The 576,716-nt window shown below is 40.5% G+C and overlaps 2 protein-coding genes and 1 long non-coding RNA gene across 6 annotated transcripts; all 3 read left to right on the top strand.

Moving 5' to 3' along the window:
• Nucleotides 1–1,653: 1,653 nt before the first annotated feature.
• On the top strand, nt 1,654–243,503 carry DACH2 (dachshund family transcription factor 2). Of its 2 annotated transcripts, none has more exons than XM_059859504.1 (12): nt 1,654–2,180; nt 120,112–120,227; nt 159,172–159,303; nt 183,639–183,794; nt 186,575–186,747; nt 197,636–197,771; nt 200,054–200,134; nt 229,733–229,878; nt 230,398–230,545; nt 231,901–232,020; nt 235,057–235,122; nt 242,633–243,503. In XM_059859504.1, exons 1-12 carry the CDS (start codon nt 1,699–1,701, stop codon nt 242,668–242,670), a joined length of 1,794 nt encoding a protein of 597 aa, XP_059715487.1. In that variant the 5' UTR covers nt 1,654–1,698; the 3' UTR covers nt 242,671–243,503. The 2 variants fall into 2 exon arrangements, with proteins under 2 accessions (XP_059715487.1, XP_059715486.1); XM_059859503.1 differs by having other exon boundaries at nt 1,656–2,180; nt 231,901–232,044.
• A 75,360-nt stretch (nt 243,504–318,863) lies between these two features.
• Nucleotides 318,864–339,270, top strand: LOC132333738 (uncharacterized). The gene is made up of 4 exons (XR_009488246.1): nt 318,864–318,932; nt 323,081–323,201; nt 333,631–333,757; nt 334,430–339,270. It is a non-coding gene; the product is annotated as an uncharacterized LOC132333738 (long non-coding RNA).
• A 13,469-nt stretch (nt 339,271–352,739) lies between these two features.
• On the top strand, nt 352,740–427,069 carry KLHL4 (kelch like family member 4). 3 transcript variants are annotated; one of them, XM_059859461.1, is made up of 12 exons: nt 352,740–352,851; nt 389,060–389,145; nt 408,257–408,427; nt 409,294–409,430; nt 410,205–410,401; nt 413,248–413,460; nt 414,498–414,684; nt 418,092–418,316; nt 420,147–420,309; nt 422,988–423,200; nt 424,654–424,825; nt 425,564–427,069. In XM_059859461.1, exons 3-12 carry the CDS (start codon nt 408,285–408,287, stop codon nt 425,621–425,623), a joined length of 1,710 nt encoding a protein of 569 aa, XP_059715444.1. In that variant the 5' UTR covers nt 352,740–352,851; nt 389,060–389,145; nt 408,257–408,284; the 3' UTR covers nt 425,624–427,069. The 3 variants fall into 3 exon arrangements, with proteins under 3 accessions (XP_059715444.1, XP_059715445.1, XP_059715443.1); XM_059859462.1 differs by lacking the exon at nt 389,060–389,145; XM_059859460.1 differs by lacking the exons at nt 352,740–352,851; nt 389,060–389,145 and adding an exon at nt 389,759–390,204.
• The last annotated feature ends 149,647 nt before the right edge of the window (nt 427,070–576,716 follow it).

Here is a 576,716-nt window from a genome sequence, read left to right on the forward strand (position 1 = left end):
AAAAAGATGCATGAACTAGTTCAGAAAATATGAGAATTCTTATTGAAAGGTATTAATTTAAACTAAGTGATGTGAAAAGTCGGCCTTGGTTTCAGGCAGTGAGGTTAGAGACCTGAAACCAGTGGCCAGGCTTCTTAGAACACATAAAATCAGTGGGGAGAAGGGGAGGTTCCTCCAGAGTGTAATTTAAGATCAGTTATGTTCACAAATATAGCAATTTAGTTAGCATACAGTCATCTTCTCTCATCTAAAATGGGATTACTCATAATGCAAAAAACATTAAACTTTGCAGAGAAGGTGCCTAAATAAGCAAGCCTAACAAAAGGAAAGAGAAGATGGCCCACACAGGCAATGGAATCATGGAAATAGCTGAAATGCTCTGTTGGTATTGTTTGCTTGGCATCAACTTGGAAAGTTTTCTTTATTCCTTTCAGCTTGCTTTATTTATTGAATGGCTTAGGAGAAAGCTAAAAAAAAACCCAAACCAAACCAAAAACAACAACAAAAAAGGAAGGGACTGAAAAAGTTAAAGGACTAGGAAAGAAAGGAAGATAAAGAATGAAAACCAGTGGCAACAAACAGGAAAGAAGCATGTTGAAACACAGGAAAAACGGGAAGAGGGTGGGAAAAGAGGTGTGATGTAACACTGGGAGAGGGTGAAAAGCAAATAACCAATGTAGCCAGCGTGCCCTGGGGGTGCTGGATGCCTGATCATCCTTCGGCTCCTCTTGTTCAGGGAGAAGGGATGCAGGAGCCTTGGCAGTTCTTGTGTCACCCGCCCTGGATGGGTGCAGGAGGTGCAGGATGTTCGCAGGCCGAGGGACCTCATGGTGCGGTTGGGGGCTGCGTCAGGAGAGGGCCGCAACAGATGCGCAAACCACAACCGAAGCCGCATCGAGGCTGGCAATTTCAAACAACTGCGTGCCAGACCTCCCGAGAACGGGCTTTGCTTGGTGCGAGCGACAGCAAACTTGCACACCTCTCCCATCTCCCTCCGTCCTGCTTGTGCCCCTCTCCGGAGGGTCTCGGCTTGCTTTAGGCCTGACTCAGTGGCCGTGGGATCGCGCCCTGTGCTGGGCCGGTGTCCCCGCGCTCGGGGCTCCCGCTCCACGTTTGTCTCGGGTACCAAAGGGAGCCTCGCACCGCCACCCCTCCTCTCCCCACTGCCTCCAGCTCCGGCGGGCACAGGTGTTTTAACACTTACAAACGTGCCAGGGAGCAGCGACCGCTCCAACTCCCTGCGGCAGGGATGGCAACGGGCCCAGCGCTGCCTCCCCTCCGAGCGCGGGGCAGCGCCCGCAGGACCGAGACCCCATCACAGCCTGGGCAGCCCCGCGGCATCCCGTCACAGCTCGGGGCGCTCTCCCAGCCCGTGGAAAGAGAGTCCCTCGCGGCCCCAGCGTTCCCCCAAAACTTTGCCCCGAGTTGCGGCGCCGGGGCGCGCTGCCCTCGCTCCCTCACGCCCCCCGCCCCAGGTGCGCGGCCGGCGCTGCCCCGCCCCGCCCGCGCCCGCAGCCACTCGCGGCGGCGGCGCTGGCGGCGGGCGGGGCGCATTGGCTGGAGGGCGCCGTCACTCTCCCCCGGCGGCGCTGGGGAGGGGTCTGGGCGCTGCGTGCGGGCGGCGGGAGCGCGGCGGTCCGGCGGCACCGCACGGAGCGCAGCGCGGGGCTCAGGCAGCCGCGGGGAGCCGCGCCGGCCATGGCGGTGTCCGCGCCGCCCGTCATCGCCGCAACTTCCAGCGGCGGCGGCGCGGGGGGCTCGGCGGGTTTGTTCCGGGCGGACCCGCTGTACTCCAGCCCCGCGGAGTCCCCGCGCCTCACTAACAGCCTCGTCAACACTTTCCTCTCGGCCGGCAGCGGCGGGGCCGGCGCGGGCGGCGGCGGCGGCAACGAGTGTAAGATGGTCGACCTGCACGGGGTGAAGGTGGCCTCGTTCCTCGTGGAGGGGCAGGAGCTGATCTGCCTGCCGCAGGTCTTTGATCTCTTCCTGAAGCACCTGGTGGGAGGGCTGCACACGGTCTACACCAAGCTGAAGCGGCTGGATATATCGCCCGTGGTGTGCACGGTGGAGCAGGTCCGCATCCTGCGCGGGCTGGGGGCCATCCAGCCCGGCGTGAACCGCTGCAAGCTCATCACCAGGAAGGACTTCGAAACTTTGTACAACGACTGCACCAACGCGAGGTGAGCGCAGGCTCCGCTCTCGCCCCCGGCCGGCCCGCGGGGAGCGCAGCCGGGGGCGGGGGCGCGGGTCCCAGGGGAGGGGGGCGTGGGGGGCACCGAGAGGCTGAGCGGAGCCGGGGTGCGCCGGTGCCGACACGGAAAACTTTCCCTGCTTCCATCAGCCCCCGCCATGGCCGGGGCAGCCGAGCGGCTCCGCGCGCCGGTCTCCAAACTTTTCTCCAAGCAGGGAAAGCCGATAGTTCCCGAAAACACTCCTTAAAAAAACCCCAACCAGGATCTCCAAAAGTTTTCTCCGTTACATTTGTCCCGCTTGAACCCGCGGCTGTGCTCCGGCGCTCCCGCGGGCGGTGCCGGCCGGGTGCCCGGGCAGGGGCTGCGGGTCCCGGTGCCCCCGCAGCGGCTCCGCTCCGGAGCGGCCGCAGCCCCTGCCGTGCCCGGCTTCGGTCACCGAGCCCCCGGATCCCTGCTGGGTCCTGCATACTCGGGGTTATAATCCTGGTTTGTGACCTCATGGCTGCTGCCTTTAGAAATGATAATGATCTAAATAAACACAAAACCCTCTCGGGGCTCAGCAGGAGCGCTGGTGCCGTGGGGCAGGGTGTAAGGCAGGCACTCCGGAGTTCCCATTCCCCGCTTCAGCAGTTGGTGAGGGACGTCTCCAAGAACATTTCCATGTCAGCGTGCTGCTGCTTTCTGTGGCAGCAAACTTTCTTTACAGACGCTTCAGCGAGCTTTGGATGCGATATCCGACCTGCGGCGTGCCCGTGTTCAGTAACTGAGGGCTTTGTGTCACTGGTTCGACCTGCTTAGCACTGAACGGGGGTTTTATCTTTAATAACTTAATTTCCTGCCGTGCGGGGCCTGATCCTGCACTCGCCGCTGGAGCGGGAGCAGACCGGGCGTTATTTTTGAAAGCAATGTTTGCTTTGTTTCAAATCACTTTATATTACAGGTGGCACTTTAGAGATGCACTTTATTCCTAGATCTGTTACGATGACCAATGTGCTTTTTTTCTTGCTCTCGTTCTGTTTCTCTAACCCCTTCTCCCGCTGCCTATTTCAATGTCAGGCACCTCGATGACATCACACCCACTTCTTTATTGAAGTGATGGGTTTGGAAGTAAGATCTGAGGCTTACATTAATTTTATTCCAATACATTAGATTACTAAAGGGCGCATTTAACGTGTAAATAAATGCTTCTGTGAAATGTTTCTGAGACTCGACTAGCATGAAAGTTGATGGTTAAAGAAAAACATCTCGTTAATTTCTGTGACCGTGCCAAAGTTTTTTATTAGGGAAATAGAGGATCTGATATGATGAAGTCTGTAGATGCAGTCTAATGATTTCTGCTCTTATAAAACCAGCGTTTACAAAACTCAAAATGCTGCAGTGTTTGAAACTTGTATTTCCCAACTTTTTTTTCCCCCTTCTCTTTGACAAAGACTTATGGGAGGGATAGGACGAGGGAATGGGAAATGCAGGGACCAGTGGGTGAGGAACCTAGGGATGCTCCAGGAGGGGCTGAAAAGAGCAGAGAGTGGAACGGAGCCCTGGGAAAGGCTGCGGATGAGGCAGAGCTCTCAGCTCAGACTCACACGTGTTGAATGTGCTTAAACTCTCCCCACCCTGCCATGAAAATGTATTTTTACCTGCTCAAGAATAGAAAATCCATTTACATTTCGCTTCTTTGTGCCTCATGAAGATGCCACTGGTTGGAAGAACCTGCTCACATCAGGTGTTTTGCATTCACGGTTTCAGGTGTAACGCATGAGGAGTGTTACCAGCACACCTGAAACTTTGTTCAAGGATTGTAACCTAACGTTAATTGTATTCTGTCCTGCTAATTAAATGCTTAATGCCTCATTTTATTTACAGATTATTATTTCCCTTGAGCAGTCCATACTTACTGGAGAGAATGTTGGGTAAAAATAGGTGAATACATGAGTAATCTTAATTATTTTTGTTTGCTGTGAAGTGACCTGGGAAGCACTGCAGTGCATGTTATCAAACAAATCAAATGCAGAAGAATTGTTAAAAGACATGCTCACAGTGTTTAGTTCTGTACCTGGAAAGTGAAGGCTTGAAAATATGTGATTTTTTTGAAATAATTCAACTCGGAATACTGTGCATTGCTTTTCTAGTTAATATTTTTAAAAGTTTTATAGCTATGTATTTATTTGAATACTGTAGAAATGCTGCAGTAAACTCAAGAGCTGCCAGTGAAGGCAGTAAGAAATGTTGGGTATCATCATTTTCACTGGTAATTGACTTGTAAAAGTCAGCATCTCTTATGCTAGTGTGCACTTTCAGGTATTTTTTGAATTGGGATGCAAACCATCGATTATATATAACCGAAAAAAAGATAAATTCTATTTCCATTGCTCACTCTATTGCATTTTTCTAGTTGAGTTTGTGTACAGGGCTCGTAAAAGCTTCAGAGAAACACACCCCTGGGTTAAAGTTTGTGGTGTGTGTGTTCTGTAGCAGGAGTTACTCTGTCCAGCAGCTCTGACTTGTATATTTCTGTAGTCCCTTCACACGCACTGTTGAAATTGTCATTCACATATTTACACAATCTTCCTAATGTTTGTTTTTAGCCCGCACCGTGCACTCTTAATTTGCAAGCAAGGTTTGTGAAATGAAACTAACTGCTCATTTCATTGCAGTTCCCACCCTCAAGTGAGTACAACATACTGACAAAATTTAGCTCCTGATGGGCAATACTTTAGAATATTACTTATATTATGGAGGATTGCTTAAATTTAGTAGTAAAGCATAACATTTAGTTAACTAAAAAAAAGGCAAACTATGATGAGGATGTATTTTTAAAAGGAAATTTAAAACTGTAGTAAGAATATGTTAATGGTAGTACATATGTCAGTCCTGAAAAACAGAATTACTTGAGTGTGATCACAACCTCTTCCACGCAGTTCTGTATTTGATGGATGCTGCTGGCCACTGAAACAGCATAGTGTTGGTCTGGATTATTCAGTGAATGGTCAGAATACTTTCCAGTAAAGAGCATTTCAGTGCATGGTATATATTTTTATGATTTAAAGTAACCATTTAAGCTAATATTTTGCATTACTTTGGCTATTCACAAACAATAAAAGGCTTTAGAAATGAATTTAAGCAGTAAATGCAGACATTTAATTTTATGAGATAATGAGGGTCTAGTCATGTTGACTATTAAAAGCTACCCTATAGTCAGCAGTACTCTGTCTTTTATTAGGAGACTGATGTCAAGATTATAATTAAAGCAATCCAGCCATGTAGCACTGCACACAGCTTCCTGTATATTGATAGGAAATGTGAGCATCTGATTGTCCATAAACTTCTTTCCCTAAGTGGATATTTAGCCTGCATTCAGACTTGGCCAAATCTATGAATTTTCGAGGTGTTAGCATTTTTAAATAAAGATCAGTTTTTCAGTTTCCCTCTCTTCCTTGGAGAGGAGGCTCACTTCAGACACTCTGGAGAGAGATCACTGGCAAAGTGGATTCTGCTTGAGCTGGAGAAAGGAATTCTCCCACTTTCTGAGCGGTGCAGTTAGGCTTTTGGAAAAATCCCTCTTTCTTTTTGGGTATCTTGAAAGTCTGTGCCTGTTCAAAACTCCTAAAATACTTGAATATTTTCATCAGATGCGTATCTAATCTGGAGAACCCTTGATTAAAATTCCCTTCTTTCTTCATAGCACTAGAGCTCCCCATTTGAAGGATAACATGCTTTTCCTCCAAAATGGAGTATTTGTATGATTCCTGCATGTGTATATGCATAATACATATGTAATTTTCTACTGAGACTTCTACAACTGAAAAATACTGTGTTTTTGTAGCAAAGACAAAAAAGCTAAACAATTAGGTATTAATGATATTCTTGTTGCATATTCAAAAGGTCTTTGCAAGCATTTCTTCTCCTTTTTTTCTTTTCACCATTTCAACCTGCAGAACTCTTCACTGTCACTTCAAATCACACAATTCTACGAAGATAAAACAACATTTAAACTCATTTGCTTTGGGAGGAAAATTGAGCATTTGCACCCAATAAGCCTGATTGTGGAACTGCATGCAAATTGTGTTTTGATTTATCTCTTTTGCACTTTTTTCCATTTGAATTGATCTTGCATTAATTTCGCCAAGCGGCTCTGTGAGGCTGCAGATGTTGCCCTGTGTTTAATAAATCAATGAGACAGATCTGAATGAATCACTTCAGATGGATTCTCTGCTCGGTTTGATGTCTAGATGTTATTCTTAGCTTGTTATCATGACAGATGCATTAATGTTCCCATACACTGCCAGCAATGTCAAAGAGATTGAAGCTTTTAAAGTGGCGGTATCCCCTTTTCCCCCTTCTGTTGGAATAACTAAATTGCCTTTAGGAATAGGTCAAAATATAAATTTAATCTTGGCATTATGGTGGGGGAAGATGCTAAACTTCTGATCGTATTATAACGCAGGCAAATGCAGATTCTTACAGAATGATTAATTATTCCCAAATAGTGGAGATCAATATTAAAATCTAAACATAGAATAGCTCCTTAATAGAGTAACCACTTTCTCAACATTAATATTTCATTGTAATAGGAATGATACGAATAAATAATATAAGACTAGAACATGTTAAAAGTATTGCTATAAATAGAATATCATCGTGTCCAAATTCATTACAGGCTGAAGTAAGGCTTTTCTTTTTTCCTTTTTTTACCTCATTAAGAATTTTCTTTTAAAGTTAAGTATGTCTGGATTCAACATTTGTTAGATTTAAAGTACTTGTTTATTATGTTTCTGCTATTACTCGCTGTGTAGGGCCAGTTATGTTGGAGAAGTTGTTGATCACTGTTAATTTCGGGTCAATTTAGTCTGGTATCCATGATCTTGGGCAGAACCTGTGGAACACAAACCATAAAAGGCTAGGACGTGTCTTTGTGGAAAGGTTTTAAATTCTGAGGAAAAGATAGCACAAAGTGTAAAGTCCTCTGCCATGAATAATGAAGATCTGTTTCCCACGTAGGCTATGCACAGCTTTTATTCCTTAGTGTTTACTAAACCACTCGTGGTCATCTTTGTTTTTCTTTAGAGGATAAAGTAGTATTTTGTGCAGTCATTTTGTTAAACCTCATTTCTCTCTGTGACGCTTTTATTTTCATTTTTAAAATTATCAGGAATGTTCCTTTTCCTAATTTTTCCTTGACACGGAAGAACTTTGACTTTTTGTCTTTAAGGCTTCTGAGAATAAATTGGAGAAACTGGCTGTAACGGATCTAGATTTATGTTGGCATTCTTGGTATTCTTGCTCCAGTAGTTCCAATTTGATAAAGGAAACAATATATGTAATAGAAATTCACAGTTTATTCAAATGAGTTTAAGCTTTAGCATTGTTATATTTGCCTTTCTCTCACCAATATATCAATGTGTGGCAATAGCATTATACTCAGAAAGCCTCCAGAAGGGACCAGCTCTGGAGATGGGGAATTATTCTCACGCTGGGGCTGTGGCTGCACACGCAGCCTCTGTTTGTGCCCTGCTTTGAAAGGCAGGGAAAACCAACTTTGGTAGGGCTGAGGAGCACAGCAAAACCCACTGAATTAAAGAATTATGTTTTAATTGTATGGCAGTGGCCTCAGAGTGAGAAAGTAGTCTCTATCTACCTTAGTAATTCTGCAGTAAATATTTCAAAAGAGCCTCATGAGATGTTTTAAAGAATTGTCTTGTTTATTTCGCTGCTTTCAGGCTGGAACTGGTGTTTTTTAAGGGCTGTTTGTCAGCATTAGTATTAAAAAGGTGTTGAAATCTGGGCTGTAAAGTCTCTGTTTTGACTTTGCTGAGGTGAACCTCCCTTTTATGCCAGGGGCCGTTTTCCAGTGCAAGGGCAAAGAACTTAAAAATGTTTCTAAGATCTGAGCCCTTCTCATCAAAGGTGGGACATGTTTACTGAACCCTTTTGGAAGAATAACGTGTTCCTATGTTTTTGGGTCTGATCTTGTACTTGCTGAATGTAGGATCTTGAATCTCTTTTGTGCTTTTCCAGAGGTGATAATTGCGAATTTTCTGAAGTTACAAACAAAGTTATCCGAATCCTTACTTTAAAATACATGGAAAGTTCCCAGCTGGTTGCTTTTGTAAGTTCTTTGTGTGATTATCAGTGTAATAAAACCTGTAGGTGTATGGAAATGTGTAATTTTAATGATTATTTACATGCACAGTACTAATATCAAACACAAACGTAATGAGGCTGCTTCAGAGTTCCTGCTGTCTGGGATGTGTTCCTTTGGTGTAAGCCAAGGCAAGGTTTTTATATGTTCTGATTAAACCTGCATTGCCAAGCACAAGTATGTTAGTTAGTAATGATTCTTAGTGATTTAGATTTATCCTGGTTGATATTAGAACTGTCCCTCGAGGCTACAGGCTTTTGATCTTTGTTCCCTCTTGGTAAAACAGGGTTATCCAAAGTGTCTCAGTAATGGGGTTTCCCCTCTCCCTCCATTCTACAACCTGTAAGAAACACTGATACCTATTAACCAGTGTACTTTGATACCTGCCCCAGAAGGTTCCAATATCCGATCCTGTAAAGCAGAAATTTCTTTGCTTGCCTTTAATTTTTGGTTGTGCAGCCATGCTGTTGTTTTGTGTGTGTGTGTGTAAAGTTTATTGTCACCAGCAGTCGTGGGGAGATTATATTCCCTTGTCAGTACATCCTGACCCGCTGAGCCCATTTTGCTCATTAAAATAGATTATGTCAGAGCCTTTGGTGACTCACTCACAAATAGCACTTCTCCAGAAAGTAAGAACCAAAACCAATTAATGTGCTGCCTTTATTACTGTGCAGTGCTTTAAAGTGTGATGTTTAGCAGTGTATATTGTTCCTATGATAAAATGTTCGATTGCAATTGTGCCTGATGTTATCAAGTTTCTGGAAATTGATATCTGGTACTGGCATTTAACCTACATCCACTCTGTCTGCTATCTATGGGATGGGTTAAAAAGAAAAAGTACTATTGATCTGTAGCTGGATTAAAGTTTGAAATCGGCAACAGCATGAGCACAAAAGGCTTTTTTATGATTTCTCAGCTTGCCATTGATCTACCAGTTTTATTGCATTCATTATTTATTAAAAGAATTTGCAAGCTAAACATAACGTTAAGCTAGTTTGCACACAGGGACTGCACTTAGGAAATTGAATGGAAATTGCATTAGAGATGAACATCTGTGCTATTTTTCCACTCGTGTGTTTATGGGTTTGTATAAAAGGTGTATTGGATTAACAGTTTTAACCATTATAGCTTGCAGCAATATGTTAGAACCCCAAGCATTTAGTAGTTATTTAAGAAGGAGACTCTTTTTTTCTTACACTAAAAAGTATGGTAATGCCATGACAAACAGAGCTTTTATTGGATTATTCCTTATTAATGGGCTTTTTACAACTAATGTGTAAAACTTTAGGTATCTTGCTATATTGTGCATGTGCACTATTATCTATGCTACATAAAGCTCCACTAATATTGTCATTAATTGAAGGTTCCCAGTGACAGTATTAGTTAAGGATTTGGCATGTAGTCACTGAAGTATTGAAATGTATTTTATAGGAATGTAAGTATTGAAAAGATCCTTTAATATATGTTCCTTCAGATTTTTCCCAGCAAGTCAGCTAGTTTACTCTCCTCCTTGAGCTGGGTATCTTCTGTGATGTATTGTGTCAGTGAATCAGGTGAAGTCTTAAGTGTTTTGAAATATTTTTCCATTTCAGTTAAATGGTTCAGTTGCCCTTAACACTGGCTGTAGTTGTGTGGGACCTACGAAGTGTTGGGTAGATTTTGAATTTTGAGGTCATCTCCTGTAATGATTTTAGAGTTTCTTGATTGTGCTCCTTCTGTAAAATAGAGGAGGAAAAATTACTTCAGGGGCTGTGAAAAGTATGTTTGTATAATCAAGATGTTACTATTTATTTGGTCTAAAAGTAAGTCCAGTCTGTTCATGACTAAAATGTACTGAAATATGTCACGTTGTGCATCACCAGTGCAGTTATTCTGTTCAAGGCTCAACCTGACACATCTCACAGCTTGTAAGACTTGAGGGTTTCCTGTGCTCAGACACAGAAATGAGCTCCATGCCAGGAGGTTGTGCTGCCTCCTTGCAATGCCACCCCCTCATCCTTTCTGTCTCTGGTAGGATGACAGTATTTTGAGCAGTCGTAGCTCTGATTTTTCTTTGAAAGAATCTCAGGGCTGTTTTTCAGTAGCATTTTGCATTTACTGGTCTTAGTCTTCCTCACTCTTGTTCCCAGCCATAGGCTCCTGAGATCAGAGTTTTCATATTCCATCAGATAACACATTTCAGCTCCCCTGTGAGTTAAAACAGGAGTTATATTTAATACAGCATTTATGCAATTAAGATACACCCATACTCATTGATAAAATGTTTCCATACACATAAATTCATGTATGATGTGAGTTAAACTAAACTTCTAGATTTTTCTGAAGCTCTCCCAACCATGGAAATCAACCTTGATTTTTGGAGAGGGAGACTTTAAAATAATCCAGAAATTTAGTGTAAATTGCATTTGCTATGGGCATGAGCTAAAATTGCTAAATAAACTTAGAGGGCTGTGTGGGCTATCTTGGTGTCCTTAGTTAAAGTCTTCAGTTTTTTATATGCTTGTCATAGCCATGTAAATGAGTAACATTCTCAGCATGTAATTCAATTCTGTCTAGTCTGTGACAAGAGAACTTTTAGGCTGGGATGCTCTATTTTAAATCAACAAAACACCAAGAATTTTTTCTTTGCTGTTTTCAAGCCTGAATGGACAGTGGAATTAGAAGACTTTTTATTTTAAAAAGTTCATCAGAGTTACTTCACACTGTGTATACAGTTCCAAATCAAACATTTTGCAGAATCACAAAATTTTTGAGACTAGCAGGGTCTTCTTGAGGTCATCTTTGTGCATTTTGAGATGAGGGCTCTCCCTGTCCCTAAACTGGAGCCATGTGGACTGGATGGATGGAGCATGGACGAGGAATTGGCTGGATGGTGATGCTCAGAGCTGCAGTCAGCTGCTGGATCCCCAGGTGAAGCCCAGGGAGCAGTGGTGTGCCAGGGTGGGGACTGGCACTGAGTTGTTTAACCCTGGTGTCAGGGACAGTGGGGTGGTGCCACTGGGGACAGGGACAGTGGGGTGGTGCCACTGGGGACAGGGACAGTGGGGTGGTGCCACTGGGGACAGGGACAGGGGGATGGAGCCACTGGGGACAGGGACAGTGGGATAGAGCTGTTGGGGACAGTGACAGTGACGGTGGGGTGGAGGCCTCAGCAGCAGCCCCAGGCTGGGTGGGGTGGGCACACACTTGGAGGGAAGGGATGGATCCAGAGGGACCTGGACAGGCTGCAGAGGTGGGACTGGGCAAACCTGGTGGGGTGGAGAAGCCAAGCTCAGGGTGCTGGCTGCCCAGAGCAGCTGTGGCTGTGCTGTCCCTGGAAGTGTCCAAGGCCAGGCTGGACAGGGCTTGGAGCAGCCTGGGACAGTGGAAGGTGTCCCTGCCTGTGGCAAGGGTGGGAGGAGCTTTAAGGTCCCTTCCAACCCAAACCATTCTGGGATTTCGTGGTCCAGCCCAGTTCCTCTGTCTCAGTGGGGTCAGCTGGAGTTGGTTGTCCTGAGCTGTCTCCAGTTAGATTTTGAATATTGGCAAGGATTGAGACTCAGCCCCTCTGGGCAACTTATTTGCAGAGTAGAAATAGCTGTGGTGTGGAAAAAAGATTTTTCTGGGATGGCTGGATTCCGTGGGATCTGGGAGTAGATGCCACAGGCAGCCACTGCTGGGGTCACTGCCCTGCAGAGGAGTCACTCAGGCAGGTCAGTACAGACACTCTTTGTGGGAGTCAGCCAAGTCATCTTGTGCCATCTCTGTCTCAAACAATTTCCTGAAATCCTCTGAGTGTGTGCTGAGGAGTTGACTTTCCCTATTCCACACTGCCCCTGAAGAAGAATATTTGTATATTTGCAATTACAAAATAAAGGTGGCTGTAGAGAAAGCTCCTGGCACAGAGGTTGTGCCAGGAGGAGGATTTTGTTACTTGTATGTTACAGTAACTTAAGAGTTGCTAATTAAGAAGATAAAGCTAGTTGAAAGAAAAAAAAATACTTTGAGCTTCATTTAGAACCTCTAATCAGCATGTTTAAAATATTATGCATTATGGTTTTTCTTACATGTGCAGGGGTTGTTTTTGCCTAGTGCAAGTTTTACATGCTAGTTAATAGACTGTTTTGATAACAGTTAATCAGAGAATGTCCTGTGTCTGTGAAATGTTATCCCTGTTGTTTTCTGGGAGGCTGATGAAGGCATCTCTCTTTCAGGGCTGCAGGTGTCTGCAGCTGCCTCCTCTCCTCCCCGTACTTTTAAATATTGTTGTGTGCTGAAGGAGGGCAATTTTCTAAAGAGCTGCTGAGATAATACTGAAAAATAGAAGCAGGAAAAATGTCAAGTCTTTCCAGTGAGACTTAAAATACATGTCTAAACAAGAAAAACTGAAACCCCTCCCCCAAACGCAGAAACTCCCAAAACCAACAATAAAAAAAAACGAGAGCAGAGCAAGGTGGCAAAATGCTGGCAGTTAGACAAGAGCAGAATATGGATACTGAAACAGGACCCAGGGTAATGAACTCGGTGTTCTGTTCCCTCTGTCGTATGAGCTTGCTGCTGAAAGATGAATTTGTAGCTTTGGGGAGCCTTTTGGCTTCCAAGTCTTTATTTGTTGGGTTTTTTTATATGGCAGTTCATGTATCTGATAGGTGACTTATCAGAATACCTTGAGTTGAGCACCCTGCCATTCCAAAATCATTTTTACATTCTGCCAGGCTGTCTGACTTTGCAGAGAGCTCAGTACAGGCTGGCTGCACCCTTTACTGCATTCCAGGTGTGTGCCATGCCCAGGCTGATGTGCTGCTCTCAGCAGCCACGGTGCCTCTTGCAGGAGCCCTCAGCGAGGGTTTGGCCAGGATTGCTGCTGTAACACACTGCAAACCTCACTTGTGCTCGTGGTCAGCAGTGCTGAAGAGCATTAATTGATCCTGCTGTTCTATGAACTAAGATTTCTTGTCTTAGAACCAGAATTGCTGTCACTCCTTTCTGCTCTGTTTTTTATGAATTGCCTTGCTTGCCACACAACTGACTTTGGTTCAAACAAATCTCTTCTTGCTGGACCTTAGGAACATTTCTGTCTTGCAGTTTCATGAATGACTTTTCTCTTGCATGTTAAGGTAGAGGGTTTCTGGTCATTCACTTACCTTGCCCTATTTAAATATGCTTTCTTCAGAATTTTAGTTTGCATGTCATTCTCCCACCCCACAACCACAGCTCTCTAATAACTGCTTCATCTAAGTTATTCCTCTTTAAAGGAGGGAATCTCTATTCCTCTTGGTGTGAAAGCAAAACAAAAAATATTGGTGAGACATTTGTTGTAGTCACCTTTCCCCAGGAATGCAGAGAGTGCAATGGAGTAGTTCAGATTATGGTATTAGACTTTTAAAGAACTTGTGTTCACTGACTGAAGGTCAGTTGAGTGACTGAGTTCTTAACACTGGTGAATTCTCATTTGGATAGAAAGTCTTCATGAGAACTTTTTTTTATTCATTCATGTGAAATTTCTGATAGTATAAATGACATATTTTTGGTGTTTTTTTTTTTAACTTAGCTATTAGTAAGAAGTTAAATGCCTGGCAGGGATGAGCATCTCTGCTGCTCAGTCTCACATGTAAGGCAGCTACATAAGTGGCTTATTCTAGCAGGGCTGCATTTCATTGAAGTGGTGTGCTGTGTTAGGGTCTGAGTGTGCTGTTCTGTGATGATTCCCCCCCATCCTTGGCTGTCACAGAATTTCTCTTTGACATCTTCAGGTTCTTGTGGCCACACAGCTTCATCTTTCCTCCACATCTAGATTGACCTGTCATTCACAAAAACAGCACAGTAACTCAATACACAAACAGCAGACACCACTCACTGGTTTCATTTGCTGTGCTGGTCACGGAATTGTCTTTGAAACTTTAAAAGTGTCTATTAAGCTCAAAGTTTAAGATTTTCTTGACCATATTTTGATATTGGTGATTGTTTCCAGGGGTTTTTGATGCCACTGTTTACTCTTCTGTTTTTTAGTTAGAAGCTCTTTTTAGCATCTTAGGCTCATGAAGTTTATCTGATGATGTCAGGTTATTTCCAGAATAATCCCCTGTAGTGTCTAGCACTGTGAGAATCTGAGTGAAAGTAAACAAGTTTACAGACAGTAGGTGGGCAAAGAGTGTTTTTGTTGACGTGTTTAGGTTGATTGCTTAGTTTGCTTGTATGACTGTGGGCAAAATTTGAAAGTTCCTTTTTTTGCTCTTGGTTTTTCATAATGTCCTGACTTACTCCTCTGTGTAAGATTGCAGAGGAGACTGAGAGAGGCTTTGGATCTCTCATGGAGGAGGAGATTGCTTTGCTTTGTCTTTTTGACTGATAGCAGGTGAAATTCCACAGTGCAACCATTGTAGAACCCCAGTCTTCCAAGTGTTTCTAGTGATTTTTGGATTGCCAGCATAGAAAGCCTCCAAACCTCAGTGCATGGCAGTGAATTAATCTCTGAGTTACTTAGGGCCACATCAGGAAACATTTCATGCAAATTTGGAAGTGGAATAATGAAACAATCCTTGGGACATTATTTGTATCCCCAAGTATTTAGTGAGTCGCATATTTGAATAGATTTTATTAACATATATTTGTACAGGAGAAAAAATGTAGAGAGAGTGCGTAGTGGAAGCCCAAACCTTTCCAGTAAAGATCTACATTTTTGTGAGGAAATGCACTACATGGGCCAGGAATAGTGAGAGACAATAGATGTTCATTTGCATTGCCTGGTAAACACTTGTCAAGAATCAGGGGTTGCAGGGTGAATAGGAATATTCACTTTTTCCATTGGGGGAAGTGTTTACCAGTGGTAATAAATACAAATCATTTTAGTATAGGGAATACTGTAGACTTGTTGCTGTGCATATATTGTACATTGCTCATATTCAGAAATCCTTACTTGGAGTTTAATCATATTTCATGTATTTGAGACATTCTTGATTATTTTTAATCAGGGAGTGAGTTTTAATATTCTAAGTGGAGGTGACTGCATGTAAAAATAGTGAAAAATCATTTTATGTACCTTAACAGTTTAAAAAGTAGTAAATGATAATTTTTATGTATTTAATTAGCACATACCTTTCATAAAGGTTATGGCATCATTGGTAGCATCCTGGCTATTTAGTCAAATCTTGATTTACTCTTGCAGAAATTCAGAAAAGACTGAAACATGATGAAGGGCAAAGCACCAAGCCCCTGTATTTGTGTGAACACTGTACAAGCCCAAATGGTGGTTGGTGATTAGTACTTCACACACGCACCTGGCTTTTCTGGGGAATCCTTGGCACTCTCTGAAGGGGAATGGCCATTGCTGGGCTATTTCTGACTCTGGTTTTGGTGGAAAATTCGGCCTTGTGTGTCATTTAGACTTTGTGACACGTGTAGCCTCCCAGGGCCTAATGACTTGTCTGCAGATGGGCTGTTATTTATTACAGTCATGTAGAATAAAATTGATTGTCTTCTAAAATTAATTTTTCATTTGCCTCCAGCTCTGCTTTAATAGAGGACACACAGTTGCCTGTTTGCAGAAATACTGTTTAATCACATTAATATCTCAGCCCCCCAGGCTGGTGAAGATAATTGTACAAACGAACAGCAAAATCTGTATCTTTAACTTCTTTTTATGATTAAATTATGCAAATGACTTATCTCCTGCCCTTCCAAGCACTAATCATCTAATTAGGAATGATGTGTTAAAGGGATGGTTTTGAATCAGGAGAAGGGGAGAACGGAGGAAGCAGAAAATGGGACCTGACAATGAAACTGCTGAAAGTACTATAGCAGTACAAGATAAATTTGTGTATGTGTTCAAAGAGCAATAATAAAGGCTTGCTGTGCTATTGCTAGTCCTGTTTTAGTGCTATTTTTCATAAGAGGATAATTCTTCTGTCTGATCTTCACCCATAATTTTCCATATTAACTTTAAATTCTGTATTATTGTTGTTATTATTAACTTAGTACTTTCTCTTCCAGGTCTCAGAAGCAACAAGGGTGAGTGTCTCTGCGTTTGGCTTTAGTAATAGAATGCTTGGAAAGACAGAATATGTTCATTTGTAGTTTGTGTTTTATCAAAGTGCTTGTCATTGTACTGGAAGATGTCCTGAGCCTGTTAAATACTTCACATATCTCAGCCTCTCTTTTTTCAATACTTAACTGGTGGTTAAAGAAACTCACAGCTTTGCATTCTAATGTGAAAATGCAAGTGTCTGAGTAAAGAGGGTGCTCACCTCTTCAGTGTTCTGTGCCTAGTTTGTGGAGTTTCCCTTTGGGTGAAAACCTTTAAATTTAGATATTTAGGCAATCATAAATTTATATTTTAAGCATATTTATATTAAATAATCATGCCTGGACCTCTCCAAGAGCTTACAGCCCAGTTTGCAGTGTTTTTTTTTTCCTGTTCCATAAGCAAATTCTGTATTTTGTAAGTCAGGCCTTTATACACAGATCCTCCTGCTTAAGGCACATTCCCACATTGGGCCCAAACTGTCAGTGTGTTAAAGGTACAGCAAACCAACTCATGCCAGGTAATAGCCCTGACAGCTTGGTGATGTATTTGTTCTTGTTTTTCCTTGACTCAATTATTGCTGTACTTTCTATACATTATTTAAGTGCAGTTAACCAATAAAATAAGAATATTCTAGAGACTAACTGATATTTCAGGTATTCCTCTATGAGAATGTGTTAATTCCTTTATAAATGTGTGAAATTATTAATGCATGAGAGTATATGGATCCATAGGATGCTGTGTGTAGATAACCAGTACCTTCCACACTCCCTGAGACATATTCCAACATCTGCCTCATTCTTTAAGGAGCCTTAGCTTCCCTGCTTTGTGTTTTGTGTGTCAGGCTTGTGCCCCTGTGTCTGCCAGACACAGGTTTGCTGATAAAATCTGAGGAGCTTTACTTGCCCAGGAAAGTGTGAAATCCTTTTGCAAAGGTAGGTATGCCCCAAGAGAAGCCAAAAGCAACGATGTCAAAATAATCTTTTTGTTAGTGCTTAGGTGTATGTCACAGGGATTTAAAAAGGATGAAAAACCTCACACAAATGAGTTTTAAAAAATTAAAATGCTGACTGGGGTGGGTAATCTGGCTTTTCTGTGTTGTTTTTGGATGGTTTAGCATAAAGGATGCAAGTTCTGACACTGCTTCCATTTGTCTGACACAGATGTAAATTGCTGGTGGAATGTTTTCATAACCACTTCATGGATGGGGAGGCTGCATTGCTTTCTGTACCTTCCAGCAATGGGATTGAATTAAATCAGTTCATATCTATCTTTGTGTGTATTTTCATCATTATCCCCTCAAAGTCTTCTCAGAAGGGAAGTTGAGACCACCTTGTTGAAGAGGGCTTGCACCAAGTCTTAGTGCCAGAATATTTGTGGAAGTAATTTTTTATATTTAGACACAAGGTCTAAACATATTTTAGTAGAATTGTAGGAGACTCAAAGAGGAACATGGGGTTTCTTATTGTATTAAAGGGTTCTTGGATCCATCAGGGATTTAAATTGCTGTGAGGACTTTGAGCAGAACTGTTCTTCTTTGGGTAGGAGTTCTATGATAATTAAGGAGCAAACAATCCTAGACTAATTTCTTCTCTTTCTTTTAGATTGGCTGGATCCAGATACCACAAGAAGAGCTAAAAATAGAGGCTTTGTGCTGGGGCTGATAGTGTGTGATAAGTCAATGGAGAGCATGCTGGACAGCCTCCAGCTGCCATTCTTTGTGTGGCTGAATTTCTTAAGCCTGATGGCTTTTGGCTGAGGTGTTTTAAGTCTGTGGGACAGTGGCACTGAGGTCAGGGTTTCTGAGATGGGCACCTGCTGAGAGACCATTTGTAGATGGTTTTAGCATCAACCAGGAATCTAAAAACTCTTGTAATCTGTAGCCTGCATTTCCCAGCTCTCAGGCAGAGGCAGATTGGAAGAAGGTAATCTGCAGTAAGGACTTGGGTGTCTTTTTCTTTTCTATGTCTGCACAGGCTCAGGGCTTTATCTTACCCAGCTGCTCATTCAGATGTTTTTCTTATCTCTCCACTGGGCAGTTTGCACTGAGTAATGATATGTGACAACAGATGGTAGATAGTGAGTTGTTTTATGAATTAAATTGGTCTTGCAAGAAGTTGAACAGGAAAGAATTCTTCTAAGACTTCCCAATTAATAGGTACAGTGATGGAGCCATCTCATTATTTTTCTTGAAAGTTTAGAAAGTGTTAAGTCATTTAACTTTACTCCCATGAATTCTTCCTCTTGGTGGCTGGAGTGCTGGGCTTCCCTAGAGTGACCAATTCTCTGTGCTGACATAATTGATCGTTGCTAAAATATCCAGCAGCCTTTCATTACACAGTCAAATTGTGAAGTCTTTTAAATGTGAGAGAATTCAAGCCAGTCTTGACCTCTCTGATTACTGCCCATGCAGGGCATGGTGAGAGAAGTGGAGATGAGTGTTTCAATTAGTCTCATACCTTACTGGTCTTGTACTTTGTGAAGGGAAGGATTATACCCAAGTAAACAGTAGAAGAGTTAATACCTACTGCTTTTTTCCTTCTTTCTGTTTTGATTTGTCTTTCTCTTATAATCATTAGAGGCAAAGGCTATTTCAATATTAATCAAGTTACATATTAAAATAATTATTGCACAGAACATTGAACTGTTATGCCCTTCCTCTAGCATGATCTTACAGCAAATCCTGTATCAGTGGTAAGGTCTAGGCCAGCTGTGACATTTAAGAGCAATGAGAGTTCTTACAGAGGAGTGGTCATAGTTATTGATTTGTCTGCTAATTTCAACTTAATTTAGTCTAGAAATCCAAATGAATTCCTTTCTGTGGTCTTATTGTGGGTTGGGGTAATTGAATATTTTTGAAGAAACACATAATCCTGTCATATTGGTCTGAAGTTTTGGCAAATACTGAGAAATGGTAGAAGATTTAAATATTCAAGGACCCAGACAGATGTCAGTGTGCATTACATGATGCACAGTTTCTGGAATTGTGGGTAATATGGAATGAAGCTGTGTTGGTCAAATTTCCTTGACTATCCCAAGAATAATGTGAAGATCTTTCTTCACCCATATGGTTGAAACTACAGTTTGATAAACAGAAAGCAGTAGTCTCTGCTTTCCATGGCAGGAGGGTGCCCACTACTACATCTCCTTGAATTTCAGAGTCTCATAGTTCATGAGTATGAAATGACAGCTTGAGCATATTTGTGTGGTCAGTTTAATATATTCCCATAGCTCTGCTCTTCCTTAAAAGTTGTAATCTTTGATCTTGGTTTTTCAGAAATTGCTGGACTTGTACATTTGATGACTCACAAACGTTAGAGAGGTCAGCTTTCTTCATGGAGCTGAGATTAGCTGTCCATGACTCAGTGTTGTTCAAGCTGGAATATGCAATGGTTTTCAAATTGCAGCTGTGTGAAAGTGTTGTGGGAAAGTGTGGAAAAAATACTGGAAATACTGGGAGGATGCAAAACCCCCTTGAAACTGTGGGGGCTATACATAGGTTACCCTTGAAGTGTACATTCTCCAAAGAAACCTCTCGTGATCATATTCTGTGTATTTTAAGAGTCAGGAGAAATAAGCAGTCATTAAAATAATTAGTTATGCATAAGAAGGTGAAGTTGGGATTTCAAGACTGTACAGACACATGGGTTAATACTTCTGTAGGAGTTGTTCTGGTTTCTGCAGCCTCAGCTGTTGACAAATCCTCGTTGCCAGCCACCTATCATGGAAAGCAGGACTGGGGAAGAGTTAATCTTGTATTTTTCGAGTGCATTCTTTGGCCAGTTTTGCAGTTGATGCACTTCTGTATGTGCAGGAGATACTTGGTATTGTTATTAATACCCAGGAGGTTAATGTCTGATTTTGGCAGTGGACAGAGCAGTAGTTTGAGGGTAGTGAGGGTGCCTGAATTGTACCCCCTTTATGTGCACGTGTCTTCCCTTTCCCTGGCTGCTAAGCTTTAACCCTCTGCCAGCAAATAGGGTGAAATAGTAACAGGGCCCATCAGTTCTGGATTCAGTCAAATATAAACAGATTGCCTGAGGGCTCTTTCTGTTGTTACTTCTGCTCAGGAAATACTAGGATGTATCACAACTGGATCTTGTCTCTTCACATCCGAGATCAGACTCGTGTCTGTGTCTCGCTAAAGCTGTACAGGCAGCCTGCTTGTGAAATTGTCTCTGAGCAGTTAGCAAGGAGCAGCATGATTCCTGACGAGGCATTGCTGGGAATTGCTTGGCAAAGTCTGTGGGACAGGCAGAAAGCAGTGATAGGGGACTCTGTAGATTCAAGGGGCACTTTTATCTTGGAGACTGTCAGGGGAAAAGTGAAGGAATGAGAGCAAAGGTATCCAGGAGCACTGACCATGTGAATTTTAATTTTTTTTTTTTTTTAACCTCCCAACGCTGAAAAAATCTATTTAATGGCATTATGTATTCACCTTGGGCAAGCAATTAAAGTTAATTAAAAAAACCAAACCAAACAGTCACTCAGTGTGTGAATGCATAATATGAAATACACATGCAATAATCACGAAAGAAGATATGTATTCCATAGTGCAGTTATTTTGGGTTGGAAGGTTGCTCAGAGCCCACTTTAGATGTCAAAAATGAATTTTAGGAATGGAATAAATTTTTTATATGGCAAAATAAAAACTTTAAAGGGGAGAACCTTTCCCTATAACATAGGGGAAGGTTTTTTAATAGATTTCTTGTAACTTATTTTCCTGAAGACAGTTGGAGAGAATAAGTCATGATAGTAGGTAATATGAAAAAAAATACATTGTAAAACTGCTTTGTGTTCAGCAGCTGCCCCAGAAGATTCTGGGACTCATTTCTGTGGACTGAACAGCCTCAGGTTGTTCCACAGCTGGTGAGTTAGGAGCTGGTTCCATTCTGGCTGGAGCCCTTGGACACAGGTCTGTGCCTGGCAGGAGGAATTGGTTTGTTTTTCTCTGAATTCATCTTGCTTGATGCTGTGGATTTGCAGAACTGAGGTTGCATTTGATTCTGGAAATCAAAGCATTTTTTAACAGGTAAAAATTCCCAGAGGCATATTATGCCTGGACAAAATGATGTATGGATTGTTGCATGAGAAATTACTATTTTCTTATTTTCTTTTTTATGCATGTACTCTATTTATGCTGTATATGTATAACTCAAACTAAATTTTAAAAAGAGAATGTTCATTAATCATAATAACTAAGTTGGATTTGCATTTCCATGGCACTTAGTGGTGTGGTAATCTCAGGAATTCCCCAAGGTGTTAATTCTCCCTGGGCACTGGATGTTAAACTGCTCCAGTAGTTTATGAATCTCAGATCTTGATTTTCAGGTAATTGACAAAAAGCATGAAGAGCAGCTGTATCCCCAGGGCCCCCTGAAATTCCCTTGGTTTCTGGGGCAAGATGAGTATTTCAGTGGCTGGTTTGGAAAACTTCAGCCAGAGTCACTCAAGGTCAGAGAATCAAAATTTAGAGAGGCAGCTCCTCCCCATACCCTGAAAATACAGCGGTGTAGAAGGTGCAGCTTTACAGAACTCTCTAATAGTAACTCTTCTGTTATGGGATGAAGGTGAAAAATACTTTACAGATTTTCCCCTTTATGCTTTCATCATAACAGCAGCCTTAAATTTTGCTATAGGAAAAAAAAAAGGAGGGTTTTTTATCTCTTTATTCTCCGAGTACCAACAGTCTGGAGCTGGGGGTTGCTTCTTTTTCAGCCCTTGCTACACTTAAGAATTAAAGTGTGAAGTATAACAGATTGATAAATTCAGACTCTGGATCTTTGTCCTAAATTGATTTATCTTTTCAAACATTTCTATGCAAACTCAGTTGGAATTAAGATTAAAAAAATCCAAACGAGTTGAGTTTGTCACATCTGTGGTTACATAAAAATAGGGTTTTACTTTGTGATATTAAAGCAACAAATTCCTGGTTTATTCCTAGAACAGGCAGATCATCTTTCTCAGTATAGCCTGATTTTATCATTTATAGTTCTTTGAATATCCCATATAATTTGCACTTTGCAGATAATGTAGACCTCTGAAGATCTTCACTGTGGAATCTGTACTTTGTTTTTGTGGTAAGCAGCCGAGAAATAGGGAACAACCCTCTCATCATTTATGTATCATGACCCAGCATCTCGGAGCCTTGGGCTATTATTTCAAAATCCAATATATTCAAACTTTGGCCTCAGAGAGCAGTAGGATCAGTACACAAGAACAATAGAGTGATAAATATAGATTTTTCATTAAGGAAAAGACTATATCCTGTCATTTTTGAATCAGTGTTGGAAGGAGGATCTGAGGATTCATAGCCTCCTATAGGCTCGGATGTTGTTTTTGTTCAAAAAAAGGGCTTTTCCCTTTTCCCTGCCTTTTTCACATTGCTGTGAGCAAGGCACTGCTGCCATGAAGAAATAAAATTATAATATATGCTAAAGGAGAGATGCACTAACAGTGTGACAGTAATTTAATGCAAGTCACTTTGGAGCCGTGCATAATGAGCCCCGCTGGTTCCCAGGGCTGGATCCAGGTGCAGGGCCTTGGCTTGGGCTAAGCTGGGCTGCCTCTCCTCCCTGCACCACAGATTTGCTATTTCAGTCAGATTATACACAGGATCATTCTTTGGAGCACAGAAACCCCGGATTTCTAGGAGGAAATGGGGCTCCTGGATGGATGGCATATGCTTCTAGGCATCTCCTGGCTGAATGTCCATATGTAAGTGGAAGCACACCACCCCCACGGAGGAGGGGGATCTGCTGAAGTTCTGGAAACTGCTGAACTCCTCAGAGCTCTTAACACATGTTATATTCTGGGAGACTTTCTGATTCTAGGAATGCTTTTTCTTTTCCTTTAAATGGATTTTCACTCTATTTCCTTAAATAGAGCAGCTGTGATATTGTACAAACAATCAGAATTTATGCTGAAAAGTAATTCTTGTGCTGTTTGTTTCATTCCCAAGGAAACAATTTATCTTCTTGTTTTGAACCCAACAGTCTGATGCTTGTTACTGGAGAATGCACCAGACTGAAAAGTTTCAGTTTGTGCAGTAAATTTAAGAAACCTGTGATTTTTTGCTGGGCTCAGATGCCACAAAAGCACGTTTGACCTCATCTGTCAGTATGTGTGTACCTATTTAACCACATGTACTTCAGATTTGAATGTACACAACAAAGCTGGGGAGGGCCTGGGATGGACTTTGTACGTGTGTGGTGATTATATATTGCTGTTGTAGCTTTTGGAAGTTTACAGAGGAGACCTGTGTTTGATTTGGTGGGAGGGAGGGTGGAGGTGGAATGATAAATTACGGCCTTGCTTTCCAAGTCCTGACAGGGAGATGCTTTATTCTGTATTGTTATCAATGAGAAAATAAAATTAGAAAAATAATATTATTTCACAAGTTTTCTGCTTGCTTTTAGCTGACAGGTCTCAAAGTGGATATAGCTTTTTCCACCTGCAATCAAATGTAATAAACCATCTTCACTGCAGAAGTCAAATTCCTGGAAAAAAAGAAGTTGGAAGCTCACACTTACACCATAAAACCTTGTTTATTGCACCCATCAGTCTTGGAAGATATGCCCCACAATGGGGTTTGGTAAAGCCATTACAAGGTGCCGTATGAGTTCCATTTGCCTACAGTAAATAGAATGTCAGAAGTGTCAGGGGGAAATAAATATCGGGCTGGTTAAAAGGGAGCAGAGATGGCTCAAAGCATCATTGAGAGGATTGATTTATCTGGCATGCTGTAATGACTGCAGATGTGGATCTGTTATTCTAGATGAGCAATGAATTTGATGAGCTGATAACACAGGGCCAGAGAGGCCTGGTTTTAATTACTGATGAGGAATTTATTTGTGAAGCACTGTGATTTACTGAGGGTTTGTTCTGTTATTGACAGGTGACCTTGGGGCTTTTCTCTTTTGATGAATAAAAAAAGCAGCATTTTTTAAAGGAAAACTGTTTTATCAGTGCTGTGAATACAGTGAGGTCATTTTAGATAGAGTATTGTCTTTCAAACCATCTTTATATATAATTATTTTTTGCAGCAGTTGTTAATTGCCTCTCTCATTGAGACTGTTGTGTATGCTACACTTGCTACTTGAGAGACACTAATTCTGGTGCAGATTGTTGCTAGCAAGAATATGTTGAGCAGAACTTTGTGGGAAAGATCTTAAAGCAAATAACAAAAAGTTAAATTAACCAAGAGGGTATTACTGGGTTGTTCAGCTTTTCAGCTGCATATCTTATCCTGCACGTATTAATTTTACTGTTCTGATTTTCCTTACAGACCACCAAGGAGAAAAAATACAGTGAATTAGAAGGCTCTTTGTTTGTTTATCTGTTTGCTTGGGTTTTTTTAGTAAACATATTGTTTTAATTATTTTAAGCAGCAATTTTTTGATGTTGTGTCCATCAAGATACACTCTTTTGTTATGTAGGAAGTTAGTGACATGCTTGTTATTTTTATGCACTTATTTTACTTCATTTTTTCCTGCAGAATATGTTTTTCTTTTTGATTTCTGCATACATTGAGGATTTTAGTTTTGACTTCTGTGCTTATGCTCCTGGTTCTGTGCTGCACTTGCAAACTAACATCAGAATAAATCAAAGGGATTTCTGTCTGAGCTGTGTGCAGGTACTATAGATGTTTTCCAGTTTGTAGATACTGTTTGCTCTTAATCAAGTGGTATTTTAACAAAGTAGGGATTCATTTGGCCTCGGCTTTTTGTAGATGATGTCTTGATGAAGTTACCTATGATTTTGGACATGGAGGAAGGGTGAGAAGAATTAGTTAGTTCATTTATTTTTTACATGAAGACATAACTTCTGGAGAAACCAGAGAAGAGAAAGGAACAAAGGTCACTCGATTAAATGCAGAATGACAAAACCCAAACCAAACCCACCAAAACCCCCTTTGAAGCAAACACCTCCCCTTTCCCCCCCTCCCTGCAGTGCAGTTGGGTTCCCTTGTTTTCCCTTGCTTTTTCTGTGGGATTTTCCATGCAAAGGGAGCAGTTAGCTAATCATGAATAACATGTATCTTATTATAAACACTCGGTGTTTAGCTCTAGGGATGGTATTTCAATTAAATACATCTGACAATTTTAGATCTGCTCATGACTTAAATATTGCAATTAACAAACTGCACTTAATAAGAGTATTAAAAAATGTTCTGTTTTACAGATTTACTGGTTTTAGAGGGCTTTTTTTCATAAAACCAATGTGGTTTTTTAAACCAAATAAGTATATTTTACCCATAAAGATGAATATTTTAAGTAGCAACAACAAAAATCTGTCTCTACCTTTTTCATGGGACTCAGTTCAGAATATTATGTGGCACTTCCCTGATATTAATAAAGTGAGGAGAGATCTATTGCATGAGTTTTCAGCAAGGGTTTGGGTATTTCTCTGCAATAATTGCCAGCCCAGATTTTGGTCTGGTGGGTGACCTGCAGCTGCTGAGGTCACTTGATTTTTGTCATTGATTACAGCAGGACATGGCTGCAGGCCACAATTCAAAGCCATTGCATTGCTATTTATAAAGTTTGGAGTTTTTAAAATCACTTCTTACGTAGCATCTTAGCATGTACAATAAATATAAAAGAATTAACAGACCTGGAAGTTTTTGTAGCTTCTGTGGGACTGGGCTGAACTTGGAAACAATGCTCCAGAAGACACATTCCTTATTGCTGCTTTCCCCAGTGCCAATCTGTGTTTTGTGGCACTGTAAGTAGCAAGGATGGAAGGGACAAATAAGCTGTTGTACAGGAATTCTGCTTGTTTAGAACAGGGTTTACTTTTTTCCTCCCTCATGGATAATTAATGTAGTTCTTATTTTAAGGTTACAGTCTGCTGCTGAATTGCTTCTTGCTCTTGTGGGAAGGTTCTGTGATAGTTGTATACGTGAAAATAATTTCTTGTGCAAAGTTTGCATTATAAATTAGCTGTGATTTTTCCCAATTTCATGCCCTTCTGTGAAAGCCATTTTACTCTGTGTATCCTGTGAGTCCAAGCTTTTGGGACGAGGGAGTTGGTGCCTTCACTCCCCTTTCATCCCTGCGTGGCCACTTTGTGATTAGTGTTTAATGCCTCCAGCTTCATTGTCTGGATTTACAGATGCTGTCAGGAAGGAGTGAAACTTGTGAATTCCAGCCCACTACAGGGAGCTGTGTTTGCAAGAGGAAAATGCAGCCTTGGGTGTGACCTGGAGTGGCTGTTTGAGAGGAATGCTGTGTTTTAATTCCAGTGTGTGCTGCTGTGGTGCCGAGGTGACCCCACACTGCTGCTTGTCACTAAAATCCTGTGGCTGCTCTGGGCTGCAGAGAGGGACTCTGTACCTGTGAATGTGGAGTGCAGGGATAGAGAGCTACCTGCCTAGTGAGTGCTCTGGTTTTGGGATGTGCAGCAGTACCCAAATTTTCCTGCCTGAATTGCGTCTGCCGTCACTGCATGGCAACGTGCAGCATGCAGCAGATGCAGCAGAGGGCCTGGGAGGCAGCTGATCAAAGTTCTTTGGAATATGAATGTCTCTGTAGCAGTACCTTACTTCAGGACAGTCTGTAAATAGACATCAAGGCTCTATTATGAATTACAATTTTTTTCCCCCAGATGTTTTGTTTGCTGTTTGATTTGAGCATGTATAACATTGTATTTTGTTAGATGACTTTTCTAGTGTTTTTATGCAATCACATATATTTATATATATATGTCTGTATATGTATATATTTGTATATATATCTCTAAATACTTCCTAAAAGCAGTCTAGAGATGTGGAAGGTTTTGCACTTTTGGAATGTGTAGCTCACCAACGCAGAGGTTTTGCCCGGAGCAAGGTGGATGGTGGAGCTGTCTGTGCCTCAGCACTTGCATGCAGCCAGAGCAGTGAGTTACTGCATCTGTCCTCATGACTGCAGAAGCCTCAGAACAGGAATTAGGACATGTCAGGTGTGTTGAAGCTGGAGATGTTAAAAGGTGTGTAGCTGTTACCACCTGGCAGGTTGCACAGTGCTGCTGAAATGTAGACAGGGCGAGTTATTCCTGGCCTTGCCTTCATCCTGTGGGACAGAACACTATTTCAATTGAACAGTTCTCAGTAGTTGTATGAAAACTGTGAAGCTGGAAGCTTCAGTTTTCTCCTGTTGAGAGTGGTGAGAGTTAAGTTGGAATGAAAAGTACTGATGCAGCTTAATTGAGATAGCAAATGATGTCCTACAGAGCAGGGTGGCACGAAGGTGAAAAGTCCACATCTAAATAAATGTCAGGGAGAGGATTAAGTGTTCATTTGAAGATGTGTGCAGCAGTACCTCCTTTAAAGACTTGTAATTAATCTTGCAGTGTGAACTTTTTGACCATATGACAGTGTAATAAGGCACAAACATTCTAATTCAGCGTGGTGCCACGTGCTTCAGAACGAGGAGCTGGACTGTTCTGTCATGTAAAGCTGGTTCTGGACTGGCTCTGAGGTTACTGGTGTCTTATCAAATCCACAGTTGTGTAGAGCAGAGCAAGTGTGGCTCATGTCTGTGGAGTTTTACTCATTCAGGAAAACTCATCTCTTCTGTTTCTGTCAAGCTTTTTGGTGATTTCTGTGAGTGGTGTAATTGGAAAAGGGTGCAGGAATGCTGCTTGCTCTCCAGCAGCACCTGATGTCCTGCTGTGTTTTATTGCTCTGTAGGTGGTTGTTTTGTAGAAATTCCCAGATATTTTTGTTTGCACAATTAATAAAATTAGATACATTCTGCACTCAGGCTGGAGCTCCTTTCTTCTTCCTGTTGAAGGTGTTTCCTTGACTTGAAGTCCTGCTCAGGTTTTCCTTTCATGACACTTCTGTTTTTAAATGGAGCCCTGTACCTTCCACAGAGGTGCAGACATGCAGCTGGTGATTTTTCTTGGTGTTTGTGTTGATAATTGATGTTTTACGAGGCTGTGTGAGATCACTTACTGCTTCCAGTGTCTCTGTGTTTAAAACAAAAATAAAAGCTATGCCTTGGTGGCAGTAACTTAGTGCTCAAGGGACATAAATGAACATTCTAGAAGGTGCTGGGTGCCTGTGTGTTTGCCATTCTGCTCTGGCATTTCTCTCTGTGAAGTTTGTACTCATAGATTTCTATAAATTTGTCAGGTGAAAATGAATTATAATTGTATTAGGATTTATTTATCAGGCTATTTTACCAAGCATACCTCCAACAAGGTATAGTATAATGTGATGTTCATTTACATAATTTGGAAGTGAGTAGTAAAACATGCAGCTTTGCAGAGTTCATCTTCAAACTCAGATTATTGGCATCACCAATAACAGCTCAGATGGGATAAAGCAGCTCTGTTTATAGACACTCTCACACTCAACATAATCTCATGTTCCAAGTTTTTTGTCACTACATAAAAAGTAATATTTGGCTTCTCTCATTACTTTGAATTACTTTTAAGTAATTTTTTCCTGTGGTGTAATAAAAGAAATACCAGTTGATTAGTTAGTCTTTGTATTTTCTTGGGAGAGGAAAAAAAATCCCCAAATTTCAGGAGCAGTTTTGATACCTTGGTGGAAAAGAAAACACAGAAATCCATTCCTTTGCTTTCCGAGCTCTCAGTGTTAATGTTTGAGCAGATCTTGGATATTTGTGGAAATATCTGTAAGTCTTGAAGGTTTCACAACTTCCATCACAAAACCGTGTTACTATGGAAAAGTGGCGTTCGCTCTTTTGACAAGTGTGACACTTAACGAGGAATAAAAATAATACAAACCACAGAATATACAAACTGAGGAGGGAGTTGTCTGCTCAGACAGTTTGTTGACACTTTGTTGGAAAAGATCTCTCTGCTCTGTTTGTTGGGAAGGATCAAAAATACATGGGAATTGGACAGGGTTGTGAACGTTTTGTGGGGATGTTGCTACATATACACACGTTCTAAATTGGGGCAGAGCTGTTACAGGCTGGGGGCCTTCATGTTGAGCAGAGAGACTGTCCAGGGCTGGGGAAATGCCACCAGCTTGTTAGGAAAAAAACCAGAATACAACACTTGAGCACTATTTCAGAATGAGGATCTTTCTTCACAGCTTTCCATGAAGATGCACAACGTAAGGTGTGCAGCTCTTTACAAATTGGAAAAAATAGAATGTGTCTTTATTTTTTTTCCTGTGAAGATTGTTTTCCAAACATGGATGCAGTGAGACAAAAATGTGCGGCTTTTTCTTGGCGTAGGCTGTCAGAAATGACACTCATGAAGGTTTATTTCTGCAAAATATAAAACTGTGCTCATATAATTGGTGCTTTTTTTTTTTTTTAAACCACATTTAGAGTTGGCTGTAGTGTAGCTGAGCATTTGGTGCTTCCCCCCACCCTTTGCTAAAGGTTTGGGGGCAGAGCATCAGTGTTGGTGTGTGGTGTGGGGTGCACAGGGAGATCCATCCTTTGTTGTCCCTGCCCTGCTCAGGGTCCAGGCTGAGGGCTCCGAGCCAGCCCAGCTCACTGTGAATGTTGTTCTGGACTCTTTTGAATGTGGATGTGAAGCAGTTTGTCTGTCCTTTGCTTCGCAAGAATTCTCTTTTTAAAAAACAAAGCTGTGGCTATGAAGTAGCCTATTTGTCCTAAAACTTATGAAAAGGAGGGGGAGGGAGTGCTGGGACCCATCTTTATAACAACAATCAGCCTTTGTAAGGTTTCATTCCAGGCTAATGGCTGGTGAAATTGTTCTGGGTAGTTAAAATGAAATGAAATGAATTAAAGAACATGAAGGAGAGCAAGCAGAATGGTTTATTGCTTTTCTTTGAAGGCACAATAGCTATACTCTGTCTCTTTTTGTTACTCATATCTGTGTGGCGGATATTTAAAGTCAGGGGTTTGAATAGCATGATGGCTAAATGAGGGCTATAAATCGAGGGCTATGGTGCAAAATTCTAGTGCCAGCAAGTACTAAAACACAAGACCAAAGAGGCTGGGGTCTAAAATTGTTTTAGACTGATGAATATGCAGACATAAAAACAACAGAATACAGATATTCCCTACCAAAAACCTCCCGAAAAAAACTAATGATCAGTTATTTTAAAAAGGAAAACAAATGTTTTAAACACATTAATGCTTTCAATTTATCCTGGAATGTTACTGGTATTTCCTTAAAAGCCTGCCAATCTATGCTTAATTTTAATTAAGAATGTGAAAAACATGAAGTAGTCAAATATTTTTGTTATTGGCAAGATGTGAAAATGTCAAGAACCTGGTGTACAGTACTTAATTCATAAGCCTACAAATATAGGCCAGAAGAAATTTTTTTTCAATATGTTACCTTGCTGATAGCAACACAAAAGTTTACCAAAATGGGATAATGCAGCTTAGAAAGCACCTGGTTTAAGACTGTTGTTACACAGCTGAAAAAATAAAGTGTCATATCAGGTTGGGGTCACGTTTGTCTAAGAAAAACTAACAGGAGGATTTCTATTGTCAACACAGGAGATGAGCAGTGCGATAACAGCAAATTATACTCTCTGATCCACCCCCTGGTATAGAAGTGACTTGAGATTAAAGCCTCAGCCAGGAATTTCATTACTCTTATACATTTTTCACAAAGGCAGTATTTGCAAAAACAGTGGTAAAGAGGGGTCAGAAATTTTCATGAAAACATGAGATGATTTTTGACCGTGTGTACGTGGGCATACATATATATGTGTGTGCACTCCTATGAGCGTGTTTAGAACCTCAAAAGATACTTAATACAAACTAATGTAAATGTAATGTAAAGTTAACATGCTTAGGCCTTGGGCTCAGAATGAGAGAGTGGATGTTGGCTTGTATTTCGTTCATGTCTGTTAAAGGTCTGGGGATTTTTTGTTTGGTTTTAATTTTTTTGGTTTTAAAACTTCAGCATAAGAATATAAACTAAACTTAAAGATAATTTAGAATATTATGAGTTAATAAAAAGTGAAATGGTTTTCAGGAGGTGAAGAGTACAGAACTTTGTTATTTTCCAAAAAAAACCAAAACGAGTAACAATTCTGATTTAATTGTCTTTCAGTTGAGCAGAGCCCAGAGTCTGGGAATGTCAGTTTTCAGGCTTTTAGTGGGGTTTTGTAGTTGAGTCCTCTTGAGCATTGTGGGGCCCAGCCTGGTGCTGTCCCTCGGTGTCCCTGTCATTTTCCCCACTTTTCTTCTTGCACTAAAACCCAAGGCTTCTTTTGTCCCTCGAGTGAGGGCACAGGTGAGCAGGGGACAGATCTCCAGCTGATGGGTGTTGGCACTGGGTAGCAGGCTCCTCTGTGGGGTTGTGCTCCTGGGTTTTGCTGTCCAGATCTGCCATCAGTGCTGGCTGAGTTGTCCCCTGGGACTCTGCTGTGATGGGTGGCACCAGAGAGGGATTTTTCAGCTCCACACTGTGCCAGTACATCTGTGCTGGGGGGAGAGCCAGCCAGCCCCAAACCCATGGCCTGTCTTCTGCTGAAGGAAGAGCAAACTCCTGAGTCAAACTGGGACCCACAGGAGTAGAGCAGATGTGGAACAAGGGGCCAGGTGAGAGCTGAGGTGTGTTCCTGGGTGCCCCTCAGCTGCTGTTTAACTGGCTTTAGCTGCTCACTTAGAGCCAAGGACTGCTCCAGGATGACCCATCCAGGTCTATCAGTAGCAGGTACAACAAGGCTTGGAGCTTCATCAGAAGAGGAATTTGGGGTGTATGAGCAGGAACCTGACTGGTAACCTGAGCATTTCACAACTTCTGCCAGAAAGCAGCACTTAGGTTTTTATCCCACGTTAGGGAAGTTTGTCCATCAGACTGAGGAGATGGATCAGCTCCAGCCCTGTGGCTTGCTGTGAAATTGCTGTTTGGCATTGCCCATCTATTGTTGCAGAGCACTTAGTGCTGCATGTGGCTTTGTTTGTAGTTGCTCCCTTTCTAAATAAGTCACTGTGAAAGCTATTTCTTTGCAGATCCACAGGTATTTGCCATCCACAGGGAGGATCAGAATGTGACTCCATGACAAGGGCTGGGCTTTGTGCTCAGCTGGGAGGAAGCCTGCACATGAGCTCCCTACCTTATCACCTTGTTCTTCTTTCCTATTGGAATGCTTTTAAAATGTCTGACATGTGGTAGGTGACTGACATCTGCTTGGGAAGACACCAGGAAAAGCTTCTTACCAGTTATGCATTTAAAACTTTGAAAGAACAGTAGATAGGTGTCCATGAAAATATTTATTACACCCATATGAAATGGGCCATTTTTTAGCAGCTGCTGGTGTATTTCCATAACGAGCATGTTCCACTGGGATTGTGTTTACTTTAATAAAATTTTTCACTGCTTTGCTCTGATCGTATCTGTTCTTGGATAAGAATAGTTTGCTGGGCAAAATGAATGAGTGGCTTTATGCATAATACAGGAGTATCAAATTAATCAAAATGTAAGGTGCTTTCTGCTTTTTAATACTGACTAAATGTTTTTCTTGCAGAAGTTAGCTGAGTTGGTTGCAAAATATTGTTATATTAAAATGTCTTTTTTTCACGACCTTTAAAAAAAATTTGACTTTTTCTTTATGAAAAGGTCCTTTTCCCACAACACATGTGAGAAGTACTCTAAGAGGCAGCTATGGGAGGAAGGAAGTAGTAGAGTTTATGTTTAAGAGGCTTAACTATGGCTTTGGGAAGCTGTGGCAAATACTGAGGGGCCCTGAAAGTCAGAGCAGTAGCTCATGAGTTGGGTTTCTTGGGTTTCCAGCCTGATTTTTCCTGAGTGAATTTGACCCATTGAGCCAGATTGTTGTCTTCCAGTTTTCATTGCTGTGGCTGATGTTCTGAGCAGCTCGTGGTGGAAGATTGGATCCATTTTATACTTGGGTGCTTTTAGAAAGAGAAATTAAAGTGGATAAAAGCTTCCTGGAGATGTACCAGGCCCCTGGCACTGCTGCTCGCCCCAGTCAGTGGTACCAGCCTGTGGTGTGGCACCCTACAACTTGGATTTTCTGTAAGTAAAATGCTTGGGAGGAAAAGGCAAATAGAGCAGGGATTAGGGCCTCCACCTCTTTCTCCTTTTCCCCCCATATGTATCCTTGTACAATTGTTCTTTGTTCAGAGCAGCCTGGGATGCTGCTGTCCCTGCTCCCCTGGAGCTGCTCAGTGTCTCTGGTGCAGCTGTTGTCTGCTCATAACCAGCAGCTTTGAGGTGAGAGATTGAGCTCTGTTCTCACTGCCCTTTTCAGCTGTTTTGGTGTGGAATTTTGCAGATCTGTTTGCCAAAATAATGTTCTGATGTGTTTTTACAGTCGATCTGCACATTTTGCAGGAGTCTGGTAGTTCCCAAGTCAGGGAGGGATGTGCTGTTTAGCATTAACATTTTTGGGCTATGGTTAATGCCACTGATGAATTCTGTAAAAACATATGAAATTCACAGTAATTTAACGTGGAATAAGAAACTAATAATATTGATCTTTCTGGTTTATTAGATTTGCTTTTAAAGGTAGCTGAAGCATTGACACCTGTGACTGCAGCATTGATCATGGCAGTGTCACTGTGAAAGCCTGATGACTGTCACTTCATTTCAGAGATAATATAAAGAGCAGCCCACCTTTAAATCAGGTGATTAACTTCCTGCTCCATGCTGAGGCTGGAAGAAGGAGTTTGTCCACTGAATTTCAACAAAGGGCAGATTCACAAGTTCTGTTCTGCCCAGACTGTGGGAGTTAGCAGTGATGGTGCTGGGAATTTTCCATGAGCATTTCCCATGAAGGGCTCCAGCCTTTTCTTAGCTGTTGTGTTGGAAACCAACTTGAAGAATGTAAGTTTGAGGTATGTAGGACTAGAGATCTTTCCAGATCTTGTTTTTGGAAATATTTGTGGTGTTTTATCTGTGGAAAATAACTTTGGAAGGATGACATGTGTTGCCATGAATCCCTCTGGTTAAGAAAAAGAACAGTTGATGTTGATTTTTGGGGTATCCACTTGGGCACCCCTAGGATGAAAAGTGCTGAGATCTTTGAGAAGTTACAAAGCCTGTTTTCAGTGTTGCAAGATTATTTTAATTTTAAAAAAAAGGAAAAAAAATTTTTTTTGCAGGTGGGAACCTTTTAGATTATGATATGTTTCTAATTCTGCAATGACTCTTTCAGTTGTGATAGCCTCAATACTCTATTCAGTACTACTTTGGGAAGTTTTATTAATTAATTTAACAAGAGCCGCTTGCATGTGACCTTTTTCAATTCCTGTATTTTTAATAAAATACAAAAATTTCTGAAAGCCTTTCACAGCAGTTGAAGATGTAAATTAAAAAAAATAAAAGTAATAGAAAACCATTTTAAAACAGTTTTGTCAGAAGAATTAAATATGAAATGTGTTTAGTGTCTGTTCAGGAATGCAGAGGTTGTATATTAATGTGTGACTCTCTAAGGTATCTCCCACTCTCTTCTGCAATTTTTTTTTTCCTCTGTGCATTATATTTGACTTTTTTGATAAGTAAATACATAATTTAGGGAGTGCTGGGAGACAGGAAATGAAAGGAGTAGCCATGTAATACTGGTAATAATATGTATTTTGGGCATCAAACCTTGAATTAAGATGCAAAAACTAAAGTAGATCACTGGAAGAAGTTTGTGTGATACAGGATTTGAAATTGCTAACGAGTAAATGCTGCTGAGGATTCATGATTTCTTCTCTTTTTCCTGTTCCTTTTAGAGCCCAGAGGATATCTGACAGCCTTTAATACTGGGTTTTGATTTTTGAATGTAAAAGTTTAGTAAAAAAGCATAGTTAAAGTCTGATAAAGTAAACAGGTTGCATGGTTTCAATTTCTAGGGGTGGGGTAGGTTTTGTTTTTTGGTTTTTGGGGTTTTTTTTTGCTTTTAAGCAGTTTAGCAGAAAGCAATTAAGAGAGCTCATTCTAGTGGCTAATCAAAATCATAAACCAAAACACAAAATAAAGGCAAAGTATAAATTAGTGCTACTGAAAAGATGTTCCCAAACCAGCTGTGCTTACATACATCAAGTTTACATTATTAACTGCACCATTTCTCCACCAGTATGTTGTCAGCACAGTGGAATGAAGCCTTCATCTTTACCCATTATTTCCTTTCATAAAAGCTAAAATAACTTCATCATAAAATAAGGCGGAAAATAAAGTCACATAAGACGCCGAGTTGGAAATGTGCCTCTTCATTCAAAGGTTTTGTTTTAAAAAAATAAAGAAAACTAGAGGCGGTGAAGCTGCACGTGAGGAGTTGAAGAGGAGCTGCAGAGATAAAGATGACAGATGGGTGAGGGGGCTGGCAGGGCCCAGAGCCCCCCTGTTGGGGCTGACAGATCCGTCCAGCAGTGGCACCAGGGCAGGGAGGCATCAGCTCCAGTAATGGAGAGATGTCTGCTGGAAAGATTGCTCTATCACCCTGATGGGCTCCCTGCACCTCATAAATCTGAGATTGTTCTGGGCTCTGTGGAAATGAGCAGCTCCCTCTCCCTCCCTGAATGAAATGTCGGGCAGGGAAAGGGACAGAAATGAAAAGCAAAAGTGAGCAAAGTTATCTTTTTAACGTAAATCTCTTGTGGAAACAATATCAGAGCCATTAGTGGTTTGAAAAACAGTGCTCTGGCAATCTGGGCCCTATGCAGGGCAGCAAGAAGCTGCTTTATAGCCTCTCCTCCCTCCCCTCCCTGCTGCCTTTAACCTGGGTGCTGGGGTGATTGGCTGCTCTGAATTTCTGTGTGGAAGTGAGGTCTGAGGTGGTGACAGCTCCTGGAGTCCCCAACCCTGGAGGTGGCACTCAGTGCTCTGGGCTGGGTGGCAAGGTGGGCATCGCTCACACGTTGGACCTGATGATCTCAGAGGTCTCCTCCAGCCTAATGGTTCTGTGACTCCTTTGCTGCCTTTGCACTGTGGTACAGAGCCAGGGGGGTGTGGTGATCCAGCCCTCCTGCCCAGAGGGGAAGCTGAGGCTCAGCCATTTCCCAAGAGCTCTGGAGTGCAGTAGGAAATGATTGTGGGCACGTGCCTGCCTGTGCCTTGTGTGTCTGAGAGCTCTGGGGATCAGCCCCTGGCACACAGGCACTGCTCGTGCAAGCTGGCCAGGGGTGCACCCCCTCCCCTCCCCTTGCTGCCACTCGTTTCTGCATCCTGTGTGTAGCTTAGACTCATCTTGTGTCTGGTGTGAAGAAGCTCTGCTTCAGGGTTTGCTTCAAATCCTTCTGCCCTTCTTCTAAATGCTTTGGGAGTCCTGAGCTGCTTGGTTTGGTTGCCCTGGTCAGTAAATACTGTGGATCCTTCTTATGCCCCACTAAGGACAGATAGGTGAACATAACATAATTTATCTTGCCAAGTTTATATGAGCTTTTATTAAGTTTAGGTAGCTTATCAATATAGATTTCATAGTTGGAAACGTGGAAAATTTAGAGGTAATAATTAATCTAATTTGCAAAGGGGAACTTGAAACACACTTTTTTATTGAATATAATTCAAGCCAGGCAGAGAAGTGGGTAGTTAGACACAATGTCCTGTGATTTTCCATGGGTAGATTGTGCAAAGCTGACTCACTAGCTGTGTTTGCTAAGATTACTGATTTTTCTAGAAATAGCAAAGGATGCCATTGCTGTCTGGACTTCTGTAGAGCATGTAGTTAAGGAAATTCATGGACAGGTTGGCAGAAAGTGGGGAAAGCAGCTTAAGCGTGTTCAGTGTAATTTGAAATTATCTGACTTAAGTTACTTGATTGAGTTATCAAGGATTTTTTTGTGTCTGATCTTATTTAATATTTTCAATGATCACCCAGACACAGAGTGGATGTGTGGTAATACAGTTTGCTGATGACAAATGTAAGAAGGTATTGTCAATATACAGAAGAATAAAGATGACAATTTGGTAATGTGAGGGACTTGAGAAATGGAATGGAAATTCTTAAATTATATGGCCAATAATTCACTTAAGACAACTTCTAAATCTGAAACACTAGGCCAGACAAAATAATGGAGTTGATTAAAAGAGACTCTAGAAGATGCTGAGGAGGAATGATGTAGACAAGTGAGGGAAAGCTCTGGTTGGTTCCTTTTAGAACTCACATCATTAAAGCAGCTCCAGGAAGGGCTTTGCCTGTCCTGAAGGCATCAGTGCTTGAGTCTTTGCAAGAAGCTCCACTCCTGTCTGGATAATTCCTGTTCTCTGGAATTAGATGTGGCTCTGTGTGCTCTGCAGTTGGTGACTTGCTGCAGCTGGGAACAGAGAAGCTGCTCCTCCAGGAAGGCTCTGCTAAAATGGCCATACCTTCACCTTAACTACATCTGCTAAGTGTTGGCAGACGTGTTCTTTTTATTTTTTCTCCACTACTTAAGAAGTTTTCTGCCCTCCATGCACTGTCTGTACCATCTCTTCTGCCTCAGTCTCTTCAGCAACTCCTGTTTGTCTCACCATAGATCTCACATTTTCATAACCATCCCATTTGTTCCTCCCTAGATGTTTCCTTATTTCTGTTTGTTGTTATACCTGCTTTATGTTGTGCCTTGCCTTTTTGTCTAATCTGTTCTGACTCTGTTATGAGTAATCATTTGAATCCCTCCTGTGCCCAGTGGGATGCTGAGTTCTTTGCTGCACATACACAGTCTGCTGCTTCCACACTGAACCTCACAGTCTGCAGTGACCTCTGGTTTATGAGGTTGTTTTTAATTTATTTTAAAACTTTGGAAATTTGTATGTGATTGCAGCAATTTATTTATCATTCAGGAAAAATCCCATAGCATGTTCAAACTCTGCTTTTAAGCTGTCTGTGTAATGGGAACTGTTCCTTTTAGCCATAGGACATGGGGCACAGGCTGGTATTTCTCTTCTCTGTGTCCCTGAAACTGCTAAAAACTGTAGAAAATAGATGGGTAAATGGATAAGAAATAGGGAGTAGTAAACAGCAGTTTCCATGTTTTGTCTTTATAGACAGCTGCTTTCCAGTGTAGCTTCTGAGATTTTCTCAGCAGCTTTGGGAGTTTTTCTGCTCTTCCTCCCAAGTTCTCAGGTCTGTAATGAAGTGTTGTCCTCCCATAAAAATGTCATAATCCTGGAGTGATTTAGAGTACTTCTGGAGCTGAGATTGATGACATAAGGAATAGTTTGCTGTAATACACTTAAAGGCATCATGGTCCAGTTGCCAGAACCAGGAGCTGAGGAACTTGGGTCTCATTGCTGGCCCTGGAAATGGTTTGTGTGGTGACCTTGGACAAAGCACCTAATCTCTTTGTGGCTGTGCTGTGCAGGTTGTGGGATGGGGATCCTCATGCTTGTGTAGCCCATCAGGGACAGTGTGAGGAGCACTGTGGGCAGGATGGATTTGCCATGAGGGGACAGCTCAAGTTTGTCAATTCCCTATGAAGTAAAATTTATCTGCTTTATCTGAGTTTATCTTTACTAAAAGCCCTGGAAACAAGTGCATAAATTTCTGCCTGAGTTTTCTGGTCAGTTTTGGTTATTTCAGGATCTTCCCTCTTTGCTGGAATCACTTGTTTTCCTAGCAGGGTGCATTTTCCATTTGGACCCACTGGAATTTACTTGGGATATTTTTCAAATTTATAGTTCCTGTTAAGAAAGGAGGTTTGCCCAGTGGGCCAGTTGCTGTGTTTTAAAGTACATATTTATTATATAATCGATTTCAGTCTGCTGTTCTAATATTCAGGAAGGATTCATTTTTGCACGGTTAGGAACCTGCCTTGTGCTCACATCCTGCTTGGGAATTGCACTTGTAGGGTGCCTGTATTGACCTGTTGAAGGTAAAAAAAACAAGGGAGGTGACATAGGCCAGTCTGATTTTGTAGATATAATTTCTTCTATTTTCTTGTGATTTTCACTATATTTGCTCAGTTTCAGGAGCTGAAGATTTTAAGAAAAAAAGGTTAAAATAAGGAATTCCACAACAAAGTTTGTGTTTGGCAGCAGGGTACTCCTGATGAGCATCATCTTGTGCCATGGGATCAGTTTTGGCTGCCTGAAGGGAGAACATCTCCCCTTCCTTTTGTCCTGAGTACCTGAGTTACTCTTGGGAAGCTGCAAACACATTTGTGCTGGTGCTTTAATGTAACATCTATTTTGATGTTACATGTCTTAAATATATTGCAATTGTAGAACAAAATCAGGCTTAGGAAGGATCTTTGTGTTGGTGCATGCAGCTGGGGACCTTCCATGATCATCCAAGGGCAGGTGCCTTTTGTTCATCAGAAAGCACTGGAAATATGTAGAGATGAAATTAGAGATGGTATTTTAAGGCTTGTGTTCAGTTCTTTGTATATCAAAGAAATAACAGGATTTCACCTAATATAAAATAATTTTTCTCATCCTTTGAAGGCGTTTTGTCTACACTGTAGGAAGACTTTATTACCATTTAACCTTACAGTTTTCTTCTTCACATTTTCTTTTAAAAGACATTAAAAGGAACATACCAGACTGAGAATGGACATGACATTCAGGTTTAAAAACGGAGTGTTTAATGGAATCATGAATAAATGGAAACAGATTTGTCTGTCAAAAATTAAATAGGAGTATTCTTTGATTAATATCAAAATCTAATCTAAAATAGTTTTAGCCATTTCATACAGGTGACATCTGTGCTTAAATATAATTTCCTCTCCCTGTTCTGGCATGACTGTTAATTACTTACTCAATGTAGTTCAACATTTAGTTAATAAATATGTCAAGCTTTTACCATGGTGTTCTTTTTGCAGAGTTGTGAATTTGCAATTAGTTTTAGATTTACTACATGGTGACAGACAGTGCTGTATAAATAGAGGTTAAACACACAATTTACATATTAATTTCATGATTCATTTATTCAATGATTTATGTGGATATAGATTGTATTTAATCTCCGTGCTGTAGTTGTTTCAGGCATGACGAACAGAATCACTACACTGGTGGAGAAGTAATGATGTCTGTATTGAGCCACAGCAGCACAGAGGAACAATGAGAGATTTGGAAACCCAATTATTCATTAATCTCAATACTTTTTGAGAGGCTGGTGAAAAGCAGTAATAGGTTTGTAAAGCATGTATTTACAGATGTACATGTGTACACATGCCCATACACGCTGGGGAATTGGATACTCCATCTTGTCTCTGCAATAACTCACATTATCATTAGATTGTGCTCTGTGCCCAGTTCTGTTAACCCTGCAGGCCAGATTAGTCACCACCTTCCCATTCTGGTCCTGCATGTGTCATGGCATTGTTTTCTGGACTTAATGTGCATGTGTGCTTCATTTCAGTGCATGCTTGCTATTGTAATCCAGAAGTCTCCATCTCTGCTTCTTCTGCTGAGATCATTTTCAGTCACTCTCTCTTCATTTATTGCAATTTTAAAAAGGAGTTTAACAAGTATTATTTTATCTGTAAAACACTTTCTCTGTTCTTTTATCCATAAGTTTTAATTTTGTTTTATTGAAGAGAAGAGCAAAGTATTCATAGGTGAGGTGAGAACTTGAGAAATATATTCTCTGATTTATATATGCCTATTATGCACATGTGGGTATAAATGTAGTTAGAGGAAGTATTTTATAAATACAGTTAGGGTTGTAACTAAAGCTCATGCACATGTATTTGGTATGATGAATGTACTTACTCAAAGCATATTTTTGGTTTAGAGCGATTTTCCTTCCTGCCAGTTGTGAGTATAAAGGTCTCTGAAGTGCAGATAGATCTCTGACCTAATTTAGCAGATTATGGCCTTTCAAAGGACTTGATGCACTTCAGACAGCGTTGAATTAAAGCAGATCTCTGATTTTGCTGGGTTCCTGTTCCCTTGCAGTACTGTGTGTGTGAATCCTGCATGTTTCTTTTTCCAAGTCTTTCCTGAGGAAAGGGGAAGGCTCCACCTTCAGTGTGTTCTCTGAATCCCTGCAGACAAGCACTGAGTTAGCACAAAAAAACCCAACCCATAACTGAAGCAAATAAACCAGGCTAGTTGAAAACAGATTAAGAAACTGAAACAAAAGACATAATTACAATAATTACATTTTTAATTCATTAAGATAAATGGCTCATGGCTACTTGCTTTTGGAAAGACAGGGAGGGACCTTCTCTCAGGGAATGTTCTGGGAACATCCCTGGCTGTGCTGTGCCATCCTCCTGGCATCTTCACACGTGTTTCACATGTACAGTTTGTGTACATTTCAGGAGAGCGTTTTTGGAAGAATGCTCTGATTTTTAAAGGACTGGAAGAGCCACTGAAAAGGTGAAAGTGCTGTATGAATGATCCTTTTGAGATGAAGTGCTTTGGACTGACAGTGGTCATTACTCTGTCACCAGGTTAGCTCCACAGCTGGGAGAGGGGGACATCCCATTTTGCTGTAAGGAGTTGCAGCAGAGTGTGAGTTGAATTCAGTTGTTGAACGTGGTAAGGTTTTGGTAGTGGGAGGTGGTGAGGCAGCCCTGCCCCTGGAGGAGCTGGAGGAGGCTGTGAGCCCATGGGAACCCACCCTGGGGCAGGGTCCTGCAGGACTTGTGATCCTGCTGCCTGGAGCAGCCTGGTTCTGAAGGACTGCACCCCATGGAAAGGGATCCATGCTGGAGCAGTGGTGAAGAACTGCAGCCTGCAGGAAGGAGAAGTGGTGGAGAAATTCATGGAAGAGTGTCTCCCATGGAGGATCTCACCCTGGAGCAGGGGAAGGAGCAGCAGACACAGTTTGTGGTGAGCTGAGCACAGCCAGCAGCCCACTGCAGCCACGTGGAGAGTATCCCCAGGGGAACATCCCACAGAGCTCTTGGGATACCTTCTCTCCTAGACATGAAAAGAGGAAAAGTAATCCCAAATTTGTTTGTTTGTTTTAATTTGATGTCATGGAAGCTGCACAGGGATGAGTTGAAAACTTCAGCCTCTTCCTTAGGTCCCCCCTTTGATCACACATTTGCTCTGTGGTTTTCCCACCTCCCTGAGCACACAGGTGTGTGCAGCACATGTGCTCTGGTGGTGTTTCCCTTTATTTGCCTGGGAAGAATGGCCAAGTGTGTCTTGAAGCTGCCATTTCTACTTCTGAAATCAAGTCCCTGAAATATGTTAGTCGATCTGGAACCTCACTCCAAACCCCTTGAAAGTGCTCTGTGCTGAGTAGCTGACTGCAGGGAGCAGGTGTCAAACAATATTTAAATGACATTCTCAACAAAATAAATATTGAGCTGCCCTGTCACTTTGGTGGGAGAATAATCTGCTCAAAAAAAAAATCCCATTCATTGTAAACTGCCTCTGACATTTGTTCTTCAGGAATTATTTGCAGTTTATCTTCTGAGCTGGAGCCTTTATCAGCACAGCAGTTGAACTGCAGTGCAAAAAAAAATGGTAATTGAGTATTTTATCAAACGCTTCCAACAAAACGGACTTTGCAAGTCGTAAATGAAGATTAAAACCATTGTTGGCAGGGATGAACAAATTGGAATGATTTATTATCTGAAACATCAATATGTCACTGCTCAGAAATAAAATAAAAAGAAACAAACAACTGCCCCCCTCCCTGCAAAATGTGCACTTAGTCTCAGGCGAGAGATGGAAGGTAAATACATGTTTTAATTATTTGTGCTAGAGAGGCTGTTTAAAAAAAGAAAAAGAGAGAAGAGAAAGCATCATCATAATGGCACAGCTGCTGTGGGACATTATGTGAGGAAAAGAGACAGTAATAAGAGAACTGTGTCAAAGGAAAGCAACTCTGAATGTGTACTTCAGCTCTCCTGATTACAGAAGGAAGATTAAATATTATAAATGGGGCAATTTGACAGAGTGGATTTACTACTTGTGTTTAACACCTAAAGAGCCAGGGTGTTTAAAAGGAACCTTATCTCACTCGTGAAATATCTTCAAATTTGAGAGGAAAACATTGCAATATTACAGTACATAAAAAATGGAGTGGTCAGGAATGAAAGAAGTTAATCTGTTATGAGCTCTGTATCAGTTTCAGATTAGAAAACAGAAGGCATGAGAAGACTTACAAGAACTGTGGGATTTAGAAATTGTATTTTCTGTATTTGTTCATAAACCAGGAAGCTTTATAGGCTTGATCTGGGGACTTGTTGACCCTGGTTCAGCAGAAGTCACTCCTGTGACAGTGCAGTTGCTCTCCCTGCCATGAGAGCCCAGAAGGCAGCAGGAGTTTTCAGGGACAACAGCAAAGCCACTTTGCAGCTATTGCCCTTGAGAACTTTGTGTAGACATGGAATCCTTAACGTTGGAAGAGACTTCCAAGATCACCAAGTTCAACCTTGCATAACAAATGTGACTTGTGATATCTTTGGTGTTGTTGCTTCTGAGTAAACCTCCAGCATCCCCCAGAGTTCCAGGCACCTTTCAGTGCAGGTGATGCCTGGGATCTCTGTGCTGAACAGCTCCTCAGTATGCTGCACATCATTTTTATTTGTTGGAATAAAGGGGGAGAGGCTTTGTGCCATCTCTGTGGTGTTGGTTGGAAGTTTGTTTAAAATGTTATGTTCCAAAGTGATTTGGAGTTCAACAGAGATAATATTCCATCTTCCCCAGTTAAAAAAAATGAGCTTCAGTAACATAATATTGAGGTTGGAAAGTAAAGCTCTTAGTAATTGGGCAAATGCCAAATGTAGGAAATAGGACCCTTTCCATACACTGCTTACAAAACTGCTTGATCCTTTTTTTTTAATGAAGCTGCTCTTCCATGGGTTTCTGACTTTTCCATGGATTTCTGAGTTACAAGTAGTGTGTTTAGGGAAGCCATGTGTGTTGAACTTGTGCTGCATCAGAACTGACTTGAGGGTATGTCCTGTACAGCCTGGAAGAGAGGGAGGGAGGGCTGTCCTTGGGAGCCAGCCCAGGGATGGGGACAGACTGACAGTCACCAGCTCCATCCACAGTCAGTCCTGGGCCCCATCAGAACTCACAAACCCCTCAGCAACCATCCTGAAATTAATTCTTGTGCTGTAAATCTTAACGAGGTCTGTGCTGGCTCAGGTTCTGTCCTGCTTCGTTGTTTGGTTAAAGGAACATCTCTGAATGCTGGTGAAGGCTTGCTGAGTAAGGAACATTCTGTGTCTAAGCCAGTAAATTTCACGTGTTGTAGCCCTTTTTGCATAATAAATTCATGTGGTGGAGTTAGAGGAGTTTGACAGGCCTGTATGTGCTGATTAATCTTCAGCTTCACCTTTGTTCATAAATTCAGTGTAACATACTACATAGGTTGGCAGAGCTTTAATTGTTATCCTTGAGAAATTAAAGTGGTGTAATTCCTACCCCACCTATCTCAGTTTGTTGTACCACTGCCTTAAAATACATAGGGAGAATAACAGGACCAAATTAACAAGGCTAGGGATATTTGTGAAAACTATTCAGATATGTAATGTGGAATATAAGGAATCTTTTGGTTATATTTTGCTCTTCCGAGTCAATATTTTGCATCAGGTTTTAATATATTATGTAAAGAGGAAATGCAGTTACAGTGAATTGTTTATGTACTTGTTTTTTTCAGTCAGCAGGTTTTTGTCTTGGCCCCTGACGTGCCAGAGACCTTGAATTTTGAACAATTAAGTAATAGTACCCATTAAACTTTATTATCTTCTGCTGCTCCCCAAGCTGAAACAGTCCTGGGCAAAACTGAGATTCTCTGCAGGCTAAATGAAGTAAGGGGATTGTTCACAGTTTTTAAGACACCTTCCTTATGTGTAAAATTGACAATAATTGGACCACACTTGGAAAAAAAAATAGTATTTATGTCCTGGCTTAATCAACACTGCTCTTTTGAGATTGTGCTGGGTGATTTGGAGGAGGTTAATTTGATATTTTTGAGAAAGAAATGATAAGAATTGTCAAGAAATTATATCTGTCTCTTCAGAGAAGACAGATACTCAGGAATTCTCTGCACGTTCTGGGCAGCAGTGATTCCTCACCTGGAAGACAAAGCTTCATTAGTCCTTCATGGTGTGATGCCTGTAGTGCTGTGTGGGCTGTGCCTCGGTTTGTGCTCAGAGCCTGCAGCAGCCCTGGCTCAGCCCTGCTGCTCTGGGCTGGCTTTGGCAGCAGCTGGACAGTCCCTGTGTGCTTTGGTGTCCTGTGCTCCCAGCCCTGGTGTCCCTGCAGGGTCTGTGCCAGGGAGCAGGGGCTCTGAGGCAGCTCTCCCCAGGCTGTCCAGGAGCATCATCCTTCTCTGCAGCACTGCTTGCATGGGCCCTGCTCTGCATTTCAGGGCTGAGTGCTCTCCTGGAGGCAGAGTTTATGATGATGCTCTTGGGCAGAAGGTGTCCAAAGCTCTTGGACGTCGTTTTACCAAGCAGGGCTCAGACAGAAGTGCCTCATGCACTGACAGGTTTGATACTCAGCTGCTTACCAAGAGATGAAGTTCTTGTATCCCCAGCTGAGCCTCATTTTTCCAAACCCAGCAGATTTCTTTATAAAAAAAAAAAAACTCCACTTCTGCTGCAGCCTTAATCCAGTGGACATCGTGGAAGAGAGGTAATATAACAGTAAAGTTTATTATGCAGTATATGGATGAGATAAAACTCCATGTACCACGTTGAACTGCATTGTGTAGGTGCAGTTTTTAGCTTTTCCTCCTCTTTTAAGGTAGCCCTTTATTGGCTGCAGTAGGAAAAGCAGTACCTGCTTGAAGGATCAGGTTTTCATGCAGACTCCTGTGTCCCAATGGGAAATGCATAAATAAATCCTAGACACAACAGCACCTGGGATAATACCATGTAAAATAAAATGCTACTGGCTCTCCTGAGCCCAGATAAAATGCACTGAACAGAAAAGCTCTTGTGGAATTGCCATTAGATGCTCTCTGTAATGGTGGTGTCTGTGTCCATGCTGCCTCAGTGTTCAGATGGGGTTTTGGGGGGTGATCTTCAGTTACAGAACAGCTCGCTGCTTGTGCTGCATGTTTTATTTAAGTCAACCAAAAATATTTTTCACAAGTTGAATGTAGCTACGAAAAGACTCTACTGCTATTTTACAGCCCTTCTTTAACCCACTTTGCATCCTGGCAGCTGCAAGTGGTGGGAGCATATTTAAAAAACACCCCAGGTTCTGAATGGGAGGAGTTGGAGCATGAGTTTCCTTCTCCCTCTCCAACAAGAGCTTATCAGGTCAGTTAGAAAGCAGAATGCTGATTCTGTTGATTCAGGCTTTTAGAAAATAGAAAGTTCCAGACAGCCAGAAAGCTGACAGTTATGAAATCTGTGGTGAGGTTGGAAAATAATTTGTACGATGTGGACATGTTTATTTGATGCATTTGGTAGCTGACTCAGGTCACATTTGCACTTGGAAATAAGTTACTCCTTGTTAACAAAGTGTGCAAGCAAGCTGGTTTTCTTCAAGTAGATATTGGCTCTTCTGAAGTGAGAGGAACAACCCAAAGGGAGGAAGAAAACAAACAGTTCTTGGTGCCAGTGTTTTTGGGTGTTCTTGTGCACTGATGCCTCTGATGCCACTGATCAGTGTTGTGGTAATGCCCTAGGCTCTACAGAAAAGAGAGTGGAGAGGTCTGGGTGATGAGTAGTTGATATAAAACCCAACATTCTGCCCTTACTGTGAGTTTTGAAATGGTAATTCATCCAGTTAAAGCCTGTAGATGGGATTGGGGATGGACAGGGTGTAGCTGCAGCTTGAATTTGAAGGATTTTTGTGTTGGTTTTGGAAGGTCCTGAAGAGAAGTCAAACAGCCAACTTAAAGACTTTGGGTGTGGTTTTCTTTTGGGGATTTTAAAATATAATTTTACATACGGAGTATGATGGTTTTAAGGCTGGATGTGAAACAATCTCAGTATATTCTGTGCTCAAAGCCTCCTTCTGGTGATTGTCATCTTCACTCCAGCCATCTCCAGAGAGAGTTTTAGTTTTTTGACTGAAATCTCCAAAAATTTGCTTGAAAAGGCTTTCCAACAGCCCCTGTCAAATATTAGATATTAGAGAAAGAGAGGCCCCAGGAGGGTTCATTTTATAGTACCTGTAGTACCATAATATTTTTGATTAATATAATTGGTCCTGGCTGCTGTTTGAATCTTAAATTGGAGAGAAAATTCTGCATGAAATGTGAAGGGACAAGTAACTGGGATATCACATGAAACCAACCATTTTATTTCTTGTAATTTTCTGTCTGCAGCAAAGTTGTAAAAGCCCAAGGCCCAGGGTTAAGACTTTGTACTCTTGCTGTTCTGCAGAGCAGGTTGAAGATGGAGATGATTTCGATTTACGAGGCTGTCAGTCAGACATTAAATTAATTACAAATAGGCAAAGATTTCACAATGAAACAAACAAGGTCTTTGACATAAATTATATCCTATCATTAAAATATTTAGAAATGTGTAATTATGGTATTTAGCAATGTTATTCAAATTATAATTAATAGGAGCCTTAATAATATTACCACATCTTAAGCGACTTCACATTTTGAAATGCTTCCTTTTATCTTTATGTGCATTTTGGATTTAGATATCCTATTTAGGTATTTTTATACTCTTCCTTCAGGGATCATTATTCTGGTGCATCGTGTGCAGAAGTTTCAAGGTCAGCATTACTTGAACAGTTGTAATAGTCCCAACAGAAAGATAAATATATATTGACTGAGGCTGGAGCTTCAATTCTTTCAGTTGCTGAAGGTCAACAGCCCCTCTGAGGTGCTCTCCAACCTTCAAATGTCTATAGGTTAAATCACTGATGAATTACTGCACTTTCCTAAATGCAGGAAACATATTCTAGACAGAGGCAGCTCATGGTGTTGTGCCTGTTGACTGATCCCAGACTTGTGGAAATGTGTAAAAACCCAAATGTCTGAATTTGGTGTGTCAGAGCTGGACTGGGGAGCAGAACTCCCCCTCTTTTCTCCATGGAAATCCTGCCCCTGGCACGCCCCTCTGTTGAAACAGTTATGATAAAATAATTTTCACTAACTTTGAAGCAGTTGGTAGCAGTGGCTGGAAGCAGCAGTGAGGGTTTCTGTGAGGCTGCAGTGGCAGAATTCCAAAGAGAATTTCCCTGGCACACTGTTCCTCTGAGGGCAGTACCCAACCATGCCTCACTCTAAGCAGTGCAGAATCTTCTCCTTCCCAAAAAATGTTTCAAGCTGGAAGTAAATCCTCTTACAGAGCACTTCCAACCTGCTCAGGAGGGCAGGGGGAGACCAGCTGAGATACTTGGCTGTGCAGATGTTCCTGCAGAGAATATGGTCTGCAGAGGTCAGCTTGAGATCTCCAGGGGAGCAGAATAAAGCACCTTGTGTTCTGGCTCTGTATTTTACATCTTGACCTTCTAAATGAGCAAGCACTGCAACATCCTCTGCAAGTTTAACGGGCTTCAAAATATGTCTTCATTTCATGTTGCCTTAAAATGTCTGTTGCAAAATCAAATACTCTCAAAAACATCATTATAGTGTGTCCTAGTAGCATTATCCTAGATATTGTCAATCTTTTTAGTTTCAGTTTGATCTGTAGAATATGGGTACAGTGAAGCATTCTTACATAAAATGTAAATTAAAGCATTACCTTTCAGAAGATCTGTTTTACAGTGACTTCTGAGGTTTGCATTTTCCACACAGGTTGTCTGCTCATTTGATATATCAGGAGGTTCAGATAAAGGTTTTTAACCTGTAGCTGGTCTAGCATAAATAGTTTTATTTTTTATATATAGCTGCCTTTAAGTGTGTGAGTGTATATATATATATGTTATAATTTTTAATATACAAATAAACCCTTTATATTGGATAGTTTTAGTATCATTTTCATAGCAACCTTCTTTGTTTCTTTCTACAAATGAAAAAGCTGATCTGTTTATCAGCAGTGTAAATGTATGACCAAGGATATAGACTGACTCAAGTAAGCCTCATGGCCAAAATTAGGGAAAATATTAAGCAATATAATTTCTGTGGTACTGTTCAGTCCCTAAATTTGTTTGTGTCTGATTTTTATAGGAAATGGTAATTAATAGCAAGAGATTTGCAGGTGCCATGCTCGATAAGTAGCAGTTTCCCTTGTGCAAACGTAGCTATTTAATGTCATTTCTGCAAGAGCAGGTATTTGTAAAGTAAATCACTTGACATAAAAATTTAAAAGTATGAAATACATTTCAGAAGATCCAGTTGTCCTGATAACAGCTGAAATTCAACCCAAAATACAGTCAAGTGTAGCTGTTGTCATTATCTTGAACAGTTCAAAGAAATGACATGCACAGTATTAAACCTCAGCAGTTTATTCCACATAAATGACTGTAACATGCTGGGCAACATTTTTGTCATTTCAGATTTTCATCCCAACTTTTCTTTGTGCTGTTTATTAAATGCCCTCAATATCTGAATAAAGCTCTTGGGGTCCAACAGTCTGCAGGAAGATGTGTTGCTAAAATGAGGAAATGTGAGAGAAAGGAAGGTGAAAAAAAATTTGATATCAGCAAATAAATTAACACAGTTTTTAAAAACGCATAAATTTCATAAAAATTAAGATTTTATTTGCTTTCAGCCTTCTGCTTTTTTCTTTTTCTTCAAATGAAAGCTGGTTCCCCATACATGTACGTGACTCTTAGAGCTGAGAACTCTTAGAGACCATTGCAGAGTGTGAAATCTATGAAAAAACTGAACATTGGTAACGTAAGTCCTCGATAAGATTTGGATTTCAACAGTGCAGCCGTGGGGGAAATGGGGAAATACCGAAACCAGAGAGTGCCTCAGCAGATAAGGGCAACCTTCTCCTTGTGCTTGTGCCTGTGTGTTGTTGTGTCAACTTCTGACTCACTGGATTCTTCCTGGAAGGTTAAACCACAGGCCTGGCAGTTTAAGTGACAGTGACATGCGAGTAATTGCTGCTGTGTCCCCAGAAATTAATTTGATATTAATTGCAGCACAAATGGGAAAGGAATTTTGTCACTCCTGGCTGTGCTGAAGACGTGCCTCAGGTGTACCAAACCTGTGTGACCTTTGTGTTGCTGTGGAAAGCCCTTGCTTTATTTCATTATCATCAGAATTCACTATTGGTACAGTTTTCTGCATTTCAAAGGACTTCAGGTTTTATTGAGATTGTATTTGATGTAGGATGTGTTTGATGTCAAGATTTGTTTGGGAAGGACGGCCTTCATCCTTTGTTCATGTTGAACTTGGACTGGTTGGGGATGGGATCCCATTCAAAGGGAGGAGAAATTGATCTGGGCACCTGCAATCCTCACTTTGCTTCCTTTGTCCTCCTGAGCTCCAAAGGCTGCCAGGGCAGAGAAGGACCAGTTGGGATGCACAGTTCCATGGAGGGCAAGGCTGTAGGTGACAGTGGTGGCCAGGGAGGTTCCTCACGAGGTCCAAGGGCATCCTTCCGTGGGGATTGTCAGGAGGAGGTTCCTTTTCCTTCAGAAAAGGAAATCCTTCTCTTTGGAGAGGGCACAGGGCTTGCTGCTCTGTGTCGTGTCTCACTTCTCATCTTGGCATCTTTTTGGCACTGATGGTCCTCCAGCCTCAGTTCCACTGGTTCTGCTGTGGCAGAAGGTCCTTTTTGAGAGGATGGATGATCTGATAGAGGGTAATTTATGTTGCTTGTTCTTTTAAACCCAATATGAACTGAGTTTCTGAGTTTTTGAGTTCTTCTAAATGGTCCAAATCATCAGAAATTACCCTTTATGAGCATCCCCTGAAACATTCTTACTTATGGAATCTCTTCAGTATTGACTCTGAGCATTGGTACTGTCTTAAAAATGTGCAAGAAAGGGGAGAAAATGTAAAATCTAAACAATTTATTTCTTTAAAGACCTAAATACTAATAAAGAAAAGCATAAACTCCTTTAATCAATCAAAGTTGTCACTGAAATGCCATAGCTTGGGCAGAGGAGAATGCAATTTGGTGGAATTTTCAGTCTTATAAGTACCAAATATAGATTAATATATAGTTCAAAACACTTTAATTTTTAAACTCTTGTCTTTCTTCTTCACTGCTGAAAAATTATTCTTGAAAAATAAAGAAACTGCCCTGTGGTCAAAGATAGTCTTAACTACCTGTCAATCAAAAGGAGAAGTTTGTTGAGACATTTAATTACAAGATAATGTAGTCATCAAAATCTCGTTGTGGTAACTGACAGCTCATTTTGGACTGAAAGCGTACAGCTACCTCCCCTGAGGTCAGAGATGTTCCGAGGTTAACGTAGTAATGACAAGTCCTTTATTATCACATTATGACATTGAAAAAAATTGCAATTATACTAATAAATTAATAACAGTAATAAAATGACAGTCATAATTGCATAATATACATGTTGTCAACAGCATTTTTGTTACATGGCTGGAATTCATATTTTATCTGCATATCTTACACGGTATTAAATGTTCCCAGTTCAGTCCAGGCATGCAGTGGCTCCTGAAATTTCTGAAAGCCTGGGCAGTTACTGCTGCAAATGAGACTTGGAGGCATCAGTTATTTTTTTATATTTAATAATTAAAATTATAAAGAGTGAAATTGAAGAATTTCGCACTCAACTGTAATTAAATATTAGAGTTTGGTTTTTAGCCATATCCCTTAAGAAAATAAAATGTCTGCTATTGGATATAATAATGGATGAAAACCTGAATTACTCAGGAACTCTTAAACTGTCCAACAGACAAAGAACATTCATTTTCCTCTCTAAGCAGGGAATTTAATGGTGTTTTTTTCAGATTTTCAGATTTTCTTTACAGCTTTGCCTTAGAGTGAGGTAAATTTTTGTGTGGATGAGACCAAGCGAAGAGGATGGGCTCAAGACATCTCTGCTCTTCTTTTGTTGCTGAATTGCCATGACACTGATGGAAATCAGAATTCTTCCATTCTGATACTCACCCATACATTTAATTTTCATAAACCTGCACTAGGTACAAAATTAGGGGTCAGCACAGAGTTTCACCCATTTATCCATCAACAGTAGATGTCCTGCTGGTGCTAATGCAGCTTTTTCTGCCTTGGTTCTGACAATTCTGTCAGCTAAAATGAATAAATGTCCTGTACCTGTGCCATGGGGACAGGTGCACTTGTTCCTCTGCTTCACCTGTTCCCCTGGCCTTGGGAAGGGTTCAGGCTCACCCCGAGCTCTGGGCTCACTCGGGGCTTTCCCATTTTCCAGCCTGACTTCAGGAGCAGCTGGCAGGGGTGTGCAGGTTCAGGCCTCTCATCCCTCCCAAATACCACCCTGAGCGTTGCCCTGATGTGCAGTATTCCATTTAAAGTGTTCTGAGTTCAGCCTCTGCCTTTTTGTGTGGACTGAACTCGTGGAACTTTTATCTCCAGACTCTTTCCTTGTTTTATTTTCATTTTCCAGCAGAGTGTGAAAACACCACCAGTTTTTATGACCTATTTTTTAATTCTAGCTTCAGTTCCACCCTCCCTTCTTGCTACTGCTTCTTGTCCAGGTTTGATTTCTTCCCCAACACAGCACCATCAGTTCTATTTGGGAACCCTGAGTAAAAGCTTAGGGTGCAGTCACAGTGAGGCAGAGTTATCCTAAGAGAAATCTTAATACTTTTTTCTCCTATGATTTGAGTTTCTTTGGACCTCCATGGAAGGAAGTGATGCTACTGCTGGTACTATCTGCTCCTGCACTCCAGGCTGGTTTTTCTACAGGATGCTCCCAAAAAACCCTGTAATTTGGGTTGGGTTTTAAAAGTTTATTTAAAGTTCTGTAACCTAGCAAGGAAAATGCAAAATAGAAAATTTTGATCATTTAGATACTGTGTAATTAACATTTACTACATCAGATATTCTCAAAGCTTTCAAGAATTTGTTTATGATGAGGAGGAGTGTCCAAATGTTCATGAGTGCAGAATCAGTTTCCTGGAGGAGTCCAACCTGTACTTCAGGGTGTGGAGGTGCTGAAGTTTGGCAAGAAAAGACTGAAATTTTATTAATGAAGGAGCAGCAACCTGTTTTTCTGTGTTTCCATCACACACTTAGGATGGAAGCAGATACCAGATGTGGAAAACTTCAGTTTAAATCATCAATAATTTGCAGGAATGCACAATACTGACTTTAACATTACTGTCTGTGTAAAAGCAGTTAAGAACAGGGTTGTAATAACATCATTATCAAATCTATGTTACACCAACACTGCTCTTGGGCAAGAAGGGCTAACAGAGCTGTGCCATGCATGTGTAGCCTGTGTGGAAACAAATTCTGCTCTTGACACAAAATTTTAGTTTACCCCCTTTTTTTTATTATCATTGAAAGAAATTTTTGAATTAGATAACATCAAGAAACAAAAGAATTTAATGTTGAAGTTACATGAGTTGTAGGCACTGTTCCAGCAGAAAAATTCCATATTTAGCTCAACAAATTACAGAATGCAAAGGGAAAAAAAAAGTCACAACTAGTATTTCATTAATTTAACAGTCTGCCTGAGTCATATATTTCAACAACTCAGGTAGAGTTTGCTCAATGCAATTATTTTACTGTTCATGTGCATGTCAGTTATCCTCTGGAGATAGTGATGAATATCAAATAATTAATACAGCTGAGAATGTTTCTCTGAGCAATGGGTCATTTATGAGATTAAGGGGAAAGGTTTTTTTTTTATTTTTAATTATCCCATATTCCTTAATTTACTCTCTATCAGTGACAATTTCCTGTTCCCACAAAAGTTAAATGTGAAAGGTCCTTTTCTTGAAAGGCGATGTGGGTTCAAAAGAAATGCAACAATGCAGACATGTTTACAAATGTGTACACAGAAGTTTCAGTAGAGTTTTGCAAGTAAAGAACTGTGTTGGATCTGCTGAGATTTATTTCTGTCTGAAGGGACAGTTTTGTCAAAACCTGGCTGTTTCTATCACATGCTGTGTGCAGCAGTCAGCTTTAGATTAGGCAGAATTTCAGGTTTTGTTACATATCCAGTGGTTTACTTGTGCCTGATTTTATCCTTCTTACTTCCATTCCTTTCCAGCTAATCCTGACCTTCCAGGATCCCCTTTTGTTTTGCTTTCTTCCTTTCTCCCTGCCCTGTTTGATCCAGGTAGCCCTTTATTTAGTGGGCAAGTTTTGATGAGAGTGTGAAAATCTGGTCCTTGGAGCACACTGAGGGTGTAGAACTCCTCAGCAGGATGCTCTGCACATCATGTCACCATCTTTCTCATAACTCTGGTACCAAATGTGAATATTTTCATTCTGAAAGGAGGAAGACACTCAGAAAACAATAAACCAGAATGTAAAATAAATCCTTTTGTTCTCCCAAATCCACACTGCTCCCCCCTTTCCCTTTTCCCCCCAGACATCTGCTTTAGTGGTTGTAATTCTGTCTCCAGTTTCCCTTTGAGTTTGGAGAGGAGGGTATTAGATGCTTTCAAGTCATTCACCTCTAATTTCTGAACTGCAATTAGAAATAAACTTTTTTCTTGCCCCTACTTTTTGCATCCTAGGGTAGCAATTAAGAGGAGCTGGGTGAATAGGTTACCATTTTATCCAACTCTATTACTCTGACTGATGGAGCTATTAGATAAAGGCAAACTGTAATTCTTTATTACCTGCCTGGCTCATTTCTGCACTTTGCCCTGGAGAAGAGCTGCATAAAAGATCAGAGTGTTATTGAAAACTCCTGAGCAAATATTGAGCAACTTGCTCGGTCACTCAGGTAATGACAGAATTCAGGGAAATGCACATGTGAGTGTTTGGGTAAAGATGTGGTGAGAAAGTGCTGGATGGCAGAGCTGGAGTAGGATGGCTTTGGGAAAGAAGAGCTGGGAACACTTTGTATATGATAAATACGCTTATAATTAGTGAGATCATTAGCATGGACACCATGTACTTAAGTATTCACAAAGAAGTCTTTAAGCTAAGCAGTTAGCTTCACAATGAAGGAAAGAGACAAAATGAATTATATACAGCTGAATAAGCTTTTCAGAATCTCCAAGGAGGTGACTTGTCTGTTGATGGCCAGTGGGGGTCGAAGAGTGAAATAATTACTTAACAGCATGTAAACAATGTGAGATGTGAAGTGTGCATTTTTTTTCCTTTTCTTTTTCTTTTCCTTTTTTTTTTTTTCATTGAGAGAGTTTCTTGTTGCGATGGCTCCACTGGGACAAGCAGTAGAGAAATTTGATTAAATGGATGCCTGGGGTCACGACCCTGTCTAAACATGCTGCAGCTCTCAGCATTAATCAAAGAATGTTAAAAAAAAAAATTTCTGACCTTGCTGCATATGAGTATTGGTGAGCTGTGAATGCAGGCGTGGATGGATGGAGGCTGTGTGAGCGCCCTGCTCACAAAGGGGACGGAGGAGGAGGAGGCAGCTTTCAAGGACAATGGGAGCCCATCGTGGTGTTTCAGTTCTTGTTCCGGGACTTTCATGTGCTGATAGCCCAGCAGCAGCACTGCAGTTGGGAAGATCCCATTAGGATGCAGTTGGGAATGGAGCTTTTTGTGTTGGGCTGCTGCTGCTTGAACCCTGAGCGTGGAAAATATTTATAGCTCGGTGCTACATGGGAGATCCGTGGGTTCAGAGGGATTCTTGGCTGCCTCCCCTCAGTTTAATGGATCTGGAAGTGCAGAGGAAGCAGCTCTCCTCTGCAGGAGTAGCCAGGATTAGTATCACACTTATTGTTTGAGTTTGTATTCTTAGAGTTCTGGTAGTAGCAGGGTGAAAGGTCTTGAGTTTTACTGAGCGAATTACCTTGTAATAGAGCTTACAATAAATCAGAAAGTGAGATGTAGCCAGAAGTTCACAAGTGGTTTTTTAATATTTGCAGTAGTCTGGATTGCTCCCCTGAAATTCCCACTCCATTTGATTTAGCCCTCAGTACCAAGAATTCTCATTGCAGGCAAGAACATTTTGCGTAGACAGAATTTTTTATCAGGGGAATCAAGTGTCATTGGTGTCCAATTTTGAAAACAGTCCAGGACAAAGATAGATCTTTCATCTGTTTTTTATATTATTTAACTGGGAATTGAAGCAGGACTGAGGTCTTACCTGTATTTTTGAAGAAAGTGAGAGAAAAGGGAGATTTAATGCTGTATTAGAGGAATTACTTTGGTCTTTCTGTCTGTTGTTCTCCCTAAAGAGTCACTATTACAAAAGATTCCTGATCTCATTAATGGAAGCAGCTCCATACATTAGCATGTTGGATTCTAGTCAACAAATAAACAAATCAGAAATTATTAAACTGTAAACAAATATAAGTAAGGGAAATACACATGTAGAGAATCTTTCTGAAGGAGATATCCCAAAGTTTGGAAACACCTGAAGTCGCTGGACAGGGAGAAGAGGTAGTGGAGATCTCTGTGCTTCAGCAAGGACAACCTACCCACACTGTCAGCTGTACAGCTGTAGGAACCTTCAGGTGGAATTTTCAGTTTATTTCCAAGAGTACTGATTCGTGGTGGAGCTCATCATGGACCTGCATTCAGTGCTTTGAGAGTCAGGACTTTGCACGAACAGCCCAACCAGCCAGTTCTCAGTAGAGCTGTGCTCTGCATGTCCTTGGGATAGAAAAACCTTGAAAAGCAAGCCAAAGATTCCAGTATTCTAACTAATAATACATGAAAACCAGCTTAAAGGTCTTGGATGAAACCTCAGGCAAATTTCCTCGGTTGTGAGAGCTGCAGGAATCCTCAGTTTTAGAAAGGTTTGGAGTTCCAGAGTAAATCAATGGTGGTAAAACCCAAACCTGGGGTAGCTGTTCCTGGCTCCTGCATGGCTGTGTCCAAGGGGGAATCAGTAACACAGGACTGATTGTTAACAGTATTTCTTTTACTCTTCTTGGTTTTCTTCCTGGTTTTCCCTCCTGCCTTCTATGAAATTCCTTCCCAAAGAAGAAAATAACATTGTCTTAGGTCTGCACCTTCTCTCATCTTTTGGAAATTCACTGATTGAAAGAAATGTAATCTTTAAAAACAACAATCAGTGCTAGTGAATTGGTTTTTTTTGAAGAGGAACTTGGAGAAGCAGAGGTGCAGATTTTGACTGTGATCTTTGCTTGTTGATGCAGAATTGAGTCAGAGATCACCCCAGAGAACCTTGGATTTTCCATAGAAAAACCCATTGAAACCAGAGACAGTATTTATGTCATTGTTCAGTCTTGTCTTTGTAAAGAAAGGAGTTAATCCAACAGCAGGTGTTTGTCAAAAACCCTCCTCAGTTTCCCACCTCCTGAGCTTTTTTTAAACTCCTTGAAGAGATTTGGCCAAGTTAGGAAGATAAAGGCAAGCTTCTGGGTGTGCCACGATGGGCTCCAGTACTTACTCTGACAGAGAATAATTAAGTTTTAAAGTTTCTTTCATACTTTAATAACCTAAAACTCATTGCATTTGCTAAATGCACAATTGCCTGCAATGTCCTGAGGGTCCTTAGGTGTGAGTCCTTCAGGTGGGGACGGGGTTAAGGTTGTTCAGGTACTTTAACTGCACTGTAATGTGTTGATTTAGGTGCAGATAATCCCTGAATTTTGTAAATGGCAGAGCTTCTAGGATAAATATTGTAGCCTTTAAAAAGTTTTAGGTTTTTTGGTAAAACATTCCTGATTTTTTAGCTGTATTTAGTTCTGGACTTTGGCTGGGACTCACCATGTATTTCTGTAATTGCCTGCATTTATCTTTGAGAAGTGACGCAGAGGGTGGCTGCTGTTTGGACTGAAGGTGATCCAGGTCATTGTGCTCATGCCAGGCTGTTTGTATTTTTATAATTGCAGTGCAGAAGAGTTGTTTTGTTCATAGCAGAGCAAGTTATTCATACACAGATTGTTTTCTGTGAATGTTTCTGAAACAGAATTTAAAAATATCAACATCAGTGTCCTTTTACCCATGACTCTGTGACAGTTGTGACACATCACGCCATAACTAACCCTTACTGGCTTTTCCACTAAGGATGTCTGTATTCTAGTGAGACTTACATAATTATAAAAAAATCATTTGAAACCCCATTTTCATTCACTTTGGAAGCAGCATTTCATACTGTAAAATCAAAGTGGTCAGTGACTTTTAAACACCTTTATTCAGCTGGGCTAAACATAACTTGTGGCATTGAAGTTGAAAGTTCCTTTATCTTAACACAGAATTTTTTTTCACAAACACAAAAGTGATTATTTTTGTGCAGTAAAAACAGGAGAGTAGAAGATGACCAGGTCTCAATTTATGCATATGCTTTAGGACTAATTTAATGTGGGTTTTTTTAACAAAATGAGCAGCTTGAGTAGGAGTTACCTGGTAAAAAAGAATATATTTATAGAAGTGTTTATTGTAGGTTAAGAAGAAATACAATAGTGATTGGTAAAATGCTGTAGATAATAGAATGTTTCAGAGCTGATCTTGTGTATTCAGTGTTCCACCGGGCTTTGAAGCTTCATTGTAGACTTGTATTTTCTGTAAAAGTGGTTGTGGAAGTGGAATTGGCACATCTGTAGTCTGGAATTCCCAGGTTCTGCAAGACACCCCTAAATATTTGTGTTCATCCATGCTCCAGACAAACCACGAGCCATTCCAGGAATGATTTTTGTCTCTTCTGCCTCTGCACTGCCTGATCTCTGGTGGGTTTGCCAAGCTGTGCTGGCCATGGCTGCAGGACCACTGGGGGGTTGGTCTGTCCACTCTGGGCTGGACTGACAGCCTCTGGTGGCTTCTCACTGCGCACCAAACCTCTTTCCCATGGTACATTTCTGTGTTAAACTTACACAGCTGACACTGACTGCAGTGCTCCCATGTTCTTTGCTGTTGCTCTCATCATAATTTCCCCCCCCTTTTAACATATCCTCTGCTATTTCCCTTGATCTTCCAGTAAATAATCTGAGCGTCAGATGGGAATTTTTTTTTTTTGATATACAAATAAAGAAGATTGAGCTGCTCTATCAATTTTTTTTCATGGAAGTTTTGTACCAGGACTGGTGCACATAGTTGGGCTCATCAAAGGCAAGACATTGTGTAAGTGTCATTAGAAGAGGATGGGGACTTAGAGATTGCAGATTTTGATTAAAATAAAGCAATTCCTGTAAAATTCAGAGTTTCAGGTTACAAACCAGACTCGCATCTGTGTGTCTTTGTAACCTCTGTGCACATGTACAAATACAGAGCCTGGAAGCCATGATTCTTACAAATGATGTGTTTATTCAGATATGAAAAGGAACTCCATGAAAAGCATACTTTTAACAAAATATTTTGTTAAAAAGAGTTAAATTTATTCATCAGTCTTGCTAAAAACAATTCTACAGTAAATATTTTAAGTAAGTTTCTTAGGGAACACAATGGGCCATCTAGACTCAAGTCACACTGACAGCACTAAAAGGCATTGCTCGATTTATGAGAGCTCTCTGTTTACCCAAGAATGTAGAAATTTCCCTTTCTAAATGGGACAGCCTTATCTTTATTATTCCAGTGCCTTTTAGTTTACAGTTCTGCTGTAAGCAATGTTTCAGGAGTCTACTTCAGGATTCCTAAATAAATGAATAGACAAAATTAATGCTCACTGCTGGCAATCTACATTTCATATATTGTGTGATTGAAAGTAAGCCTTGCTGAACAGCAGAAAAGAAAAATGATGGTGGCACTTTATTGATACAGAATTTATGTGATAAAGAAGGTAAACTGAGCTTCTGAAAATAAACCTTGTTTACAAATCCTGGGGTTTTTTTGAAAAACAGAAGCAGACCGTGCTGGCAATGAAAATCCACTTCCAGGCATGTCCAAGAAGGCACCTCTGTGCTTTTCATCAAATGTGTGTCAGAATGGATATAATTGTGCATCATATTTGCTCCCTGCATGCAGACCAGCACCCTGCACAGAGTGTGGCTGGCTTGTGGCTGTCACGGGAGTGGAAATAAAGGCAGATTTTAATTTGCAAAAAGCAGATTCTAGTGCACAGACCAGGGCTAATTGCGTGGTCCCTATCCGGATGTCCCCAGGAAGTGTCACTTCCATGCATTAATACAGACCAGGGCTTTGTGTGCACAAGTTTTCAATATGTCCTGCCCAGAGTAACTACAAAACCAGCTGATGGACTTCCAGCTCAGAGCTCTGTTTTCTCCCCAAGATAAAATCCTACCAAGTGTAGCAGCTGATGGGAGCTGAAGGGACGTGTGCTGTTCCCATCTTCAGATAAAGATCTGATAAAGAAAACAGCTGATGTAAGTTAAAACACAGTGTACTATTTATATGCTAAAAATAACATTTGGGATGCTTTTGTGTTGAGTTATCTTGGCTGTCTTGAGCAGCAATTAATAATTTATTCTGCCTATCTTAATCTGCTTTTCTGTCTGTTTATCAATGGACCTTCACTGGAGAATCCACAGTGACAAGTCAGTGAGATCTGGGATTTGACAGGCTTCTGTCTTTAACTGTGAGGTGACTCTGTTTTTTAAGCACATGGCTATTGCAGCTGAAATTTGACTTAATGTGCTTTTCTCAGTTCTGTTTTGTTTATTCTTGCATGTGACTGCTTCCCTTGCCCACCCCCTTGTTCATCAAACAATCCATCATTCTTCAGGATGAACCTTAAAAAAAATACTACAACCCCTCCTACCCCCTCCAAACAAAACCCCCAATGCTTTCTGAACCAAGCTGGTGCTTTCTGCTAATTTAAGGGAAGATTTTGGCTATGGAATAAATTATTAAACCAACAGATAATTTGCCAGTTAAACTGTCTGTTGTTTTTTATGTTCAAGGCAGTCAGGTCCCTATGGTAAGTTTTTGTTTGTTAAAAATATTTAAATGAAATGAAATTTCTTAGTAAAATTGATTTTATTTTTACCTCCTTAGTAGTGTTTATTTTTCCTCTGCATTTTTGTTTGAAGTCTTGTTGTGTTATTGTAGAAATTTAATATTGCTTTAAGGTTGGTGAAAGGCCCATAGTTTAAAAAACACTCATCTGAGCATAGTTTGGAGAACAAAAAGCAGTGATAACCTGGTTGCTGCTCTTGGGAGGCTGAGGCTTAACATTAATTTATATTAGCCACTCTTGATAGTGATTAAATACAGAAAAGCATTCACGTAACATTTGAATTCAATAATTTTGCGCATTTTCATTAATTTTTAGGCTGTGCACCAACTGCAGAAAAATCAGTGGAGCATTCTTTCTGTTTAAGTTGGGAGCATTCTATGTGTCTAAGTCGCCTTTGGTGCTGGTGCTGCATTTTGGCTTTTCCAAGGAGGAACCTGGGGGCCCTGGAGCTGCCGGGGTCCGTGCGTTCGGGGCCGGCCCTGCCTCCGTCCATCCCGCACGGGCTCCCTCCTTCCAGCCCGCTTCAGATGTTTGTCTTTCCCTAATTAGATCCACGTAATCCATTCAGCCGGGCTGTGACGTCCCCGCTCCCTTGTCCTGGCTGGCTTGGGCCAGACAATGAGCACAAAGATACAGTCGGACTCGTTTTCTCATTATTGATTTCACGCACCAGCTGGCAGCTGTTGGAGCTTGCTCGTTTTTATAACCCTCTGGGCAACTTTTTAAAAGTACTTTTCTTTGACCATCTGCTAAATGCAATTGGTTTAATAATTAAAGACTTGCCATCCCTTTTTGGAGGAGCACAAATGCTGTTTCTGCAGCTGAGAGTTGGCTGGTTTTGTTTTAAGCATAGGTGGGATGATTCCTGTCGGCGATGCGGCCGCGGCTCCTGCGAGTGTCCCATGGCTCATGTTAATAAGGGATGAAAAAAGGGAACTTTGCTGTGGGTTTGTTCCACACCAGCTGAGTGCAGCGTGTGGGGAGGGGAGTTGTGTCCAATTCCCAGTTCTTGTGTTTGCAGGAGATCAGGGAAAAGCTTTTTGCTGGGTTGTACGCAGCGTATTCCAGCCTGAATTGTGCCTTGCAGAGGAAGGATGAGAAGATTTGGGGGTGTTCTCAGTGCTGCCTTTGGGAGCACCATCTGCCTGCGCCCTGCCTGGGGTCAGGGTGGCACAGAACCCTCGACACAAACTGGAAACCAAACTCCTGGAAACCATAAAAACTCTTCCTGTGTTCTGTTATTTTCAGCTTTTTTCTTTCTGTCTTTCCCTTTGCTGCAGTGATGGCAAGCGAGACACCAGGGTCTGTCTTACTGGGACTAATTTGAGATACAAAATTATAAGTAGCATATACAAGTCCTTCCTAAGAACACCAAAGTGCTTGCTAAAAATAAAAGCAGAGACAGTAGGTCACTGGTATGAATGGGTCCCTTGGAGCCCCTGGATTTTCCATGCACTGTGTTTCATAGGCAGGATGTGTAAAAAAGATCCAACCTTAGTTTGAACCCATCTTTATGCTGTGATTAGATCTAAACTTTCCCATGATTCCTTCAAAAAGGGCTGCTGAAAAATCCTTCTGTTTACCAAACAGTTTACCATTTGTTTCAGATGTACCTCAAAGCTGACCTGGAGGATTACTCTCATGAGAGGTGAAAAAGGGTAATTCATTTTTTATGTTCCTTTAATCTTGGAATTCTTTCAGGAACTTGCTGTGCAGGAATCGGTGCATTTTATTTTGCTGTGGCATCATTTATTCCCCAAAAATTCTTTGCTGCACCGTGTGTGCTTACAGAATTGGTTAGAAATTCGTGAGGAAGAGGAAAGCCTGTCAGAATTTAACTGGGTTTTTTAATACAATTGAATAAGACTCTTTTGTAGAGAATGAAAAAGGAAATAGTCATGTGTTTTCTTAATAAGATGAAAGATATCTGTGTTTGCTTTGAGATTTTTATGTTTGTTTGTTTTAAAAGTATTCCCATCTTTAATATTTTTGTACTTTACAAACATAATCTTGTTCCAGACAGCTGTGATCTCTGGTCCCCTCTAATTCCTAAAGTAGACAAGAGCAAGTCAAATTTTCCAGAGTATTTGGCTAAATATCCCCTGAAATATAATTGAACTGAAAGTGAATGCTTACAGTAAAAGTTCAGATTAGAGTGCAAAGTTTGCATGAGAAATTCCTTTCTTGAACTTAATCCTGTGGTGGTTTTCATATGGGGCATTCTCATCATAGATTTCATGGTTGTAGTATTTTTTTAGATTGCAACAAGTCTGCCCTAAGCTGTGTAAGCCTGTGCTTTGCATAGGTATTTCTCTTTCAAACAAACCTCCTCACTTCTCTTCAATTTCTGCTGCCTAATTTCAGAAGCTGCCTCTCTCTGAGGCTGTTAATTACGAGCCTGTCGAGCTCTGGGTAAATGGGAAATGGGCAGAGGAGATAAATACAATTTCTTGTATTTGTTGAGCTCGCAGAGTTGACAGAACCGGTGACAGCTGCACAAAGCGCGTTTGGGTCAGTGATGTTTCTCTCTAGGAGGCTGGAATGATTCTTCCCTGGATGCCCTAAACCTCTCAGAGTGTTTCACAATACTCTGTAGAGCTGCTTTGAAGTGTCTTTTTCCTGTGCTAAGTTTAGTTCTAAATGAACTGCAGACAGATGAATGGCCCATAGGCCACTGGCAGGGAGTTCAGCTCAGGATCAGGCACAGGGAATTCAGCTCAAGATTGGGATCAGGGAATTCAGGATCAGGGAATTCAGCTCAGGATGAGGCACAGGGAATTCATCTTGGGGTCAGAGAATTCAGCTCAGGATCAGGCACAGCAAGGAATTTATCTTGGGATTGGGATCAGGGAATTCAGCTTGGGATCATTATCAGGGAATTCAGCTCAGGATCAGGCCCAGGGAATTCAGCTTGGATCAGGGCAGGAGTTGCAGTGCAGCTCTCGTGGGCACAGCTCTGCTGTGGGTAAAAATCCAGTCAAATCCTCGATTGCAGGAACCACCATGTTTGATTTATTGAAATACAGCAAATGCTCCTTGATTTGCTCCTGGATAGAGCTGGTGTTCACTTGCACATGTGGGAGAAAAACTCCTCATCCTCTTCCTCTCAGCCCTGCTCTGTGCAGACAGCCCAGTGCTTCCTTGTTCCTGGAATCCTTGGGGAGAGGTTAGGAATGAGAGCTCCTAAAACCATCTCTCTGCTTACCCTGCTGACCTTTCCTTTGTTTGAGCTGCATCCCTTTCCCAGAGAGAGGAGGGCAGAAACCCTGGAGAGGTTTGGAGTGCAGCACTGAACCTCATGAAAAGTGGCTTAATTGGGTTATCTCTTAGCATTTTACACCCAACTTGTTTCCCTGTACAGAAGACAAATTCTTCACCATGAATAATAGAGGCCAGAAATAAGCTCAGGGTCTATAAAAGGAAGTCGCCATAAAATGCATTCATGTGTTTGCAATCCCCAGGATAAATATTTTTGTTCATGCTAAATAATGATCTGCCATTGGTACAAATTCTGAAAGCAATAAATGGTTTTTCAGAAGTTATTTTTTCTTGGTTTTTTTTTTTCCCCCTCCTTTTTCCTTCAGACAAAACTTTACCCAGATTTTTTCCTCTGCAGTGGCTTTTGCAGTCGCTGGGCTGGGGGTGTGTGACAGGCAGATTTCTCTGGGATGTGGCTACAGACAGCTGTCTCCTTTTGGAAATGGACTTCTGCCTTTGAGGGGGGGTTTGAAATGGATGCTGACATGTGGGAATTAATCCAGTTTGTCACATACATTGGAGTGTGGCAGAGACTGGGTTTTTCCCCCCTCTTCAGGCTGTCCCCTTGTAATAAAAATAGAGGCAGAGTTTTTCTTGTGCTACAGCCACAGTCATCATGTCATTCCTTAAGTGACCCCCTCTGGAGATGCCTCACATTCTGCTGCAAGGCTTTCCACTGTGGTTCCAAAGAAAAAGGTGAAAGGATTCCATTCTCCCCTGAAATGTGAGGGTTTTGTCCCACACCATTGATGGTTTTCAGATGGTGACCAGAGAGGATTTGTGTCTCACCACACATCTCTGTAAAGGCTGCAGTAAAAATGGGCTCTGCCTGCAAAATTTTGAGTCCTCAGTAATTCCTGGGCTGTGAGAACTGGATGACAGACTTTTCAGTAGAGAAAACCAGACAGTGCTGAAGGCAAATACACTGAAATTTTGGTGTATGCAGTTTTGTCTGTAATCTAATAATAACAGTAGTGCTCGGAATTTAATTTATTTATTAATTTATTTGGGGCTTAATTTATGGTATCAAAGGAATTTCACTCATTAAGTGATGGTCTGAAACAGGTTTGATTCTGCCAGCTTTGTTCCTTTCTCCATGAGAGAGCAGGACAGTGTCTCTCCTGTTTGGAATGGCTGATTCCCTCACCTATATATAAAACCAGTCCAATATTTTTTGCAGATCTAATGAGCTGGATTTTCCAAATCTATCTCTGGCTTGTGGCATTTGTGCAAACAATTTGTGCTGATCTCACTGAGGTTTAATTGTGCAAATAATCCCCGTAGGACAGAAAGGGAAAAGAAACACTTTGAATAGGACAGGAGAAAACAGAGGTGGTGGTCAGGGCTTCTGTTCTGTTATCTTTAATTACAGATAATATAAAATAAATATTGGGGGTTTTCTAGGGAATTTTAACACTCTATTTTCATGTTATTTTTTATTGCTTGTTGTGTAAAATGTTCCCTGCCGTTAAAGGTGTTTGCAGAGGGGGATTCAACTCAAGCTAAGAACCTGTTGCTCAAAGTAATTCCATGGAAAGATTTTATGGTACTTGCATCAAAGGTACTTTTTTCTAAAAATTGTAAATTTTGGTGTATTATTTCAAACAGTTTTATGCAAGATCAGTTCACCTAATATATACTAAGTTCTGAAGACCCTTTGAAAAAATCTAATGAGCACAAACACTGCTGAGCAGAAATACAGATAAATATTCCATAATCTTTTGGACTAGAATGAATAGCTTATTTGTAGATCCATCATCCAAGTTCTCTAAAACTAAGAGACAAAACAAAAACTGTAAAACAATTCTAAGTAATTTATTGGTATTGTTGATGCTTCCAAGTGAGTGAAGTGCATAATAATGATGTCTAGAAAGTCATTATTTGTCTTTTTTTACATACTTTTTAATTGAGCAAAATAGTTTCCTGAAGATTGCTTGTATTTTTTTGCAAGTTCTGTCAAATCCAGCAAGATGTATAGGTGCCATTAAAAATCCATATTGATTTCCCACAGTCAGCTGGGAGTTTGCTTGAAAAGTCAATCATTAGTTGAAAGAGTGTCTAAAGCATGTTCCAATATCTACTGGTAGCTTAAGATTTTAAGCAAAAAGGACAGTTTTAAAAAGAAATGGAGGTTCTGGGGTGTGGTAGGTGAAGATTTTATTTTTCACCGTGCTGGGCTGTTCTGCCCTGAGTTTGCACCTCTGATCCTTCACATTTTAATTGATTTGGATTCAGCTGCTCCTTGGGCAGCCACCATGTCCTGGAGCTGAGCAGGATTTTGGCTTTTCCCCCTCTGTCCTTCCTGTTTCTTGTCTCCTCTCTTATGCTCCAGAGGAGAGAGTTTTGAGAGAGGAGGTAGCAGCACCTCCACAGGGTGAGTGGAATGGTTATAATTAATGGATGATAATTCTCTTTACACTTACTTTTCATGGACAGCTTATGGGATCTCTGTGCTAATGGATTGATCCTATTTAATGTATATTAGTAATTAAAGAAAATACATTTTTAAGAGGCAAGGATATATTTAATTTTAATAACTATCTTAGCCTGAATCAAGGAGTCTTTGCACAGAACTCTAATGGGTAACATTAGTCAAATGTGTGATAGATCAAATTGTTAAGTATGAAGGGTGTTGTTAATGTAACACAGAAGAGAAATCTTGTGAGGTAACTCTGAATAACACCCAGGAAGAGTGCATTCATCATGGTATGCTGACAAAACATCTGAGTAATGATGGCCATTAAATCTTTTGTCATGGCTAAGATATGAAAAAAGAAAACAAGTTAAAGCGTGAGCCATTTAGGAAAATTGCCATTTGACATGTAAACCTTTCTGCCTCTGTGTGTTCATTTTTATATTGTGGAATGAATTTGCATTTTAGGAGGAAATTTGATTTGCCTAGCAATTAGGGGGGAAATGGTGAATTTCAGTCTCTAGTTAGTCAAACATTTAAATGGAAAGAGCAGAGTTGATTTCCTTTCCTTTCTTTTCCCCCTTGGAAGGGAAAAATACCAAAATCACAGCAAAACAACCAGCTCACAAGATTCAAAAAGGTTTGATTTATTGATACATTTCTTTTTGGAGAAGGTGTCTGACCATCTGTATTGTCTTTGCATCACCCTGGTGTGAGTAGATGTTAACTGGGCTGTGCCAACCCCAGGAGAAGGGAGCAATTCCCAAACACCCAGCACTGCTCATTTCCCTGTGCAGGGAATTTGCTGAATTCTCTGTGGTCAAACACAGCAATAAAGCCAAGGATTTACATGCTGAGGTCACTGGATTGCAGTTTATAGGAGAGTTTTGGAATTGATCTCACAGAGAGAAGAGACACTGGAGAGGTACAGTAAATGAAGCAGAACTTGGAGAGTCCCTGGTTTTCTGTTGTGGCTGAAAAACCAACTGCCAGTATCTTAAAAGGAATAAGCTCAGAAAAAAATTGGTTATGAGTTTCAGGGCTTTGATGGAATGGGCATTTTTTAGCAGCTGGTTCCAGTATCACATTTTTGTAAGAAGATAAATAAGAAGAAAATGGTGATGTTGAGATCAACAAAAAGTTTGTGGTGAGACATTTTGGAGTTGCTGGGAAGGTCTGTCAGGTCACTGGAGTGTATCCACACAGTAACATTCTGTTGTTATATTAGGAGGAAATAAGGCAAATTACAATAAAAACTACATTTAGCCAAGAAAGAATTTGTAGCAAAATTGTCCAGATGGTTTATCTTAACCCTGACAGCAAAATATGTTAACCAGATTAGTAATTTAGACACCAGTGATATAAGAGAGACTGTTTGGAGCAGTGGTGGTTTGGGTTTTTTTGAGTTGGTTTCTTGATTGAATTTCTTTAAATGAACGGTCAAATTTTAGTGGTTCAGGTTGTATTTTAATAATTGTGGCTCTTTGAAAAACCTGAATTTGATATATACAACTTGGAAATAATGGCAAATGTAACTCACAGGAGTTTATTGAGTTTGTTTTAGTGTAATTCTTTCTAAAAGTAAACTTCAGATAGCTTTGAACCATCAAACAGTGCTATTTCATCAGCAGCATTTCTGGGGTAAGGAGAGGGCCTGGAAATTCTTCTGCACGTTGTTACAGCAAAGCAGCAGCTGCAAAAGAACTGAAAGGGATTGGAGCTACTTGTAATTTTAAACTATGGAGGCATCAATAAAATATCTAAAAACACACATGAGACATGGAGAGAGGAAAAAAGGGGAAGGAGAAGGGGTACAACAGCCAGTAATGGAATAAGAATGCAAGGAATATATGTAAAGGTTAGGAAATCTTCTGACCTCACTTGGGATATTGTTTTTGTTCTGGTTACCATATTCTTTAAAGATGGAACATTTGAAAAGGGGAATTTGATTGACCTTATGACTAAAGATAGGAAGTCTGAGGAGAGGCTAAAATCATGAATTTCTATAACCTTTAAAGAGCAAAGGTTGAAAGGCATTTAATTGAAAAATATAAAATCTCCTGAATTATATATCGATATATATAACTCTATTTCTTTTATATCAGAAATTATTATGAAAGGAAGGGTATCTGTCAGTTGAGGGGCAAGTAACTGAGCAACCCCTGTGCACTTTTTCTGCTCTCTTCTGAGCACAAAGAAACCAGCTTCCCTTCCACTTCTAGCAGTGCCTGAGCTGGGAAAATACAAGAACATGTGAAATGCATCTGCAAAAGTCTGGAAATGCTCTCAGGTACTCAGGCAGTCTTACTGCTCATTGCTGCAGGGGCTCGGGTTCACAGATACAAGTTCTCTTTTGGCCTTGGGCAGAGGCTGTGGTGTGACTTCTCAGGAGACCTTGCAGGATTTGGTTCCTCTGAGTTCCTGAGGCAGGGAGAGGTCCCACAGCCCTGGAGATGCAGATCCCTCCATTCCCTGCTCCGGAGGAATCCTGCACTCCACACACCCTGCCTGCATCTGGATGCTGCAGAACTTCCCCTCTGAAACAGGAGTGGGAAGGGAACCCAACGTGGGGGAAGCTGTGCAGCACAGTTGTCCCCTAAAACTGCTCTGGAATTACCAAAATACAGCATTTAAATTAAAACTCCTTACAGGCACAAACAGGCTTTGAGATTGTTTTTAAGATTAGTTTTAGAAATTACCCTAGTCAATAAATATTTTGTCTAATCATGTAATGTTTTTGCTTTATTTAGTCACTAAAGAGATCAGAAAACAGTTTTTATTATAGTAAAATGCTCAGAAAACAGTTTTTATAGTAAAATGCTCAGGTCAGAATGCATCTGTCTGTGACAGCTCATCCCAGAACCATGTTTGAAGTCGTTGGTAGAAAGAAGAAACTGAGAAGAAAGGAGATGAGCAGCAGCAGTGTTGCTTCTCATGTGGGTTGGTTGGCTTTGCTCAGACAGTGACAGGAAAAAAGGAAGTGAATCTGCTTTTAACCCTGCTGTTAACTTGTAGAAATGGAGTCACTTTTCTAGTAGGTGAAATGGATAGATTTGGTATTTCCCTTTATCTCTGATAAATGTTGTTTTGTTCAGGTCTAATGCCCACTGACATCACTGTTCAGCTCTAATAATTTAAATAATCTTAACCGAGTTTAAATCAAGCAGCTCCAAATGCAGTTCTGCTCTGATCCAGTGCTGCAGTCACTTTGTTTGCCTCTTTCAATATTCAGTCACATCATTTCTATGCCAAAAGCATGAGGATGTTTTTATAGTTTTGAATTTGTAAATAATTGCCATTTTGAGGAAGATGCCTGCTCACTGGAGCTCATGCATTGATTAAATCCTACTGTGGAGCAGGATCCATGAGAATGCTGAAGGTCCATTAGAAAATACCCAGCTTGATCTATTCTTGATGAGAGTGACATTGATCACGTTCACATACTGAAACAATTATTGATGGAATCTATGATGAACAAGTCATTGCAATTGTGATGAACATTGGCTTCTAGCAGACATTTGACACTGAACCATGAGATTCTTTGTTGTTACAGCACATCTGAGAAAATCATTAAGCTTTTTGAAGCCTTTACAGGCTGGGCCTGAGAGTATTATTTACATTAAGTTCCTTTCACATCAGTTTTGTTTTTCTTGCAACAATACATTAGAAAATCTGGGATTGTCAGTAGCCATAGCAGATATTACAGGCAGAAGTATAAATGTAACTCACCTGATTATCAGCATGTACACGTGCCAAAGGACCTTTGAGAAAAAGCAGAATTATATTTAAGCTGTTAATAACATGGTAGGGAAAACTGCAGCAATTCTGAAGAGCTGGAAATGTTTACAGTTCAAAATTTCCAAATTCTTACATTCTTCTTGAGAGAAAGGCTGAAAATCAGAAAAGAAATGTCCTTCATGGTTGGTTTCAGGCAAGTGTATGTGAGTGGGAGGAGAGTGTGGCACCAGTTGAAGAAACCACGTTTCTGAGTAATTTTCACACTGGAAGTTGCAGGATTTAGTTGGGAATTTTGAGAGTGCAGCTGGATTCCCAAGAATTGTAACAGTTTTGACCTCAGAATTGAGGCAAGCTGCCTGTTGGATGTGCAGGACAGCCAGGGAATGCCCTCCCTTGCTGGGCAGACCTTTGGAGTGGTTCTGCAGAGTTCTGTACATGAGTTCAGGCTGCTCATGAGCAGTTCCTGACAGCCCTTCTCATGTCATGGAACATCCAGGGGGAAAGTTGTGCTCATTATCACATCCACGCAGGGCCATGAAATCTGCTCCTGGGAGAACAGGAAGGAATCTGTGATCCCCCCCAGACTGCTTGGAAACAAAGCCAGGGAATAGAACACCACCTTGTCCAGCAGGATCACACCCTGTCTGCCTAAAGATCCCAACTGATTTCTGTAACAGCCTGAATAATGAATGTGGATTTTCAGTTCAGTCCCTTGAGCTGTTCCACTCCCTGTGAACTCTTCCTTTCAGTTGTGATCTTCTAAGTTAAATTTACTCAGTATAATTTTACACTCAGAAAGAAGGTAAAAATTAAATTGTCTTAAGAGTACAAGATTTTTTATTGTCTTTTTTGAAAGGTATGGGTAATTACTCTAGTGTTACATGCTAGAGAACAGCTTGCAAGATTTACTGTCATTTTAGTATTTAAATTTTGGAGATCTCTGACCTAGTGTTCCCTGACCCACAGGTTTACTGTCAATCCTCTTGACCTTCTTGCACTCATGATTTTTTAAAATTTTTTTCAGTAAACTGGTGTTACTCTTAATGAGACAGATATATTAAAGTTAATACTCCCTTCTTTCCAAGCAGAGTCACTTCATATTTTGCTCCTAAAGAGCATTTGAAAGTCTCCATACAGGCAGAGCAGGATCATGCTTTCTATTTTATGTGCTTCTCAAAGGATGGTGGACAAGCACAAACCCACTGTCTTGTGTCTTTCAACTCACACTTATTGAGCTCCTGTTTTTTCCAATATTTTTAAAGACCAGAAATTGGGAAGTCTTGAAAAAGAGAATTTAACAGTCTTACCACTGGAAGGTTTTGCATTGGCCTACATCAGTAATGCACAGGGGTGAAAAACATGCAAAAGCATTATTCTACCCCACCAAACTTTTCCATTAAAGGCAGGGTGTCCAGCAGTGATTTGTGCTCAGCATCACTTTCGCTGGGTGACCTCTGGGGATGTTCTACACGCAGAGGAATCAGGCAGACGGAGCTGGCTCGCACTTGCACTGCCACAGATGCATTTGCACAATGTGCTCCCTGAATAATTTAGATAGCACCAGTCCAGAGGAGCTGCAGCTCAGTGCTAGAGCAGGCTGAGAAAGTTGGCTTCTAAATTACTGTTTTTATTTTAAAACTTTCAACGTTGAAGTTTTTGACCGCTTCAAACTTTGAGCGTTTTTCTGTTTTTTTTCCATTTTCTGTTCTCTTAGAACAGATGCTCTCCAGAGGAGAAAAAAAAAAAAGGTGGAAAATGAATATTTAAAGGCAGAAAAAAGTAGTCAAGGAATGAAATATCCATTTTCCTTCAAATACCTCTGAAACCTGCTCTCAAATAATGTTTAAATGAGAATGTTTTGCAAAACTGGTTGAGAAAAATGTGTTACTTAAACTAAAAAAAAAAAAAAAAAAAAGGGAAAAAATTCAGTCTTGTGTTTTCAATATTCTTGGGATTTTGCAGTACCTGCAATACTCAGTTACTTCACAGGGAACTTGGACACGTGTAGAGATGTTGTGTGCCTGCCATGGGGGATAACAAATCCATCTCTGGGTAGGGAGCAGCTTCTTGTGCTCATCTTGGATTATATGAGGTTTTCCTGCTAAGTGCTCAAATTTACCCCTTCCCCCCCAGACGTTTGGGAATAGCTGATGTGAAATTCTCAAGGGAAGCTGCTGTGGGGAGGTGTGGGATCATTGCTGAATGCATCTCAGCCCATACAGAATGCCTGCTAAAAGGCAGGATAAAAGCCAAGTGGGATTGCCAGGCTGTTTGGAAGAGGCAGCTTTTCACACGTGGTCACTCAGCATTAAAGAGAGCTGGAATTCTGATATATTTTCACAAGATTAAAGTTGGGGGTGATAATCACATTGCAGGAGAATGGGTCTCTGTTAGAACTTCCTGCACCCAGAGACAGGACTTAGCACTGGGTGACACTTGGCAATTAAAAAGTGAGCTTGGATTTATTGCAGTACATTTTTTGTAGTGAGAATTGTCTCAGGTGAGTGTTGCATAAAAATATTATCAAGCATATGTGCAAAAAAAGTAAATGGAGTGCTGTTGCTGACATTATATGTAGTAAAATTGGTAAAAAAATTATTTAAAAAATGAGGAGTGGCACTGGTGAGTCTCCACATAAATTAAGCATTGTTTACTTGCTGCCACATGAGCTCTCTCTTAGTGCAGTTTGTTTATTTATTCCCTCTTCAGATGGTGAGAGAACACTTCATTCCTTCTAGATGCAGGACATCTCCTTCCTAATTACTTAAACTCTCCTTTTTCCCTCCTTGAATTCCAGATGCTCACAGATGAGAGCTCTGTTATGCTATCAGGAATATTTGTTAATAAGAAAGTAACTTAAGCAGTTAACATAACAGGAGTTGATTTGACCTGCTGATATGCATTTTTACAGAATAAACAGAGCCTGTTATCTGAGATTTTATTTATAAGGATCTGCTCAAGTGATCTGAGATCCCCCTTGTTTGCCTGTCCTGCCCTAGACCTCGGCACATAATCTCACTGTACTGCTGCCCTTCTGACATCTGATTGCCCTTTCCATCAGCATCCATCCAAAAGCATATTTTAGTCTAAAAAGGAAACAATTAAATTCCAATCTCATACAGAAAACCTTTACTTTTCAAAGAAAACATACTGAAGAAGTCACAAAGTCGTAGATGACAGGGAACCCTCACTAAATCAGAACCAGAAGTCATTAGGCCAAATTCAGCTCCTGCCAAAATAGACACCAAGCCACTGATCTTGATGATATTTTGCCTGTTTATATTAGTAATATTATATGCACTTACTTTTTATTTGTTTTTCCATTAAATCCTGTAGTAAGACTTACGTTATAATGTATGTGACAAGTATCATTGACATGCAAGATAAATAACAAGTGTGATTGGGGAATACTGAAATATTTCAAATATGAAATGATCTACTTGTTTTAAGCACTTATGACAGTGGACTAAAATGGCTGAATGCTGTGAAATTCAGTTTAAATGATGTTATTCTCCTGTCATACATGGATGTCCTGTTGCAGAGGGATCTAAGAGTTGAATTATTGTGGTTTTTTTTTTCAAGGATAGCAAGGAATTACAGTAGTGTACAGAGCAGATCTGCTGCTCTCAGTGTTTGCACATCCTTTTCTGTTTGTATGTCTGCAGTGATCCCACTTGGGAAATGCCTTTTTGCTTTCACTCTGAGCATCATTCCCTGACTTTGTCCATGGCCACAGGTGCAGAGTTTTGGATCACAGGTTTGAGCTGTGTTTGACATCTGTGCCTGCAAACAACTGCGAAAAAGCTACAAATAATTCATGCTGTATAATCAGTGCTAAGACTGAGTTAGACTCTGAGTTTAGGTTTGATAGGGAAGCAGACTCTGTGTTGTACCTTCAAAGCCTTTCAGGCTGAAGAATTTACTGAAGGGAGTTTTGACACCGATGTCTCATTGTAAGTTTCTCAGGAGCAGCCAGGTAAATAAATACTCACATTGGTGTTTTCAGAGTGGAATGCTGTGGGGGCATCCTGGTTAACAGCTGCAGAGAAGAAAGATAAGAGAGATATTTCTGTGTCTTACACATGGAGGAGAAAGTGGTCTGAAGGGAAAAGGATTTCTTTGCGTATTGTTTTAACTGTTAGTATTTATGTCACATGTATGTCATGCTTGATCATAGACTGGAGGGGAAAGGTTGATTACATCAGATTATATTGTAATTTGAGCTTTGGAAGAAGGATGCAGCCATTAAACACATTATGAACTTTGGTGTTCCTGCCCAGCCTGCTGGTTCTGGACATCAGGACATGATGAGTGAGCTGGGAGCAGGCTCATGGCTCTTCCAGCCCCATCCCTGGCTGTGGCAAGGGAAGAGCTGTACTGGGCAGATGTCACTCCTGTGAAATCACTCCTTTTTGGCAAAGGCCTGTTTTTAGCTCTGAACTTCCAAATGTAATTCCTGCCTGAGAGAACTTGAAACCCTGTAGTTTTGTCATTAATTAAACTTCCCACAGCTTCTGTTCTAGGGAGAAATGGCTGAAATGACAGTTCCAAGGATCTGGAATGTCAGTGACGTATCCCTGGGTACCACTTCTCTGCAGGTGGAATTCCCAGGAATTATTAAAGCCTCACTACTGATAAACCCCATCCCATCCTGATTTTGTTACGTCTCCAGCTATGTAGGCTTGAGTACTCATGGATTTACAATGTTTGAACAGCTTTGGAAATGCTAACAAGGTTTTTTTTTCTCTGTTTAGAGAGTTTTATGGTACAGGAAAGGGGTGGGCTGCTGTTTCCAAACTTGTAGAGCTTATGGATAAGATGTTACCTGCTAATTTGAGGAGTGCAGCTTGCTCACCTGTGCAGTCCTTTTGTTCATTCTGAGCTCAAGCTAAACCTTGGGTAGTTGAGAACTAGGCAAGTGTGTGTGTATGTGTTTGTGTCTATATATATATATATATATATATATATATATATATATATACACACACACACATACATATATATATATATGTATTTACACTGAAACACGTCTGTGTGCTTGGAGTTTACTGGGTACTTGCTAGGGTAAGAGAAACTCACCTGCAAGTTTGTCTGTTCAACAGTCAAAATCACAAAAAAGACATTAAATGGTTTCCTATTTGATATTCAAAGGTAAAGCAAGTCCAGCTAAGTGAATTAAAGGAATTGTTCTTAACAATGAGGTTAATATATTTCCCAGCTCTCTGACTGACACTTTAATGGAGGTTTTATTGTGTTATGTTAATGATGTCGGTGGAATATATATTTCTTTGTTTGCATCTGTCACTTATAGAGTTATTTAATATTCTGCTGGTTCCATATAGCTTTTTGTTCAAAATCAGTCCTCTTTTGCTCTGTGCATTTCTTTGGCAGCCCAGTCCTTACAAAAGGAGAAGTTTGCAGAGTCCTGAGCAGCTGAATGTCCCTACCCAGAGAACTGCAGTTTGGCATTGATACCTTCTGCAAAGCAGGACTAAAATACCAGTGTAGTACATAAGCCTTTTACCACCCTTGAAAACCCAGCTTGAACCTTGAGCGAGTCATTTACATGATGTTTCCTTGGGATTACCTACATTCTTGTCCACTTTGACCTTGTAATTTTGCTCACAGTTGGAAATGTAATGCAGAGTGACTAAGATAATGTTGTTTACACAGACTTTAAGTGGAGTGACATTATAGTCAAGCAAGTGTCACATCACCCAAAGTGAAGGAAGACTTAATTACCATAATCCTGTGAATACTAAAATTCCTTAGCCATGTGCAGCATAATAATGCAATGTTCTGCATGTTCCATCTAATAACCCGAAGGTGCTGCATTAACTCTTGGGGAACTTTTAGTTATCCTAAAGTGAAAGCAGACAGATTTAGAGAGGGCTGGGAGAGCTTCTGTGCTCAGTGGAGATCCTTGGTGTGTTACATTGCTGCCAGCACATCCCATCTTCCTTTGAATTTATACTTTGGCAGCTGAAACAAAACTGAAGCGACTGCACCAGCATCTGTGTCCAGCCAGTGGCTGTAGTCTGGGCCAGGAATTTCTGCAGGTGATGAAGGCTTTAAGTTCACTAAACAACAAGATTGAGACAGTAATAAAACGCAGTGTGTCATGGCAAACACACCAGTAAGCAGAGAGGAGTTAAATCCTTCAAGGCTGGAACAATCTGTTCCTTAAGTGTTCGAGCCATCCTACCTTTTGCTGATAGTCAATGCTGCACCAGCTTTAAGGACTCAGTCAGTAAGTAGATCTTGAATGAGGAAATAATCATGAAAAGGCAAATCATGAGCAATTATGGTGCTTCACAAAGGGCTAAAGTATTTGTCATGTTCTCTTCTGAGCAGCCTGTAACTGTTTTATAGAGATGGAGTGATTATTCTTAATATGTTGTCTTTATTTGAGTAACACTGAGTAGTAGTGCACAGCCTCCTGCATGCCTTAAACACAGTTACAGACTGACTTAAACAATAAACACACTATTTAGCAGCTGCAAGAATGCAGTGTAGATAAAACAGAGTGCAGGGAATAGCTCTCTTAGAGCCCAGAGAGTTCTCCAGATCCTGCCTGGCCCAGGTGCTGCTGTCTGGGCTCTCTGCTGCTGTGCTCAGTGGCCAGCAGGGACAGATGGATTTGAAACACAAGTGGAGAACCCAGTGTGATTTGGTGTTGTTTGAAAGGCAGATTTTGGGTTAGCATCTTTCTGAGAACAGCAGATACAGTGGGTAATCTTGGGAGGGGTTGTGCTTTTATTTGGAACTGGTTTTTGATAACTCTATGTGTTGTGTAGCTGTGTGCTGATACTGTGTGTTAATGTGTAGTTCAAGTTGAGGGTGTAAGGCTCTGAGGACTGGAAAATGTAAGTTTACAAGGAAATGATGGAAAGGGGGACATCAAAAAGCACATGCTGCTGGTGGAGGATGTGGGTGTACAAACAGGCAGAAGCACTCGAGCTGTGAGTCAAGAGCTGGTGTTGGTTTGTGCTGGCACAAAAAAGCTTTTCTCTCTACTTACACCAGTGTGGTGCAATTGATGCAATTGCCTTTAATGGAATTGGGCTTATTTGTGGGGAGGAAATGGGAAAGAAGAGTTTCTGTGTGTTAGTGAGGATTTTAAAGAATGGATATTGGCCCTAAGGATACTCCCCAGAAGGAGGGCACCAACTACCAATGCATGGCCTAAGCTTCACTGTGTTACAGCAGTTTTTGAAAGGTGTTCCTCAAAAGGAGTGCTTTTCCCTGGGAATTGGGCCTGGGGGCAAGACTGCAGGATGATACCCTGCTGTCATCTCCAAGTCATCTCAAAATTTTGAAGAATGAAATTATTATAAAAACCAAACAATTTGTGCTCATCTTGTAACTGGGGTGTTTGTATTCATACACATACACAGTGCTAATACAGAGTAATTTTCAGGCTTGTTTCTTTTTTCTGTGGAGTTTCCAGCCATTTTGGGTGTTTAAAATAAATGCTAAATCTCTTATCAGGGCAAAGAGCATAGACTTGCTGTTTCTTGGGTTGTTTTTGTAGAATTAAGCTGAGCTTAATGCTACTGATTGCCAGAGCTCTGGCCTTGCCCTGTAGTATTCACTGAGAGTATCATGGGTTAAATAATGGAAGACAAAATGAATGCAAATGACAGAGAATGTAGATCATACATGAGAAAAGTTTTGTTATGGATTTATTTATTTATTTTTTTTTACAAACACACTTCCACTCCTAGCAGCAGTGCTGTGTTCTGATTCACACATCCCTGCTCTCTCTGTGGTAGAACAGGAGGATTTGGGCTGCCCTTGGATCTGTGGGATGGGACTAAAGCTCTGTGCAAAGCTGAACCAGCGTTTGCTCAAAGCCCAGCTTTGTGCTCTGGCTCAGCCCAGGCAAGGCCAGGCTGGCCCTGCTTGTGGCTCTGGTGCCCAGATCCCTTCTCAGTGCTCTGAGCTGCTCCTGTTCCTTGGAAATGGGGCAGGGGCTGTGCCCTGGGCACGGGGAAGCCCAGCAGTGCAGTTTGGGCAGGCTGGAGCCCCTGGGAGCCCAGGCTGGGCTGGCCCAGCTGCCCCCAGGAGCAGCAGTTGGAGCCCCCCCAGACCCTCAGAGGGTTTGCCCTCTCTGTGATGGGTGATTTTTGTTGTTTAACAGGAGTTCTGGGAAGGAGCCCTTTTGGAGAACTGATGACAGGGAGGAGCTGCCTGGGGCAGGGGCTGTCAGATGTTCTCCTTTGTGACTGGAGCAGTGCAAATATTACCAAGGAACCAAAATCCCTTCCCTCATCCAGGGCTCCCTGGTGGCAGCAGTGCTCAAACACAGAACTCTTCCTGTTGCCAGAGATGAATCTTGCAGGTTCCAGCATTTTTATTTTTTAACTTCATATTAGGGAGTATTTTTGGAACATGGAGATTTTATAATATCATTCTTGAGAGCAGAAAAGTCAGAGACTTTTCCAGATATTAGGACACCAGAGTTTGGCTCTCATCATTGCTGGCTTCCTTAGGTCGATTTATTTTCCTGGATGTCCTTCTGTCATGACTGAGAGCATTTTGGGTCCAGCACATTTTAGTTTTCCTTGTAGAGATTTCACACTCTGTTCTATGTTGTTCTGGAGTTCAGAGGGTGGGAAAGGGTTTTCCAAGACACAAGTGCTGGTGTGGAAGATGTGAAAGAACATACTGAGTGGCCTGAGTTTGGGAGGTGATAAATGCTGTCTTGAAGCACACAAACTGAACTGAAAGTTCAGTTTGCATAAAATCTGGTCAAAATCCTTTAAGGATGCAGTAGAAGTTTGGCTGGAAGGACAGCCAGTGGCCAAGTTGTGTCCAATTTCAGGATAAATCCAGCAGCATTTTCATCTCAAACTTTGCATAGGACAATATGAACTATTCTACTACAAAACTAAACCAGATTTTTCATAATTTCTTTCTCATTCCCATGAAAAGTCTCTCAGTCACTGGAAACATGATTGAAAATAAGAGGGATATAGATATATAATGTGTGGATGGTGGGGGACAGAGCCTGGAGCTGCCATGGGGAGGGTGGCCCTGCCTGTCCATGTGCCCATTCCCTGCCTGTGCCCAGCATTCCAGAGGGGACACTGCCCCCTCGGATTCCTGCAACTGCAAAACTAATTAGTGAAATTAAGTTGAAAACCCTGTAAACAGTGAAGTTGTTATTCATTCCGTGCGGCACCACAAATGTGGGAGGACATGTTAAATGATAAATTAGGCATGAACTGCTTTAATCTGGAAGCTGAACATGCCAGCGAAGGGCCTGCATTTGTAATTAGCATCGGGGGCCACAGGAGAGTGGTGCCTCTTTTAAAACAGTGACAGGGAATTGATCAGTTTAGGTTGCCGTGGCAACCAGGAGCCCTCCATCACTTTCCCTCGTCCTCCTATTATGCCGTCCCCACGTTCAGAAATATATTTATGAACTGTAAAGATAAACTACTCAATAATGCAAAAGAGGCTCCAATGCTCAAATGCCAAAGTGATGGGGGCCAAGCGGTGCCTGACTACCCGATAACAAGCTTAAGTGTTCTCTGGTTGTCATGACATTTCTTTTACAAAGCAAATGATGTCTGCAGGAAAAAAAAAAAAATCTTAAAATTAGCCGAGAATGCAAATCTCTTTATGAGGCTGTCACCTTCATAATAACAGACAATAATTGATGATTTATGAGATGCCACCATAGCAACCAACTCCTTTGGCACCCCCTGGTTCCTCTCACACAATAGCTTGGGCTCCTGAGGAAAAGTTTCCAGCTCGACGCTCGGGTCTTGGAGCTTCTTACTCCACGAGATGGGCAAATGTTGCAGGGGTTTTTGCAGTTGTCCTACATGTGAAGGGACTGAAGTCCCTTCTGTAAAAGCAGTGCAAAGCACTATTGAAATAGAGTGACTTCAGTCTGAGGAAACAGATCATTTTTATTTGCTATTCAAGTTGCAGCAGGAGCTGGGACACGCAGAGCTCTGCTGTGCACTTGGCTCTTCTGAGTCTGCCATCTAATAACTTGTATTTAAAAGTGCTGGTTGTGTAAATCAGCTCTTTTTATGCTCTCTGGTGTGTAAGTTAACCTGACTGTCCTAAAAGAAGTGATTGATTTGGATTAGAACTTAAATGACTGCACAAGCAAGGCTTTTTTTTGCAAATGGTTCATAAGGAATGATTTCTTAAAGAATAGTTTTTTTAGATGACTGCTTTTTCTAACTGATAAAATTGGCTGCAGGGGAATTAGGATCTCTGATCTTGGTTAAAGGTCATACAGCACTACGAGGTATCAGGTAAAGTGTTTGTGTCTTCATGCCCAAAGACAATATTATTTACTCATCTGAACAGGAGTAGGGGGCATGGAAACCCTCATACCCCAGTCCTGCATCACTTTGTAAATCTCAGGTCCCCAAATTTGGTACCTGGAAAGGCAAATTTAATGTTGAGGGAGACAAACTGTCAGGAGCAGTTTCTGCTTAAGGTGGTGTCATTCACCTTCCCAGCCTCCAATTCCTTCCCCTCTTCCTGCCATTAACAAAGGAGATTCTAAATGTGCCCTTTTATTGCAGTTCCCTTTTTAGAAAAGTACTGTAGTAGTAAGAAAAATCCACTGATTAGAAAAAGCATTCTGAGAGTAATATGTTAATTTTTAGCCCTTATCTTGAGATCCATACTCAGACAATGATTCCCAAAAAAGTAATAGACACTTGTTTGAATTAAGAATTCATGATCTTTCCCATTCTTTTTTGCTTTGTCAAATATGACAGGTAGAGCTGTCAGTTCCAGTAAGTGATTTCTGGTAGAATAGTATCTTTCAGTCACCCTGCTTGGCATGGAGAGAAAAAAAAGAATAAATAGATGGAAACCCTTCATGCTGTTCGTGGTTATAGCCAGGCGTTTATATTTTCTACTGGCTTTTTTTTTTTTTTTTTTTTTTCACTCAGTAAATCTAACTCATTTCATAACTTCTTCAGGAATAGTTTTTATAAGATTAAATAATTACGTGTTTATGAAAACAATGGAGATTTCTTCATGTGTTTGTGATGAAAACAAGCTTGCTGGTGTCCTCCTCCATGGCTGTGTTTTCTTTCCATCCTCTCCTCTGACTTCAGCAGAACTTGTTGCTTTCTCTGCCATTGACTGTTTCAAAACCACAGACAAAAAAAAAACCCAACCAAAACCCCATGGCATCTCCTGCCTTTTTCACGATCACCAGGTTTGAATACTGTAAAAAACACATGCAGGAAGGAGAGGAAGGAGCAGAGGCTGTTGGTGGTGGTGGGCTGTACAAAGTGGTGTGATTTCTGTGGCTGGAGCTTTGGGAACCCCCTCCTGATCTGTGTTCTCCTCCTCTCCCAGTGCTGCCCTGGTTTCAGGGGCATGGAGGACATTCCCTGGCTCCCTCTGGAGCTGGGCTGGGTGTGGAGCTGTTCTCATCAGCATTTTACAGGCTCTGTGTGAGCAGCAAGTGCAGAAAAGGCAGTAAAATTTTTTTGCAGTATATTGACCTGAAGTCCATTTGAAGTTGATAAATACCAGCTGTTCAAACAGAAAATTAAATAAAAGCAAGTCAAAACTTACTCTGAAGTAAACAGGTGAACAGTATGTAAGACAAAGCAGTTCCCCAAAGGCATTTTTAGTACATGGTCATTATTTAAGTCCTGACTGAAAATAAACAATGCTGACAGAGTGTGTGTTGGGGGGCTGTGATATATGAACAGTGTCAGTTCTGTAGGCTGATAACCTATAGCTTGACATCCTTATCTATAAACTTTGACAGATACATCAGTTTGTTATTGTCACTTTATTAACTTGCTTCTGTGATAGCAGAAGATAATCTTTCTCAAAGCCTAACTCAGCTAATACTTTATTAGGTAAAACAGTTGGAAAAATGTCAACAAATTTTGTTCTCCCTGCTAAGGAAAATCCTTTACAGTTCTCTACATGTTGAGCCAGTATTTCACCATATGGAACAGCATTGTTTCTCTATCAGCAGCAAACAATAAACTGTTTTTTCACATTAAGTTATTTATGCCAGAGACATCCCAACAGCCTCTCTTAAAAAAGACAATGCATTGCTCAGAATTGTTGTGGCTGCGTGAACTAAACACTTGCTTAATAAATTAATATTTTGGTCTTGTGATTTTTAATTGGAAAATAACAGCTGTTCCTAGTTGGAACTGTGTCTGCTTTGTCTTGTGGTGGTTGCAGCAGAGCTGCTGAAGCAGAGCTGCAGCACAGCTCTCACCAGCCCTTGCTCCAGCCCAGCCCAACCCTGCCAGTGCCATGGGGCATCACAGAATCTCCAAAACCAGGGCTCTCTTCTAAAACTTCTCTCAGTCTTACTGTGGAATGCTGATGTGAATGATGCTTCTAAATGAGCACTTTTCTGCATCCTCTCTAACAGTTCTTGAAGGTTTGTTTGGATCTGAAACTTTATCCAGCATCTCTTGCAGCACTCTGTGCCAGTCTCTGTCCCTGTAACTCTGTGCCCTGTCTAAGGTTTAATGACAAGTCCTGTATTCCTGTGTGTGCATGTGTGTGGCTGATGGAGGAGCTGGGAAATGATCCTTTAAATGCTCATAAATGCCTTTTTTTGTGCAGAGCAGTGAGGTGAGGCCAGGCTGTTCTCCAGCTGCCTGAGCCCACAGTGTGCCCTGGGTGTCCATGCCAGAGGTGTCCTTTGGGATGGCTGAGAAGGACAGCAGAAATCAAGCTGCACAAGCAGCCTCAGTTCTGAAATTGCATCGTTTTGGGTGCTTGGTTGTCTCCATGATGGTCTGCACACACAACTCTGTATGTGTGCTATTACTTGTGGCCCTGAGAATGGCAGTCAGACCCCCCAGTGATCTGCTCCAGTGCCGCCCAAGGGATGCTGCAGTGACTGGGCTGTCCAGCCCTGCTTGGGGACTGTGCCTGTGGCCATCCAGCCTGGCAAGAGCTGGGTGCCTTTGGCAGCATTTTCCTTGGATATGTGTGTGGTGGAAATGCTGAGCTGCACTCGTGCTTGGACAGTACTTGAGCAGCAACAAACTTGTGCTCGTCTTTTCAGCTCACACCAGCTTTTCCCTCCCTTTCCTGCTCTACCCCACTCCTTCACTCCATTCACAGGCCCTCATCTCTCATCTCTCTTCTTCAGACTTGGCCTCCAAGTCCCTGTTTTACCCCCCTCATCTTCCTTCAGCTGCTTGCCTTGAGCACAATCCTGGGTTTTTTGCCTCAGAACGGTTGGCAGGAGTAGGAGATGGTTCCCCAGCGTCCTGAAGTGTTCCAGTTCTTCTGCAAACTGTGTTCAGGCAGGGAGGATCTCCTGAGGTTGGTGCTGGGAAGCCAGAATAGATTTGGAGAAAGGGGGGAGGCAGAATTCAAGTGGCAGTGGTTGCTGTTGATCTTAGCAGGAATTTAGGAGAGCAGGAGATCCAGGCAGGAATTGAAGCCAGTTTGAGCAAAGGCCTCACTTGGCTTCACTGTACAAATGTAAAGGGAGTTGACAGTGCTCATTATCACATGTGTAATCCTGGGAGTGGGAAAGGATGTTAACCAAAGGACAGGTTTATGGGATCCAAATTCAATTTGAGAAAATGTGAATTTTCAAAATGTTGACAGCTTTTCAAGAAAGGGGTATTGTGAGGGTGCCCCAGATCCAAATCTGTTTCTGCTGCATAAAAGTCAGTGTTATGAAACATGGGACTGTTAAAGAATTGTATGTAAAGAAAATTGTCATTGTAATAGCAAATGACACTCCTCTTCTCTTGCTGTTTTTCCAGAATGATCCAATGAGGTCTTATCAACAATTTGTGTTTGTTGGTTTCCAGAAGAGACTCTGCAACTGAGCTTGGAGCTCAGTGTGTCATTGGAGCTTACAGATATTTATGGTTTGGTTTACTTAGAGTAACAGTGTTATGTGTTACAGCATTATTACTTCACAAATGAAATAATTTTTGTCTCAAGTCAAAGCTCTATGGATAAAAAAATACTGACTTTGTAGACAGTCCTGCCTTTTAATGGAATTTATTGATGCATGCTGACATGTTTTTGAAAAGATCATGCAGAATAAACTCAATTTTAAGGACATGTATGTGGCATCAGAGAAAAATCTTGCAGCATAACATTTGGTCTCTTTCTTCTGTTCTTTACTTAAGTAAAAGTAATGTTCCTAATTTAACTGCACACAAGTTTAGCATGGCCTAAAAAAGTAAATCATTAGAGAAGAGAGCTCAGCTCCCTGACTGAATGGCTAATGAAGCACAGCTCGGGGAAGACAAACTCCTAATTCCTGTTAAATAGAATTCAGCAGAAAGGTGGGAGCTAAACAAAATGGTCACAAACAGGATAAGAAATAATAAGTAGGAAAAGTAAAGTGTTGCAGAATTGCTGTTGCTGTCCTGCTGGGTTGAGATCAGGGTGACTCACAGCCAGTGCTGCACCAGCTGCACTCATTTTTGGGCACCCTTGCTGGCTTTGACCACTCCATCACAGGGGCACTGCGTGGCAGCAGCAGGGCTCCTGGATCAGTCTTGTATCAGGGCATTTTGTGCTGTGACACAGCTGTAGGAAACCTCAGGATGTGCTGCTTTGGAAATGTGTGGCTGGAACTGAGAATGGGCTGGGAACAGCCTGCGGTGGGGTGTGGAAATGGAGAGAGGTGGCTGAGGGGAGTGAGTGAAATAAAGAAAGAGGCTTTGAGGGCAAGATGAGAAAGGTAACTCTGTGTTTACATCACTGCATTCAGAGACATTACCCAACTCTGGATAAGGCTGATGTACCTGCGAGCCCACTGGATTTTGTTGCATTTCCCAGGTGGATCAGGACTGTGCACAGGCTGTAATTAATTATTTCTGCAAGAAACAGGGTGGTTATACCTGCATCAGTGGATCAGGAACTCTGCTGATGGTGTGATTTAAGAGCTACTTGTTTGTTCTGATAGTTTCTTTCTCAACTAACCTGTTCTGAGCCAGTGGAAGTGTTAATACCAGAGGGAAATAAACATGTTCAGTGGAATGCTCCATCTGAGAAAGGTTTTTTCTTTGTGTTTACATATGAACTTGCTAATTAAACACAAAGATTCTAGATTGGAATTAGGGTGGGATGGCAGAAAACAGATACATGAGGTTATTGTTAATGTTTTTAGGGTTGGGTACAAGAAACAGGGTGGTGAGTTGGCTCCAGATCACCTTACAGTTGTGTTGTAATCTCAGAAAATAAACAGGAAAAGCAGCTAAGAAATCAGTATATGATCATAATTTGTGCTTGTTATGTAAGAGAGTTGATCAGATAATTCACAAAGTTGGAGTGTTGCTGTAAAGGATGTGGCTTGTTTGGGAAGCAAAGACAACTAAAGAAGAAAGAGATGTGGTCTTTAAAGCAGGGTTTGGGCACTTGCCTGAAGGTCGAGCTCTGGAGGAAGATGATGTGGGAGAAGGGCACTGGATGTGATCATCCTCTGGAAGGCCACCAAAGCAGGAGGGATCCCTGTGGATTTGGGCAGAATCATCTAAAACACCAGATTTTGTGGTACTGACAGTTTTTTTCCAGGCCAGACATAACCAGCGTGTACTGGAATGCTTTATATATTTTTTATATATATATATATATATGTGTATATATATATATATATCTATCTCAGAAAGAGAAGCTTTAAAGTAAAGTGTATGGAAAAAAGCTAGTTGAGAATGTCAAAATGTAATAGAAGTAGGGTGAGAGGGTTAACAAGAGTTAACAAGCCATATGACAAGTAGAAGAAGAAATAAATCAAGTGCCTTAAAATAATGCAGACTGGTGTATTAGGATGAAGTAGTAACAACTCCATGGCAGTAGAAGGGTGAAATTTTCAAAAAACTTTACAGTTCTGTTAAAAAAAAATTAATGTGGGCATAAATACAAATGATTCCTTCACAGAGTAAAAATAGCAGCTGTGGAAAGAGGTTGGATGGGGTGAGTTAGGATCTCTCTCTGACAGTCTGGGTGCAGGGTGGCAGCGAGGGAGCTCAGGGACAGAGCAGAACAGCTCGAGCACGGGGGACAGGATGGGAGAGGGCAGAGTGATGCCTTGTGCAGGCTGACCTAGAACAGAGACTGGACAGAGCTAGAGAGTAAAGTAGTAATTTATGAAGAGGCCTCAATAGCTCCACCTTGGGCAGCAGAACCCAAAATGGTCACAAAATGCATGACTGGTCATGAGGTCTCTCACTTTTAGAAGTTCTTGCTCCATTTGCATATTGGAATTAATTGTGCAATTCCAGCTTTAGCCCAGGCACTCCCACCCTGCTTGTTTTTCTCTCTCCAGCCCATGGGGTTTGTGCTCCTTGGCTGAGATTTGGATCATTTGTCCTTGGTGCCCAGCTGGAGCAGGAATTGTTTTGTCTCCCTGCTCTGTGCACAGAGCTCACCATCCCCTGATGTGAAGCCCAGACCCACACACTAAAGCAGCAGAGAATCTGAAAAATAGAAAAGCTCAAACCTGAGGCATCAGAGAGCAGTGGGAGATGCCATCAGAGAGGGAATCATTCCAGGTGTCCATCTCAGAAAAGCCAGGCTGATGTGCTGCAGTGAGAAGGGAAGGGCAGCAGCAGATGGTGCTGGGAAGATGGAAGAGTTTGATGGCTCCAGGTCACCTGTGATGAGATGTCTGACACAATTAACAGCAGTGACAGAAGTGCAGGAGCCAAACTCGAGTGAGAAAACAAGTGTGACAGAAAGCTTGTTTGGGGTAGATGTTTTCAAATCAGCTGGGTCTGGTGCTGGAGCTAAGGAATGGTGGATGAGGTGTCGGAGTGATTAATGGCTAACGTGGGAAAGCCATGGAGGGATGAGTGAGGCACCAGCAGAGGGGAGGGGAGGAAGGAGGAGGAAAAACTTGGAAATTATAGAGCACTCAACTAGAAATGTGCTGGTATTAGTAAACAGTTTGTGAGCATCCAGGAAATAACAGACAACATGGAATAGTCAGGGGCAAATTCTGTCAAACGAAGGGAGTTTTGTCTTCCAGAAGAGGGGCAGTGCAGGAGGACAGAGGTGAAGCTGTCAGTGTCATGTGCCCTCACTGTGGGAAGGTTTATGGGTGTCTCACAGAGAGTGGAAAATGCAGTCGAGACACAGAACAGGTTTGGGTTTGTACTCAAATATTGCAGTTTGCATAGAGAGGCCAAAAATGAGCTCTTGATGAACTTGATTTGAGAGAAGCAGGGTACTCTATCAGAACTACTGGAAATTTGTCTGGGCTTTTGCTGCCTCCTGTGCAAATTGTGTCAGTTATGTAGGGTTGAGGCACAAGGGTTATGATTCAGCACCTTGACTAAGTTTGCAAATTTGTTTCCTGTTCTCTTTTCTTCCAAATTACAGCACATTTTTTCTCTTGGAATGTTACACTGCCCTGGTCAATACCTTAGACCATTTCAGGTATTATTTTTAAAGTAGTTACATTCTGTGTTTAAAGTGTGGTCTGTGGAAGATGTAAAAAAAGCTGCTCATTTTCCTTTTTTATTCTGAGGACTGTCATAGAGGATGGTGCTTGTTAACAAAAAAAAAGTGAATTTAAGGGCTGAAAATCAATCTGTAGGACGGGATTTGTATCACTGTCAGTGGAAGGAAAGTGTGTTTATAATAATTGAAATCCCACATGCTCGTAATTGACAAAATTAGAGGCTATATGCACGATTTCCCTGTAGAGAAGGAAGATAATGATTTCAAAACCTTGTTTGTTCAGGCTTTTTAATAAACTTTATTAAAAAGGAAAAGGAAATCTGGTATTTGCAGCGGTCTAAACTCTCACTCACGTGGGAACCTCAGATAAAATCATGGCTTCCTTTACATGATTTGTACATCATTACAAATCATCAGGCTGCATTCTGTGGCACGAGGGCTGGTTGGAAATCATGGCTTTTTGTCAGGATGTATTTGGATGGCCTCCTGATTTATCTCCCAAAAATAAAGTTGGCATTGCTGGAAGCACTTTATTTTTGCCAGGAATACATATTCCATATGTAATTTTATTGACTTATATGCTTTTGCTGTAAGTTTACAAATCTAATCTGAGAGAGCATGATTTCCTCAATATTTAGCATAGGAAACCCAATGTTTTCTGAAAAGTAGCCTGTCAATAACTATTACATTTTTATGTTCACTGAAGAGATGTGCCTTGGCTCTTGCTGCCCAGTCCTAGGAAAATTTTAATTTTCTAAACTTTTATATCCTGCTGTTGAAAGCACTAAAGGAAATCATGTCATCCTGGTGCCAAAGTGTTGGTTCCAGGGTTTGTATGAAATGGCCATTCTGCACTTACCAAACTACAGAGAGGCCAAGAATGGGTAGCAGAGAGGTGCTGAAATAATGCCTTTTTTATATTTTCAAGTTTCTTCTGCAACAGTCGACTCCAGTAGGAGCTGATTCAGTAGGAACCACAAACATTTCAATTTGCTCTCTCCAAATGGTAGGTTTTGTAATAAAAAGTGAATTTTAATGACCAGGGAAAGCTCATTTGAAACAAAGAAAGCCGTCTGTTAGTTTTATTTTGATTGACAAGCGTGCCAGGGATAAACTGTTGGCTGACACTGGAACATGCCTCATCAGAGCAGTCTACAATGTCCCCAAAGTCAGCTGAAAATGTTAAATAACATAGAGCATCAGGATCTTGGAACGGCTTGAGCGACAGGAAACAAACTGTTTTTTGTTTTTCATTTGGTTTGTTTGTAGGTACAAAAAGGAATCTGGTGAGTGTTTACATCTTCCCATGACATTTTGCACTAATACTGTTGCAAACAGATTACAGAGTAGAATATTAAATAAATACCACAAAAGGAACTCCTGGTTTTCAGTTTCCCCCGGTGCTGAATGACAGTAATCCTCTCTGACAAAAGAGGGTTCTTGCCATTAGTTAATCCTGTTATGTAGTTCCCTCAGCAGCCTGTAACACACGGTGATAAAGACTGGGAAAATCTAAAATGTCAGCCTAAGAGGCCACTGATGATCTTGACCATGAGGCTGTAGGAGCAGCCCAGAGCTGGATCCCTGCTCCAGCAGAGGGTTTGGCTGGGATGATGCTCTTGGGCTGAGAGGTGCCCATGGTCAGTGGCATTCCCTCTTTGCCCAGCAAAGGGATGGGTCAGTGAGGATCAGCCGGGACTCAGGCAGGATTTCACCCTGTTTGTATCATTTTTGATGTGCCAAGCCCTGCCAGAGCCCATGGAGTGAAATCTGCAATGTGCAGACAGTGCAGCCAGATCCTTGCTGTTACAGGAGTGGTTTTGAAGACTCTGCAGTTCTGAAGTTTTTATTAAGTCCTCCCAGAACCACCAAGGTTGTGTAAACCAAGGTTTGTCTTAAAAGAACACTCTCCAGTGTGTCCCTGGAGAGTCAGCCTGTCAAAGTTGGGGCTTGGGGTGAAAACAGTGAATTAATCTTTGGTTAATTTGGAATTATGAAAGGAGGGTTTCTCTGTGTTGGGGTGGAAGGCCTGCCTGGGAAGTAGAGCCTTGTGTTCCCCCAGCAGCAGAGCCTGTGGGGTCAAAGCAGTCAATGACTATTAATTGTCTTTGTTGCCCTAATGAAGAGGAGCCAGTTGCTTTCTGGGTCTGATGCTGCTTCACACCAATATTGTGTATTCAGTCCCTTGGCAGGGAGCACATCCTGTGTGTCTGCTCCAGAGACAGACGTGTTAATTCCGTGCTGGGAGGCTGAGGATGCTCCTCCGCTTCTCCTGCAGCTCTGAACCTCATTAGAGTGTGGGTGCTGTGTGTGATTTCCTGTTGCAGAGCATGTGACAGTTTAAAAGTTGTTGCAGATCCGAAGGAAACTTCAGCAGAACAGCTCACAAGTCTGTTGTCATGGCGAGAGACTTAGTTCTCTTCTTCTGTTAGAGCTTTTCACTGCCTGCAGGACAACTGGAAATGTTGGGCCCTCGTGTCATCTTTGCACATGCACATCCACCAGTAAAATATTAGCTAAAATGTTAGCTAATAATTTTATATAATGGTGATCATTTCATAGTGTAATTTTCATTAGTCATAAGTGTCCCTTAATAATGTAATAATAATAATAATAATAATAATAATTATTATTATTATTATTATTATTATTATTATTATTTTAATAGTTAATAATATAGTATATAATATAGTTAATAATAATAGTTTTATATATATATATGTATGTATGTATGTATGTACAAAATGACATAATTTAGTATCTCACCCACTAAGCAATCATTAGTATATCATCCAAACAATATAAAATGCATCTAGTTCTTGCATGTTTGAATGCATGTAAGTTATTTCCAAGATATTTGAAAATATTCGGAATACTCATTTCAGCATGAAATGCATCTCTGGACCTCACGTGTTGAACCCTCAGGGTCTCTCTGGGATATCCCATTGGAATATATCCCTGGGTTAGGGTGTTGTTTTTCCTGAAGATTGCATGGTGTGGTAAAATAGAGACAATTTTGTTTTAGTTATCCAATCCATCACATCACAAACTGGTGTTTTTTCAGAATACATAGGAATTACTCTAATTACTCTGCTTTTCCTTTAACTAAGCCTTCACTGAAAGCCTGTAGCTCACAGTGCTGCTGCTTGGAGAATGGCTCCCATTTATTTCTAGTCATAGCAATTGAAATCCAATATTTATTCATTTACCACTCAGTAATATATTTGACAGATGTGTTGAATAACCGAGTAAATTGCTGCCTTTAAACTCCTAGCCTTTTTTATTTGAATTCACAGTATCTGGGAACACTGCTGGCAATGTAGTAGTTACAATATCTACAAATTAATGTAGTTGAGTTCCCACTTACTGTTGTGATTTGGCTGCAGATCAGATTTGTGGGGTTTTTTAAAAACACCAAGTCAGGTTCCCTCTGAATAAGTGACTGCTGAGAGCAAAGTCAGTTCAGCAAATCCTGCAGGAGGCAGATCCTGCATGGAGAGCAGCTCTGGGTGTTTGGAACCTGCCAGGGGTTTTAGCTCTGGGTGTTTGGAACCTGCCAGGGGTTTTAGCTCTGGGTGTTTGGAACCTGCCTGGGGTTTTAGCTCTGGCTGGTGGGACTCTGTGACACAGAACAGGTACAGTGTGTGTGTGTGTGTGTCTTCGTTGTTTCTCTACGAAAAATGAATGGATGCACCCCAAACAGCAAGGTGCTCTTCCCCTAAAGGCTGCAGAGAGGAACTCAGGGTTTTGAGACACCAGAAGGAGCTGTGCAACCTGAAATCCAGTTGCTGGCCCTGGGGAATGCAGAGTTACTGGGCTGGAGGGATGGATGGTGAGGGTGTTGGTTTGTGTGAGGTCAGCCCTGAGATGCCAGGGGGACAAAGCAGTTTCACTTTTTTATTGTGAGATAGATACTGAAGTTACCTTTGTACAGGTGTCAGGTCCTCAGATTATAAGATAATCATGATGTAAGGAGAGTGCACTCTGCAGTGCCTAGCTAGATCTGAACTTAGGGTTGAATTTTGTATTTATGGTGATGATACAGAAATTGAAGGGTGGAGGAAAACAGTGAGGAAGAAACCCTTCAAAGTGACTGTGTGATGTGGATGGAAAGGACTCTAACAGATTTGTGAGAGACTGAGGTGCCAGGGCTGTTTGTTGAGTGCTTTATACCTGCAGCCTTTTGATCACAGGTACTTTGTAGGGAATCCAGTCTCATTTTGGAGCGGGTTTATCCACTGTTGACCTCTGGTGTGACACTTTTGGGATGGGACAACTACATGAAGGGAACAGGTTGTGACAGGGCTGGGTCGTGAGGCATCACACACAAAGTGGAGCAGTTCTTGGGCAATGTTTCGTGTTGTCCCATTGGTTGCAGAGATAATGGTCTTTAAGAGAAGGGAAAGATTCCTTGTCTTGCTTTTTTTTTTACTTCTGCAAGTGTTAATTCATCACTTGTGGTTTTTCAAGCCTAAATGGTGAAGTGGAGAAGTCTTTCCACATTGTATTCCTGACTGGTGTTCCATAACAAGTGGAGCTGCTGTGGAGGAGCAGAGCTGACTCTGCAGGTAACTGGAAGGTGGAACAAATAATTGCTTTTGTATCTGGATCAGTCAGGGGTGGAAAACTGCTGAAAAGTTTTGTCCAATTTTGGTTCTTTTTGATGAACAGAATATGATTAAAGCCCTTCCCAACAGTGAGACTGTTGTTCCCTGCTCTCAAATATTAAATTGGTGTCAGACAGTAAAGTCTGAAAATTTTAAATAAATCCTAATGAGCTGCTTTGGTCACATCTATCAGATGAAGAGTTTTGAATGAAAGTGTGCTGCTTGTCTGCAGTCCCTATTTTGAGAGGGAGTTTGGGAATATCAATTTACCATCAGCAGAGAGTTTAATCTGAAGTAGTTTTGGGTCTTTTTTTAATCTGGAGGCAATTTTTGCTCAAAAAATGTGATAAGACCCTGAATGGCTTGTGCCAAGCATTAGGAGAGAGAAGCAGAGCACACAGAGTGGGGTGAGGTTCCCTTTCCCTCCAGGTGCTCTGTTCTCCCCCTGTTTTGTGGATGCAAATAAGCAGCGCTGATGAAAGCATGCATTTTGTTTTCTCACTTCATCTCCTGCCAGAAAAGCTTAATGGTATTTTAGAGCTGATATTACACCTCAGAAAAGGGGTAATGCATCTTTAAAAGCTAAACTACATCTTCTTTACTTTTATCAAATTCTCTATAAATCTTTCATGACAGTTTATTTAACAAAGTGTCATTGAAACTGTATAGATGATTGATGTGACCCATGTAAGATCAACATGAAATGTTTGTAAATGTCAGCAAAATGTGACCATCTAGAAGCAAGTAAGGATGGTGTTGCTGTGAAAGTGAAAAACAAACAGAAAATGTTTATCTTATTCTTTACTTTCTGGGATGAAATTACAAATTCATAGAAGTAATATTAAATTATTTTTCTTGGACATTGTAGCAGGGAGGAAGATCAAAATTTATTTTGACATACTGGGCTTTTATTTTTTGCTTCTTTTACAGTGGAAAATAGTTTCTCACCTATTAAAAAATTCTAATTTTACTTCTCAGAAGAATAGTTCTAATTTGGGTTTAAAAAGTAGTAGAAAATTGATCAGATTCTGAATAAAGTGGCTTTATTCAAGCAGCTCCTTTCATCAGATGAGCTGGAAACAGGTTGAGATTCCCCTAATTTACCATTTCTCTGAAGAATGCTGGTCTTAGGAACACACATCTGCCTTTTACCTGTTCCTTTTCCCCATCCTGTTGAAGATCTTGGCCTTGTAACTCCATATCAGTTCCATGCTTCTGGCCTCAGTACAGCAGAACAGAAAAATAGAAAAATTCTACTGGAATCCTTCAGATAAACCAATTTTAGTGATCATCATCTTGATCTCCTTTGTTTCTACAGTTTGCCAAGATCAAGGAAAACAGTGACTTTTGGGGCTCTTGTGGGCCCTTGGAAGGCCCTGGGGTGTTGCATGGTGGCAAACGGGGCTCAGCAGCCTTTAGTGGCTCATCTTTCATCCTGCAAAAAACTGCAGCACAGAGCACCACATGCCTTGCATTTATAGTCCTTTGTGCTGCTGGCTGTTCAGACACAGATAATATTCTGGGTCCAGAAGAAGTTTCTGGCTTGTTATTTGCAGCAGCTGCCCTGTTCTGTGTGTTCTTTATGCAGGTGTGATCTGCCACCATATTTTAAGGGGGGAAAATAAATCATGGATTAGTGATAGATGTGTGTGTGTGTGGTTCCTGGTTTGCTTCTCATCCCAGCTCAGTGCAAAACAGCTCTGTTAGAGCTCAGGGCCCACGCAGGGTCCCCTCTTCATTCATAACCACCCAAAGCAGCTGCAATCCTTGTGACCAAAACTCCAAAGGAAGTTGGTGAGAGTTGGAGATAAAAACATTTTTGGTCAGCAGCCAAAAAGAGTCTGAGCCCGATGATTTTTGTAGTATTGCAAAACTTCCCTGTTTGCCAGGACCTTCCCTCGGTGCCCAGAGATGAGGTACAGCAGCTCATAAACAACTGAGAAAGGGAAAAGAACCTGAAGGTGAGAAGAAATCTCTTCGAGTGCCAACTGGGACAAAAGCCTTTGCAAATTACTCTAATGAGGTGATAAGATACTGTGGTGATAAAAATCTTGTAAATCAGACATGTTTGTATTGCTTTTAAATTAAACCAAGACAACATCAAAGGAAGATGATTGAAAAATTTATTATCTGAAGTGGGAGGCTCAAAACAAAACTAAAGGAGAGAACAACAATCAAATCCTGTGTGCCAGTGCATTTCCAGATGTGGGATAAGCTGAGCCTAGCACAGAGGTTGTAGTTGGGTTAGCCACTTCCCTGGAGTTGATTTTGCCATTCCTGGCTTTTTTTTTTTTTTTTTTTTTTGGTTGGTGTTTTTTTTTTGGTTTGGTTTGCTTTGGTTTGCTTTGGTGGGCTTTTTTGGGTTTTTGTTTTGTTTTTTTAATTCCCCATGAGGCACTTTTAAGTTTCCAGATACATAGATACAAATGTCACGTAGGTTGTAGATATTTAAAATGGGTTTACTGCAGATGCACTATTAGCTGTGTACAATGATGTGACATTGTCTGGGAATTGGAGACTCTGGCATTTCTGTGGGAACACAGGACTTTGTGCTTTAATGGCAATAACATTGGCATCAGAACTTCAGGAACAGCCTTACTCAGGAACCAGGTAGCACTGGGGTTATTCTGGTATCTTTAATAACCATAGTGCCCTGATTTAAAAAGTATTTCTTCAGATACACTTAGAAGATTTTAAAAGCTACTTGATTGCTTTTGGAAGAAGCAGTGAGTAATTCTGGACCAGAATTTAGTTCTTTGTGAAGGGGGGGTGTGTCTGCATAAACTTTAATATCAAATCCTGCGTGCAGGTGAGCAGGTGTGTGACAGGAAAGGCTGAGTGAACTGTGGGAAAAGCTGCAGATCTGAGTTATTTGTAAACTGCCTTCATTTCAAAGTAACCTACATTCAGGAGTTTATTTTTTAATCATAATTAAATAATAATCCAGCATATGGTTATCATAAAAAATACAGGAAGTAGCTGGAAGTTAAAAAGCAGAGAGTTTGTGAGTTCACACTGGTGGTATTAACTGGTCACAGGTGACAAGGCATAAAGAAAGCAATAATCAAAGGAGACAGGGTTATATAACAAATAATTTATAGGTAAATACGGGTTGCATGTTTTTGGGAGTGTGCACAGGCAGGCAGAGGAGCTGTGGTGTTGCACAGTTGGTTACAATCCCTTGGCTCCCCTCAGTTCTCCCCCAGCCCCTGCCTGCCAGAGGACGCCGCTCTGCACCACGAGAGCACCACTATTCCTTACAGCCACGGCAATGGAGATGCAAATATCATCCCATTAATTGGCAGTTACAGATCTCTGTGCTCTCACAGCACTGAGCATTCTGAGCTGTTAATAGAAAGCAAAGAATCTGTGGCCCGTAGGCGACCAATATAAAATGATACTTTATTTTCCCTTCCTTCCTTGGCACTGCGTTCCTGGGTATGTGTTGCACGTGTCATTATGTTCTTCTGTGAAACTCTAAGCATCTCTCTTAGCTCAAATTCACTTTTGACACAAGTTCAAATTAAAATCCTTCAGCACACCAACCCCTCTGTGTGTTGCTGGTCTGCAGGAAAGGAATGATGGAAGCAGAAAGGAAAAATGGAAAACATTTTCTGTTTTCAGATGCCCTCAGCATATGGAGGATTCTGCTTCTTCCGTGGCTCCTCGTATTTTAATGTGAAGTATTGGTTCAGAGATTTAAGGAAGATTTTTTGTTCTTTCTTGGCTAATTTGGGAAGAAGATAAAGTGTGCTGTGTAGTGCTGGAGCAGTGTAACTTTCTGCTGTTTGACCATACATATTTCTGATACAGCACAGATAAATCGTGGGAATTCTGTTTTATTGTGGATGTGCCGGATCCTGAAAGCCTAACGTTTTTTAAGGGAAAAAGGGACTTTGATCTCTAAAATCCCACCTGAGCAGTGGCTTCCTACTGCACTTAATTTCTGTAATTATATAAAGCAAGTCATTTTCAATCATTTTCAAAGATAATAAAGATTACTTTCTTCAGTTTTCTCAGCTAAAGGAATACAGTTCTGAGTTCTGCTGTGTCTTCTGATCACTTTCTGCATTACGACCTTTATGTACATTAAACATTTGAAATGTAGAAATTGTTCTAAAAATGACTGTATAGGGTTTTTTCCTCAGCAGTAAGGAGCACTGATGGCTTGAACTAGCAGCTGACCAGACCAAAATCTGTGGTAATCTATAGCTGGTTTAGGTTTTAGTCTTTAACTGAAAAATGAAATTTAAAATGTAGGGATTTCTTTGAATGTAGACAAAATTGAAACACCTACAAATGTACTTCCTTGTCACAGTGAGGCAAAATGACACATTTCTGCAAATTGCTGTTGTAAGAGACACACATAATTTAGTGACAAGCATCTTGGACATCTGAGGGTGAAGATTTACTTTGAAGGATTCCCTTGGGAATTGACCCAACAAAAAACATTAGTTCATTTTTTTTTCCTGAGAGAGAAATATTGAAGGTGAAACCCAGGCAGGCTTTTCAAGACAGAACTCCAGGGTCAGGTACTTCAGGAACCAGAGGAGCTGTCTTCTGTCATGAAGTTATGGCTGGAACCATCTGTCTGTTCCAGCTATCACAGGGAAACTGTAGATGTGGTTTAACATTATTTAAAATTTTAAAACTCCAGTTTAATGTGTATACAGTAAAATCCGAGGTGCATTAACGTATGGAAGGCTATTAATTCAGAACAGTTTTCATTTTCTGTTTTGAAGCCAGATGTTTGTAGGTGTCACCTTCCAGTCTAATGAAGGTTTAAATGACTTTCTCCCCCCTCTTTTACCAGTGCACAACTTCATGTGCAGAAGGATCAATTCCCAGGGGCCTGCGACACGCGGCCGTGCTGCTTGAAGGAGGAGCTGTCAGGGCCATTTGCTCATCGTGCAGCTTCTTGCAAGGATTTAGGACAAGCAGGTGTTGTTACCAAACAGGGATAGAGGTGGCAGTGAAACACCAAACTGAACCTTCTTCAGTGGCTGGGCAGGGCAGGCAGAGCAGAGTTAGTGAATGAGGAGTGGGGTTCCCACAAATCTGTTATGCTTGGTTAGGAGAAGGGAAGATGTGTTTTGGGGAAATGGCAAAAAACCTGTTTTGTGGTGCCATAAGTCAGATCTGCAGGCAGAGTGTGGTCCAGCACTTGGGAGAGCTGACCACCAGGGCTGGTGGTCACAGCTGCCCATGGCCAGTGGCAATGAGGATGAGCCTCCAAGGCTCAGTGTCTTGCCAAAGGCTGCTGCTGTCTGCCCAGGAAGCTGAGGGGTGCTGGGCAGTGACCTTTCTTCACAATTTTCATCTTGAATATCACTGGAGAGCCCCAGATTTTCAGTTTTTTCCTGCTGAGCTGTAGGCACAGTGCAAGTCCAGTCGCTCTGTGTGAGGTGAATGGAGTTCTCTACCAACTTCCTACACATGCCAGAGGGTGCCAGCTCCAGAAACTATGTCAAACTTTAATTAAACTAATTATTTAGCAGCTACTGTGGGACAGATGTTCTCAAGTTTATTTTGCAACCAACTGTACAGCAGCACGACAGGTAAACTTTCAGGGTGGTCAATATTAATAATTCAATTAATGCATGAAGTCATGTACCTTTTACTGCTGGTTTTGCCTCTGGTCACCTCTGTGCCCTGATCATCTCACAGATTCATTTTAGGACATGTTTTGTCTCCTTCCATGCAGTATGTATAATTACATTTGAATAGGAACACACAGAAATAATACCAGTAGGTTAGAAAGTTCCAGGTTCTGGAGTTTTCCTGCGCAGTGCAGCTGTTCCATGCACCATTCCTAACAGTGCAGCTATTCTGTGAGCTGCTGGGGAGCCTCTGATGTGAGGTGGAGCCCAGGGAGGGTTGGGAGTGTGCCTGTGCCTCTCCTGTGTTGTGACAAGGCGTCAGCGGGAAGTGCCCGGCCCCCAGCGCAACGCCGTCATTACACGGCGTGTTTATAAAACAGCAGCGAGGAAAACGTGTCAGTCACTGCAGGCAGTGGTGACAGAACTCCAGGGAGAACGTTCTCCCTTCAGAACTCCGGGGAGGAACAGCTGGGAGCATCCTCAGCGCATCCCAGAGCCGCCGAGGCACGCGGTGCTGGTGGGGCTCCAAACCTCTGCTGGGTCACCAGTGGGAGAGTTCATGGCTTGGTGGTTGGTGTGTTTTGGCATCTTGTGTTTTGTGGGCTGTTAATGCTATAGAAGTCTGTATTTTTAATTTTTTTTTTTTTTAAATATATAATCATGAAGCGATGGGTGATGTTGAAACACCCTTCCCACCCAAGAGTTTCTCTTAAATTCAAGTTAAAAGAGAATTGAGAGAAGACAGAAAGTTAAATCGAGGCTGAAAAGTGGGAACTCAAAAATCTCTTACCCAACCAATCGTCTCAGCGTTGCTTTCTTGGGATTTTTAAGAATCCCAGTGATTCTTCAGTTGTCAAAAATTTTCCTGGAGAGGCGTGTGTGAAAAAGTGCATAACCTGTGTCTGGTTGTCCTTTAAAACACACAAATCTCTCATCCCACAGGGTGTATAGAATTTTGAAGAGGGATAGCTTTGCTTTGTAAAAGTGGATTTAATGCTTGTGAGAATGCTGGAAGCACAGTGAAGTGTTCTGTTGTTAGAGGGAAGTTAATAAATGGACAGTGTTGTGTTCCATGGTGGTTCAGTAGATCTTAACTCCTCATCAGGGGTAGAACTACACCACCACTCAGTCACAGAATCACTGAGAAGTTGGTGCTGACATCAGCTCTGGTATTTATTCTTTATTCCATAACTCTATTAATTAAGTCCATTAAGTTATGCAAGTTTACCAAAAAATTATAAGATATCCACAGATTGTTCTGCATTTATATTTATGCAGTGGCTTTAATAGCAGCTCATTGCTAAGTGGAAACAAACTTCTAAGTAATTTCTTAAAACATTTGGAGTAGAACAGAAATACTAGGCTAGTTTTAATCATATAACACAAAGCATACAATAAATGGAACAAAATCTCAGCAAGAGATGAGCATTAGCTTAGTAACAAGAGTGTAACAAGTGGTTATTGCTTTAGCCTTTCCCCTTTGGAGATGCGAATTTCAGACCTGCTTGAGGCTGCAGTTAATGAAGTTGAGTGGTTTCACACGTTCTGCTTGGTGCAGTTAGCAGAATTGGCCCTAAAAGGTCCTGGGCTGGAGCAGCTCACACAAATACTGCAGTATAAAGCAATTATGGATATATTCTTCTTCAGGTAATGATGCTCTTAAAAGGAAATGTTCCCCACTTGTATATGAGATGTGCTTATCTAAATATATTTAAAAGTGCTAGAAAATTACTGGGAAATTTTCCTAGATCAGAATACGTTCAAACATGTATTGATAAATATTTTTGAACACTTAAAGGAAATATTTTGTTCTAACTTAGTGTGGCCCTTAATGGCACAAAGAGAGTCTTGTGAGCAGTGAAGGAGGCAGAGATGCCTCCAGGTGGTATTTATTACTTATTAGTAACCAGTGAGCAGAAGCCATCCCTGGAGGGGTTTAAAAGCTGTGTGGATGTGGCACTTGGGGACATGGGTTAGTGGTGGCCGTGGCAGTGCTGGGGGAACTGTCAGACTTGGTGGATCTAAAGAAATGTGATTGTGGTTCTGTGATTTTGTTGGAGAAAATCCAGGAGAGGGGCCTGGCTCCCCCAGCAGCGTCAGGAGCGTTCCGTGGCACAGGGAGCAGGGCTGTGCTTGGGTGGCTCCAGGAGTGCCCAAATGTTGGTCTGCCCCTGGCAGATTGATCCAGGCAGGATCCATCCCGCCCAGGGGAGGTGTCTGAGGGGCTGGGGGTGCCTGTGGCACAGAGCAGGATCAGGCAGATGGAAGAGGCTCTCCCTGGACCCGCGGGCGTCGCTCCCCAGGAGCAGCGCTGCCTTCAAACACCAGGAACTGATGAATTGTGTGCAATATGCAAATGGGAATGCATAAATCTCCTGAAAGACAGCTTAATTTATGTGAACCCTTAAGAATGTGGGATTAGATTTTAATTAAATATCTTCAAAGGCACCCTGACTTACTCAGTTTTTTGACTGCTGTCTTTATAAGAGTTTAGGAGGGGACAAAATCCAAATTTTAACTATATTATTTACTGTATTTTCTAATTATCTTTGAACAAAAGCCTCATATATAAATAACTTGGATGCATATATTTCAGGGACTATTAGATAAATCCTATGATAATAATAGTAAAATCAAAGTACCATGACACTTGTTTGAGCTTAAATAATTAGTGCCACTGGTTCACTTGTTCCTTTATGTTTAAAATGGGTAAGCATCCAAGTTAAAGCTGCTATAAATGTTTAATGTTTCACATTGAAGAAGTACCTTAAACCTCTAAAAACTAGTGTTTGCATTGTAATGGTTATTTTTTCTGCTGTTCTTACCCCAAATGTGATGAGTTGATTGTTTCTGCTAAGGCAGTGAGAGTAAATCCAGCTTGGCTGCTTCAGCCAGTCTGTGGCAGCTGCAGGAGATTATCTGCATGGGCAGAGCCTTTTGAGGTACCAGGGTACAAACAGTGGGTGTCTGATTCCCTGGCTCCTGGAAGGAGCAGGCTGTCCTGCCCTGGAACCAGCAGATGACAGGAGCAGTGGTTGAAGCTGGAGCAAGCTGGGTCAGCAGAACCATGGGTAATATTAGCCAAGTGCATATTTGGTGTTTTGCTGGACAGAGCTTATCAGTCTGGAAGAAGCAAAACCAATGTGATGGGAAGAGGAGGCAAGAGGACAAAAAGATATTTCTGCTTGGAGTTTAAGTATATGCGAAGTCACAGTTAGACCTGGATCGTGTCATAGTCTTAAAATTCTTTTTACAACGATGCAGTTAAGCTTAGCAAAATACTTTCTCCAGCTCAGTCAGTCAATGGTGGCCTTGGCAGTGCTGGGTGAACACTTGGACTTGATGTCTTCAAGGTCTTTGTGATAGCCTTTCATTTAAACAAGAAGTAGTTAAGGAGGGTGAGGAAGCACTGGCATGGGGTGCCCAGAGAGATGATAGATGCCACATCCCTGAGAAGATTCAAGGCCAGGTTGGGTGGGGCTTGGTGCAGTGGAAGGTGTTCCTGCTCACTGCTGAGGGTTGGGCTGGATGGTGTTTAAAGGTCCCTTCCAACCCAAACCATTCTAGGATACTCTGTCTGTGTTATTTCTGCAGTATTTATTTCCATTTGTGTCGCTCCCCCTGCTCACACCCACTGAGCTGGACCCTTTGGGTGAAGTTCAGCTCTCTCTTTTGGGTGTTTGAATTGTCACCTGCCCCACCCTCTGTGAAGTCCTTGCTCAGGACAGAGGACATTTAAGGGCAGAGCAAGGATCTCCAATTTTCCATCAGCTCCCATCTGGGAGAACCTCTGGGATGGTGGGAAGGGCTCAAAGCTGACTCTTTCTATCCAGGGGGAGAAGTAGTGAGAGGAAGGGGCAGAAGCTTCATTTCCTCCTGTCTTCTGGGTCATTCTTTACTTCATTTATGTATTTGATACCATAATACTGGCCCAGGGAAAGCAGCATGGATGAGAAATTTCCCAGTGGTGGGAGAACAGACTTGAGGCTGTAGGATAGATTTGGTCAATGTGAGGACAAGACCAGAGACTTGGGGTTTATTCTAGAGGCAAATCATTGGGAAATATTGAGCAGTTGGGGTAGATGTTGATTAAAACATAAATGTGGAAGGAAATGGATTTTGAGCCTTGTGTTTCATAAGCTTTTAGTTGCAAACGATTTCATTTTTATCTATCTTGATTTAAATGCTTGCTCCTGCTGTAATACAGTTGCAGAATAGGTCACACTGGTGAATACAACACACAAATCAGGCTGCCTTTTTCAGTTGTTTTTGGTGCAAGTCCTTAACCACAGCCCTGGTGAGCTGTTCCTGTCGTGTTCCTGTCCATGCTGGCAGTTGGGAGGGTGGTTGGTTATCAGGATTGGAGCTGCCCACTCAGTCTTGGCTGTTGCATAAACAGGGACAGCACATGAAAGAACAAACTTAGAGTTGCTGTAATCCAGTGTTTTTTAATGCCAGAAAGTAAATGAAATCTCGAGGTATGGTGCTTTTTTATTGTTGAGAGTAAGGACTAAGAGTTGATTCAAGTAGGGTTGTAGGGTGGATAAATCAGGAGAGATTCTGAGGTTCAGCAGGGAAACACTTCTGGGTTAAAGAGGAACAAAAAAAAAAAGCAGAGGAAAACCCATCACCTGAATAAGGGACCAGAAGTGCACTAGGAGTTTGAGAAATATTCTCCTTGAGTGAGGCAACATCTAAGTCTAAGCCTTTTTTAATATGTTTTCACTGGGGTTTTTGTATTGGCAGAACTCTTCTGTAGGTGACCACATTTTTGCACCCTTGTGGGCCTTTTATATTTCACAATATCTACCTGACATGGGCAGATCTGTGGGAATATGTGAAGGCAGGGTCTTTTCTGTGCATCTTTAAATCTCCTTCATTTGGGCACTGATGGATAATGCTTACAAAATATCTTATTACTGCCTTTTATAATTATATTGACCCATTGCTATTAAATGAATGCTTCCTGTCATTATGGCTGCATTTAAAACTGCAGCCTTTAAAACTTGAAAATTCCAGTAAAAATTGGTGTATAGATTAAAGCATGGCAGTGAATGTCATTTATTTCTGAGCATTTTTTATTTTATGTTGCTCGTGATCAAGAGCTGTTTTACATCATGAGATTGAAAAAGTCAAGTTAAAAATAACTCTAAAACACGTAAAGGCTGTTGATGGAAAATTTATATATATAAATATAGAATTGTAAAATATCAAGGTAAAATTCAAATGTAGAAATTGAACAGGTTAGTGCATTTTTTTCTGGAAAACTTCATGTTGATTCTCTTTTTAATTTTGCTCAGTTTTAAGTTTGGGTAAGGGAAACCTGCTTTGGGAAATCTGCAATTGAATCCTGACAATTAATATAAATTTTAGACTCTAGGGAAGTCTGACAGATCTGAAGGTCTTTACTGAAAACACAAATGCTCATAATGGGTGGCAGAGGTTTTCTGGACTTTAATGTGCACATAAGTCATTGTGCACTTTTTGGCTGGAATGTTAGAATGGATGCCCAGGGATTCCCAGGGATAGCAGGAACTGTCCATAACAGGAGGGAAATGCTCTTTGAAGTGTGTGACTGCACCCAATTTGTTTTGAACTGACTTGGGAATGCACAGTTATTAAGAAATTTAAATTTGAGTAATTTCCAATCGTTTTTACACTGTGCAGAGTAGCTGTTATCACTAATAGAGAGTTATAAATTAGCACATTAAATATCCCAATATTAAAAAGGGAAATCCAAGTATGGATTATCCTGTAATCCAAATGTGGAAATCCTAAAATGCAGTATTAAAAGGGAAGTCCATTTTAGTTCATTAGGAAAGCATGTTTTAAGAAATGAAAATTGGAAAAATAGTTTTAAAGCTTCATTATTTTAATTTTGTTTTTCCCAGGAAATTTCTACATCCAATAATAATAAAAATCAATGAGTAAATAAACAGTGAGAACATGCTCACCTGGTGCCAGACTTTGAGATTTTATGGAAAAGAAATCAGGCTTACAAGGAATTACTGGAAAAATGTTCTTGTACATTTTCCTTTGAGATTTCAGCTCTGCAGCCTAAGCAGAATCTCAACCCAGACAGATTTTGTGTGGTTTGAAAAGAAATGTCTTTGGTTGTATTTGAGAAAGAATCAAGTTATGTACTTTGCACTTCTTCTAATGTCAATTAGTCATGGTTGAATAATGCTGTGGAATAACTGGGCTCTTTTAAGTATCACTGGAAAATAACCTTTGCAGTTAGCTGAGGAGTTTGTTCTGTCGTTAATATTTGCTTAAGGAAAAGCTGTGCAATTAAAGCTGGGAAGCAGCAGTGAGCAGGGCTGCAGGAGGAAGCTGGAAGTGCTGCAGGATAGCTGTTCTCACAGGGAGCCAAGGTGTCACACCAAATGGTGTTCCTGCACAGAGCTCTGCCCTGTGTCTGAAACCTCAAATACCTCTCTGGGTGTTCAGAAATAATCCCAAAGAGTGAAGGGTGGAGTGGGGAAATCTCTGCAAAGGCTGGTGGGTGTGCACGCTGTGCAATCAGGGCAGTGAAATCTTGCCTGGTTATTTTGCTGTCCCAGCTCTGCCCCACAGGTAATCCACAGGGGCTGAGGAATTCTGTGCCTTTTTACCATTTCACATTTAAAAGTAGTTGATCCCTCTGGTGCCATTTCAGGGAGAAAGTTGTGCTGGTTTTGCTGTACATGCAGAGATCTGCTTAGATGTGTTTTATGTGGAGCATTCCTTTCACATCTGCTGTTTGCCACGCAGAATCCAGTGATGTAGATCTTAATATTTCATTTGAGATCAGCCCATTCTTACAGCTTAATCACTCTGACTGCAGTGCTTTCAATTCCCTCTAGCTTGGGAATATCTTCCTTGTCATTGGGTGCTTTAGGAATCCATGTGCAGTTCCAGGTACAGCCATGCAGAAGCAGATGAGTTTGGGCAATTTCTGCCTTTCCTGATGTGATGCTTCCAGGCTGCAGCCCAGCAAAAAAGTTGGATATTTTCCTTGTTTTATCACATCTGCCTAATTTGCAGTCTTTTATAACACCTACATGTCTCTCAGCATATTAACATTGCAGATGTTGCCTCTCTTTTGGAGGGCTAAATTTTCATTGTTTTTCACACTTCATTAATTTTGCTTTTTGAAAAAATTGAATTAATTTTTAAGCTGCTTTTATTCACTCAGATCTCACTGAAGGGTTTTGTAATCTTTCCCCTCTCCTGTAGATGCAGTCTCCTCTTTGTGCTGTTTTAAACTTTGTGCTTTCTTTTCTGAATGTTTATGAAGATATTAGAGTTAGAGCCAAATCACTTTATTGCTGATTTTTCAAGGTAGCTCCTCTCTATACCATAATTTGCTGTTTCAGTCCATGAGTGCTCACATTCATACTCATCTTTTATTAGACCAAGGCACTCTGTTAGCTGATATTTCCCATTAAATTAGGGTCCAAATGTACTGCATCTTCTTTTCCTCCCATATATCAATTAAATCTGCAAGTCCCTTTCTAAAAAGATTTTATTTTACATACTGGCAACACCACCCCGTGCTGCCATCAGCCTAAGATCATTCTTTTTATGGTTGTTTAAGTATTTATCAGAAGCAGAAGCTCTTTCTCCAGGTCAGTAATTACTGGACCTACCTAGACTGGAAATGAACACAGAACAGATTTTCATGCTTCCTTATCTGTGCTCCTTGAAAGTGTTTTTTTTTTTTTTTGTTTTTTTTTTTTTTTTTTTTTCCAATAAAAGCTATTTTTAAAATTAAGGGAAAACAAGTCATTGACCTGGAAACTAATTACATTGCTTGAACTCAAGTTTTGATTTTTGTTTGTTTTTAATAAAAAGCAAAATTGTTAGTTAAAAATACTACTTAGAAACAATTACTTGAGCAGCTGGAAATTTTGCACTGAGGTGATGGGACTGTTTCAATGTATTGTTGATCCAGAGCTGAAGCTGCCCCCTCATTTCAGTGCAGTGCAAGGTGAAGTTTCTGGCTGTAGTTATTTAAATGTCTCTGCTTTTTAAAAGACAACCAAAATGATGCTGGGGAAATAATTCTGTGGGGTTGTTGTGCAAGGAAATTATAGAAACCCCCCCAGAAATGTGGGGGGCCCAGAGGCTGTAACTGTGCCCTACAGAAATTCCCTGTGTTCCAGCATACTCTGCTGTATGGTGTGGCACATGGGGTACAGTGAAAGGCTTTGTTGCCTTTAATTTGTTCATATTTATCTCTCTTTATCCCTCTCTTGAAATTGTGCAAGTCTGATTTTGTTTTTCGTATCACTGATAATGCCAAATTATTTGCTCCTAATGACACTGAGGAAATTTCTCTTCTGAATTTTTCAAAAATACCTCAACACTCTGAAGCTGTTAAATTTCAAGGAAAGAAATGTATATCTAAAATGATAGAAATTGTTAATATTGGTACACATTGAATTATCTGAACAAGAGCAGGCCAGATGTCCATCACTGTAGAATTAAGTTGAGCAGTTGAATTTATTGTCAAATCAGTCAGTTTACTGGGTGATGCATTTGATAATTCTCCCAAGTTAATTAGTTCCAAGCAGATATTTTATGGCACTATGGCCTGGCTGTAAAATAATGCAGCTGGGTTGTTTTCAAATGGGAAAGTCTTCTTGTGTCATTTCTCTACAGCTTTAAAAACTATCTGAGTGTTATCTGGAATAAGGCTAAGCTGGAATTTCTGTCACCCATTTAGTCCAAGGTGATTATTCCAACTTGAGAATGTCAACAATTACCCAGTACTCATGTTTAATTAGTAAAAGGGAAGCACCTGTATTTTTAGAGGAAAAGACTTCAGGATTAGACTGTACAAATTCAGGTTGTAACAAAAGACAAAAATGAGCATATTATTCATCCTTGGGGAAAATCAGTCACTGGATGGGCTCCGCTCATGGAAAAAATGCAACAAATAATTCCTTTTGCCTCTGGTCCCTGTGCTTTTGTACTGATGCATATCAGTAATGATGTTTACAACTGCTTGGTCTGTCCAGCAGCAAAACAAAAGAATTAAGAGCACTTCTGGTGATTAGACAGACCCGTGGCACTGTGGCTTGAATATCTCACATTTTACACTTGACATATCATTGCCGACTGAAAAATGAGACTTTTTATTTATTTTCTTTAAATGGCTTTCTTTAAACCACCATCTGGTTGAGGCATTAAAACAGGCAATATTGCTCTAAGAGTTTTCTTAAGACCTTTCTTTGGCTGTTAATTGCACATTTATAATTATGTTCTTACAAAAAGATAAAAGAGTTTTGAAGGATTATTCTTGGCAACAGACCTGAGGTTGAAAACCTGCTGGTTTAATGTGTAAATTATAAAGTGTGCAGTTGTGAAGAGTGGTTTTGTGAAATGCTCGAGTAAGCTCAAGAATCTGAGAGAGCTGTCAGGGAGTTTGCACTCGTAAGGGGCTAATGTTCACTGCAAAACAACTCATAATATGCTGTGCCTGAAGGCTAAATGAGCAGTTTAACTTAAACACAATCACCAACTTTCTGGAAGACAGATAAAGGAAACAATTGTTCCTCCAGCAAACTTAGAGAAATGAAAAAAACAGCCTCACTTTGATGCCTGTTTAAAATCATTAATTTTCCTGAAAGTTAATGTAAATTGAGGATTAAACAGAAACTGTTACCATCTGACCCTTATAAACTAAACTTCTGTGTGGCTCATCTATTTGAAGTCAAATCTATCCATACATCTAAACAGGAAACTGAATGAAAACATTTTTTCGTTTCATTTCCTATATCCTGCAAACTTTTTCAAAGCCTATTTCCTTTTAAAAGTTAGGCTGCATGCTTATAAAGCTCTTTTTTTTTCCTCCTGTGATCATAAACTTAACCACCAGTTACTAAGCAGGGGATTAGGAGGGGGTGATCTCTGGACACTAAAGTTTATCCATCTGAAAATGTTTCTAAAGTACCATCTTTGTAGATGGTCTTGGACTGTGTGAGGGATCCAAGCTCTGGGATAGGGTACAAATATTGTAATTATGATTGGTTTGATTTCAAAACTAAGTGGCAAATGCTGGGGATTCAGGATTAGGACGTCTCCCTACAGCTCAGGGTGATTTCCACCTGGTAAGATCTGTATTTCCCTCTCTCTCTAGTGACATTGATCTCTAGAAAATACTTTTTACTCTAGGGATGAAATTATTATTAGTAGTAGTAGTAGTAGCAGCAGCATTTATTTATTTATTGCTGTTCCTTATTTACTGCAAGGATAAATGACACAGCTCTGGTGCTCACGGCTGAGGTCTGAGGATTGTTGATATTTAAAAGGGTGGTAAATACCAAACAGGATGGCTGTGATCCCTCGTGTTTCAGGGATCCAGAGCACGTGGTGATAGGAAGCTCTTCCTCCAGTGAATGGGTTTGGCTTTTTGTGTATCTGTGCTTGACAAAAAACTCAGTTAACTGATTTGTTTCAGTATCAGCTGTTCCCATGTCACAACAGCATCACTTTCTCCCTGGTCAGTTAAACCTCACCCAGCCCAGTGAGTTTGAAGTCAGGTCCTTCAGTGGGATAATGGGTCAGGAAGGGGCAGACACTGCCAGGAAAGATTCACAGCCCTGACCCTTCCTCCTGCTCATGGCCCTGTCCTGGCCCTGGAGCAGGGTTGGTTCCCAGGATGAGTGGTTTTTGCCTAAATAACAGATAGGCAGCAGCTTTTGTTGAGTATTGAGTTCCCAGAGCTGGTGCTTGTTTCCTGCAACCCTGAATTACCTGCAGAGCTGACACTGAGGGCTGGATGCAAGCAGATGAGTGGTGTGCAGGGTTCCCAGGTGTATGAGAGGGTGCAGATCATTGCTTTACACCTTTCAGGTGTTTATCATTGTTTTTCTCCCCTCCTCACATGGCTTTAGCCTAAAAAGAAAGTTCTGAGTGGTTTTGATTTGTCACAAAATCAATTTGAGATGATGCCTGCCCCCTCCCAAAGGTGCACCTGGACCTTCAGCTGTTCTGGTACTTGTCCTTCTGCTAATTTGGCCATGAAATATGAGCTCCCACACGTCTGCCTGATGGAAATGCATCCAAGCATCTTGGATCAGCTGATTGGATACATCTTCCTTCACTAAAATGTCCCTCCCTAAATAGAATAATACATTCAGTATGGGAGGTGTTTTATAATTTTTACTTCAATACCTGGATCAAGAACATGAGGCCCATTGCTTTTGGGAATAATTCTCATATCTGAGCAGTATTTGGCAAGGTTTTTGATTGAAGACATGGTGGTGAGGAAGAGGAGAGAACAGCAAAATTCCTGCCATTCAACAAGGGTCTGTTACATGGAGAAAGAAAATACAGAGGGGCTTCTGGTACCCTAATAATTGGCACTTGATAATATGCTTTTAGCAAGAAATATGACAAAAATTCTGATATAATAAATAGAATAGAATAGAATATCTGCTTCCCTAGTTTTTTGTCCCTGCAGTTCACCCAAGTTAGTTAATAAGGACATTGCAGGATTGAGGGAGCAGAGAAGCACAGAACTCTGGAGTTTGCCCTTGTTGAACAAACAGCATCCAAACAAGATGCTGCAGGTCACAAGTGTCACCTTCTGCAAAAGCTCTGTTTCCCTTGGTTTTGCAATTGAGTAGTAGTTGTATTCCTTGTTGTCTGAAATCTGAGTATCTTGGACTGGTCTGGTGAGGGGGGACAGCAAACTTGGTCACGTTAGAGCATGAGCCACTTGCATTGAAAGAAAAAAAAGGCTTCTTTTAGCAACTTCCAGCCTGGTAAGATAGGACTTAAATGAATTTGGCTCTGGACCAGATTATCCTCTTTTGTTGATGTTAAACCACAGGCCACAGCAGTGATTACAACATAAGAGTACAAAAGAGGCTTTATTTATAATACACCTTTTCTTTCATGTTTCCAATTATAAAAATAAATATGTCTTATTAGAGAAGAAAATTTTACTTATTTACTTGTTTGCGTGCTGGGAGGCATTAAATATTTCCTTTTTTTTTAGGGGAAGTGTGTCACTTGCATTTAACTCAGATAAAAATGAAGGAAGATAAAACTAATTTAATTTTAGAACGTAATTTTTTTATTTGTTGAACAACTGTTTTAAAATGGATAGCCTGCTGTGAAAGAAACAAAGCACTTCAACAAAGCAGGAAATCAATAGCCACAAGAAAGCCTAAAGAAAATGAATGCATACAGTGAGCAAGTGCCATAGAAATTACTTTCTGGTGGAAGAATGGTAATAATAGAATGCATATGGAGGGGATGAATAGCATGATAGAAATACACATAGAAAAGACATGTTCTCTATTTCTAGTTATAAATAATGACCTCTGTGTTCCAGTATTTAAACTTTGAAGGGTCTAGATGGTGATTTTCTTCCTGATTTCCCCACCCCCCCAGTCCTAGGTAAATATTTATGCTTGCAAAATTTAGTAGGCTGGCCACCATGGAAACGTATGTCTTTCATTTATCTCCAGGAAATCTGGTTACAAACACTCTTTTACTTGAATTCTTACAGTCTTTTCCAGCAGCTTTTAAAGCAAGCCCTTGAGAGAGGAGCAGGAGCTGGGTGTGTGAGGTGTGAGGGGGGTTCTGTGGCAGTCCATGGCAGGGCTGTGTTTGCCCAGGGGTGGATGGTGCTGGGAGTTACACCACGGAATTTTTGGGAGAGTCAAAAACCCTTGGGGCTGAAGGAAAATCTTGTAGAGACATCAACAGCAGGTACAACTTGTCTGCTCAGCTGTTGTATCTACTCCAGAACATACTTGAGTTCAGGAAATCCCTGCACTTGGGAATAACTCATGCTGCTTTTCAGTAGTCTGAGCTGCTTTTTCTGTAGTTGGCTTCTTCCAGTTTTCCCTACTGGTATGTGAGAGGGACATTTGTGAAATGACATGGTGTTTCTCAGTGGGAAATGATCTGTGGCTGTGCTGAGAAGGTTCCTTGGGGTAGCTGTTGATGGAAAAGCAGACAAGCTTTTGGTCAGAAAAGGATAGAAAAACAAGTAGTATTAGAGGCTTACTATGAGCTGAGGATAAATATTCCCTATATCTGTTACCCCACCTTGGGGGAGAAAGGGTAAACCTGACAGGTGGAGCAGAGGGAATATTGCCAAGAAGGGAAAGAGGGATGCTGGAATCTCTTAGGGCAGGGAATGAAACCCAGAGGAATGAGATACCATCAGCTGGGATCTTCATGATGCCATGGCTCTGGTACCCAGCTGAGATCAGAGTTACAGATTCTTACTAAAGCACCTCTCACTGTCAGCCCTGAGGTTGGCCCCATTCACAGTCAGAATTCAGTGGGCTTTGCTTTCACAGTCACTGCAGTTGTCTGCTGTTACCAAGTTCCCATCAGGTAGAGTTTCTCTGTGGGTGCATACATGGCCACTAAATAGGGAAAAATTCTACATTCCTGGAGGTGAAACCTCACATGACTGATAATACTAATGTGGTTTTAAATATTCATATTAGCATCTTTTCAGAACATGGAGATTTTATAGACGAAATTTAATGTTGATTTTGCCAGAAATTTCCTTCTGCCATTTTATTTTCTCATGGTCCTAAAGGTTTGTGCTTTGTTGTTTGAAAAATCCTTCTCCTACTCTACATTTGCAGTAGAAATAATAAACTTGTCTGTCCCTGGAGCTAACCAATGAAATGCCAACAGACACAAGATTTTGTGTCCCTGCATTACTGCCTGTCTAATTTCATGCTGGTCCAGGACCAGCAGCAAACTGCAGGGTGTTTTCTGTGTAGTGCAGTTCAGCCCTCAGGTATTTTCTCCTGGACAGAATCACCTAATCATAGAGGCTCCTTTGCATTCCTGGGAACAATTCCTCCTTTCAACATGGACATAGGTGCAGAGGTTCTATGTTCTTTCATTTACTATTCTTTGAAAGGTGAATTTCTGTTTTCATCCTTGGAAGGGTCTTTGCCAAGATTGTGAAAACACCAAAATTTGTAATGCAGAGATTAAAAACAGTTAAGGCAAGAGCAGTTTCCCATTGCATCAGTCTGCAAATTGCTGTGACAGCACTGCACCACCACAGCACAATGCACCCCTGTTAGGGAATTGGGATCAGCTCCCCTGGGTTACGTGGTGCTCAGGGCTGTAAATAAGTCAGGTCTTGCTCTTGGGTTTCTGGCCAGAGATAATAGGCTTAAACAGTCACATTTTTTACAACTTTCATTGAATGGAGACTTACTGAGACAGAGCTTAGTGGAAACCAGTGGTATTTCAAAACTCTTTTACTGTAATACATGCCTCTAAATTGGCATTGAATTCAGATACAGGTCAAAATAAAGCTTGGAAGGGGCTGATACAGTTCAGACACATGACATGGATGTTTGTAATAGATGGTGATTCCCTGCTTGGAAAGTCTCCGTGCAAATATTTGTGGATGAATGTGTAAAAAGAAAGTAATTCTTAAAAAAAATTGGGGCTGAATTAACTTGTATGAAAGGGGATTTATGGTTCCTCAGTGTCCTGGCATATCTTTGCACAGGGCTGGAGTGTGTGCAGTGATTCTGTCTGTGCCTTGGGCAGCATCAGCTGCTGGGATGGAGCTGTGCTGTCCCTGTGCTGATCTCAGTATCATCTGCTCACATCAGTGCTGAGCTCTCACAGGTGGAAAAATCCTAAAAACCTGCTCAGTGGCTTGGTTCCACCTGCTGAATGGTCAGATACTTTAAAAGATAAAAAAGAAAACCCGTCAGAATGCAAATTGCATAATAACATTGGCTGTAATCTGCAGTGGTTGCCAGCCCTGGCTGGATCCAGAATCCAAGCAGAGCCATCCAAGCAGCTGAGCTGAGCTTTGCAAGGCTCAGAATAAGCCTGGCCTTGTCTCTGGCACTTCCACATTTGGTTTAGCTGGACATCGTGGGGGATGATTGTTTAGACAACAGAGCTGTAATTGGAATTTGTGGTCTGGATGTGTTGTTAGTGGCACAGTTCCAGCCTGGACAGGCCCCCTCCTGCAAGGTTTGGTCTGGGCAGAGTGGGAACAATGGGAATGAAGACACAGCAGCAGGAACTTTGTCCTCCTGGCTGTGATCCATGGCTAAATGCACTGTGCTTTATCTGTGCCAGTGCACCTTCACTGCCACAGTTACTGACTTCATGCAGTTCTGTTAAATTTCTGTATGTCCCTGCATCTGCTGGAGTCACACTTGCATTTCCTCACTGCCACACCCTTAAATTGAGCTGGGGCAGTGTGGAACATGGATCAGCCTCCAGCTTCTCTGCAGCCATGATTCTCCCCAATTCAGGAATTTGGTGAGTTGTCCCCCTTGTTCCTGTGGTCTTACTTGACAGGCAAAAAGCGAAAACAGGAATGTTGAGGAACTGTTACATCTGCAGGCACACTCATAAGTAATTCAAGAGTTATTTAAAGTTTTAAATCTCATCTAACCAAAAAGCCTTTTTTGGTTTTAATTTTACTTTGTAATGCCTGATTTCAGAAATAAACCATTAAACTTTGTAAAGTAAGAACCACTGTCGTTGCAATTGAATATAAGTTCAAGTAAATTTTCTGACAGTAGACCCCAAGTCAAGTTTTAGTAGAGTACTGGATTTTCACTAATTGAGATTTTTTAGGATGAACACAGTGATAATGTGCTACATTCCATTGCTAAAGTTATAAATTCCACTGGAGTCCCAGCTCCCAGCATCTCAGTGATGTTAAGGAGTGGGTTTTTTTTCTAACAGTAACACCAATCACAGTGACAGGAAAAGTTCAGATCTGTGATGCTTTAGAACAAACTCCCACTGATGTTTTCTCTTTGGACATTCCTGCAGGAATTCCCTGGAGAATCAGGTGGGGATGATGCTTTGTGAAGGCTGACCTAGAACAGAGACTGGACAGTTACAGAATAAAGTAGGGATTTACTGAAAGGCCTCCATGGATGCACCTTGGGCAGCACCAGAGCCCAGCCAGGGCTGCACCCAAGATGACCCAAAATGGCCCCAAAATGCACGGCCGGGCACGGGGTCTCTCCCTGGGATCAGCTCTGCTCCATTTGCACCTTGCAGTTCATTGTCCCAGCCCAGCTTTAGCCCAGGCAGTCCCACCCTGCTTGTTTTTCTCTCTCCAGCCCACGGGGTTTGTGCTCCTGGGCTGAGATTGGGATCATTTGTCCTTGGTGCCCAGCTGGAGCAGGAATTGTTTTGTCTCCCTGCTCTGTGCACAGAGCTCACCATCCCCTAACAAGAAGTTCAGACTAAAGCAGTGTACACACTAAAGCAGCACAGACTCTGAAAAATATAAAATCTAAAACCTGAGGCACCAGGGAGGTTGTGTTTTGGAGTGTCAGAGCCTTTCTGCACATGTCCTGTGTCCCCTGGCAGGTGAGCAGTGCCTGCTGCTGGCGTGGGCACTGCCCCGAGCATTGCCATGGGCACCAGGTTCTCCTCAGCTCCAGCAGCTTCATGTATGATTAATGTTAATTGCCCATTTTGCATGGATGGCTTTTTCCCTGCTGCTGAATTGGCTCCTGTTGCCTTTGATGTGGCTGGTGATCCAATGTCCTGCCATGGGCAGACAAGTGATCAGTTTGCCAGCGCCGAGAGGAGACAGAATCAGGTTGCTGCGGGGTCAGGGTTTGCTTCTCTCCTTAAACACTGAGAGGTCAGGCAGAGTTTAACTACCCCTGGCATCTTTGAAACCTTGTAATAAATGCCAAAGCGGGGAGATTATTTTGAGTCCCTGCTACAACTAAAAATCTGAAGGTAGCAGGGAAGAATTCTGACTCATCAGGGTGTTACATTTATTGGTGAATACTTCAGAAAGTACCTTGCACAATCACTAGGGGGTATTTCGTGGTCTTTGAAGAGACAAAAAATTTTAATTTCTGGTTCCTGTGCCAGTTTCAGGAAAGTAACTAAGATTGAGGGTGTGTGTGTGTTTTATTTAGCTTTTTTAAGTGTTATTTTTGTTGTGTTTTTCTTTTTTATTTACGTCTGAGCACTTGCACCACTTACTGCCACTATTAGCAGGGCAATTTACACAGCGTGTCACACAGTACTTCAGTATTTCTCCTTTAAGCCTAATAAAATATGTTGCTATTGAAGAAATCTGTGATACATATGAGAGCTTCCTAAATCACAGGACTAGCATATTTTTGTACCAAATAGTTCCAGCCTCATGAAATCAATAATTAATTTATTAACTGGATCTCTTTTGAAAAAAAAAACCCCAAAATCAGCAGTCCTGGCGAGGCTGCCTCCTGCCAATTCATAAATAGTTGATGACAAAAATGAAAAAGTGTAGAAGTAAAATTCAAATCTTAACGATCAAAGTATTGGGTACCTCATCTATCACAGCTTGGAATAAACATATCACAGAAAGTGTCATATCTCATTGACACTGCAAAACATAATGCTTTCCCTTGTTATCTAGCGAGCTGCCAAGGCTACAGAGTTTATAGGCTGCTAAGATAATGTGCTGCTGGTAATCCACTTCACTTGCAGAAATATGAAGTACTGTTGAAATATATTTCTACTTGGTTTATTCTTTGCTCTCCAGAGGGTAGGATGCTATTTCAGTTCCTCTAAAGAAGCTCAGAGAATGAAAAGCAAAACATCAGGATAAATTATGCTAAATGGTGGACTAGACCCCAGAGGAAATCATGCTTCTGTGGTACAGTATTCCTCCATTTATCTTACAAATGTTACATCTAATGTTAATTTTGTAAAGGGAAAGCGTTCAAAGGTCCATCTGATCCTTTTAATAATAGTTTTAGTGCTGTAGTGTTATTTGTCAAACTCCTGCCATCATAACTAACTTTCCCAGTTTTGGCAGACCATTCATACAGAAAATATTTTGGGCTACTAATACATAACATTTTATTTCACAAAACACAAATAACCTAGTAATTACACTCCAAAACTTAACAAATAATTGCCAGCAAGCAATTACCATTCAATTAAAGAGTAATTACATGGTTATTTGTGCCCTGTAAAATAAAGCATTACTGAAATCAGTAGTGCAATCAATATTTTAGCAGAAACAGGATGCTGCAGTGATGGACCTTTCAACCTGTGCTGATTAAATTGTCATCCAAATAACAGTTTCCTAGTTAAATCACCACATGTTTATTTGTCTTGATTAATATGCAAATTCTCTTCTGATTCTAGTAAATCTCCTATATTTAAAAGCACAAAAGTAGAGCACTATCATACATCAGTGGTGATGTGCTGCATATTTCCACTGATTAATTACATTTACAAAGCATTGATGAATTTGTGGATTTTGTGAAATACAGTTGTCTATAATGAGCATAAAATAGAGTTACAAAAGATGGAGCTGATCAGTAACTGTAAGAAAATCACAAAAGTAAATTATTACTTCATGTATTGATTCAAATTAAAAATCCTTGTGATATCAAGGGAATACATAAAACTTTGAAAGAAAAAATAATAAAATTAGCTCTCAACAGGAGGGGAAAATAAAGAAGAAAAGAGACATTAATGAACAATTTCTCAGCATTTTCCTGTATAAATTTCAACTGTCAAATATACTGCTCAAAATGTAATTTAATTTCTGACAAATTTAATTTCAACCAAAATTTAAAAAATGAACAACATTCAGATTAGTTCATTTTTCTCTTTCAATAGTCAGTGATTTTGTGGGGCTGAGGTGGAGAGGATGACAGTAATGCCTTTATAACCATGGTGCAAATGCAGGTAAAAACCCAAAACCTCCACTCATCCTCACTTTCAACTTATTGGTGACCCAAGGAGTTTTTAGGTTTGAGAAATGCCAATCAAATGGTAATCAGTAGTTATTTTATTTAGTAAAAAGAATAAGATTCCTGAAGGTATACATGGGAAGCAATACTGTACTTCTGCTTTAGCCTCCATGGTCTTCACATGGGACTGTAGTTTTTGTTTTTTAAAAAGTTTTTAAAAGAGACCCATAAACTGGAAGTTTCTGAGTTAATATCTAATTCAGATTTGAGTAATTTTCCATTTACAAAGATCTATTGATGGCAAGTACAAAACTTGTGTAGAGATTTTTAGAGTCTCAAAAAAATGCATTGAAAATTGTTTGAAGGGGATTGTTCCTGTTTATACGTCCTTTGTTACCAGTGAGGAAAAGATTTTTCTACACTTCTTGAATATGTAACTTTCTTGAATGAGAGAAAGGAAAATGTGAAAAGAAAATGCAGTAAAAGAGCAGGGTGACAAAAAGATGAGCAATAATATTAAATAAAGTTAATATTTATATGCTAATGCTATTAGCATTTATATGCTAATACTTCCATAATCACAAATTATGTCTTCCTCTCCCCAAATGGTAATTCTGCTTGCCTTGGGTTTACTGTGCAGTGCTTTTATTGTCAATTTTGGCTGAATGTGGAGGTTGCATACGTTTTAAATAGTGAAGGTGAAATTTGGTGGATTTCTAATGTGGTATAGGGAGGATCAGAAGGGATTTTGGGGGGAGTGTTGAGACCCAGAGCAGTGACAGTGACATTCCGTGGCGTGGTGGTGCCAGCAGAAAGTAAATCCCATAAAAACCTTACATCTACTGGTCCTTAGTGCACATCTTACTAAAAAAAACCCAAGACTTTGAGCAGACATTTGTATCCTCTGTGAAATTCCTGGTGTCAGGGTTAAACAGAAATGGCAGAAAATCTGTTTGTGGCCCAAAGTGGAAGCATTTGGACTCAGATCCATCACTTTCTGTGAGTTCTGCTGTCCTCCCAAGCTAGAGCTGGGTGACACAACTCTGGGAATATCCAGAGAATGCTGAGGGTTCTGCTGCAGTGCTGGGGGCTCTGGGATTCCTGTCCTTGCTGGGAAGCAGACTCAGGGCACTGGGAACTGCAGAACTTGGCGTTGCAGACCCTGACAGGTCCTTGCAGGTGTGTCACGGTCAGGTGGGAGCAGCCTCTGGTTTTTCATTTAAAGCTGAGATAAAATTAGAGACAAAGGACTTGGGTTTTATTTGAACAGATTCAGCTGGGAACAATTCCATTCAGATGATCATGGTCACAGCTGTCAGCCCTGAATCTGGGCCCTGGAGGTCCTGATTTACAGGAATATTCACTGAGAGGGCTTTCACTAGGCTAGAAGGACACTTCTTGTTCTTCAGTCCATCAGCCCCTTCCCCAGGAGGACACCAGACATCAGTCCCCAGTCCCAGAGACACCCAGTGCTGTGTTTTCCCAGTGGAACTTCCCTTGCCTCTCTGAGGGAGGATATAAATACAGGATATAAATACTTCCAGGGTCCTGGAAGGGAATGGAGTAAGTTTTTGATGGGAACTTCTCCTCCTTCATCTCTTGGGCTTTCCATGTGGGTCAGTGCTCAGGCACAGGTGTCAATTAAAGTGTGGAAGCACCCAAAGCTGTGTTCTGCTCCACCTGTGGGCCATGGGTGCTCAGAGCCATCAAAGTGAGCTTCTGTCAGGGCAAAAACTGCAGAACCAAGGCTGAAACTCCACAGTCCCTCCTCCTTGTCCTCTGAAAACACAAATGGTGACTAAAAAGTCTTTTTAAAATCTTGTAAAGCTGTTTGTTGCATTTTGAAAGTGTTTTTCTTAGATTAATACCAACATATGGAGTTTTCTGCTAAAGATTTGTTAGTATTTGAGCTCGGCAAGAAAATGTTTTGTTGTTTTGTTGATTGAGCTCTTCCACTGGAGAAAGCTGCTAATTTTAGCTGGTTTGTAGGGTTTTTTTCAGAGACAGTTAAGTGCCAGCTAAGCACTTACACATGCCTGTGGATTACAGGCTCCTGTAATTCAAAAGAACAATGATTCCTGCTTGTTCAAAACCCCCACGTATCAACCTAACGCTGTCTGTTAGAAATTCTGTTGGGCAGGGGATGATTTCAGCAGGTGATTTTAATAGAGAATGCATGTGTGCATCAAACTTCCCCTGGAAATCAAATGCTCTTATTTTAGGTTTGCATTATTACAGCCCAGCAGTTCCTGTAGCAAGCTTTACTGCACAGCTATCATAGCATGATAAACAACTGAAAGCATCAAAAAGAAAAATGGAAAAAATACTGAATAAAATGAAATTCAAAATGGACAAACCCGAAGCTAAAAAGAGGGGGGAATGGTTTTATAGAGATAAAATAGTAAACCAAAAAAATGATTTTGTGCTACTTTGATGTACAGTAAAACAAAATAACACTAGCATGGTGTGAAAAATGAACAGGTTAATGGTACCTCTGTGGAGTGCTGCTGGAAGTTGTCTTCATTTAAATGCAGAGTTTGTCGTGCATTGATGGAGGGCTTTGCCACTGTAACTTGATAGAGTGAAGTTTAACTTAAATTTCTTTGTGAACTAGAAGTCATTTTGGAAATGCTTTCTATTCAAACCTCATTCATTGTTGCAGCTTAGTTATTTTATACAGTGTTTCACTCTGTGTTGTCAAAAGCTCTATTATTCAACAGAGTAAAATCTGTTACGACCAAAGAGAAGCAGCAATACTTTTCCAAACATGAGGAGGTTGCATTTTTATTAGATGGCTTGAGGAGGAGTCGATTCAAATGGTTTTTTTGGCCTGTAAATCTGTGTTATGGTGGCAGTGGAGGATGGGGACATGTACACACACAGTTGTAAGGGGTGAAGGTGATAGCTGGGAACAAGAGTTCAATGGAACCACTCTGTGAAGGGGCCTCTGACATTTTGGACTAAAATCTGCATTGATAATTCACAAACTGGTGAGTTTTTTGGCAGGCTGGGCTACCACTTGTTTGATCTGTGGTAGTTAAACCCACCAGTCAGCCCATGCAGGTAAGTGGTGAGCTTTGCAAAGCTCAGGGTTGAGGTAATGCTGCCCTTCAGGAGGAGGCAGGTACCTGCTGTGGTCCAGAGCAAGGTTTGAGGTGATGTTGCATTCAGGGTTCCAACTCCTCATCTCCTCAGGACATCCCAGCCTGTAATTTTCTGTGTTCCAGGTGCATAGCAGAGACTGTGGAGCAGTCACTGCTATAACCCCCCTCCACTGAGCCCCTCTGAGGTCATGGAATCCTTGGATAATGGAAAACCTTGCTCCTGCCTCCTGTGACACCCGTGCAGCTCTTCCCTGTTCAACCAAGCGATTTTTCCTTTTTTTTTTTTTTCCCTAGGCAGGAACTCCTAATACTTATTTTCTCATATCACTGATGGTTCATGTGTTTGATGCAAATGGATGTTGTGTGTGGGAAGCAAACATTTCACCAAGAAAACCTGGTTTCCCTTTCTGCTCTTGTGCCAGCAGCTCCCGCCCAGGCAGACCCCCCAAGCGCTCGCTGGGAGTGGCGATCCAGGAGAATGCGCGGCTGCTGCCCCACGGAGTGCCCGGCCTCCTATCTCCAGGGCTTATCTCCCCAACAGGTAATCAAAGCCATCCCCTGATCAGCCTCATCTCTTCATACTGCACAGCAGTTAAAATAAACTAATATTGATCTAGCTGCCTTGTCCTTCAGGGCTTTTGCAGGCTTTACCAGAGGTTACGTTATTGGATTTTTGTTTTTTTGAGCCTTCGTGAAAACTCTATTTTGCTGCTGCAGTGACTGAAATCTAATGGATTTGTAATTTAGTTCTTTATTAATTGTAATTTCCTTACAGGAAATTCCATTAAATGTGTTATTTTAGTAAAAGCAAAAAAAAAAAAAAAACAAACCAAAAACCTCAAGCCAACCTGAGAAGCTGAACTATTGTCTGGGAGGCCTGTAAGAGGCATTTCTTCCTTTGAAATGCATGTGTGTTTTAGTTCTCGTGGGATCTGAGCAGCGTGGCTAATGCCTGGTGTATTGTAACCCCATTAATGTCTGCTGGGGAGAGACAGAGATGCTTGTAGGAATTACAGAAGGAACACTTGAAAAGCAGATAAGTCCACGTTGCCACAGTGCATTGTGCTTTAATAATCTGCTTTCAGTATCATAAAGTGAAAAATCAAGCATGAAAATATGTGGAATGATAAACATAATTTAATGCATAGTATTTAATTTCACTTCATTAATTTATTAATAGAGTTTAAATTAAATCTTGTGCTATCCTGATGAGTGTTTTAATTTTTTATTAATTGCTGTATGCTAAAGGTAAGTTGATTTTCATAATAAAGCTGTATTCACAGGCTGTATTCATAAAAGTAATTGCTTAAATATTCAACAGGCTTAGCAGTTTTAGGATTGCTGTCAAAGTCCAGCCTAAATCAACTGTAACTCCCTAATAACCAAACCTAGTGAAGTTTTTAGGAGAACATAAAGTGGTAGAATATGTAACAGGAAAAGCAGAATTAAAAAGATCCTTGCTGGGAGTGGAGTGCCACCTCTCCTGATCTCACAGATCAGAACCTGTGCACTGCAGCCCAGGGACACAGCGAGAGCTTTAATTCCCCTGCAGCCCCTGGGGTGTCACAGGGAGCTTTCCCTGGGGAAGGGGCAAAGAGCATTCCTAAAGAATATTTACAGCAGCCTCAGCTGGAGCACTTAGCAGAGTATGAAAGGGCTTGGCCAGAGCCACGTGCCACCGTTGGGCTGCTGCAGCTTCAGGCACTGCTCATGTTTGACAGGGATCCAGAGCTGTGATTTCCCTCCTGTATTTCATAAATGAGGGGTTTTTTAGTTTCTCTGTTGTGTTCTCAGCTCAGGAATTCCATGGATTCTTGTTCGTGTTACTTCTGATAGACAGGAAAGCACAAGAGCCTCTTGCATTGATCAATTCTTCTCTGAAATCCAGAATATTCCATGTTACTTTGCCACTGTGTGTGTGTGTTTGCAAATAGGACACCAGATCACACAGACTGCCGTGCTGCCTCAAACTGGGAAATATTTTAGGATGTGGCGTGTTGGGGATGCACAGTGAAGCACCACAGACACATTCTGTGTCTCACAGATATTTTGAGTAGCACACACTTTGAGCAGAAGATGATGAAGTTGAATTTCCAGGCTGTGGGGAGTTGTCTGGAGCCTGGAGTGTGAGTGGGCTCCATCCCTTGTGTTTGGCACAGGGGGGGAGGTGTGTCTGGGGGGTGTCTGTCAGGGCAGCCACCTCCCTGACCCCAGGAAAACCTTGGGGAGTCCCAGACAAAGTGCCTGGAGCAGCTGAGGGGCTTTGGGGGCAGCTTGGAGTGGGAAATGCCCATTTCAGAGCGTGGTGGTGTCACCAGGGCTGCACACAAGGAGGGTCCCTGTGGCTGAGGTGGCCCCAAGAGCAGCAGGACAGCTCCTGAGCCCTGCCACTCAGGGCCACAGCTCCTGAGCCCTGCCACTCAGGGCCACAGCTCCCCAGGGCTCGTGGGGCTTATCTTGTTCCTAAGGAGAGGACAGGGAAGAGCTGGGGGAGCTGCTGGGCAAGCCAAGGTGCCAAAGGAGCCTCTTGTAAACTCCCTGGGGATCTGAGCTGTTGTGGCTCTGGATGGAGCCCCCATGAGCTCCATCTGTACCTCTTCACACTCAGATTTCTGGTTGTGCCTTGCTCTGGGTGCCTGCAGTACTTTGGGATTGGATTCTTTCCTTTGGCTGAAATAAGAACAAAATGGATTTTAACACTTGTCACAGAACAGAGGTTTTTCCTCCAGATGTCCAAGCAGTGGACACCAGACTGGAATGAAAGCTGCTCCCAGCTCCCCTGTGGATGTTTGGGTGGCTGTGGGAGGGGAGCAGGACCAGGACTGAGGAGATTTTGCAGCATGGCAGGGTTGGATCCATCCCTTCCAGAAGAGCAGAGGCTGACAGGGAGGCAAGACAGAGCTTTTACATCTTGAGGACTTCTCTGGTTACCTGTCCTGTCTAACTGCAGTGTGATTGCCTGAAGCATTTCCTCTGGATGTCTTCTTGTCCTTGATAGTCCTTGTGTCTGATCTTGCCCATTGTTCCTCCAGCACAGATATGCAGATGTTAATGTTAGTTTGCCCACATTATTCTAATTAAAAAAAAAAAAAAATCACTCTTATGTGGCTCCCTCATTTGCTATGTCCAGCTTAGTTGTTTTCTTCATTTTAGTAACAGGCTCCCCATCAGCAAATGCAGCATGATTCATCCAGCACTGCATTTTTTCATTTTTACCCCCTCTCCAGGCTGCTGTCAAGGTGGAGGGGAGGCAGTGGTGTCCGGGCTGGCTCTTGCTTAGATGGATGGGTCTCGAGTTGTGGCTGCAGAGCTGGCAGCTCTGTCTGGAGGGGGTATTACACAGTGATGATTGGTAACTTCCTGCAGACTCAGACGAGCCATCTGTGTTTCCACTCCTTGAAATGTGCTGTTATTTTCATCACCCATTTGGTTTGTGTCAGCTCGGTTTACATGGTCATTTTCACATAATAAACAGGTAGTTAAATTAGGCACACTGCATTTCCCAGTGCGGAGGGGATTTTTTTGACCTCTTGGCACAGCCAGCTCCATCTACTCTTAGACCTAAGTCACTTGTGAAGGAGCTGCAAGTGAAGCCTTGACCTTTTGAAATGTTTGGAGGTACTTTCCACCACGGGGGAATGGGAATATTTGGGTTACCTCTGGGTTAGTGCTGTGCCTGAGAAGGATGAGGTGGTGTGTGTGGGATGGCCACCCCTGGGGAGGGCTGAGGAGGCAGCCCAGGAACGCTGCCCTGGCTGCATCCTGGAGTAAGCACTGTGCAGTTTATGTTAACTTAGGAGAAAGTGTTTTCCTTTTTGTATTGGTGTAGGAAATGTGGGGATCAGCGTGGTGCCCCTGCCTGCTGTGAGGGCAGAGCTAAAATCCCGTGTGTCACAGAGGGATGGTCATCAAAGGCTCAGTCCTTCAAACAATGCCGTGGGATGAAGTGACATGAACAAAAAAAAGGCTTTATCTCCTGTTAATGTACAAGTCTTTATCATCAGTGTATCTTAACAAGACAGCTGGGACTTAGCTGTGGAATAGATTCTCAAGGAAGTTTTGGGGTCTGAAGCATTAGTTTGTTGTGTGGAGGGAAGCTGAAATCTGTTCCATGACTGAAGCCAATGGTTCAGCAAACTGTTCATATGGAATGAAGCTGAAAGAGTGGTTGAGAGTCCTCCTACCCCTCATTTGGGCTGTCCTCAGAAAAGGTTAGAAAACCACTCTGCCTTCGTGGCAATTTTTCTTGGCTCAGTCTGCAGAATGGCTGCTATTATTTCAATAAAAAACACTTTGGGGGCTGCTTCATTTTGTCTTCAAGGTATTGGAGAGGATGGCTCATGGAGGAAAGGATCCTGTCTCTAGAACTTTGTGAGATGGTGGTCCAGGGCACTCAGCAGCTGTGTGGGGAAGTTTTGGGGGCAGTAGGGTGGGATCTCTGTGAATGCCCAGGGGCTGTGTCCTGCAGCTGGAGCTGGCAGTCCTGGGAGGGTCAGGGTGATGAGCACGAGCCTGTTTGGAATATCCCTGTTGGCCTTTTCTGGGCTGTGCTGCCCAGCTGTGGCAGCCTGGCAGGGCTGGCAGGGCACAGCTGGGGGGTCAGCAGGGGGATCACAGTGAGGATTTAGGGCTGGGGGGTCAGCAGAGGGATCACAGTGAGGATTTAGGGCTGGGGGGTCAGCAGAGGGATCACAGTGAGGATTTAGGGCTGGGGGGTCAGCAGAGGGATCACAGTGAGGATTTTGGGCTGGGGGGTCAGCAGAGGGATCACAGTGAGGATTTTGGGCTGGGGGGTCAGCAGAGGGATCACAGTGAGGATTTAGGGCTGGGAGCTGCTGAGGGCTCAGCACAGGGATGGCAGGAGGCCTGGCTGGTCGGGAAACAAGTGAGAAGAGGAAATAAAGGCATTTTCAAGTGGGTATCCAGACAGAAGCAAACCACCTGCATTTCCAATGTGTAAGATAAACTGCTGTTTTCATTATTTGCTACATTAGTTTCACCCCTCTTAAAATGATTCTTCTTTTATTTCATAAGCAGTTAAAGTAGACACTGTCTAGAGTTTTTAAGAATGCAGTGTTTAAAATATTGACTCATTTGTACAGATACAAATACTTTTTTCAGAACAGTTTTGTCTTATTAATAGTTTAAAGAATCTGTTGTGAACTTAATAGTTTCAGGTAATTAATAATTCAGTGGAGTTAATATTTTAATAGCTGCACCAAGTCACATCATTGTGGGACTCAAACAGAGCAGCTCACAGGATCTGGTAACTTCTTGTGTTCCTTCAGCAGCAACAGCAGCAGCCACTCAGTCTTTACACAGCAAAGGGAGGAGGATAGAACAGGATTTGCTGCAGTCTTTGGGCATTTTGATGTGGTATGTCTGTGTTAGAGCAGTGAAGGAGCCTGGAGGCTTTTGGGCTCTCTGGTGCCCAGTAGTGTTTGTCAAGGTGGGCACAGATCAGCCAGCACAGCCCGTGGCAGCTCCTGCTGCCAGCAATCCCACAGACCCTTTCCTGACTCGTTAATTTAACTGAACATTTCTGTGTGTTTACATCCCATTTCTGTGGCTCATTTCGCTGTTTACAATTACTCTTTTTTTCTTTGGGTTTTTTTAATTCTTTTTTTTCTGTTGTCATACGTGACATTTGAAAGTTCCATTTATAATGAGAAACATATGCAGAACTTTGTCACTGTTGGCATTACCTGGCTTGGTAGAAATTATTATTTTTAATCAAAGGCAAACACGCTGATTAAGGATGCCACAACACTCCTCTGCCTATGGGGAACGTTAACAGTTTATAAATTGTTCTTGGTGACAATTCAGTAGTGAATTACTTTGATATATATGGCTAATAAATTAATATGATTAAGTTAATGAGTAGTACAAGTGTTGCCAAACTCCACTCGTCGGGCTTTTAATGCTGCTCCACATTTGCAGCTCGAGCTTCCCCCTGTGGTGAGAGGATCAGTGCTACCTACGCACTGTCATTGTGATAAATGGCATATCCCACAGTGCCCTGCACTCCATCTGCTCTGTCCCCAAAATGAGAAATATTTTATACAAATCACACACTCAGAAGCTCAAAGGACTGTGGAAAGATCTATTTTTTCAAACAATAATAAAAATGCATACGTCTCTTTAGCAACTCTTCATTTTTACTGTCATAATGAATGCAGATAGATTTGGGAAATGAAAGCTGGTGTGAGTTACATAGGAAAGTTATCCACTGCTCAGTAGAGCTGACAAATAAGTTACATGTGCGCTCTTTCATTTTATCATGAAATGTTCTTAGATAAAAAATGATGTTAGAACATCTATTTAACTGGATTTTAAAATTAAAGACCATGTGTGCAGCATGATTGAGTACCACCCATCTCATGCCAGCAGATTTCTGTGCTGAAGGGAGCCTGAATTGGAGTGAATGAGGAATGCAGGATCATATCATTACTCTTTTAATACAGCCATTCACTAGAGTTCTGATAATCTGAGAACTATACTTGGTGACTGTGAGTCACTCAGTTCCTCTCTTTCCTTTTCTCTTTTAATACTATCTTTCTTTAAGGATCCATTTTCAGTGTCTGCTCTGTCGGGTGGGACATTATGTTTCTGACAAATGAATAGCTAAAGCTGTTGAGATTTTGCTGAATGGTTAACCTTGTTGTAAATTTAATTTACACTTAGCCTCAGCTACTAATTACTGTCCAAGAAGTGTGAAACTCAGCAATGTACTTCGATTTTTATGCATTTGTAAAAATTGTTTTCGAAAATTAATATTTCTGAGTTCCTACATCTTTAAGGAAAGCAAAGTTCAGTCAGGGTGGTCACACTGAGAGAATTAAGTCTGTATCATCTTGACACTCAGGGTAGGGCTGCACTGAGCTTGCCTTGATTTGCAGGTGGAAGGGAAGCATTTGAAAAAGCTGGCTGGGGTGTCACAGACGTAGCAAAACCAGTGAGTTTTCATCTCTGTTTCTGGCACCCACGGCATTCTTCTCCAGCAGCTTTCCTGGCAGTCTCCTGTCCATGGCACTCAGGTCAGGAGTGATCATCAGGCCTCTCTGCTTCTCTCTCTCTCTTGTCTTCAGCTGACTTTGAAGCCTTTTTTAACTCCTTTAAGTTATTGTTAAGAAGTGCCTTGAAGTCACAAATAGCTTCAGGAGGTGTGAAGGATTTGCCTCCAGCACTCCCTGTTTTCTGGAGGACTGTTTTGGCAATGACACTATTACAATTGAATTAGTTTTGTTAGGTTTTATTTTCCTTTACAGTAACTTTGATGAAGTGGAACAAATAATTACCAGTATCACAAACAAGTGTAGTTAAACACGTCTCGTTGTGTTTGATTCCCACACTGACTCCATTTTGGGTATCCAGCAGGATTTCAAAGACTTGTTAAGCTCAAGTTATCTAAATTCTTAATTCTGTGACCTAAAACTTAGTAGGTGCAATTTTATCTGGAAGGATAATACACCTCTGGTTGCAGAAAAATACTGGTCCATCATCTACTAGCAATGCTAAAGGCTGCTGTATTTATAGAAATAATATTCTCTTGAAACGCAGCTCTCAGATCTGCATTAGATTGGAGTAGTGTGGTTTCCTAAAGGAAAGCTTCATAAATCTGTATTTTGGCAAAATCCTTGATGTAACAACACTGGTGAAGTTATGCAGGAAAAAGGAGAGAATAAATCTCACTGGATGGAAAAATAAACATGAAGTGTACTTAAATCCAGGTGCTTCCATAGTTCTGGCCAGGTATTGAGTGCTTCCATTGTCATTTTAAATGTGTTTGTGCTCTGCTCCTTGTCCCATAGACGTGGGAAATGCTTCAGTGTGACTGAAGATCAGCAAACAAATGATTGATTTGGCTTGGATTCCTTGGTGTCCTAACCACAGGTGTTTTCCTACTCCCCTCAGAGTTTTGGAGAACAGATTCTGTGGGGATCCTTTGCAGATGCAGTCAGTGCCTGATCCCAGGGTCACACCTTGGCTGCACTGGGGTCTCCTCCTGCACAGGACCAGTGTGCTCTTCTCTCAGCCCTCCCCAAGCAATCAAATGTGATGCCAGGGGCTGGCAACAAATTAGAGTTTGTGATGGACAGGAAACATCTCTTTCTGAGCAGTCTGAGGAGGTGCACGTTTTTATTGGAAGCAAGAGTAACTGAAATAGATTGATTGCCTGAGCACTCTCATTAAGTGAGGGTGTAGTAGGATTTCACTGGAAGTGTGTTTGTGTTGTACAAACTATTTTAGTTGTGCAGTTTATGCAGGTTGCATAGTTGCATAGCTTAGTTGTATAAACTGTTTTAGCACAGGGGATGTTAATTGGTGTAAAGCAAAACGAGCAGATTAATGAGTGCAGTATTTATTGTGCACCATCCTCTGCTGAGCAGAGAGGCCTCTGGGTTTGCTGGTGGCAGCTGCTGTTGCTGATCCTGGGTTGTGCCTCTCTGAAAGATAAATGTAGGGCTGCACTTCTGGAGGTTTCAATCTAGAAACAAAATTCACGCTGAAAATCCTTTGCAAAAAATTAGAAATTCCTCCAGCTACCAACCTCCTGTGACTTGAATATGAAAAGCTGAACTTCAGAAAGAGAAGCATTTTATATAATACATGTCTGAATATAAATGACAGACTTTTTATTAGAAAAAGAAAGCCTTTATTAAAATATAATGATCTACATTGTTTTTATGTAATCTAATGAATTACAGTAAAGGCCTGAGAAATGAGCTGGAAAAGGCAGAGTACTCTCCCATGAAAGCAAGCTATGATAACCTTTTTGTAATTCTTTAACATGTTGAAAGAGTATTTCTACACAGACTTATTAAATTAAGCAAGGTCACCTTTTCATTTTATTAACAGAATTAGTTTCCCAGATCATGGACTTTGATTCTGAAAAATGTAGATGAATCATGCACTAACATATGTCAAGTAGAAAATTGGTTGTAAAATGATAAATCATTTTGATGCACGTTACATCTTTGTTTTTACTGTTGAACAATTGTAAAAAAAGAAAATGCTTAATTGCTGGGTTTTTTTGCTTTTGCATATTGATTGGATGTGCTTTAATAATAATAATAATAATAATAATAATAATAATATTTCTAAGTGGATTATCTCTCCTGACTGGGGCAGTCTCAATCCAATATTTGCATAAAAGGAAGAAAATACTCCCTTCAGTAGCAGTATAACATTTTGTTCCTTTGACATGCAGTATGCAGTCATTACCCTGAAAGGTTAGCTGTAAATAATAACCAGTGAAACTGGGCATATGCCTAAAGATGAGCACATATATTACATTTACCAGTCTGACCCCAGTTCAGCAAAGCAGGAATAAAACTGACATCACGTCGTGCAAGTTGTTTAGATGCGTTCCCAAATCTCTGCCTGTACATAACAGTCTTTTTATATAAGAAGTGTGAAGAGGAAAATTAAATTTAATGGATGTTTCATAAATTTAATATAAAATCTGCTGTAATTGTTCATAAAGAATTTAATAATCATTCTTAAGAAAAAAAATGTCATGTAGATTTCTAGTCCTTTGCAATGACTTTATTTTTTGTCTTTGCCTGTGTCACCCCCTTTGTTAAAAAAGAAGCAAAGCAGAGGCTCTTGCTGGGATATGCAGCAGAACTGAGAGAACATCCCAGCAGTAGCCCCCAGCTCTCTGTAAATAGGGGAGTGAATGGAACAGGTAATTTTCTTGGTGCTTGTGTGGTTTCACATGAAAAAAGGCAAATGTGCAGCTGTAGCTGGGTCTCACAGGAGCAAGAAGCCTGGTCCTGGTCCTCGTCCTGGTCCTCGTCCTGGTGCTGGTGCTGCACTTGGCTTGGCCCTGGCAGTCACAGAGCAGGTGACTTCATTACACTGAAATCAGGCAGAAAATGTCCTTTTCTGGCCACTCGAGTGAATCAGTCAAATTATCGAGTGGCAAAACTAATTCTGTGCCTTGGGCCATCAGAGCTGCCACTTCTTATAAGTCAAGCCTTCCCTTAGTGTGAAATTGTTTTTTATTTTATTCTCTTTCATTTATTATGCTTATTTCAGCTCATCCAGTTGGTGAATGTGAATTGCCCAGCACACCAAAGCTGGTTCAGATGTGCAGCTCCTCGTGCCTGGCTGGTGAAACAGGACTGGTTTCTTTGTAAGGAACTCCTGATCTCTTATGATCTATACATTGAAAGTAATAGTTCACTTTTTCACATGAGAACTCAAATGAAGAGAAGAGTTTGAATATGGTTTTAAATTAACTAAAAGTGCATATGGCTGAGCTCCTCTTTTAAAAGCCCTTACAATTCAGATGGGTCACATTTTTAAGAACTAGAAATCTATCTACAGTGGATTGTAGGCCATTAAGTACTGGGTAATTTGAATGTCTTTGACAGAAAAAATTCTCCTTTGGAAAGCACTGAATATTGTTTTCCAGCAGTAAAATATTGCCTTCAGTTCTGCCAGAAACAGAGCTGAGATGTGCTGAAAGCACTCATACAGGTGATATACCCTAGGCAGTAATTGGGTGTATAATTCTGTCCAAATGGCAATCCCTCATCTGACTGTGCCCTCTGGTACACAGCATTAACATCTTCCAATAAAAGAAGAGCAAAACATATGGAGGCTTTTATTTCAAGCAAAGAAAAATCAAAAAGAGTAATGAGGATAAAAAGCAAAGTGCCTGTGGTGATGGGCAAGGCAAGTTCCAGGGGAGCTGCTGCAGCAGAGTGCTTCAGAACAGCAGAGCAGAACCAGCCTGAAGGCACCTCCCAGAGGCATCCAGACACAGCTTCCTGTGGGTGCAGGACAGATCTGGGAGCTGTACATGCAAAAGATGCTAAAACAAAGAGGCATCATGCAGGAGAGAGCAGGGAGATTGCCTGAACTGCTGCTCCCCCAGAGCTGGGAGCTGATGGTGGAAGGGAGGAGAGAGAAAGGGAAGTTGAAAGGCTCATACTGTGATGGAGATGGATGCCTTGCTGACAGTGTCAGAGCAACAGCTGCTAAATCTAGGAGGCACTTGAAAGAGCCTCTCCATTTTGTTAGGTGTGGAAGTCAATAGGTTATTTGGGCTAAGAACACCCTATTATTCAAATTCAGCTGACCCAGACAAGTTTGCCATCTCGCAGTGGCAACTCAGAGGGCTCTGCCCTGGTGGGTTTAGTACCTCCCTTCCTGTGGACTCCTGTGTAATATATGGATGTATTGATCTCGAGTTTTTTTCCTGAAATTCATTGGATCAGTCAGTGTAAAGCTTCAGAAAGCTGTTTTGTGTTTGTAGCTGGGTTAGACTGCTGAAAACTCGTCAGTAGAATCTCTTACTCAAAACTATTAAAGGTCAAGGAAATGCACCATGAATTGTTTTGGCCTTCCTGTTTTGGAACTGGTTCATTACAAATTTTAATTACAGATAATATTTCTTCAGAGTAGCTTATCAGTCTACATTAGCTAAGCATGAGTCCTAATCCTGTTGAGAGTTTTTGTTCATTTATGGGACGTTTTCACTGTTGATTGGACTCAGGAAAATATCCTGGGAAGAGTTTTTTTGCCCATTACAAAATAAAATAAATTTGGTTTGTGTTGGTTTGTGTAAAAGCAGTTATCTTGTGTCTAAAAGGCATTACCAAGATTAATTTCATCAAGCAGTTGGAATAAAATATAATAATTTCCTCTTAGTTTTTATATTAAATCTCAGCATAAAAACGAAGGTTTTTCTGAAGTGCAGAATGGATGCAGTGTTGGTTGATCTTGGTTTAACTGGGACTCATGGTCTTCATTGAAACTGATGAGATGGAGTAGGTTGGCACTGATCTTGCCTGTCCAGACTTGTAACCATGTCAGTATTTACTTCAGGAGCAGTCTGTGTTTGCCCATTTCTGCACAGTTAGAAGAAATACCAGGAGCTGCTGATGCTTTCCTGCTGGTTGGGTCATTTTCTGGTAGAGGCTGTGAACTTGTGGTGTGGCTAAACGTTCCCTCAGTGTCTCCTACATCCACTGGAATGTCTTATTTTCTCTATTTCTTTTTCATCCTTTGCTGGGAATTTCACTGGAGACCATTAGCTATGCAATGTATGCATGAACCAGATTAACTCCTGATTTTTCCTGCAGATAGCAATGTCTTGGTTTCTCACTTTGTGACATTCACTGTGTTCTATGATGAACAATGTCTTTAAGTGAAAGGGAATTGAAATATCTTCTCTGGGTTAGTTTTAATTTTGCTTAATGGATGAAGGAAGGTGAAAGGCAGGCTCTTCCCCAGGGTTCATTAACATTGGAACTTGTCCCTAATTAAGGGATTTGTGTTTTTTTTTTTTTTAATAGTTTCAAAAAGTGAGAATGTTGAAGGCATTCCCAGGTGCCTGGCTCCTGGCACAGGGATGGGCTGGGTACTCACTTGGCATTTCTGGTGCCCTGTTTCCTTGGTGCCATGTCTGTGTGTCTGGGTTTGACTGGCAGCTGTCTGTCATCCTGCTTCCACTCCCCAGAATGAAGCCAGCCCTTGGATTATGCCATGTGGGGCCTGACAAGGTTGATTAGTCAATAGATATGAAATATTTAGATGGTGGAAAATGTGTGTAGTACAGTGAGGCCATGATTATTAGTCATGTCTTTAAAAAATCTTGCACTCAATTTCAGGGCATTCCGCCCACAGGAGAAGAGTGAGAGCAGATTTTTGCAGTGAAATTGCAGAGAACTGTGGAAGATAATTTGAAGTTGCAGACCCTCAACATTTGTATTCTATTTGGGATGTCACTTCCAGTAAGCTTTTTAGAAATGTAGTGGTGCAAATGGAAAAGTTTCAGCAAATATTAAATGTAACAATGAAGACTTTTGTTCTTCATTAAAACATTTCCTGATGTTTCCCGATAGATTTTCATCTAAACACTTGCTAATCCCAGAGCTCTGACAGGCAAGGCCTGCTGAATTAGGCCAACTTCTGCTACAAATAGCTGCTGCACATGAAACAGTAATCATTGCTTTCCAGTCTATTATTAGATTGACTTCATAGGGATTGCTTTTTTCTCCTGTGAGTTGATGCATAAATGACATGCTTTACCCTCCAATAAATCTAACAGCAGAGTGGCTCTGACATGATGCTCATACCCCTTAGTCCCATGACAGATTATTTTTGATGGCTGCAGAAGTTTACAGCAGCTTGAAACCATTAGAATTTAAAGGCATCATTGAAATTTTACAGCGTACCTGCCTCAGACACAACAGGGCTGGGGCTGCTGTCACCGCCTGCCACGGGAGCCCCTCCTGCCTGGGCTGATCCCCAGCTGTCCTGGAGAGGGGAAACTCTCCTGCAGCTCCTCAGAGAACGTGTCCTTCTGTGCATCCCCCCCTGGGGCTGAAACTCCAGCTGGAGACAGTCCTCAAACACAGGGAGAGCCTTGGGCACGGACAGGGAACCTGCTGAGACATTTGAACCTTTCTTGCTTCTTACCCTCCTTCAACATTTTTATATTGGTGGTGGTGCCTTTATTCCCAGCTTCTCAGTATTGCTAAATTCAGGTTTAGTAGTGTACATGTGCTTTTAATAGTTCTTTTTTTCCAGGTTTAAGAACTTTGTTTTTTTGCTGATGAAACACAAATTAAGTTTGTAAAGCTCAGGGCTCCTCCAATCCAAGGTGTTTACTGCTGTTTGTACCTCATGGGAATGAATGGCTGGTTTCAGCTCTGGTTCTAAGCTGTGATTAGCTTTTGTTTCATACATCTGTCTAAAATTTGCTGCTCTTAGACAGAATCACAACTATAAAATTGCTGTCTAACTATAAAATTGCTGTCTGACTTAGTAGGAAAATCTGTGTTGATTTCCATTGATTTGTGTGTGTGTGTTTGTAGGTACCTAAAAAGGATCATATAAAATTGAGCTCTATAGATTGCCATAAATCTCTCAATAGCTTTCTCTTCTATGAAGTTTCTAAGAAAAGAAATGAAAACTTTTCCATCTAACAGCTCTGGTTTTGTATTCTGGACAGAGTGATTGAACCTGCTCCTGTTCCTGACTTCTGTCCTGTCAGAGTTCTGTCAGGCAGATTGGTGTGGAATAGAGAGCCAATCTCAACACACATCTGCTGTAGCCTGACAGGTTTATATTTGACAAATATCCTTTTTAGGGAATGCCATCATGGAGTATAAGATACAAAGATACTACAGACAGATAAACAGGAAATTCTCCAAAGAAATCTTTCAGTTATTTGCTCTAATTAGGTTACTCTCTTTTCTTAAAAAAATCAACAAAAGAGATGTTTAAAAGTTACATGGATTGAATCCCTTAGCAAGGTGGGTTTGGAAAGGGGTTCTAGTTCTGCTCTGTTGTGGTCACAAGCTCTTTTTCTGAGCATTCTTTACCATGGGTGTCCTTTCCTGTTTGAGAACACGGAATATGAAGTGACAAAAAGATTTCTTTGTGGAAATCTTAAGCCCTATGGATTTATATATCAGTGTTTAATATTATATTCCAGTCTTTCTGGAAATAAAACTGATTTTGTTAGGATAAAATATTTATGCCTTAAGAGGAGGATAATTAAAAAGGTATTGAGAAGGTATTTGGAGTTTCCAAATGTGAACTTTAGCTACAGAACCTCGAGCATTAAAAGCTACTTGTTAGATCAGGGAAGATAATTAATACTTTATGTACTCAAGGAGGTATTAAATTTGGTCTTATTAGAACACCTTGAAATTTGATTTCAGGTGTTCAAAGCATTCTTGAGCAGGGTTGGAGTGAGTCTCTTCTCTGTGACACTGTTCCCTTGAATTCCTTGAGCTGCCTGAGCTCAGTCTTGTGGTTGGTCACTGTTGGGACAATCCTGCAGGAAAGGCTGAGGGGGTTTTTGGGGCTGGGCTCATTTATGTCTGCAGCACTGACCTCTGCTCTTGCTCTCAGCATGCATATTCCTACGTATTTTGTGATCTTTGGTGTTATAAATGATGATGAAATGGTGATCAGCTGGGCTCTGTCTCACAGAACCTTCTGCAGATGAAATAGAGGCTGTTGACAACACAGGGAACCATACAATTTCAGGATTAGGCCATTTTTCTTCTGCCTGGGAGAGTCAGAAGTGAAGGGACCCAAGGATTAATCCACTGTTTATATCCATACGAAACCTCACAACATGTGGATTAAATCTTCCCTGCACCTGTAGTATAACATTTTCCTCATGCTGTGGAGTAATACCTTAACTAAAACCACCTCAGCTTTCTGGTGGCTTCAAAGACATGAAAAACCACAGTCAGGATGAAAGCATTTATTGTTTGTAATTTTTGGTATAGTGCATATTAAATGTAATAACCGATGAGTTTCGGAGGATAATCCATTACCATATGCAAGAACCATGCTCCATAAGTTACACACATCTTTAGGAACTGTTAGCTTTTATAGAATTTGCTGCCACAAATCATTCTGGGAATGCTGTACTTGTGTTTTCTGTTGGGGCTCTAACATTTGGTTGAAGTATCTTCTGTACTTCTATCATCTCATAATTTCCTTCAGAGCAACGAGAGAACAATCTGCCTGTTGGGTGGGAGGATGAGGGAATGCTAATTGAAACCATGTAATAAAAAGGTAATTTAGCAAAACTATTAGTTTTTGGTTTTTTACTATTTTAAACCTATTATTTTTAAAATTACATCTGTATTAAAAAGGCTGTAAAACTCCACTCCATGTCAGCACATTGCATCTTAATTCTCATTTTCCTTTGCATGAATAGTAAAATCTTTATAAATTGAGAACCAAAATTAATTGAATAAACTTCAGTTGAACATTTTTATGTTAATGTTTGGATTAAAAAAGGGCCTATTACAGACTTTTTGAAGAACATTTAATGGTTTCTATCATTGACCACACCTCGAAGGCACTATGGGAAAAAAGTGCTGATGGAGGGAAACAAAGCCCAAGAACAAAAGTAAATTGGGTTGTGTGTTTGGGGCTGCTTTTAGGCTGTGATGGAGTTGCTTACACCCATATCTGTTGCCAGATCATGCTTTTCCAGCCAAACCATGATCAGAAAATGCTCTTTTCAGCCTGGCAGCCAGGGCTTGCACAGTTCAGCACTGCAGATGGGGCTGGGGGTGACCCAGGGAACTTTTCTTTCCCAGGTCACTTCAGAGCTGAATCGTGTCTTCCATGTCTAGCTCCTGCAAATCCTTCTCAAGGAGGGAATTTCTGTTACAGAGAGAAAAATACAGGGGGGCTGGTGGGTGGGGAGGGCAGTGGTGAGGGGAGACAGAGAGCTCTGAGACCACCTGGCCCTTCTGAACCTGCTGGGCCCTTGTGATTGTGTGTGGGTGTGATTTGGGTCAATTTGGGGGTGTGTTTGTGTGAATTTGAGGTTTTGTGTGTGTTTGTGTGAATTTGAGTGTTTGTGTGTGTAGTTTTGAATTTAACTGTATGTTTGTGTGAATTTGAGTGTGTTTTTGTGAATTTAAGTATATGTTTGTGTGAATTTCACTTTTTGTGTGTGTGTGAATTTGGGTGTGTGTTTGTGTGATTTGAGTGAACTTGGGAGTGTGTTTGTGTGATTTGAGTGAATTTGGGTGTGTGTGTGTGAATTCTAGGTTTTGTGTATGTTTGTGTGAATTTAAATGTATGTCTGTGTGCATTTGAGTGTGTTTGTGTGAATTTAAGTATATGTTTGTGTGAATTTGAGCTTTTGTGTGTGTTTGTGTGAATTTGGGAGTGTGTTTGTGTGATTTGGGTCAATTTGGGTGTGTGTTTGTGTGAATTTGAGTGTTTGTGTGAATTTGTCTTAATTTGAGGTTTTGTGTGTGTTTGTGTGAATTTGAGGGTTTGAGTGAATTTGGGTGTATGTTTGTGTGAATTCTAGGTTTTGTGTGTGTTTGTGTGAATTGAAGTGTATGTCTGTGTGCATTTGAGTGTATTTTTGTGAATTTAAGTATATGTTTGTGTGAATTTGAGTTTTTGTGTGTGTTTGTGTGAATTTGAGTGTGTGAATTTGGGTGTGTGGGTGAATTTGTGTGATTTTGGGTGTGTGTTTGTGTGATTTGAGTGAATTTAGGTGTGTGTTTGTGTGATTTGGGTAAATTTGGGTGTATGTTTGTGTGAATTTGGTGAATTTGAGTGAATTTGGGCGTGTGTGTGTGTGAATTTGAGTTTTTGTGTGAATTGGGGGGTGTGTGTGAATTTGAGGGTTTGTGTGAATTTGTGTGAATTTGGGTTTGTGTGAATTTGAGGGTTTGTGTGGGTTTGGGTGTATGTTTGTGTGAATTTGGTGAATTTGAGTGAATTTGGGTGTTTGTGTGAATTTGGTGAATTTGAGTGAATTTGGGTGTTTGTGTGAATTTGGGTGTTTGTGTGAATTTGAGGGTTTGTGTGAATTTGGGGGTGTGTTTGTGTGAATTTGGGGGTGTGTTTGTGTGAATCTGAGCACTTGTGAGTGTTTGTGTGCCCCCCCAGGGCCGGGCAGTGTTGACCCAGTTTTTCCCTTTGCTCTCACTCATAAATGCTGGGATTACCTGGGCAATTGTTTCCTCAGAATGCCATAATGTAATCTCAAACCTAATACTCCAACAAGCATGCACTAATTAAAACTGCAATTATATTTTTGCTCAAACAAAACGACTTAATAAACATTATCACAAACTGTTTACCCTTCCCAAAAACAATTTATGCTCACTAATACAATTTCCCATTAAAACTGCTGCCAGGTAAATTAAAAACTCTTGAAATAGTAAGTAAGTGGGAAATTAATTCAACAGTTTAATCTAGAGCTAATAACAGTTGCAAGCTCAGAAAAAGATTGCTACAGCAGGGAGTTAATTAACAGCTTATTCCCCATTTGATAAAAGTAATCCACTCTAATTCCAGTGTAATTTACCTCAATGTAATATAAAACCACAAGCTGCTTCTGGTGCTGGTAATTATTAGCCTTGTCCTGTGGCCACACTGACAATAAAATTCAGCAGTATCTTAATACTAAGAGGCAGTCTGCTAAATGCCCACAATTAAAGATGTAACGTGGAATCTTGAAGCTGCAACAATCACGTGTAAGCTAAAGGGGCTGGAGGTACAGTTGTGACATCCTCCAATTGCTGTTTCCTCCTCCTCAGGGTGGGCCTTTCCCAGCCCAGGTTGTTTTCCTGCAGGAAGTTCTGGCTCAGAAATGCACCCAGGGAGCAAACAGGGCTTGTGTCATCCCCAAGTGGAACACACGTGTGGAGCTCTTGACCTGAAATGCCACACGGGGGTCCTAAATGCAGGGTGGCTCTTTTGACCTCCATTACAATGCAATCTGTTTTCCTTCCATTTCTTTTTTTGTGGGGTTAAAACCAAAGATCACATTTTAAAAATATTTATACACACATACACACACACACACACATATATATATATGCATACAGAAATGTGTATGCAAATATTAGTCTGTACAAATGCAGGAGAAATAAATAAGTTTTATTACAATTACTCTTGTTTGACCCTAGCATAGTATTTTCTGATACTAATTTTGATTTCCTCTTGAGCAATTGTGGCAGTCTATCAGTAAACTCAAACTTGATATTTAAGTATTGCCAGGTTTCTTAGGTTGCTTTCTGGCTGTTGGGCAGCCTCCCTGGTTTGTGTGCATGATGTGTTCTTAGCACTGTTCCATTGTCACAGGTTTAGGGGGGTCATAGTGAGGATAACCACAAGTTAGTGCACTCTAATCACAATTCAACTAAAATACATGGAATTAAATGACCTGTCTTGTCATGTAAATACTCATAGTTGAAATAAAAAAAATATGTGGTGTTATTTGAACCCAGTGGTTATTAACAAAGAGTGAGTTTGATTTTCTGCTGTCACCTAAAACATTTGTTTGCCTTATTTATGTGCTTGAGAAACTTCCTTCTGGGAAGGGAAAGGAAATGCCTGGGGCGTGCTCATTGGACAGCATTTGCTAACAAATACATCTGGAGTTATAATTTAGGGATTATTTGATTGTTCTAAGCAGAGGAAGGGTTAACTTTGGGAAGACAGAGCAGAGGTTCTGGGTCTGTGCTCTCCTCTCATGGGGCAGTGTCAGAGCTGGGGACAGAGATGGGGACAGGGGCTGCAGTGATGGCTCACTTGCAGGGATAGAGTTCTCTCCCTCGTGTTCCACAAGAAATCTGCATTTTCCTGGTGTAGTGCAGAGCCAGATGGTTGGAAGTGAGTTGGTGCTTTGAGCACAGGTGAGATGTGCTAGGACACTCTCCATGCTCTGCTTTTCTCTTAGTGCTCCTGAGCTAAACCAGTGTGCTTTTTCTGCATCACTGTGGCTCTTCCTTCTTTGGAAGAAAAATCTGCACTGCTCTCAGTGCAGATTTTTAGTTTGACTGAGTAGTCAGCCCTGGGGAAGGAATGTTTTCCCCAGGAGAGCTGCCTGGGAGGGCTGGGTGACCACTGGAGCTCCCTGGGCTCAAATCCCCATCCTTGCACCTCCCCAGGCTCACCTGGGCCCTGTCCTGGGGAATCTGCTCCAGGTGACTCCCAGAGGGGAGGGTTGGGCTTACCTGATCTCCAGAGGTCCTGTCCCACCTCAGCCATTCCCTGGATTTCTTGTGCTGCTGTAATTTCTCCTTAATCTAATGGTAATTTATAATTTATGATTTTAAGATTTCTCTTTCAGGCTTTTTCCCTCAAACAAGGTATGAGCTGTTTACTGAAAGAAACAGGAGAGAGGAGTAGACTGAAAATGAGAAATGGGAGGCTTTTATTTCTGATAGAAGAATTCATAGGAGAAACTGTTGGTGTCTGTATATTTAAATTCTGCTACACACTCCCTCTTCAGTTATTTATGTACTTAACAACAATAAGTTCTACCAACTTAAACTTAATTTACAGTTGAGTTGGGAAGGGTTTTTTTTAAATTTTTGTTGTTAAACAAATCTTCAGTACAATAAATAATCTTGACTGTAAAGGGCTTTTCTTTCCTGCTGACTTAGAAGTCATCCATAATCCCTATTTTGTCTATATACAAAATCTCTAATATGAGTGAAACCATGCTTAAAATTCTGTAGGTCAAGGATTGAAACCCAATCATCTCCAAGTAGATCTGGCTGGAAATGAACCAGCCCAGCTCATCAGCTGCTCACAGCCTGGCTCATGCAGTCCTGGCCTGCCCTGCCATCCCTGTGGCCACGCTCTCAGCCACAGCAGGGCTGGGGCAGGCTCACAGCAGCTTCAGCTGAATTAAATCCCAGTTGTGCAGGGTGGGAACTGCTCTACAGCTTGGGCTGAGGTGTTCTAACAGCCAGAGAAAGTCTTAGATTTAAATACCATTTCACAGTTGAATAATTTGTATTTTTTTTTGTTTTGTTGCGTTTGACAATCGAAGGAAAAACATTCAAGCAATGTTTGAAAACAGCTCAGTTTGGTGTTGGCATTGTCTGCTCTTCAAATACATCTGCAAGGTTATTGTTATGAAAAGTTATGTATAAATCAGTACCATATTCCCAGTCACTACAGCAAGTTCTCTAGAATTCATTCCTGTTTAGTATTTAGCATTTCACCTGGAGCACGTGGGGTGTAACTGGGGGGGCTGAGCCTCTCAGGAGGGAGCACTGCATGAGCAGGTTCCTCCCACTCCTCGAGGAGATGGCCTGGACAGTTCTGTGTCCCCAGAGCTCCCAGATTGGTGGGTGCCATGGGCTGGCACCAGAGAGTTCCTGTGGTCATGAGGCACAGTGAAATTTTTAATAATTTTATACAAACCAGCCATTAGGGTGCAGGTTTGAATCTTCTTGCCTGCTCTAAGTATGTTTTTCTAGAGAAATATGTTGGTGGGGGACATGTGCCACTAAACAGACCATCAGATTAATTTTTCTTAAAAATTTTATATTTCACTGAAGTGTTAAAACCCCAGAATAACTGTCTGTGCACATAATTATTGAGGCAGTCTGTTTACTTCCATGGTACACAAATTATGCCATATTCTAAGGAATGATTCTGAGTCTCCCACCAGGAATTTTACACTCTGTGGGGTAAGCCTGCAGTGCAAGGGCAGCCTGTGGGCCTGGATTGCTCATGGGCTGCACACTTGAGCAGGCAGGAGAGTGTTAGAGAACCATGCTGGCCGTGTGTGAAAGCCTCCTGTGTCACCTGGGCTGGGACATTGCACCTGGGAGCAGCCTGCACTTCCAGCTGAGCTCCATCAGTACCTGAGCTGCACATCCAGGTCCAGCTCAGGGATTCAGCTGATGGAGAATTCATCCCACACCCAGAAAATGATCTCGTGTTTGTTTCGTTGTTCATTCATTCCTGCTGCTACAAAATGACCTTTTTGTTTTCCCATTTATGTTCAACTTTCTGCCTACTGCTGCAAATCCTTTGAACTTTCAGTCTGTGGTCAAGCACTTGCCATTTTTCTTTCACCTGTTGCCTTTTTTCCTGCCTTGACCCTGAGTGCAGGGAGTGGGAGCAGCTGGACCTGGTGGCTGGGAACGGGCAGGTCCTGGCACAGGGACAGCAGAAGGGACAGCAGGGACAGCAGAAGGGACAGCAGGGACAGCAGTGACGGTGGGAGCAGCACAGACCTGCTGTGGAGGTGCTCTGCAGGCAGCAGGGCAGGGACTGGGATTTGGGGAGGAGGTTTGCAGGGCTCGGGGAGAGCTGGGTGATGCAGCCCATGGCTTCTGCACAGCCTGAGCTCACGTTTGCAGTTGTGTAACCTGTGGGCACATCTGTTAGCACAAATTATTTATTTCCTTCTCCTGGTTTTGTCTGGCCTTTCAGACAACTTTCATTATGCTAATGTAATTAATAGACATTCTAAAAAGCAGGATGAGGGCATTTCAGGAGTGTCTGCTTTGCTTTTCCCCTTTTCATTCCCATGCTGCCACTACACATTTCACTGCTCATGCTAAAAGAACCTGCTTTTCTGCAATTCTTTCTGGCATGGAAGGGCTTTCCTGTATTTCTCTGCCTCATTGACTCTCCATCTCATTTAAAAATCTTTGCTGAAGATACATCTTTTTCCCCTTGCATGACCCTCATAATTTTTATCTCTCTCTGCTGTTATTTTAGTATGTAATTTTACTTTTAAACTAGCTGATGGCCCTTCGTTGGAGAAGGGGCAATCAATAAATTATGTGCTGATTGTGTATATTCTTCATAATATTCTTGGATTTCATTGTCCAGACCATAGCAGTTGAGATGTATTTTTGTTGTACTTTTTCACCTTCTTTTGGGTCTCATTATTCTTGGCTTTTATGAATTGAAAGAAAATGAGGTCTTCTTCCCTCATGAAAAAGAAAGAATGAAAGGATGAATCTCCACCTGCTAAATATCATTTATATCAATCAATGGCCTTGCTGAGGAAACACAAACCTGAGCAAACTCAACATGGGTTGAGCAAAGAAAGTGAATGATTTTCCTGAATAATTTTCAGTTCATGTCACTAAATCATCAACCAACAGCTTTTAGAGGTAATAAATTTCTATGGAGAACTCACCAAAAACTTCTGAAATACTTCTTTTTGTGATAACAAACTGTTTTGGGGGGAACTTCTGTAACAGCTTTAACAAGAGAAGTTTGTGAGACTCACCTTGATCCTTCTCACAAGATATCAAGGGGAACTTTGCAACTTTTTCTACAATTAGTCATTAATAGCAAGTTTGCAGGAGTGAGATGTAGAGAATGAAGATCCCACCTGGGGTAAATATGGTCAGTTCTGGCACCACAGAGGTTTGAGTATGGGTGCAGGTAATTAAGCAGAAATAATATCATCCTTTCCTCTCAGATATAGACAGGTATTTCTTGTAGATCAATTCTGTGGTCTCATTACATGCTAATTAAAGGAAAAAAAAAAAGATAAGACTGAGCAACTTGTGGTAATTTAGATCATTTTTCTGCCCATGAAACTTCAGCTTTTTTGGCAGCAGCTGTGTTGGTTCAAAAAGATTGTCAGAACACTTGTGATTAGGAAAGTCTGTCTTACTGCTGTCTTATGGGGTTTAAAAATTAATTTAATATCAAATAGCTCTGTAAAGTAGCACCACCCATGTGTGAGTTCCCTTCCCAGCTTTCAGGGATGGTTGGTGCTGGCACTTTGTGCTGTTACTGGATAACTAAATTGTAATATGTAAAAAAGCAGGAGCATATTCTTAGGTCATCTCAAAGCATGAATCCAGTCTCATAAAGATTTTCATTTTGGTTTGAGGGATGGGATGTGCATCTCACTCATTTGCTCACACAGACCCTTGCTGCTGACCCATTCATCACATGCACCAGTCCAGGCCAACAGGAGTGAGCTCTCCAAGAAAGATAAAGAGCAGAAATCTCAAAGGAAGGACATTGTTCTTTGTACCAGTTCACCTCATCTGCCATCACCTGTAATTGAGATTATCCAGCTTCTCATCTGCCCCTGTACCAAGGTGCTGTGGGGGGGAAAAGGGCTAAAGAGGAGACATAGGCTTCATAAAACAAAATCAGGGGAATTCCAAGTCCTGAGTTAAGACAGGGCTGGAATATTATTTAGAAGCCTTTCAGCTATTTCAGTTTAATAATTGTTGAAAAAAAGAGCAAGCAATAACACATTGTTGGCAAGAGAATGTCAGCCAGCCAAAAACAATCACAAAGAGAGACTACCTTGCACTCTGAAAATGCTGATTGCACTTTCTGTGAAGCCAGCAGCAAAAGTATGCTTGTTTTATTTCTTACTTTTGGTAAACAACTTAATTAATTAATCTCTCATTGGCTAATGCTGTGCCTGCAGTGTTGCAGATGAATTTTCAACTACCACAGCTCCCAAAACTTGGAAGCTGACACTCAATTTTGTAAATGTAACCCAGCAAGAAGTTATGATGCCTTTTCAAACTCCTTAGCAAATTAAAAGGGCAGCTCTTACAGCAGTGAACATTATTTACCAACATTTAAATATCCTCAGCAGTGAATTGTTTCATGAGACATGTCAGTGGGTCCAGAGTTGGTACCAATAACCTGTGTCACTCTGCTTGGGCCAGCAATCTTTGACATGAGGCTCCTGCTTCAAAGGTTCCATTCCTGGTGCAGCAGCAATTATCTTACTGCAGTTTGGGAATGGAGCTGGTCCCTCTGCTGCAATTCCAGTGGAGCTTGGGGAGGAATATCCCTGGGTGAGCTGGGTACTGCCTTCTCTGGGCACATCAGGTTTGTAGGAGATGTGCCCAATCCTGAGCTCTGCTTCTCTGTGATTATTTACTTGGTTACTGCTTTCAAGGTGCATGACAACTTTTATTGTTTTTTTCTTTTTTAAAAGTATTGACATGAGAAATCCTGATGAATTTCCTTTCTCTCTAGGAGATCATGGGTAAGCAAGGAAAGGGAACTTGCTGTTACTGCAGCAGTGCTGCTCTCAAAATTTAGTTTGAACTATCCCAAAGTGTCTTCAACTTGGTAATAATACAGTTTTGCAAACTCCTAAAAGTGGATAGCCAAAATATTTATTTTAATGAGTATTTTTATTAAACTAGACAGCATTATTACTGCCACAGATTAAAGACCCATAATGTGACTTTAATACTGTTATTAGATGTTAATGTCTTAGGAAAGCACTTTGAAGATGAAATAGTTCTCATTTACTTTTCCTCATAATTAATCCTAATGTGTCAGGGGACAACACATCTTTGCATCTTTGCCTCCTGTTCAGTTTGGCCAAAAAGGAAAGACAAGAATCTAAACCACTTATGCACCTGTGAGAGAGTGAAACTGGAAGTTGTGAGTAAATCCAGTAGAAATCCAGTTGTTCTAAATTTTCTGTTTCCACTGCATAAAAGAAGAACTGGCAGTAGGTTGTCCAGTTTCCAGTGTTTCTGGTGGGAATTATTCATAATAGATTTGTTATTTCTACAGTTTGAAACACCATTCATCCCATCACTGGTGGTGTTATGCTCATCATATTACCAGATCTTCAGGAAGGGAAGAATAACTCATTTCCTGCTGGGAGTTTGTTTTCTGCACTTACAACTGGAGACTAAATATTTTTGTTCGAGGAAAAAATATTTAATCATCCAGACAAGAGTAAAATAACAATGTCTTCAGTAAATGTGGCTGCCCTTGCAGGGTCTGCAGGGTCTGGGGGAGTGGGGACCCCAGGACTCCTGAGCCCCTCCAGGGCTGGGCTTTGCTCCTGCTGCACCTTCCTGTGCTCCTGCTTTTCACCGGGAAATTTCCATAGATAAAAAGAAAACAAAAGAAAACCTGGCCGTGATCATTTTCGGTCTCTGGCTGTTATTTTTTAAAAGGTGCAGTTATTGATGTCTCTGTACCAGATGGTGTGATCCCATGATGCCTCTTATAAAATGTGATATATAAGCATATACCTCAGTAGTTCAGGGTTTGTAATATAAATCAGTCTTATGATATCCTCCACAGGCTGGTCCTTTTATATTCCTACTAAGAACCAAATTAATCAAGCACTATTTTGCTCTGATTTTTGCTTTGTAGTCTTTGGGGTTTTATTTGATAGAAGTTAATTTTTGTCCATAAATACACTCTTGTTTTTTAAAAAATTCCTTTTCTTACACAGAACCAGACACAAAAGATTATGAAGCATTTATTAATTTCATTGTTTAAGAAGCACAATATTTTGAAACTTGAGCCTACCAGCAGAACAGTTGGGAGACTGAAGATATATCTTCACTTACCACACATCTGAATAACTTGTATAGCATTCTACTAATTGGTTTGATTACAGTTTTCTTTTCTGTCCTTTAGCACATTTTTATTGAGTTTCTTTCTTTGGAAATGCCAGTAACCACAAATCCCACAGTTTAATCTTTAGACAGATAAGCTTAATTTTATTTGGGAAATATGTAAAAAGCAAGATGCAGATTTGTGCTGCTGGACAGTGAAATGGATGAAACCAAGACCTGTTTTGGGGCTGCCTAAATTTGCTGTATAATTAATGTTGTAGGGTTTTGTGTCCTTTGAGGGATATGCAGAATAGCAAATGTTCAGCTGCTAAAACAGGGGAAGTGGTTTTTTTGAACTTTAGTGAGCTTCATGTTTTAAGGGTAGAGAAGTGAAAATATTCCTGGCTTCAAGAAGAATCAAACATTTTCAATGCCTGGAGAAATACAACTGAGCAGAAACAGGAATTCCACCTTGGTTGTTGATCATCAAACTGTTAAGAGTGGAAAAATATATTTACTTAATTACATTTACATATAATACAACTCCTTCCATGTGGGGTGGATAGCAGCCCAGCTAAAATTAGGTTTACACCTAAGCTAATATGCAGCTTGCTTCCATGGCTTCCATCCTTGTTTTCTGTCCTTGAAAAGAAGGTATTTTACCACTGATGAACAGCTCTGCTGTGTTGGTGTGGAGTTGCCTTAGATTTGTATTATTTTTCTGTCAGTCACTAACCCTTCTGGTTTGAGGCAGGGATTTTTAAACATCAGGTTTGCAGTGGTGTGGGTCAGGGCTGGCACTGGAGCTGGGTGGGATCTGGAGATGAAGGTGTAATTTTTTGGGTGACAGTGACCTGGGGTGCTGAGGAACAAACCAGGTGGGCAAGGTCCTGCAGGTGGGGTTTAGTGACTAAAGGGGGGTGAATATTTGGAATATCTGAGAGTGCCACAGCTGAAATGCTGCTGGGTGCAGGTGTTCTGTGCCTGGGAGGGTCAGAGCTCAGCTGAGTGGGGTTTCTGCCCTGCAGAGATCTCAGTGTCCAGGTGGGCTCAGCAAATCACTTCTTGCCTCAGCAGCAGAAATGTGGTACAGAAAGTCATAAATAACAGCAAAAGGTGTAATAGGCCATGTCCTTCTAAAGCAAGAGAAGGGGAAGTTTGAGATATTTTCCCTTTTTAAGAGCTGAAGGTATAAAGAAGGAAAGAACTTGGTGTGGTTGAATTTGTGGCTGGAGGTTGGAGAGCAAATGGCCGAGGTGCCTTTGGGGTGGGTTTTAAGTGGCCCTGGAGAAAGGCACTGAGAGAAGTGTGAGGGAATCACCTCTTCCTTCCCTAATTTACTTTTAGGGCTTCTGGTCAGGTGTGTCACATTTCATGATGATGAATACCTGACTCTGTGTCTTTAGAAATTTCTCAGCTGTTTTATCAGCTCCTTATCCCTGCTGTAATACAGTGATAGAATAATTTGGAAGTTAGAGCAGGAAGTTCTTCCCTTTGTATAACGTCTGTAGAGCTTCTAAGGACAAATGTTCGCATAACTCAGATGCAGAAATTTTTATTGTGATACAGTTTGTGGTGTAAATTATTAATTTTCATCAAAATGCTAGAAAGGCAGTTTTGAACCCTGGGCTTGGGGCATTTCCTGCCATCACTGATGTACCTGTGAGTGAGTGAAACTGGAAGTTGTGAGTAAATCCAGTTGTACAGATCTCCTTCTAAATTTTCTGCTTTCACTGCATAAAACAAGAACTTTTTTTATCAGGGCTCATGGAACTCCTTTGGAATGTTTGTAGCCCATCAAGTGCTTTAGAGGTTTCTGCAGTTCTTCTGGTGGCTAATGATAATTAATTTTTTCTAGCAATAGTAATGATTTAAGCACATTGCTTTAATGAGTGTTATCTCATCTTTTTCCTTAATCAAGCTGTCTTCAGTTAGCAAACACCAATATTGCTGACAAATTTGAAAGTAATAGTTTGTAGATTGTAATCCATTCCTCTCTTACTCCTGTATAGATTACAAATGTGGGCATCCCCAAGAACTGTGAAATAATTTGGGAATGGTTCTGATCTGCACTCTTGGTTAGGGACATAGTTGCTTCTTTTAATTGAGTATTCCAATACCTTTTCTCAGTGCTTGGCACTTTTCCCTGTAATTTCTTGCTGGAAGTACCAGTGGTCCTGATTTTGCAGCACCACTGGATGGTAACTCTTAAATTGGCCTAAAATTAAGAAAATACATTCTTAAAATTGTTTATATACATCTAGCCTTAACAACAGTATTTAGAATTGACCTGATGTCATTCCAGTAAGAAAAAAATCTGGTCAAATACTTCAGATGTATTTCCAAATGCTGGTACATGTTAAAGTCTTACCAAACTATTGAAACCTTCAGCCAATTCATTTTAGTCAGATAGGGCCTAAAGTTGAAGTATTTTATAAAAGCTAAACAATGCCAAATGCATTTGGCTGAGATCAAAACCCAAATCTATTTGTTCTCTTTCATCTTCAGTGTTCCATTTCCTAGGAGTGTGACCTTAGTCAAACATCTATTAAAGTTAGCTTTTGATCTTACTCCCTGTACAAAAAAAAAAAAAGGAAAGAAGTCAATCTTTAGAATTTTCTTCCAGAGACAATCACAGTATTGTGTTTTAATGTTCCAGTAGCGTGTGAGTAAATAGGATTCTCTGATGTATGTGATAGAGCAGTGCCTAAATGGGACAATCATTTTTGTGTCAGAGACAAGAATCAAAAGGCAGCATTCTTCAGAAGCTGTTAACTGGAAAAATCCCCCCAGGTCAGTGGAAACAGGTTAACTGGTCAATGTGCTGCATTTTTGGGTCCTTTGATGGAAATGCCTTGTAATTTGATAACAGGTAGCTGTTCATTTGTAATACCACTTTCTCTGCACCAGTCAAAGCTGCCTAGTGATTAATCAGTAAAGGGGTTAATTCTCTTCTCAAGTGTGAGCAGTTTGGTGGCTTTTTGAAAGAAGTAAGGACAAATTATTTATTTCCTGAAGAGAATATAAATAAGTTTCTTGGTCATCTTTAAGTTCCTTCACATTAGGGGAGTCTGTGTCACATCCAGCCCAAGGGAAGTGAGTAGGTTTTCTTAAATACACAGCAGTTCCTAAACATGTGCAGGGGAATAAAACTGGAGTTAGGATTTCTCTTTAGCATACTGAGCTGCTCAGATACTAATTGGTAAATGTCTGTTAGATCTGTTCTTACCAATGTAGTGCTACTGTTAGGGAAATGTCAATTAAAGGATGTAGATAAATACTGAAAAGATTTATTTAAAGGAATATCTATAGAAGAAGCAGTATTTGTCTTTTTAATAAACTTCAGAATTAACAGATGTTTTGCATATTAAGCTTCTAAAACCAGAGTTAAAAGCTTACTGGGAATACATTGGAATATTACCTAGATAATTTTATAATAATGAATTTAGCAATGTGGGAGATGCCTTAAAGTAGATTTAAACCTCTCAGCTCCAAACAGTTGCAAAAAGTACAGAATTAATATTGAGAAATGGTTGAGGACTGCAGAGTACAATAGTTGTAAAAGGAATGCTTGCAAGGGGTTAGTTATATAATGGAGAATTCTGGAAAAGCAGGATGAAAGACACCTGCAGTATTTTTCTGAATTTAATAAAAATATCTCAGTACATCTTGGACATCATTTATATTAAATGCAGTTTTATTTTTAAAGTAAATTTATTTCATTTCAATTTTAAAAATCCTGAGAATCTATTTTAAAATCTGAACATACTTTGACGACTGAAATAATTGCACAAAACCTGAGCTAAAAATGTTTGTTGCCATAGTTCTAGAAGAAATGAAGCTGCTGTACTGGTGCAAACTCAGGAGTAAAGACCAGTAGAGCTCCTATGTAAAGATTTGCAAGGGCAAAGAGAATATTTGCATAATTTTAGATTACTCAGTGTTTCAATTCAGTAACTAAATTATTCCTCTCCTCCTCGAGCCTGCATTTGGCTTGGAGGCTGGAAGTTAATTCAGCTTGACCAATGAGTAGAGCCACATCCTTTAAGATTTTTAAAATGGTGTAGTTCATCTTCTCCGTGTTATTTTTATTCACCACCTGGAACAAGAAAATAAGCTTCCAGTCAGTGTCTCAGCTTTGAAAAATGTTCTTTACCTTGCACAGCGTAAAATGGAAATAGCTATTCTGGCATAACTTCATAAACAAAGGTGATATTAACCTATTGGGACTAAATTACTTGTCTCCTGTGTTATTTGTGCAAGTAAATGTGCATGAATAAGCTTCAGCAAAGCTGTAGGAAAGTAACTTAAAAACAGAGAATGATCAGAAGTAAAAAAAAAAAGCTTAAGAAAAGAGAGAAAAGTACCCACTCCTCCATAATCACATTCCTCACACTCTGGCTGAGGGATCAATAGTCATTCATTCATGCCCCAGAGGAAAACAGGGCTCTTTTGTTTCTTTACCTGTGCTCTGAACATTCCCTGGAGTTCAGCCTGGCTCTGCAGCCTGTGGGCAGCCTCCTCATTTTCCCTGTGCTCTCTGGGACTGCCCAAATCCATCACCACTCACAGAGGAGCCCGGAGCAGCAGCGCAGCTCTGGGAGCTGTATGGGCAGCTCCTGCCACAGGAATTTGCTCTGCAGGCTGGAGCAGTGCATGGAGCTTGTCCTTCCTCAGCTTTTTCATCCTTTGGATGGTCCAGACCCTGCTGGAACTGGAAGGAACTCATCCAGAACATCTCATTTCCTTCTTCCAGAGGAGAACCACGTGGTTCTCACCCTGAGTGCCAGGGTACTGTGGGGTTCTTCTTGCCACAGCCAGCACTGGTGGAAGGGATTTGGTGGCAAATCTGCATTTCTGAGCTCTGTGTGGAGATCAGGCTGTGGCTGCTTTGGGGGAATGTGGTTTTTCACTCCCTGAAATGGGAAACAAACCAGAAACCCAGCAGGGCTGGTAAGCCAAAAGTGTATAAAGAGATCATAATGTGGCAGTAGGTGGAGTCCTCATTTGAAGGGGTAGAGGTCCCTGCTCCCCCAAATGTTATTTTATTTTACATTGAGCAATTAATGGAGTATTCATCTGGGGATTGGCTATTCCAGGAAAATTACATTTGTGCACTACATTCTACATCTTTTGTCTGATTACAGTAAGTGTAGATGGGATAGGTTCTGCTGGAAGCTGGAGATCCCCTTGTGCCATCCCCAAATATTTTTCACTGTGAGTAAGTTGTGGGTTTTCAAATGATCCTAAAGCATGAATATTTTGCTTTAATTCAACAGCCAGAACTGCAGAGTGGTTATAGGTCTCAGAAGAGCATTCCTGGAATTTCTGTTCCTAAGAGATGCTGCTTTCAAACTTGAATCTTTTGAGGTTGAGCTAATTAAGTGCCATTTGGAGAGGAGTGTCTGGGCTCTCTCTTTTCATTGCTTAGATTATTGTGCTTCAAATAAGCATAATATTTTTGTGGGTTCTATGAAATGGCCACAGATTTCTCAGCCTTAAGTAACCAAGAGTTGTGTGTGATCAGAGCATTCCATTTCTGTTCTGGCAGAGCCCTGAAAATGGCTCATGTGGAAGCAGCAGCATGTAGGGGGTGATTCTACAGATTTGCAAACCATACTTTAACAATCCAGTCTCTACCAGCAGTGCTGATCCTGGCAGTGTGTTGAGGGTTTTTGTGAAATATTTTAGCATGATGAATTTATGGAACTCACCATTCACTTAAAATCCCTGAAATACACCATTTTAAAAGTGTGGATTGAGACAGCTGGGGTGTAGCTGCCATGTGTCATCTGATACAAAACAAATATTTGTATGGTATTTTCCTGTCACCAGTAGGAAGTAGCTTGAAATCACTCACAAAGATATCCTTATTCCCAGAAGACCTTCCAGCCCAATTAATTTTACAAACTCAAGAGATTTGTGCCAGCTCCAGATAAGCTTTCAGACTTTTTGGTACTTAGCTGAAAGGACTTCCAAGAACTTCTGCCATCTCCCTTCTCTCATTACTGCTTATGGGCAGGTGCTTGAAGCTCACAGAAACTGATGTAATGGGAAAGGAATAAATGGGCAGGAAAAAGAAAAAAACAGCAAATTCTGATTTCACATGGCAGCACGTGCACCATGGCAGACTTCTGTCATTATAGAGGAGTAACAGATTGTGCATGATCAATATGAGGCCTGTGGGGTTTAATATATTGATAACATAATTTTAGGTTCCCAGGAACCCAAGAATATTCTAAAATGGATAACAAAGTCCTCCAGTCAGAAGCAGATACTGTTGGCAACCACCATTCTTTCCTGTGGCTTCTGAATGTTTCGCACTTTGGAGTTCACATTTTTTTCCTTTAAATGGAATTTCTTTTGTGTTGCTATCTGGGAGGTAATTTAACACATTTCTGGTTTCATTTTTAATTTTTTAAGTCCTTATCCCACAGAATTGCAATCTTTAGTCTGTGACAGCATTATGAAAGCATAAGCAGATAGTTTGAGAGTTTGGGTGATTATGAACATTAATTTAACTTAGTGAAATCAGAGTCCTTTTGCATAAATTTGTCACTCTCTTGATGTTTGAAAACACTGCTTAAATACACTCCATATTGTAAATTCCCATTTTGTGTCAAAAAGTTTCAATGACAGGACTAAAATTGCATCAGGTCTGCCCTGAGGAATGTAAAAGTTATCAAGGGGTTGTGATGTTTTCAGTGATAATTCAGTGGCTGCTGTGGCTGCTGTGTGCTTCCATCTTCTGAAAGCTGCCCATCCAAAGTGGGGTGGTCAGTCAATCAAATACACAGAAGAAGGTAAAGGTCAAAGTAGTGCAGAATACTAAAAGTATTATGCTTTAGAGCCTTGACAAATCATTCTCATGACAGAGATTATAAAGAAGAGCAGAAAATGTCACAAAATTAATCAATTCTCATGAGGCCCACTGTAAGAATTATGGAAAAATAAGCAGTGTAACCCTCTCAGTGCTTTTTGAAGTTCTGATTTTCCCGTTTCCCTCCAAGAGGGGAAGCTGCAGTTTAGTTTCACATCAGATGCAGGTGCCTTTTTGGATAGGAAGTCAACTGTAAAATACACAGCTGGGTTTGCTGAGCATCAGCTTGAACAGGAGTGCTCATCTTACAGATCTAGGCACAAATTTGGAATTAAAATTTCTGTGTGCTCCTAACTGAGCCCCTTGGGTCTAGAGGGGAAATCTGACAGCTCTTGGGTCATCATCTCCTCCTGTGGATGGAGGGTATGAAATATCCCAGGTATACTTGATGGAAAATGTTCACATTAAAAATGCTTCCAGTCTTTCAGATGGATGTCAGGGAGGATAAGATCAGGACAGAGGTTATGAGTGGGGTGAGAAGCTTAAATAATAGAGACAGACATGGGATGAAAGCATCTGGAACTCTTCCCATGTTTAAAGCAGACCCCCAGCTTTTGTAAGAATCAGGGCTCTTGCTACTGCCCAAATATGTGTGAAATTAGAGAGTGACAGACAACCTGTTGCTTCTGTGAATTGTTCCACAGAGTAGTAGGGATGTTTTGATGTTTGGAGGTTTTAATCTTGTTTATGCTCATGTGAACTTTTGCATGAAATTGTATTTTAAAGTGAGGTGAGTGAGCACACCATGTTAAACAGAAATTACCAGGATTGCAAAATCAAGCAATGTCAGAAACTCAGAAACATTTGTGCAACACCAGTTCTGATCCCTTGAGCATTTGGCAAAGTCTTTAAATGACATTATCAGTGTTTTCCCCAGCATCACTGCCTGGGTGGTGATGGAGCATCCAGTGACCTGTGTGGGATGAAGAGACCTGTCTGTGGCTCTGTCCCCATCCAGCAGCTGCACAAGGGGATGTTACCTGGGGAATATTTAGGGACTGCACAAAAGCAGGGCATCGAGTCCCTCCAGAAAACACTGTGACATTTTCAAGATGACTGGAGCTTCTCTGTGAAAGATGAATTCCTCACAATTCCTGATAAATATGAGTAATACTTGTTTGGATTTTTTTCCCCCTCAGTAGGATTCTTTTGCCATAGTATTATGGTTTTGACATTTTGAAATGGTGGTATTTAAAAATGTTAGGCCACCCAACATTTTTTAAGCATCGTCTGAAATGTTTTGATAAGGATCATCTTCAGTAGTTTCTCAGCTTTTATTAACTGGTTAGAGAATCCAAGAATCCCAGATTGGTTTGTGTTGGAAGAGACCTTAAAGGTCATCTCATTCCACCCCCTACCATGGGCAGGGACACCTTCCACTAGACCAGGTTCCTTCAAGCCCCGTTAGGATAAGTCAAGGAATCTTCATTTTCTCCTTTGCCTTGATCATGCAGCCTGATAAATACAGACTTTCAAATGTTCTCCTCAAAAAACCACTTCTAGCTGTCATCTGTCAGTTTTCCTGTTGCAAAATGAGAAGGAACATATTTTTGAGATACAATTGTAATATCAGAAGAACTGGCTGCAGGTGTAAGAACAGATGAAGGAAGCTCCAGTGTTGTGATGCATTTCTTGGCTCTTGGCTGCCTTTCAGCTGGGCAGTGTCAGAGGGGTGTCCTGGATTTCAGCCTGGGCTCCAGGTGCCCTCCTGGCTCTGGGGTGATGCTCCCACAGCCCAGCCCACCCCAGAGCTCCCCAAACTCCATCCCCAGCCTGCAGTGCCCAGTTGCTCACCAGTTACTCACTGGTTCCATCCTTGGGCTCTCAGATGATGCACACTGAGGGATTATTGTGCCCATTCCCAGGTGGCAGCCAGGCACCTTCACTGACCCCTGGAAACAGGACAGGCACTGGAGCTAAGCCTTCTGCTGCTGCTGTTTGAGTCTGTTCACAAACATGGAAAACACCTGCAGGAACAAGACTTAGAGTTTGGACCCACCTCCAAACTGCTTTAAGACTTTGGGCTTTTTACTGTTCTTATCCAAGAATTCAGTTTCACTGCCCTTTGTGTAGTGCTGGCTTTTGCCTCCCTATTTATCACAAAGCAAGAATGATTCATTTCACCTAGAGAAGCCCTCACCTCCCGGCCTGATTTTGAAAATTAATTAATTAGTAAAATTTTGCAGGCATTCTGAAAATGTAAAGCATATTATATGTATTCACTTATTAATTTTAATTAAAGTGAGTGTTCCTTTTCAGTCTTGGAAAACCTAATTTGTTGGAAGTTTCGGGATTGTTTTCACTGTTGGCAATATGGTCTCTCATACTGACATTTCATAGTACCAGATATTTTATCATTGCTGTTTTAGCACAGCATGCTTGACCCATAGCAGCTTTGAATGCAAATAATAAACAAGCCAATGCACAATGCTTGACTGTTATACTGAAATAACGTGGCACAGCTAAACTGGGTTTCATTTTTCCTTTTGAATATTATTAATTGCAATGTGTTGACTGTTAATTTAATTAAATGTTTTGTTTTAATATAAAACCATTTTTCAGTTCACTGACTCACCATTTCATTTAATTAATTGCAAACCTCAGGATTTGATTACTCATAGTTCTCCTTTAGTTAATTTACTTGTTCACAGTTTTGACAGAAAAGCTTTCAAACTAATATGAAGGAGAGACACAGTCTGACTAATCAGGAAACTGGAAAAAAAATAGCTGTAGCTGGAGTATGAGATTAGCAGACACTCAGGGTCACCTGAAAAGCTCAGAGCCCTTGTATTCACCATCACAATCCAATTTTCAGTGACTGGGCAGTGGTTAAATGTGCAGGAGTCACTTGCACCCAAGACACCAGCAGAGTGTAGTTGAGTTTTGGCTTCTTACCCAGACACCAGAAAGTATTTGCTAAAGAATAAATTATGACATTACTGGGGGCAAGGGACACTGTCCCCTTGTCCCCTGGTGCTGGGGGTGGGTCAGCACTGCCCCGTGGTGGGACACAGCAAACAGCCTGGGCTGTGACCTGTGGGCCATGCAGGGAAAATGCTGCTTCTCCTGAAAGAATTCCTGAGACCTCACTGAGGAATAACCTCCAGGAGTCTGTGATGGGATGTGAGAGTAACCAGTTGATGACCTGCTGGGCTGCAGACCAGGCTGGAGGAGCCTCTCTGGGGTGCTGCAGGTCCCATGGCCCAGGGGGTGCAGAGCAGCCAAGGCTCTGCTCATCCCCAGCACCCCAAGCACTGGGTTCTGCCCAGGCTGGTGCAATTCCCCGTGGAGCCAGCTGGGAACAGCCCTAGTTTGGATCCAGACTCTTCATTTGCAAATGGTTTGGTTCTCAGGCCTGATCTGTCTGTCCAGAATACAACTGCAGAATTTTCCTCCAGTGCAACCTGTGCAGGAAGTGTTGGTTTGTGCATCCTTGCAGGGTTACTTTGGTAAATATTTGGTGATTTGTTATGTAAACCCCTGTGCTGTGCAGCAGAATTCAGCAGAGGGAGGGTGCAGAGTGTCCTGGCTGAGCTGGGCTCACAAGAAGCAGATCACAGATGGCAGCTGAGGTTCTGCCATGCACACCAGGAGCTCCTGAGGTGCTGGGATTGGGTCCCTGTGCACAGAGCACAGCTCCCAATGCCACGTCTGGCTCAGAGATCCCACCAGGAGCTGCTCCCTGCCAGCCCAGGTAACTGGGGATACTGGGGATACTGGAGCAGCAGCAGCCCCACCGTGGGCAGCCTTGCCAGGAAACCTCCTGGCTGTGCCAGACTGCTCCTGTGCTGTGAAGGATGTCCCTGTTTGACAACAAATGTCCACAGTTTATTTCCTGGGTGTTCCCTGACTGATCACAGCTGGCAGAATTTAACTGAAGAAAGGAGAATTTGAAGTGTAAATGGGCAGGAAAAACCAGAAGCTTTGAAGTGTGTAATCCAGCACATGGGTTTTCCTAGCAGTCCTTTTTTGGTTTTTTTAGGGGGAAGTAGAGGGATAGATGTAAATGTTACAGCAGTTCCCAGGACATTTTTCAAAGTGAGGTACTCTAACTGAGATTCTGCTGCTGATAATGATTCATCCAAGAGGATGGAAATGATTCTTCAGTTCTTTGGAGATCCTTAGATAAGTCAGTTGAAGAACAGCCCTCTTCTCCACAGCTAGCCCAAGCTGAGTCAGTTACAGAAAGGAGTTTTATTAGTAGTTAAATTAAATAATAGCTCCACTGACATTAACCATGGTGATACTTAATTGCAGATTGTGCCAATGCTGCCTGTTTTCTGAATCATTTCAGTTGGCAGCACCCCCTTTCTGCTGAACCCATTTGCTTTAGCCCCAGTTTTGTTACCTCTCAGAGATGCTGAAGAATTACTGTGTTGTTTTTAGAGTGCCTCAGCTGGAGTATGTGACTTCTAGTTCAAGTAAGAGGTTACATAGACTGGGGGGTGAGTGATGAGGGAATAAAGACTTTGCAGAGAGAGTTTAGGGATAATCTCAGCTCTGTCTTCAAGCTTGTGCCTGGCTGTGCAGGCCCTTGGTGCTGTCTGCACAGGGGCTGTGTTTGACTCTTGAAACTTCAGCTGCTGAAGTGGAGTGACTTTGGTGTGGCAGATGGCACAGCAGAGTTTTCTGATCCATCACTGTTTCTTGGCTGGTGTCCTTATGGCAGCTGTGTCTGGTTAGGGAGCTCAGAAATGCCTGACAATAATTACCTTTAATTTCTGCAGGCCTCTTCGTGGTGATTTGGGGACTGTGTTTATCATTTTCTGTTTGTGCCGTGGTACCTTTCTGCCTTCATTGCACTTCTGGTACAACTCTTCAGTGGAAGGTTCTTGGGAATTCTTCTTTTCTTTCTTTCTTTTTTTTTTTTTTAAATACAGTGCCCTGGATAATTTTTTTTTCTTGTTTCTCTGAACATTTTGCTAAAGATCTGAATTTTCTTCCCTTCCCTATTTACCTCCTTATAAATAGTTTCTTTACTGTTTTACATATTTAATTAAATTTCATGGCTTCCAATCTATATCAAGTACCTGTATAAATACTGACCCTGTTGAAAACACTGGAATATTGGTTTATCAGTGCATCCCTGGGTACATACAAATTATAAAATGTTGGAAGAAAAAACTCTGTGTTCCAACACTGTATTTTTGTAACCATTAATATGTATGTGAAATCTTTGCAAATGGATTAAAAATAGAAAGTGAAAAGGTGCCTGGAAATCTTGAGAACAGTCAATTCCTCAGAACTGTGATGATGCTTCAGGTTTTTTTTACTTCCTGAAAATAATGTCAAACTCACTCAAAGAGCAATCCCACTTCCTTTCCCTAAGAAAAAAAAAAAGTGAAAAAGTTTGCAGACTATTTCATCTTCTCCAGAAAGTGTGTGGAGAGTTTTATCATTGAGGATGTATTCTGTGATGGATTAAGTGAGAGTGTCTGAGATAAAAACAGGAGTTTAAACATCAGGATTTTATATCTGCTTGATGAAAAACCTGTAGCATTTGTAAAAGAACTTTAAAGGGTGTTGAAAAAAAATTGCAGTGTAGTGGTCTTTTGTGTGAACTAAGGGCTGTGTTAAATAACCTAAAAGTCAAAAATATTGGTGATGATCAGAATATCTTTGCTGAACTTGACCAAATTGCTGTGTCCATGTTGATAAAAGGTGTCCCTCTCCATGCAGTCCTGGATTGCTTCCTTTGTAAAATCTTTCTGAAATAATCAGGACTTTGTGCAGCCCTTTGGAGGAGCAGCAGAGCTAATCTAATGTCACATTCTTAGCAGCATTTAGAAGAGTGTGGTAATTTATGGATAGGGTGTGGAAATTATGAGTTCCCTTTAATCAGTATCTAAATCTCTCAGTAAGCAGTGCTTTCCAGAAGCAGATTATTTAATTCTGGTTGCATGTATGATATTCTAGTGGGTTGCTAGAACAGGCACCACCAAAACATTCATGGGTTTTAATAAATACAATGAGTGATATTGTGAAACTTGGTAACAAACAATAAAATCAAGTCCTGCTGTACTGAAGGGAAGAACAAACCCATTGAATCCATAACTGAGTGAATAAACAATTGTACCTGTAGAGATATTTTTGGGTTTGTGCCTGTATCTCTTGGATTTTCCTGCAAGAACCTCGGATTATTTTCAATCACACCTTGCTCAGAATGAAAGTAATTTGGTGCTGTCTGGAAAAAAAATCTGATTCTTTATTTAGTGACCAAGCCAAAATGATAAAACTTAAAAACCTACACTTAGGAAAAAAAGATACTGGGAATATAAATAACAATAATAATAAAAAAATATATAATTATAGTAAGCCTGATGTTACTCTGTTTACTCTCTTTTACTACTGGAAATTAATTGTGTTTTAGTAATTTGAAAATCTTCTACCAATCCCCCCCTTAATTCTGGGAATTTCTGCTGGTCTTAATGGTCTCTTAAAAGTGGGATTGATTCTGTAATTATCCAAATTGTGTTATTCTACACATTTCCAATGTAATGTCTTCATGTTACAATAATATTACTCCAAACCAGCAAATTCCCAAAAGCACAAAAAATATTTGGACGCTTAATAGAACAATGAATGCTGTACTATTACATGTTAATTTGCTCTGAACTGTTGGAATTAAGGAATACTGTGTCTTACTCTGCATGTGGAAATTTTGTTGCAGCTAAATAAGTCAAGCAGAAAGTGATCAAAGTGACAAGGTGATCAAAGTGACGGGAAATTATATTTAAAAGTATAATCAAAAGGGATACCATTAAATAAATATTTCTTTGTGCTCTACATGTTAAAAAGAAAAACAAACATGAAAGATTTTTTTTTTAAATTCTTAGGATGTTGAATTGAAGTGGCTTGACTTTAAAACAAAGATGGTGTTCAGGGATAGCATTACTGTACTGGGCTAGGAATGACCATTGAATTTCTGTGATCTTTTCTGACTGAAAAGGAATGTTCTGTTCCTACCTGCAGTGCCACATTGTACAATCTGACACTGCATGTTGTTTATTTAAATTTTTCAGGTCTGACAGCAGCTGCCATGGCAGAAGCTATGAAGCTACAGAAGATGAAACTTATGGCCATGAACAGCCTGCATGGAAGTGGGAGTCAGAATGGAACTGAGTCAGAAAATGAAGAGCTCAATTCTAATGCAGGTAAGGGATGCTGTGCCCCTGAGCTGCCCTGGAGCTCTCAGCACCTGGGTCTCCAATTCTTGGGCTCTTGTATTTTGTAAGCTTTGCCCCCCCAGTGCTAAATCAAAATTAGTGCTCTCACTCCTCCATATTCCTCCAGTTTTCCTCCTGAGAGCTCCCTTCACTGATTGTTTGAAAAGTACTGGTGAAGGATCATCATCATTGGGGTTGGACACAGACCCTTTAAAGTGCCCCCTAAATACATGTGGAGTAACAAAAGATTTCTCCATTGGCACTGACACTGTCTGGGGTTTTCCAGTAAATGATGGAAGGTTTCCAAAGGCCAGGCTGAGGGAGATCCTGAGATCCACAGGTCACTGGAGAAAGGTAAGGCAGGGAATGCTCCATCACCAGCTTTTGGCTTTTCTGCATTTTGTTCTTCCCTTGGATGGGTATTTGCAGAGCCCAGCTGAGCAGGGGGTTTGTGATGATCCTTGGCTGTGGCTGGAGTCACCTTGGGCAGGAGGCTCTGGCATGGAACATCATGTGCTACATGAACATTAATGTAGGTTTGAACTAAACTCCCCAAGAACAGGGTTCAAAGGGGAAGTCAAAACAGATCCTTTGGAGAGGAAATCTTGGTTTATTCTGATGTCCTTCCAGGTGAATAGAAGAGATTTTTACTTGGTCAGTGTAGGGAACCTGCAACGAGACAGATCCATTCTGTCTCTGTACCTGTCACAAACAGGGCAGTTTCCCTTGGCCTCACTTCTCACTGCATCCTGCACCTCTGCCACTTGGGGAGCAGATTTTGTTGGTTTCCATGGCCAGCTGAAGAGGAGAGGCTCAGAGTGATGCTGAAGAGGAGAGGCTCAGAGTGATGCTGAAGAGGAGAGGCTCAGAGTGATGCTGAAGAGGAGAGGCTCAGAGTGATGCCCGTGGCATCCCCCTCTCCCTTCGGCATTCCCGGGCTCCCGAGGCAGAGCCTGCCTGCTGCCTGCTGCATGTGCATCCTCCTACAAAATGGGAATTTATTAGACCAATAAAGCAGCAGCTGGGAGGTCTTAGACTCATTTTCTAAAGGAATAACTTTGAATTCATGACAAATTATGCACAAAGCAGTCTTTCCAAAAGCGGTGTTGCCTTTTGCTAATTTTGTGTACTCATCTGTATTTGAAGAAATTTGGCTTCTAACCCGAGCATTAAACCTTTCCCCAGCTTCCTGTTCTGTAGGATGTGTATTTCTTATTCACCTCTCAGACCCTAATCAATTAGTGCACATTGAACTCAGAAAAAAAAAGCCCTGAAAAATCCTATTTAGTGGTATTTTAACTAAAATAGTTTGTATAAAGTTCAGAATGAATTCTGAAAGTTATGAATTCTGAAAGTTCACTGAATGCTAAGAAAAAGGACTGAAGATGGAAGTACTACAGAAAAGTAAGAAAACTCCAGATAGAAAAGATGTAGGGTTGGTATGGGGGTTTTAAAAGCTGCTGTACAAAAGTTTAATTTGAATGCTCATAGTTTTGTGTGTTACTTGGTTGGGCAAAATTTGTGTGCCTCCTGTGGGAAGAGTCTACATTAATGGGATTATTTTAGATACCACATGGAACAATGAGATTTTTAGGGACTGTCACACCAGCCTTTGGACAGTGCCTCAAGGGTGTGCCCTTTACAAGGGAGTTCTCTGTGGTTTAGCAATTCAATGAGTTCTACAACCAACTCAATGCCAATTTTAATATTTGGAAAAATTCCCCCTGACTTTAGTTTCAGTGGGACCCAAGAATAAGAGTGTGGTGGCAGTTCCATACAGATCTTTTCTCAATTCTTTCCCCTTTTCATTGCCTGGTGCAGTAAAATTGCCAAGAGCAAATTTTCTGGCTTCACTGCCAGTGTTGCTTGCAGAGCAGTAGGTCCTTATCAGAAAGAACTAGTTTTAATCCTATTAAAAATCACAATTTCCACTCTTTTCAATATGTGCAACTTGAGTTTTGGGATAATTTTTGTAATGAGTGGATTCCTCCTTTCCTGCTGGGTCACATTACAAAGATTTACATTGAGCAGGAAGTGTCAAAATGGAAAACCAAAAATGAACAGAGTGAAAAAGGTACCTTTTACCAAATAAAATAACTGAGCAATTATCAACCACTCACTACAGAAAACTCCTGGGTGTGGCATGAAGAGAGTGGGAATTTTGTTTAGAAGTTAATACACAGGTTGTAACTTTGATCTGCTGTGAAGGAAACACCAGGATAATTCTGTGTGCATGAAACCTTCACCAACTGTTTGCTTTGCTCTAGACTTTCAGGTTAAATGACTATTAAAAATAAAATGGGGATGTGAAATGAGGAAGAAAATTGAATTTTGATTTTTTTTTTTTTACTAAGAAGAGGTAGAAAGGAACAGAGCAAAGGAGTCAGAAGCCTCATAAGTGAGAAAAACATTTTATTTTAGGAGAGAGACCTACAGTTTCTTTGATTTGAGGTTGTGTTTAATAGCTTCTGTAATGGCTGCAACATGACTCTGCATCTAGATTTCAGCATGAATAACAACCTGTTCGTGTTTCATTTAGCTCCAAATGAGAAATTCTGTGTTTTATTGTTTTAGGAAATTAGTCTGTGTACTATTGCTCCTGGAACTTTATAATTAATCACTAAAGGTTATGGCTGTGGAGAGTTTGTGGGAAATAGATGTCTGAATGATTATAATTGTAGCTGTCAAATCAGAAATATGGTTGTACAGAGCCGAGGACCTTTTGCTTCCTTTGATTTTTTTTTTTCTTTTTACAGTAACAAAGACTCAAAGGGTTGCAGTTTTACTTAAAACAATTAAGTTGGGTTTTTACCTCAGTGTTACACATTGACTTCCTACAATGCCACTAAATATTTCCCTTTTGGGTATGTGCCTTCCTGCTCATCCCACAGTCTGATAGATGAGTGGAATCCTCTCTTTTTGCTGTTGTTTATTTTAAATTAAAAATGTAATTGAGCAGTATTAAGTCCTGAAGCTTTATTGCCAGATTTTTTTGCAAGTGTGTCATTATATACAGGCCATTAGTATAATAAAAAAAAGGGTTGAGGATGTCTTGGCATATTCATCTCAATCCCCATCTGTATCTGGTGAAGTATGAAATAATTTTGGGTTTGCTTCTTACTGATGCCTGGCCTGTCACTTCTGCAGTTTCTTCCTCTGTGCATCATTATGATGATGGAAACTTTTAAGAATTCTCTGTCAAGCCAGAATTTGTCCTGTCAGTTTGAAATCTGAACTCTTAACTCAATTTAACACGGTCAGTGCCTAATTCCTCAGATATTATATTGTTCTCTAGCAAATTGCAGGTGTGGAATTGAACCTTACAAATGTGTCTGAGGGACAGGGGGGTAAATGTGCCACTTCTTTCCCTGCTTCTAATCCAGCTGGTGGTTTTTTGCCATCAGGTTCTACCTACCTCCTTTTCATGATGTTACCATAATCTCAGTACTGGTGGAGTTTGGTACTGGGATATTCTAAATAACTCACTAAAAATAAATGCTGCAAGAGTTAATACTGAAAATATAGGGGAAAAAATTCCCCAAAAAGTTTAATTTGAAGAATTTTTTCTTTTAATTGAAGCAATGCTTTAGTTCACAGTGCTGTGAAGAATGCTGTTATACATTTGAACATTGATGTCCTCCTTCCACTCTCTCTGCAGAAGAGAAAGAGATTTTTTTTGCACCTTCCTACTCATCATATGAAGTGTTGAAGCAAAACTTCTCTGGCAGTTGAAAATCTCCTCCTAAATCTGGCACTGGAGCCTCTCTGGCCCCACAGTCCAGCTGACCTGGGCTGGCTCTTCCTTGGGGCTTAGTGTCCCTCTCCATCTCCGGCTGGGATCTGGGCAGGAAGGCTGAATTTGGAGAACCAGGTAGTTTGGGACAGAAGTGCCTGGATATGGGAGAAATCCCTCCCTCTGGAATCTCAAATTCCTAGTGACCATAAGTCTTTTGTGATCTGTTCCTCCTTCTTTGGCTCCTCCAGGTGAGTCCTTGGAGAGGACACTTTTTGCTGGTGGCACCCGAGGGTTGCCAGGAGTGCTTGTGGCCTTTCTGCTCCTCTTGGGAAGTGAGGAAGGGCTGGAGGGAGCAGCTGGAGCTGACTCCCACTCACTCCCAGCCCAGCCACACAGCCAGATGTGTTGTTCTGTAGGAATAAATAAATAAACAAAAGCTCTCTGGTAGCACAGAGGTGTTGAGGAAGATGAGCTCCTTCATCGTCGTGCAGCGCTGAAAGCAGGTGAAGCGTGTTCTGGAAGTCAGCATTGCTTAGGGGCATTGGGAACTTCGCTGAAATCTGAGCTTTTCTCTTTAATGGCATGGCAGCAGGTGATGTGTGCAAGTGTGAGATAGGTTAGGTTGTGAAATAGAGGCTGGGTGATGTCACCTGGATGTCCCTCAAGCTGCCTGAGCCAGGAAGGATCGGTGCATGGCAGTCGTGACAGGAGCTGTGTGTGCAGAGCCTCAGAGCAAAGAATAAAGCAGGTATTTCCTTCTGGTGGCTTTTGGAGTTAGCATGCATGATTTAAGAAATGTGTTTTGCTTTCCCAGGAGAGATATCAAACAGTACTAAGTGTTTCAGTGGTATTTCCTTAGGAAGTCAAAATGTTATTCTGTATGTAGAGGCTTGTTGCTTAATTTCCAGACAAGGAGCTAAGTTAGGCAGAAAAGAAAGGAAAAACACCCGAGCTTTTGGCATATGAGGATCAGAGAAAAAGCTCTCTCATACAAAAAAAAAAAGTGTTATCTTTTTATCCTTCTTTCCCTTCAGTACCTGCCATGCAGTTTTCTCACAAATGCAAACATCCTTCACAATCTGTTTAAAAAACCACAAATACATCACTCGGAGGAATATTTAAGGAACCATCAGGAGGGAAAAAACTCATTGGTTTAATGGAATGCTGTCAAGGAAAATCAGCATCACAAACGACACAGGGGCAGAATTGATACTTTTGCACTGACATGTTAAAAGAAAATCCCATGCATTATTTAGAAAACCCAGAAATCTGTCAGCTGTATGATTGCCGAGTTAGCAGAAGCAGGAGGATGCTGCTCAAGTTGAAAAGAAACGCGTAGGCACAGATCCATATTGTAACCTTTCATGTTCTCCACCCACCATGAATACCCAGCTATTACACGGTCAGCATTTTTTAGTTTTTCTCTTTTAAAATTTTCAAGTGCTTGAAAAGTCAAAAGAGGTAGGTCTTTTCTCTAAAAAGCAGGATGCCAAGGCTGTTATTTTATTGTAAGAATGTAAAAATGACAGGACCAGAGAACAGGATTTTTTTAATCCTTGAGTACCATGTAGATTTCATGAAGTAATTTTCCTGTTGTTAATGCAAGTATTTTTGTGTTACTTGAGCAGGGAGTTATGATTTTCTGAAATATTTACGAAGTTTGTTAAATTGTCCTTTGGCCAGGAGGGATATGTGCAGTCTTGAAGCAAGAGAGAATTAACATGTTCTGGTTTTTGTGCCGTCTCATCCAAAAACCAGACTCGACTCCAGCCTGAGCAGAAACATTAAAACATTTTATCCTTAAAATTGAGACCTCTGTGCTATTTTTGTGGGTAGTGCAAGTGCTGGTGAAGGTGAGGGTGGAGGTGGGAAGGGGAGGAGGCACAGAGGGGATGTTTGCCCCTGTTGTGGGGACAGGATCTGCACAGGGGGGTTTCACTCAGAGACATCACACCCGAAGGAGATTCAGGGTGTGGTGACACTTGCTGGATTTCAGGATGTGCTTCCATGTTTAGCCTTGGAGTTGTGCTTTCATGGAACTTGGTTGAACCCCTGTGGAAATGATGGTGAAGTTGGTTGAAGCTTTTTCAGTGGAAGTGGAGCGAAGGAACTCAAACGTTCTCATGACATGGGGGCTTTAAAAAGCTTTCCCTGGTGCTGCTTGTCAGGAAAGAGCCTTGACTGGGGAGTGACAGGAGCAGAGAATTCCCTGTGGATGGTGTCAATGATGCCTCCCTGGGGCCAGGCTCTGATAATCCTGGAGGAAGGGGTGGATGTGCTGCTGTATTTTTAAGACACGACTCCTCAGGCATTAACCATTAAGGGAAATGCTGTTTGTTTGGGTCAGTTGTGCCTCGTTTGCACTGTGGAGTTTTCTGTCCTGTTCCTCCCTCATGGGGTACCTCCAAGGACCCCCTCAGTCATCCCAAGAACCCAGTCTCCATGTGGGAAGCTTGGAAATAAGATGCAGATATCTCTTTATTTGGCAAATTGTGGTTTTTTGGAGAGTGAATGTTGGTGGATATTTTGTGCTGGGTTACCCCAGCAGTGGGCAGGGTTTGGTACCAAGAATTTCAGGGGCTTTAGTGAAGCTCAGTTTTAATGGAGTGCAAAAATGAATTTTTTATCTGCAGACTTACTTTAAGGTCCCATTTTAGATACATTCTTAAGCAGTTACCTATTGAATGCATGTGAATAACTTAACTGTATTTTTAAAGTATTCATTTAAATTTGAACATAAATATAGTAAATGTAGATAATGATTCACACATAATTGTTGATACATCAGCTAATATTTACATATTTGGATTGACTGACACCCAGCTGAGAAATGTGAAGTAGCTCTGGCTTTAGTTTTAAAACTAATAAAGGACATAAAAGTCCAGAAGAGTGTTGAAAATTAAATTCTCTCCTCTTCTCTGTAACTGAGGCATCTTTTTCTGTGAGAGGAATTCTCTTTCAGGTTTTTGATGCTTATCTTACACATGATGAAATTAGCTGTGTTTATAACGTCCTGAGCTAATGTAAACTGGTTTAAAGATCAAGCAAATTTAGGTGTTATTCTTTATTGGGTTCTTTTTAGAAAAGTTGATATTAACTCGTGAAGCTCTGGATTGTTTGAATGCTTTTTGAGTGGGAAATTCCCAAGGGCATATTTTAAATGGACTTATGACAATTAGGTATTAGATTCTGCTAAGTGTTCACAAATGGAGAATATCTGTAAGTTTATATTTCAGCAGGTAAACATCTCACACAATCTGTTTCCTTGGTATGTTTTGGTTGTTATCTTACTTGAAGTTAAAGAACTGTTGTTCCTTTTTTTCCTCAGAATACTGAGGAAATACAGAATACTGTTGTTCCTTTTTTTTTTTTAATGAAGACAGGATTCCTTACAATGATTTTTACCTTTTGCTGGAACAAATCTGTAGATTCATATCTATTAAAGATTCATATCTATTAAAAAGCCCTGCCTAACCCAAACCAAATACCCCTGGGTGCACACGGCGTGATCATAAACAACCTCTCCAGATTCTTTGCATATCTGCTAGCAGAACTAAGTGCAGCAAAAGATAAACTAATGACAAAATGTAAATGCTGTGGCTAAATGGAGGAGAATTGAGAGCTTTCACATGTCTGTCACCTTTCAGATCCTTTACAAATTTATAGTCTCAGAGTGTAGAGGTCTAAATCTTCAAAGCTTGAAAAACAGAGGTGCAGCATGAACTAATCTTCATTTTTTCCCCTATCTTCTTACAGCAGCACTAATGGAAATGTATTTTGTTTAATGACTCTGAAATCCTGTTTGTAATTAGATGTGGGAATTGGTCTTACTTTGTAACAGATGATACTGGAATAATAATATGAGAGATGCTACGCTGAGACCACTATCCTCCTAAATCTATATCATTTTTCATTTTATTGACAGGAAATGTGTTCCTGGAACAAAGAGATTGATTTTAAAGAGTGGAAAAATAATGTCTAGTAAAAACTCGAATGAAAACATTTTTGCATTACTTTAATTGTATCACAAGAGTGTATTAACCCTTCAGCTGTATTTTTAATTTTAGTAAACAATCTTCTTATAGTTGTTGTTTTATCGCTGGTACAGTCTTTGAATGAATGCACCAAAAGGTAGAGAACTTTAATTAATGATGGGGTGCATACAATTAAAATGCATATCATATTGCAGAAGGATTATTCAAAATAATTAATTTTGTCTGTTAAAACACTTTTCCAGTCGTAAATGAAGTGATTAGGAGTGGGCACAGAAGATGTGAGTGAGGGCTGAGCTCACAGAGTCCCTTCAGAGTATTAGTCTCTTTACTAGGTCTTGATGTCATAAATCATTTTGGCCTCTCCACAGCCAAGGCTACACTTTTTCCTTGGTTATAATTCTCATTTTTGTTGGTAGCAGCTGAAATCTGTGCCCCTACCAATGTGCTGAAGGAAAGCAGGTGGCTCTGAGGTGTCCCCATTAAGACAAGGTCTCGTGTTCATCTGCAAGGCACAGGGGCTCCACAGCACTGTGGGGAGTGATACTGATCAGAAACACACCAAATTTAGGACTTTCTGTATAAAATTTTATGAAGAGCAAGGCAGATTGGATGCCCCACACTTCAAAAGGAAAACCATTGCAGCTGAGGTGTTTTGGTAGGGTCCTGTGGCTGCTGAAGGACACGGTGTGGAGAGGGTTGTCCCTGCAGTCACAAGGTGAGGAGGGACCTCTGCCCTCCTGCCTGGGTCAGAAAGGCAAAGGAGGGGAAGGGCATGATCCAGCTCTACCCTTTGGAAATGCAGCTTGAATTTTATGGTAAAACATCCTTGGAAAAAGCAAAAGCAGAGCCTGGAGCAGGCAGCATCCACGGGTGAGCAGCAGAGCTCTGGCAGTGTGGGGTGCCAGGGGGGCTCAGGGATTTGCAGGATTTCCACAGTGCAAGGATAGGGAAATACCACATGCCAGATACTTTGTTTTTTTCTTCCCCCAGGTCCTTGTATGTATTTTTGTTTCCACAAAGTCTCATCTGCTGATCATTTTGCACAAAGTAATGTGTTCAAACTCTTTGGTTTAATTTCCCATTGCAGGGTGTAAGGATGTGAGGAATCCTGTAAAGAATTCCAGTAAAAGCAAGTATTAGTGATCGTTCCCTTTGTTAGCAGTAGTGAGTCCACTTCAGTCTCACATTCATGATATCTTAACAAGAGAATATTTTTCAATATTTTAATTACATTGTAAAGTCTGGAACATTCCTGTTCTTGTTAAGGCACATATAAGTTAGGATGAAAACTGGCACATTACCTTTGATGTGGGCCACATGCTGAGAGTCCCCAAAGGATGTCACTGATAGTGATACAGCTGCCAACAGCAGGAGTCTCATGAATGACAATTTTAATCAGATTTTTAAAAAAAGTCCTCTAACATACAGTCAATTTACGTTTGAGGCAAGAAATGTTTGTGGTGTGATTATTTGCAATATTTTCTCACTTAAAGGAGTAGCATTAATCCCCCCAGAATTTTCAGGCCGTGGGTTTGTAGTTAAGGATTCAGCACTAGATTTGTGCGGCGTGCCCTGAGCTGACATTTCTGCAGCTGAGATTTGGTAGCAGTTTTCCTTGCAACAGTTGGTGCTGTTGAAATGTCTGGCTGATCTGTGAATTTGATGAGACAGAAGTCACCCTGGTCTCCAGTAATTCTGCCTCTCCTTGCACCCACAGAGTACAAGGCATCCCTTAGTTGTGGAGCAGGGGCTGTGTGGGTAAGCAGGACACACATAGATCAGAGCCCTACTACTTTTTATAGAATACCTTGGCTCTCTTCAGCACTTAGATTCAAGTTTTATTTTCCTTTAATGAAGTTTTGATCTGTGAGAAATTCAGGATTATGCATTTATTTCTGTGATTTTACAGTAAGCATCTGACAGTTTTGCATAATAGGTTATGCTTTCTGCTCCATATTCTGTTTAAAAAAAGCTGGAATCCAAAGCTGTGAGTGACATTTTGGTAGAATTTTAGCAAGTACAGTCATTACCAAATTAAAAATAGATACAGGTGGGTAGTCTGTGTTTTTAGCTCCTTTTAAAAAAACCCAACCCTTGACTGTACACAAGAGCAGCAGTTTATCAGATCATTATAGTTACAATTAGGAAAGACCAGCAATGTTGTCTCAGACCAAGAGTAAATTTACCTTTATCCACCAGAGGCTTTGATTTCCATGGCTGTGACATCTTTTCCTCAAATGAAATTCTTACTCTTAATTTTTTAGAAGATTAATTTAAATTAATAAGATCACTGAAGAGTATTAAAACCTGTTCCATTTAGTCAAGGAGAAGAAAATGTTATTGGCACCATCTAAGTGAAGCTGCTAATTTGTCCCTAATCTAAAGGAAAAACACTTGGATTTTTAATTCAATTTTCAGGTACTCCATTGTTTTGGAAATCCAACCAATGTTATGCTACCTGGTACCTAACTAATATGTATTTATTGGCCAGTTGTGTGTAGAGGAAGGTTCCACAGTGCAGGGCAGTGCTGCTGCTGTGGGTGGGCACTGCAGGCTGTACCTGCAGGCTGTGGGTCACACCTGGCTCAGGTGGAAGGGTGGGTTCAGGACAGTTCCACCCTGCAGGATGGCTCTGCCTCTGGTCTCCTGCTGCACTTTGTGGTGCTCAGGATCATCAAACCCAGCACCTGCAGACTCATCTCCTTACCATACTCCTCCTCTGCCAGCCTCATGCCTGACTGACAGTCACCCAGCTTAATTTTAGAAATTCCATATGCTTTCTGATCATGGCCATTTTTCCTAATGTTTCCCTAAATCTTCCTGGTTAAAAGTTCCTTGCTGCAACTTGTCCTGTTCACTGTTCATGCAGAGAACAATTTATTCCTCTTTATGACTGAACATGTTCTTTATCTAGTGAAGACAATTAGTGAGCTCCTGCCTGTTGTCCCTTCCCTCCAGTGAACAGCCTGCTGTTCTGCAGGGCTCACACTGAGGATTTCCTCATCCCTGCTCAGCTCTCCCTGTGCTGCCCTGGCCCCTCTCCAGGTGATTCAGATCCTCCTGCTCCCCGCCCTGGGTCAAGGCCATGCTCCAGGCAGGAGTGTGGCAGGGATGGAGACAGAGAATTCCTCCCATTGTACAGGCACTGATCTCCTGGAAACGTGTGCAGCTCATTCTCCTGGCACGTCCTGGCAGCAGCATCCTGCTGACCTATGTTTACCTGCAGTCTCCTACAGACTAGATATTTTTTATTTTTTAAATTTACTCAGGCAGTTAAACCCCATTCTGAGCTGAGGATGGCTATTCCAGCCTTTCCTCTGCCCTCAGCAGATTTTCACATTGTATCTCTCATAAATCTGCACAAAAGTTTAGACAAATTCTAATAAAGATCCAGAATTTCAGGTAATTCTGCTGTGTATGCCTGGGATATAGACTAACATCTGCCCTTGAATGGGAAACATTTAGTTCAGTTGAGTTTGGCCACTTCATGGTTCATTCTCTCTGTACATGTTGACTGGAGGAACACTCTGAAGGTAAATTAAAATTGATAGCTGAAACTGAAAATCAGCATTTCCTGTCTCGATGCCGTGCATTTTTTAAGCTGTACACAGCCATCTGCAATTAATGCTCTTTGTTGTATATCTTCTGTATTTACAATATATTTGACAATAAAACCTTTTTTGACATTTAATCAGTAGCAGAGTTGTTCCACTCTCATTATATATTCATGAACTTTATCACCAAGACAAGACATAAATGTTGAGCTTCCCTTTAAGATCAGACAGGCACTGATATTTAAAACATTGAAAATTGAGGGGGGTTGTTGCTGCTCTACATTTGTGCAATAAGAAAGTTAGAATGGATTCTTCTTTTTAAGAAGATGCTCTGGTTTGAAGGATGGAGACAGTGAAACTTCAGGACTAGTGAAACTGTGTGAGAGCTGGATATTCAATTAGTGATCTCATGGGCCATCAGAAGCTGCTCTTTCCCCCTTTTCCTATAAAGCTTATAATATTAGTTAAATTGGGATTCATTTTCTCATATTTCAGATGGAAGTTGGGAAGGCAGTAGGAAGAAGAGTCTTGCAAGTTCTGTTTGTTGATTGACTGTCTCTAAGAAATTGATGTGAGGAGGATTTTGGCATTTCATCCTTGAGAAATATTCCCCCTCATTTGCAGCACCCATTCTATTTTTCTGGATTTTGACAAAGTAGATATTTTTTGGAAGCTGAGTTCAACTTTATTCCCTTTCTCTGTAAAGTCTAAGATCCAGGCAAAAAAGTCATTTAGAGAAGAACAGATAGTACAAGTAAGATCTTCAATTTCACTTTTTAAACACCAAGCATATCTGGGTATATCCTGTATGTTAAATGGCATTTCTGTGTCAGTGGGAGATTGAACTTTAATACAAAAATACTACTGAAACAAAAGGGAATTTGCATGAAACTTGCAGGTATCTTGTATTTGGGAGGGTAATCTCTAATGAGCCTCTCTGAATTTAAACTCACTGATTCTGTCTGTAGAAGAAATATTTGCATTGTCCTATTGCTCCCAGCTGATACTGATTTTCTCTCCAGGTAACTAACTCCAGCTCTTCTTTCTGCCTCAAATAATTACAGCCCAAACCTTGCCCCTGCACTATGGAAATGGAAAATCCCAATCATCAGGATAGCAGTGTATCTTCAGTTTGGATTTAAAAGAAGTATTTTATTTATTAGATGCAGTTACAGCACTGAAATAAATGGTTGGTGCAGTTATGTAACATCTCACCTTCAAAATTTAATCACCTACAAATGTAATTTATTTTTCATAAGCTCCTTGCTTTTTAATATGATTCATTAATTTTTTTTTTCCTGTTGGTTGTTCATCTATTTTGAATGGAGACTCCAGGCATTTATTTTTCCTGTTTTTTAATGCTTGGTATGGGTGATGTAAAAATATTTTAAAATAATGTTCATATTATTTAAATAATTTCATATTTAAAAGTGTGAAGTTGCCCAGAGAGGTTGTGAACTCCCAGTCACTGGAAGTGTCCATGGCCAGGTTGGATGGGGCTGGGAACAGCCTGGGGCAGTGGAAGGTGTCCCTGCCATGGCAGGGGTGGCACTGGATGGGCTTTAAGGTTCCTTGCAACCTTGGGATTCTGTATTTCTATATTATTTGAAGCACATGAGGTATGTGACAATGTGGTCACAGCTCCCCCATTTTTAGTTATCTTAATTGTATACATGCAATAACTTCTAATTTAATTAAGACCAGCAATATTCCACATTAGCCTGTGTGTCAAAATCCATGCAGTATCCTATAAAAAAGTCATTAGTTTGGTAATATCAATTTAACAAGTTTTAGCTCATTAACCTTGACACCAGCAGTGCTGGAGAGAGGAACCTTTTGATATTGTTGTTCTCAGCATATAGCAGGGAGCTCTGGAGATGGGCTGAAATCCGTGGCCATTATCCCTGATCATCAGTTACGGCTGTGTGCTGGCTCTTCTGGGCAAACACCACAAATTACAGCTCAAGTCAGCTTAACAAATGGCTTAGCAGTTATACAACATCTCACCTTCAAAATGTAATCATCTGCAAATTGCAGAAATGCTTCTTCAGTTGGTTCTTTTTCTGTTCTGGCATTGTGTTTGAGAAATTGCAGTTGCCTTTGTAATGAAGTTCTTGGTTTAGCTTATAAATATTATTTAATATTGGTGCAGGTACCATTACAAAATGGGAAAATGAGCAATCACTTAAAAGCAGGGGACAAAGAAATCAAGAAGAAACTCCAGCAGTCCGAAAGCTGTTGTGTATTGCATATTTTCTCTTATACTTGTAGAATCAAAAAGCCATCAATGTTGAAAAAGACCTTGAAGATTATTGAGTCCAAGTTGGTGTTGTCTGATTTGATGCCTCAAACTGGGAGACTGATTTTCAGAACTGAGAAGAGGCAGAGCAGAACTCATATTTAGCCCCGTTGTTAATCACAGAGGCATTTGAAGAGCAGTGAGAAGGTATTCTATAAAAATACAGGGTATTTTCTTAGAATCAGCTTCCCCTAATGCCTTCCAGTCATTGTGAGTCTGTCACTTTTTATGATTTGAGGGCAGCATTTGGATGTAGAGACAATGAGCACCCACCTGTGAGGAAGGGCTGTGTGAAACAGGGAGACAAGAGGAGTTGGAGCATTGTCTTAATGTGGAAGTGGGAAAACAAAGCAAAATGAATGTGGAAAACAGAATATTTTTTGTCCTGTTCATGCCAGTGCCAAATTTTCATGGGTTTATTTTATTTCCCTTCTCTTTCCCCTTCCCTTTCCCATTTTCCTTATAGGAACAGTTTAACCTCAGCCAAATTTTCAGCCTCACTAAGACAAAACAAGGTCAATTTAAATAAACTTAAGTATATATTTTTTTTTCTCCTGGCATGTTTGTCTCATAAAAAGAGAGGGTTTTTTTTGTTTTTTTTTGGCTTTTGCAGAAATGTAATCAAAAATGAAAAGTACATTAGATAAAGTAAAATTGAAATGTTGGTTGACCTCCAGGTAGTGGGGAAGAGCACAGTGTGGAGGTTAAGTGAGGTTTTTCATGTGCAAAAAACCACTATATTTTGTAGTTCTGTGAGTTTGAAAAGAGGTAATTCCAAGTGATTTTAGCTTTGAGAATTTACAAAATATAATTTTTTGTTCTCTTTGTATTGTATAATAAAAAGCAGCTATGTTGAAAATTCATTGCAAAATAAATCTACTAAAATATTATTCTTTTAAGATATGTAGCATTTGGCTTCTAAAATCTCCTCTGTGCATTGAAACTGGGCTTTTGTCTTTATCTAAGGAGCATTTTTGAGTAATCCATAAAATAATTTTTTAAATAACTGATGACTGTATGGATGCAGTAAAGAAGTGCAGTTTTTTGAAGTCTTTCATCTCAGACCTAATTCACAGAGAATCACCTGTACATGAAATCAGAAAATTAACATGTGCTGGGTACTTGGGCAAACGTGTCTGTAAGCCAAAGCTGCCTCTGCAAATATTGGATTTCTTTCTAAAGGGGATCTTGCATTATTTGACATTTATGAAAAACTGTCAGAGTTTTATGTGAAACATGTAGTGACATTTCTTGTGGCAAATGTATGTTATTTTACATTTCTGTTAAACCCCATATTGGGGGCATTTCTGCATGTATATGTATGAATGGATCTCAGTATATTTGAAATGAGAACTGCAAATCAGACTGCAGATTTGCAGACTGCAAACCTCTAATTTGGAGGTTTGTAGTCTGACCATGTTCACTTGAGATTTAAATATCTTTCAAGATATTCAGGCTTGATTGCTTGGCCTCACCTGAAAAACATAGCTTAGAGATTAGGCTTTTATCTGGGTAGCTGCCTTTGTATTAGGACTAAAAATTCCTACCACTTCCAAGATGTTTTGTGTAGTAAAATGTGTATTTTAGAAGTTTCAAAGATTTTCTTTGACCGGTATTTTTAAAGCTGGCATAATTTATAAAGTAGAGGTTCAGCTGCAAACTGTGGGGCTTGGCTTTAGGGGGGATCATGGTTAGGGGATGTTGCTTGGGCAATGACATGGATAGAGGATATTTGCAGCAAAGCCATCTGGAGCTGTGGAATGACCAAAGCTGTCTGTGGCACTGAGGGAACAAAATCCTTCACCTTTTGGCCAAAGCCCTGGGCTTTGGGCACTGGGAATGCCAAGCTGGAACCGCAGGTTCTGAGCCACAGGTGTGCTGGGACAAAGTGCCTCTCTTCAAAACCCTCAGCAGAGCGTGTGATCCTCTGTCCCTTTTCTTTTCACACAGAATCTCAGAAGTGAAAAACAGATCTTCAGGCTTCACAAAGTAAAGAGCTTTGGGAAGAGTGGATTTGTCATTATGTTTAATTTGCACATACCTCACCAAAGAAAAGGCCAGGGGAGCCAGGCCGAGAACACAGCTGTACAGGCAGCTCAACTAATTGCCTCTCCATCCTCAACCTCATTTATCTTCATTTCTTCCCAATTATACCAAATTATCAATAGTCTCTGTTGCATCAGAGTCTTAATCCCCTTTATTCAGGCAGCATTAGATAGTGGCAGATGAATTCTTGGAGGGAGTCAGGGTAAACAGCCATGAAATGCCACCTCTGGCAGATGGCATTGCTCACAAGAAATGTGACAAAACATTTGGAATTTGTTACCAGGCATTGGTATGAGAAGGCAAGCTGTCAATATTTTTTTAAATGATAATCAAGGTGGTGCATACTTATACCACAAGCAGAAATGAATCCTGTCCAAAACCTCAAGCTTAGTTAAGTTCAGCTTGGCACTGAGTTATTCTGTTTTGTTGCAGAAGCCTCTCACTTTCTCGTCTTAAGAAATAGTTTCACTTTATCTAGTATTAAGATCAACATTTTAATTATGTTTTTTCTGATGGTAGTTTTTATTAATTGCTTTGTATAGCTCAGAAAGAAATTCTAGCTTGAAGATGTAGAGTATCCTTAACAAGTTATTTATTATCCTAAATAACAGGTTTAGGAATGGTTTATTTGGCATTGTTGGTCAGTTCTAGGGGTTGGATCCTGGTCCTTAGAGAAGCTAATGCTAAACTCCCACTGGTATTCCTGGAGGAGAATTATTCTAGAGGTGATGGGAATACCCAGTGGCTAAGCTTGCAGAATGAGGAAAATGTTCTGAAAAGCAAAGATGGATTGAACGTGTGTGATGGATCCAAGGGCTGTGGTAGGAACCAGTTCAGATATTACTGTGAGCAGAAGTGGAAGTGGTTGTGAAAGGAAGTACAAACCTGGCTCCTAATGTAGTTCCAGGGGGTTTTGTGTTATTTTTAGGCTGGCATTAAGTGAAACACAGTAGATGTCCCTGCTGACCTTTTCTGTGAATTGGGTTTACTCATGGGCTCTCCTGGTTTTGGCAGCACTCTCAATTTTTTGGAAGTCAGGAGTATTTAGTGCAAGGGATCAACTGTCAGATGTAGGAAATGAAATGAATGTGTACCTGGCCTGAGGTCCCATCCTGACACAGCTTGGTGGGGCTGTGCAAGGGGCTGCAGCCACTGATCCTTTGTGAACTCACTGGAGACCTTCATCTTTATACAAGTGTGTTGGGCATCCCTCAGCAGCCTCTCCTCTGGTAGCATCTCCAGTGGGTTTTGTGCAGGTGCTGGAAGTTTGGAAAACTGTCCTGGTGTATATTAAGTCCACAGAAGTTAGTTCATTCTTTCAAGCCATACTTTGCAATATATAGAGTTCTCTTAGTATTAGGAGATCTTGGAAAGATTATAAATACATGATCCATTTATGTCACTGCAGATTAACTCAGCAGATTGCCATCTGTAACTTAGACTGTTCTTAATAATGATTTCAAAGAAATAGTAAATGATGAATTGTTGAAGCTTAAATGGCCAGATTTTGTAGTTACCTGTCTGCCCTGGACATCAAGATATTCTCAAAGCCTCTCAGAATCAAACTAAACTATCTGCTGAGTTAGTCATGGTAAAAATACACAAAATTTTATCTCAGTGGTTCTTTCAGTAAGTTGTTAAATATGGGGAAATATTAAGTAATTTTTAAAAAGGCAGAAAATTGTAAATTGTGGTGAGTGAGGGTATGGGAGATTATCATCTCTAGAATACAAATCCTGGTTCCCTGCTTGCTGCTGGCTGCAGTAGTGGAGTTCAGAGGGATGTATGTTTTATCCTTTCTGGCAGGCAGCCCTGCAAACTGTATTCAAGATCTGAAAGTTAAGCTGTTTTATTTCTGGCTTGTGCATCATCAACAGTAATAAAAACATGACAGACCAGAATTTTGACCTTCTTTCTCTCTGTGAAATGAAAGTGTTTCTGAAGGCAGGCTGTAGTCCTGCAGTAGAAAACAGTTTTTTTTGTTGATGGTCCTTAACCAGAATAGATGCTGTGTTCTAGTACATCATTCTTATCTTTGTATAGAAAAATAAAACAGTTGTCACACAGTTGTTACTAAAAATGTTAGCAATAAATGTACTTCATGTTGTATAGAAGAAACTGAATAGAGTTTTATACCTTAATATTTAATCCACTACAAGAACTAGGAGCTGTCAGAGGAAGACAACAAATGCCCAGTTAACCCTCCCAAAACACACCTTCAAATAACCAGGTGGATTTACACAGTGCAGGCCCAGGTATCTGACTCTGAGAGGTGCTTGTGGGTACCCCAGTGCATTTTAGTGACAATTGTTACCAGAGTTCATGCCGAAATTTCTGCAAATCTGATGTTTCATCTTGTTAAATGTAACTTTTACAGGGTGCTGTGGTTGTGGAAGTTGAACCACTGAGGTGTGTTTGTTGTTTTGGAGTTCAGCTGGAGGTACTGAAGGTGATACTGAAGTTTAGTTGATGCAGCCAGTTTGTTCATCTGCACTGGTCTCAGAAAGCAGCAGAAAACACTTGGCTGTATTTTAGGAGCATTTTTGTGGATCCAGTTTGCAGGGATGAATGGCTCTGTCTGGTGTGAGAGAGAGAACAGGTCTCCTGCTGTTCAGAGCCTTGGACAGCAGCACCTGGCTGTAATGGTGAGACCTTGTTTTGGCTGGAAAGGCCAGGGAGGGACAGTCACACCTGCCAAGGTACCTGGCACTGAGGAGACTTGGCTGGGGCTGAGCTTCAGCACAGCCTCATCCATCAGCACGTGGGAACCTCGGAGCACATTTCATTTCCCACCTCCTTGTTTCTTTGTTCACTTTAAAGGAAGCAGTTGATGGTTTGGGAGGGATGGTTAGGTTCCTAGATAAATATTGCAACCCTGCTTTTATCGTCTCAGAAAGTATCTTCCTGAATTTAATTGTTCTTAATTAATTTGGCATCAAATATTCTGACATATTCCTAGTTACCTTTAACGTCCTGTTTGCTGTGAAATAAATTTTGATTTTGCTGTCATCAAGACTTTTCAAAAAGTTTAGAAATGATATTCAGATTTCAGATGCCTTCTTATTGTGTAATTATCAACAGATTACTTCACCTAAGTCCTGACAGACATATTTTTTAAGTATGACTGACTGATGGACAGATTGGGAATTGCTGAATTAATGGGCACATTTCAAAGCCTTGGCAGGGCTAAGCAGTAATTACATCTGCTGAACCACTTGATAAGTTTTTGGAAGTAGCCCAGTAAAGCCATCACTGGATTTCTTGAGTTTTAATATCTTACCCTACACACTTTCATGGCTTTCTTGTAGGGTACACTCCAAAAGTTGATACAGCCCAATACACACAGCCAGATAAATCCATGAATTAAAGCTTTAAATGCATTTCAGATCTGCCATTTAGATTTCCAGATGGTTGTAATGATTTTGGGGACTGATTAAAAATCTTCTTCCCATTTTTAGAGTTGAGAATTTCATTTGGGAGTAATAAGGGACCACAGAAAATGCCCACACTTGTGTGGCCTCTGTAAATAACATTATCTACTGCCAATACAAGGGACAGAATTTGGGGTTAAATGGGTCTAAATCCTGACCCAGAGCAGTCTTATGGTTTTCTGACAAGGAAGGTGACACTTGACCAGGAGTGAGACCTGGGTGGTCTCTCCCTGACCTACCTGCAGTGAGAGTCTCAGTTTTTGACCTAATTTTCCTTCCTGGGACACTCCAAGGTTGATACCATGAAAACGCTGACAGTGGGCTGAAATCTTTTTGCAGAAGATATTCTGTGTAGGCCAAAACAGTGACCATTTTCCCCAATATCAGGGTGAGGTTGGGATATTGGTAAAATAGTCTGGAAACACAGGGGTTGGGAGTGCTGGCAAAAAGCACTGCTGTGTTGTTTTGGGAGTCATAAGTTTCTGTATAATCAAAACTTTTCAAAGGCCCTGCATGTGCTGGATGCTCACAAGAAGTTAGAGGTGAGAAATACTTTGGAATTACCAGTGATGAAATAGCAGTGCACTGAATACTTTTTTCTTCACAGCTGTTGTTGTGCTTAATATTCCCAACAGGATGAAAAATGTGCTTAAAAATAATTTGAGAATAAAATTGGCCAGTGAAGATGGTATTGCTTTTTACAATTGGAGTTCAATTTTTCAGGAATGTATCACAAGGAAAAGTAAAATGACAGACATAGATTGAAACAGTGTGGTTGTGGAATTTGAAGGTAGCTCTGACAGAGAGGATTTCATTTAGCTCAACCAGACAGATTTAAGGCTGATAAAATGAATTTGAAACCAAATGAAAAGAAACTGTCACCGAATTGAACTGTGATTACTTTCTGGAGATCTTTCAATACCTAAAACCAAGGCACTGATTTAATCACTACAGATATGTCTTCACCAAAAAAACCCCAACAAACGAACAACAGATTTTGGGGTTTTGTTCTGAAGAGTGGAAATGCACAGAGAGGCTTATTGCTAGAAAACTTTTGGCTTTAAGAGTTGCCTTAAAAAATTCCTGAAGTTAATAATGAGTGAGTAGCAGCATTTTCAGAAAAACTGAAGCTGAGCTTATTGCTTAAATTTCCTTCAAATAAATAAAGCTTAACTTAAGCAGAGACACCTTGTGATGATAAATCACTTTCAGTGGGGCTGTGGGGGTCTGTGACTGACAGCAGGTGAATGTATTGCTTGGGCTGACTCCCTGTTTGTTCACAGTACCTGTGATTTAACTCCTAAATTCACCTGATTTCCTGCTTCTGCTTAGTTGAACATTAGTGTAATTCATGCACTGCTAAATAACTTCTCTCAAATAACCTGTTTAGACTGGTGAAGAGCAGGTTTCATTTATTACTCAGTGAATATCTGCCCAAATCCACACAGGGTCCATCTGTCTGTGTGCCCTGGACACTGCAGACACTCAGGCTTTTCTTTAACCCCTGCTGTGCTTTCAGCTGCCCCTCTGCAAGCAGAGCCTGCAGCACAGCTCTGCTCTCTCAGCTGGCTGGGGGAGGCAGCCCAGACTTCTCTGCTTTCTCCTTTCTCAGGTTGTGGTCAGGAGCCCACGAGCTCTGGGGCTGCACCTGCCGAGCATGAGGAGCTCTGGGGCTGCAGCTCCTTTCTGTCTTTCCCTTTTCCCGTGCTGAGAACAGCCTGTCCTGGGACAAGATCGACCAGAATGCAAACAAGATAAGGAAAAATCCCCTTTTTGTCCTTCAGTTTTCTCTGTTGGAGGGAAGGTCATGTGGGTAGTAGGTGAGAGTGTCAAACATAAAGCTTTTGGTCAAGTGTAGAAATGATGTATTGGCATTTTGACAAATAACTTCTGGGTGCTCTAATAATATTCCTATGACACTCATGTATCAAGTTACTCATATTTTAAAATGAAAAATTCTTTCTCTTATAAAATAAATAAAAATTTTGATTTCCCTTCATGTAAAAGAGGTAGGTCCCATTGCTGCTTCCTGTTGTCTCATTTTTCTTAGGAATGTACCTTTATTTTTTCCATATATTTTTCCCTTTATGTTTTATATACCTAAAAGAAATTACTTAAAATGCATCTGTATGGGCTGTAAGCTCATCATACAAAATACATAACTGAAAATTTAAACAAAAAATCAAAATGTGATATCTTTGCCTTATGGATGGCACCTGTTTGGACAAAAAATGGCCATGAACAGAAATATGAAAAATTGTGGTTAAACTTGAATTTGAAGCATCAGGAAGGATTCAGTTTTTATGGATGTATTCACTTCTAATTGTTATGGCAACAAAGAATTTGAAAATACACATTGATGTGTTGCATGTCAGCTACGTATTTGCTGATCAAACATGCTGACAAGTGTGGTACCAAATAAGAAAATTGTGTGCTCAAAAATAAATACCTTTTTTTAACACTGCATGGCAATTAAAGGACTGAGTGTACCAGCACAGGTTTGCATGTCACATACTTGGTTTTTGCTGTGAATCTGCTTCAGGCTTGCTGTAAATTTGTATGTAATCTTTTTCTTACCCTATGGGCATAGATACTCCAGGGAAAAATGCCAATTTTCTTTTAAAATGGTTCTTTTTTAGCTGTGCAGAGGGGCTGTGGGTAGGATGGATCAAAGGTGTCTGTGGGCACAGGGGTAGGACCAGAGCCCTGACTCGTTTCCAGTTCAGTTTCCTCACTGGTGTAACAGGAGCTTCCTAATTCTGCCCCTCAGCTTTCCCACCTGGAGCTGGTCCCACTGCCCTTATAAAACACTTCACACCTGAGCAGTTCTAGGTAAGAACTGTTCTAATTATTATTTCATTTTTAAGAGGCTTCCTACTACATAGGAAAGGCAGTCCAGATGGAGCTGTTATCTGTGGGACACTGCGGGCTGAGGATGCATTTCATTTAATATCACTTTTATTATACATTGTACACTCAGCTGTATTTTTTTCTTTCTCTAAGGAGAAGTGATAGGGAACGTAAGAATACAGGAATGGTCTGGAGAGATAAGTGTATTGCAATTTATTCTTGTATTGCTGGCACTGAATACTGGAGCAGATTTACAAGTGGAATTTGCAGAGGGGAAAAGTTATTGTTGTCCCCATCTGTAAGGAGAACTGGTCCAGTGATTTGGACTGTGTGACATAATTTAAATTCAGTTTCCCCTTCCACTTCAGATTTCCTGGGTTTCCTTAAGCAAGTTGCTTTTCTTCACAGTGCAATTCTCATCTGTAAATTGGGAATAATGGAATTTTCCTCCAGAACGTGCAGTGGTTGTAGAGCTGGGCTCAGAGAGCTGAGGGGGCTCTGCTACTGCAGCCTCAGGGCCACGAGGCTCTGAAAGGCAAGAGAAACTTCCAGAATTAACTCAATGAGCTGAGTTTAGACCGTCTGGCCTAGGGCTGGAACTACCCAGGGCAGAGGAACATGGGGAGAGGGAAACTCTCAGATAAAGATTCAGTTTTTTATTTTCATTCCGAAATCCCAGCAAACTGCCTTCAGCCCAATTTTTGTGGCCAGTGCCCTGATAAGTGAAATTACAGCTACAAAGTATGTTCCTAAGCAAAAAATAATGGAAAAGTATGTGTGTTTTTTGAGCAAGAATAAAGTGTAAATGTTAAATTTGTTGAAAAAGCATACAGAGAAAATTAAAACTCACTTGTTAAAATCAAATCCTCAACATTTCCTCTGAAAGTCCTTCCCAAATCACACATTTAACTTCTGAAGCACAGCAGATAACAGCACCCCAGATTCACAATAGTCGAAGTGAACAACTTCCACACTAAATAGCAGTCAAATGTTATTTGAAAGAGCTGATATACAGTATATTAAATAACAAAGATGCTGACACAGCCTCAACTGTAGTAGTTCTAATTACTGCACTACGCCATGCTACATTATATCACATGGCATAATTTAGTGTATCTTTCTTTGTCAGTGTATTACTCATCATTTTACAAATTACAACTCTTTTATAGGAAGGTAATTCATACTTGGACATAGTGCTAAAATGATGGAGTGTTTTCCTTTTTTCTCAATCACTGATCTTTCAAACTTTTGCATTTAGCAGTATTAATCATGTTTATTAGCCAAGTGTTGTCATAAAGAATGGAATTTCTCTGTTACTTTCATATTCAATTAAAATGGTTTTTTGCTTGCTGCCTCTATCTGCTGCACTCCAGTAATCTATTTACTTATTCTAATTGAGATCCTTGTTCATAAATTCAAAACAAAATCAATACTGCAGTTACATGTTTTTCTAACAATCCATAATCTAAGTGACAGTGTGGGGTGTACCTGAGAGGGGATGGATCTTAAAATACCTTGTAACTTTAGAAATGTTCAGTCTAACTTTTTTTTAAGTGTGTGTTTTGTGGACCAGATGTATTTTGGAATTCAGTAACATGGTCTACTTAACCTGCTGTTTAAAAGGAATTTGGTATTCAAGTGTGTAATACTGAGAAAACGGCAGTCTGTAAAATTGCTGCAGAAGACCAGACAGAGATTCGAGACACCAAGGGCTGTTTTCTAGACTTTGTGCTTGTTGTAGACAGTAATTACTATGCGTAATAGATATCTGGACTCCTGAGTTGAAATTGCTGAATATTGATGATTTCCCAGCACAGCCTGTGCCCAGCTCGTTTAACCCACAAAGTGAAGGGTTTCACCTGGGGCATCCCCAGGGTCAGGCCCAGCAGTGGAGGGGCAGCTACTGAAGCTCCAAGATGACCAAGCTCAAGGATAAACTGTAATAAACTCTCCAGGGCTGAATTCCAGCTGGAACGTGGTGACACTGGAGGGAGGGAATGGCCAAGTGCCTCCAGGATTGACAGTGCAGAGACCTGGTGAGCACAGGGGTGGACTCAGATGAGTGTCTGGCAGGGACTGGTGGCCTCATGTCCTGTGATAGCCGGAGATATATTCCTGTTCTGATAATTCATTTAAACATGACTGATGATTTTGTCCTCAGACATTTAGCTTTTCCTGTTTCCACAAACCAGTATTTTGAAAGTAGGTGATTCTGAAAGTGCCTAAAAATATTTTTTTGCCTGATACTTATTTATTAGTTTGTTTTTTGAAAAATTCAGGTGCAGGTTCCAGGTGCTGTGCCTGTGCCAGGTGCTCAGCTGTCGTAAGGAGTGTTGGCTCATTGCTAACCAAGCAAAATATCTCTGAATAAAGGTACATGCCACTCATGGTTCGTTGTGCCCTGTTTTGCAGGTGGGAGTGAATCCTCGTGGGACAAAGACAAGCTGCAGTCTCCCATCACGACGGGATCCCAGCACAGCATGGGGCACCCCACGCTGTCAGGGCAGTCCAGCCTTGGGAGTGCACACCCGCTCAGCCCTCTCCAGCAGAACCACCTGCTCACCAACAGTATGTACTGGGATCCTGCTGGGAAAAAGGAGTGCCTGGAGCCCGCTGGGAGCTGGGCTTGCCTTCCTTCCCAGCCTCAGGGAGGGGGAAATGATGGGGGACACGTGAGTGACAGGAGGGTCAGGCCTTCCACTGCCAGCTGCACTTGTGTCTCACGTCCAAGCCACCCTCTGCCATCAGTCCAAATCCAAGTGGCTGTTCCCTCTGGGAATACTCAGTCACTCACCACTGGGTTTGGGACTGTTAATCTTTAATTGTTATTTCCATGGCATGGATTGAAAGGAAAAATAATCATAAAGTTGCTTAAAAATTTAGCTATGTGAGAAAATTCTCTTCCAGATGGAAAGGCTGACCCACCAAATAAAATAGGAGAGCAAGGAATAAATGCAAAATGTCCAGTTAAAAGGTCATGCACTGAACCCAGCTATCCAAAACAACTGGAATAAAATGACACAGGTTGGATTTGGAACTTGGAGCTCCCCAAAAAGCCATCTCTTCTCTTTCCCTTAGGAAGGGAGCAGGTGGGAAGCCATCAGTTCCACATCTGTGCACCCAGAGAGGGAAGGAAGGGAAGGAAAAAGTGTTCCAAGAAAGATTTGGTTTGGTAACATTTTAAAATTATTTAGGAGTAAAGTTATTCCTATAGTTGATGATGGATGAAAAATGAAAAGTTCATTATTTATGAACTCTTGTTGCTTGTTTAAGCTCTTTATCCTCCAATTTCTCAAAGTTAATTTTTGGTGTTAGTTTTAGTGGATGAGTGATATTTCTGTCTCCTTACACAATTTTTGGAGCAGTCAGTTCATTCTCCTCTGCCAGGCCCCAGACCTGAGCAAATCAGAGCTATTGAAATGACTGCTACAAAATGAGCCTGCTTTGTTTGTGGGAAGGGGTGGACCTGAGCATTTGGATTAAGTGTCAGTAGTTAAAAATCCCCAGGTCATTGGACTCAAATTCTCTGTTTGTCCTTTCTGTTTATATTCTTGTATAATTCAATACCTGGATTTGTTTCTCACACAGACACATCGTGTTCTTTGCTCTTAAGGATATTTTCCAGTGGATTTTGTAGTAGGTGAATGTCTATAGGCTGTTAAAGGGTTTACTGGATGTCAGACATTATGCCCAATGATTTGCAAGTGCAGGATATATTTTCCTCATAGTCCTCTGAAATGTTTGACGGATTGTGTCTTAAAACTGGTGATGTGCTGTTAAATTCTGTTTGTAGTTTGCATTTAGTTTGCATGTCAATTGGACTTTAAGTAGACATACAACTCAATGTGGCCAGATGGTGTCTGGGAGTTTTGGAACTCTATAGAGGATGAGGAAAGATTATTGGGCTGTTAAGGGAGATCTGCAGGGGAACAAAGGCTTGTGGATGCAGGCACTGGAGGGGATTGTCAGAGTGGTTTGAAGAGAGGGGAGATGTATGTGGGCATTGCTTATTGCCTATCATAATTAATATTGGCGTGGATCATCATGTAAAATAGAGAGTGAGTCATTAGACATCACAGTTGTTGATCATGATATGCTCATGTTAAACAGGAATAGTGTGGGAGCTGGGAATATTGCAATTCTGCCTTTCCTGGTGGGCACCATGGTGTTTTTATATCACTGGAGTCAAATTCTGTAGGAATAACATAAGATATGTCAGTCAGTGGCATTTTTTGTTGTTCTGTCATACACCAAAAACTGGCCTTCTGGTGACTGGCCTTCTTCTTTAAAATAGTTTGGATAAACCCAAAATTTGAGAACTTTTAAGCAATAAACATTCTCAATGGTTTGTGGCAATGACTAGCTATATGTTTGTGTTATTTAATACTTGCACCTGAATTTTTTAATGAGGATTTTTTTTCTAAATGTCATTTAGAAAAAAGATAAGACATTTTTTTCTGACAGAGTGGGTCCTGATTTTTGGTTTTTTTTCTGAAAAATTAATTTTGGATGCCCAATAGTGGCTATCTCCAAGTGATCCCTCTAAAGAACTCTTGAATGCACAATAACCTGAACAATTTTTTCAGTGAACTGGTGTCTTGCTCTTTCTTTCCAGTGGAGTCATTACTAAATACAAGAAGTAATACACATGCTGAAATGGATATTAATGAAGTATGAGAATCCAATTCTTGCTAGCAGTAACTTCACCTTTTTGGCAATGTCAAGATCTGCAAGTTGATCCAAATAAATTTCATACCTTCTTAAATTGGTTTATATCCATAGCAGAAGACAATTTAAAGTGACATTTTGAAAATTAAAACCTCTGGCAACAATTTTAACCTCTCATTACGTGTTGCAGTTCACAGACCTTCTGTACAATTGCTCAGTGGTGTCTGTAGTCCAAGCCACAGCCTCCTGGATTCAAGAAATAGAGTATAAGAATTTAGTCTGGCATTGCTGAGAAGTGGTAATAGGAAGAAGTCTTGGTAGGCATGTATGATCAGAAAAATTATTAATAAATATTCATCTGATATGTTGGAAAACATGCAAATTATATGCATGTTTTGTGGGGTTTTTTCTTCATTTCTCTTAACTAAAGAGATCACTAAACTGGCACAGTTTTCTGTCCCTCTCCAGCTGTGTGTTCCTCTCCCCAGCACAAACCAGCCTTTCCTGGGCTACACAGACAATTATCCCCTGTGGAACCCTAGAATTGATTAGATTTCCTGCTCTTGGGTTTGAGTGATGGATGTTGCAGTGGGATGTGAGAGCCTTCAGGGTGTCCCAGTGACACGGTGGATGTTGTGGCCCCTCAGGGTGTCCCAGTGACGTGTCCATGCTCTCCACAGGGATAGACCTGCCCTTCATGATGATGCCGCACCCCCTGCTCCCCGTCAGCCTCCCCCCGGCCTCGGTGGCCATGGCCATGAACCAGATGAACCATCTCAACACCATCGCCAACATGGCCGCGGCGGCGCAGATGCACAGCCCCCTCTCCAGGGCAGGGGCCTCTGTCATCAAGGTAAGGACTCCTCGTGGCGTGCAGAGACCTGCAGTGGTTCTCTCAGCCAGGAGGAGGACGGGGCACTGAGTTCACCCTGCTGCAGCTCCCCTGGGCTGCTCCCAACACTCAGCAATACCCACCACTGCAGCCAGGGAGTTCAGCTGCTCTGATCTGTCGGTGAGTCTGCAGTGTAATTAAAAATGGACTCTGACACTACAGGCTAGAGTAAGATCTCTGAAAGCTTCATAACTCTCCTGAAATGCTGTTTAAAGTAAAATTTAAGAGAAAATGCTGTAGGACATGACGAGAATTCTAGTGTGTTGCAAATCCAGAACAGGTAAATAGCAGAGAAAATTATCACAAGTACCTCAGTGAGGCTGAAGAATAAAACAGGAATTCTAGCAGTGCAAATCCAGAGCAGGTAAATATCTGAGTAAATTATCACAAGTGCTTCAGTGGGTAGAATCTCTGGTAGCCAAACCTGAACCTCCTTCTGGTTGGTTAAAATGTGTTTGTATTTTGAAAGGTTTGTCATAGTCTCTGCCAAGTAGGCTGTTCAGAAAGGTTCTTGCCTGTGTGGAGAGTTGCTGTCCTGCCACACACTCAAAAATGCATTAAAACAAGAAATTTTCAAAATAGAAGTGTGTAGGATCAGTGTTTGTGAAGGATTGGTGTGGTGGGATTCTTTAAAACAGTGTGTCCACTTTTTACTGAGCAAAAATTAAAGGTGTTACCAGTCTGACGTGTGTGTGTGTGTATTTGCATGCACATGTGGGTTTCTTGTTGACAAAGTAAAATGTTGTCAGCTTTGAAAGTTCATTAGTTTAAGCCATTTTTCTTTGGGTTTAAATATATGAGTCTATAGAGCTATCTGTTCTGCAAAGTAAATGTCTTCAATGTTTGTGTTCATTTACACTCATGTATCCCTACCACTCTAGAATCTGACTTCTGAGTTGCTTTGTTCTTACAACTCTCACTGATTAGCTGAACTGATTTGCTCTCATATCTTTATTGTAAAACATCTTAATTTTAGGGTGTCATCATTTTATCATTAAGAAAGTGACTGTTCCCAACACTACAGTCCAGTTGTGAGAATGCATTAGTAAGGCTTGTGTTACACTTTTGGCACAGGCTGGTGCTTCAGGAGATTTTGTTCCTAAATCAAGCAGGGAAAGAAACAAGTGACCAAGCATGTGTTTGTTGTTCATGCCTGTGTGTTCTGACAGCAACATCCTCTCAAGGGGGACAGCAAAATGTCTCTTGTCATATCACTGCAGTAAAATTCTACATCCCTCTGTTGTTGAGGTTCTGGAGAGGTTTATTTTCCTTCTGATTTGCTTTTGGCCCAAAACATCTCCAAAATTACCTCAGATTGTTTCTCATTTTTACTGAAAGTCCACTTCCAGATTAGGGCAAATATTGTTCTGAATGCTTTGCTTTTGTTGACTTTTTTTTTTTTTTTTTCTCTTGGATTCTAGGGAGGCTGGGAAAATTGAGGAGTGACATTTCCCAATAGGATCCCTAGTTAGGATTAAGATGTGTGAAAACTTCTTTTTCATCAGTGTATTTGCACAGTTGTTGGCTAGGTGGAGAAAATACCTCTCTGATATCCAGTTGTATATTAGTTACTGCAAGTCATTAAACTATTAGAAATCAGTTGAAATTCCATTAATTTTAAACCATAACCTTTCCCTTAAGTGTTCAGAGACCTCTTGACAAAACCCTAATTTAAACACAGCAGTGAAATATTTGTAGCAGCAAGTAAACTTGCAGAAGCTTGATTGTATTCTAAATGTTACTAGTATGTCAACATGAAGATTAAAATCTTATTTGTAAACAATGCCAGTCCTTTGTAATTTAAACTGCAGTTTTTGCGGGCAGCTGGGTTTCAGGGTGTTATTTAGCAGGCCCTTGCTGATGGGAGTTACTCATTTACAGCAATTTTTTCCCCAACACCTGCACCAGAGGAGACACAATATCTCCCCAGCAACACAAGGTCTGGCCCTCACTCTGGGGGGAATTATTTCCTCTCATGTTGCTGAGGAAAATGCACCAGTAGTCAACATGACAGAGGCAGAGTGGGCATCCTTTGCTGTGTTACTCTCACCTGTCAAGTGGTGCTGCATCTTTCTCCAGTTTGTCCTGAGTGCTGAAAATGTAGATGAATTTTATTACAGTGTGAGGCTCCTTTTGTCCTTCCCTTCCCTTATGTACAATCATCCAGCACAGAATGATGACCAGTTAACATGAAATTCTTGTACAAAATGAAACATGTAAAACAAAAGAAAAGCAATGCTGTTCCTGCTGTCAGTAATACTTTTATTACGGGACATTATTTAAGTGCATTTAATAAGTACAAAACATAGCTAGTTTTCAATAGAGTGCAACACCAGCCTCGTGTTTTTTACTTAAAATGGGAGAAATGAATCAAATATATTGAGTGTGTGTCTGTTTCCATAGTCTGATGACTAAAATACCACTTGGCCTGTTTTCTATAGGTGTGAGAATCAGCTGCTTTGTAAGGTTTTGAATGAAGTCATTATGCTTTTTATATCACGTTTGCCATTTAGAAATAAGCTGTTCTACCAAGATATGCATGATCAGCAAAGTTAACATTTAGTGCTCCAGAAAGAAATGTCATAACTATGAAACTTGATTTCTCCCTGACAGGAACACCATAAATTAGGAAGGCACAATGGCCAGGCTCACAAAACCTTCTTAGCCATCTCTAACCTGATGTGATGTGATTATAGCAGCACCAGCAGCACTGTGGCTGCAGGTCTGGCAGTGCCCCTGTGATAAATCCAGCCTTACAGGGATTTACTGCACTTCTGAAGAAGCTTGCTGGGTTTGAAACTTGGCTCCAACAGCTCAGGAGAATCTCTGTTATTGAGGGTCTTATATAGCCAAAGCAGAATTTGACAGGGACACTGAGTTCACCACCCTCTCTCTTCTCCCTCCTGCCTCCTCTTCTTGTTATTTCTTCATTTTCAGAGCTGTTCTTCAGCTTGACCTGCTCTGCAGTCCAGGAATGGCCTGGATGCCAAATGAGGATCAGTCTGGGGTGGAATTTGGCTAAGTACACTTGAGTCATGGTTTGGGCAAGAAAGAGCAGTGGATGCTCAAGGCCAGGTTGGGGGAAGCTCCCTGGTCTCATGGAAGGTGTCACTGCACCTGGCAGGGCTGGAATGAGGTGACCTTTAAGGTCCTTCCATCCCAAACCATTTTGTGATTCTATGAATAAATGTAGCAGTTTACTGTTACGTGATAATTTTGTTCCTGAAACTGAGATAAATCTGCACAGTGGCAATATTTTCAGAAGGAAAGTTGGGATGAGGCCTTTACAGAAAAGTACAGAGAGGATTTTTCACTGAAGTTTTTGAAACACTCAGCTCCAGAGAGCAGTAGTTACCTAATGTGAAGATTTTTATTTTACAGTGCACCTGTAACAAATATGACCTTACATGACTAAAACTGTACTGGTTTACAATTCCAGCCAAAGAGCAGGGAGAGGGCAGGGGAGAGGTTTGGGGTGAGGAAAATGAGGGGAAGACTGGCAAGAGCCAAGACTGAAGCTGTGGCTGTGATAATCTTGCCCTGTTCACTGAAAGGCCACTTTCAGATGTCCTTGGGAACAGGCTGGTGGGAAATACGGAATATATGGGTCAGGCGGAGCTTGAAATTCTGGGAACCAAACCCAAAGCAGGGCCTTAAGCTGCTCCTTTTGTGTTAGATATGCAAAGAGTACTGAGAGTAATAAGGCAAAACATCATGCCAGAGATCTGAAACTTATTTTCTCCCAAATTTCCCCTGCTTCTCATTTTACTTACCTGACATATTTTGCACCCTGCTTCTTCCTCTAGCTCACATCTCACCCTCTTCCTCCTCAGGCTCCCTCCCTTTCCTCCTGGCAAACAGCTTCTTTGGAGTGCTGAGGGATGTGCTTCTCCCGAGTAGGAGTAGTTCTGAAAATTGGTTTCCTGCTGTCCATTTTTCTTCTGTTGTCATCCCCTCACGCTTGCTGTATTCCTGCTTTTCTCTGATTTTTTGTGCTCTCATCAAGGTCCCAGTTAGGAATAAATGGTGCTTTTGTTGAGTGCAAATGGGAAACACAGAAAAAACAAAAGAAGTAATTAAAATGCTTTAAAAAAATACAGCATTTTTATTTTCATATTTTGTAATTCCTTGAGAATTCCACCCCAATGCACTTCAGAAACTAATCTGATAAACGGAGCAAAGCATTATTTGTACAGTGGGATTTATCTAGACATGCAGTAGAGACTTCTGAGTCTCCTTCTCTTTGAGTTTTGTTTTTCTCCTGATTTTGTGGGATTGTTAAAGCATTTGTAAAGGGTGTATATGACATGATTTTAAATTCCCTGAAGAGAGTACAGATGGGCTGTGTAATTATTGCTGAGAGGTGCTATTTTTCTGTGTGCTCTACAACTCACATTCATAATATTTACCTGACAGCCAGAAAAATGTGGCCATCTCAGAATGCTCTGAAACACTTCTTCTCACAATAGAAACATTTCCTACTACAGAATTTCTAACATCAGTAATTTCATATCTCTCTGTGCATTCAATCCATTATGAATTGTTTTCAGAATATTGCAACATTTATAAAATCAACCTTCTCTACAATGTATGTGATTTTTCATGTTGTTAGATTTATTCTGTCCTGTTCCATAGCAGGCAGCTGATTGCTGGGTGGGACTAGGATATGTTGGAGGAGTGACATGGGAGACACAGGAGTTTGTTTGCTTCTTAGAAGGTTAATTTTTGTAGCTGTATTTGAGGTGAAGAGGAGTGAGTGTGCAGGTTTGTATCTCTTTATTCACTGATTCAGAGAAATTACTCTGCTGGGAGATGTTCAGATCCTTTCAAATTGCATTAAATACCCTTCTCAACTCCTCCTTTGGAGGGAGGCTGTCCCTCTCCCTGCAGTGCCAAGAACACCTGGCTCCTTACCACCCTTATTGAGATGTTTTAAGCATTGAAAACCTATTTTAAACTTCCAAGTGGAAAAAAAATCCAATCAGAAACATCTCTTTTTGCAGAGCTTGCAAAGGAAAATTGTTAGGCCAAGCACATCTAAGCTCTTAGTTCTGGCTCAGATCTTTTTAGTATTAGCTTAGTAATTTGCATTTGTCCTTAATAACTGATATGGCTCTAATGTAGATGAGGTAGAGCATTTTCATCATTAGTCCTGGGAGTGCCTTTCCTCCCTTCCATGGCAGCACTGGGTGGCACAATTCAGGAGAGGGGCACAAGTACCAAATTCCCACCATGAGATCCTTTCCAGTTTCAGGCACTGTTGTGCTCTCAGATTGAAAGAAAAACATCAAGATCTTAATCCAGGAGTGAAGGTTTCCATGGCTGTCCCAGTGGCTGCTAATTTAAGAAACGGGGAAGAAGAAGGCAGCTCCTGTTTGGCTGTTACCCAACACCATCTGATTAGCTGCACTTCTCTGTTTGGCTGAGCAGCTGGCAATTAATGGATTGATAGGAAGTAGTCACAAGGTAATGAAATTAGTGAGTGAACATCTGGTATTAAAATCAGAAAATGTAGGAGTTTTTATGATTTCTTAAATTCTGTGAAAAAATAATTGCCAGTTGACTGCAACTGAAACAACTATATGTACACAGTGGAAAAAAAAAAGTGCATTTTAAATGGCAAAGTACATATTTTAGGCAAAAGACTTCTCTGTACACTGCAAAAGATGAATGGGATCCAGCTGGCTTTCAGACACACAGATCCTATCTTGGTTTTTAGGCCAGCTGTTTACCTTGTTCATCTCCAGTACCTACAGCAATCACAGGTATTATAAGTAGCTCAGAAGACCAAAAAGGCACCCCAGTCTTTATGTGTGCTCATTTCCAGGGTGGAATGACTCAAAATCCAAACAAAACTGCTCTTCTCTAGCCCAGAAATGGCTGTGGCCATCCTAGTTCTTGTTGGCATCAGTTCAGGTGTAGCACAGCTCCTGCTTCCTGTGGCAGGGATATTCTTTTCCTTGGAAAAGCCTAAATTGAGAAGCCCATCAGTGAAAGACTGTAAACTTGAGAGCAATATTTAAAATCTGCTGGTTGTTAGGATTCAAACAGGATTAGTATCAAGAAAGGTCAATTGGAAAGAAATACGTCTTATTATTAACTAAAAAAGGAAGTGTTAGCAATTCAGTTCTTTGCTGACTGGAATTGTGAATTGTGTTAACTTCTCTTGTTCTTCTCACTTGCTGAGGATGGGATTCAGCCAGGGAGGGGGGAGCAGAGGTAGCTCAGCAGGGAAGTGGGGCTGGAGACTCTGCCTGCCCATCCTGGCTTCACAGACCCCTCCAGGGAGTCAGGCTGTGGTTTCTATAATTGTTTTATTTCTGTGTACTCCATTTTGAGAATATAAATGGAGATCTTGCAACCAATGGCAGGGTGAGGTGTGGCATAGTGGACATCCCTCTGTGCAAGTTAATGCTGGGATTTATTTCTGCCAGTTCCTCTTGTTTTTCCATCATAGCCAACATTAGAAATCTTTTTTACAACTCTTGAAAACTCTAATCTAGGCCTAAAACCAGTAGAATCTCCATTTTACCTTCATTTCCATTTCATTAGATAGGGTGAATTCCAGCCACTGCAGAACCCTGTAGAGTAGAGCAGCAGCACCTCAATTAAATATGAAATATCAAGATAAATGTGTGAATAAAACATCCAGGACTCAGACAAACTTCCAAAACCTGCTTGTCAGCAGTGAAATGCCACTAAATCCTCTAGGAACTCATTAATAGATTAACATTTGGAAGAGTAATTACAACTACATTACAACTAAGAATAAAGAAAAATAAAAAGGAAAATCGAGCAGCATCATTTCTCTAAACTCTTGACATAAAAGGAAGATCAATACTATAAAAAAAACAGAGGTAAGGAATTAAGGTCAAGATGATTATGTCAGAAATAGGTAAGCTGTTCATATATATTTCAAATAAAACTACTCTGTAGTATTTGCTGTTATTGGTGTGGAATACTCCCTCACAGGGAAGGAAAGAGGGATATTGAGCTGAAATCAAGGATCTGTCTGGAAATTGGGTGAGTTCATGACTTCAGTGCCTTTAAGCTAAATCACAACTAAAATCAACAATGTCAAGCTTTGTAGCTGCATTTGCCGAGGCAGAGAAGGACACTGATTTTTAGTGAGACAAATATATTACCCTTCAAGAGGATTAAATACTGGAAAAGTCCTTTTTGAGAATTTATGTTACAGCTCTGTAAAGGAAGGAAAAAAGATGAGATAAAGTAGGTACTGTAGGTAGATAAATAGGTGAGATCTTGAGAAATGTTTTCATTTTTCATAAAATTCTCACAATCTGTAGAACCCTTATGTATAATTCATTCAATTATAACCTGGAATATTAATCTTGTAAATTTATGAATAGGAATAAATATAAATGGTAAAAATATTACTTTACTTAGGAATGTTTTTTTATCACTGTGAGTTTACCTAGTGTGTGACCAGGCTGCCCTGCATGGTGCAGGGGGATCTGAGCCATTTTCAGTGGGGGGAAATATATGAAAAGTAACGAGGTTATAAAATACATAGATGACAAAACAAATGAAGTCATCAATGTGTAAAACAAAATGTTAAGATTTTAGATTTGCAATTTTCCTATTTAAATGCCCTCATTGATTTGTTACAAATACTGTTAACCCTGTGTTTGGAAAATGGTGAGGACATTATCACTTGTGTTCTCATTTGTAATAAAATAGATTAACTTGCTGTGAAATTTTAACTAGGCTGAGACACAACAGTAGCTACCTAATGAACCAGAGCACATTGCTGTTAAGTAGCTAAATAGATGCATACTGATTACAGGACTGAAAAATGGATCTGTTTACCAGCAAAAGAAGAGTCTGCTCATAGCATTATTCATTATAGGAGGGCAGTTCAGCACATTTCCACATAAACATTTAGAAATGGACAATTTCTTGATCCATATGCAGCCTCACATGGTGATACTCCATCCTCATTTGGAGCATATATGGTACAGAGGGAATTTCATCTCCTTTCTTGCTTCTAGGGAAAGCTCTGCTTTCCCAGTGCCTGTACATTGGTGTAACTGGTAAGGCATTAGATGAAATAATCAACTAATTCTCTTAGAAAGTGACTCACTGTGTGATTAGGAAGGACATTTTTATTTGACACTTGTGCATCTGCCTAAAGATTTCAAACCAAGACCCTGAGTCTGAAAGCAAATTACTGCAAGCAGAGATTATTTCATAGTGAGAGACAATGGGAAATGCAGTTACCAGAAGGAGCTAGAATACTTTGCTTTTCCAAATCATCAGCTTTTGAATTACTCAAATAACTTCCATTTAAGATGACATATATGGCTGTTTGTGTGATATCTAAGTGTTAATTCCTAGTCATATTTGTTCATAGGGTTTTTTTGCAGAACAGTTGGCATGTCCTCTCCTTGGCTATTCATTTTCATGGTTGCAGTAGACAATGAAATTTACTTAAACTATGCACTCTTCTGTAAAATTAATCATTTCAAAATGATATCTTAATTGTAAATTGAGTGCTCTTCGTGGTTAAAAGAGAGGAAATAGTGCCAAAGAGGACTGTTAAAACTGAAATCCATGCAAATGAAATTGCAGTCAGTGTTGTAACCTGTTAGCAGGAACCTATTTGGAAGCTATTATTTGCACAAAGGTAAAAAACACACAGGATTTATCCACTCAGGATTGCTTGTGTATGGTTTGTTATTTAGGACAGTACTTTTTGGGGTAAGAATGTGCCTTTCAAAAGCAACTCAATAAGCAGCACATCCACAAAGTCCCAACTCCCTTTTACTCATCTGTTCATCTCAGCAGCCTCCAAACCCTCTTTTTGGAGGCCAAAAGGAAGAAAACACAGGACACTTTAAGCTCAGTGAATTGGATCTTTTTTCTTCTCCCACAGAATTTGAAAACTAATTTGTGTAAAGCCATTCAGTTTTCAAAATTATAAAAACTTGTGACTCAACGTAATAGACTCATATCTGTTAAATATTAGCATTAAAAGTCTCCCTTTCAGGTCTATTAGTTACTGTACATTCATTAAATAACAGATAATTAGTGAAACTGATCCATTGAGGATTAACAGCTATGTAATAGATACACATCTGTTACATGGTTTGGGGCTGGGTTGTTATTTAATGTACAATAACAATCCTATTAAAACCAGCTCTGGTGCCACATTCTCAGCTGCTGTGGTTGGAATTGGGAGATGCCATCCCATGCTCTGAGGAGGATCCAATCTCACGTTCCCTTTGCATAACCCTCAGAAGTATCTGTAAATACAAAGATGACTGTGGCTTAGAGGGATGGTTTTAATGGGAAACAGAATATTCTTGTTGATCTTGCTGGCAGTGTAATTAATGAACTGCCCTGATACATCCAAACAGCAGCTTTTATATCAGGGATTTATAATGGAAAATCTTCTAGGAACCACCATGTGTTTCCCAAAGCTACATTATTGATTCAGGCTTCCACCTAGAAAACTGCATAAAAACTTCAGATGCTTCTGAGTTTATTTTCCAGAGTACACAGTAAATTGCTACCAAGGAGCCAGATTGAATATTCCTAATGAAACATCTTCAGAATAGGTTAGAAAGGAGAAAAGATTGCAAAGTTCCTTGGAGCCAACTTTCCCAGATGGACTCTAGTTGTGATTTTTAGTGAGGTGGAGGCAAGAGAATCTCTTTTTTTAAAAAAAGGAAGTTAGATTTCAGTTCTGGGTTTGCACAAGAAGCAGCTGATTGCCAGGGATAAGGGCAACTCCAGAGGTTCAGGTTCTGGAGTTCTGTAAATTTAACCATTTTTTCTTATTAGTGTCTCTCCCTTGGAAATAGACCTTCAAGGACTTGGATAGAGGTTTTAAAACAGAAGGCACTTCAGGAGAAAAATACCTAGAGTGACTCTAGGTACTGTCCCTTTCAGAAGATTTTAATTTTCTGTTGATTCTGGGAACAGGAATGAAGGGCACTGAAATTTTTAATTAAAAGTATGTGTGTGGAAACAGTGGCTTGAAAGGATCTCAAGTGGTCTGATTATCTCTTGTCTTAAAGATGAATTTTTACTTATGCCTTGTTTGTCTGACCTTCCTAAAGATTTTTACTGATGAAAATTCCATGGCATCTTCAAGCATAGATACACAGAAATGCAGAATTTACTTTACCTTTTTTTTTTTTTTTTTTTATTTCTTACCCTTTTTTTCCCCTCCTTACCTCAAGTACTATATATATTTAAATTAGAGGTAATATCAAAGTTTCTTGTGCAAATATAAATGTGACATTTTGCAAGCAGACTCTCGTTTTGGTTAACCCCTGGTGCTTTTCATGCAAGAGGGAAGTTTGTCCCAGAGCCACAGCATTTATCATTTGTTCAGATGCTGTCCTGAGAAGAAACTGATGTAATTTATTCAGGTACAGATTCTAGTTACAAATTCACAAGTACAGATTCTAATTACAAATTTGACTGCATTTAGTGACAGTTCAGTCCAACTGTGAATTGTTTATTTGAAATGTGACTCATATATGGCAATCTCACTACCTGTGGATTAAAAGTAGTTTGTGAAAGCAACATGAAAGAATATTCTATATGTTCCTACGTGTGAAAAACCTAGAACATAAAAAGTTGCCAACAACAAAAAGGTGGCAAATGATCAGTTAAGCTCAGACACATTGTTAGTAGAAGCCAGTGTTGGTTTTGGCTGTAGATGACTACGCTGCTCTTGGACACGAGTTCTGTTCTCTGTTTACCTCAGCAACACCATTTGTTACCATTACTTTTAAGCCAACCTCACTGTTTTAGCCTGAACCTCGGTGAAACCCGTGGATGAAAGGGCCCAGCTTTGCTTTGCTTCTGTTTGCAGGAGAGGATCCAGGACAGCCCTTCCCCGGCGCCGTCCCTGGAGGACAGCCAGCGGCCCGGCAGCCACGCGTCCTCGCACCCCAGCAGCAGCGTGTCCAGCTCTCCGTCCCAGCTGGACACCACCCCCGACAGGATCGGTCAGTGCCGCCGCCTCGCTCCCCTCGCAGCCCCTCACAGACCCTGGCTCCCCTCACAGCCCCTGGCTCCCCTCACAGCCCCTCACAGCCCCTCGCTCCCCTCGCAGCCCCTCACAGCCCCTGGCTCCCCTCGCAGCCCCTCACAGACCCTCGCTCCTCTCACCAGCCTCTTGCTCCCCTCACAGCCCCTCACAGCCCCTCACTCCCCTCACAGCCCCTGGCTCCCCTCACAGCCCCTCACTCCCCTCGCAGCCCCTCACAGCCTCTTGCTCCCCTCACAGCCCCTCGCTCCCCTCGCAGCCCCTGGCTCCCCTCGCAGCCCCTCACAGCCCCTCACTTCCCTCCAACCCCTCACTCCCCTCACAGCCCTTCACTCCCCTCCAGCCCCTCGCTCCCCTCACAGCCCCTCACTCCCCTCACAGCCCCTGGTTCCCCTCACAGCCCCTCACTCCCTTCCAGCCCCTCGCTCCCCTCACAGCCCTTCACTCCTTTCACAGCCCCTCGCTCCCCTCACATTCCCTCGCGGCCTTTGTGTGCTGGGAACGCGCAGGGAAGCGCTCACTTGAAAGGAAATAACGCAGGAAGTTCACCTCTTGGTTTTTTAGTTAAAGACAGTCTCACGCTTTGTCAACGGAAATACAGGTTGGATATTAGGAAGAAGTTTTTTACAGAAAGGGTGATAAAGTTCTGGAATGCTCTGCCTGGGAGGTGGTGGAGTCACCAGCCCCGGATGTGTTTAAAAACAGACTGGGTGTGGCACTCAGTGCCATGGTTTAGTTGAGGTAGTCATGGACTCAATGATCTTTAAGGTCTCCCAACCTCGTAATTCTGTGAATTCTGAGAAGTTCATCACTCAGCAGAGCCCAGCGCCTCCTCTTGACTTCCTCCTGTGCCACTATGCCCTGCACAGAGGGATCACCCTTGCACCCTTCCCTGGTCCAACCATCTCCCTCAGTGTGCTTGGGTAGGGAAGTGCTGCTCAAGGCACCTGCTGTTTAAAAAGAGCAAGGTATCTTTTTCTCTGCATGTGTGTGAGGAAAGTCACAGATTATATGATGACTTTTTTGTTCCAAAAACCTCCTTGTGCCCACACATTCCTTCATCACTCTGAGGCTGAGGCCTTTCTGGCTTTTTTGGTCCCTCCACCCCAGCTTTCACAGCCTGTGCACTATCGATTAAAATGCTAATTCCGTCTAGAGGAAGTTTAGATCCTATTCTTGGTGCTTCCAAGAGGGATCTAGGGCAAGTCAATTAACATCTCCTCACGTCAGTGTGTGTCAACACTGCTGTCTCCTCATGGCCTGGAGCCCGTGCAGGCATTGCTGAGCCAGATTTAAACCACAGAAGCCATGTACTCCGGGTGAGTCACTGGAGAGCTCCCTCCTATGCACAACCTACCCCTGAGATTTTGGAGTTCTGACCCTGGTCCTTGCAGCAGCACCACAGCACTGCCCAGCACAGTGGATAGAACCTGGATGCTCTGCCTAAATCTGTGCACACACAGGGCAGAGACTGTGGAGTAGTCCCCTTATCTTTTTCCTGTGTAAAATAAGACTGGAAATACACAGGACAAGAAACTTTTAACTTCCTGTAGCAGCAGGGAAAAGAGACTGTTGATGTCTGTATGTAGAGATCTACTGTTGTAAAGATATGGATAAGTATTTTTCATTGACAGATACAAGGATTTTTACTTTTGCAATTATAAAAAAAAGCTCTCTCTAAAACATGGTGATGAAATTTGTAGCAAGTGTCCTCCCTGGAATAACTGTGAGGTCTGTAATTGGTGGATTGCAGAGAAGGAAATGTTTTCATCAAATAAGAACAAAGAAAGAGGCATCCTGAAGTCATAAACTGCAGGTGTTAAGTGAAGAATTCCCTTCAGCACTGAAATGTTGGGGGGTGTTTTGCTGTCACCAGTCAATTTGGGCTATGATCTGGCAATCTGTGGTTTTTATTAAGCTTACTGCTTTATAGATAATTACTAATACTTAATTCTTTAAATGCATTTTTCCCCAAAATGGTTTTTGGGAAGTACTTTTCCCTCTAATTAATTAATTTGAACATTTCATAAGAAATCACATTCATCTCAGTAGTAATTTGTTCTATCTTGGTATCCTTGTCTAATAAACTTGAACAGATTAGCTTTTACTGCATATTTTACTTGGCTCTAAGAGTTAAAATACCAAAATATCAACGAAGAGGAAATATAATTTAATATTTTCTTTTCTCTTAACATTTTTTTACTGACAGTGTTATTTAACTGTACCCTCTGATTTTTTTAGCCATGCTGACCAACAGCAGGGAAGGAGAACTCATTGACCAAGAAACTGGGACCAGCCTAAAAAAAATACAAAAGGAGAAAGGTAAAAATCACAGACTGTTTTCCATCTCAGGCATTTAATTGCACTTATTATGTGTTTTATTCCTTTTTCTCATGTTCTGCATATGCAATGACATTATATTACTAATTTAAGAGAACTAAGTGCCTAATTGCAATGAATAATGTATCCAGTGAACTCACATGGAAGTGTAAGCAATGAGAATGTGGCTTCTCTCTGTTTATATAGCATGAGGGTAATATTTTGCAGGTCTTTTGGCTCAATTATTTATGAAGTTCCAGGCAAATATTTGATCAGTCATGTGCTATTGTTTGTTTGCCTTCAGGGGATGTGTGTGCAGACTGCTCTGGGTGAGCAATACAATTTTATATTGTCCCACCAGTGAGGGGCAGCAAGGGAGGAGGTGATGTTTGGCCTGGGGGGATTCTCCTGTAGGCAGGGAAGTGCTTCCTCTGCTGAGATCTCCTTGCAGAGGTTCTTGGGTGCTGGAAGATGTGAATACTCAGGGATTTATTCTGGGGAAAAAACTGCAAAGAGATGTTGAGGGGGGTAGTGAGGTTTTAGACTGAAAAAGATGTGAAAGGAAAGAAGGAGAAGGAAGAGACAACATAAGCTAAATGTTCTTGTAAGTCTACTGAGAATATTTGTATTTATCATCATAAACGAAAGCACAAACTGATTTATATTTTGGTTGAGGTGATTTTCATGTATTTTCAGAGGAAGCTAAAAGGCAGGCATAGACCATTTTATGGGCTACTCAGAAGAGAATTTGGGGCCCCTCCATGCCCTGTGGTTCCAGAGTTATATAAAATTATTTGAGCAGTGTCAGGGTTTTGTACGATCAGCTCTATTCCTTAGAGGTCTGTGACTGATCCAGTCATGGGTAGGAAGAGCCTGAAACTTCCTCCTTATCTTTTGTATTTCTGTACTCAACTCTCCTTGAAGACAGAAGCTGTTTTCTATTCACTGGTTTTTCTGGACATTTAAGCACTTTCCTCATGAACCCCAAAAGAGCCCTTGTGTGCCATTCTGAGGTAATTTTCTGTCTGGATCATCCTGCTTAAATCCTTCCCTCTTGACTCCTGTTGACATTTACAGAAAGTTACCAGCCATACCTTCACTCCTAAGATTTAAAAATTACATTTCTGTAGTAATTGCATAGTGAGTATTTAATCTAAGCCTGAAAGTGCAGTTGATTATAATTCTGTTGAACTGTACATGGTTTCTTGCCACATGTTCAGTAATTTTTCAGTGAAACAATTCAGTATCCTGTGGGGTTCAAAGATGCAAATCATGTACTTCTTGGTAGTAGCAGTTCTGTCACTCAGGATGGATGAAGGAAGGTACAGTTTAAAAATCTGAAAAAATAATTCAGAAATCCCCAAAGCGAAAATAATTGAACCTCCACCACCTGTGAACCCAATTCCCAGGCTTCTGTGATCATTCCTTTTAACATGGATGAAATCACAAAGATCTGATGCTAACAGTTTGTGTGGCATAATTCTCCTTAAGATTAAAGTTGTGTAGGTTTATTCATTTCCTAGTCTACATTTTTGCATAATTTCTTTAATTGATTAAGTACTGGGAAATACGTCTTTATACATGTGTTAGTTCTGCATGCACTTAGGGGATGTTTTTGGAATTAATTTAGTGAGCAGAGATCCACCTGCATCAGAAAAAAAATGTTTCAAAATCATGAGACATTTTAAAATATTATTTTAGAGATAGAACAAAGCTTCTTTTCTGCTTGGTCTGCAGATGTCAAATTTTTCTCAGAAAATATGAGAATGAGAAATTTATTTTTTGTTGTCATGTACAGATGTGATTTTTCAAGTCATCCCATGGCTCCAGAACCAGAACCTTTTGATGACATTATAGTGGGACTAATACAGAAATTGTAAAGGCACCAACATTTATATCCAGGATTCCAAGCTGATGGTGCATTAATCAGTGGGACAGACCTGTACTGCACTTTCTGTAGCAACCACTGGGGTTAGTCCTCAATGATTTGTCCCAGTCCTGTGTGGATTCTTTGTTCCTAATACTGTTACTGTTTTTCTCTGTAATTATTTTGGGCTCAATTATGTTGAGTGGTTTAGAGTCAGGTGTGGACAGTGTGAGGAGTGGGATCTGTGCTGCCTTGCCCTACAGAAAACATCCATGTAATTTGTATACAGAGCAAGCTTTGTTTTTCCAAACCTGCCATTGCTCTTACCAAGGCGAAATATATTCACCATGGAAAAGATTTTCAAAGTTATTAAGAAGGAATGTAGTTAAAATAAAAGTATCAACATTTATTAAGTATGACAAGTAAGCGGTTTATACAACCGTGGCAAACATATGTTTTCACATCTGTTTTGAGTAATATCATCATGATTTTAAAAATGATTTATAGCTCTGCAGGCCATAAAATGCCAGCTTTGCTGTAAGTTGGAAGTTTTCAAACAACAAAGAAATTATTGAAGGCATATATTGAATGTGTGTTTGTGTTATACACCTTGACATAAATTCACAAAGCTGAGCTCTCTACAACAATTAAGATAGCAACAATTAAAAATTAAGGAACTCAAATTTATCAGGAGTACTATTTATTGAAATATTAGCATTAAAAAATGATTAAAGTTACTGTAATGATTATAGATAAAATATCCCTCAGGATATACAGGTTTTGTTTTCCATGTTCCATTTTAAGTGATCTCAGCAACAGACAAAAATGTGCCACTTTGTTCTCATCAAAGTAATTTCAAGGTAATTAGGGCTGAGGAGAGCACGGCTTCACAACAGTGCTTCTTTAAAAGACATTTACTATGAGGTTGTTGCAATTTCTGTGATTTGTTTGGATGTTTTGGTGGGGCAGAATTTCCAGAATTGGTGGTTGTCTCATTGCAGAGCATTTAGTGCCCAGTTACAGCTGTACCTGTAAGCTTTTTGAAGGAGAAATGCCATTAAATCTCAATTACTCTGCTTCTTTTCATCATCCTTTTAGAGGAAATATGGTCAGATTTAACATTAGAGGGCAACAAAGTCAAACATCTTTGGTAGTCTGCATGGTTTGGGGTCTTTTTATATATATCTAAAATTGTTTTTACTGCATGGATTGCATACAGTACTATATTTTTGTCAAATGCCTTTTTCTGTCATGTTACACCAGCATTTTGCCTGTGCATCTATTTCTGAGTGAAAAACATATCAAGAGTAATCTGCACTTTATTTTGAAATCACTTGTGCAAGGAAACAGTTACAAACCCCCCCTAGAACACAGCCCACATTTTACCTGCACAATTACTCACAGAAACTACACTTTAAATTCATCTGCTTCAATACATATCCTGGAAAAAATCTCTATTGTGTGGGGTAGGATTGTGTTTGACACAGCCCTGTATAGGCTTTACAGAAAGCTCCATATGAGTTCTGGCATTAGGAAGGTGAAATGAGCCAGAAAAGAATTTGGCCGTGCCTTCCAGCCGGATTTAGATGCTGGTACAATTATTCTGTTTGACTGCATGACAAGAAATATTTCAAACTCCTCACACAGGCTGGAGCAGTAAAAGGCACTGGCCCAGCTCTTGCCACAGTGAAATCAGTGGGGATGTACAGGATGTCTTCAGTGGGAACAGTTTGACCAAAGCTTGGTCTTTTGGAAGGTTTTCCCTCCAGCTCGTGCTCCTGGTTGTTAACCAGACATGGATAGCATGTTCACAGGGGGTTTGGGGTGCAAACCAGAGGAAAATATTGTGGGAAAATTCCATTAATGACAGTATTGTCAGCCTTACCCACTGTTTGTGCAGTCTGTGAGTACAAATAAATAAGATTTTTGCTGAAAAGGGGGCTTGGCCTGCACTCCCAGAGCAGCCTGGGGGCAGTGCTCCCTCCTCCAGCCCAACCTGCATCTCCAGAGCCCAAATCCAGGCTCTGGGGCTGCCCAGCACGTGGTAGTGTCCAAACTCTGCATCTGGCAGCTCTCCCTTCCCAGTTTATTAAAGAACACCTCTTCCTTTATTGCTTCAAGGAAAGGGGAATTTTGCACCATTTCTGTCCGCTGAGTGAAATATTTTCAGATGGCCAGAGACCACGGTAATGAAAGAATAACCATATTTATTTATTGGATTTCATTAGCAGAAAAGAGGGTTTATGCTGTTTAAATTAATCACTGCCAAAGGACTGGGCTACTCAGGATGTGAGGGGAGGAGAATGAGCAGGTGCAGAACACCTGAAACAGCAACAGGCTGGTGGGGGCTGTGCTCCAGAGAGGGGACTTTCCCAGCAATTAATCTGAAAGCATCCAGATGGAAAAGGGAAGGAAGGAGAAGGAGAACAAGGAGCACGAAGCTGAACCACACAGTGGCTGTGCAAAGTGTGCAGGAGGTGCCAGCACCTCACATGGTCTCTGTGCTGCTTGTTTGACTTGTCAGTACTGCATCTTAAAGATATAATGAGAAAAAAAGCTGTTTTCTTCACAAGTGTGTTCATGAATACACGAAGAACTCCCCAAATCAGGAGTGAAACCATGTTCATTCTGGTGTTTGAGTGTGAGTATCACAACCACAGGGTCTGTGACACACTTCAGCAGTGGGTGCAGTAGTACATGAATTTAAAGGTTTCTTTTTCTCAAAGCCTTGAGTGATATGCACAGTGTAAGTGTCCTCTGGATAAGTTAGAGATATTTTTACATTTTCTATCTTCAGAGAATACTGAAAGATTAGAAGCACAGTGCCTTCTGGGTGGAGGTATTTTCCACAAGTGTTTTTTTGTTGTTAAATTTAACCTACAAGTGAACTGACAGCTGTTAAAAAGGTGGCCTAATAGTAGATGTGATTGTCTGTCAGTCATCAAATCCAAAAAACCCCAAACCCATAAAACCAAGGCAAACTCTATTAACACTTAGATTCACAAAATGTAAATAATTCATAAAGGTAAAGCTTTAATTTTTGAAGTGTCTGTACTCATGATGTTATGATTGTGTGCTTAACCACTGCTGAAAGATTTATAAATATAAAGGCAATTATGCAAGAGATGCTAGTGAAGTACTCCAAGGTCACACCTTTTACATTAAGTTTATATTAGAGCTTTATTTGCAGAATTATTTTTAGGAATGCTCTTTTTCTGATGAGTAAAATACCTACTTCAGAGTTAGCTTGCCAGATGGGCTAAGGCAGTTTCTTGCATTGATATATAATTTATTAATATGTTTAATTTATTAGATTTCAGTGACTTTAATGTACCACCGTCTAAACACTACAAATTATGAATCTGTATAAACATGGTGAAATAATGAAATTTTCTTTACTGAAAAGGCTTTGAAACAAATTTTTAGTAAGGTATGCATTCATGTCAGTCTGTGCAATAAAATGGGCAAAAAAGAGGGAGATCAGGAAGCTACTCTTCAGTCTCTTCAGGGACATTCCCACTTCTCCTCCAATACTGTGAATTGCTTTATGTAGCCTCATCTGAGCTAGATCAAGTTTGAAAAGTATAAAAAGAGGAGAAGAACTGTTGATTTTCACCCAGTGACCTAAGAAAGCTTTTGGATTAGGCCCAGGAATCTTTTCCTTAGCACTGGTCTTAAAGCTGACCTGCTGGATTCTCTGCTTGGTGTCAGCTCTGGTGCAAAGTCATTAACCTGAGACCTGCAGTTGGTGACATTTTTAATGTCTGTGAGTTATTTAATAAGTTTGCCTTCAGTCCTCATTATGAGCAGTAGGATGTGGACAATCTGTGTCCTGAGAGGTTGCTGAATGTTTTTGTCATTCAGAAATCCTTGTGATCTTGGGGAATGCACCAGCAGGGGCTCAGCCTCCCCTGCCTGAGCGCCGAGCCTGCTCAGGAGCACTGTGCCCCTGCATTTGTGTGCCCAAGTGTACAGCTGTGCACACACAGAGGAAGAAAGGGATAAAAATACAGATAAAAATTCAAATTAGCCATAAAAATTGTTAATTGGTGACTCTGGAAGTTTTGCAGTATTTGTGACTGAGGGAGACCTTCAAGAAATTCACAGAAGCTGCGCTTCATAAAACAGTTCTTTCCTGAGGGTTCCATCCAGCGAGCCAGAGCTTGTCCTGCTGCCCACAGCTGGATGTTCCAGATCAGTGAAATGGAGAGCTCATGATTGTGACAGCAGTGTGTGCTCCTGCTGTCAGAAGAGCAAACCCAGCACTGGTGGATGGTATTTTGTGTAGCATTTTTTGTGTACTCAGGGACTTTTTTCTAATTTGATCTTGAATATCTAAGATGGCTCTGTGGAGTGTGTCTGTCTCCTGTGTAACAGTCACATTAAGATGGCAATTAAGGGCTCTGTCTTCCCTTTTGTGGAGGACTTGCTGCCCAGAGGCTTCAACACAGCAAGGCTGAGACAAAACTGCACATTAAGGTTCATCTCCAAAGTGGTTTAGAATGCTTCGTGCATTAGAATATTCCTGATAATAAAAGGTAATAAATCCTTAGTGAACTTCTAACCCTAACCATTCAAGGATTCTGTGCATAAGATATTTAAGTAACCTCAGAGTGGAAGTAGAAAAAGATTATTCTTGATGTGTAGTCATCAAACCAGAAAAAATGTGTTCTTCATTATATCCCAGACACTGCGTTGAATTCCTTTGATAAAGTTACATGAATTCTTATTAGCAGAGCTGATAACGGCCCATGTGCTCCTCTCAGAAGCCACTGGGGCTGCAGATTGCAGGAAATCAGATTTCATGTTTGATTGTTGGGGCAGAAGGCACCACTCCAACACTTGGGCCGTGTATGGGATTTGTGTGTTACAGCCACAGTTGTTTCTAGGGATGGACAGTTCTCTCCGTGGGTTTTTCGTATTATCAGCTGTCCTTTGGAAATTCACCATCGTGCCTGAAAGAGCAGGAGCCCACAATTGTAATCAGTCAATAAAATTTCAACTGCATTAGTTCAGTTTGTTACAGCCTGGTGCTGATAATGCCAAGTTTCTAAGGAGGATTTTATCTTTGCATGGGGCATTCACTGAAGAGTTGGACTTGAAGATTCTTGTTGGTCCCTTCTGAAGATTCCCAGCTGTGAATATCATCCTTGTAGCAGAACTGATAAAAAGATGGAAGGGGAGACAGCTGTGAGCTCTGAAATTGGAGGAGAACGAGTACAAACTAGAAAGAAGGATTGCTCCAATACAAAATTCCCCAGCACACTTCTTTGGTCATGCTTGGCCTTTCCATGTTGGTGTCAAAAATACCAACTGATTTATTTTGTTCTTTTATTTTGTAGTCAGTGTGAAAGTAGTTTCCAAAGCAGATTTTTCTTCTAGTTGACAGAATGTGACAGGCTATAACAAGCAGTTTAATAAATAAAATTCTGCTTCCAGGTGTATTCCGAGATGTTATAATCTATAAAACATGGTGCAGTTTTGAATCTGTCTGTTTCACCCGTCACTGGGGCTGCTCTGTGATATTTTGATAGTTGGAGCTGGCTTGTGTGAATTTGCTGACATATCCCGTGGCTGTTTTGGGAGCGTGTTGTCAGCGAGGGGATCCAGAGCTGTACAAATTTCACTGACAGATCAGTGGAGAGCCTCTTGTGCTGGGCTGGAAGATGCCTTTTTATGTGGATTATGCTGGATGATGGAGTATCTCCAGGAGATGGCTGAGCTGGAGCAGAAATTGGGATGTGTGTGTGTACACGTGCCTACTCAGAGAGGCCAGAAAATCACATGTTCAGAAATTGTTTAGAAAATACCATGTTATTAATACATCTGTAACCTCTGGGGACTTTTTAGATGCTGTCGATTTGGAGACTGTATTTGTTATTGTTGTCTTGGTTCTTGTTAGTTTGAAAATCTTGAAATTGACTGTAATGATGGCACCCTCCAGGCAAAAGGGTGGAGAGAGTCACATATTAAAGGAGGAGTCACAGAGCTGCTGTTTGACTTGTGACATTATTGTCATTATTGTCATTATTGCCAAATGGCCTTCGGCACTGGAGGCACGAGGGATTTAGGCAGAGAGTTGGAATTGCTCTATAAAACCACAGATCTATATTTATACTTATGTATATTTATATATACTGAATTTGATTTTAACTGATATATTACAAGGAAAGCATAATATTTCTGTAAAATCATCAGCAGTAGTAATAGCAATAATAAGGATTACATCATGACATACTTTCTTTGTACAAAGCTTTCTATATTTACAAAAAAAGGAAAGAAATCCACCAATATTCAAAAACTAATTGATAAGTTCCTCAGAGACAGTTCAGTTGTTTCAAGAAAGGTCATTGTGAATTTCTCTCCATAGTCAGGTGTGGAAAACTCAGCAGAAATTGAGTCAAGTATTTCTAGATTAGGGTGTGATTCACAGTAAGAATTCTCTCTAATACACAGGATAACTTTTCAGCAGCCTGTTTCAGGATGAGTGTTCTGTAAACATCACTCCCTATATGGCTCATATTAAATACTGTACGGAGCAGGCTGGAGCTTTAATTTTACACAACTAGCAGCTCATATATCATCAGTCACATAAAATACTGAGGGTAAATGGTCCCAAGTATCTGCAAAGTATGATTGTCTTTCTGGAAGAGCTGTTGCTAAGTTGGCAGAATCAATGTGGGGTTTTTTCACCAATGAGAGCCAACCTACACAGATTATGGGGGTTAATAAATTGTAATGGCAGAACTGAAGTCTCAAATTTTGCAGTTTGTTGGTTTTGCTCGATTTTTTTCTGATAATTTTTGCTGTTTTGAGCAGCAGAGTGGCTGGGCTGGGGCTTTCCTGTCTGACTCCAGTACAAGTGTGTTCTGATATTCCAGTGTGCAAGTTGTTGGGGAACTGGTTTCTCTTCTATGACTTACAGGAACATCTGTTCCCATTTCCTCTGTAGAAAAATTAGAGTCTCAAGGACTGCCATTTATTCCCTAATATTCCTCCTCATCTGAAATGGAAAATCTCAGCTCTCTGTACACGAAACTGCCTAGTTTTCTTTTTTTCTTGAAGTCTACACACAGAAATAAAGCTGCAGAGAAATTCCAGCTGGCAAAGGACCAGCAGCATCCTGCAGCACTCTCCTGAAGGAATTGCTATGGGAAGTGTCTGTGGCGTAGCTTTAGAATGTTTGCATCACTAAAATGAGACTGTTTATCTAAAAAAAGAGATTATAACAGAAGAAATCCAGAAGGCATAATAATACATATTAAACCTTGTTTTCCAGGCTGTTGAATCAATTTATAGGAATATGTGAGTGAGCAGGAAGGTAACAGCATCTGGTAGCAATAACAGTTTCCCTTCCTGAGTTACCAAATTAGCTATGGGAAGGTGATTAAAAATAAAATATAATGATTTCTGATAGAAATAGGTAAACGGCATGGGCTTTGAGATAAGAACTTGACAAATGTGAAAAATAAATGCAAAACTGGTTTTGAAAAGGGGGGGAGATTACCATTTTCTGTGTTGTGTGCCAAGGTTTGTGCATTTCAAATGTTGGCAGTTGGCTTCTTTTCAAAACTGATAAATAATGATGTTTGCTGTGGAAACAATTATCCTAAAAATAATTTAAAAGGTTTGTATCCCCTTTTTGTTTGCCTATAAAGACCACATTCGATTTATATATAGACAGAAAGAGCTTCACTTGCATCTATAAAACAGTTCTTAAATCATTCTAAATTATTGATGTGCACAAAGAACTCTTTCCGCTTTTGTTTGAAGTTTTATTTCTGCGGCGTTGTGCTTTCTAATTGTACTTTCAACTGCTATGACATCTGTTATAGTTGTTTCAAAAACTTTCCATACTTTTCTTTTTTAATGATAGACAGGCTTTTCAAAGACAAACTGTCTTCATTTTGAGCAAGAAAAATAATTAGTTGAAAAAGATCACTGATTTGGCCGGCGAACTCACCATTTTACTGTGTTTTTTTTTTTCACAAGTTGCTGTTTTATATGATTCCAGCACCTATTCAACAGAAAGCTGGCCAAGAGGAATTCATCTCTGCAGTAACTCAGAAACCATAGAGCACCAGCATATGTCCCTTGCTTCCCCGAGGAAATGCAGGACTTTATTCTAACAAAAAGAGTACCAAGAAAGTACTTCACAAACCCACAGTCTCTATATGTCTAACAGATGGAAAAGTAAGCTACTATTCCAAGCTGCTGTGCCCGACAATATAGGAATAAAGCTCAGAAATTGGAGATGAGATTAATGCTTAAAAGTCTGCTTAGAAGCCCTGTTTATTATAACTGATGATAGGAATATGTGGTGCAGCAATAAACAGGCTTTGAATGATCATAATGCAGTCTTACCTCTGGCGTAAAGTCTAGGAGACTAGATCTAAATTTAAAGTATTCCAGATTAGGATTTTAAATCTAAATTTAAAGTATTCCAGATTAGGAAAGCACAATGTAAAGACATTTCCTTGTCTTTTTTCAGAGGAGGGGATTTTTGCCCCTAAGGTAGAATTTTTTGAAAAATTTAAGCCCCGGACTCTGGTCCACTTGTGGTACACTGTAACTAACCTTTAAATTAGAAGTTGCCCAGAATTCATATAATAATTAATACAACGCTCAGGGATTTAATTGACCACAAGATTAAACTATTAAGGAAAAAATTTCATCCTAATTGAGAATTGAACCCCTACCCTTTATTCATGGAGTGTCTGCTCTGCCACTTGAGTCGTGAATTGGGGGTTAATTGTCTGTCTAGAATCTCGCAAGGAACAATTGTTTCATGCAATGGTGTTAACACATCCTGGCATAAGGCATTTCTATGGGAGTCCTGTTTTCCCCTGGATTATTTAGAGAGATGTCCTGAGCACAGCAAGGAAAGCTGCTGGATGTGGGGAAGGGAAGAAGGATGGAAACAAAAAAGGGATTTGGGGTTTCCTTTCACACACAATCCCAGCAATTTTCATGTTTCTGCTTAGATTCAGCAATGTAATTTGCTGCATATTTAAGTGTCCACTATTTTTCAGTGTTCAGGGAGCATAAGTTCCTTGATAATAACTCAAATTTGTGGCAGAATTACACTTCCCAGCTCAAGTTGTTACAAGACTTAGAAATGAGCAGCCTGGTGTACTGGAAGGTGTCCCTGGCAGACACCTTCCAGCAGAGTGTTGGAAGAAGATGTTCTCTAAGCACCCTTCCAATCCAAACCATTCTGTGAGTCTCTGAAATAACCTGTAAGTAACTTAACATAAACTCCTATAAAAACCATTAAAGAAAGCTAGGTGTACTTAAATTTTTACCATTTTTTTACTAATTTGCTTGCATGGTGATTAGTAAAATTCATTACTTCATAGAAGATTTTTCTGCTTCATTAGTGCAAATTTGCAGAACTTTTCTAATTACTATTCTCCTTTGAAGAATAAATAATAAGAGATAATATCAAAAATTTTTAACTAAATGAAGACTTAGTTATGGATAGAGTTAGGCATTTCTTATATTTAAGTATATTCTGGTTTTTAGATGCTTTTATAAATGTGCCTTTTGTCTTTACAGAAGAAACTGTCAGAATTTAGGAGAAGCTATTTTTGGACGGCATTATCCAAGATAAAAGGAAATGCAGAAAAGTTTAGCTTTTTAAACTTTGATTTCAAAAATCAGTCCTAAATCCTATGAGCAGGAAGGACCAAGTTAATTCATGCTTGAAGCTGTGTGAAATCTCTCTGTGCCAAGTGGAGGCTGGGAAGGGATAGCATCTCACAGGTCCTGTTTGAAACTGATGCTGTACAAAAATCTGTTTGGTTTTGGTGTTTTTTTTTTCCTTTGATTATTCTTTTTAAGTACCACACCCCAAGGAAATTTTAATTGTAATGACATGTAAGCATATGAGGTGTAATCAATATTCTGCAATATCTCTCCCTGCAGTTGCTTTGTTCGGATCAGGGTGCTCAGCAGCTGTTTAGAGATGTTTTATGACCAGGTACTTCTAGAATAGAGCACTTGAACCTTGTTCACATCTGAGAGGGGCCTTTGCAATGCTGCTGTGGTTCATGATGGATCACATCCCATCTCTGTGTTCCGTGGGCTGTGGAGAGAGATGTGCTCTGCACATGCAGTGTGTCAGAGTCCCCCAGGGCAGGGGTCACCCCAGCACACCCAGGACCCAAGTCCTGGCCTGTGGGGTCACAGGGATGGGAGAGGAGAAGTGGACAGGACTGGCTTCTGGCAGAGTGCTCGCTGCAGGGTGAGGTGTGTTCACAGTTTCACCTGTGTTTGACATAAAGCATAAAACCTGTGTGCTCGTATGCCTCGTGCCTGCACCAGCATTCTGCTGCCAGCCCTGGGGGAGCTCAGCCCAGGCACAGCAGCACTGTCCCAACATCCAGGTGACCCCTTACACACACACAAGAGCTGCTGTTTCACAGCTGGCTTCACATTTGCATTCACACTTCCTAACCTGCTCTGTCTGCTCCTGTGCTTATTCACTACTACAAAAATATCAGCAACATCATCTCCCAGACTTTCTGCTCTTTAATGGTTGTGTTTTAGAAGGCTGGAAGTGTGGAGGGCAGGCATGGCTCAGACTCTTCAGCTGGAGAAACAGTGTTTGAGACTAAAAGGGGATTTTTACAGTCTTACCCAGATTTGAGTTGGGTTTCAGTCACTCATTTCCAACTGCTCACTAAAATCCTGCAATAAAGAAAGAGGAAACATGATCTGATATTTCTAACAAAAAGGCTCAGCAGAGTGTTTCTTGCAGTGTGAGGAAATAGTTGTCCCAGGTCCCATAATAACAGTGTAGGCTCCCAAAAGCTGCCAGCATCTGAGGAGAATGGTGCCCTGGTGAGAAGTAGAGTAAGAAAGAACAGCATTCTCCCATTGCTGGTGACTTGGAAGAAAAAAACCTGGACATGTTCACAGTATGAACTAAGTGACAAAGCAATATTTTACACTCTGAGTGTGATTCCTTTACTGTTATCACCTAGTTCTAACTTCTCCTCTTTAAATATAATTCTGCTCCACAGTTTCCTCCACCTGCTGTTTTCCAAACCTCACACATGTCCTCAGTCCACATACAGCATCATCCTTCAGCTACACCCCCCAGCCACGTTTTCCACTGCCAATTCAAGCTCTCTATAGAGCCCAGCCTGCCTGCCTCCCTTTTTTTTTCTTTTTCCTCTTTATGTTTTGATTTTTTTTTTCTTTTCTGTAGGAAACAAATCCATATATTGACAAAGAAACCTTCAGGGTCAGAAAACTTTTTGGTTTTGATGTTTTGGGGTTTTTTCTACTCTCTTTATTCTTTTTAAGTAAGTACCACACCAAAAAAAAATTTAACACTTTTAATGACTTTTCAGTGTGTTAGGTAAGTGTAATTGACCCTGTGTAACATTGCTGTCTGCAGTTGGTTTAGATTTTAAAAAAATCCATAGTCTGTCACATAGAAGACCCGCCTGGGGTGAGTGGAAGCCCTCAGCAGTGTGAGATCCAAAGCCATACCCTGCAGGTACTCAGCACTGCTCAGGGAGTGTTGTAAATTGTGATGATGGTCACACAGTATTCCCTGTGGAATCTTGCCTTTAGCTGGGCATGGTCTGGCAAGTTCTGCAGTTAACAAGGAAATGAAGCTCCCACAGCCCCTGCCCAGGCTGCCAGAAAGAGGCCTGTCCTGGGATTCCTGTGGGGCTGGGGGAAGCAGCTGTGCTCAGATTCTGCCCTTGGAGCAGCTTTTGCCTTCACCTTCCCTTCACTGCTCCTGGAGGAAGCAACTGATAGGGATCGACACGATTTCCTGGGCACAGCACATTCCGATTTTTATTATGATATTACCAGGACATATGTTTGTGGAAAGAAGATATATATGCATATATCTCTCTGTTTAGCCTTGGAATAGAAACTGTGTAGAAATGGTATATTACCTGCATGAAACTGAAAATATGGGTGCCATAGGGTGCAGGAATTGGGCCCAGCTTTGCTTACAAATCAGCTTGATGATGAGGCTGCAAAAGTTATATTTTCACTGCTTTCACATACTGAATTTATTAGCTTCTGGAAATTGATTTTGGATGCCTTTCATTTGCCATTGGGCTGGAGTCAAAGGCAAAACGATGATATACCACATTTTGCTCACTCATCTTTTTATTGCCCAACTATTGTTATTGAGGGAAAGACATTTGATGTGTTCCTCAGAGGAGACAGAAAGCACATTTCATTTTCTTTTAATTGATGAAAGTGTAACTGAACACGAGTCCTGCAGTCCTCACCTTCAATATCCAGGAGGAGTTATAAGGGATAGAGGGAATGGCACTGGGATTCAGCTTGGATCAGGGCTGAGAGCAGAAGCCAGCAGGGCTGTCAAACTTTGTCCTGTTTTATTTGCTTGGAAGGAACGGTGCGAAGTTAATATCGATGCAGTGCTGGGAAAGTGCTCAAGTAGTTATCTCTGGGAAGGTAATGTGAACTCAGCAGTATCATTGCTTTGATCTTTGGTTAAAGTCTTACAAAACTAGATTGCTGTTTGATTGACAACCTTGTCAGAGAGTGAATGAAGACTGACACTCTAATATTGAAAACGCAGCGTTTACAAAACTTAAAGCCCGAGTTTTCTCATGACACTGCTGCTTTTGTGGAAGACTGAATTTCACATTTATTTTTAAATAAGTGTATACCTTGCTGTGTGCAGCTAAAACTCATGATTTTAGACTGCTGGCTCACAAATTCTTCTCACCCTAATAATTGGTGCAGATATGTTTATAGCAAGAGCACTGTCACCGTGCATTTCAGGAGCTGCTGCTTGAAGGCTTGAACGTGGTGGTATTTATCACATCTCAATACCAAATCATGATCAATCCAGCACAGGCTGATGGATGCAGGAGTGGCAGGCTGAGCTTGGGTTGGGTAGTGGATCTGACAGTGCCTGGGTGGGTCTGATAACACAGGTTAAAGGTTTTCTGACTTGCGTTCTCTCCTGAAGGGTTGTCTTCAGCTGTTGTTTCTTCAATTACCCCCTGTAATACCCTCAAATGAGACTGTTAAAGGGAGACTTATTTAGTGGAGTAGTCTTCTGTCATGCCAGAAAGTCATGGGTGCTTTTCTACACAGTCCCCAATTTCTTCTTCAAATCAGACAAAATAATACGTTTTGCTTGTTCAGAAAATAAAGGGCCTTAAACAACTCTCACTCCTATTTTTATCTGACATGACATTAACTGCCATGATTTAAATAAAGTGCAAGAATGAGCCAGATTGTGCCTATTCCCACATCAAAATACCTTCAGCAAGAAAATGTCTCCCCGAAATAATAATCCTGCATCATCCAGAGGTGTTAGTGAAGAGACTCTTTATGTGATGCAGTTTAAAAATAGGCATCCAAAAGATTTTCACAGAAGGGGCTGCTGAGCTGTGCTGTGGGGCGTGGGAACTACTTAAATTGGCTTTCCTGTCAAAGCCAGTGTTTGCTGAGACTACATCATCAGTTTTTCCTGACCTTCTGGTTCTCAATTTACTTCAGGATTGCTAAATTCTGAGTGCAGTTCTTTCCTTACCTCTCAAGTCATGGATGTCCTGTATGGATGTGTGTGGATGTAGCATTCAGCATCCCTAGAAATTTGCACAAACACTTGCAGATTGAGACGTGCAGTACACTGTAATATCTTTACTAAAGTGTCCTTCATGAAGAAATATTAATTAAAAGCCCAGATTAAAGCCACTTTCATCAGCAATGCAGCTTTGCTGAAGAAACCCTAAATTTGACTGTATTTTCAAAGTGGACATGTGTAAGTCATGAGGATAAATAACCATGTCATTATTTGAGGTCTGCGAGTGATTTCAGAAGGAAAAGCATATATAGCTGTGTTGATTATGCAGAATAAATTATTTTCAAATACACATTTAAATCAGTACATTTTTTTTTATTGTGTAGAAAATACATGTCCACGAAAAAACCCTCTAATGATCACCTAAATTTTGCTGTAAAGATTTTTTTAAATACATATCTGAAATTCCTTTGGAAATGTCCCCAATCTGCTTCCATATTGCAACACATATGGTAAGAAAATCTTGCTTACAAGCCAGTGACTGTTTTTAAACAGTTTTCAGAATTGCACTGAATAACAGCTCATGCACAAAAACTGGTGTGTTTTGTATTTGTAACAAGAAGCTTAACATTTTCTAAACGATGACAAATTTCTCCCTGGATATTTTTTAATGTAATAATAGGATTAGTTTAGCTGTCCCTAGGGGTTTTTTATGTACGTAGGCACTGGTGGTATGTTAGGAATATTTCTGAGTCATTCTGGTTCTGTCTTCCTGCTTTCTTCAGAATTGAGAGGCCTCTGTGGCCATGAAGGTTGTTGCTGTTGATGGCTTTGATGTGTGTGTGCATGACACGTAATGTTGATATTTAGGAAACGATTCCTTTGCTATTATTTTGATAAAGCAGTTTCTGGAACTTGTTGTATTTCAGTTAAAGATTTACGGCTCTCCTTTCGCCTCAGACCTCATTTTTAAAGGTCAGAAGAGAAAAGAAACCCCAAACCATAAACATATTAAGTGAAATATCCATGGTACCTCCAGTTAATGGTATTTCCTTAAAGCAGATAAGTTACTGAGCCCCCTTTTAAAACAAGAGTGTTAATTTACTGTTTCCTTTCATCTGTTGAAATAATTACTTTTCTTCTTCGCCTTCAATAGTTTGTTCTGGTCGTTAACATTTCTGTAAAATTAAGTTTGAAAGGTGCTTTTAATGTTCACATAGACTGCAGAGCACATTTGACTGCTAAAATCAACCTACTTAAGGCAGAACTAATGTTTAACACTTGCAGCTATTTGAAGTAGTTCACTGCCCAGTTTAATGGTGCTGCCAAGGGCAATGGTCACATTACTCGCTGCTGGATTTGGGGGGGTTCTTGTGCTGGCAGTAAAGACTCCTGAAAACATTGGCTTAGTTCTTAAAGGCATCATTTTCCTACTCCCAAAGCTATAAACTGTAATTTTGTGGGCAGCAGTGGAGGAGAAGCACTAACCCCTGCTCTTGGCCATGTACTCTGTTTAGGAGTCACAGTTTCTGTGTCTTAATGACCTTTCCTGCAAGCTCTGGTTAAAAAAAGATGAGATCAAGCTGTGCAAAACCGATGCTGATGGTGGGAGAAGTGATCTTACATCATGGGAACTGGGGTTTTTGGGATCAGGTCAGCTTTAAGGCACCTGCAGCAGCAGGTGAAGAGCAACCCTGGGCAGCCCAGCCAGGCCTGGTGGGCAGGAGGTGGGAGGGACACGTGGGGACACCTTGGCTGCATCATGAACCAGCTGTTTTGGTCACAGCCCAACCAGCACCTTCTGATCTGTTGGTTTTTGTGGATTTCCCTGATTCATCTCCAGAAGTGGATGTGTCTGCCATGCACTATAGAAATGCTGCTCCAGCCTTGCACTGGGAACGGACCCTCCCAGTGGCCAAATTCACTTCAGACCATTCCCCTCCCAACACTGCCTCAGTCTGAGAGGTTGAGAATGCAGGTCAGACGAGATGATTTATGGGAATCTTCAGGCCAGTCCTACAGAAGAAAATGTAACTATTGCTTTGTGGAGATGGGACCTGTGCTGGAATCCTCAGCACATCAGTGGGAATGGCCTGGTGCAGGACTGCCCTGAGTAACCCACAGCCCAGCACATACATCACATTATTCCTCTGTGAGGTCATGGATTTATAACCAAACAGCTGCTTTTTCTCCTTTAATAAGCAGGGGCAGGCAGAGAATTTAAAGATTAGGCAATACATCTTCTCAACAAGAAAAAAAAATTATATATATTTACTAAACAGTGAGTGAAATTTTCCCCTTGGCTGGTCTAGTGCAATTTTGCAAGCTCCAACAATGCTGAATGGATGTTATTGAGAAGTGAATTTGGCTCATTCTTTTTTATGCTTTTAATAAATACCCAAGGGAAAGGCAGTTGTTCAAGGAAAATGAAATACAAATAAACATAAAATATATTCTCAGTAGGCATTCTGAGGAACTCGGGGCTTGAGTTTTATGCCATGTTTTTTTTCCTGTTACTTGCAAGCAAAACTAAAATATTCATATAAGCTGTCAGTTCTCTAAGGCAAATTCATCCTTTTGAAAACTAAAACAAAATATAGATTCAGTGTCTAGAACAGAAACAAAGTGAAACATAAAAATGATATTTCTGTTCCAGGGTATGTCATTGTAATGCACTGTATTATTTTGGACTGTGGATATAAGTGTTGGGAGTTTTTGAACAGCATCCTGTAACAATTCTTGAGACACAGTCATGCACAAGACATCATTTGTAATTATAGCAGTTTGCCATTTTCAGCTGCTCTCTGCTTATTTCTCAATTGATTGATAATTCATGTACTTCAAGCTAATGAAGATTTTTCATGGTGCCAGCTAATAGACATTGCCAGTTTTTCCTACCTAAATTTCAGGACAACAGTAGTAGTTTTATTGGAAGGAAAAGGAAATAGAAACTTAGTTGATTTCCAATGCCTTTTTCACTTTGATTTGGGGTACCACAGAGAAGTACAGTCAGTGGAGAACGTTTATTGCAATAAAGAAGAAGAATTTAGATTTTGGATTTCATTTCAGACTAATCATTGCCCAAACTTTCACCAAGTCCTTAAAAAAATCTGTGGTTCCTCAGCTGGAGGTGTCCTGGGGAGGGTCAGAGGCACCTTTGTTGGATGCATGAGTATTTTTATTCCCAATTATTTATCTTGCATTATTACTGTTATGACTGTTAATGAGTTCACAGAGAATTTAGTTGCACTGTCTAATAATTGTTGGCTTAAACAAATCACAGAAAGAAACTTTTTATAGCTCTAGACTGCACATCCAAGTGGGATACCTTTGTCAGATGCAGTGCAGGTTGATTTGAAGTCAGTATTTATGCTAGAGAGTGTAAATCCAGACTCTGCATTGTAAAAGCCAGAGCAGATTGCACTGTTTGAGACTGAGCTTCAAAGGTTCCCCAGCACCTGGATTGAGTCTGCAAAAATGTGGATTTTATTTTCCTGGAAGCTGTGTGGGAAAACACCTTCCCAGGTAAGGTTTGTGTTCGTTAATATTTTGATCCACTGCTTGTTTTTTATCAGCCACAGCCTTGGAATTTGCACAAACCACCCAGAAATAGCTTCATCCCCAGCCCCTTCCCCTGGGCCTGCAGTCACCCCTGTGAAAACCCAGGGCTCGAGTGGCAGCATGTACAGCATCGCTACCTTTCAGAATTGTACAAAACTAGCTGATTAAATCTGATTTTAAATACTGCTTTCAGCCCAGAACCCTGCCTTTTTAATAATCAATTAAAACATTGCTTCATTGTGTTTATTCAGTGTGTATAAAGCACTGCTTGACATGGATTAGACCTTACATAGCAGTACACAGCTGTAGCCCATCCAGCATTTTCCAAATGAGTTTGCACAAGGAATAAAAGATTGCCATCTGAGCAACACTGGAGGGAGACAAGAGCAGACAAAAGGCAGTTAAACGCTACAAAAAGAAAAAAGACCCTGTTGAGATAGAAATTTCTGAGCAAATGCCTCCATTTCACAGGGAGATACTGTAGCAGGCAATGTACATTGATTTTAGCACGTGAAGTACATTGCTTTGGGGATTCATTAAGCTTCATTTTGTGCACTATCATGAATGGGGATGTCAGCCACTCTCTCAAGTAATGCAGGGTTTCAAAGCGAGGAGGTAGAATGAGCCAAAGTGAAAATATAATGTGCCCTGCAGAGAGAGTGAGGCAGTTGGGAAAGGAAAGTGCTTGGCTTGCTATAAGCCGTACGTCACAGGAGCAGTAATCAAAACCTAAACATTTGTGAAGGGGTTTATGCTTATAGAGTTTATAATGTGCCTTAGAACAGTATGTTCATGCTCCTGGCTGGCCTGCTGGGAGTCCCCTGGAAGGAGAGGTGCACTGATGGAGTGCAGAGCCTCATTCCTGTCCATTGGAAGAAAAATGTGGACAATTGTTTGATACTTTTTAGTTACCTCCTTCTTTAAACTTGTTCAAGCTATTTTTAAATTTGGTCACATCTGGTTTTTCACTTTCTGTATTTGCAGTGGGGGGGTGCTCAAGAAGGTGCTGTTCTCCTCCCCTCCACTTTTCCTCGGGAGCCAGTGGCAGAGTTCTGCTCTCTGTGGCCCCTCACCATCTCCTCAGGAATCACCTGCCAAATCCAGAAGCCACAGAAAGTAGCTGGATCCATAGAGCTGGATTTTTCAGCTACCAACCAAATCCATGGCTGGTTTGAAATCTATGATGTCAATGAATTCAGTGAATCTAGAGGTCTGGGTTCCTGTGTAATTTGTTTTTCTTTGTATCTTGTTTTAGTTAAGAAGCATGTAACTCCAAGGATTTATCCAAAAGTCTGTTTAGTATGTTTGATTTAGTAGTTATGGCACCACTGACTTTTTTTTGACTTAGCCTACTACATAAATTACAGTGCTTTGGAAACAAAACATTCATGAAGTTCCTTGAAGTTTTCTTAGTGGTGGGATTGTAATGCCAAACACCAAAAGAATGGGATTGTACCTACACCTTGCTCAATTCTCCAGCTTTTGTGCCTTGACGTTGTTTTTAATGCAATTAACCCAAACACCAGGGCTCTACTGCCACACTCTGCCACGTGCACTCTGTAACAGAGCATGGCTTTATGAATTTTCCTGTTCCATGTTGGTGGCACGGGGTGCTTGGTCAAACAGGAGTTGAGGGAAACTGCTGAGAGCTGCTGGGAATTGTAATCCTGCACCATACTGGTAACCAGTTAGAGGGAAGCAGAGCTGGAATTGCTGAAATAGTTCACACTTTTTTTTACAAGTGATGTTTTGTCTCTGGGATGTGCTGGGGGTCACTGTGAAGGAGGTGGTCACTGCAGAGGTGAGCACAGCAGAACAGCATCCACCTCTCCAGCAGCTCAGGCTCCTCTGGGGCAGGAACACGGCAGATTAATGTCAAATAGCTGCTGCCTTCTGCAGAAAGTTCTCCTCTTCCTTTCCTCTCCCCAGTATTTGACCCTTTAAAAGTGCTCAGGCCAAGTGACAGCCGCAGACTTCCCAGTTATTAGGCTGCAGAGTAGTGGATGTGCAGTGTTTGGTGCTTAGCTTCCATTTATACCCTGATCACAGCTGCCATTTGGGTCAGGAAGAGGTTTTGCTGTTGATAAATTGGCTGTGTGCTAGGAAAACTTGTCTTTCCCCAGAGCATCGTGTAATGATTTGGTGGTGAGGAGTTGCCATGGCCAGGCAGCTCCGCACGGATCGTGCTGGAATATCCGTCAGGCTGGTCACTCTGTCACTGCCGTGTCACATCCCCACACCGGGGCTGGGTCTCTGCCTCAGGGGCTCTTCCTTGCCCTCCTGGCTCAGCAAGGGAGGAGCACAGACATCAGGCAAATTCTGGCTTTTTCTTAGCCCCAGAGAGGGTTGGTTGTGTCAGGGTGCAGCTCTGCGACCTGGAGTCCTGCAGGAGATACTGGCAGTGTCTAACTGGTGGCACTGGGAGTGGAGATGGGCTCCCAGCAGGGATCAGGATGTGCTCTGGGCTTCATGGGATGGATCAGGAGCTGGGGCAAGGTTAAAGGTTTCTGGGGAAAAGTCAGAATTAAAACAGGTGAAGTAAAAAGGGATGGATTTCTCATGCTTAATCAGGGTTTATAAAATCAATGTGTAACTGAACTGAATTCAAACACTGGGATATATAAGCAGAGTCCTTTATTGACATCTGAGGAATTCATAATTCATTCAGAAGCAAACCTTTCAGGTGCTCATCTCTCTGGGTATATTTTCCCGTTAATCATATTTCTCCTAACGATCAGTTTTGAAAGTTGTCTTATTTCTGCAGCGCAAAAATATCCTGCCAGTGAACATTCCCCAATTGCACTCATAATTATTTCTGATTAAAAGTGCCCTGGCCTGACAGCACCAGGGAAATTAATAGGAGAAGCTTTCTACAAGTTTTAGAAGACGAGCAAAGACATACTCACTCCCTCTTAAAATTATTTAAGCAGGTGCTGTGGGAAGCCATTGCTTTTATAATGCTCTTCAGATGTTTACAGCAAAACATTTTTTCCCAGTGATTGAATTTTTCAAAGTACTAAAATACCACGGAGAAATATGTTTCCCACCAGTTTTATGGCTCCCTGGATGCATTCTATACAAACCTTGTATCTGCCTGGACACAAACACTCTATTGCAAAAAGATATCTTGCCATTTTAACAAGCTGCACTGCTTTGAAAGGATGCACTGCATCACCAGTGGGAATGTCAGTACCTTAAGAGTAATACTGCTTTAAGGGTACTATTTTATTAAAGCAGACCTCAGTAATTTGTTCCTGACTGTTATACATCCTTATTTTATTAAAGGTATTTTACATCTGTGGAGGAGATTACTACCACTCCTATTTTCTCCACTACTTGGCTTTAATGGATGATGTGGAATATAATATTTATTAGGCCTAAGCAAGGGAGGACATAATAGCAGAATTGTCCTTTATAACCTATTTTACACAGCTGTAAAATAAACCTTAATAAAGCAAGAATAATTATCCAGGGATATCCAGGAAATGGAGTATTCCTCCTGTTTCAAATATTTGAAAGGCTTAACTGCTGGCTGTACATGTACTTTAAGAAATTGAACTCAACAGTAATAATATTAATATTAGCTTGATACTATTTTAAAATATATTAAGAGGTTAAGTACCTTGTGTGTCACAAGTGCTATGCTAGCATAAATCAATACATAACTGTAATTTCTCTGTGGTTTTGACTGTATATGATCCTCCAGGATTATCCTGTTTCCTGCATAGCTTTGTTTTCCTGTTTCTTGGTGTGATTTCTCTTCTTGGTGACAGTCGCTGAAATCTGTCCCAAAGGGAAAGATTTTGTATTAAGGACCTAATGCAGTTTTGCAAACTGATTCCTGATCAGATACTCCAGAAGAATGCTAAAGCAATTCCTCTCTTCCCTCTGCCTTCTTGATTTCTTCCTCCTGTTGTCCTATTTATATTTTTTTTCATTGTGGAAATGATTTGGACTACAGTTATTACATTAATTATCCAAACTGACATTTTTGCAGTGTGTGAAAGGACAGGGTGGTATGTAAAATAGATGCACTAAGAACACCTACAGTATGACAACAAGTAGCAGGGTAATTGCTGAAAATGAAGTCTTTTCTGCTATCCCTTCTCTTCAACATCTGTTGTTCCATATGGAGTCATAAATATTTGCAACAAAATAGTTGAAGAAATAATCTCAACATTAATAGGGAAAAGCTGAATCCGCGAAGAAAATTGAAGAATCTTTTTTTTTTTTTCTTCTTGGCAAATTCCTCCTACCCATCCTCATCTGACACTTTAAAATCTCAGTAGAGGAATAGTCAGACTACAGTGATGCTTAAAAATCACCATGAAAAAAACCTTTTGTGAATGTTAATAGGAGAGTTAGCTGAGAAAAATTGTATAACCTCCTGATAATGACCATGAGGAGGATTTTGTTTATTTTGTTTCATTTTCCCCCTTTCTTCCATGCCACAGTAATTTTGTTACTAAACTTTTATTGAATAGTTCACATTATTTCACAGAAATAATCCTCCTCATCTTGGTGAGGAGTGACAAGGTACTATTATTGCCTGAATAAAATAGTTACTTTAAATTACCATATGGAAAATGCACATCAATAGTTTTTAAGCTTCTCTTTAGATTAAGAAGCATTTTACAGCACAAAGCAACTTTAAATATTTTGGAATCCAGATTACCAAAACCTGCCCAAGGAGCAGCTTGTAGGAGAAAGCAAAGATATTAATAACATGGGCAAACAAATTGTAAATAATTCTGAGTAGTAAAAAAAGCATTTTGAAGGCTCTTTATATATGTATTAGGAGCTTTAGTGGGAGTACTTAGGCTTCTCCTTAATGAACAGAATTTAACAAGGTGACATCAGTTGTATTTGTTTTTCTTAATCTGCACAGACTGAACTTTAAACTGGGGTTACGTGCTGTGAAACTTTAGTTCTGATGTTGAGCCTGTGAATTGCTGCACTTTTTAGTTTTATTTTTCACTATTATTGCAAACCAAGTGTCTCATCTAACTCAGGTCTTTGTTTTTAAGGCTTGAATTAATAAAATATTTTCAGGTGTTTTTACTGCCAGTGCCATGTGAACATCAGAGTATATTGTAAATATGTTAAAGTTATAAATAGATATAATTTTCTGGGTTATTAATGAGAGTACACTGATGAAAATGTCAAAGCTGTATAATTATGCACCTCTTGATAAAGAGTGCACAGATAAAGGCAATTTATAAACTGTAATTTCAGCTTTTTCTAGTGAAATTTTCATTTCTCTGCTTTTTGCCGTCTCCTTGCATTCAAACCTCAAGTGGCAGCTCTGTGATGCCCTTTGGGAGGACACACCCTTGTCATTCCTGAGATCAGGAGTGGTGTCCAGGGGATCAGGGCAGTGCTGTCCCCTGGGCTGGCACTGCTGGGGCACCTCCAGTGCTGGGGGCAGCTCGGGGACCCTCATGACCAGAGGGACATTGAGGGGCTGGAGTGAGTCCAGGGAAGGGAATGGAGCTGGGAAGGGGCTGGAGCCCCAGGAGGGGCTGAGGGAGTTGGGAAGGGGCCCAGCCTGCAGAAAAGGAGGCTCAGGGGGGACCTTGTGGCTCTGCACAGCTCCTGACAGGAGGGGACAGCCAGGGGAGGCTCTGCTCCCAGGGAACAGGGACAGGAGGAGAGGGAACGGCCTCAGGCTGGGCCAGGGGAGAATCAGGTTGGATGGTGGAAAATTCCTTCATGGAAAGTGTCCAGCCCTGGCACAGCTGCCCAGGGCAGTGCTGGAGTCCCCATCCCTGGTGGGACTCAAAAGCCCTGTGGATGTGGCCCGTGGGGACATGGTCAGTGGTGGCCTAGGCAGGGCTGGGGGAACAGCTGGACTCCATCATGACCTTACAGCTCTTTCCCAACCTCAACCATTCCATGGTTGTATGGTCTGCATTTCCTGCTGATCCCACTGAAAAAGTTTTATTAAACACTTGTTCAGACAGAGTGGAGTGATTTCAGAGTGCACAGATGAGAACCTGCTTGGACACAGATAAGTGGAGCACAGCTGATGGTACCATTCTCTGTTTCTAGAAGCTTTTAAGGCAGCATGGAAATGTATAGGAAACGTGTATTTAATTGTTAGATACTGTTCTCAAAGTGAAGTTTGTCCTGACAAAGCTCAGTAGTGAACCAGGCTTGTATCAGTCACTGGGAAACGAAATGAAATCTGATTTAAAGGTACTGCACTGGATTAATCAGCTGCTCCTCAATTGCATTCATTGACCCCGTTCATTCAGGGGCTGTAATTAATTAAAACAGCAGTGACTTTAAATTTGGCACCTGAATCACAAGGTTAAAGCACTAAATTTCTGCCTGGTGCCTGGTTTACAGGAGACATCTCTTTTTGCACTGATGATCAGGAGTCTCACCTCCTGGCAGAGCAGCAATGAGTGAGGGGGAAAAAATATAGAGTGTTATGGAGGATTTTGGAAGTTATGATGACATGGAAGACAGATAACCCTGTCCTTGTGGAATTAGAAATGCAAAATACTTGAACCAAACAATGAGTCAGATTACAGGTTTTCATACTTGTTTTGCTGTAAAAGAAAAAAACAACCTGGCTTCTAGTTAAGCAATACAGAAGTAGCCAAGATTTAAAATTAAAATAAGAAGTCTCTTTCAGAAAACTGATTTTGCAGTCAAAAATCAAAATTTTAGCCCTAATTATATTAAAATACCCATGTTTGGACACCACCTAGAGCTGGAAGTCAGGGCACCTCTTGCCACCATGAAGATTTATCAGTTTGGATTATTCTGTCAGGTCTTTGGGCAAATAATGGTATTTCAAATACATATTTTACTTTCAGAGATGAGTCACACAGACAACCCAGCTGATGTTGCAAATCCTCTGCTTTATTTTATTAAAAGACAAAGAGGTCCATTAGAGTATCCAGGCTGTTCTGTACCTATGGGCCATTAAATGTAATCCCCATCACTCAGGTATGAAACTCAAAGAATTACAATTTTAATAAACCACTTCAGTCCCTGGGTTTCTAAATTTTATGCCACAGGCAGGGAAAAGGAGTGACCCAGCCATCATCTGTGTCCAAAACCATCTTCTTATCCCTGCCTGGAGGGTTTCTGAGATCAAATGTCTTGGTTAGTAACTAACAGGTTAATAACTCTAAATCCTGTATCAATTGTTTCTCTCTCCTCCATATGCCATGTATTTATTTAATGTATGAGTTACATTCTGTGCACTGTTGGAGGTGAGTAATGCTCCTACAGCTCCAGGTAGATACAGTTTTTAAGTGCATGAGAAGAAATAACTTGGTGGTCTAACCAGTATAAATTGTACTTTTAATATTTCTCCCTTGTTTTGAGTGGGACGTGGCATTTCAAGTGGATCAGGGCTGTGACTGATGGGTTTAAAAACATGCCTTCTGAAAGAAAATAAACCAGCTGGCAAATAAAAGTGCCTGTTGGTTTGGGCCGTGCAGGGAGCAATTCACGTTCCCCACGTTCCCAGTGCTGTGTTCAGTCTGGAGGTTGATGCTTCATTTGCCAATCCCTGTTCCTTCAATTTAGGCAGAAGACAGAAGATGAAATACTTAAGCATATTGAATTAAGAGCAAGAAACTTCCTAGCAGATTTCTGTGTGCTTTCCCAGGATGATACTCCATTCACTGTTAGTGTTTACTGTGTATTTCTTTGCTCTGCAGTATAATTCTTACTTTCATCTATTCATCTGGATGTCAGCTAGAAATTAAAATGAAAAGACTGCGCTCTAAATGGATTCCTGAATGCTTTTATAAAGCATGGCAGGTTTAACAAACAGGCTCGATAAAAGTAGTTCCCACTTTGCTTCAATAATCAGAAAGGTTGTTTGTGTCCTTGGTCAGACTGGAGCTGTCTTGGCTTTATTTCTTGCTTATTCTGTTGTATTGTATATGTGAGTGCAGCTTTTAGCATTTATATTTTTAGTGGTGTCTAAAATCAAAATCCTTAAATCAACATTATTTTTTTTCCATTAAAGAGATGCATTTGATACAGTCCCCAAGAAATTCTTCCAGCACATGCCATTTTTAATTGCTTTACCAATTATGATTCCTCAAGTCTAGCTAATAAATTTCTGCCTAACTGTGCACTTATTCAGAGCTTGGGCAAGATGTAGACACCGTTCAGATGTGAAGACCTATTACAAGATTGAAATAGATTTCTAATGCATTTATCATTCATCTTTGCAGAGTGTGATTTCAATCAGAAAAAAAATGATGAATGGTTTGACAGTTTCCACCCATATACGCTAAAACATAATATGCTGCTTCTAGTTTCAGCTATTACAGACTTTAACATGCAATGTGACCTTGGTCTGCAAAGCATGTTTGGTTAGCACAAAAACTTAATCATAAGAAGTCATAAGTAGAATCCTTCTTCTTTACTGCCCTTTTTCTGGGACTTGGAAATTTATTGCTTCTGGGACAGGTAGGATATGAACAATGGGCCAAATAGAGTCCAGGGTTATCTCATCTGTGTGAAAACTGCTGCTGAAAATCGATGTGACCTCTGCTACACTGTCATCCCAATTCCCACCCTCTGTGTCCTATTTGTCTTTTGGTAGAAGCTTAGATCTGTGTGCTGTCTCTATGTGTCTCTCTTGGGCCAGATTATCAAAATGAATCATTGCCTGCATACCTCTTATATTTCTATTTATTTTCCTGGTGTTGACTGGGTCTGATGAAATATGATTCTTTTTGCATTTGATCCTCACTGCAGCAAGCAGCACCTAATTTAGCTGTGTCTATCTCTTTAAAGAAGAGTAATACTATTTTGAAACTTCAATCTGCTGTACAGTAGCATTACAAACCATAGACCATGCAACCTGTCTTCACAGTCAATAGTAATTTTCCTTTCGGCCAATTTAATGTTATTACTTTCATCTCCAAATAGCAGAGATTTCTAGAGGTGTTAGAGCAGCTCCAGTTTCGTTATGCATACTTCATGTATTGCTTTCTTTTTCAAATGCCACTTCTGTTTAGTCTTTTGTGACTCCGTGGCTTCGCTGTTCTTTCTGTGTGGCACCATGTGTGACAACTAATCAGGTTATTTTAAAAACTCTGCCACTGATAGATTTGAATGTGAGGAATGGTGTGTCTGAATCAGCACAAACTTCGTGGTCTGACTTTGTTACTTGAGCTGGGATTTTTTTAAATGGATCACTTAAATTCCATCTAAGATGCCATCTCTGAGGACGTGTGGAGGTTACTGGCTTTTGTTATTAGTCCTGAAAAATCATTAGGAAGATGTTCCTTTTAATGAACTCACAGAGCAAAGACAAAATACTCCCAAACCAGAGATTTCAATGAATACTTGAAAACTGCTAATGCTCCTGGTTTGTTGTCAGGTGGATGCAAAAAGTGCAGCTCAGTGGAGGCTCCTGAGTGTGTTACACCAGGAAACAGTGCTGCAGTGGAGACACCCTGGGTTAATTAGTTGTCAGATTCTTTTTAAGTTGTTTATTCCTTAAAAACAGGAGTGAAAGAAGGAGACCTTTTGAATATGGTGTGGTCTAATTGTAAATTCAGGCTTTAATGTCACCAAGGCACTTGATAGATGAAACTCTGGGGGCTGGCTGGCTGCTGCCCTGGGCAAGCACTAGCATCATGGCCAAGGCAGGTATCACAGGCTTCCCTAAAAAGGAGGTGCTGGGCAGACACTTGCCATGATTTCTGCAAGTGCAGGATCTTGATGTCTATATATATATAGAGAGAGAGAGAGAAAGAGACTGGAATATTGCACAGAAGTATTTTTTTAATATTTCACAGTGAAAGAATTGTACAAAGTTTAGCTTCAGTCACAGCTAGATTTTAATTGTGTGGTTTTCAGCAATTAAAATGAATATGTGGGAAGAAGTGCTCAAAGGGATCTGAGAGAAGGAGCTACATCTACTATCCTAAAAGATCCTTCAATTATTCTATTCAAAAACGGGAGTTCCTTGGTGATAGTATTGATTCCTCACCAAATTGAAGGGATTCTAGAAAAAAAGAATTTCTAACATCGTTTCTTTCTGGATACACATTTCTGCTGTCTGTGCACAGATTGATCTATACCCACACCATGTATTTGCAAGAAGGAGTGAAGGGGGAAGCTGCCAGGCCCCAGTTTGCTCTCTGCAGTAGATGCTCCAGTTCCAAGCAGTGCTGGCAGAGGGGATGGATGACTCAGTGGAGATTATTTACTGCTGAGCACGGGAAGGGGAAAGGTAAAGAAGTAAAGAGATGTGATATATTCCTTGATTAGAATTTTGCCAAGGTTATAGCAACAAAAACCGCACATCACAGAATGGCAAACATGATAGAATGAAGACAGGTCATTCAGGTTTAATGAACTGCGTAATACTGTTATAATTCTGTGGTATAATTCTGTAGAATTTGAGATATAATAGTCTGTACTCCATTACAGCTGTGTTATAGTCTCAGTGTATTGATTATTGTTCTGTACTATTTTGCCAACTTGCCTTGGCAACAGTCCCAGCTGCCCAAAGACTGAAACAATGTTGATTTTACTAATGCACTTGTATTTTGACTTCCAGATAAACAAAATGCTAGTTGCTAGAAATTACAGTCACCTATATTTCCAATGCATTCTGATGTTGCTTTTAAACCTATCTTTACAGAAGAGGTCCAAATTGCCATTCCAATAATGAAACCAACCTTAGATAAAGTCCAACTGGCTGGACAGGCCTTGCCTCCTGGATTTCCGGCGCCATTTCTTTTTGCTGATGGTCTTTCATCAGTAGAAACACTATTAACCAACATTCAGGTAAATTCTTCTCAGGGCCTGGTTATGTCATGATAGATAACGTGTGTTTCTTTTGCACTCTTAAAAAAGTTTCAGAAACAATTTTGTATTTGTAGTTTCTCATCTCTTTAATTTCATGTCGTGCTTAGGTTTCCTCTCTCCCTGGCGTTATCAGTCATGGAAGGGTTTCATACATTGTATATTTGACTTAATAATTGGCAATATTTGAAATTCACCATTCTCATTATTCCTGCAGTGCTCTCTGCACAGTTACTGCACAGTTACTGAGGTGAGCAGAGACATGGCACTGTGTGTGTAACCAAATTAACCAAAGCTGTACTGAATGTTTCCATGCCACAAAATTCCTCATAAATAACTCCAACATTAGCTACTTCTGATACCCAGTTGTGTTTCAGGTCTGTATGTTCCTGCTTCTAATCTTTCTGTTTTCCTAGAGGGTGTAAAAGAAACAAATGGATGAATTTTGTCACTGCTGAGAGGAAATGATGTTTTCAGATCTTGCATTTGTGTGTGTTTTAGGGCCTGCTGAAAGTGGCTGTGGACAATGCAAGAGTCCAGGAAAAGCAGATACAGCAGGAAAAGAAAGAGTTAAAGATGGAGCTTTGTAGAGAGCGAGAACTACGAGAGAGCTTGGAAAGGCAACTCACAGCTGAGCTGCAAAGCAGAGGTGAGTGAGGGAAAAATGGAGTTTAGGTGTCTGTGAAACGTGTAATCCTTTGGCATTTCCAGCTGGTGCTGTCGAGGGCTCAGAGTTAACTGACATTCATACTGGTGTAATGCAGCAGTGGACCTGCCCTGGTAATGAAAGATTCAAATCTCCTAGTACCAGAGCTAAGCACAGGTTTCTGTGAGCAGAAGGAACATAGCTGAAGGATTATTACCTGTAGGGCAACTGGCCCCAGAGAGTTTTGGCAGGCTCTGAGCAGGGAAGCTGGGGCAGTTCCATGGCTTCCAGGTGTATTAGCATCACTCTGCCCAGGTATTCCCAGCCCGATTTCTTCATTTGACAGTTTTAATTTCTTTTTGTTTCTGCTGTTATCCTCCAAGCATCATCAGTCCTACTGTGAGAAAGACATGGCTTTAATTTGGGTATTTAGGTGATTTTTTTCATTACTTCCCTAACTCATATTTCTGCAGTTTCAGTGCTGCTCAGTTTGTCTTGTAGAGAACTTCAGCACAACAAAATAGAGCTGTGAGAAATTGTCTGCCCAAGTGCAAGATCTGAAGGAAATAATCTTAGGATTTTTGTTTTTTTTTTTTGCATCAGGAGATTGAGGTGCAGAAGCACACCCCAAATGGGGCCTTCTGAGACAAAACCATGACTGGTTAGAAGCTTTTGATAATAATAGGCAATTAAATTGGTAAATCTGAATTTCTCGCTGTGCTGTTGCAAAGGAGGCAGTATTAGTATTCTTTTTAAAATTCAGATCTGCATCTGAAGGAACAGCACTTCATGTGCCAAAAGCTACTTCTAGATTACATCCATGAAATCAGAAAGATAAAACTAGATAAGACCGAAAGTGGAGGTGCCTAGTCCTTTCTTCCTTTGCTTCTTGAATGGAAATTGAGTGTGTGGAGCTTTCTGCAGTGCCAGGTCTCACTAAGAGGAACCAAAGGCACCTCTCAGTCAGCTTGTGGAGGGTCAGTAAATCCTTCTGAGGCTGTTAATCGCAGTGGGTGTCCACAAATGTTGCATCACCCAAATGTGATGGGACTGTAAAACAAAACTGAGTTCCTTGGGACAGCCCAGTGTGCCCCTCCTGAATCCCAGCTAACTTACCAAAAACTTCAAGTCATTCACAGACTTTGATAGCTCCTGACTTGTGACAGAATTGCACCGATAATCACCATCGCCAGAATTGTTTGTCTTTCAGGTCACCACCACATGCACATCTTTATTGTCCTAGGAGTCCTGAGCTAGAACTGCACCTTTGAATATCGAACATAAACTAAATTTTTACTGTCTCCATCATCTGTTAATTGTGCCCTGACAACCATTCTTACACTGTGTTTACATTTCAGCCACAATTCAAAAACGCTTGAAGAAAGAGAAGAAGGCAAAGAGAAAATTGCAGGAAGCTTTGGAATTTGAATCCAAGAGAAGAGAACAAGTGGAACAGGCTCTGAAACAGGCCACATCAGGTGACGGTCTCAGGATGTTAAATGGTAATGTCTTAGTTGGCCTTTCACAGTCAGCTTAAAATGATGTTTGATTGAGTGGAAAAAAAAATCAGATGGTGCACAGAGCAAATTTCAGAATAAACCCCCACAATTCTTTCCTGAAATAATGAAAAATCTATTTCAGGCTATGTGCTCTGGGTCGAGAATTAAAAAAATAAATAAGTCTGCAACTAGAGAAACAGACAGAGCAGTTTACACAGAGATGACAAGAAATGCTGAATATATTACAGAGAAATCTGTTACAGTGCCAGCTAAGACAATGTGAAATTTGGTTCCTATAAGGTTCTGTGAACTCTTCTCTCCCAGCAGATTCATTTTTAGAACTGCTGAGCTTCATTTCAAAAGCCGTTTGGCTGAAGTTTGCTCAGCCTCAGGACCTATTAAGTTTGTTAAATATGTATCAGCTTTCAGAGCTGACTGGGTTTTGAACACTTCCCAAATATTCTTGTGAAACAAAAGCAAATCAGTTCATCTCCTAAACAGTGATTAGGTTCTGGCTACCCGGGAGGGTTTGCCTTTTGTGCTTCAGATGATTCTGGCCAAACTTTAGAGCTTTGGTTTGAACATTTAAGACTGAACCTAGCTGAGATTTAATTAATTTCAGCTTCTGCAGCTAAGGTTTAGTCTGTGCATCCCTACCTGGAGTCTCTGCAGAGGTTCAGGAATCAGAGTGACGTTCAGTCCCTGCTGCATTCAGGTGTCCTGTGGTGTGTTAATTTGTGTTGCCTGCTTTGGGCGCTGCTAGAGACTGCAGAGTGCAAAAGCTGCCTGACTGCTGAGCAAAAATAATGAATTTGGCTTGTCTGGAGTTCTCAGCTGTGAGAGCTGCCCACAGTTGTCTAAAGCCAGGGCTGTGTGTGTGCCCTGGCACGGCAGTGCTCGGCAGGAGATGGGAGCTGAGATTTACCTGGGGCACCCAAGGCACATAAACTCTGTGAGTACCAGAGCAGCATCTCTCAGAGGCTCCTCTCATCTGCTGCTCAGAGCCCTGCACATCCTGGAAGCAGGGACTGGCTGCTGTCCCTGGAGCACTGGCAGTGGCCAAGGGGATCCAGGTGTGGATTCACAGCTGCAGTCACAGTGGGGTGGGGACAGTGACCAGGGACACTGGGTGGCCAGAGCCAGCAAAAACCTTCTCCACCACCTCCACTGGATTAGACAAATTCCCAGACTGGATGCCATGGATAGAACCAGGACCTTGAGAGGAATGTCAGAAAAAACCTAAAATCCTGATGTGCTGCAAGGTCACTCCCCTGGGTGCTGTCACTGCAGGGAAGCACCTGCTGCTCACACACCAGCCAGCAGCACCCAGCAGTTCTGGAAGCCACAAATCCAGAGATACCAACGTTCCAGCAGTGTGATTAACACACCTTTACATCTGCTAGTGTGGGCCTGGCTGCAGCACTTTGATTTGCAGGCTCAGGTAGTCATATATATGTTAGTGCCTGCAAGAAGCTGATATTTACATGCTAATCTGATTGCACATGCAAATCAGGTAGCTCATTAGCATCTTAATCCACAATTTAATTGCAGGTACAATTTTATGACAACAAAATGTGAAGGGCTATTCTGAGTATTTTTAATTTAACTCTGACAGTCTGTCTCATTTAACAGATGCTGTTATTAGTTACAGATGACTTTGTCATTTTTGGTATATACAACGTGTACTCTGAAGGGTTTGAGAAGAAAGAATCTTTTCAGATTGATAGGTCAGTGCCCTGCACTTGCCTTCAGAGCAGGAATCTGAGTAAGGGAAGTCCTGCAGAATAGCAGCCACTTGTGATTTTATAAGAAAAAAAATGTATATGTGAAAATGCTGCTTTTTTATCACATATACATTTATAGAGCTATATATGCAGACATGACACGTATTTGGTTTACACGTTTGTTGCTGAGCTATTGCTCTCCTGTAAGGACTGTACGTGTCAGGGTTGCCCTGCTTTCACTCAGGGCTCAGTTACTGCAGGGTCACCAGCAAAGCATCACCTCTGTGACAGATCCTGACACTCAGCTGAAGGGATCTGTGAAAGCAGCAGTGCACTTGTTCCCTGTTTGAGAAAGTCCAGAACAGGCTTTTGCACAGAAAAAACCCCCAAACTGTAGACACAGCTTCCTTTCAGGTGTGGGTTTTTCCTTCCTGTAATTTCTAAGGGCTGTGTGATAAGGGAAGCAGATGTTACTCCAGGATTTGAGGTGCCATGGATTCAAATCACATCCCCTTCATGCTAATCCTTGTTGGCACAAGGTGGAGCGTGGCATCTGTTCCTGTAACACCCTGGGGTGTTGGAGCCCCCGCCCCCACCCCAAGGACTGTGCAGACACAGGGATCACCAACATGAAATTAAACAGGTCCAGAGTGAGTGTCATGAGACTCCTTCTCAACTTGGGAAAAAAAATAAAAGAGCACAGTCCTCTTTGGAAAGCTCTTCTCGGAGATCTGGAAATACTTCACATAATATGACAGCTGTAATTTGGGTCTGGGTGGTAACACATGCTCACACATCCCGAGCTGAGGTTGGAAATGCAATTTGCACAGTTCTTATCTGTAACATGCACTCGCACAAACTGATACACACACACCCCAAAACTGTTGCCTGGCACTGGCTGTATTCTTCAACTCTGTAATTTGGAGGTACTTGGCTATATACAAGAGTCAATGTAGTTTAATATTATCACAGTTTAATTTCAAATTTTATTTTTCATGTGTCAGATGCCCTCATTCTCCAAGAGGATTTTGCAGACATATTATTACCACGTGTTGCTTATTATCTGATCGTCAGACAAATGTGAAGCACGTTAAAAATAATTCACTGTGAGACCAGTAATGTTTGCACATTTTGGAAACAATTTACTACTGAAAATTCTATGAGGACCAAATGTTTTATGCAAGACCATGTTAACTTGGAGAGCACCCTAGTTTGCTATAAATATTTTTCTAAAGATGCCTGAGAGAGGGGCAAAGGGGAATGCATTAATCTTCAGTCTCCCATCTTTCAGATGCTGGAATCCCAGATATGGAAATAGAACACAACGGAACCCAACATGACAGTGCAGCCATGCAAGGTGCAGTATGTACCACAGCTCCTCACTTGTGTGCTTGTCGTTAAAAATTAGGTTAAATCATTTTTGTATCTGTTTTCATGATTTAAGGTCAATGTAAATTACAGAGCTTCAGTTTGTTTTCCTGTTTGATACAGAAAACCTTTGTAGGAGCAAAGATCAGAAATTACCTTTACAAGATCAGAAATTAACTTTAAGTAGAGGTGATATTTAGCTGAGGTGATTTAGAGGTGCTGTTTGTTTTAAAACTGGTATTTATCTACCAAGACATGTGCCCTTAGTTCAATAGGGGTTTTACATATGATTTATCCTTTGAAATATTCTACCTCTGGTCTTTACCTACCTGTCAAGATTGCAGTTGTTTTAAAAAAATGCATGAACTATAAGTGAGAAAGAAGAGCCATGTTCACATTATGGGTGCTACTTTTGTCTCACTGTGTGACTGTGTGTAAGTGCAGCACCTCAAGGTATGGCCTGAGTGCTTCCCAAAGAGCAGGAAATGAGTTCTGGCTGCAGGTCTGGGACGTGAGGAGTTGTGAAATCCTCCTTTGGGGAAGCTGAGACACAGGGATATTCCCAAGGGATATTCCCATTCCTCATGGAAGCCTCTTTGAGCCTCACAGAACATCCACAGTCACCTGTGATAAAATCTGCTCTGAGCAATTTGAACATTGGAATTCTCTGATGAAAGTCCAGCTTGCAGAGTTTTTCTCCCTTCAGTCCTGTGCCATGTTCATTCCAGACTGTTCGGTTCTGTGCTGGCAGCCTGCAGACAGCTGCCTCTTCCACAGAACTGCTCCTTCTCAGAGCAATCCCACCCTTTCTCCTGCTTCATGGAGTGGTCACGGGCAGAAATCCCCTGTGCTGAGGCAACTGCAGGCAGTTTGTGCAGACAGGAGAAGGGCTGCAGTGCACTCAGAGACACAAACCTCACTTGAGCATTTCTCTTCAGCTGGGGAAGGTTTGACTTGCATACCTCTGGTATGCATCTGTCGTCCATCTGCCATCCTTACAGGAAAGCTTTCAAATATTTTTACTGTTGTCTCTTCTTGTGATTTTAGATTCATATGCTCTGTATGACAGAGAGGGAGAATCACAGCTTTATTGTAATGCAGATATATACATCTGACATATGTGTGTGTATATATATGTGCACATATAATGAGAGCTGTGCTCTAAATATTGCAATTGGAAAATTGCTGCTGCCAGAAATAGTCAAAATATTGGATGAGCACTTGGGACACATGTATTTAAATTTGATGGGCAAAATGTTCCTTACATTTCTGATCTGTTCATGGTACCTGCTGAGAGGAATTCTCAGTGCTCTTCCAGACAACTCTGAGAGTCAAAGGTGCATCTGGGCACTCTGGTAAAAAAGAGAAAGGTAATTTCACTTTTCAGTTGAAGAAAAACCATGACACTTGGCTCATATATGTCTTTACATCAGAAATGATTATAAATACTGTGAGGAAGGTGATGCACAGCCACTTCCTAGGACCATTTACTTGCCTGAAGGAATCAAGAGAAGTTTATGTTACCTGTAGTTTATTAATGCACAGGAAAGCCTTGTGATTTTTTACCATTTTTACTTCGCGTCTAGTTTTTTCTTTCTTTTTTTTCTTTTAATCTGATCCCAACTACATCGTCCCTTCAGTTATGAGAGGCTTTGGCTCAGGAAGTTTTTATTAAGCGTGGCCAAAGGGACAGCTGGATATTCCCTGTGTTCAGTGTCCCTGGGCTCAGTGGGAGCAGGACATGGCCTGAGCAGCAGGAGCTGCAGCGCTGTCCCTGTCCCTCCCATTCCCTTCCCTTTTCTGCCCTGCTGGCTCTGACCCCCCTGGTGTGGTAATCCTGCTCGTGGGGACACGTGAGGAGCTGAGCCACTTGGTCACTAAACACTCTCAGCTGATACAAAGCTTTCTGGAGAGCTCTCTGTGGAGCTTGTTTAGATTTCAAAGTGTTCCTGTCCTGCAGCACCGTCTCTTTCATTTTTATTTATGCTGATACTGTAATAACTTTTTATTCCATTTCCTTTGATAACCATTCGTGTCCCTGACAGCTCCTATTGCTGCTGCAGCTCTGACAATTCGAGCACACTCCCTCACTGCCCCTGTCATTTGCTGCCTTTGTTTTTTGGGCCCTGGGAGGAGGAAGGGGCAAAACACATGTCCCTAATACAAAGCTGTTTCCAGGCTTCCAAAATCTCTGTCAGTTGCTCAGAAAAAAAGCTTTAGCATCAATACAGAGCTTTCTTTTTCTGTTGTCAATAGCTCTGCTGGACAGAAATCTATCATTCACACAGTGCTTTTCCTTTGAAATTCAATTAGTTCCACTGCCAGTATCTCCTTAAGATGGTTTAAAGGAAAATTACAGAACTACTGCACAGCCACCTTTCACAGTGATTAAGTCATATCATATTTTATGCTCATTTCTTAAAATGATTTTATTAACACAAGCTGTTCATGTACTGCGTTTCTGATCTGCATTATAAATCTTTTCCATTTAGTTGACTCATTTTCCCTCTGCTTTGTATATTAATTGAACAGAAATTTCATGCAGATGAGACTTAAAAACTTTTTTGAACTTTACATTCTAATGCCTCCATCCTCCATATCCCAGATGTAGTTCAGAGCTGGAGCTGGGAGATTTTTAGCTGGCAGAGGAGATCAGAGCAGGTGATGAGCACTCAGACACCCTCCTGCTCCTCCTTCCACCACTCACTCCTGGGCCAGCACCACAGTGCATCAACCATTTTATCAGCCAATCTCCCTTCCACATAAAATAAACATACTGGGTGTCATTAAGTGCACCTTCAGATCAATGATTTTTGCAAATGACATTCAAGTACCATTCGAGTAGTGCATTTTTGCTGATAAAAGCAAATTAAATTAGCACAACTACAAGTGTGCTGATAAAAACTAAAACCGAACAGCAGCACCATTAGCTAACAAAGTAATATTTTCTCTTTACTGCTTTCTGCCATTTAGTTATTATCCTATTGGAAATCTAATTATAATCCTTTTACTCCCTAGTCAAACTTCACAGTTTTTGCAAGCTTAGCACTGACAAGTGATTTCATTACATTTGATTGCCCGCGCCCAGATTGACTTAACTTCACTCCGAGACCTAAAAGCCCTCTCAGTTTCTCAGATTCCCTGTTTGCACATTACAGCAACAGCTCCTTTAATTAATTAGCATGAACAGCAGTAACATGAACTGCTGAACAGAAAATAACATCATTTTATGATCGCAGGGAGACTTCTCCTTTTGCATGTTTATACCTTAGTTAACTTTTGTATTACAATATTTCATTGTTAGGGGATAGTGGAACAATCAGCAAAGCAATGTTAGCTTAAAATCTTAAAAAGTAGATGTTACAGTAATACTTGATAACAACAATTTACGCAAAAATAAAATTTCAGGAAGGAGGCAGCAGCATAGGCAGGCAGGCTTTCCTGAGGTGAAAATGTACTTCACTGTGCCTGCAACAGGAGGGTGACCCAGGGCTGCTGCTGCTGCTTTTGTTTGTGACATACCCTGCCAGAGATTTGACACAGAAACTCCAGGGTTACTGTGAATAAGATTTTATTTTTATCTGGCATGTGAATAGCATTTTATTTATTTGTCAAAGATGAAGGACTGATGTAGTTTGGAACATATTTTGGGGTTTATCATGAAGACAGGACTTCCTTGGTGTTCATTGGTGTTCTGATCTAATCACTGAGTTCTCAAATCCAAGCTGCTTTATCTGAGTCTTAGGCCTGTTGTTCTTCCTCCTGCCCAAGCTGTGTCCTCTCCCTAGAGCGTGTCCTGCTCTGGAGGCTGTGGGTTATTAAACCCCTGGTAGCTGCCTCGTGCTGTGTCATTGCAGAGTTCCCAGAAAAGCTCCCTCAAAGCTCCTGGGCAGTTCCCAGACTGTCACTCCCTGCCCACACGGCCCCATGCAGCTCAGAGCTACCCCAGAAGGGCTCACCAGGAGCTGGCTTCACAGGGACTCACTGGGTTTAGTTCAAGGTTTCTTAACTCTCGTGGCATGGATGAGGAAATACTTGACAGGGTCAAGTCACCTTACACACAAAGTAAGAGGGGAAGAAGCTCCTACCCAGCAGCTCTGTGGGTGAGCAGCTCTGCAGGGTCAGGCTGGGAGGAAGGAGAGGTTTTGGTACCAATGCCAAGGGATGCCCTGGGCTCAGCCAGATCAGAGAGGGCACCTCTGGTATCATATCTGCACCTCTGCAGGGTGGAGAGAGGCCATAGGAAAGTGGGAGAGATGAAAACAAACCAACCTTTGTTGGTACTACTGCTCACAGAGCCATTTTTTCTTCCTGGGTCAAGGGGGAGCTGTGCCCTGCTCTCTCACTGCTCAGTTTGAAGCATATTTGTAGATAAAAGAGAAGTTTTGCTGGACTACTAATAAGCAGACAAAGAAGTAAATTTTACTTGTCATTCAGCTGAATGATCAGCCCAGATCCATCTTCTTTTCCTGGTAGTGAAGGGATCCTTTGCTGAGATTTGGTCATTGCTCTGGTCCTTACCCAGAAGCAGGGCCTGGGTTCATTCCCCTGCCGGGCAGGCAGCACTCCTGTCTGCCAAGGGCTGTAGGGAAAGAGGGGTTTTCTGAGGGATGTGATCCTTTGGAGAAGCAAACTGGTTTTGTCTGATTTTTTTCTTTGTACAAAGTAAGACTCTGGTTCAAACTAATTAGCCTCAGCTTTGCAAGTTAATTTATTGTTACAGCATTGCATTTCCCTTGTGTTGCTTCCTCCAAAGCTGAGCTTGGCTCTGATCTAACTGAGGTGCTGTTTACCCAGCCTGGGAGGAGTGGGGAGCTCATCTCCTGTGCAGTTGGACACTTGTTTTGTTTCAAAGTAATGTAGGGAAATAAAGCTAAATTCCCAGTTTAAAACAGAGATCTTACAAAGGATTCAGAGATGTGAAATAAGCTCTGGAAAAAAAATTAAACATGAATAAATATGGAGATGGTGATTATTGCCTTTGGATTTGTCCTTTATGCACCCATTAAAACCTTGGAAGAAAAAGATAAATGAAAGATAAATGATGATATTGTGGCTAAAAGGAGTGCAAGAGCTGCACCTACCCTGGGCTAACAGCTCAGGGAAGAGAATGCTGTCCTGAGGGAAAATTCCAGTTATTAACACAGACTGGCTCACCAAGAAACTTGGAGATCTTTACTTGTCTTATACATTGTGAAGGGGGAAAAAAAACCTCCTTTCTAAATGTCTTGCTTATTAAGCCAGTCATGCATTGCTCTGTAGGCTGTAAAGCAGTGTAACATGCACAGGGGGCTCATAAGCATATTTAGTGTTAGGGAATATCATTTATACAGTTTTTATATTGTCAGTATTACCCCTAGAGAATGAGATTAGGCTTTAAACTACTGTAAATCTACGCTTTTGCTCACCTTTGTATAATTTCATTTTTTAATAGAATGAAGCCCACATAAATGAATATTTGATTAAGGGATAAACCTGATAAAAGAATACATTTATTGCACACAGATTTATTCAAATCTTTGCTATATAATACAGTAAAGTGCTATAAAATGGTCTGTAGCTTGCAGTCAGCTGCACTGAGGAGATGGTGAATATTCTGCAGAAAAGATTAATTTGACAACATCACATTGTCTTTCCTGTGTAAGTGGGGGCACAGCTGCTCCCAGCACGTTAATTCCTCAGAGGTGATTGCTGTGTGACGTGGTTAATGCCATGAAATTCAGTTTATTGCACAGCAACAAAAAAAGTATTTTAATTTCTGGAGAATAATTGAGGGTGTTATAAAAAGGAGATATTTAACTATGCACTTTCTGCTCACTGATCAATGATGTCTCCTGGGTGGCTGCACTGGGCTTGAGCTGTGGCATTTACTTTTCTCTCTTACAGGTATTCCAGATATCTCCATTGAACTTTCCTTGAGAAATAAAGGGGATTGGAAGGAAATATGGAAACCTGTTCCAAAGTTTAGTCAGCCCACAGTACCCTCAATGTCCTCATCTTACCTTAATTTAAAAAATAATACTTAAAATTTAATGGGAACATAAGGAACAGCCTCCACTAGGAAAGAAGCCATGTGCAGCTTCCTAATGATCATGAGAAAAAGGAAAAAAAAAACCCCAAACCACAAACAAACCCCACAGTGCTCAATCCTTGCATTTCTGCTGAACCCCCCCAGGCTTTAATAATTCCCCACCAGGTTTAAAACAAGAATTTTCATCAGCCAATGGCCTGAAACTAATTTTAGTTCTTTCTTTGGAGGCTCCCAAACATCCCTCTGGAGTTGTTATGTCCCTGGCTCTTGTGATCTTTATTTGTGCTTACATCCAAAATACGTATTAAATCATCTCAGTTTGGAGAGTCTGAGCCTCCTTAAAACCACAAAACATTCAATTACTAATTAGCTGTTTCCTGTTCCTAATGAAGTGAACATGTCGGATTTGGATTAAAATTCAGCTACTGCTCTCCTCTGTTTATGGTTCCAGATGTTTTTGTTTTATCTAGGAGGTTACTTTGACAGCTACTGCTAAATGATAAATCACTCATATTATAGCTGAAATGCATTTTGAAATTGAAATGTGGCAAACTTGGAGATTGCTCCAAGGATCAGTGTCAGTTTGCAGGTCAATACTTGTTCTTTCCTTAGGAGTGCTCGGTATTGGCGTATGTAAAACAGTAATGGGAGAGATGTCAACATTACACAAAATGCTGCTCCAGATTATCATTTTGCTATCATCTTCCAGATCAGTTCTTGCAGATTTAGCTGGGTGGATTCGTGATTCATTGTATAATGAGCAGGAATATGGATTCTTGTTAGCTTCAGTTTCTGTGGGCATTTCAATATTTATTTTTTCTCTGGGCCTAAAGTTGCTTAATGTGAAAAATCACAGTTGATAGGTACTGTAACTAGGAATATTTTTATGAAGTGATTTTCTGCTTCATTCTCTAAATAAAGAAATAGAATTTTAAGAGAAAGGTGGTGGTTTCTGAATGAAAGAACAGTTTTCTAAGAACAGATCCTGATTTACATTTTCTGAAAGCAGTGCAGTTTTAACACCCTGTTCCCTGGCAGGTTTTGTGCAGTGACAGGGGTGTGTGCTAAAGCTGCTGCCTTGTCCCTGGGTCTGTCCCAGGGAGGCAGCAATCCAACACAGGCTGCCTTTGGGAGAAAAGGACTGTTTGATTAAAAAAACACCTTAAAGGAAAAAAATCCAAATCAGAGTGTTTGCAACCTGTCCTGAGCCATTTCTGGCAAGCACCAGGGAAGTGGTGGTGGGTCTTTGTCCTTTCTTGGGGGCTTGGCCAGGTGTTGTCACCAGTCCTTTTCCCACACAAAACGTGCCCATGTGATGGACAGTTTAGTTTATATCACTTTCAGATCTGCTCATTTGGCTTGAGGAAAAAAAAAGATCCACAGCCCAGTGAAGAAACCACCTAAGTGTCAGTTAATTATAAAATGTTCAGCTGTGTAATTGACTTTTTTCTTTTTTGTTTCCCTCCAGAAAACAGAACATACATCAAGCCGACCATCATGTACTGAAGGAGCCTCCTATTGCTGAAAAATGTATAATGACCACTATTTGAAGACTATATAGTTCCTGAGAAATGTCCCTTCCAACCTTTGATGCCTTCAGTACTGTGTGAGGAACAGGATTTGTAGCATGAAACTTGAAGGACAATTTCAAGCAATTTACTGTTGCTGCATTGAAAACTGCCGTATTAAGAAATACTGAGACTTTTTACAAGCTTACCATACCAAACCAAGCCTGTCACAACAGATCATTTTTAGGTCCCTGGAGATAGAAAGGAGTTTTAGTATTTTTAAGCACATACATCAATTATTTCCCCTCCCCACCCTGCCCCAAAAAAAGAACTTTTTTTTTTTCCTTAGGAGGTGGCTATTACTGAATAGCAATGGCACAATGATTTTAAGCCACAATGGTCCTCACTGGCTGTACATCATACAAGTCCAGTTTATCACTGAAACTGTTCAACATGGAGCTGTTTCGATTGTGTTTATAAATTAAGCTTTGTTTACTGAAGCAGATACTCGATATATATTACGTTTTAAAAAGAAATGTGTGTACATTTTTTAAAAGAACGATGTAAAAATTGTCCTTTCATTAGATGACCGATTCAAAAGTGTGAGCTAAACCCTAATAGCTGATGTAATATGAGGATTATAATTGATGCTTTTTTTTTTAATGCTCAGTTCAGCTTGGCTTTTGGTCTTTTAAGATGGAAAAATGAATATGCAGTAGAGTGTTAGATAATGGAAACTTTTAAGTATGGTTTCTCTGTTGTACCATATTAAGTTAAAGTACACATTCTTTGTTAAAAATGTTCTTGCTAAAAATACAGTATTAAAAAGTTTTTTGTTTGACTTTGGAAATCTTTTAAGATTTTTTTTTGGACTGTGAATTCCCATAGTAACTGTACTAATGCAAACCAGTATTTTGCACTATTAAAAATACTTGAAGAAATGACTTAATAAAGAGGGTGGGTTGGTATTAAACATTTTCCTAATTATTGTATGCTCCAGATTCTGAACTTTGAAAACTGAAAACAGCTGAAAGCTTCCCTTTTCAAAACACGGCCCTGAAGGCTGGTTTGAGTCAGGTGGAATTAAGTGATCACCTGTTCCCTCTTTATTTTAATTCCTGGGTCAAAGGCACAGTGCTTATTTCCTTGCAAACTCCTGTTTGTGTACACATGTTTACACACACATGCCCTGAATATAAATCACTGTCACTTAAAAGCAAAAAAGACCTTTAAATAGATCTACAGGGAATATACTCCCTGTGTTTATGTTTACTTCTGCCTACATCTAAATGTGGAGTGTTCACAATTTCTTTCATTTTTAACACTGCTTTTTTTTCTCATTAGCAGACTTTTGTGAACAGACTTTGCAGAATAGAATCACCTGATTTTTTTTGTTCCTAAAAGAAATCTTTATCTTAAGCAGTGTCAGTGTAAGAAGAAGTGCTGCCCTCTGTTCTACAGGTGATCAAGTGACTTACCAGAATAGTCTTCCAATGTACAAACTGTGGTTTTTTCAATATTATTTTTATAACAGCTGTTCTAGTAACTGCATTAATCATGCTGCCATTGATCAAACCATCCAAAGTTGAATGATACAAAGAAACAGGAGCATTAGGAATTGTGAGTCCTCCTGATCCTTAATAAATGCTCTTGTGTGAATAAAATATTGCAACACCAAAACTTAAATTGTACCTTTAGGTATTATATTAATTTTAGTTTCAATTCCAGTGGGATTTTCTGAAGTGAGGGCTGGACTTTATTCTAAATCTTATTTTTAAAAAGGAGCTGAAGCAGCCCTTGGGGTGTTGCAGCATTTCTGGCTGACCCAGTGCTGGCAGTGCTCCTGTGAAGTGCAGATTTTGAAGAGAGATCTTTGCTCAGTTATCCAGTATGGTGTATTTTAGAAAGACTTCATGTAACTAAGTAGCTCAGTCTTTAAAATGCCAATATTTTTGCACTTTCCTTTCATCTCCATAAAGGCTTTTTGAGCACTTTTCCCCTCAGTGGCTGATGTACACATTCCTAAAGGCATCACTGAGCCTGGGTTGATGAGCACAGGTTGATTCCTGATCTGCCCATCCCAGATTGGTTTTAAATGTCAAAATTCTGACAAATGAAATTTAGGAGACTGAGAAACTGGAGAGACTGACTCTGTTTTCAGTCCTCACTAGGTGGCTCCTGGTAAGTATTAACAAAAAAGTGGCTGAAGGGTTTGGTGTCAGCAATGAGCAATGATATATAATAATGAGCAAACCTTGTGTGGAAGAAAGATGTTAAAGGCTTTTAAAGGCTCAGCCTTCCCCACCACACTCCTCCTCACTGGAACAGCCCCAGCTGGCTCCCAGAGAGGGACAGCACCTCTGGGGTTGGGGTTTTAGGGTTGTTTTTGTCTGGGTGTGGGGCAGAGGGACACAGGCAGCCCCTCCTGCTGCAGTGGGGAGCTCAGCTGGGTGTGTTTGGGGGCAGCACCCCCAGCTCCTCTGCCAGCTCTGGCTCCCTGAGAGCCTGCCCAGGAGTGTGGAGTGGCCATGGAGCCATCCATGATCTTGGCTGAACGCAGGCAAGGGGATGGGTTCTGAGGGCTGTGGAATGCAGACCATAATAAACCCCAGAGGATCAATAGTGCCCAATCTCCAGTTGAAGCCTGGATCCACAGCAGTGCACAGTGAGAACGTGGCTGTGCACTAAAACCTGGATGCTGCTGGAAGTAATTGCTGCCTACAAGGAAGTGGCCTGTAAATACATTTATTTACAGACTATTTTTAGTAACACAACAAAATGTGGGCTAACCTGAATTGTTACAAATTTCCTTTATGGCCTCAGCTGATCTCCACAACCCCTCCTGTGCCTGTGCATGCTCTGAGCCTGAAATACACACGGGACAATTCCAGCCTGGCTTGGATCTGGAGCCTTTGGCAGCAGCAGCACTGATGGAGGCACTTCCACCTTCCCCTGCTGCTCCCTGCTGTGGTCCTGCAGCATCCACTGGCCCTGCTGCCCTTGCTGGGGTGGGCAAGGAATTTACAGAGGGGCTTTTCTAAGGCAGGCCATGTGCTATCATCATTCCTAATACATCCTGCTAAAGTTTCAGCACATGTAAAATCACTGTTCATAAACAATCTGACTTTAGTTCTGTCTGCAAATAAGGCCATCTTTGATGATTTGAAGCTGAGATGGAAGGGCAGTAAAAAAAGGTATTTTTATAATGATGTATTATGGATGGATAATGATTTGCTGCTGCTTTGTTATTGTACATCAAAGGAATCAATTGAAATGAGCCAGTTCAGTGTCAGCAGAGCACAAACGCTGCAGCTTTTGTGGGTGCTGCACCCAGCCTTGCCTTTGGACCTGGACCTGTTTGGGTCTTCTGTTGGAGCAGAGCATCCTTTGCATGAACATTTGGCTGTGGGCATCTAAGGCAGGGGGAAGAATTCTCTTTGGAGCTCATTTTTTAAAATAAAAACTCCCATTTTTCTGAGTTTCAGCTACAAGTGCAGTAAAATTTTACTACATCTTCATTATGTGGTTCTGTTGACATAATCCAAAACTGTGAAAGCAAATACAGCACCATACATTAAAATGTTCTTATGATAAGTGATACTTTAAAAACTGGATGCTTTATAATAGTTTAACTATTTTAACACACATTCAGCCTTGCATGTTTGAAAATGCTTTCACAGCTCTTTCAGAAGGGACACTGAAATGTGCATTCACTGAGCAGTAGATCCCTTTTCACCATTATTATTTTTCTGTTTCCAAGAGTGGTTAGTTGTGAGAAAAGGGGAGGGTTTTGCTGTGTGTATACATAAATAAATATATATAAATATGTATATATAGATATACAGTTACCTGCTGCTCCTGGTACCAGAGCAAGCATTCTGGAATAAATTCTGGCTGGTCAGAGGGAAGATGGAGATGGAGCAGCCAGAGAAGTGACATGTTCATATTGAACTATACAAAATCCATCCAGCTCTAATTAATCACTGTGTGCTTCACTCAGCCCCCCGTGGGCCAGACTTACTTTCCACAAGAAAATCCGAAGTAAAACAGTGGAGACAAACTCAGTCCTTCTGAGTTATTACCTGGAATGGTTTCATTATGGTAAGGTTTGTGTCACAGCTCTCTCACAATAAAGGTTGCCGTCCCACACCCCTGACATTAAGGTTGTTGAGAGATTTTGCTGTACACAGCCTGATTTAAATGCTCCTCATGAGGCACTTGAATGTCCCAGCAGCACGTGGGTGGACCAGGGCACCTTTGGGACGGTGCTGCAGGAGGGGCAGGGAGGTGTTTGTGGTCACCCAGCCCTGCCTTTGGGCAGCTGGACACAGCAGGGAGCCTGCAGGCTGCTCCTTTAGGATCTGGGCTTGGCCTGAAGCTTTAACTTCTTACCCAACACTATGTGCCTAAAATGGATTGTCCCCCCCTTCCACCAAAGTGGCCAAACAGGAAAAAAACCACTGGCATTAGGTGAAACAAGATGAATTAGTTAAAAAGAGAGGAAAGAATTAACAGGAATGAAAAATAAACCTTAATTTGCTTCACTGCTGGTAGGATTTGGCATTTAGCTTTAATCCTCTGTTTCATTCTGTGTCTGGGAGGAATACCTGTTTTGTGTTTCCCCTGACAGTTCCTGCCATTAGCTGAAAGTGTGTATTCCCAGAGCTGTGGGCCAGCAGTTGATGATGCTGGGACACTTAAAAAAGAGAGGTTTTGGCAGGAAAAATTCTTTAACATTTGGAACATTATTATGAAACATAATATTGTTCTTTGTAGATCAGTCCAAAGCTATTCCATGCATTTTCTTCCTTGGTGTCAGTCAGCTGGGGCAGAAGGGGAAACCACATCCCTAAAAGTAAGAAAACAGATCAAAAATGCTTAAATAACAAGGAATAAACTCCCCATTGGACTTTTTCTCCATAGTTCTGTAAAGCTGCTGAAATCAGAAAAGGTACACAAAGATTTTTGGTGTCAGATCAGTGCTTTGCATTTTATGTGATCATTTACACCTGTGCAAAGTAAGTGTTTGGTAGCATCTGACAGCTGATTTAGTAACGTTTGACACCTATATTACAATGTTGAAATGACTTTACAATGTGCAAAGCAGTGGAAAAAGCTCTGATTCTTTTCATTGCTTTTTCTTTATAGTTGAACATTGAAATTCCATTCCAAAAGAAAAAAAAAAAATTCCTCACATCCCGACTGTAATTCTTTATTTCTTCCACTATGTTATGTTCTGCTTATAATAACTTGGGGAAAAAAAAGAAAAAAGCAAACAGGGAAAAGAGAAAAGCAATTGTGTTTAATCCACAGCCTGGATTCACAGGTGCTGACTCTTAGACCAAACCAAACCCAGCTGGAAGGAGCTCAGGGAAGTGAGAACTCTGCCACTGGGAGGAGAAACCCTGCAGGACTAAGACTCCTGATTTGTGGAAGCTGGTAAGTAAATTGCATGGTTTTTATAGTTATCAGGGTTTTTGAAATTAACAGAAGTTTTCACCAAATGAAAGTTTTGTTTTCGCTTACATTGGGTTTGGCTTCTTCAAAGCAAACTCCCAAGCCAGAGTATTTCTTTTTTGCTGCTTGAAAACAGGCAGCATCAGACTGTTCAGGATAGGGGGTTGATCAGTTTGGTGCTTTGGATCCATTGGAAAAAAGGAATCTGTGTCAGAATATCAGCTCTGTGCATAAAGAGTCCCTGCAGTTCTGAGTTTAGAAATAGAGCTTTTCCCACTCCAGAACAAGCCCAGTAAGAAGGATCATGGACACAGCAAAAACAGTGTCTAAATTGTACTGTGCAGTTTGAGAAGGCACAGCTATTTGAAATGCAATTGCCAATGTTGTGTGTGGACAGGATGTGATATCTTAATGAAAATAATAATAATAATATTGTTTGCTCATCTGGTACCAGCCTGATTTCCAAAGGAAAAGCCTCTCAGCCTTCACACATGAAGTGCTTTTCCAGCTAAAGTGATGCAGTAGCCAGTGCAGCATGAGTGGGTGAAGTGTCTGTGGAGTTCATGGGCTGGTGAGGAGGCAGGACCAATTTGGCAAGGCTGGAATTACTGACAGGCTGAATGACCCATGGCTAGGCTGTCACCTCACTTCACATTGCGCTTTGCAGCACAGCCCAGCAGAACAGAACCTGGGAAAAATGACTCCAGCAGGAGATTGCAGGGTTTTCAAGGTTCCCAGTGCTGGGCTGTCATTTCCTAGATCAATTCCAGTGGCCTCTTGCTGGCACCTGTTGATAAGGCAGAGAGCAGCCTCTTGCTTTGCCATCACTCAGAATTAAACTCCCCCACGTTCACCAGTGGCTGTCTCTTGGTCTAAAGCAAATGCACAGAAATCAAAGCTCCCCATGCCCTGCCTGTGTTCACAGGGCTGCTTTCACCTGCAGTGCCTGGCTCAGGGCAGCCCAGCCAACTGGCACAAGTGGAGAGTCTCAAATGTTAGCCAAAGGACAGCAAAATTATTTATTTTAAACAAGAAAATAAAGCAGGACATTCAGCTTGCCCAGCATGGCAGCTGCAGCTGAGGGGGAGAACAGACAACAACCCAAATGTTTATTGTATGGGTATTGTTCCCAAAGGATAGCAAGGGGAAATCACTAAAGGGTCATTTGCTCAGTCTCAGGGAAGGATTGATTTCCAGGGAGGCAGTAGAGTGCACCCCAGTACCTGAGATTTACTCATTCCCACTGTGGTTCCCAGCCAGGAATCTCCACTGCCCTGTGCTCAGGCATGGACAGGCTGAAGGGTGAGGAAGATAACATCAGCTGCTGCAGATGGGCCTGGTGATTTCTGACCTAAGTTTTATTAGGAATTTGAAGGTGACATCCCTTCCTGATGAACACATCCCATTAGTGTCAGCCAGAGTTATGCTCACATGGCACAGGGAGCTGATCTCTTCTGTGTGTCTGTCCAGGCTCTGACACACAGCCCCAGTCCTGGGCCTTACTCAAACAATGACAACTTAATGAGGGTTTACTCTGTGCTCTGTGGCTCTATAAAAGTAATTTTTAAATAGCATAATGGAATAATATTTACTCAACAGCCTCTGCATTGTTTATTCCCCAGTGTCTATCTTACAGTCTTGTAAGATGGAAATAAATATTTACTCACTCTTCATTCATGCAGTTTATTCTATGTGGAACTGCAGCCAGCTCTATTCATCCTATTGCCTTTCAGCTGGATGCTATAAAGAGAAGAAATTAATTGTAGTTAAACTTAGGGATGTGATAAAAAGGACAAAAAAAAGTTTGTGCTGGCTCCTGTCTGCGTTTTACTGCACATGCCCCATCCCCTCTGCCAGTGTGGGGGAGAGAATGTGCGTGTAAAAATCACATTGCCTGCAGCTCATTGCTGTCCACTGACACAGCCTCTCTGTAAAAACTTTTGATGAATAGTCAGCATCTAATTCCTCAGTAATAAAAAACCCTAAGTTGCTTGCAATCATTATTCCAAATGGAAAAATTAATTGTAAATAACTGGAAGTCAATTAAGGCTGGGTTCTGCCGGGTAATGCAAATCTTTTATAGTTTTGTTTCAGTTAACTGCCTCATTAATGATTTATAGATGTGTATACAGCTGTGGGAACCATAGCATTATCTAATGCACTCAGAGAATAATTACATATGAAAAGAACTACGTGGCTCAAGGGAAAAACTCAGAAATTACTTACTGCCTTAACTTCAACCATATTAAGATGCAAAGCATTTAGAAACCAACTGTGATGTTTTATCATATTCTTGAGGTTTCATATTCTTTTTAAAAAGGGAAAAATAATTCCTTCTAAAAAAATATTTGTACACTTCAGTATTACACAATACACAAAAATCAAGATGTCTCAGCTGAGAATGTCAGCATTTATTTATTATTTAAAAGGCAAAGTTATAAAGCACTCCCATTCCCTTTGTGCATCTGCTATACAGGAATAAAAGACATTTCTCCAGTTAAACAATTCATGGGCATATGCATCTATCTCCCTGAATTACACAGAGCCAGAAGTAATTTTGGGAAGACTTCCTTCAGGAGTCATTTTCCTGAATATACAAATACACTAGTACTTTTTCTTTGGTGATGCTAATTTTGGAAGTTTGAGGAGTCTTTTGTAGAAGACTGTTTTCCCTCCTGAACAGGGCAGTGAAGCTGAAGTTTGCACTATTTGGTACTTATTTCTTATAGATTTTAATCCAGTGGTAAACTGCTGCAGGATATTTAGAAGCACCATAGAAGATATTTTGCTTTTAAGTCTGCTTTTCTTCATTCTGAGGGCAGAGAAGGAGTCAGGGTTTTTCTCCCCAAACCCAGACATTTGACCTGCAGGGCCTGCCCTGACATTTCCCATGCAGAGCAAGTCCCCAGAGCTCCTGGCACTGCTCTGGGAGAATTCCCTGTGTCAGGGCAGAAAACCCAAGTGTGCTCTGCACCCTCTGTGCCCCAGCTCTGCCTTCATCCTCAGGCTGAACAGAGCCACCATGCCCTGCTTTTGTCCCCAGAGTGGCTCCAGGAATCTTGGGGTGTTGGTTTGAGCTGTCCACAGACTGTCCCTGGAGCATCCTCACAGCCCCCTCCTTCCCCATCCCTGACTCACCTCCCAGAACATCCTTCCTCTCTTCCTCCCCCACCTTCCTCAGGCCTCTGTCCCAGCTCTTCCCTCCAGCCCTGTGCTGTTCTTGGTTTGCTCACTCAGGTGTGGTGGGATCTGTCTCTGCTCCTTCCCACCTGTCCTGTGATTTAGGGCCTTTTTTGGCCACACATTTGGCAATATTAAACCCTGGCCCAGTTGTCTGTTGGAACTATACAAGGCCAGGGGGAGGCAAATAAATTTTTTTATTTTGTCTGCAGATGTTCAGCCTCTGACATAAAACCTGGAACTATCCTGTACCACCTTCTCATTTCCCAAATCACGTCAGCACCTTCCACCAGGTAGGAAAGAGAAACCACCAGCCTGATGTCCTTTTGTGGGGAGGAGCAGTGGGGCAAGGACACCAGGCACTCATTCCAGGCTTTCCCAGTGCCACCAAACCACAAACACTGGCTGGCCACCAGCCTGCAGCTGCTGGCCAGCTGGCTGTGGGATTGAAGGGAGCCCAGAATGCTCAGTGTCCTGCTGGCTCTGCTGGAGAGCTGCTTCCAGGGAGAGGGATGCTCAGATGAAAATTCCCAAGTGTTGTCTGTGCAGAAAACCCGTGGTAGGTTCTGCTTCTCCATGCCTGTTAAAAACAGGTTTAGGTGTTTGTAATTCCTCTTGGCACTGAAGGAAATTGTTGACTCTAGATTGTATGGACTGATGGAATAATTCAGGGTGATGAGGTCTCAGGAAGTCACTTGTTCCCACCTCCCACTCAAAGACTTCTGCAACCACCTCAGTGACCATGTGTGAGATGGAAGTGAAGGCAAAAGCATGGCAATAAGGTTTTTGGAGGGTTTATTGCCAGATAATAAACAAATAGACAATTGAAATTGTCATAAAATATTTGTAACTCAACACTGGTGTAATGAAACATTATGTTAATCTACAAGGACAAATGAGGGCTGCAAATCAAGTATCATTTAACATTAGAAAAATGTACTTTTAATGCTAAGCTTTTGAGGCTGTACAGCACAACCTGCATAAGGAAGAGCTAAATTAATCAAAATTAAGCTGTCTAGGGTGATTAAACACACAGATACAACCTTTGCCTTGGGACATCCTCATAGATGTCCTTATGGAGTTGTAGGCACAGAGTTACACGGCTCTAATGGCTCTTGAATGGGCCTTGGAATATTCTTGTGGAGGGTCTGGGCTCGACACCTTTTTGCTCAACACAGTCTGGCCATTCTTGCCTTCTGCTGTCTCTGTTTTTATGTTTTCTTTCAGTGCAACCACCACAGGTCAGTCCATTAGGTCTTCCTGAGCAGTAGCCAGTAGTTCTTATGGCCATTTCTTACTTGCTTTTGGAAAATGAAATAAAATAAATATTTAAGATATTTGGCAAACCATCTCCTAATTAGCAAAAGTGTTTAGTAATTTCTCTTGTTTGACTGTAGTTTATCCCACTGTGAGCTGAAAAGATTTCAAGGCATTCTCAGTGCTGGTTTTAATGTTCTTTATCATCTAAAGGATAAAATGAAGGCACATCACCAGGATGAGGTGCATGGTGGGAGGCAGGCAGCAAAGACCTGCCAGCTCTCACCATGCCTCTGTCAGAGCTCAGTCTGCCATGAAGATGCTCCCTCAGAGACAAAACCAATAATTTGCATCTCAGATCTTCTGCCCCTGAGAGAAGAATGGGATCATGAAATTAGAAACTGGAAGTAATATTTAATTGTGAATTCCTTTGCCAAATGCAGCTTGGATTTGGGATTGCTGCACTCAGGGACTCTGCCACCCTTTCCTTCCTCAGTCCCACACTCAGGCTGGAGATCTGCCACGAGAATGAGCCAAAACCACAACCACTGTGGTGGGACAGGGAACAGGACAGGGATGGGAGGGACAGGAGACCTCTGGGGACTCCCCATCCCACCAGGTGGCCAGAGGAGATCCCAAGTTCTCAAGGAGAAAAACTCATTCCTTCAGCAAGCTCAGCTCAGTTCCTCTTCTGTTTCCCCCCACTCCCAGACAGATAAATGCTCATAACCAAAAAACCAAAGAAGCATTTATTTTGTTTCCATATGACATTCTCTAGCTGAAAGATTTGTAAAGCAGACCCAAAAGCCCCTCACAGCAGGTTGAAATCTGTTGTTAAAAAGATTCAATTAGGGGGAAAAAAAAGATAAACCCACCCTGAAATAAATTCTGATGTACTCTATTTGCTGAGAGCCCAGTTATGCCTTTCCATTTTGTACAATTCTTGTGGAAGGCAGGGGGAAGTGATGCATATTTATCAGTGTGCTGTTATTCCCTATTCTGCCTGTATGCCTTGGGCAGTGACTTCAGAAGATAAATGCTAAACTGCCCAGCTAATAACTCAGGAGCTTTGCTCTGAGCTCCAGATGCCCTGGAGGAGAGCAGCCCCAGTGATCACTTCTCCTCCTGGATCAGAATTTTGAAGTGCTCCAGCTGGATCAGTGTTTGAGGAAGAATTGTTCCCCTCTATTCCTCATGGCTTGTGCTGTCCTTCCCCTGGGGAGCAGAGTTTGCAGGAAATGTGTGCCCTGAGCCCTCCTGTGGGGATTGCAAACATCCAGGCATGGGATGGAGACCCAGAGTCTCCTAAAGCTCTGCTGTAAAAAAAAACATTTACCCACTTCTAACTGAAGAAAAGAGTGCAAAATGAGGCTGTGGAAACTCTGTACCTAAATACATCTTTTCTATTGTGAACATGAGAATTAAGACTGAGTCTTAATTAAAATTAGCAGTGAATAATACATATTCACTTTAATAGTTTATTATTTCCTCGCTGGATGTGTTTTTCTCACATCATTATGCATTCCTGCACATTTTGTGGACTGTAAATGTGATTAGCCCATCAAGTTATATTTAGGGCATTTTTAAATTGGCCACTTATACCTGTGTGCCACACATCTCATCACTGCCCCTGCAATCTCATAAAATCAGAGAAATACTGAGAACTTCATCAGCACTGTGACCTCATTTGAAGAGCACCTAAAAATGCACTTACTTTTATTATTTAGCCATATACAATTGAACTTTACATGTGATAGCTAATTCTAAAAACAATATATGCAATTTCATGTTCCTGTGGGTGGTGAAATAAGTGTTATTTTGTCCTTACAGCTGTTGCTTTCTCTCAGCATAATAACCCACAAATCAGTAGCAGAAAGACAACATTTCAGAGTCCTTATGAATGCTATAAAGGTGATGCATATAAACTTTACAGTTGGTTCTGGTGTAAAAAGTGCTGGTATAGTCTGAGTGCATCAAACTATAAAGTCATAGCAGGAAGTACCAGGATGAAATAATTTTGGACAGCAGGGAAGACTTTGATGCTGTAAATTGTAAAAAAAATTAGTAATGCCAAGTTTTCTTGTGGACTCTAACAGGGTCTGAAATGTCACAATTACCAACTTTTCATAGCAAAGAAGGGAGGTTTTGGAAGTTTGAGCCCAGATCTGAGCACTGCCCTCATGCCCCAAACCTCACCCATTCTGTGGGACAGGGCCATGTGTGAATCCCTAACTGGGGGGTTGGGGACACAGGGACAGGAAAGATCCACCTGATTCTCATTTACAGACAGGGAAGGGGATGTCAAATAGAGATTAAAGTGACTTGTGGAGTGCAATATGTGAATCTGTGGAGAGCTGGCATTTCATCAGCCCCCAGTGCAGTCACAGCCCTGTGCCCAGAGCCCTCCCAGCTGAGCTTTGCCATTAACTCCCTGATCATCCTGGAGGAACATCAAATTCCACAGCCTCCTCAGGCTTGCTGATTTAGGAGGCTGGGGGAGCCCTCTGGATGGACAGCTGATGAAATCTCCTAATTACTCCTGGCCAATAAAAGCTGATATCCCTGCCCTGGCCAGGAAAATGATGGATGAGTTTAAATTCCACAAGAGGGTCTCTCACTCTTTGCCCTTCATTTTGTGCAGAAGTCTGAACAGAGTCTGTGGCTGTCCCCAAAATCCTCAGCAGGTGCAAAGAGAGGATGGCAACAGCCAGTGACAGGCAGGAATGACAGGAGTGCAGATCCAGGGTGATTTTAGGCTTTCCCTGGTAATGTTTCACTGAATCAGGGTGAATTTTTGTGTCCTGCAGGCTCCAGACAGAGTTTATGGAAGGGAAAGGTGAGGCTTGTGTGGGTTCTGCTGAGGTAAAACATTCCAAGCAAGGCTGTGTCTCCATCCAGGCATTCCAGGGAGAATTCCTCATCCTGCTGAATCCAGGAGCCTCCCAGGGCACAGAGACTGGCTGGAAAAAAATGGATAAAGGTATTTTTTTAAAAATCCCCCTGGGACCATCTCCCATATTTAATAAGGAAAAGCACCTTCTGTGCAGCCAATAAAAGTTGAGTCTCTCATGAAGATTTATGCCATAGTACACACTGAAATTCAATGTACAATGATACCCTTGTGTATACAGTTGTCAGAATAATAATCTTTGTCTGTCTGATCAACTTATATTTTATGCCAACAACACAGCATTTAATATTATACAGTTTCAGAGGAAGAAAGTAAATTTATTCATGTAACAACTTGCCCAGTAGCTTAAACAGACAAAGTGAAAAAAAAATAGCTTGGGGTTTTTACATTAACTTGTGATCCACAATACAGATTTCTATACAATTTCAGCAATTTTATGCAGCAAGAAAAACTATGATTCTTAATCTAGTTTCTGAAATGGTCTCTCTATTTTGTACTGCCATGAGGAATAATGCAGTTGGATCTGACTGCAGTTTGCTTTTGGCATCCTCCTGAAACGAGGAGTCTAAAAATACCCATGGTAACCAACAGCTTCTTTCTGTATTCTGCATTGTCACATTCTGTGCTGTATTCTTAGGCTTTGTGTCTCAAAATATACATCCAGGAACACTTATAGAGAAGTTGTACATGGACTCCCCCACAAGCAAAGCACTCCTTGGGAGAAATCAGTGGAGTCTGCCCACGGCTGGGGCTGGTTCCAAATGATGCAAAGCTCTGCCAGATAAGAAAACTTCAGCAATATAGAAAATCTCTGTTGTATGTAGATCCAGTAAATCTATTCTCCTAGCAGCCTGTGCAGAAAACTGACAGACTTTGAATGATTTATTGGTATCTTTTTAAAGGCATCTACCTTTTACCTTACATTAATTTTTCTTTATGTAGCAATAACAGACAAAAATAGGGAACCTGGTGATGTGCCACCCCCACCCAACCCCCCAAAAAAAGCTGATGAAAAGATTGGACAGAGGATTGGGAAAAGAAATCAGAGAGGATGGTTAGAAATGTATCTGTGCCCCAAGATACACCCTATCAACAAAATCTGCACACCCAGAAAAGGGGTGCCACAGCCTTAGAGCAGAGCAGTTAAACCTCACCTAAAGTTAAGCTCATGGTTGGGCAGGCCCTGGCCCAGGTGCCCAGAGCAGCTGGGGCTGCCCCTGGATCCCTGGAGATGCCCAGGGCCAGGCTGGACAGGGCTGGGAGCACCTGGGACCGTGGGAGGTGTCCCTGCCATGCAGGGGTGGGATGAGATGAGCTTTCAGTTCCTTCTAACCCAAACCATTCTGGGATTCTGTGAAAAGTAAAATTCTTGTGAGAGTGTAACAAAATGGGCAGAGCTCTCCATTTTTATCAAAACCTCCAAATGCCCTGGCTGGGCTGTGATGCTTTCAGGGAAGCATTGCCTGATAATCCATTGGTGACTGTCATTGAAACTTTTCCAAACTCGTGTATTGTTGCACCAAGACACAATTGAATTGCTGTTTCCTCATAACAGGATGTGCTCTGAGGGCCTGAGGAACGTGCCTGATTCCAAAATACACAGACACACACACGTGCACACCCCCCCACACAGCTCCTGCGTGGGAAGGAGCCACCAGGACGTGTTGGCCAAGACTTGGACATTTCTTTTGCAATCAAAGAGAGGAAACAGCCATCCACTGTCATCTTAATTATCAGAATCTTTCTATTTAGGCAGCTGTGGATCAGTTTGTAGGTGGGAACTTTTATGCCAAGTTCATTTATGTGAAATAAAATACACACGTGTAAGAACAGAGGTAGGTAGCTCATGACAGAAATGCATATGAGAAAAATACACCTTCACTACAGAAAAAAGCTGAAGGAGAACACAGATTAAACCAGCTTTGAGATTTGTAGGAATTTGTTTGCAGAGAGCACATTCAGAGCACTTTGATCAGATTAACTCCTCTATATAAAAGCAAACCAACACTTCCAACCTACATCATATTGCTCCAGGAGAAAAACAAAAAAAAAACCTCAGTTACAAATGAGCTGTCCCCCAAAATAACTCAGGCCTTCATGGATTGATGGTCTGAAACTGCTCCAGAGAGGTGGGAAAAGGCAAAGGCAAAGGCAAAGATCAGAAAAGGGAATTGGCTAAAAGCATAAGAGAGCTCTTGCACAAGGCCAGCTGAGCAGGGAGGTTCTGCTGACTGACACCAGCTGGGCAGGCTCTGGAGGGCCTGGAAGCTCAGACCTTGAAAATACATTCAGATTCATGGCACTGTCTGAGAATTAGAGACCTAGAGCCCCAAAATAGAAGTTGTCTATTTTTATTGGCAAAAGAAGCCACCAGAAATCTCCCAAATCAGATGCACGTGGTAAAATCAAAGCACGTTGAACCTGGAGAGGTTTTGTTTGTAACTCAGTCAAATGCACTTTGAAAATTGCTCAGTGGTAGATTAACACCAGATTAATTGCTGTTAATATGGGATTATCACTCACAGTATTGTACATACAAGATTTGAAGTAAAAATTAAGGATTACAATTCTAATAAAAATAATAGATTTTTAACTGAAATACAGTTTTTATCACTCAGCAGCTATCATTACCAGAATATACTTTTGTTTGGAAGTAGCCCAGTTAAACTAACTTTAGAAAAAAGCAGATTTTTCTTTGTTTGTTTCAAAAGTATTCTACACATTCTAATGATCCCTTTAAAAGGTTTCATCCCCTCCAATTACCTTCCAAATATATCCTGAGCAGGGATACTGTGACAGAAATATCTCTGTGCTGCAAATGCACTGCCTGGAGTGTTTGTGCTCGTTTAACCAGGCACATTAAATTGAGCTGCACAGATTTGTGTCATGTATTCCCCTCAGATGGCTCCAGAGTGCTGGAGCCACAGGAACAGATCACCTGCCACTCCTGGGCCCAGTCCTGCTCCTATGGAAGTGGAATATTCATATTTATTAAAATAGCCAGGGCTCGCTGTACATAGGGAAGGGACTCAACAAACAGAAGTTGCTCTTTGTTTGTTTTTGGACATTGGTTTTTTCAGACACATGATTTATCTTTATTAGCCTTAGCATTTTTTGTCATACACCTGAGGATGGTGGATTTCAAAACAGTCACATTTTGTAGCTGATGGAAAAGAAAATTTCCTTCTTTTCTCAATACAGATGCATCTTAGGTTAAGCTGTGTAAACAAAGTTTTCCTGAGAGATTCCTTTACCCACTGGGAAAATCTTGGAAGATATCACATTAAATATTCCAGCAGCTCAGACCTCATAGACAGCCTTATTTTCTAACGTAATGAATTTCACCTGTTTTTCTTTTCATTTACCAATTTGCTTATCCCAGCAGTGGAGAATGAAAAGCTAGTTATACAAAACATATAGATTTTATATTTAATGCAAAATGAAGTAGGTAAAAAACAGCTCCATAAAATATTTTTGCAGGGCTTTTTTGCTTTGAAAGAAAACAGGTATCCCTGTTGCCTATTAATCTTTTTTGATGCATTCTGTTCAGGGTGGCCAGCAAACTGATAAGATCGTTCCTTCAGATTTCAAAATTACTGAATCTGGAAATAGTTCTCATTTATCTCATGCACTGCTGAGAAAACAATCTCAAATCGTTGGTTCTACTGATGAAACTTCCTTAGCAACACCAGGGCTCCAGAATTATTTTTCAGACCTTGTCAATGCTTCCTGTGAGGTTTCCGTCACTGTCAGCATCCAACACCTCGCAGATGAGCAGGGAAAAAAACCCAGCCAGCCCAGAAAGCTGTGATAAATTAATAGAAGCTAAATTAATAGATTAATGGAATTAGTGGGAGTGATGATAAATCTAAAATTCCCTAACAATAGTCCAGTGAATTGTGTTTTAGATTTATGAAGTGTTTTATCATGTAGATGAGAATCCATAGAAAAGGGACTGTGTCCCAGGGGGGTGAGAAAAAATCAGGAAGGCTGAACACTTGGTCCTGAGCATTCCTTTGGGAATCAAGGCAGGAGAACCTCAGTGTCTTGACTTCCACAGCCTTGATGCTGGACAGGACACCCCAGCAGCAATCCTGCTTTCCTGAATCCTACAGGCTGCTCTCTCTGCCTGGCTGGCATTTCAAACAGGACTTTTCAGCCATAATCTCTCATGGTAAACTACAGTTTGGCCCCAGTTTAAACTTTCACCACCTTCAGTTTATACTAAGTCTCCAGGGTGCAGCCAGTCCCTTAAACCAGATTTCAACACTTATAAAGTGTCAGCAGGCAGGATTTGGCTTTTAATGTAATTGGAACAAACCAAAATTACTTTGTTTCAGGTGTCTCCACTCTCAGGTTAGAGGGTGCTTTCTGCTGTGAAGATTTCTTCCTTCCCTGACACAAACGTTCACCCCAGTTCTCAAATTCCCCAGTGCTCATCTGACACTTCACAAGTTGCCAAATGTCTACTCAAACACTGAAAAACCCAGTTTCTGCTGAGTTCTAAGCTAAGTGTTAGAGAGGAAGGCTGGAAATTAGTGAGAATGTGTCTATCCAGGGCTGAGCAGAGCCACTGAACATTAACCCTTTGCTGACTGTGCTGGGTGTTGTCTGCCCTTTGCTCAGCCCCTGCTGCCAGGGAGCAACCTCCCCTTCCAGCTTGCTCATGCCCTGACTTCTATTTTTAGTTTTTTTCCTTCAAATTCCTCATCATTTTTTTAAAGCTGCTCTGATTCATCACCTGCTCTCCAGAGTGGCTGTGACACAGGGCTGTGCTGCCCAGACTGAAGTGGTCAGGAAGGGAAAGAAATCCCTGCTGAGGCTGTACAAGACCAACCATAATATTCTTAAACTATCTTATCACCTTATTCTTAAACTATTCTTATCACCTTTAAAGGTTCAACTTACTCCTTGCAACACGTCTAAGAAAAGCTCCTTAAAATTTTAAGAATAGGTTAAGGACTCTTAAGAATAACTCAAGAACAGCTTCTTAATCTCCCTCTAAATGAGCTGGGAGTTCCCCTCTTGATCCGTTCTGCAGTGATTTCAGACAGACAATTTAAAGCCAAGGAGATTAAATCAGTCAGAACAGAATGGTAGATAAGATTTCAAATGTTCAACACTGAAATATCTGCTGCTCAAGAACAGTGTGGAGATATAAGCTGGTAACAAAGGATAGAAAATGAAGTTAAATGGCACCAGCATTGTTAGGATCAAGAGCTTTCTCCTAAAAGTAATAAAAACCTACATGGCCTACTCAGTGAAGAAAATGAAAAGATCAGGTAGTTTATGTATTTGTATAGGTTGATGTGTGTATCACTGAGTAGAGAAAATTCACTTTTCCCCTCCTGCCCCATCCCATCCAGGGGTGACCTGAGACAGTTCTGAGCAAACAGCCTGCACTGCCTTCACCTTCAGATCCAGGATTAGGAATTCCAGATGAATGAATCAATGTGACAAGAGAAACCCCTGTCACTGCTTGGATGGCCTCCAGCAACCTGACACAGGGAGCCCTGTGCTCAGCACGGGAAGCACCAGCAGATGGGAGATTCTGGAATGCAAGTCCTCAGCAAAACGGGCTCAGGAGTATCCTCAACCTGTCCTCCACTTTCTGATCTGCATTTAAATGTCTGATTCAGAGAGTCAAAGTCTGATTCACCATGGCAGCAGTGTTGGTCATCTCTGCTGCTGTGACAGTTTATGTCTCCTGAACCACAGAAAAATGGCTGTAGTGAGCCAGGAACAGGGGAATAAACGGAATAAATGCCTACAGGCACAGCAGAGCAGCACAGGCTGCACCAGGCTGTCCCACATTTCTGTTGTATCACAGACACACGTGGAGAACAGAAATATTGGTTGGGAAAGGTCCTCATCCGCTGATCCCAGGCTCAGGCACAAACAAACCCTCCAAGTTCAGCTGCACAAGATCCCTGTGGATAAAGGACCCAAGAAGAAATAATGCAGGCCCACAGATGGCTGTGGCTGAGCCTCATCCCTGGAGGGCTACACCTGTGCAGGACAGGTGAGCAGCATTGCAGGCAATGGGACAGGGAGTGCTGAGCACTGAGCAGTCCCAGAGGGGCACAGAGGGCACTCAGGTGTAGGGCATGGAAGATGAAGGGTGTAAAAGAGGAGAACATGCAGCAATAAAGAAGAGCAGCCTTTGGTGCACTACTCAGTGTGTTGTTTCTGGCTGTCTTGGCTGTAACAAAATGCCACCCTGGAGGTTGTTCATACACCTGAGGTTGCTGTGATAAAATCACCTGTTTGAGGTAAGAGAATCTGCCAGAGCAAAATGTGCCTCAGAATGCTGAATTCTGTTCTGCAAATGGCTCTGAAAATGGTTTTCAATTGACAATTTGTCTCTCAAAGGCTGTAGGGGGATAGAAGTTGTAGATCAAATTAAGAAGGTGTTTACTAGATGATAAGTAATGTGATTTGTACAATAGTTTTAGTGGTTGCAGTGGATTGAGTTTGAGTCCATTTTAATTATGTGATAATAAATGTAGGCTATTTTTTATACATTGAATATACCATAATCTGTAATCTCTATCAGCCTACTAGTATTCTTATGTTGTACAAGTTTTTTAAATACTCTTCTGAGACCCTCCCCTACTCCAGGGTGAATGGCAGGCAAAAATATCTCATGAATATATAAAAAATCACATTATTATGTAGCATATCAGCTCTCCCCATAAATGTCATCTAGCCATATTGTACATAATATCCTGGAAAGCCTTTAAAAACTGTGTTACAGAATTGAGAGGTATTGCACACATCCAGAAACGCAAAATTATTGTAAATAGGGTCAGACTCCCACAGTTAAAACCTCTTGGAATAAAAGGAATATTGAAGAAAACAGGAAGAGTGAGAGAAAGCAAGACAGTTTAACAACCTTCCTTCCTCCTGCTAAGTGCTTAGTAAATGCTATTTATTTATTTGAATAGTTATGAACTGTGGTCCTGCTGCTGCCAAGGAAAGAGAACTTCCTCCCCATACATAATTTAGGCAATGAAACATGGGAAACAATGCATGAAAGGTACAATTCAATATTTAAAAAAATGAAATGTAGATTCCTGGACATTATATTAGTCAAGTATTTCTTTAAACTTAAGACAATTAAAATTATTGTCCTATATAAAATAAGGATTTTAAGTGACAAAGGAACTAACACTGAGCAGGCTAGTTTGTTAGCTGGCAACCAGAAAAAATTAAATGCAAGGAAGTTCAGTGTGCAAAGGGATTTCTCAGCAGAGAGAAGCTATTGTGAATCATAGATTTCAACTTTAAAATGTTTGGTATATTTCTATATTACATAAATAAAATCCCATGCTTTACCATTCTGTACTATAAATACATTGCAAGTAAATGTTTTATGGTGTTCCCTCCCTCATTTATACCTTTAAAAATGTGCAGTTATGATTTATGCTTTTGAGGATGGCATAATAGAATTTGACATTTTCCAGCTGAGGTGTGGCCTAGTTCCAGCTCCATGCTTCATTACGTTGTGCTCCCTTTGAGAGGATGAGGAGAGTAAAAATAGCCAAGTTGTTAAAAATGTAAAAAGCATAAATGAATTCTCACCAGATGTGCTGTTCAATTGTCATTTTCATAAAATTATGATTGTTAAACTTTTGCTTGCCATGGCATGCTAGAAATCAATCTGTGCTATGAACAATGTGTCTGGAGAGATCGCTCCCTCCTCATTAACATCTCTCTCTTTGGATTCTCCCATAATTCAAACAAGAGGGAACTGCCACGGTCCAGCCTCTGCCATGGACCACCAGAGCATCCCTGCAGACAGAAACTGGATAGAAAGGTTACAAACATTGCAGTGCTCAAGTGAGAAATGTGAATGGTTTAAAAGCTTTTAAACACCTGTCTTTTTGGTAAGGAACAAATGAGAGTGTAAGCAACACATAAAATGTGTTTTTCTTATCCTGCTGGATAGACTCAGGATGTTTTTATCTTAACATCAAAGCAATTGGGTTTGGCATCAGGTAACAGAAATGCCTCACAATTCACTGAAATCTGCCTTGCTGAATGCTGCAACTAATGTTCAAGTATGGAGCCTATTTTAAGTCTGTTCTCTCACTGTTAGATGAATTTAAAATAATTGTTTGAAGGAAGAAATGGGAATTATGCTTCTTTTACACTGTGTGGGCTCCTGCACATAGATGACTTGCTTGCTGAATGTCAGGAAGTTTGGGATGGAGATTTCTGCTGTCTGAAGAAAAAGTGCTGTTCTTTGGTCAAAAAAGTTGTTACAAACAAGATAGCCAAGAAGAAAGATTTGTCAGCTTCCCTCTGAATGGCAAAAGGTTGAGTAGATTACTCAATATTTGTCAGGTTTGAGGTGATTGCCTGTCACTACACAAGAAGTGAATAATATTGACAGCTTTATAAGATCAAAATTCAAAGCCTGCAAGGATATATAGCTGCATTACACAGAACTTTGCAAAGACCTTCTGTGTCAGGAACCTGTTGGGCTCAGTTGTGAGGAGTAGGAAGGGTGCAGACACCAGCAGGGGAGAGTCACAGGAGGTCCCTGATCTGGAGTCACATTCCAGTTCTCCAACCACGTTACCCAGTCTTGTCAGAGTGCCTCAAGTTGCTCAGCAGCTCCAGCAAACAGCCTGAGTAATTCTCTGAGAGCTGAACTGGCATCACAGCTTGTTCTGAGCCAGTTCTGGGACATGTAATATGAAGCTCTATACTGTCGCCCTAAACAGCTGAAAAAAGAGTAATAAAATATTATTCTTTTTCCTGCACATCCTTATTCACACTCCAAAAATCCTTGAAAAGCTGACATTTTTGAACAATCCCAGGTGTAATCCTGCTCTTAGATGCTGCGGGGAGAGTGGATGCAGCTTTAGGGGAAAAGCCTAGATTTCCTTTGGGATCCGTGACCCTAATAGCAGGGATTTCTGAATGGAGAGGGCACCTGAGCTGCTGCAAATGCAAAAAGGTGAAAACAGAATAACAGGGAGGGTCAGCAGACCCTCAGTGGGAATCTGGGAGAAGTGGGCCTGAATGGCAAGGGAACCAGGATTAAATACAGGAAGAAGATCAGCTGTGAATGGAAAGGGGAAGCAGAAATTGAAGGGGTAAACTGAGCTGCAGTTTGACAAAGAAAATGGGGTGGAGATTGATTAGAATAAAAGAGATCTGGTGTCAGGTGAAGGCTTGGAAATACTCATCTGGATGGAAACCAGGTCAGATAAGAGGACAAATAGAGAATGGTTTATAGACTGGGACATGAGGCAAGTCTGGGGAGGAAAAAAAAAAAAAGAAAAGGAAGTAAAACATATTTAAATATATTCAGGAGAGGAATACAGCCACTCCTCTGATATTTTTCTTCATTCCTTAACTTGTACCTAGAGATTTGGCAGTATCAGAAATGAAGATATTTTAATTTCTCATTTGATTTGGCTTCACCATGAACCTCCTCTAAGTATAGATGTCAATGGAAAAAATCAGATCTTTCTGCTACAATAATGATCGTTGTAAAACTAATGGAGTTAAGAATTGTGGAACAATATCTCACATCTGGAAAATGCTCTAAGAGATTGAATAATTCATTAGAAGAAATATTTTAAAAATGGTGCAAGACAACTGCAATCTCAAAAGCAAAAGCAGTTTCCCTTCTGCCGAATCCATTTCAGACTCTGGGGGAAATCTGGTCCAGATTTTTCCTTTTGCCAACTCGGTTCCAGCCTCTGGGAGAAATTTGGCCCAGATTTCGCCTTTGCCGACTCCATTCCGGACTCCGGAAAAATCCAGTCCGGGTTTTCGCTTTTGCCGAATCCATTCCGTCCTCCGGGGAAATCCAGTCCGGGTTTTCGCTTTTGCCGACTCCATTCCGTATTCCGGAAAAATCCAGTCCGGGTTTTCGCGTTTGCCGACTCCATTCCGTACTCCGGAAAAATCCAGTCCGGGTTTTCGCTTTTGCCGACTCCATTCCGGACTCTGGAAAAATCCAGTCCGGGTTTTTGCTTTTGCCGACTCCATTCCGGACTCCGGCAAAATCCAGTCCGGGTTTTCGCTTTTGCCGACTCCATTCCGGACTCCGGAAAAATCCAGTCCGGGTTTTCGCTTTTGCCGACTCCATTCCGGACTCCGGAAAAATCCAGTCCGGGTTTTCGCTTTTGCCGACTCCATTCTGGGCTCCAGCTGAAATTTGGTCCAAGTTTTCCCTTTTGCTGTGCTCCATTCTGGACTCCCAGGTAAATCTGGTCCAGGTTTTCCTTTTTTTCTGACTCCATTCCAGACTCTGGCTGGAATTCAGTCCGGGTTTTCTATTTTGGCAACACCATTCCGGACTCTGGGAGAAATCTGGTCTGGGTTTTCCCTTTTGCCGACTCCATTCCGGATGCCAGCCAGAATCTGATCAGTGTTTTCCTTTTTGCTGACTCCATTCCGGACTCTTGGGTAAATCTGGTCCAGGTTTTCCCCTTTGCCAACTCCATTCCAGACTCTGGCTGGAATCCCATCCGGGTTTTCCGGCTCCCTGTTTTTCACAGCTGAGCGCTCTCACTACAGACAAAGCCAAACCTAAATGCAAACCAAAATACATCCCACAGATCTGGCTTTGGAAAATAATCCTGAAATAAAAAATCATACTTTAAATGGGAATTAAAGATTTCCTGGGCATGGCGAGGACCTCAGTAAAGATGATATAATGTGGAGTTTGGTGTTCTGGAGGGATTTCAACCGGTTTTGCATGGTCAAATTCCATTAATAGGTTGGCTTTCTTCCAAGGCTGTGTGTGTCCCTCTCATCTGCCATGGTGCCCTCACTGTAAGGGAACCTCACCTCACCTGCTCAGGCACATCTCAGCAATTTTAATTGCTTTTTCCTGCTCGTTACCGTACCAAACAGGCTTAGGAAAATCTGAGTGCCTTATAATGTAGATTATGGGGGTTATGAGTAGAACAGGAAGGATTTTGGTGTTGTTGTAAGAGGATTACAGAGCGTGGTGGGGGAAGTGCCCCGTGGATGGATATTGATGGTGCTGAGAGGGGGGAACAGGGGACAATCAATGGGAGTGGGGTTTGCAGGGAGCTGCTCAGGGAGAGCCACTGCTGCCAGCGTTGTCACTGCAGTGCTCTGTAATGGATGGGTTTTATTCTCTAGCTCTGCTAACATTTGAATTAGAAATACATATTTACTGCTGCTTCCATTTTGGAAAGGATGTGCAGGCTTAGATCGGAGCACGTTTGAGCCAGCCTGACTCACAGTTTTTAGCAGATGACCTTTAATTAGTGGGAAGATATTCTATCCATATCATATTCTTTCACTTGTCTTACTGGGCATTAGATGGCTGCTGTGAAGCATAAAGGATTTTTTTTGTCCTAATCCCTGTGATGTGACATGATTAATGAGATGAAATTCCCATTTGGAGTTTCCTACCAATCAATAGGCAGATGGGCAGTAGTGGATGTCGAACAACAAGACAGCAGGAGTTGCTTAAGCTCTTACTACTTTCATAGAGGAAAAATATTTGGAGGCATAATTTAAAGGAACAGATATTATCCATTGTTCACATTTCTCCCCTTCTTCGATGCTTGTTTCTTTGTTTTTAATGGTCATAGGTAAAAATACCATCTTGTATAAATACCATATTAAAGTTATTATTATTATTATTATTATTATTATTAATACTACAACAACTACTACTACATATTATAGTCTATTATCCCCATATAAATAACATATTAAGCTAAAATAAGTATATTGGAAAATCTTATGGATGTCACTTATGCCCACTTAGGTGGGTCTAACACTGCATTGGCATTGTAAAAACATTTGCAAAATGGTGGGTTTGATTTTTCTCCACATCCATGTTGATGTAAATAAACTTACACATCATAGAAGCCAACAGAATTACAAAACCTTCGATTGAAGCCCTCCTGAATATAAAATTAGGCCATTTTTAAAATGCTGAAATGAAAAATTAAATGTATTTTGCATATCCTACTAAATACATCCTTTTTCACCAATTTAAACATTCCACTCTCTGACCACATGGTCTTTTACACCTAGGAATTAATGTGCAAAATGATTTAAGTAATAACCTTCTATAGGGTATTCTCAGCTGAGAAAATTTTGAAGTTTATAAAAAGGATAAAAATAATGTAATTTTAAGTATTTATCAATTAAAACTTCTCTTTCTTGAAAATAGAGTTTATTTATAAGTATGGGTATTAGAATAAATTATATTATACAATTATACCTTTATGTGTCCCAAGATTTTTTTTTAAATTACCATAATGCATAAAAGGAAATGATAAAGCAAAAAACAAAATATGGCAGACTGGTGGATCTCTTAAGCAGATTAAATCTGAGGAAATAATGCAAATTTCCAGACAGAAGTAGCAACAGGTTTCAGGAGATTTCTTTCCAAGCCCTCGTGTTGATGCTTATTTTCTTCTGGGCAATACTTTAATTCCTTTAACCAGAAGTATTTATATTTAGTTGTTTTGTATGTTTAAATGATTGATCCTGTATTTTCTTCTCATTACCTCGTTCTCCCTCCCTCTCACAGACAAAGATGCTCACAGAGTAAAATTCATAACACACTCTTCCTAATGAACCAACTCCCACCGAGCGCCAAAGTGCTTAATGATGCTCAGCAGGCAGAGTTCTGCAGTTCCCCTATGTGAGCCAATGTATAATCACACCACAAGTTAAAACAAAGTTAAAACAATATTTAGGTTGCCAAGAGAAACACTGGAAATGTAAGACATGCTGCATTTAAATTTTTCCAAACTTTAATTCTGTTCCTCTGTGTGTTCATCTGCTGTAATTTGGTGGGGGGAGAAGCACACTGGATGAAGTATTCGTGATTATGAAATTAAAATCTCTTTGCAAGGCAGCCAAAGTAAATTTAGGCAAACTGTTTTTAATCAGCCTTCAGTAGCCTGCAAAATACCCTCTTTCAAACAATTTTATTTGTGTAGTACATACTGTATTTATTGATCTCGTCTCCTTTTCCTTAGTAATGCCTACAGGGCAGATTCTGCAATTAATCAGCTCTGCAATGAAGTTAACAATTATTAAAAAAAATCCCAACTCTTTTTGCCATGGTTGTTTATTAGGGGGTTCTTAAATTAGAGCTGGCACTTAGAAACCCAGCTCTCCTGGCCCACTCAGAGTGCTTTTAGGAATGCTGCTCAACATTCCATTTATTCTTGGGATAATAAGGCAGGGAGATCCTTAGGCTGGGTGGTGGGAGGCCACTGCTTGCTCCCATCTCTGGAAAGGTTCCAAAACCACATGGATGTGGCAGTTGGGAACATGGTCAACAGTCGGACTCGATCTTTGGGGTCTTATCCAGCTTGCACATTAATGTAATTCTGTGGTTTTGAGACACTGCCAGCACCCCTCATGTCCTCAGACAATTCTGCCCTTCCCTGGCAGCTGGTGAACAGGTAAATGAGTGCACAGCCCTGGCTTTTTCTCAGATACATATCCTGTCTTCCCTGCCTGAGTGGGTGCCTTGTTTGGTTTGGTTTGTTCTAGGAGAAAAATCAAGAGTCCTACAAAACTTTGGCAAAAATCCCCTTTAACTGGGACCAGTCTCTGTCCCTGCTATGGTGCAGTGGGTCCCTTGTTTGGTTTGGTTTGTTTTAGGATAAAACTCCAGAGTCCTACAGAACTTTGGCAAAAATCCCCTTTAACTGGGACCATCCCTGCTATGGTGCTGTGCCAGGGATTGTTGTTTTTTTTGGGGGAAATCCAAGGGCACACCTGTACCTACAGTGATTGAAAGGAAAATCCATGGGACATTTCCATGGCTGCTGTGTTCAAACCATGGCATCTCCTCACCTGTTCAGGGATGCTCCCAAAAGGCAGCTGAGGATCCAGCCTGCCCCTTTTGGGCTGTGCCACTGGGGCAGACAGGTATGGGCAGGGTTAGGAATGGGACAGTGCACCCAGCAAAGGAGCTGGTGCTTTGTTAGGGGTTAAGAGATTGTTGGATTAGGTGGCAACATTAGTGAATAAGGCACTGTCAGGGATTTAGTTGTGCAGAATTTACCACCCAGTCTTAGGTCCCTTGAAATCTCTTAGCCAAGAGCAGAATTTCCAGTGGCTTCTTTGGAGTCTTGCTTCACGCTGGGGATTTTCTTCATGAGAAGACAATAGTCATTAGTGTGTTAGCTTAGCAAAGCAATTAGGCATACTAAAACAATGTACCTACAAGTTTGATTTATTTATGGTGAGGCTCACTCATAGGCATGCCTACTTATTCTGATTTTTTTCTTTCCCCCTCAGTTTCTGATGCAATGTGTGGCTGCAAAGGGTTTTGCACATTTCTCTTCTCTAGATTCTTGACCATGGGTGACTGTGCAGCAAGTTCTGCTGAGAAAGGGCACATTAAGAAAGTCTTGCCTCTTTATAAGCAGTAGGGATTCTCTTTCTTGCTCTAAAAATGACTTCAATAAACTAAATACTGCAAACTTTCTCTATTTCACATTGATCTACTTAAAACACTGTGAGAACCACGGAGCTGAAGAGCTGAATGTAGTAGGAGAGGAGGCTGTTTGGTTTCCCCAAGGAATGGCACATTCAATTATATATTGAGGGTCTGATTTCCTAAAAGGTTAAATTCAGGAAATACTGGGATTTCAGTCATCTTTGTATTTGACCACAGTGTGAAGCTGGATGGATTCCCAGAGCCAACAAATGCTTCTACTGCATTGACCACCTGACCTCCTAAAGGCCAGGGCTTATTATTTATCCAGTGCTCATTCTTTGTGCAGCCTCCAATTTTCTCTGTGGTAAAGCAGGCAGACCCTAGCACAGATGAACATTGGGTATTGATTTTGTTATTTATAGGGGCAGCTCGGGCTCAGTCCTCCCCCTTCATGATCACTGCAACACTCAACAGAACAGAAAGCATAATTTCCACACTAGTGATTACATAACAGGAAATGCTGACATAATTCTTATCATAATGGCACTGCTCAGTGCTCACATGGGAGGACACCTTACAAACACCTCTCAGAAATTCTGGTTTTGGTACTGCACTGATTATTTCACTTAAGTGAGGAGGAGAGTTTTAGGCATGTTCTGACAGAATAAATTTTGACTGTAATGGCTGAATGAACCAAATGGTTTGGACACACAAGTTTAATAATTATCCTATCAACAATTCTACATATAAAAATACATCTCCATGTGGAACATGGATTTGTTGAGAATGAGGGTCCATTCATATATTTCCAGAACACTTATTTAAGAATATAGAACTGAAAAGCCTGAGCTTGAATATTAACGACAATGCCTCAGGTTAAGATGAATATTTATTGCAAACTTCTTCTGAGAAATGGGAACAGTCTAAGCCACATCATCTAGATGAACTTTTTTTTCCCCACAGCATGGCAAAAAAATACTAAATATTTAAAGTACTTCAGTAGGCAATAGAAGTATTTTTTTGCTATGCAAATATATTTGGAGAGAGAAAGATTCTTGTGTTCAAAAGGGAATGTTGCTTGAGAGAAACTTGTACTTATCAAGTTCTACTGTTATAAGGGAAAATGGAGGTAGTTATAAAGGGAAAAATAGACAATTGCTCTTAAATCGTGCATCATTAAGAGCTGTGCTGTGTGGGAGAAGGAATAAATAAGGTTTTGCTTTAAAGAAGGCACTTATGACCAGGCAATTACAGCTCCTGCCTCGGGCTCCTGAAGGAAAAAGCTTTTAAGTGCCGAGCTCAGCTGAGGTTGTTGCACTTTGTTGTATTAAGGAGTGAGTGAGTGGGTGGGAGGGAGGTGTTCCACAGGCAGAAACAGGCTGCTCTGCCCTGCTTGGCTGGCTGGCTGAAAACCAGCTGAGCTTCTTCAGTACAGTGCTGAACTGTCTTTACAGAGATTTTAAAAGCCAGGCTATGCCCCATGAGCTTGGGTGTAGGATCCCCCTGAGCTTTGGTGTGGATTGGTCATGCTCACCTCATTCTGCTTCCCTTGGGGTAAGGGCAGAGCAAGACTTTCCACCTACAAAATCCCAGATCCACGTGCTGATATCCCAGGTGTGCCACCAGCTCCTGCAGGGAGCCTCTGTCTGTGCTCACTGGCACTTCCAATAAAAATATCAATGATTATATAATATGTAATATATTATAACATATAATAATATATAATATATAATATATCAGGTGTTTTTCAGGTGTTGACCAGATGAGCAAAGCAATTAATGGGAAAATTCCTTTGTGTCAGAAAAACTCGTGTCTCTGTTCTGCTAAAAAGACAGTTAATATTTTCTTGCATTAATCTCTTAAATATAGAGCAGTTTGCTTTAGATCTCTGGTATTTCCCTTCCAAGTACAGGCCTGACTGGTAGCCACAGCAAACCCATCCCATTTATTCTTTTTAACTTCACTGCTGGAAATCTAAAGAACCAAGAAATCTCCCAACCAAAATCCCCCCTCATTCCTTTAAAATGCAAGGTAACACAACATGCTTTCTATTCCATTGAAAAACCCCTCTAAAAATCTAAACTTAAAACTCTAAAACCTCTCCCCTGAAAACTTAGAAAAGAACTGATTGGCTCACTTAAGACAGCCCCTGACTTGGGAAACAGGAAAATCTATAACATGTCAAAACCAGGCCACTGCAAAAGTTCAACTGTGCACATCCAGCCCCTTTCCCACCAGGCTTGCACATGCAGAGTTGCTAAACCTCATTACAATGTGGCATAAATGGAGGGCTAATTAACATAAGAAACCGATCCAAAAGAAAATCCATCAACATACATGAAAACGAAGTTGATGTGTTTGAAATTCAGCCAACTACAAATTAATTCAACATAGATTACATATACAGGGAGAGAGAGGCTCCAGCAGAGTCACTGGCGTTGGATGGGCATCCATGCCAGAGAGATTCCCCTTTCCCCTGCATCCCCTCCCAGCCAGGAAGATGAATTGTATTTGTGCACCATATGCTCCAGCACCAAACCAAGCCGTGGTCAGCCTCTTCATCCTGATAGCTGTAATTTCTTCATGAATTAATTTGTGCTGTGTCTGTTTTCCCCCTTTCTAGACAAGTGGTTCTGGGCCAAACTCAGTCACATGGTGGCTTGTAAAAGACTGAGGTGTCTGATTGCTGTCCCCCTGCTCTGTCACTTCCAGCTGCTGGTGGCACCCATGCTGGTGCCATGGGAATCCCTCTGAGGCAGCAGAGCAGGAGAGAAAGATTCCTGAACTGTGATCAGGATAGGAACAGCCTGGGAAAAGCTCTGTGCTGGTGTTTCTGTGCACCCCAGGATCCAAACTGGGTTTACTGGAGCAAACAGTGGAGGTGAGAACAGATCAGAGCTGCAAACTCTGGCCATGCCAAGGTGTGCCTTGGCAAGGGCTCTTCCCACATCAGAGCTGCTGCTGTGAGCAACTCCTGTGCAAAATTCACACTGTGGTCACTGACAGCCTCCTTACACCAAAGCTTTGCAGAAATATCATTTTATCCACCAGACACAACTGTGAGCAGTCCCACTGGCACAGTGCAAGCACCTGAACCATATTATTTGAAGAAATAACTTTGGGAATCCTGTTTCTACTCAAGCTGCTGCTGTGTGGATGAGCAGGGGATGTTTGTGTCCTCATGCTGGAGGAAGAACAGTTTTTCTTCTCTTTATTGCTCTGGTCTCTAGATCTCAAATTATCTGAAATACTGTCTTAGTTAAGTTCATATTGCTCTGCCCTTCAGGTCATAGCAGATGCCAGGACCAGAATATTCTCAAAAACATTGGCAGCTGTTTGTTTGAGTGGACTTTTATAGGTCTGAAGCCTCATTAGTTGTTTTCATGACCTGAATACTAATTTAGCAGTGTGCTTCTTAGGCTCTGGATCTGAACACTCAGAAAATTCCAATTAGTTTCAATCTATAGGTACTAGTTATCCTTACTTAAAACAATATGAATTAGTTTAATAAATACCTTTTATGCCAATAGAAATTCTGTGTAAGTATAGCAGATGATTAACAGGATCTCTGTAACAAAGTATTTTATGTCAAGATGTCCCACGTACAGCAAAAAATAAATTGTTGGGTCAAGTGGCAAGTGAAAGATATTCAGGATTGGTAACACCTCATTAAAAACCATTTCAACTGCCCTAAGGCAAGATGTTAATACACAGTAATTGTCTGCCCAGAGTGAATCTTTTTGCAGTTACATGAATAATGCAAAGTAACTAAATATGCTTGTTTATGTATTTAACATATTCACTATAACTTCAAAGCTAAAGACTCATTTTTTTTAGTGTTTTATGCTACAATCACACGTTCACAAATAGGAGAAAGAAGGATAAAAACACCCTCTTCTACAACTGCAAACTTCACTTGCAGAAAACAAAGTATGAAAATAATTTAATGAGGGTATCTGTGAATCCCAAGGAATTAGTAGTGCTGCTGCATCTGCACTCATCTTGTTGCTCCAATAAAAATGTAAACAAATAATAGGACACCATTAATTGTAATTTAAACAGTGTAAGTGATGCCTATTGCTGCTCAGAAAATCACAGAATGTTTTCCAACTGCCTTTGTGAAATTGTGTGTGTGTTTTTAGCATTTTAGCAAAGAATGGCTGTAAGTGGTGGGACAAATATGCTGGTAAATCTCAAGTACCCTCACGAGCAGAGGACAATCTGCATCTTCAATCTGCCTGTAGAAAAGGAATTTGAGATTTACCCATCTCACAATAATACTTTGATCTTATGTTTCAGACTTTGAATGTCTGGATAAAAGGAGTTCACTTTTCTGTTGGATTACTTTTTTATGTTCTACTACCCAAATTCTTGGAAAGGCTTTGGAAAGGCTGGAGTTCTTAACACTAATCCCTGAATTCAGGCCTTCATAAGGTATTTTATGAAAGTAGATGTCTTGATATGCACTGAGTGCTGAAATTAGTTTAAAACTTGGGCAGAGAAAAATTCTATCACTTATGTAAAATCATTTTTACAACATCTTTTTCTCTGCAACTACTTGATCAGTGGTATATAATTTATGTATTCTAATGTTGCTGTAAGTGTAAACAAGATCTAATTGAGTGTTCCAGAACATTAATGTCCCATATGAAGATTTCATTTATTATTCATGCTCAGAAAGTAGCCAGTGTTGTTGGGTTTTGTGTGTTTGCTGTGCTGCAAATAGCCCAGAGATATGATCTGGTTTGCAATCTAGAATAAATGTTCTGTTTCAGCTGAGCCAGGACCTGGTACCACTGGTTTTCCATTGGCAGGAGACAGAGTGGGTGACAAACAGCAGCTCATTCCTCACTCTTCAGAATTAAGTAAAATTTCCTGCTAATTTCTGGAGCTCTGTCCTGGAAGGCATGTATTAATTAGCACACAAATATAATTTATGTAACTCTGAATTGTGTCAATACTGAACTTTTTACACTCAGGGAAGAGAATTTCCTTTGGTGACTCTGTAATCCAGTGACTTGCATGGGCCCTGTAAAAATCAATTCCCAGGACAGGAATCCGTGCTGGGGAATTCAAATCCCTGAGCAAACAAGCTGTTCTTTAATTAGGCATCTTGAGCTATATTTTTCACTGTCTATATTCTGAATTTATGATCTAATCAAATCAGGAGAGAAAAAATAATAGGGGGAAGAACCATGAACTTAGAGCAGTGAGACTGATCAGAAACCAGGGAAAACCCAGTGGGTTTGCACAGATGTTTCAAAATGTAGAAACCAATGCCGGGTATGTTCTGGGCAGTCTGAAGCTCCCTGAAGAAATGAGAAGGAGCTGTGCTCTCCCTCCCACTGATGTGTTTCAGCCTTGATTCCAAAGGTCTCTTTTTCAGACAAGCCAGGATAGTTCATGCCTACCCTACCCCCGGCCCTCCCTGCTGAGGATCCCAACGAGAATGTCTCATCTCCATGTGATATTTAATCTTCCCTGCAAACCCCTGAGGGGCAGAGATCACATCTACTTGTCTGTAAAACCCAATGTGCACATATGGCAAAGAACAAATAGTATAAAGGATCACAGACAATACGTGAGGCTAAGTTTTGTTTACCTTTCTGACATGAGAGTGTATTTATGCCACAATTACTTTCCAGAATTCCTAAGCCCCAGAAAGCCTCGGCAGCTCCAGCCAGGGTGAGGTGACATCATTGAGTCCAGGAACACAAAGTTTTACCATCAGCTTTTTCTCAGGAAAAAGTGTCCTGTTAACAGCATTTGAGGTTGAAAGGGGAGTTAGGAAGGCTGAATCCTTTGTCTTGTCCTAATGTATATCTGATGTGGCAGCTGCTCCCTGCTTTAAGAGGAGCTGGATAATCTCCAGTAATGGCAACAGAACTTAAGGCAAGGATAGAAATTCTCAGCTTTTCAGCACTTGTTTCCTATTTCTGTCCCCAGTCAAAGAGTGCCAGCAGTGCCCTGCTGAGGATTGCTGATCTGGGCAGGGGTTTGGGGAGGGGGTGTTCCTCAGCAGGATGCTCATCCCTGCCCATGGTTCTCCAAGACCACAGAACCGCTCGTGGGCTGGCGCTGCCTGCTCTGCTTCCAGCTGGAGGCTGGGCAGAAAAAGGCACCATTACATCTGTAAAGTAATTCAAACCAGCAGCCTGCTTTGGCCAGGATGACAATGGGTGGAAATAATGCAGGTGAAGAGCTAAAAGCTGCCTTCCCAAGGCAAAGCCCTCCACTGAAATCATAAAGTGTGCACGCACACGATGGCTGGGTTGGAGCAGGCAGCCAGCTTTCTGCCAGAGCTGGCATGGGAGCAGAACATTATTTGGATTCAAAAACTATGTTAGAGAAGGACAACAACATTGTCTTAATGACTCATTTTTGTCAGACCGGATTCAAAACTTATACCAACAAATTTGACATTTCATACTGCTCTGCAGAAAGCAAGTAAAATGAGTCCATGTTTTAAAACAGCAGGGAAGCTTCCAGTGCTACAATTAACTGGTAACATATGCCACTGCTGCCAAGAGGATTTTTAATCTCTTTAAACATTAATGTAGCATTTTTGCTTCTGTCGCAATAAGGCAGCCATCTGTGTTTGAACCTGCTGGGAAACTGGGGATATGTTTACAGAGAGAGAAATAGAGAGAGGCAGAGAGGGAGGTAGACATCCATGTTTCTAGACCCAGCATCAAAAATAACAATTCAAACCTTTTAAATAGTATTATTAAGGTGTCATATAAGCGGTAGGAAGATTGTTAAAATGCTCAGACTGCTCAATTTAAAACTGTATGAGGAACTAACCCCCAACCCAGAACATATTCTCCTTATTTAATATACTTGTTTTTCTGCATGACTGTGAGCAGTTAATAAAGGATTTGATTACAGACTCGTTTCCAGGAAAATCCCGGCTCTATGACATTGAAACAAAACTTTTATATGATATTGAGCAACAGGATAAAGCTGAGAGTTCTGTAAATCCTTTCAGCATGAGCCTCCAATTCTGCACTGTAGTCTCATATTTATGAGGTTTTAATTTAATTTTTTTTTATTAGGAACTAATGTCCTCTGAGAACCAGACACAAAAATGCAAGCTCACAGCTACCCTCTGCAGACGTATAAAAGGTGATGGATCTGGAAAAACATCAGCCCTGCTTTTTTTGCAGTTTCTGTCTGCACTCCTTGGGATGACAGCCTTCAACATGGGGACAGGTCTGAGGAAAAGGAAAAGGGAGAGGGATTTGGGGTGAGGAGCTGCACTCAAAACCAGGTTTGGAAAAACCATGCTCATGGATCTTTCTTGGTTTTGGGGATGATCCCAAAGCAGCTCTCTGGTGCAGGCTCTGGATCCAATGCACCCCCGAGAGCACAAGCAGATCCCAGCAGGGTCAGCAAGGCAGGGGACAGGCAGCCATAAAAATACCCAGGCAGAGTGGCAGAAAGAGCACAAAAACCAACCTGGTACAACCCCAGCTGAGGAGGGATCCCTGGGGAAACGCCAGCCCTGACGCCGATCGCCGCAGCCTTTATGAATTCACATGGTTAATATTTTTAATTTGGTGGGCTAAATTGTTAAGTGCTGACATCCAGCATCCTTTGATGAAGCTGCAGGTGCTCAGCACATTTGAAAATGTAGCCACACATTTTTGGGCCCATTTGTTTTTCCTGGCTACAGCAATTCAGGTGGGAGGTTTTAAAGAACTTAAGTAGGCTTTTTGCTGCTGGGTTATTGCTGGTTGCTGTGGATATATTGACTAATGGATGGAAAGGGGATCCAGGAGTGGTCTATTGTGTTATTAAGGATTGTCAAGCAGGAGATAAAGCCCTTTTTAAATGGATATGTGCATAGGTTAAAATACATCACATGGATCCAGACATTACTGTATAAGCCCCGGAGTGATAGCTTTGGTTACAGCTCCTAATTTAGTTTAAATGTAAAATGGCCATAAATAACAGTTATTTCTCACACAGACAATTAAGTACCCAATATTTATAAAACACCATGTATCACACAGACCTCTAAAGTTTGAGAAAAATCTCCTGCTGTTTTGGGGATTTATTACATCCTATATATTTCCTATTACATCCCATATATTACCTAATGAAAGAAAACCTATATGAAAAGAATAATTTCCTTTCTCATAGTGCTTGTTTCAATTTTATCTCTTTTTGTTTCAAGCCAGCCCTTCCTTAGCTTTCCTGGACTTGGAACTGGCATGTTCTGCCTTGTATCTTTATTATCTTGATGATGTGTTGAACTCACCCATTAAAAGATAAGTGTAATTCTATGACAAACCACTTCACCTGCCAAGTTAAGCCTGGACTATAATTGTGAATTGTTTGATTTTGAATCACTAAATAGGCACTGAAGTATTTAGGTTCCCTACATATTTTTGCCATTATACTTTATAAAATATTTTATCACAAACCAATCCTCTTAAAACAGACTAAGGTAATATTGTCAGGCAAAAATAATGATAGAAAGTCTAGCAAGGGAAACTAAAAAGAAAAAGCAAAATTCCTGACAATAAATACTGTTATTTATGAGCCACCTGCACAGAAACAGAGGAATTTGTCTAGATTACTCATCATTGCTTTTTTAAAACTATTTTGTCCATCTATTTTTTTAATACTTGAGGTTCCAGACCGGTTTTGGCTTTGGTATGACAAACAATGGATTTTGCTTTCTGCAAAATATTTGAGATAAAAATTCTGAGTAATAACAACCGTTTTTAAATAATTTCTATTTCATAAACTCTCGCAGAAGTCTCACTTTGCACAATCTCTCTGTACAGAAATTTCCTGCATTATGCCCAGTGGCAAAGGAAGGATGCTGGACTTGCTCCTGCTTGTCCATATTTTCACTTCCTTAAAAACAAGGACAGTATGATTGAGATATGACCAAAGCTAAGTATTTGTGTATATTTTTTCCACACAGAAACTGAAAGTTTAACACTTCAGTTAACTTAAAAAAAAAAAATCCTTTACTAGGTATTTAATTCAATGCGCACCTATGGGTGATAGGTAATTGCAAAGAATATTAAAGTTTTGTGATGGACCAATTAAGGACTAAAAATTAACTTAGAGAAAAATATTGATAATAAAAAGCCCAGCATGAAATCTGCTGATAAAACAGTTATTAAACCCTCATTCTCTTCAAGGAAATACCAATATTCACTCAATAGCAAAAAACCCAACAGAGAAATAATATTCTGTAATCAGCAGAGGCAGTCCAGAGAGGCTTTAATTTAGCAAAGAGATCAATCAGCTTGGCCAGCAATGATTTGTTCCTGTTCCACCAGGTCACTTTTTCCACCTTGGACCTGAAAATGATTCCTATGAGGACACAACTGATTTTTCCAGGTCCAGAATTCTCCATCCCCTCCTTGCCCTGAAGAAGGAATCCCAGTTGTGAGTCTTACAGGCAGACTCAAACAATTTCTGGTGGCAGGAGGAAGAGATCTCTGCCAGGTGCCAAATATAAAGCAACACAATGGTTGGCAGTGCAGTAAACTCGCTCAAATTGTATTTTTTCTTTTGGATTTTCTCAGCCTTGAGTAAATGGACCTGCCTTGGATAGGAAATGGCAACTGTAACATTGGATAAATCAGCACGCCAGCTTTTTAAAGGCATAAAAATAAATTAAAACTTGAAAATTTGGATTCAACAAGTTCATGATGCTTGTAACTGACAGTGTCAATATACTGAAATGATTCAAGATACAGCTCCTAATTCTAATTTTTGGTCAATGCTGCTTTGAGTAACGAGTGGTTTTGGCTCAAATATGAATTACTGCTCTTCTGAATGGAAGTTGACTAGAGCCATCCCACAGAGCAGAGCACAAAATCTCATCTCAAGGAGGGCACTTACCAACTGCTAAAATACCACGTTCAAAATCACGTCATGACCAAAATCAAAGTTCATTTCTTCTGTTGTCAGTTCTCTACCGCTGTGGGAGCTCTCCTTACACACTAATCAAAGTGATTTTCCCCCTCTCTCTGGATCAATTTCCTTCCACAATAAAAATCAATTCTCAGTCACTTTGTCTTCCCCAGTCAAAGTCAATTCCCCTCACGCTGACATACATATTCAAATGTCTCCCCTGCACCAGCAGCACAATCCAGCCCACTGCAGGTCTCTCTGAATTGATCTGGTTTGCCCATGGGCAAACACAATCAGTCCCCACTCACACGTGCAGGATCAATTTCCTCATCCCAGCTTAGCTCTGTTTCCTCTCTGACCATCCCTCCATGGCCCAGGAATGTGTTTCTGCCCTGCCTCGTGCCCTTCAGGAGCTCTGATCTCCTCCCAGCTCATCCCTTCCACTTTCATTCCAGCTTTCCCCTTTCTCATTCCTTGTTCCAAACTGGTGGCAATCCCAGAACACACACTCCTTGCTTCCTTCCCTTTATTTGACACCTCTGCCTGGGCTCTCACACACAATCCCTTCCCAGTTCAGCAGAGGTGCAAGAAGTTTGCTTAAACAGAACTTGGAACGTTTCATTGGCTCAAGGAATTCATCCTGCCTCCATCTTTTATTTCCTTTTATTTTTTCATTTGTTTTGCTCAATGTGCTACTCTTCTCTTACAGGCTGATCCTTTGAGATTTCAGCACACATTTCTCAGAAACATATCCCAGCTAAATTGTCACAATTCCATGAACTATCTTCTCTGAACATCTCAGACCCAATCCTTCCCTCTAACCAAGATTTGTGGGATGTCATTTTTCTAAAATCTTTTACAGATGGACTCTGAAGAAAACCCACCCACTCACCATATGTCTCTCGTGGGGTTTTTATACCTTTTGGTAGATTTTCATCCAGACTTGTCTGATTATATTTTGAGAATAATTGTTTTACAGCTCAGGAAAAAACAGAAAACGAAAACATAAATATTCTAAATAATATCCAACCAGAAATTACTATCTCTCAGGTTTTTGAGTAAGACTGCAGCTGGAGGTAGATAGATAGAATAGGAAAGTAAATGCAGAAAAAAGGAGATCAATGTTCAAGTTTTGGTGCAAAACTGTTAGATGTTATATCCAGAATATCTAAAATAATTTTAATGATCTGACAATGTTCACCTTGAATTTACTTCAGTGCATAAAAACATTACACCTGCAACTGCAGTGCTGGACTGTGTTAGGCTGCTAATGTAATTTCCTTCCAATTTTTGATAAAAAATTATCATTCTGTCTTTGATATCATCATTCTTTAGCCTCAATCACTTCCACAGTATCAGCCTCCTTGATACATTACTTCAGAAGATTTTTGCTTTTTCTAGCAGAGTAAAAAAAAAGACCATTTTTTTCCCCCTCAAAATAAAATTTACGCTATTTCAGCAGAAAGCAAATTTATTCACTCACAATTGTCTTTATCTGTCACCTCTACCAACATTTAAAACTTGCAGCACTATTTGCTGGTTTTGTGCTGTTTGGAATTAATTTCTATGCAGGAAAAAAAGGGGGGAAAGTCGTCATAAGTGCAGACAAGCAAACAAAGTGGGGATTTTGCTGGCATGGACGAGGCAGGGCTGAGTGCTTTCCTGGAAACCCTGCAGGCCCAGCCCCTCTGTAAATGCATTAGTACCTATTGTTTCAGCTCCAGGTGCACTTGTTTGTCTACAAATTATTTTCCTCCTGAAGGCCAAAGAACAAAAGCCAAAAAAACCTCCTAAATTGGAAAATAACCTCATCCAAGCTCATTTGCAGGAAATCCAACTCTCTCAGCTTTATCATTCCAAAACCCATGAAGACAACACAAGGGACAGCTCCATGTGCTTTATAGAGAGAAAAGGAAGAATTTTGCCTCAAGAAAACTCAGCGTCACTGAGGGACTGGGGGAAGAAATGCTCAAGCCTAATGATGTCTTTGGTTCCAGTAAGTTTTATCTAATTTAGCAGTAAGATTAAAATCTGAATTTTCTTTTACCACTCATTTTATCATAGACCTTCCTGTACAGCCAGAACAATTAAATTCTGCTGTTGAATGACTGAAAATGTGCTCAGAAGGGAAAGCTGCTTGCTTTGGCTTTGCCCTTTCTCCAAAGACCAGGTGGAGAGACTGCCCAGCTGGAAAATATCACTCATGTGGAAAAAAAAAAAAAAAAGATGAATGGAATCTAAACCAATTAAAAATACTTGAGATTTTTATAATTTTTTATCTCACTCTTGCGTTTCAGATTAAATAGATCTTTGCAAGTCCTCCTGATCACATCCTAATGATAAACAGCACATAACACAACCTGAAGCACTTTTGGGAAACATCCCACAGAAAATCCACAGCAGATCTTCTTGCCCACAGTGCTTAAAAGTGCAAAAGTCCACTCAGGTGTTGCCAGTTTTCTGCAGATCTGCTTTTCCAATTTTGAATTATTTTAAGGAACACAGAATATTCAGATAAATTTCTGACAGGTCACAGTGAGTCACCTGAAACCAGAAATGAATCCCCTTCCATGATGACCCAAAGAGGAGCAGCACTGCTTTTAGGAGTGGGCATTTGTCATGCTATTCCCAAGTAAAATGGCAATTCCAACTTTCATTTTTAGAGTTCTCCAAAGTTCTGACACAGTTACTTCTGCAGCAAACAGCTATGAAGAGAACTGGGTCTGCTGTGCAAGAGTTTGGGAAGGGAGGGATTTCCCCTGAAAATTCAGAATTCCAAGCTAAGTTACCCCTCTGCAGGGAAGTGTTTAATTTAAAAAGGCCATTTCAGTCCTTTGGGAAGTCAAAAGAATACATCAGGCAAAATCCCTTTTTGCCAGAGATCACTGAGGTAAGAACAGCAGGGGAGTTACAGCTGCCAGGGGTGTTTTCCACGAGCACAGCCAAGCAAGCACAAGCAAGATTTCAGTGGGAAACAGAAACAGAAATGAGTTCTTTGAAATGGGTTTCTCTTTGCTGCTGGGGAGCTGAGGGATGGGGCTGGTGTTCAGGGGTACAGGAACTGATAAGGTGCATTTCAGCTGCCACTGAAATTTATAGGAATTAGCTTCTGACATGTCATCATGGCTATATTGACACAAAACTAAAGAAAATAAAGAAAATTTAAGAACTTGCTACATCCTCCATGTGTTTGTGTTTCTGTACAATAATCTGACTCTCAAATATTTAACTTAGACATACTTCTGAAACAAACTCAGCTCTTTTTCCTACTTAGGGACTGTAGCTGGGCCAATATGTTTTATTTTCAACTGTTTTCCATCCTACCTTTTCCTCTCTAAATATTTGTGTTCAGGTATCATTGCTGGCTTGATTTTCCAGAGCTCAAAATGTGGACATTTCATATTCCATTCAGCACCTTCTCATGAGAGATGAAAAAAAGTATTCATAGAAAGAGGTTGTATTTGGGTTTAACATTGTTAGTGTTTCCTCTCATGAGGGATATTAAATAATTTCATGCACAACTGCTCGAAATATTTTTTAAACTTCAGTAAACATAAGATTGCCAAAATCTAACATATGTTATGTGGTATTTAATCCTCCAGAGGAACTGAAGGAACAAAACACTTCTGCTAAAGTAATTAATAAGCACCAATACAGATACCTAGAAGCTGTTCCATCAAAATGAATCATATCCTTCTCGAAGTCACACCCAATATTTAAGCAGTCTAAAAATGAAAATTCAATGCACAAGAACACTGGCTAAAGCAAGTGCTGAAATCTCATGTATCGAGATCAAATCACCAAAGCTGTGCCACCTTCTGCTGCTCCTGAATCAGGAAAAATAGGGAAAGTTATTTGTAGAAAATTAATTTTGCTTATGAGAAACCTCGTTTGGCACAGCACACGAATCCTGTGGGGACTGGCCATTGAGGTTAAAGTGCATTTTAAATGAATTATTGAAAGTAAATTAAAGACCAGCAGAGTTCCCTAAATCCACTGCATTTGTAAAGGTATTTTCAGTTACTGCTCACAGACATGACAGATAATTCTTACTTTTTGTTTTCCTGTGATTTAACATATGCAAAATTCTCTGCTGAGTGAGTCCTGCTGTAACACTTGGCCAGCATTAAAGTGCTTCCCCTATTTTGTCCTAATATTTACTGGGCAAAAATAGAAACCCAGGTCCTGTGTGGATCTTTTCAATCAACACAGAATTCCTCAAGGGGGAGCAAGAAGTTGGAGCTCCTTCTATCAGGTTGGTGTTGGAGCTGCTGCCTCTGGGTCCTGGGCAGAGCTGCAGGAAAACTTTTCTTCCAGCTCAGGGGCAAAGGAATCCTCTCTTCCTTCTCTCAAGGGGTGACAGCACAGGGGAAATTAATTAAAATTCCACGGACAGCAGAAGGAATAATAAGGAGTAATAAGGGGAGGCAGCATCCCAATCAATGAGGAATTTCACTGGATTACCATTGCTCCTTCTGAAATCAGAGCTGCTCAATGAACACTCAATGTAAATAAAAATCAGCTCTGAGCCTGCATTACAGCCATGAACTCCTCCCTAGGTGATGTCACTGGGCTATAAATTCATGACCTTTTCCTTAATATTGCATGCTTCATTCTTTTTTTTACTATTTATCATGAGAGTTTTATACCTAAAGCCTGGCTAATACATCTTAATATTTGTATTTTTGCTCTTTATAATAATTTCAATGTAATTTTTATGACTGGTGTGGATTTTTTTTCTTCCTGCTTTTCATCTTAAAGTAATCTTTCCAGTAATGAAATTTCTTTATTGAAATAAGTCAAAATAATAAAAAAAAAATTGATTTTTGGTTTTGATTTTGACAATTCTCTTAGTACTGAATAAGGAAGTCTGCATGGTTTAAGATGTTATTAATAAATTGCAAGTCCTCAGTAGAATCAGAAAATAAAGAAAGGAAGATGTTTCTTCATCTTCACATGATGAAGAATGGAAAGTTAGAGCTTTAAACGTCCAGGTCAATTTTCATGTAAAGGCATTTTCAGAATGAAAGTGGTTTTTGTGGTTGAGTTACAGTAAGTTTCATTCAGTTGTCATTATCTGAATGACAGAAGTGACACAGAAATTGAAATTCTCTTTTCCTTCACAGAAGGCTCCTCCAATTCAGTATTGAAAAAATGAGTTTAATACCAAAACTGTCACTGCCTTTTTCACCTGGGCTTCTGCTGGGCCAGCACACTGCACACCTTTGCCAAATAGTTCATTAATTTGCACTAATGATGCAGCCACTCCATTAATGCAGGTTACAGAGATCCATTGCTGAGGATCAGAGTCAGCATTCCTGGGGCTGGAATCTCTGAGTGCTCCAGGCACAACTCACCTCTCTGCAGAGACTGGGAGAGTTTGTTTATTTTTATTCCTGGATGAAGAGGCTCTTCAATACCTTTACCACAGAGCTGAATAAAGTGGCCATGAAGTTTGGGCTGATCAGTGGGTGAGGTGTCATTTGCCTAAAATTCTGTGATTAAACAGGCTGAGACAAGAGCAAGGCTAATTACTCTGGGGGAAGGAACACATTAAGGAACAGAAGAGGGGAACCCCACAACATTGAACCCTTTATGTAACAGAATCTTTATAAAACTTACATTTGGCAGATATATTTTCTGCAGACAGGCTCTGCAAAGCATGGTTTTGAAGGTTCTAGAGACCAAAATACAGATTTCTATGGGAAAAAAAAAAAAAAGTGGGAACTGCCTACTTGGGTCCTTTCAGCTACATCACAAATTTACTTTTTCCCTAACTAAAATACATTTTATATACAGGTTGGGTGGTTTTTTTGTTTTGTTTTTAGGTTTTTGTTTGTTTTTTCCCCCTTTTGGAAACAAACCCAGCCCTTCCCCCAACATCAAGATTTTGGATCCACTCATCAACTTCAATTTGCCAAATAATAGAGATCTCAAAGAGACAATTCAGAAAATATGAAAATATTCCCATGGTGGGCATGAATGGCTCTAAGCTGATGGAGGTGAGGCTTAAACTGGATATTAGGAAGAATGGAATGAGCTCTGAGGTCCCTTCCAACCCAAACCTGGGATTCTGTGAAAATCAGCAGCCTGAGAGGAAATCACTGACCCCAGAGAAGGAAACACTGAGAGTCTGACATTTTCTGTTTCATAAACTGAATATTTCACCATTTTTCTAGGCACTTTTGGAGCCAGCTGACAGCATTTTGTGGGTTGGTGGGTAAAGGAGAAGTGCTGAGCTTGAGGGACAATCTGATCCCAGCTCTCCTGAATGTGGGAACACATTTAGAACAAACGAGGCTCCCTTGTTTCACAAGGTGTCTCTCCAGGTTTTCATCCCACAGCAATTGTTTGTCACAAAGCTGAAATACTTAAAAATCAGGTTCTGAAGGAGCCTGCACTGAAAACTTCACATTTTTCACAGCTCAGCAAACACTGTCATGGAAAAGCTCTGTTAACATGGTTCACATACTTGTGCTGAAAATGACATTTAGCTGCAGACACACACACACCATGTCAGAGATGCAAAAAAATTCCAAATATTTTTCCACATAAATCCAGAACGACAAAATTTTATCTGTCAGAACAAAGCAGAATAAAAAGAACTGACTCTCTTTTTGAAGGCATTTAAGCTCAGTAACTGTCTAAAAGAGCATTTCCCTGGCTGCTTTTAAGAACCCCAAATTTATTGCAGCACAGTAGGAGTCTTCAAGGTCAAAGGGTAGATAGTCTGCTTGCTGCAATATAATCTGACATGCTAAATCATGCACAGGCAGCCAGCAGTGCTGCTATCAGGAATTTGTAGGAGAATAGAAAATGATTTTTACAAAATATTCATTAAACTATATGGCAATTTTCATTTTTCATGTGTTCTGTTTTACTGCTTTGTTTTTCCTTCCCCATAAACAATCTTTACAAAAAGCTCCTTCTCTTTCTTATCTCTCCTTTGACAAACATGTCACAGAGCAAAGGCTGCTAATGGAATAGTTTCAGAGACAGGAGGCAGAGGATTTCTTTGGGACTATACCATAGAGAAAAAGCATTTTCAGAAAGCATGAAAGGAAAAAAAATGACATATTCAGGTTTTTCTGTTTGTTTTGTTATGAAAAGACACGTGTATAACATTCCTGAGGGTGATGGCAGAGGATCAGAGCCTTCAGGAACACTTTAATCTGCTGCTTAGCTTGATTTATATTCCACCTGAAGGAAGAAATACCTGGGAGATTGACAAAAAAAGTTACTGAATTTGTCTAGTGCTAAATCCTGCAAGCATGCCAGGCTAGTTAAAAGTTGAAAAACCCAAAAATCAGTTTTGGGTGAGATGTTTTACAGGACACAGAGGAAGATGCTAAAGCAGCCAGGGCAGGGAGGCAATTTCACAGCATGTAAAGTCTTTGGACTTTCAGTCCAAGTCCTTATGGGCAGTGAGGATTAATAAATTGCAATAAATTTATGAATGAAAGCATTAAAAACCCCAGAATCCAGTGCATTATTCAAAACAAAGCAGCTCAGGATCTCTTTCATTTCGAACAGGATGGGATACAAAGAAGAGGAGTGAATTCCACTAAAAAGAGCAGATTTAATTGTACTGCCAGCATTGGCTTTCAAGGTGCTCCAGAAGAAGTGAAGGGGTTTTATCTCCTCCTCTTACATAGATCACACAGGGATCTATATCCCTGAGAGCAGCTGAATTTAATCCATTGCTATGCAAGAAGGAATTATTATTATTATTATTATTATTATTATTATTATTATTATTATTATTATTATTATCATCACCACCACCATCATCTCCTTCTCTTTTAGGACCTTAAGATTCATACTTTAAGTTCTTTCTTAGCTTTTCAGAGAGAACTAAGTTTTGTTTCCCTGCCCTTATTTTCCAACTTCCAGAGCTCCCCTATCTGACACTCCTTAATCTTTTTCCAGTGTCATTTGCAAAAATGAAGAGCTGAAAATCTTTCATTAATTCAGGACAACTGAGGATATTCACACTGGTTATTTACCCATAAAACACAAAAGTGTTTGAGCTACTCAAAAGTTGGTAATTTAAACAAATCTAGGTAGCAAAGATATTAAATATAACATTTAATTACTCAATAAACTATTGCACAAAATCATAGATTCATACACAGATAACAAAATATAAAGGCCAACCCTCAACCTAGAAAATATTTGCCATTTCTATTTGAATTATCACTGGCAGTGTCAGCATTAAAAAAGGAAAGATTTGACTTTGATTTGACCCCATGCCTTTATTTTTGGGATGGCAGGAGTGAAGCCTTTATCAGCCAGGGGTGCCCAGTTTGCACTTACTGCCTGTGAGAGTGACTCAGAGCACCTGGGCCACACGGGCTCTGCAGCATCAAATCCCAAACCACGTGGCAGATGCCAAAACCTCTCATTTCCACCCAGAAAAGCCAGCAGTGGCACTTGTGAACTGAGAAACTATTTCCACTCTTTTTACGTGGGGAAGCTCGAAAGCAGCAGCCCTGAGAGGGATGTAGAAATGGAAATTGGATGCTGCTTCTTGCCCAGAAAGCAAACAAGCATCAGCCCCATCCAATGTTTGCTTTTCCTTTTCTTTTCAATTCCTTGGAACAAAAAGGCCAGCTGGCATTCCTTCCATTTCTGTTATTTTCTCAAGATTCAGAGTAAGCCAAACTCACAATTCCCATAAATCTAGAGGGCAGTGTCTAAGAGAGAACTCTCCCAGAGCTGATGATTAGCATTTAGCTTTAGAGGAGAAGCCCTGCTCGTGTTGCACCCACGATTCAATTTTAGAGACATGAGATGAAAATGGAATGCAGCTCTCCACCCTGCTGCTATTCTTCATTCCACCTTTTCCCTCTGGTCTGATCCCTGCCATTATCTTCACATCATCATTTACAGCTTTCCATGGCTTTTGTGTCCAGTGAGCCAGGAGGAGCTCAGCCCACTTCACCTGACCCACTGAACAAGGGCCTTGGCAGTAGCCAGGGGCTAACTGAGCACATGAAATCCTTAAATACTGCTTTGAGTCACCAAACACAGAACTCTGCAGTAAATGCAAGCTGAGACACTCCAGGCCAGATTTATTCCTCATAAAAATAGCTCTAATCCTTCTTCAAAGACTGGGTTCTCAAAGGACTGAAGGAACTTTTATTCCCTACCCTGAAAAAGTGGGTATTAAGCTATTCTGAGTCAAAACAGTGTCAGATCCCAACACTTAGCATTCCCACCAAAGTGTCCATCCATAAAGTTTTGGAATTCAAGATGGGAATATCCTGTTAACATCCAGAGTATCTGCCATGAAAGGGCTGTACCTGGTACCTGAGACCACCACAGACCTCTGCAGACTCTGAGGAAGATGCTCCTGTCTCTGGACTAGAAAAGCCTTAGAAAATTATGCTTTGGTCATCAGTGCAGACCAACAGTTCCTCCTAATAGCACAGGACTCCACAAACAGCAGCCCAGCTTTGGTGCTGGTCTGTGGAACCACCTCTGTTCTGCAGGTCTGCCCTGGAGGCTGGGCTGCCTTCAAGTGTCAAATGGAGAATTCATTTGCTGCACCATTAATGAGAGAAATCCACAGAGCATTTTCATTTTAAACTCCCAATAAGAAGAATAATATTAATACAGAATTTCCCCAAACTGGAGCTCTGTATGTAAAAACATAAATATATCTCAACTCACACACAACCAAAGATTTACAGGAGGAATTTGGATTTGCATTCCTTCATTTAAAGTAATTAAAAGCAAATCTGGAAACTGTTATCTTAATATCAAAATGCATTGCTGCAAATTTTCAGCTTCACAATTTTTTGGTTAATTATTGACCAAATCAGTACTTCAGTAACTATTTTCCAAAGAAGTAATTTGGTTTACAGAGTGACCACAGTATGTGGATTATAATTACCAAGAGCCTTTGTTCAAAGTAGCACAAATTCTGAAGAAAAAGCTCTTTTTTGGTCATTACTGCAAAATTCTGTTTTACAATTGAAACCTGTGCCTGTTCACCTGGGAAGCATTTTAATACAGGAGCATTTTAAACGTTAACACCTCCATAATAGCCAGCAGAATGTGCCTAATAAAGGCTGATTTACACTGTATTTGATTAAACTGTATCTCCATCTGCAGAAGGTAAATGGATTCTTAAATTACTGGGGATAATTACAGCCCACAAACCTCCCAGACCTCTTGCAGCAGCTCCTGAGCTGGGTAAGGAATGCTGCCATGTTCTCACTGTGGATTAAATCCAGGGAATCATCCCAAGGCTTCCCTCCTCTTCAGCTGCACCAAGGGAAATGCAGGCTGGATAGCAGGAAAAAGATTTTTACAGAAAGGTGATAAAGTTCTGGAATGTTCTCCCTGGGAGGTGGTGGAGTCCCCATCCCTGGGGGTGTTTAACAAGCCTGGATGTGGCACTGGGGGCCAGGGTTTGGGTGAGGGGTTGGGGCTGGGTTGGACTGGATGATCCTGAAGGTCTCTCCCAACCTGGTCATTCTGGGAATTCTGTGAACTCTGGGAATTCCTTCCAGAGGCAGCCCAGGGAGCTCAGCAGGAGCCCTGTGCTGGTGCTGACCCTCTCTGCAAAGACAACTCCTCTCACCACGAGCACTGAACCCCCTGGAAGGGGAAACCAGACAATTCCTAACAGAACAGAAGAGTTTGTGGGTTTTTTGGGGTTTTTTTCCCCATTAAATGGCTGCTGAGCAGCCCAAATGCTCCAGGAAAGCTGAGCTGAAATTTCAGCTGGCAAGTATTTTGATCTCCAACAAGGTTATTAAAAGTAATTTTACCTCAGCTTCAAGGAGAGTTTAGGAGATAGAAGAGTAATCATGGATGATTAGATAATTACTGAATTATTGAATAATTATTAGATAACTATTGAAAAAAGCAAGCTTATTTAAAATGGTCACAGCATCCTAAACTCAATATTTCTGTATTAATGATCTACAGAAGCCTATTTTCAGACAGTCTCAGACTAACATATAGATTTTTTTGATACCACAGTTTTCAACTCCAGTTAAAACAAAGAAGGCAGGAAGAGATTTGAGGACTTTTGAGTCCAATCTGCATGCTGTAGGCATTCTTCTGGAAAATACAAAGTGAGAAAAAAGAGGCTGTAAAATGTTTTCTTTTTTGATAATGGGAGAAAATTGTCCAGTTTCCAATTTTGTTGTTGACTTTGCTGATAAGAAATCAGTTAATGAAACCTTTGATGATAATTAATGTAACAGCAAAAAAAAAAAAAAAAAAAAGTGATTTGTTGTCTTTTAATTTAATGCCAAATTTTATCCTTTTTGCTGGTAATTTATAAAAAAGTCTGTTTCCCTTGAAAAATCCCTAGGCAATAGTTTTAAAGTCTACAGAAAGCAGAGAGAGTCAAAGGAAAAGATTTGGCAGGACACTAATATATGTTAAAAAAAAAAATTAAGATGTTTAAGCCAAAAGATCCTGACAATTATTATTTATCAAATCCTTATTAACTTTCAAATTGCACTGTGGGAAAACTGAGGGTGTTGCAGTGGCTTTTATGCCTGACTCCACAGCTCTACCAGCAACTTTGGAATATTTGGTTCCAATATTTTGTTCCTCTGAAACACACCTGGTCTAAAGAATACAAGAAATCTGAAGATTATCCCTGGTCTAAAGAATACAGGAAATCTAAAGATTTCTGGCATGTAGGTAAAAAAAATATCAGGAGCTTAAAAAATGAAGAATGTGTTGGAAATGTGTCAGTTTGTGCCAAGGATGTAGAATACCTGAATTCTTCTGCAGGGTTATCACTTGTGTGATATTCACTCAAGAATGAGTGAATAACAAGCACAGAACAAAAATTAACAACAAACTTGTGTGATATTCACTCAAGAATGAGTGAATAACTAGCACAGAACAAAAATTAACAACAAAAAAGATAATTTTGTATATGAGGGTTTATAACTCTTTTTTTTCCCTCTTGGCCCAGTGTTCCAGTGTTATTATTGAGGAATCCAACAGCCAGAACACAAAGAGAAAAAAGAACCCAGATTCCATCAGATTTGAGAGTGGAATAGATACTTATTAGTCCCTAGAACTGAATAAACTGTGCTCTGAAGATGGCAAATGAAATTAAGGTTTGCTGTAACCTGCCTACAGAGCCAGAGTGATCCTGGGCCTGTCCCTCAGCTCAGCTGCTGCTGAAGGGAATCCCTGAGGTTTAGTTAAAATATGACTCAAGGGACAACCAAAGCTGCCTGAGAACCTTCAGTGTTCTGAAATTACACATATTTTCCCCCAAATTTCATTAATTTGGAACCTGATGCTATCACCAAATAGTTTTCATAGGATGCACATTGTTTAATAAAAAGCCCTGAGAGTTCCTGGGACATTACAAACACAATTGTTTTCCTGACATGAGGCCATTAAAGGAGAAACACAGGGCTCAGGTCACACATGGGCTGTTGGAAACCTTGGATGCTGCTCTGACAGATGGGATGGCTGAATTACAATAGGATCAGCTCCCTGTGAGGGAAACTGCAATTCCTTCTTCAGGCCGAGTTTTATTTGTCACAGTAATTGATGCTGGGACTCTGGACAACAAACAACCCTGCAGAATTTTCTTGGGCTGTGCTGGACACTGCTCCTGGTGCTGTGCAGTGCCTGACTGTGATCCCAAATGCAGCCTGAGGAACATTTCACTCAGTTATGAATCCCCCTCCAAATACAAACCATTAATTTCCAATGTACATGGCTTTCATACACTATTTTGCTATTTTTAAAGTTCTTTTAATGGCAAGCATTGAACAGCCCTACCCTCCCTGAGAATTCAGTGGATATTCCAGCTTTCTTCTAGACTCAATGTTATAAACTGCTGCAGATCTCAGAAATCCAGGTGCCCTAGGAATGAAACACCAAATCAGCACCTCTGAAAGCTCTGTGTGCAGAACTCTGACACTGAGATGGTGGCCTGATGTGCTTCATTCAAATACCAAATTATTTCATTAAAAGCCAGCAAGTTTTTAAGAACAGGCAACAGAGGGGGATGGAGCAAACAAGAATTAAGTCACTGTTAACTCTGTATGTATTGAACCCTTACATTTACTTCTCAATTCAAATACAATTATCAGCACATATTCAAGCCAAGAGTCAGGGACATGAGGATGTCCTTTGCTAATGCCAACACAGATTACAGAAAACTCCTGTGAAAATTCAGTCACGTGGCTGAAAAGGGCCCAAGGACACAGTGGTTTTCCAAGAGATGTGAAAAATGTGGTGGCTGGTCAAAGCTAGCTCAGAAAAAGCAAAGCACAGACACAGAGAACTGGGAAAATAGGCTGGGAAGTGTTCCATTAATCTGGATATATGAGTTTTACTGAAATAATAGAGAAAAAGAAAACCCCAAAGACAGAATTTCAGCCTTGTCCATTCTGATAGAAATTACTCTTTTCTTTTGAAGGTGTTTCAATAGCTTTAAAATTATTAATTTTAAAATTTGACACCAGCACTTGCACTATTTTCTTTATGACACTAGGAATGAAGGAAAGCAACTTCCTACTCTGATGAGTGCTACACTGCAAAATTTACTTTTTAGTGCAGGCTGCACTTCTTGCAAGCTCTTTTAGTAAGAGTGACAAAGATGATCAAATAGATTATCAAGCTCACTAACTAAGAAAGATCAGTTTTTGTTTGCATTAAAATCAACAGCAAGTTGTTTTATCAGATCATAAATAAAGGTAGACACAATTAAAATTGGAAAGACAAAATTATCAATGGTAAATGAAAATATTCTAATGCAATCAATTCTGAAAATCCAGTGATAGCACAGAGAAAAATTAATACTTTAACCCAAAGAAAAGGAAAAGGGATTCTTCCTGCTGACTCAGCAAAGATTTGGGATCTCAAGGCTTTCCCCATTGCCTGAGCTAAAGTTTGGGATGTAACAGCACAGAAATTGATATTTAGGTGTTAAATTGTACTAATTCCATACCCAATCCTGGGCTACCCGTTCATTAAATAAGGTGAAGATGCTGCATCTCAAAGATCTCCGTTCCTTGATCATGCCTGTATTAGAAATCTTCTGGTTTTACAGAATTTGGCCATTCACCAGGATTATCCATTTAATATAAAAAAGTGCCTTTCAGACCTGAAAATGAAATCACAAAAATAAAATGCAGCTCTGAGTTTCCAGCAGAGCCCTTCTAAACCCCAAATGTGCGCCCTGAGCTGGAGCCTGTCCCCGCAGCAGGAGAAGTTCCAAGGGGACTCTGGGGTCCCCTGCAGCAGCAGGGGCTGACAGACAAAGCCTCTGAGGGGTGACACCTCAAATAAGTCTGAAAAACTCAATCTGAGAGTTGAGCTAACAGACTTTTGGACAGTAGTAAATCACTGTCAAACAATGAGAGACACGTTGATGGTTATAACTCTTTTCTCTGTTGACACATCAATCTGTCTGTCATTCAGTGCAGAACAGAATCCATTCCACTAATCTGTTTCCACAGGCAAATTGAGAAATTGTGATTTTAATCTCATCAGGGTGGTTATTTTTGCAAATGGAAATTTTAGCTTGTTTAAAGTTCTTCTTATAATAAATTAAATGTTAGGTGAAGAAATGAAACATTTAGAGCTGAAAACAACGAAATATTAGTGCAGCTGAATTGCTTTTAATTTTTTTTAGTGCTAATGCTTCTGGAGAAGGTAATACTGTGTAAAAAAGTAAAAGATACTACACATTACCTTCCTCAAATTTGAATATTGTAATTCATGGAGTTACAGATGCACCAGATATTTCAGGTAAATTAAAAATTCACAGGGCTTTTTTTCCCTGCTCCTTCCCCAAGCAGCATTAGCTGATACACATGGGTTCAGTCAGAATATTCCAATGTCCCATCAAATAAATAAATAAATAAATAAGTAACTTCTCAAAAAGCAGAATTGTATCAAATCCATGGCATTGCCCCTGCAGGCCCAGATGGAGCTGGAACTCATGGAAAGCTGAGAGACTGGCTCCCTGAACTCACTTCTAACACCAAGCACCACACATTTTGCATAGAAACTCTCTTTTTTTGGAGTTCTCACCTGCATTTCTGGAGGAATTGGATTCAGCCAACCAGCAGAACTTGTGATGAATCTGAACCAGACCTGTGAGAATTCAAGCTTTGCCTCTCAGAAAAGAGTGAAGTGTTTCACGATATTTCACATTTAAAGTGAGCTTTTCTTCTGCTACCAAATCAAACCCAAACCAACTATCTGGGGTTCTTTTTCCTCAAAGTTTTATCCATGATCTTTATCTTTTCAGCCTAATGCTGCTCTCTGAAGATCATTTTATTGCCCAGTTGAGTGTAAATAATTTCCTTTGTGGTTCAGGAGTACAAAAATACTCTTCCCTAATTCAGTCCTCATAGCTAGACCTTGATTAGACTAATATAATTAGTCTAATATAATTTTTTTCCAGCTTTTTGAATATTTTCATTAATGACAAGGAAAAACATGGACATTCACAAACCAGCAAGAGCATCCTGGGCTAAAAGAGTGAAATAAAATTTTTTTTCAACAAATTGGATGACACAGGTAACCTTTGCCATTCCTCTGTAGTTTCCATGAGTCAAGGGAAGACAACATTAAATTATACAATGCCAGGTATGTAGAAATGATAATTTCCTGCTTCTCTGAAAGTTTACCTACCTTAAAGAAAACAAATAATATTTCTCTGTATGTCAGCATTTCACATTTTTTATACCCTTGTGGAAGACCGTGGTGAAAATATCTGGTAAATTCTTGTAGAGTAAAAAACCAAAAAAATCTGACTTATGAAAATGGTCTTGATATCAGAAAGCTCATGAAATCAGGACAGTTGCTTATGAGTTTTAGCAGATGGAATAATGTAAACTCCAAGGCTCAAACAGGACACAGAATTTAAATTTGTCTCTAGTCCTGGTCTATAACTCCTTTACCTCCACATGCACTTTTATCTTTGTGTAAATAACTTTGCATTGTGCCCTCTTGTGCACATTTGGGCTTGTACCAGGAATATTTCAGATGACAACTCAGTACAAAAGGCTTGACATTAATGTTCAGGCTCTATTCCTTCCATGGCAGGCAATTATGACAGAGAATTCTTATTTTTTTCCTCTTTTAACCTGGAGGTGACCTGCCACTGGAATGCAGTTTCCTCTCTCATCATTGTTACTCTGTAAAAACACTAATAGCACCATGTCATGCAACACTGAGAAAAACCCCAAACCAACAGAAAAACAAAAAAACCCCTCACAGACCTGTAATCCCATTGTTACTCGGATAACAGAGGGATTTTCCCTTTATGGCTCAGGGGTGGACACAAACAGGACAAATGATGAGACAGAAAAGCCAAGGAAAACAAGCAGGATCTTTGGGACAAGAGGCACGGGGAGGAGCACAGCCCTCCTGCCACACTGCTGCTGGAATTTGCCTGCAAACACTCACCTTGGACAAGAAATGGAACAGAAAGTTTTAGGAACTCTTAAAACTATTTCAGTCCACGCTTGAAGTATTTTAAAGATTCCTGGCAATGGTTGGAGCTGGCCAGGCAAGCTGAATTCTTGTTTCACTGCACTGGGGCTGACCCTGAGGGGCTCCCTGGCACACCTGTCCTGGGGGATGCAGGGATTTGGTCCCTGGGTGTTCCCACGAGGAGTGCCCTTCAAAGGGAACCACCAAAATCCACTGGCAAGGGTCCACTGAGCCCAGCTGCCATTCCTCTAATTCCATTTCTGTAATTCCAGAAACTCCCAGCTTTGTTAGCATGGCTAAAACAGAGTGCTTGGAGGCAGCAGAAATATGACTCCGTGCAATACTTCAAACCTCAGACAGAAGAACTTCTCTTTTCAGTGTTTCCTAAGCACTGCTTGGGAATTTCCAATCCCTTGCAGGCTTAAAGAAATCTCAAGAGAAGCATAAAATTATTGAATTAGTTTTAGATATGCTAAGCTTTTTAGCTCACATTACATCAATGGCAAATGAGGTACATCACAGCTCTAAAAGTCAGATTACTCATTCAGGATCAAAATACAACTTTGGCATATGCATTTTTAAAATTCAAAATGTATTAGTAATTAATATTTGGGTTAAAAAGTATCATCAAAAGTATTTTCATGGGGATTTTCATGAGATAAAAATATCCACGTGGCAGTTTAAGCTGAATACTTCTGGAAAAGATGATAGTAATTGCACATATATAATTTTCAGATTTTTGTTTTGCACATACACAAACCTCGACAGAAACCTCAAATAAATTCAATTCATACAATCCTTCCCACTGAGAATGGACTTTGTGTACTTTATCCTTCTGTTCTATTTGTGTTATCTTATGTTTCAATTTAAAATAAAACTTGTTTCAGATGACTCTCATATAGTGAAACAAGACAAATTTTAGTGTTTCAGTTTTGCAGCAATGATTTAGCATTCAAAAAAGCACCTTTACAAACCAACTCATTCTGCTGCATTTTTTAACTTTTGTAAACAGATTGCAGAGAAGGAGCCAATGCAGATCTGGACATCTTGTATGTCATCAGGCACAGCTTTTGAGTTTTTTATTGCATAAGGGATGGATTTCTGACAACACATTTTAAAAATTGCTTCTTATCCAAAAAACGACAGGCAAGAAAATTGCTCATGGAGAAGAATCTTTGTTCAGTGGGAGCAGAGCCCCCAGTTCTCTGCTCTGGCTGAGGGAAGGGGCTGCATGGGGAGCACCACACGGACCCCAGGGTGCAAAATCTCCCCAGAACTCCTGCCACGGGGGCTTTCCACTGCAGTTTGTGGCTCCCACTCCAGCCCCTGGCCTGGAGAAGGAGCAGAGACATCTGAGCTTTCCCCAGCCAGAGTTCTGTTACTACCAAATCTGTCAGTATTAGAATAAAGTCAGAATTTTAGACACCTTTCAGCAGACAGTGCACTAAACCCCTCACATGGATTTTTTTAAATAGCTTTGTGGATTATGATAATTACAGAGGATTTTAGAAATTTGTTAGTTTTTCAACATCATTAATTATAGAAAATAATAATAAATAATAAGAGGGAAAGTTTCTTTACAAATGTTGAGGCTCTCTAAGGAGCAGGAAATGTTTGGTAGAAGAAAGTGATCAGTGCTCACCATGGCAAAGGATGAACAGAGTATTTCAAAGTTTAGTCCCAAGGCATATGAAATATATTACATTTGTTATGTAATATGACTTGTTTTAAAAACTTATATTTTCTAGCCATTCTAATATTTTCATAAGAAAAAGAAAATTCCACTCATAGGCTTTTCACAATTCTAAATCAATGTCATCTACTGTATTAAACTTGTCAGGAGGCAGATCCAACACAGCTGAACAGGTGTAATCAGGAAATAAATATTGTCATAGAATGATGGGGGAGAAAGGTGAAACTACACTGCTGACAAGTCTGTGCTATTTCATAAAAAAAATTTGCTTTTATCTGTAACAATGGTCTGAGGAAGATGATGCAAAAATTTTTAGAAACTTTGAAAAATTCTTACCTGGTGAGAATTTGAAAAGACTAGAAAGTCTAATTCAAGGAGCCATGAATGCAAGGATACACCATAAAAAATTCCCACTCACTACTGGCATGTGTAGAATGTCCAAAGTTGCTCCCTGTGTGTTCTGGAGCTCATCTGGAGAACATCCAAACACGAGGTGATTCCTCTCCAATGAGCTGGTCTTGCCTGACATCCCTGTTCCCTCGGTCTGGATTTCCTGAACAGAAATCCTGTCCCATCTCTCCTACATAGATCTGTTACACAAACCCCTCAGCTCTTCAGATTCTTTGCAAAACAGACAATTTTGGGGAACAGCACCCAATTTTATGTGTTCTGCTTTCCTGCAGGAATCTCCAGTCCCTGTGAATGTGTCACTTTTCCCCAGCCTCCATCCACGGTCTCACACACCCAGCAACCCTCTCCTCTGGCAGCTTTCCTTCCTTCCCAGAACAGAAACCACTCATACATTTTACTCCTTTCCCCAAAATACTGCTCATGCTTCTAATTACAACCCCACCAGTACTTTTTTGGTTTGCAAACTTGCTGCTCTTCTCCAGCAGAGAAAAGGCTTTTGACTCCATCTTCCCCATTTCCCTTTCACCCTTCACATGGCCTTTAATCCACCTAACAAATTAATTCATATCTGATGGTCACAGGACTATTTCTGGCCACATCAGAGGTTTTTCTGTTCAGATCTTCTGTAAATTCAGTTTCTCTTTCCTATTGGTTCTTCCCTTCAGATCATCCTGCACAACTCTCACAAATTTGTTCTTTGCGTTACATGACATTATTTCAACTATAGATACTGAGTCAAAAATCTTCCCTTTGAAAAATAAACATAATATTTGCAATAAAAATAAAAATAAAAATAAACATAATATTTGAAATAGAAATAGCAACCAGTTAAATAGCAACCATCTAAGTAGAACTTGAGCCATACAGTGAATAAAAAAACCTGGTTTGAATTCCTGCACAGTATCTGTTACATCTCTAGCAAACAAAAGGATGAGTTGAGCACAAAATGAACCTCTTGTTTTCCAACAAATGCTACTTAGCTTTAGCTCATAACATTAGCTGAGGAGATTAGGCCTATGAAAACTCAATTTTCCCAGTCCAGTGGGAATAGTGGCAAATAATACACAACAAAATAATAAAAGCAGCCTTGTTTTACTCAAAAGAACCTAACACTGTGTCAACGTCCCCTCCAAGTGATTGATGGAGTAATATGGAGCTCCCCCAAAACAGGGGCTGGCTATCATTTAGGAAAACAAACACGGTGGAGTCAGCCAAGGAAACAATGGTACAGATAAAAACCCCAAACCACTCTCTAGGCAAAGAACACAGTTCAGTCCAGAAAATGGAGAAGTGCAGAGACAGCAGTGGGGTTCCATTAGCTGCCTGGCTAACCAGGGACAAGGGGCTGACAGGTAATGCACTGGAAAAATGCTGAAATTCCAGGCCAAATTCCAGGCCAAATTCCAGGCCAAATTCCAGGCCAAATTCCAGGCCAAATTCCAGGCCAAATTCCATCTCAGGTCAAGGCTTTTGCTCAGTGCAGGTGAGCCAAGGGAAACAAGGTGGGAGAAGGGTCCTGGCTGCAGGAGTTGTGGGGAAATGTGTGGTGTCCCAGTAAACACAGCCTCTGCTTCTGAGGCACCTTGGAAGTGTCACCAGAGCTCCAGCAGGATTCCTCAGCAGGAGGAATTTTCAGTGAAGCAGCCCTTAGGAGAAGTGTGGACCCCAAGAAGCTTTCACTATTTTTAAAGAAACTAAAAATAACTCCTGAAGTTTGCAATGCAGATCTGATCCCTTACAAAAAGTTTTACTGAATTTTCAGCTGCATTTGTAAGGATCTGCCTTCTAACTTCTGCAGCTTGTTTATTAAATGGATAGCTTTGGTTCAGCACTCCAAAAGCTATGGAAATGGATGCCTGAATTCCTAAAAGCTGCTGTCAGACACACCTGCATTTGTCACAGCCTGGACAAGCATGAGCACACCTGGACAATTGTCATGGCTAGAGATGGCAATGGCTGATGGTGATCCAGAGGAGTGGGGACTCCTCTGCTCTTGGAAAGCATTTAATGTAGTTTTCCCAAATTTTGTATGCTGCCACATGGATATTTCACTCCTGCCAGGTCACAAGAGTGTTTGAGTTCTTTCCTGATTAACTTCATGGTTTACATTTGCTCAAGTTCCAAAATGAGTGTGCAGTGCTTGGGACCATGACTCTCCCCAGAGTACTGTAATGTCCTTGCAAGACTTTGTTACTGGAGAGAAGAACTAAACCTGGAAGGAATAAGGTCTGTAAAGAGCACAACAGAACCATAACCTCAGAGGAGCACCTGGAAGAGAAAGGGAGCAGTCTGCTGACTGTATTGTAGCAGAAGTTATGAAGCCAGGGACATAGAATCAGAAGGGGGGACTGTTCTGAGCAGAGGCAGAGGGGATAGCAGCTGTGAGGGGCTGACAGAGAGAAGGATCCTGTGCTGAGGCCCCAGGTTGTCAGACTCCCAAGTTAGCTTAAAGGTCACCTCTGAAAGATAGCATTTCAAAGGGCAAATATTACAAGGTTGCCCTCTCTGCTCCTACAGCTGAATTAGACCTCCAAGAGATGGACTTTGAAGGATGGCACTCCAGGGCTCTGCCTCTTCTCCCCCATCATTTGTCTCTGTTATAAGACAACACTTTATATATTTACTTCAAGATCAGCAATGCAAAGAGCAAGATTACATACAAGGATAAAGAACATGTGCATTTATCATGATAACTATCTACTACAGAATACCAGAGCAAGAAAATTAGGTTGGGTGAGGCTTTTTGGGGTTTTTTTGAGACACTGGTACAATCACTAAAAAAGAGTTTGCCAAGACAGGAAGATTTGATTGCTTGTAAAGGAAATAAAACACAAATTGGCCTGCAAATTCTTACAAAGCATCAATGACAGCTTTTGCAACTGAAGGAGGTACTACAAAAAATGTTCTTTATATTTGTAGGAAGAAGCTCGTTGAGAATTGGGATATGAGGCAAGTGGAATGGGATGAGAAAGCACAGAACCTTAAAAAAAGAAACCCAGCAAAATAAAATCTGTTGATTTGAAGCAGGTAGATCAAATGATGAGCACTCCAAATGTGAAATATGGCTGATGTCACAGAGAGAGGCACACAGAAAACAGGTCATGCAATAAAATGGGATTACTCTCAGAAGGACACAGTGGCAAGTAGCAAGAAACACTGAAGTTATCAGAGCAAAAAAAGAAGTTGTGCTGTGAGCAGGCCAGCAGTGGGAACGCTGGCTCTGTAGTTCCATATTCAGTGGCATCACCAACAAATGACAATTATGGGCTAAAACCTTCAGCCTTGCATGGCCAGGCAGGGATGGGGCTGCCACAAATATCAACGAGAAAGGTAAAATCTCAGCCTAGAATGGAGAAAGGAGAGGTCAGGAAGCACTGACTAAAACAGACCCTTTCAAATTAGCAGGAGCTGATCATCTGCCAGCTGGAAAACTGTTCACAGGGTCTCAGGGCAAGTACTGGTGTCTCAGAGGACAGAACAAGGACAAAGTGCTGCAAAACTGACAGCATCAATCACATATTTGACTAGAGATGAACAGGAAAAGGGAACTGGAGCTGGGAATTGCAGTCGGTGGTCCATAATTGAAGACATTACCTGCAAATTCTGGAAATAAGGAAATAAGAGACAACAAACTTTGGAAATGACAGAGCAAGGAAAATGCACCTTATTCCATTTTGCACAGCATTTCTTTACTAACTATGACTTAAAAATGAAGAAATAAAGTAAATCTAGGAAAAGGCTCTGACTTGAGAGACTTGCAAACAGATCCTGGGTTTCTAAAGAAGAATCTCTGAGAAATGAAATGTTACCTTAGGAAAGTGGAAGTGCTTTAGCTGAGCACTAGAGACAAAAATTTACAGGATGTGCCAGGGACCTCAGAGGGAGCCATTCCATGTGGGAAAAATCTTGCACTGTATCACGAGACAAAACTCCTCAATTAAGATTCATGTAATTCTAAAAGAATTCTCTAATTCTTCAGTGTAAATTTAAGTACATTTTTGCATTGCAAAGTGACAAAAATCAAAATGACATCTAGCTATCAGAAAATTGGACTCTTAGCCCAGAAGAGCTTTCTAATTGTAAAGTTTCTATTTGACATGGATATAATTCCAAAAATATTTCTAATTTAATACTGCAACTACTGTAAAAGAAAGCTAGGAAAAGATGCTGGTCCAGCACAGTGTTTTGTGCTGAGCAAATCTGTATTTAGAGAAGAGAGAATTTGGCAAATGATCAGACCAAGAGATATCCTCATCTAAGGCAAAACCCTTCCCTACTCCAAATCTCCTGACTGGTATTTTCTTCTTGTCACACCTATTTCCATTCAGCACCTAGGAAAATTCTTCTAAGAAAAATACGTTGTGCTTAAACAGCTCCTGCCTTGCACTAATCTTCTGACTTCATATTTGCCATCTTTCTACACCATCCACAGTGTGCTTAGTCTGCAAAACTAGCATGGAAAATTTTTAATTCTCTTGAAATCCCTGGCACTGAGCAACGTCAGGTGAAAGAAATTTAATTTTGTGGAATATCATTTGGCTTTGATACAATTTACCCTACGTTGTACACTAACTCCAAATTGAAAATCAGTTTTTTGTCCAGGACTCCTTCTTCAAAAAAATTAAGCTGTGGACAAGAAAGCCTCTGTCTGTGTTTTCTCACAGGTGTAGTCATTGACCCCTGAATGTTTCTCCCTTCATTTTAGGATATAAACAGCTTTTTTATTAACCCTCAGAGTTTCTGACCTTGCTGCTTTTGTGAAATAATAGTGTGAGAGTGGAATTTTCTTCCAAATGAAATGTTTACTCTATAAAGCTGTAACTGCTATATTGCATTGTATTTTTATGTTTATTGTTATGAAAAGATGTTATTTGTAAGTCTAATTCTGTAATAAAAACAAAACAAAGATTGATGCTGAAAGAGAATGAAATTTCAGAACATGCTATAAAACTAATCTAATACTGGAAAATCATAAAAAAGTGCAATTACTCTATTTACAGGTGAAAAGGAAAAACAATTGCATACATAAAAAGAAAAGCTTTATTTTTATAGTAAGAAGCTTATGAACATTGAAATGAAAGCGAAATCCTCTTACAAACAAAAGGGTTAATCTTAATTGTGCATCAGTTTTGACTATAACAGGAACATTATTTTAATGCTGTAAAACCTGGTTTTGACTCAAAAGTACCTTTGCATAATGAATGTTGTGGCTGGTGCAGAATTTGCCTGAGTCTTTCCACATAAATCAAACTGCAGTCAACTTCCTTTTGTTTTGCAGAGCTGATGTTCAATCACAACATTCTCTGTGGTGCCATTCTGGAAGTACCAGTTCCTACTGATGAAAGGTGCAGATTTAAAATCCCCACTAAGTACATGTGCAGCCTTCAGAAATATCAAAGGATGGGGCAAAAAGATAATTTGGGATGGGGCCAGTTGGAGCCACAGAATTACATGTGATGGATGGAAGGGACAAGGAGAATTTCTTCCTGGTTTGTCCTAGAAAACCTCTAACACATCTGGGAAGCTCCTGGGGAACAGGTAACTCTGTAAAAATCACAATCCACAAGAGACATCAATGTTTGCTGTTCTAGAAGTATTTTCAGTTTTGAGTGGAATGGGTGGAAATTTCCTCCTTGTCAGAGGAGCTGCTTTGAGAGAGTTTCAGGGTGATTTGTTGCAGTTTAGAAGACAACCAGTGAAATCAACCTGTGATTTGGCACCGCTGTCCTCCAAGGATGAGGAAAATGTCTCCATGTGACACAGCATTCATAATCCAGGGAAGAGATAAATTTGGAAAGCAAAGTTGGTACAAAAGTGACTTCCAAGCCTCATCCCATCTCGCTGGAGTGTTCCAGAATGGCATAAAGGAAAGATAAAAAAGAATTCACCTTAAATTTACCCTCAGCCTGCCTATACCAGAACTAAAACCCAACAACTTCTTTGCAGAATTTCCTGAGTTTTTGTACCAACATCTGACATATCCATCGAGCACTGACTTCTACCACAACAAAAGTGCTGTTGGTGTAGCCAAAGAATTGATTTGTAAGGGAAGATCACATCCACCAAAATCAGACACTACATCCTCCTTTTGGAATTCAATGGGCAAAAAGATAAGAAGGAGCCATATTAATCCAAACCAAAATGGAAAAGGCCCGTGGAAAGAGCTACTTCCTGAGCTAGAGTAATTAAAAGCCTTGACATATCTATGAAAGAAGGGCTTGGATAATCTTTATTATACTGTAAGCAAGGCAAATGGCAGATTGATATCCCTTGGCACAGGAACACGCCACTAAATATTTGAAGACAAGCTGTGACTTCAAATATCACATCCAACTGCAACTTTAATTTTTTTTTTGCAGAAAAAGCAACTCATGCTGAGGAAGATATGGCTTATTTGAAACTTATTTACTGTCATAACAGATGGTGAAGACTAGAGAGAATATAAATGAAAAATATGGGGGCCCAATAAATGTCAAGGCTCCCAACTTGGTTTGTAAAATTAAAAGAAAAAAAAAAAAGAAATCAGCTATATCTATGCAAGATACAAAAACTTAACAGAATAGATTAGCTTTTTAACATCTTGGAAATAACCATTTTTCTGCCCACACAACGTGAGATCAAAAATTGAACTGATTTTACAGTCCCTGCCATCTTGAAAAAGTTCTACAGCATGATCGATGCAGAGTAACCACTATTCAAATCTCCTTTTCAGGCTTTACCCCCAAAGTTCTGGTGGATAGTGACAATTTATCAGTTATATCCACAATGGCCAAGATAGTTGGCTGTGTTTGTAACCCTACAAGCACAGCCTGAGGAATGGGGTCAGAGCTTGAGCCAGAGCCACAGATCCAGGCCCTTCTCTTGGATGGGGAATTTTTCAAGTCTGGTGTTCTCATTTCTAAACAAAACAAAATTTAAAAGCAGGAAAATCTGCAGGACAAGATTATTCTTTATGTTCAGTCCTCTTTTGAACTCACCTCAACCTCTCTTAACTTCAGAGAGAACTGGGCACTCAGGACTGGGAAAAGCCCCTGGCAGCACAGAACTGGACTTGGGGATCTCTTCACAGAAGAGGGTCCTGGCATGATGAACCCATCCCTGCTTTCCAACGTGTCCAGGTGAGCAGGGAAACACAAAGGAAGGAACAACATCCCTTCACTTGTGGACAAAAACTGCATTTGGGCAGCTCCTGGAGCCATCACTGCCTTGGCAATGCCTCTGCTATCAAAAGCAAACAAACTTAAGGCAGAGCTGAACCAAAATGACATTAATAAAAATCTGAAATAAATTCTTAACATGAAGTTACACAATGAAGCTCAGTCTGTCTTCACCTTCTTGGAAAAAGCTTCCAGGGTGACACTGTGCCATGAGCTGACACTGTAGTTCACAGAGAGCACAAAGCCAACAGCAAAAATAGATTTTATTCTATATTTAGCTCTTCTCTTGCTGTCTTATGTCACCTAGGGGACTGAAAACACACCACTAATGCAATATTTCATTCACTAAAATACTGCACAGCTTTTAAATTTTACTCCAAATCTAGCAGTGAATTTCAGAACGTGGTAAGAAATGAGATATTTACCATCCCATAAGGGCACAAAGAGAAATAAGGTTGTGAGTATATTTTTGATACAGTTTTTTCTTAATGAGAAACAAGGAAACACACAAAGTCCTGGAGTTTTTCATGCTGCTACCTTTTATGTTTTCTGTGCATTGTATTTGAATGCTCTCCTCTTGATTATGTTCTCTGAAACACTTGTTTGAAGTAAGATACTTTATTTTAATAAGTGGAACAAAGCTTTGAATAGCTTGGTTCAAAAAACAGTTTTAAATGAAAGGAGCTGTTGCTAAGCACAGGGATCTTTGCCAAATACTTTTTAAATGGTTTATTGTGCCCTAGCAATCCTGAGATTAAAAACATCTCTTGAATTACAATGACACATCAAAAAATAAAATTAATGTGGGGGTTTTCATTACAAGAACTGAGCCTCTGTGTGTTATTCTTTCCATTAGATAAGAAAGAAACATACTGTGGTACATTGTTTTTGCTGTCAGAGGGAGCTTTTAGGCAAATATACACTATCACACTACATCCCTCATGGATTCAATCATGCACTCTACAAGTTCTTCTATTAATTTAACTTAATGCTCAGGATTTAAGGGATAGACTGTATATTTTCACATATTTCTCTGCTCTGGGGATGGGTTATTTTTAGACTCCATAAGTCTTCATCAGCATCAGATCACATTGACTCATCCCACTGCAATATGAACAGTGGTATTGCCTCACTCTGTAAGAAACATTTAATTTTCCACTGTCCTTGTGACGTTACAAAACAAGTGTTTGACCAAGATCTGGTGCTGCAACACTGCAGAGCACGTAGATCTCCCTGCCAGTGAGAAACCTGAGCACAGAGGGCAGGATGCTTTAGAGAAAAACACAATCAATAGCATTTCCCAGCTACTACAGATGTCTAAAACAGTGCTCTGAGCACTGTTGGCCTCAGAGGACACAAATTGTGATTTAGAATGGGGAAAAAGGAGGTAGAAAACCCAACAGAGAGAACAGCTGCTAATTGATTTTAAACCAAACTCCTGTTTCCACACCTTGAAATCTTATTTCACTTTGTATCTGGAGGTTGTGAATAGCAAAAAGCCAAAGTTGCAGATATCTCACACTGGATTTGAAAGCAGGCCAGGAGGATTGTTGGGATTTTCCTGTAAATCTCCAACTCCTCTGTTTTACCCAACATCTCCCAAGCTGCCACTGGCAGACAGCACAAGCCCCTTGCCAGATGACACCAGCACCCTGGCTCTGCAGGGCTTTGCACCACAGGTTTTATGTCTCAGCACCCACTCTCCTGCTTTATTTCCCAAGGACAAATTAAAATATTCATCTGCAAGGTATAGATTACGGCAAATTAAACCAAAACACATTGTACACATAAAACTGAGCCAGATCTGACCTAGGAAAATTGGCAAGCACAAGAATATTGGAACAAGTGGGTGGGACTATGTTGGTGCTGTTACTCACACATGTAACACCTCAAGTGACTCAAATAACAAAGGCCAACACAGAAAACTTAAAGGATTTGCAGTGTAGTCCTGCCACTTCCCTACACTTTCTTGGGCAGTCCATTATGAAGATACATATTCAGATTTTTAAAGCTCACAACATTTCTCTCGCAAAGAATTTTAGTGCCTGTCCCCCACTGTCACACCCTTAAGAGAATCTGCACCTCCAGGTAGACAGCTTTTTTATTTCCCATCTTAAATGGGAAACATATGACCAAAAAATAAGAGGAACATGTCAAGAAGAAAACCAAGGTCACCTTCTCAAGCTGGCCGTGGATTCCTTGTTCTCCAAGCTGCCCCAAGTGCTTGGAATTTCAGCGAGGACCTAGGCTGGCCAGAAAAGTGCAGAAGGTTCTTTCCTACTCCCGAGGGCACAGGAGTGACCTTGGAGCAAATGTCTTTGAAAAGGCAGATATTAAGGGTGCCAGATATTGATCAAGTCAGGAAAGACCTGTGCAAAATTGTGTTTTTAAGACGTGATGAGTTTCAACCAGGGGCCCTCCATGGCTTTCAAGTTCACCCTCCAGGAGATCCCTGATGAATCCACACATAATCAGGGTAATCAGGGCTCTCTGCCTGCAGTCACACAGGACCAGGGCCTGTGTTTTGGGATCCTCCACCCCTCAAGCCCACTCATCTCCTGGGGAGCTCAAAGGCAGTGAATGCCACCAGGAAAAAACATTCCATAACAGCCCCATTTGATTCCCTGCTCCGATAGGAAATAAGAAATAAAACACTTTAAAAATGAAACAGATCCCTTCAACCTTTGCTGAAAGGAGACCATCACACTTTATAGTGCTCAAAAGGTGAAGCAGAAATATAAAAAAAGATGAAAACAATTACAAACCTTTGGAAAATATACACTTTTCTGGTTTGCTTTGATAATGCCACATAACTCAAAGGGAATACACAGCCTCACATAAAACATCCATCCACCAGAAAAGGCATTTATTGGCCTCAGAAGCCAGATATCACCTAAAACAAAACACACCATTATTTGGACAAAGATGAAATGACTCGTCCTGCCATTGGAACTCTCAGGGAGAGGCACTTCATCACCAGGCAATATTCAATAGCACTGGGCAGGGAAATTGTGCAGCTCTGAGCATTGGCTCTGGAGCTCACAGCTCATGGCAACTGAATCTGCTCCCATCCAGCTCTGTGGATTCTTGTTTATTCACCACGAGAGACATGCGGCACAAAGCAACTCTGAGCTAATCATTTTCTCATTTCCTAAAACATTAATTATGCTAATAATTAAAGCATTGCTTTTTCATACTGATTGAAGAAGGAATTAGCACAACTGAATAAGCAGTAATTCTCTCACGGTCAAATTTCCAATAGCCTCCAAAGCACGAGATTAATTGTTGTGTTTGAATGTCCTTAGGACAAGGATCAGGCTGCAATCTTTGCAGGCATTAATATGCACCTCAAGCTGGTGAATAAAAAAATACCTGTGCAAACTCAAGTGTTTTGAACAAATTGTGTGAATTTTAGATGCATTAGAAAAAATGTTAAGGGCAGAGTAAGTGAGAGAAAGCAACTCTGTGGTGGTAAAAGCTTAATAATAGCAGATCATCCACTGCCCATGAGCTACCTAAAACAAATATCTCCTTCTAAACTAGAAGTGAAGCTTTAGGGGAAAACCATTAGAAAATGGAAATCCATGGATTCACTCCTGGGATTACTCAATTTTCAGGAAGAGGTTTCAGGAGGAATTATCCTTATTTCAGGCAGTGTTTAGTTTTATTTTATCTCCTTAAGTAGCAGGATATCTTATTAGGGTATTTGGCTTACAGCTTATTTTTTAAATTAAATTTCAGTTATAATAAACTCTTGCATAGCTTAAACCAAAATATTCCAGTGGTAGCTTGTAGAAGATGTTATTTCAATAAAGAAATGTTGTAAGCTCAAAGTTTAATGATTCTCTAATGATGGCTGTGTTGTTTAATTGGAACAATTGCTGCAGAGACATTTGTGCTCTTTGGCAATTGCTATTTCTGCTAATGTTCAAGCAAAAGTAAACATGCCTTGGGTTCTGGAACCTCCCTAATCCCTTTGGTAAACAGAACAGGGGAATTTTGAAATGAGTAAAAAAAGGGATTAATTTTCAGTTTTTAGTCAATGAACTGAAATCTCCACTAAATTATCCATATTCCAGTGTTTTCCACCAGGATACCCGTTAGAGCCATTCCTTCCTTCTGGCCTCTTCTGTAACAGGATCTTATTTCCATGGGCCCAGGGCTTGTGTGAGACAACAGGTGACAGAACCACCCAGGAGCTTCATTCTACTAATAAGCTTGAAAGTTGAAAATACTGGATTTTAGGAAAACATTTCAATCTAGTTTTCACATAAGATTTTAAATATATGGAATTTAAACTAACTGTCTTCCTCACTGTAAAAGTGAAATAAACAAATCATTCCCATTCAAAATCACTAAAATTATTTCAAATATTTCCCTTAACACACACTCCCCAGTGAAGCAACATCCTCCTGCAGATTTTCCATAACTTATTTCCCTTCTTTGCCTTAGTCTTTTCACAAAATTTACATCCACTCAACTAAAATGATAGCTCCTTATCTGTCTGAATCCTGGATAAATCTTTCTGAATTTTGCTCTTGTTTTTCAGGGCCTGCCACTGCCTCCCAACACAGGAACCTGAGTGTGTGCCATGCCTTGGCTGCATGGTCTTTTCTTTTTTCCAGACCATTGGCTTATAAAAAGAACAAAATTGGTCCTAATACTGATCTCCTGTGGCACTCCACTAATCATTTCCCTCTTTCCCAAGCCACAACCCACTCACAAATACCTCCTTTGATGTCTCAGTAGATAATTTATCTATTCACATACCTCAGCTACTATAAAACATCAAAATTACAGACCTTGCAGATTATTCTTTTGTGTTTTGCTCCATCAACAGATTTCCTAAATGCTAGGAAAAATATTTCTATGGACCCAATTTACCTCGTTACTGCATAGCAATGATTTGTTAAACATAATCAAATTTTTGTGGCTGCCTTTAACTGTAATATTCCAGGTGTCTCCACTGGGGCCTGGTATAAAAATAAATGGAGTAGGAAAAAAAATTAAACTCCAAGATCCTTCTGTGCACTCATTTACCAGCAGAACTCAGGTAGGAAACCTTGTGACAAAGACTGTTGAGTTTATTGATGGATTTATTCTCTATACTGGTATTATTCTCCATGAATAGTTCATCTTTGGCTTGAAAACAATCTGTTAATGAAGGGAGATGTGCTGTTTCTTAGGAGGTCAAAGCAGATGATGCAGGAGGGAGAATCTGGGTGTTTTCCTTGCACTCACCTGGTCTAATTTCCAGAATCTCCTGCCCAACATACTCGTAGCTCTTTTCTCACCCAAAGTTTTCACACTCCAGGAAAGGACAGGACCTGTGTTTTCACCTCACCTGGAGGCATCTGCCTGTCCCTCTCCCAGAAGTGCAGGTGCTGTGAGGCCTTCAGGGTGCTCCCCTGGTGCTGAACTCCACCTGGGGATGAGAAATGAGGAGTAAATGAAAGTATTCCCCCTGCTCCCACACCCTGGTTTCCCACCTGTGGTGGCAGTGTCTGTTTTGCACCCTGGGATATCTCAGGAAAGTGCAGTTTCACTTCTATTTCATGTGTTCAGTGGGTGGGCAGTGACATTTCACCCCATGGAGCAGCAAAAGGGTGTCACAGACACAACTGGAGATTTCAGACATCAGAGTGAAATACATTGATGGAAAAGTGTGCTCTGAGCTGCTGACATCCTTTAGCTATAAAGCAAAACTAAAATAGCAAAATAATGTTTGGAAAAGAATAAAAGCTCTGGTTTATATTTACTCCGTGCTCACAAATTTCATTCTTCCTTTCCTTGGCTAGTCAGAGACATAAAAATTCTATTACAAAAAAAAAGAGAGTTTCTTCCAGACCCCATCAAATGTCAGAGACATCCTGATAGCTAAGTGCCAGCACAAGATAAAGATTAATAATATTGGCAGCAACCTCCTTTCCCAAGACTCCTGTAAGGAAAGGGGACAGACAATAGCAGGGCAGCCATGCAGACACTTCTTGGCTCCTACTTTTCCACTGGTGTTTTTTCCAGTGTGAGCTTTGTCCTGAATCCCTTGAGTTATTGTCACAATTCCCATGGATTATAATGCTGTGGTAGCACCACTTCACCCCTTCACCCCCCAGCAAAAATATATAACTAAAAAAGGAAAAGGCAATGTCACAGGGCAGAAATGTTGTTCTGCATTCCAAACCAGTCCCACACGTTCCTGCAAACACTGGGACTGCATGGATGTTCCTCTCATGCATAAAAAAGATCCTTAACAGGCTGTCTTTACTCACAGGGCCCTTCAACAGGTATTCCCACTTATGTCTGGAAGTGCTATGTATTGTAAACGTGCACACCATCTTATTTTATATTGAAACAGAAACAGATTGTTTCATAGAGTTGGAATAACTGATAACAGAAGGCAGAGTCATGCTAATTTATGTTGATCAGGATCTGTGCACATTTTCAAATCTTTGAAGGGAGGCAACTCGAACTGAAGCTGTTGTGTCCAAAACCATCACATGGAGCCCAATTGAAGAGAGCTGGAAAAAACAGTTGTGCAGGAAAAAAGACACTTCAAAAAACAGTTAAATTCTTGTCCACTTTGAAATTGAAGCAAGATTTTAGTGTTGGGATTGGGAAGAAGCCCTGCGTTTCCAGCAAGAACAAATATTAATGGATAAGATGCAGTGAAAGAAGGGATGTCAGCTAAGCCAGAAGCTCTTAAGCCAGCCATGAATTTAGGAGAGAAAAGCACAAATATTTCACTGACATAACTGATGTTGGAAATCTGACTTCTTTTAAAGCATTGGCAAGGATTTCCCCCCAAAATTTCTACCCTCAGCATTATTAATCAACCAACCAGTGCTGTCCCAAGGTGGCACTGGGCTTGTACCACCAGGGGGGGAATCAGAGATTTCCTGCACTGCCCTGGCACTGCCAGAGGTAATTTCAAGCTTCATGAGAAACAAGACAACAAATCAATGATGATCAAATTGAAAAAAAAAAAAATATGGAAGGAAAAAGAAAAAGCAAGGAGAGTTATTGGGTGACCTTCCAAGGTGTGTCAGAAAGAGAAAGGGAATTACAAAGTCTCCTGAAAAGGGTTGGGGAAAGCCCTGGCAAGAGCTGAGGCTGCTGTGGTATCAGCAGCAGCCTCTCTCCATCCCTGAGCTCCTGGGGAATTTCCAGGGGTCACTCCTGGCAAACAGCAAAGGAGGCAGCTGGAACAGGCTCTGAATTGAGTCCTGCACCAGGCTGGAACAGTCAGCAAGTGATAACAGCCAAGCCCACCCTCATCACCTCAAGAGCCACTTCCCACAGGGATGGCAGGTCAGTGGAAATTGGGCAGCAGCTGCTTCTTGCTGTGGATGTGGACACACTGAGCCAGGCTGGGGAGACAGGCTTTCATCTCCAGTGCAAAATCACATTTTTAGGTAGCTAAAGCAAGCATGCAGACAGATATCTGTGCAAAACAAACATGGGAGCTTAGGCTTGGCTGGGATGGAGATTTCCTCATCACCATGCACCACCTGCTTGGCTGCCACCACCTGCTGGCACAGTCACAGTTTGACTTTCTGATATCAAACACACTTTTAGAGTACCAGAGAGGACATGTATTTTGGAAGTGCAGGGCTAAAGAACCCCATTTCCTACAAAATTAATGACTAAAAATGCCTGAGCGTTCTTTCTCACCAAGAAAAAGACAGTTACAAGAACCTGGATTTCCAAGTCAATTATCAGGCCAAGAAAAGCCTAAAATCTTGCCTATAATAAGTACACTAAAATAAACCAAGACATTTTCAAGTGCTTTCTTTTTAAAAAAAAAAAATCAGAAAAAAATTGCAGTATTGACTGCCTAAAAACCCTTTTGAAAATAATGCATTTATTTATGGAGAAAACAAAATTTCCTTTTCTTTGCCACGGTTGATAGAGACCTTGCCCTAACTATGTCCTACCAGAGAAAAAGGGATTTTACTACAGAGGCAATAAATTCAGGTTGAACTCCTTCTGTAGATGAATGCAGAGATGCAGAATATGGTAGTATTGAAAAATAAAATTTACACAGGGATTTAAAAAAAATCTATTAATATTGCTTTGGCTTTTAGGAGTGGATGGAGTTGTGTTGGGGAAGAACTCTGGGGATGGCTGTGCTGGCACAGAATGAACCAACTTCTCCCTCCTTTGTACCACCTCTGCCAGTAAACCCAGGGCTGATTTGTATAAAATAACTCAGAATAGAAAAATAAAAGTGGACATTTTCTATGCTGCACATCACTTGAGAAATCCCTGACAGACTCAGGATTTGCAGGAGACTGAATTGTTAACTTCTAGAATTACAAATCAAGCATCATCCCATATGGCACTCCTTTTCAAATGACTTTCCTGTAAATCACAAAATCAGAAGTCTGACTCATCAGCAGTGCCACTGACTGTGGCCATGACATGAATTTGTGCTCCTCACAGAACCAAAGAATTTACAATTTCCCAGTTAGTGCCCAGGGTGAACTGGGAGTAACTAAATTCTCTTGCTGCGTCCCCCCTTTTCTTTTAAATGATTTTTCACCTTCTCAAGGGTTTACTTTTATCTTGTGTGTCTTTTCTGGAGCTCCTTGGCTCCCCTCCAGGCGAATACAATATCCAGCAAACATTCATTTTTCTCTAAGTTCTTTGCAGAGTAACAAGGACATCACCAGCACCAGCCATACCAGAGCCATGCTGCTGTTATGGTGCTGCTTTCTATGATTCCTATTTATCTAGCACCAATTGTTTAAACAAGATTTCCTTATTTAAATGAAACATCTTCCTTCCATCTCCCTTGTCACAGGACCCAGAGTCAGGCAGAATCTGGAAGTGAATCTGCTTCTTGTGACACATCAGTGAATAAAACAGGCAATGTCTGTAGCAAGGGAGCTTTGTTTTATGGCAGCAGAATTTCCTCTCGTCCCCACATCTGCTTTTTTTCTGGGCACCCAAAGAATACCTTTTTCTTACCTACTTATTGCACTCCATCAACAATTCTGAATATCCCTCCTCTCCATGTTTGGAATAGACCTGTGTAAGCTTTATCCTATGGACTTCTAGAATATGAACTGAAATATAAAAATCAACTTCAGCAGCACCACCAAATCCCATTTCAAGCATAGTGACCAACTGAGTCAGTCACAGGAATCAGGACAAATAGAGGGAACTTCCTTGAGCTTCCCAGGCTCTTCCAAGACATTAATGTGATATATTGTTCCTGAGAAATATTACACCTGTGTAATATTACACTCCAGCTTTCAAAAATACAAAGACTCTACAAGAATGACAGGATAAAATATGACTTTTTCAGTAATTCCAACTGTGAATTAGTTAAAATTTTCAGCAGAGCAGGATAGAGGCTTTGATCCACACTGCAGCATCCCCAGAGCTCACTCCTGAGCTGGTTTCATTGCCATCTGAAGCACGTATGGAGACGCAGGGCCTGCTCTAATTACAATATTGTAGTTTTGACTGACAGACAATATGTCTACAATCAACTCATTTGAAAGCCATGTGTTGCGACAGTTCCTCGTCCGACTCCACGGTGCAGAACCAAGACAAATCAGTGCCTTGTTACTCTGCACTAATCCCACAGCTAAAAAAAATTAAAAATCTCAGGAAACACATGTACACAAAGAACAGTGGGGCCAAGAGGCACCCCAGTTTCTTTTTTATCTTTTCCTAATTGTTAACATCTGCTGACTCCTCAAACACAGCCAGAGCCTTTGAAAACAAACCTTCAAGACGTGTCAACTCCAAAACCACTGATTCCAAAGCTCCCAAGTGCTCTAAACAAAGTAAATTTGACCATGAAAATTTAAAATCACCATTTTTGAAGTCACATGAAACCCCACCTTATTGCCCTTATTCCTTACTCTACACCAGTATATCCCTGATACTGAAATAATGTTTTTATTCTGACCTCACACCGGCCTGGATAAGTATAATTATTATGCAGCAGAATATGACAGAGATAGCTGTCATTAGTAGAATTTCTGGAATTTTGAACATACATTTCAGTAGCCTAAGTGGACCTAGCTTGGCAATTTAGCTGACCCTGGAAAAGAGTGCCTTATGTTCATCTTGTGCAATCTGTCCAGTAACAGATGTACACCATGAGGATGTAAAGTGAGGTGGAGGAGGATGGGAACAGCAGCAGAAGAGTCAGGCCATTAGCAGAGGAGCCTTGAGCTTCCCTAGGCCAGCACCAAGGGAGACAGGAACCTACAAATCACTCCAAACAGGTTTTTCCAGTAGACCTGTGATAAACAAATTACTATTTTTGAAGAGTTGCATTTACTTTGTGGTCAATGATATGTAAACATATTAAAAAATGAATTAAAAAAAAATAAAAGTGAGTCCCCGCAGCATTTGCAGCGAGAGCAGGCTGCAGAGAGGTCCAGGTGTGACAGAGGGACAGCAGTGGATTCAGCCAGTCCCAAATCACACCCTGGGGTCAGATGGAGCAGCTTTGCTCTCCCCTCCAGCTCACAGGAAGCAGCAAAGCCCTCGGGTGGTGAAGTTCTCCAGGTGAGGAGTTGGGGCTGACCTGCCACGGCAGCAGGCACAGCCTGGCAGGTCCTGAGCTCACCTGATCAGCACCACGAACGTTCTGGGAGCGTTTAATGGCTTTAAGCTCTGTCCTTCCCACCGGATTCTGTGAAATTTTCTCACCTTTGTTTATTCAGTTACCACCACGAATGTGTAAAACCAGACAGGACTTGCAATTAATTGGTTTTTAAAAAGTGTTCAAAGTGCCACTTTCCAGGATTATCGCAACAAAAAAATATTCATCATATCTGCCCACACCAAATGTTTATATAAATTATTAATTTTAGGCAAATGTGACAATTAAGCAGATTTATTAGCCTTAATACATCATGCAATTACTAAATGACTTCTTTTTAAAGCTCGTCCTCTCTCTTTCCCTGCAAGCAAAACTGCCTTTGTTTTAGGTACCATATTTTATTTATTGATACACAACATCTCGAGAACGAGCTATCCAAGTTAAATTTTGTAGTGACAGCATTCAATTAACACACAAACAAAGTACAGATACTTATTAGCATCACAATAGCAGTCTCCAGGGAGGAAAAAAGTGTCTTTCAGGCAGAGTTTTCAAGTAAATAATTAACAGACAAAACAATCCCCGAGACTGTGGCTAAAGCATCCTTCTATTTGCAGTTTTAGTGCAGGGACCTCTAATTGACCAGGGTTGGATTGTTCATCCCTAAAATAGCCCCTTTTGCCACGAGGCTGAAACCACAGATGGGAGAATAATGGCCCCATTTGTGTTTGCCTTGTGCATGGCACAATGGCCATCCTGACAACAACAGAACATCAGGATTCTGATTTTTCTGTTCTCAGAGGTATGAGAGTCCCTAGCTGTCAGTGTATTAGAAATATAGATAGGACATTTCAAAATCCACTTAATTGTAATAAACACATCTGAAACGTGGCTCTTTGGACAACTCTGGTCTTTACCACAAGCACAACTTATTCACCACATATTCCTTTGGGTGTCCTTTAAAAAAAACAACTCTGCTCGTGGTTTAGGTTCTTTCCCCCCCTCACACATTACATGTTGCTCTGGGAGCTTAAAATATTGTTTTCAGCTGAGCAAAAGGAAAGGTCAGGGATAATTTAGATAAATGTGAGCCATCTCATATTTTCTGTTAACAAGTGCTTTGTGTGTCTAATAATGTGCACCTGTGAAGCTGATTTGTCTTTTTCATGTGAACTAAAAAGTGCCTTCTGCTGGGGCAATAACACTGCTGGAAAGACTCAAAAACACCGAGAGAGAAAAGGTCTCCTGACCCCTCCCCACCCTGTGGAGCCTCCCTCTCCTGGGTTTGGGGCTTGTTCTCAGGGTTTTCCTGGTGAAGAACAAACCTGGACCCACAGGTAGGGGTGGATGAGCACGCCAGGCTCAGCCTGAAGTGGGGTGGGCTCAGCTCAGCTCAGAGATCAGTGCAAAACCTCCAAATCCACACCAGACCAAACACTGGACTCGATGCTCCTGCAGAACTTTTCCAACCCAAGATTTTAAAGCTGTTCCTCCAGGAACTGAACTCTCTTTAGACAAAAGAAACTCAATGATTCCTCCTTTCTAACACTCTTTACTAGGAGGTGAAAAAGGCTACAGAGCAGGGAGAATTCACACTAATCTCATCAATGTTTGGAGTGCTAAAATGTCCAGTGTATTATTTCCTGCAAAGAATTTACACTAATCTCATCAATATTTGGAGTGCCAAATTTCCAGGGTATTATTCCCAGTGTATTATTCCCTGCAGAGAATTCACACTAATCAATATTTGGAGTGCTAAATTTCCAGTGTATTTTATTCCCTGTAGCCAAATACCTTTGATAATGCAAACAGCCCCGAATTGTGGAGTTCAGGAAAATTCACTGTGCTTCCAATGTACTTTGCTTTTCAAACAGATTTCCCAGGAATAAACTGCACAGCTCTTTCCTCCTGAGCTAGCTGACAGCCCTGTTTCCACACTGGGATAAGCTGTGGCTTTTCAAGCTCCCTGCCAAAATCTCCCAGGTCTCTTTGTTAAGGATGAATAGGGGATGGTATAGTTCCTTGTTTGACTCTGTTCTTCTGGGGATAAAACATTAAAAAGAAAGAGTTATAGCCTGATATAGAGAATATCTAATGAAATAAATAAAAAAAAAAAAATCAAACTTGATTTTTTTCAGAAATTCAGATTTCCTCCAGAACTTCTATTTGATACCTTTGTCACAAGTGAAAGCTTCCAAGTTTCTGTTTTGAAAGCTGGTTCATTTTTTATCATGGAAAGGCTCCTGTGAATCAAGGTAAATAGTAATGAGTTTCTTCCAAACACTTGACAAGTACAAAAGAAGTGAATATCCACTGGCTAATAAGAATGAACAAGAAAATTGTAGCCTACCTGGTTTCCTGTAAGAAAGATTTTCCTAAGCAGAATCAGTAGATCTCCAAGTGACAAAATATTTTTGCTTTAAATGAGACAACCTTCTCAGCTTTATAAAAGTTCTTTAGAAAACTAAAAATGAATTATATAAATTTTCTCCCACACTGCACCTAACACTAAAATACTTCACAGTTAAAAGAAATATGTCTTGTACTATATTAATTTGTACAAAATGAAGACAACAGTTCAATGTGTCTGTGAAACCTCACTGACTAGAAGTTTTCTTTTTAAATTAAATATCTTCTGGTCAATTTTTAAAAAAAATTATTCCATCTCTGCTTCTAAACTTCTTTAAGCAAGCTTGTTTTATTTTAGGAATGCTTTTTTAGTCAATTATTTAAATTGAGAGGCTGCCCAACAGGATATGGTCTGTAGGGATTTGTTATGTATCAATGGGTCATTTATTTATGAAATTTCTGTGCTCTGTGCCTGCTAAAATATTGATGTTCTTCCCCTTTGCTCCTTTCTCTGATTTAAGTAAAATGGTAAGTATTGAATTGAATTAATTTAAAGATTTGCCATTATAATGAAGTCTTATTTAATCATTAAGAGGAGCCAAAAGAGATGAAATGTGGCTGGCAGAGTTTAGTTTGGAGCAGGCAGGAATGCTGGGAGCAGAATGAAACTTCTGTAAAGTCTCACCCACATTCTGGTGTAAATATGAGGTTCATTTTCCTTAGGAAGGAAATGTCAGTGTCCCCTGCTTCACTCATCCCTGTCCCTCCCGAGGAGGTGACAATATTATTATTATTATCATTATTATTTATGTATAATATATAGTAATATCACAATTTAGTTATGAAATATATTTAAATAGATATTTAATATTTATAATTATTACATATAATGATATAATGTATAGTAATATAGAATAATAATACTAGTAATACTAGTAATAATAGCAATAGCAATAATAATAGCAATAATAGCAATAATAATAATAGCAATAATGGCAATAGCAACAATATAATAGCAATAATAATAGCAATATAATAATAATAACAATAATAATAACAGCAATAATAATAACAACAACAACAATAATAATAATAATAATAATCCCTCTTGATTATAATTTACTTGATTTTCACCTTTTAAACAACATCCATGGCTAGATAAAAGGTAATTAAATTTTGCTAAAAATCTTGCAAATGTCTAATTCTCTTTAAGAATGTTCCTACCATTCATTTATGGCAAATTACCCCTCATTATCTATTTTGTGATTTGCTGCTGCTCTCTTTTACCAGAGAGCTGCTTTTACAAGATTCTCACGTGAGTAAAACATTTCCTAGCTAGCACAGTTTTCTAATTTAATTCCTGTTTTTTTCATCCAAACATGAGAAATGAGCCTTGCTGGCCAAGCTGAGTGATTGGTGTGAATGTCTGAGGTGTCATTTTAAAAACAATGAATTATTAGAAGAGCTAATAGGAGCAACCTATGATGATACAGTGTCAAGCAAGGCTATTTGTCCTTCATAATCCCTGCCTTTATGGGTTAAAAATAGTTGTATATTCAAAAGCAATCTGAATTTCAGAGTCTCAGTTGTTGGGATGTCAGTAATTTATCTGGAACAGTCCATACTTTGTCATAATATCCCCAAAAATATTGCAAGTTCATTTAATAGTGTGCTGTGCTTTAGAAAAATACATCGTTCCATTTCAGAGCAATGTTACAGTCCAAGTTTTCCTGGTGCCCTTGGCATTTTGGAAAAGACAAGACACTTTGAAATTCTAATCCTTGGGTGTCTAAAGAGCTTCAGTAATTATATTAATATGAAAAAACAATTGAAAGAGAAATTTTTCTTTTCCCTAATATAACTATAAAATACCCCACAGTCTCTGGAATGAAATGCAGCTCATGGAATAATAAAAGGAAACCTCTGTGTATATGTTTGATCAGCTCTGAAATTTAAGTGCACAGAGAAAATTCTGGTCTGCACTTCCAGCAACTTCTAAAAATAGTTTCTAATGAGCAAATGGATCATGAGGCAGCCTCTGGAATCACCAGAAAGGGGGGAGTCAAAACCTCCCTCCCTGAGTCAGGGACTGACACCTGACTCTGCATTCTTAGGAAATTTGATTTTCTGTTTCAATTTTCTACTTGTAACTCCAGACTTTCACATCAATTTATAACCCAAGGAAGAAAACATCAGCCTCCAAATGTGTAGGTAAAATCTGGGACTTGTTGTGACCCATGAAACCCTCATGACAGAGCTGTTTAGCAGAGATAGAAGCTGGCTGCCAATGCAGTGCACCAGCACAGTTTGATCACTAATTGTAATCCATCAGGAGCCATGAAATTACTCCAGAATGCCATTGTGGTTTTTAATTCTCAACTGGGACTTGGAAACCTTAAGATGCTGTTTAAATAAGACCCCTCTCTATCTTGAAAAAATAAACTTCTGCAAGGGATTAAAGGAAAAGGAGGGATGGATGGCTGAAGAAGGGCAGAGTGCAGGATGCAAGCAGGAGAATATTCCCTGTGGGAATATGTCAGAGCTGGCATGAAGTCAATTTCTAGGTTTTCTCTGGATTTCAGATGATCTGGTGGGACACCAGTACAGCAGGTACCTCACGTGAGGCAAGGGCACCTGAAGCACCTTGTTAGATCTCCAACATTCCTGAGGGAATGAGGAGCAACACGTTAAAAATCTCTTCTCTAATACCTACCACCACTGAGCATCTGCTCCAGACCTTCAGTCCAAAATGTGCCCTTAAAATCATGCAAACAAAGGATGCAAATAATGGCTGGAAGGGGTTATTCCCCAATTCTAAATTACAGTGTTCTGGTACAGCTCAAAATGAAGCAATTTCTTTGTGCTCCAGCTCTTTCAATGAACATTAAATTCAATTTTAGCAATTACAATTCTTATGCCATTAATCGGAGTTTGGACTTTAATGCAAATAGAAAAATTCCAGTTCTGGGTTAGAAAGCCAGGCTGGCATTGCATTTTCAGAGTGATGCAGGTCAGGAATGTGGGCACAGGGTCTGGGTACAGTGACAAAATCTGGTCACCTGCTTGGTCAGCTCAGTCAGGGACATGCAGGAGTGAATCCATGCAGGAGGGAAGGAATCAGGGATGCTGGAGCCCTGGCAAATACACTTATATTCTTTACAAATAGAAAGCTGACTTCAGGCTTGGCTTCTGTGTGGGGAAGGCTGTGAAGGTACAGCCAGCATGGCACTAATCTGTAATAAAACAAGCTCAAATGTCACACCTGAGTGGAACAGCTTCACTTGCTCTGTTGAAGGAGCTGAGTGAGTTCATGGAAGAAAAATCCATCCAAGGTTACCAAGGAAAGGCACATCCCACATCCCTGTGCCCTGGGGAGGGCAAGCTGCTGCCAGCTGGGAAATTCTCTGGGAAAGATTCACTCTGGGCTCGTCCTGGACACTGCCCTGAGCTTCTGAAGTGCCCTCCCTGCTGGGACATTGTCACCATCAACAAACCTGCTCCGAGAGAGGGAAATCCAGGATTTTACTGACAATGGCCAAATGATTTTTAACTATTTTTATCAATTTTAAAGGCATTTTTAAAGGCATTTTTAAAGGCATTTTTAAAAAATTTTAAAAATTTTAAAAATTTTAAATTTTTAAAAAATTTTTTAATTTAAAAAAAAATTTTAAAAAACTTAAATTTCTTTTAAAAATTTTAAAAATTTTTAAAAAATTAAAAAAAATTAAAAAAAATTTTCTAACTATTTTCTACTACTATTTTTTAACTACTATTTTTTAACTACTATTTTTTAACTACTATTTTTTAACTACTATTTTTTAACTACTATTTTTTAACTACTATTTTTTAACTACTATTTTTTAACTACTATTTTTTAACTACTATTTTTTAACTACTATTTTTTAACTACTATTTTTTAACTGGTACTATTTAACTATTTAACTACTATTAACTATTTAACTACTGTTTTTTTACTATTTTTAAACTACTATTTCTTTACTACTATTTTTTTACTATTTTTAAACTATTTTTTAACTCTACCTCCCCAAACATTAATTGTGGAGGCAGATAAAAGATATTTCACTGCTACTTTTCCTGCTTTTGCTGTGCCTACCAGCCAGCTCTCTGACACTTCCCTGTGATATTTAGTTTCCCCCTGAATGAACCAGTGTTCTTCCATAAAAGGCCACTTTGTTTTACTGGTCTTCAGGGAAAACCCCTGGCCTCAGATCTCCAAAGAACAAATACTCACATGACTATTTATAAAACAGCACCAAAATTGTGTTTGTCAGAATCTCCTGCAAAAATATTTTGCCTGTGCAAAACACTTCAGGCCCAATGTCACAGAAAGTTAAGTTCATTGCAAGAATCCTTCTAGTTTGGCAAAGAAAGTCTTTGATCCCAAGTTTTCCAGACAAGGCACTCTTTGACTTTTGGAGCTCAGTTTCTTAACTTCTGCCTATTCTTTTATATCCAATCATATTTGCCCTTTCTTTTATATTCCTTTCTTTATAAATGCAGAAATTTTGCAGGTTGGGCCAATTTTCCCCACTTGTCTTTTCCTTTGCTGATGGAACAATAATAATTTGATAAAATAAATTTTTAAACTAATTATAGCTCTATAGCTTGGTTAACAGTGGTTCAGAAATGAAAGTTTCTCTTTTGTTCTTATACAGCAAATCCAGCCACTGGTGTACTGAAGCAGGATGAATTCTTATATTTCATATTACTTTCAACAATGCAAATTACTATTCTGACAATCATCCATCATGTAGTAGGGTTGCCCAAGAAATTTAGGTAAGTAAAAAACAAAAAAATAGTGAAAATACTAAAAATTCTTTACAAATATAAAAATGACTTCAGACCAATACAATTAAGCTGAAACACAGTAATATATTTTTGAAACACACCCTTCTTTACTCTGCTCCATGAATTTCCTCTCTGCAGTGTGCATTGAATGGAACTTCACAACAAATATTTTTACAAAGTGCCCTCAATTTTAAGTAAGGGACAACTTTTCATTGGGACTGAAGAAAATCAAATTACTTGGAAAAAAAAAAAAAAGCTAAATCTTTCTGGTACTGTATCAATACTAATAAATTGCTAAAATTCACAATTCACTAGGCACTTATTTAAGGCTTTAAGCATTATTTGCCCATGAGATTTCAGCACCAATCACCCCAGAACTGTCTCTCCATGACCCAAGCCCACGAAGATAATGTTTCAGCTGGCTGGCTGTAAATGTCTGTGTGTTGAATCTGTAACATTTTTATAGCAATAACATTGGGCTGGTTTATAGGAGATGCTCTGAGATGGGGATTGCCCAGCACACATCTATGGAGAGCAATCCAGACTCTGATGTCTCATTCAAAAACGTGTCACCACCCCAGATGTCTTCTTGCAAAGCCCTCTGACCAACAAAAGCAATTCTGAAATCATTGCCCACCACTTATTTGCATAGAAATTAAGAACTGATGGGACTCTTGCAGAAAAGCCTTTTCTTGATTTTTTTCCCCCCAAACTTTATCAGTTAACTAGAGTTCAAATTCTTTAGACTTGTTCCCAAAGTTAGATGCTTATTTATATTATTAGAAAGCCATGTAAGTAAATCCTAGGCAGTGACTCGGGATCAGTGAATTTCATCTCTATTTTGTGGTTATTTTGTGTATTGATGTTGCTGAGATGAGAAATCCACCCTGCAATCCCCACAATGATTTAAGAGATGCTCGGGCACTTTTTTCACATTATTATCAGTACTTACAAAGACTGAGAGAGGAAATGCTTATTCAAGCTACAAAAACATGAAAGAGAAAAGAAAAAAAAAAAGAACCTGTTTCACGTCGATTTTCCACATTAAAATTCTTTGTCTGTTTCAAATTTAAAAGCGAGTAATAGCTAAAATCTGCACTGGGCTCTGAGAGATGCAGAGCATCACTGCAGAGCCCTGGTGCTCTTTTCTACTCTGAGTTCCTCAGGAGCCCAAATCCCTCAGGCTATCCCAAAAATGTTCCAGCCAAGGCAAACCATGCCAGAGCCACGTTTCCTTCTCTGTTTGCACATAAATGACACCAACCCTTCCGAGGACAGAGGTGTGTTTTCTTGGGTGTTTGCACTTTGCTATGTAAATTCTCAACACTCAGCACAGCCAAAAACCTGTTTCCTTCAGCTGAAATTGATAGCACAGGGTTTTTTTCTTTTTTCTTCTTTTTTTTTTTTTTTTGCTTTGTTTTGATTAAAAAATACCCAATAACTTCAGTCATTAAACCCAAGCCTTAATTATTTACAGAAGTTGAAGTGATGGGTATTTTGCTTGTATGTAGGCTGAATTATAGTCAGTATTTTTGACAAATATGAAAGAATTAAAATGAGATACAATGGGTAAAATGGTATGTCACATTTCCTATAATTAAAATATAGTAAATCTGGAATTTCAGCAGAAAATAATCCAAATTAAGCACTGAAATCAGCTCAGTGACAGTTCCATTAACTGAGTGTTATAGCCAAGACAGAGTTTGTTTTTTTGTTAAAGAGTGAATTAGCATCAAAAACTAAAAGTTTCACCTTGCTATAAGGTAACCTTTGGAAACAGGTAATTGTAATTAAAGACTAGTGTTGAAAATGGGACTTCCAAATAAAGCCCTGGCAATTAAAAAAAATTTTTTAGCAGATAAAATAAACACAGCAGCTCAAACCCTACATGACGAAAATAAAAAAAAACCCCTGTACATAGGAAATATTAAAGAAATGTGAAATATTAATTTTTGATATTTTTCCCATTGAAATATTGAATTCAAAACATTGAATATTCAAAATATTGGCTATTTTTTCAGCGTACACAGGAGTGTTCCACCCCAACTGCCTTTGCAGCTGTGGCCCAGCACCATTAACACACCAGTGCATGGAAGAGAGCAGTTTCCAGAGGAACTAAATATTCTGGCTTCTGGCTCAAGATGTCCCCAAAGTGCCAGAAGTGTCCCTGGGGACAGGGGGCAGTGACTGAGGGCTGGCTCTGCCTTTGCCAAGGAGGGGCTGGTGTGACACAGCCTGGCAGGACCTGTGGTCACCAGGAGCTCTCAGCAAGGTGACTCTGAGGTGTTTCTGTGCCATGCATTTGCTCTTGAGAGAGGGAGCAGAACAAATGTTCTCAGCCTTTCCTAAAGGGACACAGATGTTGGTGTTTATTGCACCACCTGAGCTAATTAAAATCCTTACCTTTTTCAAAAAAGGAAAAAGCTCCCTGTGGGAATGAGAAGTGGCTTAAAAAAAAAAGTTACAGATGGGATAATGAAAAAAGACTATTTTCGAAATAAATTATTTGGTTTAGAGTTTTTGAGGAAAAAAATGAATATAGTGACATTGATGCCCAATTTCTCAGCTTTCTTTGTTTGAATCAGGATATAAGGAAATGGGTTTGTCAGGAAAGTGCCTGAAGATCCAAGGGAGATGTGCAGCACCTCGTTTGGGTGAGAGGTTTTGTACTCCACATTTAGAGGGAAGAGACTGGAAGAAAGGATCCTACCCTGGACACCTACAGGTGGCAGCCCTTGGCAGACAAAGACTGCCATGGTGCTGCTGCTGTTACATGAATTCTAAAGATGAAAAGTCTTGTTCATTTCCCAGATGTTCCTGAGCTTTGCCACATCCACAGAGATTCCTGAGCAACACACAAGAAAATAGCAGTGAAGATACAAAAATGAAAACCTCAGTTGGAGGGGCACCTACCTGACATTCTTTTTTCTTTCATTTCATGTTTTATTTTCAAGGACTAAATTCTTTTTTTACTGACTATAAATTGAACAACCCCCTCCCACATTTCATTGAACTGCTCTTAAAACCAAAATGTCAGATTAAGGAAAAAAAAAGAAGAAGCTTTAATCTGAATTAGTTTTAGAGTCAAATTCTTTTGCAGAGATAAAAGATTTCTGTTCACAGATAGGTTTCTGTTTACCTAACAACTGACAAATATTTTCTAAAGGTCTGAGAATTTTCCATAGCATCTTGATACAATTGAATAGAAGACCCATTTAGACTAATGAGCATTTAAGATTAAATCATTTACTCACAGATCAAAGGAGATTTTAATTATGTAAACGAGTTGTTCAGAAACACAAAGTGTTCCATTAAGCTTCACAATTAATACATACAATATTTATGAGTTCAGACTTTTTTCCTTGTTAAAAATTGATTGTTACATCAAAAAAACTTTCCCTAGATGCACTGATTGAAGGAAAAAATATTTTAAGCCATAAAAGTAGCAGGCATGCAAAAGATTTTACTGCCTTTTGCTTTTCCTCCTCCTCCTCCTCATTTTCCCCTTCTCTTTTTTTGGTGGTGTTGTTGTTGCTCTGAGTGCCTTGTCACCAGATGTTCATTATGTGCACAAAATACTGAGTTCAAGTCAAAACTTGCAGAAGGGCCCTGACAAACTCCAGGGCCATCCCTGGGTTCCAAAACCAAAAATACTCCCAAACCACCCCCACTGAAGGTCTCCACACTTCCTATTTCTCATAATATGGGACAACAATCACCAGTGGCACGGTCCAAAAAGGAGCTGAGGTTTGTTCCACTGGTGAGAATCACAAATTCTCTTTTTTTAAGGGAACAAGTTCAGGTAAAATGAAGCATAGAAGGTCCCATCTTGCTGCTGACAGGTATTAGAATAGTGCTGCACAGGGGAGATTCTTAAATCACTACATTATTTCTAACAGGCAAGATTAAAATAAATGCAAAGAAAACAAATGATGGAAAGAATGCTGATAAAATATGCAAGCTGGATTAGTTATAGAGTAATTTATTTCTACTAGAAGTTCTACTTAGGAAAGCAAATCAAAAGAATGGAAATTTGCTGACACTAAGTAATGCTGGAAAACAGAGACTGGTTGTAAGAAAACTGATGACTGCTTAAGAGGGATGAAAAATCCACTGCAATTCTCAAGGCCAGAGGTTTGCATCAGAAAAACTTTCTATGAGATTAGTTTCTAAACTTTAAAAATTCATTAAATAAATAAAAAAAAAGGCAGAATAGTTTTACTCGAGGTGCTGGGGCAGAATTCCAGCCCTGGCTGCTGAGCAAGCTCCAAGAAATTAGACCAGATCACTGGTGCAGATGCATCTGAGACTGCAGAGTGCTTTCAGTGAGAGCTTGCAGCTCAGCCAGGGAGGCAGCTCAGGCTCTGACAAATGGGGAAATTTGACCAGGAAAGTCACTGATGATTCCAGGTTAGATTTACAAGGAAGAAGCATAAAATATTTAAATATGTTATGAAATCTGAACCATTGTGTCAGTGAAAAATTCCAACACCTTCAACATTCTGTCTTAACAGAGCAGCTGAATTTTGTGGGTTTTTTTTTCATATATTAGGAACTCATCATACTTTAGCTCTTTCACTCAATACCATGATCTCATGATTGATCCTATTTATTTTTGGTTTGTGTGCAACTCGATGCTGATGCCAGAGTTATTCTAATTATATCACAGTCAACAGAATGACAGAAATCTTATGTCCTGAAACTCCATAAATAATTCAATGGAATTCAATAGTTTATGTTCATTGCAATCCTAATAAGCCCACAAACTTAGGGTCAGCTTCCAGGTATTTTCCATACATTTCCCTTTCCATTGATATATAATTGCATCCCAAACCAGAATCACTTGCCATGCTCCTAATGCTCCTTCTTTTGGATACAGATGGTGGAGAGAAAAAGTTTAATTCACTACTTATCTATTCCCTGCCCATCAAAATAAGTGTGAATGTAAATTATCCCAATCACTTTCATGCGTGGCACATGAAAACTGAGAAATCTGAGTGTTTATCTTTCCTTTTGGCAGGGAAAAACTCATTTGAAAATACTTTCAGTACCTTCTCATTAGATATTTTTCTTACCCCCGGAGCTCTCATTTTCTGGACACGGCCTGGGCACAGACAAGTCCCAGCAGGCAGAGCAGGAGAACACTGCAGCACATTCTCCTTCCACCAGACCCACTCCTAGGTGAGGGAGGAAATGTTCGGGGTGTGCCCCCCAGCCTGGAGCAGCTCTGGAGCTGGGGGCTCCTCCTGCTCCTCTCAGCCCTCTGCAGGACTGAGCTGTGCCCCCAGGGCAGAGCGGGCTCCAGGCTGGAGCCAATCCTGCTGATTAGGATTTCCCAAGGGATTTCAGCTGAGTCTCCAAGCCATGATCCCTGTCTGCTCTTGGCAGAGCTGGGTGTGATGCCTTAAGACTTCAGCTTTTCTATTTTTCATGTATTTGTGATCCTGCAGTTCTCTAGTGTATAACTCCAAACTCCACACACAGTGTGAGCTGCTGCTCTCCCACTTTGGGCAGACACAACAATTCCTCTCCAGGCTGGGAACCAAGGACACCTCACTCTGGGGGAGAATGACTTCATTACCTGAACCTATAATTAGAAAATTAACCCCCAATATGCAAATGGACCAAACTGATAAAAAGGTGAAAACCAGTGACCTGCTGTCAATTTTAGGGTGTAGCCCCTGGGGGGGGCTTTGCCTGCCCTAAAGGTACCTGGAGACCCTTCAATAAATAGAATTGCTTTTATTCCCTTAGTTTTGTCTGGCCTCTGTTTTTAGGTGGCCCCAAAAGGCCCCAAGTGCCCCCTCAGCACCTCAGCTCTGGTTTGGGTGGGCAGAGTCACTCAGACACAAGACTGACATTTCCCTGTCACCTTTGAGGACACTGACTCCAGGTCAGCCAAAGGAGTTAAACATCTCAGCCTGGAAGAGCAGGACAGAGCAGAGGGAGGCTCTGAGGTGCTTGGAGCCCTTTAAGGGATCTGGATTTCCATGTGGGGTGTGTGACAGGCAGCAGAAAGGAGCTGGAGCAGGAATTTCAGGTGGATGAGATCCTAAGGGGCTTCTCGAGTGCCTCAGGGCTGCCCAATGTTCCAAAGAGCCAGGACAAAATGTGAAAATGTGCCATCAGTGCTGCCTGTGGGCTGGACACGGCACCTTTGACGTGCTGATATTCAAAACTCTCTGCAGCATTTTCCAGGCCACAAAGAATAAAGAGCAAGCAGCTCCCAAAGTTGTTGTGAGGTCTTTTCTGCTTCTTATATATTTGATTAAAAACAACAACAACAACAAAACCCTGTCCTTTAAAACTACAATTTCCTGTTTTTCTGGGAAGCTGGTGAGTTTTCAGAGGTACTTTTTAGCACCCAGCAATATCCAGTGCAGAAGTAAATGCACAAAGAGCACTGGTTATACACTCATGTCATTGGTATTTCTACAAAGTTTTGTCTTTCTCCAACCAAGAAATCACCTGAAAAATTAAGCCCTAAATCTGTTTTGGAAACTTCCTGTTTTTAATATCTGTCATTTGCATATTTCATTCAAGTGGCAGAAGGAAGCAGAGCTCAGAGCAAGAAAGAAGGTGATGGAGCCTCTGTCACTGCAAGGCTTTCTGTCCTGTATTGTTCAGAGCTTTCCCCTGTCCACTCCTGAAGGACTCCAAAAGAGAGCATTCATCACTTTTATTGGAAAATGATTCCCTAGTTTAGCAGCTGACAGCCACAAAAAAAAAAAATTAATTTTTTTCTTGAGTTTTAGCCCATTTGTCCAGAAGAAACTCAATGCCATCCCAGCTGCTTGCTCTTTTAATTTGTGTATATCCACTTTCCTTACATTATCTCGTGTGTTTAGTCTAACCAGACCAAAAATGATTTATGTGATGTATTTGTTTTTAGTGCACTCTTTAATGAATCTTCATGTCTTCTTCTTCAGAGTGCAAAGACAAGTAGGAGGATAAGAAATTAAATAACATTAAAAAAATTTAAATATTCAGAATATATATATATATGCCTTAATTCAAAGTGCTTTTATAACCAAAATACTATTAAAAAATACACATAGTAAAAGATAAATCCAACAGAGCTTCCATCTGAGGCAAATTGAAACATTCAGGCCCTTCCTTAACCCTTCTACAGCAGTTTGAAGATGAAAGAAACCCCATTTTATCCACCAAAAGACAATTTATACAGGGGGACTTTAAATGAACGGAGCTAAAAAGAGAAAAAGAGATAAAGCTGCTATGTAGTTTTCAAAAATCACAGTTGTTCACACAAGAATTGACAGCGAATGCATTTGTAACCTGCCAGATTATTGAATTTAAAAGTTTTAGTCCCATTTCTCCCGTGCTCCTTTCCCTGGGATTGGAGCAGTAATGATATTTTTATGTCGTTTGCTGCTCCCTAGTGGAGATAAAATATAATTTCAAGGTTAAAAAGAACGAGGAGACAGAAAGAGATGAATTACTGGTAAATTTTGAGCCGTAAGGCAATGAGAGTCACTGAGCAGAGTCGGTGCTGCAGTGCCAGGGGCCCTCGGTTCGGAGCTGCAATAACCCCAGGTTTGATCCCTGCATGGATCATTCCTTAGGAGCTGGACTCCATCCTTGTGGGCCCCTTCCAAGGCAGAATATTCTGTGATTCTGGGATGTCTCATGCAGCACATCCCTGCAGAGTCAGGCAGGGCTTTGTTGAATATAAATGTAAAGTTCATAATGGAATTAGTGAGAGTGATGCTTGCGTATCAAAACCCCAAATTTGGCTCCTGTTCTGCTTCAGTGGATGAAATACACTTTAAAATCAAGACATTTAATAACCCTAAAAGCCTGTAGTGCAAAATGAAAAATCACTGCACAAAAAGAAGAAACTTTTTTGCTTAACCTGCACAACTTTGTGGATGTGAATATTCCCGTGCTAACCCAGAGCTCTCTGTTTGTTTGTTACTGCCTCTCCCATGAAATTGATTCCCTAATTTCCTTGAGTGCAGAGAAGGGCTCGTCTCCTTTCTCTAATCACAGAGGAAAAAGCAATAAAGAATATTCAAGCAGAATGCATTGACAGTATCTTCCTGCACTTGGTGCAGCACCAGCATCTGCAGCTGATTCTCCCAATAAAATCCCATCAGTGTGGCCAAGTCACCTTCTTCTCAAATCTTGTCATTTGCACAGGTTTTGCTTCTGGAGGGGCACCCAAAATGTCTCACAGTACAATGTGAATTCTCCAGCCTGGACTGTGAGACACCTCCCAGAGTCCCCTCCAGGATTTTGCTCAGTCCTGCACAGGATTTGCTTTTGAGCTCTCAGGGATGACTCCCACGCTTCCAGAAATTCTTCCATTTTAAATACCACTTGGGCCACTTGATTTTCAGCTAGCTCCAAAATCAAATCAAATTTTCAGTGGAAAACTGACTTGAAAATTTTGGACTTGGCTGGCAAGGCTGCTCTGAACATTTATTTTAGGAGTTGGGGACTTAAATAGGTGTTTGGCAGCTGAGCTGCAGAGAGACTTGGGGCTGAGTCACCTTTCAGTCCTGCTCACAGTTACCTCAAACATATTCACCATTTCCACCTCCAAAACTGGCTGTACTGGGGAAGAAATCAGTCAGAAACTTCTGACAGGCAGAGGGTGAAGTGTGAACTGTGAAATTTGGTTAAGAATTGCTCACTCTGAACAGGAAGGCCATGGACAAAATCAACCCCATTTTGGATTCTCCATGATTTCCCCCTGTATTACTCTTAGAACAAGTAATTACATATTTAAGCACTTTCAAGTTTAAAACTTCATCTCATTTCCCCCTTGTACAAAGCAATTTGTGGGGGTTTCTCTGCAGGTTTGTACAGACACAACATCTTCCAGATCTACCTTGTTTATTGGACTCCTCAGCAATTTTTAGAAATTGTTGCCCTGTGCAGTCAAACAGAATTCAATACCTTATTTATAGCACACATTTGACTCGTTGCTTTGTAGTTGTTTCTTCATTGGCAGTTTCAGTAATTACTGGAGTGCTCTGCAGAGCAAGAGCAACGAGTGAAGCTTACTGTGAGCACAGATAAGAACTCAGTGAAATAAAAAAAAAATAATTGGGAAAAACAGGGGAAAGGTTAAGAAAAATCAACCTATAAGCTGGAAGAAGAGAGTTGTGTAAAACTTGCTAAAAAAGCCAAGAAAATATTAAATTTACTAGTATTGAAACTTCAGTATCCCCCACACAAAAGCTGGATTTGGAAGAGTAGAAATTGGCTGATTTGCAATATTAGATCCTCACTTCCCTTCCAGTAATGAACTTGCTAAAAACATGACAGAGGGCACCAAAGGCACCTGCAGAAACCAGAGGCATTGCCAGACTTCTGTCTCCCAGAGCAGAGCTTATCTGCACTGAAGCCCTGCTGATAATGGTTACATCTCCTCTATTATTACCTACTAATGCTATAGTTTTATCAGATTATTAATTCTCATTTTCTGTATAGACCTAATGCTTTAATTTGGCTTTTCAATTTATCAAGGCTTCTTCAAAACCAAGCAGCATTTACACTGGTTTTACTCTTCCCTGTCAAACTGACTTTTATTTGCAATATCACCCCTTCCAACTTTACCCCCAAAGAGCCACTATTATTACAAGTGGCAGGTGTTGACCCTCGTGGCTCCTCCTGATAGCAAAGAGACAACACTCATAAAATTGTATTTTGTGGCCACTAAAGCAGTGTCAATATTAAGCAGACAATGAGCAAAACCAGAGCCCATCCTTGCTGAAAGAGCTGTCCAACGTGGCTCTGTGGCATTGCCTTCAATAATGTTATCTGTTCCACTCAAGGCTCAGAGAGGAACAAAGCAGCTTTTTTCTCTGCTCCCATCCCCTTTTTGGAGGGCTGAAGAGGTGATGTGTCTTTTGTGCGTGTCAAAGTTTTTCATATAGAATTGCCAGTTCTCTGTTTTTAAAGGTTTACTGACTCTGGGGATTTCACAGTATTTAAACAGACAAAAGTTCATCTCAGGATTAACAATCCCATCTTAGGAAGGCCACAGGACAACAAATGGTCAGTGTTTTTACAGGGGAAACTCACCTTGGATACTATCATCAACCTCTCAAGCATTTCTGCAAATCTGAACCCTTGAGAAAAACCAAACCTATCAGGAAAAACAAAAAACTCTGGGGAAAAAACCCTCTTGCTTTTGGAAATAAAGTTTACTGACTTTGGATGTATGATCTCTCAGTCTAGAGCCCATCTTTGCTGCTTGAATTGCAAGATGGAAATAATATGAAATATGAATATGACAATCCTGGGTCTAACCACTAAATGGCACATGGAGATGCACCCAGCTACCCTGGGCAGCACTCAGCACCACCTCATAATGAAAAATGGAACTCAAATTTTGGGCTGGGGACATAAATTTTCTTTGAATTTTCTATTTCTGATCTCTCAGCAGCTATGCAAGTACAAAATCTGTCAGTATCAGAGTTACTTACACCACAACATTCTGGAAAATTCAAGACCAGTCTATGCAGCCTGCCTGCACTGAAGAGCATGGAATGAGTTGTGCAGGAAAGTAGAAGGTAAACATGGGGCTTTTTATTGATTTCTTCTGCAGTTTTTAATAGTTTTTCTCAAGTGTATAAATTTTAATTTAAAATGCAAATTTGTACCCATATAATTGACTAAAATACAGTGGAATTAGTACTGTTAGCAGTGATTTATTTCATGTCACCAAGAGAAAAATCATAAAAACTAATGACACAGAAGAAAAATTCCTATTAGTTAAAAGCTTTGTAGCATAGCAAACAATTCCCACTGATGAGTAAAAAAGGAGTTTTTGGGTATACTGAATATCTCTTAAATGATAAGCAATTAAAAATTGACAAGACTGCTCTAATGGAATGATAATGGCTATCAAGGGTAATATCCAGCCAGAGAATAAGCAACTGAGCTAATAGATCAATGAAACCTACAAGAAAATTTGTGCCCACTTTGTCACAGGGGCTGTTCCAAGAGCGGATGTTCTTCACAGAACAGTCTCCCACTGCCAAGGGACAAACTAGATTTTTAACAACTCTTGTCTCAGAAATTCAAAGATAAGGAAAAAATGGAGAAAACAGTGGGTGAAGAGAATACTTTGTAGGAAGTATAAAAATTTGTCTTTGAGGCACTGGGACACAAAATTCCTATAAGAAAAAAGTGTTGTTTTCATTTTTTTCCCCCCATGGATGAATCTGAATATTCTCAGAAAGCCCAAGAACTTGTTTGAGCTAAAGAGAAGATTGAAATCCTTGGTTCCCCCACTGGAGAAGCCTCCACCTCCATGGCAGCCCTTGCTGTTGAGCAGCTGAAGCAAACAGATCCACCAGTGTTTTATTTATTTAGTGCATTGCCAGCGCGCGGGCTGCACTCCATCACGGTGACGGCTGAATCCATCATCCCCTACCTGCAGCTATAATAGGAGTGCTCTCAAATCAACAAGTCTTTCCTTCAGAGTAACTGAACTGTAAATTGTCCTTGACCAGTCAGACAAACAAAAACAACCTTCCCTGTTAATCTGCTGAAGACAAACGGCTCGGTGTCTCCCCTGCTGCCCAGAAGGATGCTGGTGGCAGGGCTGGTTTCTGGCTCGGTGTCTCTCCTGCTGCCCAGAAGGATGCTGGTGGCAGGGCTGGTTTCTGGCTTGGTGTCTCCCCTGCTGCCCAGAAGGATGCTGGTGGCAGGGCTGGTTTCTGGCTCGGTGTCTCCCCTGCTGCCCAGAAGGATGCTGGTGGCAGGGCTGCTGTAGGTGCCACGTCCCTCACCGGGGCCGTGCCGCCCCCGGGTTCGCCAGCTCCGTGAGGGATAGAGGAGGAGATGCAACCCGACCTCTAAAAATGTAAATAATCATTTTGTTTCTAGGGTCACGGGGCTGGTTTTAGTGAAAATGAGGTTTCCTGGATCCTTAGGAGATATTAGAGAAATAGAAGTTTTTTCTGCTGGATAGAGGGAACTTGCAGTACCACAGGCATGACATCTGGATAATCTTATGTCAAACACAGGCAAGTTTTTACTCTTGTGCTTGATCAGGAAACCAATTTCATAAAGCACAGTTAAAAAATTGACTAATGATGCCTAGGTTTCGCTTTTCTGAATTTCTAGTTCATACATAGGTACATAAATTACTGGAAATATTTTTTATTAGATCATTTTCTGTGCTTCTTGTGGCGGCAACTGAGTGCAAATATTTTCTCTCTCCTCGTCACTCTTTGTAGCTGACTTTTTAAGGTGTTTTACCAAAAAAAGCATTCCTGAAAGGCTCCATTAAAGAAATGCTGACACATTATGTTACAGTATGTTACAGTATCTTGGGTTCTATCAGTCACATTTCATTACTTTTACATAACATGGCTCTATTGATGCAACCTGATGTGACATGTCACACTGCAGTGTCAGCGACAAACTTGGGCTAAAAAAGTTTTCCTCCTTAAAACCCCTGCCTTGACAAAACACAGGAGGGATGACTACGCACATTCCTTTATTTATCACCACAAATAAATAATTTAAATGAAGGCTAACACCACGCCTGTGTGTTAGTGTATAATTCCACATTTGTGCACACTATGTGCAAAGTGGGTAATTGTTGGAGTGTTTTACTACTGGCACATCTTTATTCAGAACATCCAGAGGTGTCTGGGTCAACAGCTTCCTATTTATTCAAATTTATATTGACTAGCTTCAGAAGGCAAAGCTGACAAAATGATTAATTAGACTTTATAACTCATTGGCAGCCTGCAGTTTAATGGAATTAGCAGAGCTTAAGTTCATCTTTAAATACCATGACGGTTTTAATTTTAAAAACGTCAAATTACATTTTTCAGTCAGCACCAAATACAAGATGACTTGTTCCAAACTTATGGGAAACCCAAAAAGGCTAAACAGGCAGCATGTTTAATTTTGGATTTTTATGACAATTTAAATCTTTAAGGAACAGATTAATTTTTTTCTTTTCCCCCACATTAAACTGCTGCACCCCTTGGGTAGGCAGCGAGTTGAGCAGGTATGAAGGATTTTATAGAGTTGGCATGTAGGATTTTGTGATCTAATAAATGGACAATTTCAACAAAAATAGGGTCAAACTCTACAAGGTGGATGCAAAACAGTTAAAAAAATCAGTAATAATGATGGCATTTTGGTCTTAAATGTGAAAAAGGTCTACCTAGCCCTCCACAGGGGACATGGCTGCAAGGGGTGTCACATGTGTTTGTTGCATTGCCAACTCTTACTGTAAACTATTTCAATTCAAATATTCCTATTTAAGCAATATTATGACATTAAAATATTTATATTCTGTTATGTCTGTGATATTATACAATAATATTCATGGTGATTCATACTGACAAGGTCTCAATTTATTTCAACAAAGCAGTGGATCTCCAGGACACACAAGCTGCTGGAATTCTAGATAGCCTTGCTGATGTGCCAAAATTAAAATCATAGAGAAGCACTTTTAGCACCTGCCTGTACTGCATCGATCTGAAAGTAAAGCATGGCACTATTTTTAAAGAGTTTTTCACTTTTTCAAGGCAAAGTTAGAAACTCCCAATTAATACACACACAGCACACCTCCTTTTATGCTTGTAAAAAGTATTTTAAATGGTGTGGTTACCACTTGACTTGGTACCAAATTAAGTGTAAAAAATGTGCAGTTTTTGGGGTAAGCAGATACTTCCCAAAATCTGCATCTCAGTAGAAATGAAATTTTTGTCAGCTCTTGCAACAGTGAACAAATGCCCACAAAGTTCAGAACACTCCAAAGCACATAACACAAGCTCAGTTTTATAACAGAAAAGTGTCATTTTTATGGAATGCAGCACAAACCTCACTGTATTTCAGATACTTTGAATTAGAAAAGAAAATAGAATGCACACTGAACACCTTTGATGAAGCCAGAAATGCATCTACAACACGTAAATAGGCTTCCAAGAAACTGCAAGGCATTATAGAAGCATAAAACCCACAAAGCTGGTGTATAAAAATGCTGGAAACTCAGGAAAGGGGTGCATATGTATTCCCATAATGTGTAACAAAAAACTTTCCTAACTTCTCTGGCTATAGCTGTATGTCATGAGACAGGAATTGCTGTGATTCCACGAATTAGCAGGGAAATGATTTCCAAAGGAAAATGATGCACTCACTTCTGAACAGTGTGACACTGCATCTTTGTTTATCCTCCCTTCTCAGCTATGAGATTCCAGGTTCCCTCTGAACCTGCAGAATATTGGGAATAGACCTGGTCTGATGTGCTGACCAAGAGGAAACTGCAAACCCACAGAGCTGCAGTTTCAAGGGGTTGTTCCAGACAATTCATTTTCCTGCAACATTGATGGAATTCCCTCTTCATTCCAGGGACTGGACAGAATTTTCTTCCCAGACAGACTGGAACTAGCAGAGTGTGATGGCAGGGAAACAGAAAATGGCCAGGGGGGGGTCTGTGTCCATCTATGGGTTCTCATAAGCAATGGTGACACGTGGATAAGGAAAACAGATCCCTGGAAACAAAATTAAATGAGATGCAGCAGAAATTTGCAGAAATTGGGATTTGATCATGCTAAGTCAAGAGGTAACAGGGAAGTAAAGCACTGCCTGTTAGCAGTGCAATATCTGAGCATGGGTTTTACAGAAAATGCCACCAGACAGGGCTGATGGTCCTTCAGGAAGAGGCAATTTTCCACTTAAATGCATGTGAATATTAACCTGTGTAGTGCTGTGCAAATGAAGAAGGCAATCTATAAGGGACTTGGAGCAGGCACTCTGAATGAGACTCAAAAGAGCCAATTCAGCATACAGGGGATACATGGCTGATCATAGAGCCATAATGAAGAACAATATCCCTTTGATGTTAATTAGTTGCACTTGATAGGGCAATGCTAGAGAGGCTTTACAGCAGTGGAGTAAGGAAAATCAGAACCTCAATAAAGCCTTCAGCGTGCTAAAAGCAATGTGGATTTTTTAAAAAGCCAACCAAAACAGGAGCCCCTAATTCACTGGATCATCCAACCTCCAGAGAATGAGGAAAGATTTCATAGAAAGCAGAAACAGAAATATCAAAGGTACAATTTTGCCAGAAACGTCTACATTTCTTTTTCTTTTCCATCCCACTGTAATAATACCCTTTGCCTCTTTTATAATCCACTTTTTCCTTCCCCAAAGCCCATGGAGCACAAACAGGGTTACCCAGCCTGGCAAATTGTCCCCATCCAAACACTGAACTTGCTCCCTGCTCCTGGATCTCCCTCCTTTGCTCTCTGTGGGTCCAGCCAGACACAAAGTGCTCAAAGCTGAGTATTCCTGCTTTGGTGTGAGGCTTAAAAAACCCAAATCCATTTGAAAATCAGGATTTCAGTCACTGTTGAACACTTGTGCTGAAGACAGGCAAAGCAGGGGCTCTGACTTGCCCCTACACCTTGGTGTTCTTGGAAAACAAGAATTGCTGCTGCTTCTCTGCCTTGAAAATCCCTTGGGAGGGCCCAGCTGAGGGTCACGAGGACAGAAGAGAAGTACACATGGGGAAAAGCAATGGAAGAACAAAGGAATAAACCATGCCATAAATAGTCCAAAAATCAGATCAGCAAAATATTTCACTGAATGAGCTCTATAAAATGTCCAAAACTCTACTAAACTACACTTTCAACCTTTCTATTATAGAAAAAGTCTTCAGATTGGGTAATTTTGTGAGTTAAAAATCAAACCAAAATTATCCTAAATATCAAGTACAGATTAAAATCATGGTAGAAAAATCCCATATTCTTACTGTTAAATGTTAAACTTTTGATATCCCAACACATTTGCAGTGATTGTGTTTGCAGCATTAGTTTGATCCAAAAAATAAGAAAGCAACCTTAAGCATTTCTTATTAAAAAACCCAACCCCCTCCAAAAACCAGATCATACTTTGATTTAGGTTCTTATCAGCTGATAGCCTTAACTTCATGGCTATGTAAGAAGATGGAGGGAATGATTTATTGTTGACTGTCATTCTTTCTGGAGATGAATAATCTTCTTCCTCAGTATTAAAGTGGCTTTCAGGCAAATCAATCAACCATAGATCATGTCCTAAGACTGTCTGCTGATGTTAATAAAGCATTTGGTAATAAGGAGCTTTATGTGTTGTATTTATAGACACAGAAAGGCTATAATGTCCTCCTTAAAAAGGGGACAATTTGCCTGTGGCATTGTTTGAAAATGAGGTTTAACACACAAGTTCCTTAACTCTCCAGCATATTTTATGTGCAAGAGTGCAACAGTTTGCCAGGAATGCTGTCTCAAATAAAGGGATCAAAAGTGCAGCCTGAGGAATGGACATCATGTAAATCATTATGGTGTTTCACTTTTAATTGTAATTAGCATTCCTGTATTTCCTAGTCTTCCTCCATAACCCAAAGATTGCCTTTTAGGAGATGAGGAAGAGAGGGATTAATGTGGGACAGCATAGATGTGAAGGCTCACTTTAAACCTGCCTCTTCTGCATTGTATCTATCATAAAATGACAAGATAATGGATTGTCGGGGCTGCAGAACACACAACATTGCCCCCTGGACCTCCAGCACAAGCACAGAGTAATTTCCAGGTCAGGTATGCTCAGGAGTGGGTAATTTAAATTATCTATGAATTCTTTCAAGCTACTGAAAATTCATTACCTCCATATCTCCAATAAGAAGGGAAAATGACATTTACTGCAGAATTTAAATATTTAGAGGAATGATTGAGTAATGACTCACGGTCATCAAATACACTTTTGTAATTGAACAATGAAGGAATAAAGAATTAGAAGTACATCAAGAGGCTTCTGGGAAATAGGGAAAATGAATTCTTTCTAAATCCTAAAATTTTGACTTAAATTGTTTGCATGTGTCAATTGCTGAGCTCTGCAAGCTGATATTCATGATTGGGACATTATCACTTTTGAGCAGAGGTTGGCTACTAAGGAAAAGCTTGAGTAAATAGCATTAAATAAATGTCAAAAGTAGGATTTCTCAGATGTAAAGGATTCCTCAGAATTTCTGAGTGTCACGATCATGTCTGTATAATATTGCAGACATTTTCCTTATTGAGCAGAGACTTTCCCTGTGGGAGGGAAAAAGCCAAAGCAGGAACACTGACACCACAAGGAGAAATGAGATAAGGTACTGCTAAAGCAGCAACCACAATGGGAAGCTCCTTGTAGTGCAAAAAATTCAGTTTTGAACCACAGATGGTGGGAAATCAGATGCTTGGAGGATTCAGAAGCTCTTTGCTGGGGCATTGAAATGGGCAAATAAAGTTAGCCGGGGAACTCTGAGTTTTGTGCTCACAAGGAAACAATTTAATCATTGGTACTTCAAAGATTAAGGGAGCACAGAGAAAAAACTAGGAAGAGATGATGGATAATTGATCAGCTTGGTTGGATTTGGAACAACTATGGAGAGAGCAGTCGTAGAACCATGGAATTGTTAAGGTTGGAAAAGACTTTTCAGATCAGCAAGTGCAGCCATCAACCCTGAGCTCACCACACCACAGTAACCCTGCAAGAAGTGTGGGGGAAGAGTCAGAGCCTTGGCATTTCCTTGTCTAAGACTAAACTATTTCATTGCAATGATTTAATTCTGATTCATGTGGGGCTTCTTTTTTCGCCCCCTCTTTTCTCTTTTCCCATTTCCCTTCCAGATGTGGCAGTGGCCAGGGTTCAGCAGCCCCCTGTGTGGACTTAGCTGAAGAAGCCAGTTAGATTGGTTACCTGGTTATGCTCTGGAGTTATTTCCTACCCTGATGGCACTGAATTAGATTGCTGGAGTACAACCTTTCCAATCTGTCACTTCTCCAGATCTTTTAAGTGCCGTTGATATCATCCTGGAAATTTCAATCACTAGAGTAGGAATAGCTCTGGAAATTATTGATGTCTATAATAAGGTAATATGTCACGGCAACAATGTCATTTTTGTATGGATTCCAGCTGGGGTAGATATTAAGGGAAATGAAATGGGAGATAAAGCAGTCAAAAAAGCTTTGCAAAATAATTCAGAAGTCATTGAGAAAGAGAATTCGGTCAGTCAACAAACAAAAAGGCAAAGCCAAACAACTAATTCTGGCAGCTGAAGGTTAAAAAAGGATAAGGCAATTTACAGCAGTAGAATATTCTTCTTCTGTGCCCAGCTACCAAACCCCACAGAAATGGCAATAAAACAGTGCCCAAGAACCAAATCTGTGAGCAGAACAATTGCACCCAGGTGCTGCACTGCCTTTCCTTAGATGTCCCTACCAGAACATCCTCACCCAAACCTGCTCCAATGTAAACCCATCCCAGCAGACAGAGCATCTCCCAGCAGAGTGCAGGATTTCACACACCATCCAAGAAACCTTTTATTTGTCCATGCTCTCTTGTTTGAATAATTTGTATTAAATCCGAATAAAAAAGATCCAAGAGGAATGAAAAATCAAGTTTTACCTTACAGCTTGCAATTACTGGAGCTAAAACTATCTATTAAGTCATCCTTCCATATTTTTTCAATATTAATACAACGTGGTTTACAATATATGCTTCCTTCATGGGTGGAATTTACCTGTCTAAACTAGGTAAAAGTGGGATATTAAACTCATCTAAAGGCATGCTGGATACCTTTGCAGTAATAGCCAGAAAAATGGAGCACCCCTATCTAAAGACACCCTCCCAAATCAATCCTCTGACAGTGAAACTCAGGGTGCACAGGAGCCTAAATAAAGGCAGAAAGTAGATTTTTGGAAAAGACAGTTTGGAAGGTCCTGGTCAGAGCACATTCCTCTTCACTGTGAAGAAACAGCAAATTTAACACAGAGCCAGTGTTTGGGGATAATGTCAGCATCAGAAACACTCTGTGGAGAAAGAATCTTTTATTTTTACAGTCAGGTTGTGGTGGCTGACACCTGCCCATGCCAAGGCATCACCTTCAATGCCCTTATGCCAACAGCAAAGACTTTCTGTGATGGAAATCTCATTAAAACTTTGATCATCAGCTCTGGCCTCTTTTCCTGCCTCCACCACAATTTGCTAAACACCAGGGCAAGAAAGAGACCTAAGGACAAAAGTGGAAAAATCCTTTTGACTTAGAAAACCTGGAGATGGCGAGCTGGGTACTGTGTAAATCACCTTTTAAAAAATAGGTACATGTTTTAACAGCAGCTCAAACATTGAAAGGAAAACTTAAAAAAGTAAAAAGGGGAAAAGAGGAGTTGAAAATATTTTACCGCCCTCCAGTGGTGAAATGCGAGATGGACAAGAACTGACAATTTTCAGGGAATAAATGTTTTATTTCTTCCAAAATCTTGCAGATATTCGAAATTTAAATGCTCAAGAGATAATAATACGTGTATATTTCAAAACCAGAACAATTATATAGATGTATGAACCTCACTGAAATTCTGCAAGTCTTTCTGTCCCTCCCCCAGTCCAGGCAATGGATTCCTAGAATGGAGATATTTATATTCTTAGAATTCTAACAATAGGATATTAAATTTTAGCGTGATCTTGATAAATTTAACCAGTGTTACTGTGGGGTTTTTAATTATTTTTATTTTTAGTAGGTGAAGATAGGGGAACCTCAAAAGCATCTTTTGATTTACCATGAAAGGCTGAAAACAATGAACTGTACTGATGTCAATTACCTGAATCCGTACACCCAACATCAAAGCATGCCCACACCACCTCCAAGCACACCAACATTGCATTCTCCTGCCAGTGCTCAGCCAGAAGGGCCCAAGGAATGGTTTTTCTAAATGGTTAATTATCTAAATATAGCCTGATCTTGGGAAATACCTTCCATGAATCACTTCTGACAGAATATCTTTTTGACAACTTTAGCATTTTTTTAATATTTTCCCCTCCAACAATTAAAGTCCATCCATAGTAATTCTTCCTTAGCTCTAGGTCACTGCAAGGCAGCCACTCTCTTCATGAGTTTACATCAAGTAGTTTTGGGTCTTGTCTGGAATTAGAGATGCCTTTCAATGCTTCCTCAAGGACAAGCAAAATCAAAAAATACCTATTGTGCCTCCCCCAGAATCCCCAAATCCAGCAATTTTTCACTGCAATGGTGAGTGCTGGGATGCTCTGGGACATGAGGGTAGATCCCAGAGGAGATCTCAAAGATCCCAGTGTGGCGTCCTGAGGAGCACCAGCTCTGCTGGAAACCACCCTGATCCCAAAATGTGAATTCCTGCAGAGCCCTGCCAGGCATCTGAAGCACCATCAGATGAACCAGTGAGGGTTTCCAGAGGCTCCATAAACCAGCACAGACTGAATGGATTCTTGGTGCTGCTGCAGCTTACCTGACACACAAAGTCAGCCTGGAACTGCCCAGAAACACAGAAAACACAGAAAACACAAATATCTGAGCCTGTCTGCTGTGCTGTGTATTAATTCCTCATTCAGCTGTGCAGAAACATCTATAATATCACTCTCAAGCCTGGCTGTGAAGTGGCCAAGAGAACAAGTGTTCCCTGCCCTGGGGACCAGCACAGCTCCTTCCCTCCGTGCCCCTGCTCCAGGGGAAATTCCACTACTGCTCTCCTTCTGTTGAGACATATGACTGCAAACATGCTCTTCTCACAGGCACAGAAATGTTTCCTCTCCATCACAGCAAACTCTGTCTGTCAGCTGCTCACTTCCTCACAGTGCTCATTGTGTGTTTTGTATTGAATTGTATTTCTGTAGTGCAGAATATTGAATTTCTGCAATGAAATTTTCTTGTCTTATTTGAAATGGAAAAAGAAAAAAAAAAAGAAAAACCAAACAAAATCAAAACACTGAAAAAGCCAAGGAAAAGCACTCTGGTGTTTGATTACTGTGGTTTATGATTTCTGTGAGAAGCTGCATTTTACAAATTGCTGAATATCTGTGCTGAGGAGCTCAGTAGCTCTCAGGACATACCTGTGAATAATTGACAAAATCAGTTCTGAGCCTGAACTCCTCTTCTGAAACTCTCTAAACTTGGGCAGTCTGGGAAAAAATATTTACTCATTTTCTCCTCTGTTATGCTCTGCTGTTCCTCCCAACAGCTCCTGCACTTCTGTGACAATAAAACATTAACTGTGGAGCAGCAAATTCAAAAGTTCTTTTATCAAATCCTATCCACAAGTGCAATCCAGTAATATCACACTCAATATCCTTGTGGCAGCCAAACACTCTGTGAGTTCAGAAACTTCTTTCACAACTCCAGCTCCCTGTACAAAGCAGCCACCAAAGGGGAGACCACATTAGACTTTGGACCTCAGAAGTAGTTGATTCTTAGCAATTTTATTCCCATTATTACTTCTACAAAAATACAGCTTTTACTCTGTGCAAACAACTTTTCTGCCACATTTTTTATCTGCTCAATCATTTTGTCCCTGTGAAAATGACAGCTATCAATTCCACCTGAGTATATAAATGTGCTTGAAGAAAACAAAGTGTCACTACTTTCAATTACAAGGGCAGCAGATAAACACCAACTCATTACAGAGTATTAAAGCTCAGGTCTGAACTTTCTATGAATTACTTTCTAAATCTAAATGCCAATATTATACTTAGGTGTATTGATTCAGACATATAAACCTATTTAACTCTCTGGGTCAGGGTTTGTTTATCTTTTGTCAGGAGCAGATTACCAAGGCAAGGAGAACAGCAGTGGGTTTGGGTAAAGGGAGGAGTTTGCCTGGAGTGCCCAGCCTCATTAGGAGGTGACAAAAGCCTGGGATTGCAATGCATGTGGCATTTCAGAGCATGCACCAGGCTATTTTTATATTTTACAGAATGCTCAAGTCTGAAATTGGACGCTGAAACTCTGAAAGCAGCCCTGTGCCATACACAAACAGTGGAGGGACCTGAGAACGTGCTTGAAGCTGAACAAGTTCTGCATTGTATTGAGGCTTCAGAGAGGCCCCTGGAAATTCAGTTAATTGGGCAGGAATCACTGCATCAAGGGCCAACCCAGACAATGGAGTTTGTCAGTCCCTCTGCCTTTCCTTATGGAATTACCTGCCTTGCCTTTTCTAATGAGAGCCCTGAGTCTCTAAAAGCACAGTTTTTGTATCCCCATCCCCTCAGATGCCTCTGCTACCTGACCTTGGCTCAGTGACAAAATTAAAGGGTCTAACAATTCCCTGGAACATTTCAGAGCTTTTCTCAGGACTCTGGGAAAACTAAATTACTCTCCTGAAGGCCCACAGACAAATCCCTAAATTTTAACTCAAAACAAGACCTTAGCAGCAGGCAGAGGGATGAGAGAATAAACCTGAGGAATTTTCATTCCCTTATGGATTCAGTGGCACAGGATGGTGGGAATGTCTCTGTGCTCCTTCAGGAGAAGCTCCCAGGCAGTGAGGCCACAGCAGAGCCTGAACGCCCTGAGGTGGAGGAGGCACAGCCCAAACTGCTCTGGGGTGAATGAACTGCTCTGAACTGCTCTGAGCTGCTCTGAGCTGATCCCATCTCTGCTCTGAGATGAATGAGCTGCTCTGAGCTGCTCTGAGCTGATCTCATCTCTGCTCTGAGATGAATGAGCTGCTCTGAGCTGATCCCATCTCTGCTCTGAGATGAATGAACTGCTCTGAACTGCTCTGAACTGCTCTGAGCTGATCCCATCTCTGCTCTGAGGTGAATGAACTGCTCTGAACTGCTCTGAGCTGATCCCATCTCTGCTCTGAGCTGATCCCATCTCTGCTCTGAACTGCTCTGAGCTGATCTCATCTCTGCTCTGAACTGCTCTGAGCTGCTCTGAGCTGATCCCATCTCTGCTCTGGGGTGAATGAGCTGCTCTGAGCTGCTCTGAGCTGATCTCATCTCTGCTCTGAGCTGATCCCATCTCTGCTCTGAGATGAATGAGCTGCTCTGAGCTGATCCCATCTCTGCTCTGAGATGAATGAGCTGCTCTGAACTGCTCTGAGCTGATCCCATCTCTGCTCTGAGCTGATCCCATCTCTGCTCTGAACTGCTCTGAGCTGATCCCATCTCTGCTCTGAACTGCTCTGAGCTGATCTCATCTCTGCTCTGAACTGCTCTGAACTGCTCTGAGCTGATCCCATCTCTGCTCTGGGGTGAATGAGCTGCTCTGAACTGCTCTGAGCTGATCCCATCTCTGCTCTGAGCTGATCCCATCTCTGCTCTGAACTGCTCTGAGCTGATCCCATCTCTGCTCTGAACTGCTCTGAGCTGATCTCATCTCTGCTCTGAACTGCTCTGAACTGCTCTGAGCTGATCCCATCTCTGCTCTGAACTGATCCCATCTCTGCTCTGAGCTGCTCTGAGCTGATCCCATCTCTGCTCTGGGGTGAATGAGCTCACTGGGAGCGTTCCCATCCATGCAGCAGGGTGGAATTGTGGATACAGCCTCAAGGGAAATACAGGTTGGATATCAGGAAAATGTTCTTTTCCAGAAAGGTGATAAAGCTCTGGAATGGTCTGGGAGGTGGTGCAGTCCCCATCCCTGGGGGTGTTTAACAAACCCTGGATGTGGCACTGGGGGCCAGGGCTCAGTTGAGCTGTTGGGGCTGGGCAGGACTGGATGGTCTTGAAGGTCTCTCCCAGCCCAGAATTCTGTGAATTCTGTGAATTCTGTGGGTATCTGGCACCCTGCCCAGACTCTGCACCAGACCTGCAGAGGAACCAGTGGTGGCTGGGCAGAGACCATTTGCTGGGAGCCTGGCAGTGGAAATTGCATTTTCCCTGACAGGGAAAGGCACAAATTCCCAGCTGCAGGTCCCAGAGAGGAGGCAGGATCAGGTGTGAGAGGCACCCCTGGGTGCTCCATCAGGGCTGCCAGGCCCGAGGGCATCCCAGGAGCTGGCTGCAGAGAGATGAGTCTTTACAGAAGGACTGTGTGTGATTGTCCCAATGAATTCAGTGGATGGAGCCAAAAGAGATTGTTTTAGAATGGCAGCACTTTCATTTCTGGCTGAACATTTATGAGTGCAGCAACCAGGGCTTAGTTTGCTAACCTAAATTGATAAAAAAAATTTTTTTTTACTTGTCTGTATTTCAGACATAGTATGAAATTACAATGGGATTCATTCAAAATTCCAAAATCTTATTTTTCAATCAAAGGCATTCTTCAAAAGTAACAGTTTCCACTCTAAGCAGTTGCACTCAAATTCTTAATATGGTTTCTGTGGTACAGAAATCACAGCATTCCTTGTGTCACTGAAGCAGTACCTAATTTTCTATGCATTACAAGCATTATTATTGATGTTTCAGTGCTTTTTACGGAAATTCTCATCAAAACCACTAAAAACTGAACCTACATCTCCAAATTCCCAGCCCAGGGCAGATGTCCATATTTAAACCAAAATTCTGATATTCATTTAAAATCTAAATAATATGGATAAACACAAAAATTTAGCATGTTTCTCTTCTAAATATCTTTGATAGATTTATAGACAACTTAACACATAAATGGAATTAGGCTCTGAACAAAGACAGGGACATTACTTCACCCAGGTAAATATTTTTATTGTTAGCTTCTTCTTCCAATAGAGATTAAAAAAAAAAAAGAAAAGAAAAGAAATTCATCTCCTCCCCTCAAACTTGAAGGGTATTATTCTCATAATTTTCTTCAAATACAGTTATGGTGTATTTTATTAATCATTAAAATACCATTAGGAGAAAAAAACAATCTTTTACTTGCAAATTTATAAAACTAATTTCTAAAATCATGTGAAGGCAGCTGTACTCACCATGAAATATTGTCTTATTTTCAGTATGAAAACACATTATGTTATTAATGATGCACTTAGATTTCAAAGGTAGCAACTCCAACCCCTCCAAACTGTGGAAAGGAATTTTGGAAGGAGCCAGCAGAGGGACCCCTTCAGTTAAAAATTAAAAATCATCCAAAACCCAACCCTTGAATCCAAACCCACCAGGGATTTATTTGGGCACAGGCCCCAATAATGTCTAAAGTACCAAGAGCACAAAAAGCAGCAAATTTCTGATACAAGACAGACAAAACAACAAATTCTCTTTTTGTGCTCGCACATTTCCAGTAAGAACTGTGATCTTTTAAGATTACCATGCAATTACAGAACACTGAGGATGACTGGAGCCCATTTGCTGAGTACCAGAGTCAGGAGCAGAGCTCAGGAAATGATCTGGTTGCATTTTATGCTGTTCCCTGAGAGTAAATAGAAAACAGGGCTGTGGCAGGAGCAGAAATTCTCTCCCAGACTGTCCCTCCCTTCTTTCCAGCCCACCTGCTCAGGATGAACCAGGATGTCCATGGGAATGTGACCCCACAAGGACCACCCCAAGCTGCAGAGGGTGTCTGGCTGCAGAATCATCCTGCCCTGCTGCAGCACACAAACCCACCCAGGGTGGTTCTGCAGCAAGCCCTTCCCAGCTGCACCTTTCATTTCAGGGGAAATTCAATCAGGGAGTTTGTCTTCTGCCATTGTTGCCATGGCAGCTTGGCCAGACGTGCTGTTGTAGAAACAATTAATTTTTCACATGGCAGGAACTTGGTATTTTAGAACTTTCTGCTTTTTATTCTTCGATTCTGGGAACTCCCAGAATATTATTTCTAGTGCAAAGTGGCAGCACCTTTATGACCAGGGCTTGTTCACACTGCAGTGTGACAGCCCCCACACTTCTGGAACATCTATTCTAAAAAACGTTGTGAGCTATGGGATTCTGGGAATGCAAATTCAGAAGAGCTCCTTGAGCTGTCTGCTTCCCAAGGTTTACAATATTCTAAACCACCAATTCCATGGAAAAGGCAACATGGGCCATCACACAGCTCTGCCTCACATTGAGAATGAAAAGAAAATCAGGTTCCAACCACTACAGATTTAACCTGGCCTTATCCCTCAAATACAAAACTCAGTAAGGTTTGGAGATCCAAAAGAGATCCAATTTTCTAATTACTGTTAATGTTTCATAAGTGGTTTTATTTACAGAGAAAAAGGTAACCTGGGATCTGTAAATCACCTCTACAGATGTGCCTCTTTCACAGACAGACAAAATTTACAATCCAGTGAGTCACTCTGATTGCACAGAAAACTGATGGCAGGGGTACCTTTGAACCTATTTATTAATTATGATACAAAAATATTCTTTTTTATCAATGTAAGAGTGATATCATAACACTAACAAGACACGAGGAAGCCATTTCCTGCATGCAACACAATACTTTCACCCTGCCCTTTGTCTAAAAATTCATCTCTTTCCTCTTCAGGCTGTTTTGAAACTTCAGTTCTTCCCTCCCTGCAATTCTCCCATTGCCTTATGTCACTTAATAACTCAAGTCCTCCTTCAAACATTCTTACCCTTGCAGAATAAAGTGATTGTCAGCAGAAGAGGATTCTATTTTTTTCAAATTTTCATCATTTTTGACGGACGTGAAAATTTACCCAGGGTTAAAAAAATCACTTGGGGAAATAAGTTTTTGATTATCTATGCCAAGGTGATGGAGAAACTTATAAATGTATCAGAATAGCAACATGGGAAATAACAGGAAACAATTTGCAGAGAATTATTTCATGACAGGACAGTTCTGATGATTTGCCAAGATAAAATTTTCATTTAGTGTTTCAACAACCTAAACATTAAAAATATATCCTGTTCTCTATTCACTGATTATCTTGAGCTCTCTTTGCCACATTCCTGATACCTTTTGGGTTCTCCTGCTCCCAAGAACTGCGAGAAGGGAATTAAATCTTATTGTATTTGGCAAAGCACACAGAGGAATTCTTTCCCCCACGTGCTGAGAAGGATCCCACTGAGGACAGATGGCAGATGCTAATTCCACCCAGCTGGCACACTGAGGGGTTTTGGTCACCATGCAGGCAAGGGATACAAGAACTTGTGAGTTACTTTGAAAAACTCAGGAGATGACCAGAATTTGCTGGGCAGGAAGCATATGGTCAGCAAGACTTGAAAGAGATGAGCAGGTTTGGGATTATTGTGTCTGACTTCTCAAATCTGCCTGTTTGAGCATTTCTACAAAGGTTTCTTACTTCATTCATTTATAAAAATATGCAAGAAGTTGAGAATCTGAGATATATATAGATACTCTAAGCAGTATCTCTATATATCACTATATATATATATATATATATATATATATATATATATGTAATGATATATCTTAGAATCTCCACCCTCATTTCCAATTCTTGAAGTTTTACAGCACTTTCATAGTAAAAGCAGCATAATTATTGGTATTTTGGGATCACAGAAACTCCTCAGTAGTAATTTAAATGTGTGTGACATTTCTGGAGTGCACAGATAAAGAGAAAGGGAGGAAAATCTAAATTCAGAACAGAAGGTCCCTAAAAACCCTTCCTGTTTTTTAAAGGTTAAGCTCTGAGAGCAGGTCAGTGCATGGTTGTGCTGGAAGAGCACATCAAACCCCAGTGTTCCTGTAGCACAGGGGTAACAAATTCAATTCCAAATGCATTTAAATGTGGATTTTCTCCTGCCCATTTATCTCTAATTAAAGGCTGCCCCTGCCATACAGCCTTTACAGCAGAACTCTGGTTTCTCTCTCTCAGCAGCAGGTGGCTTCCTTCCTCCTGTGTTAAAATTCAACAGCTTAGTCCTACAGGACACCACAGATTTAAACAAATGGCCTTTCTGAATGAATAATTTTTACTTTAATAAGCAAATAAAAAATTGAATAAATTATTAATAATTTAAAATATGAAATATCTCAGGGTTTTTTCCTTAGAGAAGTCAGTTGTAATGCATTTGGCCATCACAATAAAAAATCCAAAAAGTAGGAAATCTCTAAAATAACTCTACTGTTCTTTTTTTTCATATTTTCAATCCTTACTTATTTAAAGTTTGTGCAGAATTATCTAAACTACACTACTCTGAATCCAATTGCAAAACAATTTTTGAAAGCTCAGCTGGGGAGATGAACTTGCCATAAATTATTTTCCAAGTTATTGCTTGGCTTTTTTAAAATTTACTTCAATGGCATTTATTTTTTCCCCAAAGCAATGTCAGCTCTTGCCTTACATAACTTTTATTTAATTGAAAATCAATAAAACGATACTCATATAACCTTGGCATTCAAAAATGACATTTCTTCTTTGTTTTTACAGCACACCCAGCAAACAAAAATCAATGCTGTATCTCTCCACACTTGGCTAAAAAGGATAATAAAGCAGCAGGCTCACAGTGCTGTATGATATTGATCAGGGAGTCTCTCAAGATAAATTACTGAGATTTAAAAATTATTCTTGGTAAGCCAGCACTACCCATTTTTTTATCAGTTTTCACAAGACTTTGAGGGAACACGGGCACCAGTACATGAGCTAAAATACATTACACTGGGGGTGATGCTTTGTAAAACCCTTCAATGAGAAATGCACTCAAGGAGAACATTTAAAAGTGAATATGTTTCATATTTTTTTCTGTAGGGAAAAATGGTTCAAGTTGTATAATCAAATTCATTGAGACACTCCAATGCTTGTGCAATAGATGAAGAAATACATTGAACAGATTTGCATTTGCTTGCAGTTTTTAGCAAAAGAGAAATTTAAGACAAGAAAAAAGTTACTTTGTAGGCATTGCTTCATTTTTAGAAAAAAAATAGCTTTTCAAGATAGGCCTTTTGGGTGAATATTATAGTACAGGCCAGATCTACCTCAGGATTATTTATAAAACATGTTTTGAAGAGAAATTAAAGATAAATTTTTCTGTGCCATTTCAAAGGGCAACCTTTTATATGCCATCTTGAAAGGATTGCTTTAACAGATTTTTAAATTTGAGGTTAATTACAACATGAATGTAGCTTAGCAACTTCATTTTCACAGAAAAACTCTAATAAAGCATTAGCTGCCATTTAAATATGTACAAAAATACCCAAATCTTAACTGTTGTAACTGAAAAGTTATTAAAACCTTTTACTCAGAGGAAAATGGAAAACACAAAGAGGTTTTAGCAGGCTGGAAGGGGTATATTGCTGAATATTATTCTGTAAAATAAATGAAAGCTGCTGTGAAAGAGTCACTATAATTCATCTTGGTGTGTTCTCTGCTCTGCTACGATTCTAATCACAGACCAACAGCAGGGCATAAAATACATAATATTGTACCTCTGTCTTGCTCCTCCAAGGACATCTTTAGCTCACAGAAACCCCTCAAAGTTTAGCTCTAATTCTCCAGAATTTTTACTTCCTAGCTCTAACTCTCCAGAATTGTTACTCCCCTTTGCAATTATCCTGCAGGAAATATTTTTATAATTTCAAGGAGGGTTTCGGTTTCTGGGGAGATTTTTGAGATAATGATATTTAGAGCCTGGGGAAAGTCCTGCAATGCCAAGTTCCACTCTGTGGCACTGAGCAGGGACAACGTGGACCTTGTCCAGCAGCAGAAAGTGGAGGAGGCCTCAGGAAATGGTCCCTGGCAAAGGCGTTTGTTTCATGGGGATGCTGAGGGAAGTTCAGCGGAAAACATTTATCAGAAGCTTCCGTGCAGAGAGGAGATATGTTGTAGGGAAAAATGCAAATATTACTCAGCAGGCCAAGGGCAAAGGAAATAGGAAATGGGCTAGAGAGTTCTCTGAAATAATCTGTCACTGAAATGTGAGAAAACAGCCCCGTGTGCTGCCCGTTCTGTTGTTTTAAAGCCTTCCACAAGTCAGGATCCTTTCGCAGCATTGTGCCATTATCTGAAAGTTGGCTACTTCCAATTTGAGCTTCTTCAAGGTAGGACAAAAAGCTTAATTTGGGTCTTATCTCGACACATCATTTGCATGTTTATTATTTGAGCCTTTGGAGTAACTCATAGGAAAGTCATGAGCTTATCACGGAAACAATACATCTCAGAAAGGCTGTGAGTGTTGGCTTTGGGCTCTGTGCAGCCTGCACAGAAATGCCAGCCATTCAGCCAAAATCTTCTGGGGATGACAGAGGGACAGAGCACAGCTCTGGGAGGGTGCCACCTCTGAGTGGGACACGGGGTGGAGCAGTGCTTTTGGGAGCAGCAAGGAAACCTCCTCAAATGCAACCAGGAAGGGATAGAAAAAGAGATGGTGATCTGAACTCTGTGTTTTTAACCTTGAAATGCTCAACTCTGCAGGCACCAAATCTCAAATATGCCCTCAGTACTGGTAATAAAGGTGCTTGTGTCAGTGAAGACAAAATAGATGCTTATTAAAGTTTGATTTTTGGTGTTTTTATGGTAATAATATTGCTGAAATGAACAGAAGGGGATATGCTAGCAATCCTTCCCTCAGCCATATCTTGTGTTCTCCCCAACACAAGATATGGCTGAGATATGGGATTTAAAAATCCCCAAACAACTTTCTCAAAGGTAAAGAAAATAATATTAGAAATCATAACTGCTGCAATTAGTGTTGCATTATCTTTTGAATTCCAGTACCCTCGAGTTCCTATTCAACAAAATATTACTGAAATGGTAGCAATTCCCTGGGTTTGACAAATGCTTTCCATACTTATCTGAAAACACAGCAGGAAAGAGAGAGAAATGCATTATATGGAATGTTGACACTAATTCCAGATACCAGTAATATGAAACAATGCTCTCTAGGTGCTTCAGCAGAGGAGAGAGGCCCCTCCAGAGGGTGATTTAGGACAAGCAAATTAGAGTCTCTGTTGTGAATGGCACTCAGAAGGCTCCTGAAGCCAGGCAAAGTGAATTTCTCCTACCATGGATGGTATCAAGAGCATACAAAAAATAAAAATCTAAGCCAGGAAGAAGAAGCACAGGAGGAAAATAATCAGCATGATTGCAATCTTGCACTCAACTGGGTGCTTGTCTTTGTCTGTCTGCTCTCCTGTCTCCATTGTTCTCTCTCCATATCTTTACCCTCACACCACTTTCTGTTTTGAACTACTGTACCATGTGTTCCTCCCCACTTCCTTAATTTATAATGTAGATAAATAAATGACTTCATCCAAAAGGATTCCACAAGATAGTGTGCTCAGTGCTTACCCCATCTCTGAAGTAGGCTTGAGTTTATTGTAAATGAGCAGAGGAAGTGGATCTTACAAGGCATCTCCTCAGCGAGGAGAAAACAGGTTAAAGGTATCTCATTCATAAAGCCTGATAACAACAAGAATGATAAATTGACTGTGGCTGATGCAGAGAAATTTTACAGTAGAATAGTGAGAGGCAACAGAACTGAAAAGCAGGGCACAAGTGCAAGAATTTCAACTTAGACTGGCTGAAAAAGGACAAAGGAATGACACAGATTAGTGGGGAGATGAGATCAGAAAGCATTGAAGATATTCTCGGTGATAAAGACATTCTTGGCTTTGTTTTTATTTCTGTAATTGATTGTGCTTCCCTCTGCAGCAATGGGGGGACTGGGAGGAGTTCCAGCTGTGTGAGCTCTGGGCACACAGAGATCCTGCCAGGAGCAGACACTCTGTGCTGGGCTGGGCACTCCTGGCTCTGGAACTCATCCTGAGGCAGCTCAGGAGCAGAGCTGAGAGCCCCACTGCCCACCCTGGGCTGCCCAGAGCCCTGCCCTGGCTGCTTCTCCAGCTCCTCTGGGAGGAAAGCTGAGAGCACAGCAGAGCAGGGCACCCCACAGCTGCCTCTGGGGTGCAGACACGAGGCTGGAGGGCAGACACTGCCTCCAGGGCTGCTCTGGAGCTCAGATTCAGCAGGTGATGCCAACACAGCACAGCTCTGTTGTGCATGGAAAGGATGAATGGAAAGGATGCTGAAGCAATTTTCATGCTGTGCTTTTTATTTTTATTGGTTAAGTCAAGTGGCTTGGCAGCAAAGAAGGAGTTAAACCAGGGAGAAGCTGAATACATGAAGAAAATAATCCAATTACTTCCTAGATTCATGACTTTTCTATATAATTAGGTAGTTCTGTCCTTTTTAAAGCTCTGGGCACACTAAAGCTCTGTAGGTAGTGATGACAGCTGACTGTACAGACGCCTGCACGAAGTGAGAGATCAGATCCAGAGAGATTTCTTTAGGAGAGCTCATTCCCAAAACCTCCACCACCTTGCTGGCAGCACCAATAAAAAGCACAGCTCTTGCCTAATTTGCTTATGCAGCAGAGCTGATCCCCGTTGGAGCACATTTGGAGAAGAAGTGTGGGAATATCACAGGGAGGAGGAAGTTTGCAATCCTCTCACTCTTCCTGTAAATATTGCATGGATATCTAGAAGATTTACATTCAAACATAGAACAACCTGTCTGGATATTTTAATTTTTTTTTAATCAGTTCCTGATTTCTGCTATTAAGTGTTGGTAGACATGCTGTGCCAATATGAAAAACTATTGAAAACCAGCCAATACATGTATTGCTTTGTAATCCCAGAAGCAAGAGTTTTAACTATTTTTTTTAAAATCTGAACAATTTCAGACTGCAATAGGAACATATTGCCTTCACTCACACTGTCAAAAAGTTAACAAAGAAAAAATACCCCTCAGCAAACTCTGCACAGAGCAAGACAATGCATCATTTTAAGGAGGATTTTTACAAACCATGTCTAATAAGTGTTCTGTACTCACAGGAGCATACTCTGGGGCAGGAAAACAAGAGCTAAAAACTTTGGAGGAATTGACCATTTTCCATTTGGAAACTGCTTGTTAACACAGCTACAGCCTGACAAAGCAAGGTTCCTTAACTCTCTGTCTCTTCTGATGAGACATAAATGATTTCAGGCTATATGGGGTCAAATGTACTCTGTGTAAATACAGAATATACGAATAGGCAGTGATGCCAGGATATGTGAAACAGCTGAATCCACAGATGCTCACTTTAGAGAGCAAACACCAACTTACTGTGGGCTACAGAAAAGGTGAATCATCTTTTTGTAATGATTTCATAATATCTATATATTCTCATATGTGTGTGGATCAGATATTTATGAATTATTTTTAAAATTTGCATTACCCACTTGGCCACAGAACATACCTGGATAAAAAAATCCTTATGGCCACTGCATGCCCAGCAGCAGTACTCAAAAAGTTGATGCAATGAGTCTTCAAGTCAACCAGATAAGGCAGGATCTAATTACTTGACTACAGCATCAAAAATAAAACTGCATAATGTGAAGAGTGCAACCCTTGAATGCTTTGCTCAGAAAAGGAACAAGGCTGTCTGCTTCTGTTTCACTTAAGAAAATGTGAAGTCTTTACAGAAAACCTTGTTTACTACATGTGGGATAATTAGCATGTCAAATATTAAGACAGTGTCAGTTCTGTTCCATTAGCTAGCTGAAGATACTATAAATTACATGGAAAATGTCCAAGGAACAATAATATCAAGGAACACATCCCCTGGAGGAGTTTTGGTGATGGTTTTCTTCCTCTCCCTCAGTGTATATCCTCTGCAGAGAATTTTTAGACAGAAAGGTCCCCAAATTTAGCCCACAGACTGGAGTGTAAATACCCAGAAGGGGAGATGAGCTCCATCAAAGTCTGTGTGTCATATTCTATTTCCAGCCCCACCCAAGAGTCTGATGGCTGGGAGAGCATGATGCAGACAAGGCTGAGCAAGGCCAGTGGGATGGAGGAGCTGGAATCCCTGTCCCTGTCCCCACAGCCCATGGACACACATCTGCCACAGCAGCACAGCCTGGCCAGAGCTGTTGCTGTTCCCTGCATGCAAATGCAGCCCAGCACCTTCTCCCAAACGCTCTGGAGTGCTCACCACAAATAACTGCACTAAAAATAACCTGCAAAAATATGCACCAGGAAAAAAGGCAGCATCTCAAGGCAGCCAGCTGCTCAGTTCTGCTGGAGCTCTAGGAAATCTCAGAGAGCTGAGAAATCTCAGAGAGCTGGCTTAGCCTCTGAAATGAGCAGTGAGATGGTTTTAGTCTCTAACTCCATTTAAAGAAGGCTGGATCAATACAAATAAAACCAGTAAGTAAAGCATGATTAAAGGTTACAGCACTTTTAAGGTTCTTGGTAAATTCTGCTGTTAAGTGATGCCAATATTCACAAATAGGTGGATTCCAAACTCACTGAGAAAGGGATAAACCCCTTTAACTGCAGCAATTCTGTGGGGCCTTTTTCTTGGGGTACACCTGGATTGTCACAGTCTACTTCATGGATCTTTGCAATTACACGTGTAACAATTCAGAATTGTTACACGTGTAATTGCAAAGGTCCCAGCCCATCTAGCCCAACCCTCCTGTCAGAGGCAGGGCAACAATGAAACAGTAGTTAAAATTAAATTTTAATAATACAGATTTATACAATAAGAGCAGAAAGATGGCACTCCAGTAAATACTTCCATATCAGCTCTTTAGTTAGTAACATTTAACAATCATTAGCACACATTTACCAATGTTAGGGAAAAGAATGCTTCCTATCAAAAGACTCAAGTATTCTTTTTCTGTTTATTCATACTTTCCCAAGCATAAGAATTGGGAACCAGTAGTCTGCCTGGTTTGCAGTCCTCTGGAGGAAGCAGTGTGGGATCCCATGAGGAGTGGAGAATTGTGTCTGCTCAGGACTGATGCAGACACATCCACAGAGTCTGGTCTGGCAGTAATGGAGAAAACAGCTCGAAAATATCACATTGGATGTGGGCTGAAGAGACTGATAGAAGTTTCTAGCAGGAGGAGATGTTCTCCCCGTTCCTTGAACTACCTCAGGCCATGAATTTTGGGGGACAAAGCAATTTGTGACTGCCACAGACACCCTGGCCCAGGAAGATTTGGTGTGGCTCTGCTGCCTGACAGGGTGAGGTACAAAGGAATGCCAGTGCCTCCCAAACCCAGCAAAACCCAAAGAGAAAGACAATATTCCAGCTTTTAGTTTAAGGGATTAAAGGATCTTAACTTTATAAAAATGTTTTTAAAAATCCAATACTTAAAACTGTAATTACAATTCCTATATTCTCAGTTCCAGATTTTGCTTTTTTTCCCCTGTGCCTACTGTTCATGCTGTCAACACTTGTCTGGTTCATTTTGGTGTCTGAGAACTCTCAGAATTACAAAATAAATGTACTGTATCAAAAAGCCTGAGACATGAAGACTTGTACAACAGCTTGTATTACACTCCATCAAAACGGGAAAGAATTTGTGACACCGTTATCAGCTTGTGAGAGCTGATATCACACACAGGGAGTCTGGAGATACCAGGAGGGGATTGAAGCTGCTCCTGTAATCCAGCGAGCAAACTGTGTGCTCAGGTCAGAAAGCATTGATAGGCAGAAGAAATGGTGCAGAGCAGACCAGATAACCCCCAGCAAATAAATAATCTGGGGTGGCTGTAAGAACTTTTGCACCTGCGAGGAGAAACTCTGCAAGTAATGTGAAATGTGATTAGGTCCTGTCCTGATTTCCATTCTCGTTTTAGAAGGCATCATGAAAAATTATCTCTTTAAAAAATTAGAAGTTTTTCCATATGTCACTTTTGAATGTTGACTTGATCCATCTGTCAATAAGTCAAATGAAAAAAGTGTTTTTTTTATTTTCTGTACATGACTGTTCAGTGGGGCTTGGGTTAAACATGTTCCATTGCCTTGTGGGGTGAAAATCATAAGGATGCATCTATTTATTTCTTTTTCCCTAGCTGCTTCAACAATTTCATTTTTTCTCAAGTCCCACTAACTGGTTTTCATTCAGACTTTACACAAACTCTTTCCCCTCCACTGGCTCAGAACTTTGTCATCCCAAATCCCTGAGGACCCCCCTTCCCCAAGGCTGGGCTGCTGTCACACCTCTCCATTCCCAGCCTTCCTCTGTTTTCCTGCCTCATCCTCTCCATCAGCCCTTCCTCCTTTCTAGCTGCTCCTCAGTGGGGACAAGCAGTTGGCAAAGGAGTGGAGCCAGGACAGAAACCCCACATTTTCTGCACCTTTGACACTTTTACAGACCCCTGACCACAGTAAACATTTGGTGTGGCTGAAGTGGAGTGATTGGCAATGAGCTGTGCACTGGGACAGTCTTGGGAGGAAGAACCACTCTAAAGTTGGACAGAGGTAGCAAAGACACAGAAGTAATTCTTACATAACCCTGGAATATGTCTGGAGGCTTTTTCTGAAACGTGGCTTCTGTACTTTTTCAGAAATTCTGTTTCTTTGCTGACAGCAATATTTTTATCATTTGCAGCACAGCTTTTATAATTCATCTTTTACTCAGTTATTCTGAGTTAGTTATTATCATTATGAGTTATTCTAAGTTATTCATATTTGGATGTTTATTCATCTTGGATGGATTAGAGCCTTTCACTAAGTGTTAATTAGGAATTTGAATATATCACTTAGTTTCCTAAGCAGATATCCAGTACAAAACCTCTACTAAAGAAAGGAAAATCTGCCTGGTTTTAAAGAACAGCAGATCAAAGCTGCCTGAGAAAAGAAATGGTGTCTTGTAAGAGAACTGGGATTGCTTTCCAAAGGCTAGTCTTAATCCTTTCATATAATATTCATACATGGAAGTAAACTCAGGTCATGCTTCAAATAACTTATTTCAGAAATTAAGTTCTGAAGCCTAACTTGTCTAAAAATAGTAAACACGTGACCACAAAAAGCTTAAAGCTGAGTTCCTTTAAACCCTAATGCATTTTGGAGTGTTATTTGAGAAGGTCAGGAAAAAAGGCCATGGAAATGAATTCAGTGTTGCTGATGTAGTTTGATGACAGATATATTTTAATACACCAACTTCAAATAATTTTTGAACGTGGCTTTAATGCACCAGAGAAGCTGTGCACAAGTTGAGATCTCTAACTACACAAAGGACAGGAGCTGGTTTATTTGGTGACAAACATCAAGACTTGCACATAATGACAGAATAGAAACTGGACAGAACTGTTTAAACTGGAAAACATAGGAAATAAAACTACTACTGTGTCTCCATTTCCATTTCTGGTAATATAAAATCTCCTCCTAGACAAGGGATTGAATTCACAAGACATGCCATGATGTCACTACTAAAGTCACTAAATGCTTTAACAGCAAGTTAGGAACAATCATCCCTGGATCCTTGTTCTCATCCTAAAACTGTTTTGTTAAGCCATTAGCTCAATGCATTCCAAGTCAGACAAAAGTTACAGCAATTGAAAAATGATCAAAATATGACTGAGTTTTCTTATTCACCAAAAGACAGAAGTAGAAGAAATAGATTTTATATGAAACTTACTTCCTTATAGTTTAGTGTTTGGAAACATCTTCATAAAGAAGATTTAAGTCCTGTATTGCTCGAAGAGACACTGAAAATTATTTTGCTGGTATCCCCTGCTGAATTGCTGAAAAAGAATTAGCTTCCAAGAGCAATCAAACAGTTGGAGGCCTTATTTGAAAATCCAGGAAATAAGAAGGAATTTAAGGAACCGTTTTCTCTCCATCTAAACATCTCAGTGATGCTTCTTTCAAATCTATTTTGTTGGAAGAAGTATTTCCTAGATAAGAAGGAATTAATTGTCCTTCATCTGCTTGGTTCATCTGCTCCTTCAGTTAATTTCTCCCTCAGCATTTTAATTGACTCCCAGTACTGTTCCTACTGAGGGAAGCACTAAGTCACAACAGATCTATAAATGTTGTAACTATATTTTAAGAGGTGCCAGTGGGTTTGTTATAAGTCTTGTGCTGTAACAGGAAAAGGGCTAGCTTATGTTTAAAGGGTTTGGAAAATGGATTGTTTAGAAACAAAAAATCTGATGTCTTTGTGGCACACAAGGCAGGCCCAGGACATGGCAGCACGTTTGTGAAACCATTCCTGGGTGTCCATGGTCCCCCTCATCCCATCCCTGCCTGCTCAGAGTTCATTGCCACCCCACAGGATTCCAACCTCGGTTCTGCTGAGCTCACAGCCCAGTGTGAGCACAGCAGGCTGAGAGCAGCTCCTGGCTGGGATAACAAACCCAGCCCCTCAGCTGCACACACAGCCCAGCTGTGCCCTTGGCAAAGGATGGCAGGCATCAGTACAGAACCAGCCTAAACCCCATCCTGCCCCCTGGGGACCTTTTTCCCCAAAAAGGCTCCTGCCTGTGTGGAGCTGGCAGGGTTCTGTGCCTCCCCCAGCCTGGGCTGGTTTGGAAGCCAAAGAGATGAATGTCCCTGTGCAGCAGCTCATGATTCTTTGTGCTTCATTATAGCCCAAAATTGCCCTTTGTAGCCTTCTCCTTGAAGGCTGCACCACAGGTTCCTGCCATCTTGCTTGGGAGAATTTTCTCCCTCCTGCTTCATAAAGTTATTCCTGAACTGATGGCACTGACCTGTAATGTTGACACTTGAAATCAAAAAGTTTCATTGGACAGAATTTGCACCAAAATTTTATACAACAAACCTCAGTCCTGTGTTGGGACAAAGTCCAAACCTGGCAGATATCCTCTCTGCAAGCTATTGTGCTCCATTCACCTTTGATCTTGGAATAGTTCCCTCACTATTGCAAATTGGATGGGCTAAATGATGCCAGCCCATATGCCCACGAGATAAATGCCCACAGAGAGCTCCAGTGTTGGAATAAAAGCTATTTATCAGAGAGCAAAACCTGTTCCTGGACCATGCTTTTGTCACCTCTCCATCTTGGTATGAAAAAATCTAAAATCTTTGTGTCTGGGGAATGGGAAATGGCCTGACAAGCACAGTAATGATTCCTGGGAGCACAGGGCTGCTGGGAGCAAGAATGGGAATTGCTTCTGACTGGAAATTTTAAGTATTTCTTGAACAGAGTCCCTACAAAAATCTTCCATTTGAAAGTACCAGTCCTGCAAGCCACAAGCTACAAACCCTATTCCCTTCTAAAAAATCTAATGACAACAGCAACCACAATTATCACCCTGCAATCAGCTGAAATTGGATCTCTTTACACCACAGAACAGATAAATGGTTGGCAACAGCAGCATTATTTCTAAGCTCCCTTCCTAATTTACATAAAGAAATTAATATTCTGAAAGAATAGTCTCTGGTGTATTGGTGGGAATATAATTAACAAAATCAAGACAGTACTTACATGAGTATTTGTTTTGATAAACAACAAAATGTGCTGAAGACAATTTTTGGGAATAAATTGGTATTTGTTTTTTTTTATGGATGGCACAATCTGGCCTAAAAGCTTGATTTTCTTTCAGGATTTTAATTACATTCATAGCAACAAATGCTTGCAAATTCTGACAATGGCTGTGGAGCTTTTTTGTCTTAATCACTCTTCCCTGACTGTGGGGAATATATTTTTAAAAGTATTTATTGCTTAAGCAGCAATTCACCCCAGAGTACAGGACATCTGTCAGGAATATCAATAAAATCTCAGCCCTAAGGGGTTTGATCAGGGCTGACTAGCATAAAAACCACAGATGATGCTCAGAAACAAAGCTAAAAACTAAATTTAACTTCAGAAACTCTCAGGGTAAGAACACTGCTCCTAAAATCCTATCTGCTTTTAGCTCTGTGGGGGACCAAGGGTTTCTATTCCTGCAAAGCAAGAGAAGGCTCTCATTTCCTCAGGCAAACCCACGTCAGTGTGTCACAGCCACGACTCTTTTGGGCTCCTTGAGAGGCCTTTTTTTTGTCAGCACCTATAATGATAATAATTTTCATTGCTGTTTGTTCTGTATTAAAAACTGCTGAAGTTTAACAGTCTCTACTTAAAGTACATTCATAATTAATTTTCTACCACTTGATACATTTTAACTGTGCTTACAGCACTAATCTTTGAACTCAGCTAAAAGGCAAAAAAAAAAATAACAGGAATTCTTCCATTAGTGCTCCAAGCTATTCCATTTGCCATCCTTCTATATCATTCATGTTTCTTGACTGGGATAATGTCACTATAACTAGAAAAGGAAATATAAAGGCTATTTCTGGAGTCAAGGAGGGAATCATTTTAAAAAATAAATCTGTGATATTTCCTTTGCTGTGTTTTGTGGGTTTTTTTAAAGTTACATGTTACTCATTTCTTGCTTTAATATGTTTTATTAAGGTTGTGCATAAATCCTTATGTTTGATCTAATTATATTTTTGCCAGAGTGTGCATTTATGAGATGTACATGACTTACACCCAGGGATTTCAGTACTACAAGGTCTATTTTTTATACAAGAATTCAACATGTGTTTGGTTGGTGGTTTTTTTTGGTTAAACCAATAGCTCTGCACAGAGAAACCTGGTGTGAATTCCTCTTTTCACTCCATAAATTCAGTCTGAAATGAGACAGGATTGTAGGGCTTGCTCGTTTCCTTGTGGTCTTACACTCCTTTTCATCCCTTTTATGCTGGGCTGCTCATAGTTCTTGTTGTGTTTGAGTCCACAGAGCAGAGAGTGACTGCAGAGCAGGGTGTGCCACTGGGAGAGCCCCTTGGGGGTGACACCCAAATATCATTCCTCTCTCAGTGAGCACAATCTGGTATCAGGAAATCCTGTAACAGCCAAACAAATGCAGCTGAACATCCCCAGAGTTAGTTGTTGTTTTTTTTTTTTTTTTTTTTTTTTGAGGGGGGCACATACTTTTACATTTTCATGATGTTATAATGATAACCCAGGATTTCTCTGGGCACAACTCAGAGCCCATCATTCCACCAGTGCTTAATCTGACATTTCTCTGTGCTGAATCCCAGGGGCCCTTTTACTGCCCAGTAACTGAACTTTTTGTCTAAATCTACAATTCTTCACTGCCAGGGCCTGAGTGTGATAATCTGCTGCTCAGCATCATCAGGAAATGTTAACAACTGAGAACCCCAGGCTTCTCCCAGATGTTATAAATGTGCTGGACAGCAAAGTTCCAATCTCAAGCCTTATGTAACTGCTAATAAATTCCCTCAAGGATCAAGATGAGCTTGCACTCCTACCTCATTTTGCACTTTAGCCAATTATTTTTCCTCTTATGCACCTTCCTTCTTATCACAAGAGGATGTGCAGAGCAGGAAATATCTGTGAGACACTTACAAAGAGAAGGAGCTGTAAACACAGAGATTCAATAATTATTGGTGCTTGTGTGCACGCTTAATGCACAGAAGAAATGAGTAATCCATCACAAACTGAGATGCATGACAGATGAGAGCAGATAGGAAAAGAAAGGGAGAGGTGTAGCTTGGCCCCTCTGCTTATGGAACAAATATAAGGCTTTCAGTGCTGCTCATCAGTCACACTGTAATTCTTCCCACCACCTCAGATGCAACAGTGGATAAATGTATAAATGCAACATTGGATAAATGTATTTCCTCAGCAAATCCAATCTTGAGTCAGATCCTACTGGTTAAAAAGGAAAGAAAAAAAAAAAGCCTACCTAGGCCTGTCCTTGAAAAATACTCTGGAAGAGCTGCCATGTTTGAGCCCACGTTTTACTGACATTAGTACTGGCATCTGGACACTTTGCAGAACTACAAAGAGAGTTGTTTCCAGTGCTTTGAAATGTGGGACTAAAGGCTGTATTAATTCACCTCCAAGTGGTTGTGGGAGCATCTTAGAATAGCCAAACTCAACTAGAATGGGTTTTGTTCTGGGGTGCTCTGGAAAGTTGAGTTGCTCCCCTCCTAAGGGTGAACATTCATTATTCCTTTTCCAGTTTTGTCCCTTACTCTCTGCTGGCATTCCCATGAGCAGTCAAAAGCAAGTTTCTTTCCTTTTAGATGTCTTTTCTAAACATCAATGTCAACTTTTATTCAGACATTTGTTTTGAAGAAACCATTACCCTTTGCATTTTTACCCCAAATGATATTATTTGTATTTAAAAATGTCAAAACTTCTGCAGGGAATCCCTGCTCTATAATTAGATCTTTTCTAAGATGTCAGCACTCATTAGTGCTGCAGCACAGACAGGCTGGTACTGTTACCACAGTTTGAAGTGATAATGCTTTTTGCCAGCATTTGATTATTTAAAGAGTGCCTTTTGTTAATAATTCCTGTTTCTATCTTAATATTCTCTGGCTTGGAGGCATTTAAGCAAGCTTTCTTGAATCAAATATCTAAATAAGCACCATATTCTCAGTTTGCCCCTTGACTTTGATGTGAACAGGGTTAGGTTCTGCATTTTTAGGAAAAACTGATGGTTAGAGCTTTTAGCTTTAAGATGAAACTATTCCTACTGAAATACAAAACCTGCTGCCTCTACTTCAAACCAGTATTTAATTCTTTATTTAATTCTTGCACCTTTCAGTCAGTTCCCACACCTTCATGTGTGCAAACGCAATGCAGCTTACACATGTAATTGAATGAATGTGAAACTCTCATCAAATAAAAAGCTGCCTTTAGTCAGACTTCAGAAGACAGCCCTTGCTAGAGCTGCAAAGATAGAAAGTGGAGCATTTGCTCTGAAGTACTCCAGTTTTCTCTCAAGGTGCTATTTTCTCACATTTCTGAATCTCAGGCTTCTCTAGCACATCGAAGGATGTCTGACACAGATCTACCCAAATCCTTCTCTAACACCATGAACCCCATTTACAATCTTCTCCTTTTTATTTAAAACCTGCTCCTGAAGAGAAAAACTCTGCCTTTTATCATGGCAGTTTTGCTGTGACTGTGATGTTTCCTCCACCATTCCGTTCAGAAATTGGATTGCCTACAGGTGCATCATAATGAAAAGGAGCTCTGTGCAGTCTATCTCCAGGTTTTCCAGCAAGGTGACACTGAGAGACTTTCATTTTTAAGTTGTATAAAATTGGCTTCCTTACTGAGCTCCAAGCTATGAAACAGTTCATGTTTTGACAGCTTATTTAACAGGCTTTGCTGGCTTCACAGGCAGTTTTATCTTTGGCCAGGAAACAAAGCAACCAGGGGCAGTTCAGGAGGGAGGAAAGGGCTGAAATAATTAAATAAGAAATACTAATGATTCATACACTATAGGAAGAAAGGGAAAACCCCATATTTTCTAATTTAAAAAATAAGTAATTTCAAATTTCTGCTTTGCATTTCCCTTCTGCAACAGCTCCAATATTCACTGCGATGTGCTCCAAACTCCTGTTATTCTAAGGCACATGCCATGACTGGGTCACAATTTTCCTGTCTAATTAAACAGCAACAGCTCTCAGAGTCACATCCAAGGAGGCACTGCAGTGCTGCTCACACACTCTGTCGTGCTGGAAAGGCTTTCACTCCAAACCAGCCTTTTATCCACTTGCACGTGGCCAAACCACTCACAGCCCTGTCTGCATTTCCTTTCAGAGCATTCCCCTTTCACCCTTCAATATTTCCCATTGCCTCCAGGAGCAACCTTGAACATTTTCTTTCATGGGAAATTTTGTGTTCAGTACATGACTCAAACAGGAGATTTTACAGTTTAAAGGGAAAACAGAACAGGAGTTGAGCAGGAAAAGCAGCCTGGAACTAAATTAATCCACAAAGTCTCTTTCCACTGTACAGGCAACAGAATTAAAGAAAAGGTTATTAAAAGTCAGGGATAAACATGGAGCTATCTCCAGCAGAGAAGCAGTTTTGAGAATTCTGGTGAAGAGTTTTAGAAAGCAATTGCATATTAAGCCACAAAAAATGACACTTAAATGTTCATCCCTGTAATTACCCTTCATGATTCAAAAGCTTTGCTCAAAACTCTGAACTTCTACTCAAGCAGGCCATGTGTTTTGATTTTCTCTCTAGTAATATTTCAGAGTTTATGAGAGTTTTCCACAACCAGGACTTTTGCAGTGGGTGGTTTTTAACCTGACCTCCAGGAAGGAATAACCTGGTACCAAAGGTGGTTTCTACAGTACCCAGAAACAGTCTCAACAAAGATGAGCCCAGAATGGGAAAAGCAGCATTTGTGCCTGCTTTTCTTACAAAAGAGAGTGACCACAGCATCCCCCAGGTGTGAGGAGCTGCTCTGTGCTGGCCTTGGCCTGCTGGAGAGCCATCTTCCAGGGAAGGGCTGTGCCACCATCAGATGTTTGCAGCATCAGGTCCAAACTGCCCAGGGTCAGTGTCACCAACCTCCTGCAGCTTGGGCAGGGAGCAGCCAAGGGCATCAAACCCCGGAATATTCTGGGTTGGAAGGGACCCATGGGGCTCATCAAGCCCAACTCTCAGGTGAGGAAACCATCCAGGGATCAGCCCCACAGCCTTGGTGCTCCCAGCACCAGCTCTGGGCAACCTCAGGGCAGCAGGGCTCACAGCAGGACCTTCTCCACATTGGCCAGGTTGGGAGAAATTCCTTCACTGAAAGAGTGGTTAAACACTGAACAGGCTGAGCAGGCCAGTGGTGGGGTCACCAGCCCTGGAGGTGTCCAAAAATGAGCAGATGTGGCCTTCACACTATGGTTTAGTGGGTGTTTAAAGGCTGGGCTCAGTCTTGGAGGCCTTTTCCAACCTTAATGATTGCTGTGGTTCTAAATGTTCACTAACTGTACTTAAATCAGCAAAGCACCAGGGAATGACCCTTCAGAAGGTGCTTATATGATGTAATATAATGGTATTTCCATGCTGTATAATTGCAGAAAATATAACTGCAACAGGTTAAATCATTGATAAATCTGACTAATCAATTCCTTCTAAAAATAAAAATAGACTTTTTTTTTTGAACTAAGAATAAGGGTCTCATACAAAAGGACCAAATCAAAGTTCAACAACAGGGCGGGTTCATGCAAATAGCACAGGGAAAAAAGCATATCAGGATCCAAAGCTCTAGTTCAATTTGCATCTTTTGTGCAATTTCCACTTAGAAAGCTCAGTTCCATTGAACAGAGCCAAGACTTACTCATTAAGTACTGCCAGGTATGAGAAACTTGGGAAATAACTGAGACTCTTATGAGAGATTACAGTGAAATAATGTGGGATCATTCACATTACTGAGCATCACTGCTCAAATCCCCCTGCTGTCATTGTCACAAGCCACCAAGGTCTATAATGAGCTGGTAAACAAATGTTAATTAGGAATTTCTTGGAAGTTTGAAGAGCAGGAAGGGTTTAGTGAGCTGTGACAAACACTCTGCTAAGCCACGTGTCCTTTTTGTGGCATGGCTTATCCCCAGGATTTCTCCTGCTGCAGATAAAGGAGGATCCCTGGTGTGGATCCAACCTGGACCCTGCTCAAAGAACAAACTCAGCTGGAACTTGGACAGCTCCACAGTTATATCAGGCTGTAAATGTGGCTGACATGCCCTAAAAACGTTTTATACAGAGTCACAAAATATCCACGCCAATCTGCTAAGAAACACCTTTGGCAGTGCCCAGCTCTGTTTCCCATGAAAAGCTCATTTAGAGGAAGCATCATCCCCAGGACTAACAAACTGAGCTCAGGAACTTCCCTGGCACCACACAGAAAGAGAAATATGAAATTTGCTGGACATACCCCAACAGCTCCACGCTGATTCAGATAGAGACACACTCCTATTTACCAAAGTTAAATACATTCCTCCAACTCAGATTTTCAAGCATGACCTGATCAATGCCTTGCCAATAACCTGATCAATACCTTTGCACACTTCACACATTTATGTATCACCTGTCCATTTGACTGTTTGCCTCAGTAACATTGAATTTCTTTGCTGTGCAGAAGCCCTTGCCTTGAGTAGTCCCATGAGTATTAATTACTCACCTCACTAATTTCAGTAGAGGGAGAAGTCAGATAGCTGCCAGATCCCAACTCTTGCCTACAATTAATTAACCCTTAGAAAAGATGGAAAATGCTGCACTACTGCCTAAAATCCTCAGCAGCCCCAGCCAGGTGAGCTCCCTGTATTTCTATTTGTACAGCAAAGAGTGCAGGAGGCTTTAGAAAACAAAGGTCAAAACCAATTAAAGAAAGTACAAATCCAAACAGTTAATTCATATTTTTATGTTTTTCTCACCAAGCTGTAGGCTTTAACACATGGAGGTAAGGAGTGTGGAAGCTGCTGTACCTGGGACCTCCTTGCTCACATCCCAGTCACAGAAAGCTGCCTGCCTGCTGGGCAGTGTGACCCACAGTAATAAAAAAAGCTTTGCAGTAAACAGCTGCCTACATTCTGTTAAAAAAAAAAAAATCCTCCCCAAATAACCAAAAAACCCTTTCTCCCCCCCAAAAATCCTGCTAACTAATATTTTTCAAGCTATAAAACAACTTATAATTTCAATTCTAATCACAAAATCACACACATTTGTAGATCACATCTACATTTGTGTGTAAAAATATTTAGGAAGAAACCAATAAAGACAAAGGAGAAAAAACTAGAGGCCCACTGAGTCTCAAAACGTTGTTTGCCACAAGTTTTAGTACATTCTCTGCTTTTAAACTCATTTTCTCAGACAGAGCAGCAGCATTTTGAGCCATGTCATTCAGGGAAATCTCAATTACCAGAGCAGTGGATGTGCCATTATTGTCTAACAGGTTGATAGAATCACTGGCAAAACCAAAACCAATGGACTTAAAACTGCATGGAGAGGAAAAAAGAACCAATTTAATGTGTAAGTCTGGAAAAGTTTCAACCACCACTATATTTTTCCCTCTTTACACATTGCAGCTACCCCTTCACAGACACACTTAATTGACTGGAACAATTCTCCTTGGCTTCAGTGACTTTCTAATTTGTCATAAGCACCTGACGAGCTGCTGAGGAGACAGACTCTTCCTCATGCTGCCAAAACAATCCTATGAAATGTGGTTTGGTTTAATTGAAGTATAATTAATGCCTTGAATTTTAATTAGTTTTGCAGTGATCTGGAGATGAAAACGTTCCTCTGCCAGAATGACAGGTTCAATAGGAAATGGACATGCTTTGGATTAATTCTCACTCTAGATCAAATTCAGGGATGAGTTCCTTTGGTTGAAAAGGCAGAACCTGGGGGAAAAGTAACCCACAACCTCTCAGCTTTTCTGCCTGTCAGGATATAGATGTACTTGTTGAAAATGAAATTTGTTTTATGCAAAAATAAAGCTGAAATCTGTTTTCTGAATGCTAAAAGATACCTGTGATTTTCCCTTTTATCTAGAGATGTGACTTGGAAAAAAATATTTCATGGCTAACAGGGAAGGAATGTTGAGTGACACGCTGACATGAAAATATTTTTGCTAAATGTGCATGTGCTAAATTTTAATTCTGCTCTGGAGAGACTTGAAAAGAAAAAAAAAAATCCCTGCTGAAATAAATACAGGGCAATTTTTCTTCAGAGCAGTGATTCCATGACAGTTTGCTCAGAAAATAATGTGGAAATATTAAGTGTACTGATAATTTGTTTTCTGTCAAATGGGATGTGGTAAACATTTGATTTAGTACTGCTAACCAAAACTGAACAGGGGACAGAATACTGGAGCCAGGGGAAAAACAAACCAGTTCATCCAGTGCTTACAGCTTCACCATCAGACACTCTGAGTTTACTCCTCTCTGAGCCTGTTAACTATTGCTCCTTTGGGAAAGAAAAACCCACACATTTCAAACACAGAAGCACAATAAACTGAACAGCAACTCACAGAAAACAAAGAAATAATTTAATAAAAATAATCCGAGATCTCTCCAAGGCACCACCAGTTTTCTGCTGGAGCAGAAAAACTTTGAGTTTAATTTGCAGGTTCATTTCAGGTGCTCAGTCCTTTAGAAGACCATGAGGGGGATTTGGTTGCACTAATTAATTCAGGGGTTTTTATTAGCTAAATTTCATGGCTCAAAGTGTATTTTGAATATGAAAACATGGTATTTTTATCACTGGAAATGAATATGGAGTATATAAAGGATTTCTAAGGCAGTCTCCTTTGTACTAAATAAATGATCTAAAAAAAGATAAGCCATTGTTGCCACCACCTGCCTTCTTTCTTCTCCTACCTTTGTTTCCATTTATACCTCCTTGGGATTCCTTCCCTGGCTCCCAGAGGAGCTCTTAACAATCAAACCTAACATGAATTCAAACAGTGACTCTAAACAAGAATTCCCCCAGGTTCAGAATGAAATACCAATATATGCCAAAAAACCTTACACATTCAGAGAAGCAGAGCTGCAAACATATGCAGTAACATATGCCTTGAAATGAGCAGTGCACTTATTTTAAATATTGAAATGTTTTTAATTTTTGAAGACACGAAAACAGCTGAACCAGTAGCAGCATCATTAAAAATCTGGCAGTCAAAGTTTTCAAATGTTAAATATTAAAATGTCTTCCAAATGCATCCACCATAGACCTAACATCACCCAGCAGTAATTGACATTTACCCCAGATTACCTCCTGTCTTTAACAGAAGCTTTTCTGATAGGCATTGAATAAATGTATGAATTGCAAAAATAATTGCAATATCCTTGGGCATTTGCTTTAAAACATTAATTTATTCAAAGAATGAAATGCAAATGTTCCACCAAGACACAATCCACCTGCTTTAGTGTGCAAGGGGAAGGTTTTCCTCAGCTTTTTTCTCCTCTAAAAGCTGTTACTGCACCTGAACACCTCCCAGTGTCAGACACGGCCCAGCTCAGCAGGGAAACAGCAAAATTCCATCTTCTTGCTCAAAACCAAGGAGCTGCCTGGTGAGGAATGGGACAAGTCCAACTCCCCATGACCACAGGACTCAGCTCTGTGATCCTGATTCCATGGATGGAGGGGCTGTGTGCAGGACAGGATTTTGCTCACCCCAATGCAGAGAGAAAGCTCTTTTCTCCTTGGCAACCACTGAGCTGCCTTTCCCTTTCCCTTTACTTTTTCTCTTCTCTCTTTTCCTTTCCCTTTCCCCTGTACCTCTCCCAGCTGTGCCCTGGATATGGATCCAGAGCTCCTGGAAGTGCTGCAGGAGCTGAAATGGTGAATTTGAAAGGATAAACCAGCTTTAGGGTTTACATTCTACTTTACCCCACATGCATTCAACTTCCTATGAATTTGGCAGGTATGCACTGGTTCTCATGGGACAGTGACTCCATTTATTTTTCCATGGATTCTGGTGTATGATAATCCTGTCTAAGACAAAAAGGAAGGCAAGGAAGGCAAAGGAAGACAAGCTTACCATGGACTGTTGCCCTCCCTTAGCTCCCCAGCTGCCCAATGGAGCCAGGAGGATCCATAAATCCACTCTGCTAGCAAGCACAAACAAAAAACTCTTATGGAATAACTTGTAGCTGGCAAGTGAGCTACTCCAGCAAACACCATGAAAATTATGCTGAAAAAGGGGAAAAAACAAACCAAGAGAGGCTGATCTGAGCAGTGTGAATTATAACATGCCAGCCCTGGCTCCTGTTTTGGCTGCTTTCCTCAGTGCCCTCCTGGGAGAGCAGGAGCTGCCCTGGCTGCTGAGCCCCTCACTGGGAATGCCATGGGAGGGATGGAATGGATGGGAATGCCATGGGAGGGATGGGGATGGATGGGGATGGATGGCCAGGGATGGCCAGGGATGGAAGTGTTCCCTGGGAGCTCTGGCTCCAGGGCTGCCCCTGCCCAAATCCAGACCCCTCACAGCAGTTTGGGGCTTCCAGCAGGCTCCAAATCCTGCACCATCAGAGGGGATTTGCCTCCTCTCCTCAGCTCTATCTATCAAGTTCTATTTTCATGGTTTCTTCCAGAACACAATTAAAAAAAAACCCCAAATCAACAAAACTTCCCCCCCCCCCCATTATCATTTTTCCTAAAGATCTAAAACTAATTTAACTTCTTTGAACATATCTGCTCTTCAGTTACTCAGAGGAAATATTCCAATTTTTGCAAGGAGTGCTCATCACTAGGGTTTGTAGCCTCGATGTAGAATGAACTTCAGGTGGAATTAATATTTCATTTGTTTGAAAGTGTTTAAAAATGTGAAATCCAATGACATTTCCTGTCTCTTGCACTACTGCAATTCCTTCATATGAGAATCAGTGTTGTGTTTGAGTTTCTGCTAAGCAGCACCTGTTAAACTGTGTTTAACAGCACAGTTTCTGTTCATCCAGCAGGAATTCTGCAGCAATTCCTGTCTGGTGTCCCCTCTGCCCCAGTCTCAGCCACAGAGCACAGCCCTCTCTCAGCACTGAGCTGCAGTCTTGTGCTAGGTTGGAAAGATAAATTCCCAATACCACTCCTCCACCCACAGATCACCCACAAAGTTACTTTAAAATATGGAAATTTTTAGATATAAACTTATATGAAACGATGGATCTTATGCATAGTGTATTAATACACACATTATATAATATAAATATTATATATATATATATTTCAGCTTGTTAGGAGTAGAATAGAAAATTTCATGTCATGAGGGGTGTGGTATTTTGTTAAACAGCACCACATTTAGCTAGAAAATGAGACAAATAACAAAGAATTGGTGTAAATACCAAGTTAACCTTGTGCATTTCATACCAGCAAATGGAAAAAAAAGTAATTCAACTAAAAAAAAAATATTTTTGCCTGTTGCCAGGAAGAAAATGTTATTGGAAGCTTTGATGCTTGTGGCAATTGGTATCAGTCACCATTAATTTGACTAAAACTGTCAGTTTTGCATTATTTGACAGGCATTTCTACTTGGGGCTTATTTTCTGAGAACGTTTTGACAAGTGTATCACAGTAAAGCTTTTCTAAACACAAAGCAAGAGTTTAGGGAGCAGTCAGAGTGCTGCAGAGCAGTGAGGTGTTTGGGTGAACTCCTCAGGAGTCTGGGGAGCAGGATGCCAAAACTGAGATGAAAATTTCCCAGGCACTAGCAAACAGACACACAGAAAGGTGTCCTCAAGTATTGCATGTGAGGGTATGAGCACAAATAATGCATTTCATTCTACATTTTTAGAGTTTTGGGTGGGTTTTTTTGTTGACCAGCCCTGTGCTTGTTTGTGAATAAAAAAGGAAGAATGAGCAGATGATACTGAGGAGTGGAGATATTAAAAATTGGCTGGACTGAGGATGCTTCACTGCAACCAGCTGGCTGACTGCACTGCCAGCACTGGGCAGGAGCAGCATTGTGGGGCTCACAGAACATCTCCCAGGCCTTCTGGCACCCTGAGAGAGGGATCTGGGAGCTTTCCTCAAGGACCAGCCCTTCCAGCCCCACCCAGTGCAGGAGAAGGAAGAGGAATTCTTCCTGAATTCCAGAACCAGATGCAATCACAATCCCTCAGACTGAAAATGTCTCTGCTCTCCAGAAAACACCCAATGGTTTACCCAAAAATTCCCCACCAAGACTGAGTGCATTATTCACCCCTAAAGGGAAAACTTTTCTCCCCACTTTTCCCCAGATTCTGCTGGTGTTCCCAGGCTATTTCTGGCTATTTCTGGCAGCCCTGCTGAACTGTTCCAGGCCAGAGCTCTCCGTGGGCTCTGAGGGTGCCTTCAGCATTCAGCTCTGGGTGAGCTGGCAGCAGGTTCAGAGGCACAGCCTCACATAAGGGGTTGCCACGGCAACATCCCTGCCTGCTGCCAAATTCTGGAGCTCAAGTTTAAAAGCTGATCTCAAACCAAGGTCCTTTTCCAAAAAAATCTCTAAGCTCTTATTTAAAAAAAAAAAAAAAAGCAAACGTGCCACCATGTTCCTCTCAAAAAAAAAAAAAAAAAAAAAAAAGAAAGAAAGAAAGGAAGAAAAAAGGAAAAGGGAAACGGGGGGGGGGGGGGGAAGGGGGGGAAAGAAGGGGGGGAAAAAGAAAGAAAACAAAACAAAAGAAAAAATGGAAAAAATGGAAAAAAAAGAAAAAAAGAAAAAGAGACAAAGAGGAAAAGGAAAAAAAAAAAAAAAAAGAAAGCAATCCATCCCACATGGAAGGAGGCAGTCCTTGCTCGAAGTTTCCCAATAACTAATTTATTTTGCCCCTGGAAGTTCTGAGCAGGAGAAATAGTTGCCCTAATTTTATGAAATTTAGGGCAGTGTGAAAATACCCTGGACCTATCAAACAGGTTTTATTAATACAGAAGGTAATGCAGAAAGGAGTTAAAATTATAGTGGAGCTTGAATACCATTCACAAACTGCAGAGATGGCACAATTTTATCATTATATTCCAGTTCTTAGAGCTTTTGAATTTGGGTTTCCAGTTCCCTGCTCGAAGTTCTCAATATATTTAAACTACATTACAATCAAAAAACCCCCCAACAATCTGCATTAACTCAAACATCCTATTACATATGAGAGAATGCCAGGAAATACAATATATAAAGGGTTTTCTCCCAAGGAATGTCAGTCTCTTTCCACTCAGTCTTTAAAAAGCATTCACACTTAGAACCAGCTAAAAATGAGAGATGCAGCTGAACAATCACTGACAGGTGAGATAAGGAATATCCTCAGCATCTTCAAAAGCCTCTCAGTGATGGACATTCCTGTGGACCTTTCCCAGTGCTCACTGTCAAGGAAATGCAGCAATCCCTTGGCAGCTGGCAGGGCAGCAGCAGAACAGAATTCCCTGCCCTGCTCCTCTCCCTTTCCACGAGTGACCTGCCTGGCTCTCACCTTGCACTGCTCAGCAAATCCTCCAGCACACACCAGCACCGTGGCCTTGTTGTTGTAAATTCCATTTAGTCCCTACATGGATGGTGAAATCCCAGGAAACAGGAGGAAGGTGCCTTTAGCAATTTCATGTTTGGGTGTATAAAGCTTTCCCCAGAAGTTTGAGATCACTGAGGTCTCCTTGCTGCAACAGCAACATAATGGGGGAAAATAAAGCAGCACATCAGGTCTGGCTGATTCATGCATAAGTTACAATTCAGATTGCCTGACAAAGTATTTTAAACAAGGATCAGGACACAAAACCTCATTCCAGGTGGTTCATTATCCAAATAACATCAGCTAAGAGCAGAATAATTGCTTTGCCTCCTCTCCTTCTGCACGGAGTGCGTGCATTATTATTGTCTGTGCTTCCCTAAAGCAAACAACCTCCTTCCCTGGCTATTAAAATGTCTTTTAAAGTCCCTGAATCATAACCCTCCCTGCTTCTGAGTGTGCTCTGCTTTACACAGGGGTCCTGTTTGTACTTCCTATAATTCTGTGTCTGCACATCTGCAAATGTGCTTATTGTGAGCAGATTTTAGCAACTCTCCGGGGTCCTTGGGGGAGAGTTCAAGGATAATGCTCCTCACACACCAGCAACATAACAGAGAGCTTTTAAAGACACATAGTTTGCAGTGATTTAAAGAAACCAGCCTGTCTTTAAAACCTCTGTAAATACTTCAGGCTCTCATAAATCCCAGTGACAGAGTGCTGCTCACAGGATCCAATGGTCACTGGCAGATTTTGAGCCCGTAAAAATAAGGAAGAAATGTCTTTGGGACATTTGGCTCTGCCACCTGTGGCTTCCCTGCTCCATCCCTCCCCCTTTTCCCGTCTGTGGTGATTTTTCAGGACCTTGAGGGGAGAGTTTGTGTCTGGTTTTGCCCTGGGATGCTCAGAACCAGGGAAGTTTAAGAGATTAACTGGGCAAAGTCAGTTATTCCCACCTCTCCTCTCACAGCAGCTCTTACATCCTCGAGAAAGTTTTATATTGAAGGACACCACGTTAAAAAAAACAATCCCAAAGGTGACTGGACACTGTCATGGTTTAGCAGACTGGAAATAGGCAGCAAACGTGGTGAAGTTATGCCAAATTTTCCAAAGATAGTGAGAGTTAGGCTTGAGTGTTTTGGGAAATCGTGTAACTAAATACAGGCTCCTTTTTGGTCTCTGTGGAGGTTAAGGGTGGACATTAGGAAAAGGTTCTTCCCCCAGAGGGTGCTGGACACTGCCCAGGCCCCCCAGGGAATGGGAACAACCCCGAGGCTGCCAGAGCTCCAGGAGGGTTTGGGTATCAGGGGATGGAGGATGGTTGGGGGCTGTGCAGGGCAGGAGTGGGACTGGATGCTCCCTGTGGGGCCCTTCCAACTGAGGATATTCCATTATTCTATGGAAAAGTCCTAGGAGATAATCTGGAGTTCAAGAAAAACATGCCTGCAGTGAAATTAAGGAAATTACTCCCAGAGAAGAGATCAGTAGAAATTTTGCCAGTTTCATTCTCAGATTTAGGACCCAAAATCTCTCCATCCTATCCCAGAACAGAACTAAAATTGTGGTGGTTTTGAAAATTCTCCCATGACTGATGCAATCAGCTGCCAACATCTCACTGATAATATATAGCAATGACATATATATATATATATATATATATATATACATATATATAAAATATTATACCTAAATATTATTATATAAAGATATATAATAATCATATAAAAATATATCTATAATAATATATAATACATATAATTATATATAATAGAAATAATGTTATCTAATTAATATATATCATTGTTATATAAAAATTATAATATAATTTAAAATATATGTATATTTAAAATATATATATATAAAATTTATATATAAATAAATTATACACACTGTAAGTGCTGCAGAGAGACAGATTTCCAAAAGGAAACAAGTATCTTCCAACTTTGGAGATTCTGTGTTACAAGTTAAACAAGAAAGTAGATTTTGGGAGGTTTTTTAGTACAAACCCAAAAATATGCCCATTTTATTTTGGTGGTCTTGATCTTAAGACAGTAAAAATGCATCACAGAACCACTTATTTATGCCTAATATTGTTATTATCTATCTGAATTATCTACCTAGAGTTATTATCTACCAGTTCAGCAGTTGATGAAAACACAAAACCTTTGAGTTTCTGCTCTCTCCCAGCTCAGAGTGACTTTAAATCAGGCTTTTTGCAGACCTGTTTTCCTTTGGCATCAGCCATTTCTGAGAGCACCCCCACAGCCTGACAGGCTGCACACCATTCTGCCTTCTCACTAAACACTTGTGGTTTTTATCAGGATAGATATTTTCTCAGATGAATTAACTGGCAGCAAGATGTCCTGAAATACAAAGTCTATGAGGCAAAGGAGAGGGATGCACAATTCCTTGAGTACCTTATCTTAAGAACAAAATACCAGTAGCAGAACAGTTGCACCAAACCATTCTGGTCCACGGCAATATTTTCCAGTAAATCAAAATTCCTGCCCTGAAACCTCTCCACTGAAGTCACCCTTGCCATGATCAGGGTGTGCTGATGAGACAGAAATATTGCATTTCTTTCTTTTGAGGATTATTCTGCTCAGGGGTGTACCCTGCCTGGGAAACAGAATGGAGATTGTGGCCTGTGGCTCTGGGTTGGAGCAAGGACATTCCTTGGAATAATCAGTATATTTTCTGTCCCAGTGTATTTCCATCTGGGTGACTCACAGAAGGACATGGACAAGGGTCAGGCCAAATTAATTATGGAGGTAATCAGCTCTCTGGTCTCTGCTTTAAAAAGAGAAGGGCCACAAAGAGCATAAAGTTAATTTATATATGGCAAAGTAAAGATAGGGGAATATTGCTTTTCTGAGAAATCATTTAAAGATTCCTGAAGAGGCTCTCAGAGCTTTGGATCAAAGATAATGAAAAAGCACCCAGAATATATTCTCATTATAACTTCTAGACCAATACTCTGGCATTTCCACCAGAAAAATCCCAATTTTTCAACAGATTGCTTTTGCTTACTAGGAATTGAACTCTTTCTTATCTCTGGCTGCACACCCTCACAGACCTGATTTGGTACAAGGAGACAAGTGAGACATTGAAATCTACCTCAAATACTTCAAAATATCAGAAGCATCTCATCACCTTGACTTTTATGGCTGATCAAACAGAGCAAATAGTCTGTAGTTGTTGAATACAAGATTATTTCTATTTCTCTCCCCCAAAAACGTTTCCACAAGTGTAAGTAATGAAAGCTGTGCCCAGAAGTAGCCAAGGAAGCCCTTCCAGTTCTGCAGCACAGCTTCAGTAGCACGAATAATCACCTGAAACTGGGCATTTCTGACAATTTAATTTACTGTACAACATTTGCAAGCTGACAGCCTGTGCCATGTAATTAAGAAAGAGATGCCTGGCAAGATTTATGTGTTGGGGAGAACCCACTGGAACTTGATAGGTTTTTGACAGGACTGAAGAATTGAACAAACCTAATGACTCTACTGGTGGATCATACAATTTCCTGAGTAAAGTTTTTTTTTTTCAGTTTTAAAATTATGTTTATCTGCTTTAAAAACAAGCAATTCAGAGAATTCCAAACTCAAAATGCCATTGTTTGCACTAGGTTAGCATTGGAAGTTTATGGATTACATAATACAAGACAGGAATTTCCACCTGGCTGTGCTCATATCCCACTGCTAAATTACAAAAGTAGGAAATGTGCCTTCAGCCCAGGGGTAAATAATGTAGGAAAAATAGCAGAACTGGCTTTGAGGAAAATCAGGAAGAGAGAGAAAATAAAAAATCAAATATTAATAATATTATTAAAGCCTCAAGCTAAAGCAAAATAAATTAAGGCAAGGCTTTAGTCATGCTATGGAATTCAGCACTGAATTCATTATAGGAATGACAGCACAACCAAGCACAGGAAAAAAAGAAGAGAGTTTAGTTTGGAGTTAGAGAAAGTGGGTCTGTTCATACAAAAGCTGTCTCTCTTGCAGGGAAATGGATGATCTATTTCAGGCACTTTAAAGCTTACCAAAGAGGACATCACCTAAGGACAGTTTTGCACTGACCTGGACCATGTGCACAAGATCTTCCCATTTGCAGATTATCTCATTAAAAATTGAGATGGCAGCTCTGATCCATTTTACACTGCTGGCAGTAATTTAAATAGGCTCCAACAAAAACAAAAACAAAAGAAGAAAAAAATTCTAACCTTCTTTTCCATTTCTCTTTTTCAGAGCGTGGTTCTTTAATCCTTGGGCTGAAAGGGTTCCAAACCTGTGCCTTGCAACCCCTCTGGCAGGGCCCAGGCAGCATTTCAGGCATTTCATTCCCACCAGGCAGAGCCTGTTTGCCTAGTGACATTTTCAGGTGCCACACAAACCACGCTCAGTGGTTTGAAAAGTTTTCATTGTGCCTTTCAGACCCACATCCCTCCTCTGAGAGGCTCAGCTGGGATGTGCCCTGCACTGCAAAACGCTCCCTGGCTGTTAGGGGCTGATTCACAAAACCTGAGCTGGGCTGAGCACCAGCAGCTGTTGAGGAGCACCATTAAAATTTGTAAAGACTGGTGAAAACCTTTCATTTTGCCCCATTCCCCCTTTGCATTTTTGTACTGCTGACATATATCAGCATCCCAGGTGAATGATGTCCCCTAGCAGCCTGAAGAAGGGGGACACAAAGCAAAGCCTCTCCTTAAATCACAGCAGCACTGAGCAAAACTGTTAGTTCCTGCATGCTGAGAATTCAAATGCTGTATTTGTTCTAAATTCACACTTTCAGACACAGCCAGGCAAGGGGGTTGCACTGTGGTTTTTTTGCTATTAAACCCTCTGCCACGTGTAGGTTTTTGTGCTTCAGCCCTCAGTCCTGCAAAGCTGATTTGTGCAGCCAGATTAATGAGTCACCTACGTGCTGGCACTGACACAGAAAGTTTTGTGCAGTGTTAATCAAGATACTGACCAAAATAAGATAGTTAAGGTAGAGGATTCTCTGCTTTTGAGCTAGGTGCAAAGGCAGCTGGAATTCTGCAAGTTGTGTGAGAAAGAATACAGTTACTGTCATGGTATTTAAAAAGCCAGGCAGAATATTCTTCTCTTGTTTGTTAAAGCTTCTTGGACTTGACCAAGTTGGTGAAAAGCAGGTTATTAAAGATCCTGATATGTAAATGATGTGAATCACACCACAGATTTTTGGAATTTCAGTATTGTTTCCTTTTGAAGGTAAAAGATGTGTTATTTTCCAGAGGGCTGGATGTCCTGGAAATCCAGCAAAGCCTTTGCTGGGTGTAAGTGAGAGGTCTGCAAGGCAGAATGATTAGACTGTCAGCCAGAAGAACAATGAGCTGTGTTCCAGAGCACAGAAAGCAATTTCAGAGGGAAAAACCACCTCACTGGAGCAGCAAGAAGCAGTTATTAAGTAAGGAGAGGCAAATAGCTTTTCTTTTCCCACTGCTTTCCCCCATAACATTTTCATTAACACAGCACATAAAATTATGAAATAAAGCAGTAGTACAATCAACTGCTGGCAGTGATTAAAAAGCAATCCCATGTCCAAAGCTTTTCTGCATGTTTCCATGGTTAGCTGCATTGAGTGGTTTAGAGCAGTGGAATTTGGGAGTTATATTTTTCCTGTAATCACTAATTCCACATTAATACCACCACATTTACAGGCTTAGTTCTTTAAAGACAACAGTATTTTACATGAAAATGGTGATGGCATCCAATATCCCTGAATGTTCAGGAAAGTGGAAAACCATCAGGAACTCACTAACAAGTGTATTAGCAGGAACTTAATTTAGGAAATTAATGCCACACACTGTCAATCCAACTGTGCCAAACAACTCAATATGTGTTCTAAAGCAAAGTTAAAGTTCTTTATAACCCCTGCTGTGCAAATTGAGACCTCAAAATGATTTGATGCAAGCAGCCTTTAAAATTGACACTATCAGTCAGGAGCATCTCTCTCCTTTGTGACATATGCTGAGCTATATTAGTTAGATATAACCAATTTATTTCAGCAGAAGCCTAATTTCAGGAGGCTTGCTACCCTTAATTTCTGCTGAAATAGTTTCCTGGTAGTGTACTTGCAATATGATTTAATTTATTACAGCAGAGCTGTCCTTGCTATACAATTTCTACAGTTAATGTATGCAGCTGCAAGTATTTTCCTTAATCAAAAAGAGCCACTCTCCTTTGCCAGATCTCATCAGAGCACAAGCACCCAGCAGTGATGGGGATTTCTGTCCTGCACTGATTTCTGCAGATCACCAGAGGACCTTTCAGGAAATGGTGCCACTTGACATTTCCACCAAGCACCAGAAATTCCTGCTGCCCAGCTCGGGGCTGGAGAGCTCCCTCCTTCCAGCCAGGCAGGGCTGAGCAGCTGCACCCAAACACCCCAAACTGAGTGGGAAACTGAAAATGGACTGAAAGCTTTTGTCTGCAGCTTTTAACTCTGTCACACCTACAGGAGCTCCTGTCACATCACTGGGGTTTGGGGTGCCACAAATCACAGCAAAGCTCAGGTGCAAGATGAGGAGATGAGGAGCTGTATCAAATAAGATTGCTGGTGAAGTTCTGAAAAAAATTAAGCCAGCATAATCTCCACTAAAAAAGAGGTGATATTCTCAATCACACCCCAGTCCTAGGCCATAACTGGATTTTTCAGCCATTTCATGCTAAATAGTCAGATTTAATGTGCTGGTTTCTGTCCTTCTGTTTCTCTCCAGCAGGCTGTGTATCTCTGGCCCTGTTATCTGTCATTAACAGGCTTTGTCTCAGAATGTTGTGTGTTAGATTCAGTAATCTGTGTTTTCAGAGGTTTCATGCCATCCCTCTCTCCCTGAAATTTGCTATCACTTGCAAATATAATCCCTATGTTGTTCAGTACCATTTTATTATTAATAAATAGATATGGAGAGAAAACCCATTCTACTTTCCTATCAATTCCCAGATTTCACCTTATGGTACAGTACTTACATGTACATCTCTTTCTTCCCCCAGCAAATAGGAAAACACTAAAAATTCCTTACACACCAAAATAGAAATGCTGAGTCTCTCTACTCTAAAAACTGCAAACATGAAAGAACCAAAGATGATTTTTGCATGAGAAGGATAGGACTCGAGTGCTTTAAAAGTAGTTCTGTATTTTTACATTCCAGGCCAGTATCACCCAGCCAAAGCACAGCCTCAAGGTGTTTTGGCAGCTGACAGCAGCTGCAGCCAGGCTGAACAACAATTATATTGTGGTGTGGGTCTGTATGGCTTCTTGTCAAAGTCAAAATTGAGTTATTGTGTGCTTTTCCAGGCCACACGAGCAAAGCAGTGGTGTCAGGATGCTGGAGACAGGCTGCTGACAAGGATATTGGTTCACAGCACTTTTTCAGATGAGCTTTGACTAGGATGCTTTTGAAAATGTGATTTTAAAAATTATTCTGTCCCCTGCATTCTTATGGAATTACAAAGGAGAGATAAACCTCTGGGAAAATGGGAAGGAAAAGTGATGACAATTGGGAAGGAAAGTGAAGGTTGATGGATTATTATGTTACCAAACCCCAGCAGGAGGAGCCTCAGCTTGTAAGAAGTGACACTGTTCCCTTGTTGCTGCAAAGGCAAAGCAGCTGCTGTTCCAGAATTCCTCTTTGCACCCTCACAGAGACAAAATCCCAGCTGGTGGGAGCTGGGCTGTGTGCCTGAGCTCCAATCAATGTGTGCAGCTCAGAGAAGCCATTCAGGAGTAAGACACCAAACAATTGTCTCAGACCTCTCCAGAACCTGCCCCAGGCTGCTCATTTTCCCAGGAATAATTGAAGAGCTCTCCAAGCCCTGAAAGCAGGGATTCAGGGGAGATGCAGGACTACATATTTCAAGAGGCTTTATTGACATACAGCACCTTCCATGAGCCTCAGAACACATTTGTGAGATTAAAACCTAAACACTCCTAAGAACCATTACATTCTGCAGTGCACAGAAATACAGCTGCCTCCAGGATCCCCCTCTCCTGCAATTAAAGGTGCCATTTATTACTTTTTAAGTGAGTATGAACAAGAGTCACATTAAAAAAACTTCCCAGAGAAGACTGACCTTGGGCATAAGTCCTTGTTCTGCCAAGGCTTTTGGATGGCAAATGACACAGAGCTGCACTGACAAGTGTCAAATCCACACACTGGCCCTGGCTGAAGGTATGCCAGATCCTTTCCATACTCCTTCATAGCCAACAGTGATCACTGGGGGTTAATTAGGGCTTGTTGGTGTCACTGAGTGGGCAGAAAATTCCAGTATTTTCTGCAAGAACCTGACTACTGTGATCCTTTCACATCTGTGGAATATAACCCGTCCCATGCTTGTTTGATCCCTCTGTTTCATGTAATAAATGCAAGTTGCAGCTACAATTCTACTACTAACTGGTAGTTACTAGCAATTTACTAGTGGTTACTAAGTAAGCAGCAGTCACCTTTAATAAATACTGCTAGGTTTGCACAACCCTGCCCCACCAGCACGAGAAAGATGCTGAGAAACTGCAGAGAGTTTACAGGAATAAAACTCAGTACAAATAATTTTTTATATGTCTTTGCATCAATCCACATTTTTTCCATTCTTTTGCATCTTGTTCTTGACCTGTGACGAGTGTTTCAAGTGGTGAGTTTGAGGTTTATTTTTGCTGCATTGGTGGCATCACTTTCAAGCCCTTGTCCATGGGAGACCCTTCTGAACATTTGCTATTTCTTATTCCACTCCAATTTTCTGGTTCCATTTTGAGGGTGACAGCACTGCCACTGTTTTTCGAGATCTTAGTCAGACTTACTCATCCCAGGCTCATGTCTCACATGCTTTTTCCCTTGGATCTTGTGGGAATGCTGTGATTTTTATCCAATTTTGGCACAGAGCTTTGGAGGTGGGTTGCAATCTGTAGGATAGCTCCCGGTTATTTGAGGAAGCAATTGTGTTTAAATGTGTCAACACCTTCTCTAAAGTGGATCATCTCTCCTGCCTCCTTGAGTGGGGAGCATGGGAAGCCACTGACTGTCTTAAACTGATCTGAGTCTGTGGCATTGAAAGTTTTCTTTGAGAAGAAAGCAGGAGCTTTCCTGCAGATTTTAAACAGAGCTGTTTGTTTTGGGTTTTGTCCTGCTCCCTTCCCCTTAGCTCTGACTCCTGCATGCTGCTGCTGTGCTATGCAGATGTTTCCTGGCCTATCTCTTGCACAAAGGATGGACCAATGGGAGTTCTTTTTAGCACTATTTTTCAAAACAGGGTAATAAAAATCTTCAGCTTCTTGTTCTCTGTGTCTGGCCTGGTCTGCAGTGGAAGTGCTGAGCACACAAAGTGTGCAGACCCTGTGGAGCACAGCTTGGGCACAGAGGGAACAGTTTTTAAATAGGGCTTGGTTCAGTTAGCAACAATCTGTGCACTTGTGAAACTTATTTTGCTGTTCCTCCAATGCAAACTCTGCAAACAATATTGATACGAGTAATTAACTTGACTTTCTAAATAATGTAATACCAAGATAGACAAAAATGTCTTCAAAAATATGAGAAAACATTCTTCCCTTTTTGTGCTTTTTGACTGTCTCATCCAGCCCATGCAGATTTTCCCCTATTTGACTCAGTTACCTGGCACTGAAGAACTCTGCTCCAAAGCTGTCCTTGACTTTTGTAAAAAATTCCATTTTTTTATGGTCTGTCTCATATCCAGCAAAGAGCTCCTTTATCAGCTCTTGCTACTAACCTAGTCCTGGCTTCAGACTCCACAAGTGGTATTTTTCTGGGATTATTTTACAAGAAAGGTGGATGATTCCTCTTTTCATTACCCTTGTCTAGGTTTGTTGGCTCAGAGAGATATTTTTTCTAACAGGCTCTCCATACATGCACTGTACTAGCAGGCTCAGGGCAAAAAGAAGAAGAAAAAAATAATAATTTGCTGTGTCTCTATTGGGAAGGGAATAAACATTACTTAGCTGCATGGATATATTCCTCTTGCTTCAATTTTCAAAGAAATTACTGAGTTATTAACTGAAAAATGCACATTTTGAAATGCAGTACAAAACTCCTTTCTGTTAAGTGCTTTGGTGGCAGAGGAACTTAGGAGGCAGCTGTAGCTAAAAGTCATTTTTGAAGCCTATTTAAAACATGAGTTGTGACAAAATTATCAATTTTTTTGCATGTAGATTATGACCAAAGTACTTTTATAATTTCCTAAATCAAGCATCAGGTATTCACACATGTAATCCTAAAATGATTAAAAAAACCTATTTAGATTCTTAATACATATCATTCCAATTCAAGTTCAACATGTTTATACAAACCTTTAAAAACCATTCCCAGTTTCCTGCTGGGGGCCAGTGTAACATCAAATTTCATGTGTTTTCCTAATGGGGGCAAAGACCTTTCTCCAAATCTTGTGTGCACTGGATGGATGGAGTGTTTTTTGTGGATAAAGAATTCTTTTTCCTCCAAGTGCTGGCAAGCCTCCCCAGGGATGAGCAGCTGGCCACGCTCAGCCCTGCAGGCAGGGATGCTTTGCTGCAGGACTGCAGGGCAGATTTCTGGAGATGGATTTGTTCCTCACAGCTGACAGCCACATGGATTGGACTTGGCTCCACCACAGCCACGAGATAAAGACATCCAAGAGCCCCTGGCGTGTCACACGGGCACAGAACAGCTCAGGAGGGACCTCTGGAGCTCATCCAGTCTGATCTCCCTCTCAGAGCAAGCCCAGTCTGAGCAGTGACACAGACCCACCTGGCATCAGAGAATCCCACACTGCCTTGGGTTGGAGGGACTTTAAAGCCCATCCAGTGCCACCTCTGTCATGGCAGGGTCACCTTCCACTGTCCCAGAGTGCTCCAAGCCCTGTCCAGCCTGCCCTGGGACACTGCCAGGGATCCAGGGGCAGCCCCAGCTTCTCTGGGCACCTGTGCCAGGGCCTGCCCCCCCTCAGTGGGTCTCACTTTCCCTGAGGAAGGAGAAGCCACAGCCTCCTCCCACCTCCCTGATCACCCTCACAGGCAGAAAGTTTTCCTGACATCTCCTCAGCTTCTGCCATGGCCCAACATGTGCCTGCTGTCCCCAGGGCTGCCCATGGCTCCTCTGGCACAGCCTGATCCTCTCTGCTCTCCCATCAGGTACCTGCAGGCAGCACAAAAATGCCCCTGAGCCTTTTCTTCATAAGGCTGAGCACCTCCTGCTGCAGCTGCCTCCCCTCATCCATCAGATGCTCCACCTGCCTGACCCTCTTGGTGGTCCTGGCTGGTCCTAGAAAATCCTGGTCTTTGGAGATTTCCAGCCATGAGGGGCAAAAATAATGCTGTTATGGGGTTATTCATCTAAATGAGACCAAAGGCCTTAGATTAGGGCTAGTAACAACAGAAAAGTCTTATATCTTGTCTCTTTTCTCATTTAGAAGGTTGAACCCAATCAGAGATACCCCTAAAAGTATGTCACAAATTCAGAAAGAAATCACCCAGAAGTGAACACTCAGGTTCAAGAGAACTAATTTTCTCACCAGAAGATAAATGAAAATGGTGAAAAGCAGGTCCATGGCATAAAGCTCCCCCAGTTTTATACATATACATGCCACACTTCCAATCATTTCAGGCCTGAAATTTTGGGTTATCAAATCCCTTTTGCTGACCTGGTACAGCACACTGAAATTTTAGCCAGAACACTAACAAGCTCTGTAAAAAAATAATCTCCTTATGCCCCACGTGAAACATATCCTGTGCTGACTCAAGCTGACTTTCTGAGCAAGATGGTCTCTTCAGCAAATGTCCAGTTTGACTGTTTTAATTTTAGCTAAATTCACTACATCTAAATCCTGTACTGAGCTGGCAGGAACAGGAGTAATTCACAAGCAGAAGTGCTGCTTGTACATTCCCCAGTAAAATGTAAGGAAAATGCTTTTGATGGTATCTCAGAGCAAAGGATGACTTCAGCAAAAGAGATTTAGGGGAAGAAAACTGACAGAGGCTTTGTGACATGGTGGAAAAATATGGATTAAACGTATCAGAGCTGTTGCTAAGAGGAGCTGACAGAGGTGCTGAGATAGCTCAATGACCTGATTAAAAAGCAGCAAGAAACCGTGTTCTCTGTCCACCTCTACAAGATTTCATCATAAATTATTTCATTAACTTGGTATACAGAGACTCCCTCCCTGAAATAGATGTCAAATTGCCATGTAGGCAACCCTCAGGAATATATAGAGATACCACTGAGTCTCATTACTTGTGTGAAATTGAAAAGAAAAACATCCCTAGGTGTGCAGGCTGAAACTGAGAAGTCAAAAAACATTATATTGAATATATGTTTCAATATTGAAACGTTACACTGAAAATTTAATATTGAATATTATATAAATGTAATGCAAGAAAAAAAATGCCTGAAACTCTTGGGTCTTTGGAAGGTTTTAGATTGCATTAAAAGGTCATCAATAAAGTGTGAAAGCATCTTAAACTGACTTCTGGATATACAATAACCTCTCCTGCTCAATGCCCAGCCTTTTCACTGTCTATAAATCTTTTAATATCCCTGAAGTTTGGTAGCAGCTCCTTTATTAGCTCATACCCTCAACAAGCTTGACTTGAACGCCCTTATTGAATGCACTTTAAGGCCTTTATGTACCTTCTTCTTAACATAATTTATTAGAAGTTGAATAAGTTTTCTAGCTTCTCTCTATTCCTAGAACATCTCAAAGGAAATCTTGTTATGTACATTTAACAGCAACAGCTCAGCCCCAATGTTCTCTATAGCAACAAATATGCATTGGCTACGTCTGTCAAATCTTCCCTCAGCTCCTTCCTTTCTGCCTTTTATGGCCAAGCCTTTCACCCAGGTTTTCTTTGGTACAAAGTCTTTCCCTCTCTGGATCTAGATGGGAGAAGATCTTTCAATTATTTTGATGAGTTCTTCACTCCTGTAATTTCTCTCACGTGCATCCAGCCCACGATGCTGCACATCCTTTGCTTGAGTACCATGAGTAGGGCAGGAGCAGGAGAGCCCAGCATAAAAACTGCAAATTCCTTAGTCCTATCCTCTCATTTTGCGTTTTCTTCTTCTTTTGGTTTTTTTAAACTCTACTTCACATTTCCTCGCTTGTATTATATGAAGTCCAAAATGATAAAAAGCAGATTTTATTTGAATGTTCAATGTCCCATCACAGAATTTTGGTAAAAAAAGGAAGAAAACTCACAGAAAAAACAGAGAAGAATGAAATTAATGTCAGAAGGTCTGAGAGGAGAGGTGTGTTAGAGAGGGGTCCTCTCTGAATCATGTTCTGCTGACTTTGTGTTACAGCTTTCTCTATTTCTGCACTCTGCTTACAGTTGGATAGACCATCAGTAGCCAGCCTGGGAGAATATAACATTAAAAAAAATCCAGTCCATTTATTTCTTTTCAATTTGCACATGAAAACATTCTGTGCACACTCTTTCAAACCACACAGGGCACAGTTCTCACAGCCCTGCCTGGTAACCAGGGATGGGAATGAAAACCTCTCCCCCGTTAAATTTGCTGAAAACGCGATACAGCGCACGCCACCAAAAGAAAGAAAAGAAAGGTGTTTTCAAAAAAAACCCCACGAGCGTTTCACTGTCCGTGAGAAATCAAGAGCAGGATGGGAAAGGCTGTTTGCACAGGCACTTAGCCAGGAAACTGGGCTTGCCACAGATCCAGTCATTCAGGGAGCACATCTCCGATTTTCCTGAGCTCCCTCCCTCTCCTCTCCTAGCCCTGCAATTGATGGAGAAACCCGTCCGGAGGTGAGAAACCACAGCCAGCCCTGCAGCATGCGTCCAAAGGCTGCCTCTCCTTTAGGTAAGTGCTACCACACCGAGGCCATTTGTAGGAATTTTACACAGCCAGACAAACAAACGCAGCCCCTTAAGGAGCCGCGGGAGAGTTTGGCAGCGAATCGCCACCAAAAAACAGCCTGGAAGCATCCCTTCTCCATCTCCCGTGAAAAGCAGCATTGCTGGTTAGCAGGCTCGATGGAGAACGCCGTGAGATAGACAGAAAGTCTTGTCACTTTATTTGTGCGTGCTTCCCTGCATCTTAAGTCGCAGCTCGGGCTCCCAGAGGATCATGTGAGGCTGGGTTATAAATCGGGAGCCGCGCTGTGGAGCTGCGAGTGTGTAAGCCTGGCAGCTGGGGAGTGTTATGGTGGCTGCTTTCCTGTGCTGAGCTGATTTACTTGTTTAAGGTCTGACCTCATCATCCTGTCAGTATGGATTCCCACCTATACAGCTAACAGCAGCTCAGCATCGCCTGCGAGAGCTCGCGGTGCATTAATCAGAAGAGAGGGAGAGAGCTACCGGTATTTGTTCTTCTATTGCCTTTCCTTAAGAAGAGGAGTTGAAACAGAAGAGATAACAAAGAATCCATTTCCTTCCTGAAAGAATAGGCTTTTGGCTTTTTTTTTTTTTTTTCCCTCTCTGAAAAAAAAAACCAAACCATGTCAGTGTCTGGAAAGAAAGAGTTTGATGTGAAGCAGATCCTGAGGCTCCGCTGGAGGTGGTTCAGCCACCCCTCGCAGGGCTCCGCCGGCTCCGGGGGCTGCCACCAGCAGGAAGGGTACGAGCACAGGGGCACCCCGGTGCAGAACAGGTTGAAGAGCCACTCTCGGGACAGAAATGGGCTGAAGAAGAACAGCAGCCCCGTGCACCACAACATCCTGGCGCCCGTGCCGGGGCCGACGCCGGGGCACCACCGCTCCATCCACAGCTGGCACCAGCAGAGCCTCATCGAGCAGCTGCGCTCCAGCGAGGAGAGCCCCAAAAGCAGCGCCCAGGAAAACTCTGGCAAAGAAGATTCAAGTAAAACCACGCAGGAGCTGCAGATGATCACAGAGCAAAATGCAGATGAATCTGCAGAGAGGTAGGAGTTTTAAAGTCTGCGCTTGGAAAGGCGGGCTTGGATCCGAGTTATTCCCTAAAACTGTCTTTGTTTTCAGCCAGAGTTCCTTACTGCATTAATCTCACTTTATGTCTGTGCACACCCACACTCAGAGGAGAAGGAGCACTTCTGCATCAGAAGCATGAACAGAAACATTGTCATGAAATTGTGATCTTTGCTTAAGGTACATCCTTCCATAACTCTTCCATATGCATACAATCTGCCAGTTTGTCAAATTTGCTCTATCAACATTCTCAGCACATCAATTTCTTCTCTTGATTTATTATGTGTGAGTGCAATGAAAAAAGAGCCTCCTGACATCCTGTCCTCATTCTGACTTTATCAATGGGTGCAACTTTGACAAATGGGAGCTGCTGGAGGTGCAGGGGCTCTGTGGTTGCCATTGATCTCTCAGATTTCTCACTGATTTTCTTTTACTGTCTTCCTGGCAAGGAAAATTAACCTTGAACTAAGTGGAAAGGAAGCATCGTTCTTTGCTTTCTTAGAGGTTTGTTTGAAATCCCAGTACTTTCACTGCTTATTTAGTAGGCTAAGACAAATCTTTTCTGCAAGGTCAGGTGAAAAAACATTACAGCTATGAGAGCTTAAAGGTGTAAGCATAAAGGAAGAGCTATTTTTAAGTTGTGGATAACAAAGAATACAATGTCAATACCACTTATTTAATTAAGGCTTTTTATGTTTTCTTGTTCAAAACTCATGTCAGTATTTTTAGCTTATCCAGCAACATTTTTACCCCACCTTTTCCCACCTTGGATTCAAATCAAACATTTATGATATGATTATTTGCACTGTTTGATGAGATTGCTATCAGTCTTTGGACATAATTTAATGTATTGCATTGCATTTAGATACAAATTTATCTCACTTGAAGTTACAGTTCTCTCAGTAAAAACCAAGCTGACAGCTTGCATATTTTTAGCAGTTATTATTTTTCAAGTTGTGCATCTGCTGTGGGGAACATCTGCAGATGGAACAGCAAAAACTGCATTCCAAAATGTCACTTGGAAACCAGTCCCAGTAGTCAATAGGTACCAGATAAAATCATGACAGAATAAAAGCACTGAAGAAGAACTGTGGGAGTTCTGAGTGTTTCCAAGGGTGCTGGTTTGGAATGGGGAAGGAGCAGACCCTTAGTACAGCATTTCAAATGATAGCACAAATTTCCTGGGGGAAAAAGAGGTGATTTTAGACACACCTTAGAAGGAAAATTGATTTAATTTGAAGAAAAAAAGGAAAACTTGTTCATCCAAATAAGATTCTACACCATGTGAAGGAGGTAAAAAACCCCCTAATCAGTTCAGTTTGGGAGGTAGTAAATCACTGCCCTCTAAAATAAGAGGTGACATTTTCTCCAGCTATATATAAAGTTTCTACTAAGACCCCCTGAAGTTTTGTACCTTCATATCCATTCCAATTTAAGTTCTGCTCTTGAGCTGTTTAAGTTGCAGCTTTTAGGATAGTTATGGAACTGCACAGATCACATATTGTTATAGTCTAATAGGTGGGTTTCTTTAAGATTTCAGTAAAAGCCACCATTGCATGTTGTAGATTAAAATCTATTTTAACACACATCTTCAAAAGCTGAATTGGTAATCAACTGTTCATAAAGTGATTCATGGCTATGAGTTTCTCTACCATTAAAATTTATTCCAAGAAAATAAAACTGACCATTAAGGACAGCATAGCTCAAATTTCTTAAACATGTATGAACAGAAATCATTAAGTAATGCACTGTTCCCTTTCCCTACAGCATCCAGCACAGGCCCCACATTAATTAATACATCAATTGTCTGGGTAGAAATGAGATACTGAGAAGAAAAAAGGAGAAGCAGCCTTATGCCCACATCTACCTAAATCTAGGATGTAGATATTGATAGCTGGATATATTTTCATCTCTCCAAAACAATGTCTCATCTCAATGTCTCAATGTCTCATCTTTGAAATGGTGCCTTTACATCATCCCAGGCCCCCTTTCCCTTTAGGAGATCCAGATAGTCCCAATCAATGGTAATTAAAGGGCTCTGCTGGTGACCAACCCACAAAAATCAGGTTTCTGCAGGATGCCCTGAGCCCCCGTTCTCACTGCCAGAGCCACCACAGCAGGAGCTGTGCAGGTATTTCAAATGTCAATTGGTCAAATTGCACACCCACACCTGAGGACACCAAAGACTAATCTGCCTTTTAGACCACAAAACCTCTGTACCTTCAAAGCAGCTCTCTCTCAGCCAGTGGATGTTCCTCTGCCTGGAGAAGTTCCATTTTTAGGTGGATCTAAAGCAGGACTCTGCTGAGTGTCACATGGACATCCAAAAGAGCAGAAAAGGAAAGAGAATCTGGCCAATACCTCAACCCTCAGCAGAACAGGAAAGCAGTTTCTGCTAAGAGTTTAATGCTTCCCATGGAAAACTTTGGAAATGTAAAAACAATATTCTGAATTTCTTCAGAAAAACTTGAGCTGTCTTTCTCCCAAACCTCAGGGCTGAATGCTGTCAGTGCTGGACAGAGAGCACCCTGGGGTTTGGTGAAATAAGGGCTGGTCACTGAGGAGGAAATTAAATAGTAAAATACCAAAAAACAGTTCCATACATGATCATCAATACTCTTATTTTTGCTTTCTTCAACCCATTTTGGTATTCTTGTCCCAAAGTAAATAGTGCAAGACTTAAAGAAACCCTTCTGTTCCATGGGCTTGCACCTGAATTATATCCCATGACAAGTGACAAAATAAATGAGGCTCCAGTGATTAAAACTCATTAGTTTTGTTCTAATCATAACCAGTTAATGTGTGGTCAACCACTAGATTTTGGGCCATAAATAAATGGTTTACTGGCTCAAGGGTGAGGAAAGCCTCTCAGCATCCTGGGGGCTCCTGGTCCAGTGCTGCTCAGGGAACCTGCTCAAACAGGAGCATCTGAAATGATGGTCCTGACCTGCTGCTCTGAGATCCTTATGGAAGTTACATCTGTAGTTTGGAAAAACATGAACAGCAGACAACCTCTATTTACTGTCCTCATCTGATTCTCACCAATCTGCTCCTTGAATGAGGACTGGGACCTCTAAAGGGGTGAAAAAGAGAGAAACCAGCTAAGTCTGCATAGCCACCAAGTTATTTTATTTGTAGAGTGCATCTCCCAATGCAGCATTTTCTGATGTTATGGGGTGACCAGCAAGCTAAGCCTGTGGAATATGGCCAAGCCAAGGAAGGGAAAACACCTCAGAGATTTCAGGTTTGGCTTAAAGAGGAGCTGAAGTGAGGGAGATGAAGTGAGCTCTGTAAGAGCCCATGGGGAAGAATCTGTGGGTGTTGAGCAGGCAGGGCTGGGGGAGCTGAGCACTTGATCTTTCAGGACATCTCTGACCTATCCTGCTGGAATCTTGTGAGGTTCAGGCTCCTCTGCCAGGAGGAACAGGAAGAATTTCCATTCCTTTCAAAGAAAGTGGTGTGGCAGTGATCCAGATACAGCAGCACACACTGGGAGGATTAATTTGATTGTTAGATCTTGACAGTCACCAGAAACTTTGTGTGCACCCCATGGACACACGTGTGCACACACAGACTGACAAAGCACTGAGACCTCCTAAAAAGAAGAATTTTGATATTCAATTGCTTCAACTACTTCTCTTAATAATTTCTGGGCTCACAGATATTGACTTCTCCATGAGAGCCCAGCATTTATCAGCATTCTGCCACATTACCACATCCCTGCCTGCCAGGTCTGTGGTTCCACAAGTGTGCTGTTGCAGACCTTGTGCTGCTTAAGTATTTCCTAGTTGCCCAAAGGCACTTCGATTTCAATAGTAAATGTAGCATCCATTCACCATTTTTCTCTTCTGCATCTTTTTTTCTAATTATGTGGCTGAAAAATTGCTGACAAACTCTAGCTTGGGACAAATTCTAGGACAAATGTTTTCTAATTTCCCACATGAGACAACATATATTTCTCATTAATTCTGATAGTATCTTTTGATGTTGTAATGCAAGCAGTCATTACTGATGCATGTGGAAGCAGATACTTGGGAGGTGCCTCCTCCCAAAGGCAATCCTTTCTGTGGTGGCTATTTTGGATGTACAGTTATTTTGATAGCTCATGCTAAAACTTGAACATTCACATTTTTTTTGGTTCTGACAGGCATATGGAAATAACTATCAGACTAGTTATTGTCTCTGACACACACATAAGCACACACTCGTGTACATGGCTATTTCAGATGCTGTCCCCCAACTGAGGGTTTTCCCTTGAATTCTGCTTTTACCTCCAGTAGCAGATGACAGCCTTGGCTCCTATTCCAGTGTGAAATAAAGCAAAACAGGTGATAAATTCCTGGTGAAAATGGAAGGTATGAGTTATCTTTCATAAACCACTGGTCAAACCAGATTGAGAGGGCTTTTGGCACTGGGAGGGAAGTTCTGGGTACCCAAATAAACAGTGGGGCACAGGAATGACTGCTCATGGATCAGTGAAAAGGAGGACTGAGGTGTGCCCTGGGCAGAGGAGGAGATAAAGGGGGGAACATCACCACACTGCTTCCCTGTTGTGGTAAGGATTCAGTTCCATGAACAATCTCTGATGCCCAAGGTAAAATTTAGAAATGACAATTCCTAATCTCACATCATGGCAGTCCTTATTTTTTAAAGTAGAACTCCTCCAATTTTATTTTCACTGAACTTCCAGCATTTTGAAAAAAACTTTCAAAAATTTTGAAGTTTAACCAATCAGTATTTTAGAAGCATGGTAAAGAATGCTGGACATGTTGTCAGACAGCATTTCAAGTCAGAAAGCTGAACCAACTAGGTTTAGGTGCTTCCTTGCTTGTCTACAGTACAGTTTAAGCTATTTAATGCCTTGGTCTTTCCCCATCAGTGTACATATATATATATATATATATATATATATATATATATATATATATATATATACACACATTGTATAATATATATCTTGTTCTCATTCTTCTTATTGCCACACTTTCCTTCTTGACACCCTTTGCTTCTGTTTGAAAATTGCTGCAAGTCTAAAGAGCTGCTTTTCCTGCAGTCTGGTCCCAGAATTCCTACCCTGCCAGCTCTGATATTTCATTGCTGTGTCCAGCAGGTCTGTCTGGACTCACAGCTCAGTGGGCAGAGCTGGATGTGCTCCTGCTGGATCTGGCAGTTCTAGAGGAGAGCTGGATTCCTTCTGTGTCATCCTGACTCAAATCTGTTTGAATGTCCTCAGTAGCTGTTTTTCCCTTATCAACAATGTGGTGCTGTTGCTCATGCCTGCCTTGTGATTCATGTGGAACTCCTGCCTCTGTACCAGAGACCTGTTCCCAAACCATCTGGACATTTTTGCAGTTATTTGTTCCCAAAACCAGCACTTTGCACAAATAAATTCCATCTTGTGTTTATCAGATAATGGCTCCAGCTGGCTGAGCTAGTATTCAGTTCTGGTTTTACAACCCTGATTTAGTGATTTATTATTCAGTTCTGATCCAGTACCCCACCATACATGCAGCTCTTCTCAGATTGATCTCCAAATTTAATATAAAATATCAAAGATTTCTCTTCATTTTTTCAATTAATTTGTAAAATTTATGAGCAGATTTAGAGGAGCTTCTGTGCGAAGTTCCTTAGGAGCCCAGTTTGATTTACCTCCCTGTTTGTCAGAGCTAATTTAATGCCATTGATCAGTTAATGCCACTTGCCATTGATCATTCAACAGCATGATTTCAAACCTGTTTCACCCTGGTTCCAAAGTGGGTTACTCCAGACAGTCCTGGAGGCAGAACTTTGCACTGTCTGATATAACCCACTGAAAAATAACACTCTTATCTTCAAGGTGTACATGACAACTCTTTCCTTTCTGTTCTCCATAATTTCTAGTGAGAGCTATTAATGAGGCACTTTGGTTTACCTTGACCTGTTATTCTTGGCAAATTCTCTCTGACTTAAGTTTTATTTCTAAGTGCATAGAAATAATAATTATATGAATTTTATACTCCATAATTTGGCAAGAAGTAGCAACAAGGAAAAGAAATTATGTTTGTGTCTTGCTGAGAATTTTTCAGTTTCCATAGCATTTATAACAATTTAATGTCAAGTCCAGCATCATGTTTTAAAAAGATGATTTTCTGCAAAGCTGCAATGGAAAACCTAAATGCTCCCTTGTTACCTCAAGGACAATCAAAACCTAATTTTCTTCTGACAATGATCTTTAGCTAAAGGTCAAAGTATGAGTTGAAACTGGATTGTTTAAGATGTTTGTAGCTGATTTGAGAGGCATCAGAAGTGACATTATTTTATGGAAATTCACTCACAGCTGGTTGAAATGGGGTAGCTGGGGGTAAGCAAGAAAATTTGATATCTAATGTTTTCCAAGTGTGGAAAATCTATAAAGTTATAGTAAGTGGTATCTGATGCAGGGTTAAAATCTAGGAGGAAAATCACCTTTTTTTTTTTCCCAGCAGCTGATAATTCACAAAGAGGAACAGGCCCTTTGAGGCCAAGAGCAAATGCACTCAACAGTGACCAATGAATTAATTCTGACTAAACAAATTCTGTGACCTCATCCAAGAGCTCTTGGTACAGAAATTAGAATCACAATGTCTCAAAGGCATCCTTGGGGTGTATTCCTACTCTCACCTTCTATTATGACATCTTCTGAAGAACTTGAAAAGCAAAAAAAAAAGGGCTATTGAAGTGGGTTGAAAGAGTTATTAAAGATGAAAGGAATGAGAAGAATTGCATTTTGAATTTAATTTTATATTCACCCTGTGGAAGGACTGGGTATTTATTAAAAATATTTTTTTCCATAGCTAGATAAATAGACTCATAGGAGAATTTAAGCTGAGAAGGAGCTCTGGATGTCATCAAGTCTAACCCTGTCTACCCACCAAGAAGTCTATAATGAGAAATTATCTGACTTACTAGAAAACACACACTATTTTACAAGCCTACATTTAACAAGCCTGGCTTTCAAAGATGAATTATTACAGGCAAGGGAAAAAAATGCCATTTAATAGTAATTTAACAATCTAGGACAATTTCAGTCATTTCAAAACAATTTTTTTATGATTCAATTATCTTCTCATTTTCACTCCACAGAGCTGGCTCTCAGCAAAGACAGCTGTTAAATGACTTTTTAAAGAGTTATTACTGTTCTTAAAATCACTTCTTAATGTCTCCAGAAAAAGTTAAGGAGATGATTAAACACATGAGCCCAATGCAGAGCAGTTTTTACAGACCCACTGAGATTATGCAACTGAAAGATCAACAAGAAATGAGATGGTTGGTGAAACATTTTGGGAAAAGGGGGAGCAGGCTTTGTTTGGTTTCAAAGTTAGAGCCAGAAAGAAACTATTTATTTTCACCCTTGGTTTGTGGCTGAATTGTTTACTTTGGAATATTGTAATGAGGAAAACTATTAAAATCCTACACGTTTAAAAATTAAAGGGATTTGTTTGTTATAATCAAGCAGCTAAATTTGCCCAACTAAACTAGACCAGTTTGGTTTAGCTCCTTCCATTCTGCTAGAATAAAATAGTTCCCTAATGTATTTAGGGAATGATTATATCAGGCAATTAAATAAGGCTGTGGCTTTCTTGTTGTGCACCTGTTGGTGTGCAGGGTAAAAGAATTAAAAAATGAAGCTGAAGAACTGTTGGGATTCACAGAAAGAGCTGAAGATAAGCACAGGATATAAACACAAAGAAAATAATCTCTAAAACAAAATTTAACCTCTGTGACCTCAGATTCCCCCTCAGTGACTCCATCAACACAAACACCAGCACTGGAAATTCCCACCCTGCTGTGACAGCAAATCTGCTCCCACACCAATTCCTTCCCTCCTTTTCCAGTAAAAACTCAATTCAAAGCAAATTAAACCAGCTAGAACAAGACCAGAGAGCCTGGCTCTTCACAAAAATTCTGCCCATCCAAGAATTCTTAGCTCAAAACATCTTTGATTTCATTGTAGTAATTGTTTCCATCCCAGGGGACAAGTCAGGATGTTTCACTCAAACCTGTCTGCTGCTCCCAGGGAACAAGAGGATAACTGAAAGTATTTCAAGGAACATCCTGCCTTCATTTCAGGTTTAAGGATATGCTAGGGCATCTAAATGAATACAAAGTGTTTTGTCAGGAAATAGGCACTGTGTTCTCATGCTGTTTTACAGGATAAAACGTTTGCCTCATCACATTCTCCACTAAACCCATTTAGGCCAAAGAATCATTTTTGGTGGAAAGGAAAGCCATGGCTGATACCTGCTCCTTCCTTCAGTTGTGTTGTACATATTTTGAAAACCTTGGGACAAGAATCTAGATGTCTTACCTGGATGTTAACATTTGATTTAATCAAATTCAAGTGCTCTCAGCCTAAATTTTTAGCTTCATGACTGGGATCTGAAAAACAAGATATGGGTTATGTCTCAGATTTGTTGCCTCCTTTTTTTATTACCTCAGAGCCATCACCCAGGTTCTTGGTATCACAGTTCACTCATGTAAAAGAGCAATTCCTGGGACACACAGGAACTGAGCAGGCTTTTCAAACATCCAGATTTGCCTGCACACAGCTTTGCAAAGCAGAGTGGAATTCATGTACACTATGATAGAGCCGTTGTATTTCAGAGTTGCACAGTTTATCTTATTATACTGATCTCACAGAAATCAGGCTCTGCTGGGACTTCCCACTGCAATAAGTAGAGACCAATATATTTCCAATAAAATGTTTTGAACAGCAAAGGCAACATGTTTGAGAAAGTGGACAGCCACTGCCCCCCTTTGCCATGCTTCAGTTTACCTGGTAAGTTACAAGTCAAGAGGAAAGGAGACATTCTGAAATGAGCATTTTCAAACCCTGTTCATTTTAATAGAAGTTGGGAAATTAAAGAACCTTTTTGAACAGGGCAAATATACCTTGATTTAAATGGAAATTGTGAGCAAGCCACTAAGAACTCCTAGGAGTTGGAGAAAAGCTATTTTAAGCTATTACATATGGTTTGAGTTGCTAGGGAAACCTCTTTTGCAGTGCTCATTTAGCACAGATGCTCAGGAAAGCTCTGTCTCCATGTCAGACCATTGCAGAACCTTGCAGGGTGGGAGGAAGTAGAGATGCACATACACACACAGGCAGGCAAAAATACCTCAGCAATTTTACCTTAGTCATGTTCCAGGCCTTTGGGGGCAGCTCCTTCTTCCCCTCTCTGCCACGACCAGCAGAGCAAAAGCTCTGATTCCTGACTGAGAATATTGGCTCAAACATTGCCTTCAGTTTGGATCCATTGGGGGTCATGTTTCAGGCACTCACCTTTGTAGAGAAGGAGCTCTGCCTTTGTCATGCACCCAGGGAAAAGGCAAAGGAGAGGCTGGCTCTGATGCCACCATTTCTGGCCACCCTTTTGAGCAAGCAGATAAATATATACATATATAAATATAAAATATTTTGAGCAGACAATAAATATATACTCTGAACAAAAACTGGGGTGCTCTATCATGTTTATAGTGATCATTTAAAGATGAACATGCTGGTTCTGGGTCATGACTCTCGTTTCTGTCTCACAAAAGTCACTCACAAAGGATTCTCTCCAGCTCATCATTCACTTTATGGCAAACCACAGCTAAGGGCAGAAATTCCCTCCTGTGCCCTTCCTTGCACCCACCCATGTGTGTGTGCTGGTGCAGTGGTTAGGATGGACTCTTGGCCTTTCTGCCTGAGAGGCCTGACCCAGTAAATCCCCCAGCAGAGCAGCCAGTGCAGTCCCTGGGGCTGTCACAGGGGATTTAGGAGCAGAGCCAGACAACTTCCTGGGCAGTTCCAGCCTGGTGGTCCTGCAGGAGCCAGGCTGCTCAACCAGGACACAGCGAGCTGCTGAGGTCAGCCCAGAAAGGACAAGGCTGTAAGTCAGGGCTAATCTCTTTTGCTTTAATTTGTTTTATTCACTTAAAGGATCCTCAATTCTGCTAAAAAAGAGATGTAGAGTGGCTTGGTGGTATGAAATGCCAATAAAATTGCTTGGGAAGAAGCTCCCATGGGATGTCACATGGCAGGAGAGCCCAACTGTGCCTCTCCCTTCTTCTTTCAAACAGCCCAATTACTTCTCAGGTGCTCAAAGTCTCCTTGTACTTTTTCAATTAAAGTTAATCCAAAGCTGAATTTAACACAATTTAAAAAGTAACAAAGTTAGAACTGGAAGGACAATATTTTACGAATAAATGCAATAAAATTGCTGTGTTATTATTTGTATAACCACATTACAATGTAATTTTGCCTCTCTCCAGCCTAGGGATTTCTGCTGGCACTCTAGGGAAAAAACCTGCCATCATAATAATAATATAAGCAATGTTTTTCACAGTTCATATCAGTTACACACTTTTAGCCTTTGTTTTCTTTTGGCTTAATGTGCTACATTTATTTAGATTTCGTGGTTTCATTCTGATTAAATTACAGTGAGTGAGGCTGACACAAACCCTGGCTTGCTGGAGAAGCTATCACTATTATCTGTCCAGATAAATGCCAAGTCACTAATGGCATTGAGAGAACAGGTTTTATTAAGCCAGGTTGTCAGAAATCCTGGTAAATACACTTGATACTGCCAAATTAAAGCAGCCCTTAAAGATGCTCTGTCTGTAAAGGTTCTAAAGTCAATTCTCTCTCTGTCTTACAAAGGTGCTGTGGGCTCCTGAGTAGAGGTTTCCTCTCTAAGGAATTGCTGTAAGGTGCTGCCACAACTGCCTTCTTTTCTGAGCTAGCACAGGAGGTGTTCAGTGGATATTATTTCTGACATTAGCAACGACAAATAATCATAAAATATCTCTCAGGTCTCAGGTCTCTCAAGTCAGTGACCAAAAGTAAAACCAGGAGCTAAAGCACAACAGTCTGCATGATTTATAACATTCAAAGTTCCCTCCAGTGAATATGGAAGGGCATTCACAATGTGCTGGTTTGGCTGTACTGACTTGAAAGAAAATGCCCTCAACTGAGCCAGAAATGAATACAGCAGGTTAAGTTCTTTGAACTCCTTTCCAGCCTAGGTTTGAGTTCTATTTTCTGCCACAGCAGCTCAGAAGATGACAACTGGCTTTGGAGAGTATTTTGGTAGCAGCATACCTGTACCCAGGGACACACAGGAATATTTGGCTTTAACACAGGGAAACTCTCAAGGTGTAATTGCACAATTAAGAGAAGGAGGGAATTGATCACAGATCAATTGATGGGGCTTACAAAACCTTCAAACAGAATAGAAAACTTCAGTCTGCTTCTCATCTGTGATTTCTACCTGTGAGGCTGCCCAGACCTTTGCACACATCCTCTCTCCCCCATTTCTAATAAATCTGAAATTATGACAGGGCACTCTGGCTAAATAGGTTAAAAATCCCACTTTTTCTCCCCAGTGCAGTAGTGTTTAGCTTTGAAGGAGGTATCCAGCAGATCAGCTGAATCAGGTCAGGAGATATTTTGGAACAAGCCTGGAGACTTTTACGTGACTGGGGGTGTCTCATACAGCAAAATGAAATTTGAAGTGGTGCCTTCATCTAGGGGATCATGTTTCACTTGAAGGGGAAAGCGTGATAAGCCTTGTTATTTGTTAGTTAGGATCCACTAAATGCAGGAAAGGAAAAATGTAAAAAAAGAAATGGTCATGAGAAGCCCAAGAATAATGTCCCTTTGATGAAAAACGAAAAAGAGGTAAGAAGCACGTATGGAGGTATTAGTGGTTTGAGGTTTAATAAATCAAGATATCTGCAGAAATCTCCCAGCAGGATCCATAGTTGATGAGCTGCAAGGCTCAGGTTGGCAGGGGCAGGGATAATTGCTATTGAGACTGTTACTCTGCCTGTTCAAAGCTCTGCTCACTGGAGGCACAACCACTTCACTTTTCCTTTTTTTTATACTTGCATCTCCCTTTGCTCCTCTCTGCTCCACTTTTCCCAGTAAAAGTCAAAAGGGACAGCAGAAATCAGGGTCTTCTTCCCCTCACTCTCTCCCATCAGGAGTCTTTCTGAAAAGTGCTTAATGAAGGAGCAAACATGGAGTTAATTGGTTTCATCTGGCAACAGCTTGGCCTGGAGTGAGAACCAGTTCTTCTTGCCATTGGCCTGCATTTTGTTTTCTATGTCCTCTAAAGGAAAATGCCACGGGCTCAGATCCAGCATTAAGCCATTATTTTTCATTTTGTGCATTCTGACAGCTCCAAATCATGCTGCACCATGCCTTCTGGTCACATCACTTTTTGTTCTTCAGAAAGATTCTCACTTGCTCCCTGGAAGTTGAGCAGGAAGCACTCAGCCTCCCTGAGTGTCTCCTTCACTTTTAATTTCCCTCCAACACAATCATGTACCACAAATGTGAGTTTGGAATTCATGCATTGCAGTGAGCACTTGGCATTATTATCATATTAATGATGATAATTATTAATTATCATCATTAGGAAGATAATATATGAAATACTCCTATCCTTATACCTAAAATGTTTCACTCAGTTTTTCTTTATTATATAATGAAAATGAACACAGTGTTAATTCTCCTGGAGGATAATGCTCTTGAATGGTGACTTTAGCTGGCATTCATGGAAATGATTTGTCTGAGGCACTCACTTCCCCCTGAATATGGACACATTTCTCTTAAATAAAACACTCAGGCTGTGCAGGCAGTGCTCTCTCCAGGCTGATTGGATATTGCTACAGCTGCAATTTCTATGGCACAGAAATAAGCGTTTTTAGGTAATTTGAAGAATATTTATAGCAAAGTTTTATGTTCAGATTAGTTCTGTACCAGGATGGGAACCATTAGAAATTCCTTTCTAAGTACGTAGGATTATTCAATTTCTTAATTAGCTGCATAAAACAAACAGTGAGCATAAAACCCTTCTGAAGACACGAGGTCTTTCAACAGAGGAAAAAGTAGATCAACAATCCAGAGAGTTCACACACTAATCTGCAGATACTGGAAAGTAATTTTGCAATTCCTTTGTTAAAAATAATAAATATACAATTTCCAAAGGGAAACAGCTTCCTGAGGAGAGGGTTTGGATTGACTGATCATGTCCCTCAAAATCACAGCTGAGAGGAGGCACAGAGGGCTCAGGGCTCTGCACTTTGGGTGCAGCTCCCATTTCCCACTGGAATTACCCCAACAAATCCCTGAGTTCTATTTCTGGGGGGATTCAAAATATCCCAGCCCAAATGCATCCTGCTCTGAATCATGCTGACATCTGTCTGTACGCTGTCATGTCTGGGGGAAGAACAAAATTCAAGTGAGCTAAAAGTGGTTTGCAGTTCATGAAATGCACATTTGCACTTCTAATCCCAAATGGGAAAAGTTATTTTAACTAACACCAACTGAGACAAGTGGCAGGTTTGTGCTAGCCTTGGCAATAAAAAATTGCTAAAAGCAGGCAGTTTCTAGAGCTCCAAGTTCTAAAGGAATTGTCAGAGCTTTCAGTTTAGTTCGGAAGTCATGAGTTTCTCCATTACTGAAAAAAATTATAATTATTTCTTCATTTGCTACATGATTTGCTATCCTTATTATGACCTCCTGTTAATGTTATGACCTCAGCAGTCACCAGCAATTTCCCACACTCTTTTAGGACAAATCTTTTCACCCATACTCTAAAAAACTCCACAATAAAGAATAAAAAATGAAGAAATGACTGCAGCAGAAATTTCAAGGAAGAGGCTGGCACAGTCACTGATGTGCTAAAATTTTATCAGCATCAATTAATACAAGCACATCAACTTTATCATTATTTTATCTGTGTTCAGAAATGGATTCCAACTTTCTCTCTCTTAATTTCTAAGTGAAATATGTTAATTTCTCAGCCAGCTGCTGGGGTTTAGCTGTGACAGATGCTGTGATTTTTGTAGGAAAAGAGTTCTTGTCAGCAGCCAGCCCCGTGCCAGGGCCCAGCAGCCAGAGGGGCAGAGCCCCCAGGGCTGAGCAGGGTGGAGCTGTCTGGGGAAAGGGGCTGAGCTGCACTTTTAAATACACAATAAATAAAAAGAAAGAAAAGGAAAATGATGATCTGCACTGGAAATATTGCTGCACAGCCCAGCTGAACTGGTGGAGTTGCAGTTTTGCCTGGGCACAGCCCCAGCAGTCCCACAGAGCTGGAGCCCCCTGAACTCCAGGACTGTGACTGGTGGGATTTGCAGAGCACAGGGAAGGACCCCCCAAATCCAAAGCTCTAAAGGACACCAACAACTGAACTTGGTTAAACTGAATTTCTCCAGTATCTCAGCACCTCAAACAGGGACATTCCACAAACACCCAGGAAGTGGTCCCCATAAAAAGGTAAACAATTGCCTCATCTACACCAAGAAAATTAAAAGACTCCAATAGATCACCTTGTTTCCATGCAATATTGTGCTTCAAAGCTTCCTTGTCATCAGGTTTTCTTCTTGGTTTTGGCCACAGACACACTGAATGAGGTTTAACAAAACACTGAATTTCAAAAAGGATATGGCAAATAAATGGCATTAATGTGTTATTGCATTCTAATGAAATAATGAGGAAATCTGGATTTATCCTTTATATACTGATTAATGAAGAGTGCTCTGCTGATTAGTGTGAAGAGTTCTCCATTATGACAGAAAATAAATTTAACATAACTCAGAAATTTAAAGAATTGTAGGTCTGGAATGAATCACAAAACTCATGCCATCTATTCTGACTACAGAAAAGATGAAATTGTACCTTCACACACCATTTTTGAGTCCCAGCTTTCTTAGGATCCAGAAAAACCTCGCTGTTACCTGTCATTTCCTCCCCTGTGTTTCTTTCAGGTATTTATTTGAAGAGAGGTGTAAGCAGTTCTTTGAAAAGTAAAAAATTCCCCAAAGTTTAATGAGAAAAGGGCAAAGATGCCTCTCTGAATTTAAATTTTGTTCCCTCTCTGAATTTAAATTCTCTTCCCAAAAACCTTTCTTCTTGCTATGATATTAGCAAGAAAAAAAAATACAATATGCTGTAATAATTAAATATTAATAACAATTAAAATCCCTTTCTACCACATGATTTTCTGTAATAAAATCACGGAGCAGCATCAGGAGCAGGATTTGCCTGGAATTCTCTCAGCAGCTCATCTGCCTTTGGAACTGAACCCCTGACAGATTTCAAGCGTGGCTAAACAAGTTATTCCTATCTCTTGTATTTATTTCACTCAAAACCTGCCACCCCAGCTCAGTTTTGAAAATGTCATGTGAAATGGTGTCAGAAGTCCCCCAGAAGGCGAGATGACTTCTGACAATCCATGTTTTTCTCCCAGTAAGCTTTGGTACCTTGGAAAAAAAGAGAATAAAATTCAATGTTCTGACATGATTCATTGTGACCAGCTGGCTGGTATTTATGTCCTTCTGACCATCCAGGCACTTCATGCTTTTTGATTATTTGTTCAAGTTTTCAGTGTCTATTTTCTGTTCCAAAATTCCATGTTTCTCTTAAAATGGAGCATATTTTGAGTATCCTTCAGAAATCCTTACAGGAAAATTCTGGAATGATTTCACAAGGTTCTCTACCTGAAATTAAATTCATACAACTCAGTGACTTCAGAATAATTTAAATACAGATTTATCTCTCCAGGCTAATCCACGTTTTTAGCCATTATTAAGAATGCTAATTACAGCTCCTCATCCCAGTGCACACCAGCACAAAGATAACAAGAAACAATTTGGGTTCCTGATTCTTCAGACCAAATCATGGATTTTTTCCTCCCTGACTGATGCACTTTGGGAAACTTTAATTCCTGAATACTCAGCTTTTGTTTGTCCAAACTTGTGCACATTTTATAAGAATAAATCTTTCTCTGAGCTACACCCTCAGCATCCTCTGCCAGGATTCCACACCAGACTCCAGGGGATTTTCCTGACTCCTTCCTTGGGGATATTTTGATCTCTGACTTTAATGCATCATTACCCAGTTCTACACTCTGAAGGTCAATATTTGAGTCTGACAGTCATACACTAAGGAAAATATATAAATATTTATCTTTGAATTTAATTTTCCTCTCCATTATATATCTACCATTTCGATTCAGCTGCTGAAGATAAACCAGAAATTATATTATAAATTTTAATGGAGAACTTGCTTTTGCTTCCAGTATTTTTCAGTCTCTGAAGACCTTTGCCTTTGAAATAATTAGTTATATTAGTGGTATTTATGGTGCAGTTAAATGTGACTCCACTAAACTTCTGGAAAAAGTACCCATGACTAAATGAAATAATTAGACTTTCACTCCCTTGGAAATGGTTCTCTAACCACAAATAAATACATGCTATGGGGAATTATTTATTTCACACAACCAGGACTGTGTATTCTCAATTGGGATGGCTGAGTATTATTTGAGGTTTGTTCTGCAAACATCAAGGCTGAGTGCAATGTGCTGAGATACAGCACCTAGAGTGCATATATTGAATCTGAAACAATAATTTTTTCAAAAAAGAATTTTCTGAAAAACATTAAAGGATGCTTAAGAGGTAAATAACAAAATATTGCAGAGTTTGACTTTGGCACCCAGTAGCTGATACAAAACTAATGAGCATATAATCCAATTTTGCAGCTTTGTCATTGTTTATGAAGCATTGAAAGAAAACAAATAAGAAAGTGGAGTCATTAAACACACTGAGACAAATTCATTTTTGGAAGTCAAAAATGACAAAGGAAACCCACTAGAGGTGAACTTGGTTTTCCCCTTTTTCTTTAAAACTAAACTAAGCCAAGCTAAAATGGATTTGAAATTGTGATAAAGACAGAAGCATTTTGCAGAGGGGATGGAAAACTGCTGTGTCTCAATTCAATATTACATTATAATTTGGTTTTTAATTATTTCCCTTGACTTCTATGAGCTGTATAATGAGGTATGATATTTGAAAATGAATAACCTAACATCTCTATTTTCTGATACCAATTCAACCCGACTTAACCCTTTTTTATTTCTCTGTTTTCTGAACTAGATGTTAAATTGTGGATGTAATCCAATATTCTGCTAAATTTGACATGCTAATTTTGTGAAGAGACCTTATCTCTCCTAATCATTTATGAATTTGCATTAAGAATATCAAAGACAACCAGGAAATTTAGTCAACAGCTGTCATTATTTCTCAGTTGGGCTTGGAAACATAAAAAAAGGAGCAATACTTTCTAAAAAATGATATTAAACTGAGAAGATGTTTTTCTAAATAATCTTTAGCTAAAGTAGTGTTAAATTGCAGCATTTTCAAGCTATGTGATTTACATTTATATCAACAAATGCATCATTATTTACTAAAAAGTGATGAATAGAAAAATAAAGATTTTTCTAAGGAAATGCCTGACAGGTGTTTCAACCTACATCAAACCCCATATTTAAAGGCTGTAAGGAATAGTGTTTTGAAAAAACAATATGGGTTGTCTATAATTGGGAAAGCTAAAAGAATTCTGGAGTGGGAGCAATATATTTATATTGTACATTTCTGTGAAAGGCAGAGAAATTAATTTGTCTCCATTATTTGCACTCAGATGCTAAAGGCCATGTACATGTTGCATAAGCTTTTAATTTGGAAATTTCTCTAGAATTATATGGTGCTCATTAAATTGTCCTCAGATTCATTACTATTGACTCAGGACAAAGTAAGCAGAAATCAGAAATAAGACCTAAAGGTGTAATATCCAATATTTCATGCCAAGAGGTGTTTTAGCTGTCAGTATCACAGGAAAATAGGATTTTTAAAGGATTCTGTTTGTGAGCGCTCAGGGAACTGCATTTATCACATCAGGGCTGTGCAAGGCACTCAAAACTGATGGAAGCAGACAAATCCTACACACCCTACTGCTGGGGGGAAGCACTCCCTACTACACACAGCTGTAGTGAAGCACAGTTTATGGGCAGGTTTATGAATAACAACTTCCAGACAGCAAAGAGAACAAGTGGGAGGAAGGCACGGTAAGACCAGGATGGTGGGACTTCAAACATTTCTGTGCTGCCTTTTGAATAAAATTCAACGTCATCAGCGTTTATAAGGGATTTTTAACTCTGTGCTCATCCCTGCCTCTGTCCCTGGCAGGCTGTCCAGCACCAGCAGCTCCCTGGGGATGAGCACCCATGGCTCTGATGAGTATTTCCAGTCCTCCAACCACGCGGAGCAAACCTTCCGCAAGATGGAGAGTTACCTGCAGCAGCAGCAGCTCTGTGACGTGCTCCTCATCGCCGGGGACCAGAGGATCCCAGCCCACAGGTACAGCTCCCACTGCCCTTCTGCCTCAGGTCCCCAAAAGCTGCCTCGATTTGTGGATAGCCTGCTTGGGAATGGAGAGTCACTCTAACCCAGCTAATCAGCCTTGCATATCTGTTATTGTGGGCACAATGAAACTCAAACGCAAACCCCTGGCACTGCCCACCCTCTCTTCTTGCTGCTGTCAAACCACAGCAAGATCAGCGAAGAAAATCTGCCCAGAGAGGCACTCTGGGAGAAAATTAGATTACTAATTACTCTTTTAACTTCGCTGCTCACTGCTGCAAGATTTGACTCCTATGCTAATTGTTTCTGTTATACACACAATTCATAACACAATAAAGCTGGATTTTCTGCCTGCTACTGAGATGATGAGGTAATTTGCTGTCCTGCTGATGCCTTGTGAAAGCTGCCCTAGAACAGAGGCTAGATGGAGCTGAAGAATAAAGTAGGGATTTATCAGGAGGCCCCAATGGATGCACCTTGGGCAGCACCAGAGCCCAGCCAGGGCTGCACCCAAGATGAACCAAAATGGCCCCAAAATGCACGGCCAGTCATGAGGTCTGACACTTTTATAAGCTTTGGTCCCTTTACATATTAGAGTTGATTGCCCAATCACAGCTTTAGGTTACAAAGTCCCATCCTTGTTTTTCTCTCTCCAGCCCACGAGGTTTGTGCTCCTGGGCTGAGATTTGGGTCATTTGTCCTTGGTGCCCAGCTGGAGCAGGAATTGTTTTGTCTCCCTGCTCTGTGCACAGAGCTCACCATCCCCTGATGTGAACCCAGACCCACCCACTACAGCAGCACAGAATGTGAAAAATATAAAAGCTAAACCTGAGGCATCTCTGCTCACCCTGCCTCCCCTGCAGGCTGGTTCTCAGTGCAGTCTCTGATTACTTTGCTGCCATGTTCACCAACGATGTGAGGGAGGCAAAGCAGGAGGAGATCAAGATGGAGGGAGTGGATCCTGAGGCGCTGAAGGCTCTGGTGCGCTACGCCTACACAGGTAACCCTGGCCCTCAGCTGCTCCCAGAAATTTATATCTATTTTTCTTCATTAATATATGAATTTCATACTAAAGTTCTGCTTATACAAATTTATTTCTATTTTTCTTCATTAATATATGAATTTCATACTAAAGTTCTGCTTATACAAATTTATATCTATTTTTCTTCACTAATATATGAAGTTCATACTAAAGTTCTGTTTATACAAATTTATATTTATCTTTCTTCATTAATATATGAATTTCATACTAAAGTTCTGCTTATAGAAATTTATGTCTATTTTTGTTCTTATATATATTTTTGTTCATTAATATTTGAATTTTCATACTAAAGTTCGGTTTATAGAAATTTATATCTATTTTTGTTCATTATTATGTAAATTTTCATGCTCTGGGTTGGAAGGGAGTTTAAAAAAACACTCATCTCCAACACCTTCCACAAGACCAGGTTACTCAGAGTCTTGTTTTGGGAAAGATTTTTTCCTTAATCACAATTTTCTTTTTGTGGTTTTTTTTTTTTTTACGATCCAGATCGGATCTAAAGCTGTTAATGTTCCAATAAAAATGTCCCAATCATTGTCTTCAAAATCCACCAAATCCTGTAAAATATCTGTTTAAACAATCTTTCAGCTAGAAAAGAAAATGGATTTTTGAACCACATCTTAGAGAAAAGCCAAAGAGCGACAAGGTGTTAAATAATGAAAATACAAGGGAAATGACTTAAAACTTTCTGTCTCTTTTTTTTTTTTTTGGTCCTAAATGAAAACTGCCCAGGTATCCTTGAGTTAAAAGAAGACACCATAGAGAGTTTGCTGGCTGCTGCCTGCCTTCTGCAGCTCTCCCAGGTGATCGAGGTGTGCTGCAATTTCCTGATGAAGCAGCTGCACCCCTCCAACTGCCTGGGGATCCGCTCCTTCGGGGACGCCCAGGGCTGCTCCGAGCTCCTGAAGGTGGCCCACACCTACACCATGGTAAGGTGGACAGCTGACAGCTGTGCAGCCACAGTTCCTCACAGAAACCTTCACTGCTCTTGTCCCCCACTTCAGAGTTTGGCCCTGTAGAAGGGCAGCCCCAGTGAACTTGGATTTGCAGTACGAGTGGCACCTGCCAAAAAATGTGATTGGGCTTTAACACGGCTCCTGTCTAGGGACAAACAGCAATGGGCCATCCTCAGGCCTTTGATTCCACACCAAGAAAATTCTAAAGCTGATTTTAAGGTGAGACTCTCATAAAAAGAGTCAAAATAAAGAATGTGTTGGGAAGATTTGGAATGCTATAAAAGAAGCACGTCCCTGACTGGAACATAATCCTCCTCTGGCTCAAAGCAAGAAATGAATATTCAGAGCATGGGAAACAGAGAAGTGAGATAACTTGCTATGAAACCAAATTGAGGGATAAATATTCAGGGCAACAAGATGTGCTATCACAGCTTAAAACACACAAAAAGAATGGCAACAGCTACAGCTAAATAGATATAAAAAGAACTACTTGTTAGGAGACCCATGGCAGCTTTCTGCTTGGAATGTTAGGGGGGGATGTCAGAGCCAGTTCAGAGGATTCATAATGCTGAGAACTCTCCAGCAGGGCATTGTGCCTGTCCACCTGCTGAAGGAGGGGAGGCTTTCTTGTGCTCCTCCCTGTCACAGCAATGAATGCTTTGGGTAGCAGCAATTGCATCCCCTTTACATTTCAAAGTTTGAAATGGGGCATTTAAGATAGAGGTTTGCTCAGCGTGTATAAAACAGTGCTGTCCTTGCTGCTCCAAAGCTTTTTGTACTCACCCAAATCAGGAAATCCCCCTCTGCTGTTGCCCCTTTCATCCCACCAGTGTGAGAATGTGGGGTTAAAATTGTGGTTCAGATTTCTGCAAAACAGAAATAAAATCATATGGTTGGATTTATGATTTTATGACAGAAAGAGATGATGAGACAATAAACAGCAAAGAGATTATGACAATAATTTTTGTTTATAGTTTTCTTAACCATTTGAATCCTCCAGTCTTTCCCAGGAGTTAATCCTTCATTATTATTTTTGTAACCACGTGTCACAGATTTGAGAATTGAGTCATTAAGAACTTCCTAAAATGAAGGATCATGATGACTCTGTGCCACTCAGTAGCACTGGGCATAGGTTTTATATTATTTTCCTTGAAAACAACTTCTACCACCTCTAGAACCACCTCCTGTTCTTGCATGTAACAGACTGAAAATGCTGCCATGGAACAGGACCAGGACCACAAACCCACCCACCACCTTTGGTACTGACAGCTTGGGAAGAGAAGAGGAAACCTCCCCTCTGAAATAAAAATGTGTCTCAAACCCTAGCAGTGATTTTCCAAAAATCCTTTGGAGAACAGGAGATCATCACAATGCATAAACACATAAACTTTGTGGAGGGGGATAAGTAAAACACTCAAGTTTGTTTCATATTGGTGAAAATGTGGAACCTAGGGGAAAGGCTGGAGAGCTGTCCTGTAAATATAGAGCCCATTCTGTTTTCAGACGTGCTGTAAACACCAGATCCATTCAATAAAACCAGACACAATGGGCACCTTCCCCTGCAATGTTTTGGCCACTGGGGCAGAGCATTAACAATTTCCTGCCTGGTATCTTTTCGTGCAGATAGAGCTCGTTCTGATAAACAGCCTGGGCTATATTTGTAACTAGAAGTGGACTGGCCTTCCTGTCCCTGTTTCTAAATGTCACAAATATTAAAGCAGGATGTGCATAACAGACCAAAGTTGACATCTCCTTTAATCACTGATACTTCTGTATTTGCATCCTGGCTACACTTGAAAAGAGTTACGGAAAGTGAAGAAACTGCTGAAAACAAACAATAAAATATCAGTTACTAACATTTTCTTCAGCTGCCCTATTTCAATCTGGCTCCTAAAGAAGATATATTAATTCTAGGTACAGAAATAGAAATTCTAGTTCAAATGCAGTCATGAATTCCTATGTGCAACTCTTTGCAAGTAACATAATGCCCTCCCTCTCTTTTCCAAATTCCTTTTTTTCTTTGGAATTTGATAGGGAATGAGATAATATATATGTTTATATCCTAGATGTTGATATCAACTCTGATATTGTTGTAGCTCAATCATACTTTTTTTTTTTAATGAAAAATAATTCTATTAAAGACTCTAGGTATTTAATACATGTGGTCACTTCTGGAGTAGAGGAGTTTGATCACAACAGTGGCTAAAAGGCTGAGAAGCCTCCATTGGGATTTATCCAGCTGTGTATTGCCCAAACAGTGCTGTTAGTTGGAAAAGTGAGCTGGATTTCCTTTGCTGGATTTTCTTGCCCTAAGAGCACGGTCACACAGCCAAGAGCTGGCACAGCTCGCTGCAAAGGGATTGGAAGGTTTTGGTTTATTTGGCTCAAACCCTTTGAATCTGCAAAGGAAGGGACACATTTCATTTGAGTGCCCACTTGGCACCTCTAAAATGCACATTTTCTCTTCAAACAGTATTGCTATCAAGCCACAGTGCTAAGATCACACTGATGAACAAAAGTGCCAGTGGCAAATCCCTAAGCCAGGACAAAGACATCTGCAGCATGGTGGTGTGAAGATGTGCATTATCCCTCGGTTCTGCAAGAGCAGGGCAGCAAAAAGCAACCAAAATCTCCCTCAAAAAATCTACCCAAAAATCCCTACCAAAATCTCCCTTATATGGCAGAAGGACATCCAGGGGTCTTTAGAACACCCACAGCATTTCCCTGAATGAAATATTCACAAAACCTCCTTTCTCTAAGAAAAAGCTATTTCTACCTGTGAAAATCACCAGCGCATTGAAATCTCCTTTTATTTTTAGGAGCACTTCATAGAAGTAATAAAAAACCAGGAATTTCTTTTGCTCCCAGCTAATGAAATTGCCAAGCTCTTGTCTAGCGACGACATCAACGTGCCGGACGAAGAAGCAATTTTCCAGGCCCTGATGCTGTGGGTGAGGCACGACCTGCAGAGCCGCCAGCAGGACCTGGGCATGCTCCTCTCCTACATCAGACTGCCCCTGCTGCCACCCCAGGTAGGAACATGAAGGGTTAACAGGGAGCTCTGCCTGTCTTGGGCGCCCTGCAGGCAGAGAGGAGAGCTTTGTGGAAAGGTTCTGGTTGGGACTGGGGATTATTGGTGTTTTTTCACCCTTTTACATTTTTTGGATGATATAGTTTATATATTCTTTGTTTTTGAACACAGATGGAAAGAAATCCCCCAGTGCCAGTGTGATTACCAGGCTCAGAATCACCTCTAAAAAATGCCAGTCTATTCCAGAAGCCACGTGTTCCAATGCTGGGTTGTAATAGCTCTCCTCTAACAGCACAGCAATTTAGATAACATGCAAAGATATTTCCTTAGATTTATCAAACTGCAGGACAGATAAGCCACAATGCTTCTTTCTTTATTGCCATAAAAAGCAGACAAATACAAAAGGGCCTAAATTATTGCTGACAGTTCTGAGCTCTGACATTACTTGTCCCTTAATTCTGAAAGAGACAATTCATCCATCAAGTTCCAGAGCTGGACATTGTTTTGCAGAAAGGTGACACTGCTGTGTCTGTGTCATAGAGGAATCTTTACATTTCCTCAAAACTGCATGTAGAATATTGAGCCTGTCAGTCAGGACACTTTATGAATCTGCATGACTGATGCTGCAAATATTCTGCCTTGAATAACATATAAAAGTACCATACACACCTTATTTTAAATAAATTTACTATCTTCTAAAACACACAGAGATGTCCAGTACTCTGTGGTAGATTTATTTACTCTCATAAGGAGTTCTGTATAGAGAGTGCAGCACTACAAATTTCTGATTTGAACCTTTTGTAAAAGTTAAAAGAAAGAGGTAGGAAAAAATGAATCAAAGCCTTCACACTCATAGACTTTTCCTCTCCACCTTGATACAGCTTTGCTTGCATTAAAGCACAGTTCCCAGCAAAGCACAAGTGAGTGGTGAGCTCAAAATGAGCATTTGTAGCTACAAATACTTTAATTATGCAAGTACATGCAATTTTAATGCATTAACTCTACATCAAGATGCTTTTTTCTCCCCCCATTTCTTAGCTCCTGGCTGATCTAGAAAACAGCCCAATGTTTGCAGATGACCTTGAGTGTCAGAAACTCCTCATGGAGGCCATGAAGTACCACCTGCTGCCAGAGAGACGCTCCATGATGCAGAGCCCTCGGACCAAGCCCAGGAAATCCACTGTGGGTGCCCTTTATGCTGTGGGAGGCATGGATGCCACTAAAGGTAAGCCCACGAGTTAATTTGATTGGATTCATTCATTGTATTGCAGACACCCAGGGAATAGATGGCATTTGGTTAAATATTTCCCATAGGAAAATGTAAATTTAGGGATAAAAAAGAAGAAAAAGCAAATTACAGAGCAGAATCCCATGTGTCAGAAGTGCTTTCTTCTTGCAAGAATCATATTTGTAAACAATACACTTCTGTTTAGGTGCAGACTAAAGAAGTTTGAGTCATATGGTGATTTTTAAAATTAAACCTACTATGAATTTTTGGGAAAAACAGTTGAACTTAAAAATCAGAAGAAAAAGTAAATGTTTAAAATGTTACAAGATTCTTTTAATATTGAACCGTGTGGTCTATATTCAGGCAAAATAAGAAAGTTTAGATTTCAGAGAAGCACAAAAATGAAACCAAAAATCATCACTGACCTAGAGACAACCCTTACCTAATGCTTATAAATCCTTATCAGAACATTCCAGGTGGAAAGATTTGTATTTTTCACAAACACAGCTTTTCTTCAGGACTTCAAACACACTTTTTTTTGGTTTTTTTGTTTTTTTTTTTTTTTTTTTAGATTTGTAGTTGAAAATTAATTATTATAAATATATTCCAGATTCTATTATTTGATATTCACAACTGCAATCAGGTTACAGCTTTAAACATTGCACTATTCTATTCAGGAGGCAGAATATTAAATCATTTTCTGCAGGAACCTCAACTTCAAACCCACAGCTTGGAGCCAGAGAACTCTAATTAGTTTAAAGTCTAGCTCCTTGCAGCACAGAATTACTTTTAGCTGTGTGAGTTCACTTTTAATGGAATCACAAAGAAGATAATCCATTTCATGGTTTACAAAAAGCTGCTGACGACTGATTTTTCCCCACATGAGGGACCTTGCAGAGTTACCTCCCCATCTCTGTGCAATCAAATCAGGTGCAGAATACACATCCATCCCCAGCACAGCATGAAAACACTCATTCCTAGCACAATTCAGCAAATTGGAGTTAATCTGGTGCAATTAAGTGGATTCATTAGCAATACTGAGTATTTATGAATTATATCAGACAACCAGGTAATCTTTACAGTATCTTCCCCTAAAATAAGAATACAATTTTCCAATCTTTTTTTCCTAGTAAAGGTTATGCAAAGAAAGGGTTATTTCAGACAACATCTGCACTTCCTCTTGGTGCCTCTCTTACTTCTCACCTTGGAGTGAAGCCAATTGTTTGAACTTCTGCCTTTTGATGGGTAAGAAGAACAGCACTTCTGCTCCTCCTGCTGTCCTCCCCAGCTCTGACTCAGAGTTGGAGCCTGGGCTGGGATGGGAGATAAAGGAACAGCAGGATGAGCCCAGGATGCTCTGGAGGAGCAGCTCTGAGAAGGGAATATCTCCCAGCCCTGGCAGTAACACACTGCCTGTGATGGAGACAGACACCAGGCAACGCCAGCCTTGCCTTTGTGCTTATCTCAGGTGGGATACCAGGGCAAATCTCAAATTCCAGTGATCAAAAGAAGATCAAAGAGGTGCTTTTGGGCTGGAATTTTGAAGAACGGGAATGTGCCTAAACCATGTTAGGTTTTGTGACTTTCAAATCTTCGAGCCTCTGTAAAAATTACAGCCCACGGGGTATGGCTGAGCACACTCAAACCTGACTGCATTTTCCCTGTGTTTTAGTTAGTGGGAGAGATTTCCTTTGAAGTGGAGAACTTTGGGGCACTCACGTATTAGCATAGAATAAATGAGAAAGAATCAAAGCAAAGAGCAGCAAACAGAATAACAAGATGGAAAGAGCAGGCAAAGAAACCCAGCTGCTCTGAATAAAGGGGAGGAAGCAGAATTTCTGTCTTTTATTGCAGATGGAGCTGGTTTCTTTCCCAACCTATGCATGGGGAAAAACATATAGATAAGAGAAAAAGACAGCATGAGATAAACTCTAATTTCACTGAATTTCTGGAGTACATCAGGTGATCTCTAACAGATCTCTAAACCAAACCCTACCTTTCTTCTCTGCTTTATTGCATGGATGTTTTCCTGTTTTAAAAGTAATTTCTTAGCCACAAACTGCCTGTTGTTATCTCCAAAACACCACTTGTCTGGTCTCAAATCCCAGCCAAGGAACAAGAAATCAGCTCTGTTTTCCTCACCTGGTTGCCTTTGAGCTGAATTTGAGCTCCAGGGTGCAGTGGCAATTCTGCCTCGGATCTTTCTGAGCCGTGGCCTCGCTGTGCTCAGCAGCTCCCAGAGGAGCAGCTGTGGCTCCTGAGTGGTGATGGGAGCCAGGGTGTGGAGAAGTGTCAGGCTGAATGGCAGAGAGCTCCTGCCTTAGGAAGGGTTTCAGTAAAATGTGAGTGCAGCTCCAGTGACCTGAAGGAAATGGAAAATGTGGCTGGTGTGTTAGAGCAGCCAAGCAGCTGCTGCAGGGCTGCTGCACAGGAGAGCCCCAGGGAAGATACCTGTGGGAACCAGGTGTGCACTCACACACAGCCCGGCCTCCTGCCTGACTCCATCCTAAAAGGGAAAATACCCACAGGATCCCTGAAGATGCTTGTCCAGTTCCTCAGACAGATACGTGGAGTCTGGTTTTAATATCACTAATCCTTCAGGCACAAACGTGGTCCAAGAGTAGGTTGTTGTGAGGTACTCTATTCATAAGGAATACCAAAAAAACCCAAAACAAACCCACAAACCATCTACTCTCATAGTATTTAAGCAACAGATTTAACTCACCTCCAAAATTTGCAGTGCTACAACAATTGCCTTACTATAAATCCTCAGGCACCCCTGACGAAGGCAGGAATGATGAGGAGGACTCCATGTTCCCAGAAGGCCAATTTATTACTTTATTATACTATATTGTATTAAAGAATACTATACTATATGAAAGAATACAGAAAAGATAGTTACTGAATGTTTAAGAGATAATAATGAAAACTCCTGACTCTCCAGGGTCCTGACACAGCTTGGCACTGATTGGCCAATAGTCAAAACAATTCACAGCAGAATGCAATGGAACAATCACCTGTGGTAAACAATCTCCAAACACATTCCACATGAGCACAATACAGCAGAATCAAATGAGACAAGAATTGTTTTCCTTTTCTATGAGGCCTCTCTTGCTGCCTTTCAGCTTCCCAGGAGAAAAACCCTGGGCGAAGGAATTTTTCCAGAGAAGGTGAATGCCACACTGCCACAGTTTAATTCTCCATTCCTTGCCACCAGTATGTTCTCACAGACTTGCCAACCATGCATGCAATTAATGCAGCTTCTCACTGGGTTCACACGAGAGCAGAAGTTCACAGCAAAACCTCTCGCACAAAATTTCAATATTTTATAACTGACTCACGTTTTGAGCTGGCTGCTGGTGGCTGGGCACTGCTCCCTCCATGGCTGTCTCTGTTTGTCACAGGCACCACCACAATTGAGAAATACGACCTCAGGACCAACAGCTGGATCCAGATTGGGACCATGAACGGGCGGCGGCTGCAGTTTGGGGTGGCAGTGATTGACAACAAGCTCTACATCGTGGGGGGCAGGGATGGCCTCAAAACCTCCAACATCGTCGAGTGCTTCAACCCCGTCACCAAGGCCTGGACCGTGATGCCCCCCATGTCAACGCACAGGCACGGCCTGGGTAAGGGGGGCTCTGCCTCTGCAAACCCCCAGCACGCACAGAGGGGTTTGATCCCCTCCAGCACTGCTGAGGAAACTCCCAACAGCGTGCAGTGACACGCAGCAATGTTTGTAGAGGATGTTTTTCAAAAAGAGATTTGCCCATTGCCATGGTTTTATGATTTTATTAGTACTCACCAAACTAGCACTGTTGTTCCAGGGTTAATTTTGCTGGTAGGAAATTCCAAATTATGAGCTATAGTGAAAATAATCGACATTTCACATGATTTAATGCTCAAGGGATACGTTTACAATACAATAACAACCTGATTTTATTATTTTTTTAATAAATTATGAATTAAGGTATCAACCACCTCTCTAACTCAGATCAGGGCATTACCCACACTGAAGAAAACAGTGCATGGAAATAAGTGCAACTTCACCAGTTCTAATGTTGTAATTAGAAGAAGTTTTACAAAGCTCTGCTGTGGCTTAGTAGTTCTTTTTAACTGCAAAATAATCCTTAATATTATTCACACTGAAGGAATAATATGAATATGAAATCTAGAATTTATTTCCAGAACTATAAAACATAAGGCTAAGTTTCCAGATGAGTAGACTGTAACATAGGGAAGATGAGGATTTCTGAATTTAAATATCCCAGGCCTGATGAAAAACCTGGCTTCTCTTAAGTTACAGAAACAGGAATTGCTTGAAATCACCAGTAAGTTCAAATGTTATAGAATATTTTTATTTTTATGGATAATAGAGGAAGATTGATCCAGAATTATTTGGCAAACCATTGTGGCCCATGTTACTTTCTCCACTGCTTGAGAGAGAAAGCGTCGTGGAGGGTTCTTACCAGCTAGAGCACAAAATTTCTGAAACCAAATACTAGTAGGTGGCAAAGGGGAAGAAGACCAAACAGATGAAATAATTTGCATTAAAATCTTTATAATTCCTGACTGCAGGGGCATAATTCTCCCCAACAAGTAGGTCACAGCCATAAATTGGAGTGTCCAAAGTTTGGCTTCAGTCTGTGCCTGGTTTGCAAAGCTGCCTCACACTTACAGCCCCTATTGCCTTCAGGGAGATTCTGTGCAGTTGGTGCTTTGGAAGGAATCAGGCCATGTATATTTAGGCCTGAAAGACAGATTTAGAAAACTTTTAAGCAGCTGGATTGAAACGTTTTGCCTCACCTAACAAAGGGAGCAAAGAGCAGCAGCAGCTCCCAAAGGGAAGGCACCAAAGCCCTTCTCTGGAGAAAGGGCCCAGGCTTTGTCCAGCCAGAGCTCTGCAGTGACAGCCAAGCTGGCTCTCCTGTGCCTCAAGGGCAGCAGACAGGAGCCAGCTCTTATCCAAGAGGCATTAAAATGTTTTGGTGCTCTGGCTGGTAAGGACAGCCAGCTACCCACCCACATGGGCTTCGTGCTGGCAGCGCTACAGAGCTTCAGCTGGCTCAGAATTAGGAGATGTTGTTGTTTTGGGCATATTTTTCATTGCCTGACTCGAGTTTTGCCTTTTTGTAGAACATCATTCCCCAGTTAGGGGCTCAAATTTATTTCAGAGCAAGGTCACCAGAAGTGAAAGTGAAAAAAGTCCAAGAAGAGAACATCAGACCTAAAGCAGCTTTCCTCTAATCTTTTGGCAAAAGATAATGGTTATTTAGAAGAGCACTGTATGTGAAGTGCTTGTTTATCTCTGTTTATTCTTCCAAATGAAAAGGCAGCTTTCAGATCATTTAATACCAGCCAAAATTGCTTATCTGCCCCCAGGGAATTAACGCAGGAGATGAATTCACCGCTGGTCCCTGAAACCAAGAGATAATTTGTCCCTAATTCTATCTCCCAAGGAGTGGCAATGCTTGAAGGACCAATGTATGCAGTTGGTGGCCACGATGGCTGGAGCTACCTGAACACAGTGGAGCGCTGGGACCCGCAGGCACGGCAGTGGAATTACGTGGCCAGCATGTCCACCCCCAGGAGCACCGTGGGGGTGGCAGCCCTCAACAGCAAGTATGGAAAAGGAAAACCTCTCTCTGGGCTCTCATTTGCTTCCTTCCCTGCAAATGCAGCTTCTCGAATTTTATTTTCAGGCTTATGGTTATTAATGATCTCGAGGAAACAAAGAGAAAAATGCAATGTGTAAAAATAAGAAAGGAAAGCCTTTCCTCTGCTGTATGGTAAATTGATTGCAGGCTTGCAGTCAGGTTTTAAAAACATTTCAGCCCTTTTAAATGATAGCAGTGTGAAAATGTTATTACATGCACATCAGAATTTTACCTAGAATGTAGCATACGGGGATATAAAATCAGCTACTAAAAACATATTCTAAGTTTATGTTTACACCTTAAAATCATTGTGTCTAAATAGACTCGATGTGTACAGAAACAAAGTCTTTTCTTTGCCATACAAATTCACAGCCAATTTTTTAAAAGGTGTATGAAGTGCTTCATGGAAAGAAGATGAGTTTATTAATTGGGCATGGAACAAACAGCCTCTTATAAATCTTATCCTATCCAGATTTGCTCTGCCCTCCATCTCTTGCTTAAATACACAAAATCAAGTGTTAATGTATTGAAACATTCTGCCAAGATGCTAAAGCCACTCAAGCCCTTTTACATGGGAACAGACAACTGTGGATCTTACAAAAACCTTGTAAAAAGCCTCAGGTTATGGAGAATACAGCTTGAGCAAAAATTTCTTATTTAACCCCGTGGGAAGCTCTTAGCAGTCTGTAGGGGCTGGGAGCACTCAGTTACATGCACACAACTGCATTTACCTGGAACTTTTGCCACTGGCTTCCCTGATCTCTTTGTAAATTCCCAAAAAAGAGAAGGATAAAAAGCACAAACAGAAATGTCAGCAAAGGGATATTTGTAAATGCAAGCTGGGGGTTTGCATTCATACAAGGCAGGATTAAAATTGTGGCTCAGAAGCCCAGGAGAGGCAGAAGTGCCTCTGCAGGTCCCTGCTGTACCTCAGAGGAAATGTTCTCAGCAGAAACTCCACCAGAAACTCCTCCTGGTGCCTTCCACAGCAGCAACATGCAGGAAACCCCTTTGTCAAAGAGGAAATCAGCCTGATCCTGACTCTGTTCTCAATCACTGCTGATACAAACTGTCTCCAGCAGGGCTTGAATCAGGTCTGTTAGTCTGGTGATGTAATTTCTGGCAAGCCAGGAGATCAAATGTCCATCACTCAGTGCCACTGCTGTGCTCCAACCAAGAGAATGCTTCTCCTTTTCCTGTTTCCCTAAACCACACCAATATTTTTTCCTGTTTAACCCCACCAGAAAAGCCTTTGCATATCTGTGGAGCAGCACTTTTGGACCAATAAATGGTCCATTGAAAACATCAGTCAATGATGCTATATTTGGTCTTTTCCTCAGAGAATGGGAACCACCACCTTGTTTGTAGACGTGTTGTGGAAAACAAAGGATCCCAACCAATCCCTTTGTGTAGACAGAGATTTCCTTGCCCTGTGAAAGCTGTGCAAACAAGCAGGCTGTATCAATGGCATGATGTGAAAAGAAAATGAATCAAAGCTCCAAGTTTTGTATGGATCAGACAACAAACTACACAACCAAACTCAATTTTATCAAGTGAACAAACATTAGGAGAGAGACAGGGGATTTTTTATTATTCTAATGGTGATTAGAAGAATCTTCTAGTTAAAATGTGCACCAGAGAAGTCTGTAAGCTTTTAAAGTCTCTGGAATAAAACAGGCACTTCTAATGGAAAATTCAACTGATCTGGTTTACTCTGGGCAAGTTCCACATTTCCCTAGGACTCTAATAAGATGCTCTAAATAAATTAAAATTCGTGGCAGAAAACAATAGCAAAGGTGTGAAAGGGAGCAGAAAAACCAGCACACTCAACAGCTGGACACATCTTCAATTACATTCCATCCTAGTCCAGCAGCATCCAAGTCAGCTTGAGACCAGAAACAAGTTCAGGCTTTGGAAAATTCATTGACAAAAAGCCACAGCCCTCTGACATTTTTTACTATGGATTACCACAATTTATTCCTAAAAATTGCCCCAATATTTTTTAATATGTATTACCACAATTTATTCCTAAAAGCTGCCCCAATGTTTTTAACAGGGATTACCACAATTTATTCCTAAAAGTTGCCCTGACATCAGCTGTTTAAATCTCTGTTTGTTAAGTGTCCTTGGGCTGAACAGACAAGATGGTGGTCCTTTCTGTCCAGCGGATTTTCTTGAATACAGACTCAGAGGAAAATATATTTACTATATGTTTTATATATGTTTTTGATATCTATTCAAGTTATTAAAGTTAACTGAATGGGAAAAACTTTTAGTGTGATAAAATGTTGAATTCTCTGTCCCAGGGAATGCCACCATATGTTTCAAACATATGCAGCATCTTTCAATTCAGCTCTTTCTATTGGCTCACATTCAGAGAACCTGACTTGAGATTTTAAGCTTAATTTTCATACGTGGCTGCTTGAACATTTCCACTGTAAGTGAAGAACGTGACTTCATCTAACACGGCTTTATGTTAGGTGGCAAACATCTAACATGTTTGCCTTTGAGCAAAGGAAGTTCTGGAGTGCAGCAAATGATGGCAATTTTAAAGTGTTCTGAATGAGGTCAGCCAGATAAAATTGTCATTAGTGGGAGAGTAAAGACTGAAACTGTTTTCCTGCTTGTGGGTTGCTGTCCCAGGCTGTACGCGGTCGGTGGGCGAGACGGGAGCTCCTGCCTGAAATCCATGGAGTGCTTTGACCCTCACACCAACAAGTGGAGCTTGTGTGCCTCCATGTCCAAGAGGAGGGGGGGTGTTGGTGTGGCCACCTACAACGGGTTCCTGTACGCCGTGGGAGGCCACGATGCCCCTGCTTCCAACCACTGCTCCCGCCTGTCCGACTGCGTGGAGAGGTAGGAGAGGATTTTGCTTTTTTTATTTTCTCTTGACATTCTGGGAAGGGATTCTAGAATAAATTCTCTTCACAGTTGGAATCTTGTGTTTTTAAAACATGTTCCACCTTTTTGAAATAATATTTTGAGTGGGGAATAACTGACTTCCAATACTTTTGTGATAACAGAAGAATTAAACCTCAGCAGCAAATTCCTCCCTCTGCCTGAGCTACCCAAGAGCCAGGTAAAAGGAACAGAAGTACTGGGACAAGTTAAACATGTTCCTATTCCTATGACCTTCCTATTTCTCAAATGCCAGAACTCAGGTTTAGGCTGCCTGTGCCATGTGCTGTGGGAATGAAACACTTTTTAGTTGTTCTTCAGGTAATTTGACTGACACTGATAAAAGTTGTAAAAATGTAAGAAATATCACAAAGTCTTGTCATTTGGGGAAGAGAAAGGAAAACTGAGCAGGTGTTAAACCGTGTTGTGAGCAACAACAGCCAAATTCTGTTCCCAGTTACATGGGGTAAAGCAGGAATTACCTGGAATTCACTGCAATTTATATTGGAATAAATCAGAAATAAAAATCAGTATTAATGTAAGATGCTGCCACGAATTTCATGTGAGAAACTTAGAGCTACTACCAAAGATATTTAACTTCTTTTATAGTAAACTTCTCTGAAAACATTAATTCTGATAATAAACAGAAAACCAAAAGCTTTCTGGAGGAAATGAGAAAATATTGAAATTAACTTTGCTGAGTCAACTGGCAGCCATGCTATCATACCCCCAGGTCCCATTTGTGTTTCAATTGTATTGATGTCCTAATGTAATTGAAATGAAGAGACTGTAATCAAAAAGGGAAAACAGGAGAATTTTCTGTGTGCTTGAAGGCCCCTCTAGTGGCTAAATCAAAAACTGTATTGAGGCATTCACATTCTCTGGAAAAATCCCTTTGCTCAGGGTTTTTCGTCTGGGAAGCTGAAAGGCCTCAGAGAAAAAGGAAAACAATCCTTATCTCACTTGCTTTTCCTGTGTGGAATGTGTTTGGAGATTGTTCCATGGCATTCTGCTGTGAGTTGTTTTCACTCTTTGGCCAATCGGGGCCAAGCTGTGTCAGGACTCTGGAGAGAGTCAGGAGTTTTCATTATTATCTTTTTAGCATTCTAAATTTATTCCTTTATTATACTATATTATATTAAAGAATGCTAAACTGAACTGTATAGTTCAGTTTAGCATTCTTTAATCTAATATAGTATAATAAAGGAATAAATTGGCCTTCTGGGAACACGGAGTCCTCCTCATCATTCCTGCCTTTGTCAGGGCGTTCCCAGCAAATACAATTCTGAATCACATCTCAGCTGTACCCGTTCAGACAAGCAACACGGGAGAAAACACCAAATATCAGCAGTTTAAACCTGAAACGTGTCTCCACCACGCCTTTGTCTGAATTTGATCCCCACATTCCCAGGTATGACCCCAAAACGGACGCCTGGAGCACGGTGGCCCCTCTGAGCGTGCCGCGGGACGCGGTGGGGATCTGTCCCCTGGGGGACCGGCTCTACGCCGTGGGGGGCTACGACGGCCACTCCTACCTGGACACCGTGGAGTCCTACGATGCTCAGAGCAACGAGTGGACAGAGGTAATGGGAACCCAGGGGTGCCTCAGGAAGGGCAGGGGCTCTTCCTGCAGCTAGGAATAGTTCTGTCCTAAAAACCGGGGAATTGTCTCTGGTTTGGGGAACAGCGACACGTCAGGATGTAGGAGATACTGTGTAATACTGGAGGTGGGCTTCAATAAAATACCAGCTCCCTCTTCTGTAAAATAACCACGCAAAACTTTTCACACTGAGGGGTGGAGGAAATGCATGGGCAAGCAAACCAGCTTGCACAAATCACTTTGGGTTTAGAATGTTCAGTTCAGTGTTGGTAGATCCGGAGTGTTTGTCAGCCAAACCCTCTCCTGGAGGCACCTCCAGACTTTTATATTTATGGCCCTCCCCACTGAGACCAAGAGGAAATCCCTGCACTGCCAGGATCCTTTTGCAGCCATCTAAAAGGTCTTCATGTTAGATGAAGACCAGAAACAAGCCCCTGGTTTTGAAGACCAAAAGCAGTCCCTGGTTTTGGAGCACTGGATGTGAAAGCCTTAGAACATGTCAGGGGGACAACCCCAGGCTAAACACCCTTAACTGAATTTTCCCAAAAAGTCCAAACTGCGTCTTCACACCTTAGTTAAACCTAATTTTTTTTAGCATGACATCAGTTTGAATAAACAAATTGCTTTCCTATTAATCTGAAAGTAATTTCTTGTCCTATCCATAGGGTGCTACTAAAAATGTTTCCTCCTTTTTCTTTGTCTTTTCCTTTTTCCTTTCTAGGAAGTTCCTGTCAACATTGGCAGGGCTGGAGCATGTGTGGTTGTTGTGAAGTTGCCCTGAGGACTGTAAATTATCATGAAGCTGAACGGAGTGGAGCCTCAGAAGTCAAGAAGCATTTCCAGGACAGGACAGACTGCACACACCCCAGCAGCCCTCCCTTACAGACAATATTTATCCCTGAGCCATCACACCACTACAGCACAGAAGTGTCTTCCTGCATCACAAAAATCAGAAAAGTTTGCAGAAGTGAATTACTTTGTTATGCCTAATATGTAAAATCCAGTCAAATGGTTCAAATGTTTGAACGGTTCAGGTTTGTTACAAAATTGCACCTGTTATTTATAAACTGCAGCAGTGAGAGATGTGTATAAGATTTCAAAAACTTTTTTCCTTTCTATGTTGTCAGGAATGCTGAAGTTTATAAAAAAAGCTTTTATATTTTAAGTAGATGAAAATGACTATGAAACACCTCCAACAGGGAACTGCACAAAAAGAAACATTTACTCCTAAGTATGACTGTCAACAGAATATTCTCTGCAGAAGCAACTTAATTTCTATATTCAGAAATTAAACTCCTAAATTAACTTTAAAATCAAATCAGAGAGGGAGATAATTTGTTGGTTCTTTGCCATCCAGCACTGCTAGAACTGTGACAGAATATCCATTTTTAGCAGTGTGTTGTAGGGTTAAGGTACCTTTATCCTATTGTGTGCCAGCAGAAAGAAATCTCTCTTGTCAAAACATAATGCAAATATAATTTGCAATAATTTTCAGTGCATAGATTTGTGATATTTTAATGCTGCTCTGTGTGTCAGGTTACTCATGGATTTCTCTTTGCCCACTAACCATCTGTCAGTATGTGTGAAACCAATCTGACTATTCTTGGGATAATAACTGTGCATTAAATTTTAAACAATCACATGATTACATTCCTTGAAAATAACTTGCAAAATGAAATTTTTATATCATATTGATATGACAATCTCTGACCTCAGCTGAAGATTACCAGCTTTCTCTCATGTACAGTAGAAATATGGTAAGGAATAAACCACACCCACTGTGTAACTTTAGATACCATTGCTGTAAACTGTTTATGTTCTATCTGGAATTAGTGGAATGATGGGAATCAAGAGCAAAGAGGAAAAGGTTCACCTGAGAACAGCTCATAGTATTCCACATGCATGATACTTTCTTTTTGTGTGCCAATTTCTACTGTTTTGCTTTAATTTCCTTTTTTATAATTTCAAAATGCTGAACGTGTATTCTAGAAAAAAGAATGTATGTAAGATATTCTATGCTGTAAAGCACAATATTTGGTCAGTATCCACCTCGGTGTTTGTTATGTTGTTGTTTTGTCAGTATCAGAAAATTCAGGACAGAGACAAAGATCTCTGAATGTGTAGGCCAAGTTTCCTGATAGAATACTGTGGCTTCAGATTTTAGCAATATGCTATTTTAAAACAAATTTATAGTATTAAACCTATTGAATGCCTCTAAAGAAAAAAATCTCATAAGCATATTTATAAAAAAAAGAACCTTTTTAACTTTAAAAATCAATTATGTTTATATATGGCATGCTACAGTCAAATAAACTTTACTTTCTCTGCTAAGAAAATTTTGGACTGTATTTTAGATTTGGACTATACTTTCAAAGTTAGAAGACACAGAAGCACCAATCTCATTTTTGTACTCTAAAAGAACAAAAGATGCACAAAAATCCCCTTGCCAAGCAAATGGGGAATGAACCCTAAACCAGCTGGTGGGTTCCAGAAGTCACCTCAGAAGAATCTCATGAAATGTTTTAATTTCCCAGCAGATCAAGGATCTGAGCAAACACAGGGGGCCAGGCACAGACAGAGAATCTCCCCCTGGCACTGGGGAGTGGAGGTGGGTGTTGTTCCTCTCATCTTCTTGCAGCAAACAGTAACTTTTAAACATGAATACCAATAATTCTAACACTTCCCCCCTATTCTTTGTCATTCTGCTTTGGTCCTGCAACAGCCACAAGCAATCTTTTACATGAATAAGGATTTGTGTGGATGCAGGGAGAGGGTCCCTGCTGCTTTTCACTCAGGCTCTAAATCATGCTTTTCTCCTAAAATACTCATACCTTTCTCCTCAAACAGCTTCCAGGAACCAGCACAGCCTCATGTGTTTGGAACACACTGGTATTGAATGCTCATTTTTAAAATTCCAACATAAAAATGATACCAACAGTGTGCAGCTTGATGCCAGCGTGGGCAAGAGGCACATCAGGACAGACTGACAATGCCAATGGGCCTGACCCACCGAGCCTTTGCAGGGAATTTGAAGTTTTCTTGGGAAAAAGAAGGCAGAAGCCTCAAGTGAGAGAAAGCAGCCATGGCTCCTGAGCCAATTGAGAGGCTCCAGTCTCCAAAAACCTGTTCAAGTCTGCAGCACCTTAACCCAAACACACAGAATTTATCTTTGAGGTGACACAGAACTCCCCTGCCTTTGTCCCCTTCTCAGCTTGCAAATTTTATTAAATGCTCTATCAGTAAACAGGACATGAAACTTAGATTTAAACAATCCCCTTAAACACCTCTCAAAATACACACTGCCATTTCTGTAGTTTAATAAAGGCTCAGGAGGAGTATTAGAACACTTCCTGAGTATCTTTAGAGCTCTCTAAAGAAATCTTGTCATGAGGTTTGCTTGTGTAAAAAATAACACAAGGCAGAAAAATATGTCATGGATTTAGCTTTCAGAAAGCAGCTCCATTTATCAGTTTAACAAATTCAGCAGCTCTTCCTAGCAGGAAGCACAACCTCTGAGGCAGAGCATGGGAATATTTGCATGTGTGTGTTATGAGATGAGATGCTCTCAATTCTGTGGCAAGGCTGCTTCAATTTTAAGATTAAGGCTGCATCTTGTTTTGGGAACAACACCAAGATTAAAACAGGTATGGGGAAAAGGGAAAGGATGGAAAGGATATGGTGGTTTTAGTGGTTTTAGTACTGAAATTTAAGGGTTTTGTTCTGTTTTTTCAATATTATTTGCACAGCAGTGAAAAACCATGTGAAAGGAAGCCAGCACTCCACAAAAGGAAATTGGGCTCTTAACAGGAAGGTGGAAGGAAAGAAAGCAAGAGAATTTGAAGGTTTGGTTGATATCTACATGAGCTGCAGCAGCCATGACACTTCATGGAAATAGGATTTATGGGGAGTGTGGATACCACTTACCCATGAAACCAGGCCTGGGAAAGGCTGGAGATGCAGCTTAACCCTGTCTCTGTCCAGTGGGAGACCTTTAGGCCAAGAGTATTAGCCCAGAAAAGTCCCTGCCATAACTTTAGCAGTGACACTTGGAGGAAAGCAGTAATAGAGCTATTTACAGCTGTCACAATAAAAATAATTTGTATTCCTAATAGAATAACCCAGTTACACACAGCTACTACTCTAAACCACAACCTCAATTGAACCCAGGAGTGAAAAGCCTCCATCCAGAGCTTATAGGAACTTGGTAAGGATTTACTCAATCCAGGCAGTAACATGAGATTTTTTCCCTGGCAGGGTCACACATACTACATTTTCCACATAGGACACTTCAGTGTGAATTTCCTTAGAGCTGCTTGATGTTTGCCCATGAATTTTTCACTCGGGGCAGACATGACACACGTAGACCCATTTCTTAATAATGAGTCCTCTTCCTCAGCAAATTGGATAAACTTTGCTCATCCCCCAGTCCCTGCACAGCCCTGAGCACCGGGGATTTGAGCCAGACTCGAGCTCAGCCCAGGCTCGGTTTGCCATTCAGGCTCTGCTCAGAAGATGGTGCTGTGTGACAATTTTTGGGGAATCCTGGCTCTGTCGAAGCGAACACGAGGCTACCTTGTAGTAATATTTATCCTTGAAATATAAATCCACTCTTTAATGCTCTCCAGAGTATTAAATACAGTTCCATTTAGTGGAACTGCCTGATGGACACGCTCCCCGCACGCTCAGACCCTGCTGAGCTCCTCAGGAAAGTTTGGAATCAAAAGTCACTGAGTTACAGCAAAGCCCATTCTGAAAATATCCCCAAAGCTGGTACTGCTGCCCTGGTGCCTGTCTTGGGATTTGGCCCATGGAAATCAAAAGTTTTTTGTATTTGATTTCACTGAGCTCAAATCATGGAACACATTTCTCTGGCTGCAAAGCTTTGGGATGAAAAGCCAAGGATGTGGGCAGGGGGATGAAGAGAAGGGTCTATCTTGGCCCATTAGCCAGGTAGCCCCCAGCACCCACCCCTGACTTCATCCAGACATTTTCCAGCTGCAGTTCCTGATGTGGGGTAAAACTGCCCAGCTCTGCCCTTTAGAAAATGCACATGACATCCACAGGTGTTAAAGCCATCAATCAAACAGAAAAAGGTTTCTGCCCTGTTTCCCCATTTCCCATGCTAGGATAGCCATGAAACAGAGCCAGAGGTGAATACAATGTGCTTTACATGAAAGATAAGGACACTTCACACAGTCCTGACAATCCTTTTTATCAGGGATAAAGCAGGGCTTCACCCTCCCACTGCAGCAGGGAGCAGGGAATACTGAATATTCCCAGACATTGGATGCAACCTTTCCAGGATTCAGCAGTCTCACCTCACCTCTCTAAACACAGAGCTGCAACTTGCTTTTATATGTAGTTCTCCCTGTCACCTCCAATTTATAGATGTTAAATGATACTACTTCCAGAGTTCAGGAAGAGGTTCTGAAGCAAATCATTAAAAAAATACAGTTTATGAATTATTTCTTACAGAAAATAAAGACTAATTTACAATCAGCTTTATGCCGTTCATAAGACAGCTCTAAATACAGACAATAATTTAAAAAATGTTGGGGAAAGTGAAGTTTTAGAGCACTTGAAACTGACCCTTTCCTCTGCTACACTGTTGATTAAAGGGGCAACAATTCCTCACTGACTTCTGTCAGCTCAAGGTAAGTCTGAGCTCAGAGACATTTGGCTATGCTCTGTAGAGAAGTTACAGCACCACAAACATATTCATAACCTCTTGTGAGCCACCACTATTACATGGCAAAGTTTGCTTTTGTTTTTTCAGGACTTACCCCCTATCAAGGACATTTCCTCAATAATCACAACCATGGGGAAAAAGAAACTCCATAAGAAAACCTCTTTATTTCTGTGACACAAGCAGCAGAGATGGAAAGAGAGACAAAAAATTCAAATTTTTTGCCTCAGCTTCCCAAATTCTTCATTGTCCCACATGTCCCTTTTAAAATCCAGAGCTAATATTTGGGTGCAGCTCTTCCTATAACAAAGTCTCAGTGGCTCTTTCCCTGGCTCCCCCACCTCACTAAAAAGGAGCTTTCTTCCAAAAAGCTTGGAAATATAATTTCTCTAGAGGCTCCTCTATGCATCACCTCCCTCCTATTATCACAAAAAACATCTCCTGTTCTCTCAAAACAAACATCCTGCCCCCAAATCCTCCAAACCCCCACGTGCCAAAGGCTCTCCTGCCTCTGAGATTCCCCTCCAAAGCTCAGCTTTTATCTGACAGTGCTCCCATGTAAAATCAGGCACGAGGAAATAATGCCAATTGTCACCAAACCAGTCCAAGTGGGAACAGTTTTAATTTCAAATATTCAAATGTGGGCTAATCTTTCTTAAAATAAAGATAAAATCAGCACTTCTAGATGAAAAAATAAAAGCCTGTGTAGAGCTACTGAACAACTGATGATAATTGAAAAACCCCATTCTGCCCAAGGCATCTCTGATAAGAATTGATTATCAAAGACCTCATTAGTTTCTTTCACTCCACACTGTTTGTGCTGAACAATAGTAAATAAAAAGTCTTGTGGTGATTGTGTCTTTACAACCCTAAGTATTGCACGAGCTCAGAAAAACATGTGCTTGTCTGATTCACTTGGGGAAAACACTGTGCCATAGAAAGAAAACTTCATTTTAATCACACTCAGTAATCAGATTCTTTTGTGGGAAAAGGGGCCTGCAGCTGCTGGATGGAATCAAACACGCTGCAAGAATAAAGAAAAATCACGATGGCGTGTTCTTCCCCTGCAACATTGTGCACACTTCATTAACAATGTCCTGCAAAACTGGGAGAGACTGGAGAGAAGAGGTCAGGAGATAAAAGAGACACTGCAGAGTAGGGAAAAAAAAACCAAACCCAAAAAGTAATTCCTCTGAGGAACTCGTCAAAATTAATTTGATCCTTTAAATAGAATAAAATACAATATAAAAATCTCATTTGATGCTTTAGTACAGGAAGTAAAAAGGGCCATGAAGCAGAGCAGGAGCAATGAAGCTCTAAGTGTACACAGGAGCATTTCTGACAGAATTCTTTCCTGTTTGCTTCCTTCCAACAACAGAGTTGTCAGATCAGAAAGCAGCATTTTATTTGGAACCTGTTTCTCTCTATACTTCGGAACTTAGAGATGAAAATTGTAGATAAATTCACATTTCAATCACCTAGCATGCAGACATAGGAACAGAGTTGAAATTCATGGTGATTCAATGCCAAGAGGTTTTGATTTCCTTTAGCAATAAAGAGCTGAAGGCCTTTAAGAGAGGTCAAAAGCCAACAAGATCTGAAATGTAATGTAATTTTCTTAAGTCTTAACAACCAACCTCTGTGAACTTCACTTTGCATATATTTATTGTTTGTTTGGTATCTCCTTGTGTTTCTTCTCTTTTTTCCTGGTCAAACCTTTTTTATCTAATTTTGGTTTTGTATTTTCTCCACTAGGTTGCCATCATAAACCCTTATAATTCTCTTATGACTGCTGAGTTTATTCAGCCCTCCAGAGACAGATATCATGCCAAGTCCACTGCAATGTTGGCATCTTCTCCTAACAGTACTGTAGCTACTGATCAAAGTAAACTTTTGCTAAAGTTGTTTCAGGAATATTGTTTGGAAACCAATTTAATAATTCTCATTATTTGAATGGTTTATAGCCCCCCAATTTATTGACCTAGCTCATTGTTGCTATTATTTAAAATGCAGAGCTACATGTTTACTCTAAATTCTCATTTGAGAACAGGCATTTGTAGGTGTTTAAACAGAATTTTGTAGAATTGTGTTGGGATATTGATTGATTGATAACTGCAAGTAAAAAGCTCTTGATTTGAGCATGCAAATAACTTCTTTTTTGGCTAATATGATTTTTTTAATACTTTTGTACTGACAGAATCAGGACTTTAAAGGGCACTGCAGGAATCTCAAAGTGATCTGCAAATGAAGATATAATTTCTGTGCAGTGTATTCAAAGTTTATTTGCTCCAGTGTTAAAAGCTGATTTGCTCTTCTGTCATAAACTGTCAAAAAACTGAGTTCAAGCTGTGCAATCAAATACATCAGACCATGCCTTACCCTTATGATAAACAGGTTTTATTTTCTGTGTTTCATGACCTATGAGAAGCCCTTTGTGAAGATGCACTTCACAAAGCAATAACTTCATTTTAAAATGAAACAGACACCCATTCTAATGTGGTCCCATTGCTGGAGGGTTCAATAAGGAATGTTGAGATGATTTATTTCTCAGTTTTTCAGAGGGAGCTAAAGGAGCTTTGTGGGCAGCTGGGGTCAATCTCTTCTCTCAGATAAGAAGTGAGAGGATAAGAGGAAGAGAAAACTGAAACTCAGGCTCCCTCTGTGAAGGAGCAAACAGGATCAAACAAGAGCAAAGCAGCAAACAAATGACTTGAGGAGGATCAAAGACCAAAAGGTGATATTCCACATCATCTCTGTAAAACCCCCACACCCTGAGCCTCCTGCAGGTCTCAGATTTCAGTACAGGCAGATTTTATTTTTAGTCTGCCACAGGTGATAGCTCAGAAAGTCACCCAGTCTAGCCAGTACAGCTGGAATGGCACTCCAAGCTATTTTTACAGGCCAAATCAATTTTTATGTATGGTATTGAGTTACAATATCATTAATTTAATTTTGTCTTGAAAAAAAAATACCCCAAACAGCAGACTGTTTGGCTGAAAGCTCGAAGGAAATGAAAAAACTGCATTTCAACCTCACAGAAATCATTGTTTGCATTGGATAGAAAATTCAAAATAGGGCTGAAACATTTCAGAAGGGAAGAAGGGGGAAGGAAAGAAGGGGGAAGGAAAGAAGGAGGAAGGAAAGAAGGAGGAAGGAAAGAAGGAGGAAGGAAAGAAGGAGGAAGGAAAGAAGGAAAGGAGGAGGAAGGAAAGGAGGAGGAAGGAAAGGAGGAGGAAGGAAAGGAGGAGGAAGGAAAGGAGGAGTTAGGAAAGGAGGAGTTAGGAAAGGAGGAGTTAGGAAAGGAGGAGGAAGGAAAGGAGGAGTTAGGAAAGGAGGAGTTAGGAAAGGAGGAGTTAGGAAAGGAGGAGTTAGGAAAGGAGGAGTTAGGAAAGGAGGAGTTAGGAAAGGAGGAGTTAGGAAAGGAGGAGGAAGGAAAGGAGGAGGAAGGAAAGGAGGAGGAAGGAAAGGAGGAGGAAGGAAAGGAGGAGGAAGGAAAGGAGGAGGAAGGAAAGGAGGAGGAAGGAAAGGAGGAGTTAGGAAAGGAGGAGTTAGGAAAGGAGGAGTTAGGAAAGGAGGAGTTAGGAAAGGAGGAGTTAGGAAAGGAGGAGTTAGGAAAGGAGGAGTTAGGAAAGGAGGAGTTAGGAAAGGAGGAGTTAGTTAGGAAAGGAGGAGGAAGGAAAGGAGGAGGAAGGAAAGGAGGAGGAAGGAAAGGAGGAGGAAGGAAAGGAGGAGGAAGGAAAGGAGGAGGAAGGAAAGGAGGAGTTAGGAAAGAAGTGGTGCATCTCTGACTAAATATCCATTACTTTTACAGTATTTTTAAAGTTTAAAAGCTTGTTTTGTGTTCAATAGTAACAGATTTAACAGACAATTATATTACTGGGAAAAAAATGCATCCAGGTCTTACAAAAGGGAAGTTCAGTCTTTGGGGGATGGAAGCTGGGGCCATTTACTCCAAAACTAACACTAACATAAATTCAATATGCTAATTAGGATACTGAAATGCATAACATTTTAAAGAGGAAGTGCTTCTTTCTAGTGCATGTTCATTAATTTGGGCTGACAGCAAGTTGATGTAACTGCTTCAATTCAAACTGTCATCCACCCTGCCAGGTCACTAAATGAAATTCATTTTCAGTTGACTGCTAATATGAAAAGTATTTCTATGACATAAGCATGGTATTTATTTATTTTAATACAAGTTCAGGGCTGGAATGGCCACTGGACCTCAGTAGCCTTTCATTTTGGAAAGAGAAAAGAATAAATATTAGTGCCACAGGACAGTAGGAACTGCTTCTAAACCTTCAAATTTTAGGGAAATTCTTTAGTTGGCTCCATCACCACCAAGCTCCCGCATTGTGCAGTGCAAGCATGAAACTTTTTTGTTCTTGAAGAAAAAGAAGGGACAAAAGGAAAAGTTTTCATGACTTCTACATAAGGAGGGGAAGCAACACAATGAATCAAGTGGGGAATGAGCCATGATGGTTCTGCATTATTTATCAACAACTGAGGTGAAGATTTTGCACCATTTAATAAATGTGCAATTTTTAAAACTCAAACCTATAAATTGTTTCCAGCATGACCCTGAGTTTCAGGCATCCTTAGAATAAATCCTTCCATCAAATGACTTTATCAATCAACATCCCAGTCATCTGGGAAAAACTGATGAATCAATGGTCTTCTAAAATTCTTCTGCAAGGTGAGATTTGGAAAGGTCAGAAACTGCTGGGGGTTATTTTTACAGCCACCAGTGGGGATTTGCTGTGCAGTGCTGGTTGTTCAGGCTGAGTGTGGCCCCAGCAGACCTGGTGCCCTGAGCTCTTACCAGGGGTGAGCAGAGCACTGAGCTCTCACCCTTTGTTGCACAGGATTTCAATTTCAGGTATGGCTACACCAAAGAAAAATTAAATAATTGAAATTAAATTTAAAGAATTTTCACACTCCACTGAACTTTTCTTTGGTCTTGGTCAACACTAAAAATGTTGCAGCCTGGGAGGAAAGGAAATCTCACAGCTCAGGGGTGTCACACCCTGATGTCGTGCTGTGATATTTTAACACAATCACCAGAAAGTACCAATAAACTGCAGCATTATTTGCAGTAAAATCAGTAGGATCTGAGTGCACAAGTGGCCACACACAACTGGACATAAAGACTGGAGAAAATCCAGTAGCCAACCCTTAGTTGTCAAGTCCCCATCCTCTGTGCTAAGATTACTCCTTTTGTACACAATAATAACCAGAAAACTCCTTTAAATAAACCTATAATTTATTCTTTAGTACATTAAATTCCCTTAGATTCTCAAGTTTGTCTTCATGAGGAAGGAAAAACCATTTTTCTGCAATCCCATAAAGGTTGTAGCCTTGAAGGGAGGTTGCTGAAGCATTACATGTGTGATTTGTATCTGTTCTTTCTCTCTGTGCCTATTGCACAGGAAAATAATTGCAGCTTAATAGACTTCTTCTGAATAGCATAATTTATATAGAGCATAACTTTTAATGTAGACTGAGGTTACTTTAAGAGGAAAGGTAAATTAAACATTTTAAAGAGTAAAGATTGTAAGCAAATGGACACATAATTCAAAGCTGGAGAAGAATTATGCTACTTGTTGGAAAGTGAAAGTACTAATTTGCATTTCTGTAATCATTAATAGGGGTTATGAGGTGTCAATTATGTTCCACGTGTGACCTTTTCAGTTTCTAGGTAATGCACCTCAATTAATGGTCTGTGGCACCATAAAGCACCTTTCCCACTGCACCATGGCTGTGCACAGCAATAAAATTCTGCCTCTGCAGCTGAGCTATGAAATGCACAGCTGACCTCAGCTCCCAGCAGCAGCTCACTGATGCTAATGCAGACCCTCCACTGGCATGAATTCCAGCACAGGCACAAGCCAGAGCCCAGCTGATGCTTTCCCAGCTTGCCACTGACATGTTTTATGAAAAATCCTTCCCTCCTGAGGAGCTGAGAGGCCTCAGGAACAAACTGCAAACAATTCTTATCTGCTGCTGTGGGATGCAGCAGGTGGGTCTGGGATTGGTCTCTGTGGTTGTTTCTAATCAATGGCCAATCCCAGCCCAGCTGTCCAGACTGTCTGGGTCACAGACAAACCTTTGTCATTCATTCCTTTTCTATTCCTAGCCAGCCTTCTGCTGAAATCCTTTCTTCTATCCTTTTAGTATAGTTTTAATATAATATATGCCATAAAATAATAAATCAAGCCTTCTGAACATGGAGTCAACTTTCTCATCTCTCCCCTCATCCTGGGACCCTGTGAACAATGTCACACCAGCTCAGGGTGGATTTCTGGAAAGTCACAGGAATGAATGGCCACCCTTTGAGATTCCAGTTTCAGTTCTCAGCTGAGCTGCACTCTCAGAATTCTGCTGGAACAAAACTCGATCAGCTGCTCTCAATTTCAGTGCAGAAATTGCTATGAAGGTCAAAACCATGATCCAGTCACACTGCTCCTCTCTTAGGAATGTAAATGAATCAGAAATCTTGGTATTGACAGGCATTCTGGACAACACTGATGAACAAAATCAGAAGAGTACCATGAAATATTTTCTACCCAAGAGCCCTATGCTGTAAATTCAATATGTAAATATAATCTGTGAATTAAAATATGGCATTAACTCATTAAGTACTCTGGAAATATTCAGATGAACAAATAGTCATGTGATTATTAATTTTTTAAAAAACCCCATTGACCAAATATTAAAATTCTTGAAGGAAGGAAACCAGCATGATTTTCAGCTTTCAAAGTAATTCACTTGCGAAATCATACAGGAGGAACAAGAAAAAAAACAGGCTCTGGTCACTGAAGAGTAAGGTAATTCAGTAGGAAAATATAACCCTAAATGGCAGTTGCATTCCCATTTTAAGAAGAAAATGGTGAGAAAATTCATCTATAAAAAATCTTTAACCTTCTTCCCTCTGCTCCCCAAGCATGTACCACAGAACTGAAAATTTAATCAACAAACAGAAAGCAAATGAAATCCAGCAGAATATTTCATCTTTCTCAGCTTTCTAAATCTTCAAATAAATGTCATATGTAAATGTATTTTCCAACCTGGCAATGCCAAGGTGTAAAAATCCTCTTGGGTTCATGCAAATGTTTTTTGCTGCTCACAAAGACTTTATGAATCAGTGGTGAGATATCTATTGAAGTTTATATTTATTTTGCAGTTTAAGTTTATAGTTATATTTATTGCCAAGATTGCTTCTCAAGGCCCACCTGTCAGTAGCAGTTTTGTTTTCATTAATTATTGCCCCACTTCCCTACACAGAGACAGACACAGCAAGGATTTATCTCAAGTTCATAACAACAAGGCTGCTCAATAAATTCATGAAGTATGTACTGATACAGATCTAAAGTTGGCATTACTGGAATTTTTAAAAGAATAAAAATATTCTGAGTTGAAGTGCAAATATAATTTCAGAAAGGCTTCAAGAAGTTCTGTGAAAGCCAGGACATAATAAATGGGATCAGTATGCACCCAGATCAAAACAGAACTTCCCCAAAACACCTTCCTTTTATTGTGCCCTGACATTTTTACCTTAGGAAATTAAATAGTTAAAAGTGGAGATGGTTTCACTTTTAAAATACTCTGAATTTCTGCTATTAGGAGCAAGGAAATGTATTTAGGTTCTTTGTCAAGCTCTGCCTTTGAGCCCTCAGCCCCTGCAGTCTGTGTGAAACCTGAATATGCTCATTAGATGGGAGAATATTCTCATCTGCACTCCATTTGCTGGCTCTGAGGAAATGCAGACATCTGAAAGTCAGAATTCTGGCTTTCCTTCCCACATCATGCTATTCTATCAGCTGCACTAAAAATAGGGAATTCTAGTTAGGAATCACCTCAAGCACACTCAGAACGGGTTGGTGCCTATAGCTGCAGCAGGAGTGACAGTGCCTTAAGATTTTTCCTGTTAAAACAAGATTTAACAGACACAAAAATCTTCTTCATGTACTCAAAAACTTCCCAGCAGATCCATGAACTCATTTTGCCTTGCTGGTTCTCTGTGAGCTCTCCCTCACTGGTAAATTTTCCTTTATGTTAACAAAATTAAGTTCTTTTATTGAGTTCCTTTATGAGACACAAGGTTTCCATGAACATCTTGTAATAAATAATCTGAGTGAAACTAAATTATATCAATTCTCATGAAGGAAAGAGGGCAGCTGTTTTTGAGAAGGAAGCTTGTGGACTTAGTGAGCCTAAGCTGCTCACTTTGAACAGCCCAAACAACTCCCAAACTAAGTTTTCTTCCAAACCACTGCATGTGACATTGGAAAATGTCCATTTTTAAAAGGAAAACGGTACAGGAACAGTAAATGATGTGTAAAATTGAGAAAAAGATCTTCACTTTTTCTCCACATTTTTTTGTTGCCAAGTATTCTCAGAACTGTATGGGGTTGACAGAGGATTCAGGAGAAGTTCCATCCATCTCTAGCTTATTTTCATTAAACCCTGTAATTTTATGTCAAAGGAATTTATGTTCCGTTCTGACATGCATCATCCTGTATGTCCTAGCCATAATAAAGTAGTTTCTGATCACCAGAGTTTGAGAGAGATTAATTCATTCCACTTACATTATCCAGAATATGCTCTGTGACTCCTCCATAACAATTTCTGAAGCTTTTCTTTTGCAGAATGGTGATTCTGCTTGTAGGATATTTCTTTTTCATAAAAATGTTTAGGGTTCTATGAAGTAAATATGAAAAAGGCTCTTATGGGCACTGGAAATCTGAGAGATTTAAGTTTCACCTGCAGTAAGGTGAGTGCAATTAAACTGAGATAGAAAGAGCTTTTAAACCTAGTCTGTCACAGCATTTTATTTATTTTCATGTTCATTAGTGCAAGCTCAGATTTTAAATAAACCTGTACCTTCGTTTTGAGACTTTTCAGGTGATGGAGATAATAATGAATTGTTCCAGCACTCGTTTCTTACAGAAAGAGAATCCTCAAGGCCTGGCTCTAGGATTGCCTAACAGCTTCCTGGCTCTTCTCATGTACTTAAAACCCACACCAGGGTTAATGGAGACATCCTTGCAGAAGATTTGCAAGACAAAGGTGAATCCAAGGGCTCCAAAGAGGGATAGAACACCTCCACCAATGCCCTGCCACCTGCTGCAGATCCCTGGAGCACACCTGAGCCTCAGGTGGCACAGGATGGGAACCCAGCAAATCCTGGCTCTGCTCTCTGAGCCATCTCTTCATGCTGGGAGGCTCTCTGAGGGTTCTGAGCATTTTGTGCTTTTCTCCTGCTAGAGTTTTCCCCAGGAGCCAAAATGCTGTTTGGAAGGCTGAACAATATCTCCATGGGATGTTTCTTTACCTGTCCAGCACACTTCTGATCATGCTCTCAGTGCATTTAGAAATTCATTAGCAGTGTCTCAAGGCTGTGTGCCTAACTTGCTAAATCACTTCATGTCAGAGGCAGTCAACAAAAGAAAAGAATGAAAAAAACAGCTGTAGAAAAAACCCCAGAAAGCATTTGCTACTTTCATCTTCAAGAATCATTCTGAATATTAATCTCTCTCAGTAAAAGACGTTGGTCCACATGTAAGACCATCTTCTGAGCTGCAACATTTTTAATTCACAGCCTGTACTAGGACCTGAGAATGGAATAGGGAAGTCATTTTCCCAAGGTCTGGGTACAGGCTCGTTTCAGGCAGTAGGGGAGTGAAGGCTCCTCCTTGCTGGCAGCTTTCAATTTGGGGAAATCCAGCAAAATTTGCAAATTTTTAGGTTGGCACCCCACTGTCATCCATTGTGAGTGTCAGCAGAAGGAGGCCATTCTCCATGGGAAGAGAAGTCATTTCCCCAGGGTCTGGGTGTCAGCTCAGAGGTGACATTTGGGGCCCTAAGACAATGCAGGGTCCTAATTGCTGGCAGCTTTAGTTTTGGAAAAATGCAGCAAAGTTTGCAAATATTTAGGTTTCCCCATGGAAAATGGACTCCTTTTGTGGCACTTGCAATGGACGACAGTGGGGTGCCAGCCTAAAAGGGAAAAGGAAACAGAAACGAGAGGAGTTTCTGGTGAGCAGCTGAACCCTGCCTGTGCTGATGCCCAGGGCAGTGAATTTCTGCTTCCCTGACTGTGCCAGGGATGAGCAGGATCAGCTGATGCTGGGGTAGGATGTGAGGATGGCTCCTTGTGGGCCCATCTTTAGCTGCAGGGTGCCCTGAGGGCTGGAGATCAATTCCTGAAGCTCTGGGAGAGCCAGGTGTATTTACCCAGGATTGGACTGGGGCCAAGGTGACACAGGGGAAGGTGCTATGGACACAAAGCCACAAGGGCAGCCGTGCAGGCAAGCCAAGGCTGAGAGTATCCATCAGCTTTTAAACCTCTCAGGCATTTCAGTGCTTTCAGCTGCAGATTCCAGCCACCTCTGCTGCCATTCCAAATGATCCAACTCATCATTTGATGAAAGACTTCATTCTTCAAACCTGATCACTTTAAACAGGAGAGCTTTGCAAACTGATCCTCCTTAATCAACTGCACACTTAAAGCTTTAATTTTGTGAATACTACTCATTTCTTTCCAAAATTGCTAGGGAACAATTATCATCTTACTGACTGTCACTTATATGCAAATCACTCACAGGTCCTGATCAACTTTACAGCAGTTTCCTGCTAAGGGTCATTAATACCATTTCCATTTCTCTGTGATCTCTCTGATATTATTGTAGCCATAATGAATGCTTAAATTCATAGTAATGAACCAAAGTTTTTTTTTTTTTTCAATACATCCTGATGAAGTTTTCATAAAAAAATTCTTGGGCTTAGCCTAGTGATTCAAAAAGCCCCACAGCCAATCAGTATTGAATTTTCTTAGAAAGGAAGTTTAAAAAAACCAGACGTTATTTTCAAGCCATGAATCAGGGTTTTTCTTTCACAAAAACCAGCCTAAGTGGGGCTGGCAGCTTTGTGCCTGTGCAAGTGTTGTATCATAATCCACACCAGCAGATCAATGAACTCTTGGACAGAACCACTCAAAATCACCTCCCTTCCCATTATCCTGCTTCCTGGCCTTCCAAGCACAAATTACCCATCAACCTGGCTGCCCCAGCTCCAGAAGGCTGCTGTAAGGAGCCCCTGTCAGAGTGATGCATGCACAGCCTGCTGCGGTGACAGAGAGGAGGCAGGAGCACTTTTCACAAGGAATAACACAAATTTAGCCACAAATCTGCCTCAGCATCAGGCTGCCTCCATTTCCTGCTGTGCAATCCCAGAGCTGCTACTGGACAGGACATTTTGGTGCCAAACCTTTGTGATTCACCACAGGACAAATTGCCAGTGAGGGGTGTGACTGCAGGGATATCCTCCAGCTTTTTAAAGACCTGACACCAGATTATTTCCTCCTGGAAAAGACAGCCGGGAGGAAATATGCCCCACTCTCCTATCAGATCAATTTTTAGAGTGGAATTCACAGCCTGACAACCCTAAGGGTGCTCACCACTGCAGTCCTGACTATGCTCTGCCTGTAAAAAATAGAGCTTAATTAAAAGCATGTATGCTTCCAAATTGCAATTAGTCATATGTGAAACCTCCAGAGATGCAATGTTTGGCTTAGACTGGATCCTTATCTACTGTTTCTAAGCTAGAGGGACAAAACAGATTTTCCTACTTGACATTTAGTTTTGGCATTAGTAAAGCTAAGCAAGGCAAAAAGGACAGACAGGAAATTAATTGGCTGTGTCCATTACCAGGAAGCCCTGAAGTTATCACTATAGAAACTGGGATGGGGAGTGTGGCACGGTGAGAGCAGGGTGCTGCTGTCACCTCAGAAATTGCCAGGGCACAGGCCAGGGGATGGGAGGAGGATGAGCCACTCAGGCGTAGTCAGGGATGGACTCTCACACCCTCATTTGAGGTTACAGCTGCAGGGAAATTAGAGTCTCTAATAAAGGCTTCCATTTCCATTAATGAATTACTGGCTTAAGTTCACCGGGGTCGTCTGGAGTGAAAGTGGTTTTGTCAGTGGTGGGGATTTAACCCACTCTTGAACTCAGTGAGGGCTGTGGAGGGTTTCACATCCTCCCAGGTGAAAGGAACTCAAGCTCAAGCCCAGTGCTGAAACTCGGGGCCTTCAGGACAAATGTCCCAGGCTGAGCACAGAAACAGCACCCAGGACTGGTGCTGGGCAAAGAACATCCTTTGATCATGCTGAAGCCACCAAAAGGGAGGGCAGGAGGGAGATTCCTGCCACGATTCCTGCCTCACTCTGGCTAACTTTCAAATGTGCCAAACTGCTTTGCTGGTGCAGATTTTCCAGAATTACCTGCCCCTGCTTCTCCTACTGGAAAGGAAGGTTTGTCTCTGGGACAGGGAGGAAAAGGAAAGCCAGTAACAGCCAGAGCTGAGGAAAGTCTCTAGGCCAGCAGCCAAAAGGATGAAGTGACATCACACCTCTTCTGTTTGTTTGGTGTGTGTATGTAAACGTCATGGCTTGCACAAAATGCATCCATGCACAACCAGAATTACCTGATTCCCTCCCCAGCCATGCAGAACTCGGTGCTGCATCATCCAATTCCTCACATGCAGTGAGTGAAAACGCTTGCCAAGACCCCAAATTCACAGTAAAGGATTGCAAATCCTGCAGAAATTTGTCTAAGGGCCTGACATTTTAAGATCTATGATTTGGCATTTCTCTGTTTCAACTTATTGAAAAAGCAGAAGGTGAGGGTAAAGTAGATTGTTAACACCAGAACCCTGTTCTGTAGCTGTGGCACATGCAATACATTAAATCATGCCAAAGGATAAGAATCCTAGGAATTATAAAAGAAGCAAGAGCCATGGGAACCTTCAATGCACATGCAGACATTAATTAAAATTTAACATTTCCAAAGTTTCTAGCAACAGGTGACTCCCACCAGCTCCCACACTGCACACAGAAATATGAGCTTCTCAAGTTTTCAAAATCATGTGTCTAATCAAGAAGCAATTTTTACCACTCTATCCAATTTTCAGTTTTATGCCAATGCAAAAAGGCATTTAAAAAAATCTATTCCTAAAGCTCAGGTCAAGAGCAGACATCTATGTGAAACCTTGGGGAATGCACTGGAGAGAGAGCTGAACACTTTGAGCTGGTGACCAGTAGATGGTGGCATAAGCTAAAATACTGAAATATTTGATGAAAAGACAGCAACTGTGATAAAATGACAGCTTTTGTTTTTCCTGAGACTTCAGATCTTTTATCTGATACCAGGATCCTTTCTGCTTTGTTCTTCTTCTTGCAATCACTGTCTTTGTTCAATTTGTTTAAAGTTGGAGAGAAAGGTGTATTTTATTGTCTTCCATCAAATATTAATTTTCATGTTCTTTGGTCTAATATTTACACTGCAACTCTATTGAATCAAAAAGCCTTCACTTTCAAGACTCTTGATTAATCAGTTTGTTATTTATTTATAGCATTTAAGGCAGGAATAATAATTTTAAAAGGGCAATATCACAGTTTGGTTCAGCCAGTTAAGCTTTAGCAGGATAGGGCAGCACCATCTTTGCCTTGGCACTGGCCAGAGGAGCAACAATAGCAGCACCCAAAGGATTTTTCTGCAGGTATTTGCTCCACAGTTCCACCCTGCAGTTCATAAATCATTCCTGTTTCAATACCAAGGCACAGGGAGGGAAACAAAAGCAATTTGCTGTTCTTCATTTGGGCTCGCAGCGACTGGGGAGGGACTGATGGATCTGGTGGGACTGGAGCAAAAGCAAAGCTCCGTCACCATCCGTGCCAGAATCAGCTAAAGAGCACACAGCTTTTCCCAAAATCAAGGAAAAATTGGCTCTTGAATTAAATAAGTGCTGCCCAGGTGGATCAAAGCGAGATGTAAGTGGAGATAAAATAAAAGGAGCTTTCAGAGCTCCCCAGCGTTTGTCAGGGCATCTGTCAGAGAGCTGCAGAGGGATCCAATAACTGCAGGGCACCTCTGTGCTCTCCCCTGTGTCCTGGAGGCCAGTGGGAATGGGAACAGAGCCCATCCATTGTCCCTGTCACAGCAAAATCTGCTAATGCTTCACTGTAAAGAGCACTGCAGCCAAACCTGCTCTGAACTGAACCACCTGGTGGGCTCAGCAAGGCAGGGCACTGTGCAGCCACACAAGCAGGGCTCTCTTGAACAGTATTTAGCTCAGGAGTTCTTAAAAAGCAATGTCTCCAAAGTTTCAAACAGCCCCAGATCTTGCTCAGAATTACCTGCAAATATTCGTTGCAATCATGAAAGAAAGAAGTTTTGCTGTCAGACCTACAGTTCATCATTCACTTCCTCAGGAAATGATGACTGCAGATCTGCTCAAATTTAAAATAAAAGCCTTTGCTGAACTATGCCTCTATACACAAATTAAGGTATGAGACACATGCTCACAAACATAAACAAAAATCCCTAGAGGCAAGACACCTTTACAGTGCCACAAAATAATCCTAAAAGAGCATGATGATGTCTTTCAGGATATAAAATCTAAACCTGGCCCATCCCTGTTCCTGTTCTCAGATGGTTCATGCAATAAAGCTGATGCACACACAAAAGTTTCAGGTTTGCCCTTGTGCTGCAGTTCCATTTCCATTGTCTGCAAACAGATTAGAGAAACAGACTTTACTGCCATGGTCTTTAATAAATTCAGTTTCAGTAAGACTTTCCCCAGATTTCTTCTAATATCAGGGCTGAGCTCTAAGCATTGTTTATTGCTATGTAACAAAGACATGAAAAGAAAGGTATGCCACTCAGAAGGGGCCAAATCAGTGATATTGTTCTTCAAATTTCTTCCAAGCAGCCCATTTTCCCATATATACATGAAAATGAACACAAGTCTGCACTTCTATTCTGATTAACAGCCTAGAGAGAATTAATTATAAAGTCAGTGCTTACAGAGAATGGCTGTGGTGGTTTTTTTTCAATACTTTTAAAGGAAATGTTTCTGATGTATTTAAACAACTAAGAATTATACAAATTAAAGGAAAACCCCAAACCCTACATTGGGAAGAGCTGGGAAAAAAGAAAAAAAAAGAATAAAGAGTGGAATGACAGCAGTGAAAGTGTTTTAAAGTCTTTCCAAGCTGGGAAATATTTACAGCCTGCAGTTCATGTAGTGAACAACATTAAACAAAAAGAATATATTCAACTCCCTGTAGGGTGGAATTCTTCCTTAGCAATGCATGAGGGAAAATGATTCATTGAGTTATTTACAGTGAGATGTAACAAAACCCTGGCAGGTTTCTGATGAAATACTTGTGTGTTGACAGGCAACCAGACAAGGGTATTATCAGTAATCATCTTTTTCCATCCCTAAAATTTCAGCACAACTCTTTTTGCAGATGTTCACTTTGGATAACATTAGGGAATGACATTTCCTCTAAGGAAGCTACTGCATGATGAGAGAATTAAATGATTTAATATCTGTTTGTTTTACAAATTAATTTAAAAGTATAGAGGTGGGATAGGTTATAAAAGGAGAGTTCAACACTGAGTTTTGTGCCACTGTGGGGTGGTGGGCTCCCAGAAGCCCACAAATCCAGGAGCAGAAGCTCGTGGGGTAGCAGGGAAAACCCAAATGTGCCTTTGTTTCTCTGATAAAGCCATGCAAGAAAGGAAAATTTACAGCAAGCACATTCATAATAATCACATGTAGTTTTTCAAAATACAAATCCACAGTAAAGAAATAATTTGTCCAGTAGCAACAGCCACTGCAGAAGAGAAATGAGAAGACATTATTTTTAATTATGATATTAGTGTCTGTTTAAGCATGCACACCTGCAAATGAACATCTATATTTTAATTTTGCCACTGTAAAAACCAGCTTTTTAAAAACTTTTCTGAGTCTTAGATGGTTGGGCATTACTCAAACATGTTTCTCAAAGTGAACGTGAGAATATTTGGCAGCTGTAAGACCTTCCCAGGTAACTCCCAAACCACTGAAGTTATCAAGAAGAATTCAAAAGTGAAATGTTATTTGTCAACCTCTTCAGTTTTAAAGCTCTGTAGTACTTGGATTTATTTCTTTTTGTCCTGAAATCTGAATATTTTGCCCACTTCTATTGTGAGCAAGCGAGCCTGGTCACCTTCCTCCTAAAACAACCAGATTCCTATCTCATACTTCTTTTTTGACATTTAATATTTCTTCAGGTTACAAAAAATATCATATTTGTCTTTTCTGCTGCTGCAGCTGTTAAGCTCTGCCATTCCCAGAGAGTTTTGCTGGGATGCTGTTTCCCCACAGGCACTGGGGGGATGCCCTTTGTCCCAGGCCAGCCTGTGCTCTGTGTCAGTGCCACCAAAATTTGGAATCTGTCAGCTTTACCCAAATGCTGGTATTTATTATCCCCTCATGTTTTGACACAAGGGCTGCAGTGAAGCAAAAGGTGGCTGCATGTCCCTAAATATTCCAGTGATTCCTCCTGAGTGAGTGCTGCAATTTTCTCTCTCTCTCTTTCCTTTTGTTAGCTATGGGATAATCGCAGCAACCACTCTCCACCATTAATTCAAGTGGTACAAAACAGTTTCTGGACAGAGAATGCAGAATTCATTTTAAATGGCAATATTTCCATTTGACTACTTTAGAGAGAAAAAAGCATTTCTAATCTTTTGAAGCTGCCTGCTGGAAAGGATTACAGAAAGTGCTAATGTGGAGGAATAGGGAAACAAGAGGTGATAACTGTGGGAAATGAGGTAGCACAAAGGTGGGGAACTCCAGGGAACTCTTTCTGATTCCCAATTGCATTTGTGCTCGATATAAAACAGAAAACAATCCAGTGACTTTAGAGGAAGAGTGCTGTGTTCAAAGCAACATGGAAATTTGAAAGCTTCACTGATCCTTGTGTTGTGTCAGCAATAAAAATGTGTGACCATGTGAAAGCTGATGCAGCTGCAGGATGGGAACCTGTGCATGCACTGCCACCAAATTTACAGGCTCAGCTGCCACCTCCTCCTGGTAGGGATCTTGTGCATTCCAGGGCTGACAGTAAATTTCATGAGCTCACTGAGAAGTGTTGGAGATCTATCAAAATTAATGCAGATCTAGGCTGGATGAGAACTGTTTGTCAGTTGTTGTCTGACTCCAAACCTCATCCAGCTCCTGTACTGCAAACAGACTGAGGATCTAGGAAAGGAATGGAGCAATGATTCAGAGTTCTACATATTCACTGAGAGTAAATCGCATTAGAAATGGAAAAATCCACACTCTAATCAAGAAAATCCACAAAACAGGTGCTTAGTGCATATAAACAAAGAAAATTCAGAGAAACTAATCACTATTTCTGGCCTGCAGTATAATTTCATTTTCTTTATTTAACCCCCCTTAGACAGCTGGATACTCACAAGCATTTCTGGTATTTAGTTATTTTTCCTTAGGCTTTTTTATTACCTTATTTTTTTTTAAATTTGAACATCAGCACAATTTAACTGCTACATTTTTCAGTACTTCATGTGGTGCCAAAGTAAAGGGACGTAAGATGGAAGCTCTTTTAGCTTCTGTCAGTCATTAACATCAGTTAATTTGGTTTTATAGTACCTTTCTCATTAGGACTCTTTTTGCAACTTCCATTCAAGTCACAGAATCCACCTAATAGTGCTCATCAAAAGGTGCTAGGCCTTACTTTGTATTACAGGTATTTTTTAGAATACCTCCAATCTCATGTAAATCTAAACTCCAGTTGATTATAAGCCCTTCACCAAGATAAGTTTTTGCAAACCAATCTTCTGCGGATGAAAATGATTGCAGAGCTGATTTTATGCATGCTACACATTCCACTGCTAACTCTCAGGAAGAAAATAACTTGTTCCTTACTATTAAAATATAATTGAAAGCATAAGGCATTCCTTCCCAGCTAATTTCCATGGAGCAGCTAATGGAAGTGCTGCAGTGAGACTGGGCTGCAGTGGGAAGCAATATCACAAAAGTAATGCCAGAGCAGCATGGGTCTAATTACTCAATTTTTAAACTAATTCTGAGGGCCTTTTAGTAAAAGCCTGATTTAATAGTTTCACCATGATTTGGTTAATCTATGACTCAGATGAAAAAGAACAATTGTTTTAAGCATGATGACAAAGCTCCCTCCAGAAATGCATCCACCCAGTCATTCTGAGGTGCTTTTCATTTCCAGCTCCCTCTTTCCTAAAGGATCTACAGGCTGGCTGTGGCACAACCTGTGAGGAGTTTTGCAAAGAGGCTAGAAAACATTGAGGTCTGCATGGGACTCTGAGAGTTCAGGCATTAGTGATTGATGAGATTTCCCTCAGCCCCTACATTTGATGGCTGTGCAACCCCTGCATTTCCACTTTTGCTGCCAGAAAATCACACATCAACCTGGATTTAATGCAGCAGGTCTGCAACAGTCAGGTGCTAAATAAGGTGACTTGTTAATTATGCTGAAAGCACGACTTGTTAAGAGTTGAGTCTTTTAAAATATATTTTAAAAGAATTACCTAAAGAAATGACATTTCACTTTATGAATCTGATTTTATGGAAGCAAGGCTGCTGTAAAGTAATGGATGTTGTAGTTCTGTGGAAAGACTCTTTGGGGATTACTGCTTGCCCTTGCACCATGAAGAACTTTAATGGGCTTTGGCTCACACAGTGACTTCATGCTTTTAGTTGAAATCCCCTGGTTACACCATAACTCACTCCCACGTGGAGAGAACAGCCACATTAAAAGGGGATACTGTCCAGGAAAGTATCTCCTGCTCCCACGTACAGATTTACATATGGTCTCAGTGACAGTAAAACATGGGAACCCAGCTTTATTTCAGCGTGGGAAGTTCTCTGATATAACATTTACCAGGTATTGCAGCTCTTCAGTTCATCACATCCTCTTCTGATAACAAAGCTCTAAGCTCTCTGACATTCTAGCAGTAGGAATACCTAGACAATAAAATACTTGCCATAGTCTCTGGATGTATCATCTTGCTCTGCCCTCAACAAATTTAACTGATGTCTGGTGCCTATATTTTCCTTTGAGACAGTGTTGTCCAATTATTTAAATTCACATTTTGATAACAAGTGATAAACAGAGAATGACTCATTCCAGACAATTTCTGCTAGAGGGCTCTGTGGCAAGAATCTCAGAGGATTTAAGAGCAGCAAATTAATACTATAATTTTCAATAATCTTGAACTATCTTAATCTCAAATGCCTATCCCCATTCCTGTGCCCCTGTACCTAAGCAGAAAATCTCTCTGCCAACAACTCTTTTCCTGTTCTCCTTTATCACACCAAACCATCTTGCAATATTGTATCATGGACTGGGTTTCCCTGCCTTCTCTTTTAGCACCCTGAGATATAAAAGTCTTTAAAATGACTAAAATCTCACAATTGATGCAAAGTCAGCGGTGTTGGGACCATGACCAGCAGCAGGAGTTCTGTGGGACCTACCAGAGTTACCAGATTTTACCTCTGGTAAATCCAGAGCAGCTCCACAGTGAACACAAGTTACTGAAGCTGCACTGCACCACGGATCAAGCCTTAACCATTAGGTGCAGAACTTGCAGATGAAATGCAGTTGGCATGTGAGAACCTTGCTGAGAAGGAGTTTTCCCTTTATACTGAATGTGTCAGGACTTGAGCCTAATTTTAGTCAAATTTCACAAATAACTAATTTCCCAAACATGCAGTCAGTTGGTAAGAGCTGTAATCACAGTGATTTTAGTGACATGAAAGGTTCAAGACCAGTTTATTTCATATTCAGCAGGCAATCCAGAAGATAATTTCTAATTTGTAAGTCTGAAATCTGTTAACCTTGGGAAGCACCATGGAGAAATCATCATCCTGCTTTCTGAGCTGTTATGGTTTCCCTGTGAATACACAGTGATTCCCTGCACAGGCACTGAGAACTGTACACAATTAAAAATCATTGGACTTTTGAGTGTCTCTGTTAATTGCATAGCAACCACAAAATAAAAAAGAAAAAAAAAAAAAAAATCACAAATTCAAGTCCAAAGAGAGAAAACAACCTCCAGGAGTTGTGGATGTCGTTCTTTGGTTCCAGCTCTGCCTTTTCCTTCCAGCACACAGCAGAAATCCCTTTTAGGGGTTCCCTGGCTCACCCCCCTTTCCCCTTTATTGGAACCAGTGATAAATGCCTGAAGCACAGCGCAGGGACCATGCACCACAATCCTACAAACAGCCCTTCCTGGGAGACTCAGCAAAGAGAAACAGCTGCAGGTTTTAATGCTGGGCTTGGAAGGAACAACAAGCTCAGTTTTGGCTGGGAGTTGAAGGTAAAGGCTGTGGAAGCCCTGGATGAAGAGAAGGGGGAAAGTCACAAATCTCAGCAAAGCACTGGATGTTGGATCATCCCCTGGTTGTGTTTCCTTGTCTGTAACTGGACAGAAAAGTGACTCTCATAAGCTTAGGGAAAAGAAAAAAAATAACAAAAAAGAACCAACCTTTCTAAAGTAGACATAAAAGCCCAATATGAACCATGTTTGCAGCCATTTCTACTGGATATGGAAGTTTCTTCTACCATCTTTTGTGCACTTTCACACTCTCTTTTTCACCTAATATTTTTACTTTGCTTGCTATTTTATTGAAAATAGCGAGCAAGGACTGAACTTGAGCAGAATAATAGGAAAATATGAGTAAATAAGAGTTGATTACTCAAAATTTACATTTTCAAAATTTGGACTGTTAAGAACCATAGATTTCTTAAATGTAAAGGTATAATAAATAGCTGATCTCCTCAGTAAATCAAAGTTTTGTGTCATCAGGAATCCTCCAGCACACAGTGTTTGGATTGCACTGTGCTGGAGAAAGGCACCATGGGCACGATAAGGAGCAAAATTAGTGAGGAAAATCTCTTAAAATGCTACAAGAAATAAAGCACCAAAAATTCTAATTCAAATCATTTCAATGTATCTCTCTATTCTATGATCTTCCCAAACCAGGAGGAAATTGCAAGCCCTTGTGTGCACCAATTTACAAATGAGCCTTCCTGCCAAGGAGGGTCTGGTGTCTGAGCAGGAATACACACAGAAGTGTCAGCTCAAATAAAAACACTGATCACCTTTTTCCCCAATCAGTAAACAAAAAAACACTCATAAAGGGCAGCAGTAGCAGAGGGAGAAGAATATCTTCACTTAATGGTGCTTTCTGAAAAAGGGAGAAGGCCCTGATTAAAATTTAAATGCCAGGAACCCAGACATTCCTAGGACATGCAACAATTTGTAGCAGCTAGGAGAAAAGAATATTGGAGGAGAAAATAAGTCAGAGCTGTCAGATGAGGGCAGTGAGTTCATGATTCAGCAGAGCTTCATTGTTAGCCCAAAGGTCAGGGATGCAAGGGAGGACACTGGAACTCTGCTGTAGCAAAATGCTAAACACACACTCACAAAGCAATTACAGCTTCCAAGCCATAAATTAAAGCAGGATAGCACTGCCTGCTTGCATGTCAGTGTCTGACTGCACTGGGACCAAAGGCAGCAGCCTTTTTCCTTCTCTTTTTCTTTTTTTAGTTCCTTTTTTCAGCTAAATTGAGTCTGAAAAGCAGCCTGTAGCTTTTGCAGGCATCTGGTGCCCAAATGCCAATTCTCTCTGCATCTTGACATTTGGACAAGGTGAGCATCATTTGAAGCTTCTTCCCTCTTCCCACCACCAAGAATATGAAATGATTTCATCATATCCTCTCAGGATTCTAAAACTATTTCTGAATTATGAAATGTTAAGTGTCATATCCTCAAACTGCAATTTGCAGATGCAGTTGCCTTGATAACAGTGACAAGTTTGTGCTGTCTCTAAATTAAAACAAAAGGGTGAGTAAGATCCTGACATCCAACTTGGCAAATTTGTTGGAACATTATATTTGATCATTCTGATGGAGACCCAATTTTGCTGTGAGTGAAGGGAAGGGGGACCCTGAATTTCCAGCTGCTGGTGAGGGCTTTGTGCCTCCTACAAGCAGAAGATTGGCACTGGATATTTCCCTTACAGATATTACAATGTTTATAAATTAATTCAGAGGCACACAACAAACTGTACTGGCATCTGATGACTCTGAACACAGGAGAGTCTAAATTATAAACATAATTGGCCAAGAATCTTCTCATTTATATGGAACAATTCATGAACCTCGTTGTAACTACTCCTGATATAATCAGGTGACATCCAAACGAGGCATGATCAAAAGTGGAGTAAAATTATTTTAATTAGGAGACAGACTCATTTGAGCAGCCTCAAAACAGTAAAAAACCACATTTTTAAAAGGCCTTGAGTAAAATTTGGTAGCTGAATTTAGCTACAGGCTGAGATCCAAGAGGTAATTATTCATAATGGAACCCTGGTAAAAAATTTTGTCTCGTTTTTGCACTTTTTTCCCTAATTTGGAATGTAATCCCTTTCTTGTGGATAAAATTACTGTCCAGCTTAAGGGTAATGAAGACCAACAGCTCCTCAATTACTATTTGTAAAAAGCTTATCATAGACTTACTTCTGTTTCAGTAAAATGAACAATGAGAAGGTCTCCATCATCTGTTGTGATAAAAGTTTAAAAACCTCATTTTTTTGCAATAATTTTCAATGTCTCTCCTTGCTTGAGTGAACTGAAGATCTGAATTCTCTTATTTCTTAAAAAAGCCACAGGATAGGGCAGCTTCAAAGAGAAATTGCTGAAATCCCCAATTTTCCAAAGCAAGTAATGAAACCCATATTTTGCAGATGTTTACTTAGTATCTAATAGAGAACAGGCTGTATTCCTAGATTTCTCATTGAAAGCAAACCACCCCCTGACCACTGCACAGCTCAGCTCACACTGGTTTGTAACTGGATACACAAACCCTGACATTAACCTAAATTGCATTTCTTTTTCACAGATTTATTTTAAATGCAATAAAACCAATTTTACCATAACATGAGCAGTGCTGTGTCTGTGTTGGACAAAAATGAGGTTTTTCCAAAACTGACTGTACCAAGAAAGTACAAGGTCTGCTTTAGCATTTAATTCCAGCTGAATGGCAGAGCTCAACTAAATCAGGGCTCTGTACAAGGATGAGAGCAAAAGTATCCTGAAAGTGCAGATCCTTTCAGGGCTGAGACACAAAACCTCTGGTTTATTTATTTTTTTCCTTTTCAGATCAACTGCTGGACTGTATTTTTTCCAGGCTCAGGCTCTGAATTTCATAAAGGAAAAAGAATGGGTGTAGCTGTCAAGGCATGGCACCAAGATGATAATTTCACTTAGTTTTTGCCACAGATAAATCATCATTCACCACTTAAAATTGCTGTTCTAATGCTGTGACATAATTTTAGCCGTATCATCATGAATAGCAACACAGCAGTTACATCTAAGAATTCACTGCAGTAAACATCTCATTTCTGGAGTGTCAGACCACAGGCAGCATCCTGCAGCTCCACATCTCACCAGAAATCAATGCACCCAACAATAGAGCTGATTGACAGGAAGCTTGATGCTATTAAAAGGCAAACAACAAAAAAACTGATTTTCTCCAAGTGATAAAAATATGTATGGACCATCTACACTCCCCTTGTGTTGTCTTCCTGCAGGAAAAGACAACAACAGAGCTGAGAACCAAAGGGACTTTTGGACCCAACTTTAATTAAGCTCCAATCTGAACTGCTGCACAGGAGAAAGAGCTGGCCAATTTCTAGGCTCCATTTTTTTTGTCAGCTGCTGTTTCTGAGTCCAGGATAACCTGGAAAGGAATCTCCACACACAGATTTATGCCGTGCTTACTGCAGGTTGGTGATTCCTCCTGGTTTGGTTCCCAGAGCTCAGAAGCTGCAGTCATCACTTGGGGTGTGGAGCTGAGAGAGCAGCAGAAAACCTCTGTTCTCACCAAAATCAATGTTTATTTAAAAACAGCCCGGTGGTTTGCTGTGGTCCTGGCACCCAAAGGCAAACAGCAAACAGACAAACTGCTCTGCAAACACAGTTAAAGCACAAACTCCTTTTCCAGCTCAGTGCTGAGGTGTGTTTTTCCCTGTTCACACAGAGAAATAAACCAAACGAAATCTGCCAGGGCAGCGTGAGCATCAGGCACAGAAAAACAATTGTAATAACCTGGAACTATTGTCTTCTCCCCTGACCTTAGAGGCTCACTGCCATTTCTCCATGCAGCAGGGATAACCTGAGACATTCCATCTTCCTGACATGAGCAATGAGCTTCGATTAAAAGGAGCTAAAAGAAGAAAAGCTCCTAATGTGTTTTATACAGTCACTGATCAGTCCCTGACATGAAATATTTCATTTGCTTTAGGACATTAAGAAGTGTTGTGTACCTAAAAACAACAGCTTGGATGATGGTATATCTATCATTACATACATCATAAAAACAAGCAGGACATAAATTTGTTTCTGCCTGTTAAAGTCTAATTACCTGTAAAATCATTACTTGGCACTTTAACAAATTGACACAATCAACTTAATGATCCTTAACATATTAAAATTTGCAATGTGTTTCTGCTTGCTGCCTGTCCAAACCACAGTAAATATTTGCTGGTTCAGGTGACACCACAGCAAGGGTCAGATCTTCATTTTCCCTGCTAAGTACGAGTAATTGCAATATTGTCACTTGCCCAGGTGCCTGAATTATCTCATCAGTCCTACAGCCTGGGATGGCAGCAAGGAGAGCTTTGGAGCACTCTCTCTTTAAAATCACATTAAATATTTATACCTTGCTTCACCTTCTTTCTTAGTATTTGGAAAGACATGCAGGAATCCTGTTGGGAACGTGGCCTTCAGAAAATCCTGTTTATGGCAGCACAGCCATAGCTGTCTGCCATCACTTTCTTTTAATACCTGAGCTAAAGTAAAGTAAAGAAAGTGTTTGCCATCACTTTCTTTTAATACCTGAGCTATCCGTGTCACAAAACCCCCATGATGAGCTGCCAGACTATCCCCCCTGACCACCCACCCTTAGCTCCATACACTGATTTATTTTCTTTACAGCATCATCTAGCAGTCCAAGAACATGACCAGACATAGTTTATCCTTTCCCACTGATATAAAAGTCTTCTCCTCGGTGAAAATTACAATATCCAGATCCTTGGGAGAAAACCAACCCCCTCAGAAAACATCCAAGCTGAAAATCTTGTGAGCCAGCATCTGCTATTTTATCTGGGAGATAATAACTTCCTACAGCAGTTGGTTTTAACTCTCAAAAGTCCTATGTTCAAGGCTGGAATATCTTCAGACATGGACTACTTAAAATTAATGAAGTGACTTCAAATAAAGTGTGCTGTATCAAAGTCATGAAGAAAGAAACTCCTTAGATACTGAAGGAATGAGACTTTACAGGTGTTCTGATGCTATTAAGTGCATGTACCATCCCTTCTGATTTCTAAAAACTGTGCAGAGCCTTTAAATAAGTTCTTGAAAATTTAATTTTGATTTTTAGTTACTTGAATGATCCTTTTCCTAATATTTAGAACGTACAACAGAAAATATTTCAAGTTTCTTTAGCTTGTCTCTTCATAGTACTTCCTTAATTTCCCCCATAGAAGAATTTACTTCCCATTTTCATGACCATCCTGTGACTCTTATCTATTTCTAACAGATATTTATATCAAAAGACATAATTAACCCCAAAATCAACAGAGGCCACTGAAGATCAAATAATGCTTAATGAAGGCACCAGAGAAACTGAGAAACCCTTTAACATTAAAAAAGAAAATAAAAGCTGACAATACACTTTATAATCTTCCACAGTTTCTGTGATCTCTGTTTAATCATATATAGATGTGAGAAAAATGGCACTACCTCAGATTGAAGAACTCTTTTTTCAAGTTATTTTGAAGCTGTTGCACTACAAAAGTAATCCTAAAATTAGGAAAAAAAGAAATCTTTTGAAAGACTGAGTTTAAGATGGCAATTCTGGTGTTTAATCAATCCTCACACTGAAATATTACCAACTGTTATTCTAATTAAAACATGACAGTATCTTGATCAACAATCAGAGGCAGAAACATCAGTGGGAGAGGGTCATTATGATTGCATTTGTAACCTTCATAATTTTTCATTTCCACTTTATCTTCTATATAATAAAAATTAGCTAATAAATCAGACAATTTGATTAAATAATAAAGCATTTTTACCCTTTTCTTGTTAAATCTATTATTCCTGCATCTGTAAGAGTGGAAGCAGCTCTAGGAAATTCTGCAGGTAAGAAAATTGCTTATTTACCAAGTTCATCCTTAAAAGAACTGCAGGATCCCTTCCTTAAATTCAGCTTCCCAGAAGCTCAGGAAGGTTTTTGCCCCTCTGTTTGCCCCCAGACCATGATGTCAGGCAGGCATTGATGTTTACAGCCCCTTGTTCTTACCCAGCATTTGTACCTCACACAGCTCTTCCCTCCACTTCTCCTCCTCATCCTCACTGCCTCCTGACTGCTCTCAGGAGGAAGGAGCCTTTGCCAGAAGCTTTGCCCAGTCTGCTCTGCCCTCCACGTGCCTGGCAGTTTGTGTTGTGTTTTAGGTGATTTGTCACCAAAAGGATTTTGAGACAGGGAGAGAGCTTGTTCCTGCAGCTGTGCACATTCAGCTGAGGATTAGGACAAAATAGTTTAAACTGAGTGAGGAGGCTGATGTTTCTCTTGGAGCATTCTGCTTTAATCCTATTTGCATTTTCACAAGAAGCCAGTTCCTGCTGAACAGCAAGAGGAGGATGGTACAAGGTCTCCTTAAGGGCTCTTTTCTGAATCCATTCATGAAAAAACTTACTCATGGGAAAACCAAAATATTGTAGAGGATTCAAAATGTGCAAAACAAGAAAGGAGCAAATCTGCATGTAATGCTTAATGAAACTAAAGAACTCCATGAAAATGGCAGAAAGGGAACAAACTTGTCCTTCTTTCCATCTCAACTGGAAAATTCACATGGGAGGTGAATCCCAGGAGCAGTGCAAATTCTCACAGTATTTCTTAACATGGGGAGGAGGAACTTAAGCCTTGGAAGACTCAGACATGAGAGCAAGGAGATTTCCTGGCTAGAATTATCTTGCTGTTGAGACAAGCTCCATGTTCTTTAGGTATAGACACATCTCAATAGAAGTATAATCACCAAAGCATCCCTGTTTTAGCCCATTTCCAGCTCAAACCCAAAACCCAGCCCTACACAGCTTCTGTCCCAGCCCAAGCCAGCACAAGTCATTACTGATTAACAGAGGAGTTACTACACAGTTTGCAAAACAAATTGTCCTCCCCCATTTCTTAGAGGAAGTTCTGCTTGGTGTGCTAAAAGAAAGATTATGAAATTAATTAGAGGTCTTTCCTCCAGATAAGTGTTTGTTAACATTGATGAGAAAAAGCCTTTTGTAGTGGTGGGAGAAAAATATACCCCATGTGCAATTAGACATTCATGGCTCAGTTAAAGAACAAATCACCAAAACCCCAACTCTTGCTGCCTCAGTCCAGGTCAGGGATGGATCCAAGGCCAGGAGTGATAATTCACTCCCAGAGCAATGCAGAGTGGTAAAACTGCTGCCCAAGCTCACAGGTACCCCTCCGCTATTCCATTTGTATTTTGCTGGAACTAGAGGTCAGGCCTGCAGGTTTTGAAGCATATCACAAAGACACTGAAATGTGGAAGTCACATTGCTTTCTGGTGGGGAACCTGACACAGAAGGTCACAAGGAATGAAAACCAGAAAGCTGAGCATGAAGCCATGCTAAGAGTGGGCCTAAAGCTAGAGGCATTCTCTATTTCCACTTCAGCTTTGAGTCAGACAGGGCCTATTGCTCTCATCTCTGTGATGAGCCCTGTTTTTCCCTGGCAATTTAGAGCTAATCTGTTAGATTGATGACTGGGTATTTTTCCTTTTTTACCTTTGTTTTCCATTCTGTCCATTGTGATGTCTCTCCTTCCCTGTCATTCACTGCCTTTTTTTCCTCTCTCCCACAATCAAATTATTCCTTATGAGTATCCACAGGATATTAGAGCAGTCATTGCTGAAACACAAATCTACAAATCTAAACATGGGAGGTCCTGAATGCTGCACTGGAGAAATTGGTCACAGGGTAATAATTATACTACATTACAATACTGTAATTAATAGAGGTAGAGGATTGCCAGCATCTGTGTGTTTGAGCTTGCTTTCAGCTAGCTAGGATTTAATACTAGATCCAAGAAGAACTTGTGCAACTCACAGGAATTGTGGCTGAAACCAGGAATGGCAGATTTCAGGCTGCCCCTGGAAAACACCAACATGCTGGGAAAAGCATTTCTCTGCAATAAGCAATTTTCCTAACACATCAAATGTTGTCATAGTCCTGACTAGGATTATTACCAGGGATGAAAACCACAAAACAACAGCTCTGACCTGCAATGAATATCAATCTACATTGCACTCTCACATCTTTCAAAAGCAGAAATCATATGTAAAAAGGAAAAGAGCCCATTGTCCCAAGCCATTGTCCCATTGTCACAACCACTTTTGATAGTTTGGAAAAATATGGTAAAGACTGAGATCTACCACTATGGGGGAGAAATAGGGACCCAGAGGAAATCCACTTCCAGAAATGATGGCAAGACTGCACATGGCACCAAGGACCCTGTTTGATGGAAGTTCTTCAGAGCATTCCAAATTCCCAATTTCCCTTTGATAGGCCTGCAGTGATTACCATAACCTGCATCCCATCCCAAGAGCTCCATATGTGGCAGTTCCCACTTTGCATAAATTCACAGGGAGGTGGCAGTTCATATGTTTCCTCACAAATGTCTCAGCGTGGATCCCAGAGATGCAGATTTACACAAGCTGGGCTACATGGAGCAACTTTCAAATCTGTATTTCATTCACATCAAATACTTCATTTCTTTGACATATATCATGTATCTTTTGGTCTTGTCACTGAACTTCCATTAGATGCCTAAGGAAAAGCTTTGTAAATGGTGTTGCATTTAATTTTACACTGTCCTTGCTCACCACCACAACTGCACAGTAAAATGAGTGTTTTATAATTCTAGAACTGAAGAAAATGCTCTGATTTTAAGCATGTGAGCAGGAAAAACAGTAATTAAATATTTTTACTGCAAATATATTTGAGATATATAAAATTTGATGCAAATTAATTATTATTCATTTTTATTTGTAATATTTTCCCTATTTTACTCATATATCATAGGGAAAAAAGTATAAATTGGAATCCAAGGTACCCATATTCACTAACAGTAGTAATGCCATGCATCTATATGAATATGTATGGATGTTGTAATGGTGTCTTGACTGCAAATCCCCATCTGTGTGTGACAAGTGAAATGCTGTGTTCTGCCAGGCTGGCTGCTCTGTGCTGTGTCCCTGAGCTGACTGCCCCAGGCTGAGCACAGGAATTCCAGACACTGCCAAGTCTGGAGTGGCAGCGAGTCCAAAGGCACACTGGCAAAAGCCATATTGCTGAATTTCTCACTGGCAAGGGATAAACTGACAGTGCTAAGTCATCCCCAGAACTAACGGAAAAATATGTTAGAATTTACATGTTTAGAGTTCTATACTGAAAAAAAAAAAAATCCCAAAAACTTGTCTCCATTTAAATTCCTGTCACCATTTTTTTAGTGATCTCATTTTCCCAGTGAGAAAGGTGCAATTCCTTCTTGCCTGGGCACAGAAAGGCACAAGTGATAGCTGCAGCTTTACCACAATTTGTTGGTCAAGGAAAGAATAAAAAAACTCCCTGCCTCCAACCTGTCAGATGCACTACACATTTCACATTCTCTAGAACAGCCACAGATTTTGGAAAAATCAGTGAGATGCCTTCTCCAAAAGAAATGTCACTTCAGACAACACTCCTTTAAAATATAGTTATGCATACATTAAGAAAATTATATACTATCAACTGCTTTTTTGATTAGGTGTGCTTTTAGAGGGAAGACTGTATGCAAACCAATTCATACAATCAGTTACAATATTTAACATCACTTCATCAAGAAAAGCAGTCCAAAAGTAATCTTCCTAAGATGATACCACACAAATTACCCCAGACTTCCTTCAGAATTTGATTAGGTGAAGAGATAAATCATAATCAGTGCTTGTTATCTCTGCAGTCTATTTTTATGAACAATAACCTTCCCAACGTGAGAAGCAAGAAATCTGTATTTAAAGTCAGTTATTGTTAATCTAAATTCTGCCTTTTAAAGCATCATGACTCAACTGAGCTTTCCTATTTCTGCTGGGTTCAGACTGACTCATTGCCTCTCAGAGGACAGATCCCTGCAACAATGCTTCATTCTGCAAAGGGCTCAAGATGCTGATGATCATCTGGGCAAGATTTATTTTTGCTTTCCAACCAATAAAACCTACTTGCACATCCAGATGTTTAGTGTTACTCATCAGCCACAAAGGCTTGAATCCCCCTGAATTCCAATTCTGTGTCATTTGGTTCCCTGTTACAGACCAATATAACAAACAGCAAAGAATTGCTTTGGACCAATTTTCTCATTACACACTAATAATGAGGGAATGATAATGAAAAACCCAATAAAGACTCCAACTCATTCAGCTGTTAAAATGAGCCAGATTTGACTGGAATCTGCTGAAAGTCTGTCCTTCCTACGAATGCAAAATTGATATCTACTTAAAAAAGAAAAATCGTACTACTAAATTATAAAGAATTACCTAGCTAATGTAAGTTTAATTAAGCATACACTCCTGGCACAATATTTCAATATTCTACTCTGTTTATTCCAGTGCAGAGAGATTTTGTTTTAATATATTGATAGAGATGTCACTTGTCATGAGTTCTGCTAGCACTTCATGGGAAATAGTTTATTATATTTACCAGAAGTTGCAGTTAAAAAGAGGAGGACCACCACATTTCTCACTAATCACAATATTTAAGTGAACCCTGGAGCACAAGGTGATGGGGTGGGCTTTTTGTTTGTTTGTTTGTTTTTTCCAGAACCCTTTGTACATTAACATTTTTTCTTTAAAATAAAAGCTTCTGGAATCGGTTTAAAATATGCAATGGTGAAATATTGGGACAAAGATTATACTGTATAACCAGCAGGTTTTTTCAGAGTGACACATTAAAAAATAAACTTTAATGACATAAAAAATAAACCCTATTTTCCAGTATTTCTGCTCCAGGCTGTTTTGCTGGTAATTAGGATTTATTTGGTGGCCTAACACCAATTTTGTTCCAAGTGGAAAATAGTACTGAGGAAATGCAATTATAAAATTCACCAGTTGTACCATTTGGGTAGCTTGGGCCATTTTTATTTTTAAAATCAACAGCTTTTGGTAACTTGTTCAAAGAAACTGAAGGATTGTTTCTATATTCAAGGGAAGGAGTTTTATTAGTGGGTGTCTGTCCTCAGTTTAGCCCTTGAATGGGATTCCTCATGGAGGAACAGCAGGTTCCCTTTCAGCTCTTTACAAAGGGACCCAAAAGAGATTTACTGCTCAATGCACAACTTTAAATCTGCCCAATTCATAAACTTGTGTCGCCACATAAGTTAATTTTCAAAAACTGAAATGATCAGTTTGCCAAATACTGCAGTGTAAGCTCAGCCTTGCCATGGAAAGACACTGGAGCTGAACATCAGATACAGAACAATTCATTGGTCACACTCAGTTCATGCCATAAAGGATCACTGAGCAAACCCATGTGACTGAAATTCCACCACTGAGCCAACTTTTACTGATCTCTCTTGGAGCATCTTCTGTGAGAAACTGAAAGCAACACTAGCAGGTAAATGCCAACCAAGTGTCCCAGCTGCAGGATGCTTAAATTTATCAGAGGAGGCAACAAAGAGCATCTTCTCCCAGACTTAAACCAAAAAGTTGGAAATTTGGTTTATTTGCATAGAAGTGTGAGAAACATAAGAATTTAATCTTTGCTTTAAGGGAAGATATTTAAAAGACCACTACCTGTGGAGCTGCTGGGCCCTTTGTAGATTGGGTCAAGCTAACCTTGAAATCCTGATTAGATAAAATTAATAATGCATTTGCTCCTCTAATGCTGGTTATCCATACTTGAATGTAGGAAAGGCCATGCTCAGTGTTTTTGTAGACTCCCCAAGAACACGTATTAGCACAGCAGTCTGTCTGGTTGCAGCAGAAATACAATTATGTAAATTAGATGTGTGCTCCCTGAAGACTGCTAATAGAATGATTGACCTATATACTGCTTAATTTGTTCTCAGGCATTCTCTTTTTTGTCTTCCAGCTGCACCAGAAATTAAAACTTGTTAAACTGCATCCCTCCCCAGTTCTATATCAAAGGTGCTTCTGTCACTTTGTGTCAAAAACAATTCATACTTTGCATGCTCCTTATCACCAGCAAGACATTGAGGGTTGGGTGGTTTTTATTTTGCTGTTTTTGTTTTTTTTTTTTTTTTAAATCAGTCTCTTTATAGACTCTGTGTGTTAAAAACACAGGAAAATATCTCAATTTATAGTTAATAATAGCAATAAAATAATAATAATACCCTAATAAAATTGTTATTATACCAAAAATAATAATAATACCCTAATAAAATTGTTGAAATACACCAAAGAACAGGTAATAGCTAAAAAGAAGAATCTTTTCTTTTAAAACAAAGTAGGGAAATTGCAAGGATTTCACTGGAAAGAGCTGGTAGTATTTAAGAGCTATCTAAATATTCCCTGTCAATACATTGGGGAGCTTTATCTACTCAGCAAATCAAACTTCAAGCAGGGCAAGAAAAAATTGTCAGTAGTTGTCAGTGGGCTGCTGGTGACACCATCACTATTTGCAGACAGAGCTTATTTTGCTTCACTGTAGCAATTTCTGAAACCCAATTTTTTTACAGTTGATTCCCATAAATGTTTGCAGAGAGGTAAAATGCAAGTGCTAAATGAGATATTAAATGACACACATTTACTTCTAGCTGCTAGTCAGAAAATGGATTTGCTTAGCATTAAATAAGCACAAATCTTAGATAAAAAAGACCAGAACAACTTAACTGTGCCAAGCTGAGAAGTTATAAAATGGCAATCTAGGCAGAAAGAAAAGTATTATTTCTTTGCCTTCATCACTGATTATGTATATCAGTAATATTTAGGACCAAATCCCTCTCAAGTGATCTCAAACCATGTTCAGTGCTTTAGAATCCTTAAAAGCTATTCAGAGGCTGTGTGGATTACACCTCTCTTTTGAGCTTGAACAGGTCAAGAAACTAAAGCAGCCAAGGGTTGAAAAATCCTCTGTAGTTTGAGGAGCCACAGCAAGCACCCAAATTCATGTTCAAATGGTGTTTGCTCTTTGACATTTTAAACCTTCTGCCAGTGGCATTGGAGCCTAAAATGGATTGCCAGGTTCTGGCCCACACTGCCTGGGATTAGCTGTATTTTTGAACCAGCTTTGCTTTTGTGTGCTTGTTTATAGCAAATTTGCTTTTCTTAAGCTGTAAATATTTGATGGGAAACAAAGCTAGAAGTGAAGAGGACATGCAAACACTCACACTGAGCTGCAAGGTTTGCATTAGAGGGTGAAGGAGCAGGGCACGAGGTCTGACAGCCACACAAGGTGGAGCCTGGGCTGGGTTTGTCTGGGCTGGGCTTGGGGGGCTCCAGGCTTGGCTTTCTGAGAGAAGCTGCCAAAAACCAACCCTGTGTCTGATGGGATTCAGGTCAGCCAACCCCAAGACCCCATGGAGACTCATTCTGGAGCAATTGGTGAAGCACTGCAGCCTTTGGGAAGGACTCATGGTGGAAATGTTTGTGGAGAAGGCTGAATCCCTGTCTAGGACAAAGCAACCAACAGTTCTGACTCAGATGCACACAGAGAGGGATTTCCACTTATCCTGAAACTAATGAACTGCAGCAGGTCTACAAAAAAGGACAAAAACAGGAAAAGGAGATTGAACTTCAGATGTCAATGACATCTCCCCAGGACTACCAGAAACGATGAACTTCAGGGAATTCAGAGAGAACCCAGTGTCCCAAACTTGCAGCCTGGTCACCAGAGAGATGAACTGCTTGGCAGGGCATTTAGAGCAATTTATCCTCTGGAAGATTCTCAGCTGAAGCCTCCCACTGAGCTGTGACATTTAATACCCTCATATGTATTGAAAAACCTCCTTGATACACATTCTCAGCTCAGACTAAGCATTCAGATTGGGAGAGAAGAATTTCAGATATTGAAATTGTAAATGGAGATAACAGTTGAAAATGTCAGCTGTATCTGAAAGAAAAATCATTTGACAAGATAGATTCATTAACTCCTCATTCTTCTTTGACAAAAGGATTTTGTGTTGTGTTTTTCAGACATTCACACCTCTCAAATACTCATTAAGGTTGTTTGGATTTTTTTTCCTCCCTCCCTAAGAAGACACCACTGACAGCAAAGCAGCTGTTACAAAGCCTGAGACACCTGGCAAAAAAAAAATTATCCACAGATTCTGGCCAGGTCACAGAAGGAAATACTGCAGGGATTGCTGTGAATGGAACCTGCATGGGGAGATCTGGCACAGGGACAGCAGCTCTGCTGGGAGGGAAATTCCCCTGAAGAAAACAGAATTGGGAGTTCCAGGAACAGTTCTCATCCTGCTCCCAGGACACCACTCAGAAACAACCCTGGAGGTGCTCCCATGCCCCGGCCTCCATCCTGCATGGAGGGGCCAGAGGGTGTCAAAAAGGGGGAAAGATGGCAGAGGAACCATGAGCCAGGGAAAACCAGGCACTGCAGCAGCCTGGCTGGGATTGCTGAGAGCTGAAGTGAGCAAGCTCCAGTGGGGAAGGGCTGCCCATCCCAGCTGGATTCCCATGGGATGTGGATCAGCAAAGAGGGGGTGTGAACCCAGAACTTGCCAGCTGGTGTCCCTTGTCCCCTGTGCTGTGAATTATCCCTGCTACACTCCTCCTATGCAGAAACCACCCTGGAACAGGGAGAGCATGGAGTGGGTAAAATCAACTCACCCAAAGGTTTTGGATAATAAGATCAACTTCCTTTTCATAGCATCTTGCACTCAATTTATTACAGTCATTTCCCAGCAGAAAAATTCAAAATATGTATTTTTTTTCCCCTGTATTTTCTCACTTCCTAAGCTCACCATAGGAGCTGAGAGCTATTAGTGGCCATGCTTGTAAAAAGTGAAATTTAGGCCAAATAATTAAGTTTATTGACTGCAATGTCATATTGTGTAGCTACACAATTATGTCAATTGTCAAAGTGTAATTCAGGCCATACTGTCTGTTACAGTATAAGTCTTATAAATCCCACATGATTTATGCAACTCATACTACAAGTTCTGAATATTCATAACAATCCTCACAATCTGTGGGCAAAATACACCCATAATAATTCACAAATCATTTAAAATAATGAGTACGTTGGAGGATTTTCGTTCTGTGATCAATAATTGAACAGTTATAGGGGTAAAAATCTGTCAAGTGAATTATTCATGGTAAACCTCACCCACTGCAAGCAACAACTTCAAAGAGCAGGGCCCCATTCTGCTGGCTCAGACAAGGAGCCCTGGATTGCAGGGCTGCAGATCCCAGGAGGGAGAGCTCAGGTTCTGGTTTGTGGCAATCATATCAGAACTAAAATATAAGAATTGAGCACAGACCACGTAAACCAGGCCTAAACAGACAGCAGCCTTATCAATAAACTGGATTCCATGGCTCAGTGCCAATATTCTGCATTTCCATGCACAGAACCAAGCCACAGCCAAGTTCTCTGATCCCACAGGCAGACACAGGGAGTGCTGCCCAGCCACTCACCTCGAGCCTTTTTGAGGCATCTGCTGAGCAATATAAAGTGAGAGGGCTCCAGAAAACAGATCTAAGGCTATTTTCATTACCAAATAACCCCTCTTGCTTTTCTTAATGTATCTTTGTGCCACAGAGATGTAACAGAAGTTTTGAATCATTGTTTTTAACAAGTCTATGGTTATTTTAGTTTGTTTTCCTCTTCCAAGTGCTATTAATTATCATTATCTACTGATTAGATAAAGGGTACAGAAGTCTGGAATCCTCTGCTGGAGGTTCCAGATGTATTTTTTTTAAACTTAAAAATAGTTGCAAATGTCATTCATTAACATAAAATTACATTTCAAAATTACATTATTAAGAGAAAAATAGCTTGCCAATGAAGATTAATAGAATACCATTAGAAGACACGGATTTTCCAGCTATATTAAATCAGTCTCCTAGGAACAAATTGTGTTAGGAAGAGATAATCTCACTGAATATTCCTATGCACGTGTTGAAGATTATTTTTTTATTAGCTCCATATATTAAGGCTAGAGTCTTGTGCAAGAATTAGTACCCTGATTTCTTATCACAAGTGGTACAGAGCACCAAGGCAGAGCTCTGCCATGAGTGCTTTGCTAAGGAATATCTTATTCATGGTTTAGAGAAGAAGAAGGATGATAACAATTTCTAAATTGCTAAATTCATTTGAGAAGAGGGAGAACACAGACAGAGAGCAGAAATGAAAGATGTGCAAGGCCTGCATGGTATAGCACAGGGTATAAATAAATCACTGCATCTCTGAAAGCAGAGAAGTTTCCCCTCACCTGACCTCCATCCAGTCACTCTGGGGAGGAGATAGAAGAAAATGATGGATCTTTCCTCATCCCTACTATTTTCTATTTCACAGTCTGGAACGAAAAGATGAAAATCTCATGTGATGAGATTTTAATGTCATGAAATATGAAAGACAGTTAAGGCAGGAATCCTGATCTGGTACCTGAAAACTCAAGCACTGTTCTCCAAAGCTGACTGTAATAGAGGATTTGGAAATGCTTGTACATAATTTGTACCTCTATTTCAGTTCTGGAGGAAATAGAGCTTGCTCTTAGTTTAATAAATTCACTCGCAGGCTAAGAGGAAGCACCAGGAACAGAAGGTTTAAAGGAGCATTGGGAATAGCTGCTTACAACAATAGAGCTAAAATAAAACCTCTGTGAGGGGCTGAAGGCAGACTCTTTGCTCAGGGCTTAACCAATACTTTAGAGTTGGCATCTGTGACAAATTGGTTCTGGATTATTAGTCAGACTTCAGGCTATTGCTGAGGCATCCATCTCTCACTCCGTGGCATCTGCTCATTCACTAACCTGTGCAGCTTTGTGTCAGAAAGTCAATTTTTGTCCAAGGATTTGATAGATGTTAATGTGATTGTTTCAGCCTCCATCCTTTTGTCCTAGTGATGATGGCTCAAGCTTTACCCTGCAGAATCTTTTAAGACTGAAGCTTGACTGGATAATAAGGCACAAGTTTTGAATCCATCTCCCCCTCTCTGCTGCCAAAGAACAGATTTCTCTGCTTAAGATGCAATTCAGCAACCAAAACCCAAAGAAAACTGAGTCTAATTTCTCCCTGTGCCAGGCTGGAAGGTTGTGCTGTTGGCAGTTGCTGATGGATCCCACCTGGATGTCTCTGGGACCCAGGACATGGCCTGTGACACTGATCTAGATGAGATTTATTTTCTTTGATTCAATATTGCACTATCTTTACTTACACTTTTATAGTAAGAGGGATAATGCAAGTTTTGGAAATGTTTGACTCAAAATAGGATGGATTTTACTTGGGTAACCTTAACTACAAGGATTTGGTTTAGCAAGAAGAATGATTATATGTTTTCCATTCTTTCCCATTATCCCCCAGTGAATTAATTTCTGGTTTTAGGTATAAATACCAGTTGAGAGCTGTTTGATTGAATGACTAACCAAGCATTAATGAGTGTTCATTACTGTATGAGATAAATTATATATTACCATAAGATTCCTTATGATACCTCATCACCTTTTAAAAGCAGAGTCTCTACCCCAATTATTTTTTAAATCACTGTAAATGACAACTAATTTTAATGCTCATATTCAGCTCTGTGGAGTCAAAATCAAAAACATAGAGTGGAAAAATCAACCTCACTTGAAAATTTGATTTGTAGTCAGACCAATTATACATCTGATGGAATTCTTTTGTAAAAGTGATGAATTCATCTTTAGCTTTTTAAGGAGAGGAGACCTATTTCATACAAAGTGAAGCTCGCTGTAAAACTGTAACACACAGAATTATTTCAGTTTTCCAAATGTCTCAGACAGGGTTAAGTGGTTCCTGTGCAATGTGTGGCACAGACTGCAGCTCCAGGATAAAATTGATATCTGTTGGGCGCTGTGGCCCTAATTAGTATTACTGCTCTTACATATCTGTCAAACACAGGATGGACCAAAAAAACCTAATTAGCTGTTTAAACTCATTTCTGTGCCATGTTTAATCTTGAGCTTGTCACATTTAAATTTCTTTAAACCTTAATAATATTCAAGATCATGCACTCGTGTTAAAGGCAACATGTGTTTGAGCAATAATGGATGGCTGATGGGGAAATATTCATTGTGACTCAGATAGCTTTTTTCCTTTATTTATCCAGGTCAGTCATTTATCTTTTCTGTGAGATTTATGAGGTTGCTTTACTCAAACCAGTGGAAAACTAAAATCTAATAACTTGTTTTGCATTTCATATATTACTAATTCAGCTACACTCTTGATCACAAATACCATAATTTTAATATCTACTTGAAAAGAAGTGCTTAACTTAATACAAACATTTCACATTAAGCATATAGACTAGCTTATTTGCATTCAAAGACTAAAATATCTGGGAAAAAATTTCCTGGAATTTCTTAACTTCTTTATAAATATTTTTCAAGGAAACTCTAGATGTGAAGCTGCCTTAGTTGTCAATATAAGAGGTTAAAACTCTCTGCAATAAAGAGATATTAAGAATTGCCATAATTTAGCATTTGCATCTTTGATTTCACATTCTGAAAAGCAGCTGCAGATGTTTGCTACTCTGAGATGTGCTCCCAGGCCATTTGAAGCATTGGTCATTTAATAAATGTTATTAAAAACCCATGTTATTAGGAAGCAATGGAAAGTCATACCAGAAATAGAGCAGTGGTTACTGCCTAACACTTGCATTAAAGTTTTATACATAAAGTGGATGCAGGAATCCTTGTTGGAGGGAAATTGAGCAATTAATTTTCAAGGCTCTTTAATGCTTTTGCCAAAAAAAGCAGAACACAGGTGAGAAAGGCCTACAAGAGCTTTTTGTAGAAAACTGATGAAAACTAAATAAAACTAAATGAAAACTAATAAAAACTAAACTAGGGCAGAGCTGTAGCTCAGTGTGTGACACAAGAATCAGACTTGGGCATCTCCAGAGGCTCAGACCAGGTGCTGAGGAGGATTTTTGCAGGTGACACCACTGAGGTTTCCAAATGGTTTTGAGCAGCTGAGCCTTAGAGCTGGAGTCACAAAAAGGCACATGGACACAAAATGCATGGTCCTGGTAAGGAGCAGTGCTAATATAATACAAAAAGGTTTTTTTCTGTTTCTCTAGACAGCTCCTAGATAAATACATGCCTGCAAAGTTTTCAAGCTCCAAAACCATGAATACCATTAAAGCCTTGTGGGGACTGTGCCAACAGAAATAAATTTTAGACAAATACTTTTATATTCACCAACCCTGCACACCCTTTGTCATCTGTCACACAAACCCATTAAGAGACATGAGGGGTTATCAGGAAGATCTTTTTCTCCTTTTCTGATGAGGTAATGATACTGTGCATCATTTTGGATGAGGATATCTGCAGGATGGATGGATGCCCTGCACAGGGCATGTATAAAAATTTTGAAGAGGGATGGTAAAAAAAGAGCAGTGTTGCACTAATTGAAATCAATCATTAGGTATTTTTGCCTTAATGAAATTAGTTCATGTGTTCTACTTCAGGATCTTAAAGGAAAGGAGAATAATGTGATATTCAAAGTTAGGCAAGGAGTATGTACTCAGAGGAGAAATGCCTGCAATAAGTTCAGAATTCATATTCAAAATGAAAAATCAGAGAACACATCTGTATTGGCAGGCTATAATTAATGACTCATTGGTATTGATAGCATGGTCAGGTCTTTTCATGTTTCATAAATCTTTTTAAATAAGAAAGATAAGGCAACAGTTAAAATATTTTCTCCTTTAATTCTCTGTGATCTGAATGGCAATTAGCAAAAAAAGTGTCACCATTAATCCCCTAAATCTTACTCTAGATTTTCCTGATACATCTAATATTGTGAATTTGAACAACAAGAATTTACACTCGATGTTATTGACATACATGTCATGACAGAAGCCTAATTTTTGATTTAGACACTACCAAACTAAACAGGAAGACACCTCTGTGTCACGTTGAGTACTCAATTTTTTTCCCCTCTATTTTTCATTATCTGCCCTGATTAAAGAGGTCGATTCCTATTCTAAAAATGATGTACAGAGAATAAATTAATAATTTGCTGTGTCAATGCAATTCTTTTTAATTGACAAGCTGCAAGCCCTTGTACACTGCTTTGCTGCCCAGATGATAGAACCCAATTTATTCAGGTTATCACATTTTCTAAGCTGTTGCCCCTCTGGCAGCCATCACTCTCCATCAGAATCATAGGCCTAAACTAATACTTGATTATTTCTAGATATTTAGGCAGCTGTCCTGTTGATGTGACTTCAAATGAAATTTATTCCTTCTAACAGAAAACCTGGTGTTGATTCCCTCAACTTTATGGTCCTGTAATCAGCAGGTAGCAGCTACCAGGTGGTCTCCATTTTATTTAAGCTGCACTGACTAGCTCAGCTCATGCTTTTCTTCACTAAATACAATGAAAATATGGAGTGAATAGCTTTCCTAGATGATTGCCCCATTTAAATGCTGAGAGGTTGGTAAGAAGATGACCTAAAGTAAAATTCTGATTACAGAATTGATAAGACACTTCTCCAGTTTGGCTTTAAGGTTGGAATATGGACTGTTTAAAAGTGTGGCTAAAATAGAAAATAGAAAATTCCTTTTAGTGAGGAATAGGATTTGTAACAATCATAGCATTTATAGTTTATTTTTTGCACCTAAATCCATTCCCACTCTGTCTTGTGCCAGTTACACGGAGCCATGGAATGCTTTGGGTTGGAAGGGACCTTAAACACCCTCTAGTTCCAAGCCCCAGTTAAACCATCCCACCTGAAACTTAATGCACAAAGCCATTATCTGCTATATTTGGGGCATAAAAAGGCCATTGTCTGCTACATTTAGGGCACAAAAAAGCCATAAAATTCTCTGTTTCCCTCTGGTGCAGCGAGCTCAAACCACTGAGGCTGAGCTGGATGTCCAGCTGCTCTCATCAATAAAAGAAGAAAGCCCTGCAATGGTGCCACAAGATCTGTGTTTATGGTTCATGTAGCTGCTCCAAGGAGAAGGCAGGAAGTCACAAATGACAGAAAGAAGCAAACCAGGGTCTTGTAATGATGTGGGATTTCTTTGGGCCCAACTAACCCTCACCCTGTATGAGTTCCCTGACTTAAACCCAGCTTTTAGTGCACTCCCCTCTAAACCAGCTTGGTAAATTAGACATTCTTTCTCAAGCATTGCTTATAAGCCAAGCAGCACAAACCCAACTGGAAGAGTTGTGATGGTCACTTGATGTCCTTTCCTCACCCCTCCCTAGCTGAGCAGAGGACTGGAGACCCTAAACCCCCACCCAAACCATCCCACTGCAGCTTTCAAAGTCAATTTTACATCCTCCACTGCTCTTACCTACCCAGGCCAGGGGCACAAAGAACCAAGAGCCAGCCCAGGAAATCTGCACTGCAACGTTCCAGGCCCACATTCAGGCTTCTAAAATTGCCACAAGAATAAAAGAGCATGTGCACTGGAATACACCATGCTTCTTGGACAATTTCGTCATAATTTGTCATTCATTCTGAGATATTCATTTGTCTAAAAGCAATTAAAGCTTAATTGCTGCATAACCTGAATAATTTAGAAATGCAAATTAGGATAGCAGGCAAGCAAGTATGTGTTCATTAATTTCTTTGTTATCACCATCTGTTTAATTAAAAAAATGAGTTTTACTGAATGACAGCTTGCTAACTATATAAACGTTTTCCTTAATTGAAAATGTCTTTTGCAATTGAGGTCAGCATCTGACAAAAATTGTTTGAGCTTTTTCAAAAAACAGTTTCTCTAAACAAATTGTTGTATTTTTAAATTCACATTAAAAAGCATTGCCAACATATGCAGTGTAATTCAAGAAATGACATCTCACTTCTTAATGCAGAGCCATAATTTCAGAAAAAAATCAGTGCTTGGGAAAAGTGATGGTTATTACGTGAAAGGTATATGCAATTTATCATCTTTATTACAGATTATTTAGAAAACTTTTATAAAATCCAGACTCAAAATATGAATACCTCTGGCAAAAAAGGAAAATCATCAGAAGAAGGAAAGGATGCTTCAAAAGATGGATCATATGATGCAGTCTTTTTGTTTGGGATATAAGCCTCAGATTAAAGATGTGTTTGTTCTCACTCTTTTCCCTTTTATAGTAAATTACTGGGAGATGCATATATTGCCTTTAAATATTTTGTTACTAGACTTTAAGAAATAAATGATCATGCAAGGTCAATGCTGTTCCCCCAAACAGTTTGGGAAGGTGACCTGCCCAGCACACCAGCACAAAGTCAGGGTGGCACTGCAAGGCTCAGCCTCGTGACTTGGTAACTCCCTTGCACAAAGTGCCTCTGTCCTCAATGAAATGGTCCTTAGATTTGAACAAGTGTGCTATAAACATCATCTGACACCTGCAGGCTCTTCTTGAACTCGGAAACAAAAAGTGTGATTATCACTGAAGGCTTTGGGTAACATGCAAAGATTGAGCAAATTTTTCATGACAGAAAAATCCAAGAGGAACTCATGAGGAATCCCAAACCTGGATCTGTTCTGGAGGCAAACGTTGTGTGGCTCAGCTGTTCATGGTTATTGTGGGCAGATCCACAGTTTTGTGAAACAGGGAAATTCCCTATGAACCAAAGAAACCCTGGTAAAGCGCTGCAAGACATTTTTGTCTTATGATTTGGGGCTGTGTGGATATTGATATGTTTTCATGGAATTGCAGTGAAACTACGTGGGAGATTTAGCAGGCAACACAGCACAAACACTCATGTGGAAGTACAGAAGGGTGAAAAATTGTGAAGAAAAGCAGCAAAGAATCTCACTGAATGTGAAAATATAAAACCCTGAGCAAGAGAAACAAACTAGGAGTTATCAGCATGGGTTTGTCATAGTTGCACAATCCCAGTGTTCTGAGGTGCTAATTTCTAAGTACCATATTAACATTTTTATGCATGAAAGGATCATTTTGGCTGGTCATTTTTTCTCCTTTCACTAGATGGCAATATTGTATTATATTCCAGTATATAAGCAATGTTAAATAAACAAGGCACAAAGATAGCCAAGTAAACTGTATCGGTGCATTAAAGAAATTAAGGGATAATTAAATTAAAAATTTACTTCAATAGCTCATATTTCCACAACCTCTCTCAGTAAAAATACCACTCAGGTTTTGTCTTTGATAAACCACGTGCCACTTTGGTGGTATAGTGAGATTCAGCACTTTTCCCTCCAAAGGACATCAGCCCTCCCTCTGCAGCTCCTGTTGAGAGGTGTTGCCAATCCCTGCTCCTGTGCCCACCACAGCTAAAGGGAAACCAGAGACTGAGTGCAAACACACTTAATCTGATTACTCCAAGGCATTAGCACAGTTTCCTCATTACTCCTGTATCCATGTGGTGGCATTGGTTGGGATCCTCATTTGTGTGACCTTTCTAGTCCTTATAGCTCACTGAATTTTCCCTCACCTCAACAGGGAGTCAAAAGGAATTAATTCTCTTGAGCTTCAGATTAAAGATGTGTTTGTTCCCACTCTTTTCTTGTATCTTTACAGCAAGAGCCAAGTGAAGCAGGAAACATTAGATGAAGCAGAAGACTGATTTATTGGTTAAAGGGAAGGAAAATGTATTACAGAAGAAGAATGAGAAAGTTGCAGTGACAGAACCTGCATCTGAGGTGTGTTCTAAACATTAATTGGACCAGGAAACAGAACCTCAGTCAAGCCTGCATGCTCAGGTCATTAAGCAAAAGATTTATTTGTAGTTTTTTTCAGATTCACTAGCTGTGCAGCCTCGACAGGAATGATGGAGAGAGTTTGATTTCAGGTGACTGAACACCCATTTGCTTCGGGCATGTTTCTGGTTGGTAGGAAATAAGGTATTTAAGATTCAGCTTTTGAGAGCTGGCAAGAACTAGTGCTAGTGCACACAACCTGCAGAGTCTGGAGAAATTGTTTTAATGATGAAAGGTGATTAGGAACCAGTCCTGATGGCAGCAGCCTCATTTTTCTTCCACAAAGCTACTCTTTTCCCCTGGTAAACTTCTATGTGGTGGCAAATCAAAGCAGTCTGAGAAACAGTTCCCTGCCTCCTGGTCCACTTGCTATCAAAAGGGCTTAAAAACTCTCTTTGACTTTGAAAAAGTCATCTGGTGTGATCAGGACTCTGGTACTGCAGCATTTACTGCAGAAAGAGACCCAGTGCTTGACAAGAAGGGGAGCACTTGAGAAAAGCACCACGGACACACACCTCTCCTTTGGGCAGCCTGCACAGATATCCAGACAGAGAATTCCAGGAGACATCCAAGAATGGTCAGTCCAGCCCTTACTAATGACTACACATCTAACAGCTGTAAAGCAAGGCAATAAACCTTATATCAGAGCTTGTTATGAGCTGTTCATTTCCTGCCTCAATGCAGAGATCATTATAACATCTAAAAGAAATGAAAATTTCAGATGTGGATCTCTAAGTGGCTCATTCTAGAGACACATCACTGAAAACATTCTGTTGATATAACAGGCAACCATACAACAGAATCCATTTCAGATCTTTTATTGACCTTTCCTAACATTTAAATCTTTATTTAGATCATTGCTGCTTTCAAGATATTCAGTCTAACTAATTTAAAATTTGTGGTTTACAAGCCAAAACTTTTTTTCTTTTTGAATCTATGTCTGCATTTGGTTTTAGCATGTCTTCCCCCCTCCATCCCTTTTGCATCAGGAGTAATCAAAAACATTAGCTCTGCTTACAATCCTTGTCCTACAAAGGACTCTTTGTATCAGCAAAATCCCACTGGAAAGTGATGCAGTGAAAACTCATGAAAACAGAATATAGCTAATCTAGTTCCTCACTGTTATTGCCTTATGCAATAACATCATCCATTTGGCCACAGACTAGCACAAAGGTAATTGGATTTTGGCTCTCACTAATTCCAGTGGAAAGCTGTAGAACCTTACTTCTAATCAATTAGAAACATCTTTTGGCTTCTAGTGAGATTTTGTACATGGACAATCCACTTATTTTTCCTCATTTCATCAGTAACATTTATTCTGAGCTTCTGCAGTACTCAGGGCAAGCAGTCATATCTTACATGGCTAAAGAAATTGTTGGTTTCTAGGCTGTTCACATAAAATTGCTGCATTCCATTTTATGGATTTTTCAGTTTGCATCCATCTCTATTGAGCGTGGGACCCCAGCTATAAACTGTGTGCAGGGCTCTGCCCTTACTGGGCAATGAAATAAACTCTTGGAAAGAACAATTCATATTCCTGGAAGGAATAATTTAACTAATATGGCTCCATAATACACTGCAGGAACAATGTAGAAATGAAGATTTTTAGGAGCTGCTTGTTTGCCACAACGACCTTGGCATATTATTCACTACTGGATCGTGCCATTGTGAAAAGCACCAAAAAAAAAGGATAGCAAAGAGTTGTCCTATTCAAGAAGCAGTTCAATGCCTGTGTTCCAGTTCAGGGTTCTAATGCCTCACCACATCAGCTTCAGACACAGAGGGTTATTTCATTCTAACATCTTTTTTTTTCCTCACTACTTCCTATTTCCTTCTGGGGAGGAAAAAGAAGAGAAAGGAAAAGCCCCATGAATTCAAAGGGTAAAGGTATGTTTTGCTCTTTCAGAGAGGTTAGAAGAAGGTGAGGTTAAGGAGTAAACTTCATGGATCATTTTTAGTATTCTATTTGAATAAAATTTAAATTAGAGAAGATGAATACCACAGTATTTTTGAACTGCAAGATGCAGGATACTATTGAACTCCTCCCTTGCTTATTAAGTTGGCAATAGAATAACAAAAGGGACAAATGCATCCTCATTTAAACCCACATTTAGTATGCAAAGCACTAATAAGGAGGGTTTGCAAAATCTCTGATAAAAATTGTGTATGAACTTGCAGGGTGAAGTAATAAGTGAAAAAATGATTTGGGCTTTAGGCACTTTAGAGCCTCCTATACCAAACTTCCACACACGATTTATTACAGTGGTTTAAGATCATCTTTACCCTTCCAAGTGCTTTTAGTGACTACTGGAAATGCTTTCTGCATTTCAACCATCCCCACATCAAGTACAAATGGTGAATGGGCATCCTGGCTGGGATATCCATCACGAGAGAGCTGCAGAGCTGCACCAGCAGCCTCATGATTCCACCCTCCTGACTTGGCTCAGGAGACCAAGGGAGAATGTGAGAATGCTCCTGCCAATTCTGAGTGTTATCTCTGGATATTTGGGCTCAGGAACTTGCAGTAATTCAGGCAGGCTCCAAGCAGAGCTCTCAGAAGTGCCCTGGTGGCTGTACACAGCAAAGCAAACAGCTGGAGCTGGTGAAGAGCAGCACGTTCATGTTCCCTGGGGGGCTGGAGTGACTCCAGGGCTGCCCAGGGAGGGACAGCTGCCCCTCTGCACTGCACCACCAGTGGCACTGCTGGGGACAGCTTCATGAAACTCCTACAGGCAAAAAGGGAGAGCTGAAGACTTCACTTTTCAAAGAACTACTACCTCGAGAGGTAAATTTACCAGTTACCTGTCAAAATAATTAGGAAGGACTAATTTATTTTTATTATATGTTGGATCTATGGTGAATTTTTGGGAGTTCTCTGTAATCCATGAGAAGGGGCTGGGGGGGGGGAGTAAATCACATTGCAGTCAGCTGATCCCATGACATTTCCTTCATTTAAGGTCAAAACCTCATTATTTCAATATAATGAAATCTGGAAGTAGACATTGGTTTCGATTTGCTTCAAACTTAAAATTCCACTCGGAACATTAAATGAAGTCACAACTTAATAGTGGCTCCTGATACAAATGCCAGAAAACATGGATGACCAGGGCAGCAAATGCCAGGCCTGATTTTTAAGATACTTAGATAATATTTATTAGATTCTGAAGTGAGTTTGATTTATTCTACTGAGTTCAACACTTCCCTTATAAAATCAGTTCCTTTGCTACACTGATAACTGCTATTCACAGTCTGTATCTGTTGATCTTTTGAAGTCTTTATTGACAAAGTATATTTAAATAGGGGTTCAAGCAACAGGTTTTTTTTATTCCAAGACTGACTTCCAACCTACATAATAAATTAATTTACCAGTTCTAAGGGATGATTCAAAAAACCATCAGCTACTCTAAGCAGCCCCCCAGAGCTGCCACTCCTCTGCCTTTGCCTTTATCCTTGTGAAAAGGCTTCAGACAATCACTGTGTTCTGGAGTTCCTTGGGAAGGGATGGGACAGGAGAGCAAATGGAGCCAGCAAGACAGAGTTCATAAATTAAATCACCAGGTACTATAATGTAATTATGGATTATGGAACTTCAAAGCTCAATACTCATGTAATCTTCCCCATTCTCCTATAAAACATATTTAACATTAAAAAAGCCTGGGAGGTCACATCCTGAGGTCTGCTAAACTTTAAATACGTATTGATGAGGATGACTGAGGTATTTCAGTGCCTGTGTGGTGCACAAGGGGATCACATCAGCTCCCTGGCCAGACCCACACAGCCCACTCTTGCTCTGTCACTCTTCATGTCTGGTCCAACCTGGGCAGCTTTATCCATTTTTCAGGGAAAATTCTTCCCTCTCAAAGCTGCACTTCCTCCCTGCCCCTTCCATTCATCACACCTCTCTTACCTCTCCCAACCTCAGCTCCTTCTCAATCAGAAGGTACCAGAAATACAAACCCCTGTGTTTTGAGTTGTGAGGAGTTTGGGATGCAGGCTTTTATTTTTAGTTTATCTAGCAGTAGCTGGGTTTTCCAGATGGAAAGATGACGCTACAAAGCACAGCACATATTTGTCTCCATGAATTTCTGTTGTTATGTCTCTGGCTGAATATTCATTATGAATTGATCAGCATATTTTATTGCTATGTCTCACACAGATTGTTTCTGGCTCTTGCTGCTTATCAACATGTTGATTCACCAACTGGTAGGCCATTTATTTTATCAGCTGTTTTCAGGGCTAATATTTAGAGGAAAAAAGAGCACAAAAATAACTAAAAACACCCCCAACAGAATAATAAAAGAAAGCCCTTATCAACTATTGTATTCAGTAGTAGCAAAGAAGTGCATCAGTGTCCAAGCTCAGCCTAATCAGCAGCCTGCAGTGTTGGTACTGCCACGTTACAGCCCAGCTTCAGCTGACCCAGGCAAACAGGACTCAGGCACCAGCTCCTATCTCCCTCCCCCAGACAGGCAGAACAGGAACAATGCTGATTTGTTTGTAACAAGTCTCCTAACTCCACATCCAAAGTGTCCTGCACAGCCCTCGGAGCTGCTGCCTTATGCCAGAGCAGACCCTGGGCCAGCAGGGTGACCTCAGATCACTGAGGTTTCAGCTTTACTGGTGGCACTTTCAAATAGAACTGCTTAGAAAAGCATGCCTCAGAGTCTGCTTTGCAATCATCTGAAAAAACTGCCTTTTTTATTATGTTTTCTGCCAAGACAGACTAACACTAACCCTTGCATCACTCAGTCTTACACCACATTCCAGCCAGTCCGTGGGCTGTGCCCTTGACTATTTTCAGTGTCAGATTACAGTCAGATTGTACATAAACATCATAGATACACACATCAGATAACATGATACACACACAGCATAGATCACTTGGTGTTTGGATCCATATGTCTCCAATTCATGCTAATTAACACTTCCAAACCAGTTCTCCACTCAGTCAAACCTTCTGCCATCAGGGGCTCCCCAGATGAACCTTGGAAGGAAACCTGTTATTTGCACAGCCTCGGAATTAACCTGCCCAGAAGCAGAGAGCAGATGCTCAAGGGGAGTGTGGCAGACCTCTTGCTCAAGTGAAGCTGTTACAAGTCTGGTCAGAGCTACAAAGTTCCTTATAAATCTTCACACTCATCTTTCCCAGATGAAAAAAGGTGTTCAAGAAAAAATTAGTTTAGCTCCGGCCTAAATGTTAGAAACTGACATTTTGCCCTAAACTCTTGAGGAATATTCTGGGAAGGTTTGGTCAAAGGTTGGACTCAATGATCTTGGAGGTCTTTTCCAGCCTTGATGGTTCCATGATGAAAAAGAACAATCCAGAATCATTATTGACACACATGGAGCCCAGACCATTCTCATTTGCACAGAATCCAGTGAGAAACCACACAGCTGAGAGCTGCTCTGACAGGAGCAGCTAAGTGCTGTCAGCTAAAGCCTCTTTTACCCAGGGATTAATTAGTGAGGTATTTAACTCACACAGGAGAGCCTTTCCAGTTTGAAAGAAGAGGGTACAGGCCTTGCATAAATGAAAATGTGATGTGACTTGTCATTTAAAAGCCTACATTTTAAGGACCATCTTTTCTTTTTGGTGAGTCACACTGAAATGTATGATTTCCTCCAATATGGATATCCTTCCAGGAAAAGCACATAGAGCTGCTAGGGAGAGGATAAAGGCCAGGGTCAAAAAATGCCAGTCACCCACTGATGAAGTTTGTGCAGTAGGATGTATAAATAAAATCATAAAGTCATGCAGAATGTGTGAATACACCTTCCTACCAATGCAGGGAAGTTAGAATGATAAATCAGAACACCTGGAAAGCCACTTCCAGCTCCTTGTTTAAGCTTTACCAGACCCCTGTGCTCATGCAGCACAGCCCATCGAGCACATCCTCTAAGGTGGGTAATTGGCAATACTGAAAACTGTTCCTGACCCACCCCAAACCCTTGGATTGCATTTTCAGACCAGCTACCTTAATGGCTCTTTAAATACCAGATGTTTTCACTCTTGGTGGCAATAATTAGAAATTATTGTTAAAATATTTAATTTTTTTCAGCTTAAGTTCATGTTTGATGTGAGAACTCAGCTGCTTTGCTGAAACTTTTGTATAAAATCAGCTTTATGGAACAAAAATGGAAGATTTATTTTAAATGTTAAGATTTGACATTTTATGAGCGCTGTTTTAAAGGGAGAGCAGTGGAAGGTTATGCCCAACACCCCAAAATTGCTTGCATGGCCTGCATATAATTGAGATTAAAGAACTGATTGCCATAGCAAACCATGAAAATCCAATATTCAATTTACTCACAAAGAATAAGTCACAAAAGCTGATACATTCTGCAAGGACATGTGTCTGTTGTTACAGTCACAGACAAATCATCATTTTTGTGTGGGAATAAGAAAAAGATTTCTCCATCACTGTGGTCAGTGAAACCCTCCAAATATCTGATGGTTTGGTTCTTAAACACTTCACTGCTCCAAGCTCTTTTCATAAAGAATTGTGTTCACATTAAATTGACAAGGGCAGTGGCAAGGGGATGGACTCTGATCCTTTCATCAACAGTGCTCAGCTGTGTAAAAATATACAGAGAAACCTGGACATGAAAAGGAAATTCAGTGATTTTCCTCAAGTGGTTCTTGCAAATACTTTTCAGCTGTACTTCTCTGCACTAAAATTTACATAACAATATTAAATAATAATAATAAATGCTGTCTCTGCAGCTAAAATACAGGTACACATGACATTTTGTACCCCTTCAGTTTGCTCTGGAGGAGAAAATACAGAATCACTATCAAGAACCCTGAATATTTACTTCATAAATTCTAAATGTATTCACCAGAGAGCAGGAGATATGAATACCTGGAGTTAACTCAATTAGACATATGACAAACATTCAACAGTGTTGTGGAAAACAAGTTTTGACTGCTTTATTAATATTTTTCACTGGCAGAAACATTCAAAATGCCAGCTGCAAAAGTTACTTTTTCCTAATATTTCCATTATGCATCTGAAAATAAAATAAATTGTGCACGGCAACATCTCAAAACTGAATTAACCAAATCACATCATTCTGGGAACATAATTTCTGGAGAGCTGAGATGCTTCTCAGATAAGCAGACATAAAAATTTAATACCTTCCAGCACTTGATTCTGCACAGAAACACTTTCAGGATCTGCTGTAACTAAACATGGGCTACATTTGTAATAATACAAGCACCGCAGCATCACTTGAAATGTCAGTGTTGTTATTCAGCATGATTTCCTCTGTATGATGGCTCAAGTCAATTATAATGACAGATAGCATCCTACTGGCTCATCTGATTACCTCTGACCTTTGAACAGCTGCAGAAAGCCAAAACAGCCTGAAAGAACAACTCATGCATATGTGACACCAAACTGGAATTTCATATCTGAGCCCTAGTCAAGAACTCATTGAATGTCAGCAGATTTCTGACAAAGCCTGTAGCAAATAATCTCTTGGATGGTTTGGCACCATGAGAGCCTGTCATTTATTGTGGCTGAGAACTGACAGGGACATAAACTTGATTAATTTTATATCAATACCTGATATGAAAGTCATTACAACACACAGTTCATTTTAAAAATTTGGAATCCACTACCCAAAGTAACCATTCATTCTGAGTCTTATTTCTTTTATCAGAACTTGGTGAGGTGATTTAAGGCTGGGCCTCACAGGGAGACAAAAATCAATATCAAGTGCAATTGTGTATATTCAAAAAATGTATTTCTGTTTGAACAGCAGATTATCACCCAGCAGATTACCAGCTCAGAGGAGTCTCTCACCACTCCCATGTCCTCTCTCATTCCTCAGACCTGAGTAGTCAAATGTGACTTGATAATTAATCAAAAACTTCTCTGTGCTGTTAAAAACAATCCCATTCCTCATGCTATTCTGAAAGTCATCCAAAATGAAGCTGCACCTGCCTCTCATAATAAGCTGATATTAATTTAAATTGTCTTCAAAAACCTTCAATTAATTTTCATGGATTTTTTCAAACTGATAATATTGGTTTTAAAAAACGGTTTTAAATTCTCTCTACGAAAAAACCACCAGGACAGAATAATAAAATAGAAATTTGAAAGTTCCACAACTGAGATGAAATCCCAGCTGTCCTTGGGAGAACACAACAGCCCCCATTATCTGTACCTGGAGCACAAGAAATCAGTGGTACCACGAGTTAGCTCCTTTGGGAGGCAGCTGAGACAGTGAACAGCACAAAGCAGCTCAAGGTTACATTTATTGACAAATGAACTTTAGAGATGAAAACCAAAATACCACAACTAGTTGGCTTCTAAAACTTATATTTGTAGTATCTGGCTAGCTGAGAACAAAAAAAGAGAAAAGGAAAATATCTACAGAGTTTTTTGTCCTGCCTATTGTCTTCTAAAAACTAATTTTGCCAGTTCATGCTTTAAAAGGAAAGCTGTTATTTCTTGGTTGCTTGCTTTAATTTACAAACTTTTCTTTGGGAGCTCATTTTTAAAAAAGGATCTGCCCAGGTGCTCCTAAAGGTCCCATCACACCCACATGTCATTTTCTCACTCTCCTTTGCACCAGTTGCACATTTCTTGGGGCTTTGGCAACCCCAGTGCTCGGTCAATCCCTCACCCTGAGGACTCTGCCCAGCTCTGCAAAGTGCTCACAGTAAAAATAAGGACACCTGACTCCATGGAATGGGGACCTTCCCTCCAATGAGTTTCAGAAAAATAAATATTGAAGAGATGAAAGAATGCAATTAGGATAGTAATACATCTCAAACAATGTTAATAACCTTTAGAAGCAGAGAGAATACCCGGTTTATTCAGCTATCATAAAACAAATATTAAACATACTCTGGGAAAAAAGGAAAAGATATGTAATTTCTGCACAGAAAAGTAATTAAAAAGTGAACAGAATGGCTTGGCAGCTGCACAGAAATCCCCTCCAATATCTCAAACAGCCCACACTGGTGCAAGATGCTCCACCCAGCACCACCAGATAAGAATATTGCTGCAATCAAGGGACTATATCCCATTTACTCAAGGTCTTTCCACTACAGAGCAGAACTAATACAAGTTTCAAGAGAAAATTTGAAATATTCACACAATACACCTAAAAAGAGTAACTGAGGGGATTGTGCCAGAATGCTTGATTGTGTTCCTTCTAGAAAGAAAACAAGAATTTACTGATTGTGAGGCCCAATGCAGTCAATACATGTCTGCAAGGGTCCAGCAGTCTCCCCTCTGAAATATGCTCCAGGAAGGGACTGCTGTGTCTAAAGCTCTGTGTAGATGCCATAACATCTATTTCAAGAGAAAAGTCAATTAATGGGCCATGCAAACCTTGCTTTGGAGTTCATCTGCACACAGAATAAAGGCAGTTGCAGTAAGAGTATGCTATTTCCTCCAACAGGGGAGAAAATGAGGATGGTTTAATCAATATTATGACAATTTAGGTTTTGCTACCCTACTAGTCAATGCAGTAAACATTTATTGTGCAGGAAGGGAATGCATTGGAAACAGGTTAGTCAGAGGAAAAAAGACCAGTTAGTGGCTTCCTAGGAAGCCAATCCTCTGGCATATTCCAAGAGATGCTTTACAAAAGAAATGCTCCTGGAAAGCCAGCTGGAAGGTATCCTAAACAGCAGAGATTTTGGGTTGGTGCTTGCCTTAGAGGTTTTATTTAAACCTCTCAAGATTTCAGGGTGAAAGAGCCTGTCCACCTTCACTGTGCACGAGCTAAACCTGTCTCCAAACAAGTGCAGCAGCTCTGGGAGTTCTACAGGGGTGGAAGATGGAGACAGGAGAGGTCACAGAGGCACCAGGGTGCAGCTCATTGCTTCTCTGCTTGGGGCAGGTGAACCAGCCAGGTGCTCTCACTGGTGCCTTTTGGGGCTACCCAACACAGAGGCCAGATGAAATTAAGGGAATAAAAGCAGTTTTATTTAGTGAAGGGCCTCAGGTACATTGAGGGCAGCTGAAGCCCCCCAGGGGCCACAACCACAAATAGATGCCAGGTCAGGGGGTTGCACACTTTGATAAGTTTGGTCCATTTGCATATTGGGGGTTAATTTTCTAATTACAGCCTCAGGTAATGAAGTCATTGACCCCAAGTTTGCTCCCCCAACTCCCTTTGATCTCCATCTCTCAGGGCCTGAGGCAGTGAGGTGTCCTTGGTTCCCAGGCTGGTGAGGAATTGTTGTGTCTGCCCAAAGTGGGAGAGCTGCAGCTCACACTGTGTGTGGAGTTTAGAGTTATGCACTAAAGAACTGCAGCATTACAGGAAAAAATATAAAAGCTCAAATCCTAAGGCCTCATCACAACAAACACCACAGAGAGGAATATTTATTTTTGCTATGGTTTGCACTTTGTACCAGTCCACCCCCATGTGCTTCCACCTCACAATTTAGAGGCCAGGTGTGTGTCTTAGACAATGTCTATGAAAAATTTGAGAACCAGCTATTTTTTGAGGACAGCTGAAACAAGGAGTGAAGCATGTAAGGTTTGAGCTGCAATGCTGAGGCCTTCCAGCTTCGTTTTTACTCCTCGTGCTGAGGGGTGCAAAACAGAGGGAAAAGCTTCAAACTAAATCTACAGTAGAGAAAATGGGTCCCAAAGTGCCTAAATGAACCTCATCCTCCTTTTAATAATCTCCCTAAGCTTCCACAGAAAGTACCTTCCTTTGTTTTAAAACCAGAAATTACAAGACAATTAATGCTTTGTGAAAAAAATTGTTGTTAAGGTTGTTTTTCAAACTCAAACAGCAATACTTTACAGTAAATGGACTTTATTTAATGCTCAATTAAATTTTAATTGCTTGGTGACACTATTCATAATCATCAAACTAGCTAATGTTTATTAATAGCCATTTCTGATAGAGTATAGCACCTCAGATTTCCATGTGAATTTGGGAAGGCAGAAATAAATTTGATACAGTTGCCAGCTGAACAATCACATTAAACACACTTCTTGCTTTAATGCTCAGGTGGCTTTAAGATATTTGAAACTTTAAAACAAATAAAGAGCAGGTAAATAATAAACTGCAGACATTAGGACAAAAAGCATCTTTCAAACCCTGAAATAACTGAGACAGCACCAGAAAATACATTGGAAGTCCCTTCACAGGAAACACTATAAATCATCAAGGAATTACTAGCTCACAACAACTTAATACCAGACATTTTAAACACCCCCATCCTAATTTAACAAAGTTATTCTCCAACAGCCACACATTTTAGCACTCACCTCACTCTCAGCAGGCTTCCCTCATGTATTTCTCCCATGGCAAACTCAAATCCTCCCAAGGAACTTCTTCCCTTTCTGCCCTTCAGGCTTTAGGCTTTCCCAGAAGCTGCTTCTAATTGGTGGTTTGATGCTAAATGGGGGAAGTAATTAAGCCCTTCATCACTCCCCCCTGACCTGCTGCCTTGTAGGTCATGCATTTCCCACTATGAAGATCAGGTGTGAGCAGAAAAGAATACAGTGAATAAACATTTGAAACGCGACTTTAATGTGTGGATATAATCAACATAGGGAATTCAAGTTTCTGCCACATCAGCCAGGTTTTTCACTGCAGACAGCATGTGAGGGCTGGTTTTTTAATTCAGTTTTTCATTGTGTTTGGGGGAGCTGAGGTGATGACCATCCTGGCTTCTACTGGGAGAACTGCACAGAAAGCTAATTGTGGCTTTGGGCAACTCAGTTCCTCCAGGAGTGAACACATTTATCATGGATGGGTGTGAGAGCAAGTCGTGAATTGCTCTGGAGAGAAGGGAGAGTCTTTCTGCCATCAGTTTTCCATATTTTCACAAACTTCAGCTACTCTCTTCATTCCAATGCACGATTTTTATGCATTGGAACCATTTACCATAAAAATAAATATATAAATAAAGGGTTTTTTTCACTTCTGTTTCACCACCCAGAGAGTCCCTGAGGAGATCACTGTGTGCAGTTGTCTTTAGTGACCAATGTCCTCACTGTGAATTTTAGGTGTCCCAAAAGGTGAGCTCTGCTGGAAGCACAGCAGCAGGCTTAGGACAACAGAGAAGGAGGTAGGAGTGAAATGATTTAAAGGCATTTATTTAGCAGCTGAAGGGGAAGAGTTCCCTCTCCCCCCAGCACAAACATGCTTTAAGGCACAAACCTTTTCCATGGAGTTATTTTCATCTCTGTGGTGGCACTTTATCAGCCAATGGCAGCATGATGGGAATGGTTCATTTCCTGTTGGAATGCTTTGGTGTGTCCTCCTCTGAGCCATGTTTCCTCTGGTCCTTCCAATAATTCAAATACTCTACCAAGAGCAGCATTTCTTCATGTTAATTACTGGCTCGCTGCCAAAAGGCAAAATTAAATTCTATGCAATTTTTTATGTAATGAATCCATTATTTGATGCAATTCAAATCTAACCCAGAAAACAATTTTCAAACTTCTCCAGAATTCATTTGGCAAAGTTTACTTTAGAAATCATATTCTTCTTTCTAGCACACATATTGTGACAGTTAATTTTGCACACCTGAGCAGTCTCACCTTTACCAAGTACTCCTCAGGCCTTATTTATATTGCCAGGTAAATGACTCTCAATATGAAATTATCATCAAAATTCTCATTCAAAAATGTGACAACTTTATTTTTTAACGTGTTCATTCTCTAAAAATTGCTTCTTTAATACCTAAAAGTGTTTAAACACCCCCTTTCTATTTTGCAATCCTTTACACAGCATTTAAAGATATCAAAAATTTTTCCTTAGGCTCAGCATGCAGGTCAGAAGACTGGGCAAGGAGGTGCCTCATTCCTTGGGACAGGAATGAGAGAGGCACCTGAGGGGAGCTCTGAAAGGTGCCCTGGGCAGAGGTGCTGGGGAAGGCACGGGGCTGAGTCACCCCCTGTGCTCTCTGGATTTGTCTGAAGGAATTGCTGCTTTAACTTGATTAAAACACACAAGTTGCAGAGGGAATGGAAACGCCTGAGTCCTCATTTTCAATGAGTTCACTGGGAGTTGCCTCCCTGCCCCTGGAGGGCAGGAATGCCTCAGATATTTTGATAGTGAGACAGTGGCACAGGAAGCCAGCACGTAGCACAGTCCCCAGCCATATTTAATTAGGATAGCAAGTGTGTATATATGTGTGTTTTCATTCTGGTAATACATTATGATTGAATACTTGTCAACCCAGAGCACACTTCCAGGAGTGGCTGAAGGTTATTGTTGTAACAGAACTGCAAGTTATGTGATAGTCTTCCAGAGGGCTTGTTAACATTATCAGAATTACTGGGGAACAGCAAAAGCTATCCCCTGGGTACAGGATAAAGGAGTGTAAAATGCTATTACCTTTCTTTTAGTAGCTCTTTCGATAAAGGCCTTTTTAAATAAAGTCAAGAAAATGACATAGCTCTTTTCAGTTTTCCTGTGAAGTAATTACAGCTGTAGATCCTTGACTTTTTGTGTGATTTCAAATGAAAATTACCCAGTGTTAGATATCGATTGCTTTTCTCTATCATTAGGCTTAATGAACTAAGCATTAATACTGCCAGGATGGCATCTGGTTACTTTAAAAGATGCTATAAGGATGTGTCAGCAGTTATTCCAAGGGCTATTTTATACACAACTTATGAAAAATATAAACACCAGAATATTGTCAAACCCAGCAGTTTTCTGTACTGCCTTGGAATGAAAGAACTGCTCTTTCCAAAGGAGCAGCTGAGTCTGGAGGTGGCACTGTTTCCCTTCAGCAGAAAAGCCAACCCCAGGATGAGATGGAGTCCAACACAGCCTGGTGCAACTGGTGAATTTATGCAAGGGACACAGCTCTTGAGGAACGTAATTAAACTAAACAGATGCCTGATATACACTCTAAATCCTCTGATATAGTCCTCCATACAGCATAGGGTGTGCCATCCCATTTCTGTTTGGACTGCAAGTAATTTAAGAGTTTGAAGATCAAGACTCTTCAGCAGATTTACTTAGATTAAAATTTAATGAATTAATGAATTTAATAACCTTAATTGGCAAAAAATTAGTTTAAAAGACACAAGAGAGTATAGAGTTCTGCAAACAGGACTTGCTAAACCCCTCCAAAGGGTTCCTGCAGGTAGCTTCATTTAGGGTATGCCTTATAATTATAATTCCTTTTAATTTCTATTGTCATTCCAGCCTACATCCATTCTTACCCAGGAATCACATTTTGAAAATAGATAAGGCAATTTGTCTCCCATCAGGCAATAGACAATTTAAATCCTAGGAAATTCCATCCTCAATCCTACTCTATGGCAAGACCCTTAAAACATAAGCCCCCATTTATCTGTATAAATATAAATATTTTTGAGTTTTCCTCTTGAATACTCTCAATTCCTTTCTCAAAGTGTTTGCATGATAGAAAACAGGTCTCTGTCCAAATAGGGGTTGTCTATGGATTTGTGTAATTTAAGCTGTTCAAATTTCACGTGGACATTTAAAAAATGTGTTGCCAAAGTATCCAGAAAGGGAACCACGTTCTTGATGTCACCAGAGAGTCACTGAGCAAATGCAAAATTAGATAACCAGAGGCAGCAGTGGCAGAGGAGAAGGAGTGTCAGCCTCAAGGGGAGTGGAAGGAGCTGTGCCCTGCTCTGGCTGCACAGACCCTCACTGAGGACACTGAGAAATGAGTTCAGGATGAGTCTCAGTCTGCTGCTTCTTCCCTGCCTGTCTCCTGCCTGTTTCTGTTTTTCTAGAGGCCCCAGTGAAGAGAATCCTCCAGTTCACAAAGTTTTGGGGCCTCTCCCTCCGTGGCTCCATCCCTGGGCAGGGATTCTGCTTCAAGAGCTGCTGAGGGAGGTCCCACCCTCCAGGTCCCCTGTCCCTGGGTGTGAGCACACAGCACAGGAGGGCAGATGGACCAAGGTGGGACATCAGGAACCTTCACTCTCCTTGTTCAAGGACACAGAGAGTGGCTGAAGGGGCAGGGAAGGAGACAGAGACAATCTGAGCCACTCCAGCTAACCTCTAACCTGCTGTTAGATCATTTACATTTCGTTGCAGTCCCACCATATGAAATTTTCTGCAATTAGCAAACCTGCCAAAGACCTTTCCCCAGATCTGGCATGCCAGGCTGAGAGATCTTGTGTGCTCCCTGGGGGCTTGGGCAGCCTGCTACACCCACACCTGCAAGGCAAAGTGAAAATAAAGATTATTTTCCCTACACACACACAACAGGTGAATATTTTGTGCAGCTAGGATTAAAAATTCATGCAAAGAAATCAGTTTCAAATTCAAAAAAAAGGGAAGTAAAAGCATTACAATGCTTACTTCCATCAAGTAGAAAAGGACTCCAACTTTCCTAACAGGTGTTTTAGTTGTGTTTCTTGATGCAGCTTATTGAGCGAATGCATTCTGAGAGCTTTAAATTGAGATTTATTTGTCCTTTTGCTAATCATGAATCAACCTTCTCTTAGATCAATTAACTAAATCACTCTGGAGGCAGCTCAATGCATCCTTTATGGATGAAAACCTTTGTTCTCTATTGCCCATAATATCTCTCCACCCCAATAAATACAATTAATAACCGACTTGCTCACTAGTGTTTGGAACTTCCAATGTTTCACAGCAATTCATTTCTTATGACTTGCTAACAAAAATAGATATGAGTAAAACATCAATATTAATACGTGCTCGCATTCTCCCTTCTGTTCTTTCAAAAGTACTTAGTTTTCACAAAGAGGTTTGTAATGGTATTACTCATGTCACTGTAAAACCTCAATGATTTTTTAAAAAAAACTTACAAGTAAAAATATGTGACTACCACAATGCATACTGGTGTTCTTTTTTTCCCACATAGCATACATAAAATAAATTTAAAATTTCCACCCTGAAGTTCCCAGCAAGAAAGCTCTATTTAATTACAGTATTTATTAGCACAGGAAAGTACCTGGTCCTAATTTCTTCTGCAGTTTCAGCAAGACAGGGCCCTTGATGTATTACATTTCCTGGAATAGTACTTATATCCTTCCTTTTGTTAAAAATCATCCTGAGATGATAATTATTCTAGCCAAGGGCCAGGGATTCAATAACAGCTGAGACAAACCATGGCCTGCCAAGAATGGGGCTGCTTTGCTCAGGGAGCTTTGGAGTCAATTTCCATTTCATCAAAGAGGCCAAAGGCACTCTGGTCACCTCAGAAGGGGATCCAGCAGCCCCACGGTTGGCCTGGAGGTGTGTCAGGGGAGGTTTAGGGTGGATTTTAGCAAAATGCTTTTCCCCAGAGGGGGGAGGCACAGCCCAGGCTCCCCAGGGAATGGGCACAACCCATGGGAGAGTTTGGAGAGCGCTCCAGGGATGCCCAGGGTGGGACTGTTGGGGTGTCTGGGCAGGGAGACAGGAGCAGGACTGGATGATCCTCATGGGTCCTGTCCAAGTCAGAATATTCTGTGACTGTATGACTGGGATTGTGGGATTCTCTGATTGTGGGATTCTGTGACTCTGGGATCCTGTGATTGTGTGACTCAGTGATTGTGTGATTCTGTGACTGTTTGATGTTTTGTGATTGTGTGATTCTGTGACTGTATGACTCTGTGACTGTGATTCTGTATCTGTGTGATTGTGATTGTGTGACTGTATGACTCTGTGACTGTGTGATTGTGTGATTCTGTGACTCTGTGATTGTGTGATTGTGTCACTGTTTGATATTGTGTGATTGTGTGATTCTGTGACTCTGTGACTGTGTGATTCTGTGACTCTGTGACTGTATGACTGTGACTGTGTGATTGTGTGAGTCTGTGACTCTGTGATTCTATGATTCTGTGATTGTGTGATTGTGTGACTGTTTGACATTGTGTGATTCTGTGACTGTATGACTCTGTGACTGTGGGATTGTGTGATTCTGTGACTGTTTGATATTGTGTGACTGTGTGATTCTGTGACTGTGCTATTGTGTGATTCTGTGACTGTATGACTCTGTGACTGTGTGATTCTGTATCTGTGTGATTGTGATTGTGTGGTCCTGTGACTCTGTGACTCTTTGCCCAGTTTTTGAGGCTCAGTTTGTGGCCCATCAGCTGTGCAGTCGCTGATGGCTGAAGGTCCAGGGCAGTTCCTCATGGACAGCCCCCCCAGCAGCCCCCCTGCCCCTCTGCACCTCCAGCAGAACTTGGGTAGCAGGTGCCAGCTCTGCCAGGAGCACAGACCAGGTCTGGTGCCAGTGGAAGATGGTTTTGGGTCTGGGGGTCTGGTTTTGGCAGAGTGGGGTCTGCAGGCTCTCCTGAGGAGAGGCCAGGGGGTGCCCAGTGCTGGACACAGTTCCAGATGGTTCCATCCTGCTCTGTAATGGCCCCTCCACACTCAGGGCACAGCTGCAGCAGGAAAACTCCTCCTGACCTGCCGAGGTTGGCTCAGCAGGACAGCCAGAGGCACTCTGCCTCCCTGGGGCAGTGCTATCTTTTTATACTAAAAACTACCTGTGCAGTATTTACCAGAACTTCCCAATACCCATCACCTGTGTTAGACAGTGAGCTGCTACTCTAAACCAATCTGAAAGTGCCACCTTCACAGCAGAAGATGGAGGCCAAGAAGAAGAAGGACAAAGGCTGGACACCCCCAGATTGCTCCATCTTGCCCCCTGAACCCCCATTCTAAAAACCCCAAAAATCTATTTTTTCACCCTGTGATAAATTCACTATCCTTCTACTTAAACTTTTGTGGCTCGTAATTCTTCATATGAGGTTGGTAATTGTTTTTTCCAAGGGCTAAAGCAAAGGCACAGGGGTCTTGGGCTCTGTGCCAAGCTCTCTGAGCTCCCTGGGCAGGGGCTTGAGTCCTCCAGGGCAGCCAGAGAGATTTCCTGGGTTCTGACCAGAAGCTTCTGTGCTGTGAGGTGACCCAGAGCTGGCTGCTGGGCCATCCCCAAAAGTGACCGTGGACCTGCCTTGTCCCCTCCCCAAAGCCCCTCATTCCTGGTCACCAAGAGGCAGAGGCACGTGCAGGAGCCCAGATTGTGCCAAGGGCAGGGTGGGCCCTGGGTCTGTCTCACCCAGGCTGGTCTGTCCTGGGATGTCACTGCAGGGCACCTGCTGGCTGCAGCAGTCTCACCAACAGCCAGCACATCCCATTTGGGTCACTCCTGCTCCAGTACTGTGCCCGTGTGGCTTGGCCTGTCAGCTGCTGCAGGTGAGGGACAAGAAAATGAATGTACAGAGCAGCATGGAACACAAAACTCCCCTCAGATATTGCTGGTATCATTTTGCCAGGCTAAGTGTTTGCTTTCATTACTCCACATCCTCATCACTGCCCAGATTCTTTCCTTATCCGAAATCAAAATCTTGCATTATGATCTTTACTAAGATGGCACTGAAAAGTGAAGTGAATGTGGATGGTTGTTTTATCATCTTTTTTATTTTTTTTCAGAAATAAAAGTAATGTTTCTGTTTTTCTGAAATTACCACACTGAGGGCTCAACAATATTTATTTTTTTTTAAATCATTCAGGTCAGAAAAAGTTGTGGTTCTAATTCTCCATTCCACTGTGAAATGAGGATAGAAGGTAATATATTTGTTTCACAAAGTTTTATGGGATTTCTAAGGTTCCTACAGCATTCAAAAATGAATTTATGCATAAAAGTAGATCTACAAGACATAGTATTTCTTATGACAAAACGAAGTGCTAAAAACATCAGCACACATTAAGCTGTAAAACTCAGAAATTAGTAAGGTTCATTGCAAAACTGACATATATTCCTGGGAAGAAGAGGATACAGAACTGTGATCAAACTGCATGTTAAAATCGGAATAATAATAATGTTAATAATGTTAATAATAATAATAATAATAATAATAATAATAATAATAATAATAATAATAATAATAATAGCAGTGTTGGAAAACCAGCCCAGCCACAGACCTCTCCATGGCTGCAATGACACATCTGCATGAATCAGGAATTTTACTGGTTTTGTGACACTTTTTGTCATCTTCCTTTCCAAAAGCTATAGGGCTCTGGAGATTATTAACTTTTCCAGTTAATTAACCTAATTCATCATGCAATTTTAATGTCAAATGTTACACTATTCTTAACTCCCATTTCAAAGACTCATCCAGGAATATATTAATTTTCTCATTTAACTTGTGTATGTTATGGCTTTACTTTTTCTAGGCATTCTTAGGATTATTTTTTCTTATGTCTTAAGTATGAACTCTAAGAAATATCGAACACCAGAGATCAATTTACTGATTCCCATAGGAACAAAGACATTTGTATAGATTTATGCACTGGTCAGTGCCTCAGGTTGTATTTAATGTTGGTTTTTACTGTCTTACATACAAAATTCTTCCCAACATCAATGAGATATTTTATTCAACTCTTTTTTTTTTAATCAGTACTGACAAAATCAGTCTGTTTAAGGTGAATATCCTAATTTTACATACATTCTTAATCAAATGCTAAAATCAACATAAATAAGAATAAATATTCAATGTGAATTTCTCTATTTACATCAATGGCTTTGCTTGAAAACACACCATACCTATTCATTTAAATAGTCTGAAAACTTGATTTGAAACTACCTGAGCCAAATTTCCTGGTGGTTTTGTTGTCATTAAGGGTATAATCTCAACCTGACTGCACTGTGCACTGCTCAGCTGAATAATAATGAAAGAGCTACAGGAAAACAAAACGTGCATCTGCTGCTCCACAGCTCTGCACAAGCACTACAGAGAGAAATATCAAAGGTAACACGAGCTGCTTTCAAACTGATCATGGCACTGGAAAGTTCACTTGTGCTCTGTAAACTTTCAGCCTGGCTCTGGGGCAGCACTGCAGCACCCAGATAAAAGCAGAGATGATTATCTGCTCCTCTCAAAGAACCATCCACCTGCAGCTGTCAGGAGGGTTTGGACCACGAGCAGAATTTTGCAGATTAGATGTCTATCTATAGGAGATAAGACATTTTTGTTTCAATACAACTTGCTTCTTTTGTTTCTCATGTGGAATTTCATTTTAGTTCTCTTGGTATTTACACCCTTGATACAATTTATAATGTATTTGCATTCAGTTAATTTGTTTTTCTGAAAAAAACTCCAGGAACTAGTTATTTATTCACTTCTCTTATCAAAGCCCTCATGTTCCAAATACTAATTTCTTTTTCTAACATCTGTATTTTTCCTTCTTGAAAAATATCATTAAACTACAAAGCAGGGATCTGTGGGCAGGTGTTTCACTGAGTAGATTGGACAGAAGTTGAAAACATGAATCTTTTGTGATTAAGACCAATATCCAGGTTCCTGTGGTGATGTAGTGGTATCAAACTCTGCTCCAGCCCGTGCCCAGTCCTAGGAGAGCTTTCCTACAGCAGGATAAATGTGTTCTCAGACTGAAGGAGGAATTTTCTTCCCCTCTGAAGACTTACCTCCTGGCTGGGCAGGTTTGTGATACTTGCCTGCTGGAAAATTTTCCCTTTTATCTACTTCTAATTGGCTGCTTCCCATGGAAGAGGAGCAGCAGGGAGCTCCCACGGGGAGCCGAGGTGGGCAGTGCTGGCTGACTGGCTGCTGATGGATCCAACAGAGAGCCTCCACCACCTTTCTGAATTCTTCAGGCTGAGAGGATGTGATTCCTTTTGCAGGAAAAGAATTCTGGAGAGACAGAAGCAGAGTTTAATTGTCCTTTCATCTGCAAATCTCATAATTGTTTACAGGGAGTTTTCTCCTGTCCGTGACAAACCCCTCGAGTTTGGCACTGTCACTGAAATTGCACTGAAAGCTGCACATGAAGCTGTTTACAGGGATTTTTTTAATTCCAATCATTATGACCTAATGATCAGGCCATTACAGCAGAGTGCTAAAAGCAGAGGCACACCAGCAGTAAATATAGCTTGCATCTATGCCAGAGTTGGTTATCTGCTGCTCTCTGTGTTATTGCTACAGTGAGCAATAATGTGAATCATCTGATTAGAGTCACTAACAAAATTCTCAACATCAAAACTGATGGAGTCAGTGAAAGCTCTGCCAGGATTTTACCTACTGTATTCAGCACATCATATTTGCATTTTTATGCAATGCAGGATGCAATAGCTGCTTTTTAACCATATGCTTTTAAAAATCAAGCAAGCCCATTTTTAGCAAAATGCATTTGGATTTACAGATGTTCCAGACTGAGCCTCTGCTCTACCCAGGAAATGCTCTTCCTGTTATGATTGCACAGAGCCATATAAAAGTTTGAACAACAGTTGTGTACCTTGAGCTACAGTGGCTGGGTTCAGTGTTTATAGGTTAAAGCTCCATTAGGGAACCAAGCACAGAAAAATTAGAAGGAGCTTTTTATTTTTATTTGTACTTACGCTTTTATTTCTGTATTTTGCAATTAAATTCCTTGTTCAACCACATCCACAATATTACAAAACATCAGGTATCTGTGGTTTTATTGTCAGTCACCCACTGTTTTCCTGCTTGTGGAAGTCTCTTGGCTCTGACACTGGTAAATACCACAGAATAAACTGTTTCTATATTTAAATCTATAAGCACTACATGGTTAGCAATAACTGTTACAAGTATTGATTTTATCTTTCTCAGTTCAGGATAGTAATTCCATTTTCTGATTGCAACTTTGCTCAAACATTAAATTAGAAGATGTAGAAAAGCAACCCATTGTTGAAAAGTAATTTGGTGTGGTTTGGGGCTTTTCTTTGGTTTTATTTTTTTCCATTTGAAAACTTGCTCAGTGCTGGTAAATCAGCAACCACACTGAAAGGCAGCACACACCTGTGATGGGAACAAAACCAAGTGATTAAGAATAAACTACTCTAATGTCAGCTCTCTAAATGAATTGAAATTGGAAAATATGTAGCAAAAGGTAAAAGCAAATATACAAACAATCTAGTTTGAATTTATTGCACAGCCCGGGTGGCAGCATTAGTGAATCCTAGGCTGCAGTTTTCAGGAATATCTGTTTGCACATCCTCTTTCCCCAGTGGCCCATCTGTCTTAGCCTCAATCCCAGCACTGTTCCACAGTTGGATATTAAAGAAAAAGGAAAATTTCTCAGTGCCCTGGGTGACCCAAGTGCCATCATGACCTCACACTAGTGCTGCAATAAGGACCCATCCCCACATTTATCAGTGACCCTATTCCTGGAGGAAGCAGGAGCCCTTCAAGCCCAGCCCTGCTCTGAAATGTCACTGTATTTTGCTTTCAGCTGCTTTTACACCCTTTGTAAATAACTGACAATGCATTTCTCAGCCTTGAAATCCTAAACTGGAACCATTGAATTGAGCTGGATTATCCTCTAGTAAAGAGGGGTAAATTCATGTATTCACAGCCATGCTTTTTTGTTTTAATCAGTACAAATTACCCTGAGTCAAATTTGTTGACAAAATTTAAGGAATAAATTATTCATTTGTTTAACAGCAGTGGAATCAGTAAGATTTTTCTTTTTTTTTTTGGTACATTCATTGTCTGAGTGTACAATTTGGTCAGTCCAGGAGTACTGACAGAACATCCAAACTGATTTTTATGTGGTGCAATGATCAGTTGCACCAGACACCTCCCATAACTGGATGAAACAGTGCAAAGTTCCTTCAGGAGCAAAATTAACACCTAAAAGAGTTTGTAGCAGAATTAGCAGCTCTTGGAAATGAAGGAATAGAAAACAAAATTCCCATTTTGTCACAGTCTGTGACTATAGGCTTCTAAAAATTATTTACCATAATTATATGTCAGAAGAAAATTGAATAAAAGATGTTCCAAAAGATCAGCTCTTGGCACCAACAGACAGAAGAACTGTGCAATTGATACCTAACAAGACAAACCCAAACATCTCCAGCTAATGGTGAAGTATTATAGATTTGGAAATATTTATAGTAATCAGAAAGCATTTTTCTAATCCAAACATGAAGATAATATTTCCAGCTGAAGCACCATAGACCACAATTATGTGTGCCCTTAAATGACAATAAGCAATCTAAGGGCTTATTACCCTACAGCAGTGGTGTCTTTAATTTTAATAAAAATAGAACTGTGACATGCCTGACCTTATAAATAACATTGATGTAATAATTTTAAATATTATTTGAATGTCACAGAGATAATAGCAGCCTAACTGGACCCTTAATTAATACAAACTGTGAAATTCTGCTGTTCTACTGAGTGTCTGGAAGAACACCAGCAGAAAGAGTAAGTGAAATGTCCTCTTTGACCCTATCTCTACACCAGAGTATGACAAATTAAAGACATAAAATGTTTAAATGACATATAGGGTACACACAGTCTTTCTCCAAAAATAACAGGAGAAAAATTAACTTTTCTGCATTGTGGATCCAGAACAATTCACTGTGGTGTGTTAAGGAATTGACATGTGCTCCCATTGACTTTAGGAGTGCAGGATCTGTATTTCAGCCAAGTAATTTATAACTCTTTTTATTAATAATGACAACAGACAGTATATCAGCTCCACTGCAATGAGAATCACGGGTTGCTCACAGAAACTCAGTGCTTATAAAACCTCTGACAGAAATCCACTCATTCTGCTCACTGCTGCCTTGTGCCTGCTCCTTTCTCTCATTAACCACTCTCCTTTCTCTGCTTCACACATGATTCCTCCTTTCAGGGTCTTCGCTTATTTGAATACAAAAATTATATATATATATAGAAAACTCCTAAAATATCCACTCCATCAAAATCTCTAAAGGCAAATCTCATATGCTGAGGGGTTCAGTAAGGTAAAAAAAAGAGGTTTTCTCAGTTTGTATTCACTGATCATTAATGAGGTCCTAGAACATCCCCATTGGTAATAACCACACATTCTGCCAACAAAAAAAAAGCCACAAGCTGTCTGCAAGTGTTCATGGAACTCCACGCTGGCTTTTATATTCACTGTAAAATCCAGAATGAAAATAGAAGCAAATATAACATTTGTGAGAAATAAAAAATAAAGGGGCTCTGCAGTACCCAACATAAAGGAACTGAAGAGCTGCAGCCTGCTGGATATTTGGCATTTTAAAGGCAGTGGGAGAGTAGCAGCAATGAAAGGTAAGAAATTGGGCAGAAATTGCATTTTCATTAGTGTTAGATACACCCTTGTTTGCTGTGAGGCTGGATGGGGAAGGTTTGAATGAATTCAGGGCACTGCAGTCAGGAATCCTGAAAAGATTTAGTGCCTCACACTCTTTGTCCCAGCCTTAAGGACAGATCTGCTGTGCTGCCCTCCCAGGGCTGGTGTGCAGCTCAGCTCTGCAGCCTCTCTCTTTTTCTTGCCATGGGTAGAATTACCTAACAATAAAAGCAGGGGAAGTATTGACTCTAACAGTGCAGAGGAGACACTCAGGTGTCTCCAAACACCCTCAACCTTCCTGATCCAGGATCCTGCTCCACGTGGCATCAGGTAGGGTTGGCTTGGGTTTATGAATTCAAACTCTGAGCTTCAAAAAGCCAGTTATGTTATTTCTCTAGCCCGAGGCATTTGGGCTGTGTTCTATGGCTTAACACAGAATTGCTCCTCTGTACCTTCAACAACTCAGAGTTCCCAAGAGCCACTGTAGGCAGGGCCCAGCAGAGGGTAAGTGAGGACACCAAGGCTTTGGCTTTGATGCTGATGAGACACAAGCATGTTTGTCCCCCAGTGGTTTAACTAATACCTAACAGCGTGTCCCTGTCAAATCCTGGGAAGGACATCAGGGCTTTTCCTTCTGTGCAGAGTCAGAGGCAGCACTGCCCTTGTTTCACTCACCTCATGTTTGAGCCACTGCTTCTCCTTAATGTTTACTTGTGTACTTTATACTTAAAGAACAGCTTTCTACAAACAGTCACAGCAAAACTCACAACAAAGCTCAACTCAGTAGAGACAGCAACTTATTTCACTCTAATCATTTCTAATATGAAAGTGTTTTCAGCACTGTTGGTTTTCTTAAACAATTTTTTTTGAGAATTAGATACAAAAGTGCCAAAGGTTCTTTAAGTACTCAGGCTTAAAATTTGACTTTTCAATTAGCATGACAATGGTGTCAGTGTTAATAACCACTAACCAGAATTAAAGAGGACATCCCGAGGCTCTGGGAAAACAAAATGTCTTGATGCATAAGGGTTTCCTGCACAGCACATGCACATCTAGAAAGATTTTAAAACAAGGAAAAAAGGGAGAAAAATGCCTGAAACGCACAGGCAATGCTAAAACCTTTTGTGTTATTGATGATCTACTTTTATTTTTCTTCCTTCTAAACCATTATCAATCTTCCTTTCATTACCTGTTGTTTCTCTTTCTGCACTGGCTTGGTGGCCCAGCTCCCTTTCTCATTCCCTCCCCATCCCCTTGTGTTTTGTTTCCCCTTTGAGATTTTCCAAACACAAGACATTCTCCACCCTTCTCTAAATATTTAATTAGATGTTCATTAGTAACTGACTTAATTACTGTCCTCAGCATGGACTGCTTTTATGTCTCCAAAATTTTCTCAAATATCATAAACACCTTTCTTCTTTTCTTTCATCAGCAAAGGCTCTGCTCTCAGCTTTTTTATTGCTTTGGTTTTTCTTGAGCTTTACACTCAATATGTTAATTCAGTTGTTCTTTGGAGTGCCAGTATGCATAAATACAACAAAGTGGGAAAAAAAGAATTGCTTCTTGCTGTATTTGTTTAATATTTTTATCTTATCTCTCTGTATTTGTTTAATATTTTTATCTTATCTCTCTCTTTATCTTATCTCTAAGGAAACAAGATAAGTGTTTTTATCAGATCTATCCTCAAAATAATTATGAAATTATTCACCAATGTCAACAACATTAAAAGCTGGAAAAGAAGACATCTCAAAGACAAAAGGTCCTGGAAGCTTTATAGAAATCAGTGACTGCAAGGAGAAGGAGATATGAATTAATCTTTGCAGTGAAAGAAGACAAGTGGATCTTAAATCCACCTCTGTGTACGGGGCAGCCATGACATCCATCCTCCATCCTGAGCATCTTCCAGTGGGAACAATGGGGAGATGGACGAAAACCAGATATTTGATGGGCAGAAAAGGTAAGATTACACCTTTTTGCACAGGTCAGCTGTCTAGTTGTGTGCAGAGGGTTGTTTATACACGTGCACAGACAAATCTGGCTGTCCATCTGTCCAACAGGTAAAAAAATTATGCCAGAGTAAAAAATTATCTGAGCAAAACAAACAAAATGAATTTTAAGAAGGAAACACACAAAATACTGTGTGAAAAATTTATAAAGAAGCCCTGACTCAAGCCAAACGATTCCCAGGTGATAGCTTCATTGATTTTAGGAGATGAAAGGGTTTTAATAAGGTGGAAAGAAAGAAAAAACCCATTTCACACAGAAGCTATAGGGAGAGAGTAATAAACAGGCATTTTTCCCACAGCCATGACTGAATTAACTTGAACTGGGTCCAGGTATCTGAACTCATTGAGTGATAAGCAAATTACTGAGAATTCCTCCAATTAATTCCCTCGTTGCTTTAGGGGCAAAGCTTGTTTTTGCTGTTCTGGAGCTATCACGAAATTAGGTATTTTTTAACTGACTCTGTATAATTACAGCACTAATGTTCCTCTTTGGGTTAAAATTCTTGTATGGATTTGCATGCAGAACTCTGCAAAACATCATCTGTGCAAAGGTGCTTCTCTCTGGGGGCTACGTGTGCTATTTTGACAAAAATGCTTTGTGCAAACACTGAAGCTGGATTATCAGCACCTACCAGCAATGAATAAGGGTTGGAGAGAGTCAAGGCACACACTTCTGCCTCTAAAAGTGCAATCCCATTTCTCTCTATTCCAGAATTCACAAAGGAGCTCTGAGGAGCTTTGGCTGCCCTGTTCCCCCGGATCATCACAGACAGAGACCAGTGCACGTTCCACCCCTTTTGCAACAACCCTGCCTTTCAATTTTCTTATGGAAGGACTGGAAGTGCTACAGCAGATCATGGAAAGGGAGATGTTGGAAGAAATTGCTGTTCTGGATTGTCTCTAGAGTCAGCAATGTGCTTTGTGAAGCACTCTGCAAGGCCGTGGTCCTGTCTGTGTCTAGAACTGTTCCCTACCAAAATACCTGCTCTTTTTTCTCCAAAATTTCCACCAAAACATTCCCTACCTTAGATAATTCTGTGTGCAATTATTAACTGCAATCAGCAGCAGATATCATCCCTTGACCCTACCCATGACCTGAAATGATTTGTATTTATCCAGTGCAAAGTCCACTGGCTCTGCCTTTACCCTGAGAGTCAGGAATGAGAAATAAATCCATTTAGTTACAGAGGTGGTTCTACAAGCACCATGGCTCTTTGCTAGGTAACAAATCACTGAAACATTTCAGTCCCTTTTGGAACCCAGAAATGCTGGAAGGAATAGAAATTGCCAGTCTGGTGGGATCTTTGTTTAAATCCAGCTGCCAAATCCATCCTGGTGACACTCCCTAGCTGAAATGTTTGGCCTGAAAGGTGATATTTTTTTTTGTGCCAGCACGGCAGGAACACATTCATCCCACCCCACAATTTGTTAGTTTTGGCTGCTGGTTTTGGTAGTGAATTTAAGTTTCCTGAGTTTGCTCTCTGTGTGAAGTGGTTTTCCTGTCCCTCTGGGGCACCAGGTGGGAAGAAATGGAGATTCAGGCTGGAAGGAGGTGCTGAGAGGTCTTACCACAGTCTGAGAGGGCTGTGAGGAGATTCCTGCTGTGGAAGAGATGCTGAAAAACTGAAAGCAAGCAAAGAAAGCTAAATCAGCTTTAAGGAAGGAAAGTGAGAGTTGCAGAGCACAAGACAAATCAAACCCAGGCTTTGGAGCTGCGTGCTGGGAGTGCCCCTGGGATCTGAAGCATTGCTTCCTGCTCCAGCCCAGCCCCTGAGATCCCACTCACTCCCAGCTGAGCCTGTTCTTTATTTACCCTGTCCCAAGCTGGCTGCCAAGGAGTTCTGACCAGGATATTTGGAGTTCTGTGGAACTCAGACACGTGAGAGAAGAACCAGTCCCTCTCAGACCTGGGAGCACACCTGCTCAGCAATTCCTGCTCGTTTTCAGGCTTCTACTTGACTCCTTTCCAACGCATTCAATGTGTGTCCTGTTGATTTTAGAGCAGTTGAGTGTCTTGAAATTTCATGTGCAGCAAAGCCAACACTCACCCTACAGAGTGCTTGCATTACAGCACTGAAGCTGCTGTCATATCAATGGGAACTTTATCTGAAAACTCTACAAGTTGAAAAGCTCTGGGGGCAGGGGGCACTTTAAGGATCATGATTTAGGATTTGTAAATATTCAAATATTAAATAGAATATGATATTTCAGAAGCTGAAAGAAAAAAAAAAAATTAACTTTTCCTATGCCTAGTATGCCTGTTATTGCTACAACAGGAATTCAAATAAAATTATTTAGAATCCAAACCAGAAAATAAAAAGGCATTGTATAAATAAGATACCTTTTAATTTTGTGCAATATTTTTTTCTTTCCATGGCATGGACACATCAGATATGATCATGAGGTATTGAGTCCTGGAAGTACAAGACAGATTTATTTTATGATTTTGGATCTTCGGTCTTTTTGTTTGATAAATGAAGTTAGCAGACATTAAAGAAACTAAGCAAAAGAGATCCTCAGAAAAATTGAAAAAATATTAGCTAAATCTAGCTGTTGGTGTTGGATGATTTATTAAAAATAACCATATTTGTAATCCACTTATTGGACTTAAATCGTACTTAATATTGAAATCCATTCTATCTTAAACTATTTGGACATGATATAAACTTTAATTCCATGATCAATAGCCTCAGTTTAGTCAGAAATGTCACCATGTCTTAAGGGAGTAGGAGTTTATTTAAGCAAACACGAAGGTAAACACTGAAAGAGGAAATCTACTTTATCTCTCATCAATATTTTACTTTGTTTCATCAGCTGTGCTGAAGGGATTAATTGTTAGCCCTGTTAATTCTTCTCACTCCTCACAGCACAGGAATTCCACTGTGATTAGCAATGGCCAGGCAAAAGCTGCTCCCACCAGAATTTCCATCCAACTCCATCATTGTGTAGAGAGCTCTAATCAGGATGGAAAACCTCATGAAGATTATTGTGTGAGTTTTGTTTTTCATCTCCAAAAATCCCAGGAGACACCAATACCAAGAAGAAAACTCACAACAGTCCCTGAGAGCTGCCTGGGCACCCAGCTGACATTTTTTGGCTTTTAGAGTGTGATCAAGAACAAGTGATTGCTGAAATGTGTGGTTTAAATATCATTCTTTATCTGAAATGTTGCAGAGAGTATAGCTGGGATTAGGTCCCAGAATTTGCATCAGGATGTTAAATCCCCCTCATTTTCTGGGGCAAAGAGAACTTGATTGTTTGAGATCTAGGGCTCAGTGGCAAATGACTGATTTTAACCTGCTGTTCCCCCATGGGAAAAAAGTGGAAAAATATGTAAAAATCTATGTTTAAACTCTTATGGTTCTAGGTTTGGAAACTTTCTGTTTCATATACCCAAATTTTCCTCATATTTGACATAAAAATAAATTACAATCAAAACTAACTGAAAAATGCATATTTAGTTATCTAAGCACAACCTGAAATGTGATGCCAGAGGTTTGACAACCTTATCTCCTGTGATTACTGTCAAATATGAATTCTGTTTCACCAGCTCTAACAGAAGAAAAAGAAGTCTGAGAGATGTTTATAGGATTTTCACTGTTCATTTGAAATACATATATAATGCCAGTCTGTAAATCCACTTTTTTTTTAATTAATGGGACTCACCACTTCACTGACTTGCTAAAAGAGAAGCACTTAATGCCATTAAAATGCCACTTTCCTCCTAGCAGCACCTCAAATCTCAGAGTGCTGTGTGCTTTTGTCTCAAAAGAAAGGCAAAAAGCCAGAGGGATGCTTATTTCCAAATAAACACTGCTCTTCTGAGGCCTTCCCACTTAAAGATGACACTGAACGACCTCCTTTTAAATGCTTGTGAAAGGAGAAAGGTTTGTGTTGCTCCAAGGTAAGGAAAAAATGTGTTTCAGGCAAAAAACATGAAGATTTTTATCAGGAACCGTAATGAAAAGCACATTTAAACAGCCAGGGAAGGTTGAGGCAGGCTGCACAGCCCTGTAGCACACAGAAATATCACCCTTAATTTGCCCATCTGTCCAACAGCTGTAATGTGCCATCTCTGCCCCTAACCTGCAGATAATACCTGACAGGATAAAGAGGAACCTGATCAAATGGGCTTGCCATGCACGCTGGAGGTGCTTGGAGCTGACACTCGGCATCATTCCTCTCCTGACCTCCTCCAAGGTGCAGAGCAGCATCCCCACTCTGCCTGCAGCTGCTCCTGGGTCCCCTCTGGAGCCTCTGCTGGGATGTCAGATCCATTCCAGGCACTTCAGGATGGTATTTTTGTGCTAATAGTGCTGTCAAGGAGACAAAAGGCAAGAAACAGCACCTCAAACCTAAGCAAGGGAGATTTCAACTGAATAGAATTTTATCCAAAAAATGGTTTTTTGTTTTTTTTTTCCTGAAGGCAGAGGTTTCAGAAGGCAATTCCTGCTGAATTCCTGATCCTATACCTTATATACCTAAAATTCAACATTCAGATCCAAGCACTCAGATTGTTTCCAGGGCAGGGAGAGTATTCATATATCAAACATAACCTTAACATCTCGATCATGACTTGACAGTTCAGAAGGAGGATGAAAAAAGCAGTGGAGGCCGTTTTTGTACACAACACTTTACCCACACTCGTTCTGCTGCTCTCAGAGCATCCCAGAAGTTAATGAGCTATGAAGCACTGTCACTCTTGGGTTATATTTTCGAGGCAGGCATGAATAATTTCCCCACCAACCATTGTTTCAGGAAGAGGCTGAGGTTTGTATCTGCCATCATCCAGTGTTTCCTGCTAGTTGTACCATACAGCTCCCAAAATAAACTCTTGTGAGTACTTTCAGACCTTTTAGCTAAAGGCAATTTGTATTTTCCAGACACCTCAAGAACTTTATTTTAGTAGATTCATAATTCTGCTTCTATCTATAACTGAGGTACAAGTGAGACAATGCATTATTGCCTCCTACTATTTTTATTCTCAGGAAGGAAGGTGAATTGAATACTGCACCATAATAAGCACAAAATTACTTAACTGCTGTTAAACACAATTAAAGGGAATATGTAGGGCAAGAGGGGAGCTAGGAAAACACACTGAAAGAGTTTTTATGGGCCTTCATTACTGAAAGTCTTGCTTTGCTACACAGAGCCATCACTGAGATGGAGATGAGCCCTCCCAGCCCTAATGCAGATCATTTTGTCAAGGTCATTAGGTGTTCAATAGTGTTTAGGAAAACTGGGAGAGGATTGCACCTGCCTGCTCTGGGATGGTTTGTGTAGCAGGAAATGGGAGCTGTCTGCAGATTGCTTACAGATTATTCTGGGGGATTAGTTCCACTGCTTGCAGATGCGTTTGCTAGGGGTAAAACCAGGCAGACAACAGGTTCACAATCAGCTGCTAGAAATTCTAATTTTGTACCAGGCACAGGCCTATCAATTTGTGTCTAATTATATTCTTCCATGTGAGATATAAAATACCTCAGGGTTTCTATAATAAAGGCTCATTAATGTGGACGAGAAATAATTCTGAAACTCTTTCTACCAGGGCTAATGTTAATACAGATTTTAATTGCTCTTACAGGATATTAAAACACTGATTTTTTTTTTTTTATATCAGTTTTAACCTAATCATTAAATGGACCCATTTTTGTAACCCTATATTTTCTAGGATTGCATTTTGCACTGGTAATTGCGTCATTACCAGTCATGTTGAACCAGAGAATAAAAGATGAATGCAGAAAGGATAAAAGGTAATGGCATCAAAGATATGTGAGAGTCAATGCCCTTCAATTCATTGTGCTTCCCTTTCCTAGCTTTAAAATATCCTTTTCTGGCTTAGATCAGTGAATATCCTGAAATATACTTGTAAAAGTAAGGCAGTAACGTCATGAATAAAAGAGAATTAGCTTTACATTATTTAAAAGAATTTCAGTTTTCCTCTAAGGTAAAAGCCAAAAGCAAAATCTCTCCAGTGAAGACTTATACTTTTAGAATTAACACTGTTAACCTTTGATCTCAAGGATGTAATTCTTCTGAAGCTACTCAGGGCCTCAGAGCTGCAAAGCAGGCAGGAAAACATCCCAGACCAACATTATTTGACTTCAAGATCAGGTAACCAACACCCCTGTTCCTCCGTGTCCCGTGTTTTATGGATGCTGAAGAGAAAAATATTATTTTGCCCACAATAAAAAGCAAATTCTCCCTTGTCAAATTCCTCAAATACCACTGTATTTCAAAAGCCTTTTGGAGATAGCATTCAAGTATATATTTTGTACTGAAAAAGAGGGATATTCATGGACTTGGTGATGGAAGAGACACTTTTATGCACACCTTGTCAACCTGCAGAGCACCCCCAGCCCCAGGACTGCTGTCATTTGAATAGATGACAGGGGCATTTGTCACAGGATGCAGCCTGGACTGCACAGCACCTGGATAAATAAAATGTACCATGGGCAAAAGGGCCTCACTTTTGTCAGGAGAAGGGGGAAAAGACAAAAATACCCTGAAAGGTTCACACTTGGCTCTCTAAAACACTTGCAGATTGAAAAATAAAGCCGATTTGAAGGAGCAGTTTTGTGATAGAACTGTCAGTTCCTTTGTGAAAGGGAGCTGAGCTAAAAATAAACTGATAAATAGATTCATAAAACCAGGGTGTGTGCTCAGGAAAGTGAGAGAGGGACTAACAAACATACTGAAGTTTTGGTACCACTGAGGAGGAGCAGGAGCAGAGAAATACAAATTTTTTTCTGTGATATTGAGCTTAGCAACATGAAGAATATATTCGGTATCTTAAAGAATTCAATCTAAAATCTTATCAAATATCTTGCTCAAATTTCTTCTGCCTTTGACAATTGCATGAAAACATCCTGAGATAGATATTTCTAAAAAAATTCTAGTGAAAAACTCTGCTGGGAGTCTTAGGGGAATTTCTGTGTCTTCTTGCAGGCTGTAGCAGAGCACAAACCCAGCAGCAGAGCTGAGCAATGTCCATGCAGCACTGGATGGAACGGGCAGAACAGAACAAATAAAAGTTGTGAGAGGAAGAAATGAGCCAGCTGTGTCACACACCACAATTAATGATCAACAGCCCTTCTGCCCAGGGGATTTCTGCTGTCAGGTTTAGCAGCTGGGCTTTGGCAGGAGACCTTTCAGTGCTGCCATAAACTGATCCCACTTAAGAACTGCAAAACACCTATTTGTCCTAGAAAAGGAAACAGAGAGAAAGTTTGGGGAGTTTTTTCCCCTTCAGGTTTCAGAGCCCTTCTAAAAACCCCGTTGCACTCAACAAATGTCAGTGCCTTAATTACCAGGTGAATTCATTTCCCCATTAACATGCCACTTGGAGGGATGCCCCATTACCTTTGCAGGCTCCAGCTTAGAAAGAAAACGTGGATGAAAATTAGATGACCTAAATATCCTCCACATAAAGAATGGATGGTGCTGGGGGGTGACAGCCCAAAAATAAGAACTGCAGCTCTGCTTCTGCCATGGAATGCTCTCAGCAATGTCTCGGGGCAGACTCATCCCTGCAAGAGTGTGGCAGCAGCCTGAGGGACAGATTTATGTCTCCAGCCTCCAAAGGCCCTCCCTGAGCACCTGAATACATAAATACATCATAGTTATAACTTTTAGCCTCGGATTTACCTTTAATAATCTTTGGAGACCAAGAGAGAGGGAGACAGAAAGCAGGATTTATGACAACATTCCCATGAAAGCATTGCATTTTAAAAAATTACTTAGATCATTTAGAAGCTTCATTTTTAGCATTACTACTACTCAGGCATCCAGTCTTTTCTTCTTCCTTCTTTTTAAATGTTATTACTAAAACCAGCCAAACAAAAATAGTAAAGAATACATGGTTTAAGGTAACAACCTCTTCTCTTTCCTTAAATATCTTGTGTTGTTTGGTGGTTGTATTTTAAAATGATTTATCATCTTCTTTCTATTTGTAATTCTAAATACTTACAAGAGTCTCAAAAGCAAATGCTTTTTCTAACAAACCAACAACCCAAACGTGTTAGAAGTCACTCTACAGGCTGTAGTCAGTTCCAAATGCACCAATTTTTGTGCAATGTGAACAGATAGATGTATCAAATCAATAACTGACATCCTTTAGGAACAATGAAATGTTAAAAAAGGAAAAATTTCTGGTAAATACCTCGGTCCTGGAAGGAGCTGTGGCACTCTGATGTTTATACTTGACTCAAGGCTGAGTGGGTGTAACACCAGCATCCAGAGATGACTTCACCCAGTAGGTTTGGCACAGGAGGAGTGAAAAGTTGCAAATGTGTAAAGATACTGGATTAATTTTCCCTCTTAACCTGAACTTTTCACCCTCTTCTTCTGCCCAAGAGCTCTGCCCTTCCCATCACATCCTGGCCACAGCAAGGTGGTTTTTCAGCCAGGAGCTGAGCGCTCAGAGCCTGAAAAAGAAGCAAACAAAAAGCAGGTGGGACTTAGCCAGGAGACCTAAAAATTCCTGTGCTTGAGGTGTCCTGCCTGAGCCTGAGATCAGGCTGCCAGTTTTCAATAAGTGCTTCTCTAAAATGTGTTTTTCTGGATATTTTGACTGCTTGATCTCTCCCTGCTTTGGAGAGCTCCTGGTGGAGATTTTCTTGGTGTGCTACAACTGATGACACCCTTTAGTTAATTGCCAAAAAAACTCAATTTCAGAGTAAAAAACGTTTTCCTCTGACATTTATAATCATTCCTACCTGTGAGGAGAATACAGGCACATTTCATTCCTACCCTTGAGTACAGCACACACAGGCAACTCAGTTTGAACAGTTCCCATTGCTGCTTTGGGCTGGGTTTGGGGGTTTGGTTTCCCTATCTGATTTTCTGTGAGAATGCTTATATTTGTGTTACATGGTCTTTTTTACAATCTCTTGAATCTTTTCAAGTCATAAATAAACAGAAAATCAACTTGGGCTGCAGACAGTTATTTAAAAAACACAGTAAATGCTGAAACCCATTTTTCCAAGATGAATTTATACAGGAATAAAGAATGGTTCACTATTATTCAAACTGGAACAAAAAAATGCCAGTGAATGTGGCATTTTTACCATTCACCACATGCCCACATTAATTACAAAAAGGCTGAAACAAGTACTAGGGTTTTTTCCCTGGCTTAAAACCTGACAATGCATGAAGAACCAGACACCAGCCACGAGTCAGGGAGATTTGTAAAGCTTCAGGGTAAAATATTTAATAGGATAGATATGGTAATACAAAGTTTTATACTTGATGAAATTAAACTGAGTTATAGGAACTGTAACAGATTTTGTGCAACATGAAAGGTAAATAATGAAGCAAAGAGTCATTGCTTGTGGCCTGTGCTGATGTATTTATGTAATTGTCAGCTGGTTTATCACCCACATGGGAAAGATTTGAATTTTTAATAGATTTTAAGTTCTTGAACAGCTGTCCTACAGTCTAGTGGCACTCAGAAGAGTTTTTTTCCTAGCTGCTTTGTAAGAAGATGTTTGACTAGATGTGGAACACTGAGCACCCCTCTGAAATGCATTCTGTACAAAAATCAAAGGCACTTTTAATTTAAACATAACTTTCTGCCTGGAGCTTTTAGTTTTCATTTAAGAAACAAATAGTCAAGGAGGAGTGGTTTGGATTTATGCACATGCCTAACTCTGTGCATTTTAGCTTCTGCTCTGTATTTTTTAGGGACTGCTCAGTGCATAAAGGTAAGAGAATGGCTCAGACCCGGGGTTCTTTCAAAATTAAATAGCCACGGTGAGTGTCAAGACAATTTTTCAGTCTCTCTTGAACAGAAAATTGTTGAATTAATACCTAGATTTTTACTAGACTTCAGCAAAAGGAGAAAAGCAGTGGACTATGTTTAAAAAACCAAGAATTGAAAGTATGCCTAATCAAAAGTACTGCTACTCATGCAGATCCTACAGGTGAGTACCTCAATTTACAAATAACCAAAAGTAACATTTTAAAGTCAGGATTACATTTGGTCACACTTCATTCTGAAACCATTTAGCTTCTTTTATTTCTGCTTTGGAAGACTTTTGCTAAAGAAATAGTCCATATGGTAGGGATGTGTAATATCTACTTCTCTGAACATATACAATCATAGGAACATAATTGTAAATAATAGAATTTTTTTTTAGAAACAGGAAGGACATAAGTGAATAATTTATAGTTTCCTAATTCTCTGTGATGTATTCAGGTCATGTTTTCTGTTATACCAAATCTGATTGCCAAATTGTCAGCTCTAATGCAAATCTCAGTTTTAATCTCCCCTGCAGCCCAATTACAAAATTACTTTTTGATCGAGTTCCTAGATTTTAGAGTTATCTTTTCATGATAAATCAAAAAAACTGATGGTAAAACTTACTTTCTTTTATATGAAAATAATAAAAACTACTTTGTGGAGCCCTGAAAAAAATGGCAAAAAATTCTTAGAAACAAACTAAGACCTTTGGAAAAGCAAAATATTGCCAATTGAGCATCTGAGAGCCAGAACACAGGAATGGCAACTTGTCTTCTTTTTCTTCTTCCTTCTTCTTCTTCTTCCTTCTTCTTCTTCTTCTTCTTCTTCTTCTTTCTTCTTCTTCTTCCTTCTTCTTCTTCCTTTTTCTTTCTTCTTCTTCCTTCTTTCTTTCTTCTTCTTCCTTTCTTCTTCTTCCTTCTTCTTCTTCCTTCTTTCTTCTTCTTTCTTTCTTCTTCTTCCTTTTTCTTCTTCTTCTTCCTCTTTTTATTATTTTTATTCTTCTTCTTTCTTTTATTCTTCTTATCATTATTATTAATTATTAATTTTTAATTCTTTATTATTTATTATTTTATTTTTATTATTTTTATTTTTTGTCTTATTTTAGTTTTAGTTTTAGCTTTAGTTTTTATTTTTAAATTTTTTTATTATTTTTTATTTCTAGTTTTGTGATTATTATTTTTATTATTATTATTAATTTTATTATTACTATATCCATAATGCTGTTCATTGCCAATGTGCTGCTCTCAGCCCCAGCAGAGCCTGGATTCCCTGCACCTGGAATGTTCCAGCACCACATTAATTTGATGGCACTGTCAGCAATGGGTGGGGTGGGGTGGGACACATTTCCCTGTGTGCTTTGCAAAGCTTACGCCTGACACAGGTAGCCTGGATTTACATGGAATAATCAGTGGCCACAGGAATCTCTGAAATACAGAGCATTCCCACTAGATTAGGAGAGAATAAATAAAAACTCCACCCTCAAGTGGCAGACAACTTTAAAATTGCACTCCTGTTAAATGCTTTGGATGCTTTGGCTTGGGATCTATTTCAGAAATGAGTTATCTGATGAACCCAGAAACTGATGTATGCTTCCCAAACTTCAGAGCAGAAGAAAGAAATTAATCACATTTTTGCCTCTCAGTTGTTCTAACAATGATGAATGGTGCTCTCCTCTAGAAATGTTGCTGAATCATCCAGTAAATTGTTTGCTCTACAGTAGGTCTCACCCACAGATATGCTGACCTTCAGTGTGTTCCTGACAGGCTCAGTTATCAAAATCTGTTTTTCTGGCACAAATTCTGCTCTTCCAAAACAGTCACTTGTTCATTTGTAAAAAAAATGCTGCCAGTAATTGAGCCTGTTTATAACCTTCCTGTCAGGAATTTGCTTTGTGTGACTCCAAGCAGGAGAATGTTACAGATTCATGATGATGCATTTAGTGAAGTAAGCCATTATCAATGGCATAAACACATTAGGAACTTAATTTAAAATGAGGGCAAAATGCAACTGTTCTGCACAATGAAAGCTGATCATTCAGGAGAGTTAAGCTCTTCATCATTTACATAGCTGGCTAAAAAGAGCTAAAACTAAAAATGAATGCCTAGTCTTTACCATAGGATGCACAATTCTTCTCTGAAGAGGTTTGCTGTCTCTCACCAGCAGCAGCAAGACAAGATTGGCAAGGATGGAAATCACCCTGGAAAGGGCCACACCAGTGACCCCACAAATCCCCCACCATGGCACTACAGACCTGCACCTACCACAGGAATGATTCTTCTGGGGTGAGCATTCAAACACCCATTTCTTTTTTAGCCTATCATCAGCTCTACTGGATGCAGAAAAATCATTTTTGCTCTTTGCTCTAGCCACAGACTCTGCCTCTACTACTACAGCCCCTGGGTCCTTGTGGAGAAATGCTGATTGCAAAGAGCATTTGGGGGCATTTTCACCAGCAAACTCAAATTTCTTTGGTCCCACTAACTAGGTTGTCCTGGTTTAGGGCAAAATTGGGAGAGAATAATAATATCCAGCATAAATAATGCACACAAATGGGGATACAAACATCCTAATGTCGCCCTAGGGCATTGGTGAAACAGTCATGGCTATTCCAGCATTATTTGTTTTATTATTTATATATTATGTAAAGAGTTGTTTATGGAATAATATCCTACAGCCAGAAAGAAGTTAGTTATTTTAACTTCACCTGGAATAGTGTCCCTGACAAGCTGTAATTGGTCTAAGCTGGTCTTTGCTTCTAATTTCCACTCAAGCAAACCCAACAGGTCTGTAAGGCAAGAGAGACAAAGCTTGCAGGACAGACTCAAGTTGACATATGGCATTTTAATTCTCTTCAGCTCCTGGAGGAAGAGTTTCTCCTGCTCAGGTGGGAAAACCATGCCCTGTGCAGAAGCTGTAGCACAGAGTGGCTCTGAGCAGCAGAAGGGAATGAACATCAAACACACCCAGGAGAAGCTCCACTGCTTTTCTCAGCAGCCCATCCATGGCTCCAGGGTGAGCTGAAATCCATGAAAAAAAGCCCAAGGAATCAGGGAAGCTGCACAGAATGATGTGAAATCCTGATTCAGCAAAGTGTAAGATCAACAGCTCAAAGCCAGCTCAGAATTTGTCTCTACAGCAAATGCCTGGGAAGATTTTGCCTTCACAGCCTCAGGAGATTTTAATTGCAGGGCTGCAGGAGGAAGCACATTCACCACATGTGAAATGATCTGTTCTGTGTGTGACTCCCAGGGCTGTGTTTAGCTACTCTATATGCTTAAAATGTAAATTACACCAAGTGCTCATCATTTATCATTGCTTATCATCAGAACCACATCATCACTTGCAGACAATACTTTTTTTATACTTTTTTACAACCACCTTTAATGGTACAACAAACTAACAAGTTTTTCAGAGCATTAACTCTGTAATTGCCTCCTTTTTTTCATGTGGTAACAGATGGGTGTTTATCTCTTAGGAGAAGAGAATCAGGAATCCTTTACTTGCAAAGCAATTTTCTCTCTCATTGTAATCCATACCTTTTATTATGTGTGTATTAAAATCCAGTTAAACAGCAGACCCAAATGCATCCATGCACATAAAGATAAAAACTAAACAGGTGAAATGGTCAGTTGAACTTTTTTATGCAAAATTGTGCAATCTTTATGCAGAGGATGGAATTCTTATTAAAATCTCACATCCAAAACTGATGAAGGGGTGAGATCATAGACTGCAAGAATCCCAACGTGGTAGGGAAGGAAAATCATCACTTTCCAATATTTGCTTTTATGATCATGGCTCAACAATTTTCTACAATGGCACAATTGTTGCTGAGTGATTGGGGAGTACAAATTTTTGAGTTTCACTGCTGATGCACACAAGTTTGAAGAGGAACAAACTCATCTTTGTCTTTTGCAGTCCAGAAAGTCCAGAACTGTATACCTTGATAAGAAGCCCAGATTATGTTTTGAGCAATTTTTAAAAAATCTGAATCAATTTTACTTCATCAAGAAAGAAAAAGTTTTTTTATGATGATTACAGTGATTATTTACTGCTGTATAAGCAAGTAGCACAAATTATTGGAGAGAACTAAAGACAATGGCAATGAGCAGATTGAAGTATTTCCTTCCTTTTCTTTGTTAAAAACTCTTTTCATTTTCTTGTTAAATTCACCTGCCATGGTCTGAGCTGTAGTGGGTTACTTTTCTTTGGGAGTACTAGCTGCATTTTCCACTGTGATTTGACCATTTCCCCTCTGAGTAAGTGAACCAAGTATTCAGATTCAAACATTCTTCTCCAAGCAAAAATTAACCCCTCAGTTAAAGAATCTCTACCTCATATTTAAAAACACTCCTTATTTATTTTTATAACTAAACAGAAATAAAATGCTTTCTTTCTAATGAAAATAGTTTAAAAAGTCACCTGTCTGAATTTTAAATGGATAATCCTCAATGTTCTAAGGTTCTTTTTTCAGAGTCAAGGTTGTTTTTTGACCCTCATATTTTAGGGAAAACAGACTTGCAAACTTATTATTTGACATTTTAATTATAATTTTTAAAGATAAGTAAAGATAAATAAGATAAAATATCTTTAAAGACTTCCTGGTAAAATTCCATGGATATTTCTGCAAGTGACTAGAGATGAAATGCAGAAAATTACTTACAGTTAGGTCCATTTTTGTCTTTGCAGTCTCAGAGCAGTTGCCTGTGAACAAAAAAGAGACCAATTTGAAAGGCAGTCAGCAATGATAATCATAGGTAAGATCATTTTACTGAAAAAAAGGAATTATTTCCTATTCAACAGCTGGTCCACAGCAATGCTATCCCATTCCTGTTATTGCTCTGTTTGGGTCATTGGCAGCTCAAAGAGAAAATAAACTTTTACAATGCAAAAGAAGAGATTCTAAGGACAGTCATCTACAAGACAAAGATTTTGGATAAAGTTATAGCAGCAAAACTAATAAATTTAGAAGTCTCTCTCTTAGCTGATCACAGACACTTTTCAGTAATATGAATTTCTGCAGTGAATAACAAACAGCCTAGATTCTTTATTTAAGAGGTCCTATTGATTTTGGAACCAGTTTTAGTTAAGGAGATCCATTAGGAATGCATGGCATCTGAATTATAACCTGCTCAAAGGTGCAATACTCTTTATTGGCATGAAGCAAATCAATCAGCATTAATTAACCATGACAGAGGCTCAGGACAAGAGGTGCTGTACCTGATGCTTTGAGTCTGTAACTGGATGATGTAACAATAATATTAATGACAATAAACTGCTGGAATCAGTGTCTGTAAACTGGAAGTTACATATTCTACTGCTAAAATAACCCCAGAAAATACAACCACTTGTATTGCTGGGCCAAATTTCCCCATTTTTTGTAAAATCCTTTGTTAGAATGAGTTTTGACAAGTTAACTTTATGCATTTTTCCTAATTCAATTCAAGCTATGTCAATGCTATGTGACCTGACTAGGGCAGAAATAATTAATGTTTTAAATATAGACTAGAAACATAGGAGTGAAATAACATCTACGTGTGCCCTAGAGAGAGTGAAAAAAAATGATCTGAATCAATGGAGAAATGAAGATAGGAATCAATGAAGATATAATTGGATCATACTTTGATAGAAGGATGAAATGTTTTGAAAAGTTCTGAAATTTAGAAAAAAAATCTATGCTATTTTAGCTGCTTTTTAAAAATTGCCTACCTTTCTCATAAAGAGAACATTTGACTAAAAGCACCTTTTTTTTTTTTTTTTAATTTGGAAAGACAGGCCTCTCTTTTGCACATGATCAAGATTTCTTAATAACAGCCAATGTTTTGAAGAGAACTTTAATGAGGAACATTTCCTGTTCTGTCCAATTTCAATATTTCCTGCCTCAATGTTGTGTTCTGTAACTTGGTCAATTTTGTTCTCGTTCCAGCAGTAATATTGGCCACATAAAATGAGGTTTTAATGATTTCACCAAGCCTCCATGAAAAGATTTCATATTATTTTATTAACATTCTTATCCAATCATTTTTCTTGACACATCTTCTTTAATGTCTGCAGTGCCTTAATTCCAAAGGTTAGTGGAAGGAGCAGTTCTTACAGCTGACCTAAAATCAGAAGCACTTTTAACTTGGTTATCTGCTGGAATATAAACCATGCTGGACAAAACCTATTTGGAAGGGCTCCCTTTGCAACAATTGCATTTTTCCTGCCCTGAATGCCACGGCAGAGGTGACCAAGTGCACAGACTGGCTGCCAGCTGTGCTTACAGAACAGTAAATAAGTTTCATAGAGCTCAAATTATTTCCATGGCTGGTTCCTAAATCTTGTAGCACTGCAAGGCCTTAAAGCAGATATTCTGAAAAAAATTAAGGCACACTGAGTGTCCAAAGAAATTGTGCTTCTGTAATCAGCTAATTACCTGCATGATCAATCCTGTTCCTCGTGATGTTGGTGCTAGAGCTATAGACAGAAATATTTTCTGTCTTTGGCAGGTTTTGCTCAAAGCCAGGCAGAATATAACTGTCAAAAAAAGTAAAATTAAAAAATATTTGAGTAAACAGGTGCCTTGAGATAAAACTTTTTTAAAAGAACCCAAAAGTCCTGAGTGATGTCATCAGAGCCCATGGCTGGACCTGGCCCCAGCTCAGGTGGGGCTGAGCCGGGCTCAGGGCAGTGAGTGGGGAGGATGCTCTGGAGCACCTGAAACCCTCCCAGGGCTCTGACACCTTCTGTACTGACAGCAGACCAACAGCTAATGTTAGCAGGACCTGACCACATAAAGAACTTGTCAAATTAAGTAATTAATCTAATTAGGTGAGCATTCAGCTCGATGGTTGCACCGTGATTCAGAGCCCAGCTCTGCTCACCCTCCCTGTGCTGCTCGTGGGTGCACAAATCACAAACACAACCCAAGTTGTACAACACAAAATGCTACAAATCTGCTTTTATTCCTTGCTATGTTTTCAGTGCATTGAAATTAAACACTGAGTTTGTTCCAGTGTTGTGCTCTTGGTCAGTTGCAAACAAAATTCTTTGGGAGCGGCTCCCCTCTTGGAGCATTTTACAAAAATTCTGGTTCCAGAAAAGCTTTGGGAAAAGGATCACCTGGGAGGATTTTGTAGAAATAGCAGGAAAAACTAAAACCAGAAGTTGTCAGCACTAAGAAAGATAAAATGGGAAAGGTAAAGGAAACAAGCAGTTAGGCAAAAGTGTTCAATACTTTGACTCAATTATCACACCTAGGACAAGAGTATTAAGGGCTAATCAATACCAGAGGGATTTTATGTAGCAATATATCAACAGCTGGGTTACTTCTGCAATTATTTTTGAACACAGACAAAAATCTCAACCTTCACTTCGTAAGAACAAGTTATCCTGAGTTTCAGAAGAAACACAAAATAAGTTTAATGCTTCGAAAAAGTGAAGTACAAGATTTCCTCTCACCAAAGCATCCTGAAAACTCTGGTGAGCCATCAGGAATAACCACTTAAACCCATTGATGATTAACAACAAATTCATAAAAACAACTGCTTCAAAGGAAATGAAGAAGTGGCATGAACTGCTGGGATTGTGTCAGTCAGCAGCACTTTTTAAATGGGTTCCAGTCAATTAAATCATATCTGTGGCTTTTCATTGGTACTGATTAGAACCGATGGACTGATCTTTGATCTGGAGAAAGTTGAAGCATTCTGTACTTAAAGCAGAGCTCCTGTTAACATAAATTTTAATATTTCAGTGCCTTACAAGAAGATTAAGTGGTTGAGCAGCTGACAAAATAGAACAATTTGATGGATTACATTTAAATCAGCCAAATAGATTTTAATAAAAAAGTAATTTCTGACCTGCTTGTATTCGAATTGCTCCACACATTTTGAAACCTCCTCTGTAGACAAAGAAGTGTGTGTAAATATAAATATATCCAGCATGAGCAGCTGGGTGAGGTCACTGCCTGAGAGTGACATCACTTGCCTAAAGTTTTAGGCATCTCCACATGGTATGTCTTTTTTTTTTTAAGACAATGTAATTTGAAGTGAATTAATGAAAATTCCAGTATAAGGAAGTATGTTATTCTTGGGGATATGGTTCTAGAAAGGTTTAGGGGGTATTTTACACACATTTGATAAGAACCACTGAGTAAATCTGAGACATCAGCCATTGTTTCTGGACATGAAAGAATTTGAAAATCCTATTAACATCTTTGTGGAACTGCTCTGGCAGTACTGCTGCCACAGAATAATGTGTTTTGTATTATCAGTTATTACAGCAAAATCCTAACTTGTGAATCCAAGGGAGTTCCTGAAATCACTTCTACCAAATTATTTTCCTTTCCTTGCAATATTTTCCATCGCATGTATTACCTTATTGTGAAAATATAATGGAGTGCATGACATCAGTCTCTCTCCTTTTCTTAAAGTAACAGTTTTGTGCAACTGAGACAATGTCAAATTTACTTTTGTGTAGTTGTTCTCCAATATTTCTAAATCACACTATATTTTTTTCTCCCTGGAGTTATTTAAAGTCTTCACTTTAAATGAAATTTGGCCTTTGAGAAACATAATTTCAGTCTGAATTACCAAAAGACTTTCCCATGCAAATGAGCAGATAGCAAGGCAGCAAGCCCAGGGGCTCCCCACATCCATCAGGAAGGTTTTCCAGTCAGGATTGAAAGGCTGGGCTGCTGTGCTTTACATAGTGGGTATAAATCAGAATACAATAATCAAATATCATCATTCTGTTGTGTTTAAAAATATTTTAATAGCTGAATCTGGGTAAAGAGATAAAGGACATTTAAAAAATCATGGAAAAATGCATAATGGTTTGGAGTTATTAACTCTTCCTGTGCTCAGGTAGGAGCAACCTCTGGTTGTGCAAAATAAGCAGCAATGGATGTGAATTAACTTCCACAAATTAAATCCATCACATAACTTCATTTTCAGCATTTGTTTTTTCTCCCAGATAAGCAATTAAAGTCTCAGAGCCAGCAAGAATCAAATGAAAATTTGTAAACTGTAGAAAATGATGAAGGAATTTGAATGCTAAAAGCAGATTGGAACAGAAAAGATTTAATACCAGGTTGGAGGAGTAAAACACAGCTGGAGAATAAGTTCTTTTAAAAAGAATCTACAAACTCATGTAAAAGCTAAACATAATTAAGATGATGGTACTTTATAATGTGTTTGGTTCTATTCCAACTCTGAAATCAGATGATAAATCTCTGTGGGATTTGGTGGCTTCCTCTTCCTTAAAAAGCTTTCACTGAGAGGAAAGGGAGATGGAGAAAAGGGAGAAAAATACTGCAAACACTTCAGCAGCCAAAGTGCTTCTTGAGATGTCTGGGCTAAGCAGGAGGAAAAAAAACAAAAAATCTAAAATAATGTCAAGCTCAATTTACAAATGCTAATCAAGAATAAAAAGTAAGATCCCTTTTATGGACAGGTTTTATCTAAATGATTATTTTTGATGGCTAGTTTATTAGATGTCAGTTCCATTTTTTTTTTTATTGTAGGAAGGGAAAGCCACCTTGGATATCAAAAAATTGTGCTGTGGCTAATATAAAAATAACACCATGAAAGCAAGAGTTTCATTGTTATTTCAGTAGCCATGAAACCACCTGCAAAAATGTGCTCTGTTAATTTCCAAGGACTGACTGTCAAAAATCTTTCCTGTCAAGGCCACTGTCCCAGATAGCTCAGCTGAGCCACTGTCACTGTTGAAGAAGAGGAAAAATGTAACAAAGGTAATGATTCCACACAGTGGAACTTTCTGAGGTCTTTATGAATTAGCAGAGACCTGTAGTTTCCAACCTGCAGGAGAGGAGGCCGTGGTTCCCTCGTTCTGTTTTGTCCTATGTTCAAAATGAACTGCTCCACAGCAAGAGTTCAGCAGCATTTTCATCATCATTTCATCTATTCTTTATCATTTATTTTTCATCAATTTTGTTTATTACCTGTGAATTTGGGACTGAAATCCAGCTCTAAGCAAAAGGGAGATGCTGCCATTGCTTACACAATGGCAAATTGATTCTGCTGGGATCAATAATTCCTAGCTGCAAAGCTCTGAGATCCAGGAGAAGCTGCACACACACACACAGAGTGCTTTCAAACAATCTGTAGTAGATTGCAGCAATCTAGATTTAGCTCCTCATTGACATCCAGTGCTGCCACATTGGACCATCTGGTCCTGTTCTGTTTCTGCCTCATGAACTAGGAAAATGAGTATTCCTTTTCCAAATCACGAGTCACAAGACTTAAATATTCGGTGATGAATTACTACAGAAAAAATTAATTAATAGAACATCTGCCTGCCAAGAAGATAGAGTGCAAGGAACTAATCTGTTACAGCTCCTGGCCCAGATCCCCCCTTCTTTCTGGCAGCTAACAAAGACCAGAAGGCAGATGGGTCAATCTGGCCAACAATTTTTCCATGGTGGTGTAACTGTCACCTGGCAAATGGAACTCAAGCAAAAACCTCTTTCTGTCTGTGCCTGCAGCAAACTGGGTGCTCTTCCAAATCCCTCTCAGCATCTATCACTGTCTTTGGGAGGTTCTGTGACTTTGAAAGTCTGGTAGTAAATTACCAAAGTAAACAAAGTCCCACGATGTTATAACAGGTTCAGAACGTTGAAGCCATCCCTGAAGACACTTCTCCCACCCCATGAGTTGGTACTGCTGATGTCAAGCAAAAAGCACATTTTTTACACATATGGTTTGGTGACTTCAGGGCAATAATCTGTAAAAGTCAACGTCGTGCCTAAGAATAATTAGCTTCAATTTTTTTTTTTTTTTAAATTGAGCGTTTGGAATTCTTTTATTCAAATTGAACATGCAATGCTTTTATTCCACTCCATCTCTGCGTTTGCTTTGAGACGTCAAGTGTCATTTCTACTTTGCCAAGAGGTCTTTTGATTAGCAAGATAAAAGAAAATGTTTGTTCTGAATAAATTCTTATTTTTTATGTTACAAATGACGTGAATGGAAAACTTCTACTAATGATACATTTCTCACTAGCAAAAAGATCCCTTTGCTGTGGTAATCAAATAAACTTTGCCTTCCAGTCAGTCATTGCTCATTTTTATAATTACCATCACTATTCCCAATTTTTTTTCCCCTTCTGAAGCATAACTTGAAATATATGTCTGTGAAATCTTCCTAGTGGGTTTGCCATGAAGAAGCTGCAGGACAGGACTCCTGCTGGGGTAATGAACTTCTTCCACAGAACTAAACCCACAACCAGACATAAAACCAGGCAAGGAGAAAGCCACTGCCTGAGGGGAAGGAAAGCACAGAAACTCATGGTTGTGATGGGCAGCATTAAATACAGAGCTCCATGTGGGGCACAGAACTTGTGCTCTGTGCTGTGTTCAGGTAATTCACTGCTGACATCAAGCCTGGCCCAGTCTCTGAATGGATCCTCACCAGGGCTCTCAGGGCACAGCCTCCACACAGTTCAATGGCAAAGTGTTTACAGAATCATCAATTGACCTCTCGTGCATAAAATGAAAAGAAACAGCACCAATGTGGGAGCCTGCAGTGAAAGGGGAATATTTTGTGAGCTGAAATGGCCCTGGAAATCAATGTGGCACAATGAATATGGGATCTGAGAGTGCTGGTCCTGCACAGCTGTGAAGAGTGACTATTGAGGGTCAACATTTTCTGTTCTGTTCTCCAGCCTATTAAAAAATGCCTTGTTTAGCTGTACTTGAGAGAGGAGGCTTTTAAAATATTGGATTTTTAAACACAAAAGCTGCAGCGTTTCAGCCCAGATCTCAGGTCAGATCTCTTTCTGGAGTTATCTAGGGCAGATTCACAGTGTGAAATGAAAGAAATTAGAGAATTAAATATTCTGATATGACACTTGCAATGAAATTGAGAGATCAGGTTATGACCAAGTCAGTGTTTATTTCATTGGCTTCTGATATGATGTAGGTCCAAAGCATTCCCAGCTGTAAATTTCTCCAAACTAAGGGGTAAAAGCAGCAATCTCCATTTCTCCCAAACTCCAAAGTTGAAATTTTACAGGATTTTCTATCCCAGCTGATCTGGTCCGAATTTAAATGTTTGACATAGCCTGGCCACTTGAAAAACAAATGTGCTGAGAGATGCCAAAGCCACCTACAGGTAAAGTATTGTGGGAAAAATCAGGGAATGGGAATGTTTGAAACTCTGGGACCCCATCAATTAAACAGGCAGAAACACTAACTTTGGTGAATTGGGTCAAAGAGAGAGAAAAAGACACTATTTAAAGAAGAGTGAAGGATTGTTTAACTTCAGAACAGATCATTTCAGCTGGAAAAGACCTGCAATGATCACCTGGTCCAAGACCCTGACTTCAGCACTGACCAAAGAACGACAAGCAAACAAAAAAATCCCCTCACAACCTTTACTGGCAAGGAAGCAACACTTCCTCACCATTTGGGTCAACTCTTGCCCATCTCTCAAGATAATTTTTTGTGCCTGCCATCAAATACAACAGCAAAACATCTGAAAATGTCAAATCCTTTTAGTTCATCCTTTCAAAACCAAAAAATGTTTAAGGATTCCCCTTTGGCTTGCTTATAACAACAACAGAATAGAAAACCATGTCTTGTCTTCTGTTTCTCTCCAGAGGAACCTTTGAATCTTCAGGTTCAGGGGTCTGAGCATGTTGTGCTCAGTGACCTTTTGCTGCACAGTGTCATTTCTGCCTCCTGAACAGAGAATTCCTGCTCTTTTTCTGGGGAGTCTGGGGACAAAGTTTCACAGTGGGAACTGGTGATTCCACCCAAGCCAGAGTAAGCTAATGGAAAAAGTCACTACAATGTTCCTTACATTGTTTAAAATGCTGCTCCTCCTGAGCCAAACAAAGGAAATTTCTGTGTGAAGATCTCCAGTCTGAAGAGCTGATTTGTGACAGGTATGATGATAATTATTTCCATGTGTTGGGAACAAGCATTCTGCCTTCACCCCAGCTATTCCTGTAGGAATCTGTGCTGCAGACTCAGCCAACTCCCAGAACCATGGGTTGTTCCAGCTGTTTAGGATTCTTGTTTTGAAGAATACAGAATAATTTTTATTATTAAATTCAACCTATCAATAAATCAACCAACACAATCACTAAATGGTGTGATTTAGTGATCTACCATTAAATTCAGCCAACACAATCACTAAATGGTGTGATTTAGGATCTACCATTAAATTCAACCAACACAATCACTAAATGGTGTGATTTAGTGATCTACCATTAAATTCAACCAACACAATCACTAAATGGTGGGATTTAGTGATCTACCATTAAATTTAACCAACACAATCACTAAATGGTGTGATTTAGTGATCTACCATTAAATTCAACCAACACAATCACTAAATGGTGTGATTTAGGATCTACCATTAAATTCAACCAACACAATCACTAAATGGTGTGATTTAGGATCTACCATTAAATTCAACCAACACAATCACTCAAGCAGCCTGATAGCAGACAAAATGGAGATTGCATTGTGCCCAATCATAAGCCATTATACTCTTCCAGTTGTTTGTAAAACCAGCCTTGTTCCTGGAGCCAAAGCCCTGGGGTCAGCAGATAAAACTTCTGCTCTTTTCTTTGCCACAGCCTTTGCAGTAATTGTGTTACATCTTCGTGTCTGGCTTTATTCACAAGTACCCCATGATAATTTCCAGCTCACTGACATGGACAACCTAAAGTATTTTACAGGCATTGGGGAATTTGAGAATCTAGAGAGAGCTGTGATGGAGATGTAAATTACTGTTCTGCCATGCATAGATTCTCATTTTTTACAGTTTTATCTGATGCATTTCGTGTTTTGAGGTAACTTCCACATTTCAGGAATATTGTAAATGCCACACTTTTCCATTATGCAGGCAGAGATAAAAAATTATTTTCAAAAGAAATAATTTTTTTTGTTCTTTTCCAGCCATCTCATTTAAATTTATAAGCAAAAGATATTTTGGGATGCAGAGCTATTTTCTCTCTCTTTATAGGATCTCCTTATTCACAATGCCTGGGTTGTATTACAGCTTCATCCAAATCCTACTGGAGCCACAGGATGAGAGAGTGGGGTCTGTATCCCATGTTTGTCACTGCCTTGTCCCCTCAAAAAAATAATTGTAGGAAAACTGGAAATCTAATTTATCACTCTCAGAATCAGAAGGTTCTGATAACTGGATGTAGATGTACCAGCAAATCTTCAATCAAAAAGTTCCCACACTTAGCTCTGTCAGGTTCCCTCCCCTCTTCACATCCTCGTGGGGCTGACATTTACCAATGTTAAGTCAAATTATACCATAAAAAAGCCAAAAATGAGATGTTGGGAAGACTGACCTCATTAAATGGCATTTGCATTCAACACAGACAACAACCAACCCACAAAGGAATCTTTGTACACTGCTGGTGCTTCTCTGACATCTGAAGAGACTTCCAAGGTGCTGTAACTTGGCAGCTCTGGTAGGAGAGGAGTTTTTTTTTCTGAGTTAAACCAAAGCAACTCTAAACATTTCTCTGCTTAGAAAAGAGAGTTTGTGAAACAGGGGAAAAATCACTCTGGACAACTTCTCTTTGCAACTCCCCCCCCTCCAAGAGCACCATAAAAATATTATTATTTAGAAAAGCTTGTCTAAGCATATTTTGTCAGCAAAAGTGATTGATTCTTGCCCTTGGTGAGCCTAAGATGCTTTTTTCCCCCCCAGCAGATAGCACTATTCTGTTAAGTGGCAATAGCATCAGGAGGCTGCATCCCTCACAGCCCAGAACTTGATCTTGGCATTCATGAGACAACAAAAACCTTCTGCCCCTTCTGGCTGAAATAATTCAACAATTCAACAGTTCAACTGCAGCCAATCTGTCCCAAAGCTCCTGGATGTTCTCAGCCTCAGATTTCAGCTCCTTCTCCAAACTCCCACTACTCTGAACCGTGCAAATGGGAGTTTTTTTCTCAGATGCAGAGCACATAGCTGAAACAAAAAGATTGCTACCACTTGTGCACACACAGGTCACAGAAAATGAGAAATTCAGTCACAGCCCTGTCAAAAGAATAACTTTTGAGTGATCTCAAAAATACCAGGTCTTCTGATCTTTCTGACAAGGCTGTTCTGTGAAAACACAGCCTTTTGTTTTTCCAAAATGTAAAGTACAGAAGATGACAGGTAACACACCCAGAACAAGCTTCTAAACTCTTCCCCCACAAAGGAGACCTTCTTAGGAATACCTTAAAAAACTCCATTATTCCATGGAACTAACAAACAAAAAATTTCTAGAAGCTGACAGTAAAGCCACTTTCTCTCATCACATCATTCTAGTTTTCAGAATATTAAAGGTTTTTTACCAGACATTTTAATTAAATGCAGACTCTCTTCACAGTCCTCTTGGATGGATGAGGGCTACTCATACCTGGAGAGTAAAGAGTCCAAGTTCTTTGAAATGTGTCTGTATGTACCTAAAGATTAAAAGAAATTAAAAACCCCGTAGGAACACACAAGAGTCCCAATATCAAATTGTCACTGTGGATCTGGGACAGAAGAACATCCTAATGAGCTCCTAAAACCCCTGAAAGCCCCAGGGAGAGCCATGTGCATGCTGCAGAGACCATGAGCCACCAATGGGAGCCTGCATTCCTTTAAATTGGCGTGTCCAAAAACCCTGGGCTGATAAATTTGCCAGATGGAAAAAAATACTGAGCAGCTTGTGCACCTGTGAAAGGGTGACCTGAAGATGAAAACAACCCCAGACATTTCCTGAGTGTTTTCTTTTGGGAATGCAGCAATATTCTGGATAATTCCTGGTGCTGCAGGAACAGAAAGAAATCCTCACCAAGCTCAGGGACTTCACTAGGACTGGCTCCACTGTGGTGGAGGGCAAGATGAATGAGAGGAAATGATGAAAACATTACTGTAGTACTGTTCCAAGGATTTATCTTTAATTATTGATTATAAAACCCCCTATTTCTAAATACTTAAAAGTCATTTCAATTTTTCAATGGATCTTTTTCCCCTGTAATCCTATTTTTGTATAGAATAGAATTAGACTTCTGTAATTTTAAGGGGTGCCAGGTCCATTATTGTACTAGATACAAAAAAATTGTTTGTACAACTATCATAAAATTTTATATGATTAAATCCAAGTTGTGAGAGACTGAGGGTAAAATAGGATATGGACTACTCTCAATGTAACAACTGAAGTTTGGTTCTGATAAACAGGAACCTTAACCAAAGGTAGGTGCAGTGGGTTTTCTGGTGAGGAATTTGTGAAGAAGACAAGAAATTACTGTTTCTGCCCTATATTTCATATTCTGCCAGCATTCTGCTTTATCAGGAGCAGTGGAAGGATCCAAAGGCTCTTTGGAGGTGAGAAACGAGCAGTACATTTTTTTCTTTTTCTGCTCACAATTCCATGGAAAACAACTCAACCAAGAAAATTCAACTGCAGCTGCTCTCTTTGTTGTGCAAGTTATTTTTAGAAAAATGTAAGCTTCTCATGTTTAAATAAATTATTTAAAAGAGGACATGTTAATGGCTATCATAGTTTGCTTTCTAACATCAGGGATTCTCCATGGGTATGAAGAAAACATAATCACACATATGGTGGAACTAAAATGTACTATTTTTCTTGAATGAAATTCTCTTGTTAACTCAGCAGGCACTGCATGAGATCACATATCATTTTTCAACCATCTGCACATCTCACAGTATTATGGACACAAAATTTCTATTATTCAGCCACTAAGACTTTATGCTGGATGACTTTTAAGTGTGGATTCACTGCAGTGTCTTTCATCATTGGAGGCAAATCTGGCATCCATGCAGATGCCACTTGCATTTTTATAGATTTCTGTTCAGAGAATAAACTTCAAGTCTGTCCTCTGCCACTCTTGTTTCTAACACCTGATGGATCAGACATTCCAGGAAATTTGGGCACATGACCTTTCATATCACAGGCAAGTTGGAAAAATTAATGGCTCAAATTTCAAAGTGAAAAAGACTCTTTAAAAAACATCAAGAGTCCTTGATTGTGATTAGCTGTTTGATAAAAGAGCAACATAATAAACCAAATAAAAAACAACACCCCCTTCACATCAACAGCTTTGCTGCCCAAAGATCAGAAGCCAACATGTTAATGAGCTCTTTTTTATGACATGAAATCTCTGCTGATAGTGCTCAGTGAGTTCTGATTAATTCATGGTTTGTCTCAGTGCAGTGCTCAGTGAATTACCACATTCAAGGGCTGTAGCAGGAATTTCAGACCATGCCTCTCTTTTGGTGCTGTTGGCACCAAGGGGCCTCCAGGCACTCTGGGACTCTGCCATTTATGACATCTCCCATTTTCAAATTAGAAATCTCAATGTACACACCAACAACAGGACGTGCTCAGGAAGCTCTGACACAAGATTCTTGTTTATGTAAAAATATTGTGGAGATTAAATTCAGTTTAATTTCCTGAGTCTGTACAGGTCTGATTTTTTATTTGAGATACAGCATCTAATCTTTGAATACCCTGAAATTAATTAAGAATGTGATGAGTTTTACACGAAAGGGTAACCTGTTCTTAGGCTTTCATTATTTTAAACTGTTGCTCAGTATTCACAGCTGACCCATTTGGGAGTCATTGTCTGCTTAGAAACACATTATGGAAATTCTGTTTTTAAAGGAATGTGCCTGCCTAACTGTAGCTAAGTAGGTGAACAAATAAAATTCAGAAATGGAGGGAAACACCCAAGAATTCTTTAAATCCTAACTTGGCTCATGGGTTTTCCAACTAACCCTGCAGAATTCCCTCTGCACTTTCATTGTCTGCACATGCAGCATCAATGCAGAGAATTGACCACAGTGGGCTTCAAACAGACCCATCAAGAGAAGGAGGAAGGAAGAAAATGTGACCTCAGCTCCACAACAACTGAGAGCAACCCAATTCTTCTCTTTCCATGAGGAAAGGACACTGATGAAGCAGTCAATGCTTCTGGGTGTCCTGTCACAGAACTGTCTTAACTGCAAAGAGTTCAGCATCAGAGGCACCAGCAAAAACTGCTGGAATCAGATAAAAACCAGTCTGAGAGAAGCTGATATTACTACTGGCTTTTTACCACCCAACTCCTCAATATTACATACCAAGTAATGGGGTCAGGGGCAATGCTCTTCTAAAATTAACTTAATTTGTAACCAAGATAGCAGCTCAGAGAGATCCTGCAGCCCATCAGCTGAGGAAGTGCCCACAGTTAAAACCCTATTTTCTTTCACTTGCTCTCAGTTTCTCCAAGCTTGGCACTCCTTAGATTTCATGAAACCATACTTTGCTTTTTTTTTCCCTATCAAATTATTTTGGTTTGCCCTGCACACTGTTGTAAAAGGAGGCATTAACAGAGCCTGTGGCCTGATTGAAGATACTCAAATACAGAGATTTTCTAGGGAGGTTTTTACTTGTGTGGGTGGATTTCTGTGACAAATACCTGTCTGTATGTGACATTTAATTTGTCCTTTATTTCCGGTGCCTCACTTTTATCTCACTTTCATCTGGCTGGATCAGGGGTGCTTTTTCCAAGTTTCCATGCAGACTTTGGCCTGCCCTGCTGGTGTGAGCTCTCCCAGGTGCTGTCCTGGCTCTGTCCCTGTTCCTTACATAATGCCATCTGCACCTGGAAAAATGCCTCTGCCACCCCTTCTCTGCCTCCACACAGGCTCAGGGTCCTGGTTTTACATGAGACACCTTTACAGAAGTAATACAAAGCTTTTAACCACTAAAAAGCTGTACACTCTTCTGTGAAAAACACGTGTTAAAAATGAAAGACTAAACTAACTAAAATTTTAGGTTTTTTTTCTTTATGTTGTCAGTGGAAAGGAAAGGTTATAGGAAGAAGTGTTCCAACAGTTTTATTCTAATTCTTATTACTCTTTTAATAAATTTTTCTTTGTAGTCTTTTAAAGTTTTAAGCCTGCTTTATCTTCCTCCTAATCCCACCTCACAACCAGAAGTAAACACACCAATAATCAACCAACACTAAACCCACCACACTCATCGGTGCATTAACCAAAAAATCTCAAAATTAATAAAATCTCAAACGAACCAACCAAAACCACTGCAGTCAGTGATCAATGCAGAGCAGCCACAGCACTTTGTGGTCACAGGCTGTTATCTTGATGAGCTTTTAACTGGAACTTGCCATCCCTGAGCTTCCCACAAAGCACAGCCTGGGTTATGCAAGGCAGTGCCCCCTTTGCTGCAGTGTGTTATTAATTACTACATCATTTGTAATTATCACATGAAACCGTAATGGCTGATTATTTGGAAACCTAATTTAGTGACCCAATACTGGTAGGAGCCACATTTTTGTTTATTTTTCATTAGCCAGCAGTTGCAGCTGCTTTCCCTGCAGGGGAATGGGTGTTCTCTGCAGATCCACAGCTAGCTGCTGAGCCTCTGGAATTCTTGCAGTACTCTGGGATCCATTCCTGGACTATTGTGCATGAAGAAATCCTGGAACACTGGGCCCTTGATTTCCAAATTTATGTTCTGCTTGGCTTTTTCCAACTAGATTCCCTCACTAGTTATGGCTATTATTTTGTAAAAGGTGGCCATGCATGGTTATTTAAATCATGGAGATGGGTTCAAGAGTTCTTGCAGGATAGTTAAAGATTTTTTTGTGTTATCAAATCCAAGGTTTTTCACTTTTTGACTTGATATAATTTATATTTGGGTTTTCTTTCCCTTCAATTAGAGCCAATCTCTGGTTGACATCAGCTTTTCCCTTCAGCAGTACTGTTCAACAACTAATTATTACCCATTTACAATACAGATTTCTGTAGAGGATCTTCTATTCTGGCTAACACTGAAACATTAAACTTTTGGGGCCAGAGATATCCTAAATAGATATCAACCTAGAGTTTTTGTGCAGCTAATAATAACTTTAGAATATATTCCATGATTAACACAATCTTTTGAAAACAGCAGAGGTTGCATGATGGATTATAAAGAGAATGTTAGACAAGAGTATTTTGTCTAAATACTGCCACTTTAAAATGCAACACTACCTTTAAACAAAAAACCCTTTAAAATAACATATGTATTATGTGTTAATCTAATTAAGAATTTTATTAACATATATATTAACTTCCACAGCATCAATTTTTTGAGTAAAATGCTATGAAACAGCTATTTTAAAAGCACACCTGTCTAAAAGGCTGTGCTGAAGGCCCCACACCTGATTAAAGGTGGCAGCCAGCATGGCTACACTATTTATTGCCATTTCCTCCTGCTGCTGCTGCTAAAACCATTTTCTTTTATTGTGTTCTCCATTGCCCTGCATGACATTTTTAGCATTGCCAAATACTGTTGTTTAATTGTTTCTGAGGGGTAATGAAAATATAAAATGGGGAGTCATTATCTGTGTGGGGGAACAGCACTGGGAGATTTTACTCCTGAATTCATCACAAAGAAATGGGAGTCAGTGGTGGGACAGGAGAATAAAGGGGAAATGCTGTGGGATGTGCTACCCCAGAATGGTGCTGGATTTAGGACACAAGAGAGGAATTACTCTGGTAAACACAACACTACTGACAGAGCCAGAATCCCCTACCCAGGCTTGAAAACAGATCTTAGAGAGGATACTGGCTGCTGGAGAGAAACTGGAGAAGAAAGGCCAGTAAGAATTAGAAAAAGCTGAGGAAAATATGGAGTTGATTTTCCCCGTGTGTAAAGATAGACACGAAGGATCAGAGGAAAGACAGAATCCCTCATGCAAAAAAAAAAAAAAAAAAAAAAGCTGTGGAGTTTTTCAGTGGATCTGAACTCCAGGCCAAAAGAATTTAAGCATTTGTGGAGTCAGCTTGAGCAGTGCTTTGCTTTACAAAAGCAGGTAGAGCTTTCTGCAGGTCACGTATTTGATTGAGCTCATTTGGAATTGAGATTACGTATCAGAAATTAGAATAAAGCTGAAACTAAACATGACTTTGAACTGCACTAATATCTGAACTTATCATACACTCTGCTGGCAGTGCTGCATTGCTATAAATGTCTCTGTTATTGTCATGATCCATAAACATTCAGGCACCTGAAGAATGGGCTTTAAACTCACGTTTGCAGCAATTTGCCAAGCCTCTGGTGTTTAATAATGCAACAAGCCTTGCTTAGCATTAGCAAAATAACTTAAGTGAGTAAGTAAGCAACGTTCCATGAAGAACATTAATGCAATAATACATTCTAAGTACTTTAAAAAGGAAACCAACAATACAGTGATACAGCTAAAAGCTCTGTTAAATGAATGTAGAAGCAGCAGACATCATAGGTGGCTCGAATTAATGATTTTAAATTAAAGTTCTGATAGCTGACAGGTTTGAAAACTATCCTCTGGAACACAAGGAAACATGAAACCACTGAAAACACCAAACTGCAAATGTTTCCTCACGAGAATTTTGTGATTCTCTTCTTTAAAATATACACCAGAGGTGACACAGCAGGTTATATACATATTAAAGCAGTGCTTAGTAGCAAATACTGAGCCCTGTACCTGTCATAATGCAGGATTTGGAGATAAAATGGCAATGTGGCTCGTCACCAAAAGTCAGAGCTTCATACTGGTATCACATTCCCATCAAGTTACCTCACCACATTGCTATTTTCCTTTTGGACAGTAATAACTACTCCTTAAAAAAGTTTATTTCCTGAAGAAGAACAACATGCATTTTGCAAAGAGGGAAATCTGTGACTGCTATCACAGCAATTCATTCTTGCACAAACTCTTGTCAGACAGGAGCCTCACCTGCAGGGCAAACAGCACCACAGCAGTGGAAGTGGTGGGTGTGGTGCCACCTCAAGAACCTCAGCTGATCAGCTCCTTTCCCTTTTTTATTTGTGCTCTCTGCAGGATGCTGATGGAGAAACTTTCCAGATGTGACACCCAACCCCACAGGAACAGAGGATTAGGAATCATCTGCTCCTGAGGGTTGGACCAAGGAGTTGTGCAGCCAGGACTGTGCTCTCTGCTTTTGTCTCAGCCTGGGGCATGGCACCCCTGAGCTCTGATCCATCCTCCCAAATTGTTTACAGGGTTTTCCTGAGCAGCACAAGATTCTGCTTCAGACTGAGCTGCTCCACATCTCCCATTCTGCTTTACAGGCACTGTATCACACACAGACAAAATGTGCCATTTTTATGATCAGCACCCAAGAAATAATAATGCAGGCATTTTTTTAAAATTACTGCTGTCAGAATTTTGATGAGGATATTCCTATGAAACAGCTGCTGTTGTATGACTGTGAAGTAGGATATTGATCTAGGAAAACAGTGAATAAACTCTCTCTTTGAGCTGTTTTTAGCTAAGCTTGATGCATATTTCATTTCTATCATATATAACTCCTATTTCTTGTATCCTGCTTTTCTCCCTAATTATAATCATCTTGTGGTTAATTACAGAGTTCTAATGACATCATGTTGCATTATATCAGATAAAAAATTCTATTTTTTGTTTCAGAGTGATAGTTCATCAAGTAGTAGAGATTTGATTAGATGTTCCACCTTAAGCAACCTCAGTTCACCAGCTCCTCTCCCTTATTTATTTGGGTAAACCACAGAGCTACTCAAGAATTATGGTGACTTTACCCATATTACTAAAAAAAAAAAAAAAATACAGGAGCATAAAAAAAATAGCATCAGGTCTTTGTTTTACCAACTCTACTGAATCCCTCTCCACAACACTGCCATGATGCCCCACTGAATAAACAAAAGCGTCCCCAGGACCTGCATTCAAATCCAAAGCTCAAACTGAGAGTGAACCTGGTCCAGGTTTGGAATGAAGAAACAAAATCAAAATACTGATCTAAAACCCTGGAGAAACAGGAACATTTTTCAGCCCTTCCACCTACCAAAACAAGCTTTGCAAGGCTGACAAAGATACTCTGCCAGGAAATTTTTGTTATTTAAAATCATTTATTTGAATTATCTGGAGGCTGTTTAAGAATATTTTCTGGAGTAAGCAGCAGTCACATGAATTCTAAAATAAACTCACGCTGCTCATGAAGAAATTGGAGGAGGAACCTTTAAATGACCTCCAATAAAATGAGACAGTCACCTCCACACAAAATAACTAAAACATGTTAATTCCATTATTAATTCCATTCCATTTAAAGAAATCAGAAAATTACAATGAATAAATTAGAGTTTCCTTCAAAGAACTGAATTCATCCCTAAGGGAAGAACATGAAAAACTCTGGCATGGAAATAGAGAACACAATGGAGATCCATCATAAATTCAAGTCCTGGTAGAAGAAGTTGCAGAGTAAATTCAGCAGAATTTTGAAGAGTAATCTCCAACTCTGGATAGTAATTTACACAGGAGTTCTAAAAGAATTCAAGCACGAAAGAGTTGAATTATTCACTGCAATTTAACTCAAAACTGTCTCAATAACAGACAAAGATATTTCAATGCCAGGGGCAAATATGACACCAATTTTCCACAAATACAACTGTGGCAGAGATATGAAAAATTACAGCAAATAAACCTGGCTTCCTTTTCCCCCAGACTGGCAGAATTTGTAATAAACCCCCCATGTATTAGCAGACACCTGAATAAATAAGATATCTTTAATGAGTTAACATAGCTTTTGTTAGAAAAGGCAGGCTTTGAAAATAAGCAGATAAAAGAATTGACTGATATCTCACATTCCAAAAGACCTTGTCCAGAAATGTCTCTAATGCTTGGAAATATTGATAGCTGACAGCAGTTATTGAAAAATGTGCCTTGGGGGAAAGTAGGTCTTTTGGGCAGAGAAAAACTGTTAATGTTTTATGAAAAATAACATTTGAAAATTAGAGGAAAACCTGTCAATATATCATATACAGAGGCAGTTGCATTCTTAGCACAGTAGAGTTTTCATGCAGTAAACAGCAAAAACAATTTGAGTGCCTTGTCCCAAAACACTCAAGAATGGCAACACATGGAAAATGAAAAAGATTGAGTAGCTGGTCATTTTCTTGAGCACAGAATAATTGCATTTTACAAGTTTAATGTTGGTTCACCTTGCTCTTCAGAAACATAAGAGATGTCTCATTTATATGTGCATATATAAATATATATGTATTTAATATGCATGCACTGTGTTACCGCTGCATATAATCACAGGAGGTGAGTTAGATTTAACAATTTCTATATAAATTGAAGCCTCACACTGATTTCTTCATAAATCATAGCTTCAACCTCTGTCAGCTAAAGAGTGCTTTTAAAAAATCCAAGATGTTCTTATTTAAAAAACAATACTTAAAGGAAACTGAAAAAATCTTGCAGCCATTTCAGAACAAAAAAAGAAATTTGAAAACTGATTTATGGTGAAGTCTCAGAACTTAGACAACTTGAGCAGTGATTATTTTGGGAAAGCAGGTTCTGACAGCTGGGCTCAGATCCTTCATTGCTCACTCACCGTGTGCCTGGAGCCAGCCTCAGCTCCTTGCCTTGGTCCTGTGGGGTTTGGCAGCTTCGTTTTCCAGCCCAACACCTGACACCAGCCCTGGAGCCTGCTCTCCACGGGCCAGGCTGTTTCCAGCAGCATTCAAAGGAAACCCCTGCCCACACTGAGGCTTTGGATTCACCCTGGGTGCAGCCAGACTTCTGTATTGAAACTCTTCTGCTCTTGTGGTATTTGCTGGGGCTCTCAGTGCCCAGGGGACTGGGACCAACTGGGAAACAACCACAAGAAAACAGAATTAAACTAGGCATTGTGTAAAACACAGCAAGATCTAACAATCATTAAAGATGTGGAGGACAGTATTCACCATTCTTTTGAGGTGCCAAATCTTCTGGGTTTGTTTCCACCCTAGTGATGGCCTGGAAATACACTTGGATTTTCCACAAATGAAAAAATTTGTTTCTACACATTACATACAGACTCTCCTGCCCCTCCCCTTTTCAGGAATGACATTTTCTTTTCCCCCCAAGGTCTCATCCTGTGCCAATAATGCATTCAGGCTATAAAGGACTGAATCAGAGGCAACAGGAATTGTAACCAAGAAAAGATAGATCATTTTCAGATTTTCCTAACAATAAAAAGAATTGAATATTTCATTAACATTATTTTCTTTCTGATTTTAAAGCTTTGGAAACTGTTCCAACACGTTTATGTTTGCATTTAAATCTATTTCAAATAAATATATGGTTGTATATAAAAGGCAATTTAAATACATATAATGATAAAATTAAGTTCCATTACTGCAATATTCTTTATTTTCTACAATAACAATTCACTGAGATTGTTATCCCTTTCATCTTAATTGGGTAATGTATTTTCCTCAATGCGACTGTTTGGAAAACAAACACTGGATTTCTTTGAGGCAATTTGCAGACAGTGCTAATCTCTGTAGCAGTTATGATGCATATTTCCCTCCCCCACTTCCACAGTATTTTATTATGGAGCCACAAACCCCTCATTTTACATGTGAAATACACCACAGCAGTTGTGTTTGTTTCAGCAATATTTGTTCTTTTTTCCTTAGAACTCGTAAGCACCCAGGCAGGCAGGGACCAGAGACTGCAGAGTGCCAGCCCTTGAGAACATCCCATCTCTGCTCCCTTCTGCCAGCCTTGAGCTGGCTGCTGGCTCTGAGGAGCTCCACCAGGGTTTCTGATGGAACTGGGACATGAGCACCACAGAACCACAGCAATTATTTGCATGGGATCTGCTCCATGCAACCACAGGGCTCCAGGGGCAGCTCAGAGAACCAAGTCAGAAGTAAGGATTGCTGCAGCACCTTGGGAATCACTCTGGGGCCTCCAGCTGCTTCTTTACTGCTGATTTTATGCACATTGTTACTGCAGCAGGCTTGCTTGGACTTTTCCCTTGTGCTGGGCTTGCTTTTTGACTCTGTCCTCCAATTGCCCTGGTACCTCCACACAGTGAAGCTTCAGAGGGGGGAAGCAAACTAAAAGTGAGGATGAGGATGGGTGCACACCTGTGAGTGTCTCTGGTCCCCTCCTCTCCTGACCCTGATCCCCTTTCAGGGGCTGTGCTTCCTCCAAGGAGCAGCCCAGTGCTCCCAGCAGTTCCCATGCCAAGGCAGGCCAGGCTTTAGCACATCTGTGGAGCCTGTTAAAGTTAAAAACCCTTTAAAGTTAGAGAACAGCACCTTTCAGTTTCTATCCAAGCCCTTTCCTAAACTGCCTTCTGAAGTTCTTTGGCCTTTATAAAAAGAAAGGTTGTGGCAGCTCTTTGCACAGTTGGAGGCTCTTTACTGAAGAGCAGATGGAAATAATTTAGCTCCTTTATTTCCCAAATCGTGACAGGGTATCACCTACATGATCTCTTGAAGCTCCTGGTCGGATGCATAGATGATTTATTATCCTCCTGAAGGATTTTGTTATGAAAATTAGGACTTGGATATAATGAATTCTAATTTTAACAATCCAAACAGGGAGTTAAGAGAGGGCCACACAGGTTGTTCAAGAGTCTTATGCCTAGGTAAGGTCTTCATAAACCAAATTTTAGTGAAATTTCATAGAAGATTTAAGAGATCTCTGATATTTCAGTGGCAAGACCAAATTTCATTTATCTGTTCCCAAGCAATACTTTTTATTTTTGCAAAAATGATTCCTAGGTAATTAGGATCAAGATCAAGTCTAAATCAAAGAATACAGAATGCTTTGTGTAAGTGACATAAGCCCAGAGTAAAAGTTGGATAGGAATAGATGATTTATCCTGCTTTGGTTCAGTGACCTGGGTTCAAAGTCAGCCAAGGATAAAATAAAAGCAGGTTTTTCAGTCTGAATAATATAAATGTTATGTGGAAAGATTTATATTCTGAATGCTATCTAAGCAATTAATCCAAAGGGAATTATTTATAATTGCTAATTAGTTAGACAACTACAAACGATACAGAATGGAATTATATATCAGTCCTCTTCTAAAATCTCGTGGGCTAATGTAATTGTGTTCCATTAGTATAAATCCCTTTACAATGGAGATTAAAATAAATGGGACTGAAACTTCCTTGGCTTCTGTTTCCAGTGCTGCTGTAATGGATGGTTTGAGCCCAAATCCTGTAATAGGATGATGCTGCCCAGCTGAGGGACTGTCAGGGGTCACAGGCTGCTATCAAAGTTTCTGCTCTTTTCAGAGCTGCTTATTTACTTCTATTTCTTCTAACATTTACTTCCACTATTTATTTGTTACTCATAAAAAGTGGAAGCAATCTTCTGCTCTGTTTGGTCTCTCCCATTCCATCATGCACGACCCTAAATACCAGAAATAACTTTCACTTTTCTGCAGATAGAAAAGTGTCATTTCTATTTTTGAATTTGCTCAAGGTAGAACTTTTTACCACCATCACTACAAACATATACATCAATTATTTCAAGTTATTTTGCTTTTTGCTTCACTGGGAGGTCAAAAAGTTGTCAGAAAAGAGTAGGGGCAGATTTTAGGGTTTTGTGGGAAGTGCACTGCCATTAAATTCCTTCTGTCCTTTATCAAAGGACACTTCCAGGATAGATAATTTACACAGCAAGCACCATGAGAATGGTTACACTGAAAACTAGACCCCAAAAAAAACTTTCACAATCCACAGAAGCACAACAATGGTACAGGGAGGATCTCCTGTGCTCTGCTCCAGGAGCTGGAGGGATGCTACAGCTGTGCCCTCCTCAGGAGCTTCCTGAGGGGGAGGATTCACCCCACACTTACTCTAGCAAGACAATGGAATATTTGTGGAATATTTTTACACAGATTTCAATTAACAGCAACAAAAATGAAACCTCTTTTTTTGCAGCTCTCAGAAAGTTTGTTGGACTAGAAACAATTTATCCTGGTGAGCTGAAGTCTCCTCCTGAGACAAGGCTTCAGAATTTCCCACACTTGAAAGGACTTGTGCTTTGTAAACTGGAATGACCCTATTAATCTACATTGAGGGAATTTACAGCCAGTTTATGCAGAATAACTTTACCATTTCCAGAGCAGCAGGAACCTGATTTACCTGCTGCTACTCATAAAGAAGGAGGGGAGCAGTTTCTCTTCCTAACAAGTGTGGGATTCCCTTAGGGGGTGGGACACAGCAGTGGTGCAAAGCAGGGCTGGTGCCACAAAAGGCTGAGTGCAAAGTGCTCTGATCTGCAGGACCTGTCCAGCTGCAGGTGCTCCAGGGAGGAAGGGGCAATGGAAGGGAGATCTGGGAATGCTGGGGAAGTGGAAATGAAAGGGAGATCAGCTGGAACTCTGAGCTCAGGGGTGGCTCAGAGGGACAGGACTGGTCACTGGGACAGGACAGCCCTTGGGTGGCTCTGGACACGTGACAGGTCACAGAGACAACTTAAAATTGAAACAAATTAACTTAAAATCCAAACAAATTGATGGCCTTGAGCTGGCCTCTGTCTTCTCTTCAGGATTTTCCATGATGTTGAGGAAAGGCAATGGAATCAGATTCAGGTATTTTTAATCTATTAGAAAGTTCTATGTGCACTCAAAAATTGATCACTTGCATTGAGCTGTAGATTTTTGCTGCCTGCTGTGCTGAAAAAATAGGTAGATACTGTGAAAATGCCATGAAGAAGACATAAACCTGCTCCTAAAAAAACAGACACAGAAATTTCCTTTCAGGAATCTGGCTGAGAAGTTCACCTGAAGAACACACTGAGCTAAAGTACTGCTGTGTTAATTAGTAATTTAATATGCAGAGTAATGCTGAGGGAGAGACAACTAAGGAAGTCAAATAAAAAAGCCCAATAACCACTATTAGGAACTCATTGATTTGTTTGTCCAATTAATTTTAGACCTAACAAATTACTGTCTGCCACGTGACTGATCTCTGACAAATTCACAATACTGAGTGGATGAAAGTATTTGCACAGATTGGATACCAATAAAGCAGAACATGGAACTATGGGGTTTGGATCTGTTTAATTGGAATTGCAACGAAATTAAATTGAAAAATAAGGTCAAACTAAACTGGTTCTGGTTATTGATATAAATTTCATGTAGCTACAGGAAGATATTGAAGCAATTTATTTCAATCTAAAGTTTTGATTCATTGTTAGATATGTAATTAAATTTATTCTGTAGAAGCTTTGCAAATACTTTAATCTGCATAGTGAAATATTAGCCCTGCAACAGAAAGTTTAAACAAAACAAGTCACAGAGTTATCTTTAGGATTTACCTTTCCTCCTTTGGGAATACTATTCTACAGATTTACTATTTATGTACATCAAAGATATTTCCAAAAACTAGAAAATTAGGGCTTTGTTTTCATCCTTCCTTAGGTGGGGACTAAATTAATGTCAAAGATGGAAACCTCCGTCCCTCTTTAGGTGCAGACCTTCAGACAGCCCTGAGGTCAGGGGTGCTGAACCCTGAGCTATTTGGGAGGGATTTCCCCAAATTCACTGTGACCCCAAATTTCAACTCAAACCCCCCTGTGACCTAAAAATATGCATTTTTATGTTACTGCCTTAGGTTCTTACACAAAGTGTATCTAGTGACCCACAGATGATCTGTTCCACATGGGAAAAGAGATTACTGATAACAAACCTGTTGGGAGAATGCATTGAGGTAGGTCACCAAAAATAAACAGGAAAGTTTTATTCCCATTGAGGCAAATCAGGATGAGGTTGAGATTAATTAAGCAGGAAAGTACAGCATGTGCCACCTAGTCTAATAAAGACATTTGCATATTTAAAGAAAGTGAAACAATATCTGTTTTAATTAAGTAGGCTGCTCCTTCAGGTTAATGCATTCGGGGGAAAAATTAAATCCATCTCGAATCCCTGGAAGAGATGGAGGGTGGCTGGAGGAAATTGGCCTCCTGAAATGTGATGAATGGACCTGCCTGATGGGGACTGGCTCCTGCAAGGCAGCAGGGCGTGCTGGGAGCCAGGTGCTGGCACCTGGAGCAGGGGGGTCTCTGTGACCCCTGCAGGCACAGATCAGCTCTCAGGTGTCACCCCCGTGCTGGGGATGTCCTCCAGCTGTCAGAGGGGTTGGTGTCAGATCTGACATCTGATGTGCTCCTCACATTTCCTGCACTTGCTGCTGGAGATCAGAGGGAAATGCTTCTGCAGCACCTGAGAGGCACCAAAGGGAGAGGATTCAGCTCTGCTGTGCAGGTAAGGGCTCCCCTCTGCCCTGCCTGCTGGACAGACAGACAGACATTTTCTGTCACTCAGTGCCACTGATCAGCAGGAGCAATTCAAATTACACTCCTCATTTCCAAAGCTGCTGGTTAGAGCTGTCAGCTCCTAACGTGTCCTCAGGCTTCCTATCCTTTGAGTGACCCCTGTGAGTCCAGCAGCAGTGAGAAGAAACCTCTTGAGGTGATCCACATTCCATTCTCAGGAGGGTTTCAAGGTGAGGAGCCAAAGATTCCTTATGCTCTAGCAGGAAATAGTGCAAAGCAAGAACAGAAAGCTGCTCTCTACTCCCAGCTGTCCTCCTGTGCAGCCCCACAACACCTTCAGAAAAGGTGCCAGGTGGAAGAAAAAGGATTTCAAAGCTGAGATTTCCAGAGACAAATACTGAAGGTAGAGGAATGTCCCGGTAAGATCAAAGGGGAATTAAATACCTGTGCTATGGACACAAATTTATGCAGTTCCTGAGCTTTCAAAGAGCAACTTGATGTGATTCCACTTCATGTCTAGCACATTATGCAAATATTTTCTGCAGAAATCTGGCATTTCCATGGTGTGTCTCGTGCATAACCTGACCAAGGAATACAGCTGGAGTTTCTCTCAGCAAAAACCACTGCAAACATCACTGGGATTTTTCTAATGAAGAGAGTTCTGCATGTTAAAGCTTTTTGACAGAATTTATAAATATCAACAACTCTGCAAACTTCTGACTGAGCCTTCAAAGACTTATGAAGAAAAATGCATAAAAGCCCAACTCGTTATTATCTAGTCACTCATTATTATCTAGTGACTCATTAATATCTAGTAACTCATTAATATCTAGTAAATTATTAGTATCTAGTGAAAGTTACCATAAGAAATAAATATAAGGGCTGGAGAAATCCATATTAAATTCAAGGTTAATAAGTGAGTCATGCTTGATAAAAGCACATCTTCCTATTTTTTATTGCCTAGCACTGCTCAGGATGCATCTAGCAATTAAAAACATAATTGTTGCACAATAAAAATTGCCAAAGCTATTAACCAGCCATATAAATGAAAACTTTGACTCCTAGCATTTTCCATCAGAGCAATAAGAGTACAGTCAACTTGCTTCACATTTCCAGGAATTCACAGCCATTACATCTTTGGTTTTTATAAGTCAATGCATTTAGTAAAAAAAAAAAAAAAAAAAAAAAAAATCTTTAGATCCACCCTGCTGCATTTTGCTAGATAGTTTTGATTTTTTACATAAAGAGAAACAATTAAGGGAAAAATTCTTCATTTATGAAATCCAGGCTGTTATAGTTAGCTGGAGGATATTTTGATGTTTAAAAAAACGTTAGGGAGAGGATGTCCAAAGGTTAAAGCAACAGAGTGATAAACTGCACTCTAAGTTGGGGCATAAATATGGCCCCAGTAATAGCTGGAATTAGCAGGACAAGGTTAAAATTTAATTTTTCTAATAGCGAGTTGTTAAAAGTTACATCCTGCAGTATTAGGCACAAATGGCTTGTGTTACCCTGACTTTCCTGGGGAGAGCTGAGGTCACTGGGCCCAGCTCCAGGAATGTACTTAAGCCCAGGTTTAAGTGCACAATAATTATGCACATTCTTAAAATTTGTCCTGCCTCGTTTTCTCAAGCTCTTGCAGACACAAAACCAGTGGGAAAGATGAAGAAATCAGCTGGTTCATGGGTGGAACTGGTCACAGAACCCACTGGGCCATGAGCATACAAAGGATTGGCAGTTTTAAACATTTTCTCTTTCCTTAATCTTGGTGCCATCTGATTAAAATAATTCTGGTTTTGGGGGACATGGTGCAATAAAAGAACCATCAACAGAGCGTCCCCTCGTGATTTTTATTTTTTAATGTTCTCAGGAAAACGTTGCTAAAATCAGAATTTACATAAATTGCCAGCTAGAGAACACGAGGAATATTGTCATTTAATTGTAATTTCCAAATGACTTTTAAGGCAGAATTGTAGACCCTGGAAGATACGCACACTTAAAAATGGACTATGAACAAGATATTAATATATTTATATATTAATTCTGGATTTGATATTTATTCTGCTTCCTTCCAGCAGGGTCATATATAAGTTCTGGTAAAAAAAGCCACAGGTACCTTCCAGTTTGCAATATCAACATTTACTCTCTGTGTTATTTTTATATCTAATCTTTTGCCTCTATAATCTTTCCTAAAGAATCTAAAAATACTTTACATTGCAGTGTGGTAAAAATTGCCTGATTTATTTACAAATTATTCTGAGTTAGTTATTCAGAAGCAGCACATTTTTATCCTGATTATCTGATAGATATTCTGATGTAGTAGTTCAATAGACAAATGTAATTTTACAAAACACTATTAGATTGCATGCTTGTTTTAAAGATTAAAGTGGGTGACAGATTGATTACTCCTAAATTGTTCATTCAGGGTAACTGCACACATTTTAAACCACATTTATTTCATCTTCTGTGTACATAACTCCAATGAAACATTAATTTTTCTATTTAAAAACCCCATGTTATTGGAGGACAAGAATTATTGTCCAGGCTCATGAAATTAGATTAGATTATTTTGGTTTTGATGACTTATATTAAAACAATCAGGTCTTAATTTTGTTATCAAGATCTAAACTGTGCATGTACCTTATTTCAAGGGTGATGATATATAAAGATTACTTTTAGGGTATTTTTTTTCCTAAATAAGCTATAAACCAAATTATTCCTATACTGAATAAAATATATTTAAATTAATTATTTGTACACTTTACGAGCATACATTGAGAACAGAAGAAACATTAAAAATCATTACAGATTTATAAGAATTTTATTAGGAAAAAAATGATCAACTGACTCTCCAGTCTGGCTGGCCAATTAGAGTGATTTGTTTCTAATAGAAGGATAATTTTGTTTTGGTAAAAAAAGAGGAACCATTTAATGCTGTCATTTATTCCAAGTCAGAATTTGCAAAGGGTTTGAACCCAACAGTTAATTTGTAATTAGCCTCTGTATTCAGTTCTGCTCCAGCCAAGGTTTCTGTCTGATCAGTACAAACACAGGCTGGGGAAATGTTCCTTGGAGCAGTGAAACCCTTCAGAGAGGTGGATGCACCTTGAGGAAAAGTTTTACAGACAAAGGGGAAGATGTAAATATGGATTCCCTTGAGTTCAGCTCCTGGAATCCGCACTGGATCCATTTGCAGGACATTTATGTGGCACCAATTAAACAAATAAATATCAACTTGTTTTTGTTTTTGGTTTTTTTCCAGCATGAATAATTTCAAACCCATCAACTGTTCAACTGGAGGTTTTTTGTGACTTTTTTTGGTTTTTTTTTTTTTTTTGGTTGGTTTTTTTCTTTTGGTTTTTTTTCTAGTGTAGTGACAAGTCTTGGGAATAAGAGAAACCCAAACCATTGGAATTCATCATGACCTCAGTGTTTTACAGCAGCACACAATGCTCTCCTGAGTAAACATGAACGAGATTGTTTGCATTAAGGTTTCCCCATGTGGGATGATTATTAATCACTGGCAATTGGAATGGATGAATAAAATGCAGTTCAGGTATGACTTTCCCAGGAATGACAACTCACTGTTTTGTGACATTGTCATGGATGAGGGAAGGAAATATTCCAGTTTAATTGTCAGCTAATTCAGCTGGGGGAGCAGCACAATTGCATAGCAAAACCAGAAGTTGCTGTGATCCTGACCAAGAACAATAAATGAATATAGAACCATTATAAATGAACTTCAGTGATGCAGACTTTGGGAAGATTTGTTAGTTTTAAAGACAGTGTCTTACCTTTTTTTTTTTTTAATCTTTTCCTTCAGAAAATATCCACAGAGATGAGGAAGTCACTCCTTTTCCCTTGTCCTTGCAAGTCCTCTGTAATCTTTGTTTTCAGACAGAAGATCAGGCTCATTGCATCTGGTAACGACCCTTCTGCTCTGATCAGATCTGTCAGCTCACACTGGCCAATTATCTTGAAGTGTGCAATCCTGTGAGTTGATCTTTCCCAAGAAATATGAAGTAAAAAGAAGAAATATTACTACTTTAAACTTTATGTGGCATAAACTGACAATATTGAACTCTTGTGTCCTTTTCTTACCCATGTTTTCAACAGGCAATCTAGCACTGCTCCATATAATGGAGGAGGTCCAAAATGTGCAGGGATGACTGGATGAGTGTGTCTTGAATATTTTTTAGAAATGTTTTTGTCACCCAGTTGAGGTTTGGGTGTATTGACATCTCTGGAATCACCAGCTGAGGTTTGGCATTGACATTTCTGGAATCACCAGCTGAGGTTTGGCATTGACATCTCTGGGATCACCAGCTGAGGTTTGGGTGGCATCTTTGGATTCACCAGTTGAGATTTGGGTGTATTGACATCTCTGGAATCACCAGCTGAGGTTTGGCATTGACATCTCTGGAATCACCAGTTGAGATTTGGGTGTATTGACATCTCTGGAATCACCAGCTGAGGTTTGGGTGGCACTGACATCTCTGGAATCACCAGCTGAGGTTTGGGTGGCACTGACATCTCTGGAATCACCAGCTGAGGTTTGGCATTGACATCTCTGGACTCAATGTGAGCTGGGACAGCTCAGCCCACAGGGCTGGGCATGAACTGAGCAAAGGGGCAACTCAAACTTCAGTGAAACCACAACTGCATTTTTTTCTCCTGAGCTTAGTTTATACTTCCAAAATTCCATGAGAAGATTTTTGCATGCATTTTAATCTTTGCTTTAGTGAGAATGCATCTCCTCAGGTTGTCCAGGGACTGGTGTTACCTTGGCTTTCCCAAGCACTTCCTGAATCCTCCATGCTGTTGGACATCATTCTGCAAATCCTGCTGCAAATCCCACCCTGGGGGGCTGCTGGCTTTGTGCTGAGCTATGGAAGAGCTCACAGCAGCCTTGTAAAAGCACAGTGCTCCCTTTTCCCCTCCTGCCCTGCCCTGGGTCTGTACCTCAATAACTCTGACACTTCCCAATGCTGCAGAGCCTCTTCTGTCGTTTCAGTGCTCATCTCTGGGTGAGTTCTTCACCTCTGCCATGAGGAGCAGGAAAGGAAAATGACATTTGGCAAATGTAGAGTTAAAGACATACTTGAAAACCAACCCAGTGCAGCTGAACTGTAAATTTTCCATAGCCTAAAATGATGCCAACCTTAGCACAGCAGGTGTAGGTGTTGACACAGCAATGTAATTAACAGTTCTTTATACAAGAAAGTGTCTTTTGTGACAAAAGTTCCAATTTTTAAAGACCACAGGGAAAAAAAATGAATGTCTGATCTTGAAAACCTTGCAAGACATAGGTGGTAAGCAGCAGCAATTAAAATGTTTTGTTTGGTTGGTTTTTTTAAGAACTAAATGAAATTTTCAAATTCATTTGAATCTTGAAGAGCAGAATAACTTTTATTACCTCTTTCTGTTTTTAAGGGGAGCTGAGTGCCTAATTTGCTTTGAGAATCTAGCAAGTTTATTCTCAGTTGCTGAAGGAATGAGGACATGCTTGTTAAAACCTGTTCAGCTAATTTGACACATATTTGCTAGAAGAAAATATATTACCTTACAAGTTGTCTGCTTCTCTATGATGCCAAAATACATTTGCAATATTTTTCTCTAGTGAACCGAGCTATTAATTTACACAACAGAATTGCAAATCTGAGAAGATTTTCCAGGAACAGAAGTGACTGATGTTAACACTTTTCATAATTTACAGAAACAAGAAAAAAGACATTTGCTGGCACGCAAGTGATCGAGTTACAGGATTACCAAGATAAACCCCATCTACATCAGTGTAACACAAACAATCTTGCTTTTAAATTGTTTTCTTACAGTCTGCAAGGATTACAGGAGCACATCAGTAAACTGATCTGTGAGCATCCCTGCTCTACCCAGGGGTAAACAAAATAAACTGGAATTCACTGAGACCTGGAGTGCAAGCTGTGGGCAGGATGTGCCCCACACACTCAGCACCACATTCCCATCTGAACTAAACCCTGAACCTGCTAAAAGGTGCCTTTTGTACATACCTAAACCAGAAAATCAAACACCTTGGCTTCTAAAGGCATCAATGAGTTTCTGCCTCTTTATTCACCATGAGATGTCTGTGGAGCAGCAGTGGTAACTGGATCCTGAGTCTGACCCAGATTAAAAGAGAAGCATTATAAAAATTTGCTGTTTATTTTTGCCTGGCCCTCGCTGAGGCTCTGGCTGACAGCTTGCAGGAGGCAGGCTGGAACAGGTCAGCACATGCCCCAAGCCCAGTCTGTCACTGAATCCGTGGGACTGGAGGCTAACTTGGCTTTCTGTAGTTTATAGCACTGCAGTGAACCACAGTCTCCCTCCCCCCAAAATGGGTCAGGCATGAGAATGCTCCTTTTTAATTACTCAAGGGAAACATTGACACTTTTAATTCATTTTCATTTCCTTTCTTGTCAATATCTCTCCTTTCTTTACTATCCCTTTTGTGTGTGCTTGCAAATCTTATTTTCAGGAAAACCACTGCAGAGACTCTTATTTCTCCCCCAATACAGATTTAATTCCTTTTTCCTTATTGCCCTTGGACACAAACATGAGTCTGCTTCTTAAACAAACTGTCCTTATGATAACTGTTGAAAGCAACCAGTCTGTAAGAGCCTCCCCTTGCTCAGATGGAAAGTTTAAATTTGGAGATGAAAGAAAAATATTCTTGTGATCATATCCTTCCCTCCAGAGTTATCTGGCTGAGAAAAAATATTAAATAAAGTTTTCTTATTTGCTTATGCTAAATATTGACTTTCTATCTAATCCTTCAGCTGTGTGACACTCTACTAATGAGGAATCATGGACAGTGCATTCCTTTGTTTATCTGTACAATCCTGATTACTGGAGTGGGCAGTGCCCCGAGGAAAACACAGCTCAGCCTTGCACTCATCCAGGTCAGGAATTTCTGGCTGCACACACAGAAGGGGGCCCTGCATCAAAATGCTGCTGACCAGAGATCTGACCTTATCCGTGGATCCAGCTTCTTCTCAGTCAAGTGATAGAAATGGCATCTGTAAAGAAAAGTATTTTAATTGGCACTGCTGTCTGAAAATGACATTTTGAAAAGGAATGCCAGGTGAGTCTTCAAATTTTTCCTAGCAGCTGTCACAGTAGTTCTATCTTTATTTCCTGGTTTATTTTCTTTATGTGTTCAAATGAGAGGGCCAGCCTAGGTAAATATTGTAAGTTTTGTCAGGAAACACAAACACTGTCATGCTGCCTCTGCTTCTCACTCATGGCTGGGATGTGATTTTTACTTGTTGCATGACAGGTAAGTTCTGTATATTTCAAAGTTGTGTAATTATAAATATGTGAGGTGGTTGAAAGACAATGCCAGGTTTACAGAAGTGTTTTAAATTTGCAATTCTCTGCTCCAAATACTCCTGCATCCACTGAGTGTGTGCTAGCATCAAAAGAGAATTAGAGGTTGTCCAGGCAGCTGGCAAAGAGATATTGCAAGATTAACAAAAGACTATTCACCTTTTACAGGGCTGAAGGAGAAGCCAGGCCAGGAGGGAAGAATTACATTACATTTCAGTTACAAATATTTACATTGCAGTTTTGAGCACTGTTCCAGACCCCATGAATAAGCACAAAGCAGGAAGGCTCACCCAAAGGGTGACACAGGCACAGCCACGATGATATCTGTGTGCAGCAGCAGCTGTGGCCTCAAAGCCACACAAACCACGTTCTGTTAACAAATGAGGATCCATGTAGGTGAACTCTGCTATTATATGCCACCCTAACACGGGCTAAAATTCAATTTCTGTCATTTTAGACCATGATTATAGCATCAAATATCTGCCTTGGCTTTACTGGATGACAGAGATAAAGATGGTGTGTCTCCCAATTATTTCTGGGAGTGGATAGAGCTATCTTTATGCAAGTGATGACATGTTCTGCTGGAAGCATGCACTGTGTGAAAGGTGAACATGCAGTTCTGTCATGCAGTTTTTTAGACAGCATTTAAGCTGTAAAGTCTGAATTACACACGAAGGGAATAGTTAAATTATGTCCATTTATGGAAACCTGGTAACAGGACCAGGAAAAAAAACCTTTACAGCTGATGAAGCCACACCAAAGCATTTTGTTGAGCATAGAACAAAACCTTTCACTTAATCTGGGCTTTATTGAACCATGTCATACCTTTTGTTTTACTGGAGTTCAATTTTAAGACTAAAACTATGTTTAAATGATTTCACATGTATGGCTATGAAATATGAAAATGTCTTTTATTATTCCCTCTAGAATCTTTTCATTTCTCCCAAATTATTTGTACCAAAATACAAGTGGCTCCTCTGGCCTATCATTAACCTCATGAACAGATAATTTATGCTTCAATACAATTCTGTATTTTAAAATAAAAAATTATTTAAATGTTTGTGTGTATTAAGGTATAAAGTACAACATTAAGAGGAACTTATCTTAAATTCAAAGATCCTGAATGCTCTAAAGTGAAAATGCCAAAAGCCCCCAAGCAGAGAATCATGGCATTGGAACTCATACAGGATATATGGAACAATTACCAGGCAGAGAATCCACCAAAAATAAATCTCTCAAATGAACAATTATCTTTAATAAGACTTGCCAAGATTGCAAAAATATTTGTATTACTAAAAAAAGAGATGCAATTTTCCATGGAACCCTTCTCCTTGTAAATGTGGTATATCCTACAGTCACAAATGCATCATCCAAGCCATTTTAGGGATTAGCTTTGATGCCATTAATTCATAAAGACTTCAAAGGCAGGACCTATCAGCACAAAATTCTATTTTTCACCTTTGTGGGGCTGCATATTTTGCTTTTCCTCCTCTAAATATCTAATCCTCAGGCCCATTTAAGAATAAGCACATGCACAGCACAATAAAAACAGATAGTTGCAAATAATCCTGATTTCTCATGTTACTCATATTGATGCATATCAGGAACAAAATTCCTCTCTTGGATTATTTACCTCTTTACCAAAACTAAAATGTTTATTTCTTAAAAGAGGGTGATTAATTTCTGACCTTCATGGATGTCATTCTGTTATTCTTATGCAGAAAATGTCTTTTGAGTCATATTCTAGCGATTAACAGGGTATTTTTTGGATTTTGCTTTATCATATTAATCACAGTACACATGTACATTATTTTAATTAGAAAAGCAATAATTGTACATAAACTCTTTTAAATGTCCTGCTCCTATATCCCCCTGAGATTATTCTATAAGAATTATAGAGAAAATGAGATAGAATTGGTGTAAGTGTGGTATGTAGGTCAAAACTAGAACACTTATGCCACTAAAAAAGCAATCAAACCTCCTCAGGTATCAGTGCAGAGACTTTAATCTCAGTTTAATGTGTAGCTGGATGGGTCAAATCCTAAATCCATGATCCCTGTTTTAGTTCTGACCTGAGCCAAAGTAGAACCACAGATTGATGGGGACATGAAGGTCCCCAGATGATCAATCCAACCTTCAACCAAACCCCCCAGGTCCATCAAACAGGTCATGGAGTGCCACATCTCTCCTCCTTCTAACCTTTCCAAGGATGGTGACCTCACCACTTCCTGGGCAGCCTGTTCCAAGGTTTGACCACCCTTCCAGTGAGGAAACTGATCCTGTTTTCCAGCCTGACCCTCCCCTGGCACAGCCTGAGGCTGTTTCCCCTGTCCCGTTCCTCGTTGCCTGAGCAGAGAGCCTGACCCCACCACACTCTCCTGCCAGGGAGCTGTACAGAGCAATCAGGTCTCCCTGAGCCTGTCCTCCAGATCAAACACTCCTAAGATCAAAACTCCAACAATCTGATTCATTCCAACCCCTCTTGAATCCCAAAGTGTCCTACAAGTGAAGCTGTTGGAGGCGTTCCTTTGCTGAGCCTCAGCTCTGGGGCGCACAGAGAGAACAGAGTTTGGGCTCTGAGCATATCCCACCTGCCTAACACCACAATCTGTGTCAGACACCCAGACAGCCTGGCTTGGCAAGGTCCAGCCCAGTGAAGCTGAGCTTTGGAGGGTGCTGGTGGCACTGGCAATGCAGAGCCTGCTTGGCAGGGTCTGTGTGGCACGGCCACGGAGGCGGCAGCGACCCGCGCTGAGCTCTGCTTTAATCAGAGACAGACCAAGACAGTGAGACACAGCTCTGCTAAGGAACAACCCAGACCAAACACTTCAAAGCACTTCTCCTTTCTTTTTCATACCCATCCCCCTCTCTGATAACTAATCCAACTTAAAATACACGGCTTGCAAATACAAACCTGATTTGTGACCTACCCGGATTAAAGAAGAGCCTTTGTTCCTCTCTCAGAATGTCTCACACACCAAAGGATAATTATGAGAGGTGCAACCCCTAAAATCATCTCTGTGACAAAGCACCCGACTGCAATGGAGAGATTCCAAAAGAAATGTAAATAGGGAATGTAGAGAAAACAGTCAAAACACTGCCTCATGTTTATTTCAATTGCATTGTTGATGAAAATATAATTTTAATAACCAAAACTATTTCCATGCTGTGATATTCTAGTAAACAAAACCATCTTGGAGAGACAGACAGGGCAATGTTTCTAGATTCCCTTATATATGAAACAAGTCTATATAAATTTAAGGAAATTACGATATGTCTTTGAAATGCAAAAAATTAAATCAAAGACTCTAAGGTGTTATCAAATCTTGAGCTGGAGGCCACAAGAAGAAGGAATGGAGGGAAGGAGAAGTTCAAACTACAGAATGGTGTAAGACCACTCAGATCTACTCATCCTGTCACGTTTTTGAAACCACAGCTGTCCTTTCTCACCCTGTCTCATTTATCACTCATGCTCCTTTTTAAAGTCGAATGTTGAATAAGATAAAACAGGACAAGAAGGGACCCAAACAAATACCTTGGTGTCACACGCTTATAACAATGTGAAATTACAGCTTCTTTGAGAATCCCCTGGTCCTGGATCTCACACAGGGCTTGTAAAACCAAGGGGAATACAGCAGAAGGCCATGAGAGCTCTGCTGTGTGGATCAATCCCTGATTGAAACTTGCTGCAGCCAGGAAACTTGACTAAAAATCTCCAGCCTGCCAGGCCTGTCCAAGTCGATTCGAGCTGCTCAGAGCCCTCCAGCCCAAGCTGGCCCAGGCTGTGCTTCCTGCAGAGCTGTGGCTGCACTTTAATCTGCCCAGAGCCAGAGTCCCAGAATCTGAGTCCCCTCTTGGAGCTGAGGGAATCGTTCATTAAATCTGCAGCACTTCCCATACACCTTCAGCTCCTCGAGAGCTGTTAACTGCCTTAAACATTCCTAAAAGTGTAAGTTGAATTAAGCTATGTGTGTCACTAATTAAAATCATTGAGATTTGAGTGGGCCTTAAGGGCAAAAATCTGTTCCTTTTAAAAAGAACACACATAAATACTCTGGGAACATTTAAGTATAATTATTAGAGCCTTCAGGACTCTGGCCTAAAAGTATCAGAGTGGCTGCATTCCTGATGGCAAAGTTTATTAGCACTGTTTGTTTTTATTTTATACAGTTTTTACATGAATGCCTGGAAGTGACACTAGCACACAAGATCTGTTAATAATGCACACTACATAAACACTTGGATTACTTTTGTTCATCTAATTTCTTTCAAGGCAATTTTTAAATCTGAAAACAGGGTAGTTGAGAAAATTTTACTTCCTTATTCATAGAAGAGGCAAGAATTACATTTTTTGTCAGCAGTTAGGAACCAGCCCAAAGCCACCTGCCTGTGCAAAGCTCTGTAACACTTCACAAAACTGCAAAAAAACAAAGAGAAAACAACTTGGACCTCTTGATTTTTCCATTGAGATGCTTCTGGGAAACTATTGTTTGCTCTCTCCTGTTGCAAGTCAGGCATAAACCTGGGTCTAAGTCAAGATCTAAGTCTAAACCTGGATCAAGACACTTGGCCTGCTCTGTGCTCTGCTCCCAGCAGTAACCAATATTCTGCTGTGCTGCTGCCAGGCAGTTTGGGTGGCACATTGATGATCCTGCTGTAACTAATAGATATTAAAAACACACAGTTAGCACACATTTATGGCCACACACATAAATGTATGCTTTAATGGCCTATTACTTTGTGTAGAGAACTATTTAATACCCTAGGATGAGGATGTATGCATGGCTAGGTTGTTTTAAAAAGGCTTTATGTTCTTGGCAAGCCAGATCTCAAAAGCTACTGAAGGAATTCAGAAGATGTAGAAGAGGTTTCCAAAGAATCCAGCAAGAAATAGAAGAGAAGAGGCTTGAAGGGGCAAGCACAGATTAATGCCAGAAACCCCAGAGAATGAACACAGATCACTGATGATGCTCAATCCCTGATCAATAATGAAAGCAGGGTAGAACCAGCTGCAGAGCATAACTGGAACATGTGTAAAGCTCTGAAACACATTCTGCAGCTGCTGGTGGCTGAGAGCATGGACAGAACCATCTGTAACGTGGGCAGGGACAACTTCCACCACCCCAGGCTGTTCCAAGCCCTGTCCAGCCTGGCCTGGGCCTTCAGCTGAGTTTATTCCAGATTTTCTCTCTTAAGAAAGTGCACAACAATCACCACTGATGTCACTCCATTAAATTAACTATTGATGTGCCTTGCTGCAGAACAGGGTAAGAAAGACTGATTACTTTGATAGCCTGTAATATTACAAAGTATAAATTATCACAAAAAGGAAATCAAAGTCATGGCCTGTGTTATCATAATCCTCCATCCTCGAAGCTGGGAATTCACATACAAGAATATATTTATTTCCTTGTCATGTTTCCAAAACCTACTTTACAAAAGTGTCAAACCATTAGGAGAAATGAATCATTATCCTTCTTACCTTCTGAAAGTAGATTACAGGACTGTGATCAAATCTCATTAGAATCCTGTATCCACAAAGGCACTTCAGCACACCCAAAAATCAGGGTAAAGCATTCTTGAACTATTTTGGTTTTGCTCTGCAAAGAGGTTTAACCATGACTAAGAGGAATTTTGCAGCTATCCTTTCATTAGCTTTGAGTCTTGCCATTCATGTGCAGGAACTCTTAAGGATCAACACATATTTCTAAAGATAAGACAGAGATGAAGCCTTTTATCTTTAAAGACTGGGTAAAGAGGCTAAAGACTGAGGAAAAGGCACAAAAGTGACTCACTCAGAAATGAAGCTCCATTTTAAATTAATGGAATCATTAAAAATCACTAATGAAGGAGCTGCTAATCAGACAAGAGCTGGCTGTGTATGGGGGTCTGTGCAGCCATCCCAGGTGAGTGGAGAACCTTGATGGGACATTACTGACCCCAGAGTCAGGCAGAGCTGTGCCCACCTGCCCAAAGGATGGAGTGGGCTCTGCAGGACCCAGGAAATGTGTGTTAAATGTCTCATGCCCAGGATGTAAGGGGAATTGGCAGCTTGTCTCCTTTCCCTGGTGGGGCTGTGCATGCAGCCCCATCTCCTGCAGGACAGGAGGATCTCCTGCACCCCAGGGCTCTGTCCCAGCCCCCTGGCCCCCAGCTGGACCTGACCTGTTCTGACAGGAGTGCATCTCCCACCTTGCTGCTGCTCCTTGCCAATAGATTCTAATTTCCCCTACAAACCTTTAGAAAATTGTCTTTATTTTACATTTGTGGTGTAAAATTGATGCCTGATGTGAAATTTTCCTTAAGGAATATTTGCTGGGGTTGGACATCTGCCTGTTTGCAGATCTTTAAAGCCCCAGCAATCATTACTGCAGCTCCCCTGTCCTACAGGCAGCAGATATTTAATCTGTATGTTCTTTAAATGCAAAGCATGCTATATTTAGTGTTCAAACTGCAGCATTAGAAAACTGAGCCCTCACTTGTGTGTGCATGTGGGTGAATTGGGTGTCTCACAAAGGATTCAAACAGATGCTTTAGCTTTAATGATATTTCTAATCATCTCACTTATGCCCCAAGGATATTTTCTTATGCTTTATTCTCCTGTCATGATTTCTACTCATTACAGTAAAGTGTTATTTTAAATCTACTTTTTATATTTGAACTTGCTTCAGCAGCATCTCCTTAACAACTTCATTTTTTTTTTTTAAACACACACTTTCCTTGTGCTGTCTAATTATAGGAACTGTCCTCAAAGGCATAGGCAGAGCAGATAAAAACAATCACACAATTCAGTGGTGACTTGTAATCTTTAGTGGTGATATCAGTGGTGATTGTTATGCACTTTCCTAAGGGAGAAAGTCTGGAATAAACTCAGCTGCAGTCCCAGGCCAGGCTGGATGGGGTTTGGAGCAAACTGGGGTAGTGGAAGTTGTCCCTGCCCACGGCACAGGATGGGTTTAAATGCTATCCTCAATCCAAACCTTTCTATCATTCTATGTTTCTATGAATTTTTTAACTCCAAAGTTCCTTTTCACTGTCCATATTTTCCCCCTAAAACATGCAATCCTATAATCCTTTCTATTAAACCACTCCATGCTTAAAGATCACATTGAAATTCAGATTTTACAGAACATAAATAAATATATTAGTACTTCTATAGCAAGTATCAAGCATGGTATCAATTGTTTTATTCCATGCAAGTCAGATTTCTGAAAGAAAATTCTCTTTTCTGTGTATATGGATGTTCCACTTCTTGTGGGAAAGTCAAGGAGACCTTTCTTGGACTGTTTTCTTAGAAAAGGGAAAAAAAAGGGAAAATATTTTGATTCCTGGTGGAAAGTTGGATCCAGGAAAAGCATCTGGGAATGTCAGAATTCCTTCCCTGTGAGAGCTCATCTTACAGTCAGGAAAGCAGGGACTTGGTGAGTGTTTGTGAGGAAACATGATGAGGGGAAAGAGGGGAGGGAGGAAGCTGTAAGTGTGAAAATCTGCCTTGGTCTGAATATTCATTCTCAGAAAGAACAGATATTTTCTGTTAGGAAAAAGGAAATAGAAACCAGAGTAAAATTTCATTTCTTGCATAGAACATAGAGGATTTTTCAGAACCCAGAGTTTCATGCAGGCCAGCAATGTCAGCTTCAGCAATTTCACTGCTGAGAGCTGCTCAGAACTGCCCTGCAAATTGGAGGCCTTAAACTGGCCAGGCTCACACAGAAGTCAAACTGCAATTAAAATCTTGATCCACTATTTTGTGTGGACATTGATTCAGAGTAAGCAAAAAGCCAAGCTTTCTGATTAAAAACTTTACATTTCATTGAAAAAAATTAATGATTAAAAAAACCTCTGCCAGAAATAATTGGCAAAGGAAATTTGAGAAGTAAAATTTCTCAGTTTTGTTATCTAAAAAAAATTAATTAGCAGTAGGTATTGATTATCCAAAACTAATAAAAAACCCTGAAAAACACAAATACTCCTACTAATTTGCAATCTGAAATCAATCACCCATAGCCATATGTCTTTGCTTTTGAAGAACATCTGACAGTTTAAGTTTGGTGGAATTAAAGACCAAGGAATGTTTCCTAAATCATATTTTCAGTAATTGTGTTTGAGAGCCACATGTTTGGATCTCATCAATAAACACAGCAATGGTATGGGACCAAATTAGATCTGATTAATTCACCTGAAATAGAAAAATACTGGCTTTGAAGTTCTAGAAAATTATCTCAGTGCACATATTGATACTTTAAAAATAGGGTTAGAAGCAAAACAAAATTCTGCCAAAACAGATAAGAGTCCATTGAAAATAGTTATTTACTTAATGGGTTTTCCATTCACAGAAGAGCCTGAACAGGTATAAATTTTTGCCTGTCCACAGGTGGTTTTGCCCAGGTACGTGTTTTTGGGCATTTTTAGCTTTTTTAGAAGTTGTTTTAAAAATATTGGAATTAAGGGAAATTTTTTTTCCTTCTATTTTCTCAAAGCCTTTTCCCACTGGTTTAATCAAGAACCACTCCATTGTCTCAGGCCCTTTGTTAAATCTCACTAATGATTTTGACAAGGGAATTTTTGATCTGCCTTCAAAGCCAGTATTTACCCCTTCTTTATTTCCTGCTTTTGATGGCACAATTTGCCAGGATGAAGACTGCATTTCTGTTAAATAAAAACAAACATTTCAGTTGGCAACAGGCAATGTTTCAACCAAACACACTTAATTTGCATCTACAGAGAATTTAACTTCATTTATCAAAGATTGGGCTCCAGTCTGTCTAAATCTTGATCTTGGATCTAACAGAAATACTTTATCTCTGAAATGTGGCAGATCAAGCCTTGGCACTCTCCTTTTTTGGGAGGACAGGAGAAGTGAAGGGTTTGCCAGTCAGGATGACCTCTGGGAGAGGAAAACCTCCCAAGATGAATTTTTTGCCCTTGGTACACACAAACCCCCATGTGCAATGCACACACCAGCCCTGGTACCTGTAAGTACTAACTCTGATGCTTTGAAAGCCTCCTGCAGATGTTTTTTAACTTTCCAGTTCCATACTGGCTGTAAAATTGTCATTTATGAAGTTGATTTATTTTAATTAAGAACATAAGTGATCCTGGGTCTCTCGAGATTTGCTGGAATGACTCATGCACTCTTATTTATCCTATTACCTGGGGATTTGATATAATACTGAATCAGATTTTTCTTCCTACTGGAGGTTTCTGCATCAGAAATCAACTGATTTAATGATTAGAGTACTTAAAGAAAGGATAATACTTTATTTTCTATTTTAACCAGCTGTGAAGACTTGCAGAAGGTGCTCACATTTATTATGTTATGATTTATAGAATCTCTTCTTTTTTCCCCTCATAACTGAGCACGAATGGATGAACATCTTGATTTCAGACTTTATTTGAAAATTACTCCAAGCATGCTAAAACTTATTCAGCCAAATTAATCTCATTATATAATGGATAATTTGTCACTATTCCTGAAAACCCTAAAGAGCAATACTCTATAATTTGTACAGAAGAAGTTTCCTGTTGTCTTAAATTACAGGCAATTATATCAGCAAGAGAGTGAATTCCCAACTTTGACAAGAGCCTGGACATTCCAGAGTTTTTAGGAGGAAATCATTCCCCACATGTATGACTTAAAACTGCCCTTAAATTTTGGGGGAGCATGGCCTGCACCTTGTAAGGAAAAGCCATGATATTATAAATACCTTGTGCAAAAAAAACTTGCTGTGATTAAGGCTCTGTACTTCCAATATCTCAACGTTCTAATTAGCTAATTGCATAATTCTAAAGAATGAAATTTGCCATCTGCTAGAAATGGAGGCCCAATTAGAAAAGTTTTTTAAAAGTGCATTCTCACAATTCTGTGTCATGGAAATTCTAGCAGGAATATCTTTTATCTTCCTTTAGACTCACTTTTCCCAGTGTGGTAGCCCATTATGTACATGAAGCAGCATCATAGAATTTGCTAAAATATCACTGAAATTTATAGTATTTATTCCATTCTGAAGGGGCAAGAACATCCCTGTGGAGCCCTCTGAGTTGTTCATTATAATAATGCTGTGTATTTTCAGGTATGCAACAAGGAAATCTCTTACAAGGAGAAAGATTGAAGAAGGAATTACCAGAACATTTCAGAGGTTGCCCTCAAAGCTGAAGTTCTTCTGTGACCACGGCTTCTCATTGTGCTGAAATTCCTCTGAACTGGGCAGATCTTCCACAGGCAATGGTGCTCTTTGGGAAAAAACACAAAATTTTGGTGTTTCTCTCTTAAAAACCACCCCAAACACCCCTGAGTGACACATGGATGAGAAGGGACAACAACCTCCCAGAAAACTCTGCATGAAGGGTTCAGCTTTCCTTGCATGAAGAAACATCAGCCCACCTTGGCTTGGAATCCACTTGAGTTTTTATCATAAGGCATTTGAGGTATTTTCCTGCAAATGATACATCTGCTGTCTGCAGAAGATAAATGGGCTGTCTCAAGTAAGCATTTAACCAGCCAATTAATATAATTGTTAGACAATGAAGATCAAATTATTGGCAAAAATTAGCTTGATATGTTCCAATAAGGCAAAAAAGCAAAAATGTTATATTCTAGTGAGGCAAAAGCCCAGTATTTATCTTTCTGCTAAAGGAATTAAATAGCATTTTCCAAAGTAAAAACAAAAGCTGCACACAAGTTCTGTGTTTTTTTAATATAAACTAGCATTTCTTCTTTCACTTATTTGGCAATAAGATTTTAAACATCATTGTGTTCTGCCAGTTTTCTACCAATCTCTCGAAACCAACTGGTTTCTTTTACACTTCTATTAAACTCCTCAATTATCAAAGTCCAGTGGAAAACATTTAAGATATTTTAGAAGTTTAAAATAAATATATTTCCAATATCTATGGCCCTGGCAGGGAATTTGAAATTGAATTTAAATTCCCTTCCAACCCAAACAATTTCATTATTTTAGGAAAGGAACTCACTCTGTAGGGGCAGCTCACCACGAGTCCTTCTCCTCAGTGTGACTCTTGAAGATGGTACAGATGGAAAACAAAAAGCCAAATGCAAAATCTTTGTAACATGGAAAGGAAAAGCAAAGGTTTAGATACAGAAAGACTTAACATCTTTAATCATTCATTTTTATTTTGCAAGACAAACCAGACATCATTTGAAATGGCTCAGTGAGCTGTAAAAAATTGACAGTAGATGTATGTGAGAAGACTGAAAAAGCAATTATCTGAGACTAATTTGAGTTTATCAGGCAGAAATTAGACTTTTATGGGTAAAGCTAGAGTTTTGTATTAAAAATGATGCATTAAAATATATAAAATTTCAAGGGTAATATAGTTAAAACTTCCTTGGCAAATAACTGATTTTCTGTCTGCACAGCTCCTGCCTTCTCAACAGCTTTTATCAAGTAGGAAACATTCTAAAATAACAGATCATAAAAACCACTGTAAGACATGAAAAGGAGGTGGAAATCTCTCTTTGGCTTTGTATCTGACTTCTGCAGCATTAAGGATGCCAAACTTTTCTTGTCAGTTGCTGAGGAGGTTGGGCAGAGTTCGTGTTGGAGATGCAGCTCTTGAGAAGCAGTTTTTGGAAAAGGTGCATTAGCATGAGTGCACTACATCTCTCACTGACCCCAGAGAAGACTTCATAAAGCAGTTTGGAGCTTTTCCTACATTTTAAAAAGTGAGTAGATGCTGTATCAGGGCAAAAGTCAAATTCTGCCATGCAATCACATCAGAGTTTCTCCTGTTACATGTTAAAAGCATTAAGAAAAATGTACTTTGTTGCTCACATCTCTAAGAGCGCTCCTGTTTCCCTAGAAGGCATCAATCCTGCAATATTCCATGCAGCAGTTCCTATTTAGTGGCCAAACTCTTGTTTATGTCCTTTTCCAATAAAATAAGGGACTGTTTAGAACACACTCTCATGCAACATGAAATAATATCCCTAAGGATGCAAAATGTATGTCCTGAGGGGTAGGAAATAGAAATGAAAGGCTAAACTTTGAGCCTGTGAATAAACTACTGAATAACTACCTTATTAATCCCATTTTACAGTATTAAATGCACTGTGTGGAGTGTAAAGCATCCAGTAAACACTGGACTGAATTTATTTGTAGAGGTAAACTTAATCCTAGCATTTCCTCAGTTGTCAGTCATCATCTGTCTCTTTCATCATAATTTACCTAGGAACCATATACATAATGACTGCTATAATTATATTTTTCCTGCAATAATTCTGAATGCTTCAGAGAGATTGTTTATTGCAGGAGGTAAGGACCAGAATCATTCTGTAGGATCATTATGAAATCTTTTATCTCAAAAAACTGTCTTCATGGCACAATTTAATTTACTTGATTAGATGCAAAAGACAATTGAAAACAGGAAACAAGAAGTCAAACATAAGGAGTCTTTCACTAAATGTGGTAAAATTTAAATTCCTGGCAGGAATTCTTTCATTTCCAAGATTCATACCTCAATGAGCCTTGGAGAAGCCTTGATTGTCTCTCTAGTGAAGAGCAATAGTTCTCCAGCCCACAACTGCAGATTTGGTGGATAACTGAACCTCTTCTCTTCCCAGAATCCTCTCCGTGAAAAATATTGGTGCAATTGGCAAGTGCACTTTGCAAACGTGGGAAAACTTCTGGGATCTAATAATAATCATAATAACAACAACAAGTTCTGATGACTGGAACAACCAGAAAAAAGCAAGATTAGTTCCTTGTATTTCAGCAGTCAACCTGTTCTAGGAAAAATTCCCACATCCATCAATTCAGTTCAACTGGATAATTCCATTGGGGTTGTATTTACTGAACAGACACAATACCCTGAAGAGTTTGTGATGGACATCTCATTAGCCAAATTTATTGCTAAAGAAATGATGCTTTACCACATCTGTTCTTTACAACATCAAGATTTTCTTCTGATCAGATGGTCTAAATTCTTTGTCGGGTTGATTCCTTAAAAACTTTTAAAATTTCCATTGTCATGGAAGAGGAAAGGCCAAGGTTTGTACACCTCCTCCAGATCAGAGGGTGTGTTTGAAATGACAGCATAAATAGTACAAGAATATGTTCCTTAACACAAGGATGTGTTCCTTAACACAATTTATAATTAACTGGCTTTGGGGAGTGGGGAGGAGACAAAGATAATGGAGGAGAAATTCTTCTAAAAATGAGTTTGGTGCACGCAAATGTTTTTAATATCTCAGATGTTTTGCTAGTGCTGCCCTGCACAAATGGTGGCAAGTTCTTCTCCAGGGTGTTGTCCCTCCCTGCCTGAGACATTCCCACAAATGAGAACGGTGGTGATCTTCAGTCCCCCAAATTCTGAGCACATTGCTGCACACAGGCTAAAGGGGGGGCTCTTTCCTAGTGTCTGTCCTTGATCATTCCCAGATTTGTCCCTAAAGGCACTTCCCATTTTTTTTTAACCGGGCCTAATTCATTTTTTTTTAATTAAAATGATAATATTCCATCCCCATTCCTTTGAGAAGAGCTTAGCCTTTCCATTCCCATTATGTGCTATCTTACATGTCTTTACACGACAATGATTTTGCTGTTGCTCAATAACTATGCTAATTTCAAACACAGGAGGTAAGATTATCTCCCTCCCAACACTTCCTTTCATACCATTCCACCCTGAAACACGCAGCCCTTCTTCCCCTTTACAGAAACATCATTACCAGGTCCTTCCCACTATCACAGCCTCCCATAATCTCTTGGGTTTTATGCACACAACACTGATCCTTGTCCTCCCTAAGTCTGTGCAACACCAAGATAATCAGGAGCTCCCGATGAAATCATTCCATTCCTGTGTTAGTCTCAATTTACATCTGCAGCTGCAAATCCCATACTTGGCTACACCTCAGAAATTACATTTACAGGTCACAGATTGTTTCATTCTTTTCATTTTTCAGACTATCATGAACAAAAAAATAAATAGATAAACATTTCAGTATCTGACCAAGCAATGAAAGTACAGGCGTTTTAAGGGACAAAAACTCCAAAGAGCTTCTGTAGTTTATAATTTATTGCTGTATTTCTGTACGAGAGGGGATCTCACCAATCCACACCAATATCTCCAAGGGGTGCCAGAGGATGGTGCCAGGCTCTGCTCAGTGGGGCCAGGGCCAGCATGAGGAGCAGTGCCCAGAAACTACAGCACAAGGAGCTCCACCTCATCATGAGGGAGAGCTTCCTTCTATGGAGAGGGCAGAGCATGGAACAGCTGCCCAGGAGGGTGTGGAGCCTCCCTCTCAGGGCACACCCCAAACCAACCTGGACACGTTCCTTTGTCACCTGCTCCAGGTCACCCTGCCTTGGACCGGGTGACCTCCAGAGGTCCCTTCCAACCCTGACTTTTTTGTATCGTAAAAAGCAGGTTTTACCTTATTTTGAATGGAAGTTTATGCTATGTTTAATGAGGCTTGCTAAATCTGACACATCCTATCTGGATAGCACAGTGATAGATACATTAGATCTACCAAAATAGATATATTAGGGAGGCAGAATTAGCACTGTATGTGCTAAGGTTGATTGATTACTTGATGAGTATTATATTCCCTTTACTGTTCTCTAAACCCCAGCTTTATTAACTCCAACCAATTTTCTCCAACTCTTCAATTTGTAGAGCTAATTGTGCCTCGTTGCAGCTTCCTCCATTTAACTGATGAAGACTTAAGAGACAGAAGACTTCTACACATAGAAGTTGACTATATACATAAAAAGCAGATTTTTATAAACTGAAACTTGTTTAAACATATTTATATGTTAATTGAAATGTTTATGTACAGGCAAATGCCTGTATATGTATCTAATAAATTTAATTCTGAATTTTACTTTTCCTTACAGAAAAATTTGAATTTTGGCTGAGTACGTGTTCTCTAAAACCTATACAATTTTTCTTTATTAACTATAGAAAGGTAAGGAGATATTGGAGTTGTCGCCATTGTTTCTAAATTAAATTTATAGCACTAGAGCCTCTACTTGTGATTTATAGAGGAGAGTGTCTTTTCTCCTGCTCAGAACATTGATTTTCTATACCAATTTAAATGAGGCACTGCATCTATAGAGCAGGTAATGAATAACATCTTCATAGGCAGAAAGGCACTCTAAACAAACATTTGCAAGAATTGATCTCACCTTTGTTTTGCCCTCTGTCTGGGAAAACGTGTTGTGTAGATTATTATTAGCATTAATCTAATTTTCATGGCAATAGGTTTGTTCTCTATTCAGCTAAAGAAAACATATATTAGAATTAATTTGATATTATATTTAGAATCTTGCATAAGTTTAGAACTTTAACTACTACTGACCATTTAACATTTGAATCAGAAGTTCTGTTTAGCAACATCAGATGCATTAAACAGTTTGGAACAGGAGCTGGTCTTTGGAAACCAATCATATCATTATTACAGGGGCATAAAATTGACTGCTCAGTTATTGTGTGGAACAATAACTGTTTTTACAATTAAAAACATATTTGCTGTGGGAACTTAAAGACAAATGTTATTTATTGCGTATTTTAGTTACAGCAAGTCAGAGTGAAGTGAGATTGTAAATTCAGCATTTACTATTTATTTATGGTTCAATTTGACACAATAATCAATTTTTCTTTATTTGTTGAGGGCTTTTTTTTTTTTAGCAGAAAATACACTGTCATAATTTCACTTTATTTTGTCATGGTAAGTGAGCTTTCACAAGAAGTGCTCCACTGCTAAACAACCCTCTCAAGCAGCAATGGCAGCATAATTAGGTCTCTGCAGCCTTATTCCGAAACCACTTAGTGCAGAGGCCTAATCTCCTGTCATGACATAATAATGTGGTCCCAGGGGCCAGCTCAGAGCTTGCTTTGACACTGCCATGGCAGGAAAACGGATGTGAGACCTGCAGGGGTTTGTGCTGGAGGAGCTCCTGCCCTGCAGAGCCCTCTCGGGTCTGTCCTCACGGCCAGGCCTAGGGGCTCCATCCTCTGTGAGGCCTTGAGATGTCAGCCTTTATATTTTTCCAACCCTGAACTGCATTAGTATTGTAAATCAATGGTGACTCTGACGAAAGGGAGAGAGTATGATGCATCTGACTCCATCATCAGAAGGCCAATGAATTACTTTATTATACTGTACTATGTACATTTCATCTAAAATGAATCTGCCTTGCCCTCGCTCTTGCTCCCAGCTGCACAGAACTGCACTCATCTCTGATTCTCTGGGGACTGTCCCACACCCACACACACTCATTGGTCCTGATAGGCCAAGGGAACAAAACATCTTCACTTTGGGTAAACAATCTCCATACTGCATTCTACTTCAGCACAACACAGGCACAGCAAGCGAGATAAGAACTGTGTTTTCCTTCTTCTCTGCTTGTCTCACAGCTTCTCTCTGTTCAGAGGGCCTGTGAATACCACACATTAGTGCAGAGCTCTCAACTCCATGTGAAGTGTTAGTTACTGTCTTCACATCTTGGTCAGACAAAGCAAATCCTCCAGGCCTGTGATCCAAGGCCACCCTGCAGCCTCAGGGCCCAAAATGTACAAACAAAAGTGAATTGGGCAGGAAAGCAACCTGGGGGTAAATGACTTCATTACCTGAGGATGTGGTTGGAGGATTAACCCCTGATATGTACATGGACCAAACCTGTAATTGTCTGAAAAACTCAGGGCCATTGTCCAGCCTGGGTGGAGCCTCTGGGAGGCTCTGACTGCCCAAGATGTATCTATTGAGAACCTTTAATAAATATTCACTTCATTCTCTCAGCCTTGTCCAGCCTCTGTTCCAGGTGGCCACTCCAAGGCAAGCCAAGGTTTTGGGCTGTAAAAACCCCCTGGGAGAGGCTGGGTGTCAGGAGCCTTGCTGCTCTCAGAACCCCTTGCTTCTAACCAGGGTCACCATGTAAAAATTCCTCTAGATCCCAAAACATGGGAGGACAAACCCCCAGGTGCTTTCTCCAACTCTATCAACTCCTAACATTTTATATCTAAGGTTTAGAAGAAAAGAAATAGGATATCACAGATTCACAGAATAGTTTGGGTTGGAGGGGATCTTAAAGACCACCTGATTCCAGCCCCTGCCACAGGCAGGGACACCTTCCACTATCCCAGGGTGCTCCAAGCCCCTCCAACCTGGCTCTGGACAATTCCATGGATAGGGCAACCACAACTCATGAATATCATGAATATCACTCATAGAACTTTTTTCCTCTTGTACTCAAGTCAGATTCATTATTTCCAGCATTAATAACAGAGATTTATTAAAAATTATTACAAACTTAAATTGTCATTAAAATGGTTCTTATCCCATCTGTGCTAGAAGCAGCCTCTGTTTTATTATCTCATGTTTAATTTTTCAAGACTTCAGAAGGTATTTTTGAGAATGTTTTAATTGTTCAGCACAGATGCAAGAAGCTGGGTGGCTTCAAGTCAGCAAAATGGAATGCTGAAGTACCTTGTTGAAAATGGAAACAAATTAATTTTACAACAGCAAACTGAAAAATAAAATCTCTGCAACATAAAGGAAAATTTTATTATCACAAATACCTAACAGCTCCTTCTGATTTACCTTGAACACATTTTTATTACTTTAATTGGAAAAAACCTAAAAACTTCTCTTACAATAAAATTATGCAAATATTCAGCTTTCTTTAAATTGCCTCAGGAAAGGAAGGAGATATTTTGGAATAAAATCCTTTCCAGGCTATTTCCTACGATGAAAAGACAAAGGGGAAACTATAAAAATTACTGTGTCATTTCCATCAGAGGCCAGAGAAGCCCATGGGTTGCAGAATTATTGTCCCATAACATATGTGAAAACCATAAATGTTAACTGAGTGTGAGTCTATTCTGTGATTACTTGAGATGACAGGAAAAAGAATTGAAGATTTCCATAATAGGATACCTATCCTGACCCTTATCAGCACAAGCCTTGACAAGGGAAATTCAAGGAGACAAATGGGAACCAGCTGCTTCCATGAGTGATGATGGAACCACAGGTGGACACTGAGCAAAGTGGATCTTAAGGAAATTGTCCCTCACCTTCCACTATGCACAATAAATTGATCTGGAGCTACAAACACAAAATAGATTTTTTTTTTTCACCCAATAAGTTGTAAGTTATGTTTAAAACATTTGGGATATATTAGAGACACAAATAAAGCTGTGTGTTAATTGTTGTATAAAATATCAGCTACAGAAGTACTGTCAGTTTTTGGGACAAACAAGTGTTATTGTCATGCAACGTGCAGTAAATGTAGGGGATCTTGGACATATCTCATAAAATATCTTAAGAACTTTGTCACCACAGACATCAGGCATATTTACATTTATAGCTGATTTTTCATGCAGTTTTAACTGCTGTAAGGAAGGCTACACCTATCTGTCACACAACTCCACCACCATCTCTGACATATATTCTTGGAAGTATTCCTTTCTCCAAATGCTCTCTCATACCCTACAAACAGGAATCTGCAGATTGTTCCTTGATGTGATCCAAGATTTGGTTTTTCCTTTCCAACTCATAGGTGTCCAGTCTGTCAACACATTGAGCACTGAACTATCCCCTGCCTTGTGCCCTAGGAATATTTCAGGAAGATGAATCTGCAGCCTGTGGCTCTGTTTACATCATTAACCTCTTAGCCTCAGCTTACAATCATTCCTTTTATTTCCCAAAACTGTTTTTTGTTTGCTTTCAAGTCAAGGTCACCTCCCAGTTCTACCAAACCCTCTGGATGTGCTGATTCCTGACTCACTGATTCCCTCTGTGGCTGCATTTCCAATCAAGTGCACTCAGGCATTCCCACATGGAGCCTGCTCAGGGTGGCACTAAGGGACGACTCTGATCATTTTCCTTTTCTTTATTTTTTTTTCTTACTGTGTGAAACACCCAACAACAATAGGGCTGCTGATTTCTACATTTATTTTACATTTACATCTATTTCACTTCTACCCACTGGAAATGTGTGGAGAAGACAAAGGTGTGCAGCAACAGGAAGCACTGGGCACAGGAAATTCTGGTTACATATTGGGATTTTAACTCTTTTTTCCCCCGACCAGAAGTGTGCTCAAACATTTGAGCCACAGATGCTGAGGAATTGACATCTCTCAATACATTCAAACTGGCTGGAGCAACCTGCCCCAGTCTGGCCTGCTGCAAGGTGTGAGGGGCAGAAGGGGCTGGAAGAGGAGACTTCCAAGCTGGAATTAAAGTGATATTCTGCTGATGCAAAATAAAAAAATAAATTGAAGTGATGAGTGCCATAAATGCCTCTGTTACAAACTGTAATGAATAAAAAATGATTGGACAAAGCCCCATAATAGGATTGCTTTTATACCCCAGTTTTATTTTCACTTCTACACTGCTCACATTATGGGCTGTAACTTACCCCTGCACACTGCCAGCACACAGACTATTTTTTCATCATTTTCTTTTGGATCATCAGTTTTCCCTCACACACAAACTGCAAGCAAATACCTTCACAGCTTTACAACAAAAGGAATTATTCTAGACTCACCAGAACAGAGCATATCTATTATATCTTTTGTGCCTTTGATTCAGTGCCATGCAGTGTACATTTCATGAAAATAAATAGTATTTACTAGGATGTAAATTGAGAGGATATTTCCTAGGCATGGTATGAACAAGAGCCAGACATCTTCCACTTTTATGCCACCTTTAACATTTCTTTTTATATCAGCACGTTTCTCATTCTGGCCATCTCTGACAGGTTTCAAATTATAATGCTCTTTTTTTTTTTTATATTCTCAACACAGCAATCAAATCTTTGGACCTTGAGGAGACGGAGGAAATTAAGGCCATTAACATGTTAGAGAATTGTTTGATTTACTCATTATAAATTATTCTGAAGCTGAGCAGCTCATAAGACATGCCCAAAGGGAAGACAAATTTTGATTGGCAGTGTCAAAAAAGTCAAGGACGTAGAGAGGTTCTGTTAATAATTACTAAGTGCCATTAAGACATGCTGCATGCTATCTCTCCAAAATCAGGGTGATTCTGATCCAGAATTGCCCAGCTATCAAACACAGTAAGACCTGAATTTATAATTAAAAGACAGATTAAGAATATAGGATGTAAACCTTCTCTTACCACCTATAAAAGATGAAAATATTTAAAAAACCCCAAAAACTAGTCAAGCTGGAAAAACAAACTTGAGGATAGCAAAACCACTCAGGTACAAGTTCAGAGGTGACTGCAGGGAGGCCTCATTATCATGGTTTCCTAAATCTTATTTTTTTCCTCACTCTATACACAACTTTCCATCAATTATCAAAAATACACAACAAACACCAGTTGGACATCAGCCAGCAGAGCCCCACCTTTACCCTGGAACCTTTGTTATGGGATGGTTTGAGCAGAAATCCACTGTAACCCCAAATCCCTGTGCCAAGCATGACAGCTCCACTGTCTGGCTGTGCCCATTAATGTGTGAACTTCCAGAAAAATGTTTCCTTATACAAGCAAGTTGTGCAAAACCTCAGTTTGCAGGAGAGAAAAAATCATGATATCCTAGGAAAGGAGGGAAGAGCAATTTTACCATCCCTCCACCTGAACTAAGCCAAAAACCTTACCTGAAAACACAGGTGACAGACTTTGCAGATGGAACGATGCAAATTGACAGTTTTCACTGAAATTTTGGACCTTCCCATGTTTTGGAGGAGATTCTGTCCTTTCTGTCCCAAGTCCAGGTGAAGGAGGAGTCCTGTGCCTCTGGTGTGTGGGGCACTCCTGGACCACAGCACTGGGCTTGGCTTCTCTTCCTTAGGGGCTTAATACACAATTGTAAACATTGCCTGTGATGGAAAACAGGGAAAAAAGATCATCCAAGCAGCACTTTTCTCACTGCTATTACAAAGCTCTTCACTCCAATGAAGAGGGAACACAGATATTTGAATAACATTTTTTTATTACTTGTACAAACTATAGTAGGGCAGCCAGCTAGGAAGTCAGGGCTGGATTTTTTTTTCCATGTTGTCCTATACTATTCCCCTTGCAGGCAATTTTCCTCTCCAGCAACTTTAAAGCCCTGCTTAGCTTCTGAAGCCACCTTGATGTGTGTATGTCTTTCTTAAATAAATAAGGCAGCCCAGCTGCCCCCTGGGTATGGCAGAATGGCTCAGTGACATCCTGGGGACAACTGAGGGCTGCCACAGGGCTCTCTCCTCATTTCCAGCAACAGAAGTTCACTGCTCTGCTAGAATTAAAAGCACTTTGCAGGGGGTTTCCTATGGACAGATAGTTTTAAAGCCAGGGAAGATCAAAATTTTCTTCTGGCACTAAAAAATATCTTTAATTTGTATTAGCAATGTCCTGTTGCTCTTTTACAGCTGGAGCTGTATTATTGCAGACCACTAAAAGTACACAGTAGCTGCATCAAGATTTTTTGTTTCATTTTCACAAGATCACAGATAATTAACATTTTATTTTGAAAACATTTTTTCTTTAAAAACATCCAGTAATCATTAATTATTAATGTGGTGAGCTAAGGTTTTGTCTTTGATATCATTATTACAGACACTGCATGTCTGTAAATTTGAAGTGATAGAACAGCAAACACCTTCAGAAGGACAGACACTGCCTTTGAAGTCAGTATATATATGGTTTAACATAAATGTAATTTCACAGCAAACTGCCTTTTATTGTTCACTCTTGTTTTGTCCTGACACTCATATCTTGTAAAAAACCATTCTGAACTTTGATATAAATAAATAATGTAATACTTTCCTTTAAACTCTTTGAAAAGAAACTAAATGGAGACAGGCAAGTGGGAAAATGAAAATTGCCTTGCACAGACCTGCAGGAATTCCAGTGTCCAGCACTCCCTGAGAAGCTCCAGGTCTGCCACAGTGATGTCAGGGCAGGCTGACCCAGAACAGAGGCTGGATGGAGCTAAAGAATAAAGCAGGGATTTATTAAAGGATCTCCTCCATGGATGCACCTTGGGCAACACCAGAGCCCAGCCAGGGCTGCACCAAGAAGCACCAAAATGGCCCCAAAATGCACGGCCGGGCACGGGGTCTCTCCCTGGGATCAGCTCTGCTCCATTTGCACCTTGCAGTTCATTGTCCCAGCCCAGCTTTAGCCCAGCCAGTCCCACCCTGCTTGTTTTTCTCTCTCCAGCCCACGGGGTTTGTGCTCCTGGGCTGAGATTTGGCTCATTTGTCCTTGGTGCCCAGCTGGAGCAGGAATTGTTTTGTCTCCCTGCTCTGAGCACAGAGCTCACCATCCCCTGATGTGAAGCCCAGACCCACACACTAACGCAGCAGAGAATCTGAAAAAAAAATAAGCCAAACCTGAGGCATCAGCATCTGATGGCCACTCCATCTAAAATCATGGATCCAATTTTCAGCCCTTTTAAGGGCTGCAGTGCAGCAATTTTTCTTTTTCTGAACACTTTTTTGTAGGTCATATGGTGTTCTACCATGAGAAAAAATTGCCATAATGATGGTTTTGAAATGTTGGGATTTTTTTTCCTTTTCTGTCTTTTAGCCCAGCAAAAATATCAATTTTAACAATTCATATGGAACAAGAGTGATTATACTCTTAACTATTTCACCATAAGTTTTTAATTTTCTTATTTTGACAGAGAAGGACCTGTCTGCCTTCAAAGTCTGCAAGCTGGGAACCAAGGAGGGAGTCCACTGTCACAGAAAGGAGAGAAAATCTGGCTAGAAAATTACAATTAAGATTGAGCTTCCCCCTAAGGCAAGACAGCCTTTTGTCATCAAAGAAAACACAGACAGCACCATGTAACTGACCTAAGAGTGCTGGCTCATTAAAAACCTGCATATTTATGATCTTTGATGGAATGAATTATTGCAGAAGTGTAAGGAATATAGCATATTTCTGTGTTAAGGACTACATCATTTCTACAGCAGCCATGCTTGCAGAAATGCAGTCTGGGACAGCACTGCCAGGATCCAACCTTCAGGAGAGGAAAACAAAAGGATTGTGCACACAGCCCCCAGTGAACCCTGAATTCAGGATGAACTTGACCATATGACTGTGAGTATTAAACTAAAAGAAGTAAATCGGAGTGTAAGAGCAAAACAAGGAGATGAAAGATGGAAGGTGAAGCTGTGGATGAGTGAATGAAGTTCCCAGAGAAGCTGTGGCTGCCCATGGATCCCTGGAAGAGTCCAAAGCCAGGACAGTGGGGCTTGGAGCATCCTGGGAGAGGGGAAGGGGTGCCTGACCATGGCAGGGGTGGCACTGGGTGGGATTTAAGGTCCCTCCAACCCAAAGCAGTCTGGGATTCTGTGGAAGGGAAGATATATCAGACTAAAGACACGTGGTCTACATGGGGAATGTGACAGAACCTGTCCCTTTTATCCTCAGAAATCCAGGGAAAAGTCTGATTCTTGGGGGTTTTTGTTTTGGTTTTTTATTTTTTTCAGACAATCAGGTCACACTCCTCACATGTACTGAACTTTGGAGTTCTCATCAGGATAAAGGAAGAGGGTACAATTCTTGAAGGAGAATGAGGGGCGAGACCCTCTGTGTGCCCCAGCACAGTCCTACCCAATTCAAATGCTTGAAAAAAATCAATTTTCCTTTTCTTTATCACTCAGCCTTGCCTTGACTGGGAGTTAGCAAACAAACCTCTCCTGGCTCCAGCTGTGGCACTCCAGCAGCAAAAGCTGTGCTCCCACCAAGAGACCAAAACTCTCAAAACGTCAAAGTTCAGCTTCCTCCTGTTTTACATGAAACAGACCCAAAATGGCCCCAACAAGGGGTCATATTCCCTTCCCTTTCCTGCTGGTTTGGAGTTGCTGGGGCAGCTCTGCCTCCAGTGCAGTGACACCTGACTCACCCAATGCCACCACGTGGGGACGGGGCCAGAGCGGGATGCAGCTGATGGAACATGACAAGCATAAAAGATTCAGTGAAAGAAAACATTCCCTTTGATTGGATTTGACACAGAGTTGCTTGTCTAAATTTCTGGCTAACTTGAGGGTGGAAATGTTGGTAAGTCAGGAAGATTTCCAAATTTTTGAAGTAGTAATAGTTCCATTCCAACATATTTCATGGATAAAATAACCAGTAACAAGACACTGCTTGCAAAAATATTTCCCACTTGGGTGTCACAACTGATGACTCATCCTGTTACATTATTTTTATTTTATCCAATAAATTTTCTATCACATAAGACCAAGGAATATGCAAATTTTCTACCATAACAGCTTTAACTAAAACATTACTTAGTTTCCTTAATGTATTTTATAAACATATTTTCTCAACAGATGCAGAAATTAATTTTCAAGCCTGCAGCAAATCATGTGAATATTGCACCTAACACACCATCTTTAAGTGCAAAATTTTACAAGGATATTAAAGCAAGGAATATTAAAATTTTATCCCTCTTCTGCTGTGAATCATTTAAATTTCAGAGATTTTGCTAATAGCTTAGATAAATATTTAACACTTCTGATTTTCTGTTTAGACATTCTTCTAAATATAATACAAAAATGGGAAAAATTATAGCATCTACTGCAATTACAACTAATTTTACCAAGATAAATATTCCAAAAAAACAAGGCTCTGTTGTATTATTAGTGGAGATAAATATTGGAAGTTTAGATGGAGAAAACTGCAGGACAGAATTACCAACTCCTTATCTCACTTGATTATATATATTTATTTATTTGCACTTTTAAACTAAAAGTCAATAATCAAACACTTCATAGCAAAGGGCTCACTAGAATCTCCCCAGCTCCATTTATTGAGGATGTTCTGTTTTAAAAACCTTTCTTGAGGAATGGTTATGGGCAGAACTAGGAGTAAAAGGATTTATTGAGGAAATTCTGTTCTAAAAATGCTTGTTGAGTAAAGGTTATGACTAGAACCAGTAAACTATAAAAGCAGAGAGCTGGGCTTTTAATAAATATATTAATTTGAACTAAATGTTACAATCCCAGAATCTCCCACTGGTTTCAGCTGATGCCACTTTTGAGCACCAAAGTTTGATAAGCACGTCCAGCTTGTGATCAATCTGACAAAATATAAAATTTCACCTGCTAAGTGCCAAAGATTCCACATTGAAAAACTTTCAGAAATATTCTCGTATTTTTGCTCTCATAAAAAGTTCTTGTTCTGCAGAGCCCTGGTGTCATGGGGGCTGATAATCAAAGCATCCAATTCATACCTTTTAAACTTCTGTTCCAATGAAATGAGAAATTCCTGAAGAGCTATTTTTCCTCTTCTGTAGGAACACTATTTCCCCTGCATCCAGGTAAATAGTCATAGATCTAAAAAAGGCAATTCTGTTTTTATGTCTTAAAAGACTTCTCTGAAAGAGGAATACTCTTTTCAATCTTCAGAACCAGATATAAACCTGTTTTCAAATGTCGTGTTTTTATATACTCCACAATTTATTCTTATGAATGATGGATCTACTTCCAAAAAGGGACAGAATTCTGCCCTGTAAAAGATGAGTTTCAGTTTAATGAACTGTACTCTCTACCATTTATTTGAACAACAGATAAAAAACCTTCCCTGAAAATTATCCTCTTAAAGAATGGAAATGATACCTTAGAATGATGTCAAAACTTAATTTCAAGCACCTTTGGACTGTCTGAAAAAGCAGGAAAAAAAAAAAGAAATAAAAGCAGAAATATGAAGTATAAATAGTAGAGCACTCTGCAATGCATGATGAAACCTTCCATCCATGAATTGCAGTAAAGATTTTATAGTTTCAGTATCTAATGAAATTTATTTCTGATTCATAATTGATATTGACTTTCTCGATGATAACCCCATTTATAGTTAATAAGTTATGGATATTGATTCCATTTAGATCCCCAAATAAATAAATGAATAAATAAATAAATAAATAAATAAATAATAAAAATATAGGATTGCTGTAGCTCTGAAAGCTTTCACTTAAAATACCCCAACCATACCCAGGTACAGCAGGGTATGTGACAACATAAAAATAATATTATTTTAACAGGGAATTAATGTGGAAGAAATTAACATTAGAAACTAAAAAAGTCAAAGCAGTCCCCAAAATTGTAAAATTTAAGAGATCTAGGTGGTAGAGACATGTAAAAACAATAATGATCAGCCAACAAAATCAATCAAATATATTTCTTGACTTGTAATGAAGGCAAATACTGTAGGTGCATATTTTTATGTAAATATCTTTCCAGCTAGAGGCTCCCAACTATAAAATATAATGTTACATATATTAGAGGAGCCTTACACATTAAAATGAACCAAAAAGAGACCATACAATTGGTTTGAATTTCTACCACTTTTAAATTTCTTCTCCTTCCTTCACTCACAGGAACTTGAAGAGCAGCACACTGTACCTGCCCTCAATAAAAGGACCACAGGAGTCTCCAAATCTGGCTCAAATTAAACCCCTAAAGTTTCTGGTTAGCAGATTCACAGCTGTAGGCTCTATTTGGGTTTTACTTTCCATACAACATCGTGGAATTCTCATTTCCTTTCCGAGGTGTTTGTGCACATTTCCTGCCTCCAGAGTCTCCACACCAAGCTGTGCATTTCAAAGGACATCAGCACTCAGAGGATCCAGGTCCTGCCAGGAGAAAAAGAGCCACAATCAGAAGTTCCATCCCCAAGTTTGCAGTGGATTTAATGCATTATAAAACAACTCCACACTTTGGGAGAAAGGGGCACTAATGCAGGTTGGGCTGCTCCAGGGAGAGGATGATTGAGTGCCAAGCACCTTAATCAGTGCAACATTATGCTAATTTTTATTAGTCAACATTTATATCCTGAGTGTGCAGCTTGGGACTGATGAGGAAAATAAAAGATTTGTTGAAAGCTCCTGCAAGAGCAGGTCACATTTTAATATTTTAATGGGCATCTACTGCCTAATGTTTCCTCTTATGCTTCTCTTTGTAAACTTTATGCTGACCTTCGAAGCTGAAGATGGATCAATACCATTTTATAAGACTATAAAACTGTATGAAACACTGAGTCAATATTGTATTTTTATCACACTTGTGATATAATGCAGTCCAGCACATCAAATAATCCTGAGAGTACCACAGAAGGCTCAAAAATTTTGTTTAAAGATATTAATTCAGACAAGTGCTGGCCAACACCAAATTTGCCGAATGCCAAAAATTTTATTCAGCCTAAAGATAACTTAGTGTCCAAAAAAGTCTCCAAAATGTGAACGCAAAGGATCAAGCTGATGCAAACTTAAATTGTCCAAATCCAACTTAACGTGGGCCATTTTGCATGCCTGCTTTAATGCTTTGTGATCTAACTCAATTTTCACATCAATAACAATTACTTTAATTCCTGAGCAGTTTCTACAGAGATTTACCATAAATAGTGTTTTCTTTGCTCTTGCATCACAGTTTTTTATTCACAGAAGCTCGCTGTGCTTTTATAAAACACACATAAACACAAATGAACGTTAAGAAACAAACATCACTTGAAAAAAAACATAATAGCAAAGCAGAAGAAAAGGGAAAGAGGAACACAAGATTATTTGCCTTATCTTGCAAGGAAAAGTAAAGAGGAATAAGAAGCTGTAATTAGAATTTGTAATGATTTCTGGAAAGCTCTTGCATTCCAGGTGCAAGCATGAATAAAGCCCTTGGGATTAGAGCACCTCCATGGCCTTTCCACCAGCAGCAAAGCAATTAGGGCAGCTCCTCTCACCTCCCTAATGAAAGATCTCTCCATCTTCAGGGTAGAGCCAGGTTTCCTTGGGCCCAGGATCAAATTTGACTCCTGAATCCTTTCCAGCACTGGTTTTATCCCAGCCTGGTGCAGAGCAAGGGAGCCTGCTTGACACATCTTTCATCAGAGCTGTTTTCCTCTGTGGCCAAGGCATTCATCCTCCCCACGGAGAGCTGCTCCCCATCCTTTGTGCAATTAACACCCATCCAGCCCTGTGAGTTGGAGGGATAATGCTCAGCTTCAAGGACAAAACTATTTTATTGCCCTCAGCAGGAGAAATCTGTACCGATGAAATGTATCCCTTGTAAGAGAAACCCTCACACACCCCATCTCTAAAGAGAAAAGTATTTCTTCTGTTCAAATAAAGCTGCAAAGGCAATCTCCAAACAAACATTCAGCTGGATCAATAGCTAGAAATTGAATAGAACAATGTCTCATGCAGCTTTATAGAATTTTCAAAAGATTTGAACCACACAAACCCAACTTTTTCAAATTCCACCACTGGGATTTATAGTCTTGTTTCCTGAGTCTAGGAAAAAAAATGAACAAAGAACTGATTCACATACTAAAACTAAAAAAAAAAGTTCTGTGTGGTCAAGAAATTCTAGGGGTCTAAACTTAAGCCTGGAAAAGTAAGGGAATTCCAAGTTAGGCTCAGGTGTTTTTGTTTACCTTGGAGAACTTCAGGGCTGAAAAGGGATTTTACAGAGTTTTCTTTTTAGTGCCCAAGTGCAACAAATATAATTCACCTTAACTAAGATCTGACAACTTACCTCTAAAAATGAAAATTACCAGGGACATATCCATGAAAACAACCTTTCCATGATATTTAGGGAGATTGTGTTAATTTATTTAATGACTTTTTTTCATTTGAATAGCAATATATTATAACCATTCTCTGTATACATGGTATAAATTACTTAATTTTCTATAGCACAAAACCAGGAAATAGATATTCTGTATATTAACTCCTGGCCTAAAAGATGTGTCTTAGACATTACATTTATAGTGAAAAGCAAATTTGTTCCATTACATGGAATGAAGCATCATGGAGAAAAAGACATCAAATTGTAATTCATACCAAAGAATCCAAACCAAACCAAACAAAACAAGACAGGAATGCCTCATTTGAGTGTTTGTGGAAAATAACTTCAGGCCTGAAATTTGTCCTTATTTTTTTTGGCTGGGAATTCTACAGCCATGTGATCTAGGAGAGCTACCCAGTTCCTGAGGTGAGGTGACAACAGAAGTTGAAAGAGCAATTTCCCACCTCCCCAGGAGCCCAGAGTCCTTCCAGGTGTGATCCAGTTCTGCTCTCACCTGTCTGGTTATGCAGAGCATCCTGCTGTTTTCCAGAGCACACCCAGGTGTTCCAGAGCCTGCACAATTCCCACAACATATCACAAGTGAGGAAAACAGATTTTCAGAAGAGGAGGTAGGAACCCAGATTTGGATCCCACCATGTCCAGCATTGTGTACCTGTTCAGAATTCTGCTGAATATTATTTCTTTT

This window comes from Haemorhous mexicanus, chromosome 14, assembly GCF_027477595.1.
Source record: "Haemorhous mexicanus isolate bHaeMex1 chromosome 14, bHaeMex1.pri, whole genome shotgun sequence".
Taxonomy (NCBI): Eukaryota; Metazoa; Chordata; class Aves; order Passeriformes; family Fringillidae; genus Haemorhous; species Haemorhous mexicanus.

Excerpts from the sequence above, each read along its gene's own strand:
- DACH2 (XM_059859503.1), top strand. The coding sequence starts at position 1,699 with ATGGCGGTGTCCGCGCCGCCCGTCATCGCCGCAACTTCCAGCGGCGGC. Across the intron at positions 159,304-183,638 it reads AGAGCTCAATTCTAATGCAG|GTGGGAGTGAATCCTCGTGG; the intron begins GTAAGGGATGCT and ends CCTGTTTTGCAG. Across the intron at positions 186,748-197,635 it reads CAGGGGCCTCTGTCATCAAG|GAGAGGATCCAGGACAGCCC; the intron begins GTAAGGACTCCT and ends TTCTGTTTGCAG.
- KLHL4 (XM_059859460.1), top strand. The coding sequence starts at position 389,783 with ATGTCAGTGTCTGGAAAGAAAGAGTTTGATGTGAAGCAGATCCTGAGG. Across the intron at positions 390,205-408,256 it reads GCAGATGAATCTGCAGAGAG|GCTGTCCAGCACCAGCAGCT; the intron begins GTAGGAGTTTTA and ends TGTCCCTGGCAG. Across the intron at positions 408,428-409,293 it reads CAGAGGATCCCAGCCCACAG|GCTGGTTCTCAGTGCAGTCT; the intron begins GTACAGCTCCCA and ends CCTCCCCTGCAG.